The sequence below is a fragment of the Rousettus aegyptiacus genome, unplaced genomic scaffold, assembly GCF_014176215.1.
Source record: "Rousettus aegyptiacus isolate mRouAeg1 unplaced genomic scaffold, mRouAeg1.p scaffold_m13_p_4, whole genome shotgun sequence".
Taxonomy (NCBI): Eukaryota; Metazoa; Chordata; class Mammalia; order Chiroptera; family Pteropodidae; genus Rousettus; species Rousettus aegyptiacus.
This window is the reverse complement of record NW_023416307.1, coordinates 114,950,847-115,506,133: the sequence shown is the minus strand read 5'-3', so window position 1 is coordinate 115,506,133 and position 555,287 is coordinate 114,950,847. Positions and strand designations below refer to the sequence as shown.

At 41.9% G+C, this 555,287-nt stretch overlaps 7 protein-coding genes, 1 long non-coding RNA gene, 1 other non-coding gene and 2 pseudogenes across 42 annotated transcripts; 4 read left to right on the top strand and 7 right to left on the bottom strand.

Annotated features, from left to right (window-relative positions):
* Positions 1 to 4,255: 4,255 nt before the first annotated feature.
* Positions 4,256 to 4,374, top strand: LOC118602686 (annotated as a pseudogene).
* Positions 4,375 to 11,644: 7,270 nt separating this feature from the next.
* TKT (transketolase) lies at positions 11,645 to 35,912 on the bottom strand. Its single transcript, XM_016156401.2, has 14 exons — positions 35,710 to 35,912; positions 26,779 to 26,896; positions 25,869 to 25,982; positions 24,951 to 25,048; positions 20,869 to 21,060; positions 19,095 to 19,213; positions 17,406 to 17,599; positions 16,485 to 16,649; positions 15,162 to 15,318; positions 14,895 to 15,025; positions 14,110 to 14,193; positions 13,908 to 14,001; positions 12,624 to 12,746; positions 11,645 to 11,930 (listed from the first exon to the last, which is right to left on the bottom strand). Exons 1-14 carry the CDS (start codon positions 35,814 to 35,816, stop codon positions 11,755 to 11,757), a joined length of 1,872 nt encoding a protein of 623 aa, XP_016011887.2. The 5' UTR covers positions 35,817 to 35,912; the 3' UTR covers positions 11,645 to 11,754.
* A 13,769-nt stretch (positions 35,913 to 49,681) lies between these two features.
* Positions 49,682 to 101,106, bottom strand: DCP1A (decapping mRNA 1A). Its single transcript, XM_016156358.2, has 10 exons — positions 100,885 to 101,106; positions 98,128 to 98,168; positions 95,456 to 95,583; positions 75,149 to 75,215; positions 70,191 to 70,329; positions 64,823 to 64,936; positions 57,626 to 58,369; positions 55,587 to 55,652; positions 53,902 to 54,120; positions 49,682 to 53,615 (listed from the first exon to the last, which is right to left on the bottom strand). Exons 1-10 carry the CDS (start codon positions 101,077 to 101,079, stop codon positions 53,535 to 53,537), a joined length of 1,794 nt encoding a protein of 597 aa, XP_016011844.1. The 5' UTR covers positions 101,080 to 101,106; the 3' UTR covers positions 49,682 to 53,534.
* Positions 101,107 to 138,341: 37,235 nt separating this feature from the next.
* LOC118602578 lies at positions 138,342 to 138,460 on the bottom strand. The gene has a single exon (XR_004950731.1). It is a non-coding gene; the product is annotated as a 5S ribosomal RNA (ribosomal RNA).
* Positions 138,461 to 181,981: 43,521 nt separating this feature from the next.
* On the bottom strand, positions 181,982 to 182,100 carry LOC118601801 (annotated as a pseudogene).
* A 10,552-nt stretch (positions 182,101 to 192,652) lies between these two features.
* Positions 192,653 to 482,244, top strand: CACNA1D (calcium voltage-gated channel subunit alpha1 D). Of its 27 annotated transcripts, XM_036218599.1 has the most exons (50): positions 193,644 to 194,126; positions 196,036 to 196,345; positions 200,088 to 200,193; positions 329,488 to 329,627; positions 338,202 to 338,344; positions 342,629 to 342,781; positions 343,297 to 343,493; positions 350,133 to 350,236; positions 378,482 to 378,651; positions 393,574 to 393,661; positions 393,926 to 393,985; positions 395,017 to 395,043; positions 398,436 to 398,596; positions 399,552 to 399,777; positions 399,870 to 400,077; positions 402,668 to 402,788; positions 404,704 to 404,818; positions 405,338 to 405,407; positions 406,268 to 406,334; positions 407,089 to 407,239; positions 409,213 to 409,342; positions 412,614 to 412,673; positions 415,335 to 415,441; positions 416,975 to 417,062; positions 417,698 to 417,805; positions 417,893 to 417,945; positions 419,309 to 419,455; positions 421,403 to 421,604; positions 423,629 to 423,787; positions 425,212 to 425,322; positions 433,361 to 433,444; positions 433,911 to 433,994; positions 440,900 to 440,944; positions 441,356 to 441,484; positions 442,908 to 442,973; positions 444,631 to 444,722; positions 445,642 to 445,801; positions 446,373 to 446,500; positions 446,638 to 446,734; positions 449,137 to 449,239; positions 450,532 to 450,633; positions 455,746 to 455,876; positions 468,926 to 469,042; positions 469,746 to 470,113; positions 470,793 to 470,819; positions 471,990 to 472,139; positions 473,614 to 473,777; positions 476,534 to 476,655; positions 478,143 to 478,463; positions 478,968 to 482,244. In XM_036218599.1, the coding sequence occupies exons 1-50, from the start codon at positions 194,060 to 194,062 to the stop codon at positions 479,259 to 479,261; spliced, it is 6,633 nt and encodes a 2,210-aa protein (XP_036074492.1). In that variant the 5' UTR covers positions 193,644 to 194,059; the 3' UTR covers positions 479,262 to 482,244. The 27 variants fall into 27 exon arrangements, with proteins under 27 accessions (XP_036074497.1, XP_036074492.1, XP_036074485.1 ...); XM_036218604.1 differs by lacking the exon at positions 193,644 to 194,126 and adding an exon at positions 192,653 to 192,960 and having other exon boundaries at positions 417,698 to 417,945; XM_036218592.1 differs by having other exon boundaries at positions 407,092 to 407,239; positions 417,698 to 417,945.
* A 970-nt stretch (positions 482,245 to 483,214) lies between these two features.
* On the bottom strand, positions 483,215 to 513,169 carry CHDH (choline dehydrogenase). 2 transcript variants are annotated; one of them, XM_016156355.2, is made up of 9 exons: positions 512,971 to 513,168; positions 507,474 to 507,544; positions 489,657 to 490,416; positions 489,066 to 489,217; positions 488,264 to 488,393; positions 487,626 to 487,760; positions 486,275 to 486,417; positions 485,734 to 485,836; positions 483,215 to 484,999 (listed from the first exon to the last, which is right to left on the bottom strand). In XM_016156355.2, exons 3-9 carry the CDS (start codon positions 490,387 to 490,389, stop codon positions 484,581 to 484,583), a joined length of 1,815 nt encoding a protein of 604 aa, XP_016011841.2. In that variant the 5' UTR covers positions 490,390 to 490,416; positions 507,474 to 507,544; positions 512,971 to 513,168; the 3' UTR covers positions 483,215 to 484,580. The 2 variants fall into 2 exon arrangements, with proteins under 2 accessions (XP_016011841.2, XP_016011843.2); XM_016156357.2 differs by lacking the exon at positions 507,474 to 507,544 and having other exon boundaries at positions 512,971 to 513,169.
* LOC118601577 lies at positions 484,891 to 488,340 on the top strand. 2 transcript variants are annotated; one of them, XR_004950322.1, is made up of 3 exons: positions 484,891 to 486,277; positions 486,512 to 486,659; positions 488,228 to 488,340. It is a non-coding gene; the product is annotated as an uncharacterized LOC118601577 (long non-coding RNA). The 2 variants fall into 2 exon arrangements; XR_004950321.1 differs by having other exon boundaries at positions 487,859 to 488,228.
* IL17RB (interleukin 17 receptor B) lies at positions 511,835 to 527,055 on the top strand. 3 transcript variants are annotated; one of them, XM_016156360.2, is made up of 11 exons: positions 511,835 to 511,972; positions 515,362 to 515,386; positions 516,167 to 516,307; positions 517,776 to 517,903; positions 518,349 to 518,475; positions 520,171 to 520,218; positions 521,638 to 521,777; positions 522,160 to 522,231; positions 523,089 to 523,188; positions 524,303 to 524,395; positions 525,415 to 527,055. In XM_016156360.2, exons 3-11 carry the CDS (start codon positions 516,184 to 516,186, stop codon positions 525,969 to 525,971), a joined length of 1,389 nt encoding a protein of 462 aa, XP_016011846.2. In that variant the 5' UTR covers positions 511,835 to 511,972; positions 515,362 to 515,386; positions 516,167 to 516,183; the 3' UTR covers positions 525,972 to 527,055. The 3 variants fall into 3 exon arrangements, with proteins under 3 accessions (XP_016011846.2, XP_016011845.2, XP_036074512.1); XM_016156359.2 differs by lacking the exon at positions 511,835 to 511,972 and adding an exon at positions 513,260 to 513,560; XM_036218619.1 differs by lacking the exon at positions 511,835 to 511,972 and adding an exon at positions 513,589 to 514,066.
* A 1,509-nt stretch (positions 527,056 to 528,564) lies between these two features.
* On the bottom strand, positions 528,565 to 544,593 carry ACTR8 (actin related protein 8). 3 transcript variants are annotated; one of them, XM_036218617.1, is made up of 13 exons: positions 544,349 to 544,589; positions 538,104 to 538,274; positions 536,747 to 536,857; positions 535,999 to 536,103; positions 535,554 to 535,727; positions 534,943 to 535,036; positions 534,617 to 534,749; positions 533,183 to 533,336; positions 532,371 to 532,466; positions 531,754 to 531,894; positions 530,529 to 530,793; positions 529,660 to 529,823; positions 528,565 to 528,844 (listed from the first exon to the last, which is right to left on the bottom strand). In XM_036218617.1, the coding sequence occupies exons 1-13, from the start codon at positions 544,493 to 544,495 to the stop codon at positions 528,701 to 528,703; spliced, it is 1,899 nt and encodes a 632-aa protein (XP_036074510.1). In that variant the 5' UTR covers positions 544,496 to 544,589; the 3' UTR covers positions 528,565 to 528,700. The 3 variants fall into 3 exon arrangements, with proteins under 3 accessions (XP_036074510.1, XP_016011839.1, XP_036074511.1); XM_016156353.2 differs by having other exon boundaries at positions 544,373 to 544,584; XM_036218618.1 differs by having other exon boundaries at positions 528,718 to 529,433; positions 544,349 to 544,593.
* Positions 544,594 to 545,554: 961 nt separating this feature from the next.
* On the bottom strand, positions 545,555 to 551,571 carry SELENOK (selenoprotein K). 2 transcript variants are annotated; one of them, XM_036218620.1, is made up of 5 exons: positions 551,448 to 551,571; positions 548,428 to 548,518; positions 547,083 to 547,166; positions 546,363 to 546,449; positions 545,555 to 546,108 (listed from the first exon to the last, which is right to left on the bottom strand). In XM_036218620.1, exons 1-4 carry the CDS (start codon positions 551,464 to 551,466, stop codon positions 546,368 to 546,370), a joined length of 276 nt encoding a protein of 91 aa, XP_036074513.1. In that variant the 5' UTR covers positions 551,467 to 551,571; the 3' UTR covers positions 545,555 to 546,108; positions 546,363 to 546,367. The 2 variants fall into 2 exon arrangements, with proteins under 2 accessions (XP_036074513.1, XP_016011848.1); XM_016156362.2 differs by lacking the exon at positions 545,555 to 546,108 and having other exon boundaries at positions 546,359 to 546,449.
* Positions 551,572 to 555,287: the final 3,716 nt, after the last annotated feature.

Here is a 555,287-nt window from a genome sequence, read left to right as displayed (position 1 = left end):
TTTCCCATAGAGATGAGCAGTATTCTGGGCTTGCTCAGGAGCTAATGGGTAGAGGTCACGGGTCTCTTGTCCTGGTCCTCAGAGGCCCCAGGAAGAGGGAAGGCGAGCCTGGTGGCAGGCAGGGGCAGAAGAGTGCAGCTAGGATGGGGTGCTAGCAGGCTGACTCGGAGTTGGAAGGACCTTGGAGATCACGGATTGGCATTGGGGCTCTCCATGGATCCAGAGTAGAAAACTGAGGCTAGCAAGGGGAAGGGGCTAGGCCAGGGTCACACAGAGAGACCCTCTTATAAGGCAAAAACCTGGCTCGCTCTTTTTGCCCACTGCAGACTCGCACTGAACACGGCATGCTGTGGGTGGTCAGTAAATGTTAATGAATGAGCACAAGTGAGTGAGTAAACAGAAAGTAACTATGGAGTGCTTACTGCACACCTAACACAGTCCTCCTCCTCACTCTGCTCCCCTCCTCCTGCTCCAGTATGGGGGGCGGGGGCAAGTCTTGCCTTGGCACATTAGCAGCAGCAGGTAACCAAAGCCTAGGGACCTCAGAAGCCCATGTCCACCAACCCCAGCTCAGGGTTGGGACTCAGTTCAAGAGTAAGGCAGCTGTAGCAGGCCACAGTTCATTAGAAACCTACCGTCAATAGTATTGGCAAGGCCTTTCCTAGTCACTTCCTAGGTTTTAAATCATGATTTCAGGGACAATTAAGCCAATAAGACATGCTTTGCATCAATTATAAATTTAAAATAATACACTACATAAAATGCTTGCATTGAATTAGAAATAGATCTTGTTAGCTTAATTGCTCTTGAATGCTGGTTGGAAACAAGGTGTTTTTTTAAAAAAAAAAATTGTCTTTAAACCCTGGCTCAGATTTACTGTAGCTGGATAGCAAATGTCCCTATTTATATTGGACTCATACTCAGCCTAGTATGTGCCAGGAGGTGGCAATGCTCATAGCCAGACCATAAAATACAGGCTTGGAGATGGAATCTCAGCCTACAGCTGCCTGTCCCATCCCCAGGTGCTGTTATGCCTCTCTGACCCTGTTTCCTCATCTGTAGCTTGTGCATAATAGTACCACCTTTATAAGTTTGTTATGAAGCTGATGCATGGCAAACTCTTTGTGCAGCCCAGCACACAGTAAGTACTCAGGAAATCTAAGACTATTGCTTTTCTTCTTAACTCCACGAACATTTTAAGTCTTCATGCATGTTCACCTTAACAATGCATAACAATGCATGGCTGGGCCCAGGCTAGGAGCATCCAGGAATCCTGTAGAAAGGGGACACAATTTTCCTGAGATAGGAGTGGAGTAAAAAGCTCTGGATTGTGAGTCAGTAGGTTCCAGACCTTCACTCCCTCCCAGTGGGCTTCGGGTCGTCAGCCAGCTTGACAGCAGGAAAATGAGTGTCTAAGACTGATATGAATGGCGAGTGGGACTCATGTGGTTTTAAATTTTGAAAAAGAACATTTGAATGTCAAATGTCCCAGTTCTTGGCACAAATTAAAACCAACTGATATGAAAGGCATTAATTACCACTGTCACGAAATTCTATTGAACATTGTGGCAACAGCAGAAAGAGCAACCAATGCCTGGAGCGTGGCCCCTTCTCTGCCCCCTCTTGTTTGGTCTTACAGCTCACACTGAAATCTTTCCCTCGACCCTCATGACCTTCCCCGGCATGTTCCAGAGGCAGAGCTGGAGAACCTCCCGCAGGCCCCCAAATATATCCCCTACTGGTGGCAGATATGCTGGCTAGGCTGATGTTTCTTGAGCAACTACCAAGGGCAGATCCCGCACTGCAGGTTTTTCTAGTACATTTGTGGTCATGATCCTGAAATGAATGCTGTCCTGGTTAATTCATTACGTGAACATTTAGTGAGCGCCGACTGCATGTCAAGGACTCCGCAGGCTGTTGAGAAACTGGTGTTGGTCCTGACAACGCTCATGGCCGTGTTTGTGGAGTGCAAAGTTGGAAACAGCCCAAATGTCCTCTATGGGAGACTAGATTGAGAACTAGAGGTGAATTCCTGCAGTGGAATGCTGGTTCACTCACCTTCACTGTGGGAGAGAGCTACTTGCTCTAACACCAACAAAATCTCAAACCCATGTGAAGGGGAAAAGCACGCGGCAGAGGGACATGTGCCGGGTGATGAAATGGTGCAGAATAATAGAGCAGCTTACGGCTCAGGGGGCTTCTGTGCGAATTGCTCAGACCCATGGGGATGAGAACATCTTGCCAGGACACTGTCTACCTTTGGGGGGTGAGGGAGAGGCCTGGGGTCTGGAGGGTACCTGAATGGCTTGGCTTCCATCTTTGACATTTTGTCTCTTTTTAAAATCTGCAGCATGCAGGGAAAACCATTAGAGGTTTAAAGGGTTCGGGGGAGGATCTGTGGATGCTTATTTTAATCTGTTTTTCATGTCTAAAATGTTTCATAATTTTTAAAAAGTGTTTTTTAAAGAACGGGTAGGTGTTCTGTCTCTTGACCTGACTGCTGGGTACCAAGGCATCCCTTTAAAATGGTTTGTTACACTGTCCATTTGATCTATGTGCTTTCCTTTAGGGAGGTGACATTTCACAGTTTTGAGAAGTTAAAAGGAATAGTAAGTAGGCCAGAGGCTGGGGTCAGGGAAGCAGTCCTAGGCAGAGCAACTTACAGAAGCCCAAGCCTGGGAACGGGGCAGAGTCCCTTGTGTGCAGGACCCTGGGAGTCCAGGACCAGGGAAGAGGGTCCCTGAAGTGCTTTCACCAGTGCCTGGTGCTGTAGGAGGTGGCTGTGTGGCCTGCAAATGGGGGTTTTTATGAGCCTAGCATTTCTTATTGGAGGCAGCAGGGGCAGCTGTGTTGATGGGGGAACTCGTGGCAGCAGCAGGGGCAGCATGACAGCTGGGCTCGGGGGAGAGAGAGCGGAGTGGCCCTGGCGCAGAAGAGCAGCTGTCTTCATGAGTCTGGTGGGCTTTTCCAGGGCCTTTGGGAGATTGATGCACAGCACAGGTAAGGGTGATGGGAAAGCTGCGTTTTTCTGGGGGAAGCGACAGATGAGCTTCAAGAGGAGAATGCTGTTCCTAAAATTCCCCAGTGTTCTTTCTGTATCAGAGCTGGGGAGTCACACCCCAAACACGTTGCTGGTGTTCTCAAGGTGGTGCTGCGCAGGCACAGGAACGGAGGGGCACCTGGCATCAGGGGAAAGGCTAGGTGATTCTGACAAGTAATCTTACTGAGAAAACTCACACATAAAGAAAAGTGCAGAGACTGATTCTGCCCCAGAAAGGCCAAGAAATAAATCACCAGAAATACAATTGCTGCACTTTGTACCCGGCTCCCCAACACACGCTCCTCATTTCCTCTGCGTTCTTCCAGAGAGAACCAGCACCTGCTTTTAGTGTGTGGATCATTGTGATCTGGAACTGCAAAGACAGGCAAATAACTTCCAGAGGCGTTCTAGAACATAGCTAGAGAATTGTTTTGCATGTTTTGAAGCTTCATATAAACTGTTATCTGTGCTCAAAGTAGTCTTCTGCCACCAGATTTCCTCCTGGCATGCTTTCGAAATCCTTGTGGCTCAAGTGTCTTTCTTTTCTTGTTCACCCATTTGAGGTATATAATTCAGTTATTTTCAGTATATTCATAGAGTTGTGCAACCATTGCCACAAATTTAGAACTGTTACATCACCCAAAAAAGAAACCCATACTTGTTACCCGTCACCCCCCAATTCCCACATAGCCTCAGCCCTAGGGAACCACTAATCTGCTTTTTGACCATATAGATTTGCCTATTTGGGCCACTTCATATAAATAGAATCATACATAGACTTTTGTGACTGGCTAAGTCATTTCTTTTCATGGTTGTATGATTTCCATCACATAAACTTACCACAATTTATCCAAATGAATGATGTGTAATCCTGCTTTCAGCTAAGGTGGAATAAAAGAAACTGTATTTACTTTCCTGCCTGAAAAAAAAACGAAACTAAAAATCAATAAAATTGATAAAACAGCAGTACTCAAGATGCTGGACATCAGGCAACAAAGGGCAGTTCTCTCTGAGAGGTGAGAAACAAAGAAGGCGAGCCCTGTGATTGGCCCAGCTTTGCTGGCTGGAGACAGTCTCCAGGGAGGCGGGGACACAGGTGGTACACAGCAGACTCCCCAAGTTGAGAAGGCGAAGCTGTGAGTTCAAGGAAGCTAAGGTGGCTAGATTCACAATGCAGCCTATTGGAGATGAGAGAGCTACAGAAAGAGAAAAGCTGTCTATGGTCATGCCACCCTGAACACGCCCGATCCTGTCTGATCTTGGAAGCCAAGCAGGGTTGGGCCTGGTTAATACTTGGATGGTAGACTACCTAGGAAGACCAAGTGCTGTAGGTGTAAAAAAAAAAAAAAAAAAATAGAAAGAAAGAAAGAAAGAAAGAAAGAAAGAAAGAAAGAAAGAAAGAAAGAAAGAAAGGAAAGAAAGAAAGAAAGAAAAGAAAGACAGGGAAAAGCTTGGAGCTCTGCAGAGGAGCCTCCTCGGAGTGCTCAGTCTCAGCCAATGCTCCTTAGTGTCTGCAAGTGAGGAAACCCTGCGCCCCGGGCGGGGGTGGGGCAAAGACCCATCTGAGTGAATGAGTAGGAACAGCCCTCAGAACTCACACAGGGTTGGGAACAGTGTCTGTTCTCATCAGCCAGACTGGAAAACCTCATGATTTAGGGTCATTGTGTAGAGTACCCAGAGGTTTCTGCTTCCTAGAACAAAGCCCAAGGATATTTATGGGAATACAAAAAGCACCCAATCAGGTTAATGTCTGGTATCCAATTAAAAAATTATCAGGCATAAAAGGAAACAAGAGAAATAGCAATCAATTTAAACTGACCTAGAACCAACAAAGATATTAGAATTAGCAAACAAGGACTTAAAACATTATAACTGTATTCCATATGTTCAAAAGTTAAGCAGAGGATGACTAAGTGGAGCACAAGATATTTAAAGCAGTGAAACTATTTGGCATCATACAGAATATATAATTCTGTATCATATACGGGGTATATAATGTTGGATACATGTCATTATACATTTGTCCAAACCCATAGAATGTACAACCCCAATGTAAACTATGGGCTTCGGGTGATAATGATGTGCCAGTGGAGGCTCATCCATTGTAACAAACGTACCGCTCTGGTGGGGGATGTTGATAATGGGGGGGGGGCATTATGCATGTGTGGGGGCAGGGAGTATATGGGAACTCTACCTTCCACTCAGTTTTCCTGTGAACCTAAAACTGCTCTAAAGAATAGAGCCTACTTTTTTAAAAAAAAGTTAAACAGAGATACAGATATATATAAAAAAAATTCGCAGTCACACTTCTAGAGACGAAAACTATGATATCTGAGGAGAAAAATATACTAGATAAAATTAGCAGTAGATTAGACATTGCAGATAAAAGATTAGTAAGCATAAAGATATAGCAATAGATAGTATCCAAAATAAAACCCAGAGGCAGAAAACAATTTTTTATAAAAGAACAGAGCACCAATGAGTTGTATGATTTCAAGCAATCTAATACTGATATAAGTGGAATCTCTGAAGAAGAAGGGGATGATGGTACAGAAAAAATAGTGAAACAAATAATGACAAATTTCTAAATTTGTAGAAAATCATAAACCTACAGTATAGATTCAAGAAGCTCTACGAACCCCAAAACACAATGGATATAAGAAAAACTGCACCAAAGAACATTATAATTAAATTGCTAAACAAAACAAAACAAAACAAAACAAAACAAAACCCACAAAAAACAGTGGTAAAGAGGAAAATCTTAAAAGAATTGAAGAAAAAAATAGAGAAAAAGAAAATAAGGATGAGAGCTTTCTTTTTCAAAACACTGTAAGTGACACAACGGAGGCAAATCTTTAAAATACTAAATACTAAATCTTTAAAATGCTAAAGAGTCAACCCAGGATTTTATGACCGGCAAGGCTGTCAGAGTTTTTCAGACATCCGAAGCTGAAATAATTATCTCCAGCATCTATAGAAAATGTTAAAGGAAGTCTTTCAGGAAGAAGAAAAATTATTCCAGATAGAAATATGGATCTACCCGAAGGAGCAAAGAATGTCAGAAACAGTAATTACATGAGCTAACTATTATCTGGTATTGCAAAGGCAGGCAAATAACCTCTAGAGGTCACTTGATTTAACATTCCTTTGTAAAAGTAAATGTCCTGACTGCTATAGGGGTGGGCACAAGGCAGGAAAACTGTTTCTATGTAGATAATGAAATGCGCGAACTTTTCAGCAAGGCGAATGTGCAAGGAAGTTTCTCAATCAAAATGAAGTTTTCTCACGTAAATGTACTATTTTGCTACTCCTTTCTCAGTTACTCACTTTGTTGGACAGACATTCGTGTGGTATCTACCCTGTATTAAATACTGCGCCTGGCTATGTGGAGAAAATAAAGATGAGCTAGAAACTTTCCAGGGTTTTAAGGATTTCACAGTCTAGAACAAATCACCATAACAGATGATAATAGATACAATTGCCTTATGAAAGGGAGAAACGCAGAGGAAAGTGATCTAGTAGGTCTTTCAACTAGAGGGCCATTTCCTAGGTAACCCTCCAAAGCATGAGAATTTAGAAATATTTACTAAAGGCTGCATTTTATTTGTTGTTTGTTGGTAACTTCTGATTAAAATATTATAATTTCTTCTGCTGCTTCCCCCACATATGTTACTCTACTGCGTTTGAAACTGGATTGAGGAGAGGGAGCGGGAACGTGCAGAACATAGAACACAGATAATGGATATGAAGCAGGGGAGGAAAATCGTTTATACCACCTGCCTCCAGGGGAGGCTGGTGAGAGGGTGGCCAGCCTTGGAAATTATGACTGAATGTTGGGCTTGCATGCGGATTTCTCGTGTGTGGGAGATGAGAACAGAAAGACAATATTATGGTTTGGGAAGTTTTAGGAACCTGTGTCTAAATTTTATACTTCGAGTCCTCCGGGAGTTTATGTCCTTTCTGTTTGCTCTTGTTTGAGTAAACCCTTTTTTAAGAATTTTAGCTTGTGCTGTCTTGGCTAAGGAAAGCCACAGAAAGGTGGTGATTTGAGCCTAGGCCTTGATACCGGCAGACATCTCCCATTCTGTACTTCAGCCAGGTTTGAGAAATCACTGGCCTGGTGGACATGAATTAGGGCTGGTTCATCTTTGGCTTCTTATTTGCACAGGACCTAGGCGGTGAAAAGCGTATAATAAAACACTGATTGGAGAAGGAACAAGAAAACTTCCTCTTCCTGCAAAAGTTAAAATGGAAGTCTCTGCAGGCATAGTTGGGGCTTAACAACTGATGGAGTTAGCATTCAACGCTGCATCGTCCCATTGTCCCTGCATGTGCCCTCCAGTCAAACCGGATGTCTGCTGTCGCCCAAGCAGGTTGTGCCTTCTCAGAGGCCCTCGCCCACTGCCCATGCACACTCAGCTCACTCTCAGTCAAAATCCAGCTTATGCCCGAAGGCTTGGCCCAGAGGCCACGTTCTCCCAGACCCTCTTCTAATTCTCCCCCAACCAAGTTCTTTCTTCTTCCTCTTGGTCCCTATTTCCTCCCTATTGCCAAACTGACTTGTGTTTTCTTCTGCCCTAAGTGTTCAAGCACAACCCAGGGAGGGATAGGGGGCAGAAGAGGAAGCGGGAGAGATGTGGAGGAACTGAGAGAAGCTGGGCCTGTAGAGCAAGAGGTGGGTGGGCGGGGCAAGTGGAGGCCATTTAGGGCCTCGCTAGAGGCTGGGCTTAATCCAGCGAGAGTCATGGGGGTGGGGATGTGTATGAAAAGGAAAGTACTTGTGTCAGGTTCTAGAAGGTTCCCTTGGGCTTCTATGTAGAGAATGGATTGTGGGGAGGGGCAGAGGCCAGAAGGCAGCTGGAGGCTGCCTGTGTTGCTTTGTACAGGGATAAATAATGGGGCTCTGGACCAGGATGGGGGAAGGAGGTGGCACATTTGGGATAATTTAGGAAGCAAAATTAATGGGAGCTGAAGTTATTGGGAGAGAGCCTTGTCTAGTCTCTCATTGGCTATTACTTGGAAGCTTCCTCTTTGTCCCAGAATGCATCTTGCAAGTTTGGTGCTATGTGACTACCAGGAGGCACTGTTACAGCCCAGGGTCTCTGATCCATAAGCCCACCCCTCCTCAGTGCTACAGCTGGGGGTGCAGTTTCCTCGTCCACATTGGCCACTGCTTACTGAAAAGCGATATAACTTGAGCCTCTGAGGATGATGGGGAGACTGGCTAGTTGTTGAGATCTGTGTCCCTGAGATCAGCTAAAATGAATTTTTTGATGGGGTCTGAACTTAAAATGTATACCTATAACAGGTGAATTATGTACATCTCAATAAAGCTTTTAAAAAACAACAGTTGTTTAAAAAGCATCCTGAACTACTGCAGGTAGAGCCCTGAGCTTCCTAAGTATTGTAGTCACTCAGAGCCCAGCGCTAACCACCACTAGCCTCCTGCCAGATGCCCTTGCCTATGGCTTGTCAGGCATTGCAACTGTCTTCTGAGTCCTCATCTCCCTGGCATTGTGCTAACGACATTATCATATTTGTTATTTCATTCTCATAGCAGCCTTATGAGGAACCTGTCATTAACAGACGAGGAAATTGAGGTTTGGAGGGATGATTCTCCCAGTGGCACAGAGTGAGAGTTGGGGAGGTGGGATCAGAACCCAGACCTGTTACTCCATAGTGTTTTGGTCTGAGGGGCTTTGTGAAGTACCTCCAGCCCTGCCTGCTTCCCTGCCTGTCCCTTGTCAGGCTCAGCTGGCTGTAGCCTCACTTGAGTGGCTTAGGGACTGTGAGGTCTGACCCAGGGCACCCATACCCCCACACCTCCTACAGCTCTGTCACATAGCTATGTGTGATGGTGTGAGGAAAAGTGGTCTCTGGCCTCCCTTCTCTGCCAGCTGGGCTGGGAGGGCCTTTTCTTTGGTACCAGGAGAGGTTGTTGTTGGGCAGGAGCTGAGGGAGAAATAACAGATTCCTTGGACTCCCATGAGGGTCCAGCTGACTGTCTCCTAGCACATTCTGTACCACATACATTCTGCACTATGTCTTCTCAGCAAAACGAGAGAGGAGGCAGTTTCAGAGGCTCATCATAGCCCCCGGATCCCTAAATGTCCCACAATTGCCAGTGTCCCTGCTATCCCAGGACTGGGTCAGAGGCCTTGGGAGCATTGCCATTGTCTCCCATCCTGCCCAAGCCCCAAGTGCCTACCTACCCAGGCCTTATCTTCTCCTTCACAAGCTGTGTGGGCCTTTGAGAGGCTAGCAGGCTGGGGTGAGGACAGCCGCCTCTTCTGTTGGATTAGCCGGGACAGCCCAGGTTCTGAGGGACCATGGCTGCCCAGGGTATATGGCCCAGCAGGTCTACCCTAGTCTCCCTGCAGGTCTGGGTCTGTGCCCACGGTTCAGGTGCCCGCCTCACCATTTGCTTCTAGAAACTTCTCTGTGTGGGATGGTAGGCTCTGGGGGCCACAGGCAACTATGCTGATAAACCTACAGGTCCTGAGCTCCCTCCACACTCCCATGAGCATTTTCTGCAGGACGCAAGGCCCTTCTCTAGGGGGCCTGCTGTACAACCCCTGCTACAGGATGGCCCAATGTGCAGGCAGAGGCTGGGACCTCTGGAGTCCCAGTCCCTGTTCTGCCCAGTACTGTGCTGGGCTCACTGGTCTATCCTCTGAGCTTTAGTTCTAGCTCCTCCGTAAAATGGGGATGATCCTATTGTTAGGACTAAGTAAGATATGTACACATAAAATACTGGCTTGCAGGAGGTATACCGTCACCTTCACCTCCCACTCCTGCTGCTCACTGTTCCCTGCTGGCTGCAGCCCCGTTATGACAACAGCCCCATTGCAGTCCTACCTCAGCTCCACCTAGGGGCTGTCCCAGGCATTGCAGTACCAGGACGACCACTAGGTGGCACCCACCCCACCTCTCTTTCCCAGGGCTGCTGCCTACAGACCTTTGTGGATTTCCTTCCTCTTTTATGGTTTTAGGTTATTTTGGGTTATGGTCATGCGCCACCTAACAAAGGGGATGCTTCTAGGAAATGCATCCTTAGGCGATTTCGTCGTGGGAGTATCATAGAGTTCCACAAACCTAAACCGTATGGCACACTACTATAAATGCTATACTTTTATGACTGGTAGCTCTTTAGGTTTACACCAACCAGCATCGCCACGAACATGTGAGTGATGTGTTGTGCTATGATGTCACTAGGTGATTGATAGGAATTTTATGGGACCACTGTCATATATGCATTCTGTTGACTGAAACGTCATTATGTGGCACATAACTATACAAGGAGGCATCACAATTGCGTCAGGACACAAAGCTTAGGCTGACAACTGTCCCTCTCACCCTACCCCTACTGTCTAATGTAGAAGGGAAGGGGCTCGCCCTCGCCCTTCCTCCTCCCCACGTGGGCTCCTGTAGTGCCTGGTGTCCACAGGCTCCCTGAGGCTTGCTCAGACCCCCAAGTCTAGTGCTGAATTCACCTCCAGCTAGTGCTCACAGGCTGAGAAGCTCTAACCCAGAGGTGGAGAGTGGTTATGCCAGCCCAGGCCTCTTCCCCAGCCCTGCTCTTCCCCTTTCCTCTGGCACTGATGAGTTGAATGCAGGCACAGTCCCTGGTACAACCCAAACTAGCCAAGTAGCTGAGTGGGTGGTGGTTTGCTGTCTGTGGGTCTGACTGATTCATTCTGTCCAGACTGTCTACAATGTATTTCATCTTCCCCAAGGGCTGACGATTTCCTGAAGGTCCTACCAGTGGCCGGGGGTGTCCAACCTTTTTCTGACATTAGTTTGTCCTAGGCCAGTACAAAGGTCTCCACAGTTAGCACAAGCAGAGCTGACTCCTACTGAGCCCCACGCAGCAGGGGGAGAAATAAGTTGTGGTCACAGGGAGTGAGGGAACCAGCAGAGGGTAGGGGCTGGAGACTAGGCCAGCACCACTCTCTAAGTGTGACATGAGAAGCTCCTGAGCCAGCTGTCGAATAGAGTCCCAGGCTCAAGAAGCAAGACCCAGAGACCTACGTTTTAGCAAGCTGAGGGGAGGCAGTCCTGAACACTCAGGATTGAGGATGTCTGGTCTGTGGTGGAGGGTGGGAGCTGGACCTTCTTGTTTAACTTGCCACCTGCAGCTCTGATGCCAACCTGAGGGTCCCTCTGCTTCTCTGAGATTACTACTTAAGAGGATAAGGCAAGGGACAGTGACAATAAGCAAGTGCGCCTCCCCAGCCTGAGAGACCTGAGGCAGGGCTGCAGGGCCTTGAGGGAGGTGAGGCAGCTCTAAGAGGGCTTGAACAGCCCCTGGCCTGAGGCAGCTTCCAGCCTCCCTGGGGCTGGTGGCTGAGGGCGAGGTGAGGGATTTGGGTTTGCAGCCTTTGGGCTGGAAAACAGATTGTAGTCAGTACGTAGGAGGCAGCAGCAGTTGTGGCAGTTGAGGCAGAGGCTGGGCTCAGGAAAGGTGGCTGCAGAGGCCTTAAGACACCCGGGTTCTGGACCAGAGCCAAAGATGCCAACCTTCCTCCCTCTCCCTTCTACCCTTCTTCCCCAGAACCAGCACTGGCCATATCCATGTCAAAGAAAAAACATTTCAGGAGCTGATTCGTTTTTCTCAAAACATATATTTACCACTCTTCTCAGTACATCTTTGAGCACCTCTGCCAGAATCTCTCCGGAATGTGTAGAATCCCCGCCCCACACCCTGTAACTCCCTAGGCCTTGGTGACAAGACCCCTCACAGCTTGTGCGATGGCGTCCTTGTCAATGCCGAACATCTTCAGCAGTTCAGCTGGCTTCCCGCTTCTTGGTACCTGGCTGACAGCCAGGCGGGTGACAGTGACGCCAGGCTCACCCACTACTGCAGAGGACACTGCTTCACCTATGCCACCTTGGCAAAGGAAAGGAGGTGAGTCAAGTGATTCAGTCTCAGAGTAAGCAGTGGGTGCATGCCCTGCCCTCTCCCAATCTGAGTTTACTCCCTAACCCAAGGATGGCAAAGATGACATATGCACCAACCCCTCCCCACAGTTGCAGCCACAGCGGACATCGCTAATCAATAACCACACTTATTGTCTTTTCATAAGCCTACATGTAGCCTCTGAATCATTTTTAACACCATCCCGTGAGCAGCTGTCATTAATGGACGAGCATCTACACCTGACCCCAGAGTCTAGGACCATCTCCTCTCCTGTGAGAAGGTGGTGTGAGAGGGTTGCTTTGGGAAGGACTCATGAAAGGCAAATTCTGTGTTGCTTTCCCAGTTTGAATCTGAACAGCCTTAACTTTCAACTACTTCTGGGACACAAGCCACCTTTTTCACTCTTAAGAATCCCCACTGGCTTCCTGTGGGGCAAAGACTACATGAAGAATTCCATGTAGAGTTCTAGCTGAGAGTTCACTGGGTCCCAGGCCTAGCTTGAGGCCTAACAGGCCAAGACCCAAATGCTCAGAGGGACAGCTCTTCGTTTCTCGGGCCACAGCTGCCTTACTGGGGCTGGGCTAAAGGAGGGATGTCTAGCACTGGGACCCTGGGCCCCTCCCTGACCCATGTGACCTGGCTCTCTGGCCCAGGCCCTATTACCTTCGTAGTAGTGGTCCTCAACCGTCAGGATCCTGCCCTTGGTAGCACGGGCACTGTCAAGAATGAGTTTCCGATCCAGGGGCTTGATGGTGAAAGGGTCCAACACTCGGATGTTGATCTTCTCTGTGAAGGTAGATGCAGAGGTGTAGCTGAGGGGAATGGGCTAGGTGCTGTGGGTCTACCTTTTGGTGGCCTTTGATGGGGCCCCTGGGAGGGGGCCTGGTTGGTGTGTCCTGAGAGCTGTCATACAGCTAAAAGCTCAGTTTGTGGCCTGTACGTGTCCCAAGGAGGATCACCTGTCCCCTTGTTCCCATTGTTGGGCTTGTGCTTGCCGGTTAACCCCCATGGCTTGCCCCCTTCCTGTTTATGTGTGGTGCCCATGTCCTCTGGCATTCTGCACCTGCCCACCTCCTCCTGGACACCTTTCTTGGCCTGTTTTAGGAGCAACTGGTCCTAGGAGCTATTGACCTTTATACTGTCAAAGAACATTAAGTGGCCTATGTGTGGGGCCTGCGTAGCTTTGTCAGGTGATGACCCAGCAGAACGACCTCAGAAGGCCAACTCCAAGTCAGTGACGCCTGCTTCACATCCTCCCCCTGGGGCTGCATCCCTGCTAGGACTAGGTTTTCCCTGGCTTCTCAAGCCCATCTTACTCCTGTCTGGCCCTTCCTCCAGGTCCTCAGAGCTCTGTACATGCCATTCCTTCTGCCTGGGTCTCTTCATTCCCCTCTTTGCTTACTAGTCCTACATACATCTGAGATCATTTTCCTAAGGTTGTCCGTGTCCACCCTCTCTTTCGTGCTCAGCATGGACGAGACGTGATATCTACTGTGATTTTATTGTAGGGGGTGCTAATGCCTGTCTCTGCTACAGTATTGGTAGCTAACATTTGTAAGCTCACGATGACAGTAACAACATCAGATCACATTTACTAAGCCCCCAGGACAGTATCTCCATTTCATGGATGGAGGAACTGAGGCACAGTGATGGTGAATAACTTATTTAACTAGTGCTCAACTGAGTGGTGACCAAACCCCATTGCAAGCCCAGGGCGTCTGATCTGACTGCCATGCTGGGGCACCTTAACTCTAGGGCCATAGAGCAGGGACTGTGGCCACTGTAGCCCCAGAACTTAGCATCATACTGGGCACATAGTAAGTGCTTAAAGGGTGGCTTTTATTTTTCACTATTATCATTGAACTAGGTAAAGTTCCCACTCCCAAGACCTAGTATGCAGTCAGCTCCCGATCAAAGCCTATTTTATTTGGGTTCCTCCCTCCTCACCTTTCTTCAGCAGGTCAGCAGCAGCCAAGGCCTCATGTAGGGTTACCCCAGCCCCGATCACAGTCACCTGGTCATCCTTGCTCTTCAGGACCACCTGGGGGTGACACAGGAGGTCAGTGAGGCTCAGGTACTGGTGGCTTGGGGTAGGCCCCTACTTTGGGCTCACTCTGTGAGGTCTCACTGGGGCATGAACTACACTGACCTTGGCTTGCCCAACTTGGAAGTCCTCATTGTTGTTATAGATGATGGCATTTTCTGGGCGGCTGGTCCGGATGAAGCAGATGCCCTGGAACGAAACAATAACTGAGGATTACAGGATGTTGCACATTCAACCTCCAAGAGCAGTCTTTTTAGAAAGGCTTCACTTCCCACTTGCAAACAAACCTCCTCTACCCCACTGTCCCCACGGAGGTGTTTGTCAGTCACCTCATGCTGGCCGCTCCCCTAGCATGAAAAAGGACTCGTTCTCTGCAAGCGTGCACTGCTCCCAACACTCCTCCTGAGTGAGAGCCACTCAAAAGCTTCGCCAGTCCCAAGCCCCAGATGGAAAATGAGTTTTCCATCAGGTAGACTGGCCTCCCAAGTGGGGTCGCTCCCCTAGAGTGCATCTGGCATGCCTCTGGCCCTCAGGCAGAGAACTGGAACCACAGGGCACTCTGGTCTGTGGAGCATGGCTCTTGGTCAGGACCACACTGCTTAGCTCATTTTGTCTTGGTGCATCCAACTCAAGGAGGCCAGAGGGGCATCAACTGCCAACGGAGAAAGAGTGTGATGATCAATTAGCAATGTCTGCCATGAGGCAGGAAGGGTGGTGTGTATTTTGTTCTTCCTAGTCTAACTTCTAGCTATAAATACCAGAGGCGAGCTCAGGTGATACCACTCTGGGGTAGTGAATGACCAGCTCTGTGCCTGCATGCTGGCCTCCCCTGCTATCCCTCTAGGGAAGAGCTAGCTGCCAGCAGAAAAGGGTACAGCTCTGTGACTAACCTTTGTATTGGCTGCTAATTCCACCGCCTTCTCTGTAGATACCCCATCGCTTGGGTAAAAGACAGTTGACATGGGGACCGATCGAAACATAGCCAGATCTTCCAGAGCCATCTGAGAGGGACCGTCTTCCCCTGTGGTGTGGGAAAGGACATGCTGAAGTAAGACCCAATCTGTGGAATGGAATCCTGGCCTCACTGCCCCTCACTGCCTGGTCCAGAAGGCCAGGGAAGCTCCAGTTGTAAGCATCCTGGCCTTGATTCAACTCACCAATGGACACACCGCAGTGGGAGCCGCAGAGGTTGACATTGCTCTCGGAGATGGCTGCCATGCGAATTTGGTCGAAAGCCCGCGTGAAGAAGGCTGCAAAAGTGCTACAGAAGGGTATGGTCCTATTGCGTGTGGCACAGCCCACGGCGATGCTCACCTGGGGGTACAGAAGGGAGAGGGTGGCCAAGGAGCCCAGGACCCCTTGTGAGGGACTGGGGGCAGGGTTGTCATCCTAGTAACTGTTAATTCTCCTCCCCTCATGCAACTGATTTCTATATAGGCATCACTCCACAGTCTGTTTCCAAACACAGAAATCCTTCAACTTGAAATAATCATTTCAAAAGTTGTCTTAAAATTATTGTCCTGGGGAATTTTTTTTCCCTCTAGAAACAAACAAAAAGTCTTTCACAGAGCAGGCTACTTAAGTTTGGCCACGGATGGTCCAGCTTTTTCAACTACACACCTCACCACTAATCTCCCTCATGAGCCCCAAGGCCTCTGCAGAGACCAGGCCTCCCATCCCCTCTGTCTCCCCACAGAGGCTCAGCCCCAAACCTCTTGCCCAGAAGCAGTGAACAATGGCTTTGGTTCCAAATCAGCTGGAACCAATTGGTTTCAGAAGAGGCCTCCACAATCCTGAAACCCACTGCTGACATGAGCCCTCCTTCCCTAGCACCTGGGGCCTCCCCAACTCACAAACCCTGGCTAGTCTAATCTGGACCCTCCAGCTGCCAAAGCTAGAAACCAGAGAAAAAAATTTCATGTTCCGCTGAAGAACTTTGGAGCCAGTAGACTCCAGAGAGATCTGTAAAGGCCTGCAGACCCGGCTAGGGTCCTTGGCCAAGAGGAGCGAATATTTCGAAAAATAGGACAAAACATCATTCCTGACAAATGGCTGCTTATCCGACTGTGTGCATGTCAGGAGTCTAGACCTTGTGCATAAAAGGGGTTCAGGAGTCTTGACTGCTAGGCCCATCACATTCAAGCCTTCCTCCTGTGCCCAGAGAGCCCATTTACCACCCCTGGCCTACATGCAGTGCTCCTGTGTGCACCTGCACCCCGTTCAGCTCCTGTTTGCACACTCGTTCAGTACATTCGCACCTGGGCATGACACATCCTCCACCTTCAAATTATACCTACTCAAGGTCAAGGGTCAATGCTGGGTCCTAGCTATTCTGGAGTCTCTCTGGGCTAGCCCACAGCAGTCACCTGGCACTCCCATCGTAGGGGCCCAAAGGAGCAAAAGGGCTTTGGCCCTGCCCATGCTCCCCTCAGACCTCTGCCCCAAAGCCCTGTGTCTACCTGCTCACACCTGGCACCCACCATGTTCTGCTCGGCAATGTAGCACTCAATAAACCGATCTGGGTGCTCCTTTTTGAAGATCTCTGAGAAGGTGGAATTCTTGGTGTCCCCATCCAGGGCGATGATGCGGTCGCTGGCATGGCCCAGCTTGGCCAGGGCCTGCCCGTAGGCCTTGCGGGTAGCTATCTGTGGAGTAGAGTGGGAAGGCTGAGCACTGCTGTGGCATGTGTGAGGTGTGGCCTGGAGCCATGCACAGCCTCGGGGTAACATCTTTTAGAGAGGAAAAGAATGAAAATTGGAACAGAAGAAGGAAGGCCAGTAACACACGACCCTCTGGAAACTTAACTTCTGTAAGGTTGCCAAGAACTTCTACAATGAACAACTTGGGAGTCCCTTGTCCCTAGCACAGCTGTGGGCTGTCTGAGCTGCAAAAGATGTACTAATACCCTCCATTTTCCCCTCCCCTGCGACAGGTCTGGGAACTCACCCTACTATGCATGGTGATACACTGAAAGTGTGGGAATCAGAAAGCCTGACGGCAGTTGCAATGATGGGTTCACCCAGGGGAGGGCCCTGGAGTAGGGCAGGTCTGCCTAGCCTTTGCCAGGCCAGACACAAAGGAGTCCTGAGCATAGGCCAAGGCCCAGCTGGACCAGGAATGGGGGACTTAGAAGTTGTGGCTTTGATCCCTGCAGCCAGTACCTTGCTGTGTGACTATGGGCAAGTCCCTTGTCCTCTGAGTCTCTGCAGGTAAATAATTCCAGAACTGGCTGTCTCCACGAGGAACTGGCAGAAGCAACACCTCAGGGTTCCTCCTCACCCTGCATTAATCGCTCTCCTCCCTTTCCCAGCCAAGAGCTTCATCTTAGCCCCAGGCTTGGGGAGCCAGAGAACCACAGTCACCCCACCCAGCTAGTCCAGAAAAGCAAGGCCCGACTCTACCTTGTCCCCGACTTTGTAGCTGGGTGGAGTGGGCATGCGGATGTTGGCGATGTCTACCGAGGGGGCATCCTCCTGCGGGGGAGTTGCCAGGATCTTCTTTTTGCTCTGGATCTGGCTGTGAATTTCCTGGATGATCTGCTCAGCCATGTTTTTGGGGAGGGGCTTCCCATGCCAAGACTCCTTATCTTCTATTCCTACAGGTCCAATATAGGAGGACAGAGGGCCTGGTAAGACAGAAGCTCCCAGAAGGCCAGGATGGTGCTCAGGAGAACCCGTCCCTCCACCATTGAGGGCAGGCCAGTGGAAAGGGAGGAATGGTGTCATCACAGTCAAGCGTGGCCCTGCACTGGACACCGCAGGTTAGAGAAAGGAGAGTCCTGGTACCAGGACACCACACCACATGCCTGGCCTAGTCCTCCAGCAGCTTACAGAGTAGGAACGGGAGCAGGTATGAGCAGACTGCCCTGTCCCATTCTCCCCTATTGCCTTCCCAGCCCAAGCCTGCAGAGAAGAGTCTGTAGAAATCACACTCTGTTCATTGAACAGGTCGGGATCCTGGCCGTCAGTAGGGAAGCTGGGATGTGGCTCAGGGCAAGCACCGCCAAGGTCACCTGATACATTGGTGAGTCACAGAGTGGGCCCTCTACTACCACCACAGTTAAGGTCCCTCTCCTCCAAGGTCATCTCAGCTTGGGCAGAGCCAAGGACTGATCCTCCTAGCAGCCCTGTAGACCTCCAGGGACCCCCCAGAAGCCGCAAGCTTTCCAGATCCCACCTGGTGGTGACACCTGAGGAGTCCGTGTCAGGCAGTAGCACTGAGGCCGTGACATCCCAGAATCCTCTCCTAGATGTCCACCCCTCCCAAAAGGCTCCCAAAGCCATGCATCTTCTCCTACATTTCAGTGAATGTCCTCAATTACCAAGCCCACACGGGGAGAGGAAGTTGTGAACCCCATGCAAGGAGGGGCACAGCCAGGGCATGTGCCACAGTAAAGCTGGCCCAGGGCCTGCAGTTAGGGCCCCTAGTGTCACAGACTACCTGTGTCTCTGAGCAAGTTCCTGACCGCTTCTAGCCCCATTTTCCCATCTTTAAAATGGGCGAAGGCCATCCCAGACTCAAGGTCTGGAGCCGCACCTATGGGCTAGAAAGCCACAAGCCAGCATAGCTCTCATGCGTGTCCTGACGCAGCCATCATCTTCCAGACCCACCCAGGCTCTCCACCCACACAGGCTTCTAAGCACTTTTCTACTGCTTGAGATGTTCGACTTGCTCACCTCTAGGGAAAAACCCAGGTCTTATCAGGTTCTCCCAGGGCTCCCTGTCGGCCCTTCGGCTCAGGACAGACAGCTGGAGCCATCAAGGATGCTCTGCAAGTGCCAGCCAAGGAGGGAGTATGGGGGATGGTCTTATACCAGGTCCTTTCCCTGACACGCCTTCCCCAACTCCCTCCTCTTCTCCTACCTACACACGCCCCTCAGCCAAGGGTTTGAGTCTTGGCTCAACTATGTTGACCACTGAGTCACTTCAGCAAACAGTCTCTTGCTCCCCATTCCCCAATCCTGGTGTACTCACTATGGCAGCAGAGGGATGGTGCTTCCCCCCATACAAGATCTCAGAGACACGCCCCACCATACCCTCTCAGTCAGCCCCAGGCATAGGAGTGGGGAGGGAGGCTCATGCATACAGACCTGAGATCCCTCGACCCTTGAAGGTCTTGGCAATGATGGCTGTCGGCTGGTGTTTGGCCTGGCCGAAGGCCTTGCACAGTTCCTCCACGCTGTGTCCATCCACAATGATAGCATGCCAGCTGGGGACAGAGAGGGGGGAGTGAGGGGCAGGGGCCAGGTGCCTGAAGACCCTGAGGAGGGTCCCAGAAAAAGGTCTGCCCTCACTTCACTGCACTACTGCAATCTGGAAAAAAGCTGGAGGAGTCAGGAAGTCTAAAACATTCCTGTTTCCAATCTGGGTTTTATTTTCTCTTTTCACATTATTTAACTTCCTCTTGTTTTCCCTGAACAGATTTTTCTCCTCTCTCCTAAGTAATTCAAAGCTTAGTTCATTTATTGCATCTTTTATTCCTGACCTATTCATTTCCTACTGAAAGCTGCTTTTGGGATGATGTACTAGGTTTGGAATCTGCTACTAGGTATTTGATGAAATTTTGGGCCCAATTTTCATTTAGGGGAACATCTGATCACTTCACAGATGCTGGATGAAGGCTGGAAACATTTTTAAATGAGCCGTGCTGTCAAATATCTAGGGGAAGGAGCCAGTACAGGGCAACCTTTCTCTTTAAGGCTATCCCTTCTGGGACTCTTTATGGCCCATTTATAATGAACACAGCAGCTAACATGTACTCTGTAGGCAGTGGGCGAAGCACAACACACAACCCAGTTGTCTCATTACAACCTCCCCTACCCCAGGGCATGGGGCGCTGTTACCACCCCCTCTTTATAGACAAGTACACTGAGATACTGAAGGCAGAATCACTTGCCACAAAGCAAGTTAGTGACAGAGCCAGGACTTAAGGAATCTGCCTTCAGAGCTACAGGGTTATATAGACACAGACCTAGCTGTCAGGGTCATGTACTCAGCTCCCTAGCCTGATGTGGCCTTGGTGAGGTCCTTGAGGCACTTTATGGCTGTTTCCTCTTCTGCCCAACAGGATACTTGCTCTCTTTACTTTCTCTCTCTATAAGGTCAGCCTGTGTAATTGGTATTGCAAGTCCCTCTTGACTTTCCCTGGTCACTGACTCATCTACAAAGGGCCCTGCGCAGCCACATCCCAGAGTCCTCCACAGTCTTCTCAACTGAGGCTGAGCCTGGAACCTGGGTGTCTTGGAGCCCTAACGGCAGAGCAGCTTGTATCTGGGGCAGGGGAGGGACACTGAGGTGAGGGCCCCTCTGGCTGACACCCACCCAGATGGACTTCCTGGCTTTGTAACCCGTGACTAAGAACTCACAACTTTCAGGCCCAGGGGGTCGTCTGAAAACTGTTTCTCCCATCTCACTAGGAAGGGGTACTGTTCCTCTTCCACAGGCTGGCTGGGGTTGGGCACAGGAGGCAGCCACCTGACTTATTATGTTCAAACCCCTACATGTCCCTTAGCCTCAGTGACCAAGCCTGGTTCACTGTGTCTACCTCCCCCTCCTCCTCCTCCTCCTCCTCCTCCTCCCTCAAGAACAAGTGAAGATGTGTGAGAGAATAAAAGCTCTGAGAACTAGGATGCCACACATCCTAGTTCAGACAAAGGAACTCACTCAGAACTGGGCCTTAGCCTACAAATTCACAAGGTGGCCTGGGCTGCTACTTTAAGTCCAAATGCCCAAAGTCTGAAATTGCGAGTCAAATCCTGAAAAAGGAAGACTCATTAGCCTCTGGCTTCAGCCCAGGTACCTGCACAGCTTCTAGCAGATGGCTCCCGTGCTGTGAGGGTGCTCAGGCCACAGCCCCGTACATACCCGAAGGCCTCGCAACGCTTCTGGTAGACGTCCAACTGGTGCTGCAGCGGGGCAGGGTCACTCTGGCCCAGGCGGTTGATGTCAAGAATGGCGACGAGGTTGTCCAGCTTGTAGATGCCGGCGAAAGCCATGGCCTCCCACACAGAGCCCTCCGACATCTCTCCATCTCCCAACATGCAGTAGACGCGGTAGCTGCAGATGTGGGGAGTGGGTGTGAGGCTGGCACCTCACCTGGGTCACTGTGCTCCTGGCCTGACCCTCCCAAGGAGCCTGACCTCTGAGTGAAGCGGCCACATACGATGTGCAAGGGTGCCATCGGCTTTCTGATGTCCACCCCAAGCCTACGCCCTGAGGAATGGCTGTGAAGAAAGCGGTCAAGAGCTCCAGAAAGTACTGGCTTCCAAGAAACAGAGCTCCAAGACGACAGCAATCTGGTCAGAAGATCCGGGGGCTCGGGGGTCGTCAGGACACAAGGAAAATGAATATTCGTCGGGGCTAACTGCTCACGCCCGGCTGGCTGGGCTTGAATTGCCCACTGCAGGGACGCGCCCACTTCCTTCCACCCTCCCCAGAATCAGGATTGTTGGGGGAGCCCTGGGACTCCCTGGGTGAGCCAGAGGGGAAGGGGCCCTTCCTGCTCCAAGGAGCAGGGCTGGGGCAGCCCTGACGAGTGCCAGGCAAAACTCTAGGGGAAGAGGCCTCAGGTGAGGAATGATCATTAATTAATGAGAGGACTCGAGGACTGGGCTCGTGGTGGGGACAGGTGCCTTATAGGATGAGCTCTCCCCAGTGGACTGATGTTGGTCCTTGCCTAAGACTGGAGCTGGGGCCAGAGCTGGACCTGGGCCTTCTCCTGCCCTCAACACAGGCAACTGTGATTGTTTCAAAGGTGGTGTGACATGGCAAAAAGAAAACTGGCCCCAGGGAAAAGTAAACCCTGGGAGGTGAGGCCAGAGTCAGGGAGACCAGTTCAGGAACTGACAACCCACCCTCACATTACCATGCCCCAGATGTGAGGGGATGGCTGAGGGGCAGCAGCCACAGGTACAGAAACAAGAACCCCATTCACGTGGCATTGAGCGGCAACTAGGGGCTATGGCAGGGTGCCGGGCCCTGTGCGGAGTAACCCTCTGAGGGAGTTAAGTGGAGTTTTATTCCTAAAACACACAGAAAAGGAAACAAGTTGAAAAGTCAGGGGACTTGTCTGAAGGTCATGTGTAGTGGGGGAAGTAGTGGAACAGAGATTCAAATACACATGTGACTACTCAGTCCAGACTGTCCACTCCTTGCTGTCTAGAAATGCACACAGGGGGAGGAGCTACAGGACTTGGAGATTCCCCTTTCTTCTGTCCAGTGAGCAAGGCTGATGCCTGGATGTGGGCTCAGAGGGGATGCACCTGCCCTGCTGCTGCATGCAACAGGATATAGCTCTGGAGCTGGGGCTTAAGAGCTGGCTGTACCTAAGCAGTCGGAGCCTCCAGGCCTCTTTGTTGTAGAGCTAAAGCAAAGGGAGCTGGAGAAGGGGTGGGGACAGCCATGGTGCTGTCAGCATGACTCAGCACCTCAGCAGGCCAGCAGGTCAGGGAGGGCTCCGGCTTCCCTCCCTTCTGTGACCTCCAACAAGCCAGGTCACTGGTTCCCTGGCCGGGAGAAGTTCCCAGGCCCCATACTCAGAGGCTTATCTGAAGCTGCATCCTGCAGGGTGCAAGGGGGCCCTGGGACCCTGGAGGGCTTGGGTCTAGCACAACAGCTCCCACAAATGACCAGCTTGATGGGGCTGAGCCAGAGAGGCCTCTATGGAACTCGACCTCCCCAGAAAGCAATTCCAAGGAAGCAGACTGGCTGCCTTCCCAAGCTTACACCACTTCCAAGGAAGTTAGACCGGGGCTAAAAGCAGAGTGCCAGCACCTCAGCCTTTGAGACCTGTCTCTTTGGGGCCAATAAGCTCAGGTCAGGAGGGTGTCCTGGGGTACTGAGCAGACACTAGCGAGGCTTGTTATCAAAGGGGCCCCACATAAGCCGGGGCTCACCCTAAGGCTCTGAATTGCCCAAAGCTGTTAGAGTTAAGGTGCTCAGTCATGAACCAACATGAAGGGAAGGGGCCCTAAACAGGGGGCCAAAGTTTGTTGCAGAGGTGTCTGAAAACTTCCTCAAACGTCCAACCACAGAGGACTATGTAAACCGGTTACAGCAGACCTGTAGCAGAACATCATGTAATCACTAAAACTAGCTCTTGAGTTATAACATGAGAAAATGTTCATGATGTTTAGGTTTTTCTAAAAAGAGGAATGTAAATGCGTATAAATACCAGGAGTCCAAATTTCTAAGTTTCTTCTCATGATAACATGGAGGAAATGATACATTGAGATTTAAATAGGGGAGTGGTTAAGCATAAAGAAAATGTTCATTTCTTTTTAATGCTATTCTGTATTTTTCAAATGAGTAGATAAAAAGAGATACAAAAGTGAGGCGATTTGCTGTCCCCTTCCTGCTGGTGGCTGGGGGACATGCCTGAAGGTCAGATCTACTCTATCATGACACTACTTCCTGGAGCCTGGCATGGCCTGATAATTCTCTTGATGCCTCTGCCACTCCCCTCCCCAGGGAGGCCCAGGCCCTAAACCTTAGCCGCTGGGAACAGAATTAAACTCCTTCTCCATACACTGGCTTGTTCCATTATGTTAGGGTCAGGAAATGACTCTTCATAGGGAATTACTTCAAGCAACTGTAGGGACTAATTAACTCACATCTCTGGTTCTGTGCCAAATAAAATACTCTTAAACATACACCCCATTCTTTGTGACTTTCCTCGCTTCACGATGAATCACTTCTGGGTATAGCTGGGCCTGGCCCCAAAGCCCAGCGAGGTTCTGAAGGCAAACATGTGCTGGCGGGTGATACTGGCCTGAGAAGTCTGGGACACCTCACAGCCTCAGCTCACCTCCTGGAGAGCAGTCTCTGAAGCCCCTCCCCCTGCACACAGTACGTGCTCCTTGCAGCGTAGCTTCCAGTCAGGCTCCTTGCAGCCAGCCACCTGTCTTCGGTGGACCTGAAGTCACCACCACTCCCCACTAACCACCCTGGCTATAGCCCTTCTCATGCCAGTGGGGTGGACTGGAGGGCACTGGGAAAGCCATGGCCGCACAGCTGGGCCTTTCCTCCCACCTGCAGGCAGGGTTCCATCAGCCCCTCTTCTAGGAAGCTTCCTACTCACAGGGCTTCCCAAACCTTTGCTTCCTTTAGGCCTTTCAGAAGAGCCTGGAGACTGACTAGATTCAAATCCGACCTCCACCACTAGGTGCGTATCTTATCTCAGTCTCCCCCATCTGTGGAAGGGGTATCTACACTTATGCCACCACTCAGCCATAACGAGTGCTTGCTTATTAAGGTGGAAACCCTTGAAAGCCCTGAGCACCAAGGACAGGGCCCCAAAAGGGAATGGCATGGAGAAACCATCTGACAAGTGCTTTCCTTAAAGCCTGTAGTCAACACTCTTCCTCTCCCCACAATAGAGACCTGTCTGCAGACCAGGGCCACGGTTGCCAGCCTTATGGCTGAAATTTGCCTCAAGGGGTTCTCCTCCAAACCACCAGGCACTGGAGCAGAAAGGTCTATGATAAGGTCAATCTCTCCAATGTTTGTGCCCTCCCTAGCTGACAGGTGGGGCTTAGGGATGCCCTGAGCCCTCTAGAACATTCTTCTTTCCAAAGATATAGATAAACACCTCAGCCTGGCACTTAGTCAGACATTGGAGGACAGGGCCTGCTGAGACTTCTGGGGTCCAAGAGCTACACTTGGGGGTGACACAGGAACTCATCAGCCAAAGCACTGGCCAAAGAGTACATGGTCAGGAGCATGGGCTCTGGGTTCAAACCTGGCTTTGCCAGTCACTATCAAGGGACTCTGGGCAGGTCCCGTCACTCTTTTGAGCCTATTTCCTCATCCGAAAAGGGATCTGGTCCTGGTATCATGCACTGTTAACTCAGCTCCTACTCAGGCAAGAGGAGGTATCTGAGAGCAGTGGTTATGGTGGAACCCCTCCCCAAACTATCCAGGGTGGGGGTGGGGAGTGGAAGTGTTACCTGGCTTTGTCGAAGTATTTGCCTGTGTAAGCCATCCCACAAGCGGCTCCAAGGCCCTGGCCCAGTGAACCAGTGGCCACATCGGTGAAAGCTTGTTTCTGTCATAACAGAGGGACACAGTTACTCACGGGGGAAAGATGGAAGTGGCTTCCCTCCCAGGAACCTGGACTTGAGGGTCAGCCACATCCCCACCTAGACTTAGCGGTGCTGGCTGGGTCTTCAGGAGGCATAGCCCCAGGGCAGCCTCTCCCCTGTGTAATTTCTCATTCCCATACAGCAGTAACTGTGGGTGTGGTTCAAATACCAGCGCTGCCCACCAGGAAGCTGTGCGACTTCGGGCCAGGGACTGGAACCTCTTTGGGCCTCCATTCCCTCATCTGTAAATGGAGCCCATGTCACCCACCTCACACAGTGACTAGGAGAATTCACGACAAAACTGATAGAACATTTGGCGCTAGTGGGTACCCAGATTCGGGGGGGAGGGGGTTTGACAGTTTCTATGGTAATCCATGAACTCCAAACAGGTACAGGGGCAAACTGGGCCCCTTTCCTGGGGCATCACCAGTATCCTGTGATCCTGTATTGACACCCTGGTGAACTCCTGATTTGTGTCTGTATCGCCAGGGAGGCCCGGAGGGGAAGGGGAGCTGGGTGTTTGGTGCTTGGGGAGAGGCTGTCTCTGCAGGTGACCCAGAGAACCCTAGGCTGGGGCCCTGAAAGGTCTTGGACTTCACCAGCCTGTGGGGAAGAGAGTGAGCCCCTAAAACACCCACTTCTTTCCTTCCTCAATTTGGTGCCTTTCTCTACCTTTCAACACCCTCAGCTTCTCATTGGGCACCCCTGCCCACCTTCCAGCATGCCTTGGGAAACAGGAAGTGGAGATAGAGGCCTGTGCGGATCCTGGCAGGGTGTACTTACCGGGACAGGGTGCCCATCCAAGTCAGAGCTGATCTTCCTCAGGTTCAGCAGCTCTGTCTCGGGTAGGAAGCCAGCCTCAGCCCAGACTGCATACAGGATGGGAGCTGCGTGGCCCTGCCAAGGGATGGATGGTGGAGGGAGAGGTCAGAGGGGGAGCCGATACTGGGGGGCTGTTCCCACTTCACGCTGAAACCTGAGGCCTGGCTAAGCCTGTGGGCCAGGGTATCCATTTCAGGGGAGGAAGCAAGTGAAGCCACTTCCCTTCCTTTCATCCTTCTCCAGTCTGAAATTCCCGTAGCCAAAGCCAAGCGGGCCCTAGGACAGGTGCAGGAGGAGCACAGCTGTGAGGCTTGCCGAAGCCAAAACCCCAGCAGGCAGCCGGCTGCCCTAATCCCTGGTTTCTGGCATGTGAGTGGACTTGGACAGACTTCTAAGCTTTCATGTCTGCTCCAAGAGACCAGAAGCCACAGAGTCAGGACTGGGTACAGGTGGATTTCAAGAGTTTGTAGCATAGTTTGTGGCTGTGATTCTCATGTAGGTGGCATAGGACAGGATGCTTCATCCCAAACCCTGCTGCAATGCACTACCACTCCTGAGGGGGTGAGCTGTGGTCTAGGGGTGCTGGCACAGCACAGGAAGATGCGTCCAGAAAGCCGCAAAGCCATACCCAGACCTGGACTCGAGTTTTGCATATCAACACCAAATGGGCAAAACACAAGGCAGATTATTTCCATTGTCCCCTATTAATTCATTCATTTATTCCTTAACTCAGGTTAAGTTTACCACCTAGGTCCGCACAGGAGCCTGGGGGGGAGGAGGGTGGAGATGGCTCACTGCCAGCATCTTCTCACCCATCCGGGGCCCACATGACACCCAGACCCAGGTGAAGGGTAGCAGGCTGGTCTCCTACCTTAGAGAGCACAAAGCGGTCGTTGTGAGGGTTCCGGGGGTCCTGGGGCTTGTAGCGCATGGCGTGGAAAAAGAGGACAGCCATGATCTCCGCGGCGCTGCAGCATGACGTGGGGTGGCTGTGGCCAGGAAAGAAACCCGCGCATTATGGTCCTGGACCCCTGACCTACAGGGCTCACCCCAGCCCATGCACAGGGACCCGGGGGTATGTGTCGCAAGGAGTCAGATAGCCATGTACTCAAGGAGGACACTGCTGGTGGCATTGGCCCCTCCCAGGGGCCAATAGTCTAGATCCTCAGTCATACAACTGAAAAATTTCTGTGCTGGACTAGAGTAAGAGAGAAGGGCCCAGAGACTATGTACAGCACAGATCCAGGCAACACCATGGCTGGGGAGCGGCTGGGACTGAGTTGAGCCCAGTTCTGGCCTCGTGGTTCCTAGCAGCAATTACAAGGATTCAGCAGCCGAGGAGTCGTGGCCCCTCTGTAACTGACCAGTAAGCCACATTCTGGTGCAACTGCCCAGGACTCTGCTTACTTACTTGCGAGGGGCACTCTGTCCTTCCAGAACCCAGGGATGCTAGTCCTGAGGCCATGGGCAAGAGGTAAGGGACTGAGGCTTATGGAATTACCACAAACCTCCCAGCCTCATAGTCTGAAAACTTGGGCTTCAGACTCTCCAACAGCATCATTGGGCGACTTGGTAGCTTTTTAAAAGGGCATTTTGAGTGCTGGTGTAGCCACTAGGAACCATGCTTTTGTGCATAATTTGAAAGACAAAACACAAGATCTCAACTTCTGCAAAGGCTACAATCATGAAAAGGTAACAATCCCTTCTGCCTGTGACAAGGGCTGAAGTGGGGCTGACAAAAGCAAGAGCCTGCCCTTTTGGCCCTGGAGTGGTAGGATCAAAGGGCCCCCCCTTTTTTTAACCTTTTGCATTTTATTAATTGTTATTTGAATGGCTCCTGGGCAAAGGTAATGATACAAAGTATAAGCATTACATCCTAGAAGTGAGACTTGTTTAGGTCTCTTAGGACCCACTTGATTTATCCAGGCACTTCCCCCATGAACGGGACTAGAGGTTGGGGTCTTGCCTAACCCTGCTTGAAGCACTCTGTCCCAGTTTTGTTAAGATGTCAGCATGACGAAATGTGCCTCCCCACCACTCCTCCATGCAGCCCAGCGCAGCTCTCTGATGCTGCCCTTTGAGGTCTTTCACGCTAAAACACACCCAATGCCAAACCTAAGGGCACATGCAACATCTGGAGTTCACACACGCCTCCCTCTTCCCTTGCCAGTCGCTTCCCCGCCCCCTCCACACCGGGTTAGGGGTGAGTCACTCCTGGTACAGACGCATTAGTAGAGAAATCCAAAACTGTCCATGCTGGTTTAGTACCCACATTCCCAGCACGCAATCATCTTATACTTAACCATTTCTATGAGCTCCTGGTCATGGGGAAAAGACACTAGACCTGAAAGAGGGAGTTGAGGAAATGTAAACGAGAAACCTTTCTCTGCCTGGCAGGGACCCAAATCCCTTGTCCCCAGTGCCAAACTTCAGCTGGAGGACATCCCTGTCAATACCAGTTAGTCTGACCTCATGTCCTTCCCACCTCCAAGGGCAGTCTGTCCCTGAGGAATCCTGTTTCAAAAGTCTTGACCCTATAATGAAAGGAGTGGAGGAAAGATGTAGGTAGATAGTGGGCCCAACTGCTCTGAGGGGAAAGAAGGGTGCAGGGACTTTGCCTGCCTTGTCCACCTTGTGATCTCAGGGTGACGTTCCCCCTTGACTACCAAGAAGGGCATCAGGGATAAATGCCATGGCACAAGCACTCTCTGCCTGTGGCAGAAGCGTACCGAGGCCCAGAGTGGATGCGGAGGGAGGTCGGCCATGAAGAGACACCAGCTGAAAAGTTAGTTGATTTTAACCTTTCCTTGGTAGACCTATGAGGGGTTAGCCTGCGATATTTTATACCTTTCAAAGCCTGCATCTGGCTACACTGCTGGCCCTGTCTTCACGCTTACCTATAATAATAGGTCTTTAGGGGCCAGGTATCCACCCTCTTCTTTCTCCGAGCTTTCATGGATCTCTCTTTGCAAAGTATCCCGGGTGGGGATATAGGCTGTGTGACTTAAGTGTTTCACCTCCCTGAGGCTCAGCTTCTTAACTTGTAAGTGGGGATACTGTGTGTGTGTGCGTGTGTGTCGCGGGGGGGGGTGCAGTCTAAGAGTCCCAGTAAGATAATGCATTCAAACACTCCAGGTAACCATCTGCTGGAGGACCAGATGCCAAACCTCTCAGTGCCTCCATCTATCTTCTTATTGATGGGCTAGGAATGTGACCACTGGCCCCCCCCCCCTCCACTGCTCCCTCCAACCCTAACCATAGGGCAGGTAGAAAGAAATGAGCCATGAACTGAGACAGAACTCTGTTAACTGTAGTGCTAAGCAAACAGGAGACACAGTTACTCTTAAATGCAAACTATTAGAGGACCTTCAGGCCAAAAATGTCTTGCATCTACGGCCTCAGGGCCTGAGATTTTCTTGTCCTCTCTGTCCTCCCCTGGGGCCAGTGGGTGGGCAGGAGCAACTGCAGGCGGAGGTCCCAGTCCGGGGCTCTGTGTATGTCACACACTGGCTAGATATAGGTGAGGGATGGGGTTGGGGTGAGGGTAGGGGCGCTGCTGGGTACTTTACCAGAGAGATGCATGGGAGTTTATAAGTTTATTCAAAAACTCTGCCTTGGCTTGAATAGTTCACTTATGATGCCAAGTAGTTCAACCTATGAAGGTGATGCTGAGTGCTTAGAGCTAGGCCTAAATAAATCGTAAGAAAGTAAATACAGGAGTGGAAAACCATTAGCTGAGATCTAACTCAAAAGTTAGAAAAATAAAGTGAGCTCAAAGACAGTAGAAAGAAAATAAAAAAGCAGAAATTTATGAAATAGGAAGCAATATACAATATTTAAACATCGAAGCCAAAAGTTAATTCTTTTTTTTTTTTAAAAAAAAAAAACCTTTAAAAGAGGACCAAAAACCAGGCAAACTTCTGATAAGGCAGAATCCAGGAAAAGAAAGGGGCAATACTAGAAATTGAAGGAGCAAATAAGACTCGATGCAACAAAATGTGAAAACTGGAAGTCTAGGGAGAAATAATTTACCAAAACTGACCTGAAAAATAGAAAACTTGAGTGATCTTTTAATCATTAAAAAGAAACCAAGTCAGTAGCTGCAGACGCAGACACACAGCCACTAAATGTCCACAGCTAAATCACAAGCTCTATGAAACACACAGGGATGGCCCCTGCATCGCTTGCTACAGCCAGATCTGGAAACCACCCACATGGCCCATCAACAGAATAGATAAAACACAATATATTCATATGATAAATAGTATGCAGCAGTGAGAATAAGTGAACTACACAGATCCAACATCAGCACCAACTCACAAATGCAGCATGTGAACGAAGCACACTACAGAAGGATCTGTACAGCAAAAACCAACACTGTTTATGAATATAAACAAATGCTATGAAACTATAAGGAAAACAATGGAATGACAATGCAAAATTCAGGGCATAGTTCTTTCTGGGGGGAGGAGGGACACACAGGAATTCCTCAAGTACTGTAATGTCCTAGTTTTTAAGCCTGGTGGTGGGTACATTTGGGTTCATTATAACATATGTACAGTATATTGTTTTTTATGCATATATATATATATATATTTTTTTTTTTTTAAAAAAAAAAAAACAACAACTCAGACTCAGGTGAGAGTACCAGGATGCCAGAGAGGAAGTGAACTTCAGAAGCAGTCCTTGTTCTTTCTGTTCCCCGAAGTGCTCTAGCTGGCTCCTGCCAGGAAAGACTCTGCCTCCACACCTCAGAAAGTTTCTTCAGAGCTCTGCCCCATGCCGTCTCCTCTGAGAAGCCCTCCCTGACCACACTACCTAAAATACCTCTTCATCTCTTCACTTATACTTGCCAACACCTAACATTATGTGACTATTTATTTGCTCCAAGAGGGTGGGGACTTTGAGCCTTTTAACTGTTGTGTCCTTTTGGTGCTTGGCACAAAGTGCACAAATGAATAAATGATGTATCCTGGCTCCAAGACTCGAGATGTGAGCTGAACTTCAGTTTCCTCATTGTAAAATGGAGATATTAACAAAATCTGACTGACTGAGGTAGTGTGTGGGTAAAGAGCTTGGCACAGTGCATACGAAGATGGCAATTGCTCAGTAAATATTAGCTCTTAACATCAGAAATGAGGTCTACCTTATTCCTCATTTTGAGGATGGGATCTCTTACCTCTTAAGTTCCACAGAAGGGAAGTGACTTGCCCAAGGTCACACAGTCTGCCATCAGAAGAGCTAGGGCAAAAGCAAGATACTGTGAAAAGCTGATGACTGGATTAACAAAAATGTGGTAAATCTACACAATGGAATATTCAACAAGAAAAAGAAATGAAGTACTGATTCATGCTATAACATGAATGACCTTATAAAGATCATGCTAAGTCAAAGAAGCCAGACCTCAAAGATTTCATTCTGCATGATTCCATTTATGTGAAATGTCCAGAAGAGTTAAATTTATAGACAGAAAGGAGATTAGTGGTTGCCTGGGAGCTGGGAAGGGAGGCAGAAATGGAGAATGACAGCAAACGAACACAAGGGATCTTTCAGAGGTGATGAAGTATCCTAAAATCAGATGTGATAAATTCATATGTGATGACAGAAAGAAATCTAATTATGGGAGGTGAACATACAGTATAAACATATATATGCCTTATGTTAAAGTGTGCAGCTGAAACCAATGTCGCCATAAAAAAATAATTAATTAAAAAAAAAAAAAAGATGTGGTGAATTCACTAAAACTTATTGCATCATCCAGCCCATGAGTGCACCTGACTTCTGAGCAAGACGCCTAAACTGTGCAGGTCAGGTCTGCCAGACCCACCTGCTGGTGGAATCGCTCCAGCTCACAGAAGGCCATCCCTCTGAGTGGACTCTGTCTCACCGTTCAGGAAAAGAGAACAGAGTCATTCAGGGCAAATAGCTCTGGTCTGTGGCAATAAGGGAGTTCCTGATTTTGTGGGTCCAGAATCTAGTGGCAACAGCCCTTCCTAAAAGAAGCCCAAGTCCAGGGGTAAGAGCTGTAATAGGGCCAAAGTGTGGTCAGCTCACAGGAAACTGAGAATGTCTTAGCCAGACCCTAACCAGGGGCTGCACCTGGTTTCCAGCTTTGAGAAACACTGAACATCAGCCCTGCTGAGTTAGAGTCACTTGGGCAGAGCACTTGAGACATGTCAGAGCAGTCAGGTGTCTTCACATCGTGTTGGGAAATGCTGCTGCTGGGGCAACCTCAACTGGCTTCACTTTTGCCTCAGTCAGGGCCAGGCTGGGTGGAAGGCAGCCCAAATAGAGAAGCAGGCCCTGTTGTGGTATTCTGCCCAGAGAGGCCAGAGACTTGAAGGGGCCCTCTAGGCACTCAGCCAAAGCATACTCAAATGCCAGAGCTGGGTACAGAGATGTACTTCCAGCCACTAAAGTCACATGGACCACCAATGTTAAATCCCAGAGCTCCCTGTCACACTCCTGAGGGACCCAGTTTGGAAACTATCTATCTAAGAATTCTTCCTTTAAAGATGGGGAGACTGAGCTCCTGGATCGGAAGGGTCTTTTGGACAAGTGCACAACTGCTCCGAAGGGAGCTGGAGCTAGAGTTGGAATCCTGTCTCCTTGTGCCCACTAGTCAGACCCGGCTAGACATTAGCACCCAAGTACCTTCCCCAATGCTGTGGGGCAGAGCCCTGGGGACATGTTAAAAGCACAGCCTGAGCTTCCCTAATTTAGGCCTGATTGTCCTCAGATGACACCTAGCACTGTTTGAATAATACCATAGCCTAGCCCTGGTCATTGCAAACTATGAAATTGTTACCACCAGCCTCAGCAGCCGGGCCCCTTCTGGTAAGGTCAGTGGGTTTTATTTTTTTAAAGCCTGTATAAGCTGGACTCTTGCCATAGTTTCCTTAGCATGTGGAAGGAGATGACCCCGGAGAAGCTGTGGCCACTGTGGGTGCTGCCTCCAAAAAGAGCCCTCTGTCCCTCAACTCCCCTGACACAGAAGCCAGTGTCCTCACTCCTGGGGCCTGGTGAGGTCCTCTGACAAGGCGTCAGTGATGGCAAAGGAATGAGAAAGCCAAGAAATAGGGAGCTCACTGAATCCATCCTGTGTGGGTGACCATGAAAAGACTTGACCAAAGTGCTGTTTCACCACCAGGAATGCAAGCTCCCCTAGAAAAGGATGGTCACTTTGGAACCAGCTTGGGCCAAGGCATCAGGATTGGGCCTTCACCTGATGGAAGTCACCTACTGTGGTGAGGGAAGAGTGGGCTTTAAAGCAAATGTCCAGGGACCGGAACACAGCCCTTCAAGTATTCCAAAACTACTTTTGTGCACACCCATAGTTCTTGGCACACATCTTTCAAAACCTCTTGTGACAGGGGTTGCATAGCAATGTTACTTCCTTCTGAAAAATAAGTTTTCTCTAAGTGTTTCTTTCCTGTATCTTTTACACATACAAACATGCAGGAATCACCAGGTATTTTACACTTTTTCTCTTCTTACAAATGGATACTTTGAGTTCAGATAGTTCCTCACTAAGACATTACAATGTAAATCTGGGTATAAAGTCTGTTGCTACATATAGTATCTTTTCCCTACATTGAAATCAGTTTAACTACCTAACAAAGACCCAGGAGACCCGCTGGATACTCCCTCCCTTTGGGAGCCCCCAAGAGATATTAATTAATGTTTCATTTCTCTGAAAGTGCCTTCAAATCAACTGATACCTGCCATCACTGCACCTGATCTCCCCATTTCCAATTTCTCTCCATTCTCCTGCCTGCCCATTAAGTATTCCCAATAATGCAAGCCCCTCACTCGGCAGTGTGGAACCACCACCAATGATCAGCTCGGGTAAGTCACTTAACACACTAACCTCTCAGTTTTCTCATCTATAAAATGTGTTTGTTATAGCATCTATCTCATAGGGTTATTCTCAGAATGCATGAAACAATATTAGCAATAAAGGATGCTGTGTCAAACCAGTGATATCTATTTGGCTCAGTAACCCTGTAACTGTCTGCAGGTCTCATCTGGCTCTGTAAGATGCTCAGGTGTATAACACTATTTAGTTGGGTAACTGCTGTGTTTCTCCAGCTAGATCCCCAGGAGGCTGGCTAGATAGCTCCTATCACACAGTATGGCTAAACAAGGCCCTGCAGGGTGAATCACTCCCTGAAATGGTCAAGGGAAGGGGGCATGAACCACCCAACAAACAATATAGGGTGTGCAGACCTACTGTGTGTCAGGCTGGGGGAGGAGGCATGGAGAGCAAGCAGGTTCCAAGGCTGGGCAGGAGCTCCCACACAGTAGGTAACAGGTCCAAAGTGTGCAAGCCCAAAAGAGCCCCAAAGAGGTAACAGGTCCAAAGTGTGCAAGTGGGTGGGGTGGAAGGGAAAGGGCTTGCCAAGAGGGCGCTAATCCCTTCTGAGAACTGGGTGTCTTAAAGTTGAAAGGGTTAGTGCAGACCCACCTTGAAGGTCAAAAATCATTTACTCATTAATAATATAGCCTGTATGAAACTGGCCAGAGGCTAGAATCTTGTCTTTGTTATAAGTACACAGCTTTGGGAAGATTCTCGGAAATCACTCCCTAACCCAGCCCCCACATACATTTCACAAACCCAGTACATTGTCTCTTCCCTCTCATGCCAGGCCTCAAGGGAAGAAGGCGCTGGCATTCTTGAAACTGCCCAGTGTGTAGGAGCTACTACTATTTGCATTTCAGAGTAGGAGACAGACTCTGACCTTAACTACCCCACTGGACACCTCCAGCTGTACAGTGGTCCCTGTTATTATCACCGTCCCTGCTACCAGCCACCTTCCAGTGGAAGCTTCCTGGAATCAGCAACAGCCTTTCTCCACTTTCTGAGTCAGAGGGCTGACCCGGAAAGAATACTGGGAGAAGATGCCTCAGCCTCTGCCCTGGGAAAAGTGCACCTGGCTGCTGGCCCTGCCCCCAGGACTGCATTCCAACCGCTGGGGCCCTGGGACTAGGCCCTTGCTTCTCTTAGCCTTCCAAGTCTCCCCTCCCCAACCCCTAACCCCACCTCCCGCCTCAGGTCAGATCTAAGACCTCCTCTTTACACCAGGTGCCAAGGCTCTGCATCCACGTGGCCGCCTTCCTCCCCTCTCCCATCCCACTCAGCAGCACGGCGTCTCAGCAGTCCCCTGCTGCAAACTGAGACCCCCAACCCAAGGGTAGCAGGAATGTGAGATGGCAGAGAGACAGCAAGTGTGAGATGGGGAAAGGTGGGGCCCAGAGCCTCCCTGCAAGATGCGGGGTTAAACCCTGCGCTCCCGAGTTGGGAAGCTCGGGTTCAAATTCCAGCTCTCCGTGTGTGGCCTTGGGAAATTGACTCTGAGCCTCGGTTTCCCCACACAGGACATGGTAGGGGTCCAGGAGGCCACGCGTGTAGGGCGCATCACAAGGCCTGGCGCTCCGCGAAAGCACAATTATGGTGGCCTTCCCGGCATGGCCACAGAGGGGGCTGCGCGGTTCACGAGCCGCACAGCGCAGCCGGGTAGCTGGAGTCTTGCGAGGGCAGATACAGCCTGAGGCGCCCCGGGAGCCGAGGCCCGCCAGGCGGAAGCCGGGCCGAGAGGGCGCGGCGCAGCGGAAGGTGCCTAGTACCAGGGTCCTGCAAGGGACGCGTCTCCACCACCTGACCTGGCTCTGGCCGCCTCGCTCGTGGTGGCATTGTGCAGCGCCGCACGGAGCCGGCGCGCCTGCGGCGTCCGAAAATGGCTCCCCCACCCTAACCTGAGCCTCGCCGGGCCCGGCGCCCTCTCCCCGGCCCCACGCTCACCCCGAGCCGGCAGCCGTGGTGGCCTGGATAGAACTGATGCGCAGGCGGTTGGCTGTGTCCTTCAGGGCCTGCAGCTTCTGCTGGTCAGGCTTATGGTAGCCCTCCATGGCGCGGCCGGGTGAGCAGGAGGCTGCAGGACGCGGAGACGCGGAGGTAGCGCGGTGGCTGAGGCAGAGACCGGCAGCGGCCAAGGCCGGGTGCTGCGCGGGGGCGCGTTAAGACTCCCAGGCCCGCCCGTAGGGGCGGGGCGTCGGCATCACCCCAGGCCGCCGCGTCGCCAACAGCGCCGCCCTGTCCCGCCCCGTCCACCCCGCCCCCGGGCCCGGGAGTTGCCGGTGCCCCGGCCCTCCGACTGGGAAACTGAGGCTGCTGCTAGCCCTGGCGCTTTGGGTGGGACTCAGCCTGATGCTGTCCACCCACTTAACCTCCCCTCCACCCTCCCGACATTTGCTTGGCAGCTACAGGCTGCCGGGCTCCTGTGAATCAGGCGGCACTGCCCTGCGGCATTCACCAAACGAACAAATGAAAATAACTCCAGGTTTTAGGCTTGGCTCAGAGCTTGCCTGATGACTCGCATCTTCACTGCAGAGTGCTCTGTCTCCCTGCTCCCCAAGGCTCAGGGTGGAATTGAGAGGCGAGACTTTGTTGGAATTCCATTATACAGATGAGCAAATTCAGACTGGCAAGGTGAACAAGGTCACAGGACTGGGGGGTGTAGGGCTCTGCCCTAGCAGATCAGCCCCATCCCCCAGCCTCAGTTCACTTTCTAGGGCTTTAGGGGCCTGTAAGGGGGATGAGGGTTATGAAAATGAGAATAATAATAGTGTAGTAATGATAATACCAGCTAATGTTAACTTAGAAAGTACTAGTGGCAGGCCCTTCACAAGTTATTAGGGCCTAATAACACTGCTGACTCTTAGGGAAATTATTGGGTTTGGTCCCAGGTCTGTAGGGACAGGAGCACTCACCTCTGCTGTTACCAGACCCCTTGTCTCCCAGAGGGATGGGGATCCTCAGAGTGAGGATAGGAAGGGGACAGTCATTACATGCATTGTCTATGGAATCCACCCATCCCACATGACCCATGAGGTTACTTCCACTTACACAGGAGGAAGTTCCATCTTAAAGAGATAAAGGCAGGCACCTCAAAGCAATGGCTGAGCAGGGGCCTGCACCCGATCTGTCTGATGCTGAGCCCCTGAGAGAACTGTGGGAGGAACCAATAGCTAGGCTTTGCCTGTATCCCCTCTGTTTCCTTTACATTGCCCACACTCAGAGCTTTAGATCGCGTTGGACAATGGATTGGATGCGAATGAGTTCCTCACCCTACCCCCAAGTACACCTTTGCTGCTCCTCTACCTGTCTGGCTTCCACATACCCAGCCGGATCCCAGTGTGACATCCCCTAGCACTTGGCACCTGCTGGCCCAGTCCACAGAAGCCTGCTAGCTGAGGCTGGCCCCCAAGCTGGTCAGTGCTGCAGGCTGGATTGGAGTGAGGTAGCCCAGGGGTATGCCACCTCTGTCCTCAGGCTGCTCACCGTCTGATAAGAGGACACACCTTGAAACTATTTAGAAGCTCTGTGCCTTTGAACCGAGGCCCTTAGAACAGTGGTTTCCTAGTCTGAACCTTGATTTCCCCATCTGCCCAATGTGACTGACTAATCCTTGCCCCTCTATACCCACCCTCGTCTCTGATGGTGGCACAGGATTCACAGTGGCTCTTGGGGTCCCCATAGTGATGGAAAGAAAATTCCTCTTTAGCTAGAGACCCCTGGCTCTAGCTTCTCATCTCAGGGTTCTGGGTAAATGAGACCCAGTTCACCGTGGGTTTCAATCATTTTTTAGGAGCTCTTGGCTTTCCCCAAGGTCAGCTTCAGAACCAGAATCCTGGGCTGGCTGGAGGTGTTGCCAATACCTTGTTTGTCCAAGGTGGCACTCCTGTCCCCAAGTCCTGGGTCTTTATTCAGCTATATGCACCTCGTAAATCACATGGCGCTTGGAAGGGAGACCTTCGCTCCTGGGGACCACAGCTTTCTGCCTGGCTGCAAACTGCCATCTTGCTCCTCTGCTCCCCTCCTTCCATCCTCTTTCAGCCTCCCATTCACATTCGCGATGGCTGCCAGAGAGAACCCCTGTTCCTTCCCAGGTAAACCCCCATTGATCTCCTTCCATCCTTAGAATATAAGGCCCTTCCATTGTAGCATGCTCTGCCCCCCTGACCTCAAACCTCTCTCTCATTTCCCTCCACTCATGTCCCTTTTCCTCAGCCAATTCCAGCCACATTGGCCTTCTTGCTTTCTTTTAAAAACACTAAACTCACTCCACCTAGATAGAGGCTTTTGCAGGGCTGATCTCTGTGCCAGTAATGCCCTTCTTCTTGAACTCTTCAAATTGCCTGGATCTTATGGATGAAAAAGAGGTGCTGTCATAAATCATAAATTTCTGACTGAGCAGGTGAGGGTGGGCAGTCCTGCCCCAGGCCTGTAACTTTTTTAGTGAAAGGTTTTAAGCCAGCCCTGTCTACTGCTCTTGTGCATCTAGGTTAACACACCTTTGAAATGCCAGAATTAATACCTCTCAAAGGGGTATTAACCCTCAAGAGAGCACATAATCTTAACTATCCTGTAATCCAATCCCTGCCTTGCTTTCTCCCGCCTTAACATAATCTTTCTTGAATTTTCTCCTTAATTTCGAATCCATAAAAGAAACTGCAAACTGCTACTCTGAAGTATTTGAGATATTGATTCGCGGCAGTTATTGTCAGTTTGGGCTCAAATAAACTCTTATAAAAATCCTCTACGGGTTTGGACATTTCTTAAGTCAACAATCTAGAGCTGCCCCTCGTTGCCATCACACCACCTCTCTGAGCTTCTGCAGTGTTCTCCTCCAATCTGCATTCTTTATGTGGGCTCCAGGAGAGAGGGATGTGTTCTCTTGTCCCTTGCTGGCTTTACCTCTAGGGACTACAACTGTGTCTCATATATAGTAGGACCTCAAAAAATGCCCGTAGAATGAAAATATGTCACATGATTTGCCTGAAGTCACATAGCCAGCAACTGCCAGGGCTGCACCCAAGGAGAGAGGGCATCAGGGGACCTCAAGGAGGGCATCTGGCCACTCAGATCCGTGCCCTCCATTCCAGCAGTGGATGAAAAAAAAGGCGGGATTCTATGGAAAGAAACCTCACAGACTGATCTGATTATAAATTCCTAACTGGAAAGATCATGGTGGGTAGTCATGCCCCAGGCCTATAACTTTCGTAGTGAAAGGTTTTAAGCCAGCCCTGTCCATTGTTCTTGTGGATCTAAATTAAGGCACCTTTGAAATAGCAGAATATCCCTCAATGGGGGTATTAACCCTCAAGAGAGTTCATAATCTTTTTAACTATTCTGTAATCTAATCTTCACCTTGCTTTCTCCAATCTTCCTTACCTCCCCTCCTTAATTTAAAATCCATGAAAGAAGCTGCAGAGCTATTATTCTGCAGAACATTTGAGATCTTGCTCCCCAGCACATATTGTCTGTCAGTTTGGCTCAAATGAACTCTTATAAAAATTACCTACAAGTCTGCACGTTTTTTGTTTTTTGTTTTTGTCAACATCATCTTTCCAGAAGTTGGGACACAAAGGTGCTGTGTTGGAGAGCAGGAAGTGGCACAGATGTTGTGCGCCCGGTATCAGGCATCAGCAAAGGCCATAGCGACCTGAGAGCAGAGCCACGTGCTGGAGTCTGAGCTGTCTGTCCCCCAGGACAGACAGTGCCTGGGGAAAAGGGAACACTTGGGGAGCCAGGACAGTGCAAGTCCCCATATGAGAGTCTCCACAGCTGGCTCCCAAGGTACCTCTAGGATAACCAGGAGAGACTTGAGTGGGAAATAGGAGTGTCAAAGGGGTGACAGACAACCTAGTACTGTTATTGGGGTGCTTGGTGGGGGGTGGCTTTTGGTCACTGTGACAGTGCTGATGGATTGTAATGGCTGCCCGGAGTATCATGTAGAGCAGTAGAATTCTGAGGTACATTTCGAAAGGAAATGCCTGGACTGATGAGCAGTGCTGCGCAGAGGTCATCGGTACAGGAGGCTGGCAGTACAGGCCAGGCATTACCTGCCTCTGCCTCATGGTCCAGAGATGGCTGCACTTGGGCCAGGCGTGAGAAAGCCCAGGTTACTGGAGCCATTACATATGCTGGTGCACACATACACTCACAGATCCCTCATGCTATTTCCCATGTGTCTTGCTTTACCCTGGAGAAGACAGGCTGGCATCACCCGCAGCACCTTCTTGGTCTCCCGCAAAGCCTGCATACCTTGGCTAAGGCACAGGGCAGAGCCAAGGTCCAGCCTCTCCCGCCGTTCAGCCCTGGACATCCAGTTGGACCCTCAGACATGAAGTCCCCCACAATGCTCATGACCTTCGACTGGGAACTCTGTATCTGGGAGCTGATCCTCAGGGTAGCTCCACCTGCAAGCATGTCAGCAAGGGCAGGGTCTGGTGGGCGCCTGAGCAATTATTTTACCTGATCGGTGTGAAGACCAAACCTCCCCAGAAATGGGCTTACTCTTGGGAATAGAAATTGGATGGACCTTTGGGGAAATGTAACTCAGTGGTTACAATAACTCAGTGGTTCCAATAATCAGATATGACCGTCTTCTAGCTAAGTCACAAGAACTACCTGAGCAGTTATTAAATACAGAGATCCCTGGGCACTACATCTAACCTTCTGAACCAGAATATCCAGGGTGGGGCGTAGGACTCTGCATTTCTAAGAGGACCCTCAGGTAGTCCTGTTTCATGTTCTGAGAACTCTCCAGGGGAAAATACTGGGGAGACTCTTAGGGCCTGAGTTCAATGCCCTGCTGAGTGCCTCATAAGGCTGAGCAGGGTGCAGCAGGTAAAGAATGAAAAGTCCAGGATGTGGCGGGAAGATGCAATATGTTGTTAACAGAGTAAAAGCAAAGTATAAACCAGTAGGTAATGTGACCCTATTTCTGTCAAAAATAATAAAAGCAGGTGTGTGCATGTGTGCATGTGTTCCCGTGTATGTGCATGTTCGTAAGTTTGTACAGGCAAAGCAGAGAGGCTGCTAGCACATGATCCAAGCTGTGGGAGACTCTGGAGGGCAGGACTGAGGGAGACTTCCAATTTCTATGTTACACATTTCTCTTTTGTTGGAATTTAGTGTCAGTGAATATTGTTGACTTTTATAATCCAAAAAAAAAGCAAAACCAAAATTCCATCTTGAAAAAAATATGGCTGAAATTGTGTGGGGGAGTGCATCTTTATGAATGGACTTTTTCCTCTTGATTTCTCATGGTTATATAAGCGGCTCCTGTGTTTCATAAGCCAGGCTGCTGCCCTGGATGTTTTTGGGTTGGGAGAGAACCTCCAGGCGGTGGGTGCTCATGGAGGGGGGTGGCGCTCCTCATACCCAGGGCAGAACTCCCCTGATGTGCTCCTGCACATCCATGGAGCAGGCACCGGTGAAGCATGAACGGAGCTCCAGCAGCTGCGGCCCTGAGTGACAGCGCTGGGCATCGCTTTGGCAGGGCCAGCCTACGTGTGTGCTCCTGGGGCACTCTTGGGCTGGGCGATGGGGGCCCCAAGCCAGCACAGGGCTTGCGGTGGAGCCAACTCCCAGTCTGGGTCCTCAGGGCACTTTCTTTGACTTGCATCCAGGGCTTATGGCCTCCGGAACCTGGAATGATTCTTGTACGAGTCTATGTCCAGCCCTGTGCCCACCGGTGCCTCGTGGAGGGCCTCCTTGTGGCCACTCTGTATGGACTTGTAGGTTGATTAATTGAATTTTAATAAATCCATCTCTCAATGCCTGAAATTTCCTTCGGGAGGTATTTTTGGGGGACATTTTTTTGATAATGTTGCCCCTAGGAAAGTGAGATCGCATACAGTTTAACTGACTCACAGAAAATGATTTTTCTTGAGTTGATTTTTGTTTTTTAAAACACACTTCCTCTCCCCCAAATATAAAAGTAAAACATCCTCACTGTAAAAATCTGGAAGGTATAGAAAATTTTAGAGTAAACTCATATCATGGGTAATCCCATCTAAAGAGGACCACTATTAAAGTCATCTGTTGGTTTGACAAATATCAGTTCATTATAATTGTTATGAAGGAAACAAAACAGGGTTAAGGGTCAGAGGCTGGAGAGGGGGAGTGGAGGTACATTGCTCAATATAGCTTAGTGATTAGAGATTTATATAACTTACAAAGTGATCTCCCCATAAGTCTAGTATCCACCTGATGCTATTCATAGTTATTACAATATTATTAAATATATTCCCTATACTTTATATCACCATGACATTTTGTAACTACCAATTTGTACTTTTTAATCCCTTCACCTCTTTCATTCACCATACCCCTTTTCCATCTGATAACCATGTTTCTGAACATCAGCTTTAAATGGGAAACTACTAGGTCAGAGGATGGCAATCTTTCTGAAGCTCTTGATATATATTTGGCAAGAGCTCTATAGAAAGTCTGGTTCTGCAGCTCAGTTGCTTCACCTCTAACTAGAGAGGTCCCCAGCATGTGCTGGGGAAAGAGGATAGAGAGAGGGGATCTGAGGCCTCTGCCCTTTGCTGGGCCTCACTTTCCACACATCTATAAAATGGGCTCATTCTTATAATGCAGAGGTTGCCTTCTCCATTTGTGCCAGGCCCGCTGTGCCTGGTCAGAATCCTGCGGGGTCGACTCTCTATCTGAGGGAAGCAAATTCACATGAGTTTAGCAGGGCCAAAGGCTGCTGTCATTTTCACACGACTATAAACTCCTAGCAGTGGGATGTAGCCTGTGCAAGGTATTGGATCCCCACAGCCATAAGCAAAGGGAAGATTAATGAGAGGAAAGAATTCTGAGATGAGTTTCGCAGGTGGCTTTTCCCGCAGGTGACTCTGAGGGCCTCAGAACTGGATGAGAGCCACATAAGAGGGAGGTGAATGCAGGGAAAGGGAACCTGGAGACAGGAGATAACTCACTAGCTCCTCAACTTTGCTGGAAGGCAGCTCGCCCAGGTACATGTGGCTCTCTCTCCTCCTTCCTTTCTCATTTATTGCTTTTTTAAAAATCATAGCCTTATTAAGATATAGATAACATACCATTTTAAAGTGTACAGTTCATTGATTTTTGGTATATTCATAGAGTTGTGCAGTCATTACCATGATCTAATTTGGGAACATTTTCATCACCCCTCCAAAGAAACTTGTACCCATTAACAATCATTCTCTATTTTCCTCTCTCCTCACAAGGTCTAAGCTGCCTCTAAACTCCTTTCTATCTCTATAGGTTTACCTATTCTGGATATTTCATATAAATGGAATCATATAATATGTGGTCTTTGTGACTGACTCCTTTCACTTAGCATAATATTTTCAAGGCTCATCCATGTTGTAGCGTTTATCAGTACTGTTGACCTTTAACAAATTTCTCCAGAAAAAAAAAAAGGATTTATTTTGGAAAAACAAAGAATGGCAATTTGGGACATGTGGTTCAATGACAGGCAATGTGCAAATCTAGGGAAACAAAGGAGAAAACTGCTCCCTCTCTTTTGTTTTTACTATCACAGTAGTTTTTTAAAATTTTATTTTATTAGTTTCAAGTATACAGTACATTGGTTAGACATTTAGGTAGTTTATGAAACGATCCCCCAAATTGCTCTTTCAAGAGCTACTCTTTTATGGACTTAGCAGGGGCTGTTGTAAATGAAGAGTTCATTGAAGGACATGAAAATTCGAAGTATAGTGACTTTTCATAGGCTGGGTTATGGCAGCTTCCCATTGGCTGAGCTGTAACTGGGCAAGGAGGAAATAGTATCACTTCCTGTCGGAGATGCAAGCTACATCTCTTTTTATTGGGGTCAGTTGAGCAACATAGGCATGAGAGTGCTCTAGCTTCCTCACTCCATTTTAGATGAAGTTTCTGTTTATTAATTTTCAAAGTACTTTATTTCTTTTTATTGATGGTCATTTTTATTGTGCATATATACCATATTTTGTTTATCTATTTATGGGTTGATGGGCTTTTGGGTTGTTTCCACTTTTTTTGCTGTTATGCATAATGCCGATTTGAATGTTGATGTAAAAATTGTATGTGGAAATATGTTTCCAATTCTCTTGGGTATACACCTAGGAGTGGAGTTTTTGGATTATATCGCAATTCTATGTTTAACTGTTTGAGAAACCATCAAACTGTTTTCCAAAGTGGCTACACAATTTTACATTTCACCAGCAGTGGATGAGGGCTCTAATTTCTCTATATCCTTGTCAATACTTGTTATCATCTGTCTTTTTTATTTTCATCATCATAGTAGTGGTAAAAAGTAGATGCATCTCATGGTGGTTTTGTCACTTAATACTTAGAAAAAGTAATATAAGTAACACATATTCCTTGCAGAAAATTTGGAAATTTAACAAAAACACCAAGATGGTACATTTTATGTGTCAATTCGGCTAGGCTAGAGTCCCCAGTTATTCAATGAAACACTAATTTAGGTGTTGTTGTGAAGATATCATGTAAATGTGGTTTAAGTCCTAATCGGATTTTAAGTGAAGGAGATTATTCTAGATATCCTGCTTGGACCTGATTCAGTTCATTGAAAACCTGAAGAAAAGCGATTTCGCCTATGCTGAGAGCCCAGCCTTCCCTTCCTAAAGGGCTGCCCTGCAGGTTTCCGACTTGCCTAGCTAGCTCCCAATTCCTTGCAACAAATTTCTTAATATTGATCTCCTATGGGTTCTGCATCTCTGGTTGGATGCTGGCTGATACACACACAAAGAAGAAAGTTTCAATTCCCCATAACCCCACCATCCAGAGATCACCATGGACAACTTTTTGGTTATTCCCTTCCAGTCTTCTTTTTTTCTCCTTTTCTATTTATAAACATAAATACTTTAAATAAGGTCATGAACCCTCTGCATGTCTTGCTTTTGCTTACATTGCTGCACATCTTAAATCCTTTCCCAGAGTCTATGTACTTTTCTACCCCAGGGTTATTACTGGCACAGAGACAAATCAACCACTGTTCCCCTTTTGACTGCACATTTGCATTGCTTTAGTATTTATATTCTAACAAACAATACTGTGCTTCCTCCAGCCAGCACTGTTCTCCTAGGAGAGAGGGCTTTTTTTCTAGTCAACAATGTTCGTCCTTGGTCAATCCCAGGACCAGACTGGGTGGGTGACCCTCCAAGTTGCCCCAGAAGGCCTGGGGTTGGAGAGCCCTGGCATTTCTAAAGGTGAGTACCAGTATGGAGCCCAGCCAAGCCCTGCCAGGTCTGCTTTTGTTGTGCATAAAGAAAAGTTGCCTAGTCATTGTAGCTTGCAATTTGAGTAGTGGAGCCTGAGCACCTCCCTGGGCAGTGAGCAGGAAGCTGCCTCAACGGCCCCTGTCGGCTCCTTCCCAGGGGCACTGTGCCAGGCTGGGTTAGGGCAGTGCTGTTGACGGCACTTTTAGAGCAACTGGGCCCCGCCTTTCACAGTCTGCAAGACAAAATGGGGAGAAGTCTTTATCCTTGTCCCCTTTTCTTGTAGTTCCTGGGTTTCCCTGAACAAGCCAGAGTAGTGAAGGTGACTATTGTGTGGATATTAAAGATGTCTGTGTTTGTTTTACTGTGGGAGATGAAGTGGATTTTCTCCTGGGCAGTTGCTGAATAGCTGAAGTGAATGGTTACTGAGGGCAGGACTAAAGCACCCTGGAGGTGTCATTCCCTGTTTGGAGCCACAGATCCTCCTGGGAAACATGAAGCCATTACTGCTGTCTCCCTCATATGGCCGGAAGGGAGGATTAGTGAGGAGATTCATAAGACCTGAAATCCAGGTTTGTTGCCTTCCAAACACATAGCTTTTACTACCACTCTCCCCACCCTTACCCCCAGGATTAGTGAGGGCATCCAGTTGGCCTCCTGTTTTGGTGACTTAGACGAGGCCTTGATAAAGCATTGCTTGGTGCTCCTTGGTGCAAAACAGAAGAATGCTGTCGCTGCTGCTGCTGCTGGTTACCCATTTGGGACAGGGAAACGGTTTTGTCATCATTGTTGCTTTGATTTACTCATCCATCCATTCATTCCTTCCATTTACCAAGGCCTATGTGCCGACACTGTGCTAGATGCTGAGGAAGAAAGATGACCCTGTCTCTGTTCTTGGTTCTGAGGAGGTGACTGGTCACAAGCAGGCAGGGGCTGTGTCCACATGTTTCACTGTCCTGTTATCTGTACAAAAGAATTGCCTGCTGAGGCTTCAGATCAGGGAAGGCTCCAAGGAGGAGGTGATCACAGACAGCAAGTTTTGAAATAACAGTACTCCCTGCAATGAAACTGTGTCTCTGCCAAGCTGGCATAGGTAAGGGGAACTGAGACAATAAACCTATTTCAAATTTTAAAACACTAAATTGGAAAGCAGCAACAGCTGTGAAGGGGAAAAGCGGGCTGGGTGTACACCCACCTCCTGCCCTGGGCCTCAGTTTCCCTGCTTGGCCACTGTCTTGGCAGGGTGCCTCTGGGCCTCCCTCACCCTCCTTTGGCCTAGGGCTGAGAAAGCCCTCTCAGAGCCACATCTGTGAGGGTAATTGGGCATAATTACAATAGGTGAAGCAGTCCCCTAACCCATCAATTACCCCCTCAAGGGGAGCAATGTTGCTGTCATTTCAAAATGCTCAAAATTCTCAGGGGACCTACAGGCTTTCTCCATGTCCATAAGTCCAGAGGGAGGTGGCGTGAACAACTCTTGACTCTGCTGCACTCTAGCTGGGTGAACTCGGACTGATTGCTTTAGGCTAGTTACTCAATAACCTGTTTCCTCATCTAAACAATGAGGTAACAGCATGTGTCTCCCAGCTGGTCAGGAAGGTGAAATTCACTTTATTCCTCAAATAGTCACATGCGCCTCTACTCCGTGCCACATTGTGGGTACAAAGGGGCTCAAAGAATCCTAGTTCTCCACGTGGGTATGTCAGTGTGTGTGTGTGCATGCGCGTGCGCGCGTTTGTACATGCACGTGTTCACATGTGGTCATGTGATGTCAAGCATGGTGTCTGGAACAGAATAGCTGCTATGCCAGCCTCTGAGTCCATCAGGGTCAGTTGAGGACTAATAAGTAGCATCTGTGTGTGTCGCTCCCACCTGCCAGCCCATGGGTCCATCATTTGTGGACTCCAAAGAACTCCAAGAGCATTAATTAATAACTTTATCTTCTCTGGCTGGAGTGCAAACGGCTCTTCACAGTCTCCTTTTGGGAGGGAGCCTACGCTAGTCAGGGTCCTGAGTGCTGAGAGCCAAGGCTGCAAGGATGAAGGGGTGGGGAAGGCTGCCTCCCAGGTGTGTTATGCCCTTTACAGGACAGCAGCCATCTTTTGGGTAGGCTGGGGGCAAGTGTCAGAGTGAAAGCTGGGGCTTCTGTATGAGGTCATTTTCAGAATTTGTGTAGTGATGCCAAGTGTTTATATATATTTAATATGGAGCCTTTTATTGTTAAACTTCTCCTTTATATCACAATTAGGGTATTATTTTAAAATAGTGTAAATGGGCAGGGGTCACATTCTCTATGAATTCCAGGTAAGGACAATAAAGGTAAAATTATAAAATGTTTGTTTAAAAAGGGGGCAAGGTGCCTGCTGGAGTGGTACAGACCATACTTGGTAAATGGGGTCTATTGCCCACACAACTTTGCTAGAGTCCTCTTTCCTATTAGAGTCCTCTGGTAGGTGCTGTGGTCTAACAGAAGTCAGAGAACCTCTCAGGGCCGGCAGAACGGGGAGAGGATGTTAGCCAGCTCTATTCAGGGGAAAGACCCCTTCCTGGGAGAGGCCTGGGAGGGGGAAGGGACACATCAGAGATAGAAACAACAAAATGGAGCTTGGGTAGCAAAATGTGTAGGGGGTTCAGGTTTTGCACCTGCTTCAGAAGCCAGGGCACTGTTGAGGGACTCCATAGAAAATGGGGGTTAGTTTGCTTAGGGTGCCTCCTAGAGCTTTGCCAGGCAGGGCTCAGGCAGCATCAGATCCACCTTTCTGGAGCGACAGGGACCTGGTAAGAAAACAGTAGTTTCTGTGGGCTGTGGCTACCTTCCTGACTCCATATTCTGGGACCATTTTTAGACTGATAGACTGACATCAGTCTAATCACAGTCAGTGCCTCTGCCCCTTCCCAGGACGGCCGAAAGTTGGGGTCATGTGTGGCCCTTTCCCTTCACCCCTCAGGGGTATGGAGAGGGTTAAACAAGAATGCATATGAAGCATACAGCACATGACAAATGCAAGTTATGATTCCTTGTAGAATTGCACTTCAGATTTATTCATACTCGCCTGCAAGAAATGTTTGTCGAACATGATGTGACTGTCACATTGACTTTGTATCGCCTCCTTTCAAGCCATTCTACTTCTGTTGGTTACAAGAAATCTCTTAGTAGTCATCTTTGCTTTTAGCTAAGTTACCTTGTAATCCTGAATAGACGGGGGGTAAGGCTCACTTGAAGCTCAGAGCCCTATGCTCCTGCAAGGGTTTGGATGGCACAGGTTCCCCATGGGTTCTGTCTGAGTGTGGCAGCTGTCTTCTTACCTAACTCCGTTGAGCAACCTCTGAGGTTTAGAATCTTGATCTGAGACCTTTAGAAACCCGTCAGGCCTCTCACATTGCAGAGAACTCAACTGCACTGTCTGAAGGATGGAACTGTAGACAGAAATTCAGAGTTTGAGTGACCATTTCTTTCTGCTCTTCCCTTCTGCCTTCCAAGGACCTGGCTTCATCTAAAGGAGGGCTTCCCTCAGACTGACCACCCGGCAGTTCAGTTTCTAGCTTCGCATCTAGTAGGAGAGACTGGTAGGTTCCTGACAGTTCTCTGAGACAACAAACACTGCTTCCCAGAAGCCTCAATAATCTCACTCACATTCTCCTTAAAGTTCAGGTTTTTAGCAACATCCAATCTATGAAGAACCAGAATCCATAACAGTGAGTGAAAATGTCATTAAAAGCAACCTAGAAACCTAAACCCCCATCCTCTATAGTTTATTCAGTACCCACTGACTTTTCACAAAATTCCAATGAACCTAGTTACTTTGTTTCCTAGGTCATGACAGATGAAAAGCAGCAGGTGAGCAGACCACTCTAGCTTTTAATAAATAGTGGTAACAAGTGACCTAAGAAACCATAAAAAGCAATCTAGAATAATTTATCATGGAGGCAAATAGTCAATAAAGGAATTCTAAACCAGCGCTCTGATCTGCTGGTGTTGGGTCCTTGGCCCAACCAATGGCTTAATAAGCATCTTTGCTACATACCTCATTCACTCAGTTCAGCTTCCTTCTCCTTAAAATGGGTTATTGTGATGATTAAGGAAACAATGGGATAGAAATCCTTAAGTGTTAAATGAGCATGTAGCATTAATGATGATGATGATGATGATGATGTGTGTATAGTCATAAAGAAGTTAGCATATCCTCTGTTCTAAGAAAGTAGGGAGGTATAGAAAACACCTTGGTTAGAAACATACTAAATGTTAACAATTATTAGGAAGATATATGATTAACCCATTTTTTTCTTAAATACTTGTTTCCCATAACACATTTTACTCTCCTCATTCCCTTGTTCTTTCTTCCCTTATCATCCTAGACATCTGGCACATAATGATAGTTCAATACACATGAATTGAGTCAATTTTGGAAATGACCCAGACTGTAAAGTCCTCTATAAATGGTATTTTCGGCCATAATTAGAACTATATCCTCCATCTGGGGAAACTTCAGAGGAGAAAATGAAGTTCTTTAGATGTCTACTCATACAAGGCTTCGGACCTAAGAATCCGTGTGGCTTGTGATCTAGCTGGCCGGAACAGAAAAGAGTTTTCTTTGCTGCTTTTGTTTTCTCAACCCACCCCATCTCACCAGTGTGAGGCTCTGGCCAAGAGGAGCAACTCATTTAAAAGTTCCTATTTCTACAAATTAAATAAAAACACAATTAAAATTTAGTAGGTGCTAAAACTTGGTTTTGAACTTTTATTAAAAAAATATATTTGCAAACATATAAAATTTAGGATGAAAAATGCTCATTTGAAAACATGTAATAACTTAATATTTGCAAACATACGCAGATGGTATAAAATTCATACCATTAAAAATGTTGATGATGCAGTACTGTGCTCATGGAACAAAAATCTTGCTGTAGTTCCAGAGCTCCTCATCTCCACACTTCAGGGAGCTGAGGATCTGGTACACTGAAGTCATGAGAGCCACATGTCCAAAGCAGTAATACAGAATAAAAAACCATTTAGAACACATATTTCAAAAACACGTTAAGGAATCACACAGATAAAAGGGAAACACAATTTTGCATTTTCCCCAAAAGTGAACCATATTGCATCTCAGCATTTCAAATGAAGATATCAAATCAAATACAAAACCGAGTGAAACATTGCACACATCTCTCCTGCTGAATTTGCTAAAAAAAAAAAAACCACAAAACAAAACAGGCTCCTTGAGGGCCCAGTCCACTCAGGGAAATGGTTGTAAGCAGTTTTTAAAAAGCCCAGAGTAAGCTGTTTTCCTTGGTGCAGATCTCAACATTTTAGACACCTGAAAACACAGGGCACTATTGGTTCCAGAAGGTACTCTGAATACAACCAAAGAAAACCAGATAGGTAAGAAACACGTGCTCAGCAGCAAATGTGCAGCAAGAATGCAGGACACACGTCCCTGTGATTCCTTGTCTTCATTCACATGGACTGGGCCCGCTTGTGCCACCTCTCATTCCTCTGTTTTTACATTTTGCCCAGAGTTACAGTATGATGGCTAATTTTTTTTTTTTTTTAAAGCAGTTAGGCACCTTCAATTTCATGTTGCATTATTAGTAATACAATAGCAGTTATGGCCTCTACCACCAAAATGAGAAAAATTTCAAACTATATTTGGGGAGGAGAGTAATAAAGCTGCATGGTTTAAAAATATTTACCTAGAAGAGGATTTGATGTGGTTTAGCATTTTTACAAAAAAACAAAACAAAACAAAACAAAACAAAAAAGGCATTAAGAAGAACAAAAAATTCACATGCAAAATTGGGTCAGACATACCCTAAACTAAGCCTGTGCATCCCCTGGCAGAGAAGGACCCAGGTCAACTTGGGCTCTCTGTGATGGTGACCCAAAAGGTAAGCCATACACCTTCTAAGGTAAGCCACGAACATTTACATGCAGACAGCATGAAATGCTTCTCCTGACACCGACAGTCATTCGAAATCTTAGGATTCAAAGTCACACTTTACCAATCTCAGGAGAGATGCACAGTGAGGAGATTCTGACTTTAAGGAACAAGTCTGTCTGCGGGGTCATCACATTAACCACAACAGAAGAGCAGTGCTACCCCCTGAGGTTGGGGCTGGGTGCACAGATAGACAGAGTGGCCTAAATGTAGGTCACCTGTTCTGTAAAACCTAGCAAGCATCTCTGTTTTGGTGTCCATTTTGATTCAACTACGGTTTAAAACTAAGGTTCTAGTAAAGACACTGCAGCAATGTAAACATGCAACCTAAGCTAGCATGAGGTTCTGGATAGTGAGCCTGAATGAGGAATAAGGCAACTGAACTGTGACTTTTGGGCCAGGGTCATCCACTGCAACTATCCAGGCTCGGCCTGACTTTTCTAGGGACTCATTCTGGCCTAAACTTCCTGGTAATCATGATGATGAACTTCTGGCTTCTGAATTTTAAATAAATGCTTTGAATATATAAAATTGGGAGTTGAAACAGGCTTACCCTTTTCAAGTCTCCATAACTTGGGCACTTAAAAGTTTACTTTCACATTAAGGAAACCCATATTCATTCCTTTGGATTAAAGGGTGAAAATTAAGAGTTGATTACAGACCCTCTTTAGGATATTCTAACTCTCCCATAATATTATACGTATGCAAATCATCATTTCAATTCAAATGTCTATTATAACAAGAATTCCTTGATTCTTCTGTTTAACAAAGCCCACTGAGACCATACTTGGTGTGTGACCAAACCTACCAGTGTGACTGTTTTCTGAGAACTGTCACGAGGCACCTGGACACCATCTCCTGGTGTCAGTAATACTCCATATCTCACTGTAACTTTCTCTTTCCTGGTGATGCACGAACAATTCATTTTTGGTTGCTGAATTTACACACTACCTTTGAAAACAAACTATACCTAATTGAATATGAGAACTTATAAGCTTCCCTGACTTATGCACAATTCACGAATAACTAGGTAGACAGCAATAAGACACTAAATTGAGAAGCAGAAAAGTTGCCCAGGAAGCATGTTTAGATCAACAAAAGCCAATCAAGCATTCTTTATGCTAAAAAGCTAAGAACAAAGTAAAATAAGTATGTAATTCACAAGTAATTTTCTAAAATCTCAGCTAGAAAAAAAAAATCTATGGACTTATGATTGAGTTACCATTAAAGCTTAAATGATTGTTCCCGAAGAACCATCACATCTGTCAGCATTATTCACAGCTAATCCTTATGCTAGCTGGTTGAGCCATTTGGGTTTTTACCCATTCATTAAATAGTGCTCAGAAAAGTAAGCAGTGCATCTTAATTGGTTAAATACTACAAAATGACCTGTATCATAGAAACGAAGACACTTTCATTCAAAGAATATCTTAAAATTACTATTGTTGAAATAAATCAGAATCTACATTAAAATATTACTAATCACCATTACATGCCGTAAAAGAATAAATATAAATCATGGCAGGTTAATAGCAGCATAACAAAGCATCTTTACATATTTTCATACTTTGGGCTGCAAAAGTACTCACAGCCGAGGAATACATTGGTAAAGTTCTGAATTTCACTTTGTTTTTAACCCCATATTTTACAATAAAGTAAGGGCAGTGTGAATAACGGCTCCCTTTTCTGCATAGCTTTATAACTATTCTCAGTAGACTTGGGAGTGGAACCAGAATGGCTTTGTTGGATTGGTCCACTGGTCCTTTTTTCAAAGAGTTAAGAAAAACAATCAACAATGACTTCTGTGTTCAGACAGAAAAGGAAAATAAGGCTATGCTTCACACACAAATGTAACATTTCAAAACCACTGGAGAGTTTAACTTAAAGATTTGCTAGAACTGGAGCTTCACTAGTCCCAGACTTTGCTTCAAAGGTGTGACGGGCCTGCTCCCACACCACCACCGGGCCCGACAGGGCCCTATTCAAATGATCACTGATCTGGGAGCCTGCTGCATGGCAGCACTGGGAACACTTCAAACAAAACACAATTAAGAAATTTTCAGAACTTTAAAGGCCCAAATGGGGCATTCATATAAAACATACTCCACTTGAATAATTCAGTCCTGATGTGCCAACTTGAACTCTAACCCTTAAAACTTGAAGCTACTTTGCACAGGGCTGACTTCTGTTCTGTTCAGAACTTGACTATCAGCCTAATGCTCAAGTTTACAGGGGAGAGATGGGGAAAGGGTACAAGTTGGGTTCAACTCTGACTGCTGCAAGGCTGGTGACACTTTCTCTTTAAGACCTTGAAAGTGAAAGCAGCTAAAAATCAAGATTCCTTATTTCACATACTTGCTTACAGCTGATGAAAACACCCACACAACTTAACATAATGGTCTTTTTTTTTTTTTTTTGTCAAAACAAAGGTCTGCTGGTGATGCTTCACAGTGAAATCTCCATTATCACTGAGAACGTCACTTGGAAAACATTCTTAAGGAACGAGTCTCTTTCTCATAGGCTCAATTTCAGGATTCTCAAAACTGAATGTTCTGTTTAGAATTTTCCATGATGAGGCCTATTTGTTTCTGAGGCTGACATTCTGTGTTCAGACTGATTTCTGTTCCAGTCATAGGTTGTGGTTGTCTTTGTTCTTGGTCAGAACCTGCAAGTAGACTTCATGAAGTGTACTGAGGAAGCTGGAATCATTCTGGAAGAGATGGTAATGTTCCAGTTATGTCCTTGGTAACAGCTTAGGAAAAAAGTTGGATGAATGATTTGTATAACTAATTACCCAAAGAATTTGATCACCCAGAAACCATGATGATTAACATTTTGAAATTCAGTCAGATAGTTTTCCACCAGGAGTATATGCTCAGTAAGAAACTTACTCCCTGCTAGTCTTGAATTTACTTTATGAACTAATTTCTAAGAACTTATAAATTTTTTTTAAATGAAAGAATGAAACTTCAAAAACTAATCTGTATCCTACATACCTTTATTAGATGTATTAATGTATCTTGGAGCTGAGACTTGCTGAGAATAATGGAAGGCTTTCGCTGATTTTCTGAGGTTCCAACAGTTAGAGGAGAAGGGGAGCTTGCTTTCCTTTCAAGGTCTGTGGACCTTGTAACTGTCTGCTGGAAAACACTCGGGGACAGCAGGACTGAAGACACAGCCGTGGTTGTTGCAGTAGCCAGTGGGGGGCCTGCAACCTGCAAGGGAAGAATGGTCATTTTGTACCAAAGTGCAGAAGCTAGCAGCCAGGCCCAAAGTAAGAAACACCTGATAATGTGATAAGCAGTAGGAGACTTGAGCAGAGTCTAACACTAACTATTTGGGGTTGAGATAAACATTCAGTAGAAGCACGTGAGCATTTTACATCTGGTTAGGAAGCTTGTTAGCTAAAGAACGAAGAGCCCATTTATGTGATAAGAATGTCCTAGAGTTGTATGGGAAGCCAAGTCTGATCTTCACAGAAGGAGAATATGATGAATAACAGCATGGTATGCACAATAAGAACAATTCTATGAGAAATTTAAAATGTAAAGTTTTTATATGGGTGGCAGGGAAATGACTGAAAGAGGGCATAAGGGAACTTTCTGAGGTGATTGAAATGTTACATATCTTGATTGGGTGGTTACTCAAGGGATATACATGTGTGGAAAACAGAACAATCTGCATTTTATTACGTGCAAATTTTATTTCAATAGAAAGAGAATTAAAAAATCCAATGATATGAAGAATTAGTTTCTTTTGTAGTGTTCAATATATAAACTAAATCATTTTAGGCATCAAAGATACAATTTCTTAAAAGTAAAACTAACATCTACCTCCTTCCCCCATTTAGATGTGCTTTTAGGCTAACAATGGCTAACTATCAGAACACACTAAACAAGTAATAATCAGTATTTTTAATAATTCTCACATTTGATACAATCAACAGAGATCTGTATCTCTCTTTCTCCTTGTCACCCTCATTTACAATACCAGGATAAGAACTTCTGCTAAGATCACCAGGTAGCAGGACAAGCTACAGAAAACACTGGTTAACAAGACCAGTCAGAAGCTGGCTTTAAATTCTGAGACTTGAAAAGAGGTATAAAAGCTCAGGACAAATGAAAGTGTAAAATATTAAGAATGGAAAAAATTAGGTGTGCATTTCAAGGTTGGTAGGTGATGGAGGGTGGGGACGAGTTTTTAAAAACATGACAGGGGAAGACAAGCAAGAGACAGAATACACAGGCCTGGGAGGCTTGTTGTCAGAACAATGGGAAGCCGTGAGAGCACTGTAGCACTATGGGTACTGATGCTTCCCTCTGTTAACTGGGACAACACAGCTCTTTCAGAGCAAAGGGTATTTCCTACACAGAGAATGAGGCTGATATGCTCTCGCAGTTGCCCATTCACACACACTTAAGTGAGTGCCCACCCTGTGGCTGACCCTGCCTTTGTATACACAGTCAGGGAAGACATCCACACAGAGAGATGCCTCAAGGTCTACAGAGGTCTTGGCAATGAACTCTTTGTTTGGGGGAGCAGGGGTAGCCTGCCCGGGGAGGAGGAATCTATAATGGATCTAGGCTTGAAAGCTAAAACTTTTCACTCAAGTAACAATGTTTTACTTCATACTCAGCAGAACTTAAACATAATGTGTTCTTAAGAAAATGGGCATCCTTACCGTGATGGCACTAGATAACACCTTAGGCTGGGAAAAGACTTCAGGATCCTGGTTTTGCTGCATAGACTGCAATGTTTAAAAAGAAAAGATGAACAGATGTTCCAAGTTTCAATTAAGATTTGGCAGTTGCTGGGGGAAAAAACTAGGTTAGCAATAGGGAATAGTTCAGACATTAACTATTAATCTAGTTCCTAGATTCCTGAGGGAGGAGGCTGACAGGAGCTTGTGACAATGCAAATGATGACTGATGCAGGGTGAGAGATTTGGGATAGATCTATACCCTGTTTAGTTCCCCTGAGAAAAGAGGTGTGTGTAAAGCCTTTAAGGAGTCTCTAGGGAAAAGCTGAAATCTGTGTCTCTTGGAAGAGCTGCAGACAGCCCAAGCATATTTTTGTTGTTGAATCTGCAGAAATGCAAGATCCTGACAGGATACTTCTTGAAAAGGTGATTTAAACTTTGGACAGGTGGCACTAAACAGTCTTCATCCACAGTGACACTTATAATGTGCTAAATTTTGTCCTCACTCACTGGGAAAAGAAAGACCTTTTTGTTGTAGAACAAAAACATTAGACTTCAACGAAGCCCCAGGTCCTCATTTCGATACTGCCAAGTAAATGAAAATGTATACAGATGTAGGTGTCCCTTGAAAGGAGGCATACTGGACAGCAGGGTGCTGTCCCAGAGGTCAAAATTGGAGGAGGTGGAATTCAAAATTGATGGCTGCAGAGCAACAGAAACAGTGGCAGCAGGCACATTTTAGGGGCATATACCAAACTATTAAACAGAATACTCTTTCCTCCTTGTACTGCAGAGAACCTCAACAGGAATGGCTGGAAATAACAATTTAATGATGTAACCAAGATACTAAATTTCCGCTTTTTGTGCAAGATTTCAAAGGAATGAAATAAAGTATCCTGTTAACTAAGGGATAACATACAATTATCATAATAGGCTTTTTACAATATTATTTGTTAAGATTGGGGGTCACAATTAGTAAATGGCATGAGACTAAAATCCTGAAAAGCAACTAATACATGTTCGAGTTGAAAGTTCTACCTTCTTTTAGTTCTGTGATCTTGTAACTCACCAACCATATAAATTATTGATGGATAAATTTCTTCACCCCCCCCCCCATACTCAATCTACCACCAAGTCTTACTAATTATACTTTTTAACATACCCACTTGCCCACACCCCCAAATTCAGGCAGCCTGGGTGACTGCCACAGCCGCATTCCCGACGTGTCATCCTATTTCTGTCTTCTTTCCCAGCAAGCCAAAGTCCTTGAAATATTCCTCAGGGCTCTCAGGATAAACCTCTTAACTCCGTAACATATAGTCTTACTCATCAGCCAATATCGACTCCCCCAAGTTTCTTTCCACAGTAGAGCCAGTTGCACTAAAGTTCAGCAAATGCTTATCTCCAGGCCTCTGTACACGCTATTCTCCTTGCCCCAAACATTCTTCCCACCGAAGGTCTGGCTAACTTCTACTGAGTCTTCAGATCTTAGCTAAACATCAGTTTCATACCTCCAAAACTGGGATGCTCTTATAGTACCCTAGTGTGCCTGGCACAAGGCACACTAGGGTACTATATTTGCCCTCATACCTCCAAAACTGGGATGCTCTTATAGTACCCTAGTGTGCCTGGCACAAGGTAGGCACACCATCGGTACAGAGGGAGTTGGGAATGGAACAAAAGTTGCGATAGTTTGGACTTGAGTGGCCCTAAGTCAAATGAGAACTTCTGGAACTATCAGGCAAAAACAACTGAAAAAAAAAAAAAAACCCTCTAAAATACTCTCATCAGAAAATATAAATACTGCTTCTTAGCTTTAATCAGTTGAAATAATTTTGGGAATTGGAATTGAGTCGCACCATTTGCCAATTATTTGATTGTTCACAAGACTTCTGACCTCCCCTTTCTTTTAGCTCAACATACTCAATAGTTCTCTTTAAAATGACTCTCTCACGTCAGTCAAAATCAGTCTTTGTAGTTTCATCCCACTCAATCATAGCCACCTACCCTCCTGCCAGTACCTGAAGGGGAGCAAGCACCATGTTGCTCAGGGTGGTGGAGGCTCTCGCTGCTGTCTTAGGGGGAGGCTCTATGAAGCTCTCAGGCGTGGCCAGCTGTCCGGCTGCTGGAGAAAAGCTGGGTGCCATTGTACCTTTCCCAAGCGACTGTGTCTGTATTTGGTCATGCTGTGGGGTCAACCTGAGTTTCTGGAGAAGATCAACACTTGGGAGGGATGTACCAGTGGTGTTTGTCAGTGGGGCCCTGAAGGGACTATGGCTGGCAGTCAGACTGGCATGGCCAAGCTCAGGAACTGGCTGACTCAGGAGTGGAGACCTCTGTCTAGGTGTGGTCTTCACTGCCTGCATCATGGTGGTGTTTCGGGGTAAGCTGGGGGGAATCTGTGCAGTAGGAGCTTCTGCTGGCAGAGTGGGACTGAGCCCAGGGCGCAATGGGATTGCATAGCCTGGGGCCTGCTTTTCATTAGACTGTGTGATGGAGGCAGGAGTGATTAGCACCGGGGTAGTGACTTCAGGTTGAACTGAGTGGTGGGAAACAGGATGGACACCCAGGTTTTCTGACTGAGGGGCCCCTACTGACTGCTCAAAGGAAAATGGTAGGAATGAGCTGGGCTCTTTCTGGGAGGCATCTCCTGGCAGCTTCTCTATTTCTTCTGAATCCAGACCCACAACGGTTGGCTGTTCCTTTGGCAAAGAGGTTCCAAATAATTCTTCCACTGTCAGATGTTTGTGTCCAGATGGAACAGACTGAAAAACAAATCAAATCACCCAATGAAAGAAACCTCTTTCAAACCAATGTAACCAAATTTCTCTTCCATCAATCAAAAAGTTTGCAGAAGCAAGGATGGATGGAATCTAAAAATAAGAAAATGGAACAAATAGAGATATACTAGGGAATAAGGCCAAGGTGCATCTAGTTTCCCCAAATTGGTGGACAGAAATCTGCATTAGTAATAAAATTCAAAGTTTGGGGACTCCAGGTGATACTGTTAGAATTCACTTTTTTTCTGGGCAAATGAGTATCAGGTGAAGGGACAATTACATTATTACAAAGTCAATTGTGCCTAATGCCCCATGTCAGTAACACATGTAGGGAAATAACACTCAGGAGGACAAAGGGACCAAAGCTGATCAAGTAATCCTACCTTTATTTTCGCGGTTCTCGATAAAAAGCTAGGCATGACCCTCAACGACTGGGTCTCAAATATCAGAAACTAAATGGAACCATTTTAAAAAAACAGCAGTCCATTCCTCCTTTCTACTCCCAAATCACAAACCCCTAAGAAAGGCAAAACATTTAAGCCTGAAAATGTTAAATTTACATATATCTTACCGATCTGGCTTACTAATAACCACTACAATGAATTAAGGGGGAAGTATTTGTGCTTTCCACCCATGACCTTTCCTGCACCTTCATGCAGTATTGCCTATTCATTTGACCTCTATTTACTGAGTACCTACAGGGCGCCAGGTCCTGCTCTAACCTCGGCCTAAGGGACACAGTGGGGAGTAACAAAAAAAGCTCTATTTTGACAGAGCTTACGTTCACAGGCAGCCTCAGTTTATGGGTTTATTTCTAAAGTGGGTGGACTAGTTAGTTGTTCAGGTATGTTTATATGGAAAAACCAATTCACTGATTTTCAGGGTCTCAGAAAGTCTACAAAGGCCTTTCAGTATATTGTACCTGAAGTATAATCATGATAGTACTATGTTACAATCACTTTTCTATAGGAAAATGAGCTCAGTTTTCCCCAGGCAAATGTTTGTTTCAATCACCTGACAAATAATTATTGAGTTTGCCAAGTGCCAGGGCATTGTGCTGTGATGAGTGGGTATGAAGAAAGGAAGGGCTTTACTGGCAGAAGGCTCTTAATGGGAGGAAGACAGGGATCCCCTTTTGTCAAGGAGCAACAACAGGAAAAAGAGGCTAGCACCAAGGACAGAGGATGTAGGGCAGTTGACATGTGAGGGGCAGAAAGTTATAGGAGGGCTAATGTATATTTTTTCTCTGGTGAGGACAGCATATCTGTTTGGTGAGAGGTGGCAGAACAGGTCTGAGAACACAGACAACTGTGGTTGAATAAGAGGCAAAAGCCTCCTTTTTACTTCTGAAAAAAACTAGAACTTAGGGTCTGGAATTAAAGATACTTAGATTCAATTCCCAGCTGTTAACTGAGAAAATACATAACCTATTTAGTTCCCTCTCCTGAAAAATGGCGGCAACTGTGATAATTACTTTACAGAGCTGTTGTGAAAATTAAATTCTCAATATAATGTCTGATGCCCAACAAGCATTCAATAAATGAAACTGGCTATTATAACTATCATATAGTTTTGATAGCAATCATGATAAATCTGTATTTGGATATGTTTTAACGAACATCAAATAGTATGTTGGAATATTAAAAATTCATCAAATCCTATGAAATATCATATCCCCACAATGCAAAATAATACCACTTGATGGGCTATTAAAAACAAATTTGCTACTATGATGTAAGGAGTCATTAAAGACATAACTGTCTAAAGCTCACTGGTAACAATTCAGATTCATTCAATATAATTCAAAATAGACAATGAATTCGCATTTGAAAGAGACTTCTTTCTCTCTCTGTCCAGGCCGCATAAACTATAGTAGAATGCATTTCCCAAGCCAAACACTGTGATTTATTCATTTTTGGATCCTTGGCATCACAAATGTCTATTAATGAGCAGAGAGATAATCCCCTCAGCCTGGTTTCTAAATATGATGGTAAATGTACTTAAGAAAAGTTACCATTTTAACCATATTTAAGTATAATATTCAGTGATATTCAATACATTCATAATGTTGTGTAACTACCATCTATTTCTAGAACTTTTTCATCAACCAAAACAGAAACTCTGTACCCATTAAACAACTCCCCATCTTTTCTCCTCCCTGCACCGTCCCACGCACAGCCCTTGAGAATCTCAATTCTACTTTGTTTCTATGAATTTGCCTATTCTAGGTAACTTATATAAAATAAAGCATACAACATTTGTCCTTTTGTGATTGGCTTATTTTACTTAGCATGTTTTCAAGGTTCATCCATGTTATGTTGCAGCATGTATCAGAATTTCATTTATTTTAAAGGCTGAATAACTTTCCACTGTATGCATACACCACATCTTGTTTATCCATTCTTCTGAAGACTGATACTTGGGGTGTTTCCACCTTTTGGCTATTGTGAATGCTGCTATGAACATTAGTGTAAAAGTGTCTGTTTTAGTCATTGCTTTCAATTCTTTTGGGCATATGTCCAGGAACGGAATTGCTTACGTTTAACTTTTTGAGGAACTGTCAAACTGTTTTCCATGGCTGCTGCACCATTTTACATTACTACTGCCAATGCAAGAGGGTTTAATTTCTCCATATTGGATGGCCATTTGTGTATATGATTTGGAGAAATGTCTATTTAAGTCCTTTGCCTATTTTGAATTGGATTAATTCCTTTTTATACACATTATATTTAGAACAAAATGATCAAGATTGTTTGGCAAAAAAGTATTGGGAGATGACAGTAATTTTTATTCATTAATGCAAATCATGTAGATTTTAACCACGACATTCTGTTTTATATATGTGTATATGTATGTATATACAGAAACCAACATTTAGATATAACTGCTTTAAAAAACACAGAACATAATGGGGCCATTTTGCAGAAACTTAAGAGTCTTTTCCAGGTAAGAATACTATCTTTATGTTATAAGAAAAGGAGCAATCAAACAACAGATACGGAGAAGCCTCACCATGAAATACACCTTAGGCTTTAAGAATGGCATGATCCAGGCAGCAATTTTTTACCTGTTTGGCGTAACCATCAATCAACTTTTGAACAATTAAAATTACCTGCATTTACATGGGGAACACTTTTATACTTAAAAATAGATATTTCTAATGGTTCAAAACCTACTTCATATTAAAAGATGAAACTGTATGGTAGAACCCTGAACCTGGACTGCAAAAGAGGTGGAAAGTTTCCAGATTTCTCAATGCTGCCTCCTTATAACTTCTGCCAGGCCAGAAGCAGATTCTTATACTTTCTCTGGAACAGGGTGTGTGGTAAAGCATTAGGGTTTCAGATGTATCTCCCTAAAGAAGGAATAAATGAAGTTGTAATGGCAATAGAGTTATTGGTAGACAGAATGCTCACTAAATGAGAGGACCTGACCTGTGCACTTTATATGCATTACTCTATTAACTGATGTGGGTAGTACCACTATTATTGCCATTTTATAGATGATGCCCAAATATGACAACTGAACCAGACTCTAATCTGTTTCTCACCATAAGGTTGCCATATTGAGATGTCAATTAGGCCGATTATAGGTTACCTAATCAACTAATTGGTGATATTGATCTCTGGAAAACAGAGGTGCAGCTAAGGCTTGAATAACAGGTGGTTATAGGTCAAAATGTACTAACATCTGGAAATATGTAACTGGCTGAAATAGTCACAAGAAGCTAAGTAGAGAACAGGTTTCTACACAAGCTCCCTAAAGCTTTACAGTCTCTGCACCTTTACAGAGGACCTTATGGCAAGAAAAACTAGTTACATTCCTTTAGTAGTTAGGTTAATTTATTCATGGATTCATCTTTCATCATCCATAGAAAAGGTGAAATTTTATTCTTCCCTCATATCTGAATATGATTAAAGTTTGGATTCTGAGTTTTGTGCTGCGCCTCACTTGATTTAAATCGAGTGTTAGTCTGACCATTTCCCTTCGGAATGGACTTCACTGAGCAGCAGCATATATTGTGTGCAACGAAATTCTAATATATTGTATCAGGTTTTACATTGTTCCTTCCCCACCCCACAGCTCTTGCTGTTAAGATACTTTCATATTTCTCTCTGGACCTATTGTGTCCATGTCAGATTTCCTACTTGGTCAGCGCACTGAACACACTAGAAAGTATGCATTATTCTTAATCACAGGCATAAAATGAAACCAACTAGGGAAAGAGTCCTAAGGAAATTTTAATAAGTGAATTATGAAACTGAAATGGGTTATTATCAAGGCTTGACAGCATTATTTGCTTTTGAGCACTAGATGGCAGTGTTATTAAACAAATGTACTATGTGTAGGTGCTGAATATGGATTTAAACTAATTTTAGTTTATGATCACTATTTGCCTTAGAGGGTACAATTCTCTGAGTGTACACCACTTGCATTATGTATGTCCACAGATCCATCGCCAGTGGTTTTGTTGAAGGGCTAAGCACCCATGACTTGCCACACTCATCCTTCATCTTTTGAAGAACACTGCTTTTTGATTTTTTAGGCATTTTGGGGGGGGTCTAATACTTCTTGGGTCTCACCCGACCCCATGATTCAGAAAGGAAAGGGGAAGTAAATGGCCCACTGAACACTCATGGCTGATAAACCAGACGAGAGAAGGAATCTAGTGACCCTGAGCCTTCCTTCCTTCCCTCTCTCAAGATGTATTTTTTTTTTTCTATTAGATTTTACATAGCACAGCTTTTAATATATGTTTGACCTTCAGGATCCTAAATACTAAATATAAATATAGTAAAAATGGAGTGTAGAAATGTAGTATACAAAATCTGGTTTAAATTAATTACCTAAATACCTAAAAACAATATGGACACATAGCTGATGGAATATAAAACAGTATAGCCTCTCTGGTAAACAGTATGGCAGTTTCTTATTAAATCAAAACATGCCATGACCAAATGACACAAAATTTGCATTCTTGGGCATTTTTCCCAGAGGAAGAGATATTTATGTGCAAAAAGCTGCACATAACAATTCAATGAATTTCCAGGAATCATGTTGAGTTGAGAAAGACAATCCCGAAAAGTTATATTGTATAATACCATTCATATAACATTTTTGAAATGACAGTATAGAACTGTGGACAGATGAGAAGCTGTTAGGGGTTAAGGATAAGAGGAAAGGGGAAGGCAGGAAGGGTATGACAGGGAAGTCAGTGTGATAATAAAAGGGCAACACAAAGGATCCTTGTGGTGATGGAAGTCTTCTGTATCTTAACTGTGGTATGGATACAAAGCTATATACATGCGATACAACTGCAAAGAACTAAATATATACACTTATACACATGCACAAATGAATAAAAGTAAAACAGAGGAAATGTGAACTCGATGGGTAGACTGTATCAATATCTTGGTTGTGATATTGTGCTATATTTTGCAAGCTGTTATCAATGAGGAAATAGGTAAAGATACATGGGAGCTTTCTGTATTATTTCTTTGAGAATCTATAATTATCTCAAAATAAAAATTTTAATTAAAATGCTATGGGTTTTACTTGTTATCTGCATTTCACTTACCAAGCTATCAGTTATAAAGAAAACTAATTAGCCAACAAATATGTTTAATACTAGATGCTGAGAACACAGCTATGAACAAGGCAGACAAAACTGCCTGCCCCCACAGACCTTACATTTTGGTGGGGAGGAGAGACAATGAATATGTAACAAAACCATAAAACCATGTTTATCTGGGTCAAAGTCTTAGGTAAAAAATAAAGCACAGAGGACGGGGTAGGGAAGGATTGTTATTTAAAATAGCATGGTCAGGGAAGGCCTCACATATATGGAGGACATTTGAGATTTGAAGGAAGGAAGCGAACCATATATGGGAGGAAAGTATTTCAGGACAAGGGAATAAGTGCAAAGGCCTGTCCCAAAGCAGGAGCAAGTCTGGCACATTTGTGGAAAGGCAAAAGATCCAGTGAGACTGGGGCCAAGTGAGCAAAGCAGAGAGGTAGAAGATGAGACCAGGGATAGGGGGCCAGAGCGGGTAGGGCCTTGTGGTCTGCTGTCAAGACCTTGGCTTTCATTTGAGTGAGATGGGACACCATTGGAGTTTCAAGCAGAGGAATGCCAAGATATAACTTATGTTTTACCAGGATTACTCTGGCTGCTGGGTTAAGAATAAGAAAAGGAGCAAATAGGGCAAAAGCTGGAAACCAGACAGGAGACTAGTACAAAATCCAGATGAAAGACTAAACTATAGTGACAGTTACATAGGCCAGGGGAAATAACATGAGTGGATGTCATCACGTTGTTGTCTGTAGGTATCTTGACAGATTAATGACAAAACAAACTTGTACTGCATTAAAATCCTTACAAAATGTTACTCTGTGTTTTGTTATCTTGGACAAAGCTAGGGCTTTAGCTATACAAACCTTATCTTGTGACCCGGATGGCATCTCTTCTAGAGTCTCGGTGCTTCCCAGATTGGAGAGCTGAGTACTTGGCTGCAACCCAGGGCTGGAGATATTTGAGTCGCCCATCTGATTCTTAAATGAAAAGTATATCATGTGAAAAAGTTTGCTGTCTATTATTTGGCTCACAAAATAGCATTTGAAGTTATCGGAAATGCTATTTAAAAAACATAAATAAAAAAATTCCCCAAAATGTTTTGCCCTAGACCCTCATATAAATACCTTATACAATAAAATTTCTAGCAAGTTGAGCACTTGATTTTAGACAACAGCATTAGCAACAATTGTTATTTTAATAACCCTTTTAAGGAAAAGCTAATGACATTGCTTTATTACATAATCTTTTCCATTAAAATATTTTTCCCATCGGTTTTATTAAGAAATAATTGACAATTCATCACTGTATAAGTTTGAGGTGTACAACATGATGATTTGATTTACATATATTGTGAAATGATTAGCACGATAGGTTCGGCTAATATCCATCTTCTCATAGAGATACAATAAAAGTTATTTTTTATTTATTTTTTAAGTTAACATACAGTAAACTTAAGCTCTTTTGGGGTACAGAGTTCTACCTGTGTACCCATCACCATACTCAGGATATAAATTAGCTCTATCACCCCCCAAATCTCCCTTGTGCTCATGTCCTCCCCCTCCATTCCTGGAAACTAGTGATCTGTTCTATCACTACAGTTTTGTCTTTTTAAGAATGTTGTAAAAAATGGAATTCTGGCTTCTTTCACTTAGCATAATGCCTTTGCGAATCGTCCAAGCTGCTGTATGGTATTAATTTTCATTCCTTTTCAGTACTCAGTAATCTTCCATCATATGACTGCATTACAGTTTGTTTGACCATTCACCCACAGGAGGACATCTGCGTTGTTTCGAGTTTTTGGTTATTATAAAGACAACTTCTATAAACATTCATGTACAGGTTTTGTGTGGACAAAAGCTTCATTTCTCTAGAGTTAATACCCAGAAGTGGTATTTCTGGGTCATACGGTAAATACGTTTTTCTTTTGAATTTTATAGTTTCATGTTTTCTATTTATATCTATGATCCATTTTGAGTTATTTTTGTATAAGGTGTCAAATTTAGTATTATTATTATTATTTTTGGCATATGGATGGCCAATTGTTCCCAATATCATTGTTGAAATCATCATATACTCTTAAAAATTAAACTAAATTTTAGGTCTCTATCACAATTACAGATGATGAAATAGTTGTAAAATGTTTTAAAATTCCTGTTACCTTGTATATAACACTAAAGGTGTTAAAGATAATCCTAAAAAAAGAATCATTAGATGGAAATGGAATTATAAAGTTTTAGAAACTTAGGTTCTATTTGGGCAATCTGATACAACATCTATATGGTGAGGATTACCCATATCGAAATGGACACCAAATATAGTTTAGAATACTCAAGATTTTTTTTTTAAAAAAGCTCCAAACTTCAGTGGAGAGCCAGATTAATTTTCTTGATATCGCACTATAAATACATGCTTAGTACAGGGTACCGAATGTTAAATGAATAATATGCATTTATTTCTATTCAAATGCTTTAATCTTTATATTATTTCAAAACAAGTGTTACCGTTTAAGCAGTGTTTCCCATATAACTAGAGGTGAAGTAGTCTGTGAAAGCCTACGAAATATCTAATATCTAACATACTTCTTAGTGCAGTATTGCTATCAACATGTATCGACGACACCTTATGGATAATGCTTGGAATTGAACTGTATTAGAGAAAACATAAAACACTGTTCATAACAACTTCTTAAAACAGAGGTTTAAAATGTTTCAGACATTTTAAAGATTAGGAGTTTTCACATAAAAATCTCAGTTTGTCATTTTCAGAGAGAAGCTGGATAATTTGGGAACTAGCTCATTTGGCAACAACTGGCTGGAGGTGAGACACAACAGATCCTTTGACACAGTGACAAGCTCTCTGTATCAGTTCCACTGTGGCCCTCTGTAGGTACCCACACTGTTTTGAGGCATCTGAGTCTGCAATACTTAATTCAACATGATCTACGAGATGGGCTGTATTTTAAAACGTCTCCAGAACTTCAAATATTTTTTCATATGTGTGCAGGGCCATTCGTGAAAGATTTATTCTGAGTTGTTTGTTAATGACAGTTTCCAGTGTTTGTGAGGACTGGAGGAAATAGACATTCACAGACAAACTTTCTGGAGGGAAATTTTACAATATTTGGTAAAAACAATACGTAAATGGCAACACATTTTTTAAAATATCAAAATCCTTTGGTCTACCAATTCCATTTCAAGTAACATATCTTCAGAGAGAAAATGTACGTGATGATTTAGCTACAAGGATATATTCTGAGTTCTCAATAGAAAGAATCAGAAAAATCTATAGAATTGTTTATATAAGACACAGAAGGAAAAATATGTAGCTATTAACATCACAATTATTTTTTTTAAAAAACTTTCATTCTACCAAATGAAATCTCACAGGGACTCCCTGTGTAGCCACTATCATAAAAAAATACTGTTCTCTGGATAAAAATAGGTTACAAAATAGTAAGAACTTTTAAAGCTAGTTAATAAAACTAGCATATATAAATATACCACACACACTGGGATATTTTTATACATAACAAGGTATTAGCAGTGATTATTTTTAGGTGGTAAAATCATGTTTTTTGCTTTCATTCTAATTTTTAAATATAAAATTTTCTATAATTAATATGTACTGCTCACATAATAAGAAAAATAATGATACTATTTTTTTAAGGACCAAAAAAGTCTGGAGTAAAAAAAATGTCTGCAATTAAATTAAAACAAACAAACAAACAAACAAAAAACAATCCCTACCAAAATCCAGGATTACATCCTATGGCTGGAAGCAACCCAGAATGGGCCAACTGTAAAGGACTCTGGTTTCAGCTATCTTTCTTTACAGTAAAAAGAGGAAAGTTGGTTAAAACTAACTGTAGAACTTGGGGAAAAATTGTTTATTATAGAGAGGTTTTATATATAAACAGTCTCTATTATAAATAAATCCCTCACTCAAAAGTATGGAATTTCATTCATGATATTACATACACTAGATAGAGGAGATTTAGAATTGGAATTAAATCCCATCCCTGCAGCCTAGCTTGCAACCCTGCCTTTTACTCTGTAAGTCTCACAAGTCTCTACCTAAAGATAAACAAAGTGGCCATCTGGAATCATGCGGCAGCGGAGGAGAGCCCATCTAAACACTATGATATGAAATCATGGGTCACTACTAAATACCAACTCCATCTGGTTAGCTGATAGGCCAAGTGAAGACAAGAAATAAAACCGTTGTTTAAGAAAGCTCTACTTATTTACACTTTTCGAAAACAGAAATAACAAATTATAAAGTAAATATCAAAGATTTAACTAAATTCCCAAAGGTTTAGTTTTAATCTAAGCATAGAAAACATTTTATTTATTCTGAAGAATGTTCATTATAATAGTAATTACTGTACTCTCTATATTCTTATTTTTGCAACGTGTCATTAATGAGAAATCACATCAGGTTTTTAGATTGCCCACTTGACCTAGAGTTTCTTTACAGCTTTGTACACAAAAACAAGGCTTAAGTTCTTTCTTCCATTTTGTGGCTTAAGTTCCTTCTTTCATTTTGTGGCTGTTCACTCCTCAGCCTGAGGAGTAAGCCAGGCCACCTCCTGGAGTGTCTGCTCTAGTGAACAGCACCTACACTTTCTGTCCTGTGTGGCGCCTTGACCTAGTCATCACTAGAACAGGTGACAGAACCCTGCACTTATTAGTTACTTGTTATCAGAACACAGAAAGGTGTCTATAAAAATAGAACAAGGTATCTATGTAGACAACCCAGACCTCATTAAGAATTTGAGAGGGGAAATTGGGGAATACAATATAACTTAAAAGTATAGAAAAATGATTCTTGAAATTTATTCTTATCTAGTTTCCTAAGAATCAAAGAATTTATCATAGAGATGATTGCTTTTCTTACATTAATTTTCACAGATCCATAAATTCCTCCTAATTCTCTATGAGATATTGAGGAATTTGGTACAACCTGAAACTTCTCATGGGCTCTATCTACTGTATACTTATTTACCTAGGAAGTCGGACTTCTTTTGGTTTTTGAAGGTAGAAGGTTCATTGTAGTTTATGGTAAATGACTCTTTAGTCAAAGGAAACTGCCTGCCAGAACTGTTTGAAATGTTTGTTCCTTTAACTCTAGATTCTTAAAGAGGAGTATGTGAAAAATGGTCCTACAGTCAAATCAATCTGAGAATTGGTATTACTGTTTTACTTATTGTGGGACTTCAGAGTATTGAGCACTGAGAAGATGGGGGAGGCGGGGAGGAGCCATGCTAACAAGATTTCTTTAACTTTGACCGACTGGAACCTTTTCTCAAGGATCACCTGTTGATGTACAGGCTAGTGTTAGAGAACTAGTTGGGAAATAGGGTTTTAGAGAGTGCTTTTTACACCTTGTTCCTTTATCTTTTAGTGAGGTGAGCATTAAACAAGAAGCAGAAGAATGTACTTAACGCAACATTAGTAAAGAATAAGGTGACAATTATAATTCTGCTGAAACAAAGTGCAACAGTGGAAACCTTCAGTCTCACTCCAATGAAGTGAGGAGCTTTGAAATGCTGATGTTAAGTGAAAAGCCAGGACAGTTCCAAAGCCACAAGATTTGAGGGCCACTGAGGAAATGTCCACTGCTTCACTCACAGTGGACAATTCATAAGTATGCAATGAATAAATCAACAAATGCTCACAGCTTCCATTTTATTCATCTTTGGGGAGATGTTATTGACTAACTTTTAAACTAAAATACGAAACAAACAAAAAAATGAATTCTATAAACTAAGCTTCTTATTTGGGTAAAATTCCAAATGATGCTTAATGAAGGCTGTGGACCCACCACCAATTACAGACTATAAATATACCCTTTTGCATTACAGGATCCAAATTATCAGAATACTGTTCAAAGACTCCATAAATTCCTAAGACCTAGCAGAGACTACAGAGGGTAAAGAGGGGACATGAAGCTTTTAACTACCTGTTGCAGACAAACTTTTGCACACTAAAAGTGTTTTCTCTTACGGTTAATTTTACATGAATAGAAAATGCATTTTCAACTTTCATGCTAAATCAAAAGACTCTAATGTAAGCAAATTTCTTTCCTTATCATTTGTCTTAAAACTATATGACATGTTTTCTTCCTGAACGAATTATTTCTGCTAATCAAGGAGGTGACTTCCCTGGTCCACAAACCCCCTGTAGATCTCCTCCTCCCCTTTTGGTCCTCCCAGTCAGCACGCAGTCTCACCCTCTCATACTCATCCTTGGCTCTGCTTAGCATCTCCAGGATGTCAATGGGCCTGTGGTCACTGCAGCCGTTGGCCTGGCTGGGACTCTGCTTATCTCGAGCAACTTGCTGGGACCGCCGTGTCTCCTCTTCTACCACCCTAGAGGAGAACCAAGTTTGAGAAAGACCTGCTTAGATACAATCTAATACAAGAACTCCTTTCGTGTTCATTTTCCAGGGATACAGGAAAAATGTCATGATAACACTGTTCTCACAATATACAGAGCCTCAGTTACATTACATCGGGGATATATGACTAAACTAACCATCTTACAACTATGTCAACCAATATATTTCACATAGAGGACAAAAATACAGAATTTCATTCTAGAGTTGGGGGAAACAGGTACATTAAAAACAACTGAATTATCTCTCTTTTTCTGATGTATTTCAAAATCAGTCAAACTAACTGGTAAAATAAATTTGAAAATGGACAATGCCACCAAGAAAAAGGAAGCTTGCATAGCTAACAACCCTCTATGGAAAGTCTGTCATGACATTGGGCTGGTAAGGATAAAGATTAGCTTCTTGAAAACAGACATCTTGGTGAATCTTCAAAAGTGAATGATGGCACTACAAGCAAACAAAAGGTTTCCTTTACACTCCTTAAAAATCACTATGTGGATAACTGAGGTCAGGCTGATTGTGGCGAGGCTCATTATTTTGATTGGTGCTGCTGAAGCTAATTCTATACTTGAGAACGCATAAAGCCAAGAAAAGCTGAGGGTTAAGAATGCCACTGAGAGGGTTAGGGTCTTTAAATCTATCTGTGGGGTTTCATTTAAGAATATCCTCTCTCCCACACATAAAGGTCTGATGCAATTATAGCAAAATGTCAGGAAGTAAAAGCTAGGTTGTGAGCACATGGGTATTTTATTGTTTCTTACATTTTTCAAGGTTGGAATAGAAATAATAAATTTTAATAAGGCAACTAATCTTTTTTTTTTTCTTTTTAAGATTCATTCAGGTTTCATTTCCAAGTGTAATGAATAGGTATACCTGCTATGGGATATTATGGGCACAGTCACAACTTGATAATTGTATTAATTGAGAACTTTATGATAGTGATGATGACAGGCAATAAAACAATTTAGTAAAAGGTTTGTTTTTATGGAATGAAAGGAAAAGGACAAGAATAGGCCACTCAGTGTCAGTTTACTGCTTTAAAACAGGCTGCCCAGGAACTTCCATTAGTGTGTGTGGGATGGCTCTTTTTTTGAAAACATTGGGTTAAATAATGTTAGATTTTTTTTTTAACAGCAGAATCATTGAGTTTTTAACATGCTAAAATGATGAATCTTGAAGAAAGGTGGGCTTATACATTTTCCCAAATTTAATTGACCATAGAATCCTTCTCCTGAGGCAGGATTCCTATTTGGAAAATCCTGCTTTAAGATAATGGTGTCATTTCTATCTGGATTCTTACAGCTCTTAACAGGTTTATCATTTCTAAAACAAAGGTAGAACCATGGTTTATGGTAGACTGAAAGACTGGCATATAATATGGAGATCAGAACAATTAGAAGAAATATTATTTCTTTTGTATCCATACTAGTAATCATCTCTTGTGAAAGAAATACTGTATTGTCATAACTGTGAGGCCTGTTGCAAAAGAGAGATATACAGTGATTATTTTTTGATGATGGATTACAAGAAATTTCACTTTTTTTGTGTTTTTCTTCATTTTGCATAATTAACAGGCACTCCTTTAATATTTAGAAAAAAGGACTATTTAAAATGACTTACTATTTAACACTCAGTTATAGGCAATGCCGGCCTGGATCTATCTTATCAGGGACTCTGGTCATACAGTTTCCATCTACCTCTTGTCATGCTGCCTGGCTTGCCCATGCTGTAATTCACCTCTCCCTTGATCTGCACTTAATCTGTGATTTTGGTTCAAAAGAATAACACTTCTAATAATCACCACTGTTCAGCCGTGTAACAGGCCACCTTATAAAGCTCACCACTGTTGAAAGTAGAAGCTATGAGGTGGTGTGGAAAGGACTATCACATGAATGAGGCTGGACACTAAGGCCTCTTCCAATTCAAACTCTGTGAGGAGCGACCTTGCTTCTCTCTCTTCCTCATAAATCCTTAAATATGCCCCTAAGACTATGTGTAAGATCAGGAATAATGCTCACTTCCATGAGTTCTCCAAATTTTATAGTCTAAGTAGACTAACAGTGAAACAAGTTTTATTGTTAAACAGTTCTAGAAGACTTGATTTCCTCTTCAAGAGAGTCAACATTTTTCAAGTTTAGTGGATTTTTAACTTTGCCACTGACCAAAGAAAATTTCCAAACTGAATACAGTAGGTCTAGAAGTTTGTTTGCTCTTTCGCGGCTTCTTAGTTTTATAAACATCTTTTGGAAGTAATCAATATTTTACTTGGAAAATTTTTATTATGTTGCAGATGTTGAAATAGTGATGGGAAAAACTAAATTTAACAGAATGGGCACTGACAGGTACATTTATTTAGACATATAATATGCCAAAAAGAATTTTGCCCATAGTTCTGGTTAGCAGAATGACACTCTGAAATATGTAGCAAATAGAGCCTGTACGTAGGCAAAGTTAGAGCAAAGAAAGATAAAGTAGACTTTTTATCTTAGTGCCATTTATCACTAAGTTAATGTTAACACATAAGGTATTCTCTTTAGCCATGAATAGGCCAGACACTTGAAAACTCACTATTAACAGTTTCATGAGGGCATTCTTTAATCACGTTCAATACCTCCCCTGCTTCAAGTATAACAAGCTGAAAGCTTAAGCAAATGTCCTTCTTTTGGGCAAGTCTAGTAAAAGAACCCTGAATATTCTTCTTTTCCCATTCTGCTTCCTACTTCCACCTTCTCTTCCCATTTTTGGATTCAATACAATATTTTCAAATAGGCCTGTAGTCTTTAGCTTCGCTTACCATCTGAAGTTTTGCATACTAAAGGTACCGCTTGCTCTGATGGAGAAAAAAAAGTTCAAACTGGTTTCCTGTTTCCTGTGAATAGCTGTTAGAGCTCAAAAAAAAAAAAAAAAAAAGTGCCATATTCTCTTCTCTAAGAGCCTGAAAAACAGGACAAAGTGTACATACAACAGACCCTTAAACAATGGGGTGTGTGTATGTTACTGATTCCCCCTAAAGTTGAAAATCTGCATATACCTTTTGACTCCCTCAAAACTTAATTACTACTGTTGACTAGAAGATTTACTGATAATATAGTCTAGGGATATATATTTTGTATGTTGTAAGCTAGAGAAAAAAAATATTATTGAGGAAATCATAAGGAAAATACATTTACAATACTGAAGTATTTACTGAAAAAAATCCATGTACAAGTGGACCCAAACTGTTCAAACCTGTGTTGTTCGAGGGTCAACTGTATTAATAAAGTCCAAATTTTGGATAGTCAAAAAAAATCTGGATTTCAAAAACTGACAATTAAAAAATGTCTTAAGTAAACGAAAGCTGCCACTTTCAAAATTACAAAAAGTAGTCATCAAATAAATGGCTTTGTAAAAAAGTAGTTTTTAATCTTTTTTAGAGAAAAGATGTTCTAAAAACAAAGTGTGGTTCTAGTGAGCCAACATATTTTAAATATAAGTGACACAAGCTCATAAGGATCAATGCCTTTTGGGTGCACACAGTAATAAACATGTTCTGCCCTGTGAGCTCACAGCCAGAGCAAACAAAGGAGGGAGCTGATAAACATCCAATCAGGACATGTTACCAGTCCTGGATTAAAACCTTAGCCATGTGAAAGTCTTTTAAAATGAAAACATACCTGGAACTGAGGTTTTGAGGTTAAATTATTTATTTACATTTTTACAAGAACTAGTTTTAAAATAAGACTTTTAAACAATTAAGAGTGTTTTCTCCTAAACATATAGATAAAAATCTTGCAGGAGAGCAAAGGGAATCTTGACTTGACAAAGGGAGAAGAGAGGTCTACATTTTTGATAATAATCGGGGAAAAAAGCGAAAAGGAAATATAAGTGCACCAGAATACACTATCCACTGTAGCATTCTGCCCAGAGCTCTGTAGCATTTTAGGCCCCCCTTGCACCATAATGTCTTGAGCTCCCGGAATCCAGACTGGCAGTACCAGCAATACAGATAAGCCACATGAGAGGTGGCTCCCACAGGCTAGCTTGAGAAAGGAAAAGAGCCACCCTTTAGAACGTTAATTCAATGAAATTTTTTTTCCAAATTCCAAGATTCTGACTTACAAAAAATCTCCTGATACACAACCCATTAATGGATTGGGGACTACTAAACCTAGAATCTATGTCAAAAATAAGTTCACTTAAAGGAAGTAAACATGGATGTATATAGGAATTTTCCATTGGCTATTGGACATAGTAGCTACCACTTGTTATAGTGGAAATCTGGATGGAACCTAAATCAGATGCACTGCATATGGTGGTTAGGCTGTGCACTACATGTAAATGATATTCTCTGGAGCTAGGCAGCCTGATGGCACTAACCGCATGTTTAACAGTAAGGTCCTGGTTAAAGTATGATCTTTCTGCAGGACTGGATACAATGCAGTCATTAGAAATACTGCAGAGGATCATTTAATGCTCTGTAAAAATGCTGTTGACACAAAAAGTAAAATGTATATATGATACCGTTATTCTAAGAAACCATCAAGCACATCAACCTAACATACACATAAAGAAAAAGACTGGGAAAAAAACAAACTAAAAGGCTAACACACACTTGGAGTGGAAGGAGAATTATAAATAATTTAGATTTCTTTAGGCTTTTCTGCCTTTTCCAAATTTTGACAACAAACAGGAAATTAGGAGGGAAATACACGAGTTAGTACACACTAGTCACAAGGAAAAGTAAGGAGGAAAGTCATTTTTCATCTCTAATGTATCACTCATGAAATAAATCTATGGGGTAATACAATACTTACTCGGCCATGAGTTTGGCTATGCGGTGACAGTCATTCTTGTCATAAAACCAGATACTGTATATTGACACTTGAAAAACAAAGAAAAAAAAAAAGATGAGGGGAAACGAGGTTTCAACATAATGTAAATAATATATTATTGCCATGGACTGTCACAGAATTTATCATCAGACTCAAATTGTTAACAGGTCCTCTAAAGAAAAATAATGCCTCTCCTCAAAAATGTTTAATAAAATTAGGATAAAATATTCAGATGAAAACTACAGAAATAGTTGGTTTTAGACATTTCCACATGTAACTGAGTGTAAGATACCACTAAGATGAATCATTATTTTACATATTATCAAGAAAGAAAAATGACACCAGTTAAACTAAGAATCAACATTGATTGTAAGATGCATTCTAAATTGATTGTAAAATGTAGAAAAGTGTCTTAGTTATTGAAAACCAGGTTTACCAGCTGACCAAACACTAGAATTTGAGTCTCTTGAAACTTAATATATAGAATTAATATTATTTTACAATACAAACAAAGCTTTCAAAACAAATACCAGCTCTATATTCATCTTATGATCAACTATGTTCACATCTGAAATGAAAGTGTTGGGGCTGAGCTCAGTTCTTCACACTTCTTTTCCCACTTTTTTATTCCCAGTATGGTAATCAGCACTAAGAAAGCCCTCAAAAAATACCTGGTGAATAATTTTTATCAAAGAAAATAATGCCGTACGACTATTGTATATACTTTTTGGATAAAGTAGACTAGAAATGCTGAATAGATACATTAAAAATAAACATATGGTTAAGTATGGCTCATTCCTACCATGTGCACCCACTGTGACAAGACTGTCCCAGGCTGCACCTCCTTTCATACTTTTAACAACTCTGGCATAGGAAGCGCAGGTAATCATTATGCTTCTTTATTAAAAAAAAACAACTTTAAATTTTGAAATAATTATAGCTTCACACACATTGTAAAAAATAAACTGAGATCCTGTGTGCCCTTTATTTCCTCCAATGGCAACACTTTGTAAAACTATAGCACAGCCAGGCTACTTACATTGTTACAGTCAAGATACAGAACAATTCCATGGCCACAAGGATCCCCAGTCCCCTTTTATAGCCACATCCACCTCCCGTGGTCCTCTTTCCATTTCAGACCCCTTGGAAAACACACTAATCTGTTTTCTATTTCTATAATCTTATCATTTCAAAAATGTTATATAAATGGAATCACATATAGTATGCAATTTTTTGAGACTGACTTTTCTAACTTGTTGCTTGCATAAATAACTCATTTTTTTTGCTGAGTAGTATTTCATGGTACGGACATATCAGTTTGTTTAACCATTTATCTGTTGAAAGAATTCTGGAGTGTTTCCAGTTTTTGGTTATTATGAACATGCTGCTATAAATTTTAATGTACAGGTTTTGGTGTGAAGCTAAATTGTCATTTCTTTGGGTTAAATGCTCCAAACTACAGTTACTGAGCCACAGCAGTTGAACGTTTAGTTTAATTTCCAGAGTGACTGTACTATTCTGTATTCCTACCAGCAATGTATGAGTGATTCATATATTTCTCTCCATCCTTGCCAGCATTTGTTATTCTATTTTTAACTTCATCCATTCTGATAGTTGTATAGTGCTATTTCACTGTGATTTTAATTTACGTTTCCCTAATAGCTAATGATATTGAACATCTTTTCATGTGCTTGTCATCTGTAAATTCTCTTTAGTCAAATGTCTGTTTATGTCTTTTGCCCTTTCTAATTGGATTGTTTTATTTACTGTTGAGTTTTTGAAGTTCTTTACATATTCGAGACATTATTAGTCCTTTGTGGGGTATATGGTTTGAAAATATTTTCTCCCTGTCTGCATTTTTTTTTTTAATTTTTAAATCTTTTTAATAAGATCCTTCCAGAGCAAAAGTTTTTAATGTTGACAAGGTCTAATTTATCAATTTTTCTGTTTATGGGCCATGTTTTTGGTGTCAAATCTAAGAACTCTTTGCTGACCCTTAGTTCCAAATTTTTTTCCTAAAAGGTTTATAGTTTTATATTTAAGTTGGTGGTTCATTTTAATTTTTCTATAAAAAGGTTTAGAAAAAGATGTGTGTGTGTGTGTGTGTGTCCAAATGTTCCAACATTATTTGCTGAACATTCTCTCTGAGGAATCTTTTGCACCTTTGTTAAATACCAGTTGGGCATATTTGTATGGATCTATTTTGGGATTCTTTATTCTGTCCCATTTATTTATGTTTACTGCTCAACCGATACCCCACTATCTTGATTACCACAGCTATAGAGTAGGCCTTCCTATTGGGTTGAATAATTTTCCCCACTTTATGCTTCTTTTTAAAGACTGTTTTAGCTTCTAGGGCCTGTGACTTTCTATGTAAATTTTAGAATAAGTTTGTCTATGCCTACAAAAAACCTTACTGGGATTTTGACAGGAAACGCTTTAAATCTAGAGATCAATTTGGGAAGAGCTGACATCTTTACTATATTGGATCCTTCAATATATGAAAATGGCATCTCTCTCATTTATTTAGGTCTTCTTTGATTCTTTCATCAGTATTTTGTTATTTTTAGCATACAGATTCTATACTTGTTTTATTAAGTTTATACCTAAGTATTTAATTTTCTTGGTAGAGATTATAAATAGTATTGTTTTAAATTTGAGTTTCCACAAGTTCATTGGCAATATATAGAAATGTGACTAATTTTTGTGCATTGATCCTGCATCCTTAAAACAAACTAAACTCACTTATTGGTTCTAGGAGTTTGTACATAGACAATCAGGTCATCAGTGAATAGGGACACTTTTATAACTTCTTTTCCAATCTATAGGCCTTCTATTTTTCTTTCTTGCCTTATTGCAGTGGCTAGAACTTCCAGTGCTGTATTGAATAGCAGGGGTGAGAGTGCCTTGTTCTTGATATCTTAGAGGGGAAACTTTCAGCCTTTCACTGTAAATATGTTAGCTGTAAGTTTGTTGCAGATGCTCTTTTTGGTGAAATAGTGCACTTTTATTCCTAACTTGAGTTTTTAATTATAAACGGATATTGGATTTTGTCAGTTTTTTTGGTATATGCTAAAACCACAAAATATTGCATTTTTTTCCCTTTAGCTTGTTGACACAGTAGATTACACTGACTGATAGTTACTATTGAATCAGCTTTCTGTATCTGGAATAAAGCCCACTTTTTAAATATTTCTTTTCTCTATATTTTTGGATTTGCTAACATTTGGTTGGGGATTTTTTCATCTAAGTTCATGAAAAATAATGGTTTTTACAGCTTTCTTTTCCTTTTCTGTACTGTCTTTGTCTTGTTTGGGCATCGGGCCTTATAAAATCAGCTGAGAAGTGTTCCCTTCTTTTGTTTTCTGGAAGAAGCTATAAAATTAGTGTTAATTCTTCTTTGAATTCTCTGGTAAAATTGTCTGGGCCTGGAGATTACTTTCTCGGATTTTCAATTAGGAATACAACTTATTTAATGGCTATTAGACTATTCATGTTATCTATTTTATCATAGTTGAGTTTTGCAGTTTGTGGTCTTGAGTTAATTTTGCTCTTCTTTTTCTAAATTCTTCAGGTGGGATTTAGTTGGCTCTCAGCCAGTGTTGCCTAAAGGGGTAGGAAGAATATCCTATGGCTAGGCCACCTGGTATGCCTCTGGTGGAGAAGGGAACCTCTGACCTTTACGGATAAAGACTGTTTCCCAGGACAGGCTGTGATGTGACTCCTCCCCTGCCCTCATTTCCTGATCATGGAAAGCGGGGAAAGTACTCTCTTTGGGGACCAATTATTGTCAGTAGGGCTTCCAATCATTTCTGACAGTTTTGCTGGGCTTATAAAACTGGTACTGTAGGCAGGATTCCCATTCGATTTAGGGGAAGAATGAACCTACCTGGGCCACAGGTGTTGCCACACTGTGTTGCTAGGCTGGATGGAGACTGAGAAACAATAGACCAGGGTCCCCTTATTCGGCTGGGTGGGAGGATTGTAAGACACCCTCCCTGCTGCTGTGTTCTGTCAATCTGGGTTCCGCACCAGATTCTCTTTCTCATCCTACCTTTCAAAGTTCTCCTGACTGTCTCTTGTGTTAGTTCTGGGTTTTCTAGTTGTACTTAACATGGAAAAGTAAGGAGAAACGAGTCTAATCTATTTTGTTTGAATCAGAGCTTTCATTATGCACTTTTATGGATGGAAGACAGGCTCGCAGAAAGACTAAGTGACTTATTAATAAAACAAAGAAAAATAATCTTAGAACTAGAACTCAGGTCTTCTTGTGCCTAGACCAATAGTCTTGCCACCACACATCTATTACTTCATTAGTTTAAATAACAAAATTTTTTATAGAAACAAAAAGTTAATGAGCTTCATTTATGCTTGAAGATAAAACAACACATAAAATATAAACAATTGAGTAAGTCAAAATTTATACACTAAAAAAAGACACAATATAGGAAATACAATGTTAGTATAGGAAACTTTAAATAAATTACAAATAGATTTTTAATAGCTATTATTTGAACTCTATAAGGATACTATTGATATATATTAATTTAGAAAGCCACTGTTAATAAAAGTTATTTTAATAAAAGCAATCAATTTAAATTTTTTGCTTTACCCTGAATTAAGGTAATTACATTTCTATAAAAGACTTCATGGCGAATCATAACTTTAAAAGTTCCTCTTTCAATTAAAATAACAATTTAGTTGGACTTTTCTATTTTCATTGTAGACTGAGTTAAAAAATTATATATAGAGTGAGTAAATGGCTTCTTTTTAATGAATCAAGAGCATGAACAGGAATTTCTTTCCTATCCTGTTCACAAGGAGACTTTTCTGGCAGGGAAACCTTCCATTATACTAAAACTGTCCTAAAATGTTAGACCCCACGGTTGGCCATGTCTCCTGCAGATGACGGCACACACTACTGTGAGGCAGCTGAGGTTGGCTATTGTTTTTGGCCTGCTGTGAATAGTTTCCCGTGTTTGGAACCCATTTTCATAGCCCCCCTAGTTCACAGAACTTCAAAACACTTCAAATAGAATTAATGTCCCATGAATAACAAGTAATTTTGGAATATTTTACATGATGTCAACAGATTAACTTTGACATCCCCATTGGAAGAGCACAGCAGCAGCCTTGTTACAGAGGAGATAACTATTATTTAGCTATGTTCTTAGCAGCTAAAGATTGCCCCAACATAGAGTAAATCAGATTAGGCTTTGAAAAGACTCCATATATAGCAATTGTACACACTTATCTTTCTTTAAATATGCCTCTTCCAACCTTCACTAAAGAACATCCAAAACACAAAAATTTAAGTACAAAATTTAGGTACATAGAACTTAGAGTGATGAGAAAAAGTTTATGATATGTTATACATCAGGCTCACAGAGGAACACACTTGTTTTTTTTTTTTTTTTTTTGGCTAAACAGAGGCATTTAATAATGTTTCTCTTAGGAAAGAATTCAGTTGATAATCAAAATAAGTTCATCAGAGTTGTCGATTCGTCATGACAAATCTTAAGTCCACCTTTTTTCTTCTGAAGAAATACACTAAAATTTCAAAATAAGACAATAAGACACATGCTTTCCACTCTTGTACATATAAAGTAAAGTGCCAAAAAAAGCCAAACACTTTCAAAGGCATGTTTGCAGAAGAAATAAAGATAAAGAAGCCATAATGATAGCTTAATGGGTAAAGGATAAGAGTCACACTCGAATTCTGCCAAAAGCAGACCTGTAGAGGTTCAGACACGCATCTAAGAATCGGCTCTGTCTGCCAACATATCAAATGCTCAGTGCATACAATTGGCAAGAAGGCCAAAAGATCTGCCACTATGCCTGTCACTGTCACTGGTGAGGAAAGACAGACAAGTTTGCCAGATAGCTAAAACTGCAGAGGACCTTATCTCCAAACCAAAGCTAAGTGTTCTTCCCTAAGGAGAACTTACACTCTAAGGCCCAAGACATTTTGCCAACAATTCACTTGCTGAAACAACCTGAAATAATTTTCTTTGATTAACTATACCACAGAGGATTTAGGGATTTGGCAATACAGTATTATTTTGCTATGGCAAATACTGATGGCATCCTGTATTACAAATGGCTTTTCTCAAGATGGAAGCAAACTAGTTGTTGGACAACCACCATGCCTCATGACTAATAATTAACAGCTGTCCTGAGTAAGTCAGGCCACATAGGCAAGTTGCTGAAGAGTCAGGGAGTGTGAAAGGACATTTAATTACCTTTAAGTTTAATTCCATGAAAAATACCAAGACGTAAAAAAGAATACCCAAATTAAATGTTTCCTTTTCAAATGACAGCACTTTTCTTGTGAAAGTGTGAAAAATAAGGCTGACAATATTGAGAAATTTTAAAAAGCTGAGAAGTTAGAGTTTTCCATTTCTTTAGAGAGCCTGTGTGAACACCCAGCAGCGTGTTTTTATTTGACGTGATACTTCACTCTACTTCTCATATGGAGTGGTATATAGCATACACAAGAGCAAGAAAATCCAAATTAATTTGGAGCCTTTATAAAATCCCTGAGACTTCTAGAGATCCTGTGAAATGTCCCAAAAACAGAGCAAAGAATCACTCTTATGCACATGTTGTCTCTTCGATTCATTTATTATTTAGATCGGACCTACTTTTGAAAGGTTGAAGAGGCTGAAGATTTTCTCAGTATGATGCCAAGTAGAAAAGGGGTGTGATAACAGCTTTTTGGTAATGGTGTTCAGAGTTATAAAATTTCTAAGGTCAATACTGATAAAGATCCCTTACACCAGGAAACAAAAACAAGAAAATGGGCTTTGAACAAAATTTACTCTAGACACAAGGAACACCCTTCTGATTATAAAAATAAGAATGGAATAGATTACATAAACATAAGCCTGCCCTGGCAAGCGAAAAAGCAAATGCCTCTGCCTTGACAGATCATTTAAGACAAGAATAAGCAAGGTGGCACCACATCGATATCAAAAGGTTGGGAAAAAGAGAGAAGGGAAAGGCTTCCAGATGGGGGTAGGAACACAAACACAGAGGAAAAAGGGTATGGAACCAAAGACTGACTGATTTGGGGTTTCAACAGGAGATTGTAGGAGGTGGTAAACAGGCAGGTAAGGAAAAACGCCATATACCTATAAGCAAGGCTGGTAGATAGGATTCAATTACCTTAGCAGCTTACTCCTTACACATTGCTTAAAACACCACTGAACACTAATATGGTAGAGATAGAGCCTACTTTAAAAAATTTAAATTGTAAATATTTATTGAATATTGATTAAAAGACCCGAGCCACATAATTTTAAAATGCTATTCTGTAAACTCTTTGGTTTATTATTTAAAAATTTCCCACCCCTCTCTAAATTAAATCAAGTCTGAAAATATTTACCAGCAATTCTGCTTGCTGGTCCCTGTTAACATAAAAATTTCAGTATAGGATCCAGACACATGAAATGACCATTGAAGTTTTTTAGGGATTAAGAAAAGGAACCCAAGAATATCACAACTGATCATTCTTACTTATAAATTTTTTATTATTAAGTGATAAGTAAGTCCAAATAGAACAGCGACTCACACAAGAGTTTTCTGTTGTTAAGATATATTGCCATTATTGCCACATAGCACTCGCCACTCCCTATGGCAGAGCTTCCCCTAAGTAAGCACCACTCAAGTGATAATGGGTTAGCCAAAATGTTGGACTCATCCATCCCTCACTGGTGGTCTATTCACCCCAGTGTCCCACATGAATATTATCATTCTTATGCATCATAAGGGACAGCAAAGGGTGGGAAATATGGCTATTGGCTTCCATGGAGTTGAGTTCCAGTTTTCTGGGTTTCCTAAAATCAGCCAGATAGTCTAAGAAAAGGGGGAACTTCCTTCTTCTCCTTTCCCTACTTCTCTTCTACATATCTTTTGGTCAACTGACTAAAAGATCTTTCAAATCAGGGGTCTAAAGCAAATGACCAGTGGGATCAGTGAGACTGTGGTGGGCAGACCCACCCAGAGCTTTGGCTGACCATTAATAGCATTTGCAAGAATGCAGGTGCTGTGTGACCAGATGTTATGTGTAAAATATCCTAATTCCTAAATGCTGGCAGCACATGCTTATCGTGTGTCTTTAATAAAAAGAAACAGCTGAGCATGCCTGGAAGCAGTAACTTTGTAAGTAGCTCAGATCTGCCTGGATCCTCCAGGGTACTGAACCTCAAGAACTCAAGTCTGAAGGGTTTATTCTGCCTGCCTCACAGCGGCTTTGAATCTTCTTGGATTAGTAGTTTCTCTCTTTCAATTTTCACCTCACGATGAACTTCACTATGTAAATACAAGGTGAAAACCTATGCATATACATATTAAGAACACATTTCTGCCACTTAGCTACAAGTAACTGTTGGTGTCCTTTGTGATTCTCGAAAGAGAAAACATTAATCTAAAAAAAATAATGGTGCACACATGGTTAACTTTTAAAATCTTTACAATTAAGACAACACACACACACAAAAGAGAACTATTTTTTACCTGACACCACCACCTTAGGTGGAAAAATGCCTCAGTGAAGCATCATGAAAATTCTAAAATGTTTGTGGATTTACAAAGTTAACAAGAAGGTACCTGGTAGAGGCTCTACTAAAACACTAAGCAGGGTCTACAACATAAAGTAATACAGATTTTTGAAAGTTCTGACCCAACACTGTCACCAGGGGTCTAAGTCACTCTATGTTTTCATGGTGTTTTTACCTCTTCAATCTACAAATGTGGCAACAGCAAGGCTCTTTCCTTATCTTGGTCCAGAAGGCCAGACTAATGCAGTTGCCACAGATCCTTTCTCCTTCACTGATTACAGAATCATACCCACCACAGCAGTGCTGCTGCTGATGGTGGAAGACTGCCTTTCTTCAGGCTAAGTAGCATTGTGCTGAATTCAAAGATCACAAAGAACGAACTGTGGAACTTTAAAAAATTGTTTATAAATTCCTCTTTCAGTTTGGAGGTAGAACTCAGAGTTTTTGACTTGACAAATTATAAACTTCTCTTGCAAGGAAATATCCTGCACTGTGCTTTAAAGTCTGAAGATTCATGCCAAAGGCCAAAAGCCACCTACCACCTCTACTGTTGTGAGTCTTGCCCTTGAACAGAGAAAAGACAAGCAAAGACAAAAAAAAAAAAAAAAAAAAAAAAAGAGAGAGAGAGAGAGAGGGAGAGAGAAAGAAAAGAAAAAAAAGAAAGAGCACACACGCTACAGTGTTTCTTCAACTAAAACTTTCCAATTGGCAGCTGCATTTTCAACACTATGGAAATGAATCTCTCTGCTTTTTCTAGTGATCTAATTTTAATTCAAAATGCTCTACATCAAGAGACTGATGTCCGATATAAAGGAAAAGTTGTAAGTGAAGCAGAAACAAAGGGGTACTTCTCACAGGCTTTTGAAGGTAAGTTCTTAAAAATATTAAATAGCAATAGCATTTTTACTTTCAATTGTTCTTGCTATGGTAATTTTTTTTTTTTGTTAAGCAAGTCATGGAACAACATACTTTGTTCATTTTTCCAAAAATGCTTTTGAATTATAGAAAACATTTTGAAATATGACAAGTGGTGTTCAGTGGAAGACCTACACCTGGGAGGAGGAAACATGAAGAGTTGTCCTTGTCTCTCTGGTGGATTCGATTTTCACTATTACTAACCTAATCCTTCAAATTTACAACTGATAATTCACAAATCACACATCTTAATTAATTTTTACAATTAATTGACAGGGTTATTTTAGAAATAAATAGGCATAGCACTGGGATTAATATAGTAGCATATTTCATTAAGAATCTTGATCCTTACCAGAAAGGTAGAGTTCTGACACTAAAAGTTCTCACCCAATTTAATGACTTCTGTTTATAATTTTCTAAGAAAATATAATAGAACTTAAGGACTAAAAAACGTAAGTTCTCCAAAAGTATACAGGCTTTAATTGAAATGGCACGTAGCCCTTGGTAAAGTGCTTGGCAAATGACATATCCAATAAATATCACTGAATTAAGGTGTGCGTCTGAGTTAAATAATTATCTTGTTTGTTTAAAAACAAAAGTCGATACGGAAATAGTTTTTGCAAAAGAAAATCATTAAATGCCATAATTGATTTTGCAGAACTTAATGGTACCATAAACCTTTATCTTAATATCGTCTATTAACCAGGTTATAATGTTAAACTGTTTAGCTATAACAAAGAGAAAAACCAATTCGCTTGCTTTAATTTTTTTGTTGATTCAAACATCAAATTTGGGATTTAAAAAATTTACTCATACGCCACCTTATAAAATATTGAGGCATGTCATAATTAAGTTGTAAGTAAGCATATATATTAAAAACAGATTCCAGGTTATTATTTTCACTCAGAAAAGTATCCAAAGTAGAAATCAAAGGACCCTTGATACTGGTCTTGGGGAAAAGCACCTTCTAAGAGAAACATATTTAGTGAGGTATGTTGCTTATAGCAGGTGCTCATCAAATGTTTACTAAAGGAACAGTGAATAACAGAAGCATGACTTCCTCACTGAAGAAGTGGCCTGTAAAGATAAGTTTCCTGTGATAAAAACAGAAATATATAGGTCCTATATCTGCTTTTTCAGAAGCTGGTATCTATATGGAGAACTAACTGTCCTAGTACTATTTAATGAATAGAATCTTCCTGTCAGCATTTTTAGATATCATGGAAGAGATTTTAAACTAGTGACCCAATTACTTTATTGTTTGTGATTTTATTCGGATCTGTTTATTCATGGATATGTTGTTACATATGCTTTTCTAGGTCTGTCCATATAATCTACAATCTATATTACCTTTAGGCAAAAAGTTCTCCATAGTGGTTTCTAATTTTTTAAAAAATGTGTTCTCTACCTTTAGTTGCAATATACATATAATATATAATTCCTAATTTTGCCAATTACGCCTCTCGTCACTTTTTTTTTTGTTGGATCAATCACATTATAGGGGAGTTTTTTTTTTTTTAATTTTGTGGATTCACTCTATTGTTCTACTGCAACTTCTACTTCCTGCAATTAATTTCTACTCATCTGTATTTTCCTTCAACTTAACTCGGATTTCTCTTTTTTTCTCTAATTTCTTAGGTGACCTACATGTGGTAACTTTTATAAAATTCTGATATATACTTGGAAAAATTGCAAATTCTCAAATTTCTGGAGAAGGGTTCTTTAAATATGTCCATTAGATCAAACTTAATTGTATTGTTTAAATATTCCTCAATCTTACTGAACTGTCTGCTTTACCTGTCAAGTACTGAGGTGGCCTGTTAAAATCTCCCACTATAATTATGGATTTTTAAAATTTGGTATGTATTTCTGATATACACTAGGTATTTAGCAGTTTGGAATTGTTTAACTAAGTAATTTATTCCTTTTATCATTGTGTGGTAACTTTTACTCCAATGATGATTTTTTACTTTAGAATCTATGTCTGCTTAATAGCTACATCAGCATTGTTTGGTTGGTTAATAATTGCCTGATATATATCTCATTCTACCCCTTAACTTTCAATTTTTTCAGGTTTTTGAGTTTCAAGTTTTTTGAAAAAGGTATTATCGGTAAATTCTGTATCTTTACCTAATCTCAGAATCTGTCTTTTAACTGGCACATTTAGTTCACTTAAGTTCTAATTATTGATTTTATTTATTTATGCCAGTTTATTCTGGGCTTTCTATTTCCCATGGTTTCTATTCACTTTTTTTCCAATCCTGGTTTGTACTGGTTTAAAATTAAGATATCTTATTTTTGTTCTCCCTGAATCTTTTGAACACATAGCTTGATTTAAAAGACCATGGTTAATCAATTTATCTCATCTTTGTCTGGGTATGCTTTGGCTTTTATGTTATTTCTGTCTAACATTTTTGCTTCACCTTCTTAATACCTCTACTCAAACTAGTCATTTTATTGTTTTATACAGTCAATTCTTATTTTGATTTGCTTCCTTTTCTTTCCTCATTATTGTTTCTTAAATCCTATTTCCTATTTCTGTGCTCAATTTTCTAATTTCTAACTACAGCCTTTAAAACTGCACTATTAAATTTAAATTAAGTACAATTAAAAAGTCAGTTGCATCAGGCATATTTCAAATGCTCAATAACACATGCAGCTAGTGGCTACTGAGCAGTGCTGCTTCAGACACACGTATAGCAAGGGTCTGCTGGAGACAGAGAAAAAAATTCTATTTTTGTTGAGAAAAATCTTTATTCTACTGAATTACTGAATTGTTGGTTGTTTTTTCCTCAGTTTATTCCTTTGTCTTCCAAACTTGGTAGCTGCAACTAAATATGTTGTCAGCCTGTTTGGTGCTCTTTGTAAATAATCAATCTCCAGCAGCATTTGGTTGCTGTCTCATTGTCTCTGATCATTTACCATTAGTGTTCAGGTGTGTACTTATTTCTATTTACTATGCTTGAGGACTTAGGCTACTGCCTAAATCTGAGATTTATGTCTTTCATGGATTCTGGAAAATTCTTAGTCATAATCTCTTCAGATATTGTTTATCTCTAAAAATCTATTTTATCATTCCGAAATTCTTCTCTGCCATACATTAGGCTTTCCAATTCCATCCTGTAACATTTTCCAGTTCTTTTCCATTCTGGGATGCATTCTGGATATTTTCCTCAGATGTCTCTTCCAGTTTCCCAACACTCTTTCCAATTATTGAGTCCAGGTAGAGACTTTATTTCAACAATTAAAATTTTAACTTCTTATTTTTCATACCTACCTGTCATTTTATTTTATAATTTATACCTGAAATTAAAACTATTAAAATATGTGATCATTTCATGAACTAAAGTTTTTGGGAAAGGCTGGCTAATCTTTTTGTTGGTTGTAACCTACCTTTTATTGACTGTGAATTGCTTTCTTGTATATTTAGTAATTTTGGACCATGAAGCTTATCAATGAGATCCCTGGGCAATTTGGGTTAAGGATGTGTCCTTCCAAAAGTGTTCTGCATTTGCTTCTGCCAGGTGTTCTAGAGTACTGACCAGTTGAAGATTAATTTAGTTTTTTGGTCTGGGTAAGATATTATACCAAATGAATGGTTTAACTTGAACCCTAAATCTGAATGAGGGAAGGCTCATGGTTAAAATTTTTAGGGGAAACATTTGCCCTCTAATTCATAGCCTGGACTGAGCTAGATAAGCTTGCCTGTCATCTCTCCCTAGGTTGGTGGGCCAATATTTTTCTAATTTCATAATATGTAACTCATTAGGTGACCTGGCTGTATCCTGGTATATGTGTCTCCATTCCAACTGTGCACCTCACAAAGAATCAAGTTCTTTTCTCTTGATCTCATGTAATAATGGAGTCCATATATTAAGGAGAGCTCCCCATCCCCAAGAACTAGAAGCTGGCAGCAAGTGTCAACTCACAAGTTTTCCATGTTAGCATTCAGTTTTAACTTTAATGCTGGCCCATTGTAATGTCTGTTATTCCCTTTCTGGCTAAGCTATGCATTTCATATTTTATACAGCATTTCTAAATGTTTGTAGGAAGATTTTCTGTCACGATATCACTGGACAGAAGTTGAAGGGTATTTTCCTCAATGTGCTTATGCTATAGAGAAGTTCAGAGTCTAGAAAGATGGCTTTATAATCCAGTTAGTAAGCAAAAGTGATATTGGATGCTGTTTGCAAAAAACCCCAGAAAATCAGAAGATTGGTAGTACTGCATATTTTTACATAGCAAAAGAACTACGTTTTTTCAACTAATTGCAGATAAAATTAAAACTCTCCTCAATGCATTTTAGGAAGATTAAAACATCATTACATTAATATCATGTTTTAGCCAGGAGGGCGCTATGTGTTCTAGTATTCTGACAAAAATGAACACCACGCAGATGGGTACTAGACTTATCAGAGTGATCACTTTGTAAGTTATATAAATATCTAAACACTAGGTTGTACACCTGCAACAAATACTGTATATCAACTGTAACTGAAAAATAAAAAAAATATTTAAAAAAAATGAACTCTACAACAGAATTGCTTCTGTTGAGTTTCATAAATCTGTATCCTCTAAGATTTCTCATTTTAACATATATATTTTTTCAACTTGTCATATCTCAGGCTGTCTAATGATGGCTCCTACAATCTCTGAAAATAATATTGGTAAAGACAGAGTCCGTAGTTTGTCATGGTATTAGTTAGAAGGGATGGGAAGAAGCACACTGTAGGCTTTGGTTGTAAGAGAACCTGGGTAATATCAAAGTCCATATGACTAATAAGATCATTTGGCTTGAATCCAATATGGGGACATAGTCTATAATATTTTATATTTGTAAGTGCTTGACAAAAAACCTTCACATATATGATGCCCTTTTAAGACAAGTAGGTTAGGTCAGTGGTTTAAGTGATTTGTTTAAGGTTACGGTAGGTAAGATGGCAAAGCCTAGAAGTCTCGTCTGCAAACTAAGTTCCATGCCGAGAGTGTTACCATGGCAAAGTTGCCCTAAGAGACATCTTCTACCACCTTTGTCTCTAGAAATCATTTATAAATTTTAAAAAGGAATGACTAAATGGGAGGCATAAAAATTTCATCCAAAGTTTCCCAAGTGCTTGCTCAATTCTGGTGTGGCACAACAAAGGGGTCTGTTTAAGCACAGATTCGTGCTTTAGACTGCCACTATCCAATATGGTAGTCACTAGCCTCCTATGACTATTTAAACGCAAATTAACTAAATTAAATAAAAATAATTTCTTGGTTTCATCAGTCACATTTCAAATGCTCAACAGTCATATGTAGCTGGTGGACCATTTCCATCATCACAGAGATCTATTGGATAGCTGTGCTCTGAAATGTGGACTGATGAAACAATTTTATTATTGAAGTGGAGTAGAAAGAACATTGGCTCCGAAGTGCAACAGACCTAGATTTGAATTCTGCCTCTGTCACTTGTAACCTTTGTGACTTGAGCAATTTCTTAACTTCTCTGGGATTCTTGTTTCCTCATCTGTAAAGCAGGAATCAGAAATAAGGTGCTGGGAATATCACTTTTGCTTAGTAACTACAGAAACTGCAGTCTCCCTAACTCTCACTGCAGTCCTACTGGAGTCCTGTAGCTGCCAAAAGGCCCCTGCATAGTATATAAAAATATACTGTTTTTGAAAGATTCAAGAGAATCTTGGCTAGTGTCTTGAATCTTGGCTAGCATAAGCATTTTCTCTGTGGGACTTTACCTTTTCTTGCACAATGAACATTTTGTAGAAAAAGAAAAACAAAACAAAATAAATAATTTAGAACCAGAAAAACGTTATAGTTCAATTTTCTATTACATTAACTCTAAAAACTGATTTGAGCAAAAGAAGCTGGATGTGAAGGTGTAACTTGAATAAAATGGGTCAGGTGTCTTGGTGCTATTTCCCACAAGAAAATGACAAAAGAGCAGCTACTGAATCTGGTATAATTAACTATATATACAGACACTAATTAAGTTTTTATTTAAAGAACGAATCCCTGAGCAACTCAACAGCTTGCTGACCTGACAAGACTACTCTCCATTTTTAAGACGAGACAGACAAAACATACACTACTCAAGAGAGGTGTATTAACGGTTTCAGAATCACTTTATGCTGTCTTACTACTTCTCCCTGATACAGCTATTCCTTTAAATATTTTCTCCAAGTTCCTCTTCTAGGCTGTTTCCAATACACCCACAGCATTGCACTTGACCTTTTCAGACCTTTCTCTAGTCTGAAAACAAGCTGATGTACTCCTGAATTTCTAATTAGCAGTATCAGAAACTATAAGGCTCTTAGGAAGATGATTCAGAGCCCCCACTAACAGGGAACAGAAGGATCTGGTTGAGTGAGATTTGTTTAAGAGAACTATTGTGGAAATATCTCTAAATAAAATGCATTAGTGCACTTTCCTGCTCAAGATTCTAATTATGTGAATACATAATGCAATATATATATATATATATATATATATATATATATATATATATATATATGCACCTTACTGTTAAATGTAAGTCACATGAAACTTACTGGATTTTGTTAACCAACGTCACCATAAAAAAAATAAATAAAAAAAATGGTAAAAAAATATTCCAATTCGAATAACATACACTCCTGATGATTTACGGTCTTATCATTATGACAAATTAATCTATGTTACTATAGGAGGGTTAAAGTTATAGAATACTCACATTTTTATGCTGACCCCAGGTTACACTGAAGTTATTTGTTAAATTATCACAAAATAAAGCCTAATATTAGCATGTTTTCTTATAATTGGCCATTTCTTCCACAAATGAAATATGGAAATTTTTCCAGATAATTAAGGTTCTGATTAAATTTTGGTTAATTACAGTTCAATTGTATTTGTACTATGTTGCACTTTCAACTTTATAAGAACCTTCACTTGTGAAAGAAATACAGTATGTTTCACTTCAGGCCTATGCTCAATGGTAATTAAGTACATGGGCCTCTGATAATTTTCCTTGCTATTTTAATGATCGAATTTTTCTTAGAAGTAATAACGAGATTAAGTTTTCAGGTAGTAAAGAATAGACTTAATCCAATTGGTCTTAAAAAAAAATCAGGGGAGAGGGGGAAAAAATGACATAGATAGAGGCTCTGGTCATCCTTCTTGTGACCAAATCAAAGTTGTGACAGAAACAAGGAGCAAACAGCAAGGAAAATTGCCTGGAATCTAGATGAATAAACCCTACAACTAGGGAGAGAAATAAGAAATCACCCTGCAATGGGAGGAGGTAGGATGGGGAGAGGATGGAAGGCTGCCCAGTCTTGAGCGGCTGAGTGGGACAGAAGCTGCAACAGCAGTAGCCAGCACCGGCAGACGCCTCTTAAAGGGGCTGTGTCCGTGAGAGGACCTTTGTGGTGACGAACCTGCCTACTCAGAGCACTAGCACCACATTGGCTGTGCAGGGAGGATCAGGGACTTATAGGGGAACACTGACTTGTCAGAGGGAGAGCCAGAGGCGACACTTGTTCTGTACACAAGTGCCAGTAGTATCTATTGTTCCCTGTTGAGCCCTCCTCACTCCCTGGGTACAGACTCAGCGCCACCGAAGCTGAGATGTCATCAAACTAGATAACAGAGGTCGCTCTGCCCAGAGGATTCCCTGAAACTCCACCTCCACCAACTCACAGTCCCACTCAAGCCACATCCAGGTGTATCTTCGGTGAGTCAGGTGCCCCTTGCTGAGCAGTGCCTAGACTCATACTGGTGGCAGCTGGCCTCGGTTTCTGGCATGGCCTTTTGAGGCAACTATAAGCACAGCATCTGTGGACTGCTTGCTGAATCTTAACAGGTGGCCCTGGAGGGGCACAGGTTGGGGCTATAAATTTGGCCTGTAACTGAACCTCTCTCAGGACTATGCCACTAGACACCTACTTCACAAAGCTGCACTAATAAGACCAGGAGACTTAAGAGCTTCGTGTAGTTCATAGACACAGGCACAGAAAGGCAGCCAAAATGGGAAGACAAAGAAGCAGAAACCATGTAAGAAAACAGAACAGGGATCCAGAAATAATAGAGTAAAGCAATCTAACAGATGCAGAGTTCAAAACTGGTTAGAAAGATGCTCAATGAACTCAGAGGAAGCATAGATGAATTCAGTGAGAACTTTAAAAAAGAGATAAAAAACATCAAAATGGAAATGGAAATTATAAAAGGGAAAGAGTCAGAAATGAAGAACATATTGTCTGAAATGAAAAGTGTATTACATGGAATAAACAGTGAATAAAGAAGACCAAATGACCTATATAGAGGATGGGGAAGCCAAGGACACTCATTCAGAATGGCGAGAAAAAAGAAGCCAAGACTATAATAATTTAAGGAGCCTATGAGACACAATTAAATGTAAAAATATGTGTCATAGGGGTACCAAGAGGAAAATAAAAAGCTGAAGAGATAATGAAAAAATAATGATGGAAAACTTGCTTAACCTGGCGAAGGAAATAGACCTAAACCCCCAAGAAGCTCAGAGAGTCCCAAAATCCAGAAACTCAAAGAGGCCCACACCAAGACACATCATAATTAACATGCCAAAGGTTAAATACAAAGAGAGAATCTTAAAAGCAGCAAGAGAAAAGCAGTTAGTTACCTACAAGGGAGCACCCATAAGACTGTCAGCTGCTTTCTCAAAAGAAGCTATGCAGGACAGATGGGCTGGGCATAAAATATTCAACGTGATTAAAAACCCAGGATCTACGACCAAGAATACTTTATCCAACAAAGCTATCATTTAGAGTAGAAGGACAGATAAAGAGCTTCCCAGACAAAAATAAGCTAAAGGAATTTATCACCACCAAGCCAGTGTTACAGGAAATGTTGGAGGGACTTCTTTAAGAAGAAAAAACATGTATCAAATAAAAAGAGAATAAAGACTGGTAATGACTACATTCATATCAACAAGTGTCTAAAATGGAAAAGAATTAAGTGCTTCAACGAAAAGATAGAGTGGTTGAATGGATAAGAAAACAAGACCCCCACATATGCTGCCGACAAGAGACTCACTTCAGATTAAAAGACACACACAGACTAAAAGGAAAGGGATGTAAAAAGATATTGTCTTGATGGACCTAGAAGGTATTGCGCTGAATGGAGTGGGTCAGAAAGAGAAAGACAAATATTGCATGATTTCACATACATGTGGAATCTAAAGAACAAAATAAACAACAACAAAAGTGGAAATACACTCATACAGAGAATATTTTGAGGGCTACTAGATGGGAGGAAAGTTGGGGGAGATGGCAAAAAAAGGCAAAGAGATTAAGAGGTACAAATGGATAGTCGCAGAATAGACATGGAAATGTAGAGTGTAGCATGGGGAAGATGGTTAATAATGTTGCAGTAAATATGTAAGGGGGAAGAGGGGTACTAGATTTAGTGGGGTGATCATTCTGTGAGTTATGTGGATCTCTGATTGCTATGCTATACAACTGAAACTGATATATTATTGTATGCCAACTATAATTGAAAAAATCTCATTGAATTGTACAATGTAAATACAAGCAACTAATTGTCTATTATACTTCAATAAAGCTGGGGAAAAATTAATAAACAAAACAAAACAATTCCTTTGTAGAATTTCCCTTTTAATAGAATATTCAGCACAAACAGCCATCTGAAATAATTCTATTGTTAACATCAATTTAAACAAATCCATCTGAACTTATAAGTATTAAAAAACATGTCCAGTATGCTTTTCCAGTATATCCACAGAAATTAAAATCTCAAAGCAGTAATTATCTGGACAAATAGTTTACTGAAAAGTCAAGAGATAGACTGCATTTCACTCTGATACTTAAAAGTGAGATAGGGAGAAGAATTTGGGGTTTCTAGCTACAAAACAGACCTTACCATTTCTCATTCAGGGAATTAAAGGATGCATAATTTCTAGTAGCTTTTTATACTTTATATTGAAGACATTACCCCAATACCAGTTACCTCCCAGTCAAGTGAACTTCAAACACACTAACTTTTACTTTTTAAGTTAGAAGCAACATTTCTCTCCTTAGCTGATAATTACCATATAATCTTCTGTCCTCACTTGTACCTTCATTACCCTTATTGAAATACAGGAAACAAGTATTGCATACTTTTTAGTGCATTACACCTTGAAAAGGCTACTCGTGTTTTGCTGACTACATTCAACCATTCTTATAGTCTGTAAAATGCCTGAAAGGATCCTGGAGTATGCAGCAGAAAAAAGTGTTATAATCCTTTCTCCACTCACTTCTGAGTCTCAGCTGACTTAACTCCCTGCTTACCCCACATAGGTTATTGTACCATTAATATTAAAGTACAAGATCTCTTGGCCCAGTGTTTGTACCTAGCAGACACTGCACTAAATAAACCAACTGTAAAATATTACGAGAGAAAAGATAGTACTTTGTGGATAAAATATTGGTGTCTGTCCCCATTCTACCTCTTTCAAACTAAGTTCTGTTGCTCATGGTCATGGGCAGCCAATAATTAAATGTCACAAGAAAAACAAAAGGTGAAACTTACCTTCATAAAACAACAAGAATATAATGTAATGCTACTGTATGGAATAGCATAGTTAATTAAAATAATATATACGTTATTGTATATAAAAGTGTTTAAATTTGAGAAGCTCAATTTAAAAGATTTGATCTTACTAAGACTCATTTATAATTATGGGAGTATACACCAAAATTTTTCTGTAACTCAAAACTCCAAAAATAATGTGCTGATAGAAACTAAAGTCATTCAATTTTAATTGGAAAAATATGTACTGTAATGAAACAAATATACTCACAGCTTGCATTTCTATACAGAAGAAATGGTTCATGGAGCTGAAATTCCAAATCTTTATTCACTGGTTCAACCAGATTGTGCATATTCAATCGATTCACAATGGTAAAACCATGGTAAGGTGAAGCTGACCTTAGATTTAATAGAAAAAGAATGAATATATTACTTCAACACAATTAACATTTAAAACTATAAACAAAAAATTTAAGTCAGATCATAATCCTCCTCCTCTTGAAGTTTCCTCAGAGTAAAAGTCAAAGTCCTTATTAAGGTCACAAGGCCACAGGTGATGTGCACCCCCCAGCCCCCTGACTTCATCTCCTATGCCTTTTCCCTTGCTCCTCTTGGCTCCAACCACACTTAGCATCTTAACGTTCTCTCTACAGGTATGCCTCCACCTAAAGACTACTTGGCAAGCATCTAGTTATCTTATCTCCCATAAGCCTTTGTTCAAAAACATCACTTTCTCAATGAGCCCTACCTGAGACCTACCGACCTTTTTCAATGCTCCCAACCTGATCCCAAACTCAATAACTCTAATCCTCTTCTTTTTCCATAACTTATAATTTATTCATTTGCATTTAAAAATGTTTATTAAAGATTGAAAATTCTTCCAACATAAAGAAAAGGTGACCAGACCCACTGTATGATTAAATTCTGACTTGAAGATTGAAGATTTAAAGATGCAACCACTTGTATTTCTTGCTATAAAAGAAACCAAAAGGAGCATAATTTAAAAGATATGCTATGGCAGCAGTTATTAGTTTTTTAGGTCAAATAATCAATGAGCCCAACCCCATGTGAGAGCGGGCGTCTCACTGAAAAGTGTGGCTGAATATGAGGCAGTGAGACCAGCATAAATTACTGCCCTTTGAGAACTGATGTGGTCGCAACTCTTACCATTTTTTATACTCCTTCTCCACTAGAATGTAAGCCCCATGCAAATAGGATTTTTGTCTCCCCCCCCACCAGATGTACCCCCAAGATAGACACACATATACTTAACAAACATCTGCCCAATAAAAATATCATTTTAAATATGGTACAGGATTGGTTATAATGACTGTCAGCCATTACAATAATGATTTTTCTTGCACCAAATAGGTCTTTCCATAGGTCTCTTGATTTAGATAGAAAATGCCTCAAATCCTACAATAAGAAATGCCCTTGATTCCCACATTAGAGTGATTTAGTACATGATCCTTTCGATATCCTTCGCATGTAATACTTTTTTTTTTTTTTTTTTTTTTTTGCATTTTTATAAGAAGTTGAGCCGAGAATGATGACATATGCTGGGGAGCAATATCTCAAATGCTCCCCTGTAACACTTTCTAGTTTCTCATTCATTTCCTTGTATATGTGGGAGAGATTTTAGAATCCTGTTCTACAGATTAGGAAACAAGCTCAGAATGATTCAGGCCTGTGCCCAAAGTCACACAAATAACATAACCAACATTTAGCTTTAGGTTTTCTGACTCCAGATCCAGGCTTCTTCTAAGCTAAGGTGTCTGCAAAATGATATTCTGACATGCTGGTATACCTTTATCTAAGGTACATAAAATGTTTTTACATTTCCCAAATAGTTTCTTTGGTCTCCTTTTACTAGAATCATTATCCTGTAGGCCTCTGTGAACTATATTGTCAAGTCATTCGTTATACTAAATTCTACATTTTCTATAATTAGTGAATCTGTACTATACTCTTATAATAAGGCTAGGGACATACTTTCCAACTATTACAGATACCAAAGTTCTAACAACAGTTGAAGTCTCTAGAGATTTGTATTGGTAATGAATAATGAAAGAAGTGAAGGGTAAAGGCCTTTTCCTCCCAAAATTTGGAGAATATTTGAGAAATTTTTGATAATTACCATGAACAGAGAAAGGCAATCTTAAAAGATACCTCACAATACAAAAAAAAAAAAGAAAAGAAAAGGAAAGGAAAAGAACCAGATGTCAGTAATATTTCCTGCTGATTCTCTAAGCTTTAGAAACCAAGGAAAGGAGTGTGCCCCAGTCAGAGCAAAACCTAAGAGGGATCCAGGAAAACGAGGAACTCCATGGCTATCAGATCCTGTTAGTTGCCTAGTGGCCACAAAACTTACAATTTGAAAACCAATTACATTTTAAAATAGTAATTCTCAGAAAAAGTTGAAAATAAAAAATGTTCAATTATGACTAATCCAGGCTTTCTAAAGGACTCTCAAACTAAAAATACACATTACTGAAGATAACCCAGAACTTTTGCGGAGGGGGTAGGAAAGAGGACAGAACCAGTCATAGAAGATAACCTCTCTTTTAGTAACCACTCACTGAACAGCAGGACTGACCTTTTAATTACATTATTTTATGGAGCTAGTCCATGTATTATATTTTTTCTCAACTATGCATCTTTTTTTTTTATATGGAGGAGGGGAAGGCATCTGTTTTAGACTCATGTCTAATGTCTTCTATTCTGAGATGGTTTTGCTGGGTTCCTAAATAAGTTCTAGTTCTGTTTACTCTGAATCATAGGAAGGATTGAAGACCAGATAACTTGGTTAGAATCTCACAGCTAGGATGAATAACTGAAAAATGAAGCAGAAAGTTTCCAAAGACAAATGTATAATAGAGTTGAACCACTCATATGATATTGTTCACCATTATATTAAAAAAAAGTCATAAAAAAAAAGCTTACCTTCGATATACAAACAAGGTCCCTTCTATATCTGTCTTCTCCTATAATAGACAATGAGTCAATTAGTTTTTTCCCCTAGAATCCAACCCCAAATAGTCCCAAAGGAGAATACTTCATGTTTAAAATCAAATTATTTACATGAGGATGTAAAGTACTGCAGAGGGAATATATATAGTCAATAATATTGTAATAATTATGTATGGTGCCAGGTGCGTACTAGACTTACTAGGGGGATCAATTTGTAAATTACATAAATGTCTAACCACTATGCTATACACCTGAAATAACTATAAATATTGAATATTAACTGTAATTGAAAAAAAGAAAAGAAAAAAAAGACCAGTAGCTCAATGCCATGTTTCAAAACAAAACAAAAAGATCAACTTTTAAAATTAATCACTTTTGAACAGGTCAAGTAAGTCTCACTCCACAAACTACATTTACCAGTTTCTTCTGTATACTTTTTATGCTATTGATACGAATTAATGTATATGCAATGCTCAGTTCAATCCAGCAACATGCCATTTATCTGCAGCATCTTTCTTTTTTAAATTTTAAAGAAGAAAATCCTAGAATTAGCTTTCACTTTTTAAAGATAAAATGTTTTAGCCAAATTTCTTTTAAAGGAAAGGCCCTATATACAGCAATTTCTTCACTTTTAAAGTTTATCAATGTTAGTAGGGGGGAAAAAGGAATTTCTATGGGATACTTTGTTTCCAAATTGGGGGATTTTGGTATACTTTCATGAATAGCAAATGTGGTTAGTTAAGAATTACAGTCAAACACAATTTGTTATTTGTAGAACTTTATTGAAGAATTGTGAATATGAATACTAAAACTATACTCTGCCTTAATGTAATTATTGTAGGTCTTACAAATAATTTTTTTTTTTTTGCTTAAAGTGAAATGTTTTAAGAAAGTACAAACTCACACCATCTTTCATTTGCTGTGATAGTGTATTTAGGTCTTAAACGTAGTTACAAAATTTTAAAAAACCAATCATATTAGTCTGCAGTCACAGTCTAGATAGGACCTAAATATTTTAATGTAATAAAATGTTAGTCATATCAAGTTGAACTTGTTGGGATAAAAAAATATATATGTTTTTAAATTCATCATCTTGATATAGTATAGTGTTAGTATAGTAGTATAGTCTTAGCTTATATATCATCATGGAACTTTTCCTTCCCAAGGATTCAGAGGCTTTTTCTTGACTTCCAAATATTAAGTTAAGTATAAAAAATTGGTAATCAATTGTATCACAGTGAAAGAAAACTTGGCAAACAGGACACTGCAAAGTCACAACTCACTACAAGATAACAAAGAGAGAAAAGATTTTGGTTATACTCTATGTGCCATAATCCAAATGAACAATGACAGACTATTTTTTAATTCAGGTTATTATAGGTTTATTTCATATCTAAAGCAAGAATTAAAATTCCAAAATAGTGAAAGTATGTGAAAAATTAGAAAAGCTTGTTAGTCAATAAGTTCCTGCCCCAAGTCTTCAACATTGTCTGCAATCTATATTTCACAAATTTATATGTAGACCAAGAAAAGAGAAATTTTTCAGAACAATTCAAGTTAAGGCAATGTCTAAAACAGCTGCACTCAAAATCTGTAATATTGTTTTTTGTGGCTTCCCATACCCCCTCCTCTTCCAGGAGGTGGAAAAATAAAAACCAAGATGATTTTGACAACTGCCTGCATCTGAATTAACTTTATAAATGCTGAATGATTTTCATAAAATTATTGTTTAAATATAACCTATATCTGTAAGGACATACTATGATGATCATCTTTCAGAATTTTGTTAGTATAAGGATTTCATTTCTTACTGAAATGTGAATATAGTAATTTATGAATTTAATCCATCAGACATTTATGGATTATTTTCTAAGTGCAAACCCTTTAGCTGAATGAGTTAAGAAGGGTCAATAACGGGAAACTACGTTGTTTAAACAACGAAGGAAGTTTCAAACAGAGGCCAACAAGTCAGTCAGTGAACAGATTAAATGTAACTTTTTGGACCCCTTCAAGTGCAATAAAGCCAAAAAGTATTTAGTCTAATGGGAGCATTTAGAGGTGAAACTACCAGCAGCATTGTTTAGAACGAGAAACATTTAGAGTCTCTTTTCCAAAGGTTTCAAGGGAATCCAATTAACATGGAACCCCTTTTCTTCCTACATGCTTAGAAATCTTATCCAAAACTCAGGAAATACAGCGTAGTCTGATAGAAGCCAGACCTCCTGTCTTTCAAGAATTGAAACTAATTGGATTTCAAGCTTTAAATCCAAATGCCCTCTGCGAAGGGGGCTCTTATTTATGTGTCTGTTCAGGGTAGGGGAGAGAAAAGGCGTTTACTTTATAGATTATATACATGTAACTTATTTAATAATCCCCAAACCCTCACTCTTTCAGGCATCTTTCTGACCTCACCAGTCTAATATCCTCTAACACTTCTGCAAAGAAGGCAGGTCGCCCACAAGCCCGGACCCGACCCCAAAGGACTGATCCTTCTCCAGTCCTCCCCTCCATCGGCTTTTCATCCAGATGTCTTGGGTCTACTTCTCTCGTCCTTCTCTCCCTATCCCCGGGCCTTCAACACCCTTTAGGCTCCGGCGAGGCTCTCGTCCAGTCTCTGGCCTCATCTCCGCCGCCCTGGACACCAGCATCGCCCCCGCCCAGAGCTGTCCGCGTAGTCCCTTTAAGAGGCAGTCGCCGGGCGGGCGACTTCAATGTTCTGGCAGCACTCACCCATTGGTTGGCCTTGGGGCAGAAGGTGTAGAGGGCGACCTGGCCCGTGAGGTCTGCGATGCTGGTGATGTAGGGATCATGCTGCTTCAGGGCCGCTAAGCTCATCTCCTGCCCTGCTCGACTCAGCGACTCCATCTTGGTTTCCGGAGCCGAGCCCCTCCGGCAGGGGCGGAGTCGAGGACCGGAAGGTGCCATGGAAACAAAGCTCCCCCAGTGCGTCAGCGCCCTCAACTTCCGCCTCTCAGCTTGGCCTTGTGGCTGGCGGTACGGTAGCTATTTATGTTCTACTGCACCCACGGCCCGAGCACCGGCTTCCGGTGTCGTTTGGTTCCAGGGGCCCAAAGATCTGGCTGGGCACCGCCGCGCGGCAAAGCTGGCGGGTGGTGAGGGTGCTTGGGTTCCAGGCGTTTCTGTTCCGCAAACTAAACTGTCCCGACGCCGAGATCAAGGCTGCCTGTGAGCTTTCTCTGAGCTCCGCGGGATGAGGTTGGAGACCGACGCGGGCCTGGCTCCGGCTCGTGCACGGGAAGAGCTCGGGGGTGGTAGAACGAAAACCTCGCTGTGGCAATGCAAGGCTCTTTGGACTGTTTAGAAAGCACCGAGAAGCGGGGAGGAAGGAGGGACCCCGGAACTTACCCCAGATCTAGTATCTCACTACATCACCATGGTTATAGCAATTTAGTATTTTTCTGGAGGAAATTTTCGAGAAAAACTAAGTTAACCCGCATGTAACCGCACAGGACTGTCTTGTATCCACTTTTGCTCCTTATTTTCCTCGTCTAAATCCCAGGTAAATCTTTACATCCAGTGTTGGGAAGAGTCTGCGAAGGCTTGAGTTTGTCGTGCATCGTTTCAAGCTTTAAAAAGACAGCTCATTCTTTTAGCAAACATCTGTTGTGAATTTTAAGGCATTTTAAAGAGACAGGTACTAGCTAGAGTAAAATAAGGTGTAAAGACTATATGGAACTCTGTTCCCCTACCTTTTTTTAAAAAAAATTTTCTAATATTGAAAAACCACCCCAATGGAATTTAATTTTTTGAAAGGAAAAAAATCCCATAATAATTGTATTGTTTATTATTTTACATCCTAGGACGATTTGTTAATTGAAAGAGATTCTATGTCTTATATTTTTTTGTAGAATCATATAGGAAGTGTGTACAAATGCAAACAAGGAAACATCACTCGTTAAGCAAGAATTTACTGAACTCCTAATGTGAACTGATAGACCCTTGGGATCTTCGAAGAGTGTTTAAGACAACTACCTGGCTCTGGGAGAAACCAAAAGCAGTAGGACAATGCAAGGAAACTGGGACAATGCTAGAGACGGTTCTCTTGAAACCTGGAGGCTGGAACTACTAACAACTTCTTCTGGTCAAGAAAGGCTAGGAGGCTTCATGGAGGAGGAGATGTTTGAATTAGTGCTTCAGGGACGAGTAGGAGTTCATCAGAGAAGAAAAGCAAAGGTTCCTTTCATTTCACAATATAATGGTGAGGTAAAATAAAGAAGGTGTGGTCATAATTTAATCAAAGCTGGGTGGTGAAGGTGCTGGCTTAAGGTTCCACATGAGTCACAGGGGAATGTGGTATTAGAATCCAGGGACTCCTGCCTTCTACCCCGCTGGTCCTTTCCTCCACAGCATGGCTGCTCTTCTTCCTCCTGAAGACTGAGCTGTACTCCCCTCTACCTACTTTCAGTTGAACTTTTAAACAATCTGTACTCTAATTTAAAAAAATATAGAGTACATAAATTTTTTGATTAGGTGCAAAATCAAAGGCAACCCTGAAACTGAATTTAGTTTTTTTTCTTTTTAAAACTTATTGTTTTTTTTTTTAATTGAAGTATAATCGACAAATAACATTAATTTTGGGTATACAACATAATGATTTGATATTTCTATATATTGCAAAATGATCACAATAGTTCAGTTAACATCTATCACCATAATAACAATTTTTTTCTTATCATGAGAACTTTCAAGAGCCACTCTCCCACCTATATTCAGATATACAATACGGTATTAACTATAGTCACCATGCTGTATGTTACATCTCTGACTTGTTAGTTTTTTATATAGGTTTCCTAAAATAATCTAAGACACTTTCTTTGATTTATTATTTTCGATTGAACAGGTCTAGACTAGTGAAGAACACCAAACTATTTTAGGGAGTTTTCATACACAGAATAGAAAATCACTTCAAAATGCATATTTGCATGGCCTAAAACATGTTAATGTTGTCTTTAGTGCCCTTTAATATATCTTAACTCTCAAGATATATTAAAGAGAATGTGACTTTTTCAGACTTGAAAATCTTCCTCACTAAATGTGAGTTCTAATTTTGCCTATATTTGTCAATCAAACCTTAAGACCTTTCTCATGTCTTTTAGATAATGGGCTCTGAGAAAGCAGAGATTGCATCTTAGGCTGTTAGGTCCCCAATACCTAGCATAGCCCATGGCAGAGTAGACTCTCAAGTATTAGTGAATGAATGTTGTCTTAAAACCCAACTCCTTTAACGCCATGGAAGAGACTAACTGGAGGTGGGTGGCTGGGATCCGAGGTGGGAAGGAGTCTTACTCTGCAACGGAAAACCTTTGGTCACTTTTGAGTTGTGTTCCATAAATGTCAATTATTTTGTTAAAAATACAATAGTTTAAAATATGAAAACATAAACTCTAGTCATCCAACCCTACCACTTTCCCACTCTGAGTGGCTTGTAAAATAAAACTTGCCACTTAAAATTATGCGGGTTAGGTGAAGAACAGAACACTAGAATACAAGTCAGAAGATCAGCGTTTTAGTTCCACATCTGCCAGCTGTGTAATTTTGTCAGTCACAGACTTAACCATTTCTCCAGTGTAAAATCTGAAGTCCTTTCCATGGCCTGGGAGACATTGCTTTGTCTGGCCTTCTGCCATCTTTTCATCTCCTTTTTCTATGAACTGCTCTTTCAATTATTCCACCCTGTACCTCCTAGCTTAGAACCTCCTTGCTATTTCTGTACATGTGCCAAATGAGTCTTGCCTCAGGATCTTTACACTTATTGTTCCCTCTTTCTGAAACATTCTTCTCTCTGCTATTTCTGTGATATCCTATAGCTTATTTTCTGACGTTCTCGCCGACTATGTAAGAACATCCAAACCTATAGAAAAATTTTTAAATAAATTTATTTGAGCCAAACTGATGACATTGCCAGGAAGCAAGATCTAAAATGCCCTGTAGATTGACAGTTTTGCAGTTTCTTTTATACATTTGGAATTAAGGAAGGACCACAAGAAAGATTACAGGAAGGTGAGAGAAAGCAAGTTACAGGATGGTTAACAAGATTATGCGTTACCTTTAGAAGTCTGGAAAAGAGGATTACTTCTGGTATTTCAAATATGTTAACCTAGATGCACAAGAACAATGCACAGGGCTTGCCTGAAAAACGTTTCCTAAAGAAGTTACAGGCCTGAGACATAACTACCCACCCTGACCTGCCCAGGTTAGTAATTTATGATCAGATCATTCTGTGAGGTTACTTTTGGTTAGATTTATTAAAGCACCCCCTTTCTGTCCACATTCTCCATAGCACTTATCTGCAAGTTTAAATTATTTTATTTACTTATGTTTTGTCTGTCTTGTCAGCTTAATGAAGCAGGAACCATGTCTGTCTGGTTTACCATCACATTCTCTGTGCATGACAGAGAGGCACGGCCTGATACCTATTTTTTGGATTAATTGGAATATAAGGATGTTTTATTGCTATTACATAAACCTGAGAGAAGGCATGATTCAACTCTACATCTAACAAAGTATTTGTTTGTTATAAGTACTAAGCAAATAATAATGCCTGATTTGCTTGTATTAATATATTTTGATTCTTGTGCTCTATGCATCTTGAAGCAAATGTATTTTTTTAGTATAGCCCAGAATAATCATTCAGCACCTTTTTAATCTTACAACTTTCCCCATGTCTATTTTTCTCCATCTTCCTTCTCTTCCTCTTCTCTCTCTCTCTCTTTCTCTCTCAGATTTTAAAGATTTATTCTAGAAGTATCTGCTTATTACTGTTCGTCTTTTTAGGCAGAGAAACTAATTTTCCCAAGGTCATATAATGATTCATTTGCTGCATTGGGATTAGCATCTTCTAGCCTTGGCTTCCAGGTAGATCATGTATCTAGCTACCATTCTGCCTGGCACACTCTTAAATTACACTGACTACACGTGAGTGAAACTTGTTATCCTTGTGCAGTTGTTTCACTCCTGATATTTATTTTACATGATTAATACCCAAAAAGTTGTGGACTTACCATAAAATTTATTACCCGGTCCTTATCAGATGCTTAGGATGGTAGTTCTTTTCTTCAGTTTTTTTCCAGAAAGGTCTCAGGCCTCTGTAATTAAAATGTTATTTTATGAAAGTATTTTAAAAGGTGCTATATGTTTTCTAGCATTATATTTCTGATATGTGAACTACTTTAATGTGTCAGTTCCTGTGAAGAATTACTAATGCTTTCCACTAGGAAGAAAGAAATAAGCTGTTTTATATGGAGTAATGTAACTAGAACAAAAGAACATGGTATTAGAACACTATTTAGTTCATCCCTTTATTGCCAGGCAAGATAGCATTTAACATAGGGTTCTAGATAATGCTCTTTAGTAGAAAATTCTATTTTTTACTGTTTCTTAACCCAATGCAATGTTTCAAATTAACAATAACACAGCAATGGATAAACAATAGCAGTATATTCAACTGATACACTGCTTATCCATTGAACTCAAAAGTATTTCATTGGTATACATATGCACAAACTCTCAAGACTGGTATATGGATATAGATAATTGTTACTCTTCTATAAATGAAGGAGCTCAGAAGTACAAGGTTAGTTGACTTGCCTGTAGCAGAGATTGTTTGCTGTTCAGGGACAGTCCTTTTATCTTTTTCCATTGCCTTAAGCACACAGCTAGGCTTTATTTCCCAAGCTCCTTTGGGTTATATTACTAAACTGAACAATAGTTTATCTACTCTCCTACACAAACTGAAAGCAGTATAAGAGCAGCAGTTTACAGTGGAGAAAAGAATTAATTTATTGGGATTGTGCTAATCTGGAAAACGGGTGAGCTCATGCTCCAAAATACCTGACTTACCAATGGCTTACAGACAAGAGGCGTTATAGAGCAAAAATTATGTCATCATGACTAAGAGGTTTGGGGTCGTGGGTAAAACTGATTGGTCAAGGGTGAAGTAAGGACAGTAAATTGTGATTTCAGGTCTTGACATACCTTGTGACCATTAAAGAGGGCCCAGCCATTGTTTGTTTGTATGTGCGTGTTTGTGTGTGTGTGGGCACGCATGTGTGCACTGCCTCAGGGAGTTAATAAATGTAAGGGAAAGGGCTGAGGCTGATGGGGCATGCTGTGAAAAAATTGAATTGAATGCTGGGGCTACATATTAAATCAAAATCATACATTAAATCAGGACCCTTGGTTTCAGGTATGGCTCTATAACCCAATTCTGGCTAACAGAATGTTCGCAGAAATGCTATGTGCCTCCTCCAGGCCAAGATTTAAAGGAACTCTTTGCCCTGCCACACTTTCTTTTCCCCCTTCTCCTGGCTGGGTACGGGCAGCTGAGAGGCCATGAGGAATGGCAGAGCCACAGAATGGAAGGCACTGGGACACCAAATCACCACATAGTGGAGAGCTGCCTACCTACCAGGGCATCCTCCTTAGACTATGATGTGAATGAGAGGTGGACTCTGTTGAGTTTGAAGGATTATATACTTCGGAGTCTTTCTGTTACCTTAGTCCAGCCTATGGCAACTAATTACACTGTTCCAGATTGTTTAGAAAGTCAGCAATAAAAGTTCAGTCTTCTGAAGTAGAATTAAAATGAAGCATATGATTTACCAGAACAGTGCTTAGTGCTTTGACAATAAGTCAAGATTTTAAAAGAATTCCAGCCAGAACTCTGCATTTATAATCAGTTATAAGCACAAATTCGCAGAGTCACGAAGTGGCTAAAGACCAAAAATATTTTTTTGCCTATACCATTACATGATTGATTTTGCAATTGCATCATGAAGTAACCTGCTGAGCCAGAATGGGAGTCTGTCATTTAAAATGCACTTCTCCACGAGCATTTCCACAGATACTCTCAGGCTTCTTTTAATTCTGCCTTTTTTTTTTTTCTTACCTTCAGACAGACTAAAATACAAGTATTTCTTAAGCCAACACAATAAGAAGAGTTTGAGTAAAGGCACCTACCTTCTGTGTCAACTCTGAAACCTGAATGCTTCTTTGTTGACTCACCAGATTAATATGAAAATGTAAAAAATACGATAACAGAACTATAGACTCTTTCTGTTTGCATTCTTTTCTGTATCTTCCCAGTTTCAGTACTGGATATCTTCTAGTCTTATATCATCATTATTCATTTACAAACATTTATCTGAGAAAATTAACAACATCATCATTTTTACATCATAATGCATTTAATTCATTTAATGACTTTTAGCTTTCTTGGGTCTGAAATTTGATTGTTCAGTAGCTAGGGCATATTAATAAGTTGTTGAACTCCAGTGAATTTGCACAGAAATACCCTTACAAATGAATTATTTCTTGTCATTGTACTCTTCCATTGTGAAGTAAAACCAGTGTTAACACACTTAAAGAGTTTACTACTTTAAAAAATTTACATATTGTCTTAATTCGCGTCTTCAACACATGGTCTTCTTGAGGCAAAACTGACAGAATTCATAGGGAGTCTTTTTTGTGTAACTACTCATTATATGATTTGTGGAGTAATAAACGTAGTCTGGATATAGTTTATGTTATTTCGGTAACCTTGAATTCATTTATCCTAAAGGTTCACGTATTAGGAAATTCTATCCCTCTCCCCGCCACAATTACACTTATAACATAGAAATTGATGTAAAATAGGATATATTAAAAATCACTCTGAATTACTGAATCACTATAATTTATTAGAGATTAACTATCACAGTATGAAAATCCATTTGCTCATCTGTATGTTGCCTGCAGCCTTGAATTTAAAAAACATTGCCTGTTCTGGATCTTAATATTCATCATCTAAAGAGAAGAGTATAAGTTACACTTTGCCATTCAAAAAACATTAGCCCCCAAAATAACAGAATGATCAATTTCCTAATAAAAGTGCACCAATTGCGCAATATAATTATTGCCACTACTGTGATAAAAGAGGTTGAATTAGGTCAGGAACAGGCCTTTTTACATTGCTCAAGAACACTAGAGGGATTAAAAATTTATGGATTACCTCCTAGAAACAATGATCTGGTACAGAAATGTAATAAAACACCCACTCTCATGTATCTTCCTAAGCTGCTCTGTGCCACTTCATTTTGTGATTATATTAGTGCGACAACTTTTCAAAGCTCTAGAAACTATCTTTTGGCGAAGATGATTTTCAAACCAAAAGATTTTTCATTGAAGATCCAGAAGCAGATGATGTAGAAAGGTAATGTTAAAATGTGAACCAAATAGAATCTCATTTTGTATATTTTGTATATTTATAATTTTATTTTACTTAGTTCGCTGGTAAGTACAAGCAAAAAAAATGAAATAAAAAGATGTGGTATTAAAAATGTCATACAATATAAATGCCTTTCTGGGTAAAATTATATGAAGAATGTGATATAGTTGTTCTGTGAAATCTTCCAGCAGCAAAATCTGGCAGTTACTTCTTAAAAAAGCTTTATCTAGGTTTTAAAAAATGTTTCTTTGATCTTTCAGACATTTATCTTTGTTATTGTTTTTACAAAGTATTTTAAAGTGTATTTGTATAATAATTAATGCTGGAAAATAGTCTAAGGGGGGCTGTTAGTGATAGATGTAACTCGGTTTTATGGAATTTTGGGGGAAGTTGGGAATTTTTATTTGTAAATGTCTAAAAATGGTGTATTTCCTGAGTATTGATGAAGCCTCCATACAGAAAGTTTTTTTTTTTTTAAAGATCTAATCGGCTTTATTGAATGATTTATGAATCGGGCAGCACCCCATCTAATAAATAGAAAGGTGCTCCTGAAAAGTTTTTGTTTTCTAATTCAGTGACCCCTTTCCTATCTTTGTTTTCCACTGATGGCCTTTTATTCTTTAATAATAAAACACCTGAGAATATACATAGTTTCAAACTTTCCATTTATCTGTTTTTGAGCTAAATTGGCTTGTGGTTTAGTAAAAGTAATGGAAATATGATTACTTGGGTGAAACATTACCGTACGGACATTTTCTGCTTTCTACATTTTCCTGCATTTAAGATAATGTACTGAAAACTAAGGCTTGGGAGGAAAAAATGCCCATCCATAGTCTAGACAACAGAATATATGCAAATAAAAATCTCAAATTTTTTAGTCAGCGATCCCTGAGGATTGTGGTACATCATCTGTAGAAGTAGCCAAGAGTTCCGTTGAAAGACATATTACACCAAAGAAATGAGCGGTGTAGCTTGCAATTGCTAGAAATGCATCAGCTAAACCAAACTGACAGATAATCTTAATGTCATATTTTGGTGTGTCTTTACAGAATAAGCAAGAAGTCTTTTCTTTCCCTCAAATAAGTTGACTGGTTTTTAAGTTTTGAATAACACAGATTGTTCCTTATATAAGCTAGAAAGCGCTTTTTAAAAAATTAAAAAAATTTTTTTTTAAATGCTAGGTTTGATGAAGAATGAGAAATCCTGAAAAGATATGATAGGATAAAGGGTATGAGTTAAGTGTAGTTAACCTGGGGAAACTCGGCGAGGTCCGTTTGTTCTAATTCTTTTCAATGTCCCTTTGTCTTCTGAGGTAAGGATACTCCTCTCCTCTGAGCATGGAAAGGGCACCTCATATAAGGGTTTTATGACCTGCATCAGAGGAATATTGAGATTCTCAAGTTCCTTCAGCTTGAAATATTCAATATGCGGAGGTGCCATATTTTGGGGTAGCATGTCCTGAACCTCATCACTACCACAGAAATATTTATTGCTTACATCAAACTTCCATAAATATTACCTTCTTTAATTCTCAACCTAGGACAGAGACAAGGATGTTTATCCTTGTTTTATTTAGGGGAAAATGGGTTCTCATAGAGGCAGAGCCAGTATCTACCACCACAGTGCCTATCTCACGTGACTACCCTGCCTCACTATACTGGGACTCATTTGAGATCTCAACCCTTTGGCATCCAAGGAATCAAATAGCAAAACTGATAAACAAGTGCTAATGTACCCATGGTGGCCTAGAGGACCATTTCCAGGTCGTATGCATTTTAACTAAGCTGTGCTACTAGTAGCTTTCATAGTGAATGTCTCAGGAAGGTATGAAAGATGATTTTGTGCTAATATGATAATGCAACTGGATTGTGAAGCAAGAAAGGAAAAATATGCAAAAATTCTGGCATCTATAAAATTTTGTTAAGATAGCATAAAAACTTTGGGAACTGTTTTGGGAAGACAGTCATAATTGACTGAACTCTTAATTTTGCGACTGAGCTTTCTTTGCCTTTGAGCTGGCCACAGGTTTCTTTTTCTCTTGCTCCTTTGCTGCTGAACAGCTCAGCACATTCACTCCCACAAGACTTGACTTCGGAAGATCTCTTCCTCTTTCTCTGTAGGTGGGACAAATAAGGCCTTGATGCTATGGTGCTATCAATGGTGCTTCTATTGCAACAGAGTCAACTCTGGATTGGTGGCTGGAGATCCAATCTGTAGAATGTCTATGACCTTTACTTTTTCAAATATACAGTACAGTTTAGTTAACTATAGTCACTATGCTGTACATTACATCTCCATGACTTATTTATTTTAAAACTGGAAGTTTTGACCACCTTAACCCATTTTGCTCACCTTCCACCCCTACCTCTGGCAACTACTATGAGTTAGTTTTTTTTAGATTCCACATATATGAGATCATATAGTATTTGTCTTTTTCCGTCTTACTTATTTCACCTTAGCATAATGCCCTCAAGGTCCATCCTTATTGTCACAAGTGGTAAGATTTTTTTCATTTTATGGATGAATAATAATATTTCATTGTATTTATTTTAGTATATGTGCTGCTGAAGCAAGCACTCATTGTGTTTATACACTGTATTTTCTTTATACATTCATCCATTGATAAATACTTAGGTCGCTTCTTTTACTTTTTTTTTTAGCATTTCTCTGCTTATTAGCATTTCCATCAGGTAATTAGGAGTTGGGAATGAAAGTTAGAAGAGGGGAAACTAACAACATAAAGCAGTAAATGGTAGTGTTAGCCAGGCCGAGTTCCAGATGCAGGGCACCCTGAGAAGCCAGTATGGAGAAGGCAGGGTTGGGTTGAGCCTTCGTGATAGATAACATTAGAATAGGCTGAGAGGATAGGAGAAGATGCTAACTTCTTTCTTTTTCTATACTTTTTCTTTTTCTATATATATTTTTTCTTTAATTCTCTAGTCCTTTTCTTCGCCTATATGTTTTGTTACAGAGAAAATCATGAATTTTCTTTGGGGTTACATTCTCGAATAATATTTCTTGGAACATTCTTGGAAAAATGTCCTCCTTTCCTCCCATTTGCTAACGTATGCTAAAGCTGTATCTCACCAATTGCTTTAAGACACCCACCTCCCGAGCATTCTAAATCAGGTCAAACAAGAACTACAATCCTGGCTCCACCACTCTGGAGAAGTCATTTAACTTCTCTGGATCTGTTTTCTTATCAGAAAAAAATAGGGTTAATAATACCTCTCAGGCTTGTAGAAATTGAGAAATTTGCCCACATTGAAAAATGTGGGCATATTAACTAACATAGTACCTTACATATAGTAAAGTTTCAATTAATAACAAGGTTCTATTTCCTACTCATAAGCCATAAATGATAAGATTTGTTATATGAGTGGGGGACAATCAGTGTGGCTTCTGGCAGTATGTGAAGAGTGTGGTACCTCTGCTGAGATGCTTGTCTCTAGAATTTGGGTCAGTCTTCTTGGAAATCTAATCCTGACCTCTCGCTGGTAGCCACCCAAAGACCTTCATCCTTGTTTGGGAAATGGATGATGTTAGTAAAGTTCATATTTCCTGATACATTGACATCTACAACCCTCAAGAGCCCTGGGACACATACTAGCTGTCAGGAGGATTAAAGGATAGCAGACTGTAGGGCTGAAAAGTGCTGAGGCCAGGCATATATGTTAAAAAGTAAAAATATTTGTTAACCAAGGACAAGTGGATACTACTAGTTAACCAAAAGTTTCCCATTGAGCTAGTCCAGCAGAGAAAGACAGCAATTTTTCTTGCATATATTGTTATGAGTGGACAATTTTCCAGTAAGCCAGCATTAAGTATTTCCTTCTGATACTGTTAACCAGGGTGTGGTAATCTGATCAAGGAGATGCTGTTAACCAGGGTAATCTGATCAAGGAGATGCTATTAACCAGGGTAATCTGATCAAGGATATGCTAACGGCCAACTGTTAACCAGGATGTGGTGGTCTGGTCAGGGATGTGCTGGTGGCTATATAAACTGCCTCTTCTGGGAGCTCAGGGCTGATCTCTTCTAACCCTGGGTGGTAGAGAGTCAGTCGCTGGCCAGAAGAAAGGCTCACAATTCATCTCAATTGGCTCCGTGGGTCTTGGATTTGATCGCACCACAACAATATTTCCCTGGGTAGTGTTCTATACAATCCTATAGTAGTGCAATCAGATGGGGCAGATGCTGGTTAAAACTGATCTCTACTACAAGATAGGGAGAAATGGAGAAATGGCCTCTTTGCTCTATTAGTTAAAACATCTTAGTGGAAAAGTGGCCACTATGATGAGAGAATCTGTTTTTGGAGATTGTTCTAAGACTAGAAATTGAAGAAAAGGGGAGGTTGTATAATCACAGGCCTCCTGGCAAGCTAAATAACGTTACTTCAAAAACTAAATGGGAGGGAGGGAGCAATTGGGGGGATCATTTTACGAACTATATAGATGTCTAACCAGTGTACTGTATACTTGAAACTATTTAGAATCCATAAATTTTAAAAAAAGCTAAATGTAATTTCAGAGTGAATCAGGTACACACCTTTGAGTTCTTATGCTCCAGGGTTTCTGTTGAATTAATAATAACAAGAATGATAACAAATGAAAAAATATTTCATCAGAAAAACAAATTCAAGGCAAACAAACAAACAAACAAACAAACAAACCCAAAACAAAAAACTCCTCAACTCCGAAAGGTAAAACTATGTATTTTAACATTTGCTACTAGTGCTGGAAGGGAAGGACTTTTGTGGCTCTGAGGAATTGCTTCTACTGGGCACCATCTTTGAAGTCTGCAGGGGGCCTCTGTTCTCAAGTTCTTGCTGGAACATTCAGTGAGTCAGTAGAGAGTGACTGGATTCAAGTTGAAGAAAGTGTTCATTCTTTGGGAAACAAGGTTAAGGTTGGCATTGGGGACAGAGTCTTATAGAAGCTCTTAGAGGTGAGAATATGATGTCATTGTCACTACCCTCTTCCTGTCATTTCCTCGCTTTATCATTAAATAGTGAAAAAAAAAGATTACTTTTTTGAAATGTTTAAAAATAAGCTTTTAATGTTTTAGGCAGATGACTAAACTCTTGTTCAGAGTGGCTTTTGGACTGGAAAGTTGGATGGCCATCTGGTGGAAAAGGGAAATTCAAGGTAGTTTTAACTATATGAATCGAAACTTGACACAGTCCTTTATTGTTACTTGATGATGGTGTTACGTGCAAATTGTATTTCAATGAGGACCCAGCCTGTGAAGCTGATGTCCTAAGACAGCTCAGAAAACGATATGCTAATTAGAGCAGAGGATTATAAAGGTGGTAAAAGAAAGGATTTTCTTTAAGGAGTGCTTTTGCCCACCCAAAAGCCAAAGGATAAACTTTCTCTTCTCCTGAGGTTCATTGTATTTCTGAAGTTAATGATTAGTTCATGTTGTAATGACTCTTTGATCCCCTTACCCCTCCCTTCATATCCAAATCCTGGATATTTATTTTGTTTGGTTTTGTTTTCCGCATAAGTAAAAACTGCATAATCTTGGTTAAATCTTAATTTCTATATGTCTTTTTATTTAATAACTTTTTTGATGAAATTTAAATTTAATTCTGTTCCTTCAAAAAAGTTTATTAGTATAAAAATATTTCGGGGTTTTGAGAATGCCTGTGGTAAGTAAGCTTATACTGAGACATCCCTAAATAACCAGGCTGAGAAGATTTGGCATATATGTTAAAATTTAGAGCGAATTAAAAGCACGTTGTGACACTGATTAAAATGTAGAAATACCTGAGTATAGCAAAATTGGGAGATGAAATTCTAATGGCAGTCATTTTTAACCTGGGACCTTTGGAAATTCTGTGGATGCCCTGGGGTTAAAAGCAAGGTTTTTGTGTGTCTTTGCTTTTGTCTTAGGAGAGAGAGGATTTGTGGCTTTTACCAGATTCTCAAAAGGGTCCCTGTCCCTCCAAAAGATTAAGAACCAAAAACATTTGAAAATGCTACGTACATTGGACAAAATTTTAAAAATTGGCAAAAAGGAACTCCTCTGGGTGTCTAATACCTTTTCTTTCCGCATGAAAGATTTAGAATGTTATAGGTATTATAGATATACAACTTAATATTCTACTAAGAATTTTGAATCTCAATGCAATGGTTATAAAAATTATTTCACAAATATATAAATTAGATTTAAAAAAGAGACACCTTGTCTTAGGATGTGGAATGGTTTTAATTCAAATTAAATATTTCCTGAGAGCTGGTGGACTAAGGGTGAAAGTCATGGCTATGGGCAGAAAGTGTTCACCTGAATGCCACTGGGGGGCGCTGTGACACAGGGAGTGAAAGGAACTCTGCGTTTACTTATTATTCTTCAGCTTCCAACCCCTGTAACACCTTGAACAGGTCATTTAATCCCATTCCCGGTCAGTTTTGTTATCTGCAAAATGAGATCCATTCTCGATGCATTTCAATGAACGAAGATATGATAGACAGCAAAGTGATTTTTAAGAAGTGCACTGTAGCCATTAAAATAAATAAGTTGATAAAGATTGCCAAGATATGTTATTTAGTATAAAGAGTAAGGTAGAGAATAGTAATTGCAGTATGATGATTTCTGTGTATGAATTTTTATTCAAACACGTACATGCCGATAATATACAGTCTTTTTTTTTTTTTTTTTTTTTTTACTAGAAAAGAAAACACTGGTTATTGTTAGATAATAGAGCTAGGAGTGAGGAGGCAGGCTTCTACTTTTGATTTTATTACTTCTATGAAAAATATCACAGGGATATCTGGGAAGTGGGAATTTGAGCTGTTTTATTATTTTCTCTTAAAAATTAAAAGTAATTGTTTAAATTAAAATGAAAGGCCCTTGGGAAAAGGGCGCTGTGTAGATGTTAGGTGGGATTTTAATGGACGAAGAATAATCATGGCTAATTTCAGGCCTAATCATAGAAAGGAGGGTGTTTTCAGGAAGAGCCTTCTCATGGATGAGGAAGTACGCCAGATTCACTTCTGCAGCTCCCTTAAATAAAACAAATTTAGACCTGGTTTTCCTCTCTGAGAAACCTATGTCCCTGGCATAATGTGGTTGTGAGAATTGTGCTGGATTTATTTGCAGGTAACTGCATAATGCCTGCACTAGAGCATTGCTCTAGCAACTGTCCTTCTCCTAAATGTTTTCCTTTCTACTGAATCATGCTCTCATTAGTATACAAACCTTCTCTAATATCTGCCATTTTCAGAAAACCCTTCGTTGGCCCCACATTCTTTTCTAATTGCTGCCCTATTTTTCTGCTTCTCTCCATTGGCTTCTCTAAAGAGTAGTCTGTGCTTGCTCTCTCCAGGTCCCCTCTTCCCATTCCCTCTTCGAACTTTTTTTTTTTGGTGATGAGTTTTAATAAAACAGTAGAGAGAATAGTAGAATGAACAACCAGATAATTCTCACTCAGCTTAACAATTATCAATCATGGTAATTTTGTTTCGCTTATATCCTTATTTACTTCTCCTTTTTCATATTTTGAAGCAAATTTTGAATACCATATCACTTTACCTGTAAGTATTTCAGTGTGTATTACTAAAAGGACCCTTGTATTATAACCAATATCTTTAAAATAATGATTTTTAAATAAATGTCATTAAATATCCAGTCTTGGAATTTGTAATTGTTTCACTTGTCATAATTTTTTTCTAACAATATTTAAAATAGGATTCAAATACTTATTCATTGATTGCCTTTGTCCTTACTTGTAATTTGTGTGTTGAAGAAACCATGATGCTTCTCCTTTAGAATTTTTCAGTCTGGATTTCGTCGAATGTATCCCTGTGGTGTTGTGTAATGTGTTTCTTTACCCTTTGTATTTCCTCAAAATTGATAACTGAATCTAGAGTGTTGATCAGATACAGGTTTGATTTTGGGCATGTGGGGCGAGGACTGCTTTAAAGGTGGTAGAATGTTCTTCCCTCAGGACACTTATACAGTCTGTTTCTCTTTTTGAGGTGCTAATAGCTGTTGACGATCAATGCTATTTCCATTAATTCTTTAGGGGTTCCGAAATGGTGATATTTGAATTTTATCATTCCTTTTTTATTTATTAGCTGGAATACCATTTAAAAGAGAAGTTTATTCTCATCTACAGAAAAGGCAGGATAAATTCTTGATTCTTTCATTTACTAGTCTCAAAATAATGAGTTAGTTCCCTAGACTCTCTGAATCTGATTTTTTCGATTTTTTCAAGTATCATTATGAATTAAGTATTTAAACATATTAGATGTGTTTCAATCCATTACAGTTGTTACTCATATTGATGCTCAGATTTTCCCACTCCCACTATCTCTAAACTTGCTTTAGTACTCCCAACCGCTTTTGACAATATCACCATTGACCTCCATGTCCCAAGATCCAATAATCAGTTCTGAGTTCTTATTCTCTTTTAAAGTATACAATTCAGCGGTTTTTTAAAAAATTTATTCGCAAAGTATGCAGTCATCACCACTCTCTAATCCCAGAACATTTTCATCACCTCCCCAAAAGAAACCTCATACCCATTAGCAGTTACTCCGCATTTCTCCTTACCCTAGATTGTAACCACTAATCTATTTTCTGTCTCTGTGGATTTGTATATTCTGAAAATTTTGCATAAATGTAATTATATAATATGTGGTCTTTCACGATTGGCTTATTTTACTTACCATAATGTTTTCAAGGTCCATCAGTGTAGTACCATGAATCATGAGTCTCATTCCTGGCCATCAGAAGCATTTGATGTGATTGATCATTTTTCTTTGTTTTTTTGACTTCCGAAGCACCCTCTCTCTTATGTGCCTCCTACTTCACAGGCTGTGTCTCTCTCATTTTTCTGATATTTCTTCCTTATCTTTCAGTCCTCTTCATGTTGGTGAGCCTCAGGGTTCAGACATCAGACCTCTTTTTTTTTTTTTAACACTCGCTTCCTGGGGTCCTCGTTCCTCCCTCTCATACCTTCATAGTTTCATGGGTTTTCATTCCCTACATATGCCATCAACTCCTAAACTTGTATCCCCAGCCCGGACCTTTCTTCTGAATACCAGGGCTATATCTTCATCTCTTCTTGGATATTTAATATGTATTGTAAAAGCAACATGTCCAAAACGAACTGAGTCACCACACTCTTCTGCCTTTCAATTTGGTCCTCCCACAACCTTCCCTCTGATTGCTCAGACCAAAAACATTGTCATCATGCTTGACTCTATTTTTCTCACCCCTCCATCACATCTATCAGCAAATCCTGCTGGCTTTTCCTTCAAAATACATCCAGAATCCAGTTCCTCCCTCTCATACCTTCATAGCTAAGCCTCCTTGTCTAAGCTCCCATCACCTCTTGTTGGGTAATTGCAATAAATTCCTGGCTGGTGGGTGTCCCTGCTACCAACCCTCTGCAGAATATTCTCTGCAGCTTGAGAGATCACTTAAAAACATAAGTCAGATCATATGTCTCTCCTGCTCAAAATTGTTCAGTGGATCCCCGTGTTGCTCACAATAAAAGCTAAAGTTCTTACAGTGTCTGTCAAGCCCGGCGTGATGTGCCCTCCACTCACACCATCACTGTCTCCTAGCACTCAGCACTCTCTACCTTGATACCCACAGTGGCTTTCTCACTATTCCTCATATACAATGCACATATTCTCATCTCAAGGCCTTTTTGCATGTACTGATCTTTCTTCCTCTAGCTATCCCAATTTCTTATCTTTCAGTTCTGTGTTAATATGTCACCTAATCAATGAAGCCCATTCTGACCACACAATTTAAATAGCAACTTGCACCCAGCCCCTTTCCCACATCCCCTATGCCACTTTCTCCACTTTTCTTTTTTCGGAGCACTTTCCTACTGATACACACATACATACATACATATGTGCATTCACATGTACCCATTTTCCACCTGTTCATGCATATATGCACACATTTTTACCTATGTATAAATTAACGCATACAAGTGTACACAGTTTCCACCTATGCATACATGTATGTACATGTACACCTGCTTGTTTACTTGTTTATTTGTCTGTTGCCTGTCTTCCCCATTAGAATGTAAGCTTTGTGGATGCAGGAGCTTAATTTTATTCTCTGCTGTATTTCCAGTGCCTAGAATAGTGCCTGGTACTTCATAAGCTTTTAATATATTTTCATTGAATGAGTGAATAAACTATCTAACTACTTCTTTCCCCCTCAGAGACAGTGGCAAGAGCAGAAATTTTAAAGTGTATTTTGCCTTCTGCATGATATGAAATGGTAGGGGGCCTTCTGTTTTCTTTCCAAAACTTAGGCTGGTCAGGGATGATGCTGTACCGCTGATCTCTAGGTTCACAATTCCTCCTAGTGGACATTTAGTCTGCACATCCTCCCCCTCTGATCTCCCACAGCGTCCTTGGGGAGCCATCTGTGGGCCTGGCACAGAGCCTTCTTCCCTCCAGATGTATGGACACTTGGCTTTTGTGTGGAGATGCCAAACAAACGAAGATTATTTTTTGGGCTAGGGATTACTTCCAAAAGCCAAATGTGACAGAAATGTTATCACAAAGGTTAGCATACACAAATAGCTTGAAAACTGGATTGAATAATTCTTCTTGCTACAAATAGAGATGAAAAGAAATTCTGAATGTAGTCCCAAACAATCAGACTTACAGAATCAGGAAGGCGTTTCTTTCCCTCCTCTCCCTCCCTCCCTCCCTTCCTTCCTTCCTTCTTTCTTTCCTTCCTTCCTTCCTCAAATAGGACACCAAGGGCCAGAGAAATGAGGCAAATCTCTAGGATCACACAGTTAATGGCAGAGTCAGAGACCAAACTCAGGTTTCCTAATTCTTAGTCTTTGGAATACATTATGCTGCCTTCCTAGTAATCAAGAAAATAGGAGTGCTCAGTTAAATATCTTGGGGAAGTTAACTGCTTAGCTCTCAAAAAGCCCAGTGTCAGTGGACAAGTAGCTAGAGTATCACCCAAGAGATGTAAAAATAAACATTTTGGTCTTTAACCACTTGAAAGTTTTCTGTTATCTCTCTAATCCTGTAGATTTCTCCCAAGGCTATTTATCTTTATCAGAAACCATTATTTGCTCATTTGTTTGCATAGGGCTTATATCCTTTAATGGGAAAGAGGGAAGAGAGAGGGTCTTTAGGAAAATACTTTAAAAATTACTACAAAAAATTACTACAATTTTGATATACATTAAACATGATAAAATAATAACAGCTAACATTTTTTGAACATATTTTGTGTGACAGACACTATTACATTTCATGCATTGTCATAGCTAATCTTCATAACCTATAAAGTAGGTAGGTACAATATATTTTTAATAGTGTATCAATAGACAGGTCTTCTGCTCCTCAGATATCCTGTGTGTCTCTCTCCATGGCTTAGAGGGCATAGGATTGTCTATACAATTTTTTTTTTCTGTTTTTCTCTGCATTAATGGTTTCTAGTGGTAAGATGATATAGTATATAGATTTGGAGATATCTATCTATCTATCTATCTATCTATCAATCATCTATCTCACATGTGTAATTTGGAACACTCATGCTTAATTATGACACCAATTCTCCAAAGGAGCTCTTTATACATGTTGAGTCTAGGATTTGACTCCAGTGACTACCTTCTAAACTGTTATGCTATAGAAGATAAAACAAAAATATATTTTATGTTTTCTATATTTTTGGGACCCTTGTAATAAGAGAACTTTTGTATGATAGTTTTCTTATGTAAATCAAAACATGATTTAATAAAATGGCATTGTACAAAGCCATAAAGCTCTTAGCAAGTAACATAGGTGTAAATCTTCATGATAGTGGAGTAGGCAATTGTTTCTTAAATATGACATCAAAAGTGTAAGCAACAACAACAAAAATAGATACATTGAACTTTTTTAAAATTAAAAACTATGCATCAAAGGACACTATCAAGAAAGTAAGACGACAACCCACAGGATAGAAAAAAACATTTGTAAATCTTATATGTAATAAGGGTCTAGTATCTTGAACATATAAAGAACATTTACATCCCAATGATAAAAAGACAAACAATCCAATTTAAAAATAAGCAAAGGCTCTGAATAGACATTTCTCCAAAGTAGATAAATGGCCAATAAGAACATGAGGAGATGCTCAGCAATATTAATCATTAGGGAAATAAGTCAAAACCACAATGAGGTACCACTTCATAACTCTAAGATGGCTATAATCATAATAATAAAGTGGAAAATAAGTGTTGGTGAGGATGTGGAGAAATTAGAACTGCCATACATTATTGGTAGAGATATAAAGTGCTGCAGCCACTTTGGAAAACAGACTGGCTGTTCCTCAAAATGTTAGAGTTACTATGTGACCCAGTAATTCTGTATCCAGGTACATGCCCAAGAGGATTGAAAGCTATGTTCTTATATGAAAACAAGTACATAAGAACTTGTACATGGACGCTCATTGCAGCATTATTAACAGCCAAGAGGAGGAAACAATCCAAATGTCCCTCAGCTGATCAGTGGATAAACAAAATGTGATGTATCCATACAACATAATATTAGTTTGCCATAAGAAGGAAATACTGATACATGTTACAATATGGATGAACCTTGAAAACATTATGCTAAGTGAGAGAAGCCAGGCAGAGAAGTCCACATATTGTATGATTTAATTTAGGTGAAATGTCCAGAAGAGGAAAATTTACAAGACTAAAAGTAGATTGGTGGTTGCCAGGCGATGGGGGGATGGGGGAATTAGGAATAGCTGCTAACTATCTAGCTGCTATTATATAGTGCTGATGGATGTACAAGTCTGTGGATAGACCATTGAATTATACATTCAGTGGTTAAAATGGTGAATTTTATGTTGTGTGAATTTTATCTCAATTAAAAAATTATATTTTATAAGCTTTAAGCGAAACATATATTTGAATCATCTTATTTAAATTAGGTTTCTATGCTCTTTATTGCAAGCAAGAATTGCTTCTTTTTATATTCTGTCAGGATCTGATTTTGAGGCAACACCAGGCTGGGGCTGGGTGTATGATGTTTGAGTCATATGAGGACCTGTACTGTGGTTGTTTTTCCTCAGCTCCTGCCCGGCTCGTTTTGTAGTTCCTCCTTCAGAAGGTAGGGAGAAAATCTGGTCATTACCAAAACTAGGTCTACCTAATGGCAAAACATTTGATGAGTTTAATCTAAAAATCAAGCTAGAAAAACGGACCCTTAAGAAGTTAGGATTATGGTTGCTCTTGGTGAGGAGAGGGGATGATTATGACTTGGAAGGGTGTTTCTGCAGTGCTGGAGGTATTTCATTTTTTTTTTTTTTGGACATCGTGTGTGTTCAATTTGTGAAAATTTATCCAGTGGTATGCTTACAATATGGGTATTATTCTGCATGTTTGTTATATTTTGATAACAAGTAAATAATTCGGTTCAGCCTCCAGATATATGTGTATGATTTCAACAAACCGGTGTGATTAAATGGAGGCCAGAGTTCACTGAATGACCTGCCACCTTAGAAATGATACCCAGCCATGACCATTTCAAAAGTTTTTATTTCTATGTTACAGCACTTTGTAGGTGCTCTCTGAGCTCGCATTAGGGCCCTGTCTCTGAGGCAGTGAGTGCATCCTCACCATCTCCTAGAAATTGTGTTCAAGAGCAAGGTCATGGCTAACCTGTGTCTCCTGTGCATGGGGCTGCTGGAATGTAGCCCCAATGCACAGGATGAGGTGAACAGGTGATGCTCTGAGTCAGGGATAGTGCTAAGGTAGTACTGCTAGGTCAGTACATGTAGGTGCAAGAGTGTCAAGAAGATAACCTTGCTGAGGTGGGACAGAGTTGCCTGGTGCAGCACAATCCTTTTTTGGATTCCGCTTTCCTCTGTGGCACCTGCTAAGCTGTCAATGCTTGTTAACATTTCTTTGATTCCTGCAGCACATTAGGGCCTTCCTGGAGCGTTCAGCCATAGCCAAGTTTACAATGTAAAATTTCTGGAGACTAATATTTATCTAAATTAAGTTAATTATAGGGATGATAAAACTCACTTAGGCATGTGTTTTGAAGAGATTAGAGTTGAATTCCCTAAACGAGAGGCCAGGACAGCCTTTCCTAAAAAATTGATTTGTTGTCATTCCTGCTGATTATTCAACAGAGTATATAGGTTCACTACAGGAATGGCTTCTAAATGTCTTTCTTCATTATTATCTATAGGAGTTGGAGGGGAATAAACAGAAAAACCCCATATCACATTGGGAAGGTGTCCCCAGGGACTCCAAACGTTAATTTTTGTATAAACTGTTTAAAAGGAACAGTAAAGAAAGTGGTGGCGTGAGATTATTTGTGTGTGTCTGCAAGACAAAGATGGTAGCCAATGGTGGTGGTAGTTCGTAAGCTGTTTCTATTTGTAGTTGGCCTCCCCATATTTCAAGATTTTGCTTATTTAAAGTTATAAACTAGTTAGTGGAGAATATTACAACTCAGATTCCCGACTCCCAGACCAGATGAGGAGAAGTTTTTGTTCTACCTTAATTTTAGAGCTCCTTAAATGTCTCTGAAATGGGCCAATTGTTATGCTTAAATTAAGTTTGGGTTCCTTTCCTCAAGGAGTGGTTGGTATATTCAATCTATGATTTTTAAATAATAACTTTATTAAAATATGATTCACATACTATGCAATTCAAGCATTTAAAGTGTATAATCCAATGACTTTAATATATGTGCAGATTAATGTGAAAACAATTTTATCACCCCCCTCAAAAAAACACTGTACCCATTAGCAGTTACTTCCCAATTCTCTCTGCAACCCCTCCCCCAAACAATGACTAATTTACTTTCTGTTTCTATAGATTTGCCCTTTTTGGAATGTTCACATAATTGAAATCATATAATATGTGGTCTTTTGTTATTGGCTTCTTTCACTTAGCATAATGTTTTCAAGGTTCATTAGTACGTTCTTTTTATTGCTGAATAATATTACATTGTATGGGTATGTCAATTTTTTTTATCCGTTCATCAGTTGATGGACATTTGTGTAGTTTTCCCTTTTTGGCTAGTATGAATAATGCTGCCACTAACACTCCAGTACAAATCAATCTGTGATTTTAAATAGGAATGGCTACCTCATGGGGTTGTTGCAAGAATAGAGTGAAAGGATACATGTAAGGCATCAAATACAGTGCTTGGTACACAATGAGTGCAAAATAAATGATGATTTCATATAATGAGGATGATGATGATGATGATGGAAGTGTCTTTTAGGAGCCGGTGGTGATTATTGATGGCTCCCAAATGTTTGGACTTTAGGGGCTCTATTTAGGTGGCAAGGCCTAATTTAAGCTTTTCAGCCATAATTATCCAAGGCAACCTTTTTTATATGGAAATGCTCAGAATTTTTGTCCTTTAATCAAAGGAGAACTTGAGTGTTTTCTATACTGCTATGCGAGATGGTTATTTTTCATAGACATTTATCTTAATATTAAATAAATTCTCTTTTATCAGTCCAAAGAAAATAGACAATAACTGTGGAGACAATTTGCATTTTAAAGTTCAAGTGTTTAAACCATTTCGAGGGCAAAGCTTTATTTTACTGGTAGGAAATTATTAAATTTATTACTCTGTAAAACACAGTAATCTGTCCTTTTATGTGAAGAGAGACAACTATCTAATTCAATAATATTGCTTGACAGCAAATAATTGATCAAATATTTCAGTGAAGACAGTTTTATGCTCTGTGTTGGTGTTGGATGGGTCTGCATTTGAAAATCCCTTTCATATTAATTCAGTATGTCATTGATGTCTCTCTTTGATTCACACAAAGGAATAGAGATGATTCTTTTCTTTAGGGAGGACCTATAGTTCAGAAGTTGAACTGACATGGTAGAAGAAATGAAATAAGATTCATTAAGCTTTTTTGAAAGCACGCTATGTGGCTGCACTTTCTTCTGACTAAACTGATGCTTTATTTGCTTTTAAAGTGTGAAAGAGAGAAACAGTCACCTGAAATAAACTCTGATCCCTGGAGAAAAGATGGCCTGTCTTTGGGAGTTCTTAGTCTCTTGTTGACTGTTTGCTTTTGTGAACTGCTTCTCTTTACTCTTCTCCAAAGAAAACACTAGAATGCAAATTTGTTTTAAAAAATTAGGTTGTTTTTTATGTTTCAAAAAGTGAACTTTTTGAGTAACCACTCTCTGGGCCTCAGTGTTTTTATGCAAAAATTAAGGAGTATGGACAATGCAAATATTTCAGAAAGACATGCCGGAAAAACAGTTAAATACAGTAATATACTATTGAAAATAACTAACAGACATTAAGAAAATGATAAAAACATAAAAGAACATCATTCATTAGAATTAGAAAACTTAACTAATGAGGTGACAGAATTCAACAAAAAACTAGAAATAAAAGGGAAAAAAAATCATTATAGAAAGACCACACCAGCAGGAACAGTGGAACAAACAGACATAATAGAAGGTAAAAAATATAATTTAAAAATCAGAAAGAAGTGAAGAAAAAAATAAAAAATATTTGGGAGAAGTGACAAATACAGAAAACAAGAAAGTTCTGGAATATGGATAATAGGAGCCCCTGGAGAGGAAGAAGACCAAAAAAAGGGAACAGAACAAGTGCTAAAGCTGAAAGCCAAGAAAACTTCATGCAGTTTTTCCTGCAATGTTTTGAACTAGAGTTTGGAAGAGCACATCATGTACCTAAGTATATTGACCCAGAACTACCAACACCAGGATGTTTTCTAGAATAATTGCTTGACTTCAAAGAAAAGTAAAAAAAATTTTTGAGCACTTAAGGCACAAGTAGCATGTGACTTATGAAAGAAAGATTACATTATTATCAGACTTTTGACAGCAGAGATTTATGCCAGAAGAAAATGGAATAATATACTTAAGATATGCAAGAAAAGAAAATGTGAGCAAAAGGTTTTGTATCTGATAAGATTGACACAAATTGTGATCAACATGCAAGAACTTGAGGAAATTCGTTCTCATGGGCCCTTATTAAAGTGTCTACAAGGGATCAAGTCTACCCCAAAGGGTACAGAGACACTGACACAGGAACTGCTAGTAAGCATGAAACGCAGTGCAGTAGAACCAAGACTTAATGAGGGTTAAAAGGGGGACATGATAATATGTCACGATTATGGGATCTGTCAGCCTTGAAAAAGGAGGAGAGAATAAGATTAGCCTAAGAAGAAATATTTAACTGTTTTTTCTAGTAATAATTTGTGGTGGTCGTGTTATCGTTGTTCTGAGACTGTCGTACGATTATTATAGGTTAGAGTGAATGATGGGATATTCTAATTCTTTTATCCCCTGTGTCCTTGAGAATTAGGATTCTCAGTATAGAACAAAGGAAATAAAATCCCCTAGTAACGAGTCTCTAATGCTCAGATTATGATCTTGAAATGTTCTGTTTCATTAAAAGAAACTAGGGTTTCTTGGAGAAATGGCTGATTCTAGGTCTCAGGCAGAAAATATACAAGATAAACTTGAACATTTTGACCTACCACAAAGCAGGGAGGCTATCAAAGACTGCTAGAGTTGTGGACAAAAGGCTCAGGAGTCATCTTGAAGAAGCTCCCACAGGTCAAAGGTGAAACAATTAATTTTTAATTTTTAAATTTTTTTAAGCTTATTGGGGTAACATTGGTTAATACAATTATATAATTTTCAGGTGTACATTATAATTTGACATCTATATATTCTATTGTGTTATTACCACCCAGAGTCCAGTTTCCTTCAGCTACCATATATTTGATCCCCATTACCCACTTCATCTTCCCCCAAGCCCCTTATATTTGACCCCCTTTACTCTATCTCTTCTCTTCCCTGCCCCACCCCCCCCCCCCCACCTCTGGTAACCACTAGTCCATTGTCCATATCCCTGGGTCTCTGTCCTGTTCATTTGTTGCTTTTAGGTTTATACACCACATATAAGCGATATTATGTGATTTTCAACTTTTTCAGTCTGGCTTATTTCATCTCTTCTTATGGGTGAGTAATATTCCATTGTATATATGTACCACAGCTTTTTAGCCAAACATCTATTGTAGGACACTTCGGTTGCTTCCATGTCCTGGCCACTGTGAATAATGCTGCTATGAACATCGGTGTGCAAATATCTTTTCAGATATGGGTTTTCAAGTCTTTGGGGTAAATGCCCAATAGAGAGATTGCTGGATCATATGGTAGATCAATTCTTAGTTTTTTGAGGAACCTCCATACTGTTTTCCATAGTGGCTGCACCAATTTGCAGTCCTACCAGCAGAATACGAGGGTTCCTTTTTCTCCGTATCCTCTCCAACATTTGTTATTACTGGTCCTGTTGATTATAGCTATTCTAACAGGTGTGAGATGGCTGGCATCTATTGTGGTTTTGATTTGCATTTCCTGAATGCAAATCAATGTTGAGCATCTTTTCATATATTCGTAGGCCATTTGTATGTCCTTTAGGGAGAAATGTCTGTTTAGGTCCTCTGCCCATTTCTTAATTGGATCGTTTGTTTGTTTTTGTTGTTATTGAGTCATATGAGTTTTTTGTATATTTTGGATATTAAGCATTGCTTTGGATATTAGGCATTGCTTGCAAATAAATTTTCCCATTCGGATGGTTGTCTCTTTATCTTTTTGACTATTTCTTTTGCTGAGCTGAAGCTTTTTAGTTTGATGTATCCCATTCATTAATTTTTGCTTTTACTTCCCTTGCCTTTGAGGTCAAATTCATAAAATCCTCTTTAAGTCCAAGGTCCTTCAGTTTAGTTTTTATGTTTTCTTCTGTGCATTTTATTGATTCTGGTCTTATATTCAGGTCCTTACTCCATTTTGAGTTAATTTTTGTGTGTGGTGATAGAAAACAACCTAGTTTCATTCTTTTGCAGGTGGCTTTCCAATTTTTCCAGCACCATTTATTGAAGAGGCTTTCCTTTCTCTCCACTGTATGTTTTTGGCTTTTTTGTCAAAAATTATTTGCCCATATAAATATGGGTTTACTTCAGGACTCTCAATTCTGTTCCACTGGTCCATGTGTCTGTTTTGCTGCCAATACCATGCCATTCTGTTTATTGTTGCTTTGTAGTATAATTTGAAGTTGGGCAGAATGATGCCTCCAGTCTCGTTCTTTTTTCTCAGGATGGCTCTGGCAATTCGGTGTCTTTTGTGCATCCATACAAATCTGATGATTTTTTGTTCCATTTCTTTAAAAAATGCTGAAGGGATTTTGATGGAGATTGCATTAAATCTGTATAATGCTTTAGGTAATATGGTCATTTTAACTATGCTGCTTCTTCCAATCCAAGAACACAGAATATCTTTCCATTTCTTTTTATATTTTTGATTTCTTTTAATAGGGTCTTATAGTTTCATTCTATAGGTCCTTCACATGTTTCGTTAAATTTATTCCTAGGTATTTAATTCTTTTTATTGCAATTGCAAAAGGAATTATTTTTTCCACTTTTTTCTGATGCTTCATTATTAGGGTTTAGGAATGCTATGGATTTTCGAACATTGATTTTGTATCCAGAGACTTAACTGTATTTGCTTATTGTTTTTAGTAGTGTTCTTGTGGAGTCTTAAGGGTTTTCTATATAGACAATCATGTCATCTGCAAATATGACAGTTTAACTTCTTCATTTCTTATTTGGATGCCTTTTATATCTTTCTCTTACCTGATTGCACTTTCTAGGATCTCCAATGTTATAATGAATAACAATGGCAATAGTGGACAGCCTTGCCTTGTTCCTGATCTTAGAGGAAAGGTTTTTAGTTTTAAAGGTGAAACAATTTGAGCTTAATGAGGATAATGTTTAAATATGATTAAATCCATGATTTCATAATAATATCTAAAAAGAAAACAAATTGGTCACTTTCTCAGGATGACGGATAACCAATTAATTATTGTGAAAACTGTGTAAATAAAAACAAGAATTGACTGTTTATCTTCCTGCTTTTTCTTTATGAACTGTGCACCTGGGTAACCAAATGGTAGTTGAGGGGAAACATCTCTTTATAAAATTGTTCCAGCCAATAAATGACAATAAATCTTAACTATTGCAAATGAATTAATGAACCTAGGCATTGATGATAAAGAACTGCCTACATTAAAAAAAATAAAAAGCAAACATTATATATCTCCTTGTGAAAGAACACACCACCACTTTGTCTTGCCAGAGGGATACAATCTGAGTTTCCAATTTAAAGGATAGAGGAAATGCTGATCTGCACCATGAGTATGCAGTCATCAAAGTCCAAATTGGAGGAAACTCCACAAGTGAAATAGCCTACGTCCTTCAACAGATACACTGTAAGGGAAAGGAAGGGACAGAGGAGGCACACGGGTGATAAAACCATAAAGGAAGGTGATTATACTTTCAGAGGGATAGATGAAGGCTGCAATCAGTATGGAGGATAGTTCACCAAGTGTTCTGTCATTAACACATTACTGTACTTGCTTTATCACATATGTAGCCATCTACCTATGCATCTATCCATCCATCAATCCATCTTATTTTCAGATGTGGTTCAACATAAATTATAGACATTTGTATACTTCCCCCTCAGTACTTCAGTACTCTAATACCATTAACTAGAGTTCAATATTTGCTAACAATTTTTAATGTAAAATTTACATAAAATAAAACAAATTTGAATTATACATTCATTGAGTTTTGACAAATGCATAACCCATCTAACTCAAATTTCTATCAAGATATGTTATTGTCACCCTGAAAAGTCCTGCATGTTCCTTTCAATTCCCTAAAAATCTGAATGTATTTTTCCTCAAATAACGAAATTCAAGAATGAAATTGATTTCCTTTTGAGTAAAATGAAAAGAAATTTGCATGCTTTACGTCTCTCATTCCCTGACATTGCCAATTTTTGGAGATATACTCCAGGAATCTCACTTTGAATTATTGCTAATAGTAGCAATGAGAGGCAGTATAGAATGATGGTTAAGATTCTGGAGCCAGACTGCCCGGTTTGTCCCTGATCAACAGTGTGACATTGTTTACTTAATTCCTCTGCCTCGTTTTCCTCCTTTGAAAGATGGGCATAATAGTACCTTCATCAAGGATGGTTGTGAGGATTGAGTGAAGTAATATGTGTAAAGCATAGTAAATGAGATATAAGTGCTTGCTTTTATTGTTATTAGATTACCATTTTACATTGTGTATTATTTCTTTCAAGAACTATTTTGACAATTGCCTTCAGATTTAAAATTACATTAACATAAATTATATTAACAACAACTATTTAGACTTAACTAGATTTGAGGGTCGATTGGAGGCATCCAATTACTTAACTACAGGTCATTCATGTAATCTGGAACCATTCATTCTAGTATCCTCCAGAGACCATCCATTTAGTATAGATCCCATGTGGCCTGGAGGAAGCCATGTACCTTCTTTCTCTCTTCAGTTTTCTCTTCTGTGAGATGTGGGGAATACCATAGACTGATACAAGAGATTCATCAGACCCATCGCAGAAACTTTTTGGCTATAAAGTAGATTATTTACATGAAAACCTTTAAATGTCTCTAGGAAATCAATACAAATGCCTGTTATTGTTGCTATTTACCATTCTCAGAGTGAGTCAGTCCTTTTCAGCACCCAGGCATACGAACTTTGGCAGCTGAGGTTAGCCTGCAGATCATCCATTACTGGTGTCTGCATTTCTTTTCTTCCTTGAGTCATCCTCCCCAAGGACACCCCCATCTCCAGCACCATCTCCCAGCCACTTCTGTACGACACAGTCAGCAGCCATTATGACAGCTCCAGCCCATCCGAGACTCTTATAGTGGCTAGATATACTTTTTTCCTGTGAGAGAGCAGGAAGACTTCTACCATTTCTTTGAAATAGTTAGCTTTGCAGCTATGGAATTTAGTGAAGTCATTTGAATTCTGTTTGATTTTTACCTCGTGTATGTTTACTCCAATGTGATCAAAGCTCTAAGGTTTACTAACAGAATGTGCAGCAGATACTTTACTCCCTCAAGATGGATTTTTTGGTAATGTTAAAATGACTTGTTTTCTGTCTTTTGAGGCTCCTTAATTTCTCTTTTCTCTCCAAAAAGAGAATCTACCTTTAACATTGAAAGACACATCAAAGCTGTCAATATGTATTGTCCTATTAATTCAGATTGAATATTAACTTTTATATTTCATATGTTCTCTGTATATATGATAAAGACGTATCAAATCATGTTAAAATTTTCAAAGATTTGGTAGCATCTTATACATACTTTACATTAAATTAAAAAAAATGTCTAATATATGAAAATATGAATACATAGTAATTCTAGCAAGTGGAGGAAAACAAACCTTAAAGGAAGCTCCAAAACACATCTGTGATAGTCCTTAATCAACAAAAGTTCAAGCATACCATCTCTGCAGAAGGGTTAAACTTTTCCCTCCCCTTCTATTGTTTCTCTTCCAGTAGTCTGCCTTTTGTCTCTACTGTGCTCCTCATTACTGTCTGTATCCATGATATGCTCCAGGTTGTATTTTCTTGGCTGACTACACTATACAAGAGAAAAGCAGCTAAATGATCAATTATGCCTCTTTATCTTCCACTTGCAAGAGCTCACACACCACAGACACGTACGTTTCTTACAGGCAGATGTATGGACAACTAGCCTTATCCCCTAGCTCCTATCTGGTCTGTGAATTTCTGGGTGCTTATGTTCTCATACTCACCTCTAGACCTAGCTTATTGTTCCTTAGAACTCTAGATTTCAGCTAGATCTCTCTTCCTATCAGATGTTCTTTCTCTCTCCTTGATGCTTACCTAGACATGGAACACGACACCTTTGCTTTGTATATCCCAAAATGTCATACACAAAAAGCATTGTGCATAATAGATTTAGAACCACATGGCAAGCAATTTTAAAAAGTAGTTACCAGTGACTCCTGCTATTCATTAACATTGTATTGCTTCCATCTCTGCTACTTTTCTTACTTTTCCACCCAATCTTATCACCAAGGTTCTCTCTATTTCTTGGGTGGAGGAGTTTAGCTATTTCTTGGTCTCACAGTTTTCTTTCAAGTCATGACTGAAGCCTCACTTTTGGGCACCTAAATCAATTATATTGCTACACAAAAGTCTATGGTTCTGCAGAGAATTGTGCACTATTGTCAGGCCAGAAGAGATTACAGTAAAAACTATTTTTAATAGTAGTGTTTATTTTTTCCCTCCACCACTTAGCATAGCACCAAGAAGTTGACCATGACGTGTTGTAATTTTGCTGTCAATCGTAGTTGATTCTCTTTTTTCAATCCTAAAGTGAAGCACTACAGGGAGAAGGGGAGGTAGTCAGGGTACAGGGGGTCAAATATGTGGTGACAGAAAGAAATCTAACTATGGGAGGTGAGCACATAGTGTAAATATATATATATGCTTTACTGTTAAAGTGTACAACTGAAACTTATTGGATTTCGTTAACCAATGTCACCATAAAAAAATTAAATAAATACAAAAAATAAAGCGAAGCTCTACAAAGGCCTTGGTTCTACCTTATGGTAATCAGAATTGACAGTCTGAAAACACTGGATTGACTTCATGGAGTTACTACTTTTTATTACACAGTGTGTCATGTAGATATTTCTGTATATAACCTAATTACTTCTTTACATAATTGTGGTAATATCTTGATTTGATAATATAAATTTATTAAAATGGATTTGGGCTGCTGGTTCTGGAATGAGATGGGATACAGTTTTCCATGATTCTTTCCTCTAAATACAACTAAACACACTTGGAATTATTGAACAGACAATGATTAAAGGACTCCAAAAGCTAGAAAGAAGCAGAAAACTGGCAGAAAAACTTAGGACATGAGGAACGACAAGATGGTGAGTTCGCTGGATTCTCTTTTTGTCTCCCATACACACCTGGCCTGGGTGCCAGAGAGGTCTGAAATCTGGAACTATCAATAGGCATAGACAAAAAAACTTAAGAAAAACCTGCTCTCTCTGGCAAAAGGACCAGGACAGGGGAAGTTCAGCAGAGACCCGGTGGGGAGCTACAACCCTTGTGTTACATCCTGGACCAGTAGGTATTCAATCTGTTGGCAACAGTGGCAGTAGAACCCCAAGCCATCTCAGACACTGCTTCACAACCAGGGCACTGGCAGGCAGTCTGACCTGAACACAGTGGCAGGAGCAGTAAAGCCTGTGTCTCCCTGCCCTCTACCCAGTGGCATAAGGAGACCCAAACCCAGTGGTTTCTGTTTCACCCCCTGAAGATCATCCAGTAACAGCAGATGGCCAAAGGAAGTACTTTCTGCCCCTGCAGATGGCACAAGCAGGAATTGAGCAGGAACTCTAGCAGCACCAGAAGAATGAAGTACACCAGATTAGCATTACAAGGGCTCTCAAAACTAAACTGTCACTGGAACTACAGTCCACAAAGTTGGCCAGAATTTACAAGCTAAACTGAAACAGAGATAGTCTGCTAAAAGAGAAGGTTTTTACAACAGATTTAAATAGGATCAAGAATCTCTTAGTATTATAACCAAAGTATTCAGTGATAAAAGAAATTCACTCATCATACCAAGAACCAGAAAAAACACAATTTGAATGAGAAAAGACAATCACTGATGCCAGTAATGAGATGAATCAGATGTTGAAATTTAAGACTGGAATTTTTTAAAATTTATTATTTTTTAAATTTTTCATTTATAGTTGACATTTAGTATTATTTTATATTAGTTTCAGATATATAGCATAGTGGTTAAACATTTATATAATTTACAAAGTGATCCCCCCCTGAAAAGGCTAGTAGCCACCTGGCACCATATATAATTATTACAATACTGTTGACTATATTCCCTATGCTGTCCTTAACACCTGGAGACTATTTTGTAACTACCAATTTGTACTTATTAATCCCTTCACCCTTTTCACCCAGTCCTCCAATTCCACCTCCCATCTGGCAACCATCAGTTTGTTCTCTGTATCTATGAGCCCTTTTCTGTTTTGTTTGTTTGTTTATTTTTTTCAGATTCTACATACAAGTGAGGTCATATGATATTTGTCTTTCTTTGTCTGACTTATTTCACTTAGCATAATACCTTCTCGGTTCATCCATGTTGTCACATATGGTAAGATTTTATTCCTTTTTTATGGCCAAGTAATATTCCATTGCATGTATGTGCTACATCTTCTTTACCCAATCGTTTATTGATAGGCACTTAGCTTGCTTTCATATCTTGCCTATTGTAAATAATGCTGCAGTGAACATAGGGATGCATATATCTTTTTGAATTAGTGTTTTGGATTTCTTTGGATAAATACCCAGAAATGGGATTGCTGGGTCATATGGTAGTTTTATTTTTAGTTGTTTGAGAAACCTCCAAAATGTTTTCCATAGTGGATGAACAAATATGCAATCCCATCAACAGTACATGAAGGTTCTCTTATGACCAGGATTTTGAAATAACCATCCTAAAAAAATGCTTCAGCAATCAATTATGAATTCTCTCAAAATGAGTAAAAAAAAGAGAAAATCTCAGCAAAGGAAGAAAAGTTATAGAAAAGAACCAAATGGATATTATAGAATTGAAAAATCCAATATTCAAAAGAACTCACTGAATAGACCCAATAGTGAGATGGTGATAACCTAGAATAGAATCAGTGAACTTGAAGACAGAATGATAGAATTTACTCAATCTGAACACATAAAAAAATTGAAAAGAAATGAACAGAACCCTAGTGATCTGTGCGACACTAACAAAAGAGCTAGTGTTTGTTTATCAGGGTCCCAGAAGAGGAGGAGCAACTCGATAGTGCTGAAAGAGTATTTGAAGAAAAAATGGCTGAAAACTTTCTAATTTAGTAAATGACTAAAACTTACATATTCAAGAAGTGAGTGAACCCCAAACAGAACACACAAGGAAATCTACACCAACTTCTGAAATCTACCAACTTAAAAAAATTATTAAAGTATAGTTAACATACAATATATTAGTTTCAGGTGTACAATGCTGTGATTACTACAATAGGTCTAGTAACCACCTGTCACCATACAAAGTTATTGTGATAATATTGATGATCTTTCCTATGCTGTATGTTACGTCCCCATGACTTATCATTATTTTTTTATATCTGGAGGTTTGCATTTCTTACTCCCTTTTCACTCATTCCCCCAACCCCTCCCCTCTGGCAACCAACAGTTTGTTCTATGTATCTATGAATCTGTTTCTGTTTTGTTTTATTTGCTTGTTTGTTCTGCTTTTTGAGATTCCACATATAAGTGAAATCATATGGTTACCTGTCTTTCTCTGTCTGACTTATTTCACTTAGCATAATACCCTCTAGATTCAACCATATTGTCACAAATGGCAAGATCAAATCTAGCAATTTCTGGAAATTAAAAAAGAAAAAGATCTTTAAAATAGCCTAAGAGAAGCAACACATTACCTATAAAAGAACAGCAATTTAAATGACAGCAGATTTCTCATCTGAAACCGGAAGATCCAGTGGCAAGTGGCACAACATTTTTCAGGTGCTGAGAGAAAAGAATTGCCAACCCCAGATCCTATATGTGGACAGATTATCCTTTAAGAATGAAAGGGAAATAAAGACATTCTTAAACAAAGGAAAGCCAAAACGAATTTGTTGCTAGCCAACCTACTTTTTTAAAAAAGTTCTACACACACAACAAATGGTAACAGAAGGAAGCTGGGACCTTCAGAAAGGATAGAAAAATGATGGAATGGGTAAAAATATAGGTAAACACAATAAAATATGCTATAACACCATCCGATGTGGTGCTTTGTATATGTAGAGGGAATACTTAATATTTAAAAATGGAGAAAGTAAAGCAACCTAAATGAAAGTAAGTTTTCTATACTTTGCTGGACTTGAAAATGTCAACACCAGGAGGATGTGATAGTTATGTATGTGTATGTATATGTTTATACATATTATATGAAATAATACCTAAAAAAACAACAAAAAACTATAAAATCATATACTAAAAACATTAGAAACACGTAAAAATGAAATTCTAAAAAGTGTACACAAAAAATTGAATAAATGCCCCAAAGAACTAAAAGCAGGGGTTTGAACAGATATTTGTACACCAGTGTTCACAGCAGTATTTACAATAGCCAAAAGGTGGGAACAATCCAAATGTCCATAAATTAATTCAGGAATAAACAAAATGTGGTATATACATACAATGGAATATTATTTAACCTTAAGAAAAGAAGAGAATTTTGACACATGCTACAACATGAATAAACCTTGAAGACATTATGCTAAGTGAAGTGAATTAGACACAAAAGAATTAGTATTGTATGATTCTGCTTATATGAGGTACTTAGAATAGTCAAATTCATAGAGACAGAAAGTGGAGCAACGCCTACCAGAGGCTGAGGGGAAGGGAGAAGTTGGGAGTTACTGCTTAATGGTTACAGAGTTTTTTTTAGAGCAATGAAAGGGTTTTGGAAATAGTGGTGATGGTTGTGCAAGATAGTAAATGTAATTAATGCCACTGAATTATACATTTATACTTAAAATAATTAAAATGGTAAATTCTATGATATATGTGTGTGTGTGTGTATATATATATATATATATATATATATATATATATATATATATAATTTTTTACCACAGTAAAAAAGACTGTAGTTAGAATACGAAGCTCCTATAGCCCACTGGCAAGGCTGGTGAGAAGGAAGAAACAGACAAATTATTACTATTTTTTACTGGCCTGCAGTAAAGGATCTGTACTCAGGTAAGTCTCCCAAGAAGCCTGTGTTTAGTGGAATCTTAAGCAATTAAGGCATGGAAAGAAAAGCTACTTTCTGAACTGTCCGACTTAAGAATCTTTAAGTACAACTTCAGTTCTCAGCCACAAATTCGGCTGAACTTGGTGTAAACAAGTGAGTTGGGGAGGGCTTTGCATCACTTATTTTCCTTCCTGCGTTTTTCAGATACAAATCTGATTATTAGCTGTGGAGTGATAAAGTAGATGTACAGATCTAGAGAAGAGAAAGAGCTCAGTGTTTTCAGCCAGGGCTACTGGAAGCCTTCATGTTGACCTTCTCTGACTCCAGTCCCTTTGTGCTCATTCATTCATTAAGTCTATGTCCTTGAGCCATCTGCCATCTCAGTGAAGTGAAATGCTCAGGCTTCATTTCACTATAGGTTCAGTGTGTCAAACCCTAAGTGACTGGGGACACTAAAGAAGTGGCCTAACACATGAGGTGCATTCCTTCCCCAAGACTCAGATTCTCAGGGCTCCTTAGATTGCACAAAGAAAACGGTTTTGGTGAATATTTGGCTGAATTATCCCTGAAGTTTAGCTGTTGAAAGATTAATATGGCCTTAGGCAAATAAAAAAATAGGAGAACATTAATGTAACTTGTGAGGCATTAAATATAGTGTTTTCAAGAAATGTTACATAAACATTTACTGTACTTTATGCAAATGTTTAAGTTGAACTATTAAATATGTCAGTTAAGTTCTTAGACATTACTTATGGCTTTAATATATCTGGGTGTATTAAATCCCATGCAATTTGTATGAAAGGACGTATCTAATAGTGTGTATTGCTAGCTAGATCATTCATTCATTCATTTATTCATTCATTCAGCATTTAATCAGTTACTATGTACGAGATTCTCTTCTATTTCTTAAATCCAGATCTAAAAGCACTCTCTCTAACATCCTTCTGCCATCAATATCCTAGAAGCAAGGGACTAATATGGGAGGCCTCGGCAGTATGCCTCAGACTGTGCAAAAGCCACTCTTCTCTAGCAAAGCTTAGGATTGCTTCGCTGCCTTCCCAGGAATTTAGAGAACAAAGGGACAAGATATTGGTGTTTGGTTGATGTTGTCATTTCTTTCAGTCATATAAATAAAGGATTTTATTAATTTTGCATGTCACCAAACATTTTCTCCTAAACATCCCTTGAAAACAGATGAGCTTTATCTCCTTTCATAGTGTAGAACCTGAGATACAGATATGAATTGGCCTGCTCAAATCATCAACAGAATTGGGGACCCCAGATACCAGGAAAAGAAGGGATCTCACTTCAAGGTCCAGACTGTCTCCCCTCCTGTGAGAAGCTTTCCTTCACCTTCCCAGTCAGTCCTGACCTTTCCCATCTCTTTGCTACAGAACTCACTCTCCAGGCTCTCGTGTCACATGGTTTTGCACTGCATCTCATTTCTACAGTGGATTGCAGGCTCTTTGGGTGTCTCAAGCAGGGCGTAACACACAGTGGGCTTCTCTGGCAATGCTTTCGCATTGATCTTCTCTCCTTTCTCTTCCAAAATGTATCCATGCTTTTCTATGTCTCATCTTGCGAGAGAAAGTGCCATTCCAAAACACATTTTTGTCTATATTACAAATAGGATTGCTGTTCTTGGAACAAAATCTCCTGTTTGTGTCTTGTATTCTAAAAGAGCAATTCTCTTTTTGTAGTGGCCTTGAAACACCTAAAAGAAAGACAGAATTAAAGTATAACTAGAAGACATGTTTTTTTAAAAAAATAATAATTATAAAAAATATGATATATATCTAAATATATGTATATGCATACACACAAACATGTATAGAGGTTATGAGTTTTATAATAAAATGAATACCAAATGGTGCTGATACTCAACTTTATAATGAAACATAACAAATGCTGTTGAAATTACCTTTGAATTTCTCCTTAATTTTATTCTTCTGCTTCTCCATCTCTCCCACAGTGAACCACTATCCTAAATTTTATGTCGATCATTTCCTTACTTTTCTTTGTAATTTTATAACACAGGTATATATCACGAAACGATGTGGTGTTTAGTTTAACATTTTTGGATTTTAGATAAATTACATCATACAGAAGCATTTTTTTTTCTGGTATCTTGATTATTTATTTATTTATTTATTCCTTTGAGGTGAGGCAACCTTTGGTTGACCTCACAGATTGCAAGGATTTTGTCAGCTTACAATCCTTTGTCTTTTTAGTTTTTACACCTACAGCACCTGGTCTTCCTAGGTGATCTCCCATCCAAGTACTAACCAGGCCTGACCCTGCTTAGCTTCCGAGATCAGATGGGATCAGGCTTGTTCAGGGTAGCGTGGCTGTAGATAGTATCTTGATTTTTTTTATTTAGTGTTATATTTTTATAATTATAATTTCTTCTTAGCATTATATTTTTTTAGCTTTAAATGTTGTGGGTAGCTGTAGTTAATTTATTCTCACTGCTGTGTCATATTCCATTGTGTGAATATTCTGCAGTATTTTTAACTTAACCATTCTCTTGCTGATGGACACTTTGGTTGTTTCCAGTTTTTACTAACAGTGCTGCAAGAACAGTCTTGTCCATGTTTCTTGGTGCAGAGTTTCTCTAAGGTGTTTGGGAGTCTTGATTGATTTATTCCAAAATCTATTTCTTGCCCTTCTGCTGATTTGCTTTGTATTAGAGGAGGCTGACTCCTGCAGGCTGCGTGTATCAGGCTTTTGTGTCAGCTGGGTGTAGTGAGTGGGAGGCACTGTGGGACGATTGGAGGGCACAAGGAAGAGAGAATCTAGGTATCTATCCCCCTTTTTCTGTCTTGAGCAGTATTTCTGGAAGTGGCAGTGGCTGAGTCTCCCTTTGGCTCTAGGTTCTGAACAGATCACTGTGGATCTAGCTTTTGTCAGGAGACTGTCATCCATGTGTTTCTATAACATTGCTTATTGCCTTTATCCCTCTTGCCTGGGAGTAGTCAACGAACTTTCCTGCAAAGGACTAGACAGTAAATATTTTAGGCTTTGCAGGCCATACAGTCTCTGTTGGAACTACTCAACTCTATGAATAGTGTGGTTGTGTTCTAATAAGACTTTATTTCTCCAAACTGGAAAACACGTATGTGAGACTGGTAATTGTTCTACAAATTCACTTTTATTGAGTTTTATTCTTTCTGTTTTTAAGCTCAGATAACTTTTATTGATCTGTCTTGAAGTTTGCTAACATTTTCTTCTTCTATCAAGCCTATCCAGTGAATTTTTTTTGCTTTAGCTACTGTTCCTTTCAATTTTACAATGTCCATTTGGATCTTAAAAAATTTTTTTTGTTGTTGTTTTATGTCTGGGATTTCCTATCTGTTTACTCAGTAAGACCATCTTGGAACACACTTAGAGCTGCTTAAAGTTGTCTGCTAAATCCAACATCTGTGCCATCTCAGGGTCACATTTTCCTGTTTCTTTGCATGTCTAATACTTTTGAATTGCATACTGGAAATTGTTGCTGATACATTGTAGAGACCCTGGATTTTGTTACCTTCAACAGGAGAGTGATGATTTTTGTTCTAGCAGGTAGTTCAATCACTGGTGGGTCACCTTGAATTCGTGCAGAGTTAGTTTTATGCTTAGTCATGATAGCTCTGTGCAAAGCTCATATGGTGGCAAGCCTACCTGTAACCCCTCGAACTTGGCAGGACTTAAACTCCAAAACTATGCGTCCCCAACAGATCTTGTCAAAGCTGCTGAGTTGTCTTTTTCTTGTTATCGTTTATATATTCCAGATACAAATCCTTCGTTTCTCAGATGTGTTGTAAATACATCTTCTCAAATTACAGCCTGCCTTTTCATTTTCTTTATGATATCTTGATGGTAGAAGTTATTAATTTTAATGCAGTAAAATTTTTCAATTCTTTTGAAGGTTGGCACTTTTTTCATTTTCTTTAGGAAATCTTTTCCTTTCCCAAAGTCATAAAGATAATCTCTTCTAAAAATTTAAATTTGGCTTTCCCGGTTAAGTCTTTAGAGCATTTGGAGTTGATTTTCATACCTGGTGTGAGGTAGAAATACAATTTAATTTTTCCATGTAGATAATCAGTTGTCTTGGCATCATTTATAGCCCACTTTTCCCCAGGTCATATAGAGTGTCACTTTGAGATCTATTACATTTCTACATATGCATGTTTTAGGTTGCTTTTATTTTGTTCCACTGGTTAGTTTGTTAATCTGTGTGCCAATAAACATTATTTTAATTACTGTAATTTTCTGGCAAGAAAGTTTCCTCATATTATTATTCTTTTTCAGGAGTATTTTGACTATACTTTGACTTTTGCTCTTCAATATGTATTTTAGAATCAGCTTGTCAAATTCCTATTTATTATGTTTGCGAGCTAAAGAGGAGTGGTTTAGAATATGTGACACGGTTTTTGTTTGTAATGAGCTTACATTCAAATTGCACAGAGGACTAGCAGACATGACCAGTGAATAACATAAGATGGTATATAAAGTGCAGAATTGTATGAAATACATTAGACATATAGGAGAATCCCAGAAGAGAGCCGAATAAGGATGGTAGAAGAAATTAGAAAGGTTTCAGAAGGGGTGACAGGCCTTGAAGGGTGAGATGAAGGAAGAGGAGGAAAGGCGATGAAAATAAAACTTACCTGAGTGTTAATGCATCCCAGTTTACAGAGTGCTTTTCACATATGTTACCTTATTTAGTCCTCAAAGAATACTATTGGGTAAGACAGGCAACATTTTTATTTGAGGTGACATTTAGGTAAAGTGATTTGCCGAAGAGTCCAGTTTGTAAACATTAGGCTGGACCTTCAAACCAGATCTTCTCTCCATTGTATCCTTTTATCTCTCCACATGTAAGAATGGTTTCTGAAGAAAGCTAGGAAGCCTGGAACTGAGGTCTGCATTGTGCACATGTCTCCTACTTAACCCAGACAGAGCATGCAGAAATCAGGACAGACTGCTTGATCGGAGACCCCATTTTAGCCTTCAGGTCCACAGAGGAGATTAGGCAGAGCAAATATAATGAAAGTGGTAGATAAGAATCACATGGCCTCAAAAAGATCTTGCATACCTCTTAGGAAATTAAATTTAATATAGAATCATTTGTGTTAATACAGTGGCTCTATTATAACAGGCTTGTTGTTTTTTCCCTTAAAATGCCACAAAATAATTATATATTTTTATCAGGCAAAATTTGGAGTTACTCTAATTTGTTCTGAGCTTACACTTGGCACAACATCGTTTTGAGTACAGAACTAGTCTTCTAATGTAAAACAGCTGAAGCTGATAAAGTTGATACTCATTTCCAGCAATTTCCCTTTCTTCCCCTCTCTCCAGCGCTTCAATTGTTGAATCCATCTGATATCTAGTGCCCTCTTAATGACTCTCCCTCACTTCTAAGTAATACGAGTAGATTGAAAGGAAACTGATTCATGCTAGGGTAAACTGATTTATGATAAGTTATTTTGATATCTTTCAAGAGCATCTTCATGTAATCAAAGCAAAGCTTTAAGCTGAAGAGAGTAAGGTGTGCAGTGGTGGACTTTCTGGCAGTCACCACTGTTGGGTGGTAGGTGAGTGACACAATTTGAGAAAGAAAATTTTAGTTTTAGTTCATCTCCGAATATCTGAAATCTCACCAAATCAGCAAGCATTTATTGAGTGCTTACAAAATACAAATCGGCAAACTTTTATGGAATGCCTACAATATATCTTATTGTGGGAAATATAATTTAATCTCAAGAAATTTAGGGTTTATTAGAAATGATGCAAATCAGGAATTCTTAATTTTGAGTCTGTAGATAGTCCATGACCTACTGAAATTTATGTGGTATTTGATGCATATGTTTGTATGTATTTTTTTGGTCAGACTACTCATTAGAATCTCAAATGAGCCTAAATCCCACCTCTGCCCCTAAAGTTTAAAAATTATGGGCAAGTGTTCTCTATTATGTCTGCTTATAGACACCAGGACTATGGTGGTGTAGGCTCATTTTCTTCTCAAATAGTGATGCCATGGTCAAGATTTGGAATCACAACTCAAGGCTTGTTCCACATTTGTTCTTATTGCAGGTTAGGTTTGGAAGCAGACTCTGCAAACAAGATTAGCATTCAATACGTTTATGAGAGAGTGCTGGCTGGGTTTAACACTTATAAAAGGGAAGGGGAGAAAGCAGGATTGGGCAGAAGGATAAGCTGAGCTTTGAGCCATCTCAGAGGGTGCTGCAGTTGATCACACAAGGAGTTCTGAAGCTAGTATAATGAGCTGGGGCAAAGAGGTTGGCCTTTACACCTCAGATTGATCAGTCATTGGATGTGGACTGCCCTAGTAAGCATTACCTTGGGTGAGATGGTTATCTTCATGTGAGGCAGTCCCAGGGGCCGGGGTAGTGTGCAGACTGACAGCTGAGGGCATTCTGCTGGTAATTCACTCAGCAATGTAATTCCTTCCCTTTCAAGGTTCACAAGAGTCTAGCCCTGTGATGCTCAGATCCACTTTTTGTGTGTGTGCAAGTTCTGGGAGAAGCTCCTCCAGGAATGCAATTGGCCTGTCCTCCTGGATAAACTGATTTTACTGATATGGTGGTAAATCTTTGCAAGTTTTATCTCCCACCTTCTGGAAAGCAGATGTCTTAATAAGTCCTCCCAGTACTTGTCCATCTGGTCCTATTAGCATTATGGCCATCTACATAGAAAATCTGCATGATGGTCTGTCGGATTTTCAGCCAGGGGACCAGGTTCATATAGTGCTGGGACAAGACTACAAATATATATAGTATATAAGACTATAAATGCATACTGTTATTTGTTGTAAATGAATGCGGATTGTTTCTAATCATCTTTTCTCAGAGAGACAAAAAAGAATGCAATTTCCAGATAATACCACATGCCTGAGGCCACCTTTTGGCACAGCAACTGCAATTAGGGATAATACTTGGCTGAGTTTGCAGTAGTCTACTTTCATCCTCCAGGATTTGTCTTATTATTTTTTTTTTTTGCAGGAGTCAGACTGGCAGATTAAATGAAGACATGATAGAGACCATCCTCTTTGCATCCTTTAGATCTTTGAGGGTGGCACTTATTTTTGCCATTTCTCCTGGATGAAATATTGATTTGGATTTACTATCTGGTTTGTTTGTAAGCCAAGGGGTGGGAGTCAGTTTCAGAGGTTTTCACTGGGCCTTCTCTGTTATGATAGCTGTCACCCCACAGGCCAGGGAACTGATATGGAAATTCTACCAAATACTAAATATGTCCTTCTACTTACACATTTGAGGATCAGAGAAATGACTTCTTTGTGGGTTGCAGACCCAGTGGACTTTCTGTGAACAGGACCCATATGACCCCGTTGTAATGGGGGTGGAGGCTTGATGCTGTTTTAAGTCTCCGGAAATGAATATCAAATTGGAACCTGTGTCCAATAGTCTTTTTGGGTAGTCCCCTTTCCTCATGTGTGGTTACTGGGTAATGGCTATGGGTCCTCCTGGGGAGGAAACATGGGGAAACACTGCCCTGTAGATTTGCTGTGATATTGCAGGATCCTTCCATTTGGGAGTCTGGCTTCTTCAGGCAATTTTTTCTGTGTCTAAAAGCTGGCTCAAGTTCAGAAACTGGGTAAGGGACCATGACATTTTATTGGAGCAATGTCCCTCAACCTCCTGCTTATCCATCCTTGATTTCTTTTGATTTTTATAGTTCGAGTAATACCCTGTTGGCTCCCCACTTATTTTCTCCCTAAGGATCCTGTGTTCTATTACTTGTCTCCATAACTTTCTCAGGCCTCCTGGCTGCCCCGCTGACCTTGCTGCTCACTATAATAGTTATGTCTCCCTGCCCTCTGACAGTTAAGCATTGCCACCTGCCCTCTTTGAGGTGGGGTCAGTATAGGGATTTGGGGGCAGGGCCTATCACCCTCATCCTCATTGCTATAATGAGTTCAGTTTTGTAATGGCAGCTCTACCATCAGCCCCGTCCCATAGAGAGCAGCCACCATCGCGCTTCTTAGCTTTGGTAAAGTGCTGCATCCTCTGATGGGTTTTCTGGCCTTGCATGGTATATCCACGCTAGTGCCGCACACCTCGACATTTTAATCCTTCTTCCATCATCTGCCACAGCAGTTCTGGTATTTCTACTTCACATAGAGTGGTCCATTGCCTTTTCTATGCTCCAGTATTCATCCTAGTAATGTGTTTACACCATTTCCTGAGATCCTTGTCAGGTTGTAATATCATGTGTCTCAGGGGAGTGTTTCCAAAGTGATCAACTCTTCAGTATTCAAACTTATGGCTTCTCCCTCTTGATGGACCACCCTGAGGACCAGGCCATGTGTGCCCGCCTCACTCCTGCTGCTGCCTGCCTGCAAGATCCTGAAGCTACTCTGTGGCATGGTCTCCTTTCTTCCTACCAGGTGAGAGGGCAGGATCCTCTTCCCACTTTCCTACCAGCTTGCCTAAATGTAAAGAGCATTTACTATTTATAATTACACAGCTGGATTATATGTGACTTAAACCTCATTATTGACCTAGTGACTGGAAAAGGAGGTGACGGTTAATCCTGAAGGGGCTTCATGTTGTTTTGCTGGGGGTAAGCCTCTGCGTCACCTCCGGGCGAGAGAGGAGTGCTAACCTCTACCAGACAGGAGTGTACCACTTCTGCAGGCTCAGAAGTTTTGGGGGACATACAGAGATTCAACATTTTCAGGCAGATCAACCCAGATGTCTCCATCCCATGTGTCATGGTCCTGTTCATTCCTAACTGGGACTCTGTCCTTGGGTTGGTAAATCCATGTTGGTGGGGTGTTTAATCTACTTTGGGGCTGAGCTGCTCTTATTATTAAGTCCTGGAACTGATCAGCTTTTTCTGCTCTCTCACTACAGGCGATGAGAGTCTTTTCATATGCTGTGAAAGAGGCCATCTGCCTTTCACCCTCAGCTTTTAATTGATGATTAATCACTCTCAGATATTCATTATCTTTTTCTACAGTGTCAATTGTGTTTAACAGTAGCCGCCTAATTTCATCATCCTTATTGTTACTATTTCATCTATATTTTTTCATTGCATGATATTTCATACCAGCCAATGCCTTTCTTTCCACCAGTATACCATCCCGGTATACCACAGGTAAAAATTTTAATAACAATACTTTGCGCTGCCTACTGCCACACAGTCCCACCAGTGGTGGGATCCTCATTGCCAATTGCGTACTCCAGGTTCAAAACACCTAACCTCTTGTCTGCTTTCTCCTACTATCCCTGGCACACCATTTGAAGATTAGCATGCAAGAGACTCAATAAGAATTGCTCTTAGCATCAAAATCTGTAAAAGAGAAGGAAAGTCTAACTGTGATGCAATCTCAGTGAAGGCTCCAGCTGACCCCAGAGGGAGTTCAGAGGCTGAGATGGCATGACACTTCAGGATTGTCCTGAGTTGGGACAAAAGGACTTAGTTTTTAAGCTTCCATGGTTATTGGGTGCAGGATGCCCTGGTAAGGGGCCATGACCTTGGCATGCATTGTCTTTCACATGTAGGGTGATTTATATAGGGATGCTCCTATATAAACTTTTTGCTAGCGGTGCTCCTAGGAGCTGGGAGTGACTTTCATCCTTGAAGGGAGCAGGTGGAATCACAGCATCCAATACAGTCACTCATTAGGGTTTCTAAAATCTTGATTGTGACTTCTCCTGACCTCAGCCTTCTTTGTTGATGATATGGACATGATTGTCTTAAAAGTAAAGAGTAAATAGTAAACTTGAAGACTAAGTGCTCTTTAAGATTAGGCAAGATAAGTGAGAAGAGCAGGATCCGACCCTGTGGTCCTGAGAAAGCCTTTCCTTCTCTGTAATGCCAGTCCCTGCCCTGCTTGCCTTCTGTTGATTGAGGATCTCATTCATCATTAGACAATGCATTTGAAAGTGATCTCTGGTTTTAAAGCTTCGGCCAACCTAGCATAGTTTTCTATGCACAGTAGTACCTGTTAATGAGTGATAGATGGTGGAAGGGTCCCCCTTTTCCCAAAGAGTTTCCCTACCCTTAAAAACTTCATTTTACTGGAAGTCTTTTCAGAGTGCTAAACCCTTGAGAAAGAAAGCATACTAAGTTGTTGTCACTCATTCACACCCAGATGTTAAGAAAGGGTCCCAGAGAGGAGATACAGTAGTCCCCTTTTTCTGCGGTTTCATGTTCTGCAGTTTCACTTACCTACGATCAACCACAGTTTAAAACTATTAAGTGGAAAATTCCAGAAATAAACAATTCATAAGTTTTAAACTGCACATCATTCTGGGCAGCATGACGAAGTCCATGCTGTCCCACTCAGTCCTGCCTGGAATGTGAATCATCCCTTTGTCCAGCATATCTGCTGTGTATATGCTAGCTGCCCATTTAGTCACTTAGTAGCCATCTGGGTTATCAAATCAGTTCCCAGAGGGAGAGGAAGGGAGAGACCATATTCATATAACTTTTATTACAGTATATTGTTATAATTGTTCTATTTTATAGTTATAGTTTGTTATAGTTGTTAATCTCTTATTGTGCCTAATTTATAAACTGTATTATAGGTATGTACGTATTAGAGAAAATCTAGTATATATAGGGTTTGGTACTATCTGCAGTTTCAGGCGTCCACTGGGGGTCTTGGAATGTATCTCCCGTGGGTAAGGGGGGACTTCTGTATATAAGAGTGTTGAAAATATGCTCACCAGCCCTGGCCCTACATCAACACATGCATCCCTGGCTAGGTTAGCGAGGATGAGTGAGCTGTGACTCACTCGTTTGCCCTGATGGGAAGTTTGGAGCTCTCCTACAGCAATAAAGGGGCTTCCCTACTTTTCTAGCTAGATTCTAAATCACCTGCGTTTTGTTCAAGTCTACTGAATTCCACAGAAACCCAGAGTCCCTCAGTCATTTCCAAATCATAACACTTCTGGGATTGGCACTGTTCACTGTCTATTCAGTAGAAACTGAGTGGGTGAAGAGAACTGATAAAATGCAGTTTTGAAATTTACCTCATTCATCATTTCTAGTGTTTTAGATTATAGCTAGCGCACTCCACTCAATCACTCCTCAACTCCTGGCAGGAGGTAATAATGATACCTATTTTGGGCAGAGTGGATAATGATAAAAATCCTCTGTATCCCTGAAGCTCCTGTTAATAATGTGTTCTCTACTCACAAAACCCAACTAAAAAGTAGGCTGTGTTAGAGCCCATGGAGAAACAGACCCCAAGATGGCATTAGACACATTAGAGACGTCTTGGGGGAGACAGCAGGGAAGGCAACACTGTGATGCAGGACTCATACCTGAGGAAGGAGGAAGGGAAGAAAGCAGGATTTGGTAAGAAGAGCCTAGGACTGCAGCACAGTTCCAAAAGAGGATCAGGCAGGCCAATGGAGAGTCCTCAAGCCGGTTACACATGGGAAGAATCCCATGTCTTGCTGGAATGAGCCTACCTTAATCTCCCACTATGCTTAATCATTGGCTGGGGCTATTGGTCAATTGCATGCCCCAGAGCAGATCTGAGCTGTGCAGAGTCCACCCCTTGCACGGCACAAATCTATATACACTTCAAGGAGCAGCTTCTCCGCAGTTCCTATCAGCCTCTCTTCCTGAGGGAAAACCTAGAAGAAGTTAATTGAATGCCCATTGTTGTAGTTGGTAGCCGGGTCGCAACTGGCACTCATCCTTTCCCTCTTCCCCATCCATTCTAAATTCCCTCACCCTTAGGCATCACCTTAACGGGGTGCAGCAATGTGTTGGTACTGTGACCCAAATCTTCATCTCTAGGGGGCTGAGCCTTTGGTAATCACCCTTCTCAGGCTGGTGTTGCTAGGTAGCAGACACTAACCCCCTACCCTTCTAGGCCCCTGAATAAAGGGCCATCTACTGGCCACAGGTCTAGAATATTTATACATTCCTATTTCAGGCCACTTCTACACATGTGAATGGGCAAGAGCACTTCTCATAACTCCACCCACTGGGGAGATTTTCCTTCTCTGCTGTCTTTCAAGTCCAACTCTGAAAGTAACTGTAATACAGATGTTGTCCATTTTCAGCTTATACTCACATGCAGCTTATACCTAGCATTTAAAAAAATTGAGTTACAATTCACATACTACACAGATTCGTAAGTCATTTGTAAGCCAGACCTGGACCTTTTCCTGCTCTTTCAGCTGGCTGTGTAGGACTACCTGTATGGCCTCAGGTGCAAGCTAGGAGAGAGGCACTGGTACATCCGTGGTGGGTGAGCTGGGTCTAGGCTACCTGCTGTTTTTGTGTCCTCTGTTGCTGCTCAGGCTCGGTTGCAGATGTACCATTTCCAACTTATGGGCCTGTCCCACTTTATGGCTTGGCAGGTCCAAGAGAATCTAGCTCTTAGTGGATAATGTGCAGTCACGCAGTTACTCCAGGCTAAGCATTCTGTCTTTATTAGGGCCCAGTAACACATTAGGAACTGTTTTATGAAAGGCATAACATCCTTCACTGCAGCTGGTATGGCCTTGTGCCAGAACCCCAAGGGCTTACACTGGGTTTCTCCCACTGAGGCTTGCCATAGCCTCCACAATGCATCTTTTTGCCACCACAAACACCCCTTCCCTGATAGTGTCTGCTGGATCGTAAAGCCCAAGTAGCACGAAGGTTCACTGTGCCTGCCACATAGCACTTTCCTGCTTTGGGTCCTACCCAGAGCTGGCAACATTCCATGCCAACTGGTACAGAATGGAGCAATATTTTTAGGTGTGGAATATGTTGCCTCAAGAAACCAAAGAGGTCTACCAGATGCTGTGTATCCTTCTTTGTGGTAGGGAATGCAAGATATGGCAAGTATACAATTCCAATTATACATCAAGGACTGGGAGAATGATCACTAGGTAGATCTGTGGATCCAGGGGGCCCGCTGTGAGACAGACTCTAGCCAGAACGCTATTACATGGACCCACCTAATATAATAACAGGGAGGCCATGCTGATGGTTTGGGTCTGTAGGCACCAATATTAACTTCGATTCTATGTCCAACTGTTCTCAAAAAGTCTGGAAATTTCCATATCCCACTATATAATTAATGAGTAAATAGCCCTAGGTCCTTTGGAGAAGGATTGGGGAGATCATTTGTAGTATGTATGTGCTGCGCTCTTGAGGGTCTGAGGGACCTGGCCACATCACCTCTTTTAGGCAATGGATTTCAGATCTAAAAATTGCTTTGGGTCTGAGAACTGAGGAGGGAAAGTGACCTTTTATTGAGGTGACTACACTCAGCCTCTTGTCCCTCCAGTCTTGCCTTTTTTTCTCTTGGCTTATAGATGTTAAATTAAGTAACACGCTTGATGGCTGCCTATGTATTTTACATCTAGGAATGCTATGCTCTATTATGCATCTACAAACTCTCTGTGTGTCAAGGCAATCATGGCCTTCATGGCCCCCCTTGCCTCTATTATTTTAGGCCCCCTCATTCCCATACCTATTAACGAGCCTAGCTACATGATTGCCTTTTCTATCATGAGCTCTGGCCTGCAGTGAAGAGCCACCACCCAATTTCTTAGAGATGTTGGTGGATAGGGAGTCCTAGAACCAAAGTGGCCTGTTGGAGGAGTCCGTGTCTTGCTGAAATGAGCCTGCTGTAGTAACCCTGCTATGCTCACTCATTGGTCAGGAGCAGCCTGTGGAAGCTTAGGACAAGTTTGGTGGCAAGTCTAGAGGAGGAGCAGCTGGGGCCACCAGTCAGTTATGTTCTCTGCAGCAGGGAACTGAGCAGTATTTTCCTGGCTGCTGCACAGCCTCTCCCAGGGATGCATCAAGAGTGGAGAAGGCCTTTAGCTCATCACATGGTAACAGGAAGGAACAATTGCACCAAAGCCACTAAGAATAGTTTGTCTGTTTTTTTTCTTAAAATATTTCTTGCTGATCTAAAATCAATTGCTGAAACTTTACTTTCAAACACTAATTCTTCTATGTGATCAACATTTTAAAAAAAGTTGACATAATTCACATAGCATATAAATCACCTATAAAGTTATACAATTCAGTCATTTTTACTATATTCACAAAGTTGTGCAACCATCATCGCTATCTAATTTTAGAACATTTTCATCATCCCAAAAGAAACCTTATACCCATTAGCAGTGACTTCCCACTCTTTCTTACCACCTTGTTCCTGGAGATCACTAATATGGTTTCTTTCTCCATAGACTTACCTATTCTCGACATTTTATATAAATGGAGTCATACAATATATGGCTTTTTTATGTCTCGCTTCTTTCACTGAGCATCCATGTTGTGGTTGTATTGATGCTTCATTCTTTTTTTGTGGTTAAATAACATTCCATTGTAAGGATACAACACATTTGGTTTATCCATTTACCTGTTGATGGACATGTGGGTTGTCTCCACTTTTTGTCAATTATAAATAATGCTGCTCTGAAAAACATGTACATGTTTTTGTGTGAATATATGATTTCACTTCTCTTGGGCATGGGTCCCCAACCCCTGGGTCGTGGACCAGTACCGGTCTGTGGCCTGTTAGGAACCTGGCTGCGCAGCAGGAAGTGAGTGGCAGGCAAACAAGTAAAGCTTCATCTGTATTTGCAGCCACTGCTCAGCGCTAGACTAGCATCACCACCTCAGCTCCACTTCAGATCATCAGGCATTAGATTCTCATAGGAGCACTGGTCCCTGGTGTGAAAAATGTTGGGGACCACTGTTCTTGGATACCCAGAGTGGATTACTGGGTCAGAGGTAACTTTACATTTAACTTTTTGAAGAACTGCCAAACTGCTTTTCCAAGTGTGTGCTCAACATTTTTATAGGCATTTTGGAAGACACCAAAGTGAAGTCTTTGGAAGACATCCAAAGAATTTACAGTAGCTGGGGAGATAAGATCAACATATATAGGGAAAAATGTAATTATAATATAGCTTATATTTAAGAGCCAAACCATGTTATCTCTAAATTAAAAGTGGACCTACAGCCATGCACTCTTAGAACTGGAAGGGAAAAGAGAATGATGACTGCTCATTAGATAGTTAAGGCGATGCCCCTCAGAGCCTGAATTCCCGTAATCCTCTTCAACAAAACCATGATGGGACTGCTGGAGATAAAGGAGCAACTGCTTGAAACTCTGGAAAGCCTGACCAGTGTTGGGGATGTTTTCTACTCTCTTCATTTTACATTATATTTTAAAATGAGAATTGGACATAATGAACAGAGTTCGAACCTATGTTTTAGATTTTTTCTCCAAAAGTGAACATAAATTTCGGTAGAGCTACTCCCATTTTCTGATCTGGTATCTCTTGTGACATCTGATACAAATATATTGACTGATTTGTTGGAGTTATGCTTAAAACTTGTGGCCAGGAGCAGAGGAAAAGCAACTAGTTCACAGAGAAAATGGATCCTGAACTATGTACTCAGGGCCATGGAAAGAAATATCTTGGGGTATTTTCTATTTCATGCTAAAACAATCCTATAGCATTAGTATTCTGAAACTGTTTTTCCTCCAGTGGTCTTCTTAATGGATGGAGTCAAATAACTTTCCATTTTCTACCCATTTATCTTTTAAAAGGGACCATGTAAGTGGTAGAATGAAAGTTATTCCCACTGAATTATTTGCAGATTACTTCTTAAGTAAACTAGACATCACCTTTGGTCCATTTCACTTCGATATTTGCAGGTGATTTCTCATTCTCCGAATTTCATAATTCCTCCTTTCAGCATCTGGGCCTCATTTCTGTCTTCGGAGAAATCATCAGCCATAGGCAGCCTTGGAGGACTGTGCTCACTGTATATACCCTTACTTGAAATTGCTCAACCCGTTTGTCCTTCAAAGAGAGATTTATTTTGAGCTTTACACACCTTCCTTTCTGAGCTTCCTCACCTTCTTACAAGGCTGACATTCATTCTGAATTTTAAGTAAGAAAATATGGGGCATGGGGAAGGAAACCTTTTCTGTTTGTGCACTAAAAAGCATGTCCTATTTTCTTTTTTTTTGAAGGAGTAGAGACTTGATAATGGACTGGTTAACAATTCTCATCTCTTAGTATTTAAAAAAAAATCCAAATTGCATGGTGAATCTGTCTTTCTTTTCTCCATGACTAAGCACTGCATTTTTCAGCACTTAACAAGTCATTGTTCTGAAAAATTGGTTTCAGATCAGACCCTGCTTCCTAATGAGGCAATGACTTTGTTGATAACACATTTTTTTCCTAGACTGTAAACAGCAGCAGACGTGATAAAAAGCACAAAAGATGGATGGGAAATAAAATTTATGCAATTGCTCCTTTCCAGTATGGTCTGTGGATAATAAAAAATTGACGGAAGACCCAGGTCTTTGACTGAAATGTTATTAACCAGAAGTGCTAATTAAACAACTACTGTACGACGAACCCTGGTCTTGTTTATTAAGGACCCGAAAGAGAATTGCTGCAATCTAATCTGGGAGGCAAGACTTTAATCTTGTTATTTCTAGGCTTCCTGTTTCCAGCACATCAAGCCTGAATTCTTCTTTTCTTGGAGCTCTTTCATAATCTGTGATTCACCTGTCCTTATAACTTTATTTTCCATTTTCTTGCCCCAAAGGCAAGAAAGTCTGTCTGGTCTTCTCTCGGCTATTTTCGCTGGCCTCTACCCTAATTCCAAACCCCAGGATTTCCATCTTCTGGAGTTTGGTTCAATTTCCTCTTTTGGAAGCTTCTTTAATCATTTTACTCTATTTTCTCAACTTTACAGAATTTATTAAGCATTTATTAATCATTTTACTCTATTTTCTCAACTTTACAGAATGAACCTATGTTAAATAATTTCATTCTTGCTTATACATTAGTCTGTATTGTTCCGTGTTCTAAGGGGCCCACAAAAATTTCCTTCAGAAATGTTCCTTGAGAAAATATTTTATGTTGTTTGTTTTTCTCATCCATCAAATCAACAATATTTATTAAGTACTTATTCTCTATCAGGTCCAGTTCAAATTATTGGATATACCAAGAGAAGGATGATACAAAATTTCTAACCACATAGATCTTTTGGGGAGCCAGACAATAAACAGATCAAACAAATAAATGATCTAGTACCAGATAGTGGTAAGTGATGAGCACAGTCTTGAATACATGTAAGTTCTTAACAAATCACTTACTTGGAGGACAGTTAGGGACCAATTAGAGAATAACAGTAAATAATAATATCATAGTAAAAAGATCTCATAGTAAATAAGTATTTGTCATTTTACATTTGATCTATGGTGTCATCTTGGGCATTTAACTTGCAATACTTCAGTTTCTTCATCTATATCTTTTTTAAAAAAAATTAAATTTATTGGGGTGATCTTCGTTAGTAAAATTATACAGGTTTCAAGTGTAATATTCAATAATATGTCATGTGTATATTGCATTGCGTGTTCACTGGCCAAAGTTAACTTTTTTTTCATCACCACATATTTGACCCCTTTTACTTTTATTGACCTCCCTCAATCCTCACTTTTCCTCCAGTAACCATTAAACTGTTGTCTGTGTCTATGAAGTTTTTCTGGTTTGTCTTGTTCATTTGTTGCTTTCAGTTTTATATCCCACAAGTAAGTGAAATCATATGGTTCTCAACTTTTTCTATTTGACTTATTTTGCTTAGCATGATAATCTCAAGATTCATCCATGTTGAAGTAAATGCCAGTATTTCATCTTTCCTTATGCCTAAGTAATATTGCATTGTATGTATGTACCACATCTTTTTTATCCAAGCACCTATCAAAGGGTACTTTGGTTCTTTCTGTGTCTTGGCCACTGCAAATAATGCTGCAATGAACATAGGAGTGCATAGATCTTTATGGATAAATTTTTGAGGTAGGAGAGGGATTGCTGGGTCATATGATAATTCTATTCTTAATTTTTTAAGGAACCTCCATATTGTTTTCCATAGTGGCTGTACCAATTTACATTCCCATCAGCAGCATATGAGGGTTCCTTTCCCCCCACAATCTCTCCATCACTTATTATTACTGTCTTATTGATAATAGCCATTCTAACAGGTGTGAGGTGTTACCTCGTTGTGGTTTCGATTTTTATTCTTCTAATAGCTAGTGAAGTTGAGCATCTTTTCATATGCGTTGGCTGTTTGTATGTCTTCTTGGGAGAGGTGTCTGTTCAGATTCTCTCCCCATTTTTAAATTGGATTATTTTGTATGGTGGCAGAAAGAAATCTAACTATGGGAGGTGAACACACAGTGCAAATATATATATATGCCTTAATGTTAAAATGTACAGCTGAAACTTATTGGATTTCATTAACCAATGGCTCCATAAAAATTATTTAATTAATTAAAAAACAAAAATAAAATAAAAAATAAATTGGATTATTTCTTTTTTTGTTGTTGAGTTGTATGAGTTCTTTGTGTATTCTGGGCATTGCTCCTTATCAGAGGTGTTATTTGCAAATATCTTCTCCCATCCAGTTGGTTGCCTCTTTGTTTTGTTGATAAGTTTCTTTTGCTGTGAAGAAGTTTTTAGTTTGATATGGTACCATTAATTTAATTTTGCTTTTACTTCCCTTGCCTTTAAGGTCCAATTAATAAAATCCTTTCTAAAACCAAGGTCTATGAGTTTAGTACCTATGTTATTTTCTGTGTGATTTAAAGTTTCAGGTCTTATATTTAGGTCTTTGATCCATTTTGAGTTAATTTTTGTGTATGGTGACAGGTAGTGGTTCAGTTTCATTCATTTGCATGTGGCTTTTTAATTTTCCCAGCACCATTTATTGAAGAAGCTTTCTTTTCTCCACTGTATATTTTTGGAAACTTTATCGAAAAATTATTTGCCTGTAAGTATGTGGGTTTATTTCTGGGCTCTCAGTTCTGTTCCACTGGTCTTTGTGTCTGTTTTTCTGCCAATACCATGCTATTTTGATTATTGTCGCTTTGTAGTATAATTCGAAGGCAGGCAGTGTGATAACTCCAGCCTTGTTCCTTTTTCTTGGGATTGCTTTGGTTATTCAGGGTCTTTTGTGATTCCATACAAATTTGATGATTTTTAGTTCTATTTCTTTAAAAAAATGCCATTGGGATTTTGAAGGAGATTACATTAAATCTGTATAATATGTAAATCTTGGTAATATGGCCATTTTAACTGAATTGATTCTTCCAATCCATTAACATGGAATATCTTTCCATTTCTTTATATCTTCTTCAATTTCTTTAATAACGTCTTATAGTTTTCAATGTATAGTTCCTTTACATACTTTTCTAGGTATTTTATTCTTTTTGTTGAAATTGCAAAATGGTTTTTTTTTCATTTCTTTTTCTGAAATTTTATCGGTAGTGTATAGGAGTGGAGTGTATTTTTGTACATTGAATTTGTATCCTGCAACTTTACTGTATTTGTTAATTGTTTCAATAGTTTTTTAGTGGAGTCTTTAGTTTTTTCATAGAGAATCATGTCATCTGCAAAAAGTGGCAATTTGACTTCTTCATTCCCAATTTGGATACCTTTTATTTCTTTCTCTTTCCTGATTGCTATAACAGGGACTTCCAATATCATATTGAATAACAGTGGTGAGAGTGGGCATCCTTGTCTTGTTCCTGGATTTAGAGGTAAAGCTTTCAGTTTTTCACCATTAAGTATAATATTAGCTGAGGGTTGTTGTATATGGCCTTTGGCTTTTATTATGCTGAGATATTTTCCTTCAACATGCATTTTATTAAGTGTTTTAATCATAAATGGATGTTGTATCTTGTCAAATGCTTTTTCTGTATCTATTGATAAGAGAATATGATTCTTTTTCTTCTTTTTGGGGATCGAGCACATTCAGGGCGGCATGGCTGTAGACCGATTCTTATTTTTTAATTTCTTAATATGATGTATCACGTTGATTGATTTGTGTGTATCGAACCCTCCCTGTGCCCTTGGAATGAACTCTAATTGATAGTAATGTATAATTTTTAAAAATGTGTTATTGTATTCAATTTGCTAGTATTTTGTTTAGGATTTTTGCAATGGTATTCATCAGATATTGGTCTGTAGTATTTTTGGAGGGTGTGTTACCCTTATCAGGTTTTGGTATCAGGGTAATACTGGCTTCATAAAATGAATTAGGAAGTACTCCCTCTTTAATTTTTTGGAAGAGCTTGGCGACAGGCATTAAATCATCTTTGAATGTTTGGTAGAATTCACTAGTGAAACCACCTGGTCCTACACTTCTACTTTTTAGGAGGTTTTTGATGATTGTATCAATGTCCTTACTGTTGATCAGTCTATTTAGATTTTCCATTTCTTCAAGATTCAGACTAGGAAGGTTATATACTTCAAAGAACTTGTCCATTTCTTCTAGGTTATTGAATTTGGTGGTATATAATCTTTCATAGTACTCTTGTATGATCTTTGTATTTCTGTGGTATCTGTTGTAACTTCTTCCCTTTCATTTCTGATTTTATTTGTGTTTCTTTTTTCTTTAGTGGGTCTAGATAGAGGATTGCCAATTTTATTGTTCTTTGTTAATTTTTTCTATTGTCTTTTTGTTCTCAATTTCATTTAAGTCTGCTCTAATTTTTATTATTTCCTTCCTTCTGCTGACCGTGAGCTTCATTTGTTATTTTTTCTAGTTCTTCAAGATGTAATATTAGGTTTTTCTTTTTTCTCATTTCTTGAGATAGGTCTATAATGGTATGAACATTCCTCTTATCACTTTACTTTCTTCCAAACCAACAACCCAGTTTTTGGGAAACTGAACCAGGTCACATTTATAGGCTGTGCTGATTATTTTTTAAATAATATTTTTCATTTTTCGATTATAGTTGACATACAATATTATATTAGTTTTAGGTATACAACATAGTGATTAGACATTTATAAAATTTATGAACTGATCACCCTGAGAAATCTAGTACCTATCTGACATTGTACATAGTTATTACGATATTATTGACTGTATTGCCTGTGCTATACTTTACATTCCCATGACTATTTTGTAACTACCAATTTGTACGTACATCTTAATCCCTTCCCCATTTTTCATTCACCGCCTCAACTCTCTTCCCATCTGGTAACCCTCAAAATGTTCTCTGTATCTGTGAATTTGTTTCTGTTTTATTGTTTACTTTGTTCTCTAGCTTCCACGTGTAAATGAAATCATATGACATTTGTCTTTCTCTATCTGACTTACTGCATTCAGCACAATATCCTCTAGGTCCATCCTTCTTGTTGCAGATGTAAAGATTTTATTTATTTATTTATTTATTTATTTATTTATTTATTTTATGGCTGACTAATATTCCATTGTATATATGTACCACCTCTTCTTTATCCATTCATCCATTAATAGACACCCGGGTTGCTTCCATATCTTGGCTATTTATTGTAAATACTGCTGCAACGAACATATGGATGCACGTGTTTTTTAAAGTAGTATTTGGGTTTCTTTTTTTAGATAAATACCCAGAAGTGGGATTACTGCACCCTTCTTTGTTGTTATAACCTCTGTTTTAAAGTCCATTTTGTCTAGTATAAGCATTGCTACCCACTCTTGTTTTAAAATGTCCATTTCCATTTTCATGAAATATCTTTTTTCATCCCTTTACTTTCATTCTGTGTGTGTCTTTTAATCTGAAGTGAGTCTCTTGTAGGTAGCATATATAAAGGTCTTGTTTTCTTATCCATTCGGCCATCCTATCTTTTGATTGGAGCATTTAATTCATTTGCATTTAAAGCAATCGTGGATAGATATGTAGTTTTTGCCATTTTATTATTCATATTTTTGGAATTTTTTTTTTCTTGTTCTCCTTAAAGAAGTCCCTTTAACATTTCTCTTAATACTGGTTTGGCGGTGATGCGCTCCTTTAGCTTTTTCTTGTCTGGGAAGCTCTTTATCTGTCCTTCAATTTAAAATGATAACTTTGCTGGGTAGATTAATCTTGGTTGTAGGTCTTTGCTTTTCATTACTTTGAATATGTTCTACCAATCCCTTCTGGCCTACAAAGTTTCTATTGAGAAATTAGCTGACAGTTCTAAGGGAGCTTCCTTGTAGGTAACTAACTAACTGCTTTTCTCTTGCTGCTTTTTAGATTCTCTTTGTCTTTAACTTTTGGAATTTTTATTATGAAATGTCTTAGTGTGAGCCTCTTTGGGTTTATCTTTTTTGGAACTTTCTGAGCTTCCTGGGCTTGTATATTTATTTCCTTCACTGAGTTAGGAAAGCTTTCTGTCATTATGTCTTCAAATAGGTTTTCAAGTTCTTTTTCTCTCTCTTCTTCTGGTACCCCAATGATGCAAATGTTGTTATTCTTGATTTTGTCCTAGAGACCCCTTAACCTATCCTCCTTTTTCTGGATTTCTTTTTTCTTGTTGCTGTTCTGATTGGGCATCCTCTGCTACCCCATCCTCTAACACTAATTCAATCTTCTGCTTCATCCAATCTGTTGATTCCCTCTCATGTACTCTTCATCTCAGATATCGTAGTCTCCATTTCTGACTGGTTCCCTTTTATGTTTCCCATTTCCATTTTTATGTTTTCTATTTATTTGTTAAAGTCTCACTGAGTTCATCTATTCTTCTCCTAAGTTCTTCGAGTATCCTTATAACTAGTGTTTTGAACACTGCATCTGGCAGGTTGCTTGTCTCCATTTTGTTTAGTTCTTTTTTTTAGAGCTTTGTTCTGTTCTTTCACGCGGGACGTATTTCTTTGTCTTCCCATTTTGTTTGTCTCCCTGTATTTCTTTCTATGTATTATGTAGGACTGCTAAGTCTCCCAGTCTTTAGTAGAGTAGCTTTATGTAGCAGGTGTCCCATGTGGCCCAGTGGCACAGTCTTCCCTGGTCATCTGAGCCAGATGCTCAAGATGTGTCCCTTGTGTGGGTTATGTATGCCCTCCTATTGTAGTTGAGCCTTGGTTGCTGTTTGCATGTCGATGGAAGGGATTGATCCTTTGGGTGATTGGTTGTGAGGACTGAACAGTGAGGGGCCAACTCTACAGAGCAGGATTCACCTTTCAGGTGTGTCCTCCTCAGATGCTGTCCTGGGTAGTGCCCTGGCTCCAGTGCTGGTCAAAGTAGGACAATGGTGAAGTGGCCCAGGAATGAAGAAGATGGAAGAAGTATAAGCTATATCATAGAACAGTTAGTGTCAGCATGAAAGACTATCGAGTGAGAGAGGACCAGAAGGTAGACTGAGTCACCTCGGATAGAGTTTTGAGTGTCAGAATGAGGAAATGACATTTAACTTGGTAAGTCTTTGAAGGGTTTTAGCAGAGTTTATAATACCCTTGATCTGTCCTCCACAGGTCCTTCTATGCTCATCCCTTATATATCCCCACTTACAGGTACACACCAACTGAAATGATGAGCTACTTGCAATTTCCTACGCACTCCTTGTGTCTTCATCTTCTCTTCCAGAACTCTAACTTATTCTTGAAGTTTCACTTATCATTTCTTCCAGAAATTTTCCCTGTCCCTTACTAACTGAGTTGGATATGGGTCCTGTATGTGCCTCTCCCCAATGGTTAACCTGTCATACAACCCATCGCTCTGAATTCTAATGCCTGCTGAGTTTTCTATACCCATCTTGAGAGTAAGATCCTTGAGGAGGACTGTCATATGCTTACCCCTGTATTCCCATTGCCTGGCACATAATGGCATAAATATTTGATGCTTGAATGAAAGAAAGAACAAGCAAATAAATACATGACTGAAATGATACATTGGTGTTTACTTTAGGAACATTACCTGGCAAGACGAATAGAGAACAGAGAGAGGTTAGGCAGTTCCTATGGTAATCTGGTTGAAAAAGAATGAGGCTTAAATTAGTAGCAGAAAGAGTACAAAATGGGGACATAAGAAAATTTCAGAGGAAATCTAGCAACTGATTGAATGTACAGAGTGAGGGACCAAAAATAGTTTAAATGCTGAGATTTTGAGCTTAGGGGGATAGTGGCACCCTGAATGGAAATTAGGAAGTCAGAAGGAAAAGGTGGTTTGGGGTGGTAGTAAGTGGTAGGGAGATTAAAGTTTGGTTTTAGACACATTCATGTTTAAAATTATCTACTAAAGCTGATTTTGTGATTAGTTTTCCTGATTCATGAAAATGTGTCAGAATTAAGCTCCTCATGCTTGATTGGATCTGATTCTTCTTCATCCTCATTGTTAATCCTTGGATTTTTCCTTTCTCCGGGTGGATTTTTAGGTTATTTGCGAAAATCAGCTGCTTTTTGTACTTCCTTTATGCCCAGGAAATTTATGTTTTGAGGCTGACTGAAGGAATTCAGTTGAGGTTAAGCCCATTTACACGAGAGGCCTCTCAAATGTCACAGCAGTGGCAACTCTTTTAGGACAGTGCCTGTGGCTAGTGATATTACCTCCCTTCCCTGCATCCTGGGTCAAACTCGTGCTGAGACTCTATAGGTGAAATGTGTTGGTCATGGCAATGACATTGCCAGGTCAGATGGAATGAAATGTCCTCTCTGGTAGGAATACTCTCCTATCTTAACATTTGGCAGAAGAGCGATGCTGAAGAAGTTTGTCTTTGGCATTATTTGGTCACTTTCTCTCCATGTCTTTTTCTAATGATGTTCCGCACTTTAACACTCTTCTCAGCATCTGATCCAGGCAGGAAGCTTCTCTAGATTTCTGAGCAACTTGAAAAAAATAAATAAGATCATACCAGTCAAACTAAGGTGTTGATGCTGGACCATAACTTATTTTACCTCCTTTCTTTGTGGCATTTCTATTTCAATAAGGGTCAGATTCTTAGTAATAGCTGAGAATATTGCAAAGTTGCTTGGTCCAGTGGCATGGTCCCTGAGGACAGAGAGAGTGTTCCTGAGTTCTGGTCCTAGCACTGTTATTGACAGACTTTGTGACCTAGACAAATTGAATGGATTCTCAGTTTCTTTACTTATGAAATGAGGCAGTTAAACTTAATCAGTGGTTTTTAGCTATATCAGCTATATCAATGTCATTCCCTTCATTTGAAGCTCTTCTTTTACTATTTTGAAATGAAATTTAGGGATAACATAAGTTCCATATATATATAATTTAAAAGTCAATATAGTGCCTTACCTGGCATATAAAAAAGAAATCAAAAGGAAAGCATTTTATATAAAACAATATGTGACAATTCAGACCCACCTCCACTGGATGACATATTAAAGTAGTAAGATGTTTGCAGCTATACATAGAATCACCATAAATGTGACAGCTATAAATGCTACAACTATGAGAATGTGGTATTGACCCTCATTTATCATTTTTATTGGCCATCGAATATGACTAGTGGCATTATTGTCGGTAATGTGATTTTCTGAAATGGTGAACATTTCTTGGTAAAGTTCCAAACAAAATAAAGTATGATCTTTCCTTCTTGGTTGCTCTCAAAAAAAAAAAAAAAAAAATCAGTATATATTTAAACTGTGGAAAAAAAAACAACAAAAAATCATGTGCTTATATGTAGAAAGGAATTTTGTTATAGGCTCAAATAATTAATTAAATACTCCTTTTTCATCTGTGTAATTGACTGCCTGGATGTTGGAAAGTTGAAGTGGAAGTGAAACAATTCTGTATGGCTGGGACTTTCTCCACGTTGTAGAAGGTTGAGTATCCCTCACCACCACCCATCAAATGCTAGTAATTTCTCTCCAAAGGATTGGGAGAACAACATAAACACCCACCACAATTTCTAAAACAGACTTATGGGGGGCAGGGCAGGCAGTTCTACCTCCCTTAAAAATTGCCGAACTAGATATTCTAAGCTTATAGAGGCTCTACTACGGGCAGATCCAGTATTGTAGGGTACAAAGCTCATTCAGTTTGGGGGCCCCTTCTTTAAACGATTATAATTACAAATACAAAATTAGATATGAATATGGGTATTTATTTATAATGAGAAAAATTGTAAAAAAAAAAGACGCTAATTTTAAAAGCTGATAAGTACCACAAATGAATTGGTAGTGCAAACACCTGGTATTTTTTTTCTTTTAGTAATTAGCTACCTGATGTACTCTTTTTCCTACATTTTTGGCAGCATACTTCGATCATCTCTTCACATGACAATAAATATCATTTTCTATAAACAAGGAAGGATAATTTGGTCTTTCCTTTAACATAGTTGATCAAATTTTATTTCTATCAGTGATAATTTAGAAATGTTTCATTTGGCTTCACAGCTCATTTTTGGTTATCATGTAAATTTTTAGGATTATTATCAAATTTGTAAAAACTTCTAGCTTCTTTTATACATAAATTACAAGATGAAAAATTTTTTATACAGTGACCAGTCATAAATATTCCTTCAGTTGATAATATTCATTAATTGGTGTATCATTGATGTTCTCATTTTAGAGCTTAATATAAATTTATATTATCTTCATTGAAGTCAGTATTTAATATCAAAACAAGACTTCTAATAAATTCTATTTTCTATGATTCCCACCAAAAGAGAAAAAAATGATGTTTTTATAATTAAAAAATAATGATGCTTTTATAATTTATAATTGGCCTTATTGTCAAGTATATTTCTCTTAGGAGAGAAACTCTCAACATCAATAAAAACTTTATCCTTCCTTCACAATTTTACATGTCTGGTGATTGGAAGAATTTTCCATTGACTATCTTCTGGTTATACACTTTTCAAACCTTGTTTCTCCCCCATTACTAATGTATGCCATCAGCATGTTCATATTATGACATGAACTTAGTTCTGCACTTCCATGCCTCCATAGATACCAGGTGAGTCAGCAGAGTGGGTAGTAGAAACATTTTTAGAAGTCTTTCTTAGACTGAAAGTGAAAGCAAAAACTTAACTAAAGGTATCCACAATTCGACTTTCCTTTATCGAGATTCCCCAAATGACCTTTGCTCCAATGGTACACAACCCACCCTGGAAGTGTGATAGAAGGGGAATCAGTGTGATAAGAAGTGGAAAGATAAAATTTTTAACAATCGTGGTTGAAGTATTTGACCTCTGCAAATGACCTACTTAAAATATATCTAGACTCGAGGCTAGAGTACCTCTACAAAAAAGACATTCAGAGTTGGAAAAAGTATATATATAATATGTGGGGTGTGTGTATGTTTATTTATAAACACATTGCTTAGCGCCCTTCCACTACTTTGAAAGGGGCCTGTGCATATTTAAGCTTCATTAGCCTTATGACACTCTGACTCTAACACTCTATGATTCTATGAATTAATCTCTAATTTTGAGAATGAGAGGAGTTGGGGAGGGAGCCTTCCCAGGGCCTCTCATATTATATAACACATAGTGCTTCTTCTATTTGTGATGAGACATAATTTTCTCTCCTAATTACATGAACTGTTGCATTCTTTTTCTTATGGTGCTGCCAAATTCTGGGTGATAAACCCGTTAAAATTTTTAAAACAAATTTTTACTACTGAAAAAAAATAAATTAATATATTCAAAAAATTTAAGTAAGCTAATAACAAAAATCAGTGGTCCCATGGCTACTCCCACTCCAAGATGCAACCACGTCAACATTTTAAGCCATTTTTTTCCAGTTTTATTTCTGTTTTTAAAAATAATAATTATATACTATGACCTCTTGGGTCATCATTTTAGACATTATTGTCTCTACTATAATAGATGCAAAGTTTAGTCTTCAGTTTCATAGTTTCTTTTTTTAAACTTTTTAAATTAAGTTTATTGGGGTAACATTGGTTAATACAATTATATAATTTTCAGGTGTACATTATCATTTGACATCTGTATATTCTATTTTGTGTTTACCACCCAGAGTCTAGTTTCCTTCAGCTATCATATATTTGATCCCCTTTACCCATTTCACCCTCCCCTTACACCCCTACATTTGATCCCCTTTATGCTGTCTACCTCCTCCATCCTCCCCCACCCCACTAGTAGCCACTAGTCTATGGTCCTCTGGTAACCACTAGCCTATAGTCCATGTCGACGTTTGTCCTGCTCATTTGTTGCTTTTAGGTTTATATCTCACATATAAGTGATATCATGTGATTTTCAACTTTTTCTGTCTGGTCATAGTTTCTCTCTTGACATCTCTTCGGCAGCCTTCTATCCCTCCCTCCCAGTCTGGACTCATCCTTCTCTAGGACTGCAGTACAGGGTTTTCCTAGGACTTCTCTTTGTCATCACCCTGAGGGGTCCTCTCATCTCATCTCTCTCCTGTATTCTAGCCCCTGATTCCTGGCTTTCATATCTTTTTCTTGTTCTTGGTTTACTCCTCTGTTTTAGTGAAATACATCTTCTCTTAGCTTTCTGAAAAAGAGTATGTGGGAGATAAATCTTTAGAAACTGCAAATTTTAAAATGCATATTTTCTACTTGTGGTTGTCTAGGTGTAGAATTCTAGGAAAAAACAATTTCTCATCATATCAGAATTCTAAAGTCATCGTTCCAGGGCTTTCCAGCTTCAGTATTGCTGTTGATATGTCTGATACCATTTGATTTCCAGTTCTTAGTAGGTAAGCTGTTTATTCTCTCTGGATGTATTAGGATCTATTTGACCCTAGTGTTCTGAAAATTTATAATACTTTGACTTGTCTGTGCTTTTTAGTTGTCATGTTGCATACTTGGTAGGTATACTCTTTTAGTCTGGAAGATCATGTCTTTTAATTCTTGGAAATTTCCCTGTTTTTTTTTTTTTTTTTTTTTTTTTTTGATAATGTTTTTGGGTAATTTCCTTCCCACTAATTTCTTCATTCTCTTTCCGGAATTATTATTTAGACACTGGACCTCCAGGATCATTTCTTTTTTCCTTTTTATTATTATTGTCCATTTCTTATTTGTTTGTTTGTTTTACTTCTATTTTTAGGGAGATTTTCCTAGATATTAAAATTTCATGTTTTTTACTTGAAGTTTTTTTGTTTGGGGATTATTATTTAAAAACTTTTATATATAGTAATCCTGTTATTATTTCAAGGATGAAATATCTTTTCTTATTTTTCTGAAGTTATTAATGAGTTTTCTTTTGCTCCCTGGGTTGAATCTGTTTTCTGAGTTTTTATTTTTGTTTGTTTTATTGATTTTCTCCTAATATACTGGAAATATTTCTGGTATTTCTCAAATGTCTAATGATCCTGGGCTGTTTATTAATATTTAAAAATGAGGTCTAAAGGTCTGTTTGTATATCTATCTCAAAATGTATCTAGAAACTTATAACTTCTCACCACCTTCACTTGTGCCATCTAATTCTAAACCACCATCATCTGTTGCTTAGATTATTGCAAGAGTCTGCTAATTGGTCTTCCTACTTTCATACCTGTGCCTTATAGCTATTCTCAACAGAGGATAAAGTGATCTTTTAAAAATATGTCATATTACCTCACTTCTGCTCCAAATGCTCCAATGGCTTCCCATCTTATTCCAAATAAAAATCAAATGATGTATTAGTTTTCTATGCTTATAACAAGTTGCCACAAAATTAGTGGCTTAAAACAATACACATTTTCTGTGGTTCAGAAGTCACAGGACTTAGCTGAGTCCTCTGCTTAGGTTCTCACAGGCTGCAATCAAGGTATTGGCTGGGGTTAGGTTATCATCTGGAGTCTCAAGCAGGGAAGCACCTGTTTTCTAATTTATGTGATTGTTGGGTAGTATTTAGTTTCTGCAATTGTAAGATTCATGGAAGCTTGCTTCTTCAAGCCAGCAGGGGAGGAGAGAGGGTAGGGGCAATCTTCTAGCAAGATAGTCTTACATAATCGTGAGAGTGATATCCTATCATTTTTGCCATAACCTTTTAGTTAGAATCAAGTCACAGGTCCTATCCATGCTCAGAGGCATGAATATCCAAAGTTGGGAATCATGGGGGTGCCACCTCCAGTCTGTCTTTCTCAAATGGTCTATAAGGCCATACATGGCCTAGCTTCCTATTACCTATTTGACATTATTTCCTACTATTGTCATTCACTCTGTCACAGCCACAGAAGTCTTAGGGTTTTGTGCTTTTTCTTTCCATTGCCTGGAACTCTCTTCTAGGTACCATACAGCTCATTTTCTCACCTCCTTCCAGTCTGTTCAAGTGTCACCTTCTTAGAGGGTCCTTATCTGACCACCTTATTTAGAATTACTGGCACTCTTTATTCCCCTTTATTGCTTTATTTTTCTCCATATACCATGTCATGTACTTATCTGTTGTGTTTATTTTCTATTATCCTCTACTAGAATAGAAGCTCTATGAAGATAGGAATTTCCATCTGTTTTGTTTGCTACCGAATCACTTGTATGTAAAACATAGTAATCACTTCATAAATATTTATTAAATGAATGAATATATATGTGCAAGTTGTTGTTCGATAGACTTAATAAGATAATTGGATGGGTGTCCAGCTGTTTTTTTTTTGTTGGGGACCCCCCCAAATGTCAGCATCTCTATGTCTTTGCTCATATGCCATTCAGTTTCTCCAAGAAAGGATCATCTAATCTCCTGTCCAAGGGGTTGTAAGAATCTTGGTTGCCATTATTTTGTAGCTACACAGTAGAAAGAGTTGAGGTTCTCAAATTCAGTATACAAATTTTCACTTTATCTCCCAGTTTGTAGTTCTTCTCCTCACCAAGAGACCTCAAGCCTAATGTCCCTTCGAGTTGATTTTCTGTGGTTCAATTTCTCCAGAGACTTCATCTCCTGCCTCGGGTGGGAAGGGGAATCAATTGAATATGCCAAGTGCAGGGTGGGATCTTGGGGCTTACTTGCTGCCTCTGGCTTGCCCCTGCCTTCTACATGATGCTTACTATTTCTGAATTCATCTCAAGTTCTTGAGGGTGAATTAGCTTCTCTTTTACTTCACCTTCTTTTGTATGCCCTCATGTTTGACCTTGCCCTGTTTTTTTTTTTTTTTTAAAGTCATTCATCCTTCCTTTATTTACTTTCTGACTTTATATGGAGTTTCTCTTTCTGATTCTTTCTTGCTTCATTTTGGAAAGGGGTTTGAGAGGAGAAAAAGGCCATATTGATTCTGAAAATCCCCCCAAAATATTCATCCAGATGTTTAATGTTTCCTTGGGGATAGGATTAAAGTCTAAAAATATTGATGGCAAATGGAAATCTTATCAGAGACAGCTTGATTCTGTACTAAAGGTAAACATTAAGGAAAGGATTCCAGATAATCCGAGTGTTAAATGGGATTGGAGGAGAGGTGAGAAGTACCATCTACAGTCAACACTTTAGATAATTCATACTTTTTGATCCCGTAATTGACATTGTAGGACTCTGCCTTAAAGGAATAATCAGAAACTTGGGCAAAAATAAAAGTGCAGTCATGTTCATCACAATACTAGTCATATGGTTAAAACTGAAAAAACCATATCAAAATAAAATATGGTATATTTGTTGGAGTATTATGCAGACATTAAAAGAGATTTTGAAGGTACTTTTCAAAAGCTGAAGAAACCCTGAGATCTTTAAGACTGTTCAATGACATGAGAATAAGCTCATAATATATTAAATGATAAAAACAAGATGAGTTCATATTACTTTTATTGTAAGAAGTTTTTGAAAGGCACAATGAAATTAGAAGATATTTAATTCATTTTAGACCATTAAAATATTCTTAAATACACAAAATGAGTATCATATGTACCAGAAAGTACCAAATTATGGTTTATAAATTAGTTCAAAAGAAAGTCTGTTTCCTTTCTTAGGTACCTATTACTCCTGTGGCTAGACACGAAAGAAAAAGCAGTTACTACTTTTCAAGAAACCATCATCTTTCCTGAAGGTTATTTGGTAAACTTATAAGCCTTTACTTTCCAACTTTCTAGAATAATCTTCGAATGTGCTTTAAAAGAATGGCCTTTTCCAATAGTCTGCCAAGGTTTTTTTTAAAGAACTATTCTTGACCAAGTTTGGAAAATCACATAAGTGTTCACTGCACATAAAATCAGTGTTTTCATTTCATAAGAAAATTTTCCAGCATGTAGGACAATTTTAGAGTATGCAGATAACATGTAATCTAATATTAATTATTAATGCTAGAAGAGATTAATTCAGTGAAAAATGATTTATTTAGTGCAGACGTTCCTGAACTCTTCACTACATAAAATAGATGTTGGGAAATGTCATGGCTCAGGAAATAATCATCACAGTGCACTCTCATGCTCAGCTTGCACTTATCTACCTAAGGAATAATAACTATGAGACATAGTAACTACTCATAGTCACAGTAACTATGAAAGTCCTAAGGGGGTCCCTCTAATCCTAGCAAGAGTTAGGATGATAAGCAAAAGTTAGATTAGGGTATGCTTTTTGTCCCTGTCAGTTTTTCTTTCTTTCTCTTATTCTTTTTGTGCTTTCTCTTTTCCAGCCCTGTCCCTAACTCCATTAGAAATGAGGAAAGTAAGTACTATCTGTTTGTATTTGCTGTTCTAGCTCCAGAGGAGCTTCTCAAACACTCATAACCTGACACTACCTACACAATTACTCATTTCCATTCTTCATCTCTCATATACATTTACCAGGCATCTTATTATGCAAGACATTATGTGAGACATGTGGCCCCAAGGAGCTCACGCTGGAACTCATGATTCGAGGTAGTTCAGCGTATACCCTGTATGGTGTGGGTCAACAGGGAGAGAAGTCCTATGGGAAGGTTCCATAGGGACTAGCTTCTGCTCTGGGAATTTGGCGTTTTGGACTAGGGAGATTTTCCTCTTTTGTTAGCTTGGATTTTGTTACAGACATGCTTTTGTATATACTCATGAAACTGTGTCTATTGGACTAGGCTTAGCAAAGAAACTTCTCTGCCCAACAAAGTTGGAAGTTGATACTGCAAATTTAGAGGTGAACTTTCCCTGCATTTCTACAGAATGAGATTCATTTGGTAGAAATGTTAGACACTGGTATTTTAACTAAAAATAAAGAAGCTGGGCTACTTAAAAATAGGTTGAGATTCTCAGTTTTTATAGATTTCATACACTTGAATCGTTTTTTGTTGAGAAAATTTTGTTGGCATACTGTTCAGAGTAAAATATCTGAATAAGTCAATTTAGTGCTTCCATAGTCCAGGCCTTTTAATTTTCTCACTTGCCTTTGGAGGATCCAGCAGCTCTTTAATATTCTTGGAATTGTGTAATGGAGGTTGTGGTTTTTCACTTAACTTTAAAGGAGAGGTTTGGTATGACAGTAGTATTTCCATTGTTCCATTATGAAATCTTGTTCACAGATCTCTAAACATAAAAGAGAGCATCCTAGAATCCCACTGCAATACTCTTAGCTGCAGAGGTGAATTCAGTGTTAACTCAGTCTATTTTGGACTTTCATGAGGAGATATAGGTACCGAGAGGCAGTTAACACAGCACTAAATGCACAGTAGGAATTTAATACACAGTGATTCCTCAAGTGATCAGTCTTTGGGGAGCACTGCTGTTTGTTGTGTTTTTAAAGAATTCCCATATAGCATGTGAAGCAGTGATCTATTTGTACAACTTGTTTATGCAGCGACATGGGACCAAAAACTACAGCTGAAATTAAAGAGAGACAACCTTACCCTCCCCTAGTCAGAGAAAAAAAGGGAAATTTAGATTCTTTTCAGAGCCTAGCTTAACCACCTGAAGGTTCCTCTGTCTACTTCGGTGCTCACTGCTCTCCCTCGGCTTTTGGATCTTACAGCCTCTGCACATAGTTTATGACTCCATTCATATGTACAAGAGCTACAGCTATGTTTGGCAACTTCTTAGTGCCCTGAGCAGGCGCTGTACTAGGTGCTAGATGAGCAAAGCAGACAGTGATTCTGCAAAAGGAGTGGGAGAGACAGACAATAAAAAAGTAACAAGAATTAATGGTTCATTGAGGATTCTCAATTCATTTGGATGTAAACTTGAGACAGCTCTATTTTTTCCTAGTGACTACTTTCAACCTTGGCCATCCAATTTCCTACCTCTTAGTGAATGTTTGGCAGATACTATAACTTTCCAGTCAATTTGAGCCGTTGAAGCACAGTCCAGGCAAATTTAAAATTCAACCTGACTTCTGATTCAGAGCAAACCCTTCCCCCATTACATGCTGTACTTTTCTGTTCAGCCTATCTGGGAAGAGATTCTCAGGGATTCTGGCTGGTTTCTTTTCCCGGGGAAACTTATTAGAGCAGCTTGCCTCAAGGCTGTGACTGAATCACTGTTTTCTTCATCTGTACTCATTCTAAATTCCCCTCACCCCTGGCTAGCACAGCTGCTGGCTTACCTTGTGTGGTGAGGGCTGACCACGTGGTCATCCCTGAGATATCTGAGATCGAAGTCTAATGTATTTGTCCATGTATCATCAAACTGGGCAGGGGATATCAAGAGATGTGCCAGTGCGTCACCTGGGTGCAAACCACATTCTTCCTTGTGCCCCTTGTGTAGTGGCAGTCCTGCATCCTGCTGATGAGCAAGATCAATTACCTCTGCCAGTATGGTGACACCTTTCCTTACCTGGTGGCTTTTTGGAACAAGAAGCATAAGGTGACTAAGTGGCAGCTGGTAGAAGTGTTATTCCTATGGGAATAGGATCTCTAGACCCCTATCCTGAATTTGTAGGGAGAAGAAACACAAATTCCCTTAGTAAGTCACTGGGGGTGATGGTAAGTGGGGACACCCCTACTTTTACCTCTTGGTTCCTAACCCTGGCATCGTTCTCTTGGGACACAGTACAAGGTAATGGCCATTGCTTTAGGTATAATTTATATATATACTCTGTGGGTATCTCTAAGCTGGCATCTTGGTTGCACCTTCAATAAGCTGCCACTCTGGAATGTGGCAGCTTCTAGAGAGATGAACAATATGATAGGATCAGTGGCTCTCATGGTTATGTGCCACACCATTTCACCTCCTCTGCTATAAAATGAGTCCCCTGTGGTCTAAAGCACTATTAGGCAGGATCTTGTGTTGAAACCCTCAGATAGTGGTGCTGGCCAAAGCCATGCAGGCATAAAGGACAAAGCTAAACTGTCAAATACCTATGATGAAGTGGTAGAAGGGGTCAAATGCAATGAACTTGCCACCAGGTGGCTAGTTTGTCTCCTCAAATGATGATGCTAGAAAGAATGTATTAAGTATCAAAGTCCGTCTCTGTTTCTAGCAAGTTAGCGATTTGGCAGCAACAGTAGAGGATCAGCCTCATTGTGCCAGCACTGGAGTAGCCAGTGATGGAGTCTGGCTGATGTCGACTGACTACATTGTTCTGTCTACTTGATCATTTAATGCTTTTTCTGTGGTGGATTCTATCTGGTGAGCATTAATACTAGATATGAATATCTTCACACTTTGTTTATCCCCATTGTAGGGATTCCATATATAGAGGAGAGGAACAGCCTAAAGATCTCATGTTACATATGAGAAGAACAACGTGAGATTCTAGACCAAAGAGCTAGATCTAGTTAAACTGAGCTACAGTGATGTATTCACCTGTTAGCTGATAGAGTGTTACAGTTTGCAAAGAGTCCGGAGAAGTAGCTATGGAGAGTAGATTTAAAGGAAGAAAAACACCACATCAGTGAAAAGAATTTTCAGCATTAGCCAGCCACTTTAAGGAAAATCTGCTCATCTTAACAGAAACACACCCCACCTAAAGAAACTTCTTGGTGCCCCTAAAATCAAAGCCATCCCCAGTTTTCTTGGAAAAAGAAAGAAAAAGAAACACAAATTCGTAGCAGAAGGAAAAAAGAAATATCTACATAGGCTCTCCTTGGCATTAAAGAGAAAGCTTTAAGGGCAAGCTCCTGGGGGAAAAGATAACATAAAGTCTTAAATACATATTAAGGTGCAAATGACTGAAGGTAGATCTTTTCTAAGAGAAAGGTATATACATTTTTCTGTGAGAAAGGAGAGGAGGGTCAGAAAAAGTGATGGGGTAGGTGTAGGGAGAAATTGCTCCAAGAGAAGCTGAGATGCAGGAACTTTTTGCCTGGTGCTAGCTCTGCCCACAGTGAGGCTCCGGGTTGCAAGTTTAGTGGTGAGTATTGTTCGTGAGCTCTGAAGTCATGCTAGTGCTTCTGGAATGACTTTGAGGCCAGTGGAAATATTTACCTCGCTAAAGGAATATATTCACTTTATCTCACTCTTCTAGGAATTCACATGGCTTATCAAATTTACATTTCCTCAAATGCATGAGAATTCTATATCCATCTCGTTTTCCTCTCTATGTATTCTAAATCATTCTTTGAACGATTTCTTATGACCTATGTATGCAGAAACGAGTCAGTTTACACAGGGACTAATCAGTTATCAAATAAAAATGAGACCTGTCCCAATGATTAGAAAAGCTGAATTCTAAGTTTTAAAACAAGTAAATTCTTTTAAAAACTCTTTTCAAGCTAAAATCAACTGAGATTCCAAAGATCTGAGTTTCATTACTTATTCTAGCACTAAATAGTCATATGACCTTGGATGAGTTGTTTTACTCTTTCGGGCCTCAGTTTTCTCATCAAACATGAGAAAGGCTACATGAATGCAACTGACAAATATTAAAGCACTTGGTAAACTCTAAATAGCTGTATGACCATTGCTTATGCTGTTGTTCGACTTTTGGTAAATATCCCACAGTTTATAACTGTTTTAGGAATGTGGTCAGCTTTTTCTGCTTTTGTTTGGGTTTTGCACCTGTTTTAGGCAGTTGAGGGCAATATTTGAATCATTGATGAGCTTTCTTTTCTGGTACACCAGCCTTCTGAAAGCTAATTCCTGGGCTTAAAAAAATCTGAATCAGATCTCTTCTTGTCTCTCCCAAAAGTGGTGTTGATGTTTCTGGCTTTTTACTTCTGCTCTCCCTCAAGGCCTCTTAAGTTCCAGAACTCATTTAATTCCCCATCTCCAGTAGGGCGTGTTCTTGAGTTCTGTTTACGTTCCAAGATCTGTGAGGAGACTGCTCATTCCTAGATAGTCTTTTCCTTGTATTGTCAGAATCGAGCACACTACTTGACTTCTGTTTTCTGCAGTTTCCTTTTCTTTCCTCTGTCAGCCTATTTTCTAACTGTTGCCTCCACCGAGAGTCTCCTTCGCCTTGAGTTGGATTCAGTGAGTACTAAATATGTGGTTCCTCCAGTGTGTTTTATACCCAACTCCTCTACTGCAGTTCACACACCCTTGATGATGTAAAAATTTAATAGTTTTTCCCTTTTCTTCCATTGCGAACCAACCTTATGGTTCCAGCTTGACTAAGGAGTCTGGTGGTGTGCATACAATTCTCCCCATTTGTATTTGGGTTTGATTGAGTTTATCTACCAACCTTGGAGTCACAAGATACAAATTTCCATTCCAACTTGCCATCTACTTGTTGTGAGATATCAAGGGGTTCATTTAATCCCTCTGAGTCTTCTGATTCCTTATCTGTACCATGGGTGTCATAATTTCTTGCCCATCTCTCACAGTTATGATGCAATGAAATAAGTTTTGTGATCTGTAAAGTACTATATACACATTAGCGATCTTTGTCATTATTATTATTGTTATGGATGATTTTCCAGGAGTTTAACAGTAATATGACTAGCGACAATGCTCTGAGATTGGTTGGCTACTGGAACACAGGGAAGGTAATGTGAGAGTACTGGAGCGTGGGCAGAGTAACAATGTGGAGCTGCAGTACCTGAGGTTCCAAAGAATGTGAGTGTGCTAATGAACAAGATTAGGACATTAGGTCCTATCTTTAGCCCTGAGATAGGGGCCTCCCATCATCTTCCACAGGGCCCTCTCCAGTCTCTCTTACCTTTAGAGCTCACTGTCAGCTTCTGACTTCCTATAGCACTGGCTATCCTTAACATTTGTCTAATTAAATGAAGATAATCTATGCTATTTATCTTTTTAACTTCAATATTCTTTCTCTCTATCAAATTACAAGTGTTTCAGATTGAGAACCATGTATATTTGTGTTTTTTTATCCCAGAGTGATAACACATCACAGTGATTTATATCTGGTAGGCATCAGAAACATACGGTATTCATGCAAAGCTGGGGCATGTTTTTCTTTATTAGAGATTGAAGAGAAGAAAAACCTTATGTGTGTGTTCTGATAGTCTTTAAAATATTTTATTTTTAACAAAGTCATATGTGAACACACATTAAAAATTTAAATAGTAGCAAAAGGCTTATAAAAATGATAATTCTTGCCAACCACACATTCTAATCTGTTCCCCAGAAGTAACCACTTCTTAATTCTGTAATTGTTTTCCCCTCCATTGTATTGTCTTCTATATTTATAAATAATATATGTATATATGTTTATGTATATTGTCCTCCATATTTACAAATTATATATGTGCCAAATAATATTCCTTTGTCTGGACCATCCTATAGCTCATTTGTCCATTTACCTAATGAAGGACATCTTGGTTGCTTCCAAGTTTTGGCGATTATAAATATGTATATACACACGTATATGCATATATGTATAAATAAACATGTATAAATAATATATGTATATGTAATATAAAATATATATTACTATCTCCTGGTTTATCAATTTTATGAATTATCTACTAACTTTAAAAATTGGTAAATAGAGATTTTTATGTCTCTTTCTCTCCTCTCCTCCTATAATCCAATATAGTTATATTTCAAATTTTGTTTAATCTAATTATCAGTATTCGCGTTATCTATTACTGCTTATCAAATCATCCCAAAACATAGTGGCTTAAAACAACCATGATCATTTTATTCTCTACCACAGTTTCTGTGGGTCAAGAATTGGGAAGGGGTTGACTGGCTGGTTCTGGGTCCCGGTTTCTCATACAATTGCAGTCGGGCAGTGGATAGAGGTAGAACAGCAGGAGCTGACCACAATGTCAAAGAGTTCAATCATACAGTATGTAACCTTGGATTGGCTTCTATCACTTAGAAATATACACTTAAGGTTTCTCCATGTCTTTTCGTGGCTTGATAGCTCATTTCTTTTTAGTGCCAAATAATATTCCATTGTATGGACGTACCATAGTTTATTTGTCCATTCACCTAGTGAAGGACATCTTGGTTGCTTCTAAGTCTTGGCAATTAAAAACAAAGCTGCTAAAAAATTGTATATTCTTTTGTCAGTACCACACTTGATCTATTACTGTAGTTTTTTAGTAAGACCAAAAGTCAGATAGGGTCAGTTCTCTTACATTGTTCTCCTTCAATATTGTGTTGGTTTTTTTTTTTTTTGCATCTCCATATAAACTTTAGAATCTTTTTGTTGATATCCGTAAAATAACTTGCTGGAATTTTGATTGAGATTGCATTCAATCTATAGATCAAGTTGGGATAAGTAGACATCTTGATGCTCTTGAGTCTTCTTATCATGAACATGAAATATCTCTCCATGTATTTTGTTTTTCTTTGATTTCTTTCATCAGAGTTTTGTGAACATATATTTTCTTTTGAGTAAGTATCTAGATTGGAATTGTTGTAGAAAAGAGTAGGTATATGTTTATCTTTATAAAAATCTGCCAGAAATTTTTCAAAATGATTGTACCATTTTACATTATTGTATTCATACCAGTATTGTATGAAAGTTCTGATTAATTGACATCCTTGCCAACATTTGGTGTTGACAGTCTTTTCAACCATTGGTGAATTGTAGACATTCTTCATTCTAGGTACAAGCCCTTTGTCAGTTATGTTTTGGCAGTATTTTTTCTCTGTCTGTGGCTTGCTTGTTCATTTTCTTAATGGTGTTTTTTGATGAGCAAAAGTTTTTAATTTGATAAAGCCTAATCTGTCACTTTTTCTTTTTATAAATATTCCTTTCTGTTCCCTAAGAAATCTCTGCCGACCTTCAGTTTACAGAGGTATAATCCTATGTTTATTTCTAAAATATTTACAGTTTTAACTTTTTACATTTTGGTCTATGACATATCTTGAATCATTCTTTGATATAGTGTGAGGTAGGGGTTAAGATTCTTTTTTTATTTTCTTTCTTTCTTTCTTTCTTTTTTTTTTTTTTTAAATCTTACATGGATAGCTAATTGTTCCAGCACCATTTGTTGAAAAGGCTTTCCCTTTCCAATTTAATTGGTTTGGAAAATTTGTCAAAAGTCTATGAAATGTATAAGTGTGGGTCTGTTTCTGGACTTCCTTTTTTCTTTTCCATTGATCTATTTATTTATTCCTATGCCAATATCTTACTGTTTTGATTACTCTAAGAAGTCAGGTAGAGTATGTTCTCCAAATTTGTATTTTTAAGACAACTACTTTAGTTTAGACTATTCTAAGTTCTTTACACTCCCATATAAGTTTTTGAATCAGTTTGTCAATTTCAAAACAAACAAACAAATAAATAAATAGATAAATAAATAAATAACCTACTGAGATTATGATTGTATTGCACTGAATAGATCAATTTAGGGTGAATGGACATCCTTTCAGCAATGTTTTGTAGTCTTTTATAGACAACATGTAGTTGGGTCATGCTTTCCTATCTAATCTGAAAAATCTATTTCTTTTAATTATAGTATTTAGTCAACCTACATTTAAAGTAATTATTGATATGGTTGTTTTAGGTTTCTCGTTTTTATTTTCTATTTGTCTGATATAATTTTTGTTCCTCATTTCCTACTTTCTTCCTGTTTTTGGAGCTTGACCACATGTTTTAGCATTCCATTTTAATTCTCAAAGACATAGCTATACATTTGCATATTTTTAGTAGTTGCTCTTGGTATTAGAATCCACTTTTTAATTTACACCAGTCAGCTCAGGATTTTTCACATAAAATGTAGGAAACTTCCAAGAGCGCAGTCTAATTATCTACCTGTTCTTTTTTGCTATTAGTTTCATGTATTTTCTATCTATACGCATTTTAAAACTTCTGATATAGGTTTATAAGTAGTTACACATCTTCTAAATAAATTATGAAAAGAAAAGAAAAAAGGATAGTATTCTACATTTATCTACATAGTTACCATTTCTGGTAAGTGGTAATGTAATGTCCATATAGGGTCTGAGGAACTTCTCAGCCTGAAGAACCTCATTTTGCACTTGTAGTGAGCTTGCAATTCTCTAAATTTTAATTTATCTGAAAACTACTTGACTTTATTTTCCTTTGAAGGATATAGAACTCTGACTTCAATGATTTTTTTCTTTTTACACTTTAAAGACATCATTCCATTGTCTTCTGTACCTAACTTTTTCTGTCAGAAGTCATGTGCCATTTGTTTTGCTCTTTAGTGTATATGTAATGTGTGTTTTTTCCTTACACAACTTTTGAGGTTTTATTTTGGCTGTCAACTGTTTGAACATAATGTGTTCAGGTGTGCTTTTTCTTTGTATCTATCCTGTTTGCATTTTTCTGAACATTTTGGATATTTTTGACCAAATTTGGGAAAATTTCAGGACATCCTTTTTACCCCATTCTTTCTTTCTCCTCTTCGTTTGGCAATCATGTTAGATTGTTTTATATTGATCCATAAGTCCCTCAGTTTCTTCCATTTTTGTTTAGTTTTTTATCTCTCTGCACTTTGGATTGGATAAATTACTGCCGAACAATCTTAAAGTTCATAGAGCCTTTCTTTTGCCATCTCCATTTTTTTCTTAAGGCATATAGTGAATTGTAAATTTCTGTTTTTATGTGTGTGTGTGTGTGTGTGTGTGTGTGTGTATACATACATACACATAAATACACACACATATTTACAATTCAATGAGTTTTTTTTCAATTATAGTTGGCATATAATATATTAGCTTTAGTCGTACAGCGTAGTAATTAGAGATCTATATAACTCACAAAGTGATCACCCCACTAAATCTAGTACCCTTCTTCCCTCTTACATATTTATTACATTATTAACTATTTTCCTTATGCTACACTGTATCTCCATGTCTATTTCGTAACTATCCATTTGTACTTCTTAATACTTTCGCCCTTTTTTACTATCCCTCCATCCGTCCCATTTAGTAGCCTTCAAAATATTCTCTGTATCGATGAGTTTATTTCCATTTTTGTTATTGTTGTTATTCAAATTTGTTCTTTAGATTCCACACATACATGAAATCACTCAATTATTTGTCTTTCTCTATCTGACTTATTTCATTCAGCATAATACCCTATAGATCCATCAAGGCAATATCTTTTTCCATCCCCTTCCTTTTAGTCTGTGTCTTTTAATCTGAAGTAAGTTTCTTGTAGGCAGCATATGTAGGGGTCTTGTTTTCTAATCTATTCAGCCACTCTATCTTTTGGTTGGAGCACTTAAGTCTTTTCCATTTGAGGTACTTGTTGATAGGAATATAGTTATTACCATTCTTTATTCCTGTTTTTGATACAGTATTTTTCTTCTTAAAGAAGTCCCTCCAACATTTCCTTTAATACTGGCTTGACATTAATAAATTCTTTTAGCTTTATTTGTCTGGGAAGCTCTTTATCTGTCCGTTCACTCTAAATGATAGCTTTGCTGGATAAAATTTTCTTGGTTGTAGATCCTGGGTTTTTAGTTTTAGATTTTTTTTTTCATTTTTTATAGTTTCAATTTCTTTGTTGAGACTCTGCTTCATTGCATTCATTATGCATATGTTATTATTTAAGTCATCAGATATAATAAAAAGTATATATTTTTTACTAATTCCAACATCTATGTCATCTTGGGATTAGTTTCTATTAATTTATTTTTCCCTTTACATCTCCTTCACTATGTATCACATATTTTTGTTCTTTGTATTTAATAACTTTTGGTTGTATAAAGGACATTGTGAATAATATGTTTTGGAGACTCTGGAATCAGGTATTTTCATCTGTGATATGTTCATTTTTTGATAATTCTTATCTATAGGTGAGGCATTTTGATGAAGCTGTTTTACTATTATCAGACTGGAACCTCAATCATGGGTTTTTTTTTATAGTACCTGGTGCCTCAATTTCCATGACTTTCTGTTCTTTTTCTTTTGGGGGGGGGGGTGCGGTGTTGAATTAGTGCACTTCCTGTTGGAATCTCTCTCTGAAGGTACTAAATTTTACTTTCTTCTGCTTTAAGTCATTTACCTTTCTATATGTACTTTCTCTCTTCATGTACTGAGATTTGCAGTTACAAATATCTTTAGGTTTCACCAACAATAGATTATTATTTTTCTTTTATTTATAGTCATTTCTGGGAGGCGAATGAGGGTAGAAATACCTTTACTCTGCCTTTTGAAACCTGAAGTCTCTTAAATTATTCTTAAATGTGTTTAGATTGTAAATTCTTCTTTGGACTAGGATAGTGTCTCTTTTGCATTCCCTCAATACCATGAATTATAGGAGGTTCATTAACAAAATGCATGTTGAAATCTAGGTACTTTGGGCACATGAAGTTCTTTGAAAAGTGTCCGTGTTTCAGCAGAGTCTCAGTTGCTGTCTAAGAAACAAATAAATAATTCTGTCTTTTGTAAGCCACTGTTCCTGGTGTCCACTTAGCCAGTTTTCTTATAGGACTGTAGAGGTTTTCTATGCTTTCTCAGTGATGTGTAGATCATTCTGAGAGAAAGGTGAAAGTGATGTGTAGATCATTCTGAGAGAAAGGTGAAAGTGATGTGTAGATCATTCTGAGAGAAAGGTGAACATCTTTTGATTGGCAAAACTGAAAGGCTTAATTCTATCTTAGGTTTGAGGAAAAGTATCATCCCCGAAGCTTTTAAAAATGGTATGTATGGGGTGGCAGTCTTAAAGTCAAGCCTTAGGAAAATATGTTTATTCTCAAGATTTTCTCCTGTTTCTGAGAAAAATAATGTGAAAAAAAAAAATCACTTCACATATCCAATAGCAGGTCTGATCTGCTAGAGTCCTATTCATTTTGAAGATAAATCTAGCAATCTGGGTTCATGGCCACACTATATACCATCTGTCTCAGAGCATCACCCATGAATTCTTAGCTACTATGTTTCTTGTGAACTGATAAACTCCTCTGTGCCCAGAAATAGCAGAGCATATAGACATCCTTGTGTGCCCTGGAAATGTCTGTGTTTCTGTGTAAGGTCTCTGTCAATCCAAAGATGAAGGGTATATACGGAAACCTTCGTTTTTTTTAATTAGCCTTCAGGGCACAGCCTGCTCTCTGCACTGTCACAACAAAGGGATCTTTATTTCTTTGGGGATTGGTATTAAGATGCAGGAGTTGAAACTGTATACTTGTCATGCCTGAAACTGCTTTTATCTCCTATTTCATCAGTGGTCTTTGACAACTGATCTCCACTTTTGGCTTAACCATTTACTAGTTGTATAACCTTGGGCAAACTCATGTCCCAGCTTAATTAATCTAGTTTATTTCTTTATAAACTGAGGGTGATAACATTTTTCCTGACCACCTACCTTAGGGGCTTAGTGAGGCCTGAAGGGTAGCATGGATATGGAGAAGAGGTATTAAAAATATTAAGGTAAATTATTGATATTATGGCTTAGAAACCTTTATTTTTTATGAGGAGGGGTAAGGTAAAAAGAAAAAGTCTTAGTTACCACCTGAAAGAGTCCAGTTCTTGCAGTCGAAACAGAATATAGGACAATCTGACACTCAGTTTGTGGAAGGCTCTATTGGCACTGCCATATTCCCCCCTTTACTCGGCCCTCCCTGCTCCTGGGTAGAGACAGACAGTAAGCCATACCGGGCAGGCCTCCCCTGTTCTGTGCTGCCAGGCCACCTACGCCTCTTGGCCTTGTCAGAGTGCTGACAATCAGCTCCCTGCTGCTTTCTCATCTTTTAAAATCCAATTAAATGTCTCTAGTCACAGCGTGACAATTGTCTGGACTCCACACAGTGGAACTTCACCTGAGGTGGCATTAGGAAGCCAAAAGAGAAAAGCTCTTTTATCTTGGAAAGATCATGTCCATGGTTCCTAAAAAGATGGAATCATTGTGAAATCTGGACCCATGTTCAGATTCAGTAGTTGCCCAGCTCAGTTCCCAACTTCAAGATGCTAAAGGTCACATAGCACTTTTAACTGTGCTCGCGTGAGTTCCTGTGCCTAGAAGTGATCCTGGTGGTTTAAGAATCAGCCATGGCAGAAAATATGTGTGAGAAACAGCAAGTCGGGGTGGAATGCCCAGCAGGAAGGGAATCTGGACTCAATCTGCTACTAACCAATTGGGCATGTGAAGAAGCTAATCTCTTCTTGGGACTTCAGCTTCTTTATCAATAAAACAGTGAGGAGACAGCGAGATCAGAATTTCTAAAGTTTTTCTTAACTTGAATGTTCTGAGGAATAGTTTCAGCTACTGAAATGTCTACATTTGTTCATCACCCATTTGCCTTACACATCCATAGGGCCATTGTATTGGACCAAGTTTCTGAGGACATTTTAAAGATAAAGTAAGTGATTAAAAAAAATAAGCCTCTGATCTAATTTGGTGATTATCAGGTGGACTTTCAGCATTTGGGGGCATTTTTCAGAAAGGGAAAATGGCTTGCCAGAAGTTAGAGTGTCGATAGTGGTACCCCAGGATCCAGATCTCTTTTCATTCAGTTTTCTTCCTGCTGTCAACAGCAGAGTGCATTACATGATGCAATGATCAACACACTTTCTATATTTGTGGGAGATTAGATTAGCAAAAAAGAATAACTAAATGATAGAAGAGGGTCTAGGCTGGATTCCAACAGAGGAGTATGATTTAACTATACAAAGAGAAGGGAGTTAGGTATTCCAAGCGAACCAGGAGAGTGAAGCAGGCTGGTGTGTCAGGAGGAGTCAGGAGCTGGCCTTGTGAGTGCAAGAAGCAGTGGAAAATGAGGAAGGGCTTACACGCACTGCAATTCTCAGATACTGTCCATGTGCTTGCTGCCCTAAGATCCTGAGAATCCAAGTGTGGTCTGAGAACTAGAAGCATGGCATGACCTAGGGCTTGTTAGGAATGCAGCATCTCAGGCTCACCCCAACCCTGACTGAATCTGAAGCTAATCTTTATTTTTATTTATTTTATTATTTTATTTTGTAAAATTTTTATTTATTTATTTTTTTAAGGCAAAGTAACTCCTGGTTGACCTCACAGATTGAAAGGACCTTGTCAGTTTACCGATCCCTTATTTTTTAAGCCTACATCACCTGATCTTCCTAGGTAATCTCCCATCCAAGTACTAACCAGGCCTGACCCTGCTTAGCTTCTGAGATCAGATGGGATTGGGCTTGTTCAGGGTGGCATGGCTATAGACATCAAATCTTCATTTTAACAAGATCCAAAAGTGATTCCTGTGCACCTTGAAGTTTGAAAAATATAGTTCAAGACAATGATTTTCTGTGATACTAATGATTGGGCCCCACTCCAGGCCCCCTGAATCAGAATTTTCCAGGGATTGGGCTTGGACATTGGGAATTTTAAGATGCTCTACCTTGTTGTCGGGATTGAGAAATACTGTTTTCATGGCTGTAAGGCAAGAATGAAAATGTTGGATCAGAGAATATCATGGTGAAAGAAGATCTAATAAAGATCAGTCAGGCAGCTGTATGAAGAATATACTCAGGAAACAAGTTAGTGGTGATGAAGAAAGTGAAGAAAGAGACAACACCACCGTGTTAAGTTTTGGTGGTTGAGAAAATGGTTGTGCTAGAAGCTGCCGTGGAGAGCTGGTTTGTAGGAGATAATGAGAAGTTAGTTTGGTTCAAGACATTTTTACTTAGAGTTGTTGGTGACTACACCTGGCAGGTGTTAGATGGTGTGGCATTGGAGCTTAGGTTAAAGGGTAGGACCAGAAGTATGGATTTATAATCCTTTATCGCAGATTGTCTCGAGTCATACAAGTGGTACGAGGAGACCAGATAACAGAATAAAAGCTTTGGTTGTGTATAAATTAGAATGGTAGACTTGGAAGAATTTTAGAGAACTTTAGGTCAAACTTCTATGTATGAACCAAGTGTCTTCACTTCAATGATAGTGCAAGGTATGGCCTCAGCAACCCTCTACCTAGAGTCAGGGAAACGCTATGCTCTGGGTCACCTTGCAGAGCCCTGTGAAGTTCATCAACAGAAGGGCCTGGCCTGTGTAAAGTTCCCCTGCCAACTTTGTGACTCAGATACATGCTTCTACAGTGATATTTTCAGAGTACAATTATGTGTAGCAGAATCTTTTTATCTGTGGAATCATTAAGTTCTGTGTTCTAAAATCGGGGAGGAAGTACTCAGTGGGAGCAAATTGGGAACCTGCTTGAATGATGGGAGCCTAGGGTTCATGCTCTGTAACGGGGCTCCAGAGCCCTAGCATCTTCCGTATAACGGAGTGTGGGAGTTGAGCAGTGTAACACAGATCATCTTAGCAGTAGGGTGTAAACCAGATTCAAGATACATACCAAGAAGAGAGAAGTAGGCTCAGAGTTGGAAAACCAGAGTTCAAATCTAAGTCAGCTCTGCTACTTACTGGCAGTAACCATGTACAGGTTTCCTCATTAAAATGAGGAATTTTCTTTTTGATGTGCTGTACTGAGCAAATGAAATATTGCTTATGAAAGTGCTTTGCAAAAAATGAGGTACAATATAAATACGATGCCTTTTTTTTTTTTTTTAAAAAAAAAAAGGACACCAAAATGTCAATGTCTAGACAGATAAGGAAGAAGAGAGCCAAATGAAATCAGAAGGCCCATTTTCATGGTAGTTAGGGAGATTTTCTATCTTTCCTGGTGTACTAAAAAGTAGGAATTGACCCATTTGTTTCTGTTTCTGCTGTGATCTACTGTTCTTCTTCCTTCAGCCTGAGACTCCCAAGTCAACCCTTTGGGTTTTTATACACCTATGATGTACACCTGGTTCTGTGTGTATTCCTGGCCTTTGGTAAAATTGTGAAGGAAGGAAAGTTGCCTATCTTGAGCTTAAGGCATGCTTCCCAAAGCAGGTGTGGGCATCCCACTTCCCGTCCATGCTCTCCTCATTCTTCTCCCCTCCCTGAGAAATAAAGGGCTCACTGTGATAATTCCAAGGATATTGGCATTTCAGATGGAAGACTAAACTTTTAAGCTGTGGTGATGGAATTTCTGGCATCAGTGAGCTGGGTGGGAATGTGTAGACTTTGATGCCTTTGATGCTTCTGGTATTCTTGAAACTGTAGTACACAAGCTTCTATCAAGTTGTGGGGTTGGCCTTTTGGTAGACTATTTCTCAGCCCCCAGATGTCAAAAATTGTATGACCTACATTATAAGTTCTCTGGGATTTTGTGAAATGAATGCAGTTGCATTACTTTGTTGGCATTTTGTGAGAATCAAGAAGAGAACAGAAGAGAATAAGCTATTGTGCTCCTCACATGGTAAGTACTATTGCAATACAAGGCCATTAATATTCCTTACACTGACAAAGCCTATTCAGAACTATAGCAAGCTTCAACCAAAAGAAATCCCATAAAAAGCAATTCACCTGTATAGTGCAGTGTCTTCAAACTGTAGCATGTATTAGAAGCAGGAGAAATTGTTAAAACACGCTTGCTGGGCCCCATTTCCAGAGTTTCAGATTCAGTAGGTCTGGGTGTGTTCGAGGATGTGCATTTTCTAAGTTCTCAAGTGATACTGATGCTGCTGTCATAGGAACTACACTTTGGAAACCATAGGTCTCATGCTTTATAATTTATAAAATGCTTTTCCATATCAATTTCCTATGATCCCCTTGCACCTTGTGACTGGGTGAGGTAGGCACTTCACAGACGAAGAAGCAAGCTCAGAAAGACCGTGATTGCTGAAGTCACTCAGCCAGTGACAAGCAGGGTTGGGAGGCCGAGTCTCTCACTCTTAATGCCCCTTTTCTAGCTCCAAAGTACACCATTGCTGAGTTCTAGGATGTCAGCTAAGTGTTGCCAAAATGAGAACCTCAATCTTCTGACTCTTTCTATAGGATTCTTTTTATTCGCTCTGCCTTCAGCAGTTTATAGTAAGCTATAATTATTGGGACATTTTGGAGATTTATGAAGAAATGTATGGAGGAAGAAGCAAAGGGGATGGAGGGAAGAAACTGCTCAGAAGAAAGGTCTCTGGGTGATGGGAAAGAACCCAGTCTGGCAGGAGCTGGGAAAGGAAGCCAAGGACAGGCCTGCTGAAGGGATGGGAAGGAGGAGCAAACTGTGTGTAGAAAGTTAAGACTCCTGAAAGACCTTTTATACCATATTAGCATTTAGCCTCATGGGACAAGATGTCCTGTCTGTAAGCCAGTTGGTTATTCTGCCACAGCATCAAAGGTCTAGTCTGTTTCTGATGTAGTGTGTTTGCAAAACCCTCCCATCCGCCCTGGCATTCTTTGCTATTTACCATTTAAGTAGTGTCAGTCTTTGAAAAATTATGAAACTCTTGATATGTTTCCCTTTCAGCCCCATGTGTTCCTCGTATTTATCAAAATGGAACACTAACAAATATTTATTCGGTTTTATAGACATGTTGACAATAAAGACTACCATGTGTGTCTCCCTGCCGTGGTGATTATTTTGCTCAATACATGATTGACTGAGATGTCTTCAGTGTATTATAAACACACATTAAAAATAGCAATCTAAAAAAAGATAAAACTGACAAATAGAAAGTTCCATATTTTTAGATGCAATACAGTGCCACCCTGGTTATTAGAACATGAAACAGATAATCCTTAGTGAGCTATCTAAGTACGTATAATGATTCTTCTTTAAATAAGTGGTTTTGGCTCCTACAATATTCCTCTCATTTATAAAAGTTTCTCAAATTCGAACCTTTTAAAAGTTGCATTTTTTCCCCCTATATGTATGTTTTAATAACCTAGAATATATTAAGATCTGGCTATTTTGTCAAATTTCAAACCAATGGTCCAATTCCAATTTTCATTGTCCATTTATCACCATAATTGTGCACTTTCATATTGCATTTTTGTGAAACAGAAAGAAAATGTTCCTATATTGGTTAAGTACTTTCTACTTTGTTAGTCTAAGGGGATTAAAAGGATACAAAACATTCAAAATTTGTGCCGCCTATTTTTCTAAGGAGTTTATTAGTTAAATTGATGAACTTTTATACTACTTTTGTAATTTCCTACTTAATGCTCCCCCAAAACATTTATTTAAGAGTTGAAAGGCTTATGTGTTTGTTTCAAGGATTTGCGACTTAGATTTCTTTTTTACAGTTGTAAGAAAAGTAAACAGGTCTGCATATGTGGTAGGTGCCGTTTCTGAGAGAGACCATTTAAACTGGTGCCACTTAAACTTCAGTTTTTGTTTTATGAGTTGCATACTTAAACAACTGCTCTGAAGAAACAGAAAGGAAACTATAATGTTGGAACTATAAAATTCTGATGTTTATTGACTCTGTATCTCCCAAACAATTTCCTATCCTTACAAATTTGCTCCTGTGGTTGATCAGATGCAGACTTGTATTACTTTTGCATTACATTGTGTAAATATATCAGTTTTATTTCCAGTGGTTAGCTAATGCTTTTAACCTGGAAGTGGCTGTGTAGTAGTGTTGACTAAGCCCAATGTTGTTGGTGCTCTGTGTGTATGTGTGTATGTGTGTGTGTGTATTTACTTTCATGTTCAACATGTGCCATGGGGCTATACTTATGTTTATGTATGTAAATACCTGTTTTATTATTATCTCTGTTCTACTTTATCTTCTTTGGGGGTTATCAGTATTGACTATTGAATCTTAAATACTAAAGCATGTACTGGAAATTAAAATTCAGCAAAATACAAAGACTATTAAGAAAAATACAACTGTGTTCAATTGTTTTTGGGACTTTATAGAACGATAGAATGTACTTAATGAAAAGGAGAGCCACTACAGTGGCTTGACCTTAATGGGGGTAGGGAGTTAGGTTCTAAAGTCAGGTAAAGGTAAAAACTAAAACCAAGCAAAGCAAGGGCCGACTCCTGTCAGCACTATTTAAGTGGTGCTCTCCCTCCCTCCCTTTCTTTCTCTCTCTGTAACTGTGTATATTTAAATCACATAAGCTATATGATTCGACTTGATAGTATACATCAGAGGCTCTACAACATTATTTTTAATCTTTGCAATAAATCAATAAGATGCGTGATATTATCCCTGCTTTACCCCAAGAGGGTGAGTTCCTCAAAGCAACATAGCTTACTAGCTGGCAAGACCAGGATTTGAGCCCGGATCTACCTGGCTCCAAAGTTTAGGCTCTCTGATACGCCTTATTGGAATGGTAAGAACGCTTAGGGATCATGTTTTATGATCAATTTATTTCACAGATGGAAAACTTAAGACTTGTCCCCTTTACTGGTTCCTTCGGTCAGCGTGGAAAATGGGGTGTTGATTGTCTTACCAGACCCTGCCAGGATTTCCCAACTGGAGAAATGGAGAGGATTTGCTGCATTGGAGAGTGATGGATAAGATTTAAGAATTGGGTCAAGGGGGATGGGAATGAACCAGTTAAAGAAAATGGAATTACTTTGTCTGATGTGAACATAAATCCTGCTGTTCAAGTGAATAGTTGATGAAGGATAAAGACCAGCTGGGCTCTACTTTCCGTGAGGCCAAAGCAAAAAGAAAAGCCTTTATATCTTGCTCAGTGGCATATAAGTCAGTTGTAACCGAAAAGTCCTGATGTTGGGGGTAGGGTAGGAGGTTGGTAGCTAATTAGCACCACAGGTTAGGGGTCTCCACTAGACTGGGAGCTGTCTTCTGCAGGTTTTTCTGATTTCCTGGCCCAAGCTTAGAATAGCAATGCCCCTCTCAATAGCTACAGTTAAGAAGAAATATCTTCTTAATTGACCCAATTGAAACTTTGTGCACCTATGAATCTTTCCACTCTCTGATCCACTCTGCCTACTGGGGTTAGAGTTATTTTTATGAAGCACAACTCTGTTATCACTTCTCTCCTCAGAAGTGGCCCCAGCATAGCTGTTTTCAAAGTGTGGTTTATGGACCCTCAGTGGTAAGGTTGCTGGCTGAAGCAAATAAAAATGTAGGATGAATTTCAAATAAATAACAGGTTTTTTTTTTGTATAAATATATCCCATGTAATATTTGAGCATCCTGCATTTTATCTAATAACCCCACCTGGGGGATCTTAAGACCCTTTCAAGAGGTCTTTGAAGTCAAAACTATTTTCCTAACATTAAGACTTAATTTGCCTTTCCTACTGTGTCGACATTTGCATTGATGGTGCAAAATCAATTATAGTTAGTACCACTAGTGCCTTAGCATGAATCACGGGAGAGACACCAAAGTGTCCCTGTGGACACTGTGTTATGCACAATCTCTGTCATGCACTCGCAGTAAAAACAATTGCCAGTTTTACTTAAGAATCTCATTAATCAAGCAGTAAAAATTATTATTTTTATTAAATCTCTACCTTTGTGTAGATGTTTTAATATTCTGGAGTCAGATGCACTACCATTGCACAACGAGGTCCTTCTTAATATTCTGAGTGACAAATTGGGATGTATGCATGAAACATCTCTGCTGCTTACAATGGTTGTCTCATTTGTGTGATAGTTTGAGACGAGAAGCTGAATGGATTGCTTTTTCATGAAATACCATTTTTACTGACAAACTCAGGTATGCAGACCTGAGTATTTGGCAGATATTTTCTTGAAACTGAATAAAGTGAGCCAGTCACCTCAAAGAAAAAAAACTTGACAGTATTTGTGCCAATTATAAAGTTTGAGCTTTCAAGTGAAAATTAGAATTTTAAAAAACCTCTATCTACCACTGAGAGCTTGACAGTTTCCCAATACTTAAAGACTTTCTGATGACACTGATGGCGATACCAATGAATGTGGTGTTTTGATACTATACAATAAAATGTTTCAACATTTGGAAAATCTGTGTAACTCAGTGAACCAATATTTTCCAAATGACCAATGTATGATGTTACCAACTTATGCATAGGTAAAAAGATCTATTCAAAGTACAATATAAACTGCTAGATTGTAATGGAACAGAATATGAAAAGTTCCACTGACATAGTTTCAAATTCCACATTTCACCTAACCTTTAAAGGTTTAATTTTGATGTCATATTAAAGAAGAATATCCATCATTATCTAAAAAGGCTATTAAATCAGTCCTTCCTTTTCCAAATATGTGAGGCTAGATATTCTTCACACAGTCAATTAACATTCTATCACTGTAGACTCTATGTAGAAGGTAGGAGAATCTAGCTGCCTCCCTTTCAGCCAGACGGTAAAGGGATTTGTGGAAATGTAAAAAAATGCCATTCTTCTCACTCTTTCATTTTGAAAATATAGTTACTTTTCTTTAAAAAACTATGTTAACGTGTATTGGCCTTATTACTATTTTAAAGGGAATTATAAATGATTTTTTAAATGTTCTCATTTGAATGTTGAATATGGTAAATGTCAGTTGATAAAACTTACATATGAAAATTTTTAAGAGTTTCAAGGGGTCCTGAGACCCAGAAGTTTGAGAACTGCAGGCCTACAGGATAACACCCAGACCAGTGAGCCAAATATTGGGGACTTTCCACTATCTCACTTAATCCTGCCTTTGCAACCTTACTTATTACCACTGTTTCTGAAGTACCTGCAGGTCCCTGTCTAACCACCTATTTATTGACTTCTGCACATGTTCTGGACTTTTCTGTCTGATTTTGTGCATGCCATTCTCCTACCTGGAACACATGTTCCCTGCTTTTATCCTTCTGTCTGGTGGTTAGTAGGTCAGGGCTATCCTTTGAGCACATGGGCCTGAGGATGGAGAGACTCATTCAGACCAAACTTCAGTTTATTATGGGTATTTTCTGCATATAGCCTTCAGGATCTGTTTGTCTTCCTTAAATAGAATTCCTGGAGTGCAAAAGACCCAGTTTTCCCTCTGTTTATGTTTTTTTACCATCTAAGGGCCAAGTAAACTTTATGGGATTTTTGTAGATATTAACTAATAATGTCTAGTGGTATCTGTAAGCTTTTATGATCCTGTGCAGATTAATCTGAGTATTTAGTGCCTGCTGTGAGCAGATACTTGGCAGTGGAAGGATGGGGCTAAGGAAGTGATCTTTGCTTAAGGACTTGCACTATGGTTGGGGAGACAGGATTTATAGCCAAGAAGCAATCAAACAAGACACAAGTAGATATGTAATCCAAGGAATAATCAGGTGCTATAGGACTTTGGAGAAGGGGAGGTGGGGGCAGGGGTGGGGGGGGTGGTCATGTGTGTTTGTAGTGGCTGGGGAAATCAGAGATGGCTTCTGGGAGGAGGCAGGGACTTGTTAAATAGGGAGGGTTTAGTTAGAGGTCAGCAAGGCAGGATTTCAGGTCAGTGAACAAACACAAGCCAGGGCATAGAGTCAGAAATGAGCACAGCATGTTCACAGCATAATGAGGAGACTGCTGACCACAGTGAAGGTGAATGGTGCAAAATGATAAGGTTGAAAGCTAGTTAGAGGAGTTTAGACTGGATGTGGAAGGAAGGAGGAACCAGCCTTTTTTTTTTTTTTCTTGGTTAGGGAAAAACATGGTGTTTTTGAGCATGAGATGGGTTATTTGTGGGAGGAGGAAGGAAGATGGGGTACCTAGTTAATGATCCAGGGGTATGAGGTGGTGAGGCTCTAAGCTAGGGTATCAGCAGGTTTTTTGAAATGAAATACATGCAGGTAACCATATCTAGGATACCAGCTCCGTGTCTTTAAATGATGTGTTTTATACATCAAGGCATGGGGATTAAAACTCCACAATAATGTGTTAGTGACATAATTGGGTCTTATCACATGTGGCTGATTTAGAGCTGAAATCTTTTATTCTAGCCTTTCCTCATGTCTTATTGTCTCAGTCACTAAATAATTGTGTATGGTTTGGGGCAAGTTACTTAACCCCTTGGTGTCTTGGTTCTGTCATTTGTAAAATGAGGATATTAATAGTATCTGTCTCATAGCCTCGGTATGAGAATTACTAGTTAATACACGTAACATGCCTATACTAGTGCCTGGTACACAGAAAACGCCTTTAAAAATATTAGCTATTATTTATGTATTCAGTAATTCACATTATTATGGGAATGTAAATATTTAAATTACCCAATGGGCTAAAGCATTCAGAGCTGTGCTGAATCAAGGCCCTCAGAAAAGCTTACTGGAGACACTGCAAAGATGAGTCTCAGAAGCTGGGATGGAAAAATGTTAAGTATTCTAATGCCATAAACTTATTAAGATCTAAAGTGTAAAATCTGGAGACCCAAATCACAATTTAATCATGTCGCTTCTCAGTTTAAACACCTTCACTGGCTCCCACTGCAGAGAAGATAAATCTGCTGTTCTTAGCAAGCCAGCGAGCCTCTTGCCACTGGCCTTTCATGGCCATCCCAGCCTTTCTCCTTAAGTCCTGGTAACCTGCCCCTCAAACCCCATTTATTCTTTATAAAATTAGTCACCTGTTTTTAATGGACTTTATTTTTTAGAGCAGATTTAGATTTACAGAAAAACTGCACAGAAAGTACAAAGTTCCCATATACTCCCTCCCACAAGTTTCCCCTATTAACATCTTGATTAGTACGGTACATTGTTACAATTGATTAACCAATATTGACACATTATTATTAACTAAAGTCCACAGTCATGAGGGTTCACCCTTTGTGTTGTACATTTCTATGGAGTTTGACAAATGCATAATGTCCTACATCCACCATTACAGTATCATACAGAAGAGCTTCACTGCCCTAAATTGCCCTGTCCCCCATCTATTCATCTCTCTTCTCTTCCCCATCTGTTAAGAATCCATAAAAAATGTCATCTCTTTTGTAAAATATCTCAGATTCCCTCAATTATAATCTTTTTAATGTCTGCATAGTACTTTCTTCACATCCGTTACACCTCCTATATTCCTCATAGCATTAGAAACGTAGACACATTTTTCTTCACTAGGTTATACGTCCTTTTGGGAGCAGCAATGCCATAGGTTTGTCCTGAAAACACCTAGCCTAGATGCTGTTCTTAACAAGTGCCTACGGATGCCAGCTGAACTGAACTGAATTGTGAGCAAATAGGTCTCAAGAGGCAAAGCTTTAGACCTAGGGTTCTGAAAGTGAGTTGCGTACATACTTCGGGACTCATGGGTCCCTGGATGGGAAAGTCCTTTGAAAGAAAACAGCTTCTATCCCTTCAGATTTGGGCTCATGAGCAGCCTTGGGTGAGGTGGCCCTAGTCAACTGTATATTACTACTAGGCCACAGGTCTCTTCCCCACCTCTCCTCCTCTCCAAAAACAAGGCAAATGGGGGGTAGGGAGGGATGGAGGGAGGGAAGCAGGGAGAGGGAGAGAGATAGAGGGAGGGGAGAGGAAAGGAGAGGAGAGGACCAGGAGCCTGGTTGTTTCTATCGTCCAGTCCAGACACCCTTCTCAGGAAGGTCCCTGGAGAGTCTTTTGTTTGGTCCTCACTCTCTCTCCCCAGGTGGCTCCTGACAATTGAAGATTCCCAGGGTGACTTCTTTGGTCAAGGAGGACTTTCCCTTAATTTCTTATTTTCTTATTTCATGCTGAGCTTTTTGCTTTCAAGACACTGTTCTCAAACGTTCTGAAACGCTGTAGGAACATGCAGATCGGAACAAAAGCAAATAAATCGAATCTTGTGAAGCAACACAGTAGACACCCTTCTCCAACAGCCAGCAAAACGTTAAATGAGAAATATCAGCCATCCACTAAATACAGTATTTCCCTTCTGGACAGGAGTTGCTGTCCCCGCCCCGCCTCGGCCCCCCCCCCCCCCTACTGATACACTGGAGGCACCGTGAAACAAACTACTCTCCTCAGCTCCTACACGGGTGTCAGCAGTTTTAGCAGCATTACCTATTTCTTCAACAACACAAACGGTTTGAAAGGTCTTGGCTTTTACTTCCCTGTATCTGCCTCCAAACGCACATGTTGGGGAGAGAGATATGCTCCCCACCCTTAGCAGCCAAGTGTCTTAGAGCCCACAGCGGCGCCAGACTTAGCTCAGGGCGGGGGTGAGGGTGAGTACGCTTTGGAAACCTGGTTAGATCTAAAGGTGCTGTTACCTGGGGCATTGAGTGCTCTCCTGAGAGCCCAGTTCCCCGATCCACTGCCCCCCGTAACCTGAAAGAGCCGGAGGAAGGGGTAGGGGACACCTGCTGGGCTCCGGAGAGGTAAGGGAGCCAGGCATAGCCCCTGGACTGACGCGAGCGATGACCGTCGCTTGCACCTGTGCTTCTAGGGGGCGGGGGCTCCTCAAGGTGTGCTGAGGGCAGAACGCCCGCAGGTAGCGGAGGCCAGTCGCGGGAGCTTAAGGGCCCCATCCTTCTGCCCCAAAGAAATGCAGGGGGAGGAGCGGTTAATCCGCACACCACGTCCCTGGGATCCGCAGGCCCCGCCTGCCTCTTTCGAGGGGGAAAGGGGTAGAGCACACTGCGGCGCTGAGGGGGTTAAGCAGGAGGACCGCGGCTGGAGCGCGCTTAACCCTTTGGTGCCCGTGGGTCAGCCGAGCCAGGCTGGGGTGGCAGCACCCCGAGTCTCACGCGGCGACATCCTAACCGCACGGGCCGTGCGGGGAGAGCTCCAGGCGGGGCAGCCGACCGCCAGGGCGCGGCGTGGCCCGTGGGAGGCTCGGGGCGGGCGGGGGAAGGGAGGGGGACGGCGGCGGCGGGCGCGCAGCGTCGCCAGGGCGAACCGGCGTGCGGCGCGGCGCGGCGGGCGCGGAGCGAGCGAGCGAGCGAGCGCCTCCGTCCCCGGATGTGAGCTGGGGCTGCCCGCGGTCCCGAGCCAGCGGCGGCGCGGGCGGCGGCGGCGGCGGCGGGCACCGGGCACCGCGCACCGCGGCGGGCGGCGGGCATGGGGGGCGCTCGGAGCGGCCCTGGCGGCCGGGTCAGCATCACCGCGGCGACCCTCCGCTAGAGGAGGGGACCAAGCCAATTTTCCTTTGCAGCAAAAAAAGAAAAAAAAAAGAAAAGAAAAAAAGAAAAATTACATGTATATATTATTAAGATAATATATACATCTTATTTTATTTTTTAAAAAAAGTTTATTTTGCTCCATTTTTGAAAAAGAGGGAGCGTGGGTGGCGAGCGGTTTTTATAAATTATTCTTATTTTCTGTATCTGTCCTGTCCCTCCCCACCCCCTGCTGAAGCGAGAATAAGGGCAGGGACCGCGGCTCCTACCTATCGGTAACCCCCTTACCCGCTCCTCCCCCGCCCCAACGCCCTGCACAGTGCCCTGCACACAGTAGGCACTCAATAAATGTTCGTGGATGATGATGATGATGATGATGAAAAAAATGCAGCATCAACGGCAGCAGCAAGCGGACCACGCGAACGGTGAGCAGCCAGAGCCTGGGCACTCGCTGCCAAATCGAATCCTTGTCATGGTCTTCCCACTCCCTCTTCGTTCTCACCCCCCTCCCGTCTCTGATGCACTCGGTGGGTTGAGGGGGTTGCCGAGGATGCTTCTAGCTCAGTGTCATCTACAGAAGGGGGAGATGCGTGACAGCCACTCCATTCTCCTCTTCGGGCCTTGAATGTCAGAGTTAATTCTGCATTTGTGGGGTGGGGGCGGTCGTGGAGTCCGTGGAGTACTGAGCAGCTGGAGGGGCGGCGAGCCGAGGTGATTCGGGTTCAGTATCCTCGGGCTCAACTTCCGTCCAACGCTCCAGAGCGGTGGAAGGGGGTGGCTGTTAGTCTTCAGCCTGAGCCCTATTTCCAGCCCCTTTCTTGCCTTCTCCTTCCCCTGGTTGACTAGGAAGAGGGTCTTTGGTGGCATTCGGAAAATTCTGGGATTGCTGGGTTTCACCCTTCGCGCCGGTGGGTGAAAAACACCCTTTCCCTCGAGAAGGAGGCCGGATGTTGGAATCGCCGGCCAGGAGTCGGTTCGAGTGCGTATTCCCGCTTCCAGCGCGGCTGTGGACACGTCGGTAACCTAGCAATGCCCGGGAAGTTGCTGCCGCTGTGGGGCTCCCCTCCCCAGCCCTGGCCCAGGCACCACGTGCAGCGACCACAGCGGCAGGGCTGGGTGGAGGGAGGCTGGAGCAACTACTGGCCAGCCCTCCTCCCTCCTCCTTGGAGGTCGCTGTTGCCCTCCACAACCTCTGTGGGCTTGCAGCCTTCCCAGGTGAGTGCTCCCCAAGGGAAGGCTCGGCACGACTCCTCCCCGGGCTAGGACTGTCTGCCGCTAACCTCGGTGGCAGGCAGACCTGTGCTTGCTTTGACTCTCCCTTGTTCTGTACTTAACAAGAATTGGTTTTGCAAAGCCCATCCCTGTACCTGGGTCACCACTCTCACTTTGACTTCTGTCTCAGTAAAGAGGTTGTGACTCAAGGCAGGCAGGTGCCTGGGAGACCAGCTTGGGTGGTGGCCTGACCCAAAGCCAGAGGGAGCTTTGCACGTTTTGGGGTTCTGCCCTTGTGCAGCAGGATGCCAGCCTACACTGAGATGATTCCTATTTAGGCCTGTTATAATCCAGCCTGTCTGTGGAAGGTGTAGGGGTACAGGCTGCTGGCCTTGTCTGTTTCTCTGGATGCTGGCTTGGCTGCTTCTGCTGCAATTTAAAATGCAAAAAAGCCCTAAAGATGTTTTCTGTTTTCAGAAGCCTATAAGAGGAAATGAGTCCCAAGCATCATGAATTTTCATTTGTAGGAAGTGTCAGTGAATAATCTAGATATTTGTTATGGGGCTTTTGGTATTGCCCTGGTGCCAGTGGAGCATTTTTTACCCCTGTGCTGAAAAAAGTGCATTTGTGGTTGTGGAAAGATGTTGGAGTAACACTCTGAAAATGATTAAGACTTTTGAATTATTGGCACTGACTCTGTGTGTGTGTGTGTGTGTGTGTGTGTGTGTGTGTGTGTGAGAGTTATTTTGGAGAAAAGCTATTGTACAGATCTCAACTCATAGAGATACTTGGGTTCTTAAAGTCAGAAAAGATGTGCCATAAATGTTGAGAATGACCTGTTTGTCTGAAGAAATACACTAAAAGATTCCTTCTGAAGATATGGATGTACAGAGGTATTAACTGCAATGGGTGTCATGCAGCAAGGTCCTGTGTGACTGACCCTTAGGTCAGAGCACCGAGACTTTTCTGACTGCTCTGTTTCTGAAAAACAAGACGTAAGCTTCAAAATGGAAACATGAGAATGATTCCCCCTTGTTATTGATGGGAGTCAACACTTGCTTTTTTCTGACACTGGATTCTCCTTGTTTTTTTAAAAATTTTTTTCTTTTTTTTTCTTCCCAGAAGCAAACTATGCAAGAGGCACCAGATTCTCTCTTTCTGGTGAAGGACCAACTTCTCAGCCGAATAGCTCCAAGCAAACCGTCTTGTCTTGGCAAGCTGCAATCGATGCTGCTAGACAGGCCAAGGCTGCCCAAACTATGAGCACCTCCGCTCCCCCACCTGTAGGATCTCTCTCCCAAAGAAAACGTCAGCAATACGCCAAGAGCAAAAAACAGGGTAACTCCTCCAACAGCCGACCTGCCCGCGCCCTTTTCTGTTTATCACTCAATAACCCCATCCGAAGAGCCTGCATTAGTATAGTGGAATGGAAGTATCCTTTTTTGGGGAAGTCTTTTTTGTTTTATCTTTTACCATCTGTTTTTTACAGGATTAGCGTCCTGAAATGGCATATACAAAGTGGTAGCAGTTTGGAATGTGAGCAATGGAAGAAAGTGTGTGTAAAGGGTTTCATTGTATATACCTTCCTATTTCATTAGGGTGCAGAGGGGCGACTCTGTGGTATATTTAGCCTATTCTGGGTGTGTGTGTGTGTGTGTGTGTGTGTGTGTGTGTGTAGTGGTGGGACGGAGTGACAGCTTGAAACTTCAAAGTGGTAGGTAACTAAAATATGAAGCTAACCTTTGGTCATTTGACGTTAGATGATTAGTTTAAATCCCTCACTGTTTTTGGGCAGTGGTATATATTGAACCTATTGCAAATAAGATATGCTGGTTAAAAAAAGAAGACTTCATGAGACTCTATGAGAAATAAATACATTTTTGACCTTTAGTGGAATCTCCTCATTCTGGTGTTTGGAATTTGCTTCTGAAACTCCAATTAATGATAAGGTTACTTCTAGCTTTGACATTTGGTTATTCTAATTGTTCAGGTAGCTACAAATCCGAACACTTGCTTCACAGGGAGGGAGCAATTTGCTCATCAACGCCATGACTTCCTGGAATTTCCTTTTGACAAGTTCCAAAAAGGCATTTGAAACATGAGCATAAGGGGACATGCGAAAGGAGAGGTTTGTGTGTGCCTCTTCTCCTCCCCACCCCACCTCAGCCCTCATGAGTTAGAGAACAGTTCTCTCAGTGGAGGAATTTGCAGTTGCTGCCTTTATAAAAAATTCTGTCTATGTCCTTGGACTGGAGTTACATTTCTGGGTGTCTCCTTTGTATTTTTAAAACTGAACTCCAAATGCCTCAGGATGGTTGTTATGTCCCAGATCTTGGAAAAGTAGGGTGCTCTGCCTGCTCACGCCCTTCCCTAAATCTGGAGGCTAGGATCCAGTTACTGCCACCCTTTAGAAACGGTTGAGTGAGGCCTTCTTTCTGTGCAAATGGCTTTCCAATTAGTCAGATGATTCATTGGTCTGGGTTAAACAAAGCATTTCCTTTTCTCAGAAGTATATTTGGGGCTGACAAGAGGCCTTAAAGCAGTTCCTAACCATAGGAAGAAGTGTGAATCTAGGGCTTCCCCCACCACTCCCAGGATGGAGGGGCCACAATAAAAAGGGAGGATGTTGGTGACTTGCTACAAAGTGGAGCAGAAACCCTCTTATAGTTTGAGCACCTAGTCAGGCAGCTGTTTGCATGCCCTCTGTCTTAGCTGGCTATTTTCTGTGCTCACGGATATGAAGTAGAATGAGGTAAACTATAGAACAGTTTCAGAGAGAGTAGTCAAGTGCAAGGGTAAGGTTTAAGGGGTTTCATGTGTTTTTCCTTTTTAGGGAGTTATAGTGTCTCTCACATAACTGAGATTGTGTGGATTTTTTTTCTCTTTAAGTTTTTTTTCTAGTCTGAGAGTGAACACTAGTGTTGGCCCAGGAGGGAGTAGGTAAAGTGGTGTGCCTCAGTGGTATCGCTGGAGTCAGAGGCAGTGGTTGCACTTAGCCAGAAAGATCTTTTTCTCTATAGGCTGGTGGGCATGACTGAGTAAGCAGAGGCCTTTTGGTGGGGTCATTAATTTTATGTGGAGTGAGGTGGGAAGCCTGGTGCTGTTTCTCTTTGTGCAAAGTAATTTGTATATAGCAATTTATGTGCAAGGAGTGACTTCCTGGATCGTGCTGCTGACTCCTGTTCCTAAGTCGCCAGACACGTGTGTACAGGAATTAGGGGATGTGGCTGCTAGTGCAGGGAGGACAGTTGGTAGATCCTTACAGTATATGATCTGTTTGTTTTTTCAAATGACAGTTTCCTTCTAGTTCAGAGAGCAGGTTATAGAAATCCTCCTGAAGACAGCTGTGCCAGGCCCAATCAGCATGGGGAGAGCGAGAGCTCAGTTTGTTTTTGCATACAGGAAAGGCAGATTATCCTGCATCTTGGGGGAATGAGGAATGTTCACCTTATTAGGAGGAATTTTTAGGATCAGACTCATCTATTTCTTTATTGCTCTTTTCTGCTTGGCTTGTAAAAATCTCGTGACAGTGAGATAGTATCCACTATTCCTGGAGACTGAAACTGGATCACCATAAAGAAAAAAAACATTTATGTTTGGCCTTCCTGAACAGTGTAGTGTTTTTCAGATTTGGTGGTTTATCACTTAAATATTGGGAAATTAAAAAGAAACAATGGTGGTGTAGAGGAGAGGAGAGGCAGTATGTTTCCGTATAGAATAACATTGGGACAATTGGCTTTTAAAATTACAGTAGGAACTGCTGAAAAGAAAAATTAAAAGGAGATTCTGAAGTCTTAAGGTGTCTTAAAGTTGAGTCCCTAGATAAGTGATTTTGTAATATTAAATGAGTTAAAAGAATAAATATGAGCAAAAGGTAACTGGCTTTAAAAATAAACCTATCAGCATTAGTAAGGGAATAATGTCTGCATCCTTGTTTCAACCAGTGTTGAAGTTCTTGATGGAGCTACTTCATGAAACTCTAGGTATCCCCAGAGAGGCAAGGGTTCTTTGTCTCCTTTGGCGTTTTTGGATTTCTTAGAAAAATATCAGAATGAATGGAGAAGGGTCTTTTCATATCTTCAAAGCTTTAGTACTTCGAGGTGTTTCGTTAAACCAGTGGCCTCTTGTGGGTGAGTGAATAATGGGAGAAACACTATTATAAGATCAAGCCCCGGAGTTGCAGATCAGGTTGGTACTCAGGAAGACTTGCATTTTGAAGGCTGAATACCAGAAGAAGAAAAACAGTCATTTTGGCAGATGTCAATTTTTGTATTGCCAGTTTTGACAATGTCTGTTAATAACACCAGAATGTTTAAGCAAGTATCTCAAAGTGATTCTTCCATACAGACCCCTGAGATTTAGAATTGTTAAATTGTACTTTGAAAGTGTCCGGTGCTGATTTCTTATGGCTTTTTATTCAATTTGTTTATAAATTGAATGCAATAACGTGTTATAAACGGAGCTTCAGTCCAGCTCTAATCTGAAGAAGTGATAACCATTGATTAGTAAAGAAAGGAGAGGAGGGAGCTGAAGCCTGGCTTGCTTATTACAGCATGTGAGGTAATGGAATGAGCCACCAGATAGTCGCAGGTATAATGCAGAAGGTCCTGGTGACTTGGCCTGTCCAAGTTCAGGCAGGAGATTCAGACTGACCCAGCCAAGAATAGCCCCCGAGAAAATGGCTCTAACACATGGAGTCAAGGATTTTTGTGGAAGAGATTTGTCTCGTCATGACTTCTCTTCGTGTCAGGAAAGAAACAAACAGCCGGAAATTTATCTTTCTATGACCCCTGTCGCTTTTAAAACTGTAAGAAGCAGAACCAGGTTCACACAGTGCCCTAATTGGATGTACTTTTAGGTTGTAATATACAATGTACGGCAGAAGAATGAGTGTAACATGATCCTTGTAATAGAGGAAGAGGACATGGAGAGGTCAATTGGAGAGGAAGATCTACTGTGAGATGACCACTGATGATGACTTCTGCTGGAAACCTAGTTGTCACAACAGTTAGTCGAAAAAGGACTTGTGCATATAATTCTCATTTTAAAAGCGATTCAAAAGTGGTGTGATTGGGAGTGTGATGAAAGAGATGGTTTATGTTTGCATAACATACATACATACACACACAAACACATACGTGTATATATATATATACCTTAACAAAATTTTTCAGACCATTTGACATATTTATATTATTGGCTATTTTTGCCAATTGTGTGGCCTTAGCTATTTACATCCCATTCCCTGAAGATGATTCTAATTCAACAAATCATAACTTGGTAAGTGTCTAAGCTTAGAGTTCCAGATGTGTGGTTATCATTTGCCTCTAAACTTAAAAAACTGGTAGCTGGCTTTCTGAGTGGTTCAAGTTTATAGCTATGTATGTGATGTTTCCTGGAGCTTTGCAACAATGTTTTTTTTTTTTTCACTTATATTCTCAAATTTATAACTGAATGAAAGTGTTTAAAGTCATGAATCTTGTGTAAATAGTTGTAGAACATTTTTTGGAAGAGGTTTGTAGCAAATTTTTAAATAACTTTCTCTCCACATAGGCTTTTCTTGTCTGCCATTCTTTTCCTGATATTAGCTTTTTTTCTTTTCTTTTTTTTTTTTTTTTTAAAATTCAGTGTTATATGAGGGTGGTGGGTACTCTGTTAGTTTTTCTGGTAAGAGAATTATAGATTTTGTATATGAACTCTTAATTTTCAGAGAAGTAGAATACTTCCTGTGAAATGCCTAAGATAAAATTATTCTGTGGTTAAATAAATTGGGATACTTCCACATACTTTATTGCCCTCTTAAAGATTTGTAGTGCACAGTAGCTCAGTAAAAGCTCCAGAAAGGTCTGTAGTTAAAAAACCAGTTTTATTTTGTTCAACTCAGCTAGTCCCTGAAAGTAATTGGTCATGGATTCTTTAAACATTTTTTGGCAGAACACATCACGGAACCAGCATTTCATGGACCTTTCTTTGGGAAAGGTTGATATAGTTAAAAAAAAAAAAAAAAGCACTGAAGAGCACTGGAGTGGGACTAGGAGCTCATCCCACTCGGCTGTCAGCTAGCTGTATTTTGGGGCATTTCCATACACTTTCTGCACTGCCATTCACCCACCTGTCAGTTAAGGGGATTGGATAAGATAACTGGGATTGTTTTCACCTCTGACATTCTGTAATCTTTTCTTGATGATTCAGAAGCCATTTCAGGATTTTTCTAGAGCTGCAGCATCCTTGCTGGTTTCAGTCTTTTATAATTGGAGGCTGAGCAGAAAGGCCAAAGGAGGAGGGGGCCAGTGCCAGATAACAGGAAACTCTCTCTATTGTTTCACTTTCTCCTCTTTTAGCTAGTTCCACTTGTTTTGGTTTCTCCTGGTGAAGCTGTATTTTAGTAGGGCTGGTTGTTCTCGAGTGTTGTGAAGGCAAAACTATTGTGGGGATTGCTCTGCTGGGTTCTGAAGATATTGAAATTATGCTTTTGTGATGTTAGCTATAATGGTTTATGTATAGGATTTCATGTTACATTTAAAATGTGTGGCATATTTCAGATGTAGCATGATGTCTGTTCACCTTCAGGGTTTTCTGGTCTGATTTCTAGATAATTATAAAAAGCTTGGATATTGCTACTGAGAATACAATTGTAAATGAGGGTTAGATATACAGATAAACACTGTTAGTACATATTTATACTATGCTAAAGATTTGCATAATTTTGGATATTTTAAATAGCTTCTGTTTTGGTCATAGACAAGTGACATTAGATGGTTGTTTTAAAGGAAAGGCAGAAGTAGTGAAAAGCCCCCATCAATGGGGATAGATCATCACAGTCTAGGCCACAGATGGTGTCAGCCTTGTTACCAAATTTAACAATGTGGATGATGACCCAGTTTGTTGTTTTTTTGTGGCTCAAGAGAACATGATTAAACAAACTTAGATAATAAATACCTTTCAGTAAGGCAGATTAATTCAAATCAACGGAATAATTAATGTAGCTGCACATATAGCCAATTAATATTCCAATTTTTCCCAGGGAAATTAGGTGTACTAATGTAAGTATTGTTAGATCATTGGATTTCTCAGCTAATAAGCGAGGGAATAAAATATAGGAGATGGATAAATCTCTCTTCTTCCCCCTGGCAGCTCCTCCCCAGTGGATAATTTCTTGACAATTCTTTAAGAGTTGTCTTTCTTTGGGGGAAGTGGGCAGTGTGTTACTTTGGCAGGCCTTTCTAAAAAACAACGTGTATTCCTTTGAACTCTTAATATTCTGAAACTCATAGCATTCATGTTTGTCTTGTGTTCACTTGGATGGTCACATGGCCAGATGAGTTTATTCTCTGCCTGACTCTTTAAATATTTCCTTTCCCACTGTGGGAAGGGAAGAGCTTTGTGGATTTCCCCCCTGACTCTTAGCAAGGTCCCATGCCATGTCAGTCCTCCCGCCAGGGAGCCGGGTTTTTTATACATTTGACCCAATTTGTACCCAAGTGATTGCTCTATTTTTGGGATTGGTTTAGAGGCAGCTGAACGAAGCTTATTTTTCATCTGTAGTAAATACCTTTCAGTTAATGTGAATGGCAAAACAAAGGGCAGAGACTGATACGGGTTGCAAAGCTGTACGTATCAGGGAGCTTGTGGGGTTTTGTTTGTTTGTTTGTTTGTTTGTTTGTTTTTGCTTCATAGCTCTGTGGGAAATGTGTATGTCAAGTACTTAGGGTAAGATTCGGGGCCAACTTTGTGGAAGATGATTTTGCCTATAATAGGTTGTTTGTAGTGAAATTACTACTTTTCTCAGATGAGAAATGTAGCCATCCCCATTGGTCCAGTGTGTGTTTGGTCTGAGTTGTGTGTAACTCAGCCAGCTTTGGGGATTTAGAAACCTTGGGGCAGCAAGTTTTCCCAGGGTTAGATTTTTTTTTTTTAAAACATATAAACAATCTCAAGTTTCTATGTGGCTTACATTTGTGGAGTTGCAGGGACTAGCGGAGGCTGAAGCCATGGAAACGGTGCAGATCGGGTCCCACAGTAACATTTCTCTTAGTTCTGTCAGTAACAGTGTTTCCTCAGTTCCACTTATTGAAAAAGTATATCATGTACTTAATTTTCTTCATAGCACGGAGTTTGGCGGAGCTTGTCTTTATGGAGTGTCAGAGTGGGGATGATTACAATATTGTACTTTATTATGTTGAAAAACGCTTTATTTTGCTTCCCAAACTTGTATTTCTCATAAGCAAACTGATGTGATAAAAGTTTTTAGTTTGTGCAACCTGTTCCTGGTACTCCCCAACCCCATGACTACTGCCCAGTTCTCTCTAGTGCTGAACTGTCTCAGGTTAGAACTCCAAAGTATGGATGCTCATCTGCCATTTCAGACCTTCCCTGAGGTCTGCTAATGACTGTACCCACAGAGGGCAAGGCCTATGGCCCTTTATCAGCCTGAGTACCTGGCTCCTACCAGGTGCTCCATAAAGGCTTCTTAAAATCAACAATAAGTTTCTCTCCATCTTTGACCCCTTTCTTGCCTCTTTTCTCATTTTGTCGAGGCCAGTTTGTGTTTTTAAGCCTGTCGACACATTGTCTCTACAGCATCCCTAGGTTTTCCTTTCCTCTACATACATACCACTATTAGATGACTTTTGCTGGATAAGTGATCTTGAGGCTTCCATGTCTGCCCACTGATGAAGGGCCTGACTCCATAGTCAGGTTCCTCTTGGCCCGTCTGACCGCCTTTGGTTTATCCTCCATTCCTCTCCTTCACAGCCCCACCAGTTTGTCCACCATAACTTCTTAAACACTTCCCCTCTACACTTGTCCACCTCCTGGTTTTCCTCCACCACTTTCTCCATCTGAAATGCCTCTTCCTCCCTATTGCCCTTTCTTCACACGTCACTGTCCTTACAGCTGCTCAGGAGCAATCCCAAATGCTGTCTCTTCTGTGAGGTCTCCTCTGACTCTGGTCTGAGGTTATACTGTTATCTGAACCTCTCTTGTGGCCCTTTGCATATAAAATACCCTATATTTTAGTTATTTATAACATGCATATCTTATCTTTGTCTAACCAAGCATCTTCAGATTCCTAGTGAATCATTTTCGATCCCCAACAGTGCCTGGCCTGGAGGTGTGGAATAGATGTTCAGTAAATGTGTGTTGTTGATGACCACCAAGTGAACGACTCTCTCAGGAGAAGCACCTCACCCATTCTTTTTTCTGAGTCATGTTCAGAATTTTTTTTGGGTAGCAGGTCCTTCTGTGGACTCCTTAGAGGTCCTTGGGTGGAGGTGGGTGGGAAGTTGTAAGCATTTATTTCTGAGAAGCATAGGGTCTTGTGACCCTACTTATGCACCTCTGGACGGAGGAGCCCTCAGACTACCTGGTGTCAGAGCTGAGCAGTCTAGCACATTTTGTTTTTGAGGAACAGTGTTGGCTGTGGACAACTGTCAGGGGGACCAGATAATTCACAATGGCTAGGAACGCCATGGGACAGTCTACTTGATTATAGTCTTTCCTCCATGGCTGAGATTCCAATTCACGGTGTCTCCTGGGCTTCAAAAGAAAGTTCATTGGACCTGCATGGTAATATAGTTCAGTATCTCACAGTTTTTACACATAGGGAGTCGTGTACATTGTAAGACTGGAAACACAGTTCCATCACCTGGTTTGTTTGGCTTAGCCAATAAGGTGGGTGTTAGTTCTGTACCTCATCTATATCTTTGCTCTACTGTCTTTCGGTTTGAGTTGCGTGCTTTCATTTCTGCAGGCCTAGACCCCGTCTGTTCTTCCGTGACAGCTCATGTGCTGCCTCCTCAGTTTAGCCTTCTCTGATCCTTGTCCTCTTCCCCAGTCCCCACCCCTCCTGCTTAAGTGTAAGCACTTGCTTTCCTTCTGCACTCCTGTAAGCATGGTAAACTCTAAGCTTAGTAAACTCTCCTCTTTACAGATATTAGACCCTTTCTGTCTGATTTTATAAATGCTCTGGGAAGTGGCGCAGTGTGCAGTGGTTCTGCACATGGGCTCTGGGGTCTGACAGCCTGGCTCCTTGGCTGAATGCTGAGTGACTTTGGGTGAAACTAGCATATGAGTTACTCGAGACTGAGGTAGAAGACTGATTCTATAGCTTTGTAAACTTAACGCTGTGCACATAAGGAAGTGCATGTAGAATGAGTGAATATATAAATGCATGATCATACAAGAGCTTTCAGTATGTCCTTATAAATCAGTAGTTAATTTTCAACAATTGGCTAATGATTAATGTTTGCCTAAGAGGCTGACTTTCATTGTCCAATATTAACAAGAATCCTAGGAAACACCTGTCAGAGTTTGCCTTTAATTTCAGAATTGTATCTTTCTGGACAGATTTAACTCTTTATACCTGAAGCAGGAGAGAAGAAAGACAGTACTTGATGCTTTTGGAATCCCTAAGTCATAAGCTGGCTTTTGTATCCAGTATTGTACACGAGACATCTGTGAGTGACTGCGTTTGGATGGATGTGTGAGTGTCACATTTCACGTAAAGACCAGTGGAGGGAGAGCAGCACGATGGCCAGAGCAGATAGATTTGTGCAGTAACACTTTACCCAAAGCTGGTTTCCTAATCATGACACGTGAGCCAGTTTATGTACTAATCAAATAATCACATCTCTTTTGTAGTCTTAGCTTGGTTGACAAAGCACAAGTTACCTAGCTTGATCTTTAACGGAACAGACTTTGATTGAGCATTGACAGTTTTTCAGAACTCAAGTCCAACTCTTAAAGAATTCAGATTTGTAACTATTAACATTCCTTAGAAAGAATTCCAAAAGAGTTCTTACTCTTTTGGTTTGTTTGTTAAAAAGCAAATCTGTTTTATAGTCATGCCTTTCACATTGGAACTTCCCTGCTCAGACCCTTTAAAAATGAGACTATGTTAGAGTGAGGATATTTGGATATATTGGTGTATAACCAGACTGGATTACACCAGGAAAGGGGCTTAGAGAGGGCATCAGGACCCTATCCTACACCCCTGCCCTCAGTCTTGGTGGCAGAGTTCCACTGGCCTATAGCGGATTTGCCTCACACACTTCACAGGGTCTGTAGGGAGATGCCTTCCTTTCTTAACCTCAGCTTAAGTTCTGTATTTAAAGTGTGACTTTGTGAGAAACAAGAGACCTCCTGTAGCACGGGGTCCCCACCTCCTGGGCCGTGGACTGGTACCAGAGCTTTCAGTATGTCCACGGCCCAGTAGGAACCGGGTGCACAGGAGGTGAGTGGCAGGCTAGCAAAGCTTCATCTGGAATTGTTGTTGCTCTCCAGTGCTAGCATCACTGCCTCAGCTCCACCTCAGATCATCGGGCATTGGATTCTCATAGAAGCACTGGTGCCTGGTGTCAGAAAGGTTGGGGACCGCTGGAGTAGCAGATTTGTGGGCAGTTTACTTTTTTAACTTTCCTTGTTTGTACTGTTTCATATTTTACTGTCTGCAAAATGTGAGAAATACCTGATAGAGAGAGGACCATTTGCTCAACCTTGGAGACATTTATATCTTATTAAATACTGGTGATGGTGGTAGGAGGGCTCCAGAACAGAGCCCAACAGCTCATCATCAAAGAAAGTCCCTAAAGGAATTGAAGAGATCTCGGAGTCCTGGTGGTTGAGCTACAGGGAAGGACTCTGTGGGGTGTTACTGTTGCATGGATGATGTTCTGAGGGGAGGGATGTTGGTGGGTGTTTCTGACCTGCAGGGTGTGTGTGTGTGTGTGTGTGTGTGTGTGTGTGTGTGTGTGTGTGTTTGTGTGTGTATGTGGGGGGAGGGGGTAGGTGGGTGAGTGGGGGTGGTGGCAGGTCATCCAAGAATAGATGGTGACATTCCTACTTCTGCCTCCCACAGTGCTCAGACTCCTGGGGCTCTCTCCCATCAGCAGAATAGGAGGTGTTGCCCAAGTCCTCTTCTGTCTGTGTGATTGAAATAAGATGTCTTCTCTTTAATTGAAATGAGATCAGTATTCACACAGCTGGGGTTCTTGCAGGGAGTAAGGCAGGGCAAGCAAAGCTGCAATAGGAGGTGGGGAGGACACAATGAGAACTGAAAATGGGATCGGAGGAACTGCAGTTTGGTATTAGGTCTGTCTGACATTCTCTCTCTGTCTCTGTCTTTCTCTCTGTCTCTCCCCCTCCCTCTCCCCATTCCCTCCCTCCTCATATCTCTCCTCTCCCTCCCTCCCTGTGTGTGTGTGTCTGTGTGTGAGAGCTGGGGGACATTGTGGGTGAGTGGTTGGATGGGCGTTTTTGACACACAGCTTATAGAATGAAGTCTTCCTTTGGTGATTTTAACTAAACAGGGCCCCTGACACTGCCCTGGCTGGGGAAAATGACTTTCTTCTCCAGAACCTCAAAGCAATTATTTCTGCTATTTTTTTCCCCCTCCTCTCTACTGGCTGAGTGGTAATTTTAGAATGCAAGTGGGACATCTGTTGAAATTATTGAATGAGTGAACGAGAGGTCAGGTTGGAGGGAAATGGGGAGCTGATCTGAGGGAAAATGTGGGTGGCAGTTGGACCCAGGCTGGGAAGGAGGGAGGAGGTCCTTGGACAGCTGTGCCTGAGGACTCAAAGCACGTTAGGGGCTCACACATTTCCCAGCCTTAGTCATATTTTGAGGGGTCTACACTGCCTCGTTTTCCTGTGTCCATGTGGAAGTCTAGCACTATGTAGACTCCCAGATATTTTTGTAGAGCTTTAAGCTGTTTTTAAAAAAGGAAGTCCAGGCACCATTATTCAACAAATATTTATTGAGATCCGCTATGCAGAGCGCACCAGGCTCCTGTGTCCCTGGCTTCAGCTGGTGCTGCTACAGGCTTTCTGTGCATTTTCATTAAGGAAAACTCACAACATGGGGTCAGAGACAGCCTTCTTTGTTTTTCATATTTTGTATTCTTGTAATCATTATCCAAAATTTACACAACACATGAATACATTCTTGTAAACAATTAAAACAATGCAGATAAAATGACAATCTCCTTTTACCTGCCCAGTTCATTCTAATGACAGTAATCAGTTGGATATGATCCTTTCAGAATTCTTCTTCACTGTGTATGTGTATGTATGTGTATATAATCTGTGCATTTTGAAATATATATGCAGTTTGGGTATGTTACATTTTTCACAAATAGGAACATAATGCATGCATTATATAGCTTCCTTTCTCCCACTTAATGTGTCTTCCAGATTTTTCCATATCTGTATGTAGCGATCTAACAACTTAGCTGCTGTAAAATATTTCATGTGTGAATGTACCATGTTTAATTGTTCTCTTTCTGATGAGCATTTAGTTCTTAAACTTTTCCTATCGCAAACAATGCTACACTGAATATCCTTGAAAGAGATTGTGATAAGTACTCAGAAGTAAACTCTGGGTGGGAGGATAGTGCATTTTTAATTTCCACACACATTGCCCTCCACTAAGCCTTGAGATCATTGTCATTTAACTCCATGATAAGTGACCTTATTTGTTTTTTATGTTAGGCTATGTGAAAGGAAGTCTTCAGGGTAGGGTACAGCCTCTCTCTTGGGTGTTTGGTAGGCATCTGGAGCATCTGGTTAGAGCAGAAGGGCCATGAACCCTGAACACTAGTTTTACAATTTCTTTTGAACCACAGACTCACATGCAAGGCACCAAAACTTATTATTCTTTCCCTGACTTTGAGTGCCATGCACTCGGGTGCTGTCATTTCTTCCAAGTGAAACATTCATTCTTATAGCTAATAGGTAAATAAATTCCAATTGCAAAAATTGAGTCTTAGTTTTGGAATGTGTGCTTGCAACACTTTAGTTCCAAGATGAGTACTGCTTTTATGTTCCTTTAATTGAGGAAGAAAAATATCTAACCTGATATATTTCTGCTCTCCCATGTTTTTTTTTTTGTCCCATGTCTCTTGATTATTAATTATTTTATTTTCATGCACAGTAAAATCTCACTATTATTATGGTATTATAGGGTTTAAACCTCTCCTACTTCCAAAAGTTCTGAGGTGGCTTAGAAAATGGAAGTTGATGAAAGATGGGGTACTTGGGGATCAAAACAAAAAAGATTTTCCCAGGTGTTCTAGGTGAATGTATTGCTAACACTTGGGCACCGAATCGGCAGTTAGATTTTCCAGCAGTGGTAGCAAAAGGGAGCACATCTTAACATGGTTTTTATCCTCTCCACAATGGGAAGCAGCCACATTCATTCAAAGCAGCACTTCAGGAACCAGGCCCAAGGAGGAATCTACAGCATGGGTCCTTGTACGAGGTACATTGTTGGGGCACAGTGAGCTCTGTCTTCACTGTGCTTTTTGTTAAAGTAGAAAATGCCGGGCCAGCAGATGGTCTCTGAATTCATGGCTTCACAGGTTTAGGGCACAGTGTTACACTGGTATGTAATGAAGGCACTTCTTTGTGCTATGAGGGTTTGGCATTTTCATTATATAAGTTAGTATAAGACTAAAGCTGGGAAGATTAAAAAAGTAGTTTAACATAGCTGATCATAAAGTACTTTTTTGAGTGTTTTTAAATATAGCCTACTAAATTCATTTGCTTACTGTCCCTACTTGGTTTAAGTCAGAATACAAAAGAATAATATGAATTAATACAAAGAACCCCACCCTAACACCCTCACTTTTGAAGAGATGTGGTTTTATTATTTTACTCTAATGTAAACTAAGGAAGTGACCAATATTTTTAAAAGAAGACATCCTCGAATGTTCTTCAGTAAATAGATAACAATGAGGTATAATGAAACTTTATATTTAAATAATTGCTTTTAAATTGTACAAAACAGCTTGAATGGGTAAATGGGTAAAATGCTGCTCTTTTATACCAGTAATTAGCTCCTTAGTTCTTTTTTCATGATGATGCAAAAGTGAACTCTTTAGGCTTTCACAAATTCTGAATTATTGAAATATAAATTAATGGTGACTCTATCTAAAGCTCTTTTCAGAATTTTTATCTGGTGGGAGTAAAACTAAAACATCTAAAGTTTTAAATTAGAATGTAGGGAAGCAGCAACGCTCAGCAGCAATTTGGTAAAAGAGAAATGTTTAACCTTTTTCTAGAAAGCCATGTGGGGTGGAGCTAGTATGGTCAGGGTAGAGAAAGCTTTGGTAGATTTTAGGTTGGCCAACTGATTAAGCTAATTGATATCATTAGAGCCTGCTGGGGCAATAGTAGGCTAGATGGCCGGTTTTGATTTACCTTGAATGATGCTGAATGTGAATCACAGACCCAGTGAGTTGGGATTGGAAAGACCCTGGAGACCTTCAGATGGATATATTCCTTTTTTTCTGACTCAGCAGTTGACTTGCCCAGAGTCACACAGTGAGAGAGAAGTCAAACGGGGACTTAGGCTCTGCCTGTCATCTTTCCACTCATTCCAGTTACAGCTGTGAATCCGAGTTGAAGCCAGGCACTTCCCATATGGCTGGGGCAGAGTCTGAGAATACCAAGGGCCATCATAGCATCTAGAAAATCGTATGACCAAATGATATTCTTCAAAGCATGTGGCACATTCAGTGGGCTTTTAATTATCCTCGATTTTCTTAATCTTCCATTAGATAGTTTTTACCATTCCTCCCTCTTCTTTAACTTCATAAATTATTCTTATTTTACATATACTAACATACAGAAGTCCTTTGACCACCAATGGCCTCATTAACTTGTAGGAGTCATAGTACTGGCCAGTGGATGTGGTAAGGCAGGAGAGAATCAGCAGAGCTGGTCGACAAACACAGAAGGTCTCTCCTTAGTTATCTTATTTTAGTGTGGTTGACATACCCTGCCTTTTTGACCATAACTGGAGGCAGAGATAATGGCCTTTGCTACTAGCTCATGGCTGACATCTGCTGAGCTAGGTAGGCTTTGTGTATATGTTCTCCTTTAATTCTCATTTAATATTCCCCATAAACTGAAGAAGATACCTACCGTCCTCCTTTCGCAGGTGAGGAAACAAGGCCGAGAGTGGCTAAATTGCTAACACGAGGCCACGTGGTCTGGTGATTGGCAGGGCCAGGGTTCACAGCTGGGCTTTCTGATGCACGAGCCTGCATTCCACCGTTAGGGCTCATCTGAATGCTGAGCAGAGGAAGGCAAAGCCGAGGGGCGAGCAAGTGCGGGACACCCTGAGGAGCCTATGGCAGAACCTCAGGTGGGTCTCTCTGGGCAGGCTTCACATTCAGGGTTTTGGTTAGAGCCTGGAACCTAGGTCTGGGGACTGCCATAGAATTGTTTCCATATTTCCTCATTCTCACCACCCAGAGGCATTTCCAGGCTCAGGGTAGGGGTTGTGGCTGGAGAGAAACAGGGTGAAGGTTTTTTGGAAACCCTGCAGCCCTCTGCTCACCTTCTGAAGAGCCCTCTGCATCATGCAGTTCAAATGAGAATGAGTGGAGGGATTTAAATTTGGACATTAAGTGGATTTTATTGTATTTCAATTCTTTGGAAAGTGTTGACCTGTGGAGGGACAGTGCTGGTGCCCTTGTGGTGTGAGTCAGAGCTTCGTGCCGGATGCTGGTCGGTTAGAAGTAAGCGGTTAGAGTTATGGGCTCGGTCCTTAGCTTAGCCATTCGCTGCCTGTGACCAGGCAAGCTGCTTTTCCTTGCCGAGTCTGGTCCTTTTCTGTGAAAGAGGTAATAAAGTGCTAAAGGGGTTAGCTCAGGCCCTGTCTCCTCGAAAACATGGAGTCAGTGTGGACTATCCCTATTACTGTGTGCTCGGGTCTCAGTACAGTCATGCAAGGGTAGGGGTTGCTGTCCTTAGCTTTACCAACAAAGAAGCTGGGGCTCGGATGACGAACTTGCTCCCAACCTGGTGAGATAAGATAAGGGTTGGACCCCTCTAGCCACATCAGAAAAGTTTCCTAGGTTAGGGGTTTGCTTTCCAAAGCCATTTTATGGAAGATAGTTCCACTGGACTACCCATTTCATTCATCCTGCTGCATAGCCTAAGATGGTAGTAGTCATAGAGGGTGTGGGGTGGACCTGATGACAAAGTGAAAGTTATTCTGCTGGTCTCAGAGCACCTGGACTATACCCCATCTTGACTTAGACAAATGTAAAGAGTGGTTTCTTTCCCTTGGAGCATCGAGGAGAGAAAGGGGGCTGGTTTAATGGTCAGGAACTGATTCTATTGCAGCTGCGAAGACAAGCCTGCTTCTACAGTGAGTTATCTATCCTCGAGGCAGGCAGGAAAGAAAAATCCAGGCACCCTCTCGTGAGTGGTGTGTCTGCAGACTGTTCTCTCAGCTACCTGGGAATCCACTTGACCAGCTGTGTCTTGTTCCTGCTCAGCCCAGATGGGAGACCCCTGACAACCACTTGATTTAAATATTACTCAGAAGAGGACAGGAAACAAGCACTGAGGAGCAAAACAGGTGCCAGGGGAGTTCTGGCCTGATTGCTGTGCACTCAGAGGGGAAGATGGGGCGACCTTAGAATTGGAATAATGACAGTAATCACTAGTGCCCGTGTGGTGCTTCCATCGTGCCTGATTTTGTCCTTGTGGCTAACTTGTGAGTACTGCTCACATTTTATAGAGCAGGCAGCTGAGCACAGGGCAGTGAAATGACTTACCCAAGGTCAAACAGCCAGGAAGTGGCTGAGGCGGGACGCGGACCTCTTGGGCCCTTCCCGCCTGCCACACTGCATTCCTGGGCCTCGTGGAGTCTTCCCTGCAATTCGTTTGGGTGGGAGACTGAGGCGCACAGATGGGATGCGACTTGCTGAAACTAAACTCCCTAGAGCCAGGTTATCATTGGTTCTCTGCCACATGGCCTTGACCTCAGTTTCCTCACCTGTGAAATGGGAATAATGATGGTCACACTTGCCTCACATTGCTGAGAGGATTAAAAATGATTTTGTAAGGAAACCCTTGGTGGACCACAAGCGCTGTACTGTTAATTTCCTTACACAGCAAGTCTCACTTTTTTCAGGCTTTTAGGTTCTGCCTTGATCTGACTTCCTCCTACCCTCCCTCCTTTTCAGCCTGTATTAGCCCTGTCTTTAGAAGAGACTTTACAGGAAATAGATCTGGATTTGGGTCCCACATTTGCTTCTGATTAGCTTTGTGACCAAACAAATTATCTTTCCTCTCTTGGCCTTAATTTCCTCATCTGTAAGATAGGATTAATAGTGCTGGTCTCACCTTTGGTACAGAGTCTTTGGAGGACTCAATAATGTGTGAGCAAGCCCCAGATTACCAGAAGATAATATTTAATTGATCAGGAATGGTTGCAGAGAGAGTCCCTTACCTCCCAGTAAAGTTCAGGGTTTAGCAACATCCGAATGTTGGGGAAACCTCCTGTTTCCCCCCTGGGAGTGCTGTAGGGTTTGTAAAATCACTGTTACAGGCAATGCCTGTTAACAACCTGTGTTCTCCTGTGTATAGCCTTTCTTTGCCCCATGGTTTTTCCCCCTTTTCCTTATTGTGGCCTAGTTCATGGGGGCAGGAAGAGGAGCGTGCCTTTTCCCTTTTCTTCAGCAGGGGCCTTGTTATTGCTCCCAGGTCAGAGAGAGCTGTGTGGGAGCCTGGCTGGGCAGCTCAGTGAGTGGCACTGCAGCAGAGAGGCTGCCTGCCAATGTTACTGAGATGCCGAGGTCAGCATTTTCTGTAGCAGGGAGCCCTGTGTTCGTAGTCTTCAGAAAGACAGTACAGTTCGGAGGTTCTGGGGTTGGTATTCGTGGCCACACTCATGTTTCAGATGGGAGTGTGTTCCCCTCAGTGCTGCGAACTAGGAGGGTCTGTATCTGGAGTCTTATACCCTTGATTTCAGAAGCCAGGCTGTTTCTGGTCTTTACAATAAGTCACATCATAATGACTAGCACCCCTATTTTGCAGATGGGGCAAACAAAGGTCAGAAGAGTTAACTGACTTTGCTGAGGTAATAAACCCCTAAGATAATAAGCGGGTCCCGTGATTACTCTCTCTGTTTTAGCACTATGCCCACCATGTGTGTGAGGCATGTCATGGAAAGAACACAACGTGGAGCCAAGTGGCTTTGAGTTTCTGCTCTGTAACCACACTTCTCTGTGACCTTGGTTTTCCCAAAGTAGGGAGTAAAAAGTCAAATGGGATATTTGTGGAAGTGTTTTATAATCTAGAAAGCAGTATACACATGTAAGGCATTACCCTTATTTGTCTGCTAAAGAATGAGTAATAAGGAGAGGACTCAGGCCTCATCTTTCCCTCTGATTCCTTTAGAAAGCAGCTCACGGCTGAGTCCCAGATCCACTCTGTGTCCCCGTAATGTCAGTGCCAGCAGTTATGTTTGGAGTGTTGAGGAGAGTCTGAGGTGGGGGTAGAGAAAGCCTGAAAAAAACCAATCAGATCTAAAGCTTTCGCTAACCTTTTCTACCTTCGCGATTTTCAAAGACCAGCCATTATTTGAAGCCCTGTTACTTGACCACCTTGAGATTTGTGGAGTTTATCATGCTTGTGAAGCGGAAGCCACAAACATTTGCCTGGTGATGGGCGGGCTTGCAGCCCAGCCAGCCCCCTAGGCAGGCAAGCCCCGCTTCTTGGTTTTAAGTGTGAGCAGAGTGTAGTTAACATCATGTCTTCACTCGGTGCCTAAATCTTTTTGTCTGATGAAAATCTGAAGTCATAAAAGTAGTCCCAGCCTGCAGCTGGGGAGCCATCCGAGGCTGGAGGTTCTATTGTGTGGGTCTTGACTCCTTCCTGGGCACAGTGTTGTGCATGTGGGGTACTAAAGCTGGGGTGGTTAGATCAGTTGGTGTGTTCTCTGTGGAACGCTGCAGACTAGCTCCTTGGGGCGGAAGCAGCCCTGCCATCTGAACCACCACCTTGCTTGTGTTGATCTTCTGCTATTTTCTTATTTCTAATTTCTTCAGCAGAGGCCTTGAACTTCTTATGGGCAGAGACCCAGTCTTCCCCCTGTCTTAAATTCTCAACTGCTCCCGGCACCAGGTGTTAGGTAAATGATCATGTGATGAAGCATCACTCTGTCTACATCTGGTACCCCGAGGTTGCTTTGCTTTGCCTCTTTGCTTAATATAAACCTGATGGCCTCTCTTTCCATCCTGGGAGCAGAATGCTGGAGAGACTGTGATTGCTTAATGAAAACATCAGAACTTACACAACCAAAACATAGTGCCCCCTTCAAAGTAGTAGTTGTGGGGGCTGCACCCTCATTTCAGTGATGCTGGAATGCTTGTCTTCAGAATTGCTTTCAGACCCAATTTCTACTTTTCATTTTACTTTGCTTCTGGATAAAAATGGGGCGATCCAGGTTGATCACTGACCTTATTCTCCAGTCTTAAACTCGTGGGTGTTTGTAAGAAAATCAAATCTATCTTCAAAGAACCAAGTTTTCTTACCTCTGAGGAGCTTGAGAGGCTCTGAAGAAGGTCTTACACTGGCTTTTTGGAAAAGTTCTGAGGAATGGCAGTATACAAGAATTACATGTCTAGCTTCCAAGCTCACTAGTTTGAAGGGAACAACCCTTATTTATATGATTCTGGTGTGTTTATGAAACAAAACAGCCTAACTACTTTGCAATCACACTTCTCTAAGTCTGCAGTCTCATCTGGTCTGGCTCTCTTCTTGTGCCAAGAATTCCTCCATCTAGGCTTTTCTCTTTAGCCACTGGCCCCAAGAAAATGGTCAAGTGCAATGTTCTACTGCCAGCAATAGCCTGATTTTTAAAGACCGCCCTCATCATTGGCAAGGCAGATTTTCACATTACCCCAGAGTCAAGGAACTCAGTTGTGGGTTCCGGGGAGTGATGATACATGTCTGACTCTTACCAGGGCTTGGGGGTCCTTGAAACAGATGTAATTGTACTGATCACAGCTGCTATTCAGTGATTTACACAAGTAGATGGATTACTTCAGTTCCCAGTAGTGCTTGTTGGGCTTGACTTGAAGAATATGTGAGTGTCTTCATTTCTTTTTTTCCTACCTTTAAAAAAATGCACTTTTGATACAAGTTAGACATTTTAATCTTAGCTACAGCAAAGAGCTCCACTCTTGCTGTTTATGAAGCTGTGTGAGACAACAAAAACTGCTTTAAAAATAGTCCCCTTGTTTATAAGTGGAACATCTTTGACTTAATGTTCTTTAGCTAGGTACAGATGATTCCCACTAGTCTCTGGCAGTTGACACTGGGACCTGAATTAATTGGTCTCTACTAACTAGATGGGATAAAGGTATGTACATTCTTTTTCTTAAACAGCCTTTGAGATATAATTTGCATACCATACAATTCACCATTTTAAATTATACAATTCAGCAGTTTTTACAAAATGCAGAGTTGTTCAACCATCAAAATCACTTAGAGAACATTTTCATCATTCTGAAAAGAAGCCCTGTACCCATTAGCCATCACTCCCTGTTGCCCTTTGCTCTCTTCCCCACCTCCAGCTCTAGGCAACCTCAAATTTACTTTCAGTGTCTATGGATTTTCTTATTATGGACATTTTACATAAGTCAAATTATACAATATGTGATTTATCGTGCCTGGCTTTCACTTAGCATAATGTTTTCAAGATTCATCCATGTAGCACGTATCAAGACTTCATCTCTTTTGATGGCCAAATAATATTCCATTGTATAGATACACCACCTTTTATTTACCCTTTTGTCAATTGATGGACACTTGGGGTTGTTTCCATTTTTCAGGTTATTTTGAATAGCCCAAGATGCAATTCATAATGCTGCTCTGAACATTCACATACAAGTTTTTGTATGAACTTATTTTTTGAATTTTATTGGATAGTATATATCTAGGAGTGGAATTTTCTGGGTAACATGGTAACTTTAACATTTTGAGGAACTGCCAAAATGTTTTCCAAAGCAGCTGTACCGTTTTACATTCCCACCCGCAACGTGCGAGGTTCCAGTTTCTCCACATCCTTGCTAACACATGTTATTGTCTATCTTTTGGGTTCTAGCCATCCCAGTGGGTGTAAAGTAGTGCTGTCTCCTTGTAGATTTGCATTTCCCTGATGACTAATGATATTGACCATCTTTTCATGTGTTCATTAGCTGTTTAAATGTATTCTTTGGAGAAAATGGACAGATTCTTTGTACATTTAAAAATTGGGTTATTTAATTGTGAAAAACAAGAGAATGCTTGTTTTTATTATTTTCAATCTAGAATATATAACAATTCCACATAATGATAAATTATCAAAATTCAGATAATAGGTGCAAAAACTGGTGAATTTTAGAAGGCTTTAAGCAGATCTTCTCTCTCACTTGGGAGAAAGAAGTCATCTTAACAATCTCTGGTTAGTGTTCCTTGTCCGGAAAAGGAATTTCCACTTGTTTTGAATGAAACAACTATATCTAGGACATACGTAGGTTTTAATAAAACTTAAAATTCCAGTCTTAGTATTTATGTGGTACTTTTCTAATTAGAATCTTATTTAAATTGCATGTATTCCCAACCTAACAAACAATTTACAAAAGCCATAAAAATAATACATTAAAGAACAGAAATTCTTTATATAAGATTTAAGAAGGAAATGTGAGTTTTTGACCTTTAAACTTGTAATTAACTCATAAGACTCACCCTACTACTCAGTGGTGAAGAAGAGCATCATGGAAAGACTGTAACTTTGAAATCATCCTGACCAGTGTTTGAACTGTTTTTCCATTGTTTACTAGCAACATGACCTTGAACCTCAACTTCTTTATCCATAAAATCTTTGTTATAAGAAGCCTTTAAAATAACATTCCTGGCACCTACTAGTTGCTCATTTAATGGTAACTCTATTATTAATACACATGGCTTTATTCATTATTGTGCTTTTATGTATACATTGAAATTCTTATATTTTTTAGGTTCTTACATATTTTGTCATCTTGTTCAGAAATAGCATGCATTAGTTTTTTATTATTGAGTTGTAAGAGTTCTTTATATATTCTGGATACCAGTCCCATATCAGCTGCATGATTTGCAAACATTTTCTCCCTTTCTGTGGGTTGTCTCTTCATTTTCTTGATGATGTCATTCGGGCACAAGAGTTTTTTGATGAAGTGGCATGTTTATTCTTAGAAACTTATAGCTGGAGAGGGCCTTTGAGGTTGCCTGTTCCAACCTCTTTGGCCTAGTGATGAGAGGCTCTGTGGTTCTGAGAGGTCATGGGCCAAAAAAGTCAGGACAGGACTGGAGTTTGTCTCCTAATTTTCACCTTGGGGCACTTTTAGTTTCCACCCCGCCCCCGTTCTGAAGGTGGGAGTTTATATGTGTAGGGAAGGAGAGTTTGTAGCGCTGAGCCATTCTCACCAACCTTGAAGCACAACTCCAAACTGTTCTACTCATACATGGGACTGACCCTAAGTTGCCTCCCATAGTTCATTTGTTCCCCTGAACTTTATCGAGATATAATTTATACAGTTCATTTATTGTTAAAGTCCTTTCTTTTGGAGAGTATTGCTTAGATTTGAGAGAATTGCTTAGAGTAGAGCTGTCTAGAATGGTAGTCGCTATCATGTGGTTATCAGAGCTTAAGTTTTATTTAATTTTAATTTAAAATTCAGTTCCTCAGTCATGTAAGCCGCATACCCATTGTTCAATATCCATATTTGGCTACCCTATTAGCATACATAGAGAACATTTCCATCATTGCACCAAGTACCGTTGGACAATGCTGGCCTAGACATTTTTGTCCCCTGTAAACTGGTATTCTGTCCATGCCCCTGACCTAGGTTGGTGCCCCGGACTCAGCTTCGATCTACTTGTTTGTTTATCTGCCATGACTTGCTATTTATGTAGCTGCCTCTGGGTTTTTTGGTAAGCCCCCTACTCAAATTAGGTTGTCTGTAGGCCCTACTGGAAGAAACAGCTTTTTATCCATTGTTTCTGGACTAGTTTTCAATAAAGAGACCAGTACCTTTTTTCACTTCAGCCAGTAGATGTGACTTGCAGAAATAGAGCTGAAAGATGCTTAAGAAGAGTTTGTTCTTTCTTGAAAAGGCTAACTTCGAAAAATGAATGAATGAATCGATTTGTTTGGATGAGGGGAAGAGATTGAAGAAGTTTTGAGCTTATTTGTTTTGGCATATTTGTTGGTGGCCTTTCTGGTGGGTACTTCCCTTTAGAGGCAGTTGTTGCCAAGAATATGCAAGGTTGCAAAATGACGCTGGGAGGGAGGAGGGAGGAGTTGGAACCTTGGTGTCCTGAGACAGTGACATGGCAGATTTTGGGCTAGTCCTGCTTAGGGCCCCGGTGGGGGTCACCTTTATTTCAGGTGCCTCTAATCCTGAGGGTCATGTGAATCTCTGAATCCAAGGTCACCAGAGATATACAAAGAATCTCACAGGAAGTACATGTGTAAAAGGATGGGCCACTGCAGTTGTACTAAGCTGAAGGATTAGGGAATATCTCAGGAGGAGAGATTCACTCAGGCTCACAGCAAGTTAGTGGCGGGAAAACAGATTAAGAATCTATGTCCTGTGGCACCTAGCCTTATTCATTTTCCACATGCCATCTTATATATCTTCATTTACACAAGGGACATGTACTTCAAACACACCAACAAACAAAATGACTTCCTGGAGACGTGGCCTGGGCTTAGCATTAATTTAACCCATGCTACGCCTTCAAACCCTCCTTTGCTGCTCTCATCGTTAGAAGGTATTAAGAAACCTTTCAATTAAGGCGAGATCACCCAGGGTTTTCATTTCTTCTCTCCAGCCTATCTCCAGGATCTGTTTCTTCAGGGAGGTCTGTCCTTGACTTAAAAGACAGAGTTGGGAAACAGATTTGTTATTTTTGAGGCCAGCCTTGACCTCCAGACTGCGGGAGCCTTGAGGGCAAGGGCGCACTGTCTCTGTCACCACTCGGGGTCTGGCACGGAGTGTTCCATTTAGTGACTATCTGGAATCTCTCTTTTGGGAAAACACTCTTTTTGATGGATTTCTGAGGTATGAGGTTCCTTCTTTCTATGATCCTAAAACTTTGTCAATTCTAGTTTGGAAATAATGACCAGAAGAAAAGGGGTAATTTTTCTGTCTGTAGCAGGAGAAGTTGCCCATTTGCCTTTGTACTTTATAAGAAATGGAGAACTTTTAGATTTGTCCTGAGAAGGGCTACTTGTTGCTGAATTGGGCAGTAGGTGGACATAACCCAACGGGACATCCTGGGAAGGATTCCCAGAGCAGCGAGTGAGCAAGCAGGGAATTGGCAAAGGAATTCTATGCCATAAACATAGACTATCTTGCTTAATAGTAGAACTTCTTTGCTTTCTCCTTTAGAGGTGAAAAACAGTTCTTTTCTGAGATAACCTTAATGACTACTGTGCTAACATGTAAAACTACAAGATAAATATATGCACCAGTTTAATGTGAGAAATGCAGTTTACGAAAGATTTGCATGAAAATCTTAGGTTGAAACATCTCCAGGTCAGCTGGTGGTGTACTTTTAGTTTATTAGGGACAGGGGTCTGGGGTCCAGATCACGAAACAGGGATCTGAACCAGGTCAGAGCACTTGTCTGCCTGGCCTTTGAAGCTTCTTGGTGGGCTCATTTTGATTAGTTCCTTGTTCAGCTTTTACCAGGGCCTAGGTTTCTCTGGTTGGAGCAGAGTAAGTTTTCAGGCTGAATTACTTGGATCATTGCCTTTGTTTTCTTTTTCACATAGCCTGTAGATATCTGGCCTTTTCAGCCAAGGAAAATGGAAATAGTTTTAAACACTCACTTGAGCCATGAATTTTAACTATGCATTAATTTGCTGCTTATTCCTTGATTTTCATTTCTTCTGAGAAGTGATGAAAGGATACTGAGGCAGGCCTCAAGGGTCCCTTGGAAGGACCTCAAGGGCCTGGGAGCTGGAGGGAGAGGCCAGGGGAAATGGAATTATGCCTTCCCACTGTGTTACCTACAGAGCAACTCCCCTCCCTTCCCCCTTCCCCCCTTCCTTCCTCATGTGTGTTTGAGGTTGCATTTAAGACTTAATTTGGGGAGAAAAGTTTCTGAAACTCTTTATGTAGGCAGTGGAGGAGAGATTGGTCTGTGTCATCTTTGGTTGAGTCAGTAAGGACTCTGAGCTGAACGTTTAGGGCTCAGCTGTTCTTTTCTACTGAATGAGCTACAGATAGATTCTGTACTGAGGTCTCAATTCGGCCTCTAGCTCATAGTTATTGCTTAGCTCTTTGGGGCAGCAGAAGAAACCTGGTATCATGAGTGAGCAAGATTCTATAATAAGTGATTTCTGTATATTATGTACATCTTGAATAGAATTCAGTGTTATCCCTTATTTTTTTTTTTTTCAATATGAAATACAGGGCTATATTGGGGTATGGACTCATTCTTGTCTTTCAAACTGTTCTCTGAGAAGATCCAGGGATAAAGTAGGTATTTGACCATATGAAACATGGCAACTTTGCAGGAGGGGACATAGAAAACAGCTGAAAGAAACTAGAACTGATGAGTAAATGATCAATATAGGGCTTTTCAGGGTTCTGTTATTTTCTGCTTTAGGTATAGGTTTTGCTATAAAGCCTAGAGGTGACCTATTTAATTCTTATATATTTGTGCCAAGGATCAGCCTAATTCACTGACTATTAATGGAGGGAATCAGAAGTCAGTCCCTGACCACAAGAAGCTTCCATTTCAATGCAGGACAGATGGCCCTTAGTGAGCCAGTGTATTAGGACTCCTCTGGTCAAAGTAGTGAGCCCAAACCCAGTGCAGAGTGGATTAAGTCAAAGAGGAATTTATTGGCTTGCATAACTGACCAGTCCAGAGATAAATCTGGAGTCAGCTCAGGGGCTCAAATGATGTCATTAGGATCTGATTTCTCTCTCCCCATCCTTATCCTTTTCCTGTGTGTTGACTCCATTCTCAGACATACCCCCTTTGCCCCCATAATTGCAGGGTGGCTGTCACTAGTTCCCAGACCTGCTTCCTTCCAGCAAAAGAGAGCATGAGGGTATTTGTCTCAGCCATACCAGGCTGTCTTGTTTCATCATCTTGGCTTAGGCTAGGCCATGTGCACATCTTGAACTCATGTAGCCAGGGACATGTGAAGCACTGACTTAAGCCCTAGTCTTGTGTTTCATCCCTGAACCCAGGGTAGAGCCACCTCTATCTATACTAAGCCTTGGGCATAAGAAAGGTGAGAAATTGAAGCATTGATTGCTGGGCAAGGTAACTGTTAGGCTTGAACTTAGGCCTAACTCAGAACCTGGGTCTGCATTCCCACCTGATGGATACGGAATTTATTTTATTGCATGTATAGTGTCTTGTCACCTTGTGGTTTTAGCTGCACCCCGAATTTAGAAACCAAATCTTGTCTCCTCTGAGAACACCGCTCTTGCCAGGGTGGTCGGGAAACATTCTGGGTGAGCCTTAGGACCTTAACTCTAATATTAGATATCTTCATGGTGACTGCTGTTAGAAATTCTCAGACAGTAAGGCTGAATAAGGACAGTTGGTACAATGGCACCCTGCCAGTTTGCCATGTTATTCAGATAAACCTGTTTTTATCTTTCTGGGGTTCATATAGCAGAGTGGGAAATGATACAGACTTTAGAGATTTTGGAGAAAAACTCAGGTGTACATCTTGACTTTGTAGCAACCTCAGCTTCCTCATCTGTAAAATGATAACTACCTCACAGAGTTTTTGTGAGAAATAAATGCAATGATATGAGTAAAGTGCGGTGGACCATAGTAAACAGTCCATAACAGGTGGCTTTCGTGATTTCCTGATTTTTCAAATGAGCAGGGCATACTGCCAGATAATCTCTTTGAAGTTTGTTTTGGTGTTACCATTCTATAAATCTGTGAAAACCTTTCTACTGCTCACACCCACTTAGAATTTGAGAGATGCATCTTCACTGAGTGTGAGATGTTAGAAAGCTCTCAGAATTCATGGCCCTCACAGATTTTAGTGCTTTATAGTTTACTAGGTACTTTTGTATTCATGCTCTCATTTGATCCATAGAACAACTTGTGATGAGACAAAGCAGGAATCACAATTCCCATTTTATAGATAAGGAAGCTTATCAATAACTTAAGGGCATAATGGCTGGAGAGTTATGGGGCAAGTCCTCTGGTCAGGAATCTTCTCAGATATCCTGTGTCCACTGCAGCTTTCTGCTACTCTGATGTGGATTTGCTTTTCTAATACAATTAATTGAATTTGTTAAATATGTACCGCGGTTTCAGATGGATTTGACTGGAGAGCTATATTGTATAGTTTTTCAAGAGAAGAAGCCTTGAGTTCACTGAATGAAAAATAAGATTGTCCTTTTACTTCTATCTTTGTTCATTGGCCCGATTTATCAGGATTGTGTTGCAAACCTCTCCCGACATTAAAGCAAATTAGCTCAATTTGTGTTGTATGAAATAAGTCAAGTTTATAACATTTAAAAGTTATAGTCAGTTGCTTCCTGATTAGAACTTGAAAATCATGCCTAGCTGAGGTCCAAGTCATTTATCTTGGTAAAGGTAAAGATTTCTCAGGGGGATTAAACTCCTGTGAAACAGAGCTAAATGCTAAATTCTTAATCTGTTAACACTTAACTCACATCTTCCTAGCCACATGCCTCAAAGCATTGTACACTAGTATTTGCATACTGGATAATAATTATGACGACATTATTTGAGAAAAATTGAGTGTGCCCAGCAGCCAACAGACTATTTATTGTTAGAAGCTTATTCAAAAGACCTATATGATAAAATTAATAATAATCTATTTAAAGACATTTGAAAATGTAGACCAGATTAATTGAATGCATTGTGCACAGTGTCTGTGTTGCCCTCTTATTAATGTGTGCATGAGAAGGTCACAAGAACTAGCAAAAGCAAGATCATCTAGGGTGGGTTTATCAGTTGTTAGGTGGTTTTAAGATAGTAACATCAAGTTGACTGAGGGTCAAGAGTAAAGCCGGATTACTAGGCTCATGATACACTAAGAATGGGCATTCTGTGAGGACACACAAGGCCTTAACCCAGGCTTTTAGTCTAAAGGTACACAGATGACTCTTTGAAGACAGCTGCAGCAGAATACACCAAGCACCCAAGACCATAGCACAGGTTAATAACATATTGTTGAGGTATACACGTGTTGAGGTGTATAAAGTTCACAAATCTGCAGTGTGCAACCCAATGAGTTTTTACATACATACAGCCGTGTAATCACCACCCAGATCCAGACATAGAACATTTCCATCACTTCGTGCCCTTGCTAACCACCACTTCCTTAAACACTCACTCGGCATCAATTAAGGTTTGCCTAATCATGAGCTGCATTATAAATGGGATCATACAGTATGTACTGTTGTGTGTTTGGCTTCTTTCACTTAATGCCCAAAGCACAGGTTTTATGCAGTTAAAGCTGGCTCCAGAACTCAGGAACCTGGATTAAAAAATTATGAGAAACCTTAATTTATACTGGTGAGCAGTATGCATTCCGAGATAAGGGATACCCTGGAACCTTCATGAAATGAAATAGTATAAAGGCTAAGGAAAGCAGACATCACCTAAGAAAGGACTTCCATGGAATTGGAAGCTTCTGGTATGGCACATCTTTACCTGGTGGAGGGAATCTCCACCCCCACCCCTTTACCACCTATCTTCCACATAGACACTGGAGAGTCCTGGCTACTTGTGTATAACAGGTGTGTAACATCATGTGTGGCTGCTAACATTTAAATGAGTGTGTGATGGAGTCGGTGAATGTGTTAGCTGGTATTCTATATCAACTATTTCTTCCTGATCTTGGAATAATATTCTCATATGTAATGTGAATGGTTGTAAATGACTTTATGGAAAGAGGCCTATTTTTTTTTTTTTATTACTTACATTTCTTCTAAGTTCTCTCTCTCCTCTTGATATCTGTTTCCCTTTGACTCTACATAAACCATGAAATAACCAGTCTCCCTTTTGTCTAACTGTAGTTATTTAATAGAAAGAAACTAGAGTTTTAGTTATATTTGGAAGTATTTTCAATAATGTTAAATAAATCTATACAGCAACTTTGTTTCTTCCCAAAGGTCTAGAACACTCTGGAAATGTTCTCAAATATACACAACCAGACCATATTAAACAATATTTATAACTAAAACTCAACACTTGAATCTGAATTACAACTATTTGGAATCTAGTTTTATTGCTTTTAATTTTGATGTCATTGATTTTTTATGGTTAATACATTTTAAGTCTTAAAGGTCATAAAGATATTCCGTTTTCTTCTAGAAGCTGTATAGTTTTAGCTTTTACATTTAGGTTTATGGTCCTATTTCAAAATTTTTTTCCTATGGTGTGAGGTGGGGGTCAAGGTTTATCCCTCCTCCTCCACCCCCCATATGGATATCTACTTCTTTCAGCAACATTTGTTGAGAACACTTTCCCATCTTCATTGAATTAGTACATTTGTTGAAAATCAATAGACATATAAATTTGGTTCTACTTATAGGCTTTTCTCTTTCATTGATCTGCTTGGTCTGTCTTAATGCCATTTCTATACTGTCATGATTACTGAAGCTTAATTGTCTTAAGTATTAAGATCGGTATACATTCTCCAATTTTTGTTCTTCTTTCCTGCCCCTAGAAATCTGTTGGATATTCTAAGTCCTATAAACTTTGGAATTAACCTGTCAATTTCTATAAAACAGCTTTCTGGGATTTTGATTGAGGTGAAATTGAATCTATAGGTTAATTTGGGGAGAAGGATAGTTTACCATTATTGAGTTTTGCAGTCATTGCACAGAGCATCCCTCTTCATTTGTTTAGATCTTCTCCAATCTCAGTGATGTTATTAGTATAGAGATTTTATATTTTATTACATATATCCTTAAGATTTTGCTTTTTGATACTATTGTAAGTGGAGTTTAAAAAAGAATCAATTGTTAATTGCTATTATGGAGAACATGCTTGATTTTTATGTATTGGCTTTGTACCTGTCACCTTGTCAATTTTATTCTAGTAGTCATTTTGAATATTCTTTTGGCTTTTCTATGAATGTAATCATCTTGTAAATAAAGACAGTTTTGTTTCTTGCTTTCTAATATTTATGTGTATGTGTGCGTATGCGTATATATATATACACACACATATATGTATATATAGAAATAGATATAGATACACACACATATCTTACCTTGGTGCATGGCTAGGACTCTAGTACAGTGTTGAAATGGAAATGGTGAAAATGGACATCTTTGTCTTATTCTTGAACTCAAAGGAAAAGTGTTTAGTCTTTCATCATTGATTACAGTGTTAATTGTAGGTTTTGCATAAATGTCCTTTATCAGTTTAGAAAGTTTTCCCATTTCTAAGTTTGCTGAGCATTTTTGTTAAAGGTTATTTGTCAAATGCCTTTTCTGCATGTATTGAAGTAATCATGTGGTTTTTCTCCATTGTATGAATGTGGTAAATTCCATTGAATTTTAAATGTTAAACCAAATGTTATTCCCAGGATAGACCTTACTTGGTCCTGATGTATTATCCTTTTTCATTTCTGGATTTAATTTTCTAATATTAAGGATTTTGGCATGTGTGTTTTTGAAAGATTTTGGGTCTTAATTTTCTTTTTTGTAATGTCTCTCTGGTTTTGGTATCAGGGTTATACTGGATTCACAAAATGAGGAGCAGTTTGGTACCAGTTACTCGACCTTGACCAGAAGTAGAGTTCGTTTAGTGTTCTTGTTTTTAAGTGCACAGAGTGATGGCTGTTAGGTAAAAAAGGTAGAATTGTATTAGTAATAAGCTAAGAATTTCTGCTTAGTAACACATGAAATGTCTATGGAATAGTATATTTGTTGTGTATGAAGTAATGGATCAAAGATACTGGAAAATACTTTAAATGGGATGAACAACTCATACTCTCCCTTATGCTAAAAAATTTATATTAGCAAAATTTATTTTATTACTAAGGGACTTAATCATTTATCTGTCAGTTTTTTGTGATTTATGGTATATTCAACTAACAAGGTTTTATTATATGTTAATATTTGAGTCATTTTTTTCCTCTCTTCCCTCTTTTGGTTGTATTTCTCTCCCCCAAAAAGCTTATATTTATAAGCTAGCTTGTGTTGATTTATTTTGCATGAAGTTGGTCACACAGCCTCAGATAAAATAAAAATGTTTTTCAGCTGTGTTTGTGGCATTGGAGGTTGCCAGTACTATGTTTTCTGTCTTTGAGAGAACTTTCTTTCAAAAGGAAGGATTATAAGTTCAAACTCAGCAGTGGTTCAGTTTAGAATGGAGTTAGAAGAAAACAAACCATCAATTTTGGTGAAGTAGAAATCTTGTGTTAAGCAAGCAGTGGGTGAGAGGTAATTGGGAGCAATCATCCCGGTTCCCATGGTGATGGTGCATCCAGGAACTGGACAGGGAAAAGGGAATCGTTATGGAAGAGTTCTGCGTGTGTGTTGTGTGTGATGCCTTAGGAAGCATGCCGACTTCTACACCCCTGTCCTCAGAACGATGTATTTAGATACATCCTACACAGCATCTTCAGTACTTACTGTGATTCTCTTTAGCCTCTTCAATCTAGAGGATGACACTTTTGTCCCTGTGTGATTTAGAAGGATCTTTTCTCCTATTTTCTTATTGTCTAGGGAAGATGAGTGAGTTATGGCACCTATAAGCAGGGGCCCACAACATTGCTTGGAGTACCTGGTGACTTCTGATTGGCAGGTGTCCCCTCCCTCCTGCTGTTGTCTCTAGTTCCTGGAAGGTGGGCTGAGTTGCACAATGCCCGTGATGTGGAGTGCATGTTCTTGGGTGCAAGAGGCCTAACTCCGGTGCTGCCTTCTGTAACAGTCTCAGTTGTTCCTCTGGGGGATCCTCACAAGAGGATCTTGGGATTGGAGGCCATTTCCACATTTGCATAAAGTATTCCTTCGGCATGAAGTGTTCCTCCTTGCTCTCTGCCTATCCATATTTTAATCATTCGTGAAGCCTTATTTCAAGTCCAGACCTCTTTAAGAAGCCTTCTCTCAATAACTGCTCAAGTCCCTCCTTTTTTCCCCTTTAGGATCTACTCTGCATGTACATTGTTTAATATAGGCTAAAGAATCACGCATTTTGAATGAATTGAGAAGGCAAGGTTTATATCAGCAGATATAGTCCAGGTCTGATTTTAAAAAGTAACACAGAATGGAGAATGGAGACATTTATTTACTTGACATTCTCAGGTAGGGTTTAATTATTTGGAGATAGGAGAAAAAAAGTTCCTATATTACACAATGGGAAATGAAGTATTTAACAACAAGCAGAAAATTTAAGTTATAATGAGTGTCAGAACAGAGAATTTAGGTTAAAAGAAACAAAGTTAAATTTTTTGGCATCTTGATTTCTCTGATTTGACTCCCTGGATTATTGCCTTATTTTCTTTCAGACTCTGGTAAGATTTTTTTGTAGAGGTACCTCCTTGTCATTATTGATCTCTTTCCAACACAGCCACTCCATTTGGATTTTTGAGGTTTTTTTTTTCCTTTTGCTTTCTGTTCCTCAGCCCCTCTGCATGTTGTTTTTACTGTACTGGTATCAGGGTTAGACACCCTCACGACCAGATTGCAGGCTGTATAATCTCAAGTCAATCTCGCTGGTCTTCCTTTTATTCCTTTTTAAAACAAAGATGAAGCTCGCTTTGCAGGATGGTGGCAGAGTTTGAGAGAACGTATGTCCCAAGCTTGGCACGAGGAGTTCTGATGGTGGCTAAACAGGTGTCTGGCTGCTCTGTGCCAGGTGTCCCATCAGTCCTTGCACCCCATAAGCACTCAGTAAGTGGTCTCCCAAAGGGTTATTACAGTAGGTGTCCTTAATAGTTCATAGCCAAGAAAAGGTGAGTGTCATTAGGCTTAAGTTTGTACACTAAAGTTTACTGAATTGTTGCAAAGGCATGTTTCATGTTTCATGATGTTACCCAGTTGCAGGTGTGACATTTGTAAAACATGAGTCCTCTGATAACAAAATGCATTATGTAACATCTAGGAAGTAGTTAAGGCCACAAGGAGTCAATGGGTATCTTATTTTGTGTCCTATGTGGAGACTTGGGGATAAATAATTAGGAAGAGAGAAAATGTGACATGGACAGAGAATGCTTCCTGAGGACATGGGACTTTAACCACAATAGTAATTGCCACTTATGGAGCAGCTGGTCTGTTTCAGGCATTGTCCCTAATAGTCATAACCACACCATAGGGCCAAGAAATAAACTGAGGTTCCTAGAGGCTATATTGAGGTGGGTGTGTAAAATTTGGAAAGAAATGTAAAGTGGGCATTTCAGGGTAGGGGAAGAGAATGAAGAGATGAATCAGAATAGGAAATTTGAGCACGTTTTAGTATTTTATCGTATGTTTTGATTTTTAGATAAACAGCATTGGCTAGAGTTTGGGATGTTGCTGAATTGACTTTTCCCTGTATGTTCGAAAACCCTGTAAATTAGTTGGATTTTATATTAAGCTTGTTGAAGTAGATACTTTCATAGCAGGGAAAAGTGGTGGGGTGGTGAATGTGCTGAATAGAAGGACGCAAACTTAGATTCGGGTCACTTTCCTGCCATTACCTGGCTGTGGCACTCCGTGCCCGATGCGCGCATGGCGGAAGTGGAGGTGCCGACACGGCCTCAGGCCCCGTGGCCTTTCTCTGGAGCCTTGACTGAACTTTTAGGGTTCTGAGGTTTTCGTTGCAGTGGTGTTGGCACTGTGCAGCTGCACCGCCAGTTAGTGAGGACGGTTGAGATGGAGACTGAGAACTTTGCCCTCTGACCCAGGCCCTTTACCGGATCAGCTTCTTTTGATGTCTTAGCCATGTGACTGAGATATCTCTCCAAGTTGTTACTATATCTGTGTTTCCCATCATGTTTCCCTTTTTGTCTTGGCTTCAAAGAAGTTCAGAGCTAAATTTATTGCTTGATTATAGTTGCTGGGTTGGCCAAGGTTTTAAATATATATTTTTACTTTTTTATGTGATTTTTTTTCTTATTTTGATAATCTTGTTTCTGTGTTCTTTATTGCATATCACCTTAAGTCATTTTGAGAAGTAGGTCAGTTACACATTTAAAAATCCTGTCTGTGGAAGGATGACCATCAGACAAATGGAAAACAGATTTGAAGGGTGACGTTGGTTAAAGAAAAGTATGGGGAAGATTTTGTATTTAAACTCCTTTTTATGTTATTCTCTATCAGATGGTCTGTACAGTTCATTTTATATGTCCTTTCATATGAGGTAAGCATCAGGAGAAAGTTTTCCTTTATAAAAATTGTTTTCTAGATTATGCAAGTACTGGTGGGGTAACCTTCAGTTCTGACCTTGTAGGCAGACCTGTGATTCCCTGAAGTTGTGGGGATAACATCCCTCTCTATTTCTTGTGAGGGACCTGAGGCAGTTCCCGCTGGAGTCCCAAGGCTGCTCTGGGAGCAGGGCCACTGACCTTGTGAAACTGCTGGCCAATCTTCCTGGAATATGGAAGGAAAAGATTTTGGGCACAGCTATTAGGTGTTACTGCAGCCCCAGCCCCCACATGCTCCCCCCCATCAGCCTGGGTTTTGGAAGTAGCTTTCATTCACTTGACAATTATTTGGCCCCAACTATTTGTGGGGCATTGAGATGGGTCCTGTATTTTTAAATATTTAATGATGACAGCAGAGTTGTTAATTACAAATATGATAGAATCATCACAGGCAACACATTTCAGAGGAATAATGTTGAAAAGAGTCAGAGTGGCAGATGCATGTAGCTCTAGTAGAGGAAATGAGGCCACTGTAGAAAGGGAAGACATTAGTGACCCTGGAACAGCAGGGCGCAGAATTCCTGTTTCTGGGTTGTGTTCCTTGCATGTGAAAGCCTGTTCATAGTAATACCAGATATTTGAGTTTACAAATATCTGTATTACATCCCGAAGTTACATGGAGGGGGAGGAGTATGTAGGCTGGCCACGCTTACCTTTCCCCTTTGTGATTGACTGTTCCTTTCCCTAATTCAACTGATTGCTTTTCTTTTCAAAGTGCTGGCTTAAGCTTTATTTTATCTAATTTTATCTCCTCTAGCCTTGTGCATCCAGGCCATCATTAGGGCCTGTGCTCATTCTGTCCCTTCCACTTCTCCTGTGCTCCCTCCATATCCCAAGGGGATAGGGACTGTTTTGCATAACCTCTGCATTTTCTGGCACCGGGAGGCAGCTTGCCTGGTGCTTTTCAACCTTGGGGACCTCTCCTTTCTGTGTCCCTCTTGTAGGTGCATGTCATTGACATGATTTGCTTCTTCCAGGACCAAGTCTTGTTTCTTCTTTATCTCACTTCTCTCTCTCTCTCTTTTTAATTATTGTCCTTCCCACCCTGATTCTGCCTTTTTTTTTTTTTGCCTACTTGCTGGCTTTTCTTACCTTCTGTCACATTTACATGCTCACTATTTCTTTTTACACCAAGCATCTGTTTATCTAATTCATAAACTGCAGTTGGTATAATTAAATATGTAATATGTTTATTTTAACATCAATATGTTGCTTCATGGACATATTTGTAAGAGGTTAGCTGTCAGCATGGGGCCGGATAACTATCTGAAATGTCCACTCCTGCCAGCTGCCCCTAAGGACATTTATTAAGCACCTCATTGGTTCTCTGTCTCTCTCTGTGTGTGTGTGTGTGTGTGTGTGTGTGTGTGCGCCCCCCCCCCCCCGCCCCCGTCCCCTGCCTCCCCTCCCCGACCCTCCCTTCCCTCTGTATATGTCTCTCTTTGCATTCCTGTCTTTCTGGCACAAATCACTCATATGAGGTGGCATCTTTTCCTCTCTATAAATCCCTGTTTGTAGGCACACACAGACACCTACCTGGGTGAATGAGGAGGAAGAAAAAAATAATTTAGATAAGAAGCTGCACATAAGAACCAGTAGAGAATTAGAATTTCATGCCCATATTTTTATTATCCTTCCTGCCACCTCCTCTAATAGGCAGCACTTGAATAGTTTGGAACTTGGAGCTGGGCACCCTCCCCTGAGTATATTGCTGATGCAAAAGAAGCAAGGAAGGAGCAATCAGCCTCCGCCTGCCTACAGTCCCAAGTGATCCCCCCCTGCCCAAATGAATGGTAGGGAAATCAGCACATTTGTGAGTCTTCTGAGTGGAAGGACAGGAAATAAAGGATTCAGTATTAGAATAGATTATGTGGTATTTGCTTGTCACTTCTGTTTAAAGGTAAATAAAAATCTTTGGTTTAGAATTCTAGCCTCCTGGCTTGTAGGTGAATGTTGACTGACAAGCATTACCTCCCATATAGAAAAGGCTTAATGAAGGGCTATAAATTTGGGCTCTGTGTTGGATGTCGCTTCTTAATGTTTTCAGCTGAGTGGAATTAAGACATGTTTCTTTTGAGGTTATGAAAAGCAAACAAGGATCCCCTTCCTCCCAAATTAGTGGAAGTAAACTAATTCTTGAAATGCTCTTTCATTAGCTATAAAAGTTAGATGAAAGCTAGGGCAGATATATTAGAAGATTGTGATATATCTTGGACCACAAATTTCTTTTCCTTTTCTGGAAGTGAAAAACTGCATTTTAGATTTATATCACCGGGTTAAGTTTTGTAGGTTATCAAATGCAAAGAACACTGGTTGAAGTTTCTAGAATCTCAAGTTTCAGTGCAAAGACAGGCAAGTCACTTCATATTCCCAGGCTCTGGTTTCCTTGGATCTCTAAGGGGGATAAATTTTTTTGCCTCATAGATGACAGTGACAATCAAACAAGAAAGTTGTGCCAAGCACATAATATGTGTTAAATAAATATTAGTAACTGACAAGTCCTTCGATAACCTACTGAAGGTATGAGTGGTCCTTTTGTTTTTGTTTGTTGGTTTTATTTTGTTTGTTATAATGTGTGGCTGGACCTAAAATAACACATGCTGTTTGTGCTTCTGTGGACACTCATGATTTGAGGGCCTTAACTATATTGTTTCATGGAAATTTTGAAAGAACTCAAGGCTCCAAAAAAGGCTGAAAAGTTTTAAATTTCCTTTTTTCCTTCTTTGCAAAAGATTTTGAAGCTTAAGTCATCTAATTAATAACAGGGGAGGTTAAGAGTCAAAGGCTTTTCTCTTGCTCTGGTCATTTTTTAAGCCGAATTTGGCATGGGTTGAAGCAAATCCATGTCTTCTTGACCATTCACTTTTTTTTTTTTAACTGAGAAAATAGATTCTATCTCTAATGAAATAATTGCAAACAATTCTGTTACCATATGGTATTAATTTTTCACAGAAGCATTGTTGAAATTCATGGGAACTACCAGGTTAAAAGATGTAAAAATAGCCAACACTCCATACAGTCCAGATGGTATCTCCAGACTAGAGGGTCGAAGTAGCATGAGAAACGTCTAGAGCAAAGATCAGCAAACCATGGCCTTCAGGTCTAACCCACCCTCGCTGCCTTCGTTTGCAAGGCCTATTAACTAAGGATGGGGAGTAATGTTTTTAAATGGTTAAAAAATCTATTTTATGACATGTAAAAAATTATCTATAAGTAAGGTTTTTTGGAACACAGCCACACCTACTCGTTTATGTATTATCTATGGCTACTTTTTTTACTACAATGGCAAAATTGACAAGTTGCCTAAAAATATTTACTGGCTGACATTTTATGGGAAAAGATTGCCAATCTCAAGTCTACATGGTGAGGAATTTTAGTTCTAATATTTATTAATTGATACTTGGCTTTTTTCAATTTCAGCTTTTAACTTTAGTTTTTTTTCTTAGACCTTTTTTTAAAATGTGAGGACTAACCGTGTCACATTAATTTTGTTCCTCAGATGACTCTTTTAATACATTTTTGGTGATTAAAAGTGCTCATGGTTAAATTTTTTTCAGTTTAAGAAAGGTGTAAAATAAAAACCTTTCCTTTATATTTTCCTCTATCCCAATTCCTCTACCCAAAGATAACACTGTTAATAATTTAATATTTAACATGGCAAAATATTTTTTGTGGTTATACCAGAATATATCTATATATCTTTTTAAAAAAGCTTTTCATAGCATGCTTAATATACTAGTAATATATCTTAATTATTTAACCTTTTATTATTAAAAATTTCAAATGTATTCAGCATGAGACAGAAAAACATAATGAATCCCATGAACGTATTATTCAGCTTCAACGCTTTTCAACTCATGGCCAAATCATGTTTCATCTGTGGAATCCAGTTCTCACATTACTTTGAGGAAATCCTAAGTACATTATGTCATCTGTAAATATTTCTGTACATATATTAAAAAGATAATGACCTTTTAAAAAACAACCACAAACCATTAAGACATGTAAAAAAAAATAACAGTAATTCCTTAATGTAAATTTGGGCACTGGGTATTACTTACAGTTGTCTTTTTTTTTTTTTTTTTTGGTCTCACGGTTCTGTTTTTTTAAAAAATTAATTAATTTTTAATTCTTTAATGTCACTACATATTTGACCCCTTTTACCCAACTACTTCCCTCTTCCCCCCTCTCCCCACCCTCTGGTTCACAGTTTTGTTTTAAATGTCATAATTTCTTTTACTCTTTGTTTGAATCAGAATCTGGATAAGGCTTATATGTAAGTGTAAGTGTGATTGGTTGTTGTCCTTGAAGTCTGTTTTAATCTGTAACTTCCCTCTATACCTTTTATTTTCTCCTACTTATTTTTCAAAGAAGGGAGATTATTTCTCCTGTAGATGTTTCATATCCCCGTGGTATCGCTTGACATGTTCCTCTGTCCTCCGATTTGCTAGTTGGATCTAGAGGCTCAAGCACACTCAAGTATTAATAATATTTAGCTAAGATGATTCATAGGTGGTGTAGGGTTCTTCCAGTATAAGGCACTTAAATCTGGTCGTCTCATTTTGTGATGTTAGCACTTGGTATTTAATGGCTACATCCATTCATTAACTATGGATTGTAAAATGGTGATGCTTTAATTCAATCATTCTTTTGCCATTTATCGGCTGAAGTATTTAATTTTTTTCCTATATTTACCAGTTTTGAAAGTATCGAGTTGGCTTATTAGCACCTTATAACAGTGGCTAGTTTAGTTTTTTGTTTTTATAATTTAAACACATATTACAGATTTAAACATATTCACCGTGTTTTATTGAAGAGATTGATGCTCAAATTGTTCTCTTATCAGCTAGTGTGAGCCTTTTCAACTTGGTCCCTGCATCTTTTGACATGAGCCTCGTAGTCTTTGAAGCTGTCTTTCTATCTGGTATGACAAGATGTTCAAGATGACATTTCTTGCCCCAACTTTGGGAATCAGCCATTTTTTCAAGGAGTCAGTTCTGTTTCTTTTTAGTGGGAAATAGTATTTTAAGACTACAATCTGGACTCAGAGGTACACATATATAAACAAACATCTTTTCATGGTAACAAAACACATGTATAGAAAATGCATAAAGTAAAACACTTATGTAACCACCACTTAGGTCAGGGAGAATATGGCAGAAGTTCAGACATACCCTAGTAGGTTCCTTTCTGACTATAGTCCTCTCCTTCTCAGAGTAACCTCTCCCTCAATTTATCCATTCTACTTCTGATATACGTTTAAGTTGTTTCTACATATTGATGTACCATTTGAGTTGTTAAAAAAAAAGAAAATCCTTGCGCCTGTCTCCTGGTGCCCATGTGCACCATGTGCATACATTTCTGAAGTGTACATACATAGTAGCTGAATTGCTGGGTCAAAAGGTATGTGTATCTTCTTTCCAAATTGTTGTACCAGTTGATACTCTCACCAACAGCATTGAGTGTTCCGTATGTGCTGTTGCTTCACACTCTTGCCCACACCTGGAATTGTCAGACTTCAACATTTTTGCCAGTTTGTTGATTATAAGTGGTATCTCACTGTGACTTCAGTCTGCTGTTTCTCTGATTACCAGTGAGGTTAAACGCTTTTTAATATGTTTAATTGACTATTTGGATTTTTTTCCTTTGGATTTCTTCCTTTGTGAAATTTCTGTTCAGGTCTTTGACTTATTTTTCCATTTAATTGTTTTTTTTCTTAGTGATTTGTAGGCCTTTTTATATGTATTATGTACAAGTTCTCATTGGATACACGTGTTGTAAAATGTCTTCTCCCATTCTGTGGTTCATGTTTTCACTTTATGGTGCCTTTTCATTACCATGAGTTCTTGTGCTTTTGTATGTCTTGTTTTAGGAAATCTTCCTCAATCCTGAAATAGGCTAGGACATATAATAAAGATATAAAATATTATGCAGTAAAATTACATAAGATCTGATCTTTATAGTTTTTTTTTCAGTGCACAATCCCTTTTTTAAAAACTATACACACAAAATAATACTGTTGCATTGTTCTGTACCTTACCTGTCACATAAAGGTTTACTTTGGAGATTTTTTCACATTATCCATATACTGATCAATTTTTGTTTCCAATTTTTTTTAAAAAAATTTATTTTTCAATTAGAGTTGACGTTCAATATATTAGTTTCAGGTGTACAGTGTAGTGGTTAGACATTTATATAATTTAAGAAGTGATCCCCTTGATTAGTACCCACCTGGTGCTATACATAGTTATTACAATATTATTGACTATGTTCCCTATGCTATACTTCACACCTCTATGACTGTTTTGTAACTAGCAATTTGTACTTAGTTCCTTCACCTTTTTCACCTTTCTCAACACTCCTTTTCATCTGGCAATCACCAGTTTGTTCTCTGTATCGATGAGTCTGTTCTCATTTGTTTGTTTATTTTGTTCCTTAGATTCCATATGAAATCATAAGGCATTTGTCATTCTCCGTCTGACATTTTACTTAACATAATGCCTACTAGATCCATCTATGTCATTGCAAATGGTGAGATTTCATTTTTTTTAATGGCTTAGTAATATTCCATTGTATATATGTACTGCAACTTTATCCAATTATCTATTGATGGCCACTTAGATTACTTCCATATCTCGCCTATTGTAAATAATGCTGCAGTGAATATGGTGATGCATGCATCTTTTCAAATCAGTGTGTTGGTTTTCTTTGGAAAAATACCCAGAAGTGGAATTGCTGTGTCATAAGGTAGTTATACTCTTAAAATTTTAAGGAGTCTCCAAACTGTTTTTCATAGTGGCTGCACCAATTCTCATTCCCACCAACAGTGCACGAGATTTCCCTTTTTTCCACATCCTCACAAACTCTTGTGGTTTAATTTATCGATGATGCCCATTCTAACAGGTGTGAGGTGATATCTTATTGTGGTTTTAGTTTGCATTTCTCTGATGATTTTGACGTTGAGCATCTTTTCGTGTGTCTATTGTTCATTTATCCACTTTGGAGAAATGTCTGTTTAGATCCTCTGCCCATTTTTTAATTTGCTTTTTTTTTGATGTTGAGTTGTATGAATTTTTTATGAATTTTGGATATTAACCCCTTATCAGATTTATCATTGGAAAATATCTTCTCCCATTCAGTAGGTTGTCTTTTCATTTTGTCTATGGTTTATTTTGTTGTGCAAAAACTTTTTAGTTTGATGTAGTCCCATTTGTTTATTTTGTCTTTTGTTTCCATTGTTCAAGGAGATGTATCAGGAAAAATATCACTAAGAGCAATGTCAGAGTTTACTGCCTATGTTTCCTTCTAGGAGTTATATGATTTTAGGTCTTACATTTAAGTCTTTGATCCATTTTGAGTTTATTCTTGTATATGGCATAAGAACGCGAGCCAATTTTTTGTTGTTTTTTGTTTTTTCTTTTTTTTACACATATCCAGATTTCTCAGCACCATTCTTGAATAGACTGCCTATACTCCATTGTATATTCTTGCCTCTTTTGTCATAGATTAAATGACCATAGGAGTTTTTTGGTGGAATCTTTAGGGTTCTCTCTAAAGTATCATGTCATCAACAAATAATGACAGTTTTACTTTTTCCTTTTCAATTTGAATGCCTTTTATTTTTCTTGTCTAATCACTGTGGCTATGACTTCCAATACAATGTTGAATAAAAGTGGTGAAAGTGAACATTGTAGTCTTATTCCCAACGTTAAGGAAAATGCTTTTAGCTTTTCCCCATTGAGTATGATGTTAGCTGTGGGTTTGTCACATGGTCTTTATTATGTGGAGGTATGTTCCCTGTATTCCCACTTTGCTGAGAATTTTATCATAACTGGATGCTAGATTTTTTCCAAACCCTTTTTCTGCATTTATTGATATGATCGTGTGATTTTTATCTTTCAATTTGTAAGTGTGTATCACATTAATTGATTTGTGGGTATCGCACCAATTTTCTATCCCAGGAATAAATTCGTTCCTGGTTTATGATCTTTTTAATATATTGCTGAATTTGGTTTGCTAATACTTTGTCAGAGTTTTGCATCTATGTTCATCATTATAAACTAATGTCTATAATTTTTTTTTTTTGTAATGTATTTATCTGAAATTGGAATCAAGCCTCATAAAATGAGCTTGGGAGCCTTCCCTCCTGTTGAATTTTTTGGAAGTTTAAGAAGAATAGATGTTAATTCTTCGAATGTTTGCTAAAATTCACCTGTGAAGCAATCTGGTCCAGGACTTTTGTTTGTTGGGAGTTTTTTTGATTACTTATTTCCAGTTTTATTTCCTATTAAAGTGGTGCTGCAAAACACTTGTGCATAATCTTGGCATGATTTTGTGGTATGTTTGTAAAGCAAATTCTAAACAGTGGAATTTCTGAGCCTAACAATTTGGTTGCTTTAAATAGTAATAGATATTCATATTTGTTCTCAGTTAATACATATAAAATCATCAGCAGTTCCAACAGTCTAAATTAGAAGGTCCAACTGGCCACATCCAGAGGAATGATCTGGATGTGAAGTGATTTTTAGACACAATCTGTATTAATTGCAATATGATTATTTTTAAAAGATTGACACCTGCCATTCTCCATGTTTCAAAGGAAGAAATTGCCAATTCAGCTTAATTATAGTTTGGAGCAAATTTCATGGGAGAGCCTATGTGTAGCATATATATCATAAAGAACAGGGAGGCAAGAAAGTGCTTAACTGTGCTGTAAAATCAACACAGAGAAGCCTATCCTAATGACTGGTGTTCTTTGTGACAACTAACTTGAGAGGTCTTAGGTGGGGGCCCTCACTGGCCTTTTGAATCTTCAATTTTATGCAAATAGAAATCTTTCCCTCCTTCTTGTTTTGGTAATTCTTTGAGTGTAACTTTTTTTCTCAAACATTTCCTGAGCACCTGTATTCTGGGGAACAGCAGGTGCTGTGGGGAAGGTGGAGGACTGATGACGACATTCACTATTCGTCTTCAAGCAGGTACCAATGCACGGCAGAGTTTAAGTAGTGTATTATTTATATAATGGACTTTTACCATTAATTGGGTGTTACTCCTTTCAGGACATTATTTAAATCAAAACAGCTGTGGCAGTCACAAAAGAACATATAGTATATGCTTCCATTCATGCGAAAGTCCAGAATTGGGAAATGTATAGAGACAGAAAGTAGATTAGCGGTTGCTTAGGACTGGGGGGTGGGCGGCTGGGGAGTTAGGGAAGTGATAGCTAAATGACACAGGATTTCTTTTTAAGGGATGAAAATGTTCTGAAATTGACTATGATGATTGCACATATATGTGACTATATTAAAAAACATAGAATGTACACTTTAAATGGGTGAATTGTGTGGTATGTGAATTACATCTCAATGATGCTGTTAAAAAATGTAGGAAAAAAAATCAATGCAGCTGTTTCTTTTCAGCTGGCTCATTGAGGTTTTCCCTGTAAATTCATTGGTTACTGTCAAGAATGGGTGATACAGAATTCCCAGGTCTGGAGGAAAGGCCCTAAAACAGATGCCAGTTCGACGTAAATCAAATAGTTTACTTACCAACAGATAGGAAAGTAACTTTGCGTCAAAGTGTGATTTCCTTCGCTAAATATCAGTCAGTGCTGTTAAGAGGCTCTTTGAAGAAGGAGTCGATATTATTCTTTCAGGGTGAAAAAAAAAAAATTAAAGCAAAATACTCTTTACCTATCAATTCCCTCCACTCATTTGACTCAAAGCTGTGTAACTTTTCCGAATTTATCATTCAAATAGATTGTAAATGATGCTTTCGTTCATCTCTCATTTCTGAGTAAACCTTTACTGATCCTGGGGTGAGGAGAGGTGTAAGGAAATTCAGTGAGTTAGTATTTGCTGCTCAAGTGTGCAGGATTCAGGGCCCTCATTTTGGGCAGGTATGTGACATGTACTCAGGAACTGACGGGTTCATTGAGTTTAATGCCTGCCTGTCCTTGTGTAAGCCCCTGACATCATCAAGGAATATAGCACCTGATCGAGACAAACATGTGAATAGTAAGTATTATCATGATAATAAGGTGTGTTGATTGCATAGCGTGTGCTAGGCCTATACACTTTAAAGTTATTATAAAGGCTGGAAGAGACTCTTTGACAGAGGTGTCATCTTGTTTAGTTCTCACAACCAAATGGTGGAGGCACTTATTAACTGTTTTACAGGTGAGGAGACTTGAGATTCAAAGAGGTTAGGTATCTTGACCAAGGTGGAATGGCCATAAGTGATAGATTTAATATCCAGATCTGTCCGGCACCAGAGTCTGAACTTTTTCCCATCAGGGGAAAGGGAGCATGCAATTGATAATGTTTTTATCATACAAATAATACAAATGAAAATAAGGAAAAACATAAAGAAGAAAATAAGTTACCTGTTACTCTGCCACATAGGCATGCCCATCTTTAATGTTTCTGTGCATTTCCTTCAAGTCTGTTTTTAGGCCTACTGATTTATTTTTATATCTGCCCAACCTCTGTCAGCCCATCGGTGAAGGCCATTGCTAATTAATTGAAGGACCTTGGGACTGAGGACATACAAATCATAAATTAGGATGTTTCATGGGCTGAGGGTGGGGGGAGGACACAGACCTGACAAGTTCATATCCTAGTCCAGCTCACTTGTCCCAAAGTGTCCCCTCAATCTTTTTCCATTCCCCCAACTATAATGACTCTCCTGTGAAACATTTAAAGAAAACCATAAGGGGGCACGTTCTGAAGCTTGTACGATTATAGAAAGTATAATCTCTATATAATCTGTATGGAAAGGTGCAGGGCTAACAATATCTGCTTTGGGGTTTCATAGATGAGTGAAGTGAGGGGTGGGGGTTAGGGGCTGGCCGGAGGCTTCCTGAGACAGATGAGGCTGGGCTGGCTCTCAGTCAAGTGAAAACCTGCAAGTCTGGGAGAAAAAGTTCCATGTACTATGAAAAGGTCGTGAGAACCTCCAGTCCTGGGAGGATCTAGGCGAGGGAAAATCAGATGGGACTTTACCCGGTGAGTCATCAGACATTTGCCTGGTGATTGCTGAGGGTCACCTGCAGTTGTGCCTGTTTCCAGTGGGTAAAGGGGGTGAAGTAATATCAAAGAGGTATATTTGTGAACTGAGCTGCACCTCACATGCACATGGCATATTTAGGTGTAGAGGTTGGAGCAGAGGATGGAGCTGTCAGGGGGTAGTGAGCCGTAGTGGTTAAAGACTTAGGTCCTGGTCCTCAACAGTGGCACAGTTCCCATCTCAGCTGTGCTGCTTTCTAGCCATGTGACCTTGCTTAGCTTCTCATTTGTAAAATGTGGGGCCACTCCCAGCACCTGCCTCATAGGTTGTTGGGAGGGTTAAATGAGATAAGGCACAGAAAGCATTTAGTGCAGTGCCTGGCCTAACGTAAGTGTTCAATAAAGATGAGTTTATGTTTTATAATTTCAGAGAGGGAGAGATGGATATTAAGGTGGACAACTCTAGATTTCTTTTTGTGTTCACAAAGAAAACCATGCTAATGAGACTTTAGGCACGTCACTTCAACATTTTGGGCCTCAGTTTCCTTAACAGTGAGAGGATGGGTGGTTCTAAATGATCTCTTTACAAGAAGGTAGAATCTTTACAAGATTCTGCCCATAACTGTAATTCTACGACTCTGTAGGTTTTTTAAACTACACCTAGTGACAAAAATTTTTTCTCGTGATAACATTTTGGATCTACTCTCTTAGCAACTTTCAAATATGTAAAAAGTATGATAGTCCCCATGTTATGCATTACATCCCCATGACTTATTTTATAACTGGAAATTTGTTTCTTTTGACCCCCTTCACCAACCTCACGTTGGATTCTGTAGTTCTTAAAGAGCGTCTTATTGAATGCCAAGTACTTCTCAGAATATTTCCTCGTTTGAGGCTCCCCATGACGTTGACAGAGAAGTGACTGTTCCTGCCATTTTCCCAGATGAGGAAGCAAGCTTGCAGGTATTTAATGCCTTGCCTTCCCAAGGCCTTGGCGCTTGTGAGAGAGTATAGTCTAGAAAATAAAAGCCAGGTTCCCTTTAAAATGAACATGTAAAACGCGGATGTGTTTTGTGTGGGCTTTTGCCCTTGTCTCAAAACTGAGCCTGAAAGGGGTTTTGTGGGGAGTTGGGTGAGGATTTCAGCAGAGTCAATTCTCAGGGGAGCTTCAGGCTAGGACTGTCACAGTAGAGCAGTAATGCCTGGGCTTCTGACAGCTAGAAAAGGTCATGGTGTTCTTCTTTGTTTATAAGTGCAAACAAAGTAAGTTGGGGTTCAGGGAAAAAGTAAGGGCTTGTAAATACTGACCTTAAAATCCCTGGTTGTTATGTTGTAAAAATTCTATTTGTTTGATACAGTTAGCCAAATTTGACTCTTTGTTATTCTAAAAGGAGTGGGGATTCAGGGCATTGTTCCGGGGGTGGGACGAGCCCCTCTGGCAACAGCGGAAGGAAGGGGCGGATTGTTTGTTCTGTGTCCTGATGTAATTCTTTTTCTGCCTGCCCTCCGTGATTTATCATTTTCCATTTCATGCACCCTTCTTGTAAAGAAATTACAGGAGCACGGAAAAAAACAGGCGGCATCAGTGTGAATCGGTGCCTTTGAGAGTGGATCACTGATGCAGACCGGGCTTCCCCTGGTCTTGCCAGTCACCGGCTCTGCTGAAGAGTGTGGGAGAATGGGGAGCTTCCCTGAGGCATGACAGCGGTCACGAGGGGTCACAGATATTGCATAGTGGGCTTCTTCGGCCAGCCCCTCCAACACCTGAGTTCCCTCCAAGCCGCTGGCTGGCTGCACTGGGACTGCGGTTGTAGTGGTGGCCGCGGGGGCGGGGCTTGTAATTTAGATGTTACCGCTGCTCAGCCGTGAAAGGTCAGAGTCGGGGCGCTCTGTCCTGTCATAGCGCCGGAGGGGGAGGGGCACCCCATGGGAACTGCAGCTGGATTTAAAGTCTGGCTGATTCCAGGAACCCACAGAGAAGTGCTTGGATTTTCACCTCAGTGGGTTAGAATTTGGGGTAGGGGTTCTCCCAACCAAACTGTGTTTGTACCTTTTTGTACAGGCACTGACTATATAGCTGTTTAGTGTTCCGGGGTGGGAGAAATCTCCGTCCTTGGTTTTGTTACTTTAGAGTGGCTTTTGGCTTAGGCTTCTGGTGAGCAACTGCTCACAACCATAATTTAGCCCTTGCAAGGCCATGAGAGCTAGAATTTGGCTAGTAGGGATGAGAAGCCAGCTCCAAACAGATTATACTTTCTTTAGGATTGGGCATTTCTTCCGCAGTTATTTTTTTCCTGTTTTCTACTCCAGGTCACCCTCATGTCTTTGAATGCTGAAGATTTTGCATTATAGGACTCTACTCGCCTGCCTGGCCCCATCACCCTAATTATAACTAAATACACAGCAAAGTAGCTGGATAGAAAATGGGCCTGCTTTCTAAACAGTAGGCAAGTGGCTAGACCCTTCTGAATACCACATTTTTATTTTATTTAAAAAAAAATTTTTCATGGTGGGGTAATAATAACAGTATACAACATGGTTATGAAGAAACACATGCAAAAGTTATTCAAACAATGAAACATTTACAAACATAAGATGGCATTCTCATATGTAAAGTGAGACTTTCTGTAGGAAAGTTGTAGTAAATTGCATCATTGCATATTATAGAGTGAATAACATTTGCCCAAAGAGCTTTCATTTTGTTATTCCTTTCTGATCCCATTGATCAGAAACAAATCCTGTGCAAGGAATTGTTACTCTCCTCTACCATTTTACAAAAAGAAATAGGCTTTCAGAAGTTGAGTGACTTGTCCAGGGCTATTTACAAAATCAGTAGATATCCTGAGTCTTAGTACAGTGTCCATATCATCACTGTGTACTGAGTGCAAAGCATTCAGGCGCGTTGACCATGGCCTTCACTGCTCACCCACCTCAGCCTGCCTGCCCGCCCCCATTTATTTGCCTAGTAGCTTTTGATAGAGGGTACCTGGCAGCCAGGCCCTCTGCTTCAGATAGAAATGTCATTATAAAGGGGAAAGTGGCTTTTGCTCTTGGAGCCTATAATCTTGTAAGGAAGGCAGACTTTAATAATTATGGTGTCAGTTGGTCCTCTTCTTTTTCTGCATCTTTTGGATGTGCCAGGGCGATCGGAGTGGAGAAAGACTCGATGCCCTTATGGGGGCTTCATCTTTCTCTCTCCTGGGAAGTCCCAAGCTGGCTCCTCAGATGGGTGCCTGGGTCAGGGGTTCTGCCTACCTTCACTTGAGACTGTGAACTCAACAGCTGGAGACCATGGAGGTTTCACAGTATGTGCTGGAAGTCTTTGAAGATGAGAAGAGACTAGGTTTCTCTAAAGAGGCATATTTTGAACCAGCTCTTAGAAATGATGACTGGTCCTTCAGGGGTAGTATCTCTCCTGCTGGCTGTCATGACCCATGGTAGGACATTCGCAGCTTTCACTGAGACCTCACATCCTACTTGTGAAATTTTAGTCTTGGTGTACTTGCTCTGAGTACAGCTGGAAATGACAAGGCAATAAAGTTCTGCCTTTGTGCCTCTAACATCCTTTTTCTACCAAAGCTTTCCTCCAAGGGTGTAGTGAAATGCCACCACTTCCCTGGCACTGCTGGGCAGCCTTTCCAGCATGAGCAAGAGGGTAAGATACAGAGAAAAGGTTCGTCAGGCTGAGGAAGATTAACCCAGATTTCACAGCTGGGTGGATGGAAGAGAGGTCTGCGTTCATTAAATAGTGAAGGTTTTTCTTTCCTTCCGTCATGGAACAGAGGTGATTTACAAATTTCTCAGTGGTTTGGTTTTCTGCTTCCTCTCTTGGTCTTTTGATTCATTCTGCCTTATGTCCTGTCTTTGATCTTCCTCTTTGTAGCTTTCTCTCTTGAGAGGTGATTTGGCAGAATGGTGAGAAAGAATCCTGTTAAATACATTTGTTTTGTGGCTTAGTTGATGGTGCACAAAGTAGCTGAAGAAGAAAACCCACCTTGGTTATGTTCCTCCACAGATTGTATCCTTTCAGAGAGCTGAACTTTCCAGAGGGTTGAAGCCAAATTTTATCTGTTGTAAGTCACAAAGCTTTTCTTTATTTTGTAAATAAATTTTGGAAGGAAATCCTCTGAGATATACACATATACTGCCTACGTATGCAGGCCACTCAGAACCTAGCCTGACATTTTCTCCATCACGCGGGGTCACTGTTAGGAACAGCAAAGGTTATGCTGTGCTAGGGGAGTGATGCCTTTGGGTTGTTGGCCTCTACAGGAAATGGCTCCAGAGCCTCATACTTCCCAATTCTTGTATCTTTTTTTTTTCTTTTTTTACCCGCACCGTCTGTTAGGTGTTACTTTTGCTTGCAGATTCTCTCCTCTTCTAATTCATGTGTTCAGGAATAAGAAAGCAATTTATTTAGAACTGTAGGAACAACATCTACCATATTGTAGGCACCACAGTGGTGCTTAACATGCATGTTCCCCTTTAACGCCGCACAGCTCTCGGTGATAGGTGCCAACATCACTTTTATTTTACAGAAGAGGGAGCTGAGTAGCAGAGGGGCAACCACATATTCTTCTTGCCTGAAATATAGGAAATTAATTTAATGGGCACTCATGAGAGCTTCTTTTGTACTTGTTAAAGATCATTAATTAAAACTAATTCTTAGTGAGGAGTCTTGAGCAGTAATGGTAAGAGTTTGAATAATAGAATGTTATTAAATAAATATCTGGTTATTTTCAGGGCTTCATAAATTTTTGTGCTGTTAGAACACTTACAGGGTTTTAGGGATGATACATACAGTCTGTACACTAAATTAAAATGCAAATGCAGTCTTCTCACTGCTGCTTGGGGTTCAGCTCTGCAGCGCAGAGGACAGCTGAGCACAGTAGTCATTTTTTGTTTGTCACATGTACTGATGCCACAATAGTTCATGTTCATTTATGCAGTCTAATCATCCTCAACTTGAATGTGCTTTCATTTAAGTCCTTTTACATTGCTTCTGTCAGCTGGAAATGACATGCGCTTATGCACTTGAATTTACATATGCATAGGAAATCCTGTGGCTATATTAAACCCAACACTAGGTGAACCCCTGTTTTGTTTCTTCTACCAACTTGTTGTGGGCCCCTGAGACGAAATGCTTGCTTTTCTAGACCTTGAGCTCTTCAACTTTATTTTTTCCCCCTTAATCAAATGGAAATTTTAATTGCTCATAGATATAGGATTATTTTCCTTACAACCACTGGCAGAAAAAATGAAAAGTAGCTAAATGGATTTTCCTTTCTTTATTATATATTCAGATTTGTTTAATATCTATTTGGCGCAGGTAGCATGGTATTACAGGTCTAAAAGATGGAACAACCCTTCACAGTAAATTGACTCCAAATGCGTCTGCTCGTTGCAATGTCTCTATCTTGGAAAGATCTGAAAAATAAGCTCTTTGGTATCCAAAAATCCTTTTAAAAAAATAGCCACAATTAACGTTTTGCCCAGACCCCCGGTTCTCAATTAATCCTCTTACAGAAAACTGGTATGCTTCTGATTGTGTAGAGCCTAGCTTATCATAGGTGCATAATCAATATTGAATACAAAAATTAACTTTTCAATCTCTCCATGAGAGGTCTTGTTCTAAATTAATGAATTAAAAAAGTTTCTCATTGTAGAACTATTCACACCAAAATGACATACTCTTAGCGCTTTAGTATTAGTTCCTTTTAGTTTTTTCCTATATTACCAAAGTACAGTTTTATTTATTTTTAATTGTGGTGTAATATTTCATCAAATGCTTATAAAGCCATAACTGAACTAACCATATTCTTACCGTTACATATTTAGCCTATTTTGATTGTATTCTAAATGAAAATTAAAGTCAAGGGTACAAAATGAACATTACATGTATTTTAAGTTGTTACTCTAAAAGCATGATTATGGCACAACAGAAAGTTAATATATATCATTAAAACCAACAACAAAACTCCAGTAACATCATGAACAGTTCACTGATTTATTAGATGAACAAACATATATTTGTATAATTAAAACTGTACAATATATAAAATAAGAGATATCAGGAATTAGCATCATTCGTTGTTGAAATAGCAAGAAAAACTTCACATATTTTACACAAATATTAGAGGGTAACTACTTTAAGACCTGCTAATATCAGTGCATGTCCGAGATGACTGAGAAGGGCATCTTTTTATAGGTAAACACACCTCCTACTCCAAAGATTTAGCGAGTAGTATATCTAATGATTAATGTTTTTGAAAAACGCTACTGAAATAAGATGCTGTATAGTATTTTAATTGGGGCAAGGAGACTAGTCCCAGGTACTTGAGCATGGCTCAACACTTCTGCTTCTATGAAAAATTTAGTTCTGGATTGTGAAATTAGAAATAAAAATTAAGTTTTAAAAAAACACTAGTTGTCTCTAGAAAACATTAAATGGAAAGCAGGTCACTATGAAAATACATCACTTTTCCAGTTTGCTTCATAATGTACTTTAAAAAGTTGTATAGTTTTTTATCACAAGTGACATATAAATTTATTAATAAGCATGTTTAAAAGTTCAAATGTAACTTTTGATTTTCTTTTAAACCTTTAGTTCTGTTGTTACATTTACTGTGTACCAGAGTAAGAGATGGAATTTGTGTGAAGGATACAAATTTTTGAGCTTCTCAACTTTAAAATGAGGAAGTAAAGAATCTGGTGGAATTTCTATTCTGGGACATTCTATCATGGGATCACTTCATAAATTATATAAATATTTAACCATTTTACTGTATACCAAAACCAATATAAAATACCACCCCCCCCCCAAAAAAAATTACAACTTCTAAATAAGTTTGTATTCTATGTCAAATGATTTTGACCAGAGATACAGGTCAATAGGTGCTTGCTCTGAAGAGGGCTATACTAAGCAGTGTTAAAGGTAAATCACTAACTTACAAAATTCTTTAAAAATTGGTTCTTTTAATGATATTATACTTGTCCTTGTAGTCTTGTTTATTTAAAAAAAACTCTTCAGGTTCTTTGTCAGCTTATCAAACATTTTCTTTGCAGATAGCACAGAAGTGATTTTCAGACCTATTTCAGATTGATTTACCATAAATTCTAAATTGGTAGATTTTGAATTAATGAAGTTCTTGTAATCTCTCCACCTTGGTTCTTTAACTTTGAGTAAATCAGAGAGCATGGGGGAGAAGTCTTTTTCCCTCAAATACTCAAAGGATTATTTTTTCCAATTCTGCTTATCTTAGTAGGATAGAAGTGGAATAAAAGGAGTTAAAGTAGAGGAGATTTCAGCTGGTTACACAGAAGGGTGAAACCCACCTGCTAATTTTGCTCAAACCTTTGCAGACTGCAGAGCTGCTGTATGGTTTGACCTGTTCAGGATAGACTCATTAAAAAAACAAACAAAACAAAACGGCCTTTTCACTGGATGCAGTGGGAAGACCTGCTGGAAGAGTGAGATCTAGGAATGCCCCTTTGGGGGTGCCAGTAAGGGTGGGTGGGAGCAGTGGAGTTGGCTGGCATTAAAGACTCCTTTTGGCATATGGGGGCTCTTGTCCCAAACTGGTGAGATGCAACACCTGGATCAGGCAATGCAGAGAAGCAGTCAAATTCTCCTTTGTGTTTTTAATGTTCCCTGATTACCAAGATGTTCACGGGAAGTGGGTAATGGTGCCGAGTTACCCTGGAATGTTGGCGTAGGGCTGAGAGTATAGGTTGCTCCCTTCACCCCAGGTCCAGATCTCTCTCCTTTAGCAGCAGATGTGGCCCTAGGAGGCTGGTGAGTCTCCCACTGCATTCCTTGACTCCGAATGAACTCTCAGGCTTTCCCCCATAATTGGGTCAGGTAACCATGTGACCTGCTCATTGCAAATTTCCTTTTTGAAAAGATGTTTATTTCATGGATAGTTTTGAAGATTTTCTGTGGACATGCAACATGGTTTTAGAAGGTTGGGTAGTTTTTCATTTATTCTTTGAGGTTGGTGGTTTTGTAGTCTTTTAAGGCGGTCACTGTAGACTTTTAAAGAATCTCTCTCAATGTCTTCATTTTATTGTTTCTTGCTGAAGAGAACCACACGAGAAGTCCCCATATCCCTGTGAGTCTAACTTGCCTGAGAGATGGCAAGAGAGGGTGCTTGTGGGAAAATGTTGATTTTTGAATTATGCGTATTATAATAAGGGGGAGAGAGAGACAGAGACTTAGTGGTTTTTTTTTTTAACTTAAATGAGCAATTATATCTTTAATTTTGGCATAGAAATGTATTTTAAAATTTGTTTTGTCAGCTTCCTCTGAAATAAATAAAATTACAGTGATGATATCATTCCTGCTTAAAATTTTGAATAGGTATCAAGGCAAAGTGATTAGGACCTAATTGTTTGCCAAATTTTCTTTAAAGCTACCTTTTTTTTGGGGGGGGGAGATAGATTTCTATGCCAAAAAACATCTTAAACTGATGAACGTTGAGCTCTCCTTACTTATTTTGGTTGGTTTTTAATTAGATAACTGTTTTCATAGTTGAGGAAATATATTTGCATTGAGCGTAAGCCCCAGGGTGCCAGATTTCAATCCCAGAAAAAAATGTTCTTCCTCAGTTTAGTGCTGATGTACACTTAAATAGCACAGGAGTGAGTGCTGTTCTTGGCCAAGGCCACATGGCGACTTTCCAGAGGGTTGACTGGTTTCAGAGTTGGGTGGGTTTAGGTCGAGTACCCCCAGCATGCCCTTCACCTGGAGGAGTTGTGGCTCTCTCAGGCTCCTGTGAATGCAGCCTTTGGAGGAAGTTATCCAGGCTCCCCCAGCCTCTGTCACTCGAGCCAGAATGCCATGAGCAGAGAGTTGGGGGTGGGTACAGAAGCTTGAGTTCCCGCTCAGTATGGTCAACCTCCTTCTTGTGCCCACTCTGTCACAACCACTGCCATGTGAATAACCAGCTCCCACATTTATGTTCCTGCTTGTACAAAGTCCTCATAATATGAACTGTAAGGTATTTACCATATGCCACCTGCTATGGTAGATGCTAGGGAGGATGAATTATAATTTTTCTAAAACCACACTTTAAGGCTTATCAGATAACATTCTGCAGTTCTTTCTTGACCCCCTGGTCAGGCACCTTCTATGTTTCTCTTTTAACTGGCACGTAAAGGCTGGACTTTTAGCCAGCACTCCATCTTAGTCCTGCTGGGTCCCCTCAAACCACCTCTGCGCTCTTGCTGGGCTGTTTTCTTTTATTGTGCAGTGGGTGGCAGGGGGGTCTTGGCCATGGCTTTCATGGTGGCTGGGCAAATCCTCCCAGATGCCTGGCATATCTCATCTGGAACAGTTTGTCTCCTAGGTCTGCAGGTGGAATGCTGGGGATTGTAGGCAGTCTTCTTTTCTATCCCAGTCTTCCTGAGGCTTGATTCCTGCTTGGTCTTGTATCCCATCACTGACCTGTACCTGGGCCCCCTGCCATCTGGGAGTGATCCCACATCCAAGTGCAGGTCAGCACAGTGCCCTAAGATGACAGATCCCAACACTTCTTGTCTTTGCCCATGTCCCTTAGTGTTGTGTGTGGGGTTCCACTTTTGAGGGCTTTATTTCCCATTTTGAAGACCATGGGCTTACCTCCTTGGCCTGATTCTCTCTGGCCTGGAACCTGTAAGACAATGCTTAAGATTTTGTTGACACCCCTTCTTTGCTCAGAATTGCCCCAAGGAGTAGTGGCAGGGGCAGAAAATCTGTCACACTGCTCTGTCCACCAGATTCTTCTGTTTCCGTTCTTGACATGTACAGTGTAAGGTTGATTTCCTTTTCTTGTTTGATTGCTCCGTGTGTGTGTGTGTGTATTTTTAACTCTTTTTTCTTAATTATTTTATGTTCATTTTGTTTGACTTTGTGGTGGAAAGATAACGTTACCACTTTACCCTCTTCTGAACTTGGAACTGCCATGATACACTTTAAAAGGATTTACTATTCCTGTGAATTTTCTTCCTTCCTAAACTATAAACTTCTCCAGGTCAGGTCAGAAACTACATTTTATTCTTCTGTGTGTCCGCCACCTGCTGAGTACTTAATGAACACAAGACAGAGTGATGAAGTGCTGAACCTGTGTAAGAGCAGTTCCTTTCAAGTGATGTTAAAAACTCTTGGGCACACTAAAAAATTACTTGCAGATACAAATCAAACTGCCTGCACAGGCATTAAAGCAGGGACACTAAGCACCACTATTAGGCAATAATCTTAGTTTAGGAAACAAAGTTTACTTTAAAGTAATACTATTTTACTTATGTTAACATGTTCTAGTTGATGCACTGATTCAGAGTGGCCCTGCTGCCAATTAGTGGAACATTTTAGCCAAGTGGTTTTTAATAAATTACTGATTTCTGTGATTTGACTAATTAGGCTAGGTTCATGTTCAACACAATCCCTGTTTCTTAGTTATCAGATTGTGTAAAAACGTGTTTATATCATTGCTACAGCAGCCTATCTATCTGCTTCACTACCTGGCTACAGAGTCTGGGAGCACCTCTGCTCTCCTCCTGTTCCTTAATAACAAGTCCCTGCCATTTATCAAAGGTATGATCTGGCAGTGGGAGTGAAAATACTATTAGCACTGCTGCTGCGATCTCTCCCCCCACTCCTACTGCTGACTGGGAGCTCAGCCCTGTTCTAAGCACTGTATGTATATTTTCCCATTTAAACCTTATGAGAATCCTATGAGGCAGGCGCCATTGTTATTCTTAGTTTAAGGGAGGTGTAGTGATAGGTTAAGTGACTTGCTGAGATCATACAGCTTGAAAGAGTGGGATGGGGAGGATGGGGGAGGGTAGAACAGAATTTTTTTCCTTAAGGCTACATTCAGTGAACTGAAAAGTGAATAGAGCCTACTGATATGAAAGACATTTCCCCAGGATGAGGGCACCGGCTGAACATCACCATCTTGTTTGTGAAGGACCGGGGATGTGTGGGGCGGGGGAAGTCAAAGAGGACCATCAGCTGAGAGTTACCTGTGATTCAGGTAGAAAGTAGTGCAGGTGCCAGAACTATGATCAAAAAGTGTAACTCTGAAATGTTACCCACACAGGAATGACAAAGCACAAATATAGACCAGAGAGGAGGAAATACTGTAAAGTTTAGAACTTTCCTAGGTAGATGCAGCTTGTGTATCACATACGTGTGCGTGAACATATTTAGACTATTCACAACAGAAACCCCAGGAACTTGCCCATATATCTCTTTAAAACATAGTAAGATGCATATGCCTGGGTGATTTACAAGATTTCTGCAAAGAATACTTTATGATTAGAAAACAGAAATAGTTACAACAGAATGGCCATTGGATTGAGTGTGTACTTGGAATTCTTTACCAATTCGAAGATCTTTTTCAAATGCATTCATCATCCCTCTTCCGTTACATTTTAGTCTCCTCAAGGGTGGTCATTAGCTGATCCTTCGCTCCTGGTTTCACAGCAGACATATGTGGCTTTTACTGCATGAGGTTAAAACACCTTGGTGGCTGACATTTTATTCCTTTGTCACCATTCAAGAACCAGCACATAGTTTACCAGTAAGTAATCAGTAAATATGTTGTTGATTATTAATTCCTAAAGCTGATAAAGGTTCTAGGACCCTGCATTCAGTTGAATTTGATGACCACGACTTTCTGATTATGAATGAGAAAGTATTTTATTGGGGATGGGGAGATAGTAAATGCCCCTTGTGTCCTCACAAATTTATTTAATCATAAATAACAATCCCTCCTTTTAAATTTGCATTCTAGATATGAGTATTGGCAAGTATATAAGATTATATGAAATTTTAAAGAACATCTGAAATATAATAAAGGTGGAAAATTATTATGACTTTGGAGTAAAACTATGTTTTTATAATCCATATTCTACCAATTCCGAGTGGTGTATCTAATAGTGTCCCATGAGGGTGCTATACCCCAATGATTGAATTAGAAATGGAAAAAGACTTATCAGGCATTTAGTGTCACAGACTTGTGAGATGAATCAAAATAGCAGAACTTCCAGCTCTATTTTTTATGGTTCCATATTTTACAAAACCGTGGAAAATACTGAACATTTGAACAAAGACCTCAAGGTTGGGATAGATGTGGGAAAAGCCTGGGCTAATGGAGTGCAATTGGAAAGCGAACCTCCTGCCCTTTCCCTTATTTGTTTCTGACTGCTTTTTTTTTTTTTCTATTTTCCTATGAGATACTTCCCACAGAATAGAGAATTAAGTGGACAAAAGGGAAGTATAAAAGAGGAATTTATGACTTTCTTTATCTAAAGCTCACAGCCCTTTCATTTAATGCCATATTAACTCATCTTATTTTTTCTCTTTAAATCTCAGTGCTGCTCCATTTCTCACTTCCCCTCTCTCTTATCAGTTGCAGATGATCTATTGAGAGGAAGAATCTTTAAATCTTGTTTGCCTCTCAGTAAACAGAGTGCCTGCCTGCATCTCACCAAGGGCTCCTTTCTTTGCCCTTGGGTATTCTGTCTCACCTGGATAGTTCCTGCAAAGATTATTTATTTTGAAAAAATTAACATGCAGTAAATACTTAAATTTTTTTATAGTTTTACATTTATATCTGACCCAGTTGGAATTAATTTTCGTATAAAATACGAGGTTTTAGGTTGAGGTTGTTTTTTGTTTTGTTTTGTTTTGTTTTTGGATATGGATGTCCAGTTGTTCCAACACCATTTGTTGAAAAACATATCCCTTCTCCATTGAATTTTCTTTGTACATTTGTTAAAAATCAACTGGCCATACTCGAGACTAATTCTGGTTTCTCCGTTCTCTCCCATTGATCTGAGTCTATCTGTTTATCAGCAACACACTATTTTGATTACTGTAGCTTTATTGTAAGTCTTAAAATTAGATGTTTGAGTTCTCCAAACTTTATTTTTCAAAATTGTGCCTATTTTAGTTCCTTTGCCTTTCCATAAAAATTTTAGATTCAGCTTACTGTTTTCTACAAAAAAGAACCTATTGTGATTGTATTTTGATTGCATTGAACCTGTAGATCAATTTAGAGAGAATTGACATTTCAACTATGTCGATTTTTCCAATTTATTAACGTGGTATATTTCTCCATTTCTTTAGGTTGTCTTTATTTTATCAAGGATAATCTGTCTTTAATGTGTTTAGATCATTTACATTCAGTATAATTACTGATATGTTTAGAGTTAAGTCTAATATTTTATTTACATTGGTCCTCTTTTTTCATCTATTTCTCTTTTTTGCCTCCTTTTGGATTATTTGCATATTTTTTAGCATTTCATTTAAATGTATCTATTGCTCTTAGTCTAAGAGAGAAAGCACTCAGTCTTTTATCATTAAGTATGATGTTAGCTATGGGTTTTTAATAATGGCCTTTATTAGATTGAGGGTATTTCTATTTCTGGTTTGTTGAGTGTTTTTATCATGAAACATTGTTGGATTTTGTCCAAGGATTTTTCTTCTTCTATTGAGAAGCTTGTGGTTTCTATCCTTTATTTCATTAATATGGTGTATTATATTGATTTTCATATGTTAAACTAACCTTGCATTCCTGGGATAAATCTTATTTAGTCATGGTATATAATCATTTTTATATGTTTATATGCCGAATTCAGTTGCTAGTATTTTGTCGAGGATTTTTATGTCTACATTAATAAGAGATGTTGGTATATAGTTTTATTTCCCCCCCTTGTGATGTCTTTGTTTGATTTTGGTGTCAGGGTAATGATGGCCTCATACTATTCCCTCGTGCTTTTTGTGGAAGTGTTTGTGAAGAATCAGTGTTAATTCTTCTTTAAACATTTGGTAGAATTCAACAGTTAAGCCATATGGGCCTGGGCTTTCCTTTGTGTGAAGTTTTTGATTACTAATTCAATCTCTTTATTCATTATAGACCTGTTCAGATTTTGTTTCTTCTTGAATTAGTTTTAGTAGTCTGTTTCTTTCTAAGAACCTGTCCATTTTGTCTAGGTTATCTAATTTGTTGGCAGCATTTATTTTATAGTAGGTTTCTTGGAAATGAATTCTTTTTATTCTTCTGAGAATGTCATTCACTTTCATTTCAAAAGTATGCTTCTTTTCTCTTCTCTTTTTTACATTGGATAATCTCTATAGTCAATCTTGAAGTTCACTATTTCATCTATCAGTTCCATTTTGCTATTGAATCCATGTAGTGACACAATATTTTTGTAATTGTACTTGAAGTTCTAAAATTTCCATGTGGTGATTCTTTGTTTTTTTTTTTTGGCTGAGATTTTCTATCAGTTTCAACAGTATTTAGCCTTAGTTTTTGGAGCATGGTTATAATAGCTACTTTAAGTTATTTGGTAATTCCAATACCTCTGCTATCTTAAGATTGGTGTCTATTGATTGTCTTTTTCCTCGCAAGTTGAGGATTTCTTGGTTTTTCATATGCTGAATAATTTTGGATTGTGTTCTGGACATTTTTTGTATTGTAATTATCTGGATCCTATTTATATCTTAGGGAGACTGTTTATTTTTCTTTTTAAAGGATGATTGACCTTGTTGCAAGTTCTGACTTGTCTTCTGTGGTCTGTATTTCTAACATCAGTTCAGTTTTCAAAGCCTTTGCAGTGTCATTTGGATCTGTTCTCCATGTGTGTAATTCATTGTCCAGTCTGGGATCTGGGAAGTGATCTATTTCAAAGAGCAAATCTCAAAACTGTTGGCCTGCTGTTTAGGATTAGGTCTACAATGAGCAACTCAGAGGTGAGCCCAAAAGTTAATATGCCACTTTGTGGTATACCCCTCTTGAGCTCCCATCTCTCTGTTATTTCTCTATTTCTTATTCTTTGAGGTCTTCTTTTGTTGTCCCCAGCCAGAAATTTAGGACTTTGGTCCCTCTGCTCTGCTGCATACTTTCTGTGACTCTCTGACCCAAGCATTGGAAGTCCAGAGAGAAAAAGAAGTAATAGGGATTCCTCCTCTTATTCTTGGAACTACAGCTCTTCTTTTTAGAGGGCAGTGCTGATCTCCGTTCTTCATTTTTGACTTGTATTGGTACAAAAAGGTCTTGTTGATAAATGTATAGGTCATTGAAAGACCTGATGCTCAAGAGCTCTGTGTTCTAGTCCAGACTGGTTCATGTATTATTGCATGAATCTGAGCAAGTCTCTTCCTTTCTCTGGGTCTTAGTTTTTCTGCCTAAAAAATAGGGGACTGGACCAGGTAATGTCTGTTTCTCCATCATTGTGATTTTGTAAGTTTTGGCAGCAAGCATCATAACACAGACAGGAACCCTGAGCAGAGATAATGGTGCTGGGGAGAGTTGTAGAGAACATCTTGGTCTGGGGACCACACTGTGATGGCTATTGATTTAAAGCTCTGTAGCTATAAAGGAAAAGAGAATAAACATATTACTTGTTTTTGATCTTCAGTTTTTCATAGTATACTCATAAATTATACTTTGCTTAATTTAGTGTTAGCTACAGAAGTTAGTGTCATTTTCTTTGAACTCTTATCAGTGGAAATCAGCGATAAGTGCTTAAGAAACTATGGGTCGTGGTAACATATTGGTATACCTTGTTTGAGATCTGTTCTGTGAATAATAAAGCATTTCTTAAGGACTTTGTGGGGTAGTATAACAATGTTTATTGCTTTCTTTGTTCATTCTAGCATTTAAAAAATCACTTTCACATTGCATGTCTTAATTAGGTATTTGATTTAATGTTCTTTCAAATGTGATGAAAAAGGAAAATGTAAACAGTAATGAAAAATCAAAAGGAGGAGAAAAGAAGTCATGTTCTGAGTCCTGCTTTGTGATGGAGGTTTTCGTACATACTCTTGTACAAACTATTCTCATTTTACCATAGTGAGTAAGACTCGGTAACTACCCTTAAGTAATTCAGAGTTTAATAGGCTTAATGGTCCTCAACTAGCATTCCCCTCCCTCAGTATTTAGAAATGTGTGGGGCAGTTGCAATTATCACAAATACCGAGAAGTGCTATTAGAATTTAGTGTGTGGGATTACATTGCAATGAAGAATTCTTCCACCCAAAATTTTCGTAGAGCCCCTGTTGAGAAACTGGGCTGAATAAAATAGTAGTAATGATAATAATAAACACTTGAATGTTGAGTACTTGGTACGGTCTGGGAGCTCTACGAACACAAGTCCACACTCAGAACCTAGATATGATCTTAGCCATTTTGCTTTTTACCACTGCTCCATTTATCCATGGCTGAATGGAATGCCACAAGGGAGTCCAGTAAGAGTCCAGAAGATAAAAACGAAGAATATAGCATGACAGCTGGACCTGTAATAGAATTTGCCTGCGTTCAGAGATAGAAGAAATCATGTTCTTTAACTTTTATTTGCGTTGATACTAAAGAATATTTATAAAGTGCTTTATTAAAGTTCAACTAAATTATCATGAAAACCCCTTGGACCCACAGCCCCATTAAATAAATCATCATTACCTTTCATTCCTCTGTATGTCCCTCCTACCTTTCTCTCCCTACATCGAGGAGGCTACTATCCAGAATTTGATGCTCATTCTTCTTTATTTTTCTTTATAGTTTTACCTGTATATATTTTAATCCCTCAGCAACTTATCTTTAGTTTTGCACATTTTTGAAGTTTATATAAATGGAATTATATTGAATATATTTTTCTGTAACTTGTAGTTTTCTCTCAATTATATTTCTGAAATTTAATTAATCTGTTTTCATTGCTGTATGTTAGAACGTACCACCATCTATTTATACCTTTACTGTTGAACATTTGAGATGTTTACATTTTTTTCTAGTTCAAATGGTGCTACTGTGAATAGTCTTTTGAATTTCTTTTGGTGCACATGTACAAAGGATTACCTAGTATTGGAGGTGCAAGGTCATACTGTGTGTGTATCTTCAACTTTACTGGATGATGCCCAGTGTTTTCCAAAAGATTATATAAATTTAAACTCCCCTCCAATAATGTATGATGTTTACTTTCCTATCCTAGCTAACACTTGATGTCACATTTTTTAATGTTTCTAATCAGATGGTTCTAAAATGGTGTGTTGTTGTGGTTTTGTTTATTTAAATGATGACTAATGAGATGGAGCATCTTTTTATGTAGCCATTTAGTTTTGTTCTTTTGTGAGGTGTTTGTCTAGTCTCATGCCCATTTTCCTATTGAATTGTCTTTTTCTTATTTACCGAAGTTCTTTATATGTTCTAGATCCTAATTCTTTGTTGATTATATATTATACAAATATTTTTCCAGTTTGTGGCTTGTCCTTTTGGCCTCTTTGTGGTATCTCTTGATAGACTTCTTAATTTTAATTTATCTATCTTTCCATTATGAATTTTATTCTTTAAGTGAAGAATAGTGTTTATAGAGTACTTTCTACGTGCTGGACACTTTTCTAAGCACTTTATAATTATTTACTTATTTAATCCTCATAACATTGAAAGTGAGTACTATCAACTCTATTTTATAGGGGAGGAATCTGAGAGACAGATGGTTGAGTGCCAAGGTCACCCAGCTAGTAGTATATTGTAGAGCCAGGACTTGAGCCTAGGAGGTTTAAGAAACTTGTTTAAGAAATCATATCCTACCATGACAGAATGCAGATGATTTTCTTATATTGTCTTCAAAAACTTTTTTTCTTTTAACATTTAGATTGTCAGTCACTCCGTTACAGACTTTTGTGTTTGATGTGAGGTAGGGGTATAGTTTAATTTTCTTCTATGTAAAAAAGTAGTCAACACAGACTACTTAAAGATTCTAAATAATTTTTTACCCACTGATCTATTACACAGCCTCTATAACAATTCAAATTTCCTTTTGTGCTCAGATATTTTTCTGGCTTCTCTATTTTCAGTGGCGAATTTGAGCATTTGCACCATACTGTGTTAATTTCTATGACTTCATGATAAATTTTGTTCTCTAGGAAGTCAATCCTTCTACTTTGTTCTACTTTATCATGGGTGTCTTGGAAAATTTCTTACTCTTTGAAAGCAAAATGGGAGGAGAATTTTTGACTGTAACAATATATTCACATATTAAACTTTTGGAAAATGATTTGTCACTGCTACTGCGTTTACTTGTTTGCTAAAAGTTAAGCAGACTTGATTTCATTTGAGTGGCTCAAACTTGATTTATCCTTATGGCAAAACTTTCCTCAAATGCAGTCCATTCAGTGGCCTGTAGAAGGCTTTTGAATCTTGTGAAACGGAGATGGTGAAAGGAAAAGCTGTTTGATTTATTAATATTCTCTTGTGTTTAAACTCAGTTACATTGGTGGTTTTAGAACACCTGCTGAGGAACTTCAAAAGGTGTGTGTATTATAATTCCATAACTTGAAAAACAAGATACTGAATCTTCTAATTAAGCTGCCTTATTCAACAAAGAAGAGGTGGTGGCACTCAAATGGTCTTAAATGACTGATGTACAGTTCGGTACTTAATGTTTCCTTAATTCTATTGAAGGAATTAGAGTGGAATGCCTAGAATCTTCATCGAGAATATTTCTGCTCCCCAAATGTTACATCAGAGTAATAGCAAATCGAATGTGTATTATACTTACTCAGGCACCAATTACTCTTTCCTGTGGCCCTTCTGTCTCTAGAAAGTATCATTTATGCTGCAAATAGCAATCAACTTTCAAATAACATCAGTGCTCTAAGTCGTAGCCTTTCCCAATCTGATTGGTCAAAGTGAAGCATGATAAGGCTTTGTGGAAATTATAATTACTGTTTATTTTTGACAGAGGGCTTTGAATTCCTAGACAATGGGGAGCTATTTTTTTAAGTAAAATCTGACAGTCTGAAGTCTTTCCAGGCTGTAGACCATAGCAAGGTCTTACTATGGACCAAGGAAATACACCATCTGCCAATGCTGCTCCCCTTCATCTCTTATTAATGTCCCCTTTTCACTCTTTTTCAGCCATTATGGGTTCTTTGCTGTTCTTCAAAATGCCAAGCACGCTTATACCTCAGCCTTTGGCCCTTCCCTTCCTTCTGTCTGGGGTGTGCTTCCCCAGATATATGTTCGGTTGACTCCTAATTACCTGGGTATCTGTTCATATGTTATCTTCTCAGAGAGGTCTTCCTTGACCAACGTCTAAAATAATAGCTTCTATACTGCCCCTTGCCCCTGGCGTTCCTGTCTGATTTTGTAGAGGGCCCCTGACACAATACACACTAGGAAGTCATCTCCTAGAGAAGCAATCCCTAACCTTTTTGGCACCAGGGGCCAGTGCCAGGATCATTAAGTCTATTGTGTCTCACTTTTTGATACCAGTTTCATATATTCTCCCCTCTCCTTAAACCTCCAACACCTCCTTCCCATCCTCACTGTCTGCTTATGGCCTTACTTCCTATTTCCCTGAGAAAGTTGAAGCCACAAAAGAGAACATCTACAAGCTCCCACTGCCACCTCCATCCATCTGTCTACATTTCTGTCCACAGGTGCTGCTGCCCCTAGCTGAGGCCATCTGCTTCACTTGCACTCCAGATTGCATCCAGACTTGCCTGTCGAGTTCATGGCATTGCAGTTCTTCTATTCTCTCCTGATTTGTCAGTTTATTTTTTTTATACAGGATCTTCCCCATCAATATATAAACATGCTATTATTCCTCCCATTCCCCACAAACCCTCCATTGATCCCTTTTCAGCTGTTAGCTACTGTCCCATTTTTCTCATATAGCTAAATTTTTCAAATTGTTTTCTATATTCACTGTTGTGTAGTTATCTTTTGACATTCCTATTTGAACTTATCTAATCAGTCTTCTGATACCACCACTCCACAAAAACTGCTCTCATCAAGATCACTACTGATCTTGCTGTTGCTAGATCCAGTGGTCAATTTTCAACCCTTTCTGTACTCGATACATCTGAAGTATTTGCTACACGTACCAACCTTCCTCCTTGATAGACTGTCTTTTCATGACTTCCAGGATGCCACACTCTCTGGGTTTACCCCTGTTTTACTTGTTGCTCCTTGGTCTTCTTTACTGATTTCTCTTGGACTTCTTCATGTTGGAACGTTCTGAAACGCAATCAGCGGGACCTCTTCTTGTTTCCATCCGCAATCTATCCCTCAGCGATCTTACCCAGTCTGTGATTTTAAATATATCCAGAAGCTGATATCCTACATATCTCTAGCTCAGGCCTCGCTTTTGCACTCTAGGCTTGTACATTCACCTGCCCTTGGAGAGGCGAGCCCTGTCCTATTTGCTCTGAGTGTTCTCTTTCAAAACAGTTGTCACCATTGAGGAGTTGTCATTGTATTTAGTGGTTGGTGGTTTTCATTTCTGTGCCCTTTACTAGAATGGAGACCCCACAAGGGAGGTGTTTTTGTTTACCGTTATAACCACAGCACCTAAAAGGGTAAATGTGTGAGGTTTCAGTATTTAGAGATGGCTAATAATTCACTGTTATCATGCTCTGTCTCAGCTCTCCCTGTATCTAATAGTGCTCTAGCTCATTATCGATGGTCCTTGTCTTGGAAATCTCTTAATAAATCCATTTAGCAAAATGATATCATTGTGTCTGTATAACCCTGTTTAATTGATATCAGATATTTTAGTACATGGTAATAAGTATATTCTTTATAATTGATTTAGGGAGACCATTTGGAGTAGTAGAAAGATCTTTGACTTTACAGCCATACGCTTCTGAGTTTAAAGTCTTGTTCTGCCACTAGTAGCTACAGAGCAGTAGTCAAAACATAGCAACCTTATGCTTTAGTTTTCTCATTTGTGATGTGAAGTGCTATTTGTTTCATAGGGCTGTTGGGAGAAATTAAATGCTAATATGTGAAATGCATCTCACAGAATCTTGGCATATAATAGGTGTTCAGTAATAACTATTAGGATTACTGTCCTTAGTCATACAGATGATTTTTAGGATTGCTTGCAATTCTAATATTTTTGAAATAAAAATATTGCCATTTTTCTTTTTAAAGGTTGTTAATTGGTCTTTGGTCAAAAACATAATTGTCTAATGTAACATTTTTTATGTGGTAAAAATTAGATTTAATTTACATGATTTCAACTTATAGAATCTTTTTCAGGATTTTATTCTGATACAGAGTTCCAAGGACTGCCTTTCAGTAAAATTAACTAGAGTGCTTGGGAATGGAATGTTCTGGAGGAATTGAATCTCCAAATTAATGAGAAAGGAACTCATTTCATGGGGGAGGCTCTTTCTAAAATGCCTTTATATGTACACTGAGCATAATTCTCAAGTGTACAGCAAGTACTCAGCAAATACTTGTTTTTTTGTCTTTGAACTAGGGATACTCACCTAAACTCTTCTATATTGATTACCCTGAGATATAAAAAGTATAGGTGTTGCTACTCCATATAAACTCAACATAGGCTTAAAAATATCCTAAAGGAGCTTTTTGGCTTTGAGCCCTAGCTGTCAACAGTAGCCACGTTCCTGGTAATTATTTATTGTACCTACTTAGAGGAAGGGATGCAAATACATACAAACACACCTATTCATGTTTACATGTACAGTTGGACTCACACACTGTTAAACGATTATGTAAGAGCAAACTATTAAGTGCAAGATATAATTCAATATAGATCACTGGGTAATATGTGGCAAGTGCGAAATGAACAGGATAAATTTAAGTCCTATGATTTCAAAGATGATTAACCAATGCTAAAAATGGTCAGAGAAGGCATCCTCAAAAAAGTGGGATTGGAGCTGAGCATTGAAAGATGAATCAGATTGTGTCTTGTGATGCAGTTTACGAGGATGGTCCAGGGACAAGTGGATGGTTCTCGGGTCAGTCCATACCCACCTCTGGGAGAAGTAAGGCAAGTCTGGTGATCATTTACAGTTTCCCTGGGAACCTAGCTCTTCATCCCTAACTTATATCCATGTTTGCCACAGTGATTTTGGATCTTTTGTGGATATTAGGTCAATACTAGGTGTGGTTCTTAAGCTAGAAGAGCAGGAGAGGGAGGTTAGGACCAAGTTTGTTGTAGGGAAGTGTTTGAACTATTAGTTTCCTATGTGTCTGACTCTTTGGAGGTGGCTCTGTGAGGGCAAACTTTGGCTGTGGGTTTCTCTCTGAAGATGTGATAGATGATTCTAGGGGAGAGGGAAAAGGACAGAATGAAACATGGCACCATTCACAAATCACCTTTTCACTGAAAACCAAACGTATAGGTTATGTAACATGGCAGGGGCAGGAGCCATGGGGTGGCTGGAGATCACTGTTATATATTGATGCATGTATTCAACTCTTTGGATAATTTACTGGGAAACTGTCAATAGTTGGTTGTACTAGCTGGGGGTCTGTGACCAAGAGCACACAGTTTTACCCAGGCCTTTAGGTGAGTGATGAGAGGCTCTCTGTCGGCAGAGAGGCTGAGATGGAGGTGGGGGAGCTGGAAAAGGAAGGGTTGTGATTGTCACAGGGTGACAGCTACACTTCTCCAGAGATACTGTAGCTTCAGATGTGTGCTTAGGTTAAACATGAACCTTAATCAGGAAAAAACCTTGTCTTTTTAAAAATTGAAGTATAATTGACTTACAATATTATATTAGTTTTAGGTGTATAACAGAGAGTCTGTGTTTTTATGTATTATAAAGTGATCACCATAAGTCAAGTTACTTTCTGTCACCATACAAAGTTATTTCGGTATTATTGACTATATTCTCTATGCTCTTCGTTACATCCCTGTGACTTATTTATTTTGTAACTGGAGGTTTATACCCTTAAACCTCCTCACCTATTTCACTACTCCCTCCCCTCCACCCTTCTGACGACCACGTTTGTTCTATCTATGAGTTTGTTTCTCTCTTCTTTGTTTTGATTTTTGGATTCCACATATAAGTGAAATCATACAGTATTTGTCTTTCTCTCTGTCACTTAGCATAATAACCTCCAGGTCCAACTATGTTGTTGCAAATGGCGAGATTTCGTTCTTTTTTAATGGCCGAGTATTATTTGTGTGTGTGTGTGTGTGTGTGTAACATCTTTACCCATTTTATCTGTTCATCTATCAACGGGCACCTAGGTTGCTTCCATATCTTGGCTATTGTAAATAATGCCGCAATGTACATGGGAGTGCATATATCTTTTTAAATTAGTCTTTATGTTTTCTTTGGATAAATGTCCAGAAGTAGAATTACTATGTCGTATGTTCTTAATTTTTTTGTGAAACCTTCATGCTGTTTTCCATAGTGGCTGCACCAGTTTATATTCCCACCAACAATGTACGAGGATAAAATAACCTTGTCTTTTTAGGACCTCCCAATTTAAGTGCTTCTCTGTGTTAGATGAACTTCATTGCAAAAGCTTACTTATGAAAAAGCATGACCCATGTGACAATGATTTTGAATCCCAGCTGTTGTGGTTTGACGGGCACTCCAGACCTTCACTGGTCCCTGGCCTGCTTGGTAAACACCCTAAATAATACATGGTGGAAAACTTACCCCAAGCAATTGGGACTCACAAAATTTCCTGCACATGCCTTAGACATCACCTGGATTTACAGATGAGAAAAATACTACAGAGTCTATGCATTGATTTATTTGAAGTCAACAAGGTTCTTTCTGTCTCTCCATCTTCATATGCTGTCCATTTTCTGTTCACTCCTGAATTTATATATCTACCCTGACCTATTGGTTATCCTGACTTGTATTTTTCAAAGGCTCAAAGTCGACACATCCAAAATGGAACCCAGTTCTCCCTCCAGGCCTGGCCACCCCCAGCCTTCTCTGCCCCAGGAGCTGGCATTTCGTCCACCTTGATGCTACTCTACAAGTCTGAGACTTTCTTGGATTCTTTCTTATCCTTGATCCTGCCATCAAAAATCATCAACCAGTCCTGTCCTCTCTGCCTCTCGATTGATTTAGAATCCTTCATCTCTGCTACTACCTCCCTAATCTAAACTATCATCTACTTTTACACCTTCAGTCTCTTCTTCACACAGGCCTTTTAAAAACAAATATGAGCATCTAACTCTTTTTTATAGCTCATTTTTATATGAATCAAATTTGGGCTTTACATTGGGGTCTGTGAAGCTCTGTGTGACCCCTGCTTCCCCTCCCACATCTCTGTGTTTTCTCTCCTTTGCCTGTGGTGCCTCAGCCACATGGGCATCTTTTGGGGTTCTTTAAAATAATAAGCTCTGATTGCTACAGAGCTCTCAAATGTATTCTTTCTACCTGGAAACTTCTTTTTATCCATTAGATCTTAGCTTAAATGTCACCCCCTTGAGGCCTTAGCTAATTCCTGTATTTAAAACGTTCTCCTGTATTTTTCTGTCATTGTACCCAACTTATTTTCTTGATAGTATTATCTATAACTATAACTATCTATCTATAATAGATAGTATTATCTATTATTTGTTAATTTGGTTATTTCCTATACTGATTGCTATCAGGGAAGGGCCTATGATTGTTTTGCTCACCCATATGAATCCCACTTTGTCTCCAGCTCATCTCCTATTACTCTGCCCTTCCTTCGTTCTACTCCAGCCACTCTTGTTCCTTGCTGTTCCTCAGACATGCCAGGCTTGCTTCTGCCTCGAGGCCTTTGCACTTCTGGAGCCATTTGTCCAGAAGGTTTCTTTTGTTTTTTGTTTTTTTTTTTGTTTGTTTGTTTGTTTTTGTTTTTGTTTTTTTAAAATCCAGATATCTTCAAGGCTGATTCTTATTTTTTTTTCCAGATCTTTACTAAAAGTCACCTTTTTGGTGAGGACATCTCTAGTCTCTGTGTTTAAAATTGCACCTGCTCCAACACTTCATACTGCCCTCTTCTATTTAATTTTTTGCCCTCAAACTTACCACTATCATGTGGCATATTTTACTTATTTATCTTGTTTATTGTCTGTCACCCCACTAGAATGAAAACGCCATGAGTTTCTGTTCTTTTTTTCTGTTCTTTCACTGCTCTATGCCCAGTTTCTTGAATAGTTCTGGGCACATAGGCACTCTGTAAATGTTTGTTGAATGAATGAATAATTACATGAATAATGTATGCTCAGTGGATGGTATATAGTAGGCACTCTATACACTTTTGTTGTGGTAAAATATACATAAAGTGTACCATTTTAACCATTTTTAAGTGCACAGTTCAGTGGCATTAAATACGTTCACATCATTGCTCAACCATAACCACCATCTGCTTTGTACTTTCTGAAATGGATGAATCCAAGAGTAAGTGAGTAACTGAATGAATGTAAAGCAAGCTTACAATATAGGTCTCTTGACTTGGGGCCCAGTGTTCTTTGCACTGAGTTATGCTGTGGAGGAGGGAGGATGAGAAGACGAATCTGAGCGCCATCTCAGGATGCTTGGTAGCTAGAGCAAAAATGCTCAGAAGTGTGGTGTATATTTTATGTGGTTTCTGTTCTAAGCAATGAGAACCCTGCTCTGTGTCCCCGTCTCTCCATCCAGCCCTGCTGTGTTCTCCTGGCTGGATGGGCTCCTGCTCTACTCTGTGTTCCTTATAGCTTTCCTCTTCCCTGACAGCACTTTCCATAGTTTACCTTATACCACAGTATCTATACACTTGACCTGCTACCTATACCAATCGTACACCTAAGAAATGGGCTTTTCCTGGTTTCCTTTAAGCCTCCTAGAACTTCAGAGTGTCTAGTATATGGTAGATTCTCCATGAGTAATTTTTGACTAAATAACAAAAGCAGATTAATTGAAATTTCACCTACCATGACACCCCTCCCCCAACAGATCTTTTTAAAAACACTTCAAGGTTAAAGGTAAGTAAAATTTTAAGTTATTAAAAGTTTTAAAAGTAGAATCACCTTAATATGTTAAAGAAGTTGCTGTGGAACCAATATAAGGAAGTTGCATCCCCTCAGCAGTAAAATGAAGAATAAGAGAGGATGGATTCGCCTAAAGGGATTTCTGTCTGCCAGGCACTGCACGAGGTTTCCTGCCCACATCTCCTCAGTCCTCCCACCACTGGGGGTGCCTCTCTTTTTAGCTTACACTGTATGGACACTCCACTTTCCCAGGGAAACCCTCCTTCTCTGTGGGGAGCACCATTCTCATGTGGCTTGGGCAGAGGTGACTCCATCTACAGCCACTGCAGGGCCAGAAATCTCTCTTCCCTTGGTCACGGTGAAAAGGACAAGGAGAGAATGTGCTCCAAGCCAAGTACCCAGAGAGCACCATGAGCTTTCTCTTAACTTTTCTATTGGAAAATGCTGTTTCTTTCGGCTGGGTTATCATGTTGGCAAGATGAATTTGGGGTCGCCAGTGGCCTCCTCCCCCCATATCTGAGGAGGAAGTCAAGTAGAGACAGTCACTGGTGAGAGAGAAAGAGACAGCCCCCCACTGGCATTGTTAGAGCTAAAATCTAGTGGTACCCGAAGTTAGCTGTGCCCCTGGCTTCCTAGCTACATGAATTGGTAAGTCCCCCATTCTGCATAAGTCAGTTGAATTGGGCTTCTATCACTTGCAACTAAGAGAGTCTGAATGGGTATAACTCTATGACAAGGCATATATCACCCCACTTTACAGATGAGGAGACTCGGTAAAGTACCCAAACCACACAGTATCCTTAGGGAGTTTTAGTAAAGCACCGAGACTACGTAGCCAGAAAACAGTGGGGCCAGAAACTCCCTGATGCCCAGGACTCTCTGATGCCCACATCTCACTATTCTAAGATGAGAATCACCAAGCAGAGGCTCTACAGCTCTGAGAGCCCCTGCATCAAATGGAGGGGAGAGAATGTCGTTATAAACTGTCCCTGTGACAAGGTTCAAAGTAACACACCCTCACAAAGGTCTCAAACACACAGGTCAACAATTCTACTTTGTGAATCAGATGAGTAAGTAGGAAACTGAATGGAAAAAGGACCATAATTCTTGGTGACATGGGTAAATTCCGATTGGCTGCTGCCACATTCCACCAGATGGTAAAGGCCAAAAATAAAAACTGCTGCAAAAGCAGTTGAGACAAATTCAAGAATAATATGAATAATGGCTCCAGAAGAGCTTTATTAAGGGAAATTGTCCATATTTGAACCATACCCTTAAATTTTTAAGGTGGGGGCAAGAAGAGTCACCAGGTCCTCCCACACTCTCTTAATTCCACTCTCCGTGTCAGGATGCTGTACTGGAAAAACCATTAGTCTGATGGAGGAAGGAGATTCTTATGTTCTTACAGGAAATCATTACAGAAAGCAATGATTCTCCGAATATAATGGCTTTCATCATTTCTGCATGCTAAATTTCACTAAGAATCATCACATCCACAGACCAAATTTTATTAACATCCATTTAAAATTTAAGAGGATACACTCACCAGAAAATGTTTATCCGTGGTCACCATTTTGTTTTAAGAAAGCAAACTGACCTGTAAGTCAAACTTCACTGACTCTTTATTTTTGTAATGTAACCAATGTCAGTGGGATCCTCCAACTCCTTCGTAGGCTGTTGTGATGGGAACATTTTCCAACTGAAAGACAGTAGCATATCCCAAACCAAGACATCCAGGAGAATAAATAGAGCAAACGTGGGACAAGAACCATCAGCTTTGTTAAGTTCTGATTGCTGAGAGGGAAGTTTCCTGTGAGACACACAAATTTCCTGCCAACTAGAGCCCGATAGGTGTCTGATTGGATAGGTAGTAGGTCAAGTGCATAGATACTGTGGTATAAGGTACACTATGGGAAAGTGCTGTCGGGGAAGAGCAAAGCTATAGGGAACACAGAATAGAGCAGGAGCCCATCCAGCTGGGAGAACACAGGAGGGCCCGACGGGGAAGTGGTATCTGAGTTGAGTCTTAAAGGCGAGATGTGGTTTCATAAGTATAGGAGATAGGGGGCAAGGTGGGGTAGCAGGGAGGAGAGGCGAGGTAGAGGGAGCCGATGCATTCATTCTTGGGGCTCACTATATTCCAAGCTCCGTGTGTGGTACTAAGCATTCGAAGACAAATAACAGTTCCGTGCTCTGGTATAAAGAGCACCACAAAGAGTCGCAGAAATCTGTACAGGGCCTGGTGAGGGTATGGAGGAGGGAACCGCCAACTCTTATTCTTAATGGTGACAGGGATGAACCAGGGCCTGGAGATGGAATGGTGAAAGATAACTCTGAAATGATGAGCAGTTTTGTGTTTCTGGAGCCTGAGGTTCACCAGAAGAAGAGAAGGTGGAATCAGGTGGTATAGAACCTTGAAGACCAGATTCAAAAGTTTGGCCATGCATCTGTAGGCACTCGTTCTCCAGAGCAGGCTTCATGAGTGGGTGACCTGAGCCCCATGCTCAGAAGGGCCTCCTGCTTGGCTTTAATACTCTGCTATTGTCATCTTGAAATTCCTTAAACCAAAGACCCTGCATTTTCCTTTTGTGCTGGGCCCTACAATTACGTAGCCTTTATGGGGGTGACATATCAGTCTGAACTGTGATTTAGGACGTGCCTAGATGGAGTGAAGAAGAGAGGTGGGACAGTAGTTGGAACGCCGTTTGCCTAGTTTTGAGGAAGAAGTGTTAAGAGCCTAGTTAAGGACAGGTACACTGAGGACGGAGCGGGGATACATCTGGCCCCTGCAGCCAGGCCTGAGCAGCAGACCGAATGTGAAGGGCTGGGGGAGGGAGGAGCAGAGTTGACTTTAGCTCTGGACTCAGGGATTTCTGTTCTGTGTTGTCCTGTAAGCCAGGGGACTTCCAGCGGATAAGGCTGGTTTTCCAAACCGAAATTTAGAAGACTGTCTTAATATTTTTACTCTCAATAGGAAGCGAAAGCTGACATTGGCAGGCTCATTTAACAAATGTAAAATAACCAGAAAAGACATTCTGAGGCATTCTGGAATCAAACAGATGGACCAAGCAATCATGTTAAAAACAGTAAATCACAACTTGAATGTCAGTTAATCATAATCATATTTCTCCTTATTAAATTTTAAAACATCTTCCTAAGTAGTTTCCTGTTTTGGTTTCTTTTACTTAAAAGACCTTGTTATTGTAAAATACCCCAGTTAAAGATGCCCGATACATGACATCTGAACTAAAAAACTTTATCTTATTTAGGAAATGGTATTCTTTCGGAGGTTTCAGAAGTGGTTATTTCATCTCTTACAAAGATTCATGAGGGAATTTATTTCCCCTTGTGCAATTAACAGAAATGAACACAGCTGTGTATTTACCTAGTGATTTTCAGAAAGTCTCTTCAAGTAAGTAAAAGTTGCCCTGAACTTAACTTAGGGTCTTGACCAGCTGCTGACAAGTCACGTCCCAACAAGCAGGGCTCTGAGCAGGGGGGTGAGAAGGGTGTGTTGTTTTTGATACTGTACTCTGTTTCCTGTTTGGCGCAGACGTAGACAAAGCACTTTTGTTGCAAGGACACAAGGTCAGGGCAGTGCTGTCCAGGTCCAGATGCTGTGCTTGAAATCGAGGAAGCAGCTCAAGGCCAGAAGGAACTAGGATGAGGCTTAACTCGAGGTATATAGACAGATTGTATGCTTTTTCTCGTGTTTATCAAGATTGGGCTCCGGGTGGGTACCTAGACCACTGCAGCTCTTCTTGCCCTTGCAGTGTTGCCCTGAACCTAGTCATCCAAAATGGCCTTCTCTGACTCGTGCATTTTTTTCTGTAAAAGGAGTAACTTAGTACCATCCATATGCGCTCTGAAAATGGAAATTATACTTGCTTCTTTTTAAGGGCCTTGTGGAGGAATACATGTGTCATAAATGGGAACCCATAAAGTTAGAGAAGTGAAAAATGGTTTATTTGCCCTTGACGATTATTTTTGATTTCATCTTGTTACTCTTGCACCGCTGGTGTACAGGTACTGTTCCCTTGATGGTGAGTACTGCACGGTTGGTGCTCAGCACTGTTTGTTTGTTTGTTTGTTTTTTTCTTTTTCCCCCCAAGCATCTGACAATGTCTGGAACAGGGATAGAGAAGGTGCTTAAAGACACTTGGCCAGTTCCTTGGTGTCTCCTATGGCACCAAATATCTTGCACAGTTGGCACTTGTTGAATGAATAACTAAAGGGCAGTTGGATTAATCCTGTTTCACTTGTCTGAAGAAAGAGAGATTCACCATCTGAAGAGTGTGAATTGTGACTTCTAGGTGCAGGGAGTGCTAAAACATCCTCATAACCTCACTAGGCCCCTTTTGGCACCAAGAGCTATGAAGGCAGAAACCATTTCTATTTTGCTCAATATCTATTCCCCAGTGCCTAGTGCAGGGTTTGGCATATAGCAGGTACTGAATAAATATTTGAGTGAATGAATAAATGAATGGGAATACACCTGTGTTTCTTACATTATGGTAGAAATTCATATCTAAAAGAGTTACATGTGAGGATCTCCAAGTTTCTTTAGTCTTCAAGAGCTTACTTTCACCTCCTCCTCCTTCCCCGTCTCCTCTCCAGTGCTCAACACAGTGATTGACAAATAGTAGTTATTTGGTATTCACAGCATGAAGTAAGTGGCGGTAGGTAAAGGAAAGTGTGCTGACTAGGAGTTAGGAGATCTGGATTCAAGTCCAGGTTTGGCCAACAGCCAGTCTCGAGTCCTTGATTAAGTAGGCTGGTATCTGTCAGGGCCTGTCAGAATCCTGCCTTATCAGATGGGGCTACCAGTTGCTGCCCTGCTTATATGAGGGCTATTTATGCAGCTCAGAAGAAAGAAGGAATGTGAAATGCTGGGAAAAGTTGCGTCTTGTACCATGAGAAGACTTATTACCAAAACATGATAGAATCCCATTATATAGGATTCGCGGCCAATGTGTGTACATGTCCTTCCCAGTCTGCCCTGAACTGGTGGCTTTATTTTCGCTAGAGAAATCAGATACACTGTTAGTATAGAAAATTTGGAAATCACAGAAAAGTGTAAATATGAAACCAATAATTACCCATAAGAGGTAGCTGAGAGATAATGACTATTGTGGAATATTATTTGAACCTTTCCTAGGCAGATGTGTACACATGTACACACACACACACACACACAAATATGATTTCAGTCATCTAATAGTTATTTTTGTATCTCATTTTCTGAAGTAAAAGGCTACACTAGTCACTAGTCAGCTTGGGTTGCTACAACAAATACCATAGCCAGGGGGACTTAAACAACATTTGTTTCTCACATTTCTAGAGTCTGGGACATCCAAACAGATTTGGTATCTGGCAAGAGCCAACTTTCTGGTTGGTAGGTGGACACCTTCTTGAGGTATTCTCCCATGGAGGAGAGAGCATCTCTGTGTCTCTTTTATGAGCACTGATCCCATTCATGAGGGTTCCACTCTCATCACCTATTTACCGCCCCCCTCCCCAAAGTCCCCACCACCAAAGACTGTCACATTGGAGATTAAGTTTAAACATAAGAATTTTTGGAGGACACAGTTCATGGCAATAGCTAATTCTAGGAGAAGAGCCTTGTCTTACCATTTCTTCTGTAACTTGTGCAAGCCTAGTCTGGTGTGAGAGCAGATATTTGCTCAATAGCTAATAGATTTCTAGAACTGCAGGGCTGGGAAAGATTCTGAGCTATAATTTAATACTCTCATTTTAAATACAGGGAAAGTAAGACCCAGGGCTCTAGAACTGGATGATAGCAGAGCTGGAACTCAAAACTTGCCTGCTCACTTCCTCTCTTTACTAATGAGTTAAAATGCAGACAGACGCCAGGAGGTCCATTGGGTTGGCACTGTTAGCAGATAAACCAGTGCTTGGTTAATTTTGCCTGCATCTCTAGGTTTGTGGGTACTGCTCTGTCTCAGAATAGCATCTGGGTATCTCGAAGCAGCTGTTTCTACTAGAGCTTTTGGACTGTTCTTACAACATTATGCTGATTTTTATATCAGTCAACATCTGGGGGCTCCCTCCTGGTTATCATTTGTACACAGACTCTACACGGTTGACTTAACACTCTAGTCTTGGTGGGAATATGTTCTCTTGTGTTTTTCATTTAAATATACTAACGTTTCTCTTTCCTTGCCCTGCCTTTCAGGCACAGTGGAAAGGGGTCCTCCTTTCTGTAGGCGGTCCTTTACTCTCTCACAAGCTTATAGCTCTGCCCCCTTTCTTTCTGTGGCTGTCTTACTTAGCAATCTTTCTTCATCACATGAAACATTTCACATTTAATGTCCTCCGTGAGGCTGTACTGGAAGATTCAGCATCTGCGAACCCCTACCTTAAAGGATCTGAGTTTGAAGAGAGAGGTGACATGTCTATAGGAAAATGAGAGCTCAGTTTACAAAGCAGCTGGGATCCAAGAGAGGGGCAGAGAAAGTGCTCTGGATACCCAGTGGCAGGAGCCTGTCCTCATGGTTACCATGAGTAGGGAGACTGGAAGGCGAGGCTTTTAAAGGGCTTGACTTGGAGAGGATGATCAGGGTTTGGACACTGGGAGGTTTCAGGGAAAAGCATTCCAGACAGAGAAGAGAGTGAGATCAGAAGGATCAGGGGTGAGTCCCTAGGTGGGGCAGCCAAGAGGGAACTCCAGGGATCCTGGGATCTGGGACTCAGGAGTAGCAAGTCTAGTCTTCCTTTCGGGGACCGTGACTCGGGGCACACCTCATCTCCACCCCTGTCCTGCTCCAGTGCCGTTGGTGCACATAGCCTGGCAAGCTGGTGCAGCCAGCTTTTCTTTGGGACTGAGCTCCTGACCTGGGTCCGTGGAACTACCTGAAATTGTGCTCATGATTTTGTATCTGTGTGTACTTTTCCCCCTCCAATTTTCAGAGGTCTCTGTTACCTTTGAAAAAATATGCACCTTATTATCTAGGAGGAAGAAGGTTGGCATGTGAACTTTAACAACTTATTTATAAAACTCTCAATTCATGTAAAGTTTATTGGAGAAAGTTTCATTCAGTTTGAAAGCCTTCACTCTTCTGAGGCACAGTTCACTGATCTTAGGCTGAGTCCCTGATGCGCAGGACTGTTCTTTTCTTTGTCATCTCCCACCCCCACTACCCTGCCCAGAACTTGGCCTTGGACACATGGTTATTTGAAATGTTCAGGGAATAAAATAGCTTTCACGTGTATATCAGTCTATGTGTATGTTGACCTGTGATGGAAGGGACTTTTCAGACTGATTGGCCAGCTCTAGGATCCTGAGGCTGGTTTTGTAGTGAGCAGACCTTTCCAGTGTCTAGGCTCCCTGCCTGGGCCCTCCTGACTCAGCACAGGGACAGGCTTTGGCACATCCTCCCAACAAGCCGAAGGCTGGGGCTGTCTGTCCAGCGCCTGCCAAATGCAGTCTGAGCCATCTTCTCTCAAAAGGACTCTTATGGCTCATGATCCCCAGGTGTAAGGCTGGACCTAAACATGCCTCTTTTCCTGTTACCTAGCAGTGAGGTGGGAATGCTTGGGGTGGGAACCTCATCTCACCCCTCCTTGATTTGAGAGCAGCTTGTGCCAGCAGCAGCCCATGCTTGTCTTAGGCAGTATAAGAACTCCAGTCGGGGCTCTCCTCAGGGCCTTCTGCTTGGTGACTGCACTGTTTCTAATCAGGAGCTCTGCCAGGTAGACATGAGGTGCCCAGCAGAGGGCGGGTCCACTGGCAGCTGCCTTGGCATTCTGTAAAGTGGGTTTGCAAGATGTGGCCTATCAGGGAGCTGCAATGAGCAGGATTAGCAGGTCATTTGCTTTTCCATCTGACTTAGACTGCTTTAGAGTACACTGGGTGAGATTAGGGGAGAAGAGTGGGCCTCTTCAGAGTTTTTCAGTCATTTTTTTTCCTTTTTAGAAAAGCACAAAGAGCATTCGTTTTCCACTGTTCTGGGCCTCGACCTCACTTAGAAAGATAGCAACTGTGATGTGTTGTGTATTAAGGTGAAAAGCCAAGTGGTCAAGTCCTAATCCAGGCAGCATCTGGAACCTTGTGCTGTCACTCCCATGTACCCTCTCCTCTATCATTTATTCAGCAGTTCACTGATTGTCTAACATGTGCCAAGAGGAGACGGTGAACAGATACACATAGATCCTACTTTCAGAAAGTTTTCTGTAATTCAAGTTTCCTAAGAAATTTTGAGACCTATGCTGATGAAGGGTGGGGAGGTGGTTAGATTGATGCTCTTGCTTCTTCAGAGATACTCCTGTTTTCTGTTATCCCAAACTTGGAGAATCCTTACCACTTCTTCTTATCTTTAACATCTTAATGGATTTATAACCCCTTAATTCTGTCCACTATCTGCCTGTCCGTCCGTCCGTCCGTCCACCCATCCATCCATCCATCCATCCATCCATCCATCCATCCATCCATTTATCCATTCCTCCCTCCTTCCCTTCCTTCACCACCAGCACTTACAGCCCCTAAGAAAGGAATGCAAACAGAAAGAAGAGTCAGTCCCAGCTCTCAGGTAGCTCATCTTTGATTACTTTATCATTGTTCAAATTGCGTTTGGGGTTTTGTTCCCCAGGGTAACTGTGAGCTCCCTGAAGATCAGAGATGATCTCTTCTTAGATATTCTTGGAAGACTGAAAGATCTGTTGGTCAGTGGATTGCTGGAACTGTAGTCCTGGTGCATTTGCTAAATGAAAGGCTTAAAAGAACGTCTCTGCCAAGCATGTTGTCATGTTGCATAGATGTCTCTATGAGAGGCTCTTAGTTCTGGTTTGGAAATCCAGATTGGTGGGAGGGACTTGGGGAAAAAATATAATATTTCAATAGGTAAAGGTCCCCAAATTGTATCTGTGCTGGAGGCTTTCCTGAAGAATCAAAAGTTTAATTCCTGCCTCTTTTTTAATGCTTTCACTTTTTTCCTTTTTCTGTTTCTTCAAAGATAGGGATGTGTCTATTTAAGCCACGTAATTCATTTTTAATGTGGGTCAGAGCCGCCATCTTCATGTACCTTTGTCTAATCACACCTTAGACTTCTGCTTAAATGCTTGCTTCATAAATTAAGTTTAATTAATAGAAACACAGAGCTGCTGACTCTGATGAGCACGGCAGCCTGCCCGCCCAGAGAGGCCTCTCAGGCAACGTTTCTCCCTCGCCTGTCATTGGAGGTGAATTTTCGCTTGGGGAACTAGGCTTCTGGGAGTCGGGCTGGGATATCCATCAACAGTGTGTAGCATAGATTTGCTTCTTAGCAGATGCGACTGGCCCACTTAGTCCTAATGCCAGAAGAATTGTCATTGTCTTAAAAAGAATTTGTCTTAAAAAAAAGTCACACTCTGGGCTGGGGCCAGGTTTGATCTTAAAGCAGGTTGACCTATTTTCATCTCAGCCTTATCAAAGCCTGCTTTGTGATTCCACCTCCCGAACAAGCTTTTATTGGTGTCACATGAATTGAACACCTGATTCGAGCAGGAGAGAGAGTGAAGACCTTGTCTGGGGGAGCTCCATTTCCCACCAGGCCTGGGGGCTGAGCCTCAGCATAATGCCTTTCAGACCCAGCTTGCTAATGCTTGCTCCCTGCCTGAAAGAGGACCCCTGGGAGAGGATGGCGGCTCCCTAGTGCAAGCGCGAGGGGCTTTATCTTTTACAAAGTGTTGTACATCTTTCTATTTGACCTTGACAACTGCCCAGGGAGGGAGGCTTAGTAGGCTGTGTTACCCTTGCTCCATAGAAGAGGAAACTGAAGGAAACTAGATGAAAACGTTCAGCACTGGCTCACCACGGGGACCTGTCAGCACTGACCACGTGTCCCTGTCTCTGAGAGCTTCCACTTCTTTCCAGATTCTTTGTTCTCTTCCTCATTTGGTTTAAGTAGTTCTAGCAATGGTTCAGGAACAAAGTAATCCCCAAACCATGTGTAGGATTTTGGGAAGTGAACTCTCCTGAATATCTTTGTCACATAGCAGGCCCCTCGTTGAGATGAGGGAAAGGGCTTGGTTCCTGGCATAGTAGGGACAACTCCATGGCAAGTGCATCATCCAGAGGAGTTAATGCAGCGGAAAGAGAGAAGAGGGTCTTCCCATTGACTCCCTTGCCTCTTGGAAGACAAGACAGCTCCTCATCCCAAGGAGTCATGCTCCGTGTGTTTATCGGTGGACTCTTTGTGTACTGTCTTGGTTTTCTTGACTCTCTCTGAGGCAACGATTCCTCATGCAGTTTTCGTGACACCGTACAGTATCTCCAAATATAAGAATGGTGTCATTAAGAAATACCAAAGCAAAATTAATCCGCCTTAGTTTTTTTGAAGTCATTGTGGTCCACAAAAAAATATTTACAAGGACCAGAGGCCGTTAGTATTATAAAAACCAACAGTGATAATCTTTATGTTTTTGTAGAGAGCTGCAAAAATTAGAACTTTGAGTTAGGGGGTCCTGAGGAAAAGGCACATTTTGGGGAGGAGGTCAGGGTCTTGGACTCAGTTTGGGCTGTGCTGAGCATGAGATGCCCGTAAGATGTTGAAGAGACATCGGTAGGAACATCGACGAGTGGGCTGGAGTTCTGGAGAGAGACCTAGGCTGGTGGTGTGAATTTTGGATCCACAGATACAGAGTGAGTCATTGACGCAGGGCATGCATCAGGTCTTCAAATTCCATGTCCTCTCATCTTTAATACACTTCTTGAGAGCATATTTGACTCAAGGCCTGGATTAGGAACCAGAACTTTGAGGGAGTTAGTAACATGTTTGGAGTTTAATAAAGGCCATTTAATTAATATTTATTGAATAAGGTCTATTAGTTTAATAAAGGCTATTCCTCAGGTCCTAGAAAAGACCGTGTAATGCAAAAGGAAAATCTAGCAAATGAACTTAGTATTATAGGTGACTGTTAATTTAATAACTAGTGATTGGCTAAAGGAACGCTGGTTCATGGCTTTACATGGTGATACTTTTTTTTGATTTAACTTACCATTTTATTTCTCAATTATAGCTCAATAAAACAGTCTCAATGTGACTTCTTCAGGATATCCTTAGCTGTAGGACTTCTGTTTAGATAGACTTCAGGTGAGTCTCAGTGATGATTGTTCTGTAGTTTAGTTGTAATTTTGATGTGGTCATGGGACGAGGCCAGCACAGCATTTTCCTATTCTGTCATCTTGACCGGAACACCTGTGGTGACACTTTCTATGGCAACGTATATTCTACCAAATTATACTACTTAAGTTTACTTAATTAGGTCCTTGTGGTATACTGCACAGTTAGAAATATGTGTGAATTACATTCGTAGTATTTTCAGTTTGGATTAATTCCTTGTATTAATTCTTTGGTTCTTTGATTATAGAGCACACATAATTTTATGACTCTTTATTGTTATCAAAGCAACTGATTGTTTCATGCCAACAAGAACTCTGGACTTGCTGGGGCAAGAGCTTCATGGTCTCTCTCGCCTAAGTTCTCAAAGGGTGGCCCTTCCTGGATTTCCAAGGACAGCCTCTGTGAGTTCTGGAGAGAAGCTCTCCCTCACTGACTTGCTCATCAGTGCTGGCTGAGCACCCTCTGTTGCCTTTTTCCTTGCCACGGGGACTCAAACATGACTCAGACCCCCCCTGCTGGTACCCTGGGGCTGGTAACCTAATAGTTGGGTAGATATTACACAGATAATTGCAGTGGAGGATGAGCTCTGCTTTATTTGAGTACTGTGTGAGGTGGGGGAGTTTAGAGAAGGGAGATGCTCCTTCTGCTTGGGGGATAGAGCAGGGTTTCGCAGAGGTTATGACAATAATTGAATTAATGGAGATGACTAATGGCTTTGTGCCCTTGTTCAGTGTTCCGCTGTCTCTTTGGCAGAGTCAGAGAACTCTAGCCAAGGGGGCACACACAGATCAGCCAGTTGAGCCAAGTTTACCCAAGAGCAGGCAGAGACCCACATGAGGACCGGCACCACACACCCAGCCAGTTTATTTTTACCTTTTACTTTTTGAGTTATGAGTTTTTAACTAGATATTTTCTAACCTTAATTTCATTTAAAGCTCTTCAGAAATCATAGTAAAAATGGAAAGTTTTAAGTTACTCATGATTTATTGAGTGGATCCATCTATCTATATATAGTTAAATGTATATAATATATAATACCTACATTAAACTGTAGCAGATTCTGACCTCCTTTGTAGAAAAAGTCAAGATTGCTTCTAGTAAAACAAGAGAGAAAAGGTCTCGATTCACATTCTGCCATAGTCACATTTTTGGAGAGCACCTTTAATTTCTTAGCCACTCCATGTACATTTCCATTTCACACAGTGCCACTGCTATAATTACTAAAGCTGCCGAATGGTGACAGATGTGTGATTCTTTGATTCTCCAGATCTGTAGGGTTTTCCCTAATGCAGAAATCAGTGTCTTTTTTTTTTAATTTAATTAAACCTTTAATGAATATTTTATCAAATGAACTCCATGTCTTGTGTTGCATTATTTATGTTGTTTATGAGGCCCTTCATTAGCCTAATTTATAACTAAGAGATTACGAAAGGAGGCATGATATTTGAGAGACAATGCATGGGAGTTGGGAGAGAACATATGCACTTCTAAGCGGGTGCAAAAATGCACATTTAAAGATGCTGCAGGAGAAACTGGGCTGCGGAAGCGTGCATGTCACCTGGATGACAAATTGCGTGTATGTATTCTATGAGAATGAAGTTGCCTTAAATGTGTGACTGTTCCTACAGCATTGTGGGTGGAATGCAGCTGCAAGGAAGCACAGACAGAGCAGGGATGTGGGTGCAGAAGGGTTGAGTGAGGATCAAGGTCAGTCCTGCCCTAGCTGGGCCACATTAGCCAGCTCTCTTCTTCTCATTCAGGTTCACTTTGATCTGTCCACTGCCCAGATAGTCTGTCTGGTTCGCCGATGACCCTGGCAACTAGTTTGTAATCATCTTCTCTACTCATTTGGACTAAATTATGTGGATGTCCCATGCAACACTCTGGCCTCTTGTTTCAAGGCACTTTTTTTCTCCTCAGTCACTACTCCTAGTCTTGTACCTTGGGCCTTGTAGTCATGGGTCATGTTTGCAGATCCTCAGTTTCTATCTCAGCACCCTCTCCTGGCCCCCTCTTTCCAGCTCGCCTACTCAGCACTGTCCAGAGACCCCTTTTTCTTCCCCTGTAATGCTTGCATACCTTTGCTTTCCTTCTTGTCCAGCTTAGATTCCAGACCTTCCAAATCAATGCCATAAACCTTCTCCCTGTTTGTCCTTTTCATTGCATCTTCCCCAGAAATTCCCAGCCCCGGATGAATCCAGTCAGGTCTTCTATCCCTGGCTGCCTGGCCACCGTCCCCTGCTTTGTGACTGTTTGGCCATAGTGGCCTTTTCTGTTCCTCTCAGTAGGACTCCCTTCCACCTCAGAGCCTCTTTCCAGACTGTGCTGTCTTCCTGGATGGCTCTCTCCCCTCCCTGCTTCTTCTTTGGGTCCAAACCCTCATTTGCATCCTGGAGGACTTGCTCCAGAGGCCTGGTTGAGGCTATTTTCTCTCCTGCTGGGTGCTCTATTGGCACCCTGTCCTGCTCTCTTCACAACTTGCATCATCACTGGTCTTTGCTTATCTGTTCAAGACCCGGCCCAGACTTCACAGGGCAGTGCTAACTTCAGACTTCTGTTCCTTTATGCCCGTGAAATGTCCCAGAAACACTATTATGATTACTGTGGCATCCAAATGCCTTCTCTTACACTCAGAAGCAGCTCACAGATCTTTCGTCAACCGAGAGTCCTGATTTTTGCTTCCCTAAATCACCATGGTCTTCAGAGTTATTTTCCCTGTTGTCTGGAGATGTGATACAGAGTAATAGTCAAGGACGTGGGCTTTGGATTGAGCTGCTTGAGTTAAATCCTCACTACTTAAAACTAGATGACCTTGGCCAGATAATAGGTCAGAGCCTCAGTTTTCTCATCTAGAAAATGATGATAGTACCTACCTCCTAGCATTGTTGAGAGGATTTGATGAGCTGATACAGGCGTGCAGCACGAATGGGGTTCAGGGCAGGGGTCAATATCCAGGAGGTGTTGGCTGCTGTTATTGTGAGCTGTTCTCTACTGCTTTGGGGAACATAAGGCTCTACCACCTTGTGCTTTGAGTGCTTCTCTTACATGTAGGCTTTCAGTAAACATTTTTAGATTGAAATACACATTCTGAGAGGGCAGAGAACCAAGACTTCTGAGCCTCAAATGTAAAATCCTTTCCACCTGTATGATAGCTCGTTACTCCCCACGACCCCTAGGTCCGCCCTTCTCAGGATCACTGTGCCATCGTCTTCTCTCCCTCTCTCACGAAACAAGTGGCTCTTCGTGTACTTCCTCCTCTCATTCTGTTGGAATGCTCGCTCTGTATCTTTCCTTGAATCCAACATTGTGCCCACCGCGCCCTTTAATACCGCTTCACAAATGTCCCATCTGCTGACTGTGCCAACCTCTATGTGTTGTTCTGTCCGCTTGGTGCGGTGTTGGTTAAGCCTAATGTCTTTGCTTTCTAATTCTAAAATTATAAACGAAGGCAGGAACAATGTTTTTTCTACTGACTGTACAAAGCACACAAAGGACTCGGTTCTTCCTAGGCATTCAGTAAAAACTTGCTGATTGAAGGAAATAACCAGTCAAACTAGTTTTGGTGTTAGTTTATTAATACTTGGAAATTGGGTATATCCTGTGATGCTTGTTAAATACCATGTCACTCAGCATATTTGGTTCCCAATTTTTGGCAAAACTGGGTGACAAGGCCTTGTCTTCCTCCCCCTTTCCTTTCCCTGCTTTTCCAGGAACACCAGGTCTTGTCAGCACTAAAGCGTCATTGCTCTCATTCATTCAGCATTTCAGCAGGAGGTCCTGAGCACCTACCTGTGTGACAGTCAGCCACTTGTCTGGGCACTAAGGAGCAGCAGCAAACCAAATAGGGTTCCTGTTCTTGTGGAGCTACATTCTGATGGGACATACCACCACCCCACCCCCCACCCCATAGATGGAGCTTACAGTCTGGCAAGGGAGGCACACAGTGAGGGGATGAGAAGAGGGGAAGGGCAATACCATTGTACATTTTGGGTGGCCAGGAAAGGCTTCTTTGATGAGGTGAGATATGAGTAGGACCTGAACGAAGTGAAGGGAGCAAGCCTGAAAGATAGCCGTGGAAAGAATGTTTGAGGCCAAAGGGACAGCAGGTGCCAAGGCACCAAGGAGATGGGAATATATATATGCCGTCTTGGGAAAATAGCAAGGAGGTGCATTGGATAGCAGTGGAGTGAGGTAGGAAGAGCTGGGACAGAGAACTATGGGAGACCAAATTGTACAGGGCCTTCTCAGCCCCAGTTTGGGCTTTGAATTTTATTCTGAAGTAGGCATGGAGCCATTTGAAGGTTTTGAGGAACAGAGGGACACAATTAATGTAACGTCACCTTAGATCTCTCATGAACTTAAGGACATTGAACTCAGTCATAGGAGGAGGGAAGTTACTTGTATTTTAACAAAAGCCTAATTATTTGATGGATAAGGCCCGTAAGTCAAAGGAATATAGCGTAACTGGACTTAAGTGATTGCAAATGCCTCCCTCCTGCTTTTCTCTCATGGCAAAAATGTAAATGGTAAACAGTTTGAAAGGAATGCACTCAAGGCCAGTGAGCTCATTGTACTCCCAGAGGCACTTGTGGATTTGATGGCGATGAGAATGTTGTTGATCATAGCTCTGTGCAGAAGTCATGAGCAGGTAAGGAAAAAGGGAGAAAAAGGAGGCTGGCTAGTCTTTACCCTTGAAGTATGAGAAGGTTGGTACTCCAAGGCCACCCAGGGAGCTGGAATTTTTTCTTTCTGAGTCTGGTCTCCCCTCCCTCCACCCCCCTAACCAGCAGGTGGGCAGAAGGCAGTGCCTTGCCTACCCCTGGCCTGAGAAGTGCCTTGTGCCCTGCCTACGCACATGGGTCACCAGCAGAGATGGCTGCAATCCTAGCCAGCTTTGCAAGAAATTCAGTCAGAAATGATGATGTTAGAATTCGTTCTTCAGGGAACTGCTGCTTTTCTTAGAAGGTGTAAAAAAAGAAAGATGTGAGTAAGGTGGAATCTTAGAAGAAGGAAGAACAGAAATTCTCATCAGCAACAGAGCGTACCAAGTCTTGCAAAGTCTGACTCAGGAGTACGTGAGGGAGTGTTTTACTTCAAAGCATTTGAAATGACCTAATTTTAAAGTATCTGAAAAAGAAGATAACTTTCTCAAGCCTTACTTGAGGCTGGGAACATAGTCACTCAAATGCTCTTGGCTTACTGAGACTCAAGTCGAGATGGGAAGTTAGAACTCGTGTTCCTCAGGCCATGTTTTCCCATTAGTTAATTCAACCACTTCAACAAACGTTTATTGAATACTTACTGTTTTGGTACTGGGGATATTTGGTGAACAGGCTCCACACGGAGCTTGCATTCTAATGGGGGAACAGGTGGTAAACAGGTAGACAGATGGTGACGTGGGAGCGGCCACTTTGTGAAGGAAATGAAGTGAGGTGATGTGATAGTAGCCGATAGGATGGCCAGGGAAGGCTGCATCAGGGGGCTCTGTTTTCAAAGCACAAGGAAGATACAAAGACTTTGAGGCAGAAAGAAGTGTTTTTATGGAGCAAAAGGAAGGCCAGTTGACACCACTCCTTGCATGCAGAAAAGAACCGCAGGCTCCTTGAGTCCTTCGTTTCTCACAAGGTAGTGTAGTTTCACAAACTTGTATATATGCAGCAGGCACAGTTATGGGAACTGGGGAGCCTCTTTTTCTTCCCATTGGCCAAGATGTAAAGAGTTCTGATCAGAGCGCAGAGTCGCTTGGGACTTTGAGATTGTTCTTCTGTCATTCACCCTCACCTCAATCACCTAGATAGGAAAATGAGATCTTCTTGAATTCCCGGGTTGATATGGAGTTGTGAACTGACAGGTTTCAATTTGTATTTTTGCCATGTTGTCTGTCCACTGGATGCCTCTTTTAGTGAAACTAATTGTTTAACCATTAAAATGGTTCATTAGTTCAAGACAGTTTTTATACACAGGTGTTTAATAGGAGAGAGTTTAACCTTTTTAGTCTTAGTTCTTCTTTGAGTTAGCAGTTATGTCGTGAGGGCCAGTTCCTTCTTAGTATGCTGTTTCCCACTGATGAAGGCAGAGGTTGCAGTCATGAGCGGACATCAGTGGGGGTGTTCGGAGGGAGCTGAGGCAGATACTAAGAATACTTAGATTTGGAAGAAAAAGATAAACACCAGGGAGTGGAAAAAATGGCACATCCCTTCCCATCCCATTTCTAGAGCCCTCACCCACATAGAGCTGTCTCTGAAACCCTAGGTCATAGTAGAGATCCCCAAGGCCTAGGAAGGACCAGCCCTTAGTTCTCATTCTCCAGATTGCCCCAGGAGCTACTCAACATCCAGAAATGCTTCCCTGGTGCTTCTTGACTCAGCTCACCAGGGGCTACCATCATCCTGGGCCCTTGGCTGCCTTCCAGACTCAGTTTGTATAAAATGCAGTTGAACTTGTAGTGAGGGAGGTGCCAGGTAAGAATTCATGAAAAGTCTTAAAAGTGTCTTCATGGTTCTTGCTTTCAAGGAGTTTACAGTCTAGTGCTCAGGAGGACATGAATGATTAAGGTGTTTTGTGACACGTGCCCAGAGGGTGTTTCTGACAGACTGGCAGGCAGGAGGAGATGTAGAGTGTGTGTGAGAAAATGTATTACTAGTTGGTGGCATCTGTTGTGGGCAAACAATGCAGGCTGGTACCAGGGTAGACTTTTTTGATCTCCTGTGGTTTCTTTTCAGTTGTAGAATTCTGTCATCATTAAAGAAACTAGTCTTAGCCACTTGCTACTCTAAATGCCAAAAAGAGACAGAGAATGAGGTAGAGCATTCCTGGGCACTGAAAGCCTCATAAGATGTGCTCTGCAGAAACATTCCTTCTGGTTGATATTAGAGCAGGCCACACGACACCGGAGAAGGAGGGCTGGACCAGGCAGGGAACCTGGGTTCCAGTCCCAGATATCCACAGGCTTACCATGTGACCTGGTCCTCTACCCTGTGGGTGCCCCCGCTTTCTTTTTTCATTCTGTAATAATAACCTCTGTCATGTGTGTGCATGCATGTGTGCCCATGAGTTGGAGAGGTAATTTTAGTGGCGGGAGAGGTTCTGCCAGGAGGGAGGAAGCCTGGGTGAAGGCCCTCATTGTCATTTACTACCTGTGTCATTTGGGGCAAAATCAAGCAGAGTAGTGACTTTCTAAAGATGTTCACATCCTTATCCCTGAAACCTCTGGGTGTTACTTTACGTGGCAAAAGGAAACTTTGCAGGTGTAATTGTTAAGGATCTTGAGATGGAGAGATTGTCCCAGATTTTTCAGGTGGGCCCACACAATCCTTATAAGTGGGTCAGAGCCAGAGAAAATGTGATGATGAAAGCAGAGGTCAGAGTGATATGGCCGCAAGCCAAGGAATGCAGGCAGCCTGTAGAAGCTGGAAAAATCAAGGAAACAAATTCTTTCCTAAGGCTTCCAGAAGGAATGCAGTCTGCCAACACTTTAATTTTATCCCCGTGAGACTCATTCTAACATCTGATCTCTAGAAATATAAGATAATATATTTGCATTGTTTCAAGCCACTGCAGTTATGGTAGTTTGTTACAGCAGCAATAGGAAACTAATGTCATTTATTCCTCTAGATTTTAGTTGCCTCAACTCTAAAATGGGGTCCAAACAATGTTATCTGCCTGAAGGCTGAGAATTGGACCATGTGGTTTTTTTCAAGTTCCAGTTCTGAGATCCATGAAATGAGAAAATCAACCTAAAAGAAGAGAGAAGAAATGTACGATTATCGAATATCTGTGTACGTCAAATGTTTTCCACTGTTGAGTCATTTAATTCTTATAACCATCTGAGGAACATTTTAGAATCATTATTTTATTCTTTCAATGAGTATTTGAGTGCCGACTGTGTGCCAGGTGCTGTTCTGGTGATGCAGCAGTAAACAAGCTGGGCAAAAATCTCCCCTTTTGTAGGTTATACTCTTTTAGGGAGGCAGATGATAAGCCTTAAACATAATAGCTCAGAGAATTATAAATGATGTTGAAATTGATACTTAATTTGGGAAACAGAATAGAGGAGGTTGGGGGGGACAGTCATACCCATGTTAGAGATGAGAGAACAGAACCTGGAGGGCTGAGCATTGCTTACGAATGTGGCACCAGGAAGTGTGTGTGGGGGGCATGTGTGCTGGGGTCAAACCTGGATCTGTTGGATCAGGAAGCCTGGTGTGGTCCTCCTCTCAGGCCGGTAGAAGGCTCTGCTCCACTTAGCTTATTTGGATCCCCATACTTTTTTGAGGGAAAGGAGTCCCCACTGCCAGCTGTTGTTAAAAAAAGTTGCTGTCATTCTGGATTTCATATTTTTAATTCCTTTCCATCCTGCCAATAAAAAATGCCAGAAAGCTAAGGCCAGTTTTAATGTTTGTGACAAGCCAAGGACTGGGGGGTGCTCAGCAGCCTTGTACACAATGCACGTGGGCCACTGTTTCTGTCCCCTCCGATGGACATGGAACACCAGCATCTCATCTCAGCCGAGGCCTGAGAGCAAGGCTATAACTTGGGGGAAAATGGTGTTGAATAAACAACAGTTAATGATTATATTTTTTCAGCATGGCCTTTTTCTGGTAGTTTGATATTATCTTTTTTTTTTTTTTTTGTCATTTAAGAATATGGTTTTTTAGGGAAAGGTGGGGATCTTTAGATGGAAACTCTAAAATTGTTCCTTAGAGCTCCTCTCTCCATTCTCTTCACTTTTCAATCCATTTCTGATTCGAAAATGAAAGGTGCTTGGCAGTAAGATACATGAAAGTAAAGTGAGTAATGAAAAACAAATGTTTCAATATTGACTACTAACAAGTCATAATAAGTAGTAAGTTTTATTAATAAGTTTTCACAGGCTCAAACACTAGATTTTAGAGATTGTTTTTGGAGTATGTTCTGTTGAAGGGGGTTTAGGGAAAAGCCTTGTCTTTTGGTTCTCAGTTTGAGGCTACGTTTCTTTTATTTCTTCTTACTGCTACTTCTACTCAAAGCCAAAAAAAGGCTGACTTCCTTAAAAGAATTACAGAGCCAACCCCTGGGGCTAGCTGTTATGAAAGGAATTGAACTTGGGGTTCTCACTGAAGGCTAGGGTGTACTTGATGGAGAAGATGTGCCCAGACCTGGGTGTTGAGAGACTGGATCTTGGCATTGTTCTGCAAGTGACATCTTTGTCATATTGGGAGACCTTTTTGGGCCCTGGGACAGGTGAGAAACTTGATGTCATCTCAAAATGTTCTTGAGAGCACTAACCTATTAGTCATAGAAGTATAGAAGTAAATAAGTTTAGGTGGCCAAATTTGGATATGTTATCAGTGTGGCTTTTTTTTTTTTTTTTGAAGACCTTAGGTATGTTTCTGGTAAAAAGCTGTATGTAAAGTGAATCTTAAGTAGTTTCCAAATAGAAGAAATTTATTACTTTTTTATGTATTGGGTTCTCCTGAAGGGGCAGCTCTGCCTACAGTTCTTTGCTAGCTTAAAATATTTTAAAGTAAAACGTGTTCATTTTGGAGCACATAGTAAACATAGATAAACACAATAAAACTATATATTTTTAAGAAGAAATGTTATTTTAAATATACTCTTTTGAAACTGAAGGCTTATCGTGAATGTCTTTTAGCATGTTGTATGATTTTCTATACCTGTCCTTGCTAACTGCATGTTTCATTAAAGTGGTGGTTTCATTTAACCCATCTTCTGTTGGAATTTAGGTTATTTTCCTCTCTTCCACTATCAACCATGGTGCATTGAATAACTTGGTAGCAAAATCACCATGGACATCTATGATTATTTCTTTAGAATCATTTTTTAGACATGAAATTGCTGCAATAAAGAGTATACAGAATTTTATAGTTTTTGATGTGAGTTGCAAAGTATTTGCTTTGTTGATTTTTAAAAGGAGAAAAAAAACAAGAAAAAAGGAGAAATTTTGATGTTTAATTAATTGAATGTTCAAGAGTCCAGGCTTTCAAGTCAGATACAAGTTACTTCACATCTACAAGCCTCAATTTTTTAATATATAAAATAGGCGTAATGATAACCTTAAACTAAATGTGAGCATTAATGAATCACATGACACAAGGAAAACACTAGACTACATAAGAATTCTCTATATGTAATTTCTTATTAATTCATACCCAAACTGCATGGGATCTTAAACAATCTCTTGGATCCACCCAGGCTTCCCAAGCAGTCACCATAGGCACCAAGCAGCCCACCGCCATCTTAGTGCACTGTGACCAGGGTAGAGATGTCTGTCCCAATTCAGAGAGCCTGCCTTCAGACATTTATACGTTCAGACACACTAATCAGGCTGAAATTTCTCATGCTTATTTGCAGCCAGATGAAGCAGTCTATTTAGTTGCCTTGGAATTACCCAAGCGTGGAAGAAATTGGTTTCTCAGCCTTGAGAAATTCTGCAGATACTGAGGTACTGACAGGTACCAGTGTCAGCTTGGTGAAATCAGAAACGGGTTCCTGGGTGGCATTTGGTCAGAACCTCTGTCATTGGCAAAACTGGCAATTTCACCTAAGATTTAACATAAACTTCAGCTCTCCATTCAGCTACCATATATCATATCTTATCCTCTGAGGAGCTCTGAACCTCTCACTGAGAAAGCAGAGCTTTTATTTCCTTTTTCCTATCAGTTTCCTCATTGGTCAATAGAGACGAGACATTTGCTGATTGTGTTTCTCGAATGAGAGACTAAGTGGTCCTTAAATAGTTGCTTTCTGTTGAAAAGCCACCAATCCAGTATTTGGGCTATCACTAAGGGCCCCAGGACAGGAGAGCTTGAGCCAAATTTTGGGACTTCAGATTCCAACATGTGGAATACCTCCTTTATCAGTCTTTGCAATACATGAGATAGGAACAGATAGGGAGACTGAGTTACCAAGAATAATGTGACCAAAGACAGGCAATTAGTAAATGTCAGAGCTGAGATTTGGTATGGTTCCATGGCTGGTGCTTTTAACCACTACACAACATCACCTTCCAAGAAATATCTGTTCATCAGCATATCTTTTATGCCCGTCTGCACCGTGGGATTTATCATCCATTTTCCAATTGCGCAGTTGTTGCATGGGAGTGTGAAAAGACAAATAGATATATCCTTATTCTTAGAGTTTTCCATATAACAGTAGAAACAGCAAAATAACTATAAATTATTATGTGAAAATATTTCACCTGTTTAATATGTAGCTCTAAACCCCCAAATCGCTAAAGAGTTTTGTCGTGAATGGTCAAAATAGATAATTCTTATAGAACATACACACACATATCCTTTATGCTCAGCCCCACCCCAGCTCTCACTTAGCATCTGCATCAGTTCTTTCCCTCATGACAGTCCTCATGTGGGTTATCCTCTCTCCAACGCCACAGCACACCAGTGTGAGGAGAGAAACCATCTCAGGCACATGCCTCAGAATGATCTCCTTTCCCCCTCTTCCCCCCGCCCCAGCTTTATTGAAATATAATAGACAATTAGTTGCTCATATTTACATTGTACAATTCAATGTTTTTTTTTCGATTATAGTTGCCAAACAATAATATATTAGTTTCAGTTGTACAGTATAGTGTTTAGAGCTCAAGTGATCACCCCACTAAATCTAGTACCCCTCTTCATTGTACATATTTATTATGATATTGTTGACTATTTTCCTTATGCTACACTTTATATCTCCATGACTATTTTGTAACCATTTGTATTTCTTAATCCCTTCACCCTTTTCACCATCCCCCTAACACCCTTCCCGTCTAGTAGCCCTAAAAATATTCTCTTTATCTATGAGTTTGTTTCCCTTTTCGTTGTTGTTTATTTTGCTTTTTAGATTCTGCATGTATGTGAAATCACATGGTATTTGTCTTTCTCTATCTGACTTAGTACATTCAGCACAATACCCCCTAGGTCCATCAAGGCAATATCTTTTTCCATCCCCTTCCTTTTAGTCTACGTGTGTCTTAAGCTGAAGTGAGTCTCTTGTAGGCAGCATATGTAGGGGGCTTGTTTTCTTATCCATTCAGCCACCCTATCCTTTTGTTGGAGCACTTAATTCTTTTCCATTTGAGGTAGTCATTGATAGATATGTAGTTATTACAATTCTTTATTCATGATTTTGATACATGTTTTTTTTCTTAAAGAAGTCCCTCCAACATTTCCTATAATATGGGCTTGGTGTTGATGAATTCCTTTTGCTTATTTTTACCTTGGAAGTTCTTTATCTGTCCTTCCACTCTAAATGATAGCTTTGCTGGATAAAGTATTCTTGGTTGTAGATCTTGAGGTTTCTTTGAATAGTTTGTGCCAAGCCCTCCTGTCTTGCAAAGTTTCTTTTGAGAAAATAGCTGACAGTCTTATGGATACTCACTTGTAGGTAACTGCTTTTCTCTTGCTGCTTTTGAGATTATCTCTTTGTATTTAATCTTTGGTATTTTAATTATAACGTGTCTTGGTGTGGGCCTGTTTGGGTTCATCTTGTTGGGGACTCTCTGAGCTTTCCGGAGTTGTATGTCTCTTTACTTCACTAGGTTAGGGAAGTTTTCCATCATTATTTCTTCAAATAGCTTTTTCACTTCTTGTTTTCCCACTTTTCCTTCAGGTACCGCTATTACATGGATGTTTTTACACTTAATTTTGTCCCAAAGACTCCTTAAATTATTATTATATTTTTGGCTTTTTTTCTTGCCATTCGTTTGGGTCACCTCGGCTTCCCCATCCTCTATATTAGTTGATCGATCTCTTCTTCATCTACTTTGTTCATTTCCCCTGATACACTCTTCATTTCAGATAATGTATTCTTCATTTCTGACTGATTCCTTTTTATAATTTCCAGTTCTATTTTTATGTTTTTTATCTCTTTGTTTAAGTTCTCACTGAATTCATCTACACTCCCTCTAAGTTCATTGAGTATCTTTATAACCAGTGTTTTGAACTCTGCATCTGTTAGTTTGCTTGACTTCATTATTCCTGGATCTCTGTTCTGTTCTCATATGGTTTCTGCTTCTTTTTCTTCCATTTTGGCCGCCTTTCTGTGTCTGTTTCTATGTACTAAGCAAAGCTCTTAAGTCTGCTAGTCTTACTAGCGTGACTTTGTGTAGTAGGTGTCCTGAGGCACAGTCCTCAGAGGAGTAAAGCTGCAGGCCAAGTTTAGCCCTAGCCTGTGCCGCTTCGGGGCTACCTGTTAAGATTCAGCAAGCAACCCACAGATGCTGTGCTTATAGTTGCCTCAAGAAACCATGCCAGAAACCAAGATTAACTGCCACCAGTGTGGGTCTTGGAGCTTGTTCAGCAAGTTGCACAGGACTAGCCAAAGACACAACTGGATGTGGCTTGGGTAGGGTCATGAGATGGGGGAGGCGGCATTTCAGGGAATCCTCTGGACGGAGTGACCTGTTATCCAGTTTGATGACATCTCAGCTCTAGTGGCACTGAGTTTGTACACTGGGAGAGGGGAGAGCTCAACAGAGGAACAATGGATTCCACTAGCATGTATGCCTGGGAGAAAGCCTTGCCTTTGATCTTGCTCTGAGAACTCAGTCCCTGTTGCCCACCGAGTAGCCAACCCGGCCCTGGTGCTCAGAGTGAGCACTTCCATCACCACGAAAGTCCGGTTGCGGAAGTTGCCCCTTTAAGAGGCGTCTGCAGCTGCCGGCTGCCACTGCTATAGCCTTTGTCCCACTCAGCTGCTGCGGACCAGGCAGCCTCTCATCTTCGCCCCTTCCTACCTTCTACCAGTACCAGGTGATTTCTTATTTCTCTCCTTAATTGTAGTGCTCCTGTTCATCTAGATCCCGGTGAATTTGCTTGATGTTTCCTCTGTGTTTCTGTTACAACTTTGATGTGGTCGCAAGAGTGATAAATGGAGCCTCTATCATCTATGCCATTTTGACTTTGCCTCCCTGTCCCCCCCTTTTAAGGTCCTGTCCTCTTTCCATGAATATGAAAACTCTAGCCCCTATTTCAAAGATGCTGATACTGCTTTCCTGGGCAGTATGCATGCTCACCGCCCCTCCCCCGCATCCTCCACGAGGATCACTAATGTGCAGAGAGGCTGATGTTTCTTCTCTGTACATGCCATCAACAAAGGTTTGATCAAGCTTTGCTTCCTGCCATATGTATTAAGGTTTTAAATCTTAAAATGTGAAATTACATTCTAATACTAAGTATGCTCCTTTGATCTATACCCACTGCTGTGAGCCTATCTACTCTACTAAGATATGTGTCTCTCTGGGGTGTGCCCCCTGGTTAAGAACCACTGATTTAGTGGCATAGGAGAAGGCAGGAAACTGATTAAAGCAAACCGCAGGATTCTGAAAATAGCTGGAATGATTTTGAGTTGGGGGAAAAGAGCCCTGCACAACTCAGTCATCCCTGAAGAAACCTTTGTTATATAGCTCAGTCACTGGTTTTCCTGACTCCATATAGAAAATGTTAAGTTATGCTGTTAGTAAAAATGATGATAACAATCATGACAGTAGCCTTTAGTATGTGCTAAGCATCATGAGAGGCACTTTTCATACTCATTTAATTCTTACAGCGACCTCCTGTTATAGATATTTCACACTCATTTTAGATATGAGAGCCTGGCTCATGGAGGTAAACTTTTTCAGTGTCCCACAACTAGGTGGTAGAGGTGCTGGAGTTTAACCTGTGTCACCTGAGACCAAAGGCTCGCACTTCTAACCGTGACACTCTGCTGCAGCTTTCAAAGCACTGTAAAGTCTTGCATGCTGCCACCCCCTACAACTTCTGGATTAACAAGTTTTTACTCACCTGAATTGTACTCTATGGTCTTTGCTGTCGCCCACCCTTTCTGGAATCGGGGTTGGGTATAAGTGGATACGTGTGGTCTCATTCAGCAGGTGGTAAGCTGTTTCGTGGTCAGAGCTGATGACTTTTATCATTGTAGTAGCGGTTAATAGAAGTTAATACCAGCCTAGAGTTCATATTTGGGATGATTCCTGGACCCTGGTGCAGGAGCCGAGACTGAGGTCTGGGTCTTACCTGTCATTAAGTAGTTTTGCGACTTTGGGAAACTCCCTTCCTTTCCATCACTAATTGGTCATGCTTTTCTTCCCATCTCTCTTCCTTCCCTCCTTTCTTTCGCCACCCCCGACCCCCTTTGCTCAGCTTCGTAACCTGTCAGTTGATCAGAGCTGGTACGTGAGATACAGCCTGTTTTCCGTTTCTTGACTTGGTCCCTTTCTATAATCCCTCCCATTTCTAGAACTCTCATCTGATTATGTAGCTGGTGCAACTTTGACAGGCTCTTTCTTGCAAGGTGACTGAGTTGTCCCTTTTGGACAGTGAAGTGCAGCACGTTGTGTCATATGCTGTGCACGTGGCCCAGGTGAGCTCCTAGTGCCCGGAGCCTGCGAGGGCTGGTGAGGAGGCATGGACTTACGTGTAATGAAGCTGTGTTCTTGATTGTGGTTTTATGTTTGAAGTTTTCTGAGAGGCCTGAACTGACACGTGGAAGAGATGTCATCTCCCTTGATAAGTTTTTCCACTTATTTTGATAAGTTTGAGCCAGTCCCCTAAATTCTTTCACGTGGGGATAATGCTCATGCTTTCTCTGAAAAGCAGTAGAGCAGAGTGGTTGAAAGCATAGGCTTGAAAGACTTGAAAGTGAGTGAAAGACTGCTGGGGTTTGAATCCCAGCTTTGGTATTACTGTAAGACCTTGAGCAGATTCGTTAACCTCTGAGTCTCAGGTTCCTCATCTCTATGACTAGAGAGAATATTAAACCTACTCATGGGGTTGTTGTGAGGATTCAGTGACTTTCTATCGTTTAAGCACTCAGAATAGTTCCTGGAACACAGTATATGGTAGATCAGGGGTCCCCAACTCCTGGGCCGCGGACCAATACTGGTCTGTGGCCTGTTAGGAACCTGGCTGCACGCAGGAGGCGAGCAGTGGGTGAGTGAAGCTGCATCTGTATTTGCAGCCACTCCTTAGCTCTAGCATCATCGCCTCAGCTCCACCTCAGATCCTCAGGCATTAGATTCTCATAGGAGCACTGGTCCCTGGTACCAAAAAGGTTGGGGACCACTGTGGTATATGATATCGTATTGTATCATTTGATTCCCTAAGTCAAATGAAAATGCTCTGTAAATTTCAAATAGTCAACTCCTCTTTATGACAGTAGATGAAGAAATAGAACATTTTAGGCTCAGCTATAGCTGATAATCCCAATACGTGTAGCAGCAGTAAGATTGGCCAGTCAGAGATGATGGGGAGCCTGTGAACATGGCAGGTCTCCCTGGAGGGGTGGTACCCTAACTTAGCTGTGTATTAAAATCCCAGGGGAACTTCAAAACACATAGCCCTTGGTTCCTTTCCAGACCAATGGAATCAGAATTTTGCAGGACAGGGAGAAGGGTTAAGCCAGGAATTTGCTGTCATTGTTACGGTTTTTGTTTTTGGGATTTTGTGAAAATCTCTCCAGGGAATCCTGGTGCAGCTGGTCTGTGGACTGGTGTTTGAGAACTCTGACTTTCATGGTCTAACAGAATTAGTTGGTTATACTTAATAAGATGCAAGAAGATTTAATAGAGGATCTGATAGCATAATAAATTTTCATTAGGTAATATCGGAGAGACTACACAGGCAGGTTTTTCTGAAAGAAATTCTAGACATCTAGACACACCTGGGGCTGAGAATCTGGCTCTGTTTCTTACTGAGGTCAGTTTTTTTCTGGCTGATTGGTTCCCTTGCCAGGTTCCCTGGGGGTAAAGTGTCGATGGAGACCGTTAACTGGGTGAGGAGTAGAAAGTGAGTGTAATAGAAAGAGGATTTGGGAATGGGCAGTTTCTGGATCCTGGTTGGTAGTTGGCACACTGGATTCTCCCGTTCGAATGTGTAGGTGGAATGGTTCTGTGGGTTTGGATTTTGCAGCAGTGGGAACTTCAGGTAGAGGGAACAGTGCAGAAAATTCAGGGAGCAGGCATTTGGATGACTGGCTGGCAGCTGGGGAGTAGAGCTTCGTGTAGAGTCGTTCCAAACTCATTATTCTAGGAGCAAGGAACAAGCTGGGGGACATGTTCTAAATCAAAACAGGAGCTGGCATATCTTTGAGGAGATGGAGGATTACAAATAGAGGGCTTTTTGACGGGTCTTTGAGCACTTCCTCACCCCACCACTTTGCACTTCTTCCTGTAGCTAAAAAGTCTTCAAAAGCCTCTTAATGAAGAAATTGTAAAAGCAAAGTGAGATGTCAGGATGTGTCGGCGATAGCTCTTGGACCAGCATCTAGCAGCTGGTTTGGTTTCGCATGTCCTTACTTTATAGAGCTGCCATGGAATTGGATGAAATGGTGGATATGTTTGGTGGCTTTAACTGTAAAGTGCCACTCAAACACATGGAAGCACTGCCTATGATGTGGACATAGCACACTCCTTGGCTTTGGTAGGAGAGAGCAGGCTTTACCCTTGGATGAAGGTGGGGGCACTTGATACCAGGGGTAGAGCCCCAAATCTAAAGATCTGGAAACACTTATCACCTCCACTTAATGGTCTGAAATGTGGATCTTCCTAAGATCTATAGCAGGACAATGCACTGTGCTAAACTCCTGGTGGTTACAGCTGTAATGGCACATCTGTAATGGCTTCTCACTGTGGGCTGCAGCAGTTAGACCTCTGGTTATTCCCAGGTGCCAGAGCTCTGCTGTGACTCCATTCCCTTTTCTGTGCTGTTTCTACATGTAAGCAGGAATGACATCATAAAAGAGGTAACCCCAAATCCACATAACCGATTAAAATAGATTATTCAGTTTGTGACACTATATTGTTAGAAATAAATGCAGCATGATATCTTACACAGCAGTTAAGGTAAGAACCCTAACTCCAGGTAGGGAGATCCTTCCAGACATCAACAGGTACCACACACTTGAGAGTACCACAGAGGGCTCCCCATGTGTTTGACACTGTGGAAGTTCTCAGGGAGGCAGATAGGGTATCACTTCCTGGCCCTGTAGTCTTTCTAGGAACACAGTAAACGATCACGTGCCCAAATGAATGGTAGGCTTCTAGCTTTTCTTGGAGTTGTTCAGAGAAAAAAGACTCAACTGAAGTAGTCTAATTGCTCAGCACACTGAGGACAGGGAGCTAGCCGGCTGGCGATAATGTGAATCAGAATAATAACTTTTACACAGAGCATTGTGAAGTCTGATTGGGGAAGCAGTTAGGATGGTGGGGATCATGGTGTCTTAAAACAAAGCAATCCCGAATTTAAAATAGAAGAATAACATACTACTTCTTATTTTCAAAGAACAGTTTACAGATAAGATCCCATTAAATGTTCATAGCATCCTCATGACGCAGGACCGTTCTCTTCCAAACATAAGAAAATGGTCAAAAACAATCAAAGGCGGAGATAGCCTTTGTGTGGCTTGGAATCTGCAGTTTCCAAAGCTGTGCCTGTTTCCCCTAGAGGCCTGGGCTCTCAGGATTGAGCCATTTGGGAAGAAGGTATTGTGCTCTCCTAACGTGCCTGCCCTCTCCCCAGAGCTGCTGCACTCATTCTCTGAGCACAACTCATGGCTCTGGGGAGATGGGCCCTGGGCCTGTTTATTTCTTCTCTTACCCACTTTCTTAAATGGACCCAGGGGAAAAGGCTGGGAGACACCAGCAACCCCGTGCAGGAGTCTGAGAAAGCCACCAACCAAGTCAGTATTCTGGTCCTTGTGGACCTAATAATAGGCCCAAAGTGCTGAAATCAGCTTTGTTGCAATATCTAATTGGCTGACTTGAGCTTTCCCAACTGTCTCTTCCTTTTTATCTTTTAATCATCTTAGTCATTTTTTACTGAAAGAAAAAGTAAAAAGAGAAAGAGATTGAGAGAGCCAGTTGGGGTTACTTGAACCCAAAGTGAAGGGTCCCTTGCACCAGGGCTGAATTTGCCTGAAGGAGGAAAGGAGGTGTCAGTTACAATTAATGTGAGTGGCCTCTCTGGCTCCTGAGACCTCTGGTTACAGCAAATGTGACAGCTCGAATTACCTTCAATTATGGGGAACTACATTTAACCGCATTATTGCCTGCACACCTGGGTGGGAGCTGGCTGCTTTGATATCCTTGACCATGGAAGAAAAAGGCAGGAGGGAAGACTTGGAAATGACAAATGCCTAGGATCTGGGTGTGGGGCACAGTGGCAGGCCAGGGCGTGTGAACTTTCTGTACTGTCACCAGAGGTTATATATGGTTTGGGTTGGATTTCCATAAATGCTTGAGGAAGGAACAGTTTCTACTTAAGGTAAAAATCACACTTGTAAAATGTGCATCTTAAAATGACAAATTGATGAGTCTTGATAAATGTATAGACCTCTGTAACTACCACCCAATGAAGATATAGAACATTTCCATCACTCCATAGAGTTCCCTTGTGTCCTGTCTTGTCCGTCCCGCCCCCATTTCTTGACCCAAGGCAAACACTGATCTGCTTTTTGCTATTATAGATTAAATTTACCTTCCCTAGAGTTTCATAGAAAGGAAATGATACAGAATGTACTCATGTGTGTATCACAGCTTTGTCCTTTTTATTGCTGGGTGATATTCCATTGTGTGACTACACCATCGTTTGTTTATCCACTTACCTGCTGTTTGGGTTCAAACACTGGAAACATTGTTTTGAATATTACAAATAAATAGCCAGGTTTTGGCTATTGCAAACAAAGCTGCTGTGAATATTTTTATATAAGTCTTTGTGTGCCCATACATTTTTATTATTATTGGGAAAAATAGCAAAGACTAGAATTGTTGGGTTATTTGGTATGGTCGGTGGGATTTTGGCTCTCATGGTCTTTGCTCCAGTGGCAAAAGGGACTTGGCAGATGGAATTAAGGTTGTTAATTGACTGACCTTAAGATAGGGAGATTATCTTGGGTAAAATGGACGGACCCAGTGTAATCACATGGAGGTATCAGAAAAGAAGGGCAGAAGAGCCAGTTAGAGCGATGTGGTAGGAGAGGTCAGAGATATTCAAAGAATGAGAAGGACTCCACCAACCCTTTCTGGCTTTGAATATGGAAAAAGGAGGCCATGAGCCAGTCAATGTAGACAACTTCTAGAAGATGAAAATGACCCCCAGCCCCGACTGACAGCTAGAGGATATACAACTGGATATAGCTGAATTCCACCAACAAACTGAACAAACCTAGAAGCAGATCCTCTGCCAAAGCCTGTGGATAAGAGCCCAGGCTGGCTGACACTCTAATTTTGGCCTAATGGGACCCAGAGCAGAGAAAGCAGCCAAGCTTATTGGAATTCTGACCTGTGTCATAAGTGAGATAATAAATTTGTGGTTTTTTTTAGCCACTAAATTTGTGGTAATTTGTTGCAGCAGCAATAGAAAATGAATACATATACTAAGTGTTCAACTTTTATAGGAAACTGTCAAACTGTCTTCTAGGTCAGTTGTATAATTTTTCATCGCCATCAGCAATATAGCTGAGTTCTAGTGTCTCCATATCCTTGCCAAGACTTGTTATTGTCAGTCTTTTTTTTCTTTTTACATTCTAGCCATCCTGGTGGGTGTGTAGTGGTATGTCATTATGGCTTTAAATTATATTTCATTTGTAGATATTCTATGGCGATGTGACCATTCCTATCTTTTGTGCATTTTTAGTAGGCTGTTTGTCATCTTATTGAATTACAAGAGACCTTTGTATATTCTGGAAAGAAGTTCTTGGAAGACATATGCAGTGTGAATATTTTTTCAGTTTGCGGCTTGCCTTTTCATGTGCTTTAATGGTGTCTCTGAAAGAACAGTTTCAATGAAGTCAATTTTAAGTAATCTTTTTAATGGTTCATTCTAAGCCCAAAGAAAATCTTTGTTTACCTATGATTTTAAAAGTTTTCTCACACTTCTTCTAGAAGTTTTATTTTAAATTTAGGTCAATGATCCATTTTGAAGTATTTTTATATATAATGTGTGTGGGAGATAGGGGTTGAAGTTCTTTTTTTTTTTTTTTTTTGCATGAATATCCAGTTGTTCCAGCACTATTGGTTGAAAAAAGTACTCTTTATCTGTTGAATTACCTTGGCCCTTTTGTCAAATTAATTGACTTTATGTGCATGAGTTTATTTTTGCACTTTCTATCTTTTTTCATTGATATGTATGTCTGTCCTAATGCAAATACCACTTTTTCTTGGTTACTGAGGCTTTATAATATATCTAGGAACTAGGTAGTGTTAAGTCCTCTAGTTTTATACTAGGTCCTGAATTTAATAAGCTCATCAATTTCTACAAAAAAAAAAAAAAAAGCCTTGTTGGGATTCTGATTGGGATCGCATTGAATTTATAGCTCAATGTAGGGAAGATTGAGATGAGAACAGAAAAAGATACTCAAAATACTTAATGGTTGAAAACTTTGGATTAGACAATTATAACTCTCATATCCTAGAAGCTCAATAAATCCAAAGGGGGATAAACAACAAAGAAAATCTCACATTATAATCAAATATCCAAAAACTTACATAAAGAGAGAATCTTAAAAACAGGGGAATGCCTAGAAAGACCAGGTGCTGTAGGTGTAAAAAAAAAAAAAAATGGGGAAAAAGGTCTTTATATACATAGACTAAAAAAAATTTTCTATCAGAAGCAGTGCAAGCCAGAGACAGCTAAAAAACATCTTTAAAATGCTGCAAAGAAAACCATCAACCTCAAATTTTATATTCAATGGAAGTGTCTTCCCAAATTATAGTAAAAAGATTATCCAATGAAAGTCAAGGGGATTCATTGTCAGCAGAAATGCATTACAAAATCATCAAAGAAATGTCTTCGCATGGAAGGAAAAAGACACTGAATGGAAACTTGGATCCACGCAAAGAGCGAGCCCTGGAAATGGTCAATATGTGTTAAATGTAGAAGAGCTATTATATAGTAAAGATATATAAAGTAGGTACAGCTAATATGGCAAGAGTAGAGATAAAATGAAATGCCAAAGAATACTCAGTTTTAGCAAAAGGAGCAGAAAAAGGCGGAAAAGGAACAAGTGATAGGAAAATAGAAAACAAATAGCAAGGTGGTAGACAAAACCAAAACGTAAATAAACTACACACTTCAGCTAGAGGACAGAGCTGCTTTTGGAATGCACTTGGAACGGAGAGGCAGTCTGTAAGTGGCACAGTCTACTCATTCGGCTATGCAGGTTCCATGTATTGCACTTGAACTGCTGTACAAAAATGCCTATTTCTACCTAACAGGGTACAGGTAACTTTGTTATAAGTGAAGTTCTCATCCTTTCCCCAAAACGAGGAGACGCACAGTCCTAGAACGGCTGTGTTCCTCTCTGGCTTCTATTATTTGCTGTTTAAATTCAGTCACAGTCCCATCGATTATTCTGTAACCTAAAGACTAGATTGTGCTTTAACAAGTTAATTAAGTTAACTTCCGATAGCTTGCATATAAAATAAAAATGGGAGGAACAGTTGCCATCTATGGCTTCCTTTTTCCACTACCCATTGTATTTCCTCCACTCTCAGCCACATTATCAGCTGGTTGGGATTCTTTACCTGGTGGAGTGACCTAAACCTTTCTTCCTAAAAGTCTGAGTCTTCAGTTTCCTTCCAGGATTTAATTGCTGGATTCTATTGACCTTTACAGTCAGGCACGGAAGTATTAAAGATGCCCCCAGAAAATCGCCTGGTTTCTAAACTTTGCTTTCTCATATCCATTGTGTAGAAGAACCCACTTTCCCCTTGCTAATAAGAATCAGTGACTACAGCTGGTAGGTTAATCCCCTTCTTCCTGCCTGTTGGTTCCGTGGCATAAAAGACCAAAAGATCCAGGTGGTAATCTCATGTTCAAATTCAGTGGAACCATGGTCGTGTTCCTTGGTGGAAGTATTTCTCCCTTGGGGACTAAGATTCAGAGTTGCTGAGATGGGAATCCAATATTCTGTGAGTCAGATATTAGGGGTTGTGGTGAGAGGAGCTACCTTCACTTCTATCTCTTGACCTCTGGATCATGTATTCTGGCTCTTGTAGAGACTACACCACATATTGGTTTCTGATTTAAAGCATACACTGCCTCCTGCAAAATGGAATCCCACCCTTTCAGGGTACTCTGTTCCAAATGATGATGTAACTGAGTCTTTAGGAAGCTGTGTCACTTTTCAGTTAGGCCAGTTACTTCTGGGTGGCAGGGCACTGACAGTTCTTGACATTGAATCAATACCAGGTTTCCTGCAGTATTTATATTTTTGTTACAGTTGGCTCACAGTTGCTTATCTAACCTGCTTCCTACCATGATTTGATGTGCAGCCTTAGCTAAACCCTTCCTCTGGGTCTTGGAATCTCCAAGGAGTGGGTGTTTGGATTCGATCCTTTGAAAACCTTCCACTTATAATGTGTTCTTGCTCCAGTAACCTTGCAGGGTCGTTGTTAGACCAGTTGGGACAGTGTGGGTACAAGCGAATTGTTAATGCAGGGGGTAATGCACACGGGAGGGATGAGGCATGATGCGTTTTCATCATTATTGGTGTCCAGGGCCTGATTTCCATTCTACCTGGGGCTGAAGAAAAGGCACTGGCCCTCCAATATCACATCATCGTGTCTCTGCCCTAGGACTCTTAGGATCAGTGTTCATTTCTGTGCACATGAATTGGGACCTATTGGTGGGGACGGGGAAGGGGTGACATTGTGGAAAGAAGTCCAGAACAAGAATGTGGAGGGGCTTGACATTTCCAGTCTGTATTTTCCTGCCTCCCTCTCCTCATTACCCCTAAGAGAGGTACACAAGCACATATGCACATTGGCTCTCCTTTATAAACAGGTGCAGACGGCTCTGGAGTCAACCAGACTTAATGAGGAGACGGCCATTCCAGCTCTTCCCCCTGCCCGCTCCCTGGCCTAATGCTGTATGTGGCAGTTGCAGTGGGCCTGCAAGGAGATACACCATGCTCTCCCTGTTTTTTTTTTTTGTTTTTTTTTTTTTTTGAGATGAAGACCTAAAAATATTCCACTCTATAATTGGTTATCCAATCAGCCATGCAAATAAGCACTGTGCCAGAGCCTATAGGAAATGAGGCAGGAGGCCTGAAACTTGGACGCATGCCAGTTTTGCTTTTCTTTTTTTTTTTTTTTCTCTTTTTAGAAAATGTGCTTGGGATCTGAGTTTGGGGGTCGAGGGAGGAGGATGTGCTGGGTGGGTCTCCATGGAGGCAGGCACTGGACACTGATTTTATGCCTACTTGGTGGGTTGAGGACAAAGAGGGGTAGGATTTGGTGTTATGGGGGCGTTTGGAGGTGGTATTACTGAATATAGTTAGGGTGGTTTAACTTACTGTGCCTTCAACATCTATTCCAGCCTCTAGGCCTTTCTTCCTTATGATGCCTGCCTCCCGTAGCATAGATGCCTAGAATGCCCTCTGTCCTCCTTTCTGCTTACTGAATCCTGCATATTCCTCAAGGCTAGCACTTGCATGATGCTGTCAGGACCAACCATGCATGGCGACTATTGCCTCACAATGCTCTTTGTGACCTCCCTGTCCCTCTGTTCAGCACTCGTGAGTGCAGAGTTCACTGTGTGCTCTATTGTCTCCCTTGATTCTTCGAGGCCTCCGGTATCAGTGGGGATGGTGGTAGGGGAGGCAGAGAGAGGTATTCATGTTTGGGCTAAGAGCATAGGCATTGGAGTGCTATACTTGCTGCTTGTGTGTGACCTTGGTTAAGTTGCTTTGCCTTCTAAGCCTCAGTTTTCTCATCTATAAAACACTGAGGATAATATTTCCAGTTTCATTGGGTTTTGGGTTATGACAGTTGAATGACACATTGCCTGTAAAGTGCTTAGCATAATGGCTGGCTCAGGGTCAGTGCTCAATAAATGCTAGGTGTTACTATTATAATTTTATAGTTGCAGAAAAGGACATGTGGGAAGTAGGAGACTGAGTCCAGTTGCAGTAAGTCGTGGCTGCCCAGCAAGCACTGGATTATGCAGTGTGGGCTCTGAGCCCAGCCCATGCTAGACACTGTGTTTGAATAGTGACTAAGGGGTATAGCTTGAGAGAAAGGATATTTGCATGTGAGCACCCACTGTGCTGGGAGAGGTAAATGAAGGCATCTGCGTGTAGTGGGGAGTGCACTTGACCTGGAGATAGAAGAGGAGAGTGCCCATTTTCATTTTCACCCTTTGTTCCAGCACTCAGGACAGAGCCAGGCACATAGCAGGTGCTAGGTCCTTTTCTGGAGGAGAATGCCCAGAAGTCCTGAGCTGTTGCCTTGGCTGTGCCTCTGACCTGGGTAACACTCACTGGCTCCTGTGGCCTCTCAGTCACAGAGATTGCCCTGTGTAGGAGGGGCTGGGCGTCTGGGTCTCACCAGCTCTTGTGGGCCTTAGTTCTGAGGTCTGGCAGCTTCCATCCACCCAGCATGTGTTTTGCCTCAGTGGTGCTTTTGGAGAACTGGGTAGAGAGGTGGGATCATGAAAGGTCTTATGGGGCTGACTGGCAACAAGGGACAGCATGTGGCTGTCCTCAGATGGCCAGGCTAGATAGGCTTTGCAGGAACACAGCGTGTGGACAGCCTTGATTTGTGCTGATGCTGAAGGACTCCCCTGGCAGCCAGATTTGCTGCTGTTGCTACTGCCTGGTCAAAGTCAAGACAGAGTTCTGACAACAGGCGCCACACCTTGCTGTCTTGCAGCTGGTGGGAAGCCTCTCGTGTCTGGTTGGCCACAGGATGAAATTTCCAAATATGGCATTCAAGGCACTTGAGATGCTCTGGCCTTGTCTGCTTTTCTCATGTCACCTCTCACTCCCAGTCCCAAAATCCATGCTGCAGCCACCTTGATTGTTTGCTGGTCCCCAAATATACCCTGATCTTTTACATAGGCCATTCATCGCCCCTCTCCCTCCCCTGTGCATGCCATTACTCTTTGTTATTCCACCAATCTCTGCTCAGATATCTGCTTTCCTAAGGAGTCTTGTCCTCTTTCATATATAACCTGTAGCACCTAGAGCGAACTTGCTTCCAACTGTCAGGTAGTAGACTCTAGTGGTTCAAATGTTGGCTTTGCTGTTGAACAGACTGGGATTCAAATTCTGGCTCTGTCATTGACTAGCCGTGAGTCGCTTCACCTTGTGGGCCTTATCGTTACTGGCGAAATGGTGTTAACAACTCTGCAGTTATTGGGTTTTGTGAGATAATGTATTTGTATTTGCAAGTAGGTAGCTCCCACCGGCATCATCTCTCCTTTGTTGGTTCAAGTCTGTCTTGCCAGCCAACTCCTCCTCCTTCCATGCAGAAACAGTGTTTGAGAAGTATTAGCATGACGGCAGGTCCAGTCAGGATGCAGAAACCACACTGGCAAAACAGGCACCCCACCCTGTGGCTCTACCACCCCCTTTCCAACCCCACAGCCTCCACACCTTGCACAGGGCTGTTCATGGATCCAATCTTCATAGAAAGAGGTTGAATTGAATTTTGAATTTGCGCATGCCTTATCTCTCTGTCCCTCAGAAAATTAATATTCAGGATTAGAATTAGTCATGGAAAATTCACCATTCTCTTCCCTTTCATTTCTCTGTGAAAATTATAGTTTCAGGTTATTCCTTTGTATTAATTAATTTGGCAAACCTTGTGAAGCATTGGTACCATGCCTGAGACTGTGAGGTGCTGGAAATGATAACCAGCATTCTTAGATGGATCTATATTTTCCAGGCACCTTCACTGGTGCTGACCTTCTTCACTCTCACTGTGCCTGAGGTGACTAAGGGCGCCATTATAATTATTAACGTCATTTTATAGCGGGCTGTGATACCAGCCCTCATCTTCTGGCTCTTCTAAGTCAGGTATCCTTTCATTGCCCAACCCAACCTTCTTCCTTGCTCATTGGAGGGTCAAGTGGATAATCCTTCTACAAGGCTTACCTAGCCCATCAGTCTAGAGTGGAAAGCTTCCTTTTGATCTGTTTCACTCATTAGCGGGCAGGTATGGAAAAGGGGAAGACATGGTTCATGGTTTCCTTCTGCTGGAAATTTATAAACATTGCAGTGGATAGGCTGTACACATCTTTATTGAACAAATAGTTATTGAACGTCTCCTTGGTGCCTGCCACTTTGCTTGGAGTTGGTAATATGGTGGCAAACAAGCTAGATGGAAAAGAATGTCTCTTAGGCTTTTAGCTGTGGGCACCGACAGTTTAACTGAGAAAGAAATCAAAATAGTTACAGATTGTTATAAGAGCTATGAAGAAAATATATGAAAACTTAAATAGCAGTGCAAGTAGAACACAATAAAATAAAAACACACCAAGACAAATGATAGGATCATCACGTGTGAGGTCTGTAAAGGCCCTGGTCCTGTCTCCCCTTTAAAGCAGAGAAATCCAGGCTGTGGTGGGGGTGGCCTCCTAGTGAGTGGGCTTTTCAGGAGTGGTGTATCCACATACACTGGGTCCGGAGGAGGGGAGTGGGCTTTTTTGAGAAGGGTGTTGAGATCTGTCATTTCTTCAATTTGAACCCAGTTCTGGTCCCTATTTTAAAGTAGAAGAAAACCCCCCAAAACAAAATTTGTACTTTTATGGTGTGGGAACATTTCTTCCAACTGGGAACTATCCCTAAGCATTTGTAATCATAGATTTGTATAAGAACTTGGCTTTTGCATCCTACATTTTGGGGATAAACAAATATATATCTGGTTGCACAACAGAAAGGACTAGTTCAAAGTGGCTTCTGAAAGATTCCACTGCTGTTTGAAAGATAGTAGGAACTTTAATATCTAGTGAGGTCTGTGGACAACTGAGACAAGGGGATGGGGGTGGGAAGCGGGCGATGAGGCCTGAGGAAGAAGAAATATTCCCATCCTGCAAGGACTAGCCGTGGCTCTGCCACAGCTCTTCCACAGTGAGGTGGTCAGGCTGGGGAGGAGAGGGACAGTGGTGATGAGAAAAGCCAAATGTGTGTCGCTCAACAGTTGCCTTTGGAGAGGAGGAAGAGGAAACGAACTAAGGTAATGACACAGTTAAATATACTCATGTGAAGAAAATAAAGGACTTGGGCATAAGCAAGCTTTCTAATACAGGACACAGAAGGCAAGAACCATAAAAGAAAAATTGATACAGTAGACTTCATCACAATTACAAACTTGTGTTCATCAAAAGATCCTGTAAAGAAAATGAATAAGCAACTCATCATTTGGGAGAAAATATTTGCAAAACACAAACAACTTGTATTCTGGAGATATAAATCATTCATACATCTCAATGAAAAGACAAACATTTCAATTTTAAAATTGGCAAAAAAAATATAACAGATGTTTTTAATAGAAGATACAAATGGCCAAAAGACCCATGAAAAGATATTCAACATTATTGTCATCAGACAAATAAAAGTTAAAGCCATAATGACATGCTACTACACACCCACTAGAGTGACTAAAAAAAGGAGATAATGCCAAATGTTGGTGAGGACGTAAAATGACCAGGAATGCTTAGACATTGTTGATGGGATCGTTCGGTGGTGCAACATTTCAGAAAAACTTCAGGTGGTTTCTCATAATGCCTATAACAAAGCAATTTCATTCCTCGATATTTACTCGAGTGAAATCATGCCCACAAAAAGATTTATACACAAATGTTTATAGCCACTTTATTCATAATAGAAAAACTCTGGAAACTGCATTTGATTCCATTGGTAGGAGAATGGATGGATAAACTGTGGTATATTCATACAATGGACTAAGCAACAAAAAGGCATGAACTACCAATATGTGTAGCATCCTTGTGCTGAGTGAAAGAAACCTTTCATGACAGTAAATACTTCATGAGTCCATTTATATAAGTTTTTGGACAGGCAATACTAATCAGTGATGTTAAGAGTCAAAATAGTGGTTGCCTCTGGAGAATGTGGGATAAGGATTGGGTAAAGAGACTTAGCAGAACTTTCAAGGTGATGGTAACGGTCTCTATCTTGATGGGGGGCATGCATTTGTCAAAACACCTTATTAAAAAGCATACCTAAGATTAATACATTTTTCAAAGTGTAAATTTTACTTTATAAACCTATGAACAAATATAGAACTCTAGATAATGGTAGGTATGCTTAAGGGTTTAGGGCTAAAGATTACAGAGTGTATCTAAACATAAGATGCGCTGATGGGGTGGCGAGGTATGTGATAAAGCACACAGTGAAATTTTAATTGTAGAATTAAGGCAGGGGATATATGGGTATTCACTGTAAAAGTCAATGTAAAATTTGCCTTTTCCGTGTGTTTGAAAATGTTCATAATAAATGTTAGGATAAATATGCTTAAGTGGAGGATTCAGGTTGCAGTAATATGAATGAAAATAATTGTGATTTATTGCCCTTTGTTACACAGAGCTATTTTGCTTCTCTTATTCAAAATTCCATTAAAATCCACCGCAGGAGCCTCTGCAATATAGCTGATTTATCAAATTCAGAAGAATCCTTCCATTCTCTGACTCATTTGTATCACCTAGATACCTTTGAGTTAATTTTTTTTTTTTTAATCATAGCTATGGTTATCTCTCCCCCTTGGATGTATGTGAACATCTTGAATGTGTATTCCTCTAAGTGCTGAGTGACTAGAGTAGCTTTAGAGTTGTTGCTTTCACTCACTGTCTGTTAATTTGGAGACCAAAAGACCAACAAGTAGAAAGAGATTGGGAAATAGTGATAGGGAGAGACTCGGAGTTTACAAAATAGTTTGAAATATACTTAAGACTGAAAGAAAGTTCTAGTATTTCAACAAAGATTTAAATAAAAGATGAGCTAGGACATCTTTTTCCTTTCGATGACAGTTAACCACCAAGAGTACAGAGATGAATGTGTACAAGAGCTGAAATGGCTGTTCATTTAAACTTTCAGGGCCTTAGACAAAAATACCAGAGATGTTGTTCAAGTTAGCAATGCCAAGCAAGCCTCTGAGTGGGGAGGGGAAGTTATAAACCACTGTAGATAATCATAGAGCGAACTGAGGACAGAGATTAGATCAATGCTCATTCCTTTTTGTTTTCCTGGAATGAAGTCAGAGCGACATTGTTCTCATTTTTATTTGCAATGAACCTAATTTTTTGAACTGATCTATGTAATAATAAATACAGGAAAGGCAAACTAGAAGAAAGGAACTTCAGCACATAGGCTAGTTCATTCTTGCATGATAATGAAAACAACAAAAGAAAAGAGAACCTCTGCCCTCCTGGCTGATAAAGTTCACTCTGCCTTTCTTCCCTGGCACCATCTCCTTCTGCCATGCTGAGCTTTCCCACACCCTAGGTAGTTTCTTGGGGGTCTTTACTATCCCTCTCCCTGCCAGCTGTAATCACCATCTGCAGAGTGTGCTCTCCTGGCGTTTACTTCCCATTATATGATGTTTTATTTAGGAAGGACTCCAACAGAGGCACTCTGCTATATTCCCACAATCCCTTCATCAATACTATAGTTATTTCAGTTTACAACACACCCCTCAATCCTAGAGCTGTGGCCTTGATGGGATCAGTCATTGGAAATAGTAATTCTATGAGGGACAGCACGTTCCCCAGGTGATAGTCCTGGACTTGTCCAGGTGGTACCACTGGGATTGTGCAGGAGCATCGTAGAGATGGATGCCGTGTTGGTACACTGAGAAGCTCTAAGAAACCCAAAGCATCCGGTGACAGTGAAAATTGCATTGATAGAATAGAAGTGTAAGAAAGTGGATCAATTGCTATATTTTCAATAAAGGAATGAAGAGGGAAGGGGAGAAGAAAGAGAGTGTCAGTCTGCAAAGGACTCACAGTGGCTCCTGTGTTTCTTCTATTCTCAGCCCTAAATAAAGAGGGCTCAACTTGTCTCTGAATCTCTGGCAGTCGACAGAACTCAGTGGAGTGGACTATACTGAGTTCAGAGCATTAAGAGGAAAGACCGTATTTCATTCACGTCTGGATCTTGAGGCCCTGGCAGTGAGAGAGTCGGTGGGAGGACCCTGGAAGGACAGTGAGGGCAGCTGGGTACCAGCATTAGTGCTTATGCTGGTGAGACAGACCTCAAGGTCTGCCCTCCCTGCATTTGGCAGAGCCATCTGGTTATAAATGAGTCCTTGGCCTCATCCCCTCTGTGTCTCTGCAGTTTCCTCTCGGAGGTTTAAATGTGTTGCTTTGCTGTTTTCCAGCACCCCCACACATGCCTCTTGTCTTCAGCACTTCTCTTGAAGATAATCATTTCACTCTGCTTATTGCTCTTTAGCTGTGCGGAGCCCCTGGTGGTACTGGTCACCCTTTCAGAAAGGTTTGCTGTTCTGGGGTTGGGGAGTGTACTCTGCATCACCCCTACACTCACCCCCCAACACTCCCCGTCTCTCTACGTTTGTGTCCTGCTTCCTAATATAGTCAACTTTAGAAGGGTTGGGCACAACTTTAGAAGTGCCCATGTGGTGTCAGATGTAGACAAAAGGAATTAGCTAAAACTATAGATAATCTGCAACAATTCAGATTTCTATGTGACCTTCAAATCTGTTTATGAACTTGCAACAAATTAAGAAAATAAGTCATGTGGTAGGTCGGCTGGTTCACTAGTGACGTGTTGGGGGTGTGGGCTAATTGGACACCCAGTGCAGAGAGAACCTGGGGACGCGTGGAGTTACCTGGTCCAGCTCCCTGCCTTCAGAGCAGAAGGGGAGTCGAGTGAGAAAATTCACAGACCGGGTAGGGGGTGGAGGAAAAGGAAGAGTTTTGTGTCAATTTTGCTGCTTTGGATTTTTCTAGATTAGCTCAGAAGTTGAAAGCTGACCTGTGAGATGCACACAACTGGTGGAATTCTGGAGCAGAAGGGTCTGAAGCTCACTGTGTTTCTCCTAATTAAAAGTGAGGCTCATGGGAGTGTTCCCAGGTCCGGACTCTCACTGGCTCAGTGTAGTGAGCTTGGGGTGGTCAGTGCTACCTTGTGCATAATCCCTCGTGGTCAGAGATGTCAAGAGAATGTGGAGGCTGATGGCCAGGTTCCAGAAAGGCCTGCTCTAGAGTCATTTCCTGGTGGTCCTGCTCTGGAAATAGCTCAGAACCATAATGAAGCCTGAGTATTTGGGGACAACCTGGACACACAATAAGGTCCTGATTGTTACAACCAGTCAAAGGAGGGGAAAAGTCGGGCAGGCATGGCAGGTGATAGAGGCAATCCACAAGGAAGGAGGGCAAAAGGGAGACGAGGGGGGAAGCCTGAGCGGTGGGACGAAGAGAGCACAGGAGGCTCTTAAGAAAAGCTCCCGAGGAGGAAAGGCCTGTAATGTGACCCAAGGCCCCTGAGCCAGTTTCTCTATTTTTTTTTTTTTAAATCAAATGTGGATTAATTCACACACCAATGTCATTGTGCAGAGGAAAGTTTCAGTGTAGCTATTGTCTTGGTTTATGTGATGGATAAGTTCTCTCTGAGCCTCAATTTACCCATCCATATTTCACTGAGGAATCTCAAATTTTAATGGGAAATGGTTCTGTTGTCCCAATTGTTGCTTTCGCCGGCACTGTGGTGACCCTCTCCCCCCCCCCCCCCCCCCGCCCCCGCCCGACATCCTGGCAGATGCTGTACCTTCCTGGTCACTTTCAGTTTTCAAACTTCAGTGTTGTAACCTGGTTTAGGGCTCCCCTCTGCCGCAGCAGGAAGGGAGCAGGAGCTGCTCTTCCCTCCGTGTCCCTGTCATCCCCCCCCCCACCCCCCGCCCCGCCACACCACATCAGCTCTAACGCCTTCATTTTGAGGAAGGGGAGGAGGAACTGCAGTAAAAGGACAGATACCTTTTTACCTAATTGGGCATGACTTGAAGGTTTTTTCCTGGTTGATTTCGTAGCTTCTCTGACTAAAATTGATCAGGTGACAGACCCTCCATCTGACAGGTGTCCACGTGCAGGCCCTCCGTGGGATCTGTGTGGAGGGAGAGCCTGTCCCGATCTGACGCATGTGGCTCTGGATCAGCCGCTCTAATTCCCTAATACACAGCTTGTCACTATGGTGATTGACCTCTCATGGTGGCCAGTCCTCATGGGTGTGGTCCCAGCTTGTGTCTTATGCTCTGTGGGGGTTTATTTGGCTCACAAGAAGCTCATGGGTTCTTTCCAGGCCAGTGGATGGCATGATGACTTCCTGCCACTTTGCTCTTCCCCGTCCGGAAGAGGGGATTGGTAATTCAGGATCCTGGCCAAGCAGAGAGCCCTGCAGGGCGAGGTGCTGGTTTTCCTACTTGTGAACATGACCATCTTTATGATTCTCTTGCATCCTTGTTCCCTTGGATTTAGGAAGGATGGACTCCTTTTACTTTTCTCCTTCTCCCTGACAGTACAGTTTCCATAAGGCTGACAGCCTGATGACTCTGTCCCCTCTTCAAGCCTCACTAGACTGTGGCCATGGGGGTGGCAGGCCATTGGTGGTGGCGGACTGGCTCAGTAAGCCTTGGGCGGGGAGGTGTCTTGTCCTATTTGTTGGTTATTTAGATAAATGTTGCCCTGAGTCCTTTTTGTCTTCAGCAGGGAACCCTGTCCTATAATACCTGCATAACAGTAAACATCTCACCCAACTTCCTTTTAGTACGAAATAAATTTTATCCTTACGCACACCGCCTGTCTTTACCTACACACATGCACAAGTATCAAATGCAGAACCTGTGCCCTTTATTTGGAGCTGTCTTTTTGTGGTTTTGGTGTTCTTTGTAATGGTCTTATTGGTTGAAGTCTGAGGATAATTTCTTCTAGAAGGAGATATGTAAGTCTTACTTAAGGCCATTATAATCTCCCTAACCCCCGGACCTTAGGCAGTCAACACGTACTGTTCTGGGTCTGCTGTCTACTTACATCAGTTCTGATGAATCAAATTATAGTACTCCCGAACCCAGTTCTAAAGGATGAATTCCATGGCACTTAAAGTATTTTGCAGAAACTATTATTTTAATTCATTTTCATAGTGGCTGTGGGTTTTTTATAGTCTTGTAGGGATTTTGGTTAACTACAGAGTGAAAGCTGAAAGCTCCTTTGGGGATAATGGGAATCAGGTCCTTCAAGGTCTTTTCAAAAATATTCCCTAAGTAGCAGGCTCCTTTGTGCCTGCCATTCTGAATTGTAGTATGTGCCTCCACACCAAGGTGAGCACCTTGTGTGACTCTGTATGTGTGTGTTTGGAAAAGCCTCAGTGGTCACTTTAATTTTAGTGCTTGTATATTTTCACAGGAAGCAGTAAGGAAGGACTGTCAGAACCTGTTTTTAGAAATGTGTTTGCAAAGACCTGCTAGTATTCTACACGTAGCTATTAAGCAAAAATGTTACACCATTCATCTTAAAAGGATCAGGGCTAGATCATCACTAGTATTCTCCTTTTCTGGCAGAGAAGCAAAAGCCAAGAGCATTTTATCTCATGGGCACTGGAGGTTCAGTGTAGGGGTCAGCAAACTTTTTCTGTCAAGAACCAGATAGTAAATATTTTGGGCTTTGTGGGCTGAGAAGTTTTTGTCACAGCTACTCACCTCTGCTGCTGTAGCACAAAAGCAGCCATGATGGCACATAAACAAAAGAGCACAAAAACTGTAGTTACAGAAATCCAGCCCGTGGACCAAATTTGGCACATGGGCCATGCTTTACCAACCCCTGGTCTAAGGAGAGGTACAAGTTTTGAGTTGTCACTGATAGTTTCATCTAGCCCAAGAAGGTAGCTCTGTTTACCTCAATGCCTTTATGCCAACACAACTCTTCTCCAGCTGACCATTAACTAGGAAGTGAGGTTAGATTCATCTTCTGACTTCCTCTAAGAAAATATTCCTATCCCAAGGAAGAACCTTCTCTTCTTCACTCTACCTCACACACAGCAGGTGCTCAGGAACTGCGTATCAAACAATAAAATGTCGAATGAAGGAAAATCATGGGTTAGGTCAGGAGTTAGCAGCCGGAACCTGGGTGATTTTCGGGGGAACTCTAACCAGTTGTGCATTTCCACCAGCGGCTGCCATCCTCCTCTCCCATGCGCAGGTCTTTCTTGCTTGAATGCCCTCACTCATGCTCACACACATTGCCTCCCTTCTTTTTCTTCCTTGCCCCAGCATGTAATGCTGCATGTTGCTACCTTACACAGACAGAAAGACAGACACACAGACACACAGACACATAGACACACACACAAGCATTTTTCCCTACCCTGGCACACTAAGAGGACAGAGGTAGTGACATAGTATTCAACTTTGCAAAATTTGTTAACATCAAGTCCAAGTAGCTAGGTGTGGGTACTTGGTACTCTACCAGTGTATCACAAATTGTCATAAGAGCAATATGATATTTATTTAAATACATATTCACTGCCGACCGACAATACATTTGCACTCTATTATGCAATTTCCAGAGTCAGGCTCAGGGCGAGCATAGCCAGATGCTAGGCCTCTTGCAGGAACTGAGGACAAAGTGAGTCCTGGTTAGTCTCTCTCTCTGGCCTCCTGTTGTATCTGCCTTTATATCTGGCCTGATAAGCTGGTTATTCTAAAAAGTCTGTTATAGAGAGACTCATTAAAAAAGACAGAAACACACGTTGAAGCTGATTTTGACCTAGAATGTATAACTGGACATTCATTGCCAATCTTTTGGAGTGGGGCCAAAGACTTTTTTTTTTTTTTTTGAGTATTATGCATCCACTGTTCAGAGCATTTATTTTCTTTCTCGCATAAACTACATCTATTATGTACCTACAATTTCCAGTTGTGTTTTATTTAAAAATAGAATAAAATAAAGATACATGAAAAGAAAGCTGAGAGCAATTCTAAAAGTTTATGGTTTTTCCTTTAACTTTGGCTGTCATCTCTCCCATATCTATTCAACAGCAAAGCGTTTAACACTCCTTATCCAGTACTTCGAAAGGAAGTACTGTTTTTGTGGAAGCAACAGATCTTTTTGCACTCATATCTCATCATTTCAAGCAGCATTCAATCGAGTTAGGTTGTTACAACAACAAATCCACCTGATATAAACTGGGGAGCAAACATAGCCAATTCTTGGTAAGCATATTATTCAACTGTTGAGAACAAAATGTATAAGCTTTCTAGAAATTAACCGAGGAGACACATGAGTTCAGCATGGCATGGGCATCGGTCATTATCTTTCGCCCAGAAGGAACAAAGAATATCCGTTCATCTGACAAGTTGGTTAAAAGGACATCAATTTAGAAAGCTTCTCCTGTATTAGAAAGAGGTGAGGACCTGAACTTCTACCCTCAGTTCCCAGTATAATAACCATTTATCGTGCGCATACTATGTGCTGGGTATTACACATGATCTCAGTGCTTCAACGATACTTTCACTGCTTAGGAAACCGAAGCTCAGAAGGGTGAAGTAGCTGGATCAAGAGGGAACTTTGAACCCAAACTGACTCCAAATTCACTGTGCTACCCAGGTTAGGACTGGTAGCCAGAAGTCATCCAGCTAGATTTCAGTTTCCGTATTCTGGCTTAATGGATGTGTGATTGTTTAAACGTCAGTGGCAGACTAGTAGAGTGTAAGCTGCAGGGGTGATACAGCTGTTTGTTTTTCAGAACTCATCTCTTTACCTTTTACTGGTCATACTGAGGCTGAGTCTTATCTCACATCTTTCCCTCTCTGCTCTCATATGTCTGAGCTGTAAAAAAAAAAAAAAAATGCAAGATTGAATGTTACAGTTGAACTATTTGTTCTGGATTTGATTTTTTTTTTTTTTTAAGTTTGGCATTTGAGCAGAATCACAAGTGTAGAAAGTAGCAATTTCCAGACATTTGAGGTCTGATTCACCAACGTCATACTATAATTAAAGGAAAACCTGTATTTGTTTGCTCCATTTTATCCTAACCCACTAGGATGTTTTATAAATAATGAACCTAGATATTTAGAAAATAGCATCTCTTTAACTGTTAAGCTTTCATGGATTCTTCATATTCAGATGTCTCCAAGTTATCCTAATGATATGAGTTTGCCTGAACACAATTATGGGGAAGTGACTATGGAACGTGAACTATACTGACATATAAAGTAAGTTTTGAAATACAGAATATAGAAATCAAGGAGCTTGCCAATTCTCTTAGGTACATTTATGAAGTATAGAACTGCAGTGTAGTGATTTCAGTTGGTCACAGGGTGTTAATGAATTTTGAATTGAGGCAGTTATGATTAAGCCTTTTGCCTTTTTCAACACTGATCATTATTAAAATGATGATTGATCTTAGTGATCATGAAACCATTAAAAAAAGACATCTACTTGTGCCTGAATTAAAAGGATGGATATAGTTTCGAGCTTTCAGCTAGCCAAACAGGACTTCAGCGGTTGTGATTTCAAAGTGCTTGTTTATTTATGATTCTTTTTGTGTTTCTCTGAGCTTACGATACCATTTTTTTTTTTTGTCATAGGATATAAACATTGGTTGGAGGGTGTGCGCGGTGTGTCCTCTTGGGTCTCAGCAGTGTGGCAATGTAAAGTGAGGCTGAGTAGGATGATTTCATCACTTTACAGAACCTCTCCTTTGATTGGTAAGAGGTCCTCTGCCCACTTCCAGTCCAGAGCTTGTGGGGACCCATTTGTGTAACATTCACGACACAACCACCATGGTGACAACAGCCACTGTATTTAGTGCGAACCGTGTGCCAGGCATTTCCTGCCATCACTGTTAATCCTTAATTCCCCAGGGTGCTGTTGGTGACCCCAGTGAGAGGGTGAGGAAACTGCTGCTTGAGGATTTCAGCGCTTTCCTTAGGGCGACACAGCTGGTCCCGAGGGCTGGCGAAGGGCAGAACCAGGCTTTGAATATGTTCTTCATTCCCCACAATCTGTGCATCCTGAAAAGATTGTTCTTTTGGGAGGTCGCTTCACAGTCTGAAGAAAGCCGAGGGAAGAATTCATCTCATTCAGTGAACAAAGATACAGAAACATGATTTAAAACGACAGCCGCAGGCTCTGTAGAGCCTGCCCAGCTGAGAGCCGTTTATTCTAGCTGACCACCTTTTCCATAAAGCATTTAGATTAGAGGAGACGACCCTTCTCTCCTTCACTGCTCCTTGTGAATTAGATGCCCCTTACTCTGACAACTAAGAGGTGTTCATGCCTAGCCACGAGCAGCCCCATGGCTGCCAGAGGGACACGCAGCATCTGGGGAGCCTGCCTGGCCTGTAAGCTCTGTTCTTGGGTGGGGACCTGTAGCCCAGGTCTTCAGATGCCCCCATGTTCCCTGTCCTTCATTCTTGACATGCTGGCCCAGTGGGGGCATTATTTCACATCCTGTCCTGGAATTTTTACGAGCATTGCCCACATGGACTTGAGGTAGATCAGGGAAGATGGACAAGCCGTCAGGTAGATTAAGTCTGCTGGGCACGTTCCCTCTCTTCCGTGTCCAGTTCCCAGGGGTAGGATGCGGTCTTCCTGCCTCCAGGCACTCAGCGTGCTGGCGCTGCCCTTCCCCTCCCTGGTTTCAGCTTCTCCATCGGACAGTGCCGCTGGGTCTCTGGAGTGAGTGCCTTCTCTGTGGGCACTCTGGCTCTGAGTTTCAAAGCCTTTGGTTTGGTGCTTTTCCCCACCCCATCCTCCCTTCTGCCTTCGGCGCCCCCACTGCAAGCATGTTCTTCTCCTTCCCATGAAAACTCCCATCTTGGTCTCACCCATTTTCCTCTCCTCCCTGTCCAGGTGACCCTAAAGAGAGCTGACTCCCCAAATGGCCCCACCTGATTTAGGACGGGCACAGAAGTCATGGCCTGACCCTGGCCTGAGTCTCTGTTTCCTTACCTGGAGCTTAAGTTCTTCCTCTAGAAACCAGCCCCAGGAAATGAGCCTCCATCCCTCAACTCCTGGGTTAGCTCTTTCTGACAATTAGGATTGTTCTTTTTTGGGGGGGGTGGGGGGGGTGGGGATTTGACTCTGCACACAGTTAAGTATTCTTTAAATATCTTGTGGCTTAAGGAGTTTTGTGGATGTGTGTGCGTGTATGTGTGTGAGAGAGAATGTACGTGAGTAAGTGTGAGAGTAAGAGAGTGGATATTTATCCCCACTGGTGTCCACTGGTGGGTCCAGATTATTGGTTTTTAGAGCTGTGTTTTTCAATTTCCTTTTTTTTTTTTTACCTTGACCAACAGTAGTAGATACATTTTACATTGTAACTCCTTAACATACATGTATGTGTCATCTGAACCATGTGTTTGATGAAAAAGTACTCTTACTAAATTCTGATATTTTCTATGCATTTTGATATTTTCTATCTTATTTCATTTTTCAAAAATTGCTGGATGTAACCTACACAATTCTGTATGTGATCTATTTTAAAAGTCCTCTCTTTTTCATTACAGTATAAATTCCATGAAGACAGGAAAATATTATTCTACTTCCTATAATTGGTGCTCAATTCATATTGTCAACTGATTCTACTCTCTGCACATCCTCTAGAGAAATATTTTTCTGTGCCGAGAAACAATTTCATTTAAAAGATAAGGCAACTCGTGTCACTGATCTGATTTCCTTCTTTCACATTAGCTGTTAGAAATCTCAGAGACATTAAAAAATGTCTTCACAGCGTACATCTTTGTAACAGTCTTACTCCTGTTTCCTTTTCCTTGTTAGTTTATTTTTCTCACCTTTTGTTGTAAAGATTTAGAGTTTCAGCTGATTTTAATAAAAGATGCTCAATAAGAAAAGCTCACACAAATCAGAGATACCTAAAAGTAGAGAGAGAAAGTGCCCCATGACCTTTGTCTCAGAGGCAGGCATCCTCACTTTAGAGTGTGCTATAGACTGGCTTAGGAAGAGATCTTTTCAGACATCAAGGGGAACCTGCTATTTATTTATTCTCATTATTCATACTATTCCTGTAGTAATGTATCAGGGACATCCTTTCCCGCTCTTAATATAGACCTGCCACTGCCTTTTTAGTAGCCATCTAGTATTCCTTTTCTCAACTACTTCAAAATGTTTGTATTCTTGCTGCCTAGAGTTCTTCTTTGGAGCAAGGTAGGTATTAAATCAAAATTTACTTTAATAGGAAAGTAGAAATTTTTAACTAGCCTTAGCTACCTGACCAGGTAGAATCGTCTGATATAGGTTCTGGAGCCACTCCGTTTCCTGGGGTTGGAATTGCTGTGCAGGTTGTGGGGCAGAGCCCTCCCTCAGGCCTCTGGGAGGTGGTAAAAGATGGAGAGATTTGGCTGGCAGGACCAGATCAGTGCAAATGGTGCTTCCCCAGCTCACAGTGGGTTAGCAGAGACTCAGTTCTGCTCATTGACTTCTGCTGTATTGAGTTCCGCTTCAGGACCACAGTTGGGTGGCGCCTGGTTTTTAAGCCGCCCAATGTCTTTTAAGTTAATTTTACTTTCTAGTACTAAAACAACGGTGAGTTATAGGCATGAAGTTAATACTCTTCTGAGTATATGTATCAAACACTTCATCTCAATTATGGACTTCATACTTCATGTATTTTTAAACTTTGGTTCATGAATTTGTTAAGGAATAGATGATCTATGTTCCTGTGATCTCAGCACAGTGGTTTTCATGGTGGTAGTAACGGCTGGTGAGATGAATACCACCTGCTCCCCACTGACCCACAGATGCATCCTTTTTTATTTTCACGGAGAAGGAAGGGCGGTAACTCAGGGTCTGGGAGCTGGGCCCTGGTTCATCTCCTGACTGTTCTATGGTAGGCCAGACAGACTTGGCTAGATGGCCCAGGGAGGTGGAGGACAGGTTTAGATGAGGCATCTCTCCCTCACAGTGCAGCCAGCGCTAAGCCAGGCAGGCCCCCCACGGGGGATGTCTGCCCTGGGGGCGTGTAGACCTACAGGGTCGGCAGTGAGTCACTGTGATCTCAGCGCTAGCTTAGTGGGTTGTTAGCAGTTGCTGTGTGCAGGCCCTGTGCTATCCCTGGTAGTGGCTAGTGAAGGGCGTGTGATGAAGACACAGCAGTAAAATGAGCCCCTGTCCGAGGCAGCGTGCTACACGCAGACCTGGCTCATGTGTTTTACCCGTGTCGCCTCATTCACACTCAGCAACAAACCTGGGCATTTCCTGCCTTATTTTAAGTAAGGAGGGGTAAAGTCACTTGCTGAAGTCCACAGAGCCAGTATTGGAGGAGCCAGAACCTGAGCCCAGGCTCTTTGCCTCCCCTGTGGGAGGTGAAAGTACTCTGAGCACCAAGACTGCAATCGCTCTTAAATGGGAGCCACCAGGCACTGACACTTACACAGTCAGCAGCTGTGCCCTCCAGGTGCATCTCAGGTTGCTCAGTGGAAGTTGTCTAGTGATCCTAGGCTGACAGGATCGTGGTGTATCTTAGGTGGAACAACGCAGAAGCCCAGGTGAGCTTTGGTAGGTGTGGGACCAGCGTGGAGGTATGGTTCCATACCCAGTGGGTGTGGTTGTGACTCCTCAAAGCAGAGGTCATGGTTGCTGCTGCTCTTCCTTTTGATTGTGGTCAGAAGTAACTTAGTGTCTGTGACCCTCATATGTGAATGTAAATAATGACCCCGTCTCTGCCTTTCCTACTCTATCGCTTAGAGAACCGCTAAGAGGTTAGAAAGCGTTTCTTTCACCCAAGTGCTATGCCCAGGTGTGTGAATGGTATGTTTACAGGGGACTGAGATGAGATTGCATTTATAATTCAGATCTCTCAGGGAATTTAACGATATACAGAGTTGAAACACTTTTCTTTTGCTCTGTTAGTGAAGGAAAGGAGTAACTGCTTTCTTGTCAAAATGTTTGTTTTAAACTTACTCAGTTCCTGCCATTTTGAAATATTTGCTTATTTCTGTTCAGCCAGGGAGGTAGACATATTGGAGCATGTGGCTCATGCCATGTGAACTAACCAATGCTAAGAAAAGACTTTTTTAAAATTATGGGTGTTTGCCAGTTGTCACGTAAGCCAGGCCCCACAGATCTTGGGCAGGCAGTGAGCTGCTTTGATTGACCACATGGAGGGCACATACTCCTAATGCCATCTCCCTTGACCTGATCTGTTGGAATGGGATGTAAAGGCCTCACATTATTTAGAAAGCATAACTCTGTGACTCCGACTAAGAGAGGGGGAATGGGATTTGGCCTGCATATTAGAACTGACTGCTCTTAGGATTCCCTGACAGTGACATAAAGTCTCAGCCCATGTGCTTAGGAATGCAGCCTTGGTATCATGGCTGTTTTTCCTTTGTTGTGGATGATGCCATCTTGGCATTTATTGAGGCTAAGCGCTCAGTTCTCTGCTTGGTACAGTGAGAGCATTCTGCAGAGGTAGATGCAATGGTTCTGTCCATAAGGTAGTGATAATCTACAAATAACATGTGACAACACATTCGATAGGTTTACCTTCCCAGCTAGACCGACTAGGAGCTCCTGAAAACAGGGCAGTGCCTTGCCCTGCTCTGCTTTCTTTCATGGCCAGTATGTAGTTGGTGCTCAAATGTTTGCTCTTATGATTTACTTTCATGATTAAATGCCAAACATGTGGTGCAGCTTTTAACTCTGGGGCAGCAAATTGTTTTGACTCATGTGCCACTCTGATCACTGGTGATGCCTGATTGGGCATCTCGTGAAACTGCATTAGGGTGCAGTGGGAGGAGTGCCAGCTGGACTGGCGAGTGATGGCTGCTGCAGGGGCGCCTGGGGAGCAGAGGCAGCAGGCACATGGCAGTCTCTTTTCCTCCTTGGTAAGTATATCGGGCTTGCAAAAGAGGGAGCAAAATAATCTCAGAGTAAATAAAACTCCCTAGCCTTCCCTGAAAGGGTGGACGAGGATTTAGATAAACAAAGGAGGTGCTTTTAGCCGTGGAGGAGGGCAGTCACAAAGACCAGAGGTTCCAGTGAGTATGACATGTATGCAGGACATTATGGGAACTGATGGCCTGAAGCGGAGGGAGACGTGGAGAAGGAAAGGGGCATCAGGTAGGGTGGGGCCTGTACCTGTAGGGGTTGTTGGTAGGTAGAACACAGATTGTAGAGTTCTTTGGGGATGCCAGATGGAGAAATTTAGATGTGTTATAGTCTTATGCTTTTTAGGAAGTTTTCCCAAAAGCTACAGACGCGGATAGTTGCTCCATCCCCCATTTCCCTGATGGAGATCCCCAGTACTCTGCTTTAGCTTTGATTGTTTTCTGCCGTGTCTTGAAAATTTTTTATGTGTGTATCTGATGTTCCCCTTCAGGTCATGAACAATGTCTTAGTCATCTTTAAGTCCGCATGCTTAGGCCTGCACCTGGGATGGAGTAAATACCCAGTGAATGTTTTTGAATTAAATTAAAGTAGGGTGCATGAACTGCCAAGCCATGTGGGGTGGAGGTGGGCAGTACCTTAGCACTGAAGCTGGGTGAAGAAGTGCGTGGCTGCCAACCACAAAATGCACCCACTACCGAGGGAACTCATATTTCATGTCCCAGGACAGCGGAATGGGAAGCAAGGCAAGTCTGAGGCATCAAGTTTACAGGAGCATGTAGAGTCCAGGAAGCCAGCTGGAATTGCAGACAGCAACAGAAAATGGATGAGATCGAAGGAGGCAGTTTGGAAAGCTGAGTCTAGACGAATTCCCAGAGGCGATGACTTTCAGGGCTGGCGGATCCTACATGTAGAGAACCATCCCCAAGCCTAAGCCTGTGGGTTAAAGGGAATCATCAAAGGAGTTGAATCTCTTGAGAAATGAGGAGTTGCTGAAGATTCTCTTAGCTTCTTCAACTTTCAGAGAAGCAGAGTGATCCTGTAGGCCCCATGTATTTAGCTAGGATTCTTTTGTTTGCAGTTGACCAAAACCCCAATCTAAAATGTCTCTTTTGGATTTTGTAACTGAACAGCCAAAGGTAGAGGACAGAATTTGGCCTCAGGTTTAGCTTGACCCAGGTGCTCATACAAAGGCATCAGAGCCAGATGCTTGCCTCTGTCTGAGTTTCTCTTTCTGTATGACACTCTCCCCTCCGCCCCCCGTTTTTTGGCTTGGCTTCTGTTTGTGTTGGCTCTTCATCTCAGAGCTAAGTCCAGTTAGAGACAAAACATCTTGCCTAGTTGCTGAAGTGAAAATCCCAGGGTTAGCTCTGATTGAACCTGGTTGGCACACGCTTATCCCTGAACCAGTAACCTGGGCCATATGCAGACCCCTGTAGCCCCTGGACTGAGAGTAGGGAAGGAGCAGTTCTTGGAGGAGAGTCAAGGTGCCCTTACCCTGAGAGTTTTGCCGGGGGAGGGGCAGGGACAGGAACCATAATTAGCCACCCACCCAAGCTGCTTGTTTTAGCCTTGACAGCAAAGCAGCAGCTGCCTCTGCTCTGTGGGTGAGGAGGCCACATCCAGAGCCAGTGCCCTGTCAGCCTCCCCTGCCCCAGACACGATGCCGTCCTCTTCCCACTGACCAGATGTCTTCGAAGCTGGTCTCCATAGAGTGGTCTTCCAGACCACTGTGCTTTCCCCTTCCATTTGTCATTTCAGGGTACATTCTGGATGATATCCTTGGCAGTAACCCTCCCTACCTGGGTGGTCATGGGGTCAGTGGACTGTTGTGAGGTTTCAGGAGGAACCTCTTCAGGGAGTTTGCAGATCCGCCTCTCAGGGCTGGCAGCCCTTGATTGTAAAGTGTTTGACAGTTGCCAAGCTCTCTCTCACCTCTGCTTAATCCGATTTTCACTGTAACCTGGGTGGGTAAGGTGATTATCCTTGTTTTATAGACGAGGAAGCTGAGAAGCAGAAGGGGTAAGTGACTCGACCAGGATGACCCATCTGTACAGACTAGAATTGGACTTAGGACACAAGTGTCATCTAAAATTTGTACTTTTAAACCAAATATAAAGAAAAACTAAGCAAACTGACTATTTTAGCTAGTTTCTTCATGTAAATATGGTGTTATACTACCTATTGGAGGCTTGTTAAATACATACTTCATTAAGACCTGCAGAGAGAAAAATGACCTCTGCTTACATCTAAGCAGCTCTGGGGCAAGGCCCACCTGCTGGTCATCCTCCTGTGGTTCACCCACCAGAGCCATACTAGCGATTGAGTCACTTATTGAAACCCTGTAATAGTAGCTCTGTGGTTCCCCTAGTCACCCTCTGAAATGAGGGAGAGCTCTCTCAGCAAGCCTGGCCTGAATGTGCTGGTGACCTCAGGTGACTCAGCCATTTGAGAAAACAGCCACTGCTATTGGTTAGCTGTCTTCCTGGGGGTCTCTGGCCTCACAGACCTCCCTCTGAAGCCTGTATCTGGATTTAGCTCAACAGGCACAGAGAATTGTAGTTTTATAGCTGGAAGAGCTCATCTGATGCAGGCTGCTCACTTTACAGACAAGACATGGAGGCCAAACCCCACAGCCTGGTGCATGAGGCTTTTCATGGCCTCCCTTGGGCTGCCCACTCAGCCTTGCCCTGTCCCATCCCACCTGCCCCTCACTCCCACTGCTCTGGGCTGCACCCTTGATTGATTTGCCTTTGGGCATGCTCCTGCCTCTGACTGGATACTGTTGCCCCACCATTGTGAGCATGGGGGCTGTAGTTAGGGAGCACAATGCCTTGCTCAGAGGCATTTCCCTGACATTTAGTCATGGATGATTTCCTGGAGCATGGCAAAGGCAAGGGGCCCTTGTATTATTGCTATGAACTGAATGTTTGCATCCCCCCAAATTTATATGTTGAAGCCCCATTCCTAACATGATAGCATTTAGAGATGTGGCCTTTCGAAGGTAACTGGGGTGGAGCCTTTATGATGGGATTAGTGCCCTTCTAAGAAGAGCAAGAGATCTCGCTCTCTGTCTGTCTGTCTCTCCTTTTTCCTCTCTTTACACATGCATGTACCAGGGAAAGGACAGGCGAGAGCATAATGAGAAGTCAGCCCTTTGCAAGCCAGAGTGAGCTCTCACCAGATGCCAAATCAGCCAGCACCTTCATCTTGGACTTTCCAGCCTCCAGAACTGTGAAAAATTAATCTCTGTTGTTTAAGCCACCTGATCTATGGTATTTTGTTATGGCAACCCAAGAAGATTAAAACAATTATGAAACTTTGTAGCAGGAAGGGACATGTTTGATCAAAACCACTCATTTTGCCCATTTATTCCTTTATAAATATCGAGTAGCTATTTTTTGTGACAGGTCTTGGGTATATAACAATGCATAAAATAGAAATGGTCTCTGATTTTAGAGAAATTATCATTTATAGGGGAGACAAATATTTAAGAGATAATTTTAAAAAATTTTAAAACTTCTATTGTGAATAAGGCCATGAAGAAGTGTAAGGAGTTTTGACAGCATCTAACAGCAGGCCCTAATTTTGTCTGGGAAGTCGGCAATAGTTTCTCTGAGAAGATGTCATTTTAGCTGAGCCTTGAAGGAAAAGTAGAACTTAACCTGATGAAAAAGTGATGTGGGGGAAACCATTCTGGAAAGAAGGATGTGGACCTGAATCAATGTCCGAGTCAGGATTAGCGGAAAACAGCACAGCTCCAAGCCCCGTATTTCTTCCAGTCACCTGTGCTCAGCTTGGTTTAGCCCTGTGTCAGAGCTGTGTGCTCACTCTGAAGAGGGGAGGTTCCATATGTGGGGTAAATGTCGTATACGCGTGAAGCAGGGCGGGCAAAGGCATGGAGGAGGGAAAGAATCCAGCATGTGTGGGAAGGAACAAGTTGGCTCTTCAGCTGGAGTGGAGGCTCTCGCAGGAGAGATGTGAGGAGGGGGAGCTGGAGAAGAGGGGAGGGATGAGGACCTTACCCAGGGGGCTGAGGTTGGGATTGAAAGGGAGGGTCAGGTGAAAAGTGACAAGCTATTCTCTCAGCAGTCTGACCATTTATTCCAGACTTGTTCTAGAAAGAGTTTATGGTAGCTTAGATTCTTCCCTACTTGCTTTGCTTTTCAATACATATCTGAAGATCACAAAATCTCATGTTTTACAGCCCCCCCATTTGATTCCAGTTCTCTTGTTTTATTCCTTCCCTCCTTTTTTTTCCTACTTCCTGTTAGCACCTATGAGTACTTTATGTACAACATGGTGCTAGGTGCTAGGGTTACAAAGACAGTAAGAGATGGTCCCTGCCAATGGGGAGCCTAGGACTGCAGGACACAGAAGGAATGTGTATCTCTATGGAGAGAGCAGTTACTGCCAAGGTATAAGCCAGGAGACCATTCCAAAGACTTGGGCATGTGAGTGGATGAGCAAAACATAGAGATGAATCATACCTGGCTTATTAAGCCTTTATAGACCTTTTGCTAGCGATTTGGGAGTTCTGTGGAGGACCCAGGTGCTCAGGGTTGGCTGGTGAGCAAGATAGACAGATAGATAGATGGATGTTCATACTACGGCACTAGTAAAAGGAACCTTGGGAACGGGAGAGCTGACAACCAAGTACAAGGATCAAATAAGTACAAGTACAGCCAAGTTAAGGATCCTGGCACCCCCCACTCCCTGCTAGTGTCAGTTTCTGTTTCTCAAGGTTCTTTGTAGAATTGACTGGTTTCGAGACTGCTGGTTGAGAGCCTCTCCTATTTGATGACATGTCACTGTTTAAAGAAGATAAATCAGATTTCAGAATTAGATATTGAGCCTATATATTCCTCTCGTGGCTTGAGGTATCATGGTGGGACATTCATCCATATAATTGGTTGTTTCTTAAAAGGGGGTTCAGCTAGCCCTGCCCACCCAGGGATCCCCCCATCAGTGAGAGGAATCCCTGCTGGTGGCTGAGTGGGTGCCACAGGCATGTGACTCTGCCTGGAAAATGCAGGGATTGGAGGTGAAGGAATCATTTACTCTTTTTGTTTAGCCTGGTATAGAGCTTTCAGGTACAGCCTCTGCCCAGGGGACACTTCATTCCATGTCCAGTTCTGGACGGTTCTCACTTGCCTCTTCAGCCGTCCCTTTCCTTCATCCTTGCTGCTGTTTCTTCCTCCATGCTCTCTATCCTGGCCACAGACTCCATATCTTCTCTGTGCCACATCTCACAGGCTCCTTTAGGTGGGTGTCCATTCCCACCTCACCCAGTCAGTAACCTGACTTTCTTGGTGGCTTCCTTTTCAAATTACTAACTCAACATTATTTTCTCAAATGAGCAAGTCTTTTGTGAAGTAAATAATTACCTCTTCTTCCAATGGTTGTTTTGCAGGATTTTTTTTTACACTACATTTGCTTAATGTGGAGGTGTATTTGTTTTATAGGACTCCTTTTTAATAGTATGATTGGGAACCAGGATGACATTGGCTTCTAGGCAAACTGATCTGTCATGCTCTCCAGGCGGTGATTGTTTTTAGTTGGCAATTATGGTAGCACCTCTGTAATAAAGAATCACATTAAAGCAAGGTTGTATTTCTTATAATCAATTCCATCAAGTGATGCACTAAGGATTTTCAAAAGAGAAAGTAAGTTCTTTAAAAAAGAGACAGAGGAGGACAAGAGAAGGGGATAAAAAGAACCCTAAAAATTCAGTTAGACTAATGACCATTGTATTATTGTGGCAAAATTATTTATAAATAAAAGCCAAAGAGGAAGAACAAGCTGCGTTTGGTAGGTGTACTCTCTGTTCCTTGCCTTGTTTTTCTCCCCAAAAGTATAGTGCTGTGTTGATGTAGAGATGTAACTGCTATGAATATTGATGGGAGCAAAAGACTTGTTTCCCCTCTATCTGGCCTAGTAAATAAAGCAGAAAGGATAAAAAGAGAAGCAGAATTGTAAAAACAGCATGCTGTTTTCAGCTAATTTGTTCCCTTAGAACTCTAAGTCTCTAAAACATATTGATGATCTACATTTGGTGGTCAGAGTCTAATTTCAATTCAGTACAGTGGGTTGGTATTTTCAGGGATTTTTGCTTCTGCTTAAAGCAACAGAATTGCTCTTCCTTTTAGCTCTCAAAGTTAACATCACTGCCTCTTTGAAGCCCTCCTCTCTCTCTCCTCCCTACCCAGTAGCAATGTTGATCCTTTTCCTCAGATCATACACAGCGGTATGAGTGTACCTCGTGGCAGCACCCCACTCAGGGAAATGGCAGTAAGCAGGAAGTGGAGCCCTTGTTTGTGTGAGATTGAAGGAATATGGGGAGTAAACAGCCGTTGGTCTGTGTGTGGCAGGAAGGGATCATGCATGCTGCTGCTCTGGCTGCATTTTCCAAGCCTTCTCACCCTAGCCTAGAGTGCTTGACAGTATGTTGGAGGTGGGGCAGGTAGGGGAGTGGGGGTGGGGCTCTGGTTAAGGCATGTCTTTGCAGCCTGGCAGAAGGAGTAGGATGCATGGGGTGAGCCAGCTCCAGGAGAGGACCTGGGAGCTCTGGAGGAGGCATGAGTATGGAAGTTGAGGAGGAGCTAGGCTTAAAAATTTTTTTTAAATAAAAATATAATATAAAAATATTATATTAGTCTCAGGTGTGTAACATAATGATTCGACATTTATATACCTTAGGATGTTGATTACCTTGATAAGTTTAATAACCATCTATCACCATGTAAAGTTATTATGATATTATTGACTATATTCCTTGTGCTATACACTGCATCTCCCTGGATTATTTATTTTATAACTGGAGTTCTGTATCTCTTATTTCACCTGATGCCCTACCACCCTCCCCTGTGGCAACCACCAGTTTGTTCTCTCTTTCTATGAGTCTGTTTTTGTTTTGTTTATTCTTTTTCGTTCTGTCAGATCCCACATATAAATTACATGGTATTTGTCTCTCTCTGATTTATTTCAGTCAGCATAATACCCTCTAGGTCCATGTTTGTTGTTGCAAATGGCAAGATTTCATTCTTTTTTATTGCTGAGTAATATTCCATTGTATATATGTGCCATGTCTTATTTATTCATCTATTGGTGGACACTTAGATTGTTTCTATATATTGGATATTGTAAATAATGACGCAATGAACATAGGGGTGTATATCAAGCTAGGCTTTTAAAATTGAAAACACACCAACTCTGGCTAACTCACACCACAAAACAATTTATTAGACTGCTGTGATGGTGTGCCAAGGATCAACGGGCACTCTGGAGGGCAGGTTAGGAATGTCAGGGACCAGGGAAGGAAGAATTGATGACCTGGCTTTCTGGCATGACCAGCGAGGAATTGAGGATAAGGATGAAGGCTGGGGTATAGCAGTTGACGGTTTCTCTGGTGGTAAATAGGAAGGATGCAGTAGCAAGACATGTGGAAGTTCAGCTGGGGACTGGAACTGGCCAGCGACAGAGGGGCAGCACTCTGGAGGCAGCTAGCTGGCTTGCGCCCAGGGTGGCTTAGGCAAAATAGCAGTCACATATAACAAAGCAAAATCCTTGCAGTGGAGAAGTAGACTGACCTTAGTGCCTTATCAGAGGGTGAAAGATGCAGGCTTGCTCTTTGTCACTTACCTCTCTTGGGACTTCTCTCTGTGCATGTTAGAAACTTGCACGCTCCCCTACCAGACTAAACCTTTTGATGATAGGGACCATAATGGAGACATTTTTCTAATTCTGGCTCCTCATGTGGGGCCTGTCAGGCAGAAGAGGTGCTCATTGTTTCCTGGGCCGAATTTATTTGACCTCTTGCACTAGGCATCTTAATAAGTGAATTCCATGACTTCCATTTTCCTAATATTGGTAACTTTCCTCAGGTCCCGCAGAGTAGAATTAATATTGGTAGAGGACTTCATGGCCCATGTGAAAAAGTTTAATTACTGATGATTTTTCATTTAGTTATTATTTTAGTAGCTTCTTGTCAGGGAATGCCTCTTGTGAAATTAATCATACACATCCCAGTTGCTACATATTTCTATTAAAACTGAAGCCATATAAAGAAAAACTATAGAATAGAAAAGAGTCAAAATTTTTAGACCTGCTGATGGATGTGTTTTCTATATTCATGGGGTTGCATGAATTGGAACCAGAGAGGTTCTAAGAGCCATCTAGCCTCAGGACAGTGCCTCGGAGGTCTGTGGCAGTTAGATGCGAGTGACTGCTGGGGCTGGTAGAAAAAAAGGTGTGGAGGCTGAGTCCAGGCTCCTGGGAACATGGGCGGTGACGGCTCAGCAGTGTCATCCTGGAGAGATGGCATGCCAATAAGAGGTAATGGGTGTGCCATCCTGAATTCAACTCCCTGACTCTGTGGATGAGGAAACTTAGATTTAGAGGGGAGGAAGGGCTTGCCAAGGTCACCTTGCTGCTCAGTGATAAAGCTGACCTTGGCTTAGAGGTCACATGTAAACCCAAGAGCAAGAGAGGGTCAAAACAGACACATCTTTCTTTCTTCCAGAGGATATTCTGTTCAAAGCCTCTGTTAGAAGCTTTGTTGTACCCTCGTGCTTTTCTGGGCCTGATTTGGCAATCTCAGGAGGAAAACATGCTGCGTTTTGCAAATGTGTGCAAATAACAAACATGCCTGTTATGTTCTAGGCAGACTCATTGCACATGCATCAGGGCAGGTGGCAAAATGCAATCATGCAGTCCAGAATGAAAAGTGTTTTACACTTAGTTGCTTATGAGAAATTCAGTTAGAATTAAAATGCCTTCCTGGCCCAGGTGCAGTGTTAATTGTTCCATTTCTCATAATAAAACTTTGCTTGGAGAAAAATGCTTGGATATGAGATATTGAATCTAATCCTATTTTTTTTTTATCTTCTTCTTCTTCTCTCCCCCATTTTGTTTCTTTGTTTCATTTCACAGGAAAAAGTAGAATATGCCTTCCTGATTATTTTTACAGTCGAGACATTTTTGAAGATTATAGCATATGGATTATTGCTACATCCTAATGCTTATGTTAGGAATGGATGGAATTTACTGGATTTTGTTATAGTAATAGTAGGGTAAGTCTCTTTTATTTTGGGGAAATGTTTGTTTGGAAAATGGGAGATGGTAACAGAAAACAGTGTCTTTTGAGGGATTATGGTTACCCCTCTAGGTCAGTGATTGCAGTGAGAACCTGTCAGGAGTTCTTTCAAGACTGATGATGCTGCTGTCAGCACCTGGGCAAAACTGGTTTGAAATTCCCTCATGGTTTTCACTCCCCTTTTCAGCAAGGCTGTTACAGGAGGAAGTCTAAGCTCCTAGTGTGAGAGGGCTCATCTTACAAGGCCTCTGGTTTCCACAAATAGGCCAGCTCTGCTGGTGATTTGAGTCAAATGTGTAGAGCTCTTATATTTAGCACCTTGTTAAGTTAAAAAACAAAACAAAACAAAACAGTAAAAAAGCAATAAATTCTTATAGCAGTGAGGTACTCTGTTCTTTAACATCCTTAAGCAAAGCTATTAATTCTTTCTACTGACTTGTGGGAAAAAAAACTTTGGCATGCTGCTATCCCATTTTAAATAACAAAACAAGTGTCTGAATAATGTCAGATATCTGGCTTGAAATGAAATAAGCCAGAAAATGCAGAGAAGCAGGCATTCTCCTGAAATCCTGTCACAGGAAGAAGACACCAACAGTTTCATTTAAAGGAGAATGTTATACAAAACAGTGGCCTGTGTTATTCTGGTCCTTCCATACCTAGAAATGTAGCCAGCAAGAGAAAAATGAATCAGTGTCAGAGCAATGCTAGGTCTTTGGACCAGATACCCACACAGGAAAATGAGATATTGCATTGTACAGTCTTAGTTACCTAGCTATAAAATGGTCCTAAAATTATATTTGGCCATATAGAGAAAGATAGTTAAATGGCCTCTGTTTCCATCTCTGTGACTTTGTTCACCTCCCTTTTACAGTTGAGTAAGGTGATTTTTCTTTTGGATTATTCTTTTATCATGACTCCTTTGGCTTTTCATGGGAGACTATTGGGAGAGTGGTTTTCATGGATATTGGGAGAGTGGGATAAATTTTGAGCTCGTAATTTCATTTCAAACCTAAGAAGTTAAAAGTGATCCAAAGCAGTGGTCCAGTGAGATAATTAGACTTATGGGGAAAAACTTAGCTTTTACAAAAACCACCATAGCACATTGGCATCTAAGGTATTACTGCAAAAGTAGTGCATCTAAAATGAAGAGGTGGTAGATATACTATACCTTCCTGTATTTGGTGAATTCTAATAAGGAATGGCTAGCAGGAGCCTTTCAGGTCTCTTGGTTCTTGAATAAGCTTGTTGTGCTTCTCTTGACCCTGGACTTTCTGTTCAGCTAGAGGATGGAGATGCTTAGCTCAGTTTCTTTTGCCCCTACCCTGCAATCATCTTGACTTTCTGCCTAGAGACATTTTTCAGATTATATATGGCACAAAGACAGGGAACCAAGCAGAATGTGGTGGTCTCATTAAGTTGAGACAGGAACAAGAGTTCAGGGAGGCTGAGATGACTGAAATTTGAGAGGCATAGTGTGGGAGGTGAGGGAGCTTAAGAGCTCTCTCTATATGTGCCCTCGGGTCCTCTTGAGTTTTAGCTGAAGACTACGCTATAATTCCATGGGGTTAGATTCCATGAGGCCAGGCAAAGAACACTATTAGGGAACACCAACTAGAATGTAAAGTTGTCATTGAACACCCTGGACTGTCAGAGACCCCAGAAGAACCATTAGTAGTAGGGATAAACTAGCTCTAGTATAGGGGTTGGCAAACTATGGCCAATGGGCCAAATTCAGCCTGCCACCAAATTTTGTAAATAAAATTTTTTGTAAAACAGTCACGTATTTATTTGCAGAGTCGAGTTGAGTAGTGTAGGTCTACAAAGCCTAAAATGTTTGCTAAAATATCTGGCCCTTCACAAAAAAATTTTTGCCAACCTCTGCTCTAGAATAAGGACTATCTGAAACTGATATGCAAGTAGCTTTACTGCCTGACAAAACAAAATTCCACACTTTTTAAAGGAAGACAACAAAATCCAGACACTTATCAATGTGTCCAGCATCCATTCAAATATCTCTAGACATAGGAAGAAATGTGACCCACAACCAGGAGGAAATTCCATCAATAGAAACAGACATAGAAGTGACAAGAGGTGATGGAATTAGTAGAGAACTACCGTATGGAACTTTAAAAACAGCTATTATAAATATGTTTATGGACTTAAAGGAATACATGACTACAATGGTGAAAAATGAGACAACATGAAAAAGTAAATGGGACTTCAAGAGCTGAAAAATATATCTGAAATGAAAAGAATTTTTTTCTGGATTGATTTAACCACAGATTTGACACAATAGAAGAAAAAAAAACCAAGGAACTTGAAGATATAGTAATAACATAAAGAGTAATGATGAAGAAAAAAAATGAACACTACCTCGGTGACCTCTAGGGCAATATCAAGTGGTCTACTGTGTATGTATGTGTGTGTGTGTATATATATATGTGTGTATGTATGTATATTTCTGTACTTATATATATATACATATGTGTGTGTGTGTATATATCTACTATATATGTGTGTGTGTGTATGTATGTGTATAGGTATGTATGTATGTGTGTATATGTATATTTGAGGTCCCAGAAGAGAGGATATAGAGGGAAGCTTAACAAAGCCCAAGCAAAATAAACATGAAGAAAGCTACATCGAAGCACATTATAATGATCAAATTGCTCAAAAACAAAGAGGAAATCTTGAAAGCAGAGAAAAAAGACATCACAGACTTCTCGTGAGCAACTGTGCAAGCCAGAAAACACTAAGGCGTTATCTTTAGAGTGCTAGGGAAGCTAGAATGCTTATTGAGTGAAGATATCTTTAAAAATTGAAGTAAAAAAATTTTCAGACAAACCAAAACTGAGAATTCATCACTAGTAGACCTGTACCTCAACAAATGTTAAATTTCTTCACACTGAAGGAAAGTGATACCAGAGAGAAATGTGGACCTATACAAAAGAATGAAGAATGCCAGAAAGGGTAAATGCATGGGTAAATATTAAATTTTTTTTTCTCATTTTAAAATCTTTTAAAAATTATTTGAAACAAAACCAATAACAATGTCTGGGGGGGGGGGCGGGTTGTAACTTCTATAAAAGTAAAATATATCACAGTAACCAAAGCACAAGAACAAGGGAAAAGAAGTGTATACTATTACAAAGTGCTTGTACAGTAGGGAGAGTAGTAAAATACTATTTGAAGACTGTGATAAGTTAAAGATGTATATTGTAAACCCTGGAGCATGGGCTGGCAAACTTTAGCCATAGACCAAATCTGGTTTACTGCCCTTCCCTTCCGTCACCCCCTGCTTCACATTGACAGAGTATTTTGCTGTCTGTTTTGGTAGATAAAATTTTATTGGGAGACAGTCACACTCACTCATGTCACGGCTATTTGGTGTTAGGATGCCAAAGTTGAGTAGTTGCGACAGACTCTATGGCCTGCATATTCTAAAATAGGGACTATCTGGCACTTTACAGAAAATTTTTGCTGACATTTTCTCTAGAAGAGCCACTAGAAAAATAAAGAGATATAGCTAACAAGTGTGTATTGGAAATAAAATGGATTTTTTTTTAAAAAGATCAATCCAAAAAAAGTCAAGGAAGAAGTGAAAAAGAGCAACAGATAGCAAATAGAAAAGAAATAGCAAGATGGTAGATTTAAACCCAGCTAGACCCTTATTAAAGCCCAGGGTTCATCAGATTTTATATGTAAAAAAAACAAGTCCCTCGTCTATAGTGTTTATAAGAAACAAACTTTAAATAAAAAGACAAAAATAATTCGATTGTAAAAGGACAGAAAAATACATACCATGCAAAAACTAATCAAAAGAAGCTAGAGTGGCTATACTAATAGCCAACAAAATAGATTCAGAACAAGGAGTATTATCAGGGATAAAGAGAAACATTTCATAATGATAAAGGAATCATTTTATCAAGAAGATGTAATGATCCTAAATACATATGCCTTATAACAAAGCTTCAAAATACAAAAAGCCAAAACTTCTAGAACTGAAAGAAGGAATTGACAAATCTGTAATTATAGTTATATATTTTAATACTCTTGGAGTGTTGATAGAATATATAGGCAGAAAAATCACTCACAATACAGGGATTTGAACAGTACCATCATCAACTTGACATTTCTAGAACATTCCACTAAAAAAGGCAGAATACACACTTTTTTCATGTGCACATGGAACATTCACCAAGTGAGACTAGTTCTGGGCCATAAAGCAGGTCTCAATGAATTTAAAAAGATTAAAATCAAACAAAGTTATGTTTTCCAAATGAATTTACCAATGTTTCTGGGTAAAAGATCCGTATGAAAAAGCCTGTGAATTTCTCTGTATTAGTCATGAACAACTGGAATATGAAAACTTAAAGGCTACTATTTACAACAAAAACCACGAAGTATTTAGGGGTAGTGCCCTGAAAACGACTGAACGTTGCTGAGAAAAAGTAAAGAAAGCCTAAATAAATGGAATGATGTACAATGTTTTTGGATTAGGAGACTCAATATTGTTTAGATATCAGTTCTTCCTAAATTAATCTGTAGATCAAATCCTAATCTAAATCCCAATAAGACTGTCATAGAAATTGACAAATTTATTTGAAAATTTATATAGAAATTAGGGAGACTCTAGACTAGCCAAAGAAATCTTTAAGAACAAAGCTAGATTCTGGTTTTAAGGCTTACTATAAAGCACAGTCATCAGGACAGTGTGATATTGGCACAAGGAGTAGACATAAAAATCAATGAAACAATAGAGAGTCTAGAAATAGACCCATAAAATTGATTTTAGACAATAGCTCAATTAGTTGAGGAAACTGTTTTTAGTAAATGGTGCCAGAACAACTGTTTACCCATAAAAAAAAGACTTGATTCTTTCTTCATGCTATATACAAATATTACTGTAATGGATTGTAGACCTGTATGTGAAAGCTCAAACTATACAATTTTTAGGAGAAATCTTTATGACATTGGGGTAGGCAGAGATTTCTTAGGACACATAATGTCCTAAGAAATAACTGAAATTTTGGACCTTACCAAGATTGAAAACTTTCCTCAAAAGTCAGTTTAAAAGAAATGAAAAATAATGCACAGATTGGGAAAAAAATATTCACTATATCTATCTATCTATCTATCTATCTATCTATCTATCTATCTATATCTGTATAGATATATCTATAGATATATCTATACAGATATAGATATATAAAGGATTTGTATTCAGAATATATAGAGAATTCTTACAACTTAGTGGTTAGAAGACAACCCAGTATGTAAATGGGCAAAAGATTTGAATAGATCTTCACAAAAGAAGATATGTAAATGTCAACAAGTACCTGAGAAGATGTTCATCATTAGAAATTAGAAAAATGGAAATTAAAGCCACAATGACAGCAGTTATATAGCTATTAGCATTACTCAGTATAAGAAGACTGACAATACCAAATGTTAACCAAGATGTAGAACAACTGGAACTCTCATACACTGCTTGTAGAAATGGAAAATGGTACAGTCATTTTGGAAAAGTTTGCCAGTTTCTTATGGTACGAATCATTGAATCATACACTGATCATATGACCATATATTACCAGTAGTACTAACAGGTACTTATCCAAGATAAGGGGAACTACATGTTCACAAAGAGACTTTATTTCATAATCGAGAAAAACTGGAAACAACCCAAATATCAACAAGTGAACAGATAAACTCACTGTGGTTTATTCATAGAATGGACATTAAAAGGAATGAACTGCTGATAAATGTAACAACTTGGATGACTCAGAAGCATGGTGAGCAAAAGATGATATACAAAAAGGAAAACATGCTTTATGATTTCGTTTATGTAAGATTCAAGTAAAGGGGAAAAAACAACCTAAGTGATAATCAGCCCATCAATCAGTGGATACCTAAGGCTGTATTTGGAGGCAGGATGAGTGCAAGGGGGCATGAAGGAACTGCTGGAGATACTGGAGATGTTCTATGTCTTGATCGTGGAGTTTGTTACTTGGACTTACGTACTTTTGTTAAAACTCATCCTATTGTATGCTTTAAATGGGTGTATTTTATATATACATTGTCAGCAATAATGATTTAAAAAGTAAAAAAATCATCAAGGAAATTAAAATAGAACTGAACTCATGGTCTTTTTTTCTCATTAAATATGAAAAACTTTAGAACATCAGGTTATTATTCTAAAATATGTACTAAATTATAGTCAGAGTGGAAGAAAAGTTGTAGACTGAAAAATTGCTTTCATGTGAATCAAATGCTTATTCACTAGTTTCTAGTTGCAGACTGTATCTCAGTCCAATAGATTTTCCCCTCCAAGTCAACTATGACCTCTTGCTTTTGTCAAGACTCCTCATAACAGACATTAAGAAAGTAATTGATATTTCTAGAATGTTAACTGTTAATACTGTCCCCATAGGAGGACTCAATGTGTCTACTAGAGCTGATATTATTCCCTATCTAGAAAAGATAGATCTGAGCCAAATTTTATCCCACACTCCTAATTTTTCAATAAACATATTTTTCGGGCATTCAGACTTATCAGTTAGGCTTTGTGAAGAAGAACATGGGGTGCTCATTCATGGGGTGCTTCTAACTTGTGTTAGGTTAAGTAGTCCTTGCCTCTTTTCTCCTGTCTTGAGGTAAACTTTTAATAATGATCTAGGATCAAATGGCACATGGTGCTTTTTGAGTTGGAGGTGGTGGCGAAGGGAATAGAATCGCAATATTAGAATGGGTAGCAGGGTGGGTCTCTGGATCATTTAATCCAGTTTTTCATTTTCAGAGGGGGAAACTGAGGCCCAGAGAAGAAGAGGGACTTTTCCTTATACCTCCTAACTCTTAGGAGTGGAAGCCAGCCCTGCCCCTTTCACTCCTGGCTGTCTGGAACGGCAGCCACCTTCCCTCTCTGATTCAGGCTCCTCTGCAATGGGAGAGAGACATTATTTACCTGTTTTCAAGGACATTGCTGAAGAATGGGATAAAGAACCATAAATGTACATTGCAAAACACTAATACTTGAAAGCAATCTAAGTCACCACCTGCATAAATTACTTTCCTAAGCCTTCGGGATGAAAATTCCTGTGGCTGCTACATTTTCAGGAAAGTTTGAGGTTTTCTTTCTTCCTTTTTCTTTGTTTTTGTGAAGCTATGAACTTGTTTTGGAGGAAGACTTTTAACTTTAGCCTTGCTTCAGGAGGTTACAGGAATTAAAAAACTATGGTAATGAGAGCAACCTGTCATCTGAAGCTTTGAAAAGATATAGAGACCCGACTTATTCCCTCCTCACCCCCACCCCCAAACTGGGTTCATTGCTAATTGCTGTACTGTTATTAAAACAGATGACTGGTCTTTAAAGCCCCAAAATGACATGACTTCAGGACTGCAAATCAGACCACCCTGTATTTTATGGACTTGGCAATCCAAAGACATGCCAGTGGGGGCAGAGTTTCTGCTTTGGCTGCTAATTAAACTTTAGAAACCTTCTCTTTGTTTCTGGGCCAATCATTTCCACAATCTGATTGGCCAGAGTTGATTCTATTTGAAATGGGCAAATTTATATTTATCTTGAAAAACAAGCAACAATTCCAAAGAATAAATGTTTATTTGAAAGAGCAAAAGTAACTATCAAATGAGCAGATTGCCTGAAAATAACTTTATCCAAAAAACCTTCTGAGAATAGGAAAGAATTTGTCGTGGCTGCCAGATACAATGTTATTCACATTTCAAAAGAGAAAATAACGATATTAATACCTGAGGTTACTCTTTTGGCCTTTGCACAGCTCCTTAGCATCTGTGATTTACATCATTCCCCAAACATTCCCATGAGGGGGGAGGTGGTGTATAACATATTGATTAAGATATGGGGCTTTGAAGTCAATATTTAGTCATTGGTTTATTCAGCAAATATTTTTTGAGTGCCTCTTAAACATCAGAACCTTTTCCAGGCACTAGGCTAGAAGTGACTGAATGAACAAAACAGACTAAAATTCCCTGCCCTAATGAAACCTACATCCTAATGGGGCACTGTACCTGGACTCACATGTTGGTTCTGCCATTAGTTGTGTGAACTTGGGCAAGTTACTTGTTCTCATGTTTGTTTCCTCATGTAAAATAGTGTTGATAATAATTCCTACTATGTAACATTTTGTGAGGATTAATGAGATAATGTATGTAAAGTGCTTAGCACATAGTGAGCACTCATAAATGGTAGTTGTTATGATTATTGTTGTTATTTCTGTTGGTGCAATTCCACCTGTAGTCATTGGAGCCCCAGAGAGCTCCCTCTTCCATGGGGACCAGTGTGCATGAGGATGCTCCATTGGCAGGGATACAGAGGTCAATTCCTGTCCCCGGTCATGTTAGACATAGGGGTCACATTCAGGATTTACAGCCCAGTTCTTGCCTTGACCTTGCTTTCCCTTTATTTAAGCAGCAGCCATACAAAATTAGCCCTTGTTTAAAAATAACTACTATTATCATCCTGTTTTGCTTCCCTAGGTGACAGACTCTAACATTTTTCTCTCTCTTCTTCTTTCAGATTGTTTAGTGTAATTTTGGAACAATTAACCAAAGAAACAGAAGGCGGTAACCACTCTAGTGGCAAATCGGGAGGCTTTGATGTCAAAGCCCTCCGCGCCTTTCGAGTGTTACGACCACTTCGACTAGTATCAGGAGTGCCCAGTAAGCACGTTTTGTTTCCTAAAGCCAGGATTTTGTTGATTTTTTTCCTTCTGGGTGGGTCTTAGGATTATGGACCGAAGTGCTGCAAGGTGAGTTGCTGTGTATTAGCTGAGGGTTCTGCAGGTGGCCATGGAGGCCTTTGCGGTTTGCTATAAACTTTGCCTTATGCTGTGACTTTGGATCCCCGAGAAGGGTGGGTAGTGATGTGCCTTTCTGATTTGGAAGAAGAGAGAATCTTCTCTTGTAGATAAACGAAGTAAGTGGTGGCATGAGACCTCGAGTGCAGGCCTCCTGATTTCAGTCTGTTTTTCCTGCTGTGACACCACACTGGCCAACACTTCTTCCTGCTCCCAGGCCCGCCCCTCTGCTGGTGGTGGGTTATCTAGAAGAGAGTGTCAGAGGGCTCAGCTCACAGCCTTTTTTCCAAGTGAGGAGCAACAGTAGACTGGACTCCTGAAACCTTTGCTCAGCTCTCCACTATTAGGAACCGAGCCTGTCCCACGCTGGGGGAAGAGGTGAATACTTCTGTGTCCTCCTCTATATGTAGGGCATAATAGTACCTGCTTAAAGGTGGTTGCGAGTACTGAGTGAGCGTGCGAGGATAACTCCAGCACGAGGTCTGGAGCACAGAGGAGGCTCTCAGGAATGAGAGACGCTGTTATCATCCACTCGGCAACGATGCCTGTCCATGCCATAGTGTGCTTCTTGCTGCAGGCCAGGTCGAGTGCCATCTGAGTGGGAACAAATGCCCTCTCTGTGCCCTGGCCAGGAGCTGCAGGTTGCTTTCTCTTCCATAAGGAGTGTGAGGTGTGCTTCACTGCACTCTGCCCTGATAGGACACCCTTGCTGGGGACTTAGGAGGGTAGAAGTCCTAGCACCTTTCCAAGGAATGTGGTTGTGAGGTGGCTGCCTACTCTCAGCTAGGGGAAAATTGGGGACTGCAGGGTGTGCCTGTTTTTCACCACTCAGAAAGCCATCAGAAGAGCACAGATCATGGTTTTGCTTCTCCAGAAGTTCTTCGTGAATTTTTATTAAACCTGTTGGCACCAAAAATTCTCTGGAAGAAAAAAGATTTCCAAATTTAACATTTTAAAATGTAGGAAGTGATGTTTTATGTGTACTTCTTTTTCCAGATGGTTCATTTATTTTCATTGACAAAGATCAGCACAAGTCAAAACCACAAAACTGTCTGGAAGCAATTGAGAAAAATAGAAATACCTTGGAAATGACTGGGTCTGTTACATGAAACAGGGTTAAATGAGAAATTCAGTGAGCAAACACGTTCTTTCAGATTTAGTTGTTACAGCTTAATCTAATTTCAAAGTAACCACGACAACTTTATTTCCTTCAAAGAGCAAATGACAAGACAGCCTGCCTGCGTTATGTGCTGCAAGCAGACACGTGGGTGCTGTGGCTTTGCGTGTGTGAGCCTGGCCAGCGAAATCTCTCCGAACTCAGCCTTGGTTTGGCTCCCTTGCCTAATGAATGTTCACTAAATGACTAATCCAGTACTCTTCGATCCCCTTGAGGATGAGTTTTAAACTGTATTTCTTCCTTTCCCCCCAAAATATCACTGTTTGAAACTCAAAGATCTGCGTTACACTCTCCCATGGGTCAACAGGGAGAAATAGGAATCTGTGTCTGGTATGCAGAATTTCAGCCTATATTTTAACTTCCCTGAGTGGATAACGGAGAAACCCGAGTCTCTTATCAGACCCAAATGGGCTTTGGGGAGAGGGGTTGGGGGCTCTGGGTCATGCGATTAGCCATTTTGGTTGGCACCTGTGGCCTAGTGATTTCTTCTCAAGTACCTGAAATTGTTAAAAATGCCTGGGAAAGTTTGACTATTGACAGTGATCTGGGACTTGCCTAGTCATTTCTAAAGAGAATTCAGTGTATCTTCTAAAACAGGATTTTTTTTGTGTGTATATGTGCATATGAATACATATTCATTCAGTGGAAGATAAATACATACTTCAAAAGGTAGTAGTTCGGACATTTGTGGAGTTCTTAACCACTCACACTCAACTGATAAGTGTTTATTGGAATTCTAGACCATCAAAGTGGGAAAGAACCCTAGAGATCATCCCGTTCAGGTCTGTTAAGAGGTATCAGCTTGTGCAGGTTCTCACAGCTGGGTGGCCAGACCGGTCCAGGCCCATGCATGGTCTCCTAGTTCCCAGCCCAGTGTTCTTTCCACTTCATCCCACTGCCTCCATGATTAGAGTCCCGTGAGATCTGCTGTATACATTGATAATATTACAAAGGAGCCTAATATCGTGAAAGTGTACACATTCACGTTAAAGATACAACTTCATTATCTCACAAATTTGGTCCATCCAAAATACAGTAGTTACTTAAATACAAACATATTCCTGAAACACATAGCTCACTGCCATAGAATTTAGAAAAGCTAACTGTCAAATGATGATTTCGGATGGGCCATGCATATCTAAAAAAATAAAAAAACAAAAAACTATCCAAGTAGATTAAAACAAATGTTTTCTTTTCCCATCATCTTATTTCTTTTAGAAGGTGAAAACATTAATAGTCATCTCATTGATCATATTTTTCCCAAAAGAAACCATTTGAATATTAAATATCCAAAAGCAGTACCTAGTATTTTGGTCGTAATGATGGTCTTGGAGAGATGGGCTCTTTGTGGGTCTCTTGACAGACTTCCCACCTCATCCCTTCCCCCACCTCTTCTCTCTGTTATCATGGTGAAGGTTTGTTGTTATTGCTGATAAGTATTCTTCTCTCTGCTTGGTGTTTTAATTTCTAACTTATTTAATTCTAGCATCTCTGTTTCTTATTCTCTTTCATTCTTCAAACATGTATTGGGAAAGTAAGATCCAAGAAAAGGGCAGTTTGAATGAGGGAGAGACAGTGGGGAGGGGAAGGGAAAGAGAAAGAAGAAAGGGGAAAAGAGTGAACTACCCAGAGCAGAAGCTGTGGTCATGGGAAAGAATGTAGGACATGGTGCACAGGAGTCAGGAAGCCTGTTTCTAGAATGGATTTGGTTATCTGCTGACCACTGTCCCTCAGTCTTCTGCTCCCTTCCACCCGGTCCTAATCCTGAGTGTTACTCTACCATTTCTCTTTCCATTATCTCTTTGTCTCTTCCTATACCATGGCTGTGAGTACTACTCCGTGGGAAGCTCCCTCCCTCATCTCTCAAGCCCACAGTTACAGTTGCAGGACACTTCCTTTTAATGTTATGCCGGTGATCAAACTTACTGGATCTAGAGCTGCTCTCTCTCCTCCTCCTGCCCATCTCCTACCTCCCTCATTCCAGGAGAGCCTCCTTTTGATATGCTTTTTTGTTGTTTTTGTTCAGGCCCAAGGATTTGTCCCATGACTGCCTCCATGGTTACCTTCCTCTCCTCAAACTCAGTTGCTAGATTCTGGTCTCATCCCAATCCTCACCCTGTCCTACCTGGAAAGCCCAGCACTTTCCAACTGCTTCTCCACTGGTCCTATCTACTGCTTCCCTGTCCATCTTTCTAAAGAGGCTGCCTTTTGCTGATGGATTAAAGTCTGGCCCTATAACTCAAATGCAAAATGCAGAGCTACTTAGCTGCAATCTTCTTTCCTTTCCTGACAGTCTTCTCCACTGCATGTCTACCAGCCAAGACTCACTGCCCCCAGCCCATGTCCCACTGGTTCATTTCTGCGCTTTTGGTGTTCTCTTCCCTCTGCTCAGCGTAGCCTCTCCTCTGCCCACCTGTGGAAATCTACCCTCCTCAGCCTCAGGCCCTGCATAGAGGAAGGCTATTGCCTAGTGCTCTTTCTTCCTACTCAGAAGTGATGTTTTCATCCCTCTTTAACTGTAGCTGTTTGATATTACTCACATAGCATCTGTGTGCTACCTTAAATTTATGTTTAATTCTTATGTCTACTTCTAGAGCACAACTTCTTAGGGAAGGCACTTTATGTAATACATCCTGGTAGCTCCTAAAGCACTGAACCTTATGCTTGCCACATGGTAGATGTTCAAGGAATTTTGTTGAATGCATGAACAAATGATTGACTTTGATATCGGACGGTCCCCTCTCTAGGCCTTACTTATTCCATCTGTCAAGTGAGGAAGTTGGGTTAGGTAATCTTTAAGGTTCCTTTTTAATTTATCTCATGTCCAAGTTTAATGTTAATTAAAAACTCTCAAAATATCTTTGAGTTTTATTACTATGTGTCATGTATAGAGCAGGTGTCATTAGGAATTATATGTATGCAACATTGAAGTATCTTCCTGGTTCACAAACTTATTTCTCTCTCTCCTAGGTTTACAAGTTGTTCTGAACTCCATTATAAAAGCCATGGTCCCCCTCCTTCACATTGCCCTTTTGGTATTATTTGTAATCATAATCTATGCTATTATAGGATTGGAACTTTTTATTGGAAAAATGCACAAAACATGTTTTTTTGCTGACTCAGGTGAGTAATGAAAATGGTAGTAACCTAACTTCAAAAAAATTTGATTTTCCCCAAAACAACTTTTGTGGTTTTGGAAAAATCTAAAACAAAATGAGAAAAAAAGCCAAATGTACCAGGAAATTTACTGAGGCAGTTCTTAGTGTGAATCATGTTCAGAATAAATGAAAACTTAATTTCCTTTTCTACCCTGATTTGCTATGTAATGTGCTCTGGCACACAAGATGAGGGAAGCCAAAAACTAGAACATGAGGTGAATCAATGGCATTGTTCTATATAGGCTTAAGAAAGGTGCTACGAGTGAGGATGGAGGAGAGAGCAATAAATTCTGAGTAAAGGAAATGGCAAATTCCACAGAGGAGGGACCATTTGAAGTGGCCCTTAAGGACACGTTGGATGCTGAGGTAGCATAGATGGGCGGTTGGGCATTCCAGGCTCTGGCAAGGGTACTCAGCTTCCACAGGCTTGGTTTTCCTGATGTTCATCCCAGTGGTGAAGCCTCCTTGCTCTGTTTGCAGATGTCGTAGCTGAAGAGGACCCAGCACCGTGTGCGTTCTCAGGGAATGGACGCCAGTGTTCTGCCAATGGCACGGAGTGTAGGAGTGGCTGGGTTGGTCCAAATGGAGGCATCACCAACTTTGATAACTTTGCCTTTGCCATGCTCACCGTGTTTCAGTGCATCACCATGGAGGGTTGGACAGATGTGCTCTACTGGGTAAGCAGCTCGAGGAGAGGCTGACGGAGTGTTCTTTCTCTAGATAAGAGTGTTTCATTAGCTAGAGCCATTGGAGAGTTGGCTGAAAAAGAAGTCCTGGAAGTCAGTTCTTGGGGAAGGGAAGCAGACCCTTACTTTACTCAGTGAGATTATTCGTCTTTCCTCCTCAAGGCTTTAGTTAACCATTCTAGAAAGCATGATGCATAATGATGGCTTCCTCCACTCCCCAGTGCTGCCTGGGGAATTACTGCTGAGTGTACCTAGTAGTCCCTTTTTGGAGGAACCCCAGAAGGCCAGAGCTGTCCTCATTAAACTCTTAGAGAGTCACAGGTTATTTCCCAGGTTAAGAGGCTCCTGGACTTAAAAGGGCTAAAATTAATCTTTTATACATAAAGGCAAGTTGCTCTAGAATCTTAAATGGAACATAAATTTGATTCCTTTCATGCTTTCCGTAACTTAGCATAGCCCTAAAGTCAAAATGTTTTTTTTTTCCCTAATATAGTATTTCCCTTGCATCTTCAGTATTACTATAACTCAGCCCAGCACATGGCCTTAAGCTCTCTCTTCCTTTCTCTTTGGAGCTATAGAACTCTGGCAGAGAGGGTAGAAATGGAGTGGGGCCCCATCCAACCTGCCGTGAAAACAGATGGACATCCTTTCAATGGCTAAGGTCTGGCTCTTCTTCCTGCCAGAGCCAAAAGGGTTTGCTATAAATGAAGAGCAGTAGAATTTTTAACAGCTACTTCCCAGAGCTGAGTTTATTTATTTGTTTGGTAGAATTTGAAAAGCTCATGGAAGTTTAGAAATTATTTTCCCTATCACAGAGTTGCTGGGAAAAACAACTGACATGTAGAATTTGAGCCTAAACTCAAGTCCAAATGGGGTTAACCAGAACTCCAATAATGCTCTGTTACAAGGTGATTAGTAATAAAATACTTGAATGCACAATCTCTAGTTAGAAGGCTTGAAAGTTGAGAAGTGGCTTCCGATGGTATCTAAATTTTAGACACTTTATAGGATTTCATATTACTCTGTAACTTCAGAGGACGTAGTATCTAATGGTCATAAGTAGGTTTTTGCTTCCCTTCACCAGTGAACACAATGCTTACAGGACTGTATAAGTTCCCATATGTTTAACATTAGGCACAGAGGATATGTTTTTATTTTCATCCTCAAAGTGTTTGTCTAGTTTGGTAATAAGGTTTAAACATCACCAACATGTTATATCTTGTTTTTTTCCCATTTCCCCTTTTACTTATTGTCATAGGGAAGAGTGTGTGTGTATCTGTATGGTTATGTGAATCTGTTATTTATATCCATAAGACAATGCCTTTTATGAAAAGGAAGAAGGAGTGGATTATATTAGATGAACCAAGCCCGTAGCCATGCAAGGGGACACTCAAATTAGGTAAAGGGTTTGTTTTAACTATTCTAAGTTATAATTACTAGTTAGATTAGTGAAGTCTCAATACCAGTCGTCCCTTGAAATTTCTGAAAAATGAAAAAGCATCATCCAAATAGCACAAAATCCGATCCTTCCCCCAAACAGTACAGAAAACAACATTTTGATTAAAAAAAAAAAAATCTGTGACTCCTCTCAGCTGTTATTCTCTCTCTTGTCAATGTGAATTGTTTATTGCTGATCCAACATGCCTTGACTAATGGACAATTTTATACTTTATGTTATATTCTGCACATTGATTCTGTCATGACAATTTCCTATTGTCAAGCAAGTGAAACCTCTGGGAGCGTGTGAGTCAAGGAGAGAAAACTCCACGTACTGAGAAACAAGTTCCCACTTGCTCTCCTGAAAACCTTTAAGTGCCACCTAAACTCGTATAATTACTATGTCTATTGTTAATATGACAGAGTTAATAATTTGACAATATAATAATTGTATTCTCTATGAACTACATGGCATCTTTATTCCAATGAAGGAACTCAAGAAATTCATCACACTAATCCAGTCTATATCCCTTTATAGAAGGTCTGGGATTTTGAAGATGGAAACAGAATATAGAAAGACCACTGAACATCCCTGGGACCCTATAGTACAGCAGGTGGCTGTGGTCCTTGATCCAGAACTGGGGTCTACAGAGTTTTTTAAATAAGGGCCAGATAGTAAATATATTTGGCTTTGCACACCATAGTGTCTCTTGTCACAACTACTCAATTCTTCCCTCTACCTGTGTCACTCAGAAGCAGCCATGTACAACATGTAGACAAATGGGGTGGCTGTGTTCCAATAAAACATTTTTCATGGACGCTGAAATTTGAATTCATGTGTCACAAAACATTCTTTTGATTTTAATGATTTAAAAATATATGAGCCATTTTTAGCTCAAGGGCTGTACAAAAGCAGGTGAAGGGCTGGGTTTGACCTACAGGTCATAGTTTATCAAATCCTGCTCTGGACAGAACCCAGCACTCTTTCCTTGGCATTCTTCCAGCCTTCTAGATTACCAGGGGGCAGATAATTAAGGTCTTCCAGAGTGTTCACTGAGATCTGAGTCTCTGAAACATATCAGATTGTTTTAAATTACTTGTTGACTACATTTATTAACTCATCATAGAGATAGGCAGGAGCCAAGCCAACCAGCCTTCTTAATATTTTATGGGCCACGTTCAGCTGGAAGCCACACAGCTGTGTTCCAGAACAGACTGTCCTTGCCCAGCACACTGCTTGGCACAGAGCAGGTGTCCGACAAATACTAATTACTGTGACTCTTCAAGTGTGTGATCCCATTCATTGCCTCAGTGTAGATGGGTCATGTTTAAATATTAATTTTATCTATAACTAGGGTGTCTAGGAAACATCTGAGAGAGAACTAAGGAGATTTGATTTTAAATATTGACTGTAAGCACATTTCTCCATCCTTTAAGGTTTTTGTATGTGGTGGAAAAAGTCTTTGCCACAGGAGTTATGTTGCATGTTTTTCAAGTACACAGTCAGTCAGTGTTCTCAAGGTTATTATACCTCAGTTCTCAGTGATGTCTGGCAAATGAGTGGCAGGATATTGAGGAGGGAAGTGCAGGTGAGCCTAATATGCAGAAAGCCACACTTAGAACGGAGTCATATGGATGTGTAGGGAGTGGGATTATTAACTTCTGGTGGAAAAAAAAGTTATTGTAGAGCTCTTTTAAGAATTGAGTTCTGTAAATACAATTAAGCTGTCACCTGACCCATGTGTATTTGTTGTCCACAGAGGCAGTAGGGTGTAGTGCAAAGAAAGAGCATTAAGGCTGGGATAGGGCTGGGCATGTGACCTTGTGTAGGTCACCAAAACTCTTTGGGCTTTAATTTTGTTGTCTACGAAATGCAGAATAAAACTACATGATCCAATATTTTTTTTTCAACTCAGAGGAAATGTCTTTAAATGTAAGAAAATGAACAGAGTATCAGTTTCAGGAAAGAGCTATCCATATAAATCATTTACGGTCTCTTGTCTTAGCACCAAGCTCTCTTCTCAGTGAACAACACCTATGGAAGTGCTGGCTCTTAGATTCTAATGGGAAGTTCTCATGGTCACACTTACCACCTACTTCATGCAGTGTACCTGGGGGACCCCCCTCTAGTTAGCCAGTGGCTTGCCTTTCTGTACCTTTCTCTTATTCCATGCTCAGGGGAGCTACAAGCAGTCTACCAAGTTTCCAGTGTGTTCTCACAGTTAGAAAAGACAAAAAGCCTTAGGCTGACCTTTAATTGGAGATATAAATGTACATTTTTGCCTTTAAAGTGAGGGAAAACAAACTTAATAGTATATTATTTCTTGGGAACCAGGTGACACCACATGATGACTTCAGTATAAATTAGCTCATAGGATTTCTCCTTGTTGCTCAAGACCATGAGACAAAATCCCAAGCAGAGTCTCTATTTTCACATGGGTATTTTAGGGAACGGCTTACCAGTTCTGACTTATCCTAGTTATATGGCAAGGTCTAAGGAATACTAGCCTCTGGAAAGTGACCTGCGTTGAGAAGATTAAGTTCAGGGAAAGATCGGTCCCTAACGTCTAAGTTCTGTTTCTCTTCCCCAACTGCTGGAAATTTAGTCTCCTGTGGTCTTTGTTTAGCTTAGGTCTTTGCCCCAGCCCCTAGCTGTCATTCCAGGTGGTATTTCTGATTTGAAGAAATGTGAAGCTATCAGAGACTCCTAAGAAATAAAAAGAGTCTTTAAAAAAAAATTTCCCTCTCAAGTGGGGCAGACAGTTGTTACTAGAGCCATTTTTCTGGAACACGAGACTGGGGCCTGATCGAGGTTTGGTGAAGCAGATGGCTCTGCCAACTAACTTAGCCAAAGCTGTATTAAAGCGAGGTCTCCTGGTGGCAGTCTTGGACTTAAGCATCTTTCCCTTTGAGCATGCACAACCCTGTCATATACACTTCTGTTCTGAAAGAGGGGAAAAAGGCCCAGAGAAGTCTCTGGAAGATCCTGACTCCAGGCTGGGCTCTAGCCACTACACGAGGCAGCTTGTTCTCCTCCACACATGGGTTTTTAAATAAATTTGGTAGTGTAGTTGCTTTGGAAGAATTACCCTCTGCCTTCCTGCTGAAATTAGTTTATCCAGCTTAATTAGATCAACAATTGCAGTCACAGCCTTGGCTCATTTATTACTCTAATTGCCAATGTTAGATGTGCAGACTGATATGAGTTCTATTAAGCACATCAGTTTTCATGTGGCCAAACAGGTGTTTCATAAGGGGTTTAATGCCTTCTCCCTAGACTTCGGCAACAGATGTTAGGTAATTTTTTTCTTTTTCTGATGTTCTCTTTCCCTATTTTGCTTCTGCATGAGGCAAACAGTGAACACATGAGTCTTATTCTATAAAGCTAAAACCTGGAGCCAGGTAATATGGAGGAAAGCATGCTTAAGGGCCTAAGTGCTTACACCTGCAAGGCAAGAACCATGGGAGAGGCCCAGACTGTCTCTTGGCTGAAGATTTTGGGTGCCCAGTAAAGTCAGTCCCAGGGTCGTTCATTTGGTCACCTGACTGGTCCTCAACACCTCCTTCCTAGGAGCACCATTTGCCCAATTTAACACTGACCTGTTCCTGCTGGATAGTTCCATCCAGCCTGTGAACTTTAAAGTGCTGGGGATGGTCTATCAGGGAGGCCATATCTGACTGTCCTGATTGAACTTGTTCCACAAGTAGAGACATGGGGTTCCTCCGGACGAGCCAGCCAGCTCACAGCTGGAGCCGGCTCTCCCTGGGTGGGCCATCTAGGTCCAAGGTAGGTGTGGGGAAATAACAACTTTTTCCTTCTCTTGGGTCCTTCCTGTGGGTGCAGTTGAAAAAAATCTCATTCCCAAAAGTACCCGTGAATATATGTCAGCTAAATGACTTCTGAACACTTTCCTTACTGGTGTTAGTTTAGCTGAGCTTGCACTCACTGATTGCAGATAATCCTGATTTCAGGTGGGTTAGGGTCCTTGGCTAGGTTGGCTTCCAATGCAAAGTTGTTATTTTAGCATTTTTTTAAAAAGAAAAGAATTTATAGAGTTAAATGTTGCCAATAGATCTCTCTAAGACCTTTCCACCATCACAAATTTTACAAACAAAAAAGTACTAACAACTTGGGCAGAGTAGAAAATAATTTTGAGCTAAGAACGTTTTGTCCCCTACCAAGCTCTTTTCTAAAAATCCATTATCAAGGCAGTTAACTGTGAGGAAGAGCCAAATCCCAGCTAATTTCCTTACCGGTGACCAAACTCTGCTCCTATTTGCCCTGAAAGCTCTGATGACTCTGTGTGTGCGTGTGTGTGTGTGTGTGTGTGTGTGTGTGTGTGTGTGTGTGTGTTGGGAATATATAATGAATGTTCATTGACCACTATTGTTTCTGATGTGAATTTAAGTAAATGTTTCATTAAATGTATAGAATGCTGTCTCTAATGTGACCCTCTCTCGTTACTAGATTCTCTCATTAACCCACTCCTATGAGACCATCTTATTTCTTACAGATGAATGATGCTATGGGATTTGAATTGCCCTGGGTCTATTTTGTCAGTCTCGTCATCTTTGGGTCATTTTTCGTACTAAATCTTGTACTTGGTGTATTGAGCGGGTAAGCTACACCTCTTTCATCTTGAAAGCAGAGTCCTGAGGACAGTTGCCAAGACCACACAGGCTTTGCTAGATGGGGGCCACCGGGTGGGTGCCAGGAGCTTTCTGTGTCCTCCAAGATGCTTTCTTTTCTGCTGAGCCTTCCCAAATTACGATGTTTCCTGGAACCTCACCAGCCTTCATAAAAGCAAGCTATAGGATAGTTACTGACCAGAAATTAATCAGCATTGTTGCTTGGGATTTAAATAGTTTCCACTGCTTCCCCTTTTGTCTGTCCTAAAATGAGATTCATTTATAATTGCTTTATTTGACTGGATCCAAATATAATGCAGATTAATTGGTACAAAACAGTAGCTAAGTGAGCTGGTCCTGGCCAACTTTTGGTAGGCCACATCTGTAGATCTCAGCAACAGAACTTGTCCTTATTCAAAGATAAAAAATAGAAGGTCTAGGGCGAGGTCCCTGTCCTGGGAGCACTAATCTTTCATCAAAGTCCCACGTGGTCTGGCAGCTGCTCCTGGGGCTCTGCTCTTTAGTCAATAGATAACTGATAACCGATCTCCTTACATTTTACAGGTAAATGATGCGATAGGATGGGAATGGCCATGGGTGTATTTTGTTAGTCTGATCATCCTTGGCTCATTTTTCGTCCTTAACCTGGTACTTGGTGTCCTTAGTGGGTAAGCAGTCGGATCCGTGTTGCACACTGTGCTGCTGCCATGTGTGAGGCGGCTCTGCGTGTCTCCCAGCTGCCCTCTGTGGCTCCTCTGCATGCGTGTGGACTCTGATGTCCCCTCTGTGTGTTGCTTTTGGATTGAACTGTGATTCTTTCTGCCTGTGTCTGTGAGATTTTGTGTTTCTGATGCTTGCCAAACACTATTAATTTAATGAAAACGTTTCCCTGAAGCCAGTTGCATTAATTTGCCGATGTGTAACAGTGGATTACCAGTGAGAAAAAGGAGTCCCAACCTTGTTCTCCCCCAGGAAAGGGCGTCTGGTGGTTTTATTTCCATTGGTACATAACCTGGCTCTTTGAAATTACCCACAGTGTATCCTGAATATTTCCAGGGTGTTTCAGATTTAATTGTGAAGGAGAAATAAGCCTAGATTAGCACATAAAGGCTGAACAAACTTCAAAGTCTGACATCCTTCTGATCAGGATCATTTATTAGCTTGGTTTTCTGCTGCTGTCACTGTGAGAATTTTCCCTCTAATTCATTTTTAATCTTAACTGGTAGAATCTTTATTTAAATGTAGAAAAATGATCAGCTTTTGCACATACATGTCTTTTGGTCTTATCATAGTCCTTGTCACTCAGTCACCATTTTTGGAATTTCATTTTGTTAACCTCAGCTCTATGATTAACCTTCTAGGAAAGGGGACTCCAGTGTTTCTGGGCTCTGTCCTGCCTGTAGTTGCCATCCAAGAGACCCTGGGGTAGCTTCACATCTCCATCATCCTGTAGACACACAAGAAAGGGGAGTAACCCAGGGAAGGGAGCTAGAAGTTTATTTTCTCTTCACTCACTTTATCTTCCTCTTTCTGAGCTTATATCTCAGGGAAGTGATGTCTTCATGTAATGATGAGTCAGTGCAGAGAACTTTATCTCATTTTTCTCAACGCTGCCTTTTCCAGAGCAGAAAGCTGAGTTATCCATCTCTGCTTCCTTTCTTCAGTTTCCCTTTAACCTCCCTGTTCATTTTCAGGGGATAACAATTTTGGAATTCTCCTTGGCTGAGTGTGTTCAGTTTTCCTTTATGGACACACTCATGAGAAGGCCCTATCTAGAAATGGCCCACAGTCAGAGGAGTGGGGAGGGGGTGGAGCTGGGACTGAGTTGGGGTGTGACAGCATCCCGTCCCATCCCCCACCCCTAACAAAGCTTCCTACTACAGACAGACATTTCCTTGAGCCTCATGCACTTCCACTAAGAACTTTAAAAGAGCCTTCCTCCTAATGAACCCTCCGTGGCCTTAGGTTGGTGTTGGGATTGTAAAGGTAGAATCTATCCCTGGAGGAATAGCATTGTGCTTGATTTCGCCACAGGAACAGCCTGTACAAGGTCAAAAGCAAGTCTGTTGTGAATTCCTTGGCACCCCATGTCGCCTAAACCTAACTAAACTGAGGCCATGGAAACCATTAATTTTAACAGTGCCAGTGACATGCCTTATGTCTGAGCTTTCCAGAACAGGAACCATCGCCTGGCGTGATGAAGCAGCTTAAAAAAATAAAATGGAAAAGATGGGAGGAAGGGCTCCTTGTTACAATGGTGGGCATTAAACATGCACCCTCATGGGGGTACCCAAAGTTGGAGGATAAAAAAGGCATGTACCTTCACGGAACAATCAGTTCACTGAAGTATATTTTGGGGAAAATAATAAGTAACTTAAAAAACATTTTTATATCAAAACAAAACTAGATCCCTTACGAAGAAGAATACAAATGACACGTGAATTTTTAAACTAAAATCCCAAGACTTCCCAGTGACTTTTCACTGTCACTTCATGCTGTGCCCCAGCTCCCAAAAGCTGCATACTGACTCTACTCCACCCTTAAGGCCACTTTTGTAGGAAATGCTGAGGAGTATTTTGTGTAAAGTAAGAACCAGACCTGCAAAGCAGAGCTTTTCATCCCTGTTGGCTGATTTGGCCAGCATTTCCTGCGTTCCGTTGAATGCCCGGCTCTGGGCCAGCGGCCAGGGGTGCCAGGATGTCTAAGACACAGACGGAGGCCTTGTGCTCAGACATTTGGTGTCTAGTGAGGGAGACTGTTGTTAAGCAGTGCAGGATGGCAAAGCTAGAGTAGAAGTGTAGACCAAGGGGCTGGATCTTGAGAGATGGTAAGGTGTCTATGGGGAAACTGATGAGGGACCGGCAATCTCCCACCTCCCCTAATAATTACCTGGGCTTCTCAGCACAGCTGCTCCCCTTTGACTTCCTCCCAAGCAACAAAAAATCAAAATGGGCCATTTGTATTCATTTTCTTGTTAAAGTGAATTTAAAAATATTTTTATTTTAATCTTAGGATTCTTCACATTTTTTTGTAGGGAACACTAGAGGAATTACAAAACTAGAAGGATGCAAATGTTAAAAGGAAGATGACTTATGTTGCAAAGCCCCTTAGGGACCATCAAACCAACACAAACATAATCCCCAAAGCACTAAATTAAAAGGCTCTCATTTTAGAAACTTAAGACCATGCTTTTGCCTTTGGATGAAGCATCATGAGATGGTGCTGTGTGTCTTTAAGTCTTTCAACCTTTCAGATATATTTATTTCTGCTCCTTGGTCCCGTCTCTTTTTGTGTGGCCATGCCATCCTATTGTATTCTTGAACTGATTTTAATCCGCCTCTTGATTTGTTGTTGGTACATTTTAAAAGCATTCTAAAATTGATGCTTTGGGGAGAAAACTTTCGTTTTTACAATAGGCCATTTTCTCAAGGTGAGTATGAAGTTTATTAACCGCACATCCTGTGTAGCCAAACATGAACATGGATGAAGACTTGTATATCTGATAATAGTGTTCTGTGGGAGGAGCCAAGAATGTCTGTAATGCCTGTTGCAGTTTTATATTAAGTTGTCATTGAGGAGATGGTCCCATTATGACCAGAGATCAGAAAGAACATCTCATTGAAATCTACAATTCAGACAGATTACGTCTCCTCTTATGCTGGCTTTTTTACCTTTAAAATTGTTTGTTTAACTCTTTGTCCTTTTTGAGTTTTTTTTCTTTTTTTTTTTTTGTCAGTGAATTGGCAAAATAAGAGAACATGTATTTCAGTGCTTTGTTTCTTTAGAATCACTATCAGATTCCCAGGGAAAGGGGGATTCTGGGCAGTGGGCTTACTTCTTCACCTGCAGAACCCACCCGATGCCCGGTACACCTGCAGCAAGATAGAAGGCCCTCTAGGCCCCCAAGATGTGGTTCAGACCCTGAAGAAGGGACTGGTAGATGAGAAAGGAACTAGAAGACCTGGGTTCTAGTCCTGCCAGTGTCACCCACTAACTCTGGAACTTCACTCCGAGCCTCAGTCTCCTCATCCCTCAAAACAAGGATGATCCCATGTGCCACCTCCCCACAGGGTGGCTAGCTTTAAATCAGCCAGGGAAGGTAGAAGTGCTTTGAAAAATATACAAAGGATTTTCCTCATTTAATGTATCTTTATATTGAATGCATGGACCTCCTCCCTGGGTGAAGTAGGAATAGCCAAAGGGACTCTTTGGAAATTATCTAAAGTATACTATTTTATGGACTTCCCAGGAGGTGACCAAGGGAAACATGCTTTGTACACATGTTGATACTCTACTCCGTGCCCTCCAAGAGAAGGCTACAGAGGTTCTTTGTCAGCTATAAAGAATTATGCAGAGCTGAATTGTTATTATTCAGGTTCTATCTGACAGTGCTTTTTGTACAAATAGAAGGTAATGGCATTTCTGTAACATAGTGGTTAAACATGGCAGCTTTAGTTGGATAACCAAGATTTGCGTCTTTGCTCTACCTTTTAGCAACTGAGATTTGGGACAAATTATTTACCTGTTTGAGCCTCACTTGCCTGATCTGTGTAATGGAGTGAATAATACCAACCTGTGGAGTTGTGTGAGGATTTAGTGAACTAAAGAGCGTAGAGGCTTGGTTATTGTTATCATGATGGCTCAAATTAGAGTATGTAAAAGGAGATTTGACTCTAAGCTAATCAACTGAATCCTTTTAAATGAATGAATAATAATTGACTAAGATAGGCCTGAATTAGTGAAAAGTCAACGTTATAATATTTTTTAATGTTTTATCGCACATATATTTATTATATATAATGATGTAAGCCAGGCCAGTGATTACTAACGGTATGACTACACAAACCACCGACTGGGCTGGCTTTAAGGAATAGATTAAAATCATTTATAGTTCACCTATGGATTCAAAACTTTTGTTTTACCAACATCTTATGAAAAATATTTGAAACCCTTTCTTAAGCAGTTCTTGCATGTTGTTATAAGATAAATGTTCTTTATAAACCAGATTTTATGACATAAGATTTAATGTAAATCCAGCCCGTGTCTATAAATTTGAAATCATTCAGTTCTAAATTAATTCATGTTCTTTGTTTCCCAATAAGTTCCAGATCTACCAAGTCACAGGTTATCTTTTTAAAATCATTAATCCAATTTTATATTAGTAGAGGCCTGTTTAACTTTAGAGGGAACATGGATGAGGGAAAGCGTTATAAAATAGCTATTTTTAAACCAGTTGATCATTCTGAATTTCGCTATTGCTTCTTCCTTCCTATACTCCATTCTAGTTGCATCAGATCCCAGGGCCTAGACAGAGACCCAGGCATGGCTAATTTTCTTGCGTAACTGCTGGTGTAGAGAGAATGGAGAAGGAAGATGGTGGTAGTGGTGGGGCTGTCAACTGTATTGTATCAAAATTTGACAGACTAGGATCAGGTTCGGGGCATCATAATTTGAACCTTGATACATTTAAATTCACACCATTATGAGCTGTGGCAAATCAGAGATTGCCTCTGATTTCTTCCACTTGAATATTGGCTCAGGAGGCAAAACATATCAGGGCGGAGGGTGGTTGTGTTGCTTGTGGATGTTTTCTAAGTGGAGACGTACCCTCTAGGAAGAGGCAGTCTTATAAATTATTCATGACTGAGATTAGATTTTGCTCTCATTCAACATTTTACCAACATCTGCAGAAAGAAAAGGAACAACAGAATTTCTTGTTCTACATACTTTTCTGACATACGTGCATCTTAGAAGAGTAGCCGAATTGCCTTAAACATTGAAAGGGATATTGTTAGGTGATGGGATAGCCAGGCTATCGGTTCGATTGGTTACCACTATATTACAGAATAAAACTGTGCTGAGTTCATGAGTTAATTTCATATTTTGACCAACAGACTAAGAAAGCACATAGAGGTTTAGTTTAAAAATAAATAAGTGGTGTAGGGTTCTTGGTAGATAGTTTGTACAATTAAAAAAAAAATAAGATTTTTTCCTGTGTGTAATTAGTGCTGATCAGACTGCCAGAATCCCAAGAAAAGGCACCCCTAAAAATCACTTATAACAAAATTACTTCCACACATTTAGCTGGATTTATCTTTGGTTCATCTAGGCTAACATGTGAAAGATTTGTCCACACAGTTGGGTGCCCCTTTTCTTGAACTTGGAAGTAATGTCATGAATGGGATTGAATGCCGAGATCCATGGAGAGATCCATGGTCCGTTAGTAGCTTCACATGGTTTGGCTTTGGAAGAATAACTAAGCTCTGCTTCCGTTTCAAATGGAAGAATACTAAATTTCCTTTTTCTGATAAAGAACCAAGCTAAACATTTATATATACTTTTAAACACTGAACTTTCTTGTTGCAGAGTTAAAAGGCTGTCGGGGGTAGCTGACAGCTGGATCCTGGTGCTGTTGGTACCATGGTACCTGAAGTGCACAGGCTGGTAGCCACACCTGACATTAACAAGTGAGTGGTAACCTCTCTGCCGCTGGCTCGCAGCTACTGTTTCCATAGAAATGGCTGTCGGGATCAGTGGAAACGAGGTAAGTGAAAGTTTTCGCTGATCCTTGTTTCCATCAAGCTGACGTCTGTTTCCCTGGCAACAGCAGTGGCCAGCAGCCAGGCACTAGGAACAGATTCAGTAGAGCTCTCTCACTTGTCAGCTGTGGCTATCATCTGTCCCTGACCGAGTTCTTCTTTATAACGCATAACAAACACCTCTGAGAACCCAGGATGAACCTCTGGCCACATGTGCCCTCCTGGGCACCCATTTTGCTGATGGAGATCTCTATCCCAGGCATCAGCAGACTTCCCTCCACCACGCTCTCATTGGTCGATTTTCAGTTCAAGAGAAGGGGTGAGGTAGTTGAGGGCATCCATGTTGCACAGCAGGGTGTTTAGTCTGTTGATCCCAAATCCTGGGGGAAGAGAATTCATTGCAGTGATTTCACATACAGACCCAGCTCCTCATAAAGCTGCTGGTACCTTAATGGTTGAAATTAAAGCCATAATTTTCCCATGTTCCCTATTCAATTGATGACGTTAACAATTGCTATCACTTTTACAATGGAAAAGATATTTATGAATTTAATAATTTGATTTCTTGTGAGAAATACTTTGGTGATTGCCTCTAAGATTCTTTGCTAGTGTCAACCTATGTCAGTCTTTTTTTGTTGTTGTTTTTTTGTTTTGCTTCTGTGTAATATTCTTTTACAGGCTGGTAACATTGCCTATAGAGATAAAATATTGGTATATAGCAAGGCAGCTCAGTATTCAGACCAGTATGTCCAAAATTACAGGGAACACTTCTTTATTAAAGTTCAGCAGTCATTCCTTTCCTGGAGTTCCATTTTAATATTTCAGCAAATCTGTGCACCCAAGGCATAAGTATCCTCCCATATGAGACATCATTCACAGGTCCCTCAGAGCAAAGAACCGTCATCATTTCCCTGGTGTGTGAGATGAGAGAACATAGGGAGAGGTACAGAGCGAGTTGTTGGACATTGGTTTAAATGCTTAAAATTCTATGAAAAATTATTTTCTGTGAAACAAAACTCTGAGATTGAGAACTGTATCTCTGAGAATCGAATGAAGATATAGATCTACAGTATTATGAGAATTTAGATTGGCTATCTAGAAGAACACTGAAAGTGAGTGTATTTCCTGTCTTTGGAGATCTTTCTAAGTGATGCTTTTTCTCAATAATGTGGACCTGGACCATTATGCTTGGCCTGGAGGCAGTACTTAGGGCTGGCCCTATACTACCTGTTTAGATTCAATGTAACAGACTAATAAGGAGCAGAAAATCTTGCTAGATACTTTTTTCTTTGTGTTAGACTTCTTAGGGAAAAAAATGGCTTGAATTCATTCATTTAATTTGAGTGCCTACATAGTAGTAGATATATTTTCCAAGCACCTTACTAGGCATTAAGGTTACAATGAGTTTTTGCTTTGATCAAGTTTATATTTGGTGGGGGAGACAAAAATTGTAATTACAAACTTTTATAAATTCTTGGAAAAGAAAGGTACATGGTGCTATAAAGAGTGTTTAATGGGCACAACTGATATCTAGGGGTGTGGGGAAGCATCCTGGAGGAAGAGAAGAATGAATGAATAGCCATCATATCCAGGCAAGGCAGAAGAGGCTGGGGAAGAGTGTTCCAATGAAAGCAAAAACCCATGCAAAAGCCATACAATAGGAAGGGGCAGAGGGGGGCATTTGGGGAGCAAGGAAAGGAGGGTAGAAAAAAGATGACCGATCAGCAGAGCCCAGATCACAATGGTCCATCCAGATCATGTCACAAATTTGGGTTAATTAGCTAAAGAGTAAAGGAACCCACCCATTGATGAATTTTAAGCAGGAAGTAATGTGATTTATATTTGTTTTATTAAAATTATTCCGTGTTCTGATGTCTTTAGCCTACCTTAAAATGCTCCAAAAAAATAAGATGATTTTGTAGATGGATAGAAAGTGGGATAGATAGGTGATAAAGAAAATATAGAAAATGTTAATCGTGAAATCTAGGTTGTAGGCATAAGAGTGTTCACCGTACAATTCTTTATACTTCTATAGATGTTTGAACATTTTCTTGATGAAATGTTGGGAAAATCTGCCTATAAAAATCACTCTGGCCACAGCAGTATGTATGGACAAGTTGGATACAAGACCTGATGTGGGGAAGCCAATTTAAGACTATTGTAATCCACTGTCAGTCACAACGTAGATACAGTGCCAGATTTAACCTTTCACTATCCAGAACTATAAAACTTTTTCCAAAGATGGAAATAGACACCATAGATTGGGATCCCTAAAAGAAAGGAAACATGAAGTCCCATAATTGTCCTGGCTTTCTGCCTGGAGCCACTTAACATTGTGGCACAGGGAATCAGAACCAAGCAGAGGACAATAGTCTATTTGCTGAAGAGGCAAAGAGCAGAGTTTGGACTGCTGAAACAGCTGAAATTTTCAGGGCAGGGTACTGGAGAGAGGTGTACAGAGAAGGAGCTCTGAAAAGGTGAATAGGGATTCTCTTAAATATTTGACAATATACTAAGTTGCCATGTGCCAAGTGAGACTATTGAGGCATGGTAAAGAATAGCTACTAGAAAGCTGTGAGCTGCTGGAAATGTCATAGTGCTGGTAGACGGGTTTCTGACAGGCTGGAATGGATTGACTTCGATGAATACATTTGACATACACCTGAGACCTTAGAAAAGGCAGGCATTAAGGGTGGGGATACTTTAGCCCTGGAGTAAGAGCCACTGTAGACTTGCCCTAACAAAGCTTGTAAACAAGCTTCAAAAGGATCAAGCTAAGTGGCCAATTAATTAAACAGCTGCCAAAACAAAAGTCATTACTCATTAAGGGAAGACACCAAAATTCAGCCTTTCTCCAAATGTTTCCCCACATCACTAAAGCTACAGAATGTGAAAAGCAGGAAAACATCCATAATCAGGTGGGGGCAAAGTTAGGAGAAACACATTAGGAGATGACAGAAATGTTGCAATTAGCAGTCAAAGGCTTTGAAATTGCTACTGTAAACCTATTCAAGAACTAAAAGGACATAATAAAGCATGGTAATTCTCAGCAGAGAAATGGAATACCATATCTGAAAGAAATACATAGTGGAGGAGACATTGAAGGAAAAAAAGATCAGTGAAAACTTTGTGATCTCTAGGACAATAAGAAGCAATCTGATATATGTGAAATTGGAGTCCCACAAATAGAAGAGAGAGAGATTGGGGAAGAAAACAATTTTTAAAGAAAGAATAGCCGAAAATGTTGCAAATTCTATGAAAACTATAAATTCACAAATCCAGGAAGCTTAACAAACTCCAAGCAGTATAAACACAATGAGAAGCACACTAGGCACATAAAATTGTCAAAAATAAAAAATAGAGCATTTTAAAAGAAATCAATGGGGAAAAGGTAATTACATACTGCAGTAGAATAATATTCATTCCCTCATTTTCAGAAATAGTGCAAGCCATGGGACAGTGAATGGCATCTTTAAAAAGCTGAAAGAAAAAACTGGAATTCTGTGTTCAACAAAAAAGCTCTTTAAAAAGTAAGATAAAGTTTTAGACAAAAGCCAAAAGGATTGGTCGCCCGAAAATCTGCACTAAAGAAGTGTTAAAGGAAGTTTTTCAGGCTAAAGAAAATAATATCAGATAAAAAATATATGTTTAAAAAAATAAGGAATGCCAAAAGTGGCAAACAAGAAGGTAAAGTTAGAATCTTCTTCATTTCTAAGTTTCTTTAAAGGATGATCATTTAAACCAGAGGGTAAGGGGGTGGAGAGAGGTGCAGTAAAGGGGGTCAAATATGTGGTGACAGAAATCTAACTATGAGAGGTGAATATATATATATGCCTTGCTGTTAAAATGTACAGCTGAAGCTTATTGGATTTCGTTGACCAATGTCATCATAAAAAATTAAAATAAATTAATAGTAGAAAAAATAATCATTTAAAGTAAAAATACAGCCAGTCTTCGAATAACGCTTCATTTAATGTCATTTTGTTCAATGTTGTTTCGTTATAACGTTGATAAAATGCCATAGGAATTTAACTTTTGTTTATGTCAATTTGCCTACAGTAAAATCGATTTCATTATATATCATTTGCTGTAGTTCCAAGAACCTATCGACAAGGTTAAATGATGACTGACTGTAATAATATCATATCATGAGGACTATAACATGTAAAAGTAAATTATGTGACAATAAAACAAAAGATAGAAGGGAGCTAAATTATATTTCACATATAATGTGAAATATTAATGGTAGACTGTGATAAATTAAGAATACATGTGATAATCTCTAGAGCAGTGATTAAAAAATAAAACAAAGTGGTATCTTAAAAGCCAAAAGAAGAGAGAAAGTGGAATCCTAAATAGTAATAGTACTCAATTATCTAAAATAAGGCAGGAAAGGAATAAAGAACATATGGGATGAACACAAAACCAATAGCAAGATGGTAGACATAAATGCAACCATATCAATAATTGCATTAAATGAAAATGGACATCTTTTAATTAAAAGACAGACATTTTTAGGCTGAATAAAAATGTAAGATCTATAGATATAAAAACAGATTAAAAATAAAAGAATGGAGTAATTACATTAATACCAAATATACAAAGTGGACTTCAAGGAGGGTTTCCAGAGATAGAAATATTTCAGAGGTAGAGACATTTCATAATGATAAAAGGGTCAATTCATCAAGAAGACACAATGATATCAAATGTGTTTCTACTTAATAAGTTTTAATAATACGTGAAGGAAAAGCTGTCAAAATTAAGTGAATAAATTATATAGATAAAAATTTTTATTCTTTTTCAGTAATAGAGCAAGGAGATGAATAACACTAAGTATAGACAATATCTAAACACTATCAACCAAATTGACCTAATTGATGCTTATACAAATCACTGCAGAATACACGTTCTGTTCAAGAGTACATGGAACATTCACCAAGACAGACCACATCTGAACTGTAAAAAAATTCTCACTAAATCTCAAAAAATTGACATAAAGTATGTTTTTTCTAACAGCAATAGGTTTAAAATAGAAATTAATAACAATAAACTGTCAAGAAAGTCCTCTAAATATTTGAAAATTAAATGATACATTTCTAAACAACTTACAATTCGAAGAAAAACATTACAATAAAAATTAGAAAATATTTTAAGTTAATACTGAAAATACAACATCTCAGAGTTTGCATTTTTCATCTAGAGCAGTACACAGAGGGAAATTTATAGTTTTAAATGCCTATATCAGTAAAGAAGAAAGGTTTAAATTCAGTGACCTACATTCTCATCTTAAAATCTAGGAAAAGAAGTACCCCGAACAATCCCGATCCTGTCTGATCTTGGAAACTAAGCAGGGTCAGATATGGTTAGTATTTGGATGGGAGACCACCCAGGAAAACCAGGTGCTGTAGATGTAAAAAATAAAAAATAAGAGATTGTAAGCTGACAAGGTCCTTGCAGTCTGCGAGGTCAACCAAGGGTTGCCTCACCAAAAATAAATAAATGAAATAAAAATTCCAGGATTATAAAAAAATAAAAATCTAGGAAAAGAACAAATTAAATCCAAGGACAGTAGAAAAATATAACAAAAGTAAAAAAGAAATGCAAATAATAGGTTAAATTACTAAAGACAAAAGTGCACTTTTTAAAAGGCTTGATAAAATTGAAAAATCTCTAGCAAGACTAATTAGAAAGAACAAATTTAAAATTATCAGTATTAAAAAATGAAAGAGGGGACATCAACAGAGCTATTATAGACATTAAAATACAACAGAGTAATTTTGTAAATAAACACAATAACTTATGAGAAATAGTCAAATTCCTTGAAAAAATAACTTAGAATTGACTCTAGAAGTAATAAAAACCTGAAGAGCTTTGTATTTGTTTTTTAAATGATATTCAGAATCATAAACCTCTCAAAACTGGAGGCCTAAATGATGTCAAAAGTGAATTTTGTCAAACAATTTAGAAAGAAACACCATTTCTAGAAAAAGTTATTTTTAGATAATAGAGAAGGAATGGACGTTTCCCAACACATTTTGAGGTCAGAATAACCTCAGTACCAAAACTTAACAGACATAATAGAAAAAAAACACTATCCTTAATTAACATAGATGCAAAAATTCTCAAATATTAGCAAATTGACTCTAGCAGTATTAAAAGAATAATACCTCATGACCAGGTGGAGCTTGTACTAGAAATATAAGGTTGGTGCACTATTGGAAAATCAAACATTGTAATTTACCACATTAACAGAATGGAGGAAAAAAGTCATATGACCATTTCAATAAATGCAGAATATGAAAGTGAAAATATTTTATAACCATTTACAACAAAAACTCTCAGCAAACTAAGACTATATAAGAACTTTAACCCGAGAAAGGCTCTCTACAAAGAAACTATAACTGATGTCATACTTAATAGTGAAAGACTGATGCTTTTTTTCTAAGATTAGAAACAAGATAATAATTCCTGTCTCACTTCTTTTATTCAACATTATGTTGGAAGTACTGACCAGTACATTAAGGGAAGCAAAAGATATGAAAGGCAGAAAGATTAGAAAGAAAGCAAAAACTATTTCTAGTCTACATAGAAAGTCCTAATGAATTAACCGAAAACCTACCAGAATTAATAAGTGAATATAGCAAGGTCACAGGATACAAGATTAGTATATAAAAATCAATTTTATTCCTATATATAAGCTACAAATAATGTGGAAAATGAAATTTGAGGAAAATATCAGTTACAACAGTATCAACAATTTAAAGTACTTAAGAATTAAAATAAAAGCTATCAAAGACCTATACTGAAAATAAGGAAACACTGAATAAACTTAAAGGTGATTTAAGTAAATAATAGTCTGTGATTGTGGATTGGAAGACTCAGTATTGCTAAGATGTTGAATTTGTTTACGCATTCCTCACTTATGCATTCAGTGCTGTCCCGCTCATGTATCTTAATAGCCAGTTTTAAAAGAAACAGACAAGATGATTGTAATACTTATATATAATTTCAAAGGACCTACAGCTAAAACAGTCTTGTCAAAAAATAGAGTTGGAAGACTTTCACTACCTGATTTCAAGACTTACCATAAAGTTACATGTTGTTTTGACATAAAGATAGAACAATTAAATCAAACAGAGGATCCAGAAATACATGTATATGGTCAATTGTTTTTTGACAAAAGTGCTAAATAATTTAGTGGAGAAAGGATAGGATTATCTTTTCAGTAAAATGATGGAAAAATTGGATATCCATCTGCAAAAAAAAAAAAAAACTAGAATGTTAGTTCTTTTTATGAGCCAATACATACACTGATTTGAAATGGATCATAGATCAAATTAAAAAGATCATAGATCTAATAAGATTTCTGCCCTTCAGAAATAAGAAATTGAAAGGAAATCACACAATGGAAGAAAATATTCACAATACATAACTTCTGACTAAGGGTTACTATCTAGAATATATAAAGAACTCTTAACAAATGAGATAACCAGATTAAAAATTGGCAATGACTGAAACAGATATTTCATGAGAAAATATATACAAATAGCCAATGTGCATGTTATGATGTTCAGTATCATTAGTCATCTGGGAAGTGCAAGCTAAAACTTCAATGTAAAGTCTAATATGTACTGGAGTGACAAAGACTGGCAGTATCAAGTGTTGGCAAGAGTGACTGATACGCTCAAACATTGCTCATAGAAACAAAATGGTACAACCACTTTGGAAAAATTTGTTAATTTCTCATAAAGTTAAACATATACTTTATGTATATGAAACATATGGTTTAGCAGTTTCATTCTTAGATATTTCCCCAAGAGAAATGAAAATGCATGTCCACAAAACGCCTTGTATGTGAATAGTCATAGAGCTTTGTTCATAGTAGCTCCAAATTGGAACAAACCAAATGTCTATCAGCAGATAGACAAGCAAATTGTGGTGTATTCAGACATGGAATACACATTCAGCAGTAAAAAGAAATGAAGTATGACTACAACATTATTAATGAAGCTTAAAAACATTTTGCTGAGGGAAAGAAGCCAGATACAACAGAAAACATATGGTGAAGTTCTGGAAGAGGCAAAATTAACCATTAAGACAGAAATCAGGTTATTGAAGAGGAAGAGTAGGCTGAGAAAGGGAATGAGAGAACTTTCTGGGAGGTGTTATAAATGTTCTATCTCTCAATTGGGGTGTCGTTTACATGGTGTCGACATTAGCCAAACCTTAAGCTTAAATTGTATACATTTGTTTATGACTCATATCTCGATAAAATTAATTTTAAAATATCATTAAATAGAATTAAAAGAAACTTCTGCTTTTGGTCAATATTGGGTAACAGATACCAGATTTAACCTCTCACCTGAAATAACAGTAAAACCAAAACACAATATATGTAAAACAATTATTTTCAAGACACTGGACATCAGGCCATGAAGGACAGTGATCGCTTAGAAACAGGAAATAAACTAAATGAGCTCTGTGACTGTCACAGCTTATTGGCTTAAGAAGGAGTTTGTGGGCCGTGGCACGAGGAGGAGGAACCCAGCCAGAGCCCTGTGGTCTCCCTGAGTTGAGAAGACAAAGCTTAGAGTCTGCAGAAACCTAGGTGCCTAAAGTATGTCAGACGGTACTTGAGGGGAGAGAATTTCATAGAAAGAAAAACGTACGGGTAAGCAGAAGGCATCCCTCTTTAGCACTGAGCAGAGTGCTTTTGTGCACATGAGCGTGAGGAAACTATCTAAGGCTGATGAAGGAACATTTAAATGGACTGGAAAGAATGGTGCTCAGTGGCCACATAGGAATATTACTCGTTCTCACCTGCCAAACTGGAAGAACTCATAATTCATAGGACATTGGGCAGAGTAAGGATGAGAAAGGACTTGCCTCGGTGGTGAGGAATTATTAGCCCTAGAATGAGCAGCACTCCAGATTAACCTAACATCGTTAAAGCAAGACCTGAAAGGATCAAACGGTTTGATCTAACTATCAGAACAAAGCACTAGCGTATTCATATGAATACAAAAATATCTAGCATCCAGCAAAATAAAACAGCGTCTAGCATTTAATCATGTTACTAGGGATATAAAAAAGCAGAAACTCATGACCCATAATGCCAAGATTTAATCAATCAATTGAGACCAACCCAGAACTCATACAGATGTTAGAGTTGGCATAAAAGAACATGAAAAGAACCATAACTGTATTACATACATTCAAAATATTAGGCAGAGATATGGAAGATACAAAAAAGCCTAAACCCAAGAATCCTAGGACTAAATCTAATGAAAGATGTATAAGACTTCTATACAAAACCTTGCTGAAGAAAATCAAGGACCTCAAAAAAATGAAAGGGTGTATGTTCATAGATTGGAAACTCTATTAAGATGTCAGAAAACAGGTAGTGTTAAGAGAAGGTGCTGGTCTTTGTAATGAGCAGAAGAGAAAATGGGGCAGATATGTTTGGTAGTGGGAAGCCAAGAGTACTCCTACCTAATTCCTAGTGTTTCTGAGGCAGGAGGAGAGGTTCACTGCTGAGGATGAGAGTGTAGGTAACAGAGTCATATGTGTGAGAGAGTGAGGAAGTGCCAAAATAGTCATCACAGGGAGTTAAGGAGTGAGTAGACCAGAGAACCAAGGTAGATAAGAGGTAGCATTGAAGTCCTATTCGAAGCTGGTAATGATGAATATATGTGGATGTCAATCTATCCCATTGTATGACTTTCTGTCCCCATGTTTGCCCATATCCAGGTATGGAGAAAAGAGTATTTAAACCCATCTAGAGTGAGAATTTTGCTGTCTGTGTGTAACAAAAAGATAGAAGAGGGTTTAGGGTCTCAGCAGGAACATGGCTGAATGGATCACTCATGGATCATGAAATCTAAGGTAGACTAAGAAGGAAAGAGAGCCCTAACAGAAAATGGAGGGGTCAATGCACTGGACATTCCAAAGAGTTTAAAAACGCCTATGGTGGGAGTAGTAGAACACGTCAGCTGGCATGTGAAGAGTTGTGGCCAGAGAACAGAATGCTTGAATTTATGATTTGGGGCGGTAAAGTCTGAGGTTTAGCAGTGGGGTTGGGCAGCCGAAATGGCATGGAGGAGATGGTCATTGGAGATTAATATGTCAGGGGGTTGAAAATCCAGGTATTGGCATGGTCAACAAGGGCTCCTGGAGTCCCCCCAAATGATGATAGACCTTGGGGTGGAAAGAAAGACTAAGTCTTCAGTAGAACACAACACAGAGGACGGGGAGAAGGTCACATAGCTCACTGGCACTGTCCGCAAAGGAACAGGGCTTTCTGTTTGATTTTTGTAGCAGGATAAGGCAGTATTGGTCTAGATGTGAAGAGGAACAGAAAAGCAAGGAGGCCCTCAGCTTGAGACCCTGAGGTAGGTATGACTGGGAAGGACTGCAAAGGAAGCAAAGAAATAAGTTCAAGGGCAAATCAGCTTTCCATCAAAGCAAGGAAAATGGAGGTCCCTTTGAAGAGGTTGAGCGTACAGGAGAATTTGCCTTCTGGAGTAGCAATTCCAGGGGACACAAGGAAGGGCTGATGAGTGAGGAAAGCTGAGTCGGTAACAAGGAAGTTCAGAGGAAGATGGGGACGATGGTGTACCAAATGATGGGGGGTTGAGAATTAGACGTGTGTGTTGCATTTTGAGCAGGTATTTGCCGAAGTCATTAGTGAAGAGAGCAGAGGCTTAGTGGTGAGAGGTCTTCTGCTGAGGGAAGGTCCTCAGCTAACAGAGATCCTGGCTCATTTGGTCTGGGGTGATTTTGTCCAGCCCCTGTGGTCTGCGGTCACCTCATCTGACGTGTGTGCCAGAAACTTCAGTCTCTAGAGTCTCACTACAGAGACCACGTGGATAGCCTGGCTGAGGGTCGTGGCTGTGCTGTGAGTGGCATCTCTCAGGGCTGCTCAGGCCTGCAGTAGAGCTTTTGGCTGAAGGGATTACTAGTGCTGTGGGTATTGGCTTCTACATGTTGTAGTGAGAAAAGATCAAGTTTATAGGTCCTGGCACTTGTCTTGATTCCATACTTCCCAGAATTGTGACTTTTCATCAATATACTTCACTTCTCCAAGTCAAGGTTTTCTCATCTTGAAAGTTGGATAGCCCCACTTGCCATGTAAATTTTCTTACAGAGCTGTCCTAAGAACCAAGAAGAGAAATGGATGGGAAGGGGCTCTGTAAACTGAAGAAAGACCTTTCTGAGTGTGGGGTGTGCTTAACATCGGCCAGCTTGCAGTCTCCTTTCTAGGACGTGGTCCCTGTGAGTTTGAAAAGCCTTATTTGCAATCTGAACACTCACTTGCCAGCTCTTCTCTCCGGGGCCCCACCTCTTTTCGGGACCTGGAGTGGCACTTGAAGCACTAACCTAATTTTTCAAAGTCTGATTGTCATAAGAGTTTGGTTTGGATTCAGGGATAAAATATTAATCCACTCAGAACTAGATCATTCCCCTGAAATTCTGTTTTAAAATAAATCTTGGTTTATCTGCTGGCACCTTTGGAGCTTCCAAGCATTTGGGGCTTTTCAGCTTCTGAGTCAGAGCAGCTTTTGCTGCATCCGAAGGATTCTAATTCAGTGGGTGATGGCGCACCGCCTACCCAGAGGTGTCCTGTTCCCTCCCTCTTCGGCTCTCAGTCAAGTATGTTTTAGCACCATCCATACGTAGCAGGTTGCCCTAGGAGTATGAAGGAGGGTTGGCAGGTCAGAGAGGGCTTTCCTGAGGAAGCTGAGCTCAGGTTGAACACTAAAGGAAGGGCCTTTGTAAGGATACAAAGAAAGGGGGGCACATTCCAGATCCCGGCAAGTGGAAAGAAACACAGGGCCTGGGGCATCCCATGTGTCAGGAGCCAGCAGGCTGGCCAGCGAGGCTGCCAGGGTGCTCTGTGCTGGCTGACGCACAGTGGCACCGGAGATGGATGCGGAGTTGAGAAGGTGCAGTGAGGGAGGCAGGATTTTTCTCTCTAATCTACAGGAGCTGTTGAGGTGTTTGAAAATAAGGTGATGAAGGAAAGTTGGGCCTGGATGTTAAAGCTGGTGCTTTGCAGGGAGGAATGGAGTGAGGAGAATGCTGGGGCTGGGGGCTGTGGCGGTGAGGTGGGTGTGAGGCGATGGAATGAGCTGATAGACTGGGGTGCAGTGGTGCAGATGGAAATGAAGGAGTCGTTGTAGAAAATAGCTGTGGGCCAGTTCCTCTCTCACATGAGAAGGATAGATTTATGGGTTTGACTGTCAAATCTGGGGAATGGATTGTGTGAGAGAATTTTCCCTTATGTTTCTAATTGTTAATATAGCAGCTAAGATAATATGCCAGGTGGTGGGCTAGGTGCTTTATATACTACTTTATGTACTACTTTATATGCTACCTATCTACTGCTTTAATGAAGTGTTTTTACCTCAGTTTTACGGGTGAGGAAAGCAGAGTTCAGTGAAGTTTATCCCTTTTCTTGAAGTCACACAGTAAATACGGAATTCCTGGTAAGCTAGGAATTAAATGTAAAGCTTCTTGTCTCCAGAGCGCAAGCCTGCTTTTCTCATTAGCTGAAAGTTCTGTGTCTGGTGAGGGGGAACCCCCATGGGATCCCATCTACCCAGACTAAGTCTGTGTTGATACATCCTGAGCCGTTCTATTCTTCATGCTTTATCAGTTTCTTTCTCTTCCTAGGATTAATTATCCAAATAAAAGTGGAACAGCAAAATATGGAGACTTTGGAGAAATTGTTTTTTTTTTTTTCCTTTTAAAACTGCATATGACTAAGTCCCATTCTAGCTCAAGCTGTCCTTTTGGATCCTGTTCCTGGGTGTGGGGGTAGATGTGGATCTCTCTGAATCCTTGAGCTTCTTCTGTAATATGATGCTTATTCCCTTGTTCTCAACTAAGTCTGATGATTTTGGGCATTTCCACCCAATGTGCCGTTCAAAGAGGGACACTTGCTGGGTGGGAGAGACTCCTCTTCTCAGTGCCTCTCACCAGGTGATTTGCCTTTGACTTGGCTACTGACTGGGATTGGGGCTGAAATTCCTATAGGATTGTTTCGAGGACATCCCAGCATGGGGGCTCAGTTCCGGCTTTTTCCCTGGGCCAATGTAGCTGATCTGCAGCCAGGCGCCTCCAGCAGAGCCATGCACAGGCAGGTCCAGCCATCAGTCCATTTCAGGCAGTTTTGCCAGGCCCTTAACACAGCACACTGTCAGTGGATAAGCCAGACATGCCCTGGGGTTGCTGGTACCTTCAAACATATTTATTTTTAATGGTTCTGCCACCTTCCTCAGTCAGACATCATGTATACATTTTCCTTATTTTTTCTTTAAAACCTGGAATCTGACAAGTCTAGCATATCAGATGACTCAAGTAGCAGTATTTGAAGCCTGTTGTGAAAAAATGGCGATGTTGGCTTGGCTCATTTGATTGATGATGTCGGAGAAAGTGTTGTCAGGCAATAGAGCCCATGTTTTTGAAGAATTTTTCTTAAAACTTGTTTTTTTTGTTTGTTTGTTTTAAAGAATGAAACAAGTCTTTAACTTTTAGCATGCAATCTGCATGGATTCTTATCATTGGGGGAAATTTTCTGCTAGAAGCATTGCAATGTCTTTGTAGCCATGGAAACCAAGTCTTCAAAGAGAGAGCTGCTCTTCTGTCCTCAGACAAGGAGATGTGATGAAAGGAAAGTGTATTTCAGTCTAAGAAGCCTGAGATACTGTATTTCCATGGACGACTTTTTTAGACTTGTCCCAGACTCTGGCTGTCTTTGTTTTTGCTTTTTAATGAGAACAATGGGTATGGCTTTAGGTGATAAAGTTACGTGGACATTTGTGACCCAGTACATCCATTGCAGAGTCCATGATCCACATCTTTGACCTCATGAACCTATAAAACTCTTCATTATATTTACTTAGCATGTTCTTATCGAGCAACTACTAATGGCCAGGGTTTATGATAAGGGACCGATATATAAAGATAAACCAGACCTGGGCCCTCCTTCACAGAGCTTAAAGTCTAGTATGTGAAAGAAAATATTAATTAAGAATTTCAGGACTATGAAATAAATTCTACACAAGTGAGACTTTTATCCAGGAGACTCTAAGGAAGTTGGTGAAATACCCTCTAGGCCGACCCAGCTGAATGGGGTGGTATCTGGAAGAGCAGTTGAGGCTTAATTAGGGAACAACACACAGTGGCCTGGAGCTGAAAGAGACGTCTGCTTTGGAGAAAGTGAGTGAACTTTAGGATGGCTGGAGTAGAGTACAAGGAGCAAGTTTTCAGAAAGGACCAACACATTATTGTTCTTTTCTTTTTATAAGACACCTAGTTTCCTTGAACAGAAACTGAACTTACATGCTTTGCAAAAAATTAGATTTAAATATAAAAATAGTTTTTGAACCAAGCTGCTTTGTCATTCTTTTTCATTTCCTTTATGTCTATGTAGGGGAAATAATTTAGAGCTAAGAAAGACTGGCCTCTGCTGATAAAAAATCAGTGGGTTACTTCTTCGACTTCCCCCTACTTTTTGCCTTTTAATAAATGCTGCTTTTTTGTTTTGGGGGGATTTTGGTGAGGGAATTTCTGAGCCCTCTGTATTACTAGAAATCTGAGCCCTAGTGATTCTGTTGGCCTTGCTCACTGTAGGTTTTCATGCTTGTTTGTTTTCTGTGTGTGTGTGTGTGTGTGTGTACACGTACACATACACATACACGTGTGTGTGAAAATTTCGAAGCATTTGTCTAAATTTTATTTACATGGGTCTGGTTAAAACAAATAGCATTACAACCCAAGGAAAAAATTCTATCTCTAAATCAACATGATTTTCAGTGGCCCATTTATTTTATGGGGCATTTGAGAAATAATAAATTCCAGAGCAAACTGTGTTGTCCTTTTGTATTTGTGGCAGTCACGTTTGACCTGCACTGCCATTTGGATGCAGTGGCTTCAGGCTAAGTCCTCTCTCTCTCCAGCAGTGTTGACTGAGCCAGGGCTCCGCGAACACAAGATGTCAGGGGTTGTAAATCCTGGGCAATGTCAAGGTTTGGGGAGCTCTCTGCAGGGTTTGGGACATGTGCCCAGCCTCTGAGGGTGTGTAGAGGCTTCCAGGAGGGAAGCTGGTTGGTTCCAGGCAGAGAGAGTTTCTTCCTGGAGCGGTGCTTCCTGGGGAATGGAGGGTAGTATGTGCAAGATGAGCAGAAAGGGTATCACCTTTCTCTAAGCCCGAATCGGGGCTCTGGGAAAAAATCAGAATGTGAGGGTAAGCAGTACATTCTGTCCTGCCCCCTCCCTTCCTGATCCTGATGGAATAATGTCCACTTTATGCATATCTAGAGCCAGGAGGCAGAGGGATCAGACATTCAAAGGAAAGAGCAGTCGGCAAACCTCAGTTTTGGTCTTTGTGAGATGGGAGTGAAAATCCTCGTTCTACTTGTCCCACACTGAGTAGAGAGGGGCCTGAGGGACAGTGACTGTAAGGATAATTTGAGGATTCCAAATAAAAATTTAAATACATCAGAGATTTGTTTTTGTTATTACTGGAGAGGGGGGCCGTGTCCTGGATGGACTCTTCCCACAGGAAGCCAAGTCCACTCTCCCAGCTGTGCAGGCCCCGACCCTGCTAGAGCTGCAGCTGGTTGCCGGGTGGGACCCAGGGCTGGCACAGTCACGGGGGAAGGACCGCTTCAGGCAGCAGTGGGCTCAGGCTGTGCGTGGCTCAGAGCCTTCCACTTGTTCTCTTCTAAAGGGCCTGCTGAGTGTCATGGGGTTGGGGTGTGTGGCTGTACCAGTGCTATGTAGTAAGAGCCCCTCCTAACCATTTCCTCTGAACCCTCTCAGCATTGTGCTTCTTGATGTTCATGCCACCAGACTTTTTGGCCACCAGAGCTAAGAGAGAGTGCTAGGCTGCTGCCCAGGGAGAGGAGCAGAAAATGAGGAAAGGTCCAATTCTCAGCAGTCAGGGGTCCTATTGTCCCTTTAAGTTGTTGAGGAGTCCTGGACACTCAAGTTACAGCAACAGTAGAACACAGCACAGGGCAGAGTGTTGCTAAGTGCTGGCCTGAGTGGGACTGGGGGTATGGCGTGGGCCTGGGAGACAGGCGACATGGTCTTCACAACATCCTGTGCTCGGCCTCCCTGCTCTTCCACCAAACGTCCCTGTCTACACCCCTCTGGGGAAGTCGCTGCTTCTTTGGTGGACTTGAACTATTAGAAGTTTCTTCCTTATATTGTGCTGAAATAAATCGTGAAACTCCCACTTACTCTCTGAGGCACACAGGGGATCTGCTTCTCCTTTTCTATGGCAGCCTTCCAAAACTTCGAAACTGGAAACGTGGCCCCTCAGTGGCATCTCTGCTCTATCTCGCCTGCCATTCACTCTTCCTCTGTCCCTGCCCTCCCTGCCTTTCTTTCCTGAACACTTAGGTAAGGAACGCTTCCCTGGCGGGTGCGGGGGGCATCATCTGGCCCTGCAGGAAGGTCCAAATTAGCTGAGAAGATGACACTGGGTGTGCCAGACCTAGGGCGCCAGTATAAAAGGAGTGGAGGTGAAAGTGACCCTAGAATGGGCACGATTGGGGGGTCAGCAATGACGGGCCTTATAGGTGCCTTTCTAAATTATCGTGTAAGCAAGTTGGGAATTTTATTAGAACTATGTTACTTTCAACTCACATTTTTATTGCTGTTGACCCTACCCAATCTCACCCACTGTGTACTGAATACGTTCTGGCCTCCTACCCACCATTTTCTCCTTACTTTCATCATCTTGACACGCAACTCCTATAAAACAAAGCTGATAAGGACTCTCTCTCATTAAACTTTGTTGTTTTCCACTGCCTACCGGGAAGCAACCCAAATATCTAAGTTTGATATTTAAGGCCCCTCTTGAACTGACTATCAGCTGATTTTTGATCCTTATCCCTACATATTTCTACCCGCTCCTTCCTCTGTGTCCTGTGTGCCCATGTTGAGGTCTTTAGCGGGATCCGCTCAGGAGCTAGATGGACTCATGCGACCAACCTCCCAGAGCCTCCGTTTCCTCAGTTTCTGTATTATGTGAGTAATAACAGCTCCTCCCTGTGTAGGAGTCTGGCTGGGATAGGGCACACACACATCTGTGTCTTGGTGTTCAGTGAGCAGAGCGCACTGGTGCTTCAGAGGAGGGCAGAATTTTTGGATGGGGTAGCCAGGGAACGCTGGGTTTTGGGAGGCAAGCTGGCATTCAGAGATGGGGGAAGGCTACTCAGGTGGTTGGGCCAAGTTCTGTGGACCAAGGCTCAGAGGGTTTAGGAATTAAGAAGAATGTAGCCACAATACAAAGAGCATATTTATAATAAAAGGAAATAAAGCTGGAATAGCATGTGGGAGAACACTGGACGCCCCTGAGGGCCAGGCCGAAGCCTTTGACCGTCATTCTTGAGGGGGCAGAAGTGAGGAGCTATGAGACATTCTGAGCAGGACAATGCCAGGATGAAGTCCAGGTCTGCAGTAGGAACCTGAAGCAGAGGAGGCAAACCCTGATGAAACGTGCTGGCTGCGACTTCTCCAGCTGCCTCAGTGGGTGAGGTGTGTGTAGACGGGCCACCATAAGATGCTTAGTTGTTGTCCAGCTGGCAGGAAAATGGCATGCTGGTGGTGGAAGCTGCTCCAGACAGTGTGTCTGGGCTCTGACATGCTCATTTCATATTTCTAGGGGAGCCCAGGAACTGTGAGCTTTCTGTCCTGATGTATTCTGGCCTCTTAAGGTGTAGGGCTTGTTTTGTTGTGTGCATTTTTTTTTTTTTGTACGCAGACTTCATACACAGCTGGTTAAAGGGAGGCATCATGAGGGAGACAGAAATGTGGAAAGAAAAACAAAAGAACTGGACAACATTGTTCATTTCTGCAGGGAGACTACAACCTAGATGGTAAAGAGAAATGAATATATAAACATAAATTTGCATTTGACTGCTACAGTTATAGTTTCCAAACACTTAAAATCTTTTTCTATTTGGAAGTGATTTCGAACTACAGAAAAGTCACAAAGATAAAAATAGCATAGAGAACAATTCATATACTCTTAAATTGACTTCACCTAATGTTTTATCTTGTTTGCTTTTTATTATATAATTGTAAGGGATGTGGACTGATTTAAAAATTTTATAATTTATTACTGTCTTTAGTTTTTGGGGGGCTCAAACTATCATAGGTTTGGCCAGTGAGAGGCACTGTTCTGGCTCCTTTGTCATAAGGGCATACTGTAATCATGTTTTTGTTTTTTTATTATTATTATTATTATTATTATTATTATTATTATTATTATTATTTTTAGCACTTCTTGTTTCATTTTTTACCAATCCTGCTCTAGCCCTGGAAGCAGCCATTTTCCCCCAAAGACTGCTGGTTCCTTTTAACAGGAAACAGTGTTAGAGGTGAAGATCTGGGTGCCAAGTGTATCTGTGCTTCTAGACCCTTTCAATAGAGATAGAAAATATATACATTCACATACTTAGGTTTATACATGCATATATATATATATATTCTAAAAGATATATATATATATCTTTTAGAAATCATGAATTCACACCAGTCCCTCCAATTCCAGTCCAATCTCCCAGGGTTCTTTCTAGCCTTTCTCCCTTCCATATTTCTATATTCCGCTTTCCAGTGAGAACCCTGGCTCTCAAACAGCATTGACACACCCATTTGTCAAGTCCTGTAATACATCTGAGATAATTTCAGCATTGTTGACTCCACATCACCACAAGAAACCAACAAAGCTTCTAAAAAGAGTCCAGCACTTATTCGTGCTTCCTCCCTCATGCCAGCCCTGCCCAAGACTGAAAGTAGCTGTTGAATGTTCAGAAGCTACTTGAATTGCTTCTGTCTTTGTCTTTCAATATGGCTATGGTTTCATTTGAAATACATTCAGATTCATTTAATTCATTTCCATGTTATGGGTATTTTCCATTCCCTCTCTGTTGATTTAATCTAAAAAATTTTAATGTATAGAACATTAACATTTTAAAATTAAAAACAAAAGGCATACTCTGCAATGTCACCTCTGCTTTATCCCCTCTACTCTATTTGTTCCCCTCCCTTATTTTCCACTTTATCCTTCGGATACGTCCTGCAGTAACATATACCTGTTATCTTCTTTCCTCTTTTTCTTACACAAAGAGTAGCACACTGTGTGTTTTTTGTCCAAGCTCTTCTGATCTTTTTTTCATTGGGCTGTGAAAGCACCACAAACAAATTTCTGCTCGGGAACAAGTAGTGTTCTATCACATGCGAATCGTCAATCGTCAGATTTCTAGTCCCTTGTAAAAGTCTGATGGTTTTTACCAACAGCTTTGTTAGGTCAATTTTTGTAATAGTGACTCTTAGTAATAGGCTTCTAAAACGACGAATTCTTACACAAAATGGAAAGCTGTTCATGATCCATTGAGGTTGATACAAGGTTGAGTGGACTCAGATTTTCTGGAATGGAAAGCTGGTTGTGATGAGAATGAATTATTTTCAACTGAGTGACAGCAGTGCAGGGTCGATAGGGCATTGCAGGCCCATTCAGGTCACTTGGAGAGCAGAATCTTGTGTCCTTTTGTGCTTCTCTCAGTTGTGCTGGATCATGCAACTTAGAGCCCATGTAGAGCTGTTTGCAATTTTTCTCCCTTTGGTATTTGAGAAAGCTCCTCCAATTGCCTTTTTTTTTAATGCCCAGATACAGCAGCTAAATATTACACATTGAACGTCACATTTGTACAGTGTTTTGTGATTTTCATGGTATCATCATATTGAACATTTTATTTAATCCTTGTGAAAAAGTAGAACAGGTATTATGTCTGTTTTGCACGTAAGGAAACTGAAGCATAGAAAAGAAAAGTAACAGAGCTGGGACTAGAATTCAGGCCTTCAGACTTAGAACGCAGTGTGGTCTTGGGAGAGCCAAGGGGGCAGCTGAGTTTATCACAAAGATCTTACCTCCCTGCACCTCCTTCTCCTCCTCGAGGAGGAGATTTTTGTCTCGTAAATCACAGTTCTGTCCCAGACAGTAAACGTTACATGCCTGCTAAGTATTAAGCCTTTCAGAATTGTCTAAAATAAGTTCAGAGGGTTTACATTAACAAGTTTTGTTGTATGAAACTTTTGTAATAGTGAATATTATTTAACTGGGCTATAAGCCAGGACCTGGCAGTGTTTTTTATTCTCAGAAATTTTAGTCATAGCAGGATTTACCTCTGCATGCTATACTGTATTCCAACAACCAAGAATGTGCAACAGTGATGCAGCTCGTTAGAGGTTTTTGTATTTCTAATGTAAAAAAAACTTGATAAAATAAATACTAAAGCACAACCCCCTTTTATAAAGCCCTTAAGTTTTTGCAGGGTAACTCTTTTACTATCTTCGTAATATTTTTTCAAGAACTCAGATCAGATATGTAACCAAAATAAGAATATCCTGTATGTATGTATTCATGTACATTTAGTACTCTAAGTTCAGAATCAAAGCATGCAAAAAAAATTCATACTGGAATACTTTTGCTGAACAATAGAATTGAAGGCCCAAATACCTGTTCTTTACGATGTATTTTAAGAAAACAGATTACATAATGTATTTTCATGTTGACATGTGACACTCCAAGGCCTCCACTTATTGTTTAGGGATGTGATTCTGGATTGGGTGTGGCTTTTTCAAAGTTCAGATTAATTTGGTCTGCCTACCCAGGACCGAGTAATGCATGTCCTGTATCTCAGGAAGCCAGGGAGTCCTATAAGCTTCAAATCGTTCTTGGCATATGGTTTGCATACCTTCTTTTTTTGAGACAGAAGGCGTTCTCCTCCAGGAGGAAAGTCCCCTGGGTTGAGAGTGCAGAAAACATCTCTGGGTCTTCACCAACTTTGCAAATCCCTGGAGTTGGCTCCTCTGCAAACTAGGCCCACGATGCACCGCAGCCCCTCTTCACTTCCCAAAGGGTGAAGGTGGTGATGGACGAGCCCTAAGAGAGCCATGGACAGGTTCCGGAGCATCAGAAGAGTGGGTGGTTAAGGAGCAATGACTGTGGTCCTTTCTAACTGTGGGCAGAGGGTGAAACCTTGGCAAGAACTCCAGTTTCTTATCTGGAGTATCAGCCTCACTGGGTGTTCAAGTATCTGTTCAGCCTTTGGACAGCCCAGAGTGGAGAGAGGGGAGGGAAGAGAGGGAATAGGGCTTGGCTTTATGTAAGCAGATCATTTCCCCTTTTGTCAGTTGGGTTGGATTAATGAGGTTTCTGAAAGGGAGATGTGCTGGCTTTGGATTTGAAGGAAGGCAGAAGGAAGGCAGACGTAACCTCCGTCAGAATCCAGAGGTCTGTGTGCAGAAGCTGCACTGCCTGTAATCTCATCCGCTGTCTTAGCAGCCTTTTAATCATTATCACTAAATCCGCAACTCGCATAACTTGGTTCCCATAACAATTCACAGTTAGAATGCAGATGGTTCCTTGTATATGAAAATTGAGTAATCATCCACCTGACTCTCAGACTTGCTTAGCAAATGTGGAATTCTGTATATGTGCATAGATATAGGATTGCAGACATGAAAGACTGAGTAAACAGCGACCAGTTGGGAACATTTACATGCCTGCCAAAGCTTTTCCAGGGCAGGTGTTCCCATAAATGGGCAACAAATCGTACTGCTTCTTCACCTCCTACAGGGAAGACTTTTGGGGGAAAGATCAGGGCAAGAAGCGAGAGTTAAGAAAAGGTCTTGTTTCACCGGTGCTCCATTTCCTATCCGGGATGGGAGAATGGGGCTGTGAGGTGGGTCTGCCCTGACCCTGTCCGCTGCTCTGCCAGAACCTGCAGGTGGGGAGGGGAGCCTGGTGTGGGCTCCAGGTAGAACTGCTCCGCCTCTCAGGGCTCTTGGTTTGGACAAAGGGGTCAGCACACATTAGGAATGCTGTTTGAAAGTATTGCAGAAGCACTAAACGTGATGCTCTCTTTGATCACAGCTTGGCCTTCCTAGGTCCTTTATCTTTGGAGTGTGATTCTTGCTTTCTGAGGAGGCTCTGGGGGAGGTGGGACACTTCTGAGTGCAGAACCCTGGTAGGGGAAATCAAGAGGCCTGCCATGACAGCACATGGTGTTTTGGGCCTGGCTCCTTCGGATCTCTGAAATCCTAAAGAAAGAACATTTTCTAAGAGATGGTGCATGTGTGTCGATGTGGTCTCTGCAACTCTGACACCACAGTCTTGCTTGGGAAGACACTGTCTTATGTCTGTCCACGCGTGTGGCCCCTGTTGCTATGTTCTTGTGGTTGTACTCAGTGCGATGTGTCCTGCCACAAGACTTGTGCCGCAGGGCAGATGGCTCATGCTGCGGGTCCCTGGAGGAGGTCCTGACATGTGCTTGTTCTCTTTGCCTCCCTCAGAGAATTCTCAAAAGAAAGAGAGAAAGCTAAAGCACGGGGAGATTTCCAGAAGCTCCGGGAAAAGCAGCAGCTAGAAGAGGATCTAAAGGGCTACTTGGACTGGATTACCCAAGCAGAAGATATTGACCCTGAGAATGAGGAAGAAGGAGGAGAGGAGAGCAAACGAAATAGTACGTAGCACCCTTCCTAGTCCTGACCAGACAGAGCTTGTGTGCCATGCAGATGCCCGCCCAGCAGCAGGCATTTCTCCCGTCTGACCCAGCCCGTGAGAAGGATGGCCTCCTTCTCAGCCATCCAGTCCCTTCTGACTGCACATGAGAGACAACAGGGGCATTTACCTGCCTCGGAATTCTGCCTGAGGTTTGGGTTTTAGATTTGTATCTAGTCGCATGGTTTTATGGTGGAGGAGGGAGGGTCCGCCAGACTCACAGGTCACCTCAGGAATTCAGAAAACCCCTTCTATGCAGGCACAGAGTAAGGTAAGACACATATTCACCTTGCCAGACAAGAGACAAACTCGTGGTTCCTTCCTTTCAGAGTGAGCAGGGTTATTGGACAGGAACTTGAAGAGCAAGGGCCCTCTCTACCCTTTTGCTCCGTGACGTGTCTTCCGCTGGTGCCAGCCGTGGGGAGCTAGATGCTTAGCCCATCAGGGGCTGGGAAGAAACCAGTTCTAAGCACTGTTAAGAGGCTTGCGAATCAGTGTGTCTGTTTTGGAGCCCACCCACTTGGTACGCCACACTGACACTAGGCACCCCAGCGCACTTTCTGCAGTAGGAAGGACCAGTGCCCAGTCAACCACTGTAATTAATCATCAGTGTCAACCAAGATGTCTCTCTTACCATGTACTTTTCCCACAGATGTGCTTTTACTCTTTCTGGGGCCATGTATGCCTCGGGTAAAAGTGGGAATTGAAATTAAGCAGTGGGTTTGACTAAGATATTTTGATTCATTTCAAATCTAGAATAATTGATAGGAATGACCTATCAACAATGGTTCAGGCCATTGAAAGGCCCGGGAAACCAAGCTAGACACTATGTCATGGAAGATGGTTGAGTGAGCCCCCCTGAGCAGAGCCTGTCAGATGTTGTGCAGTCACGCCTTTGTTTAGCAAGGCAGGTCGCAGGGTTCCTGGAGGACTCCTGAAGTGGAGAGGATGTGTTTGCTCCTTCCGGGGGAGGGCAGGCCTGCACACACTCAGATGACGCACAGGAGACAGAGGTGCAGGGTGGAAAGGAGGCAGGCAGTGTGCCAGGGAACTGAGAGGAAGAAGGACTGGCTACAGGGCTCTAGGAGAGAGCTGTGGGGGGCATTGGACCTGGGCCTTGAAGGGTGGATGAAATCAAGATCTATCACAGCTGAAGGTCATTCTGAGCCTTTGCCAGTGGCTCGGGGAGGAGGCGGTGGTGGGTCATTGGTTCGACTGGAGCACAGAGGTTGTACAGGTCAGAGAGAGAGGAAGCAGGGAGGGCGGGGAAGGCCAATATGTGTCGCTCCAATCGGCAGGGGAGTGTGGAAGCTGAGGCCGAGGCCCATGCTGGAGGGCATTCTCAACTGAGAGGGCCCTGACTGTCTTCCAGCCTGGTACTCTGAGTCTGCACTTGCACGGGGAGTGAGGGGTTTCTCTTATCATGGATGCAAACGATTGACTCAGTCCTGGGTGCTAATGAGGGAGCCGATAGAGTGCAGACCTCTCTCCTCTCCTGCTTCTTCCTGGGCCTCCACTCACTGCTTCCTCTAGGAGGAGCCTGGGGTTCACGACTTGAGGATTAAGAGACTACAGAGGATTTCTAGAGCTGACTGTGTATGTTGAATATGAGATCAGAGCTTTTAAGCCGACGCTCTTTGAGTTCCCAACTCGGTGATGTCCTCTAGGTGACTGGGTGTGAGAGTGTCTGCATGTTTTGAGCCAGCCTGAATCCCCATGGCCTCAACAGAGCTGCACCTGCAGTGTGGCCAGCAAAAAGCCACTTGCATGCAGTTTGGGAAATGTCTTCTGTGCTCTTTTGCTCCTCATTCCTAAACCCCAGCATTGACGCTGACCTGTGGAGGCCTAGTAGCCAGCTGCCCCACCTCTACTAAGCCCAGCATGTAGCATATTGTGTGTAAACCAGAGAAAGTTCCGTCCCTTCTTCCGAGCAGAGCACCATTCTTTTCTGGTTGAGATGTGTCCTGTAGGGAACTGAGTAAGGCCCTCTTGCAGGCTGATGTCCTTTCATCTCTATTGTTCCATCTCTAGAAACAGACAGGCATCCCTGTTGGTGTTGCCAGCCTCAGTTTTGGTGGGACTATTTTTATGGCCCATGCTTTGAGGAGTAAGGATTTTTGTTGGACTTGAGGTGGTGTCTTCTGGGAGTCCTGAGGGTCTACTCCTGTGTCTTAGGCCAGCCTTTCCTGTGTCCTGCCATTGTCTATAAAGAACCTGGCCACGTGCTGACAATCAGCGCCTCTGCCTTTGGAGACCTTGCCGTGGAGGGAGGATGGAGAGGCGCTTTCTTAGTGTCAGACAGTGGACAAGCTGGTACCATAATCAAGGGCCAGCAGTCTGCTGTGGGAGCCCAGACAGTGCAGTGATGCAGGGTGGTGGGAATGTGGGGAAGGCCCCATGGAAGAGCTGGTGGCCCTGCTGAGCTCTGAGATGAGCCACCTTGGGCTACTGAAGGTGGAGAGAGCTTTTCGGGCTAAGGAAATGGCATGAACAAGGTGCAGAGGGTTACAAATGTTCAGAGCACTTACGTGCATTACTTAGTAATATAATCAAGGAAATAAATCCCCTTTAAAGGTTGTAGATCGTCAGAATTCACATTGTAACCAGGGCTCTGAACCCCATAAAGCTATACTGTATCTCTGGAATGTCAGCATTGTGGTTTCTGCTACCACAGTGATATGGGACTCATCCCGTGTAACCAGCTTGACATTTGATCCAGTGGCACACATTTCTGTAGTGCATCCTTGTTTTTTGTTGGACTCATTTTGCCAAATGCTGGGGTCTCTGGTGGAGTGAGGCTCACAGTATTTCCCGAGACATCAGAGTCCTTGAGCCCTGATGACTAGGGTTGGAAATAAAGACATAAATCCATAAATCTCAGGCCATGGGAACAACATTGAGATGTAACCGACTGAAAAAGAGAGCCCCAAGTCTCCTGCAGATGAGGAAGTGGGCCTCCCTGAATGCATTCACTGTAGCCCAGACCTTCTGGAAAAGCTGTGCCGCTGGGGTTTCTCTGGGGCCTCCTATGGCTGCCAGACATTTTCTTCTTGTTCCAGCCAGAAACCACAGGGGAGAGGATTTCAACGAGGGCCACGTGGTCCTTCTCACCAACAAATAGTGGTTGATTCACCACCTGCACTTGTTAGGCCTGGTCTCTGTCATCTCTTAGCAGGCAGTGGAGTGTGGGTATCGAATTGCCAGTGCCCTCCCTGGGTGTGTCAGGTCCATGCCCACACACCTCACACCCCATCCCTGCTCCTGCATTATTTCTGGGGAAGGGAATGGGGCACTGCTTAGGGCTCTTGACTTTGTACTGACTTAGGATGCTGACTCCACTGACTGCCTGTTTTAGCTGGGTCCTGGATGGGACTGAGGCAGCTTTTTCCCAGACACTAGCCCTTTCTGATGGCTGAGCCTTCGCTGAGGCAAGCAAAGGGGAGGAAAGCAGGTCATTACTAACAACAGATATCACAAGCCCGCAGGAGTTGGGGTGGCGGGGGCGGGACAGGGAGCTGGGCTGGAGGGTGTTCCCTGGAGCCAGCTGCAGTTGAATTTTGTGACTTGAAATTTGGAATTGAGTTTTAGGCACAATACCCAACATCTCTGAGTCCCAGTTACCTCATCTTCAAGAAGGGGTATGAAGATATTTGGCCATAGCATTGGCATGAGAATGAAGTGTTTGATAGCTGGCAGGAATCGCCACAGCTGTAGGAATGCTTGCTGCCGCCGTTGTCATCAGACTGCAGTGGAACTTGACCTAAGCAGACTTGTTTTTGAACATTCTACTAGACCTCTACTCAGCCTTGGGGTGAGGACCCCTTTTAGGACCATGTCCCAGTACTTCCCTATTTAGAAACTGGAAGGTTCCCAAGTATTGATGGAAAACAAACCTGTTGGCCTGGTCACTTTCAAGATATGGTAGCATCGCTTTCTGTCTCTTGAAGCACATTTTTCGTTTGTTGACACCTGTCAGAAAACAGATGTCAAATCAAGTGCTCGGAGATGCACTCACATTATCTTTTCTCTCTGATCTACTAAATGCCACTGTCTGCGTCTGTGGCACCTAGCTCTGGCTGTACGCGACAATCACCTGGGGAGCGCAGTGCATCCAGATGTCATCCCCCACTCCCACCTCGATTAGCTGGTCCGTGGTGGGACTCCAGTGTGGCTTTGTTTACAGCTCCCTGGAGGTTCTGATATAAAGCCAGGGCTGGGAACTCCTGAGTGCCATCGCACTGACTGGCACACCGTTCTGGGTTTCCACTTGAAAGAAGACAAAAGGAGAGGCATCAGGTCCCTCCCTGGGCAGTCTGGTTGGTGGCTGCGGTGGACCGGTAGCTCTAGCTTTGTGTGTTCAGGGACCATTTCAAATGTCGGTTCCATAAATTTGCTGTTAGAAGGCTGGTGTTACACAATTAATTGAGTGGACAAAATTCCCTTGGAAGTTAGTTCCTGAGCGTTTGGGAAATTTTCAAGGATAATTTATTTAACTTTTTGCTGAGCTTCAAGTTTCTTAAGAAACCCTGCCAAATCTCAGTGATTTTTTAGACGTATGCAGCTGCTTCTGAGTTAACAATGGGGTTTTTCTAGGCCCATTAAAATCTGAAAGCCTAAAATTCTATTTTAAACTCTTCTCATTGTCAGTGATTAGTCTTAAAAATTAGCATTAAAAATAGTGAAACGGTTTTAAAGGGAGCTCATTCTAAAATCCTGGCCGGAGAAGCATAGCAGTTTCACTGTGGGAACTATAAATGATCAATAATCTCTGGAAGTGGGGACATTGACACCCAAACAAAGGGTGGGAATACCTGAAACTCCAACTCTGAGCACAGGGAGAGCTTGCCTGCGTCCTCTTCATCAGCGGTCCTACAGGCTGCAAGCACCGCCCCCCTGCCTGCCTCCCACTGGGACTGCCCCTCCAGGTCCCTGCACAAGGTTGCCCATAGCCATCACCTCCCTTCTGCACATGCCACCCAGATGACTTACTGCAACATCTGATTTCAGGATGGGCAGATGCCATAGGTGTTTGCAAGCTCAAGGCATAGAAATTTGCTGGTCTTATTTTAAAAGATTATATCTTCAAAATTCGATTTATAAAACTGCTTTTATTACAATTAAACTACCACAAGGCGCAAGTTCAAAATGGAAGACGTTCGGTTAAAAACTATATGGCAAAGAGCAGCAGTTAGAGTCACATGTGGCAAACCTGCATCCAGGGCAGCTGCCCTCCCTGGAGAGACCGCTTAGCAGTGCCGTGACTGGGAAGGCTGACTGGGGAGGCCCAGCACTGGCTGCGAGACGCTGGCTCCACGGGGGCTCGTACTGGGAGCAGTCATCTACCCTGGGTGGGCCTCACAAGAGCTGGAGGGAGGGAAACTTGAGGATGGTCATCCCACCACGGAGAAGGGGGGGTAGGAAGAAACATTCCAGCTACATTCGTGGAGTCCCAAATCAGGATTGTTTTGTTTGTTTTTATTATATTTATATATTTAATATGTACAAAAGTAACATATTTAAAATATACAAAAGTAATATTCGCCCACTGTGAAGAATTCATATTCTATCAAAGGCTATAAAGGGAGAAATAACATTCTCTTGTCACTCTCTGAGAGAGAACCAGACTTAGCAGTTCGGGGCCTGTTCTTTCCGACCTCGCATGAGAACACGTGACTGCACAGACTGCCTGCTCATTGGTCCTCCCCGCGAGATCACCCAGCGCAGGTGAACTGTGTGCCGTAGACCCCTTTCCACATTTTTAAAACAACACTTTGGCTATTTTCAGTCATTTGCCAAGACAGAAGCTGTTGCAATGGACCGTATAGCACAGGGACCTCTGCGTTATGGCAATTGTCAGAGCTGAATGTTAGCAACCTTGTTGGTGCCATTATCTAATGTCTGTCTTTGTCATAAGACTGTGTGCTCCGTGGGGGCAGGAACAGGATTTGTTTCTGCTTTTCATTGTGTGGCTGGCACCTAGTGAAGTGTTTGTCACACACATTATTATTTGGTGAATGAAAGAACGCAGGATCAAATATCTCACGTTCATTAAGTGCTTCCTAGGTGTCAGACACCGTTCTGAAAGCTATGGGTGCATTAATTCATTATTCCTCACACAAGCCTCTGAGACAAGGACTTAGTAGATGAGAAAACAGAGGCACGAAGAGGTTAAGTAGCTTCCTAGGGCTACATGACTGTTAAGTGACAAAGCTGGGGTTTGAACCCCAGTTCCGCCACAGTCTGCCCATTGGCCATTGTTAATCCCCACGCATGCACGTGCCTGTGTCCGCATCCCATGTTCATGTTCTTGTGGGAGAAATTATCAGAAAGCGTTTTGCTGGGCCGAAGAGCATGCTCATTCTAGCCCTGCGAATGTTATGCCAAGGGACACCAGTTTACATTCCCGCTGATCATGTGTGCATGTACCGCTCCCACTCACAGTGCCCACTCGCCGTCCTTCTGCTGCCCCGCACTGCTGCTGCAGTTCCCTTTCCCAGAGCGTGTGGCTTCTACAACAGGGATTAGCCAGCCCGAGTGGCCATATCACGGAGCTGGAAGGAGTCGGAGACCCTAGATCATTTTTCTTGTAACCTAGTACCATAGTTGAGCTGTAGTCGTAATGATTAACCACACCTTGCCAAAGCTGAGCATGTTGCTTGTATTACCTTTACTATTTTCCACTTAAAACAACTCTATGTATCACAGGCCCAACTATTATTAATGTCTCACAAGTGAGGAAACTAAGGCTTCAAATCAGGTAACCTGCCCACAGTCATCCAGCCAGTAAGTAGCAGGGCTGGAGTTAGACCTGGTCTGTCCAAGCCCAGAACCTACCTGTTTAACACCCCTGTGTCCTGCTCCATATAGAGAAACTGTCTAAACTCTCACAGCCAGTCAGCACCCAGGACTCTTGGCTCCCGCCGAAGTGCCCTCTCCCTAACGTCCTTCTTACCCACCTTAGAAGGGGAGGCCACACACTGGAAACCTTTGTCTAGAGTGGGTTGGTTGGTTATTGTAGTTAGTTGTTTATTTAGGACAGGTTCTTAAAGACAGGCATTTTGTATACTAGCTATAAAAAGTGTGCTTCCTCTCTACTAGTCAGATCCTGAACGATAGATTTCCATGATGGACAGTTTCAGGTTTTGTGTATCAGAGCCTGAGGACGTGGGTGCCTCTTGGGTCCTTGAGCCCTGATTGTGTTGCTCTTGCTGCCCTCTACTGAATCATAATGAGATTGCTTGTGTTCAACCCGAAGGGGTCACATTGGCCGACTTGCTAAAAGAGGATAAGAAGAAAAGGAAGTTTTGCTGCTTTCGCCAACGCAGGGCTAAAGATCACGGTAAATAGCCAAGATGGAACTTTGCCTTCAGGAGACTCTTCTCCCAAGACCTCTGACACCTTCTCACACATAGGCATGGTGTGATGTGCATGTACCTGTGTGGTGTCTCTGTAAGATGCCTATGTTTTATTTGCTTGATTTCTTTCAAACGTGGCCATGTTGTTTTCATCTTGCCTTTCCAAAAAATGTGTGTCTTTGCAAAGACAGCATTGCAATTTCCTTCTGTGTGAACTGTACCTTTTAAAGAAGCAGCTGAACCAACTCAAAATTTATTTAATTCAGCATGAATATTCTTAGACTGGGAGACAGACTTTTTAAACACTTTCCCCCAAATGATGCTTTTTCATCTGTTCTAGTTGAAATTCCAGTGATGTTATTTGATTGATTTTTTTTTCCAGGTTACATTTTTCAAATGGTCTCTTGGTCTCCCACTCTCTAGCAGGTTTGCCCAGAACTGTGCTAAAGCTAGCAATGGCTAGTGATGCCTGTTTGAAGACTGAAGTTAAAAATCTTCTAGGATGCAAAGATCTTTGGGCACTTGCCTTGAGTGGGACTGAGGAAAGGGCTCATGTGGGAAGTGGTTAAGTTTCTAGTTATGCTCCAAAATAATGCTAAACATAGCCCCTCATTGGAAACGCTGGGGTTAGCACCAAGACCATCCCCTTGCAGGGCAGTTATGCAAACGACTGGCATCTGCCTGCCTGCCAGGTCACCACTGTGGTCCCACAGCAGCACAAAGCTTTGCCTGTGCACATCACACAGTCCACCTAGTTACCACCATCAAGATAGGCCCTGGCCAGACAACTCTGCAGGAAGAGTCTTTTTGAGAGCATTTAGACTGCAGGGACACAAAGCCAGCTGCTAAGATAACAGCGGGGTTGTGTTGCAGTGCTTTTTCAAGAGTGGCCTCTGTCACCCGTGGGAATGCTGAGCCCAAAGGTTATGGAAATTGGACTTGGACAAGCCATGGGTGGTCTGACTAAAAGTTGTATTAGAGCCCTACCCTCATCAGAAGACCTGGAAGGGGAAAAGAACAGAGAGACTGTCAGATAAAAGCCCCTCATTATTCTGAGAGCACGTTGTGGCTCCAAGAGGAAGAAGACAAGGAGGAACTTGCCTGAGTATGGGCAGTGAGTTGGTGGCAGAGATGGGCGAATTTGTTCAGCTTTAGTGTTTTCACAGAAGAGACTGGGCTTGATGCAGCTCCTAGAGGTTTTTGCAGGAAAAATGGGCTTCAGCTTAGTAGGAAATGTTGTGAGGGATGTAAGAAAAAATGTTTTCAGGGACTGATTTAGGACCACAGCTCTGGGTGGGTTGTAATGAGAAGATGAGTGATTTCTGTCCTCAGAAGAGAAGAGACCCCCTCCTTGGGCAAATAGGTGATGTGGGCCCTGTAACTTTTCAAGGATTCTCGAGACTTCTTTGTTAGCTTTCTGAAATCTGCCGGGAGATGAAGCAGCCTAATATTTTCAGGATACTGTCTGTATTTCGAGTAGGGGAAGTCTTTTATTGAATGAGATACTCAGGGTCCCTAAGGAAGGCTCCTGAGACTACCAGTGACAGGCAGGCAGAGGCTATGGCATGGATGCCGTGCTCTCCATGTCACTGGTCATACAGAAATAGTTATTGTCAGGGCATAATTCTTGCTTCAGACACAGAAACCTTGGTCTGGCCTTGACCCACATTCTCCAAGAAGAGCCTGGCTTCTTTACAGCAACAAGAATCTGTTACCCTATGACAGCTAGGCGTGTCACCTCTAGCAAGCACAGGCAAATTCCTTCAGGGGATGTCATGGCACTGCTTGTGCTTGTCACAAAAATAAGATAACAACACAAGATCTTGGCTCCAGATCCCCTCTCTCTGAGGAAGGCAGCCATGACTCCGCCACGGCTCAGTTGTCCAAACTCACCCCTCACCCTTCCTTGGAAAGGAAAGAATGAAGAGCTTTAGGCTGCTGGGGCATGGAGGGAAATCTTAAAAGAAATCCTCAAGCATGCAAGAAAGACTGTCCTATGGAGGCAGACAGAGAGGGGTGAGGCTGCTCCTGGAGGCTCAAGACATCTGTGAATGAGGCCATTGGTGTGACAGGCTCCAGGTAGAGGCTGGGGAGCTCTGACCTCAGTTTGGCTTGGGTCCCAGTCTCCTGTGGCTGGCAGAGGGCTCTTGGGGGCTGTTCCTCCTTGTGCTGCTCCAGTCCCCAGGGTGTTCTGCCTGGAGATGACTTGGAGTCAGTTCTCCTGGGCAGGCTGTTGGATTCTTCCTAGTGACCATCCTGAGGGGTAGGCATGAGCTTCACAGTTCTACTCATTCCTGCCATCCTTGCAGAGCTGGGGGGAACGCCAGGGAAAACCCCCTTGATGCTGGGAGTAAAACCAGATAGCCTGTGGGTGTTTCCTCTTTTTTTAGTTCTAGCAGGTCAGAGGTAAATGTGTCTTAGAGATGACATTTTACCCAACAGCTCATTTTCTAGATTAGGTAAATAAGCCTAAGAGGAAAAGGGACTTCTTTCCACATCACCAATGACAAAGACCAAGACTCTCTGTCATTCTTCTAGAGTCTTGGCCTTAGTAGTCTCCATCACTGAAGGAAGCTTATCTGAGATATTGCTGTGCCTGTTAATGATGAACATAATTTTGGGGCCACCTACTTGGACCCACACACAGGCTCATCCACCTTGTGTGTATGGGTGTGTGTGTGTATGTGTGTGTGTTTATTTTTGTGTTAATTTCCCTCTGTATTCACAAGTCAAGCAGATCTAGTTGAGAAGTATATTCATTAGAGTGACAGTAGAGAGAGCAATGTTTACACATTGGCGAAAATGCTAATCATTGTGCTGGCCTACAAAACAGTGGATTTCCCTGGTTTATTTTGTGTGGCATTGCCCATGCTGGTGTCCTGGCCCTCACCCTCACCTTTAAGTACAAGATCTTAAAGAGAAATAATGTGACCTACCCTCCACAGAGTGCAACTGGGAAGGCCCCGGGAGCTTTCACCTACAGCCCAGCGTGAACTAGGCTGCTGTCTGGCCTCATCTCCTCACCACCAGCAGCACTCAGGGGCCTTTCTCAGTGTGTCCACACTCGAGGCCTAAGTGTCTGTCCTGGAGCTCTCCCCAGAGATCCCGATGCCTGGAATAGATCACAAAGCATAGGCCCTGAGCTTCCCCAGATTTTCAGCAAGGCAAAGTATAGTGCAAGTCAGCACCCATTACAGTCAACAGGCTTGTTCTAATGCCTGGTTTTACCCAGACTCAGTGAAATAGTTTTCAAATTTATATTTAAAAGAAATTAAAACTTGCATAACAAAGCTCTAAAATCCTCTGGAATGTATGAGCAGAAAGGACTTACAGCTTCTTCACATACAGATGGACCCCAGCTTGCTTCTGCAGGAGGGACTGGTACAGTCAGGTGACACGGTGAGGTCCGAGGGCATCTCTCTGCCTGCATTCCTAATGAGGCTTGGCCACTTGTCAGCAGTTCACAGTGAATCCCTGCTCTGAAGGGGACAGAGGGGTCACTCTGATGGGACAGTCGTGATGCTATGGCGGCAGGTTAGGGAGAAGGGCATGTGTTCCAGTTTTTTATTTGCCTATGGATTTTTATAAAGTCTCAATAATTACCTTAGCAACTTGAAGTCTGTACTATCCCCATGTGCTGGGCTGATCTCTGATAAGTGGTCTGGCTATCTGTCAGGTTTCTAGGGGTTAATAAAAGTCATCAGGACAACAAACCAATGCTGGTGGATAAGAGGCTTATATGACTGTTGGAACTTTTTGATTTGTTTTAAATACTACTGTATATACCAACACCAAAGTGTATACCAACATATTCAAGTATATACCAAAACCACAGGAGTGGTGTGGCATGATGGGAAGGATCCTGAGTGGAAAGCAGAAGAGCTTTCTCATGTCTGAGCTGTGTGTCCTGAGGCGAGTCAGTCAGTTCTCTCATCTGTGAAATCACAGAGTTTGATCATGTAATCTCAGAAGCCCCTTCCAGTTCTAACAGGCTGTGATTCTCCTGTCTCGGTTTTTCAAAACATAAATGGGATCGTATTGGGGCTAAGTAAAGTGAAACTTGTATCAATTTATTAACATTAAAAAAAAAAAAAAAGCCTAGTGCAAGTGAAGTGTGAAATGTTTTAATGCACATACAAGCTTCTTGGTTATGCCCACTGGGCCTGATGATTTCTGTTTTTGTGAAAAAGGAAATGTTATCCTGTGGCAGGGAGTAAGAGGCCAGAGTAGACAGAGAGGCCGCCTGGGCCCCAGTCACAGCCTGGCTCCTCTGCTGAGATTCAGGGACTGGATCAACGTCCATTTCTGAGACCAGATGAGGTCACCAAATTTTAGCCTAGGCACTGTCCTCTCCTTCTGCTTCCCCCTGCACTCCTCCTTGTTGGCCCTGGCGATGTCATTCAGGAATAGATTTATTTATTATGGGCCTTTGGCTCTATAGGTGTCAAATAATTATAACAGAAAAGTGGCGATCCCCATAACAGGCTAAGGTAGACAGAAATAAAGCAGTTTAGGATGAGAGATACACAAACCAACAGTGATGGCCAAAGCCGATTCAGAAGTGTGGAAGACTGTTCATACCAGATACCTCTGTGCAAGAAAAGAAGTGGTCAGGGCAGAGCAGCACTGGACCGTACAGAGTATCGCTTTGCTTCCAGGGAGCCCCAGAAGAGCTTTTCCAAGATGCTAGAGTTACCGTTTGTACACCTCACTGAGTGCCTAGCACTGTGGACCCACTTTGGAAGGACCCATGGTGTGTTTTGTCTTGTTTAGTTCTGCCGACAGACCTGAGAGATAGGTACTCCCCATTTCACAGATGGGAATGTGGAGCCTTGGAGAACTCGAGTCACAAACATGAGGTTAGACTTAGATTTGGACAACCCAAGAGCCTGTTCTTAGCCACCACCCACCCTTCCTGCGTGCAGAGCAAAGGCACACCCCTCCATCAGCGCAGCCCTGAAGCTATGCCACGCAGTGGGCCTGTTTTCATTGCAGTTTGGGGAGTCTGGCTTTATTTATTTTTCTCTGTACTAGTCTAGGCAGCAACTTGTACATTTCATTTGCTAATAGCTGGAACACAGCCAGAAATGGAAAATTATGCCCCTGCATCCCCGTAGGCAGTATGTACATTAATCTGTTTCAATTGAATTGTTTGAAAAGTTAAGCTTTATTTAGGAATGAAATGCAGCAAGTATATCGATATCATCATGGGACATGGCCCCAAAGCCACAGAGGTTTAGCCTGTTCAGAAGAAGTTTGTTCTTTTCAAAGTAATAACTAAAGTTACAATATGATTAATATTAGATCCATGAAGTAGTAAACTGTTAGAGATGGAAGTGACCATCAGGAGTGTGGAGTTAGCACTTTACAGACAGGAACTGAAGCCTGGAGAGAGCCGGGCCTCTGTCCAGGGCAGAATCAAGACCTAACTCGGGCCTGAGAACCCCCCAAACTCACGTCATGCTACTTTCAGCTTCTGTCCTCTTAGTAGCAGCAATGACCACCAAGAAAAACGTCCCACAGAGATGGCTCCATGTTTTCTGTGTCCTGTTCCTGAAAAGAAGAGTGACGTTATGAGAGGAACCTACAACAGTGAATTTCATTGGATTTTACAACTATTTAGTCTTTCTGAAGTCAAAGCATGGGACAGTCATGGAGAAGAGAATTGCATGAGCGTGTGTGTGTGTGTGTATCTTTATGGAGCTTTCTGTTAAAGGTTTCTCCATAATTATATTTTTGGGATTTTTTGGTTTATTTTTGTCTTTCCTCTTCCCCCCTTCTTTTGGTTTATTTTTGTCTCTCTCTCTCTTTTTTTCTTTTTTCTTTTTTCTTGTTTTTGGCATGGAGTAGTGAAAAAAAAGTTGTAGTTGGTTTCTTTTGAGTTAACTAAGGAAGAAAAAGGTTATTCTACAAGAAAACCAGTTGTGCGATGTGAGTCTATAATTCTGCTCATTTTGTCTTTGCCTTCGAAACCTTTGCCTGAATGTTTCTGGGCATGACTACTGAAGACTCCCACCTAGACAGGCTCAGTGCACTGAGTGCTCACCAAAGGAAAGGTATCTTTTCCGTTGCCCTCAGAAAAGATGTTTCTCAGACCTTTGGGCCCTTCGATGCAGGTCTGCCTTCATCCATGTCATTCACACCATGTCTATCACCAGACTGGGGTGAGCAGACACATAGCTGCACACATGGAGAGCATTGATCCAGCTCCTTTGCCCTCCGTGCCCGGGCCAGCCTCAGAATCTCCACCACAGTGCTCAGGCACCAACACCAGTTTTTGTGGATGAAACTGAGGCATCCTTGCTAAGAGGAGCCATATGGCAGAGCCCACAGAGGGTTCTTCCTATTGATACCATAAGGTCTGTAAAAACAGTTGCTACAGTTCAAAATTATGCATCAGGGAAAAGAAGTGCATGTGTTTGGGTGACTCTCCCACGTTTTGATCTTCGGTGATCTCTCCTAATCCCAGAGCTGAATTAGTCATTCCTTACTATGCACTTGTGGAATTCTTGCCCAGACCCCACAGGGAGGTGGGTCTATATCTCTGTATTTCACAGTTAATTGAAATCCATCCAGGTCTTGTCTTTCCCACTGGCCCTCCAGGGCAGGTGCAGTGCCATGTCCCTCTCTATGCCCCACACCTCCTTTACCGCCTGGTCTCCAGCACATGCTCATGATGTTTATATAGGGTTGAATCAAGTGGATGAGAAGAAATACCCAGGTGCCGAATGGTGGCTCTAGGTGGGTCCCTGGGCCTCCCAATAGTAGGAGGTACACTTTGAAACCTCATCTACTTCTCCTGTTCAGGATCCTGCCATGGAGGAGTAAGACATGCCTAGAGACTCTGGTGGCACTGGGACCCAGTCACCTTTGCTGTCTGGTCACTGGTTCAGAGGAAACCTACTCATAGACTACTTCCTCAGTGCCCTCAGTTCTTTGGTAAGAGCTCAGCAGATTGTACACATCAGATAAATGAGCTGAAAATGAGTAGAGTTCTTAAATTTTTTAAAAAGATTTTTTTGCTTGGGACCTTCATGCACTTGTTTATTCATAATTTCTCCTCTTGTTCAGTATATTTAAAATAAGAAATTTTTTAATGAAATATTGGTCTATTCACAGATTTTCTAGAATACACCTAGAGGACATCTTGGGACAAGCCAAGATGTAGCTGTGACTGAGATGTTTTGGTGGCTTCTCGGTACAAATATGGAAACCAGGAGAATAAGCTGGTACTAGGCACAGAGACAGGATTTGGTACCTAGGCTGCTTTTCTTGGGACACATCTGGATAGACAGAATTTCCTTCTGATGGGAACTCCGTGGGCTTTCTCGGCAGTTCATGGAAGCAGAGGTTCTTCTGCGGAGAAGGGACCTGACTTCTCAGTGCTTCCTTTTCCTGGTCAAGCCCCTGAGGGCCCTTCGTCGCCCTCCTCTCAGATTCCCAGAACTTCTGCCCGGTGGCAGAGATCTGCATCCAGCCCACTCCTGGGTGTGCAGTGCACCACCTAAAGCGTTCTCTTCTCCCCACAGCCAGCATGCCGACCAGCGAGACAGAGTCTGTGAACACAGAGAACGTAAGTGGCGAAGGCGAGAACCAAGGCTGCTGTGGAAGTCTCTGGTAAGTATGAGGTCTGCTTGCCTTCTTGGCTCCTCCTGTTGTCTGATAGAAGCACATGTGAGGAGAAACCCCTAGATTTCAGTGGAGCCCTGAGACCATAGCTCAGGTGCAAGAGAGGCGGGCTCACGCTGGACCCCTTGGTCCTCCTCCTGTCCCAAGCCCCCGGCACTTTGTGTGCCTCTTCCTCCAGAGCAGTCCGTCCCACTGAGGTGCAGCCTGCTGCCGGGTGGGCCAGGTAACCCGCCATTCCGCTGTGTCCACTAGGTGCTGGTGGAAAAGAAGAGGTGCGGCCAAGGCTGGGCCCTCTGAGTGTCGGCGGTGGGGGTAAAAAGGCCCAATTCTCCTCTGAGTCTGGTGCTGGCATCGGCGCTTTGAAGAAGAGCTTGTGTGGCAGAGTGGCTGACTAGAATGTGCTGCATATTTAAGTTTCCCTTCACTCATGGGTTCTCTGAACCTCATGCATAGCGGCTGGATGACGAGACCCCGCCCTCCTCTGCTCATAGCATTTTTTCTTTGGAGCCTTGTACCACCCTCTCCTAACAGTGAAGGGTGCCATCACATTAACCCCCCCACTGGCTTTTTTCTAGGGGATTTGGGCTGCAGCAGCAAGGGGGACCAGCCGGGCGGAATGTGCAGAGTACTGCCTGCTTTGGTGGCAGGGGTGGGGGGCATGCAGTTTTGTTTTGTTTGCTTTCTGCTATCTCTTAGATATTATCTCTGCAAAGTACAGGTGTTATTTTTAAGAGAATTCCATCTCTTTGTCAGAGGTGCATAAAACTGATGTGTTATGGGCATGATACTCAACAGTTTATGAAGTGTATTTGCCTCCTTTCTCTTGCTTTGCCCTCCCTCCAATGTTGTTAAGTAGGCAGGGAATAGATTTATTTCTCATTTTACAGATGAGAACACTGAGGCTCAAAAGGTGTGCTGCTTGCCCAGACTCACACAGTTGGTGAAGAGCAGAGCCAGGACTCCTAGTCCAGTGCTCCTTTTTCTATGATAGCAGCATGTGTGCTGCTGTTGAGATGAGTGGCTGAGTTGCAGGCAGGCCAAGCCTGCTGATTTCAGTTTGGGGAATGTGGGGCGGGGGGAGAAGAAACCCTGGCATCACGGCCTATGCCAGAGCTGCTCAGGGCAACTGGCTAAGAGTCTTCTCTTGCTTGGGTGCTGGAGGGTGTCCAGCCTGGCCCCTCTGGCACTGGCTCTACTCTTACCCCAGCTGGCCCACCATGGGAACCGGGGGGTGCTGAGTCCGGGCTGCTGTGCATGGCTTTTCCGATCTCTATGCTGAAGTGATGGAGGAAGCGTATGATCAAGCCTTCCTAACAGGAATCATATTCTTTTTTGTCTTTCAGTCAAGCCATCTCAAAATCCAAGCTCAGGTCAGTATCTTCTTTCTATTTTCCCTTAAGCTTGTGTGCTAATTTGTTACCTTCTACTCAAGAATTTTATGTGGAGTTGCTCTAGACTTGAATTTTTTTCTATGTGCTGCAATATTCACACAGGAGATCAGTGTGCCCAGTAAACATTAAGCACTGTCTTGGAGAACAGTGTGGTAGGTGCCAAATTTCTCACCCCAAAGCAAACAAACCAACAAGATGCAACAACGAACAATTTTTTGCCACTGATCAACCCTTTATATTCCCTCCCAGAATCATTTCTCTATGAGAGGTTTTCTGAGGTGCTAGTAATATTCTGTTTCTTGATCTGGATGAAGGTTACATGGTCAGTTGGTAAAAAATCTTTGAACTATATACCTATGATTTGTGTACTTTTCCATATAAATGTTCTTTTTCAATTAAACACATTTTATGACTATATAGAAAAATTAACTTGAAATGAAAGTAGAATTAAATGTAAAACCTAAAACTTTAAATATTCCAGAAGAAAACAGAAAATCTTTGTGACCTTGGATTAGGCAAAGATTTTCTTGGGTATAACACCCAGAACACTGGCCATAACAGAAAAAAAAAATGGATAAATTGGACTTTATCAAAATCAAAAGTACTGCTCTTCAATAGAAAATAAAAAGCTTCAGACTAGAAGAAAAAAGTATTTGCAAAATATATTTGATAAAGGACTAGTATCCAGTATATATAAAGAATGGTGTCAATAATGAGAAAACAACCCAATTAAAAATTATCAATAAACTCCAACAGGCGTATCCCCAAAGAAGAGATATGGATGGGAGATGAGCACATAAAATGACGATTGTACGTTAGGAAAATGCAAATTAAAATCACAATGAGATAGCACCAGCCAGCCGGAATTGCCGTTTTTTGGAGGAGGCTTCTTGCCTCCTCCAAAAAAACTTATGTATTAGAAAACTTTTTTATATCTATGGATCAAATTGAAAAATCTGGTAATACCAAGTTCTGACAAAGATGCAAATCAAAGATGAGAATTCTCATACATTCCTCCATGTCAAATGACACAGCTATTTTCGAAAGAAGTTGGCAGTTTCTTATAAAATTAAATATACATTTACCACATGACCTAGCAATTTCACTTCTCAGATAGTTATATAAGAAATGAAGATAGATGTCTGCACAAAATTTTTTTTACATACGTGTTTTATAGCACTTTTATTCATCATTGCCCCAAACTGTAACTCAAATGTTCATCAAATGGTGAATGGGTAGACAAATTGCAGCATGATAGAATAACGCTCAGCAATAAGAAGGAAAAAATATATTGATAGGTGCAACAATACAAATGAATCTAAAGTATTTTTTCTAAGTGAAAGAAGCCAGTCTCAAAAAGCCATATATTATATAATTCTATTATAGGACATGCCGGTAAAGCAAAACAATAGGGATAGAGAACTGATCAGTAGTTGTCAGGGGCTGGGGTGAGAAGAGAATAACCACAAAGAGTGAAGAAACTTCTTCGAGTGATAGAAATATTTGATATATTGATTGTGGTGGTGCTTTCGAACTGTATACCTAAAAAGTAAGTTCTATTGTATGTAAACTGTATCTCAGTAAACCTGAGTTTAAAATGGAAAGCCCTTCCATGACTCCCTATTGCTAGAGAACATATAAATTCCTTCATATTTGGTGGCCTGCTCACCCTCTGGCTTCATCTTTTGACACCCCCCCATCCCCCTTACTCCCTACTTTGTAGTACTGGACTGCTATCTTTTTTCAAATGTACCACGCACCATTTCTGCCAACCTCAGTTCCTTTGGTCACGCAGTCTCTTCTGCGTGTAGCACCCTTTCCTCTCCCCGCTGGCTAACTCCTACTCAACTGTGAAGAGCCAGCCCGAATTGCCGTTTTTTGGAGAAGGCTTCCTGCCTCTTCCTAAGAGCAATTGCAGCTCCCTTCTCTTTGCTCCTGTGCCAGGTACCCGGGGAATAGCACTTGATGTGGATTTATCATGATAACCCTACATGCTTTACAGGAACAGAGGCCATGGGACCTTGTCTTCTTTAGCTCCATATGTCCAGTGCCTGGTGCAGGGCTTTGGCGCTCAGCACCTGTGAGGGCAAGCTGGGGAGTGCTGCAGGATCTCAGGGATGTGACAAATAAGGTCTTCTGGATTTGAGACCCGTGACTTGTCACAGCAGCATAAATAAACCCACTAAGGTTGGCTCTTATTCAGACTACTACACCTTGCTTGTGTGCAGCGAACTATGCATCACATGGGAAATTCAGACTGAATGGAGACAGTCTTTAGTGTCCTCTGTAGAATTTTTCTTTGCCGGTCTCGTGTTTCCAGCTGCTGTTACCAGTGGAAACCGTATAGCAAAAACAATAACAAAATGCACCTTGCTTGTTTCAGGTCTTGCTGAAGAGTTAGCACAAACTCTTTCTTTGCTCAGCCCCTGGATTATGGTGTTTTTAACACAGCATCACAGCTGAGGCAGCCAGGGTTGCAGCTCAGACAGTCCTTTGACTCAGGCCTTTAGAGAAAGTGTCTTCCCTTGTCCCCTCTGGTCAGTGAGTACAGCCCTGGGGTGCATTTCACCAAACTATCCTGTGGCAGGGAATGTTTTCCACAGGGAGACAGGCTAAGGGAGAGAATACTTTCTCTAATTACAAACAGGAATTGAAAGTCAGTAAAGGACATGCTACTTGTCTGTTTGGCTCAGCTCATTTTATTTGTATGAAAACACGATTCAATATTGGCTCTTCTCCTAAAGGTATATTTTGAGCATCACTAGTTAGAAAGGGCACCTGATGACTCAGTATGAAGACTCATGTCCTGCTCAGCCTTGACAACTCTGCCAGGCTCCAGAGGAATCTTCCAGATTTAAGAAAGGACTGAAAGTTTCCCTAAGAGGAAATCTGTGGGTTTGGAGCACTTCGTTGCCTGACGAATTCTATATGATGATTGAGATGCTGCAAGAGATTTGATGATAAGCTAAGTGGCTCTCTGCACCAATAGCACAAACAGATCCATGTACCATATGGTGGCAATAGGAACTGCATCTGTTTGATAGCTCAGTTTTGCATCTGCACATGAATCTATGAATATCTAGATGTTCTAAGTGGTTTGAGGGCTATATATGGAGCTTTCTAAAGCCATAGGAAGGAAACTGAAAGCATGATCACATCGAGGTATAATACTTTAAAAAGTCGTATTTTAAGACCAACGTAATTTGTATGTGAGGTCTGTTAATTTCTTTGCCATTTGTTCTTGTCTTTCCTTTACCCTCCACTCCAATCTGGACCTCCACAGTGAAAGACAAATGATTTCTCAATGACGTTTATTGGAGACTCAGATGCTATATCTGTCATTCAGTGAGTAACGTCTGCTTCTCTTTCAGCCGACGCTGGCGTCGCTGGAACCGATTCAATCGCAGAAGATGTAGGGCTGCTGTGAAGTCTGTCACATTTTACTGGCTGGTTATTGTCCTGGTGTTTCTCAACACCTTAACCATTTCCTCTGAGCACTATAACCAGCCTGACTGGTTGACGCAGATTCAAGGTACAAGTAGAGGCCATTCTCTTTCTGTTCCGAATGCAGGATGCCCAAGGCTGTCCAACTGCAGTTTAGCCTTATCTGCTCGATGTGTAACAGAGTGTAGCAACATTTCCAGTGAGCATTAACTTAGAAGGTGGTAGAACTGTCCAAACACAGGGTGCACCTGGAGTGGAAGTCAGTCTAGCAGGCGGTGAATGAAGCACCTTGGAGCTGATTAATGCCAGGACATCTCATTGTCTTAACCCAGTGACAACCTAGGATCAGGAAATCTTCCAGCTGGAAGGGACCTCAGATCCCTTCTCTCTGCCTTCACTGAAAGGAAGCTTTATTTTCCTCTGCAGTGTTCTTGGCAAGTGGTGGTTGTTCCTCTGCCTTTAATGTCCCAGCAGTGTGATCCGGGAGCTTGTCCCTAGAGACAGCCCTTTGAGTTTGACAGTTTTGAGCCAGTGAGAAGTCCTGGCTTATATCAAGTCAGTTCTGTTTCTCTCCAGCCTTTTGGGAGATATTTTCTGCTGTTAGAAATGACCTTGATAGGCAACTGCTTTTTATGTGGTGGTGGTGTAACAAAATCGGAGATCTTTCTGTTTTGGAAACAGGAAATATAATATGATGCTCTAAATAGAAAATCATAGGCTTTTAGGGCTAGAAAGCACCAGCGATTATGTGGTGAGCCGCCCCCTGCCCCCAGTTGTGATAGTCAGTAAAACCAAGGCCCAGTGAGATCAGGAACTTCCCTAGTCACATGTCTAGGTGGTAGCAGCAGCAGGACTAGAACCTGGCAGACAAACAGACCATTGATGTTAGTGTCACATTTCTGTAAAGGGGGCAATAGCAGAGAGGAGTAGAGGTGCTTGGGCATTCTGACAGGGACTGGTGGGAAGGAGTGTGAGGAGAGAGGAGAACGCTGAGCCACTCCCACGATGAGATCCCAAGGACCCCCGCCCCTTTGTCTTTCCAGATATCGCGAACAAAGTCCTCCTGGCTCTGTTCACCTGCGAGATGCTAGTAAAAATGTACAGCTTGGGTCTCCAGGCATATTTCGTCTCTCTCTTTAATCGGTTTGATTGCTTCGTGGTGTGTGGCGGAATTACGGAAACGATCTTGGTGGAGCTGGAAATCATGTCTCCCCTGGGGATCTCCGTATTTCGGTGTGTGCGCCTCTTACGCATTTTCAAAGTGACTAGGTAAGGACATGTGTATCTCGCTGTGGGTGTTTTCTCAGTACCAGGTGGTGGTGTTCTGCCTTCTGGCCTCACGCCCTCATCTTGACTTGTAGGCACTGGACGTCCCTGAGTAACTTAGTGGCATCCTTGTTAAACTCCATGAAGTCCATTGCGTCGCTGTTGCTTCTGCTCTTTCTCTTCATCATCATCTTTTCCCTGCTTGGGATGCAGCTGTTTGGAGGCAAGTTTAATTTTGACGAAACGCAGACCAAGCGGAGCACCTTTGACAATTTCCCTCAAGCACTTCTAACAGTGTTCCAGGTGAGCCCTCCCTTCTGCCTCTTCCTGAGAAGCACGTTATGTATGACATGCCTTCCTGTCTGTCTACAGCTCAGTAAGACAAAATGATTCCATTTTCATTAGTAACCTCTGCCCTAATAATGTTCTGATAAATTTTGTGCCATTGAAGTTATTTGTTTTGCATCTGGATCCAAGTATCTATGGCATGTGATTTAATGTTTTGTAAGATCGCTGGATATATTACATAATAATAAACCGAAACCTTCTGTTTGATTTTGCGAGATTTCTGGGGTTTCTGTGAGATAGGCTTTAAAATCCTCTCTGGTCCTCTGCTAATTTTTGATCGCAGGCAAGTTTCGTAATCCTGACCATAAGGGATTTATGCAAAGAAGTGAATTCTAAAGCCCTAATGCTTCCGTGTGTAGTCAGAGGAATCAGGGTGATAAAAGAGTTGTGACAGCCTTCTGCCCCTTTTTTGTCTGCCCTCATATGATATAACGAGGACAGGGAGGGTGTCTGTGCTGCTGCGCCTTTGTGAGCAATGAGGCTGAGAAGGGAGCGACAGTGTGAGAGGTGTTCAGGTGGCTTTGTGCTCAGAGCAGCAGTCTCCGCCCCAGCTGGTTCTAAGCTGAGGTGTTCTAAACCTCCTCTTCGTCTTCTGTTGTGAGCTGAAGCCCTTCTTTGGACAGAGCCTGGAGGATAAACTGAAAAGACCCATCCACCCTGGTCACTTTCCACATGCGATGTCAGGGAGCTTAGGAGCCTGCTGGAGAGGCAGGCAGGCTGGTGGGAGTGGCAGTGGGCATCCAGGTCCCATCGTGTCTCTCTCATTGCTCAGCTCTGTGACCTTGGAAAGTCACTCTTCTTTTCTGAAAAAAAAAAAAAAAAAAACAGGCTAGAGGGATTCATCTCTAAAATTCTTTCCCACTTGGTCATTTTGAGGTAAATGGAATTTCTGTCATTGCTATAGGCTATGGTTTTAATTTTTTGAATCATACTTAATTTGGGGGCCATTTAGTCACTTGTTTTTCTGATTTCTTTCAGAGAAATCTGTGTGGTGGTGTTAGTTTTTGTAATAAAAACAAAATTCAGATGTTATAAAAGAATATAAAGTAAACAAGTTCCCACCTATCAATCCCCCTTCTAGGAGGTAACCACTATGTATTCTTTGAGATGTATTTGCTCAGGTAAAAATCAATTACCTACCTACCTACCTACCCGCCTACAGATGAATTTACACAGATGGTAGCTCATTCTACATGCCGTTTTTCATTTTGCTTTTTATCACTTAAGACGTCCTTAAGAACCTTTCTTACTGGTCCATAAAAGGTTGCCTTCTCCTTTTCAATGTTTCATGAAATCTGTGGTGTGGATGTGCCATAATTCATGGAACCAGCCCCCTGCTGATGATTATTTTGTTACGTCTAGTCTTGCCTCGGTGGGTGACCTTGAACATACACTGTGGGGCACATGTGTGAGAGTAAATCTGTAGGACAAATGTCCTGAGTGGAGCTGCTGGTTTAAAGGGTGTGTGTTCATTTGCAGCTTTGATGCTCTTGCCCAGGTATTCTCCTTGAGGCTGTGCTGATTCAGCCGCCAGTGAAGGAGTGTGGAGCTTGCCCATCATTGCCTCACTCTGTTCATCACAGTGGGTCTTCATACTTTTTGACTGCTACCTGTCTGATAGGTGAAAATGGCATCTTGTTCCAGTTTTTAATTCTTATCTCATTTATCAGGAGTGAACCTGAATGTCCTTTCATGTGACTAAAAGCTATTTATAGTTCCTTTTCTGTGAATTACCTTACCATTTCAAATCGTTTTCCCATTTTTCTGTTTGGTTGTGATCCATGATAGTTTTAATTTTTAAGGTATCTGGTTCAGATAGAAGAAGGAGCTCTACACCCCCCTCTCATAGTGTATTTTTAAATTGTTATTCATGTTCATCTGATTCTACCTAATGACGGATTGAATTATCAAGTTTCATCTGTAGAGTAGATTATGTTTGAAATTTTAGGCAGTTATTGATATCGACCCATGAGGTAGTTTGTAAATTTACATAAGATATTTAGAATTCTATGCTTCTGAAAATTCATAGATATAATTCTCCATTTCCACAGCTGATTAGCTATGTGGAATACTAGGCAGCAATTTAAAGAATCTCCAGAGTATATTGTTGAGTGGGGAAAAAAAGCAAATTGCAAAAAATTCATATAGTATGATATTGCGTGTGATAAATCAGAGAAGACACCAGCTGCCTGTGTGTGTGTCTCTGTGTGTCTGTGTGTCTGTGTGTCTGTTTAAATCCACAAAGGTCCTGGAGAGAGACATGCCAATAGCATGCTCTTTGGGAAGGGGACTAAAACTGGACTGGAGTATTATCCAAGAATATTTCTTACGTGTAATGTTACTTTATTTACATGTAATGTTACTTTATTTTTACCAGAAGAATTAACTCACTTATTCATGCAATTAAAAAATAATGTTTTGAAAACTGTGGGATAACAGATTGATTTGTTCAATGTAAACTGGACTGTGAAAGATAGCTTAAGCCGCATATAGGAGCCGCTGAGGAGCTCTGAGAGAACAACTGATCCAAGTTTGGGCTTCTTAGATTCTGACAGGTGAAGACTGGAACGCTGTGATGTATGATGGCATTATGGCATATGGGGGCCCGTCATCTTCGGGAATGATCGTCTGCATCTACTTCATCATACTCTTCATTTGTGGTAACTGTATCCTTTCCGCTGACCAAGGCTTTTCGTTATCATTGTCTTGTTTTGTTTTTCTCTCTCTGAATTTCCCCATCATTGTGGTGGTGGTGTTAGCAGCTGTGTCAGGGAGGTAAATGCCCTTACCTGTGTTATCTGCTTCCCTTCGTCTTCGCTGGGGACAGCATTGTAAAGGCGGAGCTTCAGTTAGGCTTTGTGAAATGAGAGCAGGGTAGAGAAAAAGAGCTTGAGACAGTGCATGGGCTGCACTAGTGGTCACCCAGCTCAGCGAGTGTCACATCTCCTGTATAGGTCCCATGGGGTTGCTTAGGGCAATGCCAGGTAGTTCTCTGTGCCTTCATCCTTGGGAGGTTAGGGGCACATTTTTGTCTTCTTAAGACCCTTCATAACCAATGGGGACCCATCTTCGGTAGATTGACCCAAGTTCCCTTAAATTAAATTTGTTTTGCTGATCTGTACATCTTTGAAAATCAAATGTTCATTGACTAGTTATATCATGCTGTGTAACTTTTCTCCAACTTATTTATTCCTTTTCCCTGCCAAGAGATATTTTCTAATCCTAGACTTCTGAAAATGCAGATCTCTCTTTACCTTAATTGGAAACTTCATGAGCTTGTAACCTTTGGTTATATCTGCTTTATCCCTCTGTCTTCCCTGCCTAGTACAAGACATGGCATATGGAGGCCCTCAATAAATGTTCGATGGAAGAGCAATTACACAAACAAATAAATACCATTTTGGCCTCATTGAAGTTCTATTTAAAAAATAGTCTAGCATATCAAAGGCATTTCAGAAGTCTTGAATAATTTTCTCACGTTTCTGTTCTCTTTAGATACTTAGTCAAGCATGAAATCCCCGGGAAAGCTATCTCATCGTCGGTCCCTTGTCAGGTTATGTTTGTTTACATGTTCAGCAACCCACCTGAGATTTCAGATTGCACAGAGCATGTGGGACAGTGGTGCGCTTCTCCTGTCTTGGGTCCCTGGGCTCCTGCAGTCACGTATGCAGGTGGCTGTGCATCAGCCTGAGAGAAGTGTCAGAGAAAGAAGCCGTCTTGACTTCCTGCCCTCTGATTCCTGTGCTTCTCAAAAATGTACTTTACTTTACTGCAAATAAGAAACAGACCTCTTCTGATTTAGGAACCTTGTTTAGAAATTTTTTTTTTCAATCATTCATAGAAACCACTCATACAACATTATAACAGAAGCCAAAAACCTAATAACTTATTCAACCATCTAACTTTTTACTACTTGGAATAATAACATTCAACCATAGTGGTCAAAGATTTAGCCACAGTGGAAGTATTCGAAAGAATAGCACCACCTGGCAATAAGTCAGGCACACTGTAGTCAGTATTTGTGGAGTGAATGAATGAATGAGGTATCTCCACACTCTGAAGGCCATTTCAAACAAGAAAGGCTCGGACTTTCTTGTGCAGTGGTATCATCATTTGAATAATGTGTAGCCGTTAAAGGAATCTATTGTGGCAAGTATGCCCTGAATATTTGTGTTACGGGTATGTATTTTCAAAGAAACAACCCGAAATGCGTTAAGTGAAATGCAGAGTACATAAGAGCACCATGTTTATGTTATAGTTTGTTTTATGCGGTATATATCATAGCTATGGATGCCTACATGTGTAGAGACACATGTGCACATATGAAATGAAATATCGATGTTTGCAGATTTTCTTGGGTTTGAGTGAACCTTCATTTTACTTCTTTTCAGAATGTCTTTTATAGATTGCTAGTTTAAAAACAAATGAAAAACAGGGCTCTGGCTTTACCAGGTGAGTATAGCACTAGGGGACAATCACCTGTTACCAGCTATTCTGAATGCATAGGGGTGTGATGTTGCTCTTGTTGACCATATATAGTTGCATTAGAAAAGTGTTTTACCCTTAAAATGTTTAAATTAGATATCCTACTGAATGTCTTCTTGGCCATCGCTGTAGACAATTTGGCTGATGCCGAAAGTTTGAATACTGCTCAGAAAGAAGAAGCTGAAGAAAAGGAAAGGAAGAAGATTGCTAGGTAACCCCATTTTCACCTGAGGTCTTTGCCTGGCAGGGGGCTGCCTGGGGAACCAGGTAAGGCCTGGTGGAGGTATGCGGAGTCCGCAGCAGCTGCGGCCCCCATGTTGCTGCTTTGTGGTGATTATGGGTGGCTGCGTGGGGCAGACTGAAAAGGATGGGATCTGGGGCAGAACCCAGGCCCTTGGCTCTCATTCCCGAAGAGCTGAGAGTGGGAGTCACATGTCCTCATGCTTAAAGAATCACTGCAGTTAATTCTGGCATCATAAAATAAACGATGCATTCAATGCTGATTAGCTCTTGAATGAGAATTTTAACGAGATGATCAGCGTAATGAATCCAGTGCACGGAATGAACAGGAAGCTCTGAGTGTGGGTTGTGCCATGCTCTTGCTGTTAAGGTTGCTTCCAATTACATTCTGTCCCTCATCCGGCCACTGTTGATTCAGAATCCTTCTTAGTGTTTTTATTCCCAGCAATATAGTTACTTGGTTTCTTGTGTTCTGTCTTCTCCTCTGTAGGAAAGAAAGCCTAGAAAATAAAAAGAACAACAAACCGGAAGTCAATCAGATAGCCAACAGTGACAACAAGGTATACATACTGAAATACTTCTCCACTTTTTGTTTCAAATGGTTCTGTTGATATCACCATAAGTGTACTATTTACACCATGGAAGTGTCCTGTGTGACATTTTGGTGTGTGAGTATGGCACAATATTATAGATGCTGACTTTCCAGGGGATTCTGAGTGAATTTAGGTGCTTAGCTGGTTCCTAGCCCGTATTTTACCAGAGAACCAGTATGTTTAATATTTATCTGATCACTTAGTTTTTTTGTACTGAACTTGTGTGGTCAGACTTGACCTGTGTTAGTGTCTTCTTAGTGGGGATTAAAACCGAGGTTTGTTAATAGATGTCTGTTCCCAGAGGGGATCTAAGGGTAAAGGGGTCTGTATCGTCAAACTTTAGGGTTGTGCTATCAAACTTCACCCCACATATGACAGCCCTGGGTTTTTCAGTCATTTGTTTGCTTGTTCATTGAGTCAGTAAATACTTTTTATGGGGTTCCAATACCGGAGATCAGGAATGAACAAGACCAATGAGGTCCCTGCCAGCAGTGAGCTCACTGTCTAGTAGGGAGGCAGGACTCTACGATGCAGTCATCGTACAGTGGGTATGACAATGCTAGGATAGGCAGAGGTGTGGATGGTGCTGGCTAACCATGGCTGGGTCACAGTTACACCACTTTTCTCATCTGCCTTCAGCGCTTTGGTCTTCAGCTGCATCATCATCTGGGGCATCTGCTGTCCCTGCACACTCACTCACACGCAGCACACACTTTGAAAAGAACTTTTCTGCCCCGAATAGCAGGGTTATGTCTTCACTGTGGTCCTATGATATGCATTTAAGTCAGAGGCTCCATTCCTCGCAAGACACCTCTCTGTCATCCTAGGTTACAATTGATGACTACCGAGAAGAGGATGAGGACAAGGACCCCTACCCACCTTGCGATGTACCAGGTATGGTGGCGGAGGCCAGAGACAGGCTCTCAGCTCATGAGTGACATTGTTTTGCTACCACTCTTTGATCAGCAACTGTGTCTGTGGCTGACTAGCCTAGCTAGGGCACTTGCTGGGCTGCTGAAGTGGTCAAGACCATGGGTCCAGTCCGTTGTGGGCCAGTTAGCTCTGCTTTTTCTCTTGGTCACAGGCAGCTAACATAACCCAAATTCCAGATGGTGGAGAGAGAGAGTGTAGGTAGATCGGGACAAGCCCAACCTTTGCTGGGAAGTCTCTCTAGGAGGTGACCAGTTCTTACTACTCACCTGACACATTCACATTTGACTGGGTGTCTTTAATGGCAGATATAGGAGGCACTGTGGAGTTAGAGGAACCTGGGGGAATGATCATGTATGAATTGAAGTCCCACACAGCTTTTCAGGCTGAAGCTGAGCAAAGAGGTTACTAAGGAAACAGCCGGGTGCTGGGGAGATGGCAGTAAGAATCCCATTGCTGCCACCTTTAACCTGTGCTCAGATCTTCAACTGCTGGGGACCTCATTCCCACAATTCCGCATGCTCATCAGACAGGTGAGCTTCTCAGCTCTCCACCTCCCTACACACACTCAGTTCATATTCTAAAGGGCTTTCATCAATGCAAGCTGATAGACATTATTAAAGTTTTAGCTAAACTTTCATGCGAAATTGAGAATAATTTAAACCCAAATGCTGTCTTTGTTTTATGCCTATATAAAAAAAAAGTGTCTTCTTTAAAGTAGGTGAAGAGGAGGAGGAAGAGGAGGAGGAGGATGAACCTGAGGTTCCCGCTGGACCCCGTCCTCGCAGGATCTCAGAGTTGAACATGAAGGAGAAAATCGTCCCCATCCCCGAAGGGAGCGCCTTCTTCATTCTTAGCAAGACCAATCCGTAAATACCCACATTCTAGTCACATTGCTGCTGCATCTCACTGTGACCCTACTAGTTGCTCGAGGGTGCATGGGGATGGGGTCAAGGAAGGTGACTCATGACCCCTTATGTGCCTGAGTGCTGGAGGCTCTGAGTCCCCCAGACTCCTCACCTGCCTCAGCCTTGCCTTTTTCCTCTGTTCATCTCTTTTTAGCCTTCCTGTTCCTGGGCTAAGGGGCTGTGGGGGTGTGGCCAGGTCCTGGGAGGAGTGCCATTCCGGATTCTCTTCCCCCTTTACCGCTGCACTGAGGTCAGCAGTGGCGACATAGCTGCTGCTCAGCTGGAGCCCATGACTCTGGTGCTCCATGGGTTGTCACCTGTGGAGGGGTTTCCATCAAAAGGACTCTTTCTTCATGAGTGGGTCTTCTATAACGATGCTTGGGGGGAAAGAATTTTTTTGACCAACTTCACAGCATCTTAATCTGATCACTTTTCTCTACTGAATTTTATGGCAATAAATAATGTTGCTCAATGACATTTTACAGGTTGAGCTATTCAGCTCTATAATATCCCCTTTAAAATAGAATATCTCGTGTTAAAAAGATAACATGCTCACCAGGAGGATGGTAATTACTCACAGGTGCTATAAGAGGAACACACACTTATTTACTAGCTGGTTTCTAGGTTTTAAATCATCTGGGATTGAATGAAATGCCAGAGGGAATAAACGACTCCTGGAAAGGTTTCTAGGCTTGCAGAAGTAGTTCTTGGCTGTCAGAGGAGAACTCTGAATAATTCACAGGCCCCAGGGAGACACAGGTGGGAAACGAGGCATGCCGCAGTCCTTAGAAACTTGAAAATTTGATTATAGTTTTCGCAGCTCATCACTGTTGAGAGTTTGGGTGTCCTTTAAAAAAAAAAAAATTATTCAGCTGGCATTGCTGACACCTATGGCTCACGGCGTCTGTATGTATTGAAGGAGTGGACTGATTCCCCCACAAAGCTGTGAGCGCTCCTGCCTTCACACCCCTGGAAGGCCCTCCCCAGACTCAGTTGCTAACAGCCTTCAAGGGCACATTTATAGGAAGGTGACTCAGTTTTGAAAGTGAAAAAATATTTTCAAAGGAAAATGTACATGTATTCTGTAGGCCCAAAAAAAGAAAAAAAAAATTCTTTAAATTCTAAAGTCAAATATCGAAAGGTTTAAGAGTAGTCAGCACAAACTAGCCCCTGGGATGTGAGGAGAGAGGGGCAGCGGGAGAGGCCCTGATGGCTCATGGAGCCATGAGGGCCAGGATAGGGGATGCAGGCCATAGGCTTCCCTGCCTTGCTTCACAGGACTGCAGGACTCTGTGATGGTGCAGTGAGATCCTTGTGAGATTCTTGCGTGGTGATGTAACTCTCACTTCACTTTCTCAGGCTTGCTCGTTGTGGGTCAGCTAAAGAAAAAATAGCACTTAAGATAGGATCTCCATATAACGAGATTCTCCAAGCCTCACTCAACTGCACTACAAGAAAGCGATAACTCTCGTTCTTTGTGAGCTGCTGCAGTGAGCTCTGGCCACAGTCCCCTTTCTAGACAGGGAAAGAAAGCACTGGGTTTCGTGTCGTAGTGGGAAAACATCACAGACCCAGGATGGAAATCTGCCTCTGCTGCTTGCTAGCTGTGTCATTTTAAGAAAGTTCTTTCACATGCTTCAGTCTCAGTTTCCCTACCATTAGAAGGGCAATAATCTCCACACTTAAAGAATCAATGAACGGAGTCTGTGGTACACCCACACAGAACTGTGGCACCTCAGGGTGTGCAGCCTGGGATTTTTGAGGAGCTAACGGTCAGTTGTTTCTGGTTCGCTGGGTCGGGGCATCGGTGGCACAGCAGACAGCTGTCCTCTGCCTGACCTGTCACTGCACAATGGTTCCAGTGTGCCGAAGGCACTGGCCTGTCTGCTCGGGCCCTGCCTGGGGCTGTGTCCATGTCGTGGCTTTCCCCACAGGATCCGCGTGGGCTGCCACAAGCTCATCAACCACCACGTATTCACCAATCTCATCCTCGTCTTCATCATGCTGAGCAGTGCCTCCCTCGCCGCTGAGGACCCTATCCGCAGCCACTCCTTCCGGAACACCGTAAGCCACTGAGTGAGGACAAGAGGGTGGGGCTCCCTCTGGGGTCAGCGCTGGCCGCCCCTGTCATCCAGGCAGGGCTTACAAAGGCCCGCGAGGCTAAAAGCTAGAGTAGGCCTCTTGTTCACCTGCAAGCATTTTACATTTCAGGTTTGTAAGTACCAGAGGAGTTTTGTTTTATTGGGACAAACCCTATTGAATCATGTATTTTAAACTTTAAATACTCTGCAGTAACTTATAGTGTATTCAGGGACCTTGCTTCTCTTCCTGTTCATTCCTTGCTGCCAACATTTTGGTCCCTCCTTGGTCAAATTAACATCCACACCCATTTTGAGATTTCTGCCTAGTCGAAGCATCCAGCAAGAGAGAAAGTAACATTGAAACCGCATACGTCACATGCCCAGGAGCCTTTATTTAGCGTTGGAGGGAAGACTGAAATCTTATGTTGATGTAAATTCACAACCTACTGAGGAGAAATACAAGTTAGGGTGATGATAAGATGTGAAGGTGAGTGCTTCATTGGAGAGGAAGAACTGTGTTTTGGTGGGCAGAAGGTGATTTTATGAAGAAACAAATACGGCATTAAGTTTCTATTATTAATCAGTTTCATAACTTAGGGAGAGCACCATTCTACTGCATCTCTGCTGGACAGAAATGTTACCTAGATTAGTTCTTGCCTCAGCAGTTCTACCTTAGCAGGCCAGCTGATTTAGCACTGAGAACAATCCAAAAGTGAGACGCTTCGGAAGACTTGTAGCCTCTTGCCTCTCTGGCCTTAGTACTGTAGTGCAGTTTCGGATGATAACTAAGAAACCCCTCCCCGGAGAAGGAGGCCCACGAGTGTGCGAGGCCATCAGGTGTCGCTGCCTTGCCTGGTTGGTACCCTTCTCTGTACATGAGCTTTTCAGAGATTTGAGGATTAAGAGAAGTCACCAGATCAGTGCCCCAGCATTTCAGTTGTGACAACCAAACCTTGTGCTGTGTTTTTCCATTTCCCGTATCTTGGTTTGAAGCCTGGCAAACCCAGCCTATCAGATTGATAAAGCATGCACTCTGACATGACGATAAAAAGAACTTTCCCCCAAGGCACGTGTTGATGCTGATACAAAGATTAATGCCCTGAGCTGTCTTAATCTGTACTCACAGATTAGGGTGTTTGTTGGGGGTTCCAAGGCTGTTCCTATCTAAACATTCAAATAGAACAAAACCCAGAGTGTCATTGAGTTCCAGCATAAAAATGAGACAAAGGGGAAAAGCTGATTGGTAGAAACATGATAGACTAGGTCAGAAGCTAGTCTAGAACACAGATATATGAAAAGTTAATTTACGTTGAGGGTTAATGTTCTTATTTTTTATCATAATTCTCCATGATTATATTTCCCTGCTGCTTTTCCCAGGAATGTTATTGTGATTTTTAGATATATGTATGTGTATTGCTTTTAAAATATTACAGTTTTTGTAATTGTGGTAAGAACACTTGAGATGAGATCTACTCTCCTAACAAATTTTTAAGTGTACAAAACGGTGTTCATAATGGGAGGCACCGTGTTGCACAGCAGGTCTCCAGAACTTTTTTATCTTCTGTGACTGAAACTTTATAGCCATTGAACAACTCGCCATTTCCCCTCCCACTCTAGCCCCTGACCTCCTCCATTCCCTTTGTGTCTATGGGTTTGACTACTTTAGATACCCTGGACTCATGCAGTATATTTGGTGGGAGGGGGGTGGGAAATTTTTAACCTTAGCTGTTATTTGTGAAAAAGAGAACAAAGGCTGAGTGAGGAAAAAACAACTTGCGTCTCTAAGAGCTTTGACCCCCGGTACCAGATGGAGTCGTTGGCTTGTGGGCAGCATTGTCTGTCTTGGCCACTCAGGTACTTTCAACAATACCAGTCTTGCTGTGACCATGGAGGAAAAAAGGAGGTGGGTGCAGAGGCTTGCAGTGTACTGGTTATACCTTGTATTGCCTGGCTAGAAACATAGATACACAGAAAGTTTCCAGAAAAATTTATAAACCCAAAAATGGAAGCACTTTGAATAAGGCATAGCCTCTGAAGAGGGATCTTGAGCTGAGGAGAGCTGGCCTTTAAAGCAGAGGTCCTCACCTTATTGCAGTGGGACAGTAAAGGACCCCTGGGGTGGACCCCGCACTTAAACAGCAGGGCCCATGGCTCTCAATTAGCATTCCACATGCCTAGCTCCTTGCTCAGCAATGCTGTGGCTGGCTGCGTGGCCTAAACAGGCGCCCCTACCTCCTTCCCAGCATCTCCTCATTGCTAAATGAAAGATCTCCACTGTCTCTCCAACTATGATCTCTTCGGTTCTTTTAAACCACAGAGCGCAGTTGTTATGACAATAAACAGCCAAGGCAGCCTCTTCTACTGACAGTCTCGGCTGCCATCTTTGTGGCTGAGCGTCCCTGTGTACAGCCTTAGTTGAGTGGTAGTCAGACTTCTTGCTGGCCTACTTGGCCCATCCTCCTGCCTTCACGGTTCTGAGAAGAGGCAGAGACCCCAGTAGGCATGATCAGGACTCAGTTGGAAAGTAGACATTATTTTCAGGAATGTGGACAAAATAGCCTCGACTGACCATTCAAAAGCAAGGTCAGTCTCTTCTTTGAGTGGCCTCGGTGAGATTAAAAAAGTAATAAATATAGGAGTGAGTGGTATTAGATGCAGAGCAAGATGATAAGTGAAACTCTTCATTGAAGACTCACCCAGCTCCACACATCAATGGGGCAAAAGCGTTTACTCCCTGATTAAATGGACTGGAATTAGAGGGGACATGTGAAAGCTGGCTCCATTTAATGGCACTTACATCATTATTTACGTTTCTCCACCAATCTGAAGCTCAGCTGGATGGCAACATATTTCATTCAGCCAAAAAAGCAGTTAAAAAATCAAAATGTGTGTAAGACTCTAATTTATCTGGTTCCTGCCACAAGTAATTTGTCAGTGTGGCGCTCTGATGAGAAAAGGTTATTAATACAGCACTTTTAAAAATGAGTCTTTGTTGAAGATATGAGACTGGGAAGAGAGTCAGCATGAGTGGTTAAAGGAGGTAAGTATTTCCAAGTGCTCTTTGTTGGTCGTAAAGATGAGCTATAATAGGACCAGGTGGGACATTTATGAGCATCTCTGCACTTACCTCCAGAATGGCAGGCTTATCCCCAGAGAACAGGTCTCTGATTGCATGTGGGGGTTCTACCCGTGGGCATATGGCTGTGGAGTTTGCCTGGACATCTTTTTCTTATTGCATTGTTGTACCTTTCCAGATACTGGGTTACTTTGACTATGCTTTCACAGCCATCTTTACTGTCGAAATCCTGTTAAAGGTAATAATGGCTTTTTCATTAATCCTCACGTTCTCTAAAGCAGCTGTAGCAATAATAGTTGCAATTCTTTGTTTCCTTCCAGATACTAGGTTATGCAGATTATGTCTTCACTGGTACTTTTGCATTTGAGATCGTTTTGAAGGTAACAGGTGCCTCCGTGGTGTGTTTAAGGGACCTGCTCCTGCGTGTGACACACAGCAAAGCAGCGTGAAGTGCTTTTGACTTTTTAAATTTTTTGTCTTCTGTGAGAAAGCTTATACTTTTTTTTTAACCAAAGAATTTTTTTTCTGAAACTGTTAAACTCGTTATTGCTGTTTCTTTTTAACCTTTGATGCGTGTAGGAGCTACTTTGGCTTCATCATCGTAATTGGGAATTACGTTATGTTCTTTATATATATATGTGTATATATATATCTTTTGAAATATGCCAACTGATAACAGATATATCACTATGTGTGAACTTTCTTCTACCTTTCCTGACATCAAAGTCAGAGGAAAAGTATTTATTCTTTGAAGGAAATGTATCTCTTCTCATTTCTTTGACTGAATTATGTTTCAGTGGCCTAATATATTTTCTTGCAATAGGATTTGCAAGATAACTTGGATCTATGTGTGTTAAGATATTTTATATCTGTTTTAATGGATGGGTTTACATTTACTCAAACTAAAAGAGCACCCTTTAGACAGGGTGCCTTAAATGTACTGCCCATGCATGAGCTAACAGGTACCATTGCTGCATGTAGTTTGTGTACTCATGGTAAAGGTGAAGGCCAACCTGGGGTGAATTCATCCCTTATGTACCCAGAGGCCTGGAGACAAATAGCAGAGATCCAAGAACCAACCTCCCCCCACCCTCAGACTTGCTAAGTGCTGTGAGTTATTACAGTGTTGGACAAGGTATCCTGTGACAACTGTCAGAGCAATCATCTCCTCAAGGGGAGACAAGCTGGGGAACAAAGACTTTTAACCACAATTTTCCTTAAACCATTTTGAGCTTCTTGTGTGTGCATCTCAGGGGGAAAAAATGTAATTTTTGTTAGACTACTATGGAACTTGGGCTCTTTACAAAATCTTCTATAAAATGAAACCTCAATTAACATTGCTGGGAATGGGGCATTTATTTTCTTTCAGCGATGATAAAGGCGATGATATAATGAAAACATTAATTATTGCAACACTAACCAACCAACCTCGGTTTGAATATTTGTTAAAAATCTTCTGAAAATTGGAGTTCATTTTCCTGCCTTCAAGCCAGTGAATTTGCTTGACAGTTCTGTCGTAAGTCAGACCTGTGACTTCTAACGATGCTCTCCATGGAAAGGAGCAAAGATGCCGAAGGCACTGGGCGCGGGGTGCAAGCACACTCACCCGGCCTTCGTTTGATCCCAAGCCGCTTTTTTTTTGTTTTTTGTTTTTTGTTTGTTTGTTTGTTTTTGTAATTTGCTTCCTTTTCTTCAAGTAGAATGGGGATATGTTCTACTTAGCCTGTTGGTTAATCGAGGTTTTATTTTATTTTCCACAGATTTCGGTTGTTGAATATAGTTACTTTCAGACTTTGGGGCAAATAAGATACAGATTTATGAAAAGAAAAATATTGCTTTGCAATTTCTGTATTTTTGCTTCAGTGACTTAAATATTACACGTTGTTCTTCATTTTGAAAGTATGTTAGAGAGTGGGAAATAAGCTAAAACAAGAAGGATTCAGAAATTGGAGATTTGCTAAGAGGCATCTGACATCTGAAATGTTGGTTCCTGGTGGCCTTGGGAAGGTTCAGAAGGCTTTTTGGTTATTTGGTTAAATGTGAAGAAATTGCCATTTTTATGGGTCAAAAAAATGTTGAATATTGGCAATTTCATATGGCCTAATTTTATTAGTTCCCAACTCTGCCTCTCCTGTACTTACCTGAGCCTTCCTTCACTTTTTTTTTTTTAGGTAAACAGTGAAGTCTTTATATTTTTGCTGTTTTTACTCTGGAGAAATTCCGTACTAAGCCCCTTTTCTGTCGTCAGTAGGAACTTCACTGTCACACCCATAGTGCAGGCTCTGAGTACACATGGCATGTGACTAGAGAGCAGTGAGACTGCCTCAGGCGAGATGCGTGTGACAGCTTCCTAGCCCCACCTCACAGGTACTAGGGTAACTGGACTCGGAGGAGCTGTTTAAAGTGGACCATTAGGGGCAGGAAGGGGACTACCTGGGAACATGCCCATGTCTATGTAGACTGAACCTGTGAGCACTGGACTGTAGCATTTCGTCTAGTCTCCCGGATTGGACAGTGCAAGTTCCCCTGGGGGCCGGAACCAGCAGTACGTGGGGAAGCCAAGTTGCCTGGGCAGCAGTTCCTGCCTGGCAAGCATTGTCATGTGGACTCTCTCCTGAGGCAGGCTCTTTGAACGTGCCAGTGATGTGCTCATGTTTGAAATTTGTTGTCACTGTAATAAAGTATAAATTGTTCTCTTCTTTCAAAATGTGCCCCAAATCAGCTTCCCTTTTTCCATTTTTGAACAAATTATTCAGTTGCTCAGTCCTGTTGGTTTACGTTTCTGGCTTCCTAACACACTCTTTAATAGTCATGCTGTCCTCAAGATTTTGTAAAGAGCCCAGGTTTCTTTTCTTCTGGAGAGAAATAACAGTAAATTCACCCGTGATTCTGTTTATAGATGACGACTTTTGGAGCTTTCCTGCACAAAGGAGCCTTTTGCAGGAACTACTTCAATTTGCTGGATATGCTGGTTGTTGGGGTATCTCTGGTGTCATTTGGGATCCAGTAAGTATTCTGAGGTGTGGGTGTGTGTACACACACAGGACTGTTGGGCAGGATGGTTTACATGAAATATTTTAACATAATTTATTGAGCATCATTTTAATGATTACATTTAGTTGTTCAGAAAAGCTTAATTTATTCCCTTGCCAGAAAGCATTTGGACGATTCATGCATTTTTGTTTCACTTTTTCTTTTCATACCCACTACTAGGTTGGGCTTATTACTCTCTGTGATATTTGTTTTCAACAGAGGGCGAAAGGAGCCAGCTTCTAGTCCACTTCCTCCAGGGCTGGCGCCAGGGCCTTGCAGGCATCTTGTCCCAGGGCCTTAGTTCTCCATCTGTTCAGGATGGAGTAGAACCAGGTGGTCTCTTGGGCCCCTCCAGCTTAGATAGTAAAGGTTCCCTTATAAATACCAGCTGTATGACCCTATTCATTTGGCCTTTAAAATTCTCATCTAGGATGGGGCTGAGACTGCAAGTTAGGGTCCTAAGTCCTTTCTATGGCATTTAGGGATTTCTGGTAAGGAACAACCCGAGCTGCACACTCCTTGCCTGCTGTACCCAGGAGTCTGGGGCAGAGGCTCCAGGGGGAGCATCCAGGGATGGCCTTGCTTTCTTGCTGACTTAAGAGCACCACTGCTCAGGTGCTGACCATCAGTACCCCCTGTGTGGTAACGTGCATGTCCACCTCTGAGCTAGTGGTGAATGGAGAGACTCCGTCCCCCTCAGAAGACCAAGGACCCCTGCCTGAAACGGCCCCCTGTGGCAGTAGTCCTCTTCACCTCCCACCACTGCCTAGCAGGAGGGAGTCATGTAGTCGCAGCTTCGAAAGACATTCTCACCAGGACTTTTTAACTCTTGTAAACTCCCGGCTGTGCCTGCCCTCTCCAGCTGCAGCCTTTGCCCACTGCCTCCGGAGCATGTGTTCCAGCCACATGCAGCCACCCGCCATGCTAAGTGAGCTGCACTCTCACCCAGGACCTGTCTACCTGCTACTCCCTGGACCTGTAGCCCCCTCCTCCTTTGTCTAGCTAACCCTCACTCCCTCTGGACTCACCTGGGTATTACCTTCCTGGGGGGCCTTCCCAGGCTCCCCAAGGTAGTGTTCCCCTAGTCACATCACCTCTGTTGTCATACCTGCCACCTGGGGTTGCAGTTGCCCATCTCACTAACCAAACAGTGGACTCCTTGAAGGCCAGAGCAGCCCGGCACCATAGCACTTGAGCAAGGCCCCAAACTTAGAAAACAAGACCAAACAAATGAAACTGAAGACTGGATCCCATCTCTGCAGAAGTTAGCTGTGCACCAAGTCAGGGCCTCTGTGAGTGCCTGTGGGCCTGCTTACAAGGTGCCATGGACTGTGGCCTGGAAGGAGGAGACTCATGAGTCTGAGTCATGGGAAAAGGTTAGCTCAGCTCCACATAATCCCACCGTGGTGTAGTCATATTAGAGTGAAGGCCAGGTGAAATAATCTGAGTATTTTATCCAACTGTAATACACTCCGCTTTCTTTGCTTCCTCTGCCCTTTTCCTTAGATCCAGTGCCATTTCTGTTGTGAAGATTCTGAGGGTCTTAAGGGTCCTGAGGCCGCTCAGGGCAATCAACAGAGCGAAAGGACTCAAGGTTTGGGTTTCTCTCCTCCAGGCTGTGCTTGCTTTGGTGGGGTTAGCTATAATTACTGACTTTTCTGGGCCAGAGCTGGGCTGAGGCCTGATGGATTTTAAAGTGGATTGTACATTTGAAAAGAGTATAACCCAATTGAGCTGCCTCTGCCAAGTGCTGATAGCATTTTTAACTGTTATTATTTTCTTTAATTTTGTTCATTTAAGATATTTTCTTTATATGATTACTGTTCATTTATTACTTTTCATTGTTAATAGTGTTTATTTTAGTCTTTAAATCTATTCTCATGCATGTCGTATAAAAGGCCAGAAGGTTTGCATTTTCCTAAGTCCTTTTATGGGGTGGGGACCCTGGAAGCCTATGTGCCAGGAAGTGTGCACCCCGTATTTCTTCTGACCAAACTAACAGCATTTTAGGAAGCCAAGGAGGGGCCTACCTACAGAATACTCCTCCCGGGCAGCTGTGGTGCACTGGGGTAACCCCTGCAGATAACTACCTGAAAAACAAAGCACCACAAAGTTGGAAAGTCATATAGAAATAAACATAAAATCTTGGCTGGTGTTAGCTCTCTCCAAGGCTAAAACAGCAAAGGCAAGTAATACCACTTCACCCTCTCCCTGCTCCTCTCTCCCCAGCACGTCGTCCAGTGCGTCTTTGTGGCCATCCGGACAATCGGCAACATCATGATTGTCACCACCCTTCTCCAGTTCATGTTTGCCTGCATCGGGGTCCAGTTGTTCAAGGTACAGGGATGTGCCTTGGAGCACAAGGCCCAGCTGATCTCTTCAGGGGGAAGCCTGCATTTGATTGTCTGTCTGTTTTGTACCCAGGGAAAGTTCTATCGCTGCACAGATGAGGCCAAAAGTAATCCTGAAGAATGCAGGTGAGTGACCTGGTCATAGGAATGGGGAATTTGGAAGAACAAATAAAAGACTTCAAGGATTCACTTGTGCTAGCATTTCAGAAGTTTCATCATAGACTCTAAGAGGCCTGTGTGCTCAGCTCATGGCTGGAGAGATGAATGGTTTTATTTTTGTTTTATTTGAGGTAACATTCATATAACATAAAATTAACCAGTTAAAAATGTACAATTGAGTGGCATTTAGTACCATCATATTGTCATAGAAACACTATCTCTATCTAGTTCCACAGCTTTTCATCACCTCAAAAGAGCAGAGCGATGGCTTTTGATGTTTAGGGAGAAAGCCCTAAAACCTAAAATAACAGTTATGAGATACCTCAGAAAGCTCACCTGACAGCGACATGAATAATTCTTCCCCAAGCCAGAACTTGAAGCTCAATTCCCTGCTGTTTAGGGGCTGGCTCCTTCCTTCTGACAGGTTTTCCAGGCAGCTTCTCTGCCCTGGCTTCCTCCCAACGCCCAATTTTGGCCATATTTCCATTCACGAGAATGGGCAGAGGAGAGAGAAGGCAGGAAATTTTTGTGCCTCTTACCTCAAGCTGTCCAGAAGGATGGGAAGGCAGACATGGAAACCATCGCCTCAAGTTCTAACTGTGCGGATGTCCGTGTTTCCCCATACTTCTCAGCAAAAGGTGTGGTCATAGGTCACCAGCCACAATGTGACCGTGTCTCTGCACCTCCAGGGCACCACTCGTGTGGGCTGCAGGGCGCCCCCTGGAGTTCGAGCAGCACAGCAGCAGCACGAAGGCACTTCCCCTTCCCTCTTTGACTCCACTTCCTCACCTGTGAAATAAAGACATGGGACTCCTCCCAGAAATGAAACCATAAGAGAAATATTATGTGCCAGAAATTACAAAATTCTCCGGAAAGAAAGCTGGAAATGTTTTAATATAAAGAGAAGGAATTTGATTAAAATTAAAATGCAGATAAGAGGGTACTTGGGCTTGTTTCCCAGAACTTACAGAATTCTCCGTGGCCAACGTGTTTGAGCCAACGTGTTTGATTCTTCAGCGTATAGCTTGAGCCCATTGCATGTGAGAGATATTTGTTATTTGGTAGTTCTCATTTGTTATCAGGCATATGCAGGGTGCCTGCTTAGTTGCTCTGGAGAAGACTCATTAAGCCAGTAGTTACTCAATGGCTAATTGAACTGGAAAGTAAATTAAATGCAGGGCAAGAAAAGGGGAAACACAGACCTTGCATTGTTCAGGTCCATGGCCTGGCCGGCAGACTGAGCGTGACTGTGCCTAGAGGTGTGGGGCTGGGGCCGCCGTGACTCATTTTGTGTCGAGCCAAGATGACCCACATTTCTTTACCTCTCTAGGGGGCTTTTCATCCTCTACAAGGATGGAGATGTTGATAATCCTGTGGTGCGTGAGAGGATCTGGCAAAACAGCGATTTCAACTTTGACAATGTCCTTTCTGCTATGATGGCCCTTTTCACGGTCTCCACATTTGAGGGCTGGCCTGAGTAAGTAGAGATAATGTACATCTTCAGGGAGCTTCCTCCTTGCCTTGGGGCACTCTAGGCTGAGCCATCTCTCCTGGAGTAAGTCCTGCTTTTCCCACAGTTGTGGGCTTTTCCTATGATTTTTAAGCTTTGAGCTACTTATCGATCACTTCTTGGTCCACAGGGCTCCTCTGTCTGATTAAGCAAATGATTAACCTTTGTGACCAGCTGACAGGATTCTCGGATTTGGGAAGGAGGGGTGGCATAGTCCCAGGGAGGAGCCTCATCTCAGCTGCCTCCTGGGAGGCATCTCTGGATGGGAATGGATGTCCTCAGAGGTGTTTGTCATGCCAATTCTCATTGGTAGCCCTGTCAGTAAAACTGCCATTACACCAAAGAGGGTCTTGATAGTGTCCCAAAGCATGCATGCATGCATGCATCCACCCACCCACCCACCCACTCACCTACTTACCTACCCACCCACTCCACTCATCCACTCACTCATTCTTTGTACTAATATATGCCAGGCATGGACAGCTGCCATTGTGCCATGTCTTGCACTGATGCGTTCACTTGCTCACTCATAAACTGCTTTTGATACCAGCTCCCTGCAACATGCTATGTATGTTCAGCACTGTGGAAGAAACAGTTGTCTCAATATGGTTCCTCCCTTCAAAGCTCAAACCCAATTAGAGTGTAAGGCAGTTAAACCAGGCAGGAGGGTCTGGGTTGTCAGAGATATGCGGAATAGGGTCCTGGAGAATGGCTACAATTTTGATGGGTAAAGTAAGAAAAATGGAAGAAAGGAAGGAGGTAGAATACAAAAGGAGAGTCTCTTGTACTTTTGTTACTCTCTGTTCTCTAATTCCTCACCCCACCTCTAGCTCCTGCCACCAGAGCATATATATATACATAAATGGGGTCCTGAATGTCAAGTTCCTGTGCCTAGAGGAACTGTAAAAGGTGGACAGGCTGGTCTTCTCAGGCTGGCAAAACCCTCCAGATGTGTGGGAAAGTCAGAGATCTTTATAGGAGTTCCTATGGGGTGAAGGATGGGTGGGTGGGACTTTTCATTAGGGAATCGGTCCTGGCAAGGGAAAAGAGGCATGGGGTAAGATCCTTCACTCTATGAAGGTTTTGAGTCTCAGGTATTGAACACTATGCTTTAGCAAATCAGGGTGGTGGCTGAGGGGAAATTAAGAAACTTGGGGCACAGGGCTAAGAGGAGCTGGGCTCAGCTCCCAGCTTTGCCCCCACGGAGCGTGACCTTCGGCACTTAGATCCCTCTCTGTGCTTCAGTAAGATGGGGATGACAGCAATGTCTTTTCCAGATAATTGTGAAAGTGTGTAGCACAGTGTACCCAGGGGTTAGGCGCCCTGGAAGTGTTGAATTTGTATCAGTCTGGGTGTGAATTTAACTTGGGGGTTTTACAGTAATTTCACTTCTTCCTGTTGAGTTCTACTGGGCATGTATTTAATTTTTATGCATATTTCAGTTTGGGGAAGTTCTCTGAGTTCTTCGGAAATCCCTGGTTGCTTACTATTGTCTTTGTCAGTGTGTATACAGTTTTCAGTTCTGTCACTGAATAACATAAGACGTTCTTCCTCTCTTCTGCCCATGAATAGGAAGGAGCATTGTTGAGCATAAATTAAGTTTTTTGGGGTAACATTGGTTAATACAATTATATAATTGAAATCATTTGTTTTTTTGCAATTGTCAAATGTTAATCAACAAATATATCTCAGGTGCCCACCACCTAGGTGCTGGGCTGACTGGGCCTCATGCTGAGGAGGGAGCCTCTAGATGTGCTGTGTCCAGGGGCGGGGCTCCAGTGAGGGGTCTGACAGTCAGCGCCCATGGTGGCTCTGAGAAGAGGGATGCGCCTGAGAAGAGGGATGAGCCTGGGAAGGCCGTGGGGTCGGGCTGTGTGGGGCTGGCAGTGCTCACTTGGTCCTTCTGCTCTCCAGGTTGCTGTACAAAGCCATTGACTCAAACGGAGAGAACATCGGCCCCATCTACAACTACCGTGTGGAGATCTCCATCTTCTTCATCATCTACATCATCATCGTCGCTTTTTTCATGATGAACATCTTCGTGGGTTTTGTCATCGTCACCTTCCAGGAGCAGGGAGAGAAAGAGTATAAGAACTGTGAGCTGGACAAAAATCAGGTTAAAGTCACACACTGTTTGGGCTTCTGTCCCTCAAGCAGGAGAGGAATGACATCTCTTTTGATGGCTTCCCCATGCACAGAGAAGGGTGCCCCCTGTGTCTATCCCTGGGGCTTGGGCCCTGTTCACAGTGTACATGCACCCAGTTTGAGTCATCGCTGTTGAAAGTTAGGTTCCCAGATACAGATTTGACTTTGTAATTGTAAAATCCACCCTTAAACCTGTGGGTGAGAAGCCAGAGAGGTGCTTGGGTCACCTTCTCTGGTCGTGACTCACCAGTGACAGCTCTGAATCTTGTGGGGCAGTGTGGCCAGAAAACGCCCAGTGATGATCCCAGAGTTCCTAATGACAGAAAGTCTTTTATCTCCTCAATCTCACCACTATTGACATTTTAGGCCAGATAATTCTTGTCGTGTCTTGTAGGATGTTTATTTCTCACCATCCTTGGCCTCTGCTCAGTAGATTCCAGTACTACTCCCACCACCCCCGACTCCCACTTCTGTTTTTGGTAACAACCAAAACATCTCCAGACATTGCCAAATGTCCTCTGGTCAAGAACCGTTGACTGAGGAGGAAGTATGCTGTCACACCACAAGAAAAGTCACTAAATGTAAACTTGGGGCTGTGATTGCACTGGCATCATTCTCTACATAGCACCTTTATTTAACAAATCTGATCGGAGCAGGGGTTTTGGCCCTGATTGTGTGATAATGCAAGGGAGCCAAGAGACCTGAGATCTGGTCCTGTACTACATGCTCTGTGGCTGTGGGTACATCCCCACTCCTCTCTGGGCTTGCTTCCTTATCTCTACGTTGAGGGCATTAAGGAGTTGCTTTTAGAAATCCCTTTCAGCCCTAAAACATTGTGAGATTGAGATTCTGCTCTGGGAGTTTCCACTAGGTCCTCTATCGGTAGCATCTGTGTTTGATGATGATGGAGTGAGCAAGAATCATCTGCCAGCCCGAGTTTCCTGGGGGAAGTGGCTGTGGTGAGGTAGTCTGTCTTGGGCTGTAGCCTTACTCTTCGGGGGAAGCATGAAGACAGTGCTGGTCTTGTTTAGAGGAAAATGTTGCTTTTAGTTGTCAGAGTGTCCTTGCAGATCCCATCAGTGGTGGTCAATGGGAGGCCTGACCCAAACTCTTCACCCCCACCAGAGAAGGGGAGTGCCAGGGCAAGGCCCAGGCCAGCCAGGCACCACCAGAGCTGAACTCGTGTCACTACTCGAGGTCCAGAACAAGCTCGGGGTCCCTGGAGTCAACGTGTGAGGTAACAGCAGGACCATGTCCTAGACAGAGGGAGCCCAGAATTCAAGAAGAAGAATGGGTGTAGGTCTAGACTTAGGAGTAAGCAGGGCCTGACGCTAAGCTCTCGGAATGAGAGGAAAGGACAGTGCTCTGGCTACCGTTACTGATGCAGAGGTCTAAGAATGCAAAAAGCTCCTGAGCCTCAGAACCTCACAGATGGACACATAGTTAGCTCACCATTAAATACTTACAGTTAGCACACTCTGGCTCCTGAGAGGTGTCTCATGTGGGTCCATCCAGAGGCAGCCAGGGGCCTCCAGTCTTGGGCAGTGAACCTAGCCTCTGTGGTTCTTGAGGATTTCTGTGTCTCTCATGATATGGTTTCCTCTCCTGGAGGACAGCATGAGCAGGAGAACTATAAATGTCGTCCACCAGCATAGAGCGAAGGCAAGAATAAGGCTTCATGTCTCTGCTTGTGCACTGTGGGACCTCAGGTGTGCAGTTCTCAGCTCTGGACTCAGTTATGTAATGAGTAAAATGGAAGCAGACTGTTGGATCTGCTTACCCCCCAGGTTGCTGTGAGGATCGGAAGAGGTGATGGAGCTGGGTGCCTTTTGTCAGAGTGATGCAGAGCGGTGTCTGTGGGGTCACCCAGCAGTTTTCCCCATCGTCCTGGGTCCTTCCCAGCAGGTGCCTCATTGGCTCTTCCAGAGCAGGTGTGAACCGCGTCCCTCTGTAGACGTACTCAGGACCCCTTGTTGCTCTTTTCTGCCATTGCAGCGTCAGTGTGTTGAATACGCCTTGAAAGCACGTCCCTTGCGGAGATACATCCCCAAAAACCCTTACCAGTACAAGTTCTGGTACGTGGTGAACTCCTCGCCTTTTGAATACATGATGTTCGTCCTCATCATGCTCAACACACTCTGCTTGGCCATGCAGGTAAAAATGGAGACACGTGGAAACGGGGGTCATGTCTGGATCCTCTGCGCAGCCACATGCCCCAAATTCTGAGGGCAGAAGGCCACCCCTCACAAGAGGCCGGGTTTGACTTTCTGATGAGTCCAGGCTGTAGTTTGGCTGAGTCCTGTTCTCACGATGGGAGTTTAAGATCACTCTTTTGTTGAGAGGCTGTCTTTACATTGTGAGTATAGGTGACATTTCCATGGAGCCTGAGCGTGGCATTTGATTCTGTAAACCTTTACTATGGGCCTCCCATGGCCAGGAGGTGGTTGAGGACCAATGCTCTGTCTGTGCAGAGTTGGATGGACAGGGTATTTGATCCTGACTCTACTCCTTACCAACTGGGTGACCTTAAGAAAGTTATTTAAATCCCATGAGCTTGTTTTCTCTGTCGGTAAAATGGGAAATCCATCATACCTACCTCGGAAATAAATTTTATGCTGGATAATTCATGCCAGGCACTTTTTTCTGTGCCTGGCACAGAGTAAACACCTGATGTTGAAAAACAACATGTAAGTCACATTTCTGCCCACAAGGAGCTCTCAGTCTGGCAGCGGGGAATCTTCCAGTCCAGGGAGTGTCGAATTTGACCTGCATTGCAGCTGTTCCTCGTCCATATTTTAGGCAAGGAGTGCAGCTCCCTTCAGTTGGCCAAGTTGGAGTACAGTGTAGTAACAGTGTTAATGGCATTAGCACTGTTATTTTTAATGTAAAGTGTAATATATAATATAATTAACACTGTAATTAACAGTATTGACAGTGAGCCTTTCAGCAGTAATGTTGTCTAGCTGCACTAGGACAAGAAGCAAAGACGGAGGTCTAGGTTGTTTTCACACTGACTTTAATAACTGGAGCAAATCAGATCAATTCCCAGTGCTGCCTAAAAAAACGTGTCTAAAGACAGCCAAGGATAAATTTTCTGTTACTGTCCTTAAATTTAAGAATTCTTTATGCATGAGAAGGACCATACGCGGATTAGGGGAAAGTGTGAAGTCAAGATAGCACTGCCTTTTATTAAAAGTAGAACTAAATGGCATAAAATTTTTCCCTAACCAAATCCTACTCTTACTCATAGACATTTGGGTGAGTTCCATATTGTGCCTGGGTCAAGGCCCTGAGAGTAAACACTGACATAAGAAGGGGTGGGTTCCTTTTATCCTGGACACAGGAAATTGATGCCTTTCCCCACTCATCCTCATCTTGTCATGGCCCCCCTGCACTTGGCAGGACAGCCCTGCGACCTTGCAGTGTCAGCAGAATCATTAGGAGAGGGTACTGGAATGTGGAGGTGGCCTCTGCACCCAGGTAGGGGTCGGACACCTGCAGAGAGTAGAGGGCTGGGGGCCTCATTTTGCTGGTCTGGAGTGGGCTTCTGAGAGCTGTGCCTCTGTCTTCATCCACAGCACTATGAGCAGTCCAAGATGTTTAATGATGCCATGGACATCTTGAACATGGTCTTCACTGGGGTGTTCACAGTCGAGATGGTTTTGAAAGTCATTGCATTTAAACCTAAGGTGAGTTGCTGAGCCTACTTTTCAAAGACTGTTGCTGAATTACTCCAGAGAAGCACCCGCTTCCTGTTAGTCTTGTGTTACTGAATTATGCTGAATTGTTCTAGCTACTAACTAGGTTATCACCTGAGAACATTAACATCTGATTAGGGCATCAGTATACATATGGGGAAATAAAACTGCGAAAACAAAACCTCATAAAAACAATTCTTAGAAAAAGAAGGGAGGAGAGAATTAGGAATTTATAGAATGGAGGTCGTTCTCGAAACCTGATTTTCTGTTTCTAGAATACCATGTATTATGCTTTCTCAGAGGAACTTGCTTCATTATTTGAGCATTGGAGAAATTGTTTTAACATAACCCATCAGAAAGAATTTGGCCCTGATTTTACTTTTATATTTCCAGGGTAAAGACTTTTGTCTACAGCATCTTTTTCACCTTTTAGGGACAGTTCTACCAGCTAGAGACCTCTCGTAGTCATACCACTTTTTAAATTTAATTTAGAAAAATTTCACTTTAAGACAAAGCAAGACAAGAAATGTGTTCAACACCGTTGGACCGCTCAGCATGTTCTGGCTCCTTCGGGAGGGAGTGAACCTATTTCCACAAGTACCAACGTCTGTGGTATAAGAGGCAGATAGTAAGGTGTTGAAGGGCACACATGGTTCTGGATTCAGATTCCCTGCTCTTCACTAGCTAATCAAGCAAGTTCCTTAACTGTTCTGTGCCTCAATTTCCTCATCCGTAAAATGAGGACACTAATAGTTCTGTTTCATAGGGTGCTTGTGAGGAGTAAGAATCACTATATGTGCCATGCTTAGGCAAGTGCCTGGCAAGTAGTATCATGCTATAGATGTGTCAGTGCTGTTACTATGACATGACGATGACCACCACTACCACCACCACCATCATCATCTTCAACTAATGGTGTTCCCTCGTCCTAAAAACTGAGAAACGAATTCTGGCTTTACTGTGGGACATTTGACCCACAGTTTGTGTTCTAACAAAGCCCAAAACTATCACAATTAGAGAATGACAGAGTTCAGTGACCCAGTTATTTGTTCGTCTATGTATAATGCATCTGACAACACTAATTTAAGACTTGGATTATGAAATGATGATTTCACATACTCCATGGAATTCTAATTCAAAACTATTCCTTTCTTTAATTTGAATTAATTTCTATGCAATCTTTATCAGCTCTTTGTGGACCCAAAAGAAAGGACACTTGTAAGTGACCAATTGGGGTGATTGCAGTGGGGTCAAATTTGGCACTTTATGCATGGCCAGATGTTATTTACTGTGACTTGTCCATATCTGAATATATAAACGTTTCCAACTTTTCCAAATTCATCTTAATTTCCTTTGGCGATTTTGATTTGCTTTCCTCTCATCTTTACTTCTTTGAATAAGATTTGTCTGTACTGATAGAAAGGTTTGCAAAGTAAGGACATCGAAAGTACTTGAGAAATGCAATGTGGAACATATGTATGGAACATTTCTTAGATCTCTTTTGCCATGTCTTTTTTTTGACTTGTGATTAAGCTCTGAAATTTTTGAAAGCTTATTCTAGGCTGAAGAGAAGACTCACTTGCCCATGGTGTGTGTGTGTGTGTGTGTGTGTGTGTGTGTGTGTGTGTGACAGAGAGAGAGGAGGAGGAGGTGGAAGTGTACCCTCTAGCGGGCCATTGCATCGATGGCCTGTTGTGCACTGCTCTGCCCAGCAAACCATTGTTACCAAACCTGGAGATACCAAAGGAAAATGCGTAGCCAATTTATAATCAGTACTAATTGATCAGAGTTTTGAAATGAGCGATTTCCGCTAGAAATTGTGCTACTTTGTAGTTTTGCTTAGCAAGATACTGCCATAGCATAAGACAACCTCAGATTACAATGGAGAGAAATTTTAAAATAGCATCTCTGTGTTGAGGAGCATTGTTTCCACGTTCACCGAAGCCAGGGGAGAGAGATTTTATGCTTTTACATGCCTGGAGGAGTGAGGATCAGTTCACCAAGAAGCAAAGCTCTTCTTAGAATACTCTCTAACTTTTCCTTGTCTCCTCGTCATTGTTAACAACCAGTCCCAGGCGAGTGGGCTTCCCCACAAGTTGGTGGGGGCCACCCAGTCGGAGGGGCAGCTGGGCTGAGGAACCATGCTGTAAAGCTGCAGAGGGAGCAAACAGTCTTTGAGGAGGTGGCCACAAGGGACAGAGGGTTGGGAAACCTGGCCCATCAGTGTCATCTCAGGAAAGTCTGTCTCCTGTGAAGAGCTTTGTAGCAGGGGCCCTTGTGGTGGCTGTCTCTACTGTGAGGGGCACACCTTCTAGGAGAATGTCTCAGTATCTCTGTCGGAAGAGATGGGGGCAGTTGTTTTATAATATAAATACAGAAAGTGAAGTTGGACAAAATCCTTCCTGGTAGGTGAGAAGGTATTGGAGGAGGAAGGGTTAAAGACAGTTGAGAAACCTAACCCTGGGGACTTCTTTTATATTTAAGAGCCTGACTAAGAAATGGGGCCTCCTGAGAGGGAGCACATCTAGAGGGGCATGGTCCCAGGACCTGCAGGGTCAGACCACCCAGCCCCTATAAGTGGGAAGGGCTGAGGTGGGCAGACAGAAGTAGGAAACCCCGAGGTGGGAGTTTCTGCGTAGGAAGAGTTGTTTTGAGAATGGATTAGGTGAGAAGGGAAAGTGGTGAGTGGCCAAAGAGCTGAAGAATTAGGGCAAAGCAAGCGGGCTACGTAGTATGTTGTATCAGCTCCCAACGGAAAACTCACCTGGCTCCTACAAGTATAATTTGAGTTTCCATTTTCATGCTTCTGGATGTCACCCATTTGGTGTTTGGTCAGCACATGCTTGAGCCAGGTTATCTGCCTTAGTTGTGGGCTTATCTCCAGAGAATCATACTTTGTTCCCAAGTCTTAGGCCATCAAGTATTTTGATCTTGATTCTGCCTCACAAATGACTAATTTACAGGCCTTGTTACCTAGGCTTGGATAAACTAAACAGTAGTTAGGTTTGGGGAAAGAAGGAAAAGCTTTAATGCTGTCCACATGCTTCTGTGCAGAGCTGATGCACAGTGGACATTGGATTATTTGGTTGCATCAGGCTCCCAGGCCAGCATTGCCTGCCCCAGGGTCCCTGGCGGGAGTAAGACTTATAAATAAAACCTTAACAATTTTCCTAGAGGACATTCTCTACCTCCTAGAAAGAAAATTTAATACTGTCTTTTCACTTCAGATATAACGTAGGTGATTTATTTTAATGACAAATAACACTTGAGAGCAAGTATTCCTTTCTTTAACTAGAACTTTATGTCAGACTTCTTCATGGGCTCAGCCACTGACTTCAATGTTGGAGTTCCCCAGAACCTTCTCCTGGTCCACTTCTCACCTGGTAAATGGGTACATCATGCCCAGGGCCTCAGTGGCCACCTTCATCTCATCCAAATCTCTGTTGCCCTGCTCCTTTCTGAGTTATCCTGACTGCTAAATCATTTCCCTGCCTCTGGCCTCAGCCCCGCTCCAGTCCTCTTCCACGTACTCCCTTTGTAAACCTGGAGCTGACTCTGGTGCTCTTTTAATGACATTCTGGTACTGGCCACCTATTACATGAGAAACAAATATAATCCTTAGTCTAATTTCAAAGTCTTCCACCAAACCTTGACCTGTTTATGTTTCCAGCCATTGTCTCCCTATTATTCCTTCTCCCCACTGCATCCTCAGCTGTTAACGTGCTAGGCCTTTCTGTGACGCATGCATCTGTCTGGAAGCCCTTCTTCCACCTCGTCATCTTTTAAGGCCTGTTCAAAATGTTGGCTCCTCTGTAACACTGTCCCTCCCAGCCCAGCCAGAGTCAGCTCTTCCTGCACATGTGTATCTGTTAGATGCTTATGGTGTAGTAGCTTCATCATCACTACTCCACATCTCTCTCCACTAGCTGATAAGTAGATGCTCATGGTCTCAGGCTAGATCATCTTTGTCTCACACGATGCTTGCTACATGCTGGTTCTCAGTAAAGATTGGAGACATGAACAAAGGAATAAATGGATGAGTCTATAAGTGCAGCCTCTTGGCATGAGATAGTACTTGCTTTTTTATCACAGGATATTTGGGCAGACTAGAGTGACCAAAAATGGATGTTTTCCTTTAAGCCCCCACTTGACCTTTATAAAGGCTTATGTTAATTAGAAAGCAATCAGTTATAGTTTCTACCCAAAGTTGGCACTGTGAGTCATCCCTTGAGTCAAATGCTACCCAAATAAGCCCTGGTAAGTGACCTGGCTGTTATGGTCAACAGAAAAAGATGGTCATTTGTATAGGGTTCTTCAGATCTTCAAGTGAGAGAGACTCCAGGCAGCAAAGAGAACTTGGACTTTGACTGCTTTTCTTGTTTCCCATTTGTAGCCATTCCACAAGCATTGCCCCCTGTATGTGTGCCACGCTATGGTATATCCTGGCTGGAGATCCAGGCTCTGCTGCCAAGAACCCACAATTGAGTGGGAGATGCACTACGACAGACAATCAGGAGATAGTGCTTAGAAATAATGGAGCTTCCTGGCTCTCACATTAGTCTGGTTTATGATTTGAAATTTCTGGAGTCAGAATTGTTTCCAGGTAATAGATGTTATTGCATATGGCTGACTTGCTTGGTCGTTTTAAGCAGATGGGGCTGGGCAAAATATAATATAAGGGCAGATTCTAGCCGCACTGGTAGGGACTGCTGAGGGGCCCTGGCCTCAGAATTCAGCTGTAGGAAAATGTGTCACTAATGGCTAAGAGGAGAGAGATGGGCTAAGCCTTCCATTGGTGGCCCATATCTAATCTTCTGATTATCAGACTTTGGTAGAAAAGAGGTGGGGGGCTGAGTCATGTTCACTTGATAGTGATTTTATTACAAAGGGGGCTACTAAACAGGAAAGCAGGATGTGGGAAGAAGGGTGGGCTGGTATTTTCTGCCTTCTCTAGACCTAGCAGAGCGACTTGGTCAGAGTCTGTGATTCCAACCACCTGCACCAACTCAAGCCTCTGGTCTCTTAGAGGTGTCAGGCTTCAGTGCAGAACTCTCTAGGGTTCTGTGAGTGCGAGCGATCATCTGGAGAGAGAGTTGATGAGATTGCTAAAAAAAGTTTTAGGACCCCAAATGTCAAACCCCTATCTTGGTGATTTGAAGTGATTTTATACAGCATCAGGGGCCAGAATGGCCAAGTTGGACAACAGTTTGTTGGCTGATGGGAATAATCCAAAGGTGTGATACTGATAATTCTGGAGAGGAGCTGTTCCAGACTAAAGTCCAAAGTGGGTGGGAGGGGCTGGCACCCAGTGCACAGGTGGCAGGCTTGGCCTCAGGAATATGATATTCTGTAATGGGAAGAGCAGAGCACCCGGTGCAATGAAGCCGGGGCTATTTGTGTGCTAGGATGGGAGCTAAGGAACGCTTGGTCTTCAGCTCTGTGTTTATCCCAGAGGCCCAGCTGTTACTAAAGGCCAAGATTTTATTAAGGCATCAATTCCTCTCTAGACAAGAGGTTAAGGATCACCATTTCTCTTTAGCCTTTGAGTCGCTGTAAAATCCACGAAGGAAAGGACAGGCTCTGCCCCTCACGGCACAGTCCGTGCGGGGCTGCTAGTAAGCCAACTCTTTGTTGCCCATTCACAACAGAGTAAATCATTTCAAAGAGAACTATGTTCTTACTGTCTGGGGACATTCATGGCAACACTCAGTGTACCTTTTGATCCAGCTGACGTTTTTTTGGTTAGAAGACACTGTTTGATCCAGCTGACTTTTTGGTTAGGGACTTCCTCCAGGAAGGAAGCAGTGCGTCCCTTTATGTCCTGGAGCAAGCTCTTTATTTGATCTCTGACCAGCATGACTCTCATGTTAGTAGCACTCGTCTAGTCCTCACAGTGGCCCAGCCAAGAATCATACGTTGTGAGAAGAAAAGCTTTGTGTAGGATAAAGTATTTTTTGAGCAGACCTTCCCATTAGACCTGGATACACAGGTCCTCAGAGTTGGCACAGATGGACTCCTTTTGTTTACTTGTTAGAGGACTGAGATAGGGGTCTGGGAAGGGTGGCAGTCGATGAGAGTAATGTGTGATCGAGGCACTGTGATTATAGGAGGAAAGGAAAGACATAAAGACTGGGTCAGAAGTCATGGCAGTTGGGTGGGAAAATCTTACGTTATTTAAGATGAAATTTTGTAGAAACCCAAATCATCAGTATCATAGTTCCCCCCCATACGTGCACCTGGAGTAAGTCACAGTAACTAGAATAAACATCCCTACACCAGCTATTAGGAGAGCCACATGTTCACGATTTCTATCATGTCATAAAAGGTGGGGGCTCTGCAGTGGCCTCCTCTGGCCTGCGTTTGATCACAAGTTCGTGAGGCCTGACACTTCAAAGTACCTTCTGTTCTAGTTTTCTTGATTCAGCACTAAGCGTTCCCAGTTTAAGCACATTGGGCCCCCTTTTTATATTATTATATCTGAATTTTTATTTCCAAAACATGTTCTGGCTTTCTGAAAAGATGCAATAGATATACAGACAGTTGTTGGCCTTGCTGCCAGACGCCTCTGTGTACAGTCCCGCCCACTACCCACTCTGATCTTGGGCTTCCTGGCGGTGTCAGGAAACAACAAGCACTAATTTAGCACCTATTGTGCTGAACCCGGAAGAGGAAGTAAAATGTATGGCACATATGTATGGATTTGTAAGTCATACTCAGGGCTGTTGCGCCTTCAGAATTGCCATGAGATATGAGGACCTAAAAAAATAAAAACTAGGTCAAGTAACCAGTTGGGTACACACTGGTGGAGAAGACATTGCGGTGTGTCAAGTGCTAACTGAGTTCAAGGCTCTGGCCTAAATGCTGGAGTTCATGGAGGAGGAGACAGAATTGTCAGCACAGTCCTCCTCCTCAGAGGCTCTCAGTGTGGTGGACTTGCAAAGACCCCAAATTCAGTATAAAGACATGAGAGAGAGAGGCAGAGTCAACATGATGAGGGGCGGAAGTCAGAGGATCTGAAACAGTCCCCTCAGAAGATAGCATTTGATCTCACCTCGAAGGAGGAAGTGCATGTGGAGAGAGAGAGTTGGGGTGGGGAGGCTAGAATGGCAGAGGCTCCAGGAGGTGGGGAAGAACCTGATGGAGGTTTTGAGGGATGGAAAGGAGTCTTCTTAGCCTGGAGGGCAAAAGGGGAGGGAGAGGGAACAAGAGCGAGGGTGCAAGGAGGAGCCTGTTGGCGACCTGGGGCTTCCTGCAAGGACACGGGGAGCCCTTGAGCACCCTCTTCGTCTTTCAGTGCTCGTTTCCTCTGGAAGACCTCTGTGGCTTCTCCACCTGAGCCCCCGTTCCCACCACCCAGAGTGAGTGTCTCTGCCGCAACTCTGTGCCTTGGATCTATGGGTGTTGCTGTGTCTGTCTCCCTGTTGGCCATTGCTGTCCCTGTTAGACTGAGAACTCTGTGAGGACAGGGACTTGTCTTGGGCCCACCATTTCTAATTCTTGTTGGATTGGCAAGGAGGGAGAAGGTTACTAGTTTAAGAGCAAAAAATAAAAAAAAAAAAATGAGAACATGTGAAATACCTGGTCATAGTGCTCTTTAGGTGGAGAAGAAAAGAAAGTGGGGTGATTGGGGCCCTGTGGAAGGAGGAGGAGAGCCTTACTCTTCCATCAGCATGTAAGGGGTTGGGCTTGTCACCCCGGGTGTCAGGGCAGGGTTGCCAGAGAGCTTCCTTCATCCTGCAGATATTCTGCTTAGTTTGGTGCTGCTCAAAGCCATGGGTCTGCGTGGTGTGCGTGCAAGCACATGTGTGCGTGTATGTGTGCATGGGAAACCTTCCTCACACATGCAGGTGCACACCATCCTCTGCATCCCCTTTTACCAGTGGACAGTGTTGATGCCTCCCTTCGGCTCTCCCACCCCACCTGGTTTCCATGGGTGCTAAGGGGCCTCCAATGTGTCCCCGTATATGATCCGTATGGCGTTTCGTTCATACATGCTCATAAATGTCTGCCCCCTGCCTGCTCTGTCCAGGGGTATTTTAGTGACGCCTGGAATACGTTTGACTCCCTCATCGTAATCGGCAGCATTATAGACGTGGCCCTCAGCGAAGCCGACGTGAGTATGCGCCTGCCTGCGGCCGCCCGCCTCTTGTCCTCTGTCTGTGCACATTCTGCTCCCTGCCCCACACTGGCATCACCTGGACAAGTCACAGGTCCCAATTTCACTTGATCTGAAACCAGGAATTTCCTAATGAGAGTTGCGGAAAAAAAAAGGCCTTTCAGGGTAAAGCCTCATCCTGGGCCTTTTTGGACACAAATCACCTTTTGGAGGACTGACCACTTTGCAGCATTACCCAAGTCACTGGTAGGCAGGGTAAGATAGGCGTCTCTAATTGTTCTTATTTTCTGTGTCTGCAGTGATACCCAAAGTGACGTAATTATAACATGTTTGTTTTAGGGCAATTTTTCAAGTAGCTGGGTGGCATAATGCTAGAATGTTCCCCTTTTATAACGCTGTCCTTTTCTTCTTTTTTCTTGTGTGCTTCCTCTCCTCTGTGGCTTCTGAATGCTTGCCCTAACAGCACTATTTCACTGATGCATGGAACACTTTTGATGCCTTAATTGTTGTTGGTAGCGTCGTTGATATTGCTATAACTGAAGTGAATGTAAGTAGCAAACTTTGTGTCCTACAATGTGATTTTTTTGTGTGTGTTAAGTGTAACATAGAGGAGACTAAAAACCCTGCCCAGGGATCTCTAGATGCTTTAGAAATTCAGGCACACATTTCTTTTGAAAGAAGAAATTATCATAAGAAAACCATTTTAAGAACATTTCGTGGCCTCCCTACCCTCGCCCCATTCTCTTCCCCTGAAAGACAGTGGGGAAATAAATGTAGAATTACTGTTTTGAGAACGAAAACAATATTTTAAAAGAAGATCTTGTTAAAATGTTAAGGGCTAGGACTTAATTATGTGAGTATATGAACATTATCACTCAGTAGCTGTGTGACCCTGGCGTGCCACCTGACCGCTTTGTGTCTCAGTTTTTCCAGCTATAGACTGGAATTCACAACATGTGCCCCGGTCCCCACAATGGTTCTGCGAAGGCACGGGAGGCAAACCCCACAGTCGTGCCCTGAGCACGTGTACGCTGCTGCTGGCGTCCTCACCTGCACCTTGTGTCCACTGACTCTGGCTGGTGACCCTGGAGAATGTTCTCCATCCCAGCTCCCCAAATGGTGACACAGATCAAAGGCCAGGGGAAGGAGGGCTTAGTGTGTACGAGGGGGAGAGGTCAGTACTCCTTTGCTGCACTCAGTTGAATCTTTTGATGAAGAAACAGTAGCAGCATGGTAGATGGAGCGACCCTGCCCACCTTCAAGAAGCATCCTGAGAACCCGCTTTCAAAATGAAAAGTCCTGGCAGTTCCACTTGGGTCTGACCCATGCCTACACCAGATGGGCCAGGGGCAAGCAGACATGGCCCTGCCCACCTGGCCTGTCCCAGTTCGTCGGCAAGTCTTAGTCGGTGTCCAGTGTGTGTGCCCAGGTTGCGTAGAGCCCTTCTCGGGGACAGTGGAGCATGAGGTGGGACTATTGTGCAGTGTTGGCTTCCTGTTCTATGTTGCCAGCCCAGCCCCTTCCCCCATGCTTGGCTGGGAAGGGGCCTCCGTGCTCTGCCTGGCCGACATCTGCAGGACTGTACAGTCCATCCTGGTACCCAGACAGCCTGTGTCGGATACTGACAGTAAAATCAATCCCTCTGTGGCCCTGGTTTTGGGGCCGGCTAATTCTGGCGTGTAGAACAGTGGGACAGCCACCAGCCTGGCAAGCCTGAGGCCTGGCAGTTCTAGTCCTAGTTCAAAATGATTGTTGGATCTGTGTCTCACTGCCCTCGTGGATCAACCGGAGTGAATGATGCCTGCTCTCCTGCTTCATACGTATATTGGAGTGACAAAACTTGTGAAAATACTTGCTAAAAAAACCCAAAGTGTTAGGGAGATACAAAGGTATTATTATAAGTGTAGATTTTCATGTAATAATAGATGATATAGACTGCGAGACATTAGCATGTCCACGAAGGCCTAATTTTCCCAAAATTCATGTCGTGACAAGGTGCTATAATCATATTTTGCTAGACTTAGGAACATACATTCCCTAAGCTCCATAAGCCAAGATTTATGAAAATTTCACTTCGTGTGATATATTTTATACATCGGCTATAAAATTGCCATTTATAATATGTGACTTATTCTTGGTTCTGAAATGATCTGATGCTAATGGGGCTACGGCAAGAACCTAACTGGAATTTCTCCCCAGTTTATGACCAGACATCTGCCTGCTTGCTTTTAATCATCTTACAATGCAAAGCGCTTATAACCTACTTCAAAATATACTTAAATGAAAATTTGGAACAGATCCTTATGTAAGTCAGAGATGGTCTATAATGGAAATGAAGATATAAACCATAATTTCGGCAGGTCCCCCTAGAGCAGTGCTTAAAGTGTTGTGCAGGTGTCAGGTGTAAATGCTTAGTTTCTGGATACCAGGATGTGGCCAAGTTTTGTTCAGTATGTGAACAAGCCAGCTCTCTAACGCCGATCCTGCTGGCTGGGGGTGTGTGGCACTGGTGCACTCAGCAACAGCATGTGCCCAGCCCCCCAGCTGCCTCGCCCTGTGCTGGGGGCAGGAGCCCACTCTGCCTGTCCCCTCTGACCCCGCCTTGCTCATCGGTGTCTCAGTGTCGTCCTCCTTTACCTCTCATTAGTCAGGAAAGCCGCAGGTCTACAGAAGCTCATACTAAGTTTTCTAGTTAGCATTTGACACTGGGGTGTCTGTACAAAACAGACGGTCATTGGACCCATTCCTGGCATTCAGTCAGACCAGCAGAATCACCCTGGTAATCAGTCCCATACTCTTCTTTCACTCAGTGACCTTTCCCTTGGCCAGCTGTAGCTTGAGGCCAAACCTTCCTCAGCTGGCAGCAATGCAGAGTACCACTATGGGTGACCTCAGCATTTCAGTGCTGGGCCCCAGCGCAGAGCAGACGCTCAAGGCAACCTTCCAGTCACTCAACACATGCTTATTAGACATCTCCAATTCTCAGGCCATGGTCCAAGCTTGGGGGAGGCAGAGAGATAAAAGAGACTGGGTGACCTTAACCTCTGATGGTATAAAACTTGAGTGGAGCTGTTGACTTCTCCACGCCCTCACCCACACATGCGAGTGCCCTACGGGAGCAGCACACATTGTGTCCCTTGGTGGCCTTGTCACCCAAGCTCCTGGGTCAGCTGAGCATGAACACTCTTGGTCCTTCGTTGGCTGTTTTTAGCTGCCATAAGTCCTCATTATTTGCAATATTAACTTGCTGTGCTCTCTCCCCCAACCTCTGTTGATCTTTCTTTTCTGTTGCCTAATTGATTTTCATGTTGGTTTTATTTTTAGAAAATTGTAGCGGCAAGTATATATAAACATATATACGGTGAAGTCATTAAAGCAAAAGCACTTTAAAGACTGTATACTTGTTTTTGGCTTCCCCACCTTTGGTTTTCACTGAGTGTCACAGGACATGCTATTGGTCATGGTCATCTAAACTGTTTCCCGTCCCATATTTTGTTGTCTCCAGCCAGGGTCCTGAGCCGGGGCCGCCTTGCCTTGGTCAGTCATGCTTGGCTCTGTGGCCTTGCCAGCATAATCTTCAAGAATGAATAATCTGGCCTGAAAATTGAAAAATCGAGCTTATGTTTGTACTCCCTGAAAAAACAGTTTGGATGGCCCTTTCCGTTGTCCTGCTTGCATGCCCACCCAGCCCTCTCCATCCTGCTGCCCCCTCCCACATCCCCAGCCTGCTCTGATCAGGGTTCGATAGCTCTCACGGACTCCTCTTCATCGCTGTTGGTCGTCACATCACCAAGCTGCTAAAATGTCAGGCGATGACTGGCAGCCTCACTTTCGTTTCCCTTTTGATGCCTATTTGTTCCTTGAATGGTTAAATGACCCAACAACTTATTCTCTCTCACCCGAGGAATGACTGTCGGCGACATTTAGTCTTTTCCCGTTATCATTATTGCTAGGAAAGCAAAATACTTGCTTATAAGCCATGTCTGCCCTATTATTACTTGAGAGCCTGTCAAAAGTCAGTAGGGAATTCAATCCCAGGGACCCAAGAATTATCCCTGACTTATCAGGTACCAGTTTGGACCAGGTGGTCAACAGCTGCACTCAGCTTCTTCTGACCCCAGTCCATTCTTCTGGTCAGGTTGTTCAGCTCTCCATTCCATACAGTCACCCTTTTCTAGGGACCAGGTTTCTGGTTTCTGGACACAGACTCAGCAAGCCCAAATACAGAAGCCCGCCCTCCCAGAGGTGTTACATGCCAGGTCAGAAGACATCGGAGGGAGGCTCACCACAAAGACTGGGTTCTCCACAATGCCTCAGGTTAACTGGTTCTGGGATGTTGGTTTGCTTCTGGCTGAACTGTAAAACTGCACCCTTTCAGCTTTTCCATAAGAAGATGGGAATTAATTCAGAAAGTGGAGACCGATCCCTTTGATTATACTTGGGAAACTCAGGGCTCGTTTGGCTCCAGTCGTTGCAGGGGGCTGGCGCTGAGCCTGCATCTTAAAAGTCTGTTTGAGAGCTCTGCAGGAAGGGGCTGGAGGGAACATCAGACCCTGGCATATAGTTGGGCCTTCCGTGGCTGAGGGCCAGATCCCTGTTGGGTTCCCAGCTGAAGCCTGGCATCTCAGTGTTGGAGGGAGCTACTGAGGTCATCTAGTCCAAGCCCTGAGATGACACTGGAATTTCCTGTGTTGAAAGCTCATCCCACAGATCCTGGCAGCTGCCTTTGGAAAGCTGCTTAAGACGTGAGTCCTTCCCCAATCCCATGTCCTCTAGGGGTATCCTGTGGTCGATCCCAGGAGTCCAACAGAGCATCAGCTCACTCAGGTTCCATTTCTCCCTTTCACTAATTCCCTAGGTTTCCATGGCCTTCTCCATCCTTTATAAGGAAGATGGGGATAAAATCTAATCTCTGCATCCAAGTACTGAACCCTCATCAAACCCCAAAGAACCCACTGCTTAGCCATAAAAATCTGAGTGGGCTTTTCTAGCGGTCTCATTCGGTATGGACAATCCAGACCTAAAAGGAATTAACTGCTATGGGTGACCAGCCGAAGACATGGCCCAGCTTTACCCTGAATTAGGACTACCATTCTCAGCTCCGGCGGCATGTTTAAATCGTCTAGGAGCTTTCGAAACTCCCAAAGCTCAGACACAGCCCTGATCCATTAAGTAAAAATCTTTGGGGTGGGACCTAGGCATTGGATTTTGTTAAAGATCCCTGAGCAATTCCAGTGTGCCACCGAGACCAAGAGCACGTCTGCCCTTTCATCAGGCTGGCTGGCATTTGTAGTTGGAGCAAAGCCATCCTCAGGGTCCTTCCGTTCTGTAAGATATTTTGGCAACTTGTACTGTCCTCTCATGCTACCAGTGACATCTCCTGCCCAGTGTGGCATGTGGGGAAAGGGGAGGGTGCCGCAGGCTGCGCAAGGGGTGCATGCAGCTTGATGTGCTTTCCTTTCCTGCATGTTGTATTGCCTTGTCCTCCACAAATACTGTCTCCTCCTCTTTGTTTTTTCAAGCAAAAGTATATCTATGGCTTGTCATACTTCTAAGATGTCAGCTGAAAAAGAGATGTGCACCGTGAAAGTCAGTCTGGCCACTAACTTTCCCATATCACAAGGAAGAGGGTGGTGTAGGGTCTGTCAGACTTGGAGCAGGATAGCAGCAGGAAGCAAAAGGGGCTTGGGTGAGATCGTACAGCCAGAAAGATTGTCCTCCCCAGCACAGGTCTCCTCGTTCTCATGCAGGTCCAACTGACAGGTTATGGACATTTCAGAAGGTTACTGTAGATGGCTTTGTCTTGTGCACACTCTGATCCCCTTGAGCATAGGCAAACAGAGTGCACACACACTCACATGCACACTTACACACCTTCACACTCCAGCTGCATGGACTAGACCTAAACTTCATGTACACAGCCCCTGGGGAGATAGTGTGGGAGACAGAGTATCACCATCTGTCTCTTTCAGGAGATGTTATTTATTTTGAGGTGAGATAATAGAAGAGGAAAATAAAAATAGTGACCCAGGGCTCGGACAAACCCGTTGCAGAATTCACATTCTGAGCATCCCGGTGATGCAGGAACACGTCTTTCACCCTGTTGGAACCTGTTAGTCCTGGATTTGCGGTCACACTGCTGAAGTTCGGTTATGAATCGATGTACCCAAACTCCTTATTTTCTATGAATTTTGTAAATTTTGTGTTTGGTCTCAGGAGGCAGCTATTGACGAGAGTGAGACTTGAGAACGGAGCCCTCGTTTTCCCTCTATCCCTAGGGAGGAGAGCCCATCAGATAAGTGTGTGGGTCCTTGTGCGCACACACCCCTTAGCTGCACAGACACACTGTGCAGAAAGGCTGTCTAGCAGCCTTGGCACGCACCCAGCAGTGCTGGACCCCCAACTGGAAGAGTCTCATTGCTCTCTTGGTCGCCAGGTAGACCAGCTGATTCAGTGGAGGTGACCCTACTGAAGGGAAAAGACAGACCATTATTTCCTGACTCTTGTTCATCCCTCGCTGTCTAAATTAAAGATGCCTCCTGATATATGCTAAAGGTTGCTTACAACCTCTTTGCATTTTCTGAAGCACTTACTGAACATCTGATAAGTACCAGATACCGTGCTGGGCGCTGAGTGGAGTGAGGCAAGGTCCTTGCCCTCTCAGGGCTCCCGGCCTGAGCCGGGAGGCAGGTGCACATAGGGTGATAAGTGCTGTGCTTCTGCACCCTGGGGCCTGAGTGACAGGAACCCCACCAGACTTCAGATGAGGCAGAGCTGCTGAAGCTCAGGGTGAGCTGTTCATAAGCTGTTTCTCCCCAGCAGTCACACACAACCAAGCTTCGTCATCTTTCACAGAAGTCTGAGCCCGTCGGTTGGGCAGGGAAGCATGGTGTAAGAAAATGAGCCCCTCTCCAGCTCCCCAGCCACACCAGAGAGGGCATCGTGGCACACGCACTGCCCAGGCGAGCAGCCCCAGAAGCAGAGAGTGGTCCAGGAGGGCTGTGGGCCACAGGCAGCTGCTCTTCATTTGCTGTCTTCGGCACCATCACTCTGGTCCTCAGTGGCCTGCTGCCGAGCAGTTAGTTCCTGAGACCCACAGCCCTGACTCAGCAGAGAGAGCCAGTCTCCCCCAGAGACCGGCATCCCACTCTGCATTTCTGTCTTTAGGGACAGTTGAGGTCTTGCAGCATTACCTTTATTAGGTGGTTGTCGCCTTGGAACCTCATGTCCTGGGATGTAAATTAGAAAGTAGTGTGTCTGAGCCCAAGTCCATGGCTGCCCACCCTCAAGTCCAGTTTCAAGTGTTGCCCCTGGCATTGTCTCAGGGAGGGAGCAGGTGTGTTGCCTTAAGACAGTAACCAGACATTTTTAAAAAGGGGGAGGGTATGTCCTCCTGAACCACTGCTTCCTTCCCAGTTCATTAATATCTTTTCAATCTTTGATTTCTTAAAGCCAACTGAAAGTGAAAATGTCCCTGTCCCAACTGCTACACCTGGGGTAAGATCAGTGACTCGTCCCCAGGGGCTGGGCCTTTTCCTTGAGTTTATTTGACCATGTTGAGTTTTCCACTAGTTTTTCTGTATTCTCCATGATTGTTCTTCCAGAACAGTGTCTGCAGTGGTTTGCATTCATCATCAGTGTCCAGTACTCTTGACCAGCCCAGCGTTCTCCTCTTAATACACTAGACCACGTGGACATGCATGTGCTGTGTGGACGCAGTTTTCCAAGCCCTGTGTTGTTAGCATGTAACTTTTCCTTTCATATCATGCTTTGTAAGGTGAAAAGGCCCTAGAAACACATTTTCAATTCTTACCTCTGTCACCTTTGTTTGCATCTGTTGCTGTTTTTCTGAAAGTGTTGCATGTTCTACTTTCCATTGGGTTTGACTTCTCCATGATAACCCTTCAGAACTCTGAAGAGAGCAATAGAATCTCCATCACCTTTTTCCGTCTTTTCCGAGTGATGCGATTGGTGAAGCTTCTCAGCAGGGGGGAAGGCATCCGGACACTGCTGTGGACTTTTATTAAGTCCTTTCAGGTAAGAGCCATGCCAAGGGCTTCTCTTTGTTTTTGAAAATCCTGTGTAAGTCTGACTATCCCCTGTTAGGGATGATCCAGTCTCCCTTCTGCATGGCCACGGTGACCACTTAGGTCACATGACTGCCTAGGACACATGACTGCCTAGGTCGGTAGAGAATTTGGAATGCTGGAGAGACCTGACTTACATTACTCGGGTAACTAGGGTTACTTGCTTAAAGGAAACAAAAGAAAGCAGTAGGGACCTGCAGCTGAGAGATCTGCAATATTTCCAAGACTAGTAGAGACGTGGAGCCTCTGAGCCCCTTAGTCTGGTCCTCCCCAGGATGCCCAGTGGTAAGTGGTGATGTCTGACAGTGTGCTGGGTCCCAGCAGACCCCCAGAAGCCTAACAGCCTCTCTCTTGGATGGCCTCCTCTCGTAAGGCTGCAATAGTCCTGTCTGTGTCAACTAGTCTAGATGTGGAGCAGACAACTTCGCCTCGGCCAGCACACCAACATCAGTCTGTGGGTCCTCCAATACCTGGAAGGATTACAAAGTTGAAGACATTTAGTTATAAACCTGGTCTCATTTGTCATCTGTTGTTCTCCAGGCTGGTGCAGCCTGGCTCAAGTCTATTCCTGGCTCAAGTCTATTTCTGCACCATGCACGTGGACATTTTCCGTCACTTGAGATGAGATAGAAAAGCAGCGAAGGAGTATTGGATTAAAGGACCAGGGGTCTGACCTGACACATATACTTGTATTTGATATTTTTAAGGAGAGCCCAGGTTTGGCGACCACTCAGCTAGCAACTTTTCTTCCCTGGCCCAACCCCCAACTCTGTGGTTCTTTCGGAAAGTGTGCATTTTAAGAAAGGTGTCTGTCTTTCTACAACAACAGTCAGAAAGTGATTATTCCTCTCTGACCCAGTAATTCCACTCCTAAGACTTCCCTCTAAGGAAAGACGTCAGCAGATGGGAAGGTCATTTTGCTTAAAGATGTTTCTTTGCAAGGAGATCTACAATAGCCCCTCACCCCCTCCTCAGATGTGCCCACAAAAGAAAGTGGAAGCTGTTCAAATGTCAGTGTTCTGGAATGGTTCGATCAATTAGACATTTTTGCAAAGGAATCCAAAGATTAATTTAAACATTGTGTTGAGAGTGATGTGTCTGGATTGACATTTTAGGATTAGAATACACTGTTAATGACTCTGGAAAGCACATCCCTCCTGCAGCCACATATCACTAGGTGTGCATGTGGCTGGTGTATGCAGGACTGAAGTCATTGTGCTCGGCTGGGGTTTAAAAAGTCCTTCCTCACTGTCGACGTCCTTGCAATATAACATGGAAAAGAAAAGCATGTGGCTCCATGCGAGTCTTCAGTCTGCCCGAGCAGTCACGGAGACGAGAGACCAGTGCTGAGCCAAGCGCTTTTTTCCTTCCAGGCCCTCCCATATGTCGCCCTTCTCATAGCCATGCTGTTCTTCATCTATGCGGTCATCGGCATGCAGGTAAGCTCCGGCCCTTTGGGGCCCCTTTTGCTGTGTAGTCCCAAATCTGTGACAGATGTACCTTAGCCAGGTAGAAAGGAAAGACAAGATCATGATTTGGCAGCCAAACACCTGGACTGCTGAAGAAAAAATGGAGGTGAGAAAGACACGGCTCCAAAGGAAAGAGCCCATGCCAGAGAGAGCCAGGCTCAGAAGAATAAGGAGTGGCTGGAGTACACCAAGGAAAGATGAGTTTGGTGGTGCTCCTCATCCCTAGTCAGAGTCTTGGGAGAGTCCATCGATTGAGAAAACCCACAGTTAGTTGACTTTAGCAATAGAAACTGCCATACTAAAAGAGGCCATAATTGTCCTGTTTTCTGCACTGATGTTGCTAAGAAAATATTTAATTATATAAATTTCCTTATATTCTGAAAATTTGTTTTATTATAACCAGGTGAGATTCTCACCTGAAACAAACTATTTCCAGATACTGTGGCTGGGCCTAAACCTGAACCATTATCTTGTCTCAGTAGCTCTCTTTTAAGAAGCATGAAACCAGGCCTTTTTGTGACCCTGGCTGAGGGGCTGAAGGATACTCACCAGCAACTCCTGGGGAGGGGAAGGGGCCTGGGGCTTCATTAACAGCTGAGCCCTAACGTGAAGTGGCAGTGGGCAGAACTTCCAGGAGGAGAGGGAGCTGGAGATCAGTCTGTCACACCGGACCTCCCTGGGCGGTCTCTCTGCCACCTTCTCCATTGGTTCAGATGCCCTCTTTCAGATAAAGGAGAGATATGAGTGTAAAAGAGATGGAGTGACACCGGAAGTATAGAAGGGGTTGGGCTTATTTTTTTTATTCCGAAGACATAGAAAGATTTGTAAGTTGCTAAGAATCTTACCATGATTTATGAACGATGAATAAACATACTTGAGCCCCAGTAGTTGAGCAGCCTGTGATGCTGTGTGTGAGCTGTCTCAGACAAGTGCAAACTGCATTGCACATACCATCACCTATTCACTCAGGAAGCTTAGCCAGGCATCAAGCTCTACTGAAATGTCAGTCTCCTTCTATAAGTCCTACAAGTTAAGTATTTCCTAACTTCGCCTTGCTCTGGAGGTAAAGCCTCCCCGATTTCTGTGGCCCACTGGCCCCATGCTCATCCGCAGCCTGATCTTTGTCTGTGTACACTCATTCCCTTCATTTCCTGGAGTACCTGTGCTGTCTCAGCCCTGCTCCTTTGCAGGCGGTGCTTCGTCTGCCTGAAGCATTCTTCACTGACCCTGTCACTTGACTGGCTTCTACTTATCCTTCAGTTGTGGGCTTTAATCTCACTCCCCTGGAATTTGACCCAAGCCCCCAACCTCAGCTGTGTTCTGTTCTCTCCTGCCCAGCTGGATTATCCTAGCTCTCATCAGGAGGGGCTGCCCCTCTGCTTACTTCACTGTCACTCCCCCAGGGTAGGAACTCCTCAAAGGGAGAGCGTGCCTGACTCCACCCTGTTCCCAGTAGCTGACACAGCACCCGGCACATCTCTGTGAATAAATGAAGTGCCAAGCACTGTGGGAAAGCCCTAGTGGGTGGGAATGGAGCTTGAGTTAGTTCTAAATCCACATATGGAGGATTTTCTTTTTTTGGATGACAAAATATATTCTTTTTTTTCACAATAATTTCTCCACCTAGATGTTTGGGAAAGTTGCCATGAGAGATAACAACCAGATCAACCGGAACAACAATTTCCAGACCTTTCCCCAGGCGGTGCTGCTGCTCTTCAGGTAACTGAGTCCCACACGGGGTGTGTCTCTCTCTCGCTTTGGGCTCTGGAGTGACAGAGGATACTTGTTATTAAAGTAGTTTGGCCTTTCCCTGTTGACCATGGTAGCTTTTTGTATGTGTTTTGTATTCTTAAACAGAGACGCTAGCATCTCAGTCACAGAGGACTTTTGCTGGCTTGTTGAAATTGCTGTGGTCATTGAGATAGTGGCTGGCTTAAGGTTTATCCATTTGGGAGTCAGTGGATCTACTTAGGCCGCCAGGAAAATGGCAGGCTATCTGCTTACATGTGGGCGCATGCACTGAAGCCAGGAACATGGGCGTTTAGCAGGAACATAGAGGCCTTTCGAATAGCCAGTGGGGAACTTCCTAAGATGTGGAATTTAAATTTTTATAGCATTGTTTTTAACCCCAGTTCAATAACTTTGTAAACCAGGTCCCTCAAAGTGAGAGAACTTTCTAGAAATCATACAAATAATTCGCAATGACTCTAGTCACTGGATAGCAGCAAGTCTTTTACAAGTTAGGTAGTTTCTTTGCTTTCAACAAAATTGAATGGGAACCTAATCAAATCATTAGATGTTAGGTCATTGAAAGATAATAATCATTTAAAATTTGTAATGTAAGGGTTTAAAGAAGAGCAGATATGAAAATGTCCATTTTTATAAGAAGCATTGATGTGCTTCTGTCAATCGATTGATATAAATCAAAGAGAGTCATAGAGGGGCCTCTACTTACAGAGATAAAGTGCATTTGAAAATAAGTAGAAATTTTGTATTTTCACTAATTCAAACTGGCTTTTCACCAAATTACTTAGGTTTTGCTCTAGTTCAAGAGCTTTTTACTTGTACTTTCTTAGCGGCCTAAGCCTCACATCCCCTCTTTCCCTACTAAAGCCCTTTCTTTGTTTAATCTAAAAAGGTGTGCGACAGGTGAGGCCTGGCAAGAGATCATGCTGGCCTGCCTCCCGGGGAAGCTCTGTGACCCGGAGTCGGACTACAGCCCTGGGGAGGAGTACACGTGTGGGAGCAACTTTGCCATTGTGTATTTCATCAGTTTTTACATGCTCTGTGCATTTCTGGTACGTGATCAGAAGCCTCCCCTTCTCAACTGACAGATGTTTGTGTTGCTCTGGGATTCAGATCAATGATTCTGCCCCATCCCCTCGCTGAGGGCCAGTCTATGTTGAGTACTCTAGATTTCACTTGGCAGTTGGATGATTTTGCCGAATCATCGAGTGTTACTAGCGTCTTTGTTGTAAGCAGCGGTTTGATGCTTCCTCACAGGATTGGGGCAGCCACTACCACAGCTTCTTAGGGCTGCTGGTTCCTTTATAAAAATTTCAAAGCCACTGCACATAGCAATGACTTATGAGTATGAGTTATTTGATGGCGATGAAGTTATAAAACTGCAGTATGCTTCATAAGTCGTGATAATGCATCACCCTGCCCTCCCTTGGGACTGTACCAAAGCCGTTTCGGAAAGAAGCTTGCCCTTTTCTTAAGCAGCCTCCAGAAGGAAAGTGTTGACAGTCTCTCTGGAGAAATGGGTTCAAATGTTTCATGACCCCGTGATTAGGAAGCACTTGCTAGGGTCTGGCCCATTCCATCCCAATGCAGCTGAAGCTCCCTCTTTCTGATTTGCTTTCACAGATCATCAACCTGTTTGTGGCTGTCATCATGGACAACTTTGATTATCTGACTCGGGACTGGTCTATTCTGGGGCCTCACCATTTAGACGAATTCAAAAGAATATGGTCAGAATATGACCCCGAGGCAAAGTAGGTTGGAAAGGATTCCATCTGGCTTGTGTGGGCTGTTTCTGGAATGTTGGCCTTGGGTTTTGTGGAAGGTGGGATGGACCAAAAGCTCAGGCCAGCCATGCCGACCTGGACCTCATGCTGTACTTTGTCTCCAGAGGAAGGATCAAGCACCTCGACGTGGTCACTCTGCTCCGCCGTATCCAGCCTCCCCTGGGGTTTGGGAAGTTATGCCCACACAGAGTAGCCTGTAAGGTAAGTGTGTTGTAGGGACTCCTCGGTTCACTTAACAAACACTTCCTAAGTGACATTCTGCCAAACCTTCTGTTAGGCGCGGAGGATGCAGAGATGAATAATCTGTGGTTCCTGTCCTTGAAGAACTCCCAGATGTGTAACTCTCAGGACACCGTGTCAGCCAACAATAAGAATAGGAAGGGAATTATGTAATTTGTCATCGGGTAAATGGAGGGAAAGGTGACATTTGCATCAGGTTCTGAAGGAGAGAAGTAGGAGTGTGTCAGAGTGGGAAGAGTATTGCAGAAAAGCAGTACAGACGTGGAGGCAGAAGAGTAAATATTGGCATATGAGAATAGATATTGTCATTGTCAAATAGGGAGTCATTGGTATGGCTAGAACATAAGAGGAAGTGGCAGAAGGCCACAGGCACAAACCCAGCATAGCTGTGAGGAACTTCTGTCCCATGCTGAATTCCAAGGAAGAAATGTAAGTGAACTTCCATGTTAGAAAAGTAACTGGCAATGGAGAAGTAAACTGGGGACAGGAGAACACCCAGGAGAGCTGTGAGAGTCATCTGAGTGTGAAGTAACAAGAGCCAGGGGGAGGGCAGTGGAGTGGGGATAGAGAGTTGGAGGCGGCTTAAAGACCTGCCTAGGAAGTAGAGAGGAGGAGGCTTGGTCCCCTGGACATTCCTAGCTTGTGTGGTGGTAGATGCAGTGATGTGTCCTCTGCTGCCAGAGCTCCTTTCCTGGTGAGCCATGTATCAGGTAGTGGCCTTTCATGGGTGGATCCGGGTCTCCCACCCACCCCACTTCTATAGTTTTCACATAGACCATGCTCTCTGTGAGCCCCGGGTGATACTTATTTTCTTTCCATAGAGTTCATGGTGATCCAACTCGAGTCACTTGTAGCAACAGAAGATAATTCCCAGTTTTAAAGAAGAAATGCAAGATTTATATGTTGAAACTCTACCCCCATAGAAATCCAGCCAGTCTGCCCAGCAGCTGGTCCCCCTCTCCCATGGACTCAGGGGATTTCAGGGTCAGGGGTTTTACCACTTCAGGGTTGCTGGATCAGCTCTAGACAGACCCAATGTAACAGAGTAGATTCTACGACATATTTCAGTCTTTCCAAGAAATCTTCTAAGCCAAACTCGTTCCCTGCCCTGAAAGTCCAGAAAGCCCCATTGGCAAGTCCTTGGGGTCCTTGTCTGTGTCTTTCCTTCTCCTCAGCCAGGACTCTGGATGTAGGTATAGAGAATAAGCCTCAGAAGTTTACTTTTTCCATAAATATCCCTGTCCTAGCCTCCTTTCTGCTTTCCAATAACAAGATGGGTTCCAGCTCATGGCTGTCTTCTTGTGTTTGCATATCCAGACCCTTTCACATAAAGGATCTAAGTATCTGTCCTCGAGGAACAAATGTTTGGGGGTTTTTTTCCTCTTTTTTTTTTTTTTTTTTTTTTTGCTGGCTCAGAAACCTGGCAGGAAAAGTTGGTTATCCAGGGCATCCCAGCTGCTTGCATTGTTGCATTGGCTTTGGATACAGGGATTGTTGGTAATAGGCCTGAGAATCTAGATAGGATGCATCATGCAAACACAAATTTCCATCTATTAATAGGAGAAAAAAATTTTTTTTACTCTTTCTCTTGGGACACCCTGTCGGCCAAAATTAAAAAAAAGTTGAAACTATTAACAATTATAATTACCATTCATTTAGCACTTACCTTGTTCCAGGCACTGGGATGAGATCTGTGTTCACAATCTTTTATCCTCGCATAGCCCCTTGGGTGTGGGCACGCCATCTATATTTACAGATGAGGTAACTGGGCCCCAGAGAGGGTGTTATTCACCCCATCCTGTCCAACTCCCAGTGCTGGTGTTAGAGGGACCAGGAGAGAGAGAAGAGAAACAGGAAGTGGAGATCTGCTCTGAAAAACCAAACGCTTGGAGAAACCACATGGACTTCGCAATGGTCTCACCAGGGCAGGGTTCTTGAAGGACACTCCCTGTGTTAGGAATGGTAATGGACCTCATTGTTTAAGGACCTAAATCCCAGGCCCTGTGCCTGACTTATTGTATCATAGCAGACTTAAGGATATGCCTAGGGTGGAGTCCTGACCCCAAGACATAGGGAACCAGTTAATAAGAAAGGGAGAAGACTGTTGGAACAATGAGGTGATTAAACAGTTAAGGTTAAAAAAAGAAAAAGAAAAAAGAAAAAAAACACTGTCTGAGGGCCAGCGTGTGTGTTTCATGACTAAAGCTTTGATCTTTGCCATGTCAGAGCCCCGCAGATGGTAGGCACTCCTAAAATGGCTGGTTGACTAGAAAAGAGATGAGGGATAAACAGAATGTGGAAAAGGGATATGGCCGTCATCAATCATTCATATTCCATTAAGAAACTTTTCTTTCTGTTTACAGAGACTGGTTGCCATGAACATGCCTCTTAACAGTGATGGGACAGTAATGTTTAATGCAACCCTGTTTGCTTTGGTTCGAACAGCTCTGAAAATCAAGACGGAAGGTGAGCATGCCCTGGAGGCAGCACAGGTGGTAGACCTGGGAGGAGCAGCCATCTCCCACCTGCGTTCTCCCTTCTGGGCCTTTCTGGGGCCCTGTGTGCAATGCGAACATTTGCGCTGGGCCAGCTGTCTGTCCCTGCTTCTCTCATCTCTTCTTTTCTTCCTTTATGCTTCACTTTGTCCCAGAACGTTTTGAGGTGACTCATGCCACTGATTATTACAGAGCAGGAGAAATAGGTGGGAGACCAGGGAAGAGACAGATCCATCACACATGAGTTCACCCCAGCTGTCCCTTACTACTCGTGTGAGCTTCGAGGGCTTTTGCTGTTCTGAGCTGTGTGTTTGGTTTTGGTTTTTGTTTTTTCTCTATGGAAAGGAAATAAACTCACCTATGTCAGGGTAAGTCCTGGGGGTGAGATGAGCTGATGTCTGCAGTGCAAGCACGTAGTCAGCACTTGGGAAATACTAAGACCAGCATCCTGCCAGCCGATAACAAACCAGAGTGGTCTTTGTGGCCACCCTCAGCCCTGGTAGAACAAGTCATGGAGTGTGGCTCAGTGGCAACTTCGGAGGTGGAAGGGAAATCAGATTGCAGCAGGTTGAGGAGTGACCATGAGGCAAAGAAGCGAGGACTGTGAGGGAGATGAGAGAACAGGGACCAGCGCAGGATGCATGCAGAGTCAGTGGACAGCTCGTACCTTGCAACCCCAGAGCTCAGGGTGAATCTGCCCAGCAAAGCACACCTCTTGCAGTGTGTGCCTCTGTACCTGGCCCCCAGCCAGCATCAGTGAGGGATGTAGAAGGCAAGATGGTCTTAAATACTGACATGTTAGTTGAGGAGGCAAACATCAGCCCATCTGATAAGAGACCAAGATGATGCGGTACAGATGAGTACATACTGTGGAAATTGAGAGAGTCTTACTTGGGTGAAATTTAGTCTGGATCTTTAAGGATGGAGGCAGTATTTGGCATTCTAGACTGGGAGCAGTGAGAAAGGAATAAGTGCTGGCTCGGGAAAGGTAGGACAATCAGATCGTGCTAGGCCCTGGATTCCAGAGTGAAACATGGTTGTTCCCTAGTGGAGTGACTGCCCATCAGATGGCTCGATAACTATTTGCTGACTATAGCCAGTGTGTATGCCCCTGACCGAGGAGACCCTGGTGGGAGGGGCGCCCCACCTGAGGGCCATGCTCCCACTTAGGCCAGGCTGGGAGGGAAGCAGCCATGGTGAGAACAGAGAGGTTGCTGGGTGAAAGAAGCAAGGCTTGTTTTCCCCTCTTATGTTTTGTTCCAGGGAACCTGGAACAAGCTAATGAAGAACTCCGAGCTGTGATAAAGAAAATCTGGAAGAAAACCAGCATGAAACTGCTTGACCAAGTTGTCCCTCCAGCTGGTGGTCAGTGTAATCTATTTCTAAGTAGTTCTTGGCCAACACACTGGTTTCAGTGATCATGTTTCCAGCCCACCCAGAATGCCTGCAGAATGCTTCATGGATCAGTTAGAGCATTGAGGCTAAGAGCTAAAGAAAGCCTTTCGGCTATTTGGTGTAATTATTTGGGGGACGATCTGAAGATCATTCCAGACAAAGGAGAGGCTTCAATGGGAAGGAAACCCAAACCCAGACAGCTAGAGAAGGGGTTTTCTTATTGGTGGAGGAATTAAATTGAGAGAACAAGGTTGCTGCCTCAAAACAAAAAGCCTGTATTTTTTGGTCCAAAATGAACTATTTAAAGCTAGTTTCCATTTATTCTTTAACATACTATTGAAAGCTTCTCACAAAAAAGTAGATAGCTGTCAGAAAATGGTATTTTCAAAATGTTCTTATCAAGACTGAATTTACTACCATAATTACCAAAAATGTCCCTTTGATTAGAATTTAGAATAGAGACAAGACTAACAGGCATGCTTATTTCTTTTTGTTATTTATCAGAAAATAACTGACTAAACTTTTTTCAGATTTATATATATATATATAGCATATATATATATACAACGTATACACCGTTTTTCCATTTTTGTTTAAGTGCACACGGACATAGAAGTTGAGGTGGTTGTTTTTGACTGTTTTATTTCCAAGTTTTAAAAGTGCAGGATCCGTTTACGTGGTGCCACCACACGGCACCTAGCATCCCCAGCCCTGGGCACATGATAAGCATTTGGCGTATATTGTAACCAACCAAACTTTTATAGTGTTACTGCCCCCACAGCTTTCTAGATTGGTCTGGCTCAGGCCAGATGCTGACTCTGGAACCCCGGGCCAAGATGGTGGCCGTTCCCTCTGAGAATGTGGCCACCTCTGGCTCTTAGGGGCAGAGAGAGCGGCATCCTGGCCAGTTCTTCTCTTCACCGTGAAGCAAGAAGCTGTGTGAGTTTTTGTTGCTGCGGGGAGCCACCTATAGCTGGCACAGCCACCGGCTCAAAGCTAGAGAAGATGGCCTATGAAGAAATGATAAAGGAAAAGCAACCCCTCCCCACAAACCGAAAAGAACAAAAACCCAAAACTCCCACACAGAAAACCCTGGCTCTCCATGGGAGAACTGATACTGCACATTTAAAACAACTCATTGGTTTCGTTCTTTTCTTTTAGCTGCACACCCAAGTGCTTGCATGGCTTAGATAAATTGCTTTTTTAAAAATTGTTGTAACAATGTGCTTGAGCTTTTTCTGCAGCCTCCATTCCTTTCAACTCTCAGTCTTTCAGAATATTCTGAAGCAATTCTGTTTTAGGGTGGTGGCATGGAATCAGAGTTATCTCTTGCCAACTGTATTCCCCTACGATGTTTCTCAAAATACAGATGCATGCTTCAGAATAGCGGGCTGCGCCTAAGTAAACCTTCCTCACGCAGTCAGGAGCCCCGCTCCTCCCGCTCCACCTCATGTCTCTTGAAATGCCACCTTCATTGCAAACTAGTCTCACTCACACATCAGTGCCCATCCTGGCTAGACTCACGTGGACAGTGACATTCACATTGTTGTGAATCTTTATTTTTTCTTAATTTTACAGAAAAGAAGTCCAGAATTTGGGTCACCATCTAAATCCCCTTCTTTTGAAACACTAATCAGCTTCTAATTCTACTAGGCTTTTAGTAAAGGGTAAATATTCTTCTGACTTTTCTTGGCCCAACAACAGGCCCTGGCTTTTTCTCCACATTTCTTTAAAAGGATTGAGGTTTAGGAGGGCGAGCGCTACTCTATTCCAAAATGGCATCAAGAGGCACTGTGAAACCCAAGGAGAAGGAAATGGGGCCTTAGCAGGAGATGGAATGCTCTAGAAGTTTCATGTCATGGTTTGTGTGTGTGCCTAGAATAGTGCTTATCAGGCTGCATCTCAGATAAGTGCTGCTGCCACTGAAGACGTTCAAAAGGCAATGACTTTCTGACCTTGGTGAACACACCCCGAATGAGTTGCTGGGCAGGGTGTTAGCATCTGTCTCTGTTTTACTCTTATCTTCCAGCAAGCCAGTGCTCTCCAGCCTTTCCCGCATTATGACACACTTAGAAAAAGAGCCTTCTGGGCCAGCAGATGGGTAGCTTCCTGAGGTCGAGGAGCTCGGTGTCCCGCATGCCGTAACCTGGGCAGAGAGCAGCAGACTGAGCCAGGCCAGCTGCTCCGGGCACCCAGGGAGCCCCTTACAGACCTGGTGACGGGAGAGCAGGTGTCTGTCTTAGGAGGTGTCGCTGGCATGGGTGCGATGTGAGTCATCCCCAGGTTATCTTGAGTTTGACAATGTGACATTCAGGAATGAGCCCAGGAACACCAGTCGGAAACCTCTCTTCTGTACTCTCAGTGGTGCAGGGGACCGTGGCCATGGGGACAGCCTTTTCTCTGTCTCTGTCATAAAGCCAAGCTGTCTCACTGCCCATTTCTGACTCTTGCTCATGTTCTCAGTTCTCACCTCTACTCTTCAGTCTTGTCACACTGCCTCATGGATCCTCCCCCTTTCTTTAGTAGTCCCCTCTTCCCACAGAGGCTCTCCTTGCCTTTGCGCCTTCATTCCTTGACTTGGATCTTTGGCTTCTTTGCCCTGAAGAGCACTCAGAGCTGACTCCATCTCTCCCTCTCCAGTCCTGAGCCCAGACAGCCTCACTGCATTTGTTCCTTCTCTTCCTTCATTTTCTATCCTATGATCGCTTTAACTTTTCCTATTTGTAAAAATTCCTCCCCGGGCGCAGTCTCATTTAGCTCAGTGTCTCAATGCAGCAGACCAAGTGGTCCTTGAATCCTTCCCTGCAGAGCCCTGGGTGGCTATGCTCCTGCTCTGGAGTCACCCCTCAGGTAGAAACGCAGCCAGCCCTCTGCACTGAGTATACTGCCACCCCAGGTTCTGGGCCAGGAGCTGCCTTGGTCCCTTTAGGCTAGCACAGTCCAGGCAGAAGGGAGATGAGGGAAGGCCTGTGTGTACTGGAAGCATCCCAGTGTGGAATGAGATGGGCCTTCTGAGGATAGAGTGGTGTTTTTTCTGGGAGCCCACAGAAAAGACTTGAAATCCAGGACTGAAGAGGCTGGCTGTGGCACAGCAGGTAGAGAATGCCCTTAGGTCCCCAGCATTCTCTGCTCAGTGAGCAGTTGGTCCACCTCCTGCATATATAGAGAGAGACTTGTACTCTGGGAGAAGCAGCCCCAAAGAAGAAGGTGGCCTTTTGGCTGGAGCTTGGCTGTCCCTTAAGGGGTGGTGCAGAGGAGGAGAAGAGCCCAGGCTCAGGGCTTATGTCTTAACTGGCTTGGGGCAAGTCCTTTAACCTCTCCCAACTGTCAAGAGTGGATGAGTGGATCTACCTACCATCTCAGAGTTGTTGAAGAGACCCATGTGACACAGGACCTGGCCCCTGCAGATGCCCAGTAGGAGAGGTAGCTGGACCTTGTGTTCCGAACATACCCTGGGCAAAGTGTGGAGTAGCTGGAGAGCAAAGTGGGAGTTGAAATGCCAAGACCTGAATGGTCTCTCTTCACCTCTTGCCTCCTTGCCTGTGGTCAGTGCAGCATTAGACCAACCTAAGACCAATGAGGGTCCATGGTTTCATATGTTACACGAAGCCTTAGGTTCACTTTGGTGGCCCTTGGACCCTCCGGGACTTGCCCAGCTTAGGTTGAGAAGAAACGCAACATGTTCTCGAAGCCTGATCATTGTAAGCATCTTCTCTCACAGTAGCACTGAGTAGCTTTTGACACGGAAGTTCAGAGAGGCAGCCCACAGTGGCCGTGCAGTGTCCAGAAAGGGACACCTTCCACTTGAGCACTAAATGAGCCCCACCCAGGGTGCGTTAGTGAAAAAGATAGGCCCCAGTGTCCCCCAACCTGTGGTGCTCTATAATCCATTTCAGTGAATGCCACTATTGGTAGGTTGTAAAATAATAGCGACTCTAATGCCTCCCAGTCATCCAGCCCCTCGGCCCTTAGCTGAGTGCTTTACGTGCCACATCTCATGTAATCGTCACAGCTTCTCTAAGAGGTGTAGCCCCCTTCTCACATGAGAACACAAGCCCAGAGAGGTTGAGCCCTTTGCCCCAGATCACATGTAACTCTTACAAGGGTGGCCTGGCCAAAAGTTTAACTGTGCTAAAGCCAGAGGGTCAGCAACCATTCTTCCTCCCAGCCTCTGCAAGTCATGGTTGGTGGTCCATGACCCCATGTGGGATGGGTTGCTAATGGGGCCTTAAACTTTCCACCCTGGAGCCCTTGGCACACTGCGGATCTGGTAGCATCCTTGGGAGAGCAGGACTGATGGAGAACCCTAGGGTGCACTCACACTGCCAAGGTGGTTTACCGTGAGACAGCCCAGGCCTCTATTCTGCCTCATGCATCACCTATAAAATGCTCAGCAGAGTTCTAGGTCTCAATCATACATGTTGGGTTGTTTCTGAACAAAGCAGAAATAAGTCAGCTCAACAGTGAGGTTAGTTGGCACTGTCGCTTACGGTGCAAAAAACAAGCCATTCTGAATTATGAACCAAGAAATGGCATATGGAGGCTATTGGCAGAGAGTCAAGGGGCACATGAAATCTGGGTTTGCAGTCACTGCTCTGAACCTTCCTCTTCTTCCAAGCTTGTCTGTCACCTTTCTGAGGTCTCTATCTTTATCTCCAGGCATTGGGATTTGGATGGTTAATTGCCCTTGGTGTTCATGGTAATTACGCATGCAAATCCCTGTGCACAGGGGTGAAAATATGACCTATGAAGCCTTTTTGTTTTATAATTTTTATTTTAAGTAAATAACCAAGACAGCACTTCATAGTGTTACTAATACGCTGCTCTGTTAAACTCATGACAAGTATATTATTTTCTGCAATTTTGAGTATTGGTTCATTTAACTGACTCTAATTTTGAGCCTTAACTGCTTTGCCAAACCTTGCTTTTTGCTAGACTTAGTCTCCCTCCTGCGTTGTAAGCTGACAGCTCAGGGCCTTCTGCGCTGTCCCTCCCCACCCCTGCCCCCAACCAGAAACAGTATGTAGGCTCTTGGTGCAAATATACTGATTCGGGAGAGCTCTGTCTGGTCTCTCCGTTTAGATGATGAGGTAACCGTGGGGAAGTTCTATGCCACTTTCCTGATACAGGACTACTTTAGGAAATTCAAGAAACGGAAAGAACAAGGACTGGTGGGAAAATACCCTGCGAAGAACACCACAATTGCCCTACAGGTGAATTGTTGTTTTGTTGTTTTCTCTTTTCACTAACGATTTTACAAGCTTATTTGAAATACTAGAGAGCTGACAATTCGTGGTTGAGCAGTACCACAAGGATTTTGTTTAAACTGAGATACTGCACACTCCCCCAAATGTGGACTAGCCATTTCTGGGCCACGAGGTAAGTGCCTCCCTCCTTGCTTTCTCTGTCATGTGGGCATCTTCTGCGGCCTGTGGGACAGGGCCCCCCAAGACAGTGGCGGAGGCACCTCCCTGTGGGAGGTGAGCAAGTGTTGCCCTTGCATCCTGCCTCCTCCAGACTTCTCCCAAGGCAGTGCCCTCCGAGCAGGCACCCACCTTCTCAGCCCTGGTTTCGGGCCCTAGTTTCCCAGTAAACAGCTTTCCATCTGAACGCAAGTGCTTTGTTTTGTTTCTGTTTGTTTCTTACCCCATTGCTTGTTGGTTTTTGGTCCATTTCAGTAACATCCATCACTTCCTGGTATGTGTGCGTTTGCATATGTGTGTGTATCTGGTGTGTTGTGTGTTTCTTGCTGCCCCTGAGGCCTGCTGTGCAAATGCTGCTCTCTCACACCCAGGCCGGCCTCTGGCCTCTACCCCCACACCAGCCCTGGTCCTGTCCCAGGCTCCTAGAGTGCGGGTGTGGCTTGCAGGAACTTCTGGTTCCCACCAGGGTCCACGTAGTCAAGGATATAGAATCCTAGGTAAACCCAAAGCTCCGGGATGGGAAGCAGGTGTACAGAGGAAAAGAGTCACGGTGGAGACCTCCCCAGGAAGGGGCATTTGTGAGTGCTGGTGATGGAGAAAGTAGAGTGAAGAGGGAATGAGAAAAAGATGCTAAAATCCAGAAAAATGGAACTACAGAGGTTGGCAAGCTGTCAGAAGCAACTGTTCAAATTAATTGAAAGTCCCGTCATCTCGGCTATCCAGAATGCTTTAAGCCCATTGTAAATTGGTAAAGAATTTTTCCTTTTTAATTTATTTACTCTAAAATTACTTTCATGTCCCTGTTATCACCACATGTCTTAAATTAGGTCTTGGTATTGGTAAGGATCAACATAGAATAGGCTTTCACTTTTTTCCTGGGGGAAAAATGCGCAGTATTGTTTTATGTTCAAAGTGACGGTCACTACCAAAGTGAAGGCTTGTCTGTGATCTCGCTAAAAGAGAGAATATGAACATGAATGACAAGGCATGAAAGTGCATACACATATGTCAGATTAGGAGATGACTTTGTGTGACAGCACCCTGCTGGTTCACGATGAAACCTATGCTCTATGCAGACAGCTGCAGCGTTGGGGGAGGATGGATTCTGAAGACAGCTCTGATCTTTCTTTCTATAGTCACATCTCCTAAAGGTAGCTCAGTGAGTCACAAGCTCAGTAGTCAGTTTGCCCATTGCTGTCTCTGGTTGTAGAATTTGTGAGTAAAGCTGTTTTACCTCTGGCCAATTCAGTTTGCAAAAGTGTTCGTTCTTCTGGTCATAGTTCACAAGTAACCTCAGAGGGGCAGAGCAGACTGGAAAGTGTTTGTAAGGTTTCTGGCCCATGCATTCTTGAGGGAAAAATGACCAAACTGGGTGCAAGGAGAGGGAATGATGAATGCGTTTCTGATGGCCCTTCCCAGAAGCAGCCTTGGGCCTGGAGGACTAGGCCGGCCAGGGTTCAGAGTGACGTGAGGCCCTCTGCTTGTAGGGAGCTGCTTATTGTTCTTGGATTCTAGTTCGTGGGGTTGATTGAACTTGATCACTTTTATGGAGGGGGAAACATACTCTTTCATGCATGAATATGTCATAATTTGCAGTAATCAAGTTAGTTTTGTGTTATGAGATCCTTCTGTTTACTGTGGAAGGCACGTATGATCACCACCTGGAGACAGAGTTATACCTTTTCTGAATCCTCAAGGTTTCCTTTAGTGCTTGCTCTGGAGGCTGGATATGATAGTCTTTGATACTTTAAAACCCGAAAAACAACACATGGCTAAGCAATGATCACATTTCATGAAAGGGCTTCACTGAGTGTTCAAGTTGAAGGTTGAAATGATGCTAAAGTTACATTGTTAAATCATGGCTTAAAAGATGATTACATTATATAATAATAATGCTGAGGGGTTTTTTTCCTCCTGAACATTTCCCATTTTGTTGTTTATAGAGTTTCATTTCCTTGGTAAAATCTAAATATTTCCAGTTAGGTGGTAATATCAACACATTTTCACATGGTTTCATTGGGAATTGAGGCTATGAGTATAATTTATGTTAAATATACAGCCTAGAAAATTAAGTTGTGTTCATAATCTTGACGGATAAATTCTGAAAATACATTTAATTCTGAAGCAAACATTAAAAATAGAAGAATTTTGTCTCCTTGAAGGATAATTCTAATTATATTTTTGGCTTCCTTTGCTCTAGAAATGGCTTTAAATGTGACTTGTCACTCTATTTTTAATTAGCACGAGGAAGCTTTTCCTTTCAGCATGATGAAATACTGCGTGATGATGTAGCAGTTAGGGAAATGGGGTCAAATGGCAATGGGAGAAATGCACCATCAGTGTGACTAGGACAAGTACACAGATCCTCAAGGAAGCCCCGAAAGTGGGCACGGCCTGTTGAGAAGTGGGATGAGTTGCCGCTCCCTGTGCCAGAGGTGCCACATGGCTGACCGATTGCTAATGGCAAGTGGAATGCGGGCATCATGGTGTGAGCACGGAAGTCAAGACATAGGCCTGTGCGTGCTTGTGCTGCGTAGAGTGCAGTCTGTCTGAACAGGATCAGAACTGGTCCACATTCTCTGCCTGCCCCACCATGGAGTGGATTTCAAGGGCACACAGATACACTATGGTTTTCAACCCTGTGGGCTCCATCAGGTCTCCCTATGTTCAGACCAACTGCAATGTCCCCTTCTAAATGAAGAGGAATGGCTTGAGGAGCTCCTGGATCCATGCGTGGCTAGGAACTCAGCACCCAGTATCCTCTGGCCTCTGTGGTCTGAATGAGTGTGCAGTTTCCATCTGTCCATCCATCATCTTCACTAAAGCCAGCCTTCTTTCTAGTACCTCTACAGAGGAAATCAGGGAGAAGCTGCATCAGGCCTTTTATTTATTTTTTCCTCACTCATCCCCTACATGCCATATTCACTTTAGTTTGACTCAGCATTTGCTCTTCATCCACTGCTGCTGCATTTGAGTGACCTGCAAGTTTCCACGAGGAGCCAGTGAATAAAGGAACACAGCTCTGCAGCCACGAAAACTCCGTTCCCTTCCCAGCGACTAGCAATGTCCCAGCAGGCCTTCCAGATGAGGGCTCCTGTGCCAGAGGCGGACATAAATTTGTCCAGCACCTCATGGATGAGGAAAAAAAAATCCCCAAGTGGGAAAAGTTTTGTTCATTTCTTTTTCCTTTCAACATTCAAGGATTTCCTTTATGCAAAAGGCACTCTGGTGGAATCCGAGGAGACTGTCCCTCCCTCATCCCAGATGGGAGCCTGCCCATCTTAATGACAGGAAGTCTTTAGAGGGATAGTCTTTCCCCCTCCCCCCCAGCTGTTTAGAAGTTGGGCTTAAGGAAAGACCATTATTTCCAGCTTATAAAGAATTAGGTTGTTAGGTTTTATAGTGTTAAAGCCGGTGCCCCAACCAACAGATGGTGACGTAGGTGGTAAGGTGGAACTGTGGGAGATATAAAAGAAGCACACTACGCTTAGTCCCTGGCATGCTTTGATGTGGCCTTCTGAGGAGGGAGGTTCAGTGCATAAAGACAGAGGAAAATGGGATGCTTCACAGACATTTAATCTGCGGAGTGGCAGACACCTGTTATCTAGTCACCATAGTCTAAAAAGTAGCAAGGTATTTTTTTTTCTTTTTGTGAAGCATGATTCCATCTGAGCCATAAAAAGGCTTTCTTTGTTTTTTCCTTTTTAATCTAAAAGGAGAACAGATGCTAACAGATGAGATTTCACTGGCTGATTCATTTGTTTCAGATGCTTGAACGGATGCTTTAGAATTTTCTGCCTGAGCTACAGCACCACGCTCCTTAGTCGGAAGGCGTTTGTGGCTAAGGCCTTGAAAGGGAAAAGTCTCAAGTGGGCTTATTTCTACTGAAACAGCATTTCGGGAGAAATGCAGGAAAAAGCAAACCCAAGGCCCCAGGGAGACCCCTTCCAAGCAAAGCACTCCTCCAGAAGGTGGAAGCAGGGCTGTGGCTCATCTGCGGGGCCATGGCCTCCTGTCGCGGACGCTGCTCACGGTGGCTCTTTTTCATGAAAGGGAACATGCAAGGCTTAACCGTTTTCCCTTCCAAGCAGAGACTCAGAGAAAGGGAAAGAGTGAGAGAGAGCAAAGGAGGGGGGCAGCCGCCCCACAGAGAAATGAAATGAACACAACTTCCTGATGCTGGCCAGTAAAAAAATAATAATAATAATAATTATTAAGATTAAGCAGACCTGCCTAAGGTGGGCAGATGACTCCGTTCCAAAGTCTTGCATCCCTAGTTTGCCCGAACTCCCAAAGACTGGCAGGCCCCTTGGCGCTGAGCTGACAGAGTTCCTTTTATATGCCAGTTCGTCCTGACCTCCTGACCATCTGGCTCCGCTCTCTGCAGTGACCCAGTTCAAAATGCAGTGAGAAGCGGGCAGGACAGGAAGCTCAGACACACCCATTTAAACTAACACATACACCCGCATGCCAAAACCAACCCAGGCAGCACCTCAGGTTCCATCTTAACGTGTCCACGGGAAGTACCACCACACCCAAACCTCATCCAACATTGTCCGTCTTTAATCCGTGCTCAAAGCCAGTCCGGGGATGCCTCTTTGGAAGCAGTGTGGTCTAGTTTCAATGACACTGGGAGTCAGGGAACCTGGGTTCTAGTCCCAGCTCCAGCGTTCAGATGCTGCGTGACCTTGGGCAAGACACTTAACCTCTCTGTGCCTCAGTTTCCCCATCTGTAAAATGGGGGTAATAATGTCGACCTACCTCACAGGGCTGTTGTGAGGAATAGCTAAGTGATTGTAAAGCACTTTGAACGTATAATTGCTTATTAAGACTACAACAATAATAATATCATATGCCTGTTTACTACCAGAACTTTAAGAAATTCCTGTTTTTCTTTAACTCTTCTGTTCTGTACTGTAGTGATTTTATCGAGAAAGAGAATTCTCCCCTTTTTAAGATATCATGGGAATGCATAAAGATGTAAACAGAGGTAACTCTTCCAGGTTGGGTTTTCACGTCTTATTAGCAGGAGATTTTTGCCGAAGGAGTTGCTTCATGAGGGCCTCCCTCCTGAAACTCAGCCGATTCCAAGCACCAGTTGAGGAGTCTGTACATCTGATACTGAGCCTAAGATGCCCAGAGGAGCCAATCTGAGTTTTAAAGTCAATAATCAAAACTAACCTTAGTGTAAAAACTTGACATTTCTGAAGCGAATAGAGAAAAGAGGCTTATTGGCCCCTTTTGCCTGCCCTGGTCTCTGTAGACTGGTGGCTGTGTGTGTGGGTGCGCGTGGGGGCGTGGAGAATGAGGTAGAGAGAGCCAGCCGAATGCAAGGAAGCCTCCTCCTGGCTGTGCTCACCAAAGCCCAGGCAGAGCAGGGGAGCAGCGCCACCAGTGGGAAAAGCAGTACTCGTAGAAGTCCTGCAGACCCATCCTGTGTATCACCGATGGGGTCCTTCCCAGCCTTGAGGTCTGTTCTACTGATGTCTTTTGTGCCGTGATCTTTGCCCTTTGGCCCAAATGGCTCATGATACCAACTGGTCTGACCTGCCCGGACCTAAGTGGACTTTCTGGCCTCACTATGGAAATGGGCTCAGCCCCCAATTCTGCTCCCACATTTTCAGACTGTAGTTAAGTCTAGGAGCTCACAGTGGGTTTTATGGATTCTCACCACGGAGTTCATGAGGCCCAAAGCCAGGTTTGACTTCTTCACACAGCACCGTGGCTGGTGATATGGGGATGGGGTTGAAAGCTGGCTGGCCAACTCCAGTATGGTTGGACCCCTTGTGAAGATGTCGAGTCTGTACCTGCTAGTTAATAGCTGTGACCCCCCAGCACCTTGAGTCTCCCCACATCCTGCCAGCATCCTGGCCTCGTTCCTGACCCTTCTGCGATCCAGCCACTAAAGGGCTAATGCCTGGTATAATGGGGGCCTCCAGGACCCTGCCCACTCCTGCTCTGATTGGGTCATGCCTGTGATGTACCATATTAAGAATGTGGTTACTACCCCTGCAAAGGAACCTGGTCAGCCCCGTGGGCAGTCCCCTACCATACAAATGATCCCTGTTTGCTTCTGACCCACCCTGACATCAAGTTTATTAAACACTGAAGGATAGTACACTCTCACCCCACTACCTGTGTTACCCTGGTCTCAAAGGGCCATTGTGACCAGCTGTCTTCTAGATCTAAGTTTCCATATACCAAACCTTTAGCAGAACAGCCCCAAGCAATTCACATGGCTGGTGTTTCCACATGCCTTTCTCCACTATCCTTCCAAATAAGTCAAAACTGGAAAGTAGTAACTTTCTAGATGGTACTTAGGAAATGGTTTAAATGAAATGAGAATTCTTCCCCATGTAGGCCTGGCTGTATTTGCTGAGACACGGTACTGGCTGTGGTTTGTAGCCAAGGCCAGTTCATGAAAGACAACCAGCATTCATAGGGGCTGCCTCCGGCCTTCACTCAAAAGAAAAACAAGGCTTTCCTGAAACTCAGTTTGCAGCCAAACTACAGGGCATCTCTGTTCTTTCTCCTAAAATTCCGGTGGAAGGATATAGCTTTAAATGTAGGAAAGTTGTGGGAGATGATCCAAGTTTATTATCCTAGAACCTTCACAGACTCACTCAGCAAACTTGGTACCTAAATCATGGTGCTATACAACACAGGTCATGGGAAACAGATGCAAGATCAGGCTCTTCTTAAATAGCTTACACTATGGTGTGACCCAATTAAAAATTAAATCCACTGGATAGCTGGGTACTGGATTCTGAAAAGCAGGAGATCTTTTCCCTCTAAGAACAGTAATTATTATTTTCAAAAGTCTTTGAGAAGATAAAGCTACTGAAAAGGAGTTAAGGCAAGTTATATAGTAGCAGAAGGTTATAATTATTGTAGTGTGTTATTGAATAGTATCCATCTAGTACTCCTCGTTAGCTCAAATATGTTAGCATTCGATTATCCATGGGAAGGAGCTTGCTAACACTAATGGTTCAGGGATGGATAGGTACCTATGTAGATTCATTCTCCCCGGCACACAGTAGACCTAGGAGAGAGAGCTGTTTGGGTAATGGGAGAGCATGTCATTCTATGGCACAGTGAGGGCAACTTGTTAAGATGTGCCAAAGGCTAGCTCAGGAAAGCCCCAGGAAGGACATTTCTTCCCCGAATGGAGAAAGGTCAGTTCAAAACAGGAATCTTAGATGGGGTGAAGAATCCATTGCCTGAGGAAAGGATATTGTTGCCTGTCTGAGGACAGGTTATCAGCAGTTCTCAAGCTCTTTGATCTCAGGACCCTTTTACACCCTAAAGTATTAATGAGGACCCCTATATAACAATATGTACTGCATTAGAAATTTAAACCGAGCAATTTTTAAAATAGAACGCGCAAGCATAAAGATGCCAGAGTGATGACACCATGTGCCCTCTGTGCTGTCATGAGAAAATGAAAGTGTACAAGGCAAAGAGCATTCCGGTATTAGGCAGATGTCAATGACTCTATGGGCCCCTGAAGGTGTCTTGGGAGCCTCAGAATCCCTGGACCACACTTTGAGAACTGCTGCTTTAGGGGGAGGATCCCAAATCTCCCCTAAAGGAAAAGGGTGCTTTAGCCTTTTTATGATCTCCCTGGTTAAAGAGCCTCTTGTCTTTAACTAGAACCTTTCTTTCCCTCCCAGACCCTTTCCAAATCCCAACCCATTCACCTAGACATGGAGCTGCCTGTGTCCCCAGTGTCCAGCTAAGTTCAGACTGAGAGTTTTGCCCTGCATGGTCACGTCTCACTGCTTGTGCTGATTTGGAGGAATCGTGGTCTGAATTAGTGCATGACAGACAATATTTTTAAAGATCTTGGCTCCTCAGATTGGCACAACTGAAACAAGGATGTATGCCAAACAGAGGATCAGTTTCAGTGGCATCATGTGACTGTTTGTCATTTTTACGTTGGCTTAGTGATACAAGAGCTTCGCTAAGTTAGTTGAAAGAAGGTTAACCTTGATTGGATGGTACCCACAGCCATGTGGGGTCATGATCATGAATGAACGTATGACTGAGGCTTTTCTGTAGACCCAACGACCTCACCCTGGTGGTGGTTGAGGTGGGGTTAGCATAGTGTCACAGGATCCACAGGCCTGGGGGTTTGGGCAGGGCACTTAAATCAATGAGAATAAGTTGGCCCACCCACCTTCCCTGCCAGAAAGTAGAGGATAAAGTATGTGAGATTAAAATGACTGGTACAAAGATGGATCAGAATAGTAGTCACAGTTTATAGCTTCTGCCAAGCCTAAATTTTAAGTAATACTCTCTCTGTTATCAGGAAATTGGCAAGAATGCCTCTGATTCTGGTGTTAAAACTACAGCCAAGAATCAAAGTAGACCTAAAACTGATAGCTCTGTCAGATTATTTGCAGGGAAATGTCATAAATCAAAATTTAAGGTAATTTTTAAAAAATGTTTCTTTTATTTTTCAAAGAGATGGAAACAAATGTGTTATATACAGCTGAATGCAACCCCAAGGGTGACTCGTGGGGTAGCGTTACAGCTGATTTTTCAGTGAGGGTTGGAATCACCACGGATGACTCATGGAGCGTCGTGCTTATGATTCTAACCCTTAATATATAACTCAAGGACTGTTCATAACGGACACAAAGGCCACACCATTACATTTTCCCTAGAGGAAAACAATGACAAAGGAAGGGGTGTACCCATGTGTGATGTGTGCATGCAGAGGAGGCGGGGGACAGCTCGTAGCTGAGCACGTTTATTCTATAAGAACTTAATCTCCGGGTTTTTCTTCTAAGGGAGGTAGTCTAAAATCATCCAGCTGATTGGGCAGACAGGGGCCGAATCCTGCTGAAGGGTTAACCAGAACTTGCCAGACCAGGGCTAGCCAGCCCTGGCTGAGTGAAACCTGCTTGTGATAGAAAACAGGCTCTGCTAGACGAAGGCTCTTTGGCTGGAGTCTGAAAGCCTGGCACTCACTTCTGAAGATGAATGGCCCGACCCAGTCCCGACTGGAGGCTCACATCTCTTATCTCCACTGTTACAGTGTAGGTTCAGGAGGGGTTTGTGCATGCTTGCCGTGGTTCTGAGCGCTGGCAGATGACTGGTGTGTCTGATGGAGCTAACTTAGGGAGACAGGCAGAGAAAGCATTGCAAATGCACCCAGGTAGGAAAACCCTAACCCTAAAAGAGGGGAAGAGAAAGGAATGTAAATGGATGTTCGTATTTGATGTTAAAATATAATTTTATGCTCTTGCTTCAGAAATATTTACAGAGATTTTATAGTTTGTTTGTTTTTTTTTGTGACTTATCACTCAATAGAGTAAATATCTATAAAACTCCAATTAAATGGTGTCTAAAATTTAAAGCAGCAGTCTACAGGCAAAGCGCCATTTCCTTTTTAATAAAAAAAAAATATTTATGATAACATCTAGCATTTAAAAATTGACCAGAAACTTGGCTTGATTCTGTTTAATATTTTATATGATTGGACATCTTAAATCAATAATGTTTATATTTTATAGCAATTCTGTGTTTATTCAAAACCATAGTTCTACTGTGATGTTAACGGAATGACTTTATATGGCTTTCATTGTGTTGGTTTAAGTGCTATGCCACATTTCAAATTAAAATAGTATTTTGCTGATACAGTTAGACACAGATATGAAATATGAAAGAATAGATAATTTTACTGATTATAAAGTGTTTATTTCAAGAAAAAAAATGTTCTTTTTTCAAGAATTTAAGATAGTTTTCTGAATTTTGGGGGATTGGAACTTGTGCCTATGGAATTAATTTTTGGAGCAGCCTAAGCTACCTTTTAGCTTGATATGTGTGCTAGAATATTTTCATTATCATGTTTTGTGATATGTAATAAATTCAGGGTGCTGTGCTTAAGCCTCGTTTCAAGTTTAGGAACATCTGTTTCCCTCATTCCAAACCCTGGCAGACACCCCTACCCATGGTGTCCCCCACCTGCCCATCTTTCCCCAGATCCCATGTGAAAGAGTAAAGTCAGTCCCTGACTCTTAGAAGGTGTGTTTCTTCTTGTGTGGAGCAAGCAAAATATAATCATGATTTCTAAGCCTCTGCTTTCCTGTCTGGGAAGAGTGATGCTTTCTCTCCTCCTTTGATGTCTCTTTAATAAATATGTTGTCATTATTTGTCTTTGGAAATGGCCTCTTGGTCCACCTCTCAATTTTTTCCATGATTTATGTTGCAAAAAACTCTGTCCTGTGTCTGTTCACTGCACAATCCTACTCTTGTGTATCATCGACAATGTGCTGGAGACAGTTTTTGTTTTTATTATGCAATTATGTTATATGTGTATTTCAGTGAAATGTCAACCCGTAAACAGGATGATGTTAAAAATTATCCAAATAAATAGTTTTCTATTTCTTTTAATCAGGTCTAGTCCAATCAGTTGAATGACAGTGAACAAGATTATCTATTGTTATTTAAACTCAGTGTTCCTGGCCCATGCTGCCATATAACATGGATTAATGCATGTCATTTACCTAGGGGTGTTGACTTAGTGCATCATCACCTATGTTTGTTTGGTGGGGACAGCTGCAGGTGTCTCAAACCTGGTCTCTTGTTTGGGGACATCAGATATGCAACAGCCTCTTCTCCTCAGTGATCCAAAATCAACCTTGAACACAACCTTGGTTTATCTTCCCTTAATAATTGTGCCCTTGAAAATGCTGAATGAATGCAGGCTGTTTAATATTACTGGACTCAACCTTTCTACATATGCCTGTAGCTCTGCTGCCTAAGACCTTTCACCCAACTTGACATTAGGCTTGTCATCTTGATGTTTCCGTGAGAATGGCAGGTGGGTCCACCTCTGAGCCAGGTGATTTCCTGGGCTAACATGTGCTGGACTTGGGGATCCCGAGAGAGTGAAAGTGTGTGTGTGTGTGTGTGTGTACGTGCACGTGCACATGTGTGTCAGAGCAAGAGTCACATACGTGTGTGCATGTGTGTGCATGTGTGTGCATGTGTGTGTGCATGTGTGTGCATGTGTGTGTGTGTGCATCTTGTGCCTGCGGTCAGAGGGATGAGTGAGAGGCAACCTCACTGACACACCACGAACTGTTCTGGGTTTAGCCTTGGGACATGTGCATCTTTCCCCTTTAAGACCACAGCATTCCTAGGTAGAATCCTTACAGTTTTGACTCGGGCAGCTGTGACCCCTGCAACTCATGAAATGGAAATACCTGATCCTCTATTCAAAGAGTAGTTCGAAGCAGACCCAGGCTTGTGTACCACCTTTCATTTCATAGGCTGGTGCTATTATGGAGGAGGCTATTTTCAAGAGAGCCCATTGGGAATTTCCCATACAACTTAACATTCTAAATTAACGTCACCACCACTGGTGTCTGCAAAAGACGAGTCTGAGTATTCCCACACCAGTGGGCCCAGCCCTACTGGATCTGGCCAGACTGTGGCCTCTGTCCCCTCCCCACCCCCCTTGCCACTGCTGGGAATATCTCAAGTATGGTCATCACTTTTCATCTATCTCCTATGCCTGTCCATTGCTGGGGGTTATGGAGGAAGGACAAGGAAGTGGTCCCTTCCCCTGACAACCCATACTTGGCCCAGGTCTCCTCTGGAGACCGTCCTGATGTTGGAATGTTAGCTGCAGATGGAGACCTGCGAAGCCAGGTCTCAGACATTCTCCAAGCCTTTAGTGGCTGCCTCTTTTGCAGACAAACTGACAGTAAATGAGGGGGTGCTGGTCAGGTGGCCTTAGACCTGGGGCGGGGAGGAAATGCCTCTTTCAGATGTGCTTTTGTGAGAAAGAATAAAGTAGTTATACTGTCCTTATTAGTCTGAGTCAGCTTGCTATATATATATATTTTTTCACATTGATGGTCAAAACATCATAGTTTTCTCAGAGCCAGTGACTACACCTTCCCCATATATAGTTCCTAAGCATCTCAAAACTTTCTCTAAAGAAGCAGGTAAAATGGAAGCCTCTCTCAGGCCCTGTCTCAGTGGAGTCCAGGACCAAGGGTAAGGAAGGCCAGCTGTGAGGGCCTCAGGGAAATGCAGAATATCTGTGAGGGGCTTAAAGGGGTTAGCTGGTAGCTCTCATATTGCCTCCAGAGGCTGGTGAGCCCCTTTCAATGTGTTGTGGTCTTCAAGAGGATGAACCGACCATTGGCAAGTTCTCAGCCTGAGCACAGGCTGCAAGCCAGGGTACCACGGATGGCCACAGAGGCTGGCACTGCACAGCAGCCCAGGTCTGTGTGAGTGTCAATCCATTTTGTCACAATTCTGAGTGTGCTGTTTGCTGCAGTGTGTTGTGTCACTCCCTCGTTCCCATGGCTTTCTGGCAGAATCAGTGGCCCAGAGGCTACCTGGTCTGCTTGCCCTCTGGCACTTGTGCCTCGGCTTCCTCATCCTGGACAAAGCCAGTGAGTCCTCGCCACCCTCCAGGTAGAAAACCAAGCCAGGCCCAGCCCCCTTCTTGTGTGGCGCTCTGCAGGACCTCCTTCCATAGATTGTCATTTAGACGTGGGCTCTTGGCCAAGGCAGACCTAGTACTTGTAACCAGGCACTGTTCCCTGCAAGTGGGGATATCTGAAACGGAGTTTCCTGGGTTGAGGGCCTTAAGCATCCCAGCCTAGGACCACCTTATACCTCTGACCATATCATACAACCCCAAAGCTGCAGGGCCTCCTTCAGTTACATTCAAGCAAGCAGTCAGTTCCCAGGCTGTCCTTCGAAGAAACTGCCCCTCCCGCAGCTGAATCAGGCGAGAGCAAAGCCAGGATCCAGACCGGGCTCAGGGCACCCGTGTTGTCTAATCTGTTTTGCCATTTTCATTGATCTAGGCGGGATTAAGGACACTGCATGACATCGGGCCAGAAATCCGGCGTGCTATATCATGTGATTTGCAAGATGACGAGCCCGAGGAAACAAAAGGAGAGGAAGAGGAAGATGTATTCAAAGTAATTATTCCACGCACAGCTATACACTGGCCGCTTGGAAATAGTGGGGCAGGACTCCAGTTTGGGCAGTTAACGATCCACAAAAGAGCCCGAAGAATGCAAACCAGCCCCAGAGCCTAGCGGGGCTTGTGGACCATGCACTACCCCCAGCAGACCCTCCCCATTCACCAACACCTCTTCTAAGCCAGGCCTGCCCTTCTGGAGCTTGTTCCTCTGCCCCATGCTGACAGCTTCCAAGGAGCTTGGCCACAGCCACTGGCCAGTGCGAATGGGCATCCTGGGTGCTTTGGCAGCTGCTTGCCTGCACTAACCCCTTCTTCCCTGGGCCAGCTCTTTGATCTGCCAGCTGGCCCCAGCCCCCCAGCCCAAAGAGCATGCCTACCACCCAACCTCAACTGCTGGGGCTGCTGACCAGCCCTGCTGGCTCTAAGTCACCTCAACTTAGAGCAACTGGAAGAGCATACTCAAGTGACAGCTGAGAGCTTACTCCCTGGCTCAGGAATCTGTAACTTTCCTCATTTCAGGGGGACCAGCTGCCACACAGACACATTCACCCCGATCACTGAGGCCCTTGGGTTGTTTTCCAGGGATCCTATGGAGCTTACCTAGAATTTGTTTTTCATGTAGAAAAAGTTACCTAACATAGCTAGCCTGCATCAAATACTTGTTAAATTACCTGGTGTTGTCTCCCATTATTTTGCAGAGAAATGGTGCCCTGCTTGGAAACCATGTCAATCATGTTAATAGTGATAGGAGAGATTCCCTTCAGCAGACCAATACCACCCACCGTCCCCTGCATGTCCAAAGGCCTTCAATTCCACCTGCAAGTGATACTGAGAAACCGCTGTTTCCTCCAGCAGGAAATTCGGTGTGTCATAACCATCATAACCATAATTCCATAGGAAAGCAAGTTCCCAGCTCAACAAATGCCAATCTCAATAATGCCAATATGTCCAAAGCTGCCCCTGGAAAGCGGCCCAGCATTGGGAACCTTGAGCATGTGTCTGAAAATGGGCATCATTCCTCCCACAAGCATGACCATGAGCCTCAAAGAAGGTCCAGTATTAAAAGGTAACCTTTAAAACGTGTTTGCACTTGGTAATGTCCTCTTTGCCCCCCATGCTCCGGCACATGCAGGAAATGCCCAGTAGGCATTTGCAATTGAAACTGTGAGTGCCACGAGGTAACGGCCTCTTCGGGCCATAGCCACATGATGACCCTGAAGGATAAAGGACCACCTGCCATCCAGTATCCAGCTATATGAGACGCCACTTCAAATGGCAGCAGCTGCAAACTCTAGCCTCTCCCATTGTGCCAATGTACTGTGGGGCAGGGGTTGGCAAACCTTGTCTGTAGAGGGCTGGATGATAGATATTTTAGGCTTTGGGCACCACACAGTCTATTGTAGCTACTCAACTCCGTCCGCTACTGTAGCAAGAAAGCAGCCACAGACAATATGTAAATCCATGGATGTGGCTATGTCCCAATGAAACTTCAGTTTTAGACACTAAAATATGAACATGAAATATTTTTCTTCTTTTGATTTTTTTTTTCAATCCTTTAAAAATGTAAAAACCCTTCATAGCTCATGGGTCACACAGAAACAGGTGGCAGCCAGTGTCTGGCCTGTGACCTGTTGTTTGCCAACCTCTGCTCTAGGAAGTAGCCTGATAACTGCATTTTGAATTTTGCTGGAAATATTTAACATTTATCTTCTCCCTCCCTCCCTTGTTTTGCTTTTCCTGGATAGAACCCGCTATTATGAAACTTATATTAGGTATGTGCTCATTGCCTGTGTTTATGTGTTAAATACTGTGTGTTATAAGTATGACCAATTGGCCTCTCTGAATGCAGAGAGATGGAAAGTATCTTTGAGCCAACTATGATATTATAGCTCAGGAGTCAGAGGTAGTGGCTTTCTGCATAGATGGTTACCGCCCAAGAACTGATATTCACGTGCCAGGGGCCCACAGACTAGCCTCTGCAGGCCTCAGAATAGCCCTGGGAGAGCCTTCTGTGTACTCCTGGTACCCAGCCCTGTGAAGCTGGGCAATGTCCACTGCTTTCTGGGGTCAGGCCTCTTCTGGGCCTTGGTAATAGCAAGACTCCAACCTTCTGAAGACCAAGAACCAGGTCTTCTTTGCTTCTCATGAAGCCCTCAGCACATGCATCATATTCAGCTCCCTGTTTGCTGAACCTGGTTGAACTGTGGGCAGGCTGGTTATTTTGTTGGCGATGGGGAGGATAGGTGTACTGGTTTAATTACATCAAGTGAAATCTTGAGCTGGAGGAGGGCAGGGAGAGAGTGACGAACTCGGAGGGAGCACAGGCCTCTCACTGGAGAGAGGTGATGTCACAGAGCCTGGCTGGTTTTCCTGAGGACGGAGGCCAGGTCCGCAGGGTTTCAGGGAGACATTACGACAGTCCTGGGGCAAAAGGCAGTCTTTGAAAACTTGGCAGATATTGTCCATGAGAGTCTCCAAAACCCTTGACCCCTTACTGGGTCAGATGCAGTGGGAATCCGATGGGAAGAGAACTTCTTTGTTCTAGGCTCTGAAGTCACACAGGGCCTGGGTAGGAGGAAGCGGGGATCAGAATAGATGGCCCGGGAGCCCAGAATCTTTTCCTCAGGACGAGCGATCACTGCAGGGCTCTAGGCCTGTTTCCTTATTCTGTTCCCCAAATTATATCTACCCCTTTGGCTCCAAGGCCCTGGGCACCAGCATGTGCAAGGTACTGAGACAGGAGCTCCTCCTAGTGCACACACGTGTACACTGCCCCCCACACACACACACCCACTATTACTAGAGGCCTTAACAGTCCAGTCTTGCTTGAGGCAAGTGTGTCCAGGGATTCGCCAGGAACGCATCTGGCATGCATACAGAGGTATGGCTGCAAAATCGTCCACCATCTGCCCAGGTGCTCAGGTTCTCCCACCCAACTGCAGGTCCGACTCAGGAGATGAACAGTTCCCAACTATTTGCCGGGAAGACCCAGAGATACACAGCTACTTCAGGGACCCCCGCTGCTTGGGAGACCAGGAGTACTTCAGTGGGGAGGAATGCTACGAGGATGACAGTTCGCCAACTGAGAGCAGGTGAGGAGCTCTGTAGCTCGGGCTGACACTAGGAGACCGGCTGTTTCCCATCCCTTGTGCTCTGCCACAGGCCACCAGCAGCTGCTCTCGGGACTGCTCTGGAAAGCAGACCATGAGCGCAGACAGACTCCAGGCCAGAGGAAAAGTCAAAGCAGAAGAAACAGGGCCAGAGAGAGGTGGAGTAGATGCTGCTCTTTCAGGCCTGTTGACTCATTTTACCAGGAGCTTGTGAGGCCTTTTAGTAAAGGCCCCAGAAATGAGAGCTGGGCCTGCCTCACGGAGGGTTAGCCCTTTCTATCAATCCTTTGTCTTCTGAGAGATCTGTTTTTATTTCATTAATGCTGATGCTCTGTCTGCATAGCAATTTGGCAAGCCTGCAGCTTGGGTGGGATCTTCATGAAAAACACTTTTTTCCCACTCCCATCAAGGACTCTTTCCTGGAGATGGGGACAAAAGGTCAGAGTGGCATCTCCCAACAGAGGTGCCTCTTCAGACTTCTGTTCCAAAGAAAGAATGTTTGCAGTCAAAGGGGCACTTTACTTTAGGACAAGTAGTAGGCAGTGCAGGGGGCCAAAGGCCACCTATCACCCTATTTTCTGTAAATTGCATCTCACCATGACCAGGTGGTCCATTGAAGTAGACGTGGTACTGCCATGAGCTCCCTCTGGCATCTGAGCATTAGTAAGTGTCAGCCTCGTATTCTAGGCAAGCCACAGCTGGACCCTCCCTCACCCTACCCTCTGCCAGTTCATCCCTCAGACTCCCTCAGTGCTTTATTTCTGGAACCACTGATTCTGACCAAATGCATTCTGACTTTCTTCTTCAGGGCTGTTGCTCCCACCATGTCCACCACTTGGATGCTCTCTCCCACCTCTGCTGGCCTAATTCCACCCTCTCTTGAAGGGCCTGCTGCAAGGCTTTGCTTTTCATTTCCTGACTAAAATTGAAATACCCACCCACTAAAAACTCACAGAACCCACGCTCAGCTCTTTTCTTCTAGTGCTGACTTTCTCCAACTGCATTAGGCATCTCTGTGCAAGTAGTATTTGCTAATCTCCTGGAGTGTGGGGACCGTGCTTCATGCATCTTTGTGTCCCTGGTGCCCAGCCAGCCCAGCACCTGGCCAGGGCAGGCATTCAGAAGAAGTGTCCTCAGGGAGGAAGTGAATGGGTGAGAGTCAAGCTTGCAGGAAATCTGCAATCTACATCTGACCCAGGTCTAAGGCTGCCCCAGTAAGAAGGAAACCACCAGCACCTCACTCATTATAGGCCTGACATCCTGAACCAATCTGTAACAGCCTTTGCCCTCCATCTAGAATCTTCCGTGAAGCTTAAGACTGCCTCGTTCTCAGCTAGTCCTACTGTGCCCAGGGAGGTAGGGAGAGGATTGTAGACATGAGTCTACCTGAGCAAAGGGCTTGTTAACTAGTGACCCTTACTCTCTCTATATATATATTGGTCTTTTTGATTACCAGGCAAAACTACATTTACTACAACCGATACCCAGGCAGCAACTTGGACTTCGAGCGGCCCCGAGGCTACCATCACCCCCAAGGCTTCTTGGAGGACGACGACTCACCCATTGGCTATGATTCCCGGAGATCTCCAAGAAGACGTCTGCTACCTCCCACCCCAACATGTGAGGCCAGATTTTTTGTTTGGGGTAAAGCATCCCACAAAACAGTGTGCCTCCCTCATCCAGCTCCTGAGTTTGGGGGGGGGAAGGCAATGATGGGCGTGGTCCTTCCACATCGGGGATGGATCTATAGTCCTCAAGACCAGCCCCCTGCTTGGAGATGTGCTCAGCTTTCCTTTCTTTCTCATCCATATCCCACGTGGTAGAGTTCAAACCACAGTAGCACTGTTCTGAACTCTCTGAGAACAGAGAAAGACAGTGTGGACCCTGAAGTCAACAATACAGAGCATCTGATGAGGGGTTTTTGTGAACCTCATCGTTGCCTTTGAGCCTGGGATCTCCTGAGAGATGAGCAAGACATGCACCGTTGTTGTCAGACCCACTCTGCGGGTGGGGTAACCGACCCTCAGGGCAGAAGGGATCATCCCATGTGCTGAGCTAGGTTTAGCCCAAGTCTCTCTTACCAAAGCCCGTGTCTCCGATGGTGGAGTACCTGGGGATTCTTGGTGTCTGTCTTTCCTAAGTCCCCACCATGGTATTCTCCTCCTTTCTCCCCTCCTCGCCCCCCTCTTTTCTTAGCCTCCAGCCTGCTGGTGCCCTCTGGTCACCAAACAGGGTTTGGCCTTGGCGGTGACCTCCAGAGTAGGCGTTCCCATCCCACGACTGGGGAATCCCATCCTGCTGAGAAGGGGCAGGGGCTGCGTGCTCCCCCACCTGGTTTTCTTGTGCACGTGGCATAACTGGTGCTGCCAGGAGATCTGGGTCACCCTCAGGCCAGGGAAAGAAATGCAGTCCTGGCCCCTGCCAGATCCTCGCTGGACAGTTTGACTTTGGACATGTGGTCATTTGGATAAAGGTTAAAGAATATCCACTTCTGGTGTTTGAAGGAATGAGGCATATTTTTGAGCAGTACTCTAATCAGTAACCAAAAATAGCCAAGACATATCGGCTCCAAGTCTACAGACTACATGCACAATAACAAGTGTGGTTGGGTGGCGCCTGGGGCCCTCTGTCTCTCTCCAGCTGTCACAGCCTTGCTGGGAAGTGTAATCAAACCCATTTCCATGGTTAATATTTAATTTCACAGCCCTAAACACAGAGCAGTTCTGGTCTCCATAAATACTGGTTGACGCACATGCAAGTTAGGCTGGGGGGAGGCCCCTATCCCATATGAGTCCACTGCCCTCCTCAGACCCCCCTTTGGTGGCCTCATTAATGCCCATCACTCACAGGTGCCACCCCACGGAAGCTAGGAAGCTGAGCAGGCAAGAGCAGCTGCCCTCTTTATTTGTAAGGGCAAATGTACTTTATTTGCTTCACTGCCCATCAGTTCAGACCTTGGGCAGGGAGAAAGTGGAACTCCTCGGCCTGTGTTCTCAGATTCAGTAGGATTACTTCCTCCATCAGAGATGGCTGTGCAGGGCAAACAAGATGACGGATGTGTGTGGATCTATTTTCAAAACTGAAGAGCACTGTGCACATGAGCGGGATGGTGGTTTTCCTATCCCAGCTCAGCCTCAGGACCCAGCCATGTGATCCTAGCAGAATCCTAGAAGCTGTGTTGACAAGGGAGGCCCCTCCCTCTTAGAACACTGTTAAATTCTGCCCTTGCATGGTGCAGGGAGAAAAGGCTGTCTGACCAGGACAGCAGCCATTGTGCAGGTATCTGTCCCCAGTAGGCAGCTCAACAGGGAGGTCCCAGCATGTTCCACCATGCACATCGGGCCTGTGAGACCAGGATTGTTGTCTGTCTTGTTCCTCCCCGTTGGGCAGTGACTGGCCTGGTCTTCATGCACTTTAGGAGCATGGCCCTCATAAAACAGGTTCCTGCAGCTTCGTGTGCAATTCCAGGATGCCTGGGAGGGCTCCTCAGGTTGACGTCTGCAGTTTCCAATACAGGAATTTAAGGGTATGGAGTTTTAAGTATGCCCCATGAGCTTAGAAAGCTGAGGTCAAGAAAGGAGCTGCTGAAGTAGCTTGGCCACTCACTGCCTTGCAAACTATTGGTAGGACTCCTGAAACACCTCCTCCTTCCTCGCAGGCGGTTTCAGTGGGAGGCCTCTGGCCTGTGCTTGGGCACCCAGAATTCAAACTGATCTCTTTTGCCTGGTACCCTGTGAAGTTGCAAGTTCTGGATCACTTGTCATCACTCAACCTGTATATAAGCCTCTATTTAAAGTGGCTGTTAACAGGACAGCTGCATTCTTTAAAGTTAGAAGTGTTCCTTTTTGTTCTGACTTCAGTGCTAGGGAAGCTGGGTTTTTCCCAGTGAAAGAATTTGGTTATTATCTGGTTGAGCTGATAGGGTGGGTAGCAAGTCACTCCCTTTACAACAGAGGGAAACACAGATGCACTTTGAGATACCTCAGCCCCCAGAGACACTTAAGATGTCTGGAAGGTGAGAATGGGGCAGTCAGCAAGTGTCTGTGGGATTCTAGAATGGGTTGTGTACTTGTCTGAGATTCTGTGTTTCCCACAAAGTGTGGGACCAGGGACCTTAAGTCAGAACAGCTGCCTCTGGCTGCCTTTAGCTCCTCCCCCTGAGAACCGCACGGTATTTATAAGAAATCTACTTGCACTTTTTCAAAACATCCCTCGGTTGGGCTTATTCTACATTTTCCCTCTTCAAATTCTTTTTCTTGGACATATTTCTTGTTTCCTCCTGGGCTTTCTGCCACACATCCCTTGGGCCACTCTGACACCCAGGGTCCTGACAGACAACTTGTTTTACAACTACACGGTATGCCTTGCCTTCTCAGCCCACCGAAGATCCTCCTTCAACTTCGAGTGCCTGCGCCGACAGAGCAGTCAGGAGGAGGTCCCACCGTCCCCCACCTTCCCCCACCGCACGGCCCTGCCTCTGCACCTGATGCAGCAACAGGTGAGCTGGCCCACCCAACCTTGCACCCACCCTATCGCAGGGATAAGCCAACATCAGAGAGGGTAAGTGACACCCCAGCTCACACAGGAGGTGAGTGACCAAGCTGGCATTTGAATCCAAGGCTGCCAGCTTCCAAAGCGGGGCTGTCAGCCTAGGTGAAGTCTTCTCCCCCATATCTATCCTCAGCATTGAAGACAGGGCCTGGCCCAATTCATGACCCAGGGAGTGGCGGCCTCTTGACTGACCCTGAACATTCAGTGCTGCCCTTTATTTGCTCTGTGAGGTCGTTCCTTCATTAAAACACATTTAAGGAACCCTCTGTGAGCAGGGCCCTGTGGTCACGGGGGTGGATAGGCCTCCGGCCCTGCCTGCATGGGGAGTGTGGTCCAAGCAGAAGGACTTGTCCACAGTGAGGGTGACTGGACAGGATGGAGCGTGGGGCCAGAGCCCACTCACCAGGGCTTTGCCTCAGGGACACAAACATGGTACTTTTTTTTCCTAAAAAGAGCACATCAGAGATTCTGTCCACTTGTGTATGTGTGTGTTGGGAAGAGAGGCGGAGGGAGGTGGAGAGAAGTACATCGTATAGTGTGCGCCCAGTCTGTCAACTTGCAGAGCCAGCTCTCCTGGCAGGGTTCTTATCTGGAGTGTCCTCAGCGCATGAACACTAGCTGCATTTTAGATTCTCTCTTCAGGTCTTTCTGCCAACTTTTTACTTAGCCGCCTTCGGTTTTTGCGTTAATTTTCATTTGTTTCCTGCTTTATCATGGAAGAAAGGCAAACCTTAGGAAGGCCCAGGCCATCGTATGCCAAGAACCAAGTCTCCACAGGCATGTACATGAAAATGCCTTCACCCTGCCATCCTGCCCTGCCCAGATCCAGGTCCTTTCTGTGCTAGAGGCCATGGCTTTCGCTTTGGCCATGGGACTGTGCTGGTGACAAAACTGGGCCTTAGGTTTCCCCAGTGCAGAGTGGGAACACCAAGGCGGATATGCCGTGGTGCCTGCCACCATAGATGGGAGAAGCAGGCTTGTACCCAGTGCTTCCAGACAGGCAAACGCTGGCCGTGTGATGTGCGAGCGTCCAGGGAACCAGCTGTGCCTTCCTGCGAGTGCCGGAACCATCGGTTCACTCCGAATGCACTTCCGCATTTAAACCAGAGTAAGCCCGTGGTGTGTTCACGCTCCACAGCACGTACGTCGCCCCGGATGCTTGATTGCTCTGAAGTAATTTCATGAATTAGCAACTGATTCCTACTTAGGAGCAGTCATATGAAATGCATTATGGATTTGGGGAAAAAGAAAATACAGTCTGCTAGAAATTTTTACTGCCATTTCATTTAATTTACTCAGTGTGCTCGGGCCCTTTCAAAGTCCTTGTTGAGGCCACTCCTGTAAAACAGTGCCTCATGCTTGGTCCATTTTGGGGAGGCCTGAGGCCTGGACCTGTGAGGACCTCCGGTCTCCCCACTTCCCCTTTCTCCTCAGATCATGGCAGTTGCAGGCCTAGATTCAAGTAAAGCCCAGAAGTACTCACCAAGCCACTCAACACGGTCATGGGTCACTCCTCCAGCGACCCCACCACACCGGGACTGGACTCCATGCTACACCCCGCTCATCCAGGTCGAGCAGCCGGAGGCCCTGGACCAGGTCAATGGTAGCCTGCCATCCCTGCACCGCAGCTCGTGGTACACGGACGAGCCTGGCATCTCCTATCGGACCTTCACACCAGCCAGCCTGACTGTCCCCAGCAGCTTCCGCAACAAAAACAGCGACAAGCAGAGGAGCGCAGACAGCTTGGTAGAGGCGGTGAGTATGGCTCACCGACATGCCACCTGAGGGCGGGCTGCAGACGCAGCAGGGGGCGGGGTCATGAGCACTGCACAGGGCAAGTGGCGGCTCAGAGGGCAGACGGGGACCGGAGCAAGGCTGTCTTGCTTCTGATCTGGACACCACCCACTTCTAAGAAGCAAAGAGTGGTACATAAAACCACCACTGCTGCTGAGTCTCATGAATTAGCTGTACCTAGGATTACGTGTGCTATTCCTGCAACTATCAGCAGTTTATACTAAAATATTCTTCCCGTAGGGCTTCAGTCTGGTTGGGCCATGTGTAGTTTTTGAGTTCCATGACATTTCAAAGCCAAAGTCATTTACTTAGGTTTAGTTACCATGTTTGAGATCTAGTGAACATCATTGGCTGGGTCCCAGAAGCACATCATCATGCTGTTAGGGCTCGAGGTGGGTTTTCTATCATCCTTCCCCTTCAAAATCCTATAATGCGTTCACGCCATTGATCCTCTTTCCTCTGCAGGTCTTGATATCCGAAGGCTTAGGACGATATGCAAGGGACCCAAAATTCGTGTCAGCAACGAAACACGAAATCGCCGATGCCTGTGACCTAACAATCGACGAGATGGAGAGTGCAGCCAGCAACCTGCTTAATGGGAACGTGCATCCCCGGGCTAATGGGGACATGGGCCTCGTCTCAAGCAGGCAGGACTATGAGCTTCAGGACTTCGGGCCAGGCTACAGCGACGAAGAGCCAGACCCCGGGAGAGAGGAGGAGGACCTGGCAGATGAAATGATATGTATTACCACCCTGTAGCCCCCAGGGAGGGGCAGGCTGTCTCTGGCCTCAGGTGGGGTGCCAGAGGGTCAGGGAACAAGTGCCTCGTAGTTAGGAAAGTTTAGGCACTAGTGTGAAGTCCATATTCAATTAGACTTTTGTACAAGTGACGTCACGCCTCAAGGAAGCCATAAACCTGGTAGGGAATAGCTGTGCACATGTGCTCAGCCCCAGCTGTAGGAAACAGCAGGTCCAGCCCTCTCGCAGAGGACGGGCGCCTGGCTGAGGGCGGACAAGCCCTGCCCTCTCGTTCAGAGTGGAGTGCACCGGGGCACTCACCCAGGCCCACCTGCCCACAGGCGTGGTGGGGAAGGTTAAAGGTGATGACGATCACCATACCTATGTCATTACCTCAGCCATTGGTCAGCATATCAGACATTCACTGGGCCCAGCATATCCATTTTTAAACCCTTCCCCCCAAAATACACTGCTTCCTGGTTCCTGTTTAGCTGTTCTGAAATATAGTGTGTAAGTCAGGACCTACGTACCAGCTGTCGTCCTGAGAAAAGCAGGACCTTATAAATGAGGTTTTCTGTTATGTGACGCCAGTTTACATGAGAGAGAGCATCACTCAGATGGTCGGTTTCTGACTGTCCAGCTAAGGGCAACTGTAAACTGGAATAATAATGCACTCGCAACCAGGTCAACTTAGGTACGCTAGTTTGTTTAAAAATTATAGATTTACTGTACATGACTTGTAATATACTATAATTTGTATTTGTAAAGAGATGGTCTATATTTTGTAATTATTGTACCGTATTTGAACTGCAGCAATATCCATGGGTCCTAATAATTGTGGTTCCCCCCTGAAATCTAGAAATTATTAGTATTTTTACTCGGACTAAACAGAAGTTATAGAAATAGAGCCAATTCTCATTCATTCAGTGAAAATCTTTTGGGGGTAAAAATTTTAAGTTCAAAAGAACTTGACAGTACAGAGATTTTTCTAAAATATTTTGAGTCACTATAAATCTGTCTTTACACAAGATATACCAGATGACTATTTGTAGTCTTTTCTTCAGGCAAAAGCTCTATCATTTGATAGTGTACCTTTTGATTCACCATGGGTTGCAACTGTCTTGTTTTCCTTTACCCCTCCCCCATAAGTTCATGACAAGAGTAGGTCAAGCTGGTTACTCTGACCCTGCGGCATTCATAGTTGCGGGTTTTCTTACCTGCCCGCCACAGGATATTTTTGCATGTCTAGTGCAGGAATAATTGCACAAGTGGATGAAATCCCTCTGCTCATGTTCCCTGGGAAATGGTGGTACTGCTTGTCGTAAGAAATAAGGAGTGCTGGGGAAGGGAGGACAGGGGGAGCAGAATGAAGATCTATAGGACTAAAAGGTCGGGGATAAATCGTATTGTTGCCTTTTTACAAAACAGTGCTGTACTGTGTGTTCTCTCTGAGGGCTTTTATATGCAATTGAATGAGGGCTGATGTTTTCATTAGAATGCACTCTCACTCTGATTGTACTTCCTGATGAAAACCCACTTTTGGATCATTAGACCCATCGAGGCTTCCTTTTCTGTTCACAGAATTATGCTGACTTTGTCAAGTTACCTTGGCAGAGATTCTCTGCAGTCAAACAGGTAGCAATTTTTGGTTTAGATTTTTAGATATTACATAGACAACCTGTTAATCAGTGTTTTTTTTTTTTAAATGTTGTGAAGACCTTACCTCTTCTTAAGACATTCTTACTCCAAATCCAGGCAAAAACACTTCAAGGTTTGTAAATGACTATTTCCTGAGGTAAATTCTTTTTTATTAAAATGAAAAATGTTCTTCATAATAAAACTGTGTAATAATTTTATTATATCTAGGAGCTCTCCTTGCAAAGAGCTGGTATTTGCCAGCGAGAGCTTCAGAGGGGCGAGCACTCTGTGAGGGCAGTTCTGTAATTGTAATTCTGTAAATACTTTTTCTTATCCTCGTGGCTCCTTCAATGCCTATGGTAACCTAATACCTGCTGCAGAGAGCACTGTTTCTCCTAAAGGGCTAAACTACTGTTATCATCATCTGGGACTCTGTTTCTCTTTTAGGTATTGGTCTTACTGTGTGGCTTAACATCACCAGTCCAACAGTGCCTACCAGGACTGACTTTCTGGTATAGGCAATGACGTTTTCCAGTCAGTACTTAGAAACTGGCATTTTTACAGGCTGCACCACTCCTAATATCTGTCTGCTTTAAGTCTGGTTCAACCTCTCATCTAACATTAAATTTTTCTTTGTAAGAAAAATTTGAAGTTGTAGAGCATGGTTTTTTCCTTTGTTTTAGGAAAGTTTTAAGATTAAATGTCTTTCCTTTTGGTTCCCCTTCCACCAAAATGTCATTTTGTGGCGTCTCCAGGACTAGTACGTTTATTTTCGTTTCTTTAATCTTTTTTTTTCCCATAATATCACAAAATGGAAACGGCAGTTCTGATTTAACTATCAATGAGCAAGAATCTCCTTAACAATTGTCTCTGTGATTTCCATCCAGACTTGGCCAGGCGCTGCTTTCCAGCTCCAGCCCAAGAGGTTTCAGAATCAGCCAAGACCAGGAAGGGTGGGTCGTGAAGGCCACGGAAGCGTCTCCGTGCAGTGTGGTCTTGACCTGCCTGATGAACCTGCTTTACTGCTGACCCCACGCATATGAAAGAAAACTGAGTGGTTTATTTCATTTTTTTTTTTTTTTATAGGCTGCACCACAGTCGTAAGTGTTTTTGCCAATTGGCTGCTTTCCTACAAAGCTTTTTATTATGATGGGTGGTTGTTTGTCCTAAAAACTGGTTAGCGATAGACTCCAAATACGCTTTCCTTTGTTGAAAAAGCTTTTTCTTTAAAATGGCATTCCTTTACTACTGGGAACTTATGAGGGCAGGTAAGGAGGAGGAGCAGGCCTGGAGCCCTTGCTTTCCATGTGGGAACAATAGAGCGGTCATGAGGATGCCCCGGGAGGTGGGGGGCAGTGGCAGGAGATAGTGAGACTGCTTGGGTCTCAGGGCAGGGCCAACGGGGGGGGAGGGGGTGTTTCTGATTTTTAAGAGGAAATCTAGGTATCAGACCTGATGTTAAGTCGATCAGTGGAAATATGAAATGACCTTTGGGTGGAGGAACATGGTTTGGTTGGAGAGAAGAATCTATTTGAATTTATGGAAATGATGCTGTCTGCACTGGAAGCTGAAAGGCAGCAGCTAAGGCACCAGAGTTCCCGCTTCCGGGACTTTCCACCACCTCCTGGTCACACTACACGCAGGCTGATCCTACACCTGCCCATATCTGCTTGATCTGTCCTTTATTCTATCAGGTGCCCTCAGGGCAGTGGAACTTTCAGACAGCTGCAGCACTCGGCTGTCAGGCTCCAGTGAAGAACTACAAGTCAGACTACTCTGTACTGTGTCTGAACCCCAATAGCACAAGTTTCCTCTTTGACTTCTATAGGTGCTGGATATATGAGGCTCACGGTCTTCTGTTTTGGAACTTCTATGTCTGGCTAAATTGTGTGATTATAGGAACAAAGCCCTCATAAGCATGACTGGGAGAGGAGCTAGGATCTAATTAAGCCGTACCAGGATGCATTATTTTCATTAACTTACAATATAGCCACAGCAAATCAGCCATTGTCTCAGAGGCTGAGAATACCACAAAGAGAGATGGCAGAACTGAATGGCTGTGTCACCTGCCATACCCGCACCAGAGGAGGTCGGTATAGTCACAGTCGCCCGGGACCCCCCTACACACCTAAGCTGTTAGTTCTTGGCTCTCAGAGCAGTGTGGTTGGCAACTGTGCTCCTTGGCTGTTCTTTTGCCCTTACAGGTGGCTCCAAGACCCAGAGGATGATGCCTATGGACCAAGGCTGTGGGGCAGGTGGGGAACCTCTCTAGGCAGATTTAGAATTTTCTTTCTCGATCCTCCCCTGGAACAGAAAATAAAACAGGATACAGGTAAGATTTAAATAAGAGATGTTTTAAAATTTTAAAGAAACGAGAGATATGATGGTTTTCTTCTTTCTGCCTTTTTTGGAAGGTCTTTCTCATTAACATAAGCCTCCAAGCCACCTCAGTTCATTCTGATCCTGGGAGAAGCTTTGAATGCACCATTTTTCTCCCTTCTGTATTCCGGGCCCAACACGGCAGATTTCCAGATAGCGCTTCTTTTCTTCCCTGCCATAGACGGTAGTGTTGAATATCTTCAGAAAAATCAATCCAAAATGCATTCGTTTTCATTACCTTGTAAGGACTGTCTGAATAAGACATCTCAGTTCAAAAATAAATTACTGGATTACATTATTGAATTATAAGAAGTTTAAAGATCAAAGAACTGTTTTAAATTCTACTTGTATTGTTCCCCCTGCCCCAAACTCAAATATTTGACAGTTTATTCTCTCAATTGCATTTTTATGGGATCAGAGAGCATACTTTTACTTGACTGCTTTTTCCTCAGTCTCAGCTCCATCCTGGTCTGTTCCCATGGACATCTGGAGAATAAGAATCAGCCAGCTTTGTCCAGTGCTGAGTCACTTCCCCAGGCCGAGGATAAAGCGTCCTCTCCAGCTAGCTGCTTTGGCAAGAAGTGGTGCTCTGGTATGTGGGGTTTGCTCTGGGTTCTAGGTTTCCCAGTAACAGGAAAATCTCTTAAAATGCTAACTTGTGAAACTTATGGTAGTAAAGAGCCTCTCCAGACTCTTCTCTCCTTGAACAAGGTCCAGAAATCCTTTCGCCGGGCTGATCATGTTTATAAGAAGCAGGGCATCAGACAGGTGGGCCGCAAGCCCCTCAGAGCTCAGAGTGACTGAGCTGAGCACCAGTTCTTGCCTCACCCCAGGAGTGAAATGGAGTAAAGTCGGGAAGCGGAAGAGAAAGAAGCCTGTGTTTCTTCTAGCAGGCAGCTCTCCCGCTCCCTATGACGTGACTCCTGGTCTCCGCCACAGCCTGAGGTGGAAGGTGGCCTCATGGAGAAGGTCATGCAGGTCTAGCTGACACCCAGCCTCTGCACACAGAACCTTGGTCTTTGAGGGGCTTGCCTTCAGAGGGAGGCCTGGGAAGGCAGCAGGATGCTGGGTTGGAGAGCACCACGGAACACAAGACAAGGCCATGGCAGGAGTTAACCATCCTCCACTGCCTTTTCCCAAAGGGCCCAGAAAAAAGTGCTGGGAAAAAGGATTCTGATTCACTGAGCAGTATTGGTCTTATGTCTTAAATTATCCAGTTCTCTGCCACTGAATCTTAACTGTTTAGTTTCAGGAAAGAACATTTGGAGCAAGGGCTGTGCTGGCCCTCTTGACTCGTTGGAGGCTTCTCAGGCAGTGACTGCCTCAACGCTGGGTGGCCAGGCTCCTGGGTTTGTACACAGGGACATCCTTGTCCCAGAGTGCGGGCAGCCCCTTAATGATGTCGGCTGCCTTCTCTGCAATCATGATCGTGGGGGCATTCAGGTTGCCGCTGACCACACTGGGCATGATGGAGGCATCGACCACCCTGAGGTTTTCCACCCCAATCACCCTGGCCTGCGGATCCACCACAGCAGTGGGATCGGAGGGCTGGCCCATCTTACAGGTGCACGACGGGTGGTAGGCACTGTCCGCTTTGGCCCGCACAAAGGCATCTATCTCTTTATCTGACTGGACGTGGCTTCCTGGCTGGAGCTCTTTTCCCCGGAACGGTTCCAGGGCTTTCTGTGCAAAAATTTCTCTGGTCAGCTTCACACACCGACGAAAGTCATCAATATCAGTTTCTGTTGGAAAGAAGAAACAGGTGAGAGTCTACCTCTTTCCCTGCTGGCCTTGCTGGAAAATTCTAGGCGTGGAGAGGCTTGGTAAGCTGCCCAAAGGGAGACAGTTCAGGACACAGAGGTCTATGCCATCGGGCTGCTCGTCACCTGCCCATAGTGGGTTACACTGCAACCAAGCAGGATCTCATAAAGCCCAAACTGACAGTATCCTCGAAAAACACAGCTGGCCCCAGGGTCAACTTGGGGATCTGAATTTCCTTATTCTCACTTTATAGATAAGAATACATGCCCTGCGTCTGCCACAGTGTGGCCGTGAGTGTCCCCATAAGCCATAACTAGGCTGTGCTCATTTTTGCTGCAGGCAAAGAGACAGGCCCAGGAATGTAATTCACTTTTAGAGGACACTCAAGTCACAACAGGAAAAATGCTCTGTGAGCTATGTGTATACAGCCAGAGCTCCTTGCACCTGCTGGTGATTGTTCTGAAAGCTACAAATCTCTCCTGCGTAAAATGATGTCCCAGGGTTACTTCAAGTGACCCAAGATACTACATAGCAGCATGTTTAAGTTTATAGCCTAGAATGATGGGGTGGAGGGAGGACAGAAGGAAACTTGTGTCTCAGAAAATGTGGTACAGGAATAAAATTCAGGCACAAATATGAACCCCATAAAGGCATTCATTTAATCAATGACCCAGCAAGCTCAGGCCTGGGAAGAGAAAGGTGGCTGGTGAATTACCTGTTGACAAGTAGTTTGGTTGGATCACCGGGTGGTCTTGGGGGTTGGCACTCCTCAGTTTGAGCCAGCCTACACTCGTGCCCCGCATGGTCCCCACATGCACCTAAAAGAACCCAAAGGAAACAGTGACCATCACCAATCCCCAAAATTCGTTAGTATAGAGAGGTCCTGGGTTTCCTGTGGGTGAGACTACATCCGAAGTCAATTAAGAGCAGATACATTTTAGCATTTGCCAGCATCTTACCTACCCTTCTATAAGTGATCAAAAACCACCTCGATGAATCACTCCTGGCTTTATACCTAATTGTCCAAAACTTTCAGGGGCTGGCAAATCCCTTGGCAGAGTCAGCCTCACTGGTCCATTTCTAGTGCCCAGAACCTAGAGTATCTATTCTGAGCTGGGTGTTGGTCTCACCTTTCCATGCATCACACGGCCTGCCTCTCTCCACTCAGACACAGTGAGCGGCTGGAGAGCACAGGCTGCTGGACCTCCTACCACCATGAAGGCCCTGCAGTGGGGAAGATGAGACTATGTGCTCACCTGGTAAGCCTCCTGCTGGGTAGGGACCCGCCCATGGTCGATCACTTGGGAGGGTAGGAAGTGGAACTGGATGTCCGGGTGGGGGACCCCAGGCTGGCTCCGGATGAACCCCCCTGTTTCCAGATGGGCTGTGGCTCCATCCCCTGAGAATCCAAAGAGTAGTAAATCAGGGTGTGGCAGGAAGGCTGGCTTCTTCTCTCCTGGTGACTGGATTCCATTCTACCCTCTTTCCCCAAGGTGGGCTCATCCAGCACCATGGCTTTCAATTTCGGCTACGTGCCAAGATTCTTCAGATTGGCCTCTCCCCTGACTCCACCACTGCAGACTCAACTGGAAGGCCTAACGTCCCATGGGCATCCCTAACCTGGCCCATCCTGTATGCCTGGTGAGCTTCTACCAGTTCCTTTCACGCCAGGCAAAGGCAGATGCTTGAGCTGTCCCTGCTTCCTCCTGTCCTCATCACCCATTGTATAGCCCTTCAGAAAGTCTCATTGACTTTAGTTCCAAAATCTACTTGAAGCTACTACTTGGCATTACCACCCATGCCCCTGCCTCAGTCCAAGCCCAGATCACCTCTTAACTGGTGGCTCCAGTGGCCTCCTTGCTGGGGCCCTGACCTACCTCAGTGGCCCCCTGCAGCCAGCCCTCATGATCAAGCTCTCTCCTCTCCAGCCTCAATGTGCTACAGTCTCCCTGGCCCAACTAATTAGTTGCCTAGTCCTAGGGCCTTTGCACATATTCATCCTGCCTTTCAGATCCCATGCCTAGTTTAATTAACATCCTGATCTTTCTTTCACTGTACTCAAAATTTAGCCTATTTACTTGGTTCTTCCCATTGTCTCCATTAGAGCGTAAACTGCCCAAGGATACTTGCCTTACTGGCACTTCTCACCCTCTACCCCACAGCACATAGTAGATATGCAAAAAATGTATGCTGAGCCAATAAGTAGGATTTCAGAGTACCATTTCCTGGCCAAACTTGGTTCTCTGAGACTCAGCTAGAAAGCAAATGGAAAACGCTAAGAGATAGATGCTGATTCTATAGTCCAGGACCAAATACCTTTTCTCTTGGCTTCTTAGACCCCTGAAGGTATCTAGCACAAGGCCATCTCCACCCATCTGTAAGGAATAGCCCTCGAGGAGTCTTGGCCTGTGCTATAGAGTCTGGTCCTCATACCAGCCCATCAGGGAGGAACTGTATAACCCCATTTTGCAGATGAGAACACTGAGGCTCAAAGAGCTGAGGAAAATGGCCTAGCTCAGCTTCAAACCAGCAACCTGGGGCAGAACCCTTGCTTGTTACCTCAAGAAGGAGACCATCTCTACGAAGGTCATGGGTGATCATGCCTACCCGTGAACCTCCAGAGCCACTCTAGACCAGTCAGCACCTTCCTCAAGGGCTTCTGTGCTGAGTGGAGGGTGATGGGGCGGGTGCATGCCTGCTGGATATATACCTCCAGGTGGTCTTGCAGGTTTTGGCCAACTCCTGAAATGGGAGGGAGTAGTTAGGAAAAGACTATCAGGAGGGGTTTAGCTGGCCTCTCAATGTCTCCCTGGTTTTGAAAAAAATTCTCCCCTCCCCAGGAGCACTGAATTGGCATCTTTAACATCAGAGCAACTGGTGAGGCCTGAGGATGGAAAACACAAGGGCTTGAACCCCTCCGGCCATAGAACTTGCCTTGGTGACCTGCCCAAGCCTGGCCCAGAAGGCTTTATGGACAGATCCTCCCTGCTAGAAGAGGCTTACCTCTCAGTGGACTAGGAAGGCCAGAGAAGAGAGGGAAGCAAGAAGACTTGGGGTCATCAAGGTCCCTGTAGGGGGGCGGGTAGGATTGTGATGCATGGGGGAACTTCAGGTTCATGGGATGAATGTGACAGCTTTGGGGAGCACCAAGTCTTGTACCCTCCCACACTCCATGCTAATAAAATCCAATAAACCATTTTATTTCTCAGAGACACCCTCTGGGAGCAGTGGTGAAGGGAGCTCACCTGGAAGGTGGCACACCACCGGGATGCCTAGTTTCTTGAGGTCATCTGCATTGCCGACACCCGAGAGCATGAGCAGCTGCGGCGAGTTGATGGCACCTCCACTCAGAATCACCTCCTTGCTAGCGTAAGCCTGGAAGAGGCAGAGGGCCATGCAGGTCACACTTCCCTCCTCCAAAAGCCAGACAGAACCCTGAGAACATTGCCTTGGTGTGACGTACCCAAGTGAGGATCCTGCTCACAGGCCCAAGAATGAGGAAGAGGATGCTTAGGGTGCTGATACGTGAAAGCATCCCACATAGGCGGCTATGTTGTACAATCATAAAGAAAGCATGGGTCGTACTCTGACATATTCTGCAATGGCCAGATAGTAACGATGGTCTTAAAAACAGGATTGTAGAGCTTAAATGAGATTAATTAAAGCAGGCACCCAAATGAGCAGTTTTAATAAAGCAAGACGTGCCAGATCTTCATGTGGGATGCAGAACAATCCTGACACACTGCTAAGTGGAAAACAGCACAGTGCAGGAATATGGAGTACGATCACAGTTGGGGTTTTTAAAACCTTCAGTAAAACTCGATTTAAAAAAAGGTACTGGGGACAGCTGAGGTGGAGTAGCAGGCAGAGGCCCACAAGGAGCACCCATGCCAGGGCTCCACCAGCTCTCTGCAGGAGGCTGGACAGGGGCTTCCTCACCTCTGCCAGGCCACTGCCACCAGCGGTTCATTACGGCTCTGGTGCAGATAAGAGCATGACTACTACCCGCTCCCTGCCATCTGAACCGCCTGGTGGTAACTGACTTACCCTGTAGTTCTGGCCATTCTTGATGTATTCCACGCCCACTGCGCGGGTGCCTTCAAACAGCACCCTTTTCACAAACGTCTGGGCCTCGGCTGTGAGGTTGGGACGACTCAGTGCCGGGTGCAGGTATGCGCAGGCCGTGCTCCAGCGTTTGCCTGCAGGACAGAGGAAGATCAGACACAGGCCCTGCTTTCCCCTGGCACTTGCCCAGGGAGAAGTGGAAAGGGGCTGGAGAAGGAAGGCTGAGACCGGAAGACCCAACTGAAATCCATATCAACCTCAGGTCCTCTGGATGTTCTGTGCCTCAATTTCCCCATCTGTAAGTCTCTAGTGGACTTTGGGCTGCTTGGCCAGAGAGCTGACTTTCCATTATCCACAGTCAGAGGCCCAGAGAATGCCCAGGTATTCCCATTCCCAAGTCATTTCTCATTGCCTAGGGGTTGTGTTCTGTGGCCCAGAAGGGGCGAAATATGTCACATCCCCTCGACGTGTGTCCACACTTTCTGACCATGACAGGAGTATGAGGGATGGGGCTGATTTTTTTTTTTTTTTAAAGGAAGAACCAGGGATACGGAAATGGGAGTCTTACGCTACCTTCATGGATGGTCATGTCCATCCAGCCGAAGCCTTCCTGCTGGAAGCCGTTCATGTCCTCAGTGAGGGGATAGCCAGCCTGCTGCGCAGCCTCCAAGAACGCCCGGTGCAGCTGATGGTTGGTCCTGCCCCGCGACACGCACAGCGGGCCTTCACCGCCTCGGTACCTGCTGGCGCCGAGCTCGTGGCGCTGCGCCTTGCGGAAGTAGGGCAGGCAGTGTGCATAGTCCCACCCTGTGGCGCCTTCCTGGTGCCAGCGGTCGTAGTCTTCAGCGTGCCCGCGTACATAGACCATGGCATTGAGGGACGAGGAGCCTCCCCACACCCGGCCGCGCGGCCAGTACAGCACACGGCCGTCCAGGCCTGTCTGTGGCTCTGTGTGGTAGTACCAGTTGTACCTGCTGTTGCACAGGTTGGCCACGAGGGCTGCGGGCATGTGGATCGTCCACAAGAGCCGCTTGCTTCCTGCACATGTGTCCTTGGGCCCAGCCTCCAACAGCAACACATGTTTATCAGTGTCCTCTGTGAGCCGCCGGGCCAGCACACAGCCCGCGGAGCCTGCACCCACGACCACGTGACTGTATTCATCCCCACTCCTGGAGGCCTTACCAGCCACAGCACGGATGCCTGGGGGCACCCGCTGACCCCTCAGGGCTCCCCATGGGCTCAGGTGCCCTCGCCTCCAGCCTCGCAGGATGCACCACATGCTTCTAGGCCAAATCCTCATATCCATGGAAGGAAATGTGATGATTTACTTTTCCTAAAACAGAAAAGAGGCCTTAAATTTTTTAAACTCAGCATGCACATGCAGAATCATCCCAAAGCTGGGGCAGCCACACTGGTGCAGCAAAGGTCTCCTGCAGGCTCACCAAGTGGCCGGCCCAGGGCTGGGTGGGGCAGGCCTGGCTGGTATGTCCCTGCCCTGAGTATCTAGGAGGAGGGAGCAGAGGTACGAGCAGTTATATTAATACTGCAAGATCCGTGCTAGGACTGACAAGCGCAGGACAGTGAGCACAGAGGAGAGGCCCCTCCTCAAATCTGAGGAGTCCCAAGAAAGGCTTCTCTGCAACATCTGTGCATGAACTTGGAGGCTGGGCAGGCGTCTATCTGCTGGAAATTAGGGGAGGTAGGGGCTTTTGAGGCTTGCGCTCATTCCTTATCCATTTAAGACAGCTCCTAAGTCTCTACCATGCGCCAGGCACCATTTCATCTCTAGCAATACACAGAGAACAGGACATCTGCCTTCAAAACTGATGGTGTGGGGCTGAGGGACAGGACTTAAATAACTGGTGGAAAGTCCTGACGAGAGGCTGGAAACTGTAGAGCTCAAAGCCTTTGATCTTAGGGTCATGGTATGCACTAGAGGGTTTCTCAGCAGGGTATGAGGTCAGAGCTATAGTCCACAGCTATAACTCTGTAGAGTGCTGAAGTTGTACCAAAGAAATGCCAGTAGCTTTTGGAGGGTTCTTTTGCAACAAAGTTTAAATCAATCCCACATGCTCAGTGCACAGAGGTGGAAAAGAATTTTCCATCATCACCTGCACTGACCAAGAACATTTGAAAAAAGCCCCACCCATGAGCCTCAGGCACACAAGGCTTGCCCAAGACTGAGGCTGTAACAAAAGGAGCGAGAAATCTCAAGAAATCTCCCTGCCCCCTCCATGAGCCTGCACCAAGTAACAACAGCAGCCTACCACTGGAGGCAGACTAAGAGGTAAGCCTGCACAGAGATTCCAACCCCCACAACCCCCAAATCCTATTCATGCAGGCACAGGAGAAAGAGGCATCAGGGCCTCCTGAAAGCTAAGTCTGAAGCAGGAACATTGCTAAGGCCTCATAGTGGTCCATGGTGGCAGCAGCCCCACTGCCCAACTCATCACTAGGTTGATTCAACAGTTCCTACTAATGACCTGGTAGAATAAAAGGCATGCCCATTTCCAGGCATTGATACTATCTACCACAGTTTCTATTATCTTGTTATACACAAGGTCCGGCATGAAATAAAAAAAAAAAAATGAGATACAAAAAAGGAACAAGAAATGACTCATTATCAAAAGAGAACGTTGTCGAGAGAAGACAACCAAGGGATAGCCCATCCAGATGTCAGAACTATCAAAGACTAGTTAAACATTTTAAAAGATTTAGTTGAAAAAGTAGACATGTTGAACAGATAAGCTATTTCAGTAAAAAGTTGGAAACTATAAAGGGACAAACAGAAATGCTAAAACATTAAAGATGAATAATTTGACTGGATATAGCAGAGAAAATAAGTAAAAATGGAAACCAGGTAAATAGAAATTGTGAAAATGGAGATATGAAGAAAGAGTGAAAGAGAAGAGAACTGAGAGCTATGGGATGATATCCAACTATCTAAAGTATACATAATTGGAGCCCCAGGAAGGAGGAGAGGAAGAAAGAGGAAAAGGGAGAAGGAGAGAGGGGTAGGGGGCAGAGGGAAGAGGCAAAGAGTGGGAGAGAAGGAGAGAGAACAAGAGAGAAAAGATGTTTGAAGAGAAGTGCTGAGACTTTTCCAAAATTAATGCAAGATAAAACACCACAGATTCAAGAAGCATAGAGCATCCCAAGCAATAATAAAAAGAAAAACATATAGGCATGTAATACTCGAATTGCTGAAATCTCATAAGAAAAACATCAAGTCAACCAGCCAAAAAAAAAGAGACATTATGTACAGAGGACTAAATATAAAAGTGACAGCAAATTTCTTCTCATCAGAAAACACGCAATCCTGAAGATAATGGAGTGACAACTTAAAAATACTGAAAGGAGGGGAAAAACAGTAAACTTAGAACTCTCTGTACCCGAATATAAAGAAGAAATAAAGACATTTTCAGAGAAATAAAAACAGTATCGCCAGTGGATCTGCACTGCAAGATATGTTAAATAAAGTTATTCAGGCAAAAGGAGTATAATACCAGATAGAAATTTCAGTCTATACAAATAAATGACTATCAGTGGAAATAGTAAAAATTGTGGGTATATTAGTTTCTTATGGCTGTTGTAACAAATTACCATAAACTTGGTGTGTTAAAAAACACATATTTATTCTCTTATAGTTCTAGAGGCCAGGAGTCTGAAGTCAGCTGCTTAGGGCTAAAGTCAAGGTGACTACAGGGCTGGTTCCTTCTAGAAGCTCCTTAGAGAATTATACATTTTCTTGCCTTTTCTGGATTCTAGGGGCCATCTGCATTACTTGGCTATTAACCTTTTCCTTATATCACTTTAACCTCTTGCTTATTGTTGTCATCACATCTCCCACTTCTGAAGTAGTATCTCCCTCTTATTGGGACACTTGTGATTCCATCATTGGGACCATCTGGATAATCCAGGATAATCTCTCCATCTCAAAATTCTTAATCTTATCTGCAAAGTCCCTTTTGCCATACAAGGTAACACATTCACAGATATGAGGGTTAGGCCATGGGTATCATGGGGTGAGGGGATTGGTAATCCTACCATATGATACATTTTTAGGTAAATATGATATACTCTCCCCTTATTTTTAATCTCTTTAGAAGATAACTTACTGTCTACAGCAAATGTAGTCAGATATACTATAGGGATCACAATATATGTAGCATTAGAATGTACATGATACTAGCACAAAGTATACTTTTATAAGGATTTTATATCATACATGAAGTGGTACGATAAGCTGATATATATTGTAAACCTGAGCACAACCATTAAAAAATTTAAATAAAACAAAAAGTAATAGCTGATAAATCAATAGTGGAGAAAAATAATATATAAGGTAGAAGAATTAAAAAGAAATGGGACAAATAAAGAGCAAATAGTAAAATTGTAGATTTAAATCCAACCATATCAATAACTATATTAACTGTAAATAGTCTAAATACTTCAATTAAAACGCAGAGATTGTTAGATGGAATAAAACGGCAAGATTCAAATATATGCTGTGTATGAAAAAAATAAAACACCCATTTTAAAAATAAAGACATAGGTAATAAGAAAATTGAAAAAAGATACACCAAATAAGCACTAAACAAATAAAAGAGTGACAATATTAACTCTAGACTTCAATACGAGGTTTAGAAGATATTTCAAAATGATAGTCAATTTGTCATAACAAAAAACAATTCTAAATCTGTATGTACCTAATAAAACTCCAAAATCATAAAGCAAAAATCAGAACTGAAAGAATGAATGAATACATAATTACAATTGGAGACTTTAACACTTCCCTCTCAGTAATAGATAAAACACCTAGACAACATATCAATACAAATACAGAAGACTTCAACAATATTATGAACTAAATTGACACATTCCTGAACACGCAAACAAAAGAATACATTTTCTTTGCAAATGCACATCATCAAGATAGACCTTATTCTGGGCCATAATAAAAATCTCAACAGAGGGAGGAAAAAATGGCGCAGATGATAGAGGCTCTGGTCATCCCTCTAGCGACCAAATCAAAGCTGTGACGGAAACGAGGAGCAGCAGCAAGGAAAAATCGCCTGGGATCTAGAGAAACAAGTCATACAACTAAGGAGAAATCTGAAAAATCACCCTGCAACAGCAGAAGGTAGGACGGGGCAAGGACACAGGACTGCCCGGTCCCCAGCGGCTGAGACGGAGGCTGCGGAAGCAGCAGAAGCCTCTTAAAGGGACCGTGTCCCTGAGTGGATTTTCCAGGTGACGGACCTGCTTACTCTGAGCATTGTGCCAATTCGTCTGCACCCAGGGGGCATGTGGGACTTACAGGGAGACATTGTCGGAGTGAGGGACATGGGGAGACTTGCTCTGTACAGAAGTGTTGGCAGTATCCATTGTTCTCTATTGAGCCCTCCCCCATCCCAGTGTGTGGACAGAGCGCTGCAAAAGCTGAGAAGTCATCAAACCGGATAACAGAGGTCACTCCGCCCAGAGGATTCCCTGAAACCCCGCCTCCTCCAACTCGCAGCCCCACCCAAGCCACATCCCGGTATATCCTCAGCGAGCCAGGTGTCCATTGCTGAGCAGTGCCAAGACTCACACTGGAGGCAGTTGGCCTCAGTTTCTGGCTTGGCCTTTTGAGGCAACTAAGTACAGCATCTGTGGATTACTTGATGAAACTTAACCGGTGGCCCTGGAGGGATAGAGACTTGGGCTGTTTGGCCTGCAGCTGAACCTCTCTCAGGACTGTGCCAGTGGACACCTACTTCACAAATCCACACTAATAAGACCGGGAGACTTAGGAGCTTTGCTTAGTAAATAGAAACAGACATGGAAAGGCAGACATAATGGGAGGACAAAGAAGTAGAAACCATATGAAAGAACAGAACAGAGATCCAGATATAATGAAGTCAAGTAATCTAACAGATGCAGAGTTCAAAACACTGGTTATAAAGATGCTCAATGAACTTTTGGGAAGTGTAGATAAATTCAGTGAGAACTTCAAAAAAACAAATATGGAAATGGAAATTATAAAAGGGAACCAGTCTGAAATGAACACATTATCTGAGATGAGAAGTATATTAAATGGAATAAACAAATAATAAGTGAATAAAGAAAAGGATCAAATGCCCTATCTAGAGGATGGGAAAGCCAAGTACACACAATCAGGATGGCAAGAGATGAGATGGCAAGACTATAAAAATAATTTAAAGAGCATATGGGACACTATTAAGGGTCCAAATATCTTGTCTGATTGTTGTAACTAAGGAAAATCAAGATGTTGAATACCTGTTTGAAGAAATAAAGATGGCAAACTTCCCTAACCTGGTGAAGGAAATGGACATAAAACCCCAGGAAGCTCAGAGGATTCCAAAAATCCAGGATCCAAAGAGGCCCACACCAAGACGCATCATAATTAAAATGTCAAAGAAAGGATATTAAAAGCAGCAGGAGAAAAACAGTTACTCATAAGGGAAAACCCATAAGACTGGTGGCTGACTTCTCAAAAGAAACTGCAGGACAGAAGGGCTTGGCAAAAAAATATTTGACAGGATGAAGACCCAGGATATATAACCAAGAATAATTTATCCAGCAAAGCTATCATTTAGAGTTGAAGAACAGATAAAGAGCTTCCTGGACAAAAATAAACTAAAGGAATTTATCACCACCAAGCCAGTATTACAGGAAATGTTGGAGGGACTTCTATAAGAAGAAAAGAAACATGTATCAAAAACAAGAATAAAGAGTGGTGACAAATACATTCCTATCAATAAGTGCCTCAAATGGAAAAGAATTAAGTGCTCCAACTAGAAGAGAGAGTGGATGAATGGAAAGGAAAACAAGACCCCTACTTGTTGCCTATAAGAAACTCACTTCAGATTAAAAGACACACACAGACTAAAAGGAAGAGGATAGAAAAAAAATATTGTTTTGATAGACCTAGAAGGTATTTAAGTCAGACAGAGAAAGATAAACACTATGTGATTTCACTTATATGCGGAATCTAAGGAACAAAAAGAACACTCTAATCAAAAACAGACTCACAAATATAGTGGACAATTTGGTGATGGACAGAGGGGAGGGAGGTTTGGGAATCGGGAGCATGGCATAGGGAGTGCAATTAGCATTAATATGTTGACTAGATGGAGGGTCAAGGGAGGTAGGGAGCAATAGGGGGGGATCGTTTTACGAACTATATTGATGTCTAATCAACATACGATATACTCAAAACAAATTAAAATAAATAAATTTGGGGGGGAAAGCTCAACAAATTTTAAAGGACTGAAATAAAACAAAGTATGTTCTCTGACCAATAATAAATTGATTTAGAAATAACAAAATTATATCTTAAAATCCCTAAATATTAAAAACTTAAATAAACTTTTAAATAACCCAGGAGTCAAAGAAGAACTCACAAGAGGAATTAGCAAATTTTTGAACTGAATGAAATGGAAACAACAGACCAAAATACGTGGATGCAGGTAAAGCAGTGCTTTAAGGTAAATATGTAGCATTAAAATGCTTATTTTTAAAAAGTAATCTTAAATTGATGAACTATACTTTCCCTTTAAAAAAAAATCAGAAAAAAAAGAAAATTCACAGTAATCAGAAGAAAGTAATAAAGATTACAGCAGAAATCAATAAAATTAAATTAAAAACAAATTTAAAAAAATTAATAAAACCAAAATGTTGTTTAAAATAGTAAGATTAATAAACTTCTACCAAAAGAAGAGAGAGAACACAAATTACCAATATCAGCAATGACAGAAGGGATATCACTCCATATTTTACAGACAATATAAGAATATTATAACTTTACCCCAATAGATGTGATAATTAAGATAATATGAATAATTTTTGAAAGATTGTAAAAGCCCACTCAAGAAGAACTGTATAATCAAAGTAGCTGTACGTATGTATATTAAAGAAATTACATTCATAATTTGAATCCCTTCCACAAAGAAAACTCTAAACTTCATTGGTAAAATCTAACAAACATTCAAGATGAAATAACAATTCTATAGAAGACAGAAGAGCAGAGAACACTCAACTTATTTTATAAACCCAGCTTTACCCTGTTACCAAAACCAGACAAAGATATCATAAGAAATCTATAGACAAATATCCAACATTCATAAAGATGAAAAAAATCTTCAACAAAATTTCAGCAGATCAAATCTGGCAACATACAAAAAGTATACATCATAGCCAACCAGAGTTTATCCCGTGCACACAAGGTTGGTTTAACATTTAAAAATCAATCAATGCACCTCATCATACTAACAAACCAAAAAAGAAAAACCATATACTTAATTCAGAAATCATTTGGCAGTATTCAAAATCCATAAAATTTCTGTGTATGTAAGGAATAAAAAAGAACTGTCTTCTAAAGGGCATCTATGAAATACCTATAGCTAGGAAAGCTTTCTCCCTGTGATTAGGAACGAGGCAAGGGTGTTCACTCTCACCACTTTTATTCGACATTGTACGAAGGTTCTAACCTGGGATCTAAGGTTAATTTTAAGGTTATTTAAGTTAAAATAAAAATAAAAAGGCATACAGGTTCAAAGAAAGAATTATAAATTCCCTTATTTGCAGACAACATAATCATCTATATAGAAATTACCAAGGAATTCACAATAAAAGCTACTGAAGTTAATAAGGGAATTGAGCAAGGTCATAGGATATAAATTAAACACACAAAAGTCAATTGTATTTTTATATACTATAAATGAACACCTGAAGCTTAAATGTAAATAAATGTAATAAAAATCTGAGTCCATTTTTGATGTTTGACCCTGACAGCTTTCAAATCCCAGCCCCCTCTCTCTTGGCCCACACCTGGACAAATCAATAAGAAAGCTCTGGCTTCCTGCCCTCATTATCAGTGGGGAAGTTTAAATCATGCATATCCAGTCCATATGTGGGAATCCTCACCTTGATCCCATTGCCCAACAATAAAAACAAGAGTTACCAGCCCCTTTCTTCAATCGAGCTATCTTGGACTAGCTTAGGTACTAGCTTAGGTACCTATGCTGCTTTCCCCAGAAAGCCCCATCATGTGAGTAATAAACCTTTTCATAGCTTCTTAGTACATGTGTGGTATTATCAGCTCGACATTCAAACACATTTTGGGTGGTGGTGGGTTTGACGCCACTTCTGTTGGACAACCACAAGACAAAACGATACCAATTACAAAAGCATCAGGAAAGATAAAAAACAGGAATTTAACAAATACGTGCAAGACCTATAAACTGAAAACTGTAAACATGGTTGATAGAAATTAATGACCAAATTAGAGTTATCATGAATAGAAAGACCTAATATTGTTATGATGTCAATATTCCCCCAAATTGATTTGCAGATCTGATGCAGTGCCAATAAAATCTCAGCAGGATTTTTTTGTAAAAACTGACATGCTGATTTCAAAATGTATATGGAGATACAGAGGACTAGAAAAAATTGTAACACAGTCAAGCAAGGAAACCCTACACAGCAGTGAAAAGGAAGGAACCACAGCACTTCACATCAACACAGATGAATCCTAAAAGTATGTTCGAAATATAAAAAGCAAGCTACAGTATGGTATCACCTGAATGAGACCTTTACATAAAAGTTTTAAAACATGCAATTCATATACATACCCGACTTCAGAGCCCCAAAATACATAAAGCAAACACTGACAAATTTAAAGACAGAAACAGACAGTTCTACGAGTAATAAATGGAGACTTCTATACTCAAATTTCAATAATGGATTGAATAACCAGAGAGAATATCAATGAATAGAAAACTTGAATAACATTACAAACCGACTATACCTAACAGACATATACAAAACATTCCACCTATCAACAGAAAAATACACATTTTTTTTTTCTCAAATGCACATGGAACATTCCCTAGGACATACCATATTAGGCCACAAAACAATATTAATGAATTTTAATCATATAAAGTATCCTTTCTGATCATAATGGAATGAAACTAGAAATCAATATCAGAAGGAAAACTGGAAAATTCACAAATATGTATAAATTAAATAACACATTCTTAAACAACCAATGTGTCAAAGAAGAAATCACAGGGAAATTAGAAAATACCTTGAGACAAATGAAAATGAAATCATAACATACCAAAACTTATGAGATGCAGCAAAAGTAGTGCTAAGACAGAAAGTTACACTTGTAAATGCACACATTAAAAAAGGAAGATCTCAAATAATAACCTAATTTTACATCTTAAGAAAATAGAAGAGCAAACTAAACCCAAAGCTATCAGAAGGAAGGAAATAATAAAGATTAGAGTGCAGATAAATCAAATTAAGAACAGAAAACAATAAAGAAAATCAAGCCAAAAATTGGCTTTAAGAAAAAATCTGACAAACACTTAAGTAGACTGAGAAAAAAAGGCTCAAATTAGTAAAATCAGAAGTAAAAGTAGAAACACGAGTACTGATTCTATAGGAATAAAAACGATTATAAGAGAGTACTAGAAACACTTTGCACCAACAAATCAGATAACTTAGATGAAATGGATAAATTCCCAGAAATACCAAAACAAAATCATGAAGAAATAGAAAATATAACTAAACCTTTAACTAGTAACTAGGAGATAGAATCAGTAATCAAAAACCTCCCAAAAAAGAAATGCCCTGATCAAAATAGATCGTGAATTCTCCAAAACATATAAAGAATTACCAACAACCCTTCACAAATTCTTTCCAAAAATTGAACAGGAGAAAAAATTTCCTAACTCATTATATGAGGCTGGTGTTACCCAGATAACAAAGCAAACAAAGACACTAACCAGAAAACTACACACCAATATCCATTGTGAATCTTAATGCAAAAATTCATCAGCATATTAAAAAGTATTATATACCATGACCAAGTGGGATTTATTCTGGGCAAACAAGGATGGTTCAACGCATAGAAATCAACCAATATCATATGCCATATTGATAGAATAAAGGAATAGAAACCACATAAACATCTCAATTTTTCCAAAAAAAATTTTTTGATGAAATTCAACATCCTTTTCACAAAAACATTTAGTAAACTAGGAATTGAAACTTCCTCAACATGATAAAGGCCGTGCATGAAAAACCCTCAGCTAACATCATACTAAATGGTAAAAGACTGAAACTTTTAAGTTCAGGAACAACACAAGAACACAAGGGTTCCCACTTTTGCCACTTTTATTCAACATAGTATTGGAAGTTCTAGCCAGTGATTAAACAAGAAAAAGAAATAAAGGCATCAACATTTTAAAGAAGGAAGTAAAATGCCCTGTTTGCAGATGACGTGATCTAATATTTAGGAAACCTTAAAGATTACACACAGAATCACGCAAAAACTGTTAGAGCTAATAAGCAAATGCAGCAAAGTTGCAGGATACAAAACTGACACACAAAAATCAGCTGCATTTCTATACACTAATAATAAACAATCTAAGAAGGAAATCAAGGAAACAATTCCATTTATAATAGCATCAAAAAATACTTAGAAATAAATTTAACCAAGGGGTTGAAAGACTTGACACTGAAAACTAAAAAAACAGTGAAGAAAATTAAAGAAGACATAAAGAAATGAAAAAACATCCTGTGTTCATGGATTGGAAAACTTAATAATGTTAAAATGGCAATACTAGCCAAAGCAAGCTACAGATTCAATCTAGTAATTCCTATCAAAATCCCCACAGGTGTTTTGTTGTTTGTTTGTTTGTTTGTTTTGTAGAAATAGAGAAACCCATTCTAAAATTCATATGGAATCTCAAGGGACCCTAAATAGCCAAAACAATCTTGGAAAAAACAAAGTTGGGGGAATCAATTTTCTATTTTCAAAACTTACTACTAAACTATGGTAATCAAAACAGCATGGTAGTAGCATAAGGACAGACATATAGACCAACAAAATAGAGAGCCCAAAATAAACCCCTGCATATATGGTTAATAGACTTTTGACAAGGGTGCCAAGGCCATTCGATGGAGAAAAGATAATCTTTTAAGGAAATGGTACTGGGAAAACTGGATATCCATATACAAAAGCATAAATCTGGACCCTTACCTTATGCCATACTAAAAAAGTAAAACATAAAAAATCTAAATGTAAAAACTAAAATTATAAAATTTTTAGATGAAACATAGGGAAAATTTTCATGACATTGGATTTAGCAATGATTTCTTGGATAAACATCAAAAACACAGGCAAAAAAGAAAACAATAGGCAAACTGAACTTCATCAAAATTAAAAACTTTTGTGCATCAAAGGATCTCATCCAGAGACTGCCAAGACAACAGAAAGAACAGAAGAAAATATTTGCAATTCATACATCTGATAAGGGATTAATACTTAGAGTACATAAAAAGCTCCTACTACTTAACTACAATACAAACGACCCAACACACAAAAAAACGGGCAAAGGACTGGAATAGACATTTCTCCAAAGATATACAAATGGCCAATAAGGATAAGAAAAGATGCTCAACAACATGAATACAAATTAAAACCACAATGAGATACAGCTTCACCAGTAGGATGGCTAGAACCAAAAAAATGGAATAAAACGAATGTTGACAAGAAAGTGGAGAAACTGAAGCCCCTGTGCACTGTTGGTGGGAATGCAAAATGGCACAGCCACTGTGGAAAACAGTACCGTGATTCCTCAAAAAGTTGAACATAGAATTACCATATGATCCAGAGATTCCACTCCTACATATATGCCCAAAAGAACTGAAAGCAGAAACGCAAACAAATACTTGCACACCAAGGTTTTTATCAGCATTATTTGCAATAGTCAAAAGGTAGAAACGATGCAAATGTCCATCGACAGATAACGATGGAATATTACTTAGCCTGAAAAAGAAACAAAATTCTAACACATGCTACGACATGGATGAACCTTAAAAACACTATGCTAAGCGAGATAGGCCAGTCACAAAAGGACAATTATTCTATGATTCCACCTATATGAGGTAAATTCACACAGACAGAAAGTAGATTAGAGTTACCAGGAGTCAGTGAGGAGAGGGAATGTGTAGAGAACTTCTGTTTAGGGTGATGAAAAATTTTGGAAATGGAAAGTGGTGATGGTTGTACAACGTGAATGTATTTAATGTCACTGAATTGTGTACTTAAAAGTGGTTAAAACGGTAAACTTTATGTTATGGTAAATTTTGCCAATAAAAAAATGGCAAAAAAACCACCCACATCACATGCAGTACAATTCTGGATATCAAGTGATTCAAATAAACGAGTAAGAAAAATTTATAAAGAAATTCAGGACAGTGGTTATCTCTGAGCAGGGAGGTGTATCCAGGTGTTTTCACTTGCACCTGCCATGTTTTAATTCTTAACCTAGGTGACAAGCACATGTATATTTGTTGTCTAGTTTTAGTAAGGGTCTGAAATAACTGATGATAAATAACAGGATTAGGAAGCAACAGGACAGCTTCACTAGGAGGCACTGAGCCTACTGTGGAGCAGACAGACCCCTTCTGCATGAGGTGACACCAGGTCATTTACTTTCCTTGGCCCCAGTCATCCCCAAACTCTACCTCTTATCACAGCTCTTCCTCCAGCACCCGCCTCTGGCATACCCCAACATGGAGGGGACTTGAATTGTTCTCACAGACTGGGTCTGGCCTTGAACTAGGTGCAGATCTCTCTGGACCCTGGGCAGAGGCGGGGCTGGGTAAGGCTCGAATATACTGGGGCATTTCTACCTGGCTCCTACCCTTGTGGAGAGGAAACATTCTCAGGTGCCTCTGCCATCCCCACGCCCCACACACCAAGAATCTTCAGCCCGGGATTCAATGAATAATAGAGATAAGAGAGCCCAGGGCACTTGCCCACTCTCACGTCCCTTTCTTGCAGGTGCATGTGGCCTGGCTCTCCACCTGACACCATGGCTGGGGCAGGGTAGGTTTTTCTCTCTTCCCAGGCATTCCTGGTGCCCGGGCCCAAGGGAGGCTCCAGCCTCAGAGCAACATTTCTTTGTTCCTGAGACCATCAGAGGAAGCTGCCTCTCTCTGCCATCCAGAAGCCAGGCCTTTGGCTAGGGGGAGCAAAAGAGTCACTCAGGCTCCTGGCTCACTGGGCTCCTAGTGTTGGAAAGTGGCAGGATCCATACATGCTCATTTTGTGCAATGGGAATAAGAGAGGAGGGTGGCGCTGAAGAGAAAGGGGCCTGTTACCCAAAGGGAACTCCTTGGGGGCAGGAACTCCCTAACCCCTAGCACAATGCCCCCTCAGTTCCCAAACTGGGTGGGTGGACAGACTGACTGACAGGAGGGGTGGGTGAAAGAGTCACAGGGAAGCAGCCTTTTCCACTTTCCTGGGCTGAGTGGGGAAGGAGCTCCCTAGCACTGGCGGTGTGGAAGTGAGGGGTGGGGTGGGAGGTATGGAGCCAGAGAAAACAGGATAGCATGTGTGTTAATTTGACTGTGTGTGTTAGAAGGGGAGGAGTCCTACCATGGGTGGGGGTGGCACCCCATTTCTTGCGACCAACCTTGGCTGTCTACCCACTTCTGTGGCTCTGAGTAGGGAGGAAGGGGCTCAGTCAATCACTTGGCATGGGGGAGAGGAGACTTCCACCTACCCTGCCTCCCAATCAAGGGAAGACCCCCATGCCACACATGTCTTCCTGGGGCAGAGGGGAGCTCCACCAAGCCACACCTTCCACCTGGGCAGTCGGCTTGAAGCTGGACAAGTGGCTTCTGTGGCATTCCTGTCTGAGAAGGCAGGCTTTGGTCAGTTAAAGGCTGCTACTCTCCATGCCAGTGATGGGCACAGCAGATGGATCAAGTGCAGAGTTATTAAGTGAGAGGTAACAAATGTAGGGGTTGCCACTCCCTACTGAGTATTGCTAGCAGCTTTCATCACCACAGTACTTTGTAGCAACTAACGATTCTCATTTAAAATTCTAAATCAGTAGGTGAAGGTTTATATTGAAAAACTTGCCAAATTTCATGATTAGAATTTCTTGTATGACCAGACAGATTTCCTGTAATTCTGAGCTTGTGACCAATTGCCCGAGTTTTATAATTTTGGTGGACTCAACTCCAAAAGAATTGTGACCAGAATTGTGACCGGAATACCTGTACCTAGGACACAGTCTGTCTCCAGTCACACAGTTGGAGAAACTGACAAAACTTTCTGAAAAAAACCCTTTGAACAGGGTCCTTTGCAATTTCTTGGCATACATATGTGTGTGCATGTACACAAATGTATCTGTGTGTTTGCGTGTGTTTCCTTTCTAGCTTTTGGCCAGGGCAATGTACTGAACTAGGGTCAGATCCTTTGGGCCACTGAAGTCCTGGCTTTAACTGGTCACCCAGGAAGAGATGACAGAACTCTGGAGAGCAGTGTAGTCTCAGCGAGGCCTGCATGTGAAATGAGGCACAGACCTGCTTCGGCCTTTGTGAAGCTCAGCCAGAGTAAGGCCAGTGATAGTGATTCTGCTTTGGGCACAGCTGGGGAGCGTGTGAACCTTTCCAGAAGACAATGGTGTATGCATCAGGATTTTAAAGGGTCAGTGCTTTGTCTCAGCAATCCCACATCTAGGAATATAACCAAAAGAGAGCTCTCCGCAACTGTGAAAAAACAAGCACAAGAGGTCTGTCCTGAACTGTTTTTACTGGCAAACAATGACAACAACCTAACTGTCCACCAATGGAGAATGGTGCAGTAAAAAATGGGACCACTACAGAAAAGACCCTGTAGCAGACCCAACAGAAAGGTCAGCTATTCATGAGCACTTGAGGCCCTTGGTGCCTCGAGGCCAGCACTATCCTCAGAGGTACTTGGCCTTCACACCTCTCTCAATGCCCACAGGCCAAAGCGGTAACGATAATCCTGAGAAGGAACTGCATAAAGTGTGGTGGGGGCCACGGCCTATGGCTCTCTACACCTGGGAAGTCTGATGAGCAGATGTTGAATTCACCACAGAAGAGGGGCACAGGGAATATTCTGCATCCTGACCTGCTGGTGTATGTACAGATTGAAATTTACCATCAGTACACTCTATGTATCTATGATTTAGGTCAATTTTTTAAAAATTTTAAAAAGAAGGCATTTTCTTCAAAAGTCAAGTTTTTCTTCTTGGGAATCTCATCTCCCACAAATTGGTGTACAATAAACAAATGAATTACAAATTCTCTTCTCTTCTCTTGAAACAGCTAATCATTCACTGCTTCGGAGGCCACGCGGGCTGCTTGGGTGGAGCCCACTTGCCCCTGGACTCTCCTTGTGAAATAGCTGAGGATAGGATAAGGGGCAGGGCAGAAGCTGGTCGGGATGCACCTCCGGGGCCAAAAAAGCCCCATGGTGGGGGCCCCCACGCCTGACACCACACCAGAGGCCAGGCTTCCATCCACAGCTCTTCTGCAACTTACTGTGTGACCTGGCCAGGGGTTTCCTATTGGTAATGCGTGGGTGCTGGCTTCCTAATGTGGGACTTTGTGCCCTGCATTCCAGGTATCTGACCTCTGTACACAGCCCAACTGGTCTCCTCCCTTTTTAAAACATCCATGGTGGTGGTCTCCCCAAAAGCAGTGTAAGGAAGGAAAACCTAGTATCCTAATACCCTGGCGTGGGGAGAAGGGGCATAGGTGCAAAACCCAACGGACAGCTCCTCCAGCTAGCCTCCACTTCTTTCTTTTGCAGATGTTTGTGGATTCGATCTGAGTAGGTGGTGAGCTCATTCACACAGGTGTATTTAGGAGGCAGGGTATGATATCAAGGTCACTGCTGGGGGAGGTAGGGATTCAGTTCCCTCAGGGACCCTCCCAGGATCAATCTCCTGATGGACTGGAGGAAGGGGTAGGTAGAAGTGTCTTGGGCTGGCCCTGAGAAAGAGGACATTAACTCCTCTGCACTGTGGCCTGCACTACGCCTGGGTGAGTGGGCTCCTGCAACAGAGGAGACCCCAGGTGAAAGTGGGGACATGGAGGGCACCTGCTAGAGATGGGTGCTGGTAAGTTGGAGCTGAAGCCAGAGGAGGGCTGAGGGGACAAGTGACCCTGGTGCCCTGGCTCTTGTACAGTAAGGACACAACATCAGAGTGAGTGAGTGCTCTTCCCTCTTCAGGGATGCTGAAGGTCCTCTTTGGCCCAGGTACAGTGTGTGTCTCAGAGATTATAAGAAGCCTGAGGCCTGGCAGGGCAAGTCCACAGGTCTGTGATCATGTTTGTTCACTTATAATCAGCAGTGGAGGCTACTCACAGCTACCAGAGCCAGGCACACAGCAGGCACTCAATAAATGTTTACGTGACTAGCATATAAAAATACATTGTTCACTTCAAGAGAGGAGGCAGACATGGAAACCAAGGCACAGGGGGCAGTGACTTCTCTTAAAAGGGGTGGGGCTAAATCCACGTACTTTTGTCCACCCTACAGATACCTGCCTGAATCAGGCGCCATCACCTAACGCAGGGACTCTTCTGATGGCATACTACCAGTGTCCCTGCTACTACAACCTCTTCTCATGCTACCTCGCAATCTGCTCCCCACACAGCAGCTAGGTGATCTCAGAATGAAGGGAAGCCCAGAACCAGCAGAGGGTCAGCTTGGGCTTTATCAAAGTAACTGCACACACACAGGAGACAATTAACAGAACAAACGACTTCTTTGAGTCGAGACAGGTCTAAATGGGAGAACACCTATGAAATGTCCTTGCCAAAAAATTCAAACCCGAATCTGCTCACATTTATAGAATTTTCACCACTTCGGAGGAAATTCAAAGGTCAGAGGAACGTGTCAAAGCACACCCAGGAACCTTGTCAACAGAATCCAGGCTAAAGAAAGACCATGCATTTCTTTGACAACAAATTCAAGTGAAAAAATAAACAAGACAGAGATGGAAGTGAATCTATAGATTATGAGAATGATGTGTAGATCTTATTGAGATCCTGTGAATTCAAGTACTCATTGAATATTCGAGGATGTTAAGAAATCATTGCTTGTGTATCAGATGTGACAAAGGTTTAAAAGGACTCTTTTAGAAACACATACTGAAAAACCGACAGAAAAAACAAAGGATATTTGGAATTTGGATTAAAATAACCTCAGAGATTAGGGAGGTTGACAAAACGATCACCCAGGAGGTGATGAGAATATGGAGTTCAATAATCAATTCTGGCTAATTTTGTACGCTTCGAATTCTTCATAACCAAAGGGGTTCTTTTTGTTTGTTTATTTAAATTTCAAATATCCCCACTAAAGGAGTGAGGGAGAGAAACTCAGGTGGGAGACCCTCCTAGGCAGGGAGCCAGGTCTTGGTTGAGGGATTTTGAAGAATTCTACAGAACTTTGGAGTATTCTGTAAATGCTTAAATACCCCATCTTTCAAGTGTACTTTTAACCAGTTTTAAAAACCTCAATTAGAAAACACCCACCTTGCACCCAGATGTGACAGGATTCGGGTTAGTCCGTGGGCACTGGCAGCCCACACGCTATTTTTGATTGTCTGTGAAAGATAAGTACACAGTCGAAAATCAGAGTTTATAAACTTTGACATGGTGACTTCATGTCTGTTGAGTCTCATAATAAGATAATGGGCTTAAATTTTATGTATCTAAGTTTTTATTGTAACAAGTTTTATTGCATTTTTTAATTGGCCTATGAGAGATTGAAATTTAAAAACCGAACATATGACTGGACTTTCACCATGGGGAGTTTGAGAAGCACTGTTATGGGCCGGACATCAATTCCCTGGAGACCCAAACCCATCTGCTTAGGTGTCTTGCCAAAGGCTCCAAAACAAAGCCTCTCTTTCCCACTGTCTATGGAGCTGACTCTAGCACTTCCTATGAACACAGACAGCACTGACTAGAGAGTAGCAGCGCAGCAAAGCTTGCTTGATTTTAATCCGTGTTCACTCATGTACTACCACCGGATCAGAGCCACACTTCATCAAAGGCCAGCAAGGCCCAGGAGATACTGAGTGCCCATCCATCGAGGTGCCATAGCCAGCCACAGCATGACAGTGCCACCAGATCGCATCCTAGAGTAGCCTAACGGGTAGCACGCATGCTTTCATTTAGAAACTGCTGGCACGGTGACAAGACATTAGCCAGCCAGCCAACTTTCACATACGTGCCCACTGCTGTTTGCCTCTCAAACTTCTGGAGGGGTTTAACTGCAGAGGGTTCCAAGACTGCAAGGTGAGGTGCTTACACATCCCCCACTGCTTCCTTGTGTCAACTACAAATCACTTTATCACTTAACTAAACTGCAGGAACCCACTGGGCGCTGAGACTAGTGGAAGACATGAACCAGCACCTGTGGCCCCTGGTTTCAAGAGTGTGTTCGTGAAAACAGTATCACTGTTCTCATTACGGTATAAAAAGAAAAATCACAACTGTGAACTACAAAGTCATGCTAACATGCAACATCACCTGCGTACTGCGGTTCCATGTTCGATTCTCATTACTTTAAAAAAAAAAAATGTTAAAAGAGATGGTGGTCAAATTCCTCAGGTTGCAGTCCTAAGTCTGCTACCACTCACGGTTTAGCAACTCTGGACCTCGGTTTTCTCATCTATAAAATGGGAACTGAGCTACTCTTTTCACAGGTTTGTTAGGAGAGTAAAAGAAAATAAGAGCCAAAAATACACTTCAAAGAATTAAAAGTGCAAAGCCAAAAGCACATGGTGATTTTTAACAAGTTCACACCACTGTCTGGGTTCCACTTCGTTCTCCTCCCTGCATAGCCTTCCTTACTCTTTCCTCCTCCATAAAGTACAGTCATGGCGGAAATATGACCAATTATAATATTATAAATAATAATATAACAAATTAAAATATCATTGATCAAAAAACAGATCACCAACTGTGCTACATGTGACCAACACAGTGCTCCCTGCTCCACTCGCTAAGTCTCCAGTAACCCTCCCTACAGTCCTGTGAGGCCAACTTCATCACCCATGTACAGACGGGGCTTTGAGAGAACAACAGTACTTGCCTCCTCTGCGTTCTGGACTTTGAGATCCCAGTGTAACAACACATGTGAAAACCAATGCAAGTACACATGGGCTGTGACTTCGCAGCAGGAGTAGTAGCACAGGTGGAGTTAACCTTGTGGCTGAGCCTGTGCACTTTCCTGGGCCAGCTCCTCCTCGCTGGAGCAGAGAAAATGTTTGCAGTGGTGTGGCCCTGCTGGGAACAGTGGGTACAAGCCCTCGGTGTGGCTTCAGGGTCCCTGGCTCAAAGCAGGCATTCCTGTTGACTCTGTGAAGCTCAACTAGCTGGAGCAGAACATGAGTCAGGGGAGTACAGAGGGGAGGATGCTTCCAACAGCCCCCTCTCCCAACTTGGGCAGGCTACCGAGGCCCTGGAAGGCAGCCAGTGTTTGCCAGGAATGGCTTGCTTTTCACAAGACAATGAGTCCACTGTTAACTGGTGAGGCCCTGCTTAATATTTGCAAAAGGAACAAAGTGGAAAATTCCACCTGTGTGGGTGGAGGCAGGGCCCGGGACCTGTCAACAACCCTAAAGGCCTTGTTTCTCAGGATGAATGACAAAGAAACAAAGGTCTGATGGTAGTGACACAACCCGAGGATGTCATTGCACTTGGGACCAAAGGAATTTTCCTATTTGAATCATAGAGATATTAATTTGTTTTTTATTATCCTTCCTCCCCTGCTCCTAAATTTAAATAGCACCTTTAAATCTTTCAGCTTTCTTCCTATCTCTTCAGAGTTTCCAAGCAGCCCTGCCAGCGTCAACTCCATGTTATGGATGGGGATAACTGAGGCTCCAAGACACCAAGAGCCTCACCCGAGGCTAGCAGCTGGAGAGTCAGCAGCTCAGCCAAAGGGTCTGGAATCCTAGCAGTGGCGCAGAGCCTACACGAGGGGGTCTGGAGTCAGGGGCCATGGGTACTAGACAGAGTGATCTTCCAGCTCCAGTAGAGGCCCTGACCTTCAACCCACCTGAGGAGGAAGAGGAGGAAGCCCAAATCAGCTATCCCAGGTGGGTAGGTTTAGGTGCCAGCCTTGGAAGAAGGCATGCATTCACTCATGCATTCAAACATTTAACAAGTATACTAAATACCCATTCATGAAGGCACATTGTGTGATGGCTCTATCAGGCACCAAGACTGGCAGAATGCATGACCGAAGGGGAAAGGTCAAAGCATCTTCTTCAAAGGTCACCTCCCCCAGAGACCTGAGTCACCTCATTTAGCCATTGCCAATACACAATCATCTGCCCATTTTACAGAATAGGAAAACGAGGCCCTGAGAAGGGCAGTGACTTGCCAGAGGTCACATGGAGAGAGAGGAGGCTGAGACCTCCTGACCCACAGTGGCTTTGCCTCCAGTTTATATACCCACAAAATTATTGGGCTTAGACACTCAAACACATGGTGTCCTTTCCAGCAGGCCACCTTGGAGGCTGAACACTTAATCAACAAGGACTTCTCACAGAAGGAAACTTTTTGGAAAGACCTTCTGAGCCAGTGTGGAACCTCCTAGGACAGGCAGGCACGTCTTCTTTGCCCACAGAGAACACCAGGTGTGGCCGCTGGGCTCTCCTCTTGACTCCCCACCCTGCAGTTCTGTCTACAGAGCTGGCTGTGGGCCCTATCTCCAAACCACAGAGGGCCAGGGCAGTGTCACACCTCTGGGCCCACACACACTCAACCCTGGACCCAGGGCAGTGGATGGTAGGTCACTCAGTGTACTGAATCAGTGCCCAGCACCCCTGCTTCCACTCCTACCCACGTACTCAGCAACCTCTATACCAACCTCACCTCACCTTTCCTCTCTCCTTCGCTCACTAATTTCTTCCCCTGAAGAAAGAAACTCAGCCTCTCCCTTTCTTAAAATAAAGCTGCCCCCACCACATTCCCATATTGGTGACTTGGAGCCTCAGTTATCCCCATCCATAACATGGAGTTGACCCTGGCAGGTCTGCTTGGAAACTCTGAAGAGATAGGAAGAAAGCTGACCCACTCATTCCCATGCCATCTCACCCCACTCTTGCCAAAGCCACACCTGACTGTCAGTGACCCAAGTCAGGGGCTCCCCTCAGGCCAGATTCAGCCCCTGGAGGCAGGGCCACTATGGGTCAGGAGGTCTTAGCCTCCTCTCTCTGTGACCTCTACTCCATCTGACCCCATGGGCTACCCTTCACTCCAGGTGTAGCCCCTCCTGAACCTCACTCCACAAAGCTCTCCTCCCCTAGGGCCCTAACCTCCTCCCCTCTCTACCATTCTCTGTAAATATCTGCCTCATAAATCCTATCTCCAGGCTTAACCTTTGCACTCCTGGTTGTCCCCAAACCTCTCCCACTCAACAGTCCGAAGCTCCCACAGCAGGGCCTGCTTTGGCACACAGCTGAAAAGCCAGCACAGCTCCAGCCTGGCCCACGGCAGGGACTCGGCTATTCATTGAGTGAAGTATTTTGGTTAGCAGCTGCTTCCTTGCTGGACTCAGAGGAGCTGGCCACCCACTGCCCTGTACAGCCACCCAGGTGGACTTCCTAAAACTGAAAATTGACCACCACCTAAACCTCTGCTGTGGTTCCTTAACATCGTGGGACAAAGTTCATGATCTCAAGCTGGCAGATGAGGCTGTTTCCATTTGCCATTCCACAGGGTGGACATGAGTGCCCTTGAACATACTCTCACTGCACTCATCCTCGGCCCAAGGGCCCATCTGCCAGCACCCAAGTGTTGTTCACCTTTGCACCCCAGCACTGGCAACCTGTAATGTTTGCTAAGCAGAAAGACAACTATTAGAGTCGGAAATGATCTAGGGGACTACAGGGCTCAAAGTAACTTAGAGAGGCTGAACAACCCAGCCCAAGGCAAGGATGAGGCAACAGCCATACCTGAGCTGCTATCCTTGGTAGGAACCAGACCAATCCTCTAGAAACATCACATGAAACTCCGTAAGTATGCATGCCAGCACCCCCAGCTGACTTTGAGGCTGGACCCACTCTATGCAGCCCCAAATCTGAACTTGGCAGGTGAGCCAGGCCTGGCACATAGTAGGACCACAGCAAAAACAGCTGTTTGACTAAGTCAACCTCTTGTCAGGTGACAACTGCATCCATAAAACTAGGCATTGCTCTCCTCATCCGTAGAATGGAGCTAACTAGCCCTACAAGTTTCAGGTACTTCGAGTTGGTCCCCCTAACCTCATCCTTTGCACACAGAGGGGGCTTAAGGAGCCAAATTCCAAGCTCTGAGATCCACTGCTAGCCCAGCTGATTTTTGTTATCCTCTGCCCAAACTACTATAAGGGGGGAGTGGGGGAGGGGACCCGGACCTCCCTCCCCGCACAGCCGTTTGCATCAGAATTAGCAGGGAGGGCTTGTTAAATGATGATCCCAGACCCTGCCCCACCTGAGAGGTTTGGTAAGACTCTCTGAGCAGGGGCCCAGAATTTGCGTTTAAGGCAATACTGAGATATCCTGGGCACAGTGAAACTGGAGAACCAAAGTTCCAAACTAGACCAGTCCTCTAGAAATGTCATCTAGAACACCACATGTATGCACAGTAGGACCACAGCAAAACGGCTTTTGGGTACGCATGTGTTAAGGGTCAGACTTCATTTTGAGGAAATTCACATTTACCAGAAAAATCTGGAGAAAGGAGGATTTCTCTTACTCTAATAACATATAACTTAGTTCTTACAGAGAACTAGCTTCCGGAAGAATTAAAAAAGACCTGCTTCCCGCAGCCCACCCCTTTTACTCTCTGGGGCTTGGCACTTTCGTAAAGTGGCGCCCCAGTCACAGTGTCCAACCCAGGTCCTCTCGATTCACCAACGCCGCCCGGGGCTCCGCGGCTGCAGCCAGGCCTGTGAGGAGCGGGAGTTCGAGCGCGGAAGGCGCCACTATGGGCAGGGTTAGCCGAGGGTCGGGGCGCATACCCTACTACTCACCCTCCGCAGCGGGGGCCGAATGCCGGGACAGTCAGCTGCGGCGAAGCAGGAAGAGCTGGAGGCGGTGAAAGCCTGGCCCCTGCTCGGTTACACTTTAACTGGCGGCGCCAGCGTACCGCGCGCTCTCCGCGGCCAGGAGGGGAACCGCGGGTTGTTCAGACTCCGTCGGCTCGGCGTGGTGAGCCGCGCGCCAGGCTGGCCGGCTGGCTCCGGCGGGCGGGGCGCGCGCAGCCCGAGGGCGTGAATGCAATAGTGCACCTGGCTTACTGCACGCACGTGTGCGCGGGGCCGGCGCGCGCGGAGACTGCTCGTGCTGTGCCCGCGACGGCCCCGGAGCCGCTAGAACCTGGTCCATCCCTTGGAATTAGAGCAGGCGAAGGCTCTTTCGAGCGCCCTAGCCGGGGAAGGGGCGGCGGGGCCTGGGCGGCGCTTTGGGAGGTGGAGCCCGGAGGGGTGGCCAGAGTCTCCCAGATAAAAGCTCCGCTGGAGTGTGGCCCGGGTCCCACGCGATGGGGGGCGGTGACCTTGCGATGTCGCTGATGTTGCTGAATTTGGCCGCGCTGTGCTGGGGCGCCGTGTCCCCGGAGCCGGTAAGCCCCTGTTCGTGCCCCTTTTCCGCGTTCCCGTCTTTCAAGCCTGGTCCCTGACGGTGGCCGACCCGCCAGCTCATGCCTCTCCAAGGCTTTCGCAGAGGGCCATCTGAAGGGAGGATGTCTGCATCTTCTGAGGCAGCCTGACTAATCCAGGCGACACTGGGCTTCAGGTTGCTAGAGTCAGGGGCGTGGGAATCATGCAGACCTAGGCTCAAATGCTAACATGTGTTCTTAACTCAGTCATTTATGCTCATTGAGCCTTGGTGTCCTCATCTATAAAAAGGAAGGGTAATACCTAACTTACCAGAGTTACTAAGGAACAGGGACAGGGCCTGCAGAGCAGCAGCAAAGAGCCTGGCGTGTAGTAGGTGCTCAATATTGTTATTGCTTGGGGTCTAGAGGTCTGCTCACCTTTTGGAGCACAAGAACTGCTTCTCCTTTACCACTCCTATTTTTGCCATGGTGATTTAGTCCTGTGCTGGGGCATCTTGTTCCAGGAACTGGTAAGCTCCTGAATGCTCCTTTTGAGTTTCCTTTCTTGCCTGGTAGACAGAAGGACTGAGGAAGTCTTCTGGATCACTAAATAAGAAAAAGCTCATCTGCAAAATAGCTTTTGAAATTATATCCCTGCCCTTTTAGCACAGCAGGTAACATAAAAGCATGGTGGTTGCTTTTGATGGTTATGGAAAGACAAACCCCATTCATGTGCCCTGATGTCTTCTGCTTCTATCCTTGCCTTCTGTCTCAGTTCGTGGCCCCCTTGGCCTTTTCCACTAAGGGAAGAATTGTGTTTGCAGTAGTTGCCAGCAGGCCAACACTTTGTAAAGTTTAGAGCTGCTGCTTTGCTTCTTCCTAAAACTTGGATCGACAGCCCTTTAACAGAAAGCTCCCAATATGGTGGCTTATTTGTTTAAAAAAATGTCTGATGATACGCTGGGAGTTCAGCTTTAAAAAGAAAAAGGGCAACGACAATTTTGCCTAAATCTAGATAACTCAAACCATTAAAAGTCTTTCCTTCTGTCTTACAAAGTGTTAGGAGAGAGATCAGCAGCCAGAGCTGGTGAATTTATCATTACATTGAGTCTTATTACTAGTACTTGCTGCTGCATAAAAGTTAATATTTTAGGTCCAGTATTTATTCCAAAACCATAGTACTGATTGTTTTTCTTATAAAAAGATATAAGTAGTTAACTTCAAAGGATTTAGTACTGCTTTCTTGAACACTGATATATATTTTTTTATTTTTAGCTCCTTTTAAAAAGATAACATGAAGAAATTACAGTTGCTTTATGATTTTATAAATAGCTCAAGTGAATCAGTCCTTTTGTATTAGAAGATGAATATTTTAAAGAAACTGGGGAAGGAACCATGAAATGCATTCATAGCTTTCTGCTGTTCAACTTCTTAGCACAGCCAGTCCTTAACCTGGGGGAAAAAATACTCTAGACTGCCCTGAAAACCTACAGTTAAACATTAGAGTGTGAAGGGGTCTTCATGATGGTCCAGAGTCAGCCCCTGCTTGTAGCAGGGAAAGCAGAGACCCAGGAAGAGGTGGAGACACACCTCTGGTCTGTGAGGTGATAAGCAGGCTTGCAGATCTCGTATACTGATGGCTAATCTGGTTCATCATAGACTACCATGAGGCAGCTTAGTCTCCTCCAAACTGTGAAGTGAAACCAGCTCAGCTTTTCTTTTGCCTCTTGTATATGCATTTAAGGGAAAAGATGGTATTTTTCACTAATTTGGCTGGTAGTTTGCTGGCGTTCAGCTTGATATTTGGTTTCTTTCTCTCTTGCAGACGATTCAGTGTGGCCCTGAAACTGGTAGGTGCACTAGCGGGAATGGGTATTTGGGGCTTTACACTGAAATTAAAAGCACAGTTGGATTCAGTGGGCTTGAATCCAAGCAGTGGGTCCTTAGAGACTAGGCTCAGAGTGAACCATCGCTTTGTTACCTGATGCATATGAAGCCTCTGTTGACCCAACACACAGCTCCTGGTGTTTCGGATGGGCTGGCTTCCTGGCTAGTAAAAGGGACTTAGGGAGGGCAGGAATTGCTGTGCAAGGTAGAAAGCGAAGTCTGCCACTCCTAGGAGGGAAATCAAGTACTGTGGGAGGAAGGTCACTTACAGTTAGGGACAGGAAGCAAATGTTTTAGAGAAGGAGTGTTTGAGATTGTAGTATTTGAAGAATGGGTGTACTCGTGCTCAAAAATGTGGATGAAGAGGGTGAGCTGGAGGAGAGATGGTACCAGCAAAGACAGGAGGTAGGAAGTGGGAGTTGTATAAACCAGTTGGCTGGAGTCCAGGCTGAAGCCTGGGGAAGGCAGGACTGATCCTAATTAACATGTCTAATACACTAAATACATACACATATACATACAGAGGCACCTGAAGCAGTCTCAGGTGCTCTGTAAGAGTGAGCCAAGAGGTTGAGCATCACCTTGGCTATAAATCAGTCAGCACTGAGAAATGTCTGGCCTGCTTTAGTAGGAAGAAGATATAAATTATGAATGAGAGTTGGGTCAGGATGGATCACTTAGAGGAGATGGGATCAAATTGGGCTAAGGTGGGGCATGTCATGGGCAATCTCGCCTTCTCCCAGGACCATCTCCAGAGTGGATGGTCAGACACACTCTGACCCCAGGGGACTTGAGAGATCTTCGAGTGGAACCTGTTAAAAGAAGTGTTGCATTGGAGGACTATTCAATTTTGATGAACATAAGCTGGATACTCCGGGCAGATGGTAAGTTCATATCAATAAAAGTTAAGGCCTAAAGTGTCTATTAAAGCAGAAATGTGCAGACTAAATGACCCATTAATTTCATATGAGGCATATACTCAGCAGAATATATATGTGTGTGTATACACAAAAACCATATATTAGAATATTTGTAGTAGCATTATGCATAGCAGCCAAAAAATAGAAAGCACTCAAATGCCTGATGGTAGAATTGGAAATCACAAAATGGAATCCAATAAAGCAATGAGCATGAATAGTCTGTAACTATACACTATATGGATGAACCTCACAAATTTAAGAAGCCAGATTCTAAAGAGTTCATACATTCATATCTGCATGCATGCCTACAGTCATATAGACCATGATTCCATTTTTAAAAATGCAAAACAAGCAAAACTAAACTTCTAAGTGGTTGGAAATCAGGGCAGTGGTTACTTTGGGGCGGGAATAACCGAATGGAAGCGTGAGGGACACTCTTGGGGATGTTTCTCCACCTGGGTACTGCCTACATAAGTGTGAACACTCATCGGGTGGTACACGTCTGATCTGTGTACTTCTCTGTATGTAATGATATACTTCATGGAAGACGACAGGGTAAGGCGAGAGATGATTCCCTCAAGTTTAGGGAAAGCACTGGCTTAGGTAGATTACTTTTCCACTTCTCAAATGGCATTGTGGACGTCCTGGCATTCCCCCAAGACAGATTTTGGGTTCTTTTAATGAACCAATTCTGGGGTCCTATGTTGGTGGTTTCCACCCACTAAATTTAGTTAAATTCCCTCTGGTCAGGAGTGCCATTCACAGAGTGGTGAGTCACTACAGACAGACACAGGGACAGTGTCAGGGGAATCCTGGAAGGAGCTCTGCTCCATGCGAGTGAGACAGAAGCAAGGAGGAGCAGGAGAGGCCCCTGGTGAGACCACTTTAAAATTATAGGATTCAGTAAGGCATTTGGCCCCACACCTAGCAGAGAGTGTGAACTCTTGTATTTGTTAGGTATTGTTATAGACATAAGTTGGGCCTTGAAGGAGTAAGCCCTGAAGGGGCAGAGAAGAGAAAGAAAGGGCATTCCGGGGAGAAGAATCAGCCTGGATAAAAGTGCAGTCAGAACAGGCATGGTTTGGTGATGACACTTGGAAGGGCTTTTTCTTCTCAAGAGACCCAGAATACTGCAGAGCTAGAGTCACCTTTGCAGGTATCCTATGAAATTCAGGCTTACCTGTGAGGAGGAAGGAGGATGGGCTTTGGAATTTGAATCCATATACTGCCCCTGATGAGCTTTGTAAGATTGGGCAATGCTCCATGAAATTCCATAAGTCTCACTCACCCCATTGGTAAACTGGGGATAGTAATGGTGCCTGTTAAGGTTGTTGTGAATATGAAATGAGATGAGGCATGCAAACTCTCCGGCATCAAGCTGGTTACATAGTGGGTGCTAAATGAACAACTTCTTTCTTGTCTTTCTTGGTAGCCAGCATCCGCTTGTTGAAGGCCACCAAGATCTGTGTGACAGGCAAAAGCAGCTTCCAGTCCTACGGCTGTGTGAGGTGCAATTACACAGAGGTATTCCAGACTCAGAGCAGACCCTCTGGTGGCAAAGTAAGCATTTTGAGGAACTTGGCTAATTGTCCTTAAACTAGGTAGGCCCTGTGCTTGAGGAATATGTATGGATGATGTGCTGCACACACAGGCTGGTGAGCAGCTACAACTTTAAGTTTAGAGCACGATGCCTTGGAATCAAAGCCCATTTCTAGGCACTTCTCTGCTGGGTGTCTTCGGCAAGTCAGCATCTCTCAGCCTCAGTTTCCCCATCAGCAAAGTCAGGGGAGCCAAACGTAAATTATATCCTGGCTCTAAAATTTTACTTCTCTGATTCTTTGAGTTACACTGAAAAATTGTGTGGGGTCCATTCCCTAAATAGACATTGGCGAGAGACAAGTTTCTGCAGTAGGTTGAGGAATGAAATTATGAATGAAAAGTGCAACACAAAGGTACTCTATTTCTGCATTGCAGCAATTCAGGGTTTCCTTGCTTTGCCTTTCAGTGGATGTTTTTCTACATTGGTTTTCCTGTAGAGCTGAATACACTCTATTTTATTGGGGCCCATAATATCCCCAATGCAAATATGAATGAAGACAGCCCCTCCATGTCTGTGAATTTCACCTCGCCAGGTAAACTTCCTTTTATTCTGTTTTGCTGGGATGCTCACTCTGGGGTATGTGCTTTGGTACAGAGAGGCCTGGGTACCCTGGACATGGCATTTGACCGTGCCGAGTCTTAGTTTCCTCATCTGGAATACAAACACAATAGTAACTGCACCTCACTCACAGAGTTGAAGAACAGTAAAATTAGGGTGAATCCCATTTCTGTGTGTCAGGCACTAGGCTGAGCACTTGACATACATCATTTCACTTGAGCCTCCAGCAACTACGGGATTGGGACAGCCCTCTTTTACAGATGAAGAAATTGAGAGCTTAAGTAACTCGGCCTGGGTTATACACATACTAAAAATAAAGCTGTTCAAACTCTGATTCTTCTTGATCAATGCACTTTAGCTACTCTTTGTCATTGATGCAAAACATTTGGCTTCCTAGCATGCTGTGTTGTTTGACAGCATGCTGCTGGGTCTCTGAGGATATGGGCTCATCAGTAGGCTTGTCCCCTGAGCTATCGGTGAGAGGTAGGGTGAAGTTGAATTGAATGCTGGGTTCTTTCCTCTGCTCTAACATATGATCAGCTCTGTAATATCACACCTGCAATGTCACACGTGGGCTGCAGTGAGGATGAGACAGAATCATGTGTGAAGGGTCCAGCACGGTGTCTGGCTGCAGCAGTTCCTGTGCCATGCCCATCAGGGATGGGCCACCTGTTTTGTACTCCACTCCTGTCTTCTGTCATAGGCGAAGCATTGAAGCTAAATGGGGCTAATTTCCAATGGCTGTTCTTTGAGGTTTTGGTCCAGGGTGTTCTTGGTGCCATACCATTAACTATACAGTAGTTTCCAGCTTTCTTGATGAGACCAGACCTTATTTTTAAAAATATAAAGTTTTTTATTTTGGAATAATTTTAGATTGATAGGAAAGTTGCAAAGATAGTACAGTTTCCACATACGTCTCAGTTTCCCTTATCATTAACATCTTATATTACCATGGTGCGTTTGTTATAACTAAGAAACCAATGTTTGCACATTTCCATTAACTAAGCTCCAGACTATATTTGGATTTTACCTGCCTTTCCATTAATGTCTTCTTTCTGTTCCAGTTGCATTTTATCTTTTGTGTCTCCTTATTCTCCTCTGGTTTATGACAATTTAGTTTTGATTTGTCCTTCATGACCTCGACAGTCTTGAGGAGTACAGGCCAGGCATCCTGTGGAATGTCTCCCAATCCTGGGTGCGTGCGTGGAGTCCACACTATACACATCATTAGTGGTGTTGACTTTTATCACTTGGTTAGGTGTCGTCTGCCCAGCTTCTCTATGTAAATCTATTTTCCCCAAGTCTACCCCACCCTGGGGTAGGAGTGTGGGAGTGGACTAAACTCTATCTCCTGGAAGAGGCAGTATTTACACATGTTATTAAACCTTATTTTTAAAAGGTGGTTTGAATCTTCTCGTGGGGAGCATAGAGTTTTAGTAAAAGCTATATTTAAATCAGACTGATTATCACTTTCATGTGTAGATAATCTTCTGTTTAACAGTAAAATGTTAGTGTCCTATTTAAATGTGCTATCTTACCTCACATCTTGAATGCTCCGGCAATTTGTTATGGGTGTGGTAAGCATATATGTGTGTATTTATTGGTGGGGGTGGGGGTAGGAGCAGAGATACCTTTTTTAAAATGTAAAAACTTTCATTCAAATTTCCAGGCTGCCTAGACCATATAATGAAATACAAAAAAAAGTGCATTGAGGCGGGTAAGTAAATACAGCATTTGCTTTTGTTATTAGAAGAAACTCAGACTTGAGCAGGCACAGCTCAGTCCATCTTGCATGAAGAAACTGAGGCTGTGAGCAGGGGAGTTATGTATCCAAGTTGTTCGGACAGTGAAGGCTGATGCCCGGCCAGTGCTATGCCCACCGAATCAAGCAGCCTATCCAGGGGAGAACTCTTACAGTAGGTTTATGTAGTGAGCAACTGTCACAGAAAAATGCCCCACCCCATGGTTAAACTAAGAATTTTAGCCTAAACTGCATTTACAGTGGCACCAACTGAAGACCCTTCATGTTTGGGGCGGGAGGGAGGAGGGGGCAATCTGCAAGTCCTTCCATCTGCTCAGACACCAATACCACTGACCTGTGGCCACAGAGCCCCTCAGTACCTTCTGTTTGGATTAGCAAACATTCAAGGTGGGAGTGTTAGCTAAAGTAATGACCTAGAAGCATGTGTCCTACAGGGGTCATCTCTCATATGCTAGACTACTAGAACTTGCCCCTACCCTTTGAATTTTGAAATCAGCCTCTTCAGGATAAACGACCCAAAGTGTACAATTTCCAAGGATTTTACAAGGACTTGTGTAAACTTCTGGGTAATATAATCATAGGATGCTAAAGAAGCTAGAGGTATTTGAAGGAATCTGCCCCTATCTTTTAGGCACCCCTGTGTACTCTGTCAGATTGAGCTGCGTGCAGTCCACTTGTTGGAAGGCAGACTTGGAGCACTGTGCTTCCTCTCCTGCCTCCCTCCTGCTGAGAGGTGTCTAGAGTACGGAGGGCAGCAGGGTATGAGGAAGTCTGAGGGCCTTGGATCAGTCCTAAAGCTGAACTCCTAAGGACCGTTTGAACTAGGGCCTGAAATGGTCTCCTCGATGGGGAAAATAATACATGCTATTATATATCAAGTTCCTGGAAATTAACCTAGTGCTGATTTGCAAGTCACATGAATTAAACTGGCTTTTTCTCAGAGTTAGACCTGTCAGGGTATCCTTTAAGCTGTGAGGCATTTCCTTATTTCTTCACATTCAGGAAAGCTGGCATAATGGTCTAATGAATGAAGGTCCTGGAACCCAGAATGTTCTAGTAGTTGTAGTCCTGATCCTGAATCCTGAATTCACTTGCTCTATAACCTTAGACATGTCTCCTAACCTGTGCCTCCTACTGCCCTCAGCCCGGGGAAGCTATTTTAGCAAAGCAGTGATATAGGGTCCTTAAACTTTCTTGGGCAGCTGCTACTTTGAGATTCTGGGAGCAATGATAAATAAAAAGTACACTGTGTAGTAGAGTCCGTATCTCTTGGATGTGTGCCTGAGAACATATTTTTTGTCAAGCTCTTTTGGGGACTTGAATGAGGGAAGAATTTACAACTTTTCCATGTGATTCTCTCTTCGACTGATATAGGTAGTCTGTGGGATCCAAACATCACTGCTTGCAAGAAGAATGAGAATATGGTAGAAGTGAATTTTACAATCAGTCCACTTGGAAACAGATACATGGTTCTTATCCTAACGAACACTGTAATTGGGACTTCTGTGTCGGAGGTGCTTTCTCCCTTCATTTCCTTACCACCACCCCCACCCTCAACCTCCAGCTTTCCTTACCCTGTTGAAGAACAACGTGGACACTTTAGGATTCCCTAGACAGCCTCTCTTTTGAGAGAGCACCGGCAGGACTGTCTGCTGTACAAATGTGCTGGGCTATTTTGATTAATTCAACAGAAGAAAACAGGTCCCTGGGGCGTCCCTGGAGATATCCCTTCGAATCAAGAACCAAACAAAAGTAGAGGAGTCAGAAGTATGAAATGAATCCTTTTTATAGTCTAACGAACTGAAAGTCAGTTTGGGAGGAGTGTTTTCTTCATTGCCAGTCTTTGATCTACTCACTCATATGGCCCATCCTTCTTACTCTTGTTTCACTTGTCAGTACCAGGAAAAACTAACTCGAACTTCTGTCATGGTTCCAGTGACTGGGGAAAGTGAAGGTGCTGTGGTCCAGGTAAAGTCAGTGTTGAGCTTTGGGGAGGGGAGGGCACTAGAACACTGAGTTCTCCACCATTAAGGGCTTGTGATGAGCCCTTTCAACGTTGGAGTAGGTAAGTTCCTCCCTTTTGCTTCTGCCAGCAGTCTCACATTAAGTGACCTTAATGGGGAATCATGGTCTTGGTCTTCACAGTGGTGAGATCAGCAAACCGAACTTACAGTTATGGTCCTTTTTGCTTTTATTAGTGACTGTTGACTTTCCAAAGTGCTTTTATTTCCATTTTCTATCACAATGCCTCGGAGTCATTCTGAGACAGGAGTACCGCTTTATTTCCCCAAGCCTCAGTTTTAACTGCAAAATGAAGTAACAAAGGATGTAAAATGCGAAGGCTTGAGTTCCACATTAGCGTATGAACTTTGAAGGGCAATCGCCTGTCCTTTCAGGGCCTTGGTTTATTTAAGTGAACTAGCAGAGGGAACCAGACTTTCCTAGTCCCAGGGGACTTAGCTGTCATATAGGATGACTTAATAGGAGCGCTACAGCTGAGGTTCGTTTGTTTGTTTAGAGGAAGTATTTGTATATAAGGATGTAACCTAACCCATTATGAAAGCTAACATGTTAGCAACATGTACAAAGTTTAGGTTCAGACCCCAAGAGACTTAGATATTTCAGTCTTGGATCACTGGTTTAGATTTTAGGGCTTTGTTACATAAGTGACCAAGGGGAAAAAATGTCCTATTACAAGGTATGGGTTAGGGGGCAGGGTTCAGAGCAGAAACAAGAGAAGAGAAGTTTTGGTGGAAGTAGGAATAATGCTGAGATTTTGCTCTGAGGCGTGGTGGGAACTCTCTGAGCCTCTCCTTTTTCCTTAGTTAACGCCGTATTTCCATACTTGTGGCAATGACTGCATCCGACGCAAAGGAACGGTGGTGCTCTGCCCAAAAACAGGTGTCCCCTTCCCTCCGGATAACCGTAAGTGCCAGTCATTTTCACAGGGTCGAAGTAGTTCAGGACGTGAAGGGCCCACTCTCACCACTCCCTAGTTAACATTCGACAGGGTGTGTGTACATGGGGAGTGTGAGGGGAAGTCCCCGCCTATGTATGTACGTTGAACTGTGGTGCAGGGAAAGATGTCAAAGGTGTCCCAGAGAGCCTGCAATTTGAATAAAAATGCTTTATTTCTAAAATCACTTCAAGGTCCTTTAACAAGCATAAGAAGGGGGGAAAAATAAACTGCCAAATGGATGTTTGAAGTGCCACAAGGATCTGCTGTACAAGGGAACATGTGCTTCACTGCATTTTGATTTTCTCATCAGCCTCAGTGGCCTAGCTGCTCCTATAACTTGACAGGGTCACATGGCCAACATTTGAATAACAAATTAGGAATACTGGCACCAAAAGACACTCCTCAACGTTGTCTGAGAGCAGCATGTTCTGGAAAATGTGTCTCTGGATTTAGAGATGTTGGTGCTTTTGTTACAGATGGACAAATAAAATGTTTGGGAACTAGCTCAGGGGTCAAAACTTGGAAGGTGTCATTCTTAGAAGCTCGGCCAAACCAATGAAGATAACCTAGGTACCTAACATTTCTGATTGTTTGGGCACAGTGCTCTTGAGTTTGTGCACATCTGTGTGCCTGAGCTTATCCGATCCTCGACATTCCCATGAGGGGGTGGCATTACCCCCATATTTTTAGTCTAATGGCCTTTAATAGCACACACAGCACATATCTATGTGCACTATGTATTAAATAACTGCACCCAGAATAACATTAATTCATCAAAGAACAAAAAATCCAACATAAACTAGTTACCACAGTGAAAATGCCTGCGTAAATATGGAGTAAGAAGCCAAAATGACTTTGGAGGACTGTTCTGAATTTCCTGTCCTGTATCCCTTTTGAGAATCTAATGAAAGATCTGGATACTCTGTAGAAAACAGACCATTCTGTAGACCCCTTAGAGATCTATGATCCTTGGTGTTAAAGGGATCTAAACTTCCTCAAAGTATAGGGTAAAAACTTTAGTTGTCAAATAGAAGGTAATTTGGTTGTTTTGCCGAAGGTGAATAAGCTTTGTTTCTCCAGGCAAAAGCATGTTGAGTGGATGGTTACCTCTTCTGGCTCTGCTGGTGGCCACATGGGTGCTGGTGCTAGGGATCTGTCTAACATGGAGGCGTGGTAAGGGTTATAATGCAGTTAGTTCTTTCAAACTTCAGCGAGGAAATAATACCTTGAATGTTGAGGCAATTCCTCTAGAGACAATCGCATTGGCCTTAGACAGGAGTCAGATGGCACCTATTTAATGCTTTAGCACTCACGCAAAGACTGATATAATTAATGACTAACCACGTCTGCTAGGAAGCAGGGATCAAGACTTCCAGATCTGGTGACTATCAACTATTTTGTTTTTACCATTGAGGCATCTAAAAGTACTGAAATAGGCAAAAGATAGTTTAATAACGAATTGCATTGTACCTGCGATACTCTGTGCTAGTAGGAACCAACTTAAAAATAATTTTGAGGGCATAAGAACAAGTCACTTGGATTCATGTACTTTAAGGAACTTGTCAACTCTGTAACATTGATGATTTGAATTTAGAAACTAGAGTATTTATATAGACACACAGAGGGTGGCACACTGAAAACCTCTGCTTTTCTCCACACAGAGGAAAGGAAAGAGATGCAGCCTTTGAGTCATCTGTTATGTCATTGATAGAACAAGATTAATCTCGTGCTCTAAGCTAAGAATGCATGTGGAACTGTGAGCCTGGAAGTACTTACATTTAGAAGATGTTGTTTGGCTTCCATTATAGTACTTTTATAGGTAGTTTCTGTTCTATAGCACGTGTAGGACAGCATTACAGCTACGTTTCAGCTGAAATGAGGTACCAGTGAACCTTATGGCTATGAAGAAAATCTACCACCTGCAGGTAGTAGATGGAACAACTACTGAGTTGACCCAACTTAAAACATGTCAGAGGTCAAGTTGTTTCTGTTTATATATGGCACTGAAAATACTAAAGTTACAACCCAACTGAGTACTTAAAACCTAAATAGTTTCTATGAATTTACTTGAAAAGATATGGCTTGATTAGAACTGACTAGTGATGAGGATTTATACAGCTTTTACATTATCTTTAAAGTGAAAGCCTGCCATTTGCTGTTCATAGATAACTAATGCTTTTCTCCTCCTACAGAAAAGATCAAGATGTCCCTTCCTTCTACCATGCTACTGCCCATTAAGGTTCTTGTGGTTTACCCATCTGAAATATGTTTCCATCACACTGTTTGTTACTTCGCTGAATTTCTTCAAAACCACTGCAGAAGTCAGGTTATCCTTGACAAGTGGCAGAAAAAGAAAATAGCCGAGATGGGTCCAGTGCAGTGGCTTACCACTCAGAAGAAAACGGCAGATAAAGTCATTTTCCTTCTTTCCAATGATGTCAGCACCATCTGTGATGGTACCTGTGGCAAGAGTGAGGGCAGCCCCTGTGAGAACTCCCAAGACCTGTTCCCCCTTGCTTTTAACCTCTTTTGCAGTGATCTGAGAAGCCAGACTCATCAGCACAAATACATAGTGGTCCATTTTAGAGAGGCTGATACCAAAGATGATTACAATGCGCTCAATGTCTGCCCTAAGTACTGCCTCATGAAGGATGCTACCTCTTTTTGCACGGAACTCCTCCATGTCGAGCAGCAAGCGTCAACAAGCAAAAGGTTAGGAGCCTGCCACAACAGATGCTCCTCCCTGTAGCCTGCCCATGAGAAGCGAGAGAACTTGATGCCTTCCTACTGCCTCTAATTACAGGGGGAAAACCATCTGTGATGACTCTGAAGTTTACTTGTAGGGAGGATTATATGTATACATCTGCTTTAGCAATATGAATAACTGAACACATATGCCTTAGTCTTGTAATTAAAATTTTTATGCTGATAAAATTGTTACAAAGATTAACTACTGTAGCATTAACTAAAGAATGAAAACTATAAAGCTAAGTCAATTTCATACCTAAAAGTCAAGAATTATAATGTAAAACCATAACTATTCTGACAATGCAATGATAAAGCATTTTCCAGCTGAACATCAAGTCTTGAATAGTCCGTGCCCTGCATTGTAAATAGAATTGTTTGGCTCTGTAACATTCTAAGTTTAATTCATGAATAACAAATTTAAGAAGCCCTCACTAATTCAATAGTTTCTTAGGTAAACATTTCTACCACACCTACAGTCTTTATTTTCAGGATAAAATAGAGAAAAATAAGCTGAACCTATCTTTGCTGATCAGATGACTTAGCATATGTGTACCCACTGTATTTAGTATTTTCATAGGACTTTCCTTCTCTGAACTAGATTCATGTCCAATTTGCCTCTTTGACTTTAACGCAAACACCAAAAATACATTACTTGCCAATCTGATGTCTAATTTTTCCCAGTTAACTATTACAGATCACTGTCAGAGTTCAGAGTGTCTTAGTTATTACATAACTTTTCATGTCCAAAATAAAAATTCCTGTTATTTTTAAAATTAGCCCTCTTGAAGTAATCTTTTTATAAATGAGTTACAATAGTTTACTTAAGAAAACGAACTAGCTTTAGGTGTTATTTTAAGCCTTCTAACATATATTTTCCTAAAAGCACCTTATTCTTACTGAAGAGATCATCAAAAGGTTATTAGCACATGTACTTTTCTAGGAATGTTTACCTCTTTCACACAGTACAATACTGAATCTGCTCTAGATTGTGGATCAGTTTCAGGTGGATGACTGCTAAAATGTATTAGTAGATAATCCCTAAAGGGCCATACCACTCCTTCTAATACATGTCCTAAAGATAAAATAAAAACCAAAATAAAGGAGCATAGAGTGAACTCATTGTGTCCAGCTTCACAAGCAGATACTTGGTAATGACTGAGGCAATATTTTTAATGTGGTAAAGCTCACTTTTTTGCAAAGATCAGTGTTAACGGTGCTTAAAAGTGATGGTAATAAAGACAGACATGACATGTCAAAACTCGGACCAGAAATCAACATCTAGCATAATTGTGATATGCTATTTACATGAAAAACTGTTAGAAATACATTATGCTTCTGGAACTAGGTAACCAGCACTAAATTGTGTGGAAACAGCTCAGAAACATAAAATCAATATAATCAATATTGTATAAATTTGTTAACTTTAAAAATCAAAGAACACATGATTTTCAAATTGAAGGCACACATTCCAAATGGTACTAGCAAGTTAAAATTTTGTTACACTGTAGTCTCCTTTGTTCCTAACTTACTGGGCAATTGGGATACTCTTATACAAAATGTTTTCATACTAGCATTTCTCCATGTCCTAAGACTTCTTTCCTTATTCTATATCCCACTCTTATCTTCACCCCTTAACTATCTCTACTTTTGTCCTTCCCCCACTATGACCCCCATCTTCAGTTCTCGATTAAGTGAAATGGTGGAAGCAAGTGTTAGCAGGGACCGGCAGGAATCAGGCCAGGTCTCTGAGCCCATGGGCTGTGCTCACTGACTGGCTCCTGCCTCCTGACAATGTTTTCTCTTCCTCTGGCCAAGGGCTCAGGTTTCACTAGGGCATGGGCCACTGGTGGTAATAGCTGTCTATATTATTTAAACTTTGCTTCAGAATTCTGGCAGATTAAGGTCAACCGAGCATAATGAACACAAAGAACTCCAAATGCCTTCACTGGGTTCTTCAGGTAAAGGAAAACAGGGACTTGATGAGTAAGTCAGTAGTAATTATAGCAATCACCATGTTTATTTGTGCAACACAAGCTAGCAACTCTAAATAACACCTGAATCATTTCTATTTAGCTTTAGGAAGGAAACGAATTTTCCTTTTCAGTTTTCTGTTTTGGTCAAATGATGATTGTTTTCTTTCCCCAAGCCCACCCTAGAGTATGTCCAAAGCCAGCCAGCTCAGCCTTAACTCTCTGCCTCTGCAAATCTAGACCTGAATGAGCTCCAATCTCTTTTGTAATCTAACAGAAAATGAAAAAGCAAAACAAAACTTTTTTTCCTGTTAGAAATTCCAAGAGTGCACACGAGTCACATCACATGTGCTTGTTGTTCTAGACAATAGGGAAAATGTAATGCCCATACAATTCTTTTCACGATTCAGGTCCACAAGTCACATGCTCACCCCTTATAGTATGATGACACTCAGAAGTCACCTTAAATAAAGGGCTTCACCAGCTGAGAACCACTGAACAGCACCATTTTACATCACAGGGGAGTTTCTGAGACCCTGAGAAAGGGGCAGGAGAGCTTACCACATTTTTTCTCAAATGTCTTGACTACAAAGAAGCTTATAATTTCACACCAATGTCATGTCCTCAATATAAAAGTTAAAAATTCATTTATTTTCCATGAAACGTAAGCATCTAGGTCAATAAGTTAAAATACATATATTCGGTAAGAGTCTTTGACACTGAGGCTTGTTTTGGGTCTCCCGCAGTGACTTCTCCCTTTTCACCACACAAATGCAGCTCGCTCCCGCAGCATGCGCACACCGAAACGCTGCCATTCCCGCTGATAGACCCACAGTTCCTGTGTCGTGTCCAAACAAGCCAGCACTGCTCCCCCTTTCCATGCAATCAGCCGGGGATCCATGTCCTAGAGAAGTGATAGAGGTATGTCGGCACAAGCAAATAAAATGTACACTTAATCAGTTTCTTGAATTTGGGAGTGGGGAAAAGACCCTGCTGAGTCAGTATCTAGTAAGCCAGATTCTCAACCTGCGTTAAGGACCCATGCAGGACCCATGAAATACTGGCATCTTTCTGTTTCAACAGACAAGAAAACTTTTATTTTTTATTTCTGAAGCTGCTACTATTCACACTATTATTCTACAAACAGCCTTTGAGGTAGAACATATATATTAGGAAGTAACTTATTTTGAAGTTTGAGTAGAATAAATATATCTTACAATCCCTCCCTCAGGATTTAAATTAAATAAAAATATTCCCAGAAATTATCAGTGAGATACAATGAAATATGGGCACAATCTGTTTTTAAATTCCTAGATTTATATTTCTTTTCAAGATAGTTCAAGCCTATAAGATCCTTAAAGATCACCTGGCCCAGGGACCAGCAGCAGATCCTCAATATGAAAGAGAGATGATGTGGAGTTGTTCTGGCTGACAGTGAGTGTGCTCCTTGCTCCACCATCCTTTTACCGAGGGAGAGGTCAATCCTGCTAGTTCTGGAAAGCACAGCAGGGACTAAAACCCAGGAATCCAGCCCCAAGGTCCAGAGTTCCTTTCACATCTGTGACTTGCTATTAATTTTTCCACTTGCCCCAAACCCTCAAGAACTCCCCAGACACAAGCCCACAACTTCCAAAATTTTATCTGTCCATATACATTACAATTAGAAATAATCAATGCTGGTTTCATTTGCATACAGTCCAACTTGCACCATGAACATACCTTGGGCCTTGTGATCACTTCTACATTTTCAATAATTCGCCTGAATGAAGGTGGCATTTTATTGAGAATTCTGTGCTGTAGAAATTCTTGAGCTTTATGAAACATCAAACCACCTCCCACCACCAGGATGGAGCTGTACATCTTCTTCTTGGTATCATCGGATGCTGAAAAGACAGTGATATCCCTTCCACACTTTTTCTCCATATCCACCACCACCCGAGGCCAAACCACCACCATCTCTTGGACAAGTGCAAGAGCCTTCTCAAAAATCTCTCTCCAACCCATCCGCAACAAGCCAGAAGAACCGTGCAAAACACAAATATGAGCATGTTGCTGCCCCCACCCCACTACTTGGAGCATCAGGAACAAAATCTCTAAGAGGGCCTAAAATTCCAAAACAGCATGTACTCACTTCTCTAGCCTCATCCTAACCACAATGGCCTTCAACAGGCTTTTTCCTTTGCCTAGAATGCCAGTTCATCTGTGACTGGCTAATCCCCATTCATCGCCCAGATCTCTTTCAAGTGGCTTTTCCTTAAGGAAGTCTTCCCTGACTCCCACCCTCCACACATTCCATTACTGAGTAAAAATCTCTTATTAAATCCTTCAATCAGAAGCTCTCAGTCTGCGCCCTTTCGCTTAATTTGTTGCACCTGCCATAGATGTAATTTCACATTTGTGTGATAATCCGACTTATTTTGGTCTTTTCCAACAAGGCCAGGAACCGATTCCCAGCACCTGAAAATGCAAGCACAATGTAGGTGCTCGATTGTTTTTGAATAAATATGCTAAGCTACACTGTACAACCACACCTTTGCTTGAACCAGTTCATTCAAATGCTATCTCTCGGCCTCCCCGAATGTGCTTACAACAGCAGTCTATGCTATGAAGGATGGCTTTATCCAGGCCCAGGGCTTTCCCTTCAAACAGCGAGATGGCAGTCTTCCTGGACATCAGTGCGGTGAGGGCCTCCTCAGAATCATTGCCAGCCATCAGACAGTCTCCCTGGGAGGATCCCAAATCCATGTCCTGGGAATGGAGTCTTTCTGGAAGATCAGAGGACTGGCCACGAAGATCCCCTTCAAATCCAATGGGTTTAGATGCGGACTTTCGGTCAGCAGTAGCTTTGGCAGACTTTAAATCAATGAAAAGGACCATCAAGTAGATGGTATGACTACAACAGAACACTGTTGATATTCTCCAGTTAGATTCCAAAACACCCCGTCCCCCAACTACTATACACTACTATAAAACAAAGGCCTGTTCTGTTGGTTGGTGCAAAGAAGAAATACACCATTGTCTACAACCAACTGGCTGGTACCCACTCCCAGATAACCTGAGAAATGAGAGGTGGTATACAGAAGATGAGAATGTGCAGCCAATTCCAAAACAGTCACTGGCTGGTATGGCGGGTCTCAGATCTTTACTATTATTGGTCGGATTTTAAAATTGTGATGTCAGTGTGGACGAGACTTTCCCCACCTTGAACTGAGTTTTTAAGTGGAGTATTTCAATGGAATTCTGGAGCTGGTGACAGTTATGGAATTCTCATTTTCAGACCAGAACTAACTACCTCATGCTCACCTGTGAGACAGGAATACTAAGACTAGAAAAGGCTTACAGCTCTCTTCTCTCCACCGTGGGCTGCTGTTTTGTTAGTAGATAATAGCTTTACTCTGTGCCTCTGCCTCATACATCCCATTACTGGGGTCAGCTTTGGATAAAGGAATTCAGCTCTCTGCCTATGCCACACACCTCTCACACATTATAATTAAATAGCTGAGAGACTATTGCAAATATTTACTATAGGTAAATACTGAAAAATAGAACATGTAAGTTAATATAACCAGAAGGAAAGTAACTTCATTAAATTAACTTTAAAATGCATGGATTAGTATTGTGAAAATTGGATTAATGTCTGCTGAATAAAAAAATGTGTCATCCAGATTTTAAATTTAGACTTCATCTATAGTTCTAAAAACAATATAGCTTTAGTATCCTGTCAGACTGCAGTGACTACAATGATCCATTAATTATGGGCAAACTCTCCTGCAGGACAAAACTGTCTCCTCTCACACTAGGATCACTACGAACCTGTTCTTGCTTGCTCTGGGTGGCCAGCAGGTAATGTTCATCATGAGGATCCTCAGGGTCACCCTGGGATCTGTGCTGCAGAGTTGTCATCTTTTGTCCAACAATTCCAAAAGTTGCTGGGTAAAACAAAGCCATTGGAGCCTGTGCATGGAAGGAAAAGGATAATCGAGCCAGGATATTGCCTCTTGAAAATAATTCACCCATTCGGTTTTGTTCTTCTAAAAATAAAATTAGATTAGATCCCAGAAGTTAGACTGGATAATAATATTTTCTTGAGGAAATAGCATTATTTCTTCAGTGCAAGACAGGCCAGAAAAGTCACTTGTTATCCAATTGAATGCTTGATAGGTCATCAAAGAATCTCAAAGCAAATGTAAAGTAAATACCTAATAATCTACTTTATAATTACCTAATAAGAATGATGCCTTTCTCTCTAAATAAATCACATAGTGCCTAATTAAAAAGATGGTCCTCAGATCTGTTCCAATTTGGCTTAGCGAATAATCTACAACCAGCTGACATTCTAACCTTAAGGTTTACACCTACTGCATATTTTCTGTCTGACTGGGTTTGGCTGGCTTTCTTTCTACCTAGGAAAACATATACTGATATGTTACCTGGAGTTTTTCATCTCCTAATCGAAACTGGTAAAGTAGAGCAGGGGAATCTGGATGTCGAATCTGAAACTCATGGTCCTGAAGTCCAGAGATGTCCTAATTCCAGGAAAAGATGCTGTCAGTGAATCAGTAAAAGTGTATGTAAACTCCTCAAATTACCATGAAGCCTCTGAACCATCTAAACCTTACCTATAAAAAGACTGCCCTATAACTTTCTACCACTCTCACGGGAGCTAAATAAAACACGAGCTCAATGATAACTTGCTGCTCTTTTAACATTTGTAAAATTTCCACCATCTGCATTTTTTGTTTTCTTTGTTTCTGATAAACAATAGTACAATGACCTAAATCAATAAGCAAATAAATGCCCTCAATAACTGAGGAATGTTACCTAGTCTTATGTTTCTCAAATTTTTTATTCAGAATTACATTACTTAAAAAAGGTGGGGGGAAAAGGTCTAAAATAAAGAGTATAAAAAGGTAGGAATCCATACATAGCAATGATTAAATGCTGACTGTTCGTAATACTAAGAAAATGCTTCGAATGGTGCCATTTTATTAAATATGTGTACCTATAAATTTACCTGCTATTATTCATTACACCTAAAGGTTTCTTTTCATCCTTTATCAGAATGATCACAAGGCCTATAGAGATATCTTCTAAACTCTCATTCCTTATGGGTTTCAGCTTCAAGGCTTATCAACTTAAGTTGAAATGGTAGCATGGTATTATTAGCTTTAATTGCCTTTTAAATATTTTAATCTCACCCCCCCCAAACGAAAACAATCATCAGTTTAGATTTTGCTCCTACCTGATCTAAATGACAAAAAGTTTCTTTTAGGTGTTGCAAAAGGAGGCAATCCATTTTATTTGTTAACTGGCATTCTCTGTAAGGGAATCCAGCTCGCTGCATCAGCCAGTAAAAACATCTTGATACATCGGATCCCCCATATGCCAGACAGAGCCTAGAGTTAAGAGAAAAGGGCAGATGGGTAATCTGTTGGTTAAGAAGGTACAAAGGATAATTCAAGAACTCAGTTATGCAAGGTAAAACACACCAAGTGTCAAGAAATGTTTGTTGCAGCAATAAATTAAAGAATGAAAGAACAGATGGATAGATAGGCTGAAGAGAGGGAATGCTAGAAAAAAAAACAGTGGGGCACCTAGAAGCAGTCATGCTGTTCGCAAAAAAGTATCCAAGAAACAGAAAATACACTATTAAATCCGGCTCATTTCCAAGCCAATACATTTACCATTTGATAGCTGTTTGCCTATGCATATTCATCAGCATATAAAGATGGCTGGCACTGACACAAAAAGACAAACTTAGGGAGAAATCTTAGAGAATACTATCTACTAACTCAACTTGTCTACAATTTGGAAATACTACTGCTACATTATTTTAGCAGTTGGAGACATGAACCCAGTGTTTTCTCCATACCCTGAGAACCACTGGCATTACACAATATAACAATGGATGAGCCACATTAACTCATACTGGGTTTTAGAATGTATTGTGACTTGGGGTGGGAGGCAACAGGTAACTTTTCTCATGGACTGCTTAGGCCCTTTTAAAAGTTTCTATACCTTGAGATTCAAACTACTTTATGTAAAAAACAAGAAAAATAAAAGCATCCTGAAAAAGCCATCCTGGGAGCACAAAATCCTGCAGAGAACCCATATGTACACTACCCGAGTGTGTTTACCTGTGTTGGGCTTGTCTCAGGAAGGACAAGCAGCAAACCTGTTCTCGATAGTTATTTTATTAACTCTTGTATCAGGAATGACTACCATATCTTGACCACCATAAAGCTACTCATCATTCATTGAACACCATTTATGACAAGAAAAACAAATATTCAAAAGGCTAGCTAGCTAAAGAACACAAACTTGAAAACCTGTTTTCTCCTATGTGACACCTAAATAAAGCTTTGCTGTGAGTGTGGTTGGTTGGTATCTTTAGGCCAGACCACAGCAAAAAACAGAGCTACCATACACCCTTCCTCAATGGGAAAGCACACAACACATAGCTGCTGATGTGAACTTATATTAGAGAGCTCCAAAGGGAAGGTTAGAATCATTTGTTTATAGCCTTGCTAGAATCTGTGCTTCCACAATCTTCTGCTTTCCTATGCAAAATTTGAACATATAATTCCTTATAAATAATTTCTAACTTGTGACGCTTTACAGGTGAGCAGACTGTGATGGAAAAGGAGTGGAGAATGCCACCTCCCAAGTTCCTTACCGAGTGTTCCGATGAGAGACCCCATCCTCCACACAGCACACACTTGTCTTCTGGTCCCCAACATCTACAATACATGTGCTGCTTAAACCACTTCCAAAGGTGGCGCACACAGACTCCTGATGGACCACAATCCCTAAAAGACAGAAGACAGAGGAGTGATCTGCTGGGGAGTAGTAGCACTCCTAAGGCAAATAACTAACTGAAGTCTAAGAATCTCTGGGCAAATGTTCAAACATTTTTAGAAAGCAGTAAATTGGATTAACTTTATCAGTAAAAAAGAAAAAGATTCTCGTTTCAAGTAGGTTTCACCGGATTATCAGACATACCTGAAAACCCCATCTTCATAAGGATCATATTCACTAATTCTTTGACATGTTGTTTATTGTAGATATCAGGAATTAACAAGATACATCTGTAATACTAAAAAGAAGAACAAAGAAAAAAAGATTAAGTGGTTAACACTGAAGTTGGGTCAAAATAAATTTCATCACACTTGTCTTCAGGGAGGATCTTCTCTAAAGGAGTAACAGCAATGGTTGGAGGCCCAAAAGTTCAAACCTTTCTGCTATCTTTTGAGTTTTATTAAAAACAATAACAACAAAAAAGAAAAAAAAGAAAAAAGAAAATGTTGAAGTATTTTTTTCTTTGAATTACTTAAACTTTGTGATTTAAAAAACAAGATAAGTGGTGTGTCTGAAAAAGAGGAAGCATAAACATAAGCGAGCTTGCCCGCCTGCACAGCAGTAAACAGAGACATTAAAGAAACATACAATAAGAAAAAGAGAAAGCACTTAAAGGGGAATTCAGTGATGATATCCTCCACGCCTTAAGGCGAGAATGCTTCAAGGACATTGTATTACAAACAACTCAGTAAATGTGCACTTTCATTGACCAAGAATCTTTAAGGCAATCCAAGTACCTAGGAATATGAGCTCACCTTTAAATCTTTCAGTGGAATTTCCAAGTATTTTTGTATTGCATGAGACCATATTACTTCAATATCTGCTAGAACAGCTGTAAGGGAGCCCCCAGGCCCTGGGTGAATATTTAACTGACCTCTTCTAATAGGCCAGTGAATATTGTAACAGTCCAATGGATTAACATACAGGGCCTAGGAAAGATAGGAAGATGAACACATTGTTAAAACTCTCAGGATTTTCTGAATTCACATTGGACAGTCTAAGGCCAGAAAACATCATTAGCATTTGCTAAATGTTCTAAATGTTGAGAATAGATTATTTAACACTTCAGGAGCCAGTGTGACTATCCGGTCTTCAAAGTAGGATTATGGAATGCTAAGGAAACAATAACTGGATGGCAAAGTAAGTGAATTTTAGCACTAGGATCAGGTTTTCTTCTTCCATTTCAGTGTAGTGTCCTACCTCTTCTCCTACCAAAAACTCAGGATGATGAGATGTGCTTGTCCACTTATTTCCAGAACAGTGGTCTAAAATCGCAGGTCGCATCTGCTTGTTGTAGGCGCGTGCCTGAAATGAAAATGCACCAGAAAATTCTCTGAATTTTATGCAAGAAAAAGGAGTGGGAAGAAAAAGGGGTGGGTGTAGTGTGAGTCCTCTTTTCTCCTCTCTCTCACAGACCAGATACAGTGGCAAATTTTAATCGCAAATCCAAAATATTTGGCAAAGTATTTGGTTACAAAAGGAGTCTTCTTGACCTTTTCCACAATCTTGATTTTTCCTATGATTTTTAACACCTACGCTGTGACTCACAGCCGGTCCAAAATTAATACTGCACTCCATCTAAAGTTGAATACAAATGTATATATCATACTGACTTACATCCATTCATAATAGTATTGGTTTATCATATTAAAATAACAAATGTGTTAAAAATACAGTTTCCCACCAAGATCCTGGAATTATAAATTATACAGTTAAGACTGTAAATTTCCATCAACTTGCAGTAAGAAACACCACCTTAAAAATTATTTCTTGCCTAAGCATTTGTGACACTAAATCAGGTATTACATAGGTGGTTATGAATGGTTTTTCTTCCTGATTAGAGGAAATCCCATCTTGCATTTGCAAAATGAAATAGGGAGAACAGATGAATGGCATTATGCTGTAACAGCTGTGCTAAAAGAATAAATCTGAAGAGTTGAGACTGGACCTGTTCAGGGGACACAGGAATCCGTCTTGTACCATTTGACATCTTTTTAGACCATATTGCTTGATCCACCATTTTAAGTCCATTTTGTCTCTGTTCATTACTTTCAGGTTTCTAGGAAAAAAGAATTAAAGATGAGCAGTACAAAGAATTTAGTTAAAAAGGAAGGCAATCTAGCAAATTACTAATTTAATGCAGCAATGAAAAATGCTCTCTTGTCAACAAGCAGCATTTCCTTAATCTGTCCTATGTATTAATCTTTAGAATTCAAAGTAATCTTTTTATTATTATATTAATAAAAGAACCCTCACTATAAACTGCTGCAAAAATCTATAACTTTGAGTGACTTTGGGTTGATAAAAAAATTTTATAGCACTAATCAGAGCATAGCTACTTTACGTTTACAAAGTATTTCAGAGACTCTCCCATGTATGTGTATATATATATATATATTATATATATATATTATGCTCATGTTTATAATTTTGTAACAATGTTACATTCCTTCATGTGGTATTCTGCTTAATTAATAAGCATTTATGTTATTGTGATATTGTAAAGAACATATCCATAAATTTTTTGTAGAAAAATGTTACTTTTTCTTTCAATTTTTTTATTCCTGAAATTTATTCCCCAAAGTAGGATTATAAGATCCAAAGATACAAATAAATTTTAAACTCTTATACTCTTAAGTTATATTTAAGCTTTGAAATAAACTTAAGTATAGACTGCTGGTTATGCTAAGAACTGGAACCCTAAAGCTTACTATCAGAATTACAGAAACTGCATCTTTGATTTAAAAATTAAAAGTGGATTACAATGTAATATACATATTTAACACCTACTACAAAAATAAATTTCTCCTGATAATAACCATTTGAAAAATAAAGTAAATATTAACTGTAAAGAAATACATTTTATGCCTTTAAATTATGGCTTGACCTAAGATTGTAGTGTTTATTGTAGTAATTCAATTTGCTCATGAATTGAAAATGTGAGCTCAAATTAAACTCTAAGTATCTGGAAGAAATAAGACAGTAGTCAGTTACTAGAGACCTGAATGCATGATTTTAAGTGAGTGACAATTCTGTATCTTCCATTAAAGATCACCTTCATCAGTATGCGATTCATCTTCATGGGTTAAAAAAAATTGGATTTACTTTTTTTTTAATTATTTCTTTACAATCTAAAATTGCTAGCTCAGATGAAAAAATTTGTAAAAATAAATGATGCTACTACTTTAAAACACATTAAAGCTATGAAGATGTTTATTCAACATTACTGCGTAAGCCTGAATGTCTAAACCCTCTGATGGAAACAACTTTGGGCTTTCTCTCCAAGTCCTCCATTTCTGACTCACATTTAGTCCCTCTCTTAAGAGCCAGTTGTCCTTGTATAGGGGCTGCCCTTGTTGTTTGTGTCTTCGTGCAATGACATGTGGAATGCTGGCAGGAAGTGTGTCTGTGGCTCGACCAATCCTTAAAGTTGTCGATCCTGGATGTATGACAACAATGAAGTTGCTCTGGATTTGCTGCAAATACAAAACAGAGGAGTATGACATTATTAAGTAATATGCAGGTAATGAGTTAAATAACATAGATAACAGCCTAGACTAAGAAGTCAGTTTCTTGTGATGGCTATTAGACTCAAAGGTATCGAAGAATTCAGTAAAGAGAGTTTTTTGAGAGGCATTCAATTACTGCTCTCTGCTTGAATACAAATTCGTTTTGTATCTCCATGTTCCTATAATCTGACTCACAATACATAGCCTAACAAATACTTATTTAAATAGATGGAACCATAATTATCCAATGGGGCATTTCCGTCCCAGGTACTATGGATACAATGGTGACTAAGTGAAAGTCCCAATTATCAGATAACTTTCTGTTTACTAAGGAAGACAAACAAGGAATAAGTGTAGGGAGAATACTAACTAGTGAAGTGCTGGGTTCCTTAAATCTAAATCACCTAAAGGTCCTTGTAAAAGAAATAAACAATAACACTGACCCTAAGCTTTCACTAACAATTTTCTAAATCAGAATCTCCAGAGCCTAGGATTCGGCATTTTTCAAAGCTCACTAGGTGATTAGTATGGCCACTCAAGTTTAAACCCACTGGTTGAGGGAAAAAATTAATGTAAAGATAAAATTATTTTGTAACACTGGAAAATAAGGCTTTATACCTTCACCACTTCAAGTGTGGGCATAAACTATTCTGGTTATTGCTTTTAAAAACATTTTACCCTTATTGATTCTGTACTATTTACCTAATCTGGCAAGAGTTTGATGTTGCAAAGCCAGAGTTCACAATTCTAGACTCCTAAATCAGAAAACTTGGCTGCAATTCACAATCCATTCTTGGGAGATGGTGAACAAGGACTAACAATATGGTACGAATCAGGATAGTGGAGTAATGACTGTGGATTTTACTTTTAGATGATAATTTTTTTAGAACTGCAATTCTCACAGGGGCAGAATATAATCTGAATCACCACGTAAATTTGTAGAGGGACCCATAATTTCAGTGGGGAGTTGGGGAAGGAAAAGGACAATCTCTTTGACAATAGGATCCCTCTGTTAAAAACCACCACTTTCCAGCCTGACTCCTTATCTACTCTGCTCTGCCCTTGAATATACAGTTGTGTCTTCTTGGCACGTTTCCATTTAAAACATTTTCATACCTTGCCGATAAGATAAAGTCCAAACCTCCAAGATCAAGGCCCTGCCTACTTCTCTAGCATTACTCCAGAACCACTTCCTTTTTGGTCAGTACATCCCACATACCACTTCCTGAATATTACTGCTTAAGGTATGAAAGAATAAAAAAAACGATTAAGCAAATAATCATACAGGTGCCACAAAGGATTTGAAAAAAAATCAAAGGGTGTTATATAACTGACTGAAATTAAGGAAATGTTGCTATGGCAGTTAAGGACCCAGGCTCTAGATTCACAGATTTGGCTTCAAATTCAGATTGTGCCAGTTCCTTGCTCTGGATGAGTCCCTACCTTATAGAGTTACTGTGAGAATTAAATGAGTTGACTATGTAGCTCAGGGTCTGGCTAATTCTTTCAAAGTTCTCCACTGCCTTTAGAAGAGACCAGATTGAATTAACACCTGAGCCTCAAACTATTCCAGAAACTTCAACAGGATGGAAAGCTCTCAACCTCATTTTATAAGGCAGCCATTACTCTGATTCCAAAGCCAGACACTTTAAAAAAAAAAAAAAAGGAAGAAAGAAATTGGAAGCTGATACCCCTGATGAAAATAGATGCAAAAATCCTAAACAAAATATTTGCAAATTGAAATAAGCAATATATTAAGATCATATACCATGACCAAGTAGGATTTATTCCTAGGATGTAAGGTTGGTTCAATATCCACAAATCAATTAATGTGATATACCACATTAATTTCCCATTTGCCCTGAGAATACTTGCTGTCAGTGCTTGTGGCTGCAGTGTTTGCCCTGAGATAACTCGCAGATTACAGTCTTAACAGTACCCTGAAAGTTTGCCATGAAATATCTTGCTTTTATTATTTTCACATTGCTTTAGTATATTGAAAGTCTTTGGAAACAAATGACATCATTCTATTTATAGTCTTCTGTTTTTAGTAGTTTGATCACTGAAAATGTCAAATCCCGAAAAACATAGCATTCCTACACGTGTTAATAAATCCTGGTAGCAAGCCTCACTTTTCTTTTTCTAAAGAGGAAATGGGTTGACAAGTTGAAAGGTAAAACATCATCTATCAATAGATGCAGGAAAAGCATCTGACAATATCCAGCAACGATTTATGATGGAAACTCTCAGCAAAGTGGGAATAGAGATTACATACCCCAACATAATACAAGCCATATATATGACAAACCTACAGCTAACATCACACTCAAAGCTAAAAGTGTTTTCCTTAAGATCAAGAACAAGAAAAGGATGTTCACTTTCACCACTTTTATTCAACATAATATTGTAAGTCTTAGCCAAAGCAATAAGACAAGAAATACAAGGGATCCAAAGGTAGAAGTAAAACTGTCATTACTTGTAGATGACATATTACATAGAGATCCCTAAAGACTCCATCAAAGAACTACTGGAACTGATAAGTGAATTCAGTAAAGTAGCAAGATACAAACTTAATATTCAGAAATTGGTTGCATTTCCATACACCAATAATGAATTATCAGAAAGAGAAATTAAGAAAACAATCTCACACCCCTCACCCCGCCAAATCCTATTTACAAATGCATCAAAGGAAAAAAAAAAAAATACCTAAGGAGAAATTTAACCAAAGAAGTAAAAGATACAAATAAATGGAAGCACATACTGTGCTGATGGATATGAAGAATTAACATTGTTAAAATGTCCAAACTACCCAAAGCAATCTAAAGATTCAATGTAATCTCTATCACAACACCAATAGCATTTTTTTCCAGAACTAGAACAAATAATCCTGAAATTTATATGGAACCATAAAAAAACCCCAAAGAGCCACAGCAATCTTGAGAAAGAAGAACAAAGTTGGAGATATCACAATACCTGATATCAAACTATACTACAAGGTTCATAATAAAAACGGCTTGGTACTGGCATAAAAACAGACATATAAATCAATGGAAAACTACAGAGAGGCCAGGAATAAACCCATGCTTATATGGTCAATCTATGACAAAGGAAGCAAGAATATAAAGTGGGGTAAAGGCAGCCTATTCACTAAATTGTGTTGGGAAACTGGACAGACACATGCAAACAAATGAAAACTAGACCGCCTTCTTACACCATATACAAGAATACACTCAAAATAGATTAAGGACTTAAAGTAAGACCCCAAATCATAAAACTCCTGGAAGAAAACATAAGCAGTAAACTGGCATTGCTTTTAGTATTGTTCTTTCTGATACACTGCCTCAGGCAAGGGAAACAAAAGAAAAAATAAACAAATAGGACTACATCAAACTAAAAAGTTTTTGCATAGCAAAGGAAACCATCTCCAAAATGGAAAGACAACTTACTGAATGGGAGAAGATATTCACCAATGATACATTTGATAAGGGGTCGATATCCAAAATTTATAAAGAACTCACACAACTTAACCACCAAAAAAACTAACAAGCCAATTTAAAAACTGGGCAGAGTACTTGAATAGACCATTTCTTCAAAGAGGGCATACAGATGGCCAATAGACATATGAAAAGGTGCTCAATGTCACTGATTATCAGTGAAATGTAAATTAAAACCACAATGAGATATCACCTCACATCTGTTAGAATGGCCATCAACAATAAATCAACAAATAAGTGTCCATGAGGATGTAGAGAAAAGGGAATCCTCATGCACTGCTGATGGGAATGCAAATTGGTGCAGCCACTATGAAAACTGTATAAATGTTCCTCAAAAAATTAAAAATAGAACTACCTTTTGACTCAGCAATTCCACTTCTGTATATCTACCCAAAGAAATCCAAAACAGTAATTCAAAAGGATATACGCACCCCTATGTTCACTGCAGCATTTATTTACAATACCAAGATATGGAAGCAACCTAAGTGCCTATCAAGAGATGACTGAATAAAGAAGTTGCGGTACATAAATACAATGGACTATTACTTGGCCATAAAAAAGAATGGAATCTTACCATCTGCAGCAATAGATGGACCTGGAAGGTATTATGCTAAGTGAAAAATGTCAAGACAGAGAAAGACAAATTCCAGATGATCTCACTTATATGTGGAATCTAAAGGACAAAATTAATAAGCAAACAAACCAGAAACAAACTCATAGATAGAGAACAAGCTCACATCAAACCCAGATGTGAGGGAGGTTCGGAGGGTTGAGTGAAAAAGGTGAAAGGATTAAGAAATACAAATTGGTAGTTACAAAATAATCATGGGGATGTAACGTAATACACAGGTAATATAGTCAATAATATGGTAACAACTATGTATGGTGCCAGGTGGGTACTAGTCAGGGGGATCATTTTGTAAATTAAATAAATGTCTAATCAGTATGCTGTACCCCTGAAACTAATATAAAATAACACTCAATGTCAACTGTAATTGAAAATTTTTACAAAGGGGTGAGAAGCTGAAAGGGGCTAAGAGGTTCACATTTCCAAGAATAAAACAAATAAGTCATGGGGATATAATGTACAGCATAGGGAATATAGTCAATAATATTGTGATAGCATTGTACAGTATCGGATGATTGCTGGACTTAGCACAGTGATCACTTCTTTAGATCTATGTTGAATAACTATGATATACACTTGAAACTAATATGTTAGCTATATTTTAATAAAAATCTTCTTTTTAAAAAATGAAGAAGTCAGGTTCTCTGGCTTATATGACATTAATGACCCTGCTAAAATCTCCAGTCTCATCTCTTGCTCCCTCTTCTTCCTCAATTCCAGACATCCTGCTCTCCAACACTATATATCCTCTTATTTAGCCCAGATCTCTTCCATGCTGTTCTCTCCTTCCTTGAGATTCCCTTTTCCCTTGGCTAACTCTTAATTATGTTTCAGGTCAGTCCAGATGTCAGCTCCTTTGAAGAAACCATCCCAGACCATCAGCGCTGTAGGAGCTACCTGCCAGGTGTGCCCAATACTTTCTCATGGTCCTCTGCATTAGCCCATCCCACATCATGCTGATATACCTGTGGCCCCTACTCCCAACTGTGAGCTCTCCTTCCTGCCTTCCCCTCAGAGTGAGAGAATCCTAAAAGGTGGGAACCAGCAAGGCCCTTACAGACCATCCACTCTGCTAGATAAGTGGAAAAACTGAGCCCTGTGCAACAGTAATAAACACCCTGAGGGCTTACCTTGTGCCAGGCACTGTGCAACGCATCTTACAGATGCCTCACTACTTAGGTATCATTCTTATCACGCCTACCAGTAAGGAACCTGCCTCAGATATCTAATATGAAATCCTAAGCATTTAAATGCCTCCTGACTTTTTTCTGTGAATTGTGCATTGCCTTTGCTAATTTTCCCATGGGACTGTTGGTGTTTTCACTGATTATTAAGATTATATGTACAAAGGCTCTCAGCCTGCCAGGCTCCTGCAAATAATTTCTGGTTAGTATGACTTAAAATCTTGTTCTGCTTTTGACAGACAAGCTCCTAATGTCTATTTAGACAAATGTCTACCTTTTCCTTGCTTTTAAGCTTGAAATGACCAGAGATTTCCTTAATAAAGACAAAAGCCTAAATTCTAACTATCCCTTACAGGTATACACAGATATGCCCTGTGAGCCAGGACCAGTTAGTTATAAACTACCCGCGACCACTGAAACATCACAGCAACCGGGGAGGTCGATAAGATAGCCCTGTTCTCGTTTCACGGACGGGGAAGGTGGGGCTCGTACGGCAGCTGATGGGAGTGCGCCGTGGGGACGAAGTCAATGGCCTCGGGACGAGCCTGCCTGGCCCTGCAGCGCGCGGTCCCTCCTTGCCCGGGTGTCCCAGCATGGAACGACCGGAGGGGAATTAGCTCCACCCTTTACACCACCCACGAAAATGGGGGCCCCTAGCCTTCCATCGGTCTCCAGCCTCCCCTTCCCAGCCAGACCCAGCAGCCGAGATCCGAGGCTAGGGTGCCAGGCCCTCACCGAGACCCGCCCTCGGCGCCTAACCTCCTGCAGCGACTCCGGCACCAACGCGGGCACAATGGGCCGCTTCACTCCGCGCTGCTCCTTTTCCTTCTCCCCGCCCTTTTCCTTCCCGTTCTCCGCGTCTCCCTTCTCCGCCTGGGTCATCTCTGCTGGCGACCCCTGCGAGCCCCGAGCTCCTCCACTGCCCTGCGACCGCCAGAACACGAGGGCCTCTGCGCAGGCGCAATCTTCCGGCGGGCTGCCCACAGTCAAGATGGCCGCCACAGAGTCGCCGCAGAGAATTCAGACACGGAAGGGCGGAGCTGTAAGCTGGGAGCCCGGTTGGGAGCGAGGTGGGTGTGATCAGGTAGATGTTGCTGTGATTGGTTCTGGAGCTATTGTCGAGTTTACCATGAACCAGCCAATGACCGGTATCACATCTCTTCCTCACCTGTCTTTTCAATATCCAGATCCCATATAGACTCCTATTTCTCCTCATACTTCACTGGTCATGCTCAGTCCAGCCTGATTTTAGGGTTCTCTGGAGCTAGGTCTCTCTACACACTCCTTGCATGATGACTTTATCCAGTTTCATGGCTTTATATATGAAGATAATTCCCAAATACATTTTTTCAGTGTAGACCTCTCCCTGAGATCCAGGTCAATATATTTAGTGTCTCCACTTGGATGTCAACAAGGCATGGTAAACTATGTCCAAAATGGAACTCTTGACCCCCTTCCCCACAGCACCAAAAACAAAAACAAAAACCCTACTCCCACTGTAACCAGTTCAGTAATTATCACTTTGATACATCCCCACTTCTTGGCAAAGAGGGTTGAATAAATACTGATAAATGGATTTAAAAAAATGCTTTTATATGAACACTTTGCTTTCAAAGCCTGCTAAACGCTAGAAGTAGAATTATATGTATTATTCACTCTTCCAATAAAAATTTCAGTGCCTATTACATGTTGTCACTGTTGAAAGTATTGGGGTAAAGAAGATAAAATCTCTAACCTTATAGAGCTTTCATTCTGGTGAAAGAATGTGAGTTACCAACATTCAGATGGAAGTTAAAGCCAACAGGCAGTATCCTAAGAAATGGTTTAGAATTCAAATTCGTGAAGACAGCATTGAAGTCCATGAACTTAAAGAACACCTAGTAAATCTTCATTTCGTAGCTCAGTTGTTGGTTATGGCTTTATAAATACCCAATAATTACATGTGGTAGCAAATCAAATACACTGTATTAAAGATGCATGGGACAAATACATTTCAAAATAAAAATCCAAGAGCACAGGTATTATATGCATGCTATTGAAATAAATACAATGTGATTTATTTATAAAAGAAAACAATGAACATGTACAGAAGTTTAAAAAGGTGACACTAATAGTACTAAATACACAGCCTTTTTTTTCCTTCGAATATAATGAAAACACAAATTCAGATTTTTTGTTTTCATTATATAAAGATGAGAAATCAGATTTGTAACCTAAAAATATGTACTTATTAAAACTATATTAATACTTTCATAAACTATACAAAAAGATGAGACAAATATGTGCATTTATAGAACTGCATGTCAGTCATGCTGGATCCCTGTGAGGGAATTCCCAACATGACCTCATTCATCTGTGAGGACACAGAGCAATCCATGTTTAGGACATACACATCCATCTACTTGTCCAGCATGGTCTGCCCTCCACTGCTTGATGGTTTCCTTCTGCTGTGAATGTGCATGTCCAGTTGTCTGCTTCTTACAGCAGACATTTACCTAAAAGAAAAGGTTATAATAATTAGTTGCTAGTTATTAATTTGGATATGTATGAAAAATTCAACAATTGTTACATGTTATAAAACCTGTTCAAAAGACATTTTGATAAAAAGCCAATGGATTTTTCAAGGGTTGCAAATAATGATATCCAAGTAATTAAACATGTTAGGCAACTTCTGTTTTCCTTAACACCTTCCTAAGGAAGCATTTTCTAAATGAAATCCCTGTAGAATAATTTGAGATTTTTAAGTTACCTTCCTCATCCACCAGCCATTGGAGGAGGATTAGGACCACGCAGATGATTAATTCTACCCATTCTTCTGGGGGGGTTTCCTGGTGGCCTAATAAAAGAAAAGTTTAATTTTTACTGTTTAGTAGACATTATTTCAATTGGACCCTTTTCTTTATTTAAAAGAAGAACTACCATTTAGGACAAAAATGCAAACCCTTATAGGGAACCAGACACAAAAAGCACATGAGGAAAGTGCGCCAGGCAAGGACTGTGATGAACTCAATAGCATTTCCTGCAAATGCCCAAGAGAAACCCAACTCCAGCTGATTTTTGTCTCATGGAAACACAAGCCTAACCTAATGCTGGCTCAATCTTCTAAATTTTTCATTAGCAGTTGGAAATTGAGATTCTAAAATATGAAATCTCTAGATTTTAATGTTGGCTCTCAGTTTTCATCCTTTAATTGAAATATATCCCATAGGATATTTGATGTACATTTTTGCTTTGCCAGATTAACTGATTATCAAAGCAGAGGCAACTTAATTTACAGTAATGCATTAATTTTGTGAAATAGAATTTAAACCTTTAGTTACCATGAGGCTGCCTGCCTGCTTACTTATCTATCTATCTATCTATCTATCCATCCATCCATCTATCCATTCATCCATCCATCTACCATATCTAATTTAACTGAAATTTACAGAGAAGTAAAAACATCTATTATCAAGTTAAAAAACTATACCCTCTTCCATCATCATATCTGGAATCAGACGAGTTTCCGTAGCCTCTTCTCTTTTTCACATCTTGCTGAAGCAGAGTTTTGAAACTGAAACAAGAGGCAGAAAACAACAGAAGTACTACTTTCAACATTATAAAATGTATTTCCATGGTTTCAACTATCACCTCTGTGAGAGGACAACTGATTTAGCTCCAGATCTGTATTTCTTGAAGCCATTTGTACAACATCATCTAATGCAAGCATATCTTACAGAGTCTCACTTCTTCGTTTTTCTTACTTTGCTGATAACTCTCCTAGATAACTTCCCACATTTCCTCCTTTACATCAGCTGTCAGGTCCCAGAACCTGTTTTTATAGTATTGCACATTCATTACTCCTATATTTCCCCTGCTGACAGCCTACCTAACATTACCTTGTATGTGGGGTAAAAACTTTGATCCTCTCTTGTCCCATTATATTTTTTCATGGAACTGACTCTTCTATTTTACCTTTTCTAATTTATGCTACATGCAGCCATCAGATTACTCTTCTAAACCAGAGATAATCAAATTAAGTGTAAAGATCACAGACTGATATTCAAATTTCTCGGCCACCTTTCCTGTGTTTCTTCTACCTGGAATAACTTCCTCTGATGTTCACCTCCCACAATCATTCCTGCCCCAATGCCTCTTATAGTATAAAGATATTTACTAATTTTAAGGTCAATGAAGGGACTGTCTCCCACATCTTTGCATCCCCACAGTTCTCTGCCCATGAAACATTCAAACATATATATTCAAATTTAGGATAAGACTTGTTAGTGGTTGATAGATAAACAATTTTCATAAAATATACTGCATGTGAAAGACCTAAAAATGCATTTAACTAAGGACTGCTTGAAATTATAGTGGTTTAAATTTTTGTCTCCTCTGTATTGATTCTAATTCTTGATTAAACAAAAACTTTATTAACACGGGAGCAGTTTTTTTTAAAAATCAATATCTAATTCCCCTTGTTTACTTGTTGTATAATATTGAATACCATTTGCACATACACACTAAAGCCGGGAACAGTAAAGAGAAGGCAAGGCATTATCATTCTGGCACCACGGCTGCAGGCTGATATGGTTACCACCAAAGCTAAGATATAGTCAAGGTTAATAACTCAACTAACATTCATAATCATAAGATGTCTGGTGGAGGCTTTAGCACTACACAGTATTCATTTTCCTTAGTAAAGCTAGTAATAATAATAATAATAATAAAAAAACTGCTCAGGAAAATTGAGTTTGTTTAAGATATACAACATAATGTACCTAATGGACTTCTGGAAACTTAATCAGGGCTACTAAGAGCACTACTATACTTACAACAAAACCACGAACTCAGCTATTCCCCAAAAGAAATCTGTTATCAATGATAATCTCCATGGGGATTGACTCCGACTGTCCAACACTTGACCTACAGACAAGAATAAAGAAATTTTAATTAGTGTTATAAATCCCTGACACAAGACACATTACATTTAATCAGTTACATAACAATCATAGATTCAGTTTTCAACTTGTGTATCATTCCAAATGGTCAAGGAAAGGAGAGGTCTTTTATGTGTAAAACATTTTAAAGAAGAGTTCAAAGAAGTAATAAAGCTTTGTATCTAGCAGTCATCCCTTTAATACATCAAATGTTATCCTATAGTTTGTAATTTTGGAGGGTAACACTTCAAGTATTTTTTCTTTCATTACTATGGTAAAACATATACAAAAATTTACCGTTTTGACTATTTTAAAGTGTACAGTTCTATGGCATTAAGTATATTCATATTGTTGTACAGCCATCACCACTATCTCCAGAACGTTTTCATCTTCTCCAACTGAAATTCTGTACCCATTAAACATTAACTTCCCATTTCTTCCTTCCCCTAGACCCTAACAACCACCATTCTCCATGAATTTGACTGCTATAGGAACATCACATGAAGAAGCATACAATATTTGTACTTTGGCGATCAGCTATTTCACTTAGCATAATATCTTTAAGGTTCATCCATGTTGTGGCATGTTTTGAAATTTCCTTCCTTTTTTTTTTTTAAGGCTGATTAATAGTCCATTGAATGTGTATACTACATTTTGCTTATCCATTCATCTATCGATGGACACTTGGGTTGCTTCCACCTTTTGGCTACTGTGAAAATGCTTCTATGAAGTTGGATGTACAAATATCTGTTTTTTTCAAGTATTTTGAGGAAACAAATCAGTGACTATAAAGAATGCTCACACCAATTCCATTTTCCTAAATGTGTTCAAGGTATTTTTCACTTGCAAAGCATCTTGCCTATATAAAAATATTGTTTACATATACCTTTACAAGTCTTTAGAATCAGTTATAATAAAATCTTTATAAATCAAAGAATCTCTGTGCTCTAAGTACTGAAGAGAATTAGGCTTGGTCATTAAAATGACCACTATTTTCTGTAAAAGGATGCTGTTGATTCTAATTCTAGACTTCGGCTTTATTTAAAGCTAAATGGATTTATTTTTCAAACTACTTTAAATAATAGAAGCTACAACATGAAGTTAGTACTCTATAGAGTTTCGGCCTTATAAATCAAGAGGTCAGAATATTTGGGGAGAAGAGCTGTCAACTACCTTTCTCTCCATTTACCCAAGGACTTCTCCATGCTCATTTCCACCCCTCTAGCCAGGGTTTTACTTTTCCATTTTCCTTGACCAGTTTACTTTCAGGTATATCTACTCATAGAGCTATAGAGAAAAAAGGGATAGACTTAAAGACAGCATGAGTGACAGGCTTGGTTCTGCCTCTTACTAGTTCTGCTTCCTTGGCTAACATGATATTTTCCTGAGAAAAAGTATTCCAGGGTTAGCCATATAAGATTGTTGGGGAAAGAAAGTCATTTGATAGTAAGAAATGTTTTGTCAACTGTGAAGTGCTGATAAATACAGTCCTTCTAAAAATACAAATCTCTGGCATTCTTCCTTTGTGATTCGAAAGAATCTATTGGATGCACTTGCATCATCCTATCTTGCTTTATTCACTTTCACTCTTAGTTTCTGAAGGCAGAAACCTCCCCTCCCAATATCCTTAGAAGGAAATAAGTTGCTTGAATGCAACTGGCATTTCTCAACTATAAAAATGAGATAAAAGGCCCTAATAGATCCTTTATAGCATTTATGAGGATCAAATACAATAATACATACACAATAAGACACATAACAAATACAAAGAATTATTCAATAATGCATAAATAAAAGCTGCCAGCCTTAATCACAAAGGATAAAATATGAAGTTTGCAAGTTCCTAAAACGAAGATAAAATTTTGATTTTTGTGTGTCCATCAACTTACCTATTTCAAAGATTTTTAAGTAGGAGACAAGGAGAGAGTGAGACTTCAAAGATCAAAGAAATACAAAGTCCAGGCAGCCAAACCACTTCTCCTGACTATCTTAATTACCTCTGAAGATAAACAGATGATTCAAATAGAACCAGAACCTACTTCCTGTGATCCATGAACTGTTTGTTAAGATTGCACCAACACATTTGTTTCACCTGAGTCAAAACAGGTGGACAGGCAGTTCTGGCCTTGCTCTGACCCAGTTATGTTGTGTCTTTCCATTTTCTTTGTCACTGAATTAAGTCTCCCTGATTCTCAATTCTGGAATAATTAACTTGCTCTAGAAGGAGTGGTGCTTCTTCCTGTGCCCCCTGAAATAAGGACAAAAGACTGTAGGTATAACTAGATACCCTTTCCTGGGAGAAAACTAAAAACTAAAGCCCACACAAAACTTTTATCTAATTCCCTCAAAGTTATAGAAAGGCAGTATAACTAATAACAGCAAGGACGCTGACATCACCCTACCTCGATTCAAATTCCGACTGAGCCATTAACTAACTTTGTGATCCTGGGCAAGTTCTTTAATCTGCGCCTCAGTCTTCATTCGTAAAATTGGGAAAATAAAATACTACCTGAATAAGGCTGTTACAAAGACTGAATGAGTTGATAAGCGAATAAGGCTAAAACAGTGCGCGAAGCGCAAGCGCTACGCAGATAGTGTTAATGTTATTACTATTTCGGGCAGAGACGCCCGAAAGGAAAGACCACTGTCGCAAGGCCCACATCAGAAGGTCTCCAGGAAGACCCTAAGCATCCCGCACAGCTGTCACCATGGAGACCTCGGCCCTTGCCTCGACCGCTTCTGCGCGATGCGCTGACGTGCCGCAAGCCCGGGCGATGTCGCCTGGCTGTGTGACATAAAGTCCACGAGAGCCGCGAGGGGCACCAGGCCCGGCGGGCGAAGATGGAAGAAACCCGAGATCTGGCCTCCCAGGCCGGCGGTCGCCCCTTTACCCGCTTCGCCCAGCTCCAACTCACCGTTCGAGATGTAAACCATCTTGCTTCTCCTTCCCCGCCTCCGAGTGACTGGGGCCTGACCCCTCCCGACTTCCGTATCTCCCTCCGCGACCGCCTTTTAACGTCACAGACTACATTGAACAGCAGGGTGACAGAAGAGGGAGGTGGACAGAGCCCATTGGCCGGGGAAGCCACGCTATGCACGGGCGTGTCCGCTTCGTCACGCGGGCGACGACCAGCAAAGTGGAGGCTGACGTGTAGGTGGCCAGATACGCTGTTTGCGAGACACGCTGTCAGCGCGCGGTTTCCCGTCTCCTTTCGGATTTGAGTTTGCGGAGCCTCTTTGCACTGCCGCGCGGAGAGAAGCCGCTTTCTAGTTGTTTGATAGGCCCAGCGTTGGGGGAGGCAAGGCTACCACGCGTGTAGTGGCTTGGAGAACCGCTAAGGAAGCATAAGAAAGTTCCTCAGAATCTTCAAGACATGTTGATATTTGAGGGTGTGGATGGAAGTGCCTTTGAGCTGAGGCGGTGACCAAACTTTAAAGGAGCTTTATGGTCAAGCCTTTGGGAATACACAGACAGACACCTACTGGATGTATTTATTCTCTTTTAAATAAGTGTTTCTGCTCTTGGTTCACCAGAAATGATTGCGTTTTTTATCTGCTGTTGGTGAGGCAGCTGAAAAAGCAAGACCTTTCTTCTGCTTGTTTCTTGATGGCCCCTGCATGTTAGCACTGTAGAGGTGGCAGACAAGCAAGATATTTCCTGGTCATTCATTAAATAAAGACCACATACAATGTGCTGATGTATATTTACTCTGCTTCACCCACTGGGTTACTTCGTGTTTCCTTAACATGTCCCAAGGCCTCTATATTTGGCTGTTCTTTCTGTGTGGAGTCCTAATTGCTGCTGCTTTTTTTTTCCAGTTCTCGTGCCATCTCATTAGAAAGGTTCCTAATCAACTTATCTAAAATGGCATTGAAAATTATATTTTGGAAATAATTATGTTTTGCATTTAACAGTGTTAGTTAAGATTGCAAATATGTTCGAATATCTGGAATAATTAAAGATTTATCTTCGTGCTGACTCTTTTGGGAGCATTGTCTCCCCAAAAGTGCTTAATGTAGGACAAGACAGCATCCTTTGCTTCATTTAAATTTTTGCAGAACAGTTATAGAGGACCATTTTTGCAAAAATATTGACGAGGAGGTCATTAATGTTTTCAAAGACCTTAATTTGGGTCATGCAGCCATCGTTTCTTAACCTGCTCTACTCCAATTGCCTTCTAACTGAATCCCAACTTCCACCTTTACTGGCCTTAAGCAGTTTTTCGCACTGCAGCAAGAGTGATCTTCAAATGGGAATCATCTCGTTCACTTGTCTACAACACTGAAATCTTTATGATTATTTTCTTTATAGTACTTACAACAATGTGAAATTATCTAATAATTGGCTTCCTCTCTCTCAAGAAAACATGACATCTAAGAGTTCAGGAACTTTACCTACCTTGTTCCCTTTTGTATCTTCAAGGTCTGTCATAGTCCTTAGCAAGGAGTAGGTACTCAGGTATTGGTTTGGGTTAGGGGTAAGGAAAGAGAAATATCTTAATAGAAGTTCCCTAAAAATCTCCCCAAGCACCTAGGGAGGAAGGGACTCCTTTGTTCCAGACACTTATAAGCTATCTCTCCCTCTCCATTCTTCTATCTAGAACATTTCTTCCTGAGATTTAATGCAGTGATTTCCTAATGAACTACCTCTAGTAAGAGAGGAGCGGAGGCATCTGAAAGAAAAAATAGATGCAAAAGATAGGGCCTGCAGAAATAACCAACTCAGCTGTTTAAAACCTCTCTCTTCCCCCATTCTGCCCTATGCTCTTCAGTTAACATGTTTTTCACAGCTGCATCCCCCACCTCAAGGATTCTCCAGTCCCTTCCCTATCTCTGTAGCTGTATAGGAATGTGAAGACTGTGGAACTGTTTGCTGCATTACAACAAGAGCTCAGCCTTATGATAAGGAACCCACTGAGCGGGGGCAGACATCGATGAATGTTGTTTCCTGTCTGTAAGCCTAGGAGTCCCATTTCTTTGTTCAAGAATCCAATAAAGGTGCTGATAACACCAAGGATCTGGAAATTCCCCACCCAAAGCTGCCCTCCGCACTCTGAGTAAGGAGGGACATGTAAAACCTCAGACAAAGGAATCACACACCCCTTGCATGGACACCACGAGGGTATATAAGCTGTAAGAAATCTAACCAAGGGGAGATAGTGCTTTGGGTTTGTTAAGTGTCCCACGCTCTCCTTCCTCTAACAAAGTTGTCTGAGCATCTGAATTCCTCTGTCAGGAGTCGCTTCCTAGCCTCTCCCACTCTGTTTCTTTTTATATTAAGCTGCCTATTTTATCCAAACTTGCCTCTTCCCTGCATCCAACCTTTGGTTTCTCCCTGCTACCTGACAAATAACACGCAAGGGCTTCCCTGATACATTATCATAGGTTTATTTCTATGACTTCTAATTTCTTAAAAACCCTTGTTTTCTTCCTTTGTTGCTTCTGCTCATGCTTTCTTCTCGATGGGAATTTTCCCCACCTCCTAAAATCTAATCTATCCTTTAAGGGGAGGCATGTGCCTATCAAAATAATGACTGTAAAAGTACCTTGTAAATTGAAAACAAAATTATATAATTAGTAGTAATGTAGGGAGGAGGCAAGAAAATTAAAATGTTAATCAAGCCACAATCAGAGACTGCTTGCTATATTCTGATCAGCCCTGCAGCCTGGCCAGGAGGACACCTTCAGAACAAAGCAAGATTTCTGCTGGGATTGCTAACAACCCATTCTTCACACCTATGCAGGGAAAACAGAAACCAGAATCTCATTCCCCTCAGTCTAAAACCATGGGGAACCTATGGATTAAAGACTGGAAACTGCCAGCTGGCCTTTCACTCTATGTATTTCTTACCTTTTCAGGCTTCATACTCTTTCCCTTCCTCACTGTATATACATATCAAAGGAAATGGGAAGTACGAAACGATATATAAAATGAATTCCCTAAACACTCAGGTATGGTCCCTCTTGGTATCTTTACTCTGTCCCTCTCACTGGCTGCCTCTAAGAGGAGACCACACTCTGTATATTAAGGGTGGAAAATTTTCAAGTGAGCCTGTTGTGGTGCGTTCAAATCTAAGACCCACGGAGCCAATTGAGATTAATTATGAGCCTTTATTAGCCGGCAGGCACCTGACTCTCTACCAAGCAGGGTTAGAGGAGATCAGCCCCGGGTCTTTGTTTGAGGCAGTTTTATAAAGCCTTGGACTACATTTTAGAACAAAGAGAGAGTAAGGAAATTACAGAAAGCAGAAGTTAACCGTTAATGTCCTTTACAAAGATAAATGTATCTGGGGAATTGCTAGATCAAACATAGCCTGGTAGACAGTCTTGTTATCTGTATCTTGGAATGTTGTGCCTCTTCCTGGGACTTTGGTGTCTCAAGGAATCACCTCCTTGTTACTGATTTACTGGGAAGTCTTCACTCTTACAATTTCAAAAGAGGCAGATCACAAAGCCTAAAACTACATTAAACAAGTAAGCAGTTTACAGAAAGCAGAAGTCGACCATTAATGCAATACAAATACATCACCTCGTACTACACTCTAGTTAATAAGTGAGCAGATTACAGGAGCAGACACTGGCCATCTTCATATCTTATACAATACATTTCCTAAACCCACACCCAAACAAGTAGGACAACTTCTGGTATCTAAAGATATTTCTTCCCAGTAGCTGACTTAGCTAGTTGGCTCACTTTGAAGATTTTCCACCCTTAACAAACCAACTTTTACTTCTGTAATCTACTTGCTTGTTTG

Coding starts and splice junctions, on each gene's coding strand:
- TKT (XM_016156401.2), bottom strand. CDS start 35,816: ATGGAGGGCTACCATAAGCCTGACCAGCAGAAGCTGCAGGCCCTGAAG. Junction 25,983..26,778: donor ACCGCTTTGTGCTCTCTAAG/GTAGGAGACCAG, acceptor ATCCCTTGGCAG/GGCCACGCAGCTCCCATCCT. Junction 21,061..24,950: donor AAATACTTCGACAAAGCCAG/GTAACACTTCCA, acceptor CCACATCTGCAG/CTACCGCGTCTACTGCATGT.
- DCP1A (XM_016156358.2), bottom strand. CDS start 101,079: ATGGCACCTTCCGGTCCTCGACTCCGCCCCTGCCGGAGGGGCTCGGCT. Junction 95,584..98,127: donor ACCTTGTTTGTATATCGAAG/GTAAGCTTTTTT, acceptor ATTAAATCTAAG/GTCAGCTTCACCTTACCATG. Junction 70,330..75,148: donor ATAGCCAAACTCATGGCCGA/GTAAGTATTGTA, acceptor GTTCTCCTCTAG/GGTGGTAGAAGAGGAGACAC.
- CACNA1D (XM_036218591.1), top strand. CDS start 194,060: ATGATGATGATGATGATGATGAAAAAAATGCAGCATCAACGGCAGCAG. Junction 378,652..393,573: donor AGAGGAGAGCAAACGAAATA/GTACGTAGCACC, acceptor TTCTCCCCACAG/CCAGCATGCCGACCAGCGAG. Junction 415,442..416,974: donor CTGGTGTCATTTGGGATCCA/GTAAGTATTCTG, acceptor CCTTTTCCTTAG/ATCCAGTGCCATTTCTGTTG.
- CHDH (XM_016156357.2), bottom strand. CDS start 490,389: ATGGATATGAGGATTTGGCCTAGAAGCATGTGGTGCATCCTGCGAGGC. Junction 487,761..488,263: donor GGTGGTGTGCCACCTTCCAG/GTGAGCTCCCTT, acceptor CTCCCATTTCAG/GAGTTGGCCAAAACCTGCAA. Junction 486,418..487,625: donor GTGGCTCTGGAGGTTCACGG/GTAGGCATGATC, acceptor TTGGATTCTCAG/GGGATGGAGCCACAGCCCAT.
- IL17RB (XM_016156359.2), top strand. CDS start 513,480: ATGGGGGGCGGTGACCTTGCGATGTCGCTGATGTTGCTGAATTTGGCC. Junction 521,778..522,159: donor TTGGGACTTCTGTGTCGGAG/GTGCTTTCTCCC, acceptor TTCACTTGTCAG/TACCAGGAAAAACTAACTCG. Junction 524,396..525,414: donor CTGTCTAACATGGAGGCGTG/GTAAGGGTTATA, acceptor CTCCTCCTACAG/AAAAGATCAAGATGTCCCTT.
- ACTR8 (XM_036218617.1), bottom strand. CDS start 544,495: ATGACCCAGGCGGAGAAGGGAGACGCGGAGAACGGGAAGGAAAAGGGC. Junction 538,275..544,348: donor GGCGCCGAGGGCGGGTCTCG/GTGAGGGCCTGG, acceptor TTGTATTTGCAG/CAAATCCAGAGCAACTTCAT. Junction 534,750..534,942: donor TATGAAGATGGGGTTTTCAG/GTATGTCTGATA, acceptor TCTGTCTTTTAG/GGATTGTGGTCCATCAGGAG.
- SELENOK (XM_036218620.1), bottom strand. Junction 547,167..548,427: donor GCTGAGTTCGTGGTTTTGTT/GTAAGTATAGTA, acceptor CTCTTGTTTCAG/TTTCAAAACTCTGCTTCAGC. Junction 546,450..547,082: donor AGATATGATGATGGAAGAGG/GTATAGTTTTTT, acceptor TTCTTTTATTAG/GCCACCAGGAAACCCCCCCA.